Source organism: Vespa velutina, chromosome 11 (assembly GCF_912470025.1).
Source record: "Vespa velutina chromosome 11, iVesVel2.1, whole genome shotgun sequence".
NCBI lineage: Eukaryota > Metazoa > Arthropoda > Insecta > Hymenoptera > Vespidae > Vespa > Vespa velutina.
This window is the reverse complement of record NC_062198.1, coordinates 7,379,477-7,948,912: the sequence shown is the minus strand read 5'-3', so window position 1 is coordinate 7,948,912 and position 569,436 is coordinate 7,379,477. Positions and strand designations below refer to the sequence as shown.

Below are 569,436 nucleotides of genomic sequence, written 5' to 3'. Positions count from 1 at the left end.
AATTAGAAACAATTAAAAACATAATTAGAAACATAATTGAACATATAATTAAAAATATAAATAAAAAGAAACAGCATAAATAAATATTAAGAAAATACAATTAAAAGGAAATGACATATTGATAACATAATTGAACACATAATTGAAAAATAAAAATATGAGATAGAAAAGAGAGCCGGAGAACAAAAAGAGTGCCGAAGAATATAAAGAGAGCCGGAGAACGAAAAAAGAGCCCCAAAAAGAGAAGAAAAGAGAAACAACTCCAGACGATGCTGAGACAGCAACCCGCACAGAGGCCCTCACCCATGGGCCCCCTCCCATGGGTCCCACCCGAGATAAGGATAAAGAATAATTAGAGAGAATATATAAGAATAAATAGAAATGACAAAGGACATAAAATTGTGATAAATAAATTTCCTTATCGTTTGTCTAAGAAATTATTGTACAATAAATTCTGTTATATATCTTCTTTCGATGTATTATTAGCTGTATAAGATGGATATATGTTAATGTTTAGTTGGAATTAGATTGAAAAAATATTGGGAAAGTAATACAGTATGCAGCCATTCGCTCGATAATACTTGCGTTATAAGAATTACAATTAGACTTAGCAAGTATTAACGACCCAGGTCTCACTACGTGGAAGTTGCTGCATCTGGAGACCCACGGGCTAACGTTGACTCTACTCTAAAATCCGCGTTCCGCGATACCGATCCGGGATACCTTTCCGCTTCAATGCACTGGCTTCTTAACTAACAGGGTATGCGTAGCTTAGCTACAGCACACCTCTTACAGATAGCTCCACCTTTTGCACCGTCCGCTTCAGACATAACGGATTATTAAGCACATCCGAATTCGTGCTTTCCGAAATTCGAACAAACAAAGCGCACTCCTTAGAAATACTAATCGCGTCGCGACACTCACGTGTGTGTTATAATTACGTAGATTCTACTGTTAAGCCGAAATTCGCGAAGTACCCCCATCGAAATTTGCAAAAAATCAAACGAAGTCCACGGTAGGACCATTAATCGCGCCCGAACACCCACGCGAGTGTTAGAAAAACGGTGACTCTACTCTACAATCGCGTTTTCGATACGAACAATCAAACGAAATGTAATCGCGCCCGAGAACACCGACGCCTGTGCCCGCCGACACGCGCGCCAGTGTTCTTCCTATCCTTCCCGTATTCGCGCGTAGAAATCGATGATGAATCCAGCCACGCGACGAATCATGCGGCCGCAGGTGAACCTATCCCTCGATGATCTATCCTGAAAAAGAAAAAGCTAACGAGAAAATAAAAGAAAGCAAAAAAATATATAAAATGAAACACAATATATACACATATTATAAATAGAAAATAAATAAAATAGAAAATAAATGTATGTAAATAGATAAGAGAGTTAGAGGAAGAAACGAAAAGAGAAGAAGCTCAACACCAGTCCGCAACATCCCATGGATCCTACCTAAAGCTGTAAAACATAATTAATAAGAATATATTAAAAACATAATTAAAGCATAATTAGATACATAATTAGAAACAATTAAAAACATAATTAGAAACATAATTGAACATATAATTAAAAATATAAATAAAAAGAAACAGCATAAATAAATATTAAGAAAGTACAATTAAAAGGAAATGACATATTGATAACATAATTGAACACATAATTGAAAAATAAAAATATGAGATAGAAAAGAGAGCCGGAGAACAAAAAGAGTGCCGAAGAATATAAAGAGAGCCGGAGAACGAAAAAAGAGCCCCAAAAAGAGAAGAAAAGAGAAACAACTCCAGACGATGCTGAGACAGCAACCCGCACAGAGGCCCTCACCCATGGGCCCCCTCCCATGGGTCCCACCCGAGATAAGGATAAAGAATAATTAGAGAGAATATATAAGAATAAATAGAAATGACAAAGGATATAAAATTGTGATAAATAAATTTCCTTATCGTTTGTCTAAGAAATTATTGTACAATAAATTCTATTATATTTCTTCTTTCGATGTATTATCAGCTGTATAAGATGGATATATGTTAATGTTTAGTTAGTTAGTTAGAATTAGTTTGAAAAGATATTGAAAAAGTAATACAATATGCAGCCATTCGCTCGGTAATACTTGTATTAAAATATTTATAATTAGTCTTTGCAAGTATTATCGACCCAGGTCTCACTACGTGGAAGTTGCTGCATGTGGAGACCCACGGGCTAACGGTGATTCTAATTTACTCTAAAATCCGCGTTCCGCGATACCGATCCCTTATGCCTTCCGCTTCGGACATCTAGGGCGACTTAGCTAACAGGAGGTATATAGCCTTAGCTACAGGGACCCCACTTACAGAGAGCTTTACCGTTCGACACACTCGCCTCAGGCATAACGGATTATTATGCACATCTGTATTCGTGCTTCCGAATTTCGAACAATCAAAGCGCATTAATCGCGTTCACGACACTCACGTGTGTTATGAATACGTAGATTCTACTATTAAATCCAAATTCGCGAAGTAATGTAATAGAAATGTTGAAGAAATAAAACAAAGTCCCCGGTAGGACTTTTAATCGCGCACGCGAACATTTACGTGTGTGTTAGAATAACGGTGACTCTAAGTTGAAATCCGAAGTGACATGAGTTAACCGGTATTATGACTCTCGATGATATTTGATCGAGGGATTTTCCCCCGCTTACAAATAACATGATCGTCATAATGTCAATCAGCTACATGTACTGCACTACTAGGTGACACCGTTCGCGCACCCCGAATTTCAACACTAAACGGAAGTCCATGATAGGACTTTTAATCGCGCCCGGACACCCACGCAATTGTTCGGAAAACGGTGACTCTACTCTAAATAAACTAATCGAATATTCGAGCAAACAAAACGAAGTCCCCGGTAGGACTTTTAATCGCGCACGCGAACACTCACGTGAGTGTTAGAATAACGTTGACTCTAAGTTGAAATCCAAAGTGACATAAGTTAACCGGTATTCTGACTTTCGATGTTATTTGGTCGAGGGATTTTCCCCCGCTTACAAATAAGAGGACCGTCATTACATCGGCTAACTACATGTACAGCACTACAAGGCAAGCCGTTCGCGCACCCCGAATTTCAACACTAAACGGAAGTCCATGGTAGGACTTTTAATCGCGCCCGGACACCCACGCAAGTGCTCGGAAAACGGTGAGTCTACTCTAAAAAAAAACGCGTTCGCGAGGTAATCTAATCGAATATTCGAGCAAATGAAACGAGGTCCCCGGTAGGACTTTTAAGTCGCGCCCGCGTTCATTCACGTGAGTGTTAGAAAAACGGTGACTCTACTCTAAATTCGCGTTTTCGATACGAGCTATCAAACGAAGTTTAATCGCGCCCGAGAACACCCACGCTTGTGCACGCCGACACGCGCGCCAGTGTTCTACCTATCCTTCCCGTATTCGCGCGTAAAAATCGATGATGAATCGGTGATCCAGACCGGAGAAAACGAAGAAACGGAGAAAATATGAGAAAGAAAAGAAAAGATAGACGACACCCTCGCGCACATCACAATATTGCTCGATGATCCCTCGATGATCCCTGAAAAATAAAAACAGAAAGAAACAAAATATGAGATATAAAAGAGATCTAGAGAAAGAAAAGCAACCAATAAAAGCTATAACAGCCAGCATAGAAGCCCATACCCATTGATTTTTAATCGCGAGTGTTAGAGTAACGGTAACTGTACTCCAAAAATCGCATTCGCGCGATAAATCGAATTTACTTACATATAAAACAAAGTCTCCCACAAGATTTTTATCTGCACTGTGAACATCCACGCCTGTGCCCGCCGACGTTCTTCCTATTCTCCTCGTATTCGCGTGTAAAAATCGATGATGAATCGAGGCATGCAACGATGTTTCCGACTGCAGATGAATCCATTCCTCGATGACCTATTCTGGAAAAGAAGAAGCTAAGGAGAAAATAAGATAAAGAAAGAAAATATATAAAATAGAACATAATATATATATATATATATATATATATATATATATATAGATTATAAATAGAATATAATAAAAAATAAATATGTATAAATAAATAAGAAAGCTAGATAAAGAAACGAAGAAAGAAGCAGCTCTGCACGATGCTGAAGAAGTAGCCCGCATCATCCCATGGGCCCTACCTAAGGCATATAAATTATAATTAATAAGAATATATTAATGACATAATTAAAAATATAAATACATAATTAAAAAGAAATAACATAATTAAAATCTGAAAAGACATAATAAAAAGAAATAACAATTAAATTCTGAAAAGACATAATAAAAAGAAATAACATAATTAAATTCTGAAAAGACATAATAAAAAGAAATAACATAATTAAATTCTGAAAAGACATAATAAAAAGAAATAACACAATTAAATTCTGAAAAGACATAATAAAAAGAAATAACATAATTAAATTCTGAAAGGACATAATAAAAAGAAATAACATAATTAATTTCTGAAAAGACATAATAAAAAGAAATAACATAATTAAATTCTGAAAAGACATAATAAAAAGAAATAACATGTTAATAAAATAATTAAAAACATAATTAAAGAAGAAAAGTATTTGATAGATAGGAGAACTGCAGAAAAATAAGAAAATAGGAGCAGCTCTAGACGATGCTGAAACATCAACCCGCACAGAGGCCCACACCCACGGCCCCATCACATGGGTCCCACCCGAGACTATAAATCATAATTAATAAGAGTATATTAAAGACAAAATTAAAAACATAATTAAAAAGGAAAAATATGATAGAAAAAAGAGCCGGAAAAAAAAGAAAAGAGTGCTCCAGAAAGAAAAGAAAGCAAAGTTTTACACGATGCTGAGACAGCAACCCGCACAGAGGCCCTCACCCATGGGCCCCACCCATGGGTCCCACCCGAGATAAGGATAAAGAATAATTAGAGAGAATATATAAGAATAAATAGAAATGACAAAGGACATAAAATTGTGATAAATAAATTTCCTTATCGTTTGTCTAAGAAATTATTGTACAATAAATTCTGTTATATATCTTCTTTCGATGTATTATTAGCTGTATAAGATGGATATATGTTAATGTTTAGTTGGAATTAGATTGAAAAAATATTGGGAAAGTAATACAGTATGCAGCCATTCGCTCGATAATACTTGCGTTATAAGAATTACAATTAGACTTAGCAAGTATTAACGACCCAGGTCTCACTACGTGGAAGTTGCTGCATCTGGAGACCCACGGGCTAACGTTGACTCTACTCTAAAATCCGCGTTCCGCGATACCGATCCGGGATACCTTTCCGCTTCAATGCACTGGCTTCTTAACTAACAGGGTATGCGTAGCTTAGCTACAGCACACCTCTTACAGATAGCTCCACCTTTTGCACCGTCCGCTTCAGACATAACGGATTATTAAGCACATCCGAATTCGTGCTTTCCGAAATTCGAACAAACAAAGCGCACTCCTTAGAAATACTAATCGCGTCGCGACACTCGCGTGTGTGTTATAATTACGTAGATTCTACTGTTAAGCCGAAATTCGCGAAGTACCCCCATCGAAATTTGCAAAAAATCAAACGAAGTCCACGGTAGGACCATTAATCGCGCCCGAACACCCACGCGAGTGTTAGAAAAACGGTGACTCTACTCTACAATCGCGTTTTCGATACGAACAATCAAACGAAATGTAATCGCGCCCGAGAACACCGACGCCTGTGCCCGCCGACACGCGCGCCAGTGTTCTTCCTATCCTTCCCGTATTCGCGCGTAGAAATCGATGATGAATCCAGCCACGCGACGAATCATGCGGCTGCAGGTGAACCTATCCCTCGATGATCTATCCTGAAAAAGAAAAAGCTAACGAGAAAATAAAAGAAAGCAAAAAAATATATAAAATAAAACACAATATATACACATATTATAAATAGAAAATAAATAAAATAGAAAATAAATGTATATAAATAGATAAGAGAGTTAGAGGAAGAAACGAAAAGAGAAGAAGCTCAACACCAGTCCGCAACATCCCATGGATCCTACCTAAAGCTGTAAAACATAATTAATAAGAATATATTAAAAACATAATTAAAGCATAATTAGATACATAATTAGAAACAATTAAAAACATAATTAGAAACATAATTGAACATATAATTAAAAATATAAATAAAAAGAAACAGCATAAATAAATATTAAGAAAATACAATTAAAAGGAAATGACATATTGATAACATAATTGAACACATAATTGAAAAATAAAAATATGAGATAGAAAAGAGAGCTGGAGAACAAAAAGAGTGCCGGAGAATATAAAGAGAGCCGGAGAACGAAAAAAGAGCCCCAAAAAGAGAAGAAAAGAGAAACAACTCCAGACGATGCTGAGACAGCAACCCGCACAGAGGCCCTCACCCATGGGCCCCTCCCATGGGTCCCACCCGAGATAAGGATAAAGAATAATTAGAGAGAATATATAAGAATAAATAGAAATGACAAAGGATATAAAATTGTGATAAATAAATTTCCTTATCGTTTGTCTAAGAAATTATTGTACAATAAATTCTGTTATATTTCTTCTTTCGATGTATTATTAGCTGTATAAGATGGATATATGTTAATGTTTAGTTGGAATTAGATTGAAAAAATATTGAAAAAGTAATACAGTATGCAGCCATTCGCTCGATAATACTTGCGTTATAAGAATTACAATTAGACTTAGCAAGTATTAACGACCCAGGTCTCACTACGTGGAAGTTGCTGCATCTGGAGACCCACGGGCTAACGTTGACTCTACTCTAAAATCCGCGTTCCGCGATACCGATCCGGGATACCTTTCCGCTTCAATGCACTGGCTTCTTAACTAACAGGGTATGCGTAGCTTAGCTACAGCACACCTCTTACAGATAGCTCCACCTTTTGCACCGTCCGCTTCAGACATAACGGATTATTAAGCACATCCGAATTCGTGCTTTCCGAAATTCGAACAAACAAAGCGCACTCCTTAGAAATACTAATCGCGTCGCGACACTCACGTGTGTGTTATAATTACGTAGATTCTACTGTTAAGCCGAAATTCGCGAAGTACCCCCATCGAAATTTGCAAAAAATCAAACGAAGTCCACGGTAGGACCATTAATCGCGCCCGAACACCCACGCGAGTGTTAGAAAAACGGTGACTCTACTCTACAATCGCGTTTTCGATACGAACAATCAAACGAAATGTAATCGCGCCCGAGAACACCGACGCCTGTGCCCGCCGACACGCGCGCCAGTGTTCTTCCTATCCTTCCCGTATTCGCGCGTAGAAATCGATGATGAATCCAGCCACGCGACGAATCATGCGGCCGCAGGTGAACCTATCCCTCGATGATCTATCCTGAAAAAGAAAAAGCTAACAAGAAAATAAAAGAAAGCAAAAAAATATATAAAATAAAACATAATATATACATAGATTATAAATAGAAAATAAATAAAATACAAAATAAATATATATAAATGGATAAGAGAGTTAGAGGAAGAAACGAAAAGAGAAGAAGCTCGACACCATACTGAATCACTAGTTCGCATCATCGCATGGATCCTCCCTAAAGCTGTAAATCATAATTAATAAGAATATATTAAAAACATAATTAAAAACATAATTAAAAACATAATTAAAAACATAAATAAAATATAAATAAAACATGAATGAAACATGAATAAAACATAATTAAAAACAAATAAAACATAATTAAAACATAATTAAAAAAAAGTAATATGAGATAGAAAAGAGAGCCGGAAAAAGAAAAGAGAGCCCCAGAAAGAGAAAAAAAGAAGAAGCAGCTCAACACGATCCTGAGACCCGCACAGAAGCCCACACACATTGGCCCCTCCAATGGGTCCCACCCGAGACTATAAATCATAATTAATAAGAGTATATTAATGACATAATTAAAAAAGAAAAATATAACAGAAAAGAAGGCCGCAGAAAGATAAGAAAAGAGAAGCACCTTGACAAGATGCTGAGACAGGAACCCGCACAGAGGCCCTCACCCATGGGCCCCTCCCATGGGTCCCACCCGAGATAAGGATAAAGAATAATTAGAGAGAATATATAAGAATAAATAGAAATGACAAAGGATATAAAATTGTGATAAATAAATTTCCTTATCGTTTGTCTAAGAAATTATTGTACAATAAATTCTATTATATTTCTTCTTTCGATGTATTATCAGCTGTATAAGATGGATATATGTTAATGTTTAGTTAGTTAGTTAGTTAGAATTAGTTTGAAAAGATATTGAAAAAGTAATACAATATGCAGCCATTCGCTCGGTAATACTTGTATTAAAATATTTATAATTAGTCTTTGCAAGTATTATCGACCCAGGTCTCACTACGTGGAAGTCGCTGCATGTGGAGACCCACGGGCTAACGGTGATTCTAATTTACTCTAAAATCCGCGTTCCGCGATACCGATCCCTTATGCCTTCCGCTTCGGACATCTAGGGCGACTTAGCTAACAGGAGGTATATAGCCTTAGCTACAGGGACCCCACTTACAGAGAGCTTTACCGTTCGACACACTCGCCTCAGGCATAACGGATTATTATGCACATCTGAATTCGTGCTTTCGAATTTCGAACAATCAAAGCGCATTAATCGCGTTCACGACACTCACGTGTGTTATGAATACGTAGATTCTACTATTAAATCCAAATTCGCGAAGTAATGTAATAGAAATGTTGAAGAAATAATACAAAGTCCCCGGTAGGACTTTTAATCGCGCACGCGAACATTTACGTGTGTGTTAGAATAACGTTGACTCTAAGTTGAAATCCGAAGTGACATGAGTTAACCGGTATTATGACTCTCGATGATATTTGATCGAGGGATGTTCCCCCGCTTACAAATAACATGATCGTCATAATGTCAATCAGCTACATGTACTGCACTACTAGGTGACACCGTTCGCGCACCCCGAATTTCAACACTAAACGGTAGTCCATGATAGGACTTTTAATCGCGCCCGGACACCCACGCAATTGTTCGGAAAACGGTGACTCTACTCTAAATAAACTAATCGAATATTCGAGCAAACAAAACGAAGTCCCCGGTAGGACTTTTAATCGCGCACGCGAACACTCACGTGAGTGTTAGAATAACGTTGACTCTAAGTTGAAATCCAAAGTGACATAAGTTAACCGGTATTCTGACTTTCGATGTTATTTGGTCGAGGGATTTTCCCCCGCTTACAAATAAGAGGACCGTCATTACATCGGCTAACTACATGTACAGCACTACAAGGCAAGCCGTTCGCGCACCCCGAATTTCAACACTAAACGGAAGTCCATGGTAGGACTTTTAATCGCGCCCGGACACCCACGCAAGTGCTCGGAAAACGGTGAGTCTACTCTAAAAAAAAACGCGTTCGCGAGGTAATCTAATCGAATATTCGAGCAAATGAAACGAGGTCCCCGGTAGGACTTTTAAGTCGCGCCCGCGTTCATTCACGTGAGTGTTAGAAAAACGGTGACTCTACTCTAAATTCGCGTTTTCGATACGAGCTATCAAACGAAGTTTAATCGCGCCCGAAAACACCCACGCTTGTGCACGCCGACACGCGCGCCAGTGTTCTACCTATCCTTCCCGTATTCGCGCGTAAAAATCGATGATTAATCGAGCCAGGCGATGATGCATTCGATCAGAGGTGAACTTATCCCTTGATGATCTATCCTGAAAAAAAAAGAAGATAAGGAAAAAATAAGAAAAAGAAAAGAAAAGAAAAGATATATTGAATATCGCTGCATGATTACTCGATCATCCCTGAATAAGAAAAAAAGAAGATGAATTAGAGATAGAGAAAAAATATATAAAATAGAAAATAAATACCAATAAATAGATAAGAGTGCTGGAGAATGAAAGATGCTCTGCACGATGCTGAAACAGCTGCCCGCACCATCTCATGGGTCCTACCTAAAACTTATAAATCATAATTAATAAGAATATATTAATAACATAACTGAAAACATAATTAAAAACATAATTTAAACGAAAAAACATAAATAAATATTAAGAAAACATAATTGAAAAGAAACAACCTAAATAAATATTAAGAAAACATAACTGAAAAGAAATAACTTATTAATAATGTAACTGAAAACATAATTAAAAAAGAAAAATATGAGATATAAAAGAGAAAAAAAGAAATGCAGTTCTATACGATGCTGAGACAGCAGCCCGCAGCTTCTTCTCTTCGTGTCCTAACTAAAATTTATAAATCATAATTAATAAGATTATATTATAATAACATAATTAAAAACATGATTATACACATAATTAAACACATAATTAAACACATAAATAAACACAAATAAACACAAATAAACACATAATTAAACACATAATTAAACATATAATTAAAAACATAATTAAAAAGAAATAACATATTAATAACGTACCTGAAAACATAATTAAAGAAGAAAAATATGAAATAGAAGAGAGGAAAAAAGAGATGCAGTTCTATACGATATTGAGACAGCAACCCGCACAGAGGCACACCCCCATGGCCCATCCGATGGGTCCCACCCGAGACTATAAATCATGATTCATAAGAGTATTTTAATAACATAGAAAATAAAAACAAGAAAAATATAAGTTAAAAATGAGAGCCGCAGAAAGATATGAGAATGGGAGCAGCTCTACATGATGCTGAGACAGCAACCCGCACAGAGGCACACTCCCATGGCCCATCCCATGGGTCCCACCCGAGACTATAAATCATGATTCATAAGAGTATATTAATAACATAGAAAATAAAAACAAGAAAAATATAACTTAAAAATGAGAGCCGCAGAAAAATATATGAGAATGGGAGCAGCTCTACATGATGCTGAGACAGCAACCCGCACAGAGGCACACCCCCATGGCCCATCCCATGGGTCCCACCCGAGACTATAAATCATGATTCATAAGAGTATATTAATAACATAGAAAATAAAAACAAGAAAAATATAACTTAAAAATGAGAGCCGCAGAAAAATATATGAGAATGGGAGCAGCTCTACATGATGCTGAGACAGCAACCCGCACAGAGGCACACCCCCATGGGCCCATCCCATGGGTCCCAACCCAGATATATAAAGTATATTTAATGAGAGTAAATTAGAATAAATAGTAATGACAGTAAAGAGAATTTTCTTTGCGTTTCAATTTTAAATCGATAGTATATCTATTAATCAATAGTATATAGTAGTACATGTATATGATCTTTATAACGTTGTTAAGAGTATCCTGTTGTTTAAATATTAATTAATTATAATTTACGTATATCGTACATTATTTAAATGTTAAGATAATCTTCTTTATTAATTATTCCTTCCCGTGTTGGCGATCCCACGACCTGGAAATAGCTGAAAAGAAATAAGGAAAGAAAAAAGTATATGTACGTATGTATATTAATTATACGAATGACAAAATTATGAATTCAATTTAATTAAACATAACAAAAATAAAAGATCAATTAATAAACAAAAAATAGAATATGCAGAACACTGATCTAAAGAAATATTATTCCCTCTGAAAGAAATATTATTATATTTATTACTCGATAATATATGATATTACATGTATATGATTTTTATAACGTTGCTAAGAAAATCCTATTTAAATATTAATTAATTATAATTTACGTGTATCGTATATTGTTTAAATGTTAAAAGAATCTTCTTTATTAATTACTCTTTCCCGTGTTCGCAATCCCACGACCTGGAACTAGCTGAAAAGAAATAAGGAAAAAGAAAAGATTATGCATATATATAAATTAATTATACGTACGATAAAATTATGGATTTAATTTAATTAAACTTAACAAAAATAAAAGATTAATTAACAAAAAAAATGAAATATGCTGAATACAGATCTAAATTTAATTAAATCTATTATTTTCTCTTAAAGAAATATTGTATTACTTGTACATTTCATACAGATATGATTTTAATGTAGAACTCGATTTTAGTAAAATAAAATTATGAATTGAATTGAACTTTAGAAAAGAAAAAATGTGCAAAATTTATCAATCGACTTTAACGTAAAATTTAATTTTATTAAACTAGAATCATAAATTCAATTAAGTTTTAAAAAACAGTTTAATATTAAAAAGGCATAAAATATAAAATAATCCTATTCGCGTACGCGTGGCAATCTGGGAATATTTTTTACGGAAAGTTACTTCGTCTCAGATTTTTAAATTTACACCCCTACACCCATCACCATAAGAGCAATTTGAGTGACAACATGGTAAAATTAAAATACTAACACGATAAAGCTAAGAGCCATTCTCGGAAGTTCTTAGTGAACCTTCGAAAATAACTCAATAGCCTAATAGTTGTCCTTTTGAGCCACATGTTGTCTTCGGCATATAGCCTCTTCTTTGCTTCGTGCCTCAACCTAATCGATTATCACTCTAAAACTGTAACGACAAAATTTGATTCCAAATTCTAAGATATGAAAGAAAACTAATGCAACCCTAACGCATCTGAAAACTTATTATCCTTTCGAAAGATACTTTTTCGCAGCGTGGGAGAAATTAGATATTAATTATAAAAAAATTAGAAATTAGATAATAGTATATTAATTGCTGAAAATCCTGAGCTAAAAATTAATTAATTTATTATCTAGGCTTACGGACTACGTCTCTTTGTTTTTTAGCAATCATTCTATTCGATTTTTCTCTTTCAAAACCAATGACTCTATCGAGACTTTTCTTGTATCAAATTAAATTGATTAAATATTTAATTAATAATTATTTAAAAATATAAAGTAAACCCTTGGATGTTCCTTCTTACAAACGAATATTTTAATTTTAGTAATAAAATCATCCACAGTTTCATTTGTAATCCAGAGACTATCCATCGCGAGTGTCTTCTTGCTCGTTCTTTATTAGAACTTATGAATATCGATTCTTTACTTATTTCCGCGCGAGTAAAATAATTAAAAATGTATTAAAATATTCAAAATGTCAAATAATTATAAACGCGTTTAAGCAAGATGACCCTATCCTAATCTAATAAATAAATGAAAAAGTACGAAACCATTCACGAGTAAATCTCCGAAGAAATTTACTCGTGGTCACTCAATGCTCTTCTACTAATTAATTACAACCAATCACCCGTGCCGATTCGGACCTTTCGTCCTCGACATGATTGAATGATTGGAGGGAATAAAAATTCACTCACTACTTAAGAAGTTCTGCGATGGCTCCAAAACACTCGTTCAAATCCAAATTGAGAGTGGACGGTTCGCATGTGGTTGAAAATTAGGTAAGTCGACATAGAAGTTGATCAAGAATCTCTTCAATGATGCACTGACTCTATATCGCTCTATAATTATTTTTTAACGAACGGTCACTGAATTTACTTCGCGAAAGGTTACTGTCTTTTATAAATACAACCAATGCGACTGTTAAAAAATCAATAAAGTTTGCGAACAAACACTGACTCTAACGACTGCATTGCTCGCAGACGTTGCAACAACTTTTGCTTTTTAAATCGCGAAACGCGAACGAACGAACACTGCTTCTACTTGGCGATATTCATAATTAAGCAATACAAATATTCGATTACACCATTGGTTCCCGAGCGATTGCAATGACCTTCTGAAACAACAAAATAAAAACAAAATTATAAACATCACCGTTATAATAAGAAACTGTATAAATTATTGAAGAACCGTAAGATATAAAAATATATTTACCTCAATAATCGTTAATACTTGCAGCGAAGACATCCTGAGCCACTTTAGATGTTTATTCGTCAAAAGACAAAGGAGAAATGATTCGTTAATCGCGATTCAGACATATTAATGTTTAAATAAAAGTACTATTGTTTAATATTACTGTATTCTATCCCGCGTGCAATAAAAACCGTTTAAATAATTATAAAAATATCGATAATGTTAATTTTTAAGCTTTCGCGTTTAGAAAAGTGAATCGTGATGTGCACAGGTCGGAGAGCAAGAGAGAACTAACTCGCGAAATGTCAAAGTCGAGGAAATGTGCGTTTATGTTTATATTGCACGAGGCAACTACTCCGAAATTAAAGATTTTTAGTAATAGAAGTTTATATTTAAATTATTTTAAGTTCCGCGGGCGGTACAGACTTTTTAGTGTTTAAATAAATGTACTATTGTTTAAATATTACTGTATTCTATCCCGCGTGCAATAAAAATCGTTTAAATAACTATAAAAATGTCGATAATGTTAATTTATTAGCTTTCGCGCTTAGAAAAGTAAATCGGAATGTGCATCGTTCGAAGAGCAAGAGAGAACTAACTCACGAAATGTCAAAGTCGAAGAAATGTGCGTTTATGTTTATATTACACGAGGCAACTACTCCGAAATTAAAGATTTTAAGTAATAGAAGTTTATATTTAAATTATTTTAACTTCCGCGGGCGGTTCAGACTTTTTAATGTTTAAATAAATGTGCTATTGTTTAAATATTACTGTATTCTATCCCGCGTGCAATAAAAATCGAACAAATAATTATAAATTTACCGAAAATATTAATTTATAAGCTTTCGCGTTTAGAAAAGTGAATCGTGATGTGCACCGGTCGGAAAGCAAGAGAGAACTAACTCGCGAAATGTCAAAGTCGAGGAAATGTGCGTTTATGTTTATATTGCACGAGGCAACTACTCCGAAATTAAAGATTTTTAGTAATAGAAGTTTATATTTAAATTATTTTAAGTTCCGCGGGCGGTACAGACTTTTTAGTGTTTAAATAAATGTACTATTGTTTAAATATTACTGTATTCTATCCCGCGTGCAATAAAAATCGTTTAAATAACTATAAAAATGTCGATAATGTTAATTTATTAGCTTTCGCGCTTAGAAAAGTAAATCGGAATGTGCATCGTTCGAAGAGCAAGAGAGAACTAACTCACGAAATGTCAAAGTCGAAGAAATGTGCGTTTATGTTTATATTACACGAGGCAACTACTCCGAAATTAAAGATTTTAAGTAATAGAAGTTTATATTTAAATTATTTTAACTTCCGCGGGCGGTTCAGACTTTTTAATGTTTAAATAAATGTGCTATTGTTTAAATATTACTGTATTCTATCCCGCGTGCAATAAAAATCGAACAAATAATTATAAATTTACCGAAAATATTAATTTATAAGCTTTCGCGTTTAGAAAAGTGAATCGTGATGTGCACCGGTCGGAAAGCAAGAGAGAACTAACTCGCGAAATGTCAAAGTCGAGGAAATGTGCGTTTATGTTTATATTGCACGAGGCAACTACTCCGAAATTAAAGATTTTTAGTAATAGAAGTTTATATTTAAATTATTTTAAGTTCCGCGGGCGGTACAGACTTTTTAGTGTTTAAATAAATGTACTATTGTTTAAATATTACTGTATTCTATCCCGCGTGCAATAAAAATCGTTTAAATAACTATAAAAATGTCGATAATGTTAATTTATTAGCTTTCGCGCTTAGAAAAGTAAATCGGAATGTGCATCGTTCGAAGAGCAAGAGAGAACTAACTCACGAAATGTCAAAGTCGAAGAAATGTGCGTTTATGTTTATATTACACGAGGCAACTACTCCGAAATTAAAGATTTTAAGTAATAGAAGTTTATATTTAAATTATTTTAACTTCCGCGGGCGGTTCAGACTTTTTAATGTTTAAATAAATGTGCTATTGTTTAAATATTACTGTATTCTATCCCGCGTGCAATAAAAATCGAACAAATAATTATAAATTTACCGAAAATATTAATTTATAAGCTTTCGCGTTTAGAAAAGTGAATCGTGATGTGCACCGGTCGGAAAGCAAGAGAGAACTAACTCGCGAAATGTCAAAGTCGAGGAAATGTGCGTTTATGTTTATATTGCACGAGGCAACTACTCCGAAATTAAAGATTTTTAGTAATAGAAGTTTATATTTAAATTATTTTAAGTTCCGCGGGCGGTACAGACTTTTTAGTGTTTAAATAAATGTACTATTGTTTAAATATTACTGTATTCTATCCCGCGTGCAATAAAAATCGTTTAAATAACTATAAAAATGTCGATAATGTTAATTTATTAGCTTTCGCGCTTAGAAAAGTAAATCGGAATGTGCATCGTTCGAAGAGCAAGAGAGAACTAACTCACGAAATGTCAAAGTCGAAGAAATGTGCGTTTATGTTTATATTACACGAGGCAACTACTCCGAAATTAAAGATTTTAAGTAATAGAAGTTTATATTTAAATTATTTTAACTTCCGCGGGCGGTTCAGACTTTTTAATGTTTAAATAAATGTGCTATTGTTTAAATATTACTGTATTCTATCCCGCGTGCAATAAAAATCGAACAAATAATTATAAATTTACCGAAAATATTAATTTATAAGCTTTTGCGCTTAGAAAAGAGAATTACGACGTGCACTGGTCGGAGAGCAAGAGAGAACTAACTCGCGAAATGTCAAAATCGAGGAAATTTGCGTTTATGTTTATATTGCACGAGGCAACTACTCCGAAATTAAAGATTTTAAGTAATAGAAGTTTATATTTAAATTATTTTAAGTTCCGCGGGCGGTTCAGACTTTTTAGTGTTTAAATAAATGTACTATTGTTTAAATATTACTGTATTCTATCCCGCGAGCAATAAAAATCGATTAAATAATTATAAAAATGTCGATAATGTTAATTTATTAGCTTTCGCGTTTAGAAAAGTGAATCGGAATGTGCACCGGTCGGAGAGCAAGAGAGAACTAACTCGCGAAATGTCAAAGTCGAGGAAATTTGCGTTTATGTTTATATTGCACGAGGCAACTACTCCGAAATTAAAGATTTTAAGTAATAGAAGTTTATATTTAAATTATTTTAAGTTCCGCGGGTGGTTCAGACTTTTTAGTGTTTAAATAAATGTACTATTGTTTAAATATTACTGTATTCTATCCCGCGAGCAATAAAAATCGATTAAATAATTATAAAATTACCGAAAATATTAATTTATATGCTTTGGCGTTTAGAAAAGTGAATCGGAATGTGCACCGGTCGGAGAGCAAGAGAGAACTAACTCGCGAAATGTCAAAGTCGAGGAAATGTGCGTTTATGTTTATATTGCACGAGGCAACTACTCCGAAATTAAAGTTTTTAAGTAATAGAAGTTTGTATTTAAATTATTTTAAGTTCCGCGGGCGGTTCAGACTTTTTAATGTTTAAATAAATTTACTATTGTTTAAATATTACTGTATTCTATCCCGCGAGCAATAAAAATCGATTAAATAATTATAAAATTACCGAAAATATTAATTTATATGCTTTGGCGTTTAGAAAAGTGAATCGGAATGTGCACCGGTCGGAGAGCAAGAGAGAACTAACTCGCGAAATGTCAAAGTCGAGGAAATTTGCGTTTATGTTTATATTACACGAGGCAACTACTCCGAAATTAAAGTTTTTTAAGTAATAGAAGTTTATATTTAAATTATTTTAAGTTCCGCGAGCGGTTCAGACTTTTTAGTGTTTAAATAAATGTACTATTGTTTAAATATTACTGTATTCTATCCCGCGAGCAATAAAAATCGATTAAATAATTATAAAAATGTCGATAATGTTAATTTATAAGCTTTCGCGTTTAGAAAAGTGAATCGTGATGTGCACCGGTCGGAAAGCAAGAGAGAACTAACTCGCGAAATGTCAAAGTCGAGGAAATGTGCGTTTATGTTTATATTGCACGAGGCAACTACTCCGAAATTAAAGATTTTTAGTAATAGAAGTTTATATTTAAATTATTTTAAGTTCCGCGGGCGGTACAGACTTTTTAGTGTTTAAATAAATGTACTATTGTTTAAATATTACTGTATTCTATCCCGCGTGCAATAAAAATCGAACAAATAATTATAAATTTACCGAAAATATTAATTTATAAGCTTTCGCGCTTAGAAAAGAGAATTACGACGTGCACTGGTCGGAGAGCAAGAGAGAACTAACTCGCGAAATGTCAAAATCGAGGAAATTTGCGTTTATGTTTATATTGCACGAGGCAACTACTCCGAAATTAAAGATTTTAAGTAATAGAAGTTTATATTTAAATTATTTTAAGTTCCGCGGGCGGTTCAGACTTTTTAGTGTTTAAATAAATGTACTATTGTTTAAATATTACTGTATTCTATCCCGCGAGCAATAAAAATCGATTAAATAATTATAAAAATATCGATAATGTTAATTTTTAAGCTTTCGCGTTTAGAAAAGTGAATCGGAATGTGCACCGGTCGGAGAGCAAGAGAGAACTAACTCGCGAAATGTCAAAGTCGAGGAAATGTGCGTTTATGTTTATATTGCACGAGGCAACTACTCCGAAATTAAAGTTTTTAAGTAATAGAAGTTTGTATTTAAATTATTTTAAGTTCCGCGGGCGGTTCAGACTTTTTAATGTTTAAATAAATTTACTATTGTTTAAATATTACTGTATTCTATCCCGCGAGCAATAAAAATCGATTAAATAATTATAAAATTACCGAAAATATTAATTTATATGCTTTGGCGTTTAGAAAAGTGAATCGGAATGTGCACCGGTCGGAGAGCAAGAGAGAACTAACTCGCGAAATGTCAAAGTCGAGGAAATTTGCGTTTATGTTTATATTACACGAGGCAACTACTCCGAAATTAAAGTTTTTTAAGTAATAGAAGTTTATATTTAAATTATTTTAAGTTCCGCGAGCGGTTCAGACTTTTTAGTGTTTAAATAAATGTACTATTGTTTAAATATTACTGTATTCTATCCCGCGAGCAATAAAAATCGATTAAATAATTATAAAAATGTCGATAATGTTAATTTATAAGCTTTCGCGTTTAGAAAAGTGAATCGTGATGTGCACCGGTCGGAAAGCAAGAGAGAACTAACTCGCGAAATGTCAAAGTCGAGGAAATGTGCGTTTATGTTTATATTGCACGAGGCAACTACTCCGAAATTAAAGATTTTAAGTAATAGAAGTTTATATTTAAATTATTTTAAGTTCCGCGGGTGGTTCAGACTTTTTAGTGTTTAAATAAATGTACTATTGTTTAAATATTACTGTATTCTATCCCGCGAGCAATAAAAATCGATTAAATAATTATAAAATTACCGAAAATATTAATTTATATGCTTTGGCGTTTAGAAAAGTGAATCGGAATGTGCACCGGTCGGAGAGCAAGAGAGAACTAACTCGCGAAATGTCAAAGTCGAGGAAATGTGCGTTTATGTTTATATTGCACGAGGCAACTACTCCGAAATTAAAGTTTTTAAGTAATAGAAGTTTATATTTAAATTATTTTAAGTTCCGCGGGCGGTACAGACTTTTTAGTGTTTAAATAAATGTACTATTGTTTAAATATTACTGTATTCTATCCCGCGAGCAATAAAAATCGATTAAATAATTATAAAATTACCGAAAATATTAATTTATATGCTTTGGCGTTTAGAAAAGTGAATCGGAATGTGCACCGGTCGGAGAGCAAGAGAGAACTAACTCGCGAAATGTCAAAGTCGAGGAAATGTGCGTTTATGTTTATATTGCACGAGGCAACTACTCCGAAATTAAAGTTTTTAAGTAATAGAAGTTTATATTTAAATTATTTTAAGTTCCGCGGGCGGTACAGACTTTTTAATGTTTAAATAAATGTACTATTGTTTAAATATTATTGTATTCTATCCCGCGAGCAATAAAAACCGTTTAAATAATTATAAAAATATCGATAATGTTAATTTTTAAGCTTTCGCGTTTAGAAAAGTGAATCGTGATGTGCACCTGTCGGAGAGCAAGAGAGAACTAACTCGCGAAATGTCAAAGTCGAGGAAATTTGTGTTTATGTTTATATTGCACGAGGCAACTACTCCGATATTAAAATTTTTGATTGGTAGAAGTTTATATTAAAGGTGTTCTAAGTGTCGCGCGCGATTCATGCTTTTTAATGTTTAAATAAATGTACTATTATTTATGTATTACTTCATTCTATCCCGCGTTCATCAAAGACCGTTTAAATAATTATAAAATCATTGGGGATATTAATTTCTATGTTTTCGCATTCGGAAAAGCGGTTCGCGATTTGCACTCGGCGGAGTACAAAGGAAAAACTAATTCGGCAATTATTAATGTTAAGGGAAAGTTCGTTTATGTTTATATTACGCCAACTACGTGATTGAAATTATTATTTATTTAATTATAGGAATTTTATATTAATATTATTACAATTTTCTCGTTCGTTTTCGTCTTTTTAATATCTAAACTAGTGTATCATTTTTTATATATTACTTTATTTTATATCGGATCCATTATGGATTGGTCTTAAAAGCTATAGGATCTTTAACGGAATATATTATCGCTTAAATATTACATTATCACATTTTGCATATATTGTACATTGGTTATATAATTAGATAATGGTCGTATCTGTGAGATAATTAAATAGTGGCCGTACGGAGAGAATACATTTCGACGTTTATTTCTCGGAGTACAAAAGAAGCCTGGTGTGGTAACTGACATTGTCCTTTCAATAGTCCTTCTTGTTGATGTCATCGATCGACGAAATTTGAAATTATTAAATTATTGCTTAGTCTAACGCGTCTTAAGTACCATGCGAAGCTTTACGAAATGTATTATTGCTTAATTATTACCTGAGTGCATTGTACATTGTTTAAACAATAATAAAATTGTCATAACTGTTATATGATTAAATGTAGCGGTACGGAAAGAATGTTTTCTTCTCGGAGTAAGAAAGGAGATTGCTGACGTAGTAACTCGCATCGTCCTTCCAATAGTCCTTCTTGCTGACGATTATGGAAGGACGAACGTTGAAAGAAAATTATTCTATCGAATGCGTCTTAAAACAACATAATAACGAAAGTTAATGCAACGCTTTACGTAATCTAATATTGTTTAATTATTATCTCATCGTACTTCGAGTGCACTATATTTTGTTTAAATAATTATAATATATAGTTGTATCTGTAAGATGATTAAATATAGTGGTGTACGGGGAGAGATTCTATTTCGACGTTTACTCCTCGGCGTACGGAAGGATACTGACGTGGTAACTCGCATTGTTCTTCCAGAGGTCCTTCTTGTTTACATTAAACGATCGATGCACACTGAATGAAAAATATTCAAAGTCCAACGCGTCATAAGAATAGCATATAATATTATATTGAAAATTTAACATTATCTAAATATTCATTTACATTTCCTTTTAATATTTATGTTTCGAGCTACGTAATGTTTAAATTCTATTTCTATTGTTTAAATGCTAATTAGTTATAACCTACGTATGTATCAAATTGTTTAAAAAATTCTAAAATTATCGAAATAATGATTTATTAATGTTTAACTGCATTGAATGAGAGAATTTCGATGGTTACCCTTCAGAAGGCGGAAGAAAACTGTTTCAATATTCGTCAAAGTCAACCTATCTTTTGTTTTTATCTATTATACATTATTTATCTATTATACATTGTTTTTATTTATTATACATTATTTAAAATTATCGAAAATATGAGTTATTTAAATTTCTTTTTTTATGTTATATCTATTTAATTCTGTTAAATTCAAATTTTTATGTTATATCTACATAGCTGTCCAATCTGTAATTAATTAAGTTTCTTAGTTTGTGCTAACATAATATGCATTTAGGTAATTTTTAAATTCCTATATCATACTTTTGATGTTTCCATATTTTTGTATGATAGATCGAAAAATTACATGTTTCGCGGGGTGGGATTTGCAAAGGCGCTTGCGCGTATTTCTTCCTGCTATTGGTAATTCCGCCATTTGGAATTATTTCGTCGTATTAGTAACAACAGACCTTCCTCGTCTGATTAATTACAGGTTATTCGCATATTCTTTTTAAAGGTACATCTTTATCTTATATATCAATCGATTTCCCAAAATGCGATTTCCACCCATGTATGTTCGCAAGTCATTGCATCGTCTTGTTTAAAAGATATTCGCGAAAATAATACAATTGTGTGTGTATGTATACACACGCACAATTATATATAGAAATGCTCTTAACTTTACTCTATATTAATAATATTCTTTAATTTTGCCCTGCACTTATTCATTGCATTGACATCTAATCTGTCAACTGGGACACAGTCGAAAGAAACTACCATCCAAGTACTATCTCCTGCTGCTCTTCGGAAACATACAGCTCTTTGGATAGAGTGCATACAAGTAAGTTTATCTTTAGGGGATTTTAATTAAATTCCTACTATTAAAGAATTAGACTTTAATTCTGACAAAGTATTTCATTGTGCCATTGGATGTGCCTTATTGACATTTTATTACGAGTTAGCTCTATTATATGCAGAACTTATAACATTTTCTATCATATTTTATCTTAATAAATTCAAAAATGGTATCACGTATTGCGCAAGTATAATTTGTGATTCTGTTTAAAATTACAAATAAAAGTTAAATTCTGTATGACCAATTAATCGAGAAAAAGCAACGTTTTAAATTGATAATAAGCACCGATTCGTGATTGAATCATAATAAATAAAAATATCGAGTGTAAAGCATTATAGAGATAACGTTTCTTTTTTTTTAATAAATTACACGATAAGAGTTTTAAGATGTGTCAGTAGAAAAGAAAATAAAAAGCAGGATAATGCTCAAGTGAGCGCGAAGTAGAGTGAAATATACCAAAGGAGAACACGTAACTCGCGATCGGTATGATGTTTTTAAAGCGCGATCAAGCGGCAGGAGAATTTCGATCACGATGGAAGAATGCACCTGGAGAGATCGAGATAGAAGTTCGAAAATGTATGTCCATCGAACTGGAATAAAAAACGATTCCGCATCTTCCCTCGACAGGAATGACCTACATACCCGACATACCAAGTGTCAGAGACGTTTCATTGTCATTTTTATACCAAACTAGATGACTTATAATCGATAAATCATTCAAAATATTTACTTTAATTGTAGGTTTCGACTAGAATGTACTTGAAAAGCCTTCAAATATCGCATTGTTAATTTACAAATTATTAAGTAAGTAAAAATGATGGTGCATAATTGATGACACGTCTCTTTTCGCACACGTACAAGCGCGCAAACTATTTAACTGTTTATTTTACTATTTACTCTTATTTAATTATTGCTATTGGTTAGATAAAAGTGTCCGAGTGAAAAAGGAAAAATTATTAATCATTGTACGAACGATTAAATCATTCATATGTTCTAAAATCGTAGAAAAAGATGAGAGGGAAGATCGATATCGGTCTTACTTACCACAAAATACATTATAACACGAAAATAGTATGCAATATTTCAGAAAAAAAAGAGAATGCAAATTCTATAAAAAAAAGAAAAAAAAATATTTAGCATTGTGTGGATGATAGAAGAAAAGTCTCGAAGGGAAACGATTAAAGGCGGGCATGTCAACGATGAATCGAGCTTGAGCCCATATCGAGCCCATAAACCACTTTTCGTCATCTATCACGGGATGCACCTGTGCCTTTTGGAAAGGCGCAACGCACACGGAGATGCGAATCGTCGGAGATGGACTCTTTTCTGCCTGGTGCGTGCGTGCACGAGTACGAGACGAGCACGGGCAGGAACACGCGCGTACGTACTTTACGTAAGTGCGATCGAGTCTCGATGAGTATTATCTCGAGAGTAGGATCGGTTGGGTAGGATCAGCGAGAAGGATCGACGTCGATCGGAATACTTTTCCGCCTGTCTTTCGAGGACTGCGTAACGGCATAACGATTTTCACAGGTGCAATGATAATTACGACGTTCTCGTCGAGGCCGTGAAAGAGGAACGTGCGCAAACGATCGAGTACATATCGTATCATATATACAGGCTGTGGACACTTTCTCGGTGAACCGAATCGAAGGCCTCCGGAATCCGCAGCTTGCACGTAATAACAGCTTTACGCGTTGAGAAGAGCGCACCGACGAGTAATATTTATCCGCTTGCCGTCCGGTTTTCTGATTCTCGGCTTTGTACGCATACGACGAGTATACACGTTTGACGTGCATACTCGTGTATACCTACATACACCTGCATATTTCTTTCTGTCTCTTCTTCCTCTTCCTCCTTTAGCTCTTCCTTCGTCTTTGCAATTCTTATCTTTGCCTCCGATAGATTTCGCATCTATCTCTCGTCGTAGATAACTAAGTAATGAGGGAGAGAGAGGGGGGGGGAGGGAGAGAGAGAGAGAGAGAGAGAGAGAGAGAGAGAGAGAGAGAGAGAGAGAGGGAGAAACTCGAATCCGAGTAGGTCGCATTCTTGGCAATACGTATTATTTTCATCCGAGGGCAAAGAGAAAATGAGATTACGTCCAGTTTGTGTGCGTGTATATGTAAGGCCCACCGTTATGCAGCCAAATTAACGTACGGTAAATTCAATGACGCCGACCTTGATGCATTTAATCCAGATCGTTAAAGCGCAAGAGTAGGCGTATTGTCGGTACGGTATCGTCTGCCGATTAACTCGTACTCTCTCACACGGGCGTTTACACTTTCCGTTGAGGAGTGTTCATTTACGCGAAAGCACACAGCCTTGCTCGCTTGCGCGAGAGTTCTTATCGTAATTAGATGCATCGAGGAGGTAAGACCGCCAAGAAATAATTTTCCTCGCGATATAATGCGGCTAAAGGCGACCTGGCAAAAGGCTCAATTGCTTGACTGAGCTTGCTAACCAACGAGTAAGGAAGGAGCGTACCAACGAATGTGCGTCGCTTTAATTAATAAGGAAAGACTGCTTGTCTGCGACAGCTGCCGCGATAACCCCGAAAAGTGCGCGCCTACTTACGTCCTTTCCCTTCTCTCTCTCTCTCTCTCTCTCACACACGCACACACACGCACACGCACACGCACACGCACACACACACACACACACACTACCACTCTTTCTCCTTTCCTTTCTCTCCTCTTTGCGAGTGAACGTACACCATCCTTATTTAAGTGTACGACGAGGGCACGCGCCGATTATCGGCAAGTGGAAGAACTCGCGATGGGCACGCGTATGTCCCTCCACGACGAGCACGCGCCGAGTCTGACCGATTTTCTCTGCGATCGACCGATGCACGTCGAAGATTAAGAGAGAAAAATTGATCTCTTCGCCGTTTCCGGGGCAAGCGAGCAAAACCATAAACGAACGCTTCGTGCTCCCCATCGATTTCCGATTGAATAAGACGATTAGTCTTTTTACCTTTTCTCTTTTGAACTACATACCGAAAAACACGCTTGACTTTTTATTTTTATATAATAACGAACGAGAATAGGAGGAAAAGAAGGGATGTGGCTACTTCTGAATGGGATCATTCATATAAAATATCTCTTATTATTTTAATTCTTTTCTAGTTCGAACGCTCGGCGTGCGACGAGCTAATTTTTTTTACACGTACTTTCCACTTTTCCGAAGATATCGGTTCGGAATGATATCCTTTTTTCATCTTTAATTCCTTATTCCGTAACTCTCTCGTACATAATCATCGCGGAAATTATCTTGGTGATCATCGATCGCGCGTGCTCCACGTCTTTCTACACCCACAGAGCAGCCGGCACAGAGCAGAGGCCACCTTCCGGCTATCGCTTTTACCTCGATTTTCACTTTCTAGAGAATTTTCGAGGCCACCAATTACCGAACCGATCGTCACTAACGGGAACACGTCGCGTGCCCACCGAAATAAACCGGGATTTTGCCGGGAGTGCAACGGTGTGTTTTTTTCTCTCTCCTTTCGCCGGACCAAAAGGAAAAGATGAAAAGGGGGTGGTACAAGGAGAAAATAATGAAAGATTTGCCATTACACAATGACACCTATGCGATTTTCTACGAGTTTGTCCCTTCATCATCGTTTCGATTTTAATTTCTTTACCGAGGACCCGATTTAAGTGCGCCGGATCTTCCGATAAAAGCTCGCGCTTTCCATCGTAAGCGTATATGTCTATTCTGTTTAATCTCTTTCGTTCTCTTCTTTCGTTCATCGATCAATGTCTGGCGTCGTTGGCTTCTACAAGCCCGCGTTCACCATAAATTTAAACCGAGATGGACAGCGCTACGTACGAATACGAACGCTCTTCTGGATTGGCTTAAAGAGAGGCAAAGCGATTTCATTTGGCCGTGAATGACGACTAAATGTAAATGGACATACTTATACTCGCCTCGATATGCCAAGCGGTCGTTATATTTCGCTCGAAGGCACATCGGTAAAACGCGCTACCGAACGAAACGCTTGGACTTGATCAAACAAATCCAAGCGATAATAACAGTGCATTAAAATGTTTTCTTCGGTTCTACATACTCCAATCACCCAAAATAAATGAAAAATGTTCGCCAATAATGGTCTGTATTTTTGCTAAAATTGACATACCTCGATCTATCATCCTTTCGACGTCTCGTCGTCGAGACTCTCGAAGAAATTTCGTGGAATTTCATTCTAATTTATTTTTTGACAGTAACCCTCTTCCACGAGAATTCATTTGCATTCGAAAGATCTCCCAACAGGTATGCGCGCATCTTGGAATCATGGCTTTTGCCTTAATCTCTAAGAAATAGGAGCGAGACCCCTGTTCTCGGAGTCTGGGTTGCGTCTAACAATCTATTCTACGTGTCTCGATTTTTGCCTGACAATGAGAAAGAATGCAAACGAAGCGTGAACGAAGCGTGAACGAGGCGTAACAAAAATGACTACATAATACGGATACGGACGATCCGATTTTTCAATATACATACATAGGTACCTATTCTTTGCTTGGCTACGTTACTCTATCGTTTAGCAGAATATAAAATAGACGCAAGCGAAATGCATATGCACGATTCATTGTCGTACTAGAATAACCTTTTAGATTTCCCTCTGTATACTTTGTTATGTAATTTACGTACCTAATAAAGGTATGAATATATGATAACGATTACATAATGAAATTGGCATCTGTTTAGATTTATACCTAGATAATATCTATGACGAAGAAAAATAATATCTATAAGAAATCAATCTTATCCGACTTAAGATAAAAACGCTCACTCACATGATGCACGTTAGTCGTTAGTAATATCGTTGAAGGAGAGTCTTGTTACGGAGCTTAATAAATCAATGACAAGAAACTTTCGAGAAGAACTCTGTGGGCTTTCTTCGCGAATCTATCTTCGTACGATATGAAAGTGAGCGAAGGCTCGTATGCACGTACGAGATTTATCAATCTCTTACCAAAGGAATTATCCGTTTGCTTTACCGTTCATTATGTAAAATGTAAAAGGGTACGAACTCTCGATGCGTCTTTCGGCAAATTGCATTACGACTGTTGACGCTCGATTGCGTTATTATGCGTTTTCATTGGAACAGATAACCCAACTAGTAGGTAGTAAGTGAATAATTAAATATGCATGACGTATATGCAAGGATGTAAGTGTCTCTAAAGTAACTATAGGATCCTGTGATTGATATAATCTCGAGTCGAGTGCCACTTATTTTCGTACGTAACTGAATACATTGGAACTACATGCATGAAGTTTATTTAATTGATCTATCAATAGTGCATTCTAATTTGTAATTTTCGAACATTTAGTCCCATCAATGATAATAAATATTTCTAGGAAATGACGACTAGAATAAAGATTGAACATTTCATTTGCTTTTCAGACAAATCTACCCTGAATAAATACTTATCTACTTACGATCGTTCGCAATAATCATTAAGGTAATCATTTAATCTATGATATTAATCGAGAAAAAATACAGACCTATAAATTATTTAAAGATTTTTCAAAATTACCTGTTAAATGTCTCATGTAAACGGTCGCGATCCTTTACACAATCTTCTATAGAATACTATTTCGTTCTTCTAATTCGTAATAATCCGTAACTCAAAAGTTATTTAGATTAGCTCGTATCGAAGAGTGTCAGTTAGCTTCGTTAAACAGTTTGTTTGCGCATCAGGTCGTCTTTGTGCTAGGCAGGTATACGCGATCGCACTCCGCGACGAATCCTCCAAACCAATGGCAGTATTCTGTCTTTACTAAAATTCCCATTCAAAATGCGATAAAATATTTGAATTGAGAGCGAGCGAGCGAGAGAGAGAGAGAGAGAGAGAGAGAGAGAGAGAGAGAGTTTACGTATTTTATTCTATGGATTCGAGAAATTCTTTCTCGTTTTTTTTTTCTTTCTTTCTTCCTTTTAATTCTTATCCAGTCATTTTCACGTCGTTCTTCGGGTAAGACACATTTCTCAAACACAATGCCATATCAATGGCAGGGAGTTGGCACTAGAATAATAATAGAATAGTAGCCGATTCTAGCTTAGAAATAGTCTAGACGGGAGACAGCACGACAATGGATAAACCTATATCGATCTGGCACCAAACATTTTTCACTTTGAGGGAAACTTTTTCCCTTCTAAATTATATTAACCTTGAGTTTCCATTGATGAGTGTAACTTGGGAGAAAAGTATCTTTGATACTTTTACAATTTTTAAATCATAAAAATCCCATTCTTTTCATAATGACTGTAAGTTTTTATAATGGCTTTCACACAATTATTATAGATCATTATTATATATTACTATTCTTTTTTTACCATGTAAAAGGTAACATTTTTGATGAATTATTTATTTTATTCCGTTCCGTATTTTATTCCTCCTAATTTGACAGTTTCAATTATCTCTTAAGATGACAAATACAAAAAGCTTACTACAGATAACGACGAAAAGTCGTTCTTATGCTAATCTTAAATAATCCTAGTCCATTCTCGTCTAATGCGCTAAACAGGGTGATGTTAATCTGTCGTAGGCGCGAAAAAGTATTATTACCCACTTTTCTTCTCGTTCTTTTTTCTTAGCTGCGATAATGGAAATTACATATACCTATTAATCAGATGCTAATACGCGCGTTGTCTTGGTTAAAAAGTTAATGCGCCTTCCGGTAATGTACGCCTGTTTCCTGCTTCGAGTCTTCTTCTTCGTAGCATGCAAACACGTTTTTGTCGGAACGCGGGAACCTACAATTCCATTCGAATTTTGGTATTAATTTTCGTCGGCCCCGTGTAAATATTCTCTAAAGATGCGATAAAAACTGTTAATTAGTGATCCTTGTGATGTATCCGCATTATTTTTAAATGGTGAAACATCTGTCGTTTTGAGTACCGTTTTCTTATAAATGAAAATTCTCTCTCTCTCTCTCTCTCTCTCTCTCTCTCTCTCTCTCTCTCTCTCTCTCTCTCTCTCTATCTCTATCTATCTATCTATCTATCTATCTATCTATCTATCTATCTATCTATCTATCTATCTATCTATCTATCTGTCTATCTATTTATCTCTCTATCTATCTATCTATCTCTGTATCTATCCATCTGTCTATCTATTTATCTAGATTTTCTTCTGAACACATTTAATTTCCTCTAAAAATCTTATACAATATGTTTTGTTATTTTCATCAAGTCATTATATTAAATAAGACGAATTATTTAAAATGTTACTTATCTTTATTCTTTTTCTATACGATTGATGCAATGAAAAATTGTTTAAATAATTGCGTTATTTTATACAGGATATTACGAAAGATAATTTTTAGGTTTCGAATAATGAAGGAACGATCGCATCAAATTTTGTGACCCCAAATGAAAAGATAATACTTACGGTCACCCGTAAACTTCTCCGGTTCTTTTTCAGCGCGCCTTATTATGCAGATCGCTGTATTAACCTAATTTTGAACGTGGCTCGCGATTGATGTGGTCGTCAACCTTAATCAGCACCGTGCCGTTCTTTAAAGATTCGTTATCGAATTATCGCAAAAAAGTTTGCGAACGAGTTGCGATTTCGACTTTCGATATTTCATCGTTAATGCGTATTTAAAAGTAACGTAATAATCATTTATCCCCGAACGAAAGAAGAAACTTCGCGCAGTGCACCGCGAGCTTTTCTTACATCGACCGTCTCAACTTTCTTCCATTTTGTTCGTTTTGGTAACGCAAATTAATTCGCGTTTCATTTATAAAATGTTATAAATCAGCAACGAGCATCGTATCGTGTATTTACCGCGTCGTTTAACAAATGATTATTATTAATTTTATTAAATGTAATAATCAAGCGAGAAAACTTTCGCTCGTTGATCGTACGTAAAATATCAATTTTATAACTCATTGCCAATTAGCTACAAGATAATTATCGAACACGAGGAAACATCGATTAGCGGAGGATCGAATATTGAAACTCGAACTCGAAGGGATCGAACCAACGAAGTGACTGCGACAACTTCCGTGAGGGTAACGAAACAGCAAATTGCAGTTCGATCGACGAGAGAGTCTTGGTATTGAGTTGCAACTACGCTTATGGAAGAGGTACCTGAGAGGAGGATAAAGTGCAACTTGTGAGCGCGCAACTGTTCGTTCGACGTGCAGTCACACTATGTGTCTATTAACTATGGCAGCCATAGAAATACTTAGGAAAAATGCGGCTGACGTAGGGCGCCTGTCGATTGAGTTACCGACACGCTGTGTGTATTAATTACATGGCGCATGCTTTTTTCTTTTCCTACGCACTACAGCCGTATAACGATGATGAAAGAAAAGTAAAATCGTTTAGAATCGTTTCTATCCCAAGATGGACACTTGGCACACTAGAAACAGAATGAAAGGGTTGTCGATTCGATCAATTTGACTTTTTTATTTTCTATCGAATTTATCGATTAAAAAATTCACCGGTATGCACTTTAAGTATACAGGTAAGTAAATGAGAAAGATACCAGTATGAGCACGAGAAAAGAAATGGCATATCTCAGGATATATCGTGGCCCTTTGTATCTTGCAACACGCACCTGTCCTGTCACAGGGCCAATCACTGCGGCTTAACAAATGCGAACGAAGTAACTCTTTTTACGCTCTTCCGTTTCTCCTTCTTCTTCCTCATTCTTTTTTCTTCGAGCCTTGCCGCTCAAGTAATTTATCAAAAGGACTCGCGCTGCTCCTTCATTAAATCCCAATTGCTCTCCATCAAATTAGTACGAAGCTGTCGTTTGTTGTGAATTTGAGCGTTCTCTCTCTCTCTCTCCCTCTCTCTCTCTCTCTCTCTCTCTCTCTCTCTCTCTCTCTCTCGATTATTAGTTTCAAAAATAGACGGTAAAAGTACGAAAAGATGAGGAAGCAGTTAGATTTTTTTTATAGTTCGCTTTACCTGCAAAGGCGGTAATAAATGCAACTTGATGAAAAATATTTTAAATGCTGTGAAATTTAACACGTTGATCGGTTTTGTTAGATTCCTGACTATGATTGACGATTATAATTTAATTGTAGGCTTTAATTATATGTACCCATGTATGATTTCATAAAGAAAAAAGAACATCGTACTACTGTGTATACGCATTAGAAATCTGGCGTAACAATTTAAACGATTTAAATAATTTGTATATTCCTAAAGAAATCAAACAAGAGTAATAAGGAATTAGCATCAGCATTAATTCTCAATTCGAGTACAATCAATCTAATATAATTAGAATCAACTACTATATAATTAGAAATTATACTTACTATACTTACCGTACACTTACTATATAATTGGAAAAAGAAAGAAAATAAGGAAAAGCGATGAAAAAGAAACAATCAACAAATATTTCCAGCACGATATCGTTAGTCGAAGAAGTAGAAAAGAAACGAGCATGTAATATTTTGCAATATCTTCAGTAGGCACGTGACTCTCATCTCGGGACACTCTTCGCTGCTTGTACGGAAAAATAATTTTGCGAGGACACATTCGCGAATGCGCACGCGTTCACCCTCGGTACATCCGTGGCATGCACCGTGCCACGTACGATATTTGCACGTACATTTACATAACATATGCTCTGTCCGCAAATGTATTGCACTAATTTGTCTCTCGACACAAAGTCTCGAACATTGTGTAGGTATTTGAGAATTACGTCCGCATATCTTTCAATATGATAATCCTAAATTATCACGGAAGCAGATGGGGAGGGGAGGAGAGAGAGAGCGAGAGAGAGAGAGAGAGAGAGAGAGAGAGAGAGAGAGAGAGAGAGGGATTTTAAATTCTCAATCAAGGAAAAAACGAAATTCTTCTTAAAGGAATTAACGGCGTCGGTACTAACGAGTATCGGTATACTTTCCCGTCGAATTAACGGGCTATGCCAAATTCGAGCCACGTGGCACGATATTGGATAAAGGTTTGTACGGGCAATGAAACTTGAATATTTCGAATAAATTTCAACGTCGTCTTATTTATTTAACATACGATGTCGAGTTCTTGATGTTATTTCGGACTGTGTCGTTGAAAAATTTCCTGTCCCCTTTACGTATATACTTTATATACTCGTAGAGGGATAAGGCAGGAAGAAAGTTTCAGTTCGGTTTCTTTAATGGTTGAAAAATTGGGGCGCAATAATTCGTTGCACTTGCATCTGCGGTTAATAATTCCACGGGAATCACCTGGGCATTACGCGATGGGCTCTCTCGGTTATATACGCACGGATAGCGTATGGAAATCGATGCCGTTGCATGGCGTGTACCGATTGAGAGAAGCGTGCTCATTCCCGACGCACTCGAATGAGAGCCACCGCTCGTTTACGTATTCCGCCTGTGACTACTTTGCGGATGATTATCGTACAAGAGCGTACCGTTGTCTCCTCAAGGACATTATTGGTCGTACTCCACCGGGTCGTAAAGCATAAAAGCCGAAAAGAAAATATCTAAAAGTACGTGATATCGTATTTTCTTCAGCTAAATCATTACTTAGGCGATAATCACTGTCAACTATTTTACGTGAACGAATTAATTGAATCGTTTTATTCGATTTGACAATACATAAGAAAAATCATGAAAAACATTAATACTACGATCCTGATCATTAATTCAAATGCTGCATACGCGAAGGAGCGTGGCAATGCATTAAGGTGAGCATTATATTAAGATCTTTCCCGATCATTTATCATCGTCCATCACCGTCCAATTCGTCTTTTATCCTCTCGTATGCGGGAGCAGAGATTTAAGAGGGCTTTCCCGTCTTGTACTCTCTCCTTCGGAAAGGAGCCCGACCAACAGCTGATACTTCCGTCAATAGCAGTCCTTCTGCATTCCTTTATTAAATACCTGTACCTACCTGCTTCGCTCTCATATTACTACCTGACCATCGCTTCGATACGCCGGCCTAGTGATCTTTAACCTCTTCGCTTCGTTTCTCGATCTATTTCTATTATCTTCGATGACTGCGATATTCTCCTGACGTTAATGATTGCTTCACGTTTCTATCTTTTTCCTTCTCTTTTACCTTTCTTTTTTTATTGCACACACACACACACACAAATGTCATGCTGTTTTCCGATCAAAAATCTTTCACGATGTGATTAGAAAAAGAAACGTGCAAGATTATTGAGTTTAATTTTAGGAAATGGATATTATTTGATAGGAAATTAATCTGTCTCAATAGCTCGATACTTGTAAGTAATTCTTGTCTTTCCTTCGTGCTCGTATTTCGATCGATTCAACGTAGGTATACTCAAGTCTTTGGCCATTTAAGAAGTCTTCTCTCTCGATTAGGCTTGAAATATTTTGCGACTTCATTCATGGGTCTAACCTAAAAGGGAGACTTTTATGACTTCATTCACGCACTACTCCAAGTTCTCGAAGGTAAAGTGAAAGACGAAAGTGTTGCTTCCTTTTATATATTTTTCCCCATTCACTCTTCGAACACGCTTCTTTCTTTACTTTGTCAATTACTCCCTTCAGTCCCTTCGAATTGCGAAAGGAAACGAGAATGTAATTTCACTCTTAGTATCACTACTTCAGCATTATCAGACAATAGTTGACTTTTAAATATGAAATCGTAAAGAGATCATTGATTTGTTTTATTGCAAAATCTTTTCAAAGAAGTCAAAGTAAGATATCATAAGTGTTTGATATCGTTTAAAAATGCAAAAGCTTGACTATGCTGCCTTCAGGTAGATCACAATCTATCGGGAACGATTCGAATAAGAAAAATCTCTCATTATGGATCGAATCAAGTAAAGGTAGCGCCTCATTAACGTTCCCGTTCTCGGGACTTGCACGGATACGTCTACTCGACGCTTGGAAAAGAAGCTCAGTGGTGGACAGATCGTCAGGTGCAAGGTCGCACGACGCATACTTCTTCGCAGCCGGCTGCTCTCTCTCTCTCTCTCTCTCAACCTACCTACCTACCTACCTATCTATCTATCTATCTCTTTCTTTCTCTGTCTCTCTCCTTACTCAATGAGGAATTCAACGAGGAAGCTTTTTACTACGACTTGTCGAGTTCTTCGAGGGAAAGCCCTCAACGAGAAGATCTCGAGGACGATCTCGGCAACGACAAAAGAAGTTGACTTCCAATTTCGTGTAATCGAGAAAAGTTTTATAACGTTGCTTCGATTCACTTTCAAGAAGAACTTTGAGTAGATCGATCTGCTAAATAACCTTTCTTCACGTATACCTAATAATAAATAATGCACATTAAAATAAAATCTTAGAATGAATTTAACGACAGAGAGATTGCCAATGCCCTTATTTCATGGGAGCTAAAACGTTAAAAACGTAATTCTATCTACCTGTTCCGTATGCATAACAAATTTAAAAATGTATATCGATCTCATCGAAACCATTCGATTGCCCTCTCTCTCTCTCTCTCTCTCTCTCTCTCTCTCTCTCTCTTTCTCTCTCAAGATAAGGCCGTTCGCGTGAGAGGAAACGGAGTAATGGAGTCCAATGCTATGAGTGAGAGAGAATCAATAAGCCGCCAGTGGAATTGGAAGGACCAGAACAGACTTAATCAGAGGTGAAATCACTTTAAGTAGATGAACGTGATGCATGGTTCCGAATGGCAAATGATAGCTGGATTCCGAATCGATACAATTCTCTCGCTCGAGTTCATCTTTCGAAAAGCCCAATCCCTCCATCTTTCTTGTTGAGCCACACGCATGCATATTATGCCACGCGCTGAAACTATCCAGTAGAATTTTCCACGTGATCCTCAATTTCCATAATTTTATCCGTACTCTGTATTTAAGCGCAAGACTCTGCATTTAAGAAACCGAGTGGCATCGCATGCGAACTCTTAAGAGGACAGGTAGGTAATACTACTTCGTGGAAGGATTTTTGACATATGTAGATCATCGATCGATCGTCATATTTTTCAGGATTATCTACTTACCTACTTATTATTATGCACCGCATCTTTCCAATTCTTTCTAACAATTAAAACTTCCTTTTCCGCGCCAATGTTATTCCCCTAATCCTCTCACAAATATATATATTCGCGGTGTTTTCAGACTGAGACACGTGTTTCGTCGAGGGATAAAGATTAGAATACATCACTGGCGTTCTTAATGGTACTCGAACGTAAATGTCTTAGACGGAAGGAATTAAATCGAGCCTACTAGTATGTATCATTGTCAATTTAAATACAATTTTTCTTTCAATTCTATTCTATTCAAACTATTACATTCGTCCAACTATTCGTTCCTAAAAGTAAAAGAAAATAAATTTAACGAGATTGAAAAAGGAAGATAAAAAAAATTCACGATGGAAAAGGAAAAAGAGAAATAAATCAAAACTCTCGTAAAACGGGACAACAGGTGGGACGAGTATTTGAGAGAGAGAGAGAGAGAGAGAGAGAGAGAGAGAGAGAGAGAGAGGGAGAGAGAGAGAGAGAGAGAGAGAGGGAGAGAGAGAGAGAGAGAGGGAAAGAAAGAAATATAGCAGGATTCTCGATGATACCAAAAACAGAATCACGCAAAAGTAGTTCACGTTCTTACTTGGTGGAATCGATGCGACTACTCGCGGGGATGTACTCGCATTAACTCTTTCGAGGCTTTGCCTCCGGCTGATAGCCGCCTTGGAGAAGTGCTGGCACGCCAAGAGAACCCGCTCTGCTTTACGCATGTGTACAAAAACTTTCTCTCAAATGGAGCAAGAAAAGCACGGAACTGCCCGAATCCGTTCCCGGTTAAGCCGGTTCCATCGGCAAGCTTGAAAAGATTTTCACTCGAATCGATGATCGGGATCTTTATATGGTCCATGTACCTATAGAATTCAACCAAACGTCTATCTACGTAAGTAGATACGTACGAGTATTAAAGAGCAACCTCTTTTAAAGATCACCTTATAATTAAATCATAATTATCGATTTGTAACTATACCTTTAAAAACATTTCAAAAGAAATTATTTAAATGAAAAATTATTATTTGATAACTAAAGGAAGTTACAACAGCAATAGTGTTCTAAATTATCCAAGTAAATCCAAAATTGCTATTGTACGAACATCATAGAAACTTGATAATGCATAAAATACTATGAATTTTGAATGTCATCATTCGACATACGTCCACTAAAAACATTCGACCGTTATACAGGGGGCACACGGTAACGCCCTAAAAAAAAAAAAAAGAAGAGAAAGAGCAAACTATCCTACTAGGAGGAAACCGAAGCATCCATGTGTTTTCGGCTTTGCAGGCCTTTCTGCTTGCCAGATGACACCATCCGACCGTTCTCCGATCGTAGCTATTCTTGTATTTCGAATACCACGAGGCACGAGCGCAAACGCGCAAAGCAGAAAAAGGAGAGAAAAAGATAGATAGCAGCAGATAGATACACACACACTGAGAGAGAGAGAGAGAGAGAGAGAGAGAGAGAGAGAGGTAAAAAAGAGCCCACCTTGGGTGCTCTTCGTAGCACGTGGCGCGTGTCCGTCGCGTGCCTTTCGAATCCTTCCTTGCGGGATTCGCCCTTTCAGGATTTCTCCATCATGGTCTCGTCGTTTGAGATTAACGATCGCTAATTGTCAGAATAACTTATAGACATGTCGAAAGTTGATAATTACGAAGCGACAAATACTAATTCAATCTCATCTATCTATTTCTATTTGATTTTATTGTAATTATCTTTGTAACCACCGATAAGATCTTACTATTTAAAGTTTTATAGAAACTTTCAGTGCTAATTGATTCATTATTATTATCAATCGAAGATCATTTAGGATCGTTTTTGCGATTACTTTCACGATCGATCGTAAATTATTTTCGATAAACAAATGATGGTCGTCTATAATATAATGTATCTATAAGTGTAAGAAAAGTGTGAATTCGATTTACGATTGGTTGAATCTTTAATAAAGACGAAAGAAACAGCAAGACATTTTAACCATCGGCCAACTGCGCCAAGAACTTGTTCGATCGCAGTCTGTCGCATCGTACCTACACGTATAAAAAAAAGAATAGTCCCTCTTGGGACTATCCTTTTGAAGTGAAACTAAACTGCTTTGACTTTGAGAAAGAGAAGAGAGGAAGTTGGAGCTACGAGATTAGAATTTCATATTAGATGGATACTTACTTTGCAAAGTTTCGCTTTCATCTTCGTCGCTTGTCCTCTCATATATACGTATAATACTTTTCATTTTGATCATCTTATACATATAATAAGAATATGTATAAACGAATGTTACAAACGATTTCATTGTAAATCGACCGCTTAACATTAATTATACAATAAAATTGTATAATTAAGGTTAAATCTTAAAATCGATCAAGCTATTAAGTAATAAGTAGGTACCTTAGGTCATTGCAATGAAGAAAGGACGAAGAGAAGAGGGGAGAGGGAAGAAAGATAAAGAAGAAGAGAGAAGATAAAGAAGAAAGGAAGAGAAAAAAGGTGAAGGAAAATGAAAGAAAAGGAGCGTCGAGCGATGAAACTCGAAACGACCGGATGGTGTCAGCTTTCCTCTCTCGCATTAACTCGTCATAATAAAGTTAGGAAATAAAAAAGATCGTAGCAGATACGGAAACGTTTAAGAGAGAACGCGCGGATATCGCGAGTTTCATACTTACGTACAAAACGTAAATAAGAAAATTCGAAAGACGATCTCATTTATTCGTGACGAGAGTGCGCATCGGATGGACTTGCGAGCATGCTTTTTCGTCGTTCGTGCGGCCAAGCGTGCTCGCTAAAATTCATTGCCACCGTATACAAACAGCCGTGTCGTTACGCATGTATGTATGTATTCCTACGTGGTACAAGGACGCGCGTGTATGCGTACGTAAACGTTATACATATGTAATTTACCGTACTGGATACGTACGACGAGCATGCCCATGTCATTTCAATTATTAATGTCATTAAAAAAACGGCGCCGTGCCGAGAGTTTATCTCATTTCTCCTCGATTCGGATGGAATTTGCGTTTTTCATACGGCCCATCGACGTTCCCTTCGATTATATCTCTCCTCGTTTGTCCTGCGAAAAAGTCTGTCAATTAATCCTGACGCTAATTTGCGTCTAACTCGTTAAACGTTGGATCGTTGCGTATGCAATACGCGTGTATTAGCAGACACATATCTCGATATAGTAGCGTTGCCGCGTACAAATTAGTCAAAGATATCAATATAATGTGACATTTGTTACAACGTAATGAAATCTAATGTATCAATTTATCGTTGAATAAATAAATATATTTGCGCGATTGCGTAAGAAAAACATATAGAACTTTTACGATGCTCCTGTTCCTACCTATTGAATTTAATCGACAAAAAGATAATTGAATTTGCGAAGTGAAATGGACGGACGCTCCGTAAGTCGACATATCGATTTCGAAATCGATTTCAGGCAAGACAGGCAGCAGGGGTAAGAACAAAGGTATCTCGAGAGGCGAAGAACAGACGTCTTTCTCTCTTCCGGCCACCTCCACTTTTAACGAGGCATTCATGCGCTTTCTCCCCGAGATGATTCTTTATTTGATCTACGCTTTATTAATGCGCAGCTTGCGCTCGTTACAAACCCATTGGACTTTGATTGTCATGACACTGATACGTTTCGATTCTCGATAATAGATAAGATATAAGTTTAAAAGTTACATTAGCCGTAAGTTAAATTTATATATGCCGTAGGCATTGTCTTCGAGCCGTACTACTTGCTGCGCTTTTAACATTCACACTTGGAATAACTTCCACTTGGTGTGGAAGCGTCGGAAATCCGCGTCTCGTCTCGTTTGCTTTGGGATGGGGAGAGTAAGAAAAAAAAGAAGAGGAAGGAAGAGGAAAGAATCCTTTCGCGCGTGTATCGTAATAGAAGTCGTAATAACTTCTTTTTTTGCGCTTAGACGTCGAACAGCAAATCTTATTTAAACGCGACAATATGGTAAAGAGTAGTTTTTTTGCTTGCTCGGTGGCTACGTTAAATCGACCGTTAAAAGAGCCGTTGACAAACGCGTAGCGAGAACGAGCGATTGTCTAAAGTTTCACAAGTGTTTTGCGGGAGAGCGCAACAGTGTTTTACGGGTCGGTCATGAATCGTCGTAGTGCTTCATTTGATCAGCCTACAAGGGATGAACGGCCACCATACACGCTTACCAGATCCTCCTCCCGCAGGCTTTAAACCAGGTGTTCGGCCAACGACACTGACTCTAACCGGCTGCCGGCGACGTTATAAGTGGTTTAACTCGACAGACTTAAAGTCCGTTTTGAATTGGACAACTGTCTCCCCCGTCCTGGAATTTCACAGGCCGAATCCCTCTGGTTTATACAATACTTAACAGCTCATCGTTAATTTGCCATTTCTTTGTTACAACGAGGCTACGTTAAATCCTTTTTCGTACGAAGAAAAAGGACACGAATAAACTACAAATATAAATTAAAAATAAGGAAAATATATATTTGTTAAGGTAATAATATATGAAATAATGGCGAGTATCGTCGCGCATGCCATCATGAGTACGAAATGACGTATTGAGTAAGGTTATTACATGTCGCTACGATCGACAAAAAGCATTGACCGAAAAGAGAACTATGCCATCTTGTTGACAATTTGAAGAGATACAATATTTTCTACAAGTACCGTATATCGGAGAAGAAAACCGGTCCTCTTCTCTTCCTCTTCCTCCTACTCTTCTTCCTCTTGGAGCTCTTGCCGCGTGTCGGTCGTTTTAATCGTCCTTCCTTGGCGGACCGTGTGCGGGCGTATACGACCGTTGGTGCAGCTGCTTCGCTTTTTCATACACGAGCGCGCACGCACGCATCTTCGCGCTGCTCTATGTCGATGTCGTTCATGCCTATATACCAATACTAATCTAAAGAAACAAAACTCTCTCTCTCTCTCTCACTCGTGCGACGTTGCATCTCTCGTTGCATGTGCATGCACAACGGGGGGGGGGGGGGGAGAGAGAGAGAGAGAGAGAGAGAGAGAGAGAGAGAGAGGTCAAACACAGACGCCAGTCATATTAAACATAATTCTGTATGAGTTATGTACTAAGTCATTTGTGTGCGCGAGTTTACAACGAAAAAACGATCGGATGGATGGGGGTTATTATATACATACGTGAACAATCCTAGGGAGCATTTTACGCGTCGCTCCGGAACACAGATACTGAATAATGCACCGCGAAACGAGTCCGCGTATCGAAGATTTTCGCACGGCAAGGTGACCAATTTTTATAAAAAATCGGACGTCGTTAGTACTCCTCCCTCGTCTTTAAGGGAGGAATTATTTTTTATTCAAAAGCCATTATCTATATGTTGGTCTTCCTAATCTTCCTGAGCCCCTTTATAACGGAGAACACGAGAAATTCCAATTTACACTTATTATCAGTATACGTATGTATATTTAGACGAATTAATAGATATATATTTCGTATAATGTATGTTAACGTTGTGAAAAAAGAGAAAAAGAGAAAAGGAAAAGAAACAAGTTGTATCTGGATTTCGTTTAAGGCCCGGTATCGTTACTCGCTACGACAATGCACAGGTGTTTTCAGCCCCTACGCGTTGCTATACGGAGGAGAGACGAGCAAGAGCGACGCACGGCTTCGCATCTTCGTTTTAACGTGGTACGCTCGGCTGCGCAAGGGGGAAAAGTCGTTGAGCGGACTCTCTCGCTCGCTCTCTCTTTCCCCCCCCCCTCTCTCTCACTCTCTCGCTCTCTCGCTCTCTCTCTCTCTCTCTCTCTCCTAGCGAGATAGAAAGAGTGGGGGTAAGTGGAACTCGGGAAGGGTAGAATGTCCGTGGTTGGTGCTTGTGGTGGTTAATAGTAGAAGGAGCTAAACGCGTCAAGTAAGGAGGAGAGAGAGAGAGAGAGAGGAAGAAGGTGCGCCCGTGCGCTCGTGCAAAGTGGAGAACGTATTCAGGTGGTGGGGGTAAAAGAAGGAGAGACGCGCGTGCTCTCCGTGGGAAAGGTGGCACGTGCCGACACGTGCCCGAAAGTCACGTGCTCCTTGCCGTCATTGGCGTAAGGGGAAACAACGAGAGCTATACGCTAGGTGAAAATCCGTGTTGTCACGTACAACTTAACTCTTAACTCTATATCTTAACCGAGTGGTTTCTTAACCGACTTGTGCTTCTTTTTCTTCTTGGTTAAAACGAACTCGGCTAATATTCCATTGGGTTTGCCCTCAAATTTCTCGTGCTCTTGGGCGAGCATCATTTTTCAAAAAAACAAAAAAAAACTTGCGATATAGAAAAGAAAAGAAAATAGATATAGTAATTAGATATATAAACGGGCACAATTTTTCTAGTGTTTGCGTATTGTGTTTTCTTCTTCCTATCCCTTCGAATCGTACTTTCTAATCGTACCTTAGTAATTTATTAATTAATAATTAGTAAATTACATTAATAAAAATATAAAAGAAAGTAAATACGGATTTCGGCAAGGATTTCGGTAGGTAAGTTGATCTTATGCGATAACATGTGGCGCTCGGCTACATAGAGAAATGAAAAGAAAGGATAAAAGATTGGCGTTTTACGCCAATGGGCGATCCGCCTATTGCCTGCCCGTAAAGGGAAGAAGAGAAGGCGGACGTGGTGGAGCGCGCGCGAGCGCGAGCGCTCACTCGCAAACTCGGCAGCCCGTAGGGAACCGCGTTCCGCTCGATGCATCCGTGGATGCATCTCTCGTACACCTTCGCCTCTGACCGAGCACGACTGTTAGCACTGACTTTGATCCTCGTTTCCGATATCCTAAAGAATTTACACCAAGGAAGAAGAAGGCAACGCCAAGAGGAATTTTGTCACGAAATTGTAGGTACTGTGAAAGGAAGGCGAGTGGTAACGGAAGAATTGGCAGAACTGTGAAAAAGAAAAGAGGAAGGAAGGAAAAATGGAATAAAAAAGATACTTAAATGTTTTTCCTCCCTAAAGGATTTTCGATTTCGTCAAACAGTTAAGATGGGTATTATTCAATAGATATTGGTTTGTTCTTCTTCTTTCTTTCTTCCTTGTTTTATTTTTCTTTTTTTCTTCCTTCTCCATCGGAAATAGCTATGGCTATTAGTGACATTTCACAAAGTAATATAAATAATAAGACAGTAACATAAATATTGTGGCTGGGCCCATTTTCTATTTCGTCCTATTGTGCGGTTTCGAAGGAGTCCAAAGGAACGTTCGTTTAAAGAAGAGAAATATGTAGTTTAAACGTCTTTGGATCAACTTGCGGCTCTGATCGTCATAGAGCTTCGTGTTCCTATTAATTTTCTAATTCGACGTAATTTCGAAAACGATTTGTGTATAGAAGAACGGGCTCTCGTTCCTTAAGACGCCGCACCCGCCCGCTTATGGCCGTGCGGCTCTTAAGGATTAAGATTAACGAAACCACTTAATCTTGACTACGAGCGAGGAGCGCAGGTGGCCAGCCCCCGCCGAGGGTTCGTGCACAAATAAAAAATTACAAATTGAAATGAGGGAGAAAGGATTTCGTACGGCGGATCTCTCGGTTCGTCAAACCCGGTAGAGAAGTGTACGCGAGTTTAACGAACGCACGCTCGAAATCGTTGCCGAGGATAACTTGATGGAGGAGCCAACTCGTTTCCATTATAAATATCATTGATATTTTTAAACACTTGTCACTAATTCATGTTTCCAATCGTTTTAGTTGCACGCAATTGTCGAAGGTGTCACGTATCGTACTATTTAGGTATCTAATTAGTACCTTACTTATCTTTTAACGACGGCATAAAATGTTCGAATAATTTTCGATCTATTTCGACTTATTTCGATGCAACTGAAACGACGAGGCCAGGAAACGGCGAAGGCGACACGGGATTCGTGAGTTCTTGGTGTCAGCATCTTTGGCCCGTTCGACCGCTCGACCGCCCGTCTGCCGGCAATTACTCCGTTCTCATTAATTACTTCCCTCCTTCGTGAAACCTCCCTCTTGGCCCTTTCTTGGTCGAGCCTCCCGTCACCCTCTCAACCTTCTCTCGTTCCTCGAGCCCTCGCTTATTAAACATTCCTACTTGCACCTGCAATTGGAGTTTCGTTCGAGAACGATCACTCTTCTTCTTGATTGCGCTCGCGTATCGATTTTAAAACTTTCGATCGAACGGAAATATTTTTTACACGATATAGCAACGGAGAGAGAGAGAGAGTGAGAGAGAGAGAGAGAGAGAGAGAGAGAGAGAGAGAGAGAGCATCTCCATCAAGTGCACGTGGCTCGTGCCACGATGCTAACAAGAGCAAAGACTAAGCGTTCATACCTCTGCGCTCTCCTCGAGCATGATTAAGCGGCAATTAAGACCGTATCCTTCGTTAATTACCTCTTAAGCACGAGCTTACATCGTAACAAGAATATAAGTGTTCGGTACTTTATGATATATAAGTAAAATAAGCGATTACTTGGGCAGAATAGGACGTTTTTTCTCTCATTGATTACGTTAACTCTCCAAAGCAGAGATGATATTAAATGATTAGAACGAATAAATATTAATAAGATATTAAGGGAACGAAACGAAGCTCTCTACATGACCAAATTTAAATGTATTTTTGGAACATGCGTTATGGAAAAAGAAATCCTTTTCGTATCATTTTCCGAAGAGAAAAGAAGACGCGCGTGCGAGTCGCTTTATCGGAGGCGAGAGACTTCGTAAAGATAAAAAAGGAAAGAAAGCAAGAGGAGGGAACAAAAGGTGATCTCCCTGCCGTAATTTCCGGCTATTATAGGGAGAGTCATCCTTCGGTGTAGGTAGATGAAGAGTCCAAAGAATCAGCACGGTGGGCGTCTACGGCCGTTTTACAGTCGTTTCTTCGGGGGATTGCGAAACTTCCCGTGAATTACGAAAACGGGCCGGAATCGAGTCGGTCGATCTCGAAGACGTCGAAGGAAGGTGGGCAGGCCAACTGGATCACGCATAGCTCGCGAGATACGTTGTTTCCTTCTCATATCCGCAGGAGTCCAATTTCGCACAATTACGTATTCACATTTAGGTGGATATGAATTTATTCGTCCTAAGGATGAACAAAATAAACAAATTCGAATCGAATTAGAAACTTTTCAAGTTCCATATTGGATACGATCGATGTAACGTGATTTTCCTATGTTCTTTCTTTTTTTCTTTTCTCTTTTTCTTCTTTTTTTTTTTTTTTTTTTTTATAGAGAAAAAAGGCAACTTGGATAACTTTGAAATAACCCAGTCGATAAGTATAATCAAAAAACATTTTTACCATTACGAAACGTAATAGACACTATCAAAATCTGACAATGCATTAACGAAACGTTCTAAGCATATATTGATAAAGTTGAACGACTATGCGGACTAAGTGAGTGCATAGAAATGCGTGAAAGTAAACGCTCGTGCGAAACACTACGTGCAACTGTAGACTCCTTCGACAAAGAGTGATAGAGTGGCATGGATAGGAAGAGGAGAGGGAGGAGAGAGAGAGAGAGAGAGAGAGAGAGAGATCGATCTCGTATCCTTTCTCGTTCGATCGAACGGCGAGAAAGTTTTTTTGCGGTGTACCGATAACTTCTCTTTCGTGCCGTTCTCTTTCTTTTCTATACTAACCACCTTTAATCTTTTTAAGTACACATATTGGTACCTATAGGTATGTATAAAAGCAGCGTGCGTGTGATGTCAGAAAAGGCGAGAGTCAATCTCTTTCTCTTTCTTCTCTACTTTCTTTCTTCTTTGCTCTCATTTATAATTCTTTGTCCTTCGCATAAAGAAACGCTTATGATCTTTCGTTTATGGGAAATTTTTTATCGTTCGACGATGCGTTTTTCGATACTTCGTGTTCGAGCGAGTCAACGAAGGAAAAAATCATTAAATCGTTCGAAATCATAGCTTCTCGCACATTTCTTCGGACAATGAAAATATATTTCCCATAAATTCCTTTTTATTTATTTCGTTTTCCTTTCCATCTTCCATCGCTCCTTGCTAGATAGTTTATGGTTCTCCGACGTAGGACAGTGAAAGAAACGATGTTAAACAATTTCAATTGCTAGATACATATAGATAAATATATATATATATATATATATATATATATATGTGCGTGTGTGTGTAGATAATTAGACGATACAAGGACTTTGTGCACGTAATAACAGTCTTTGCAAGATGTTCGAAAGAGGCAAATTCTTTTCTATTAGTAAGGGATCCGCACGGACGAGCATACTTTTATCGTCTACCTCGCGTGAAACGACTCACTTATTGTAGAAGCGACCTGACGCGACGCAACGCAACGCAACGCAACGCAACGCAACGCAACGCAACGCAACGCAACGCAACGAAGATTATCGCAAATCTTTGATTTAGTCCGTTAAAGAGCTCAAAGAGTCATGTGAAAAACACCGATAATCATGATTTACGTTAGATTAGAACGCTTTAAAGGTTAACACCGAACGTTCTTTTTTTCTTTCGTAAGGCGCCTCCATTTAGAGCTAATTTTATGCCATAGATTTTGTTCGATTCCAATAAATCTTTTTCTAAGAAAAACAATAAGGGCCTTTGACAAATCCCGATCGGACGTATAAGCATTTCTTTTCATCGAACGATAACGATGCGGCAGCACCAACCAACCTGGTAAGTTTTGATAAGTGAAACTTGCGTAATCATTTACGAACGTTGTCGTCGCCGTTGTCGTCAACGATGAAGTATAAGCGAGGCCAGCAGGTAGGTAAGTGCACCTGCAGTGCTTCTATAACTACACACATATGGATCGCGTAACCTCGATGTAAAGTAACCTCGAAGAAGGAGGTGAAAAAGGAAGAAGAAGAAGAAGAAGAAGAGAAGGAGGACAGGAAGAAGGAGAGAAGAAGGAGGAGGAGGAGGAGGAGGAGGTGGAGGAGAAGAAGAAGAAGAAGAAGAAGAAGAAGAAGAAGAAGAAAGAAGCCAGATGAAACGAGTTAGACCATGAGCAATACTGGACGGCTGGAAGAGGGCAAGAAAAAGAGCTCAGCTATACGCGAGTATTGTTCGCACAGCTGTTTCACCCAGTTTTCCAACAGCTCGTCCCATTGCGATGGTAATTTCGTCGGTGTATTGTATTGTGTCGGCTACGTCCGAGTGTGTAGCTACTGCTTCTGGCGTGTATATCTTCGTCCAGCGAATAACGATCACGACTTTTCTTACGAGGCCGTACAAATAATACCATTAGCTAATTTTCAATGGCAAATGATCGATGATCGATGATCGGTGTAAGAAAATCTTTTGTAAATATATGCCTGTGTTCAATGTCGAGCAAAGTAACGTACCGAGTAACGTACCGAGACCTTAATTCGAATTATAATATAATTCGAATGAAATTCGATAATAGGACCAACGTAATATGCACCATTCGGATAGGTGGACCGTTGATCGTTCGTACGTAAGCGAACAATTAAATACTTACCTACCTAGTGGTATTATAATAAATAGACTGTTTATATACTTCGTAAGTATCGGTATTAGGTATAGGCGAGAAGATATATACGAGGGGAGCTCGATCGAAGGAAGGTGGGATCTAAATCTAAAACTAGGCGGTCCGGTAACGGGGAGGCGGCCTTGTCTCTGCGGTTCTTTCGCTGTGCGTTGCGGCGCCGACGCACTCCTACTTGGTCTCTCCTACTTCTCGCGCCGCCGCGCCGCACCGAATCAAATCTGCTCGCGGATCTAGAGTGCGCGCGCACTGTCGGAGACTCTCTAAAGCCTCGTGCTCGTGCTCATTGGCCTGGTGGGCCGATCAGCTTCGCGAGATGAAATGTATTCAAGATGGATGCGCGAACTCTCCGATAGATCCGCCACAAGTTCTTTCCAATTTTTGTCTTTTTCTTTTTTTTTTTTTTCTTTTTTTTCTTTCTTTCTTTTTCCTTTCTTTTGTTGTCTCTTTTCTTCAATCAACCATTTTATCGACCTACGCTATGGAGATGCATTCGCGAAATTTACAAAAGTTATTTAGGAATCGAACAGTCGATGGAACAATTCAATCGTTTCGTCCAAAGAAATAACCGTAGAGCGTTATTAAGTAATAAGCAAGAGAAACCGACAACCGTTTGCCCGCGATGATCGGCTTTTACCAGCGGCGTTCACGATCTCCCTAACCGTCCGGAGATATCTCTCTTCGACATAATATCGTCGATTGAGAGCTCAAGATGAATCTCGATGAGTCGACGCTCTCTCAAGTGCTTGCTTCCGTCGCTACGTTATTTTTGAAACGTAATTGAACGGTCATTGCATACCGTCTCGAATCAATCAATACCTACCAAGAAGCGATTAACGCAAACGACAGAGCAGATTAATCATCAAGATTACGTTCATCTTTCAACCGCCTCTTTAGAAACGAAATCAATTTCTCTTGCGAGTCTCGAAGAAAACTAAAAGAGTAAAATGAATAATCTCTAAGGTCAACATCCTAAATGACGTTAAATTCACCTTCGACTAATTTGATATTTCTAATCTCTTATTTCTTTCTCACGATATTCGCTAAAGAGTGAGAGTACATAATTGATAGATAGATAGATAGATGTATGTATTATCGAAAGAATGGCCGACAAACAAAAGTATTAACTTACTTAGGTTCTTCGGCGATGTTGAAACGACTCGATGTTGTAGGAAAAAAAAATATTTTGAATTAAGACAAATACGAATATATCCCCCATATATCGCTTGGAAGTAGAACTCTTAGAAGAAAAAAAAAAAAATTAGAATGATTCGCGGAATCTTTTCGATCCGAAAAGATTCCGCGAATGAGCAGCTTCTTTCCTGGCACGAACGGTGAGAAAATGATCCTGGGGACTTGGGTAGGTGATGATACATTTTCTCTCTCTCTCTCTCTCTCTCTCTCTCTCTCTCTTCACACGAGTTTAGGGAGAATCATTTAATCGCACACGACTGAAACGTTGATGCATCCACACAGAAACATTTTCTGCCCCTCTACTACAAGTCTCGTCCCGTTGAGAAGCTCGTAGTGGAGTGGTAGGCGTGGTCTTTGGATAACTCGTGTAGCATTCGCTTATATGTCTACGTATCTATATGTGTACACACGCATGAAGGCACGCACGGGCGCGCAGGTGAGAAGAGAGAAACCCGACCAGGTAAGGGGAAGCTACCGGCGCGGTGGGCCGACAACACGGCGCGCACGCCACTACGCGAGACCGTTCGTACCCTCCGCGACTACACCGGGGTCAGTCAGGGTCCTGCTCTTAGCCAGGACACTCCAAGACCTTGCGCACGCGGACGACACCGGGTGGCGAGTAAAGGAAAAAGAAAGGGGGAGAGAGAGAGAGAGAGAGAGAGAGAGAGAGAGGAAGAAATTGAAAGAAAATTTGGCATTTTTTTATTTAAAATTTTTACATCTTTCTCTCGCTTTCTTTGCCGCACCTTTAGCGACATAGTAAAGCGACACTCGATGGTATAATTTTGGTGTTTGTTCGCTATACCTTTTCGCCTTGGTTCGTCGAATCAATCCCGATCGACCGGACAAATTTGCCCGACCTGCGTCAACCACGTGGTAACACTCTGTAGAATCTCACTTCTCTCCGGAGGAAAGGATCGCAAAGAATAAAGGATATTCGATAAACTCTGCTCTTACACGCTCATTGGAAGCACAGTTTCTACGAATTTTCTGAGAGAGTGCGAGCCAGAAGTTGGACGAACGTTCAACGTTTATACATGAGTGAAGAGAAATAGCCCTGATCCCGTTGCCGTTGCCGTTCCCATTGAGATTGCGATTAGGAACGTGATGTGTGGTGAGTAATGAACGTCTATGAGCGATAATGCAGTTCAAATGAATAATAATGAAACAGCTAGTGAAGAAATGATAGTGGTTCAAATGTCGTGGTTACATTTAAATCTTTGCACATTTAGTAGAGAACGATATTAAGGTTTTAGTACGAAAATAGATTTCTTTCTGATTAATCGATGCGTACTCTAAATGAGATCTTTTTTTGAACTTCTTCATCATAAATTTGTCACTTGTTTAGACAAAAAAAAAAGGAAAAGAAAAAAAGAAATAATGATATCGAGTTATCTTTCGTAGGGAACAAAGCACGACGGTGTAAGAGAATATTTAAAGAAAAAGAAAAAAAAAAAAAAAAAAAAAAAAAAAAAAAAAAAATCATGTAAAGAAAAACCCGACTATCATTTTTCAAGAGCCACGTGATAGACAGTAATTATTGAGATAATTATCAAATAAAATTATATGTATGTTTGGAAAGCAAGTCATCGCCAATTGGTAATGCTTAGCATAGCTCGCTTTCGTATATATTCTTATAGCTTCGATATGATAAAGAATATTCGGATTATGCGACAAGATGGATTTGTTCGAAAAATTCATTCCTTCGAAGGTATCACGCGTATCGTTTCATCGTGCCGTTGGTTTCTGCTTTCTCGATATCTCGATTCTTCCGTGTACTCGTAACTTCACCGAAGAGTTATCCTAAAATCGAAAAACGATCGAAAACACTTGAGTACACACATTTCGGGCTATTAACGACGTCGCAATGTCAATACGTTCCTATCAATCGCAGTCGATTCATGATTATTTCGAGATTTTCATGAATATTCATTGGACAGATAACGCAATCGTTTCGTTATTACCATTTATCGAGGACGTTTCCGTTTTTTCTTTTTTCTTTTTTTTTTCACTCGGAGCCACACGTCGCTTTTGTCGATTTTTCAACCGCGATACATTCTCTTTCAACCAGATTTTTGTTCCAAGTTTAATTCCCCCTCCCCCCTCCCCCTCCTTTTTTCCAAGCGTATCGAACTCGTGCCAATCGCGATGAATTTAATTAAGAAAGTGCACACGTACTTAAGTATCGAACGAGCTAGCTAGCTAGCTACGTAAGTGCGCGTACATTCTTTGATTCACAGCTTTGTTTTTTCTCTCGCAATCGGTCAAGTATCAAGTACTTGTTAGAACTATCACGGATTCTCTATTAGCCGTTAATCGACGATTTCGAAATATTCAATGTGGAACGAACGCACTTTTCTCTCTTTCTCTCTTCGAGCGAGACTTTATCGCGTTTGTACTGTAAATTATGCAAGAGTAAAAAACGTCGGAAGGTCGTAGCGTGCGACAGAATGAATGATAATAACAATTATAATAAGTTACATTAAAATTTTCAATGGTTCATGAACGATGAAATCCGCTCGTATGATATCTCTGTAGGTACTTACCTGTGTTATATACTTTTCGCGCTAGCAACGTCGCAATGGGCAAAGTGTATGTGTTTTTAATCTCATAAATAATTAGCATATCCGGTAATAACAATGCAAGAGTTGTATTAATTAAACACTTTATCTATGCAAACCAATCGACGACTCGTAATTGCCATTTTATCGGGCTATGTTTTATGCAAGAATGTGACGCGCAAATCTTAACAGATTTGTTCGACGTGATGATATTGAATTGCGATTAGAATTAATTTTCGAATGAAATTGAACGAATAAAAGGGCCGAGAAGGCGATTGTTATCGTGGAAACCTTGAAAGTCTTATTATTTTTCTTCTCGATCATGCTCGATCATTTACAACTATGCAGATCCTGATGTGTTTGATCAGTTGTTACAATTTTTCCGACGTAGTAATTATTTGTAAACCGTAATTGAGTTATATATAAACACTTGTAACATGCTCAGTCGGCGGATTAATAATTGCGATTGCGTAAATATCGCATTGGATGTCGTATGACAGCGACGATGATAATCGTTGCCATAACACTCTCGCAAAACAGATATTATCGCAAGGTAGTAACACTCGTCGCGAGTCTTATGATAATTAGTGAAACAGGGCTTGCAAAAAATAACAAAGGAAATCTTCCAAATGTGAAAAGATCGAATTCAAACAAATTACGCAGATCGCGAATAATCGGGAAGATAAGAAAGAAATTCAAATATATATATATATATATATATATATATATGCATGTGTGAAAAATTTGAATCACGATGGGGTCAATACAAGTATCTTTTCAAGCCAGTTGCTTGGAACGAGGTTAAAGAATCTTTTTAAGGAGATTATACACATATATGTATGTATATTGTATGTATGTATGTATGTCCGTTGAATTGACGATAATTAAATTCATCCTTGTTGATTGGAGAAGTTGTTCGACAATGTCCAGAAAAGGAATATATTCTAATATTTCGAGCGTTATCTTTCTTTCATTGTTCATGCCTCTCTTACATTGGAGAATCTTCAAGAAGAGACAACCAAAAGACGACTCTTTACGACGTTTCGCTATCAGACCGTTCTAAACGACGCGACGCGACGTAATCACAGAGAATTAACTAGTTGAATATTTTAGTCTAATTAGTCCTTGAAATTGACCACGTACATTCTTGCCTTCGCCTTCCTTCTTCGCTTACCTAAATACTTACGAACGTAAATACTTAGAAACAATTGAACAAAAAGAGAAAGCGCATTGATACATAAATCTCTTTTATTCGTATATAGAATGCGACGACATCTTTGAAACTATCTTTGTTATTCGACTCGCGTTATATAATACTTAGGCATACACACGTATGCAAGTACATATATATATATATATATATATATATATTCTTCTTTTTTCAAATTTGAAACTTCATTCGATTAGAAATCGTGAAGCACATAAAAGCGTCGAACGAACGTTATTGTCTCCGTTAAACGAGTAACTCGGTTTAAACGTGAGCACGCTCACGATACCTATCATCTCGAACGTCAGTATTTTAAATATATTCCGGAATCACATGAAACGTCATAGATCTCGTCTTGCACGCGAGACTTTCCCGTCGGTACCCGTTAATCATAAAAATCGTTTATTACGGACGATTCGCCTAGTTTTATTTATAAAAACGACGAACATACGAGCAAGTTCCTGTGCAGAGATAGAGAATAATGAAAATTCTCGAGATCGCTTTTTTTTTACATAGTTACGATCACGACGCAACCCTAGGAAAACTCGAGAGTTGTCGTCCGCCTGTCCGTCCGCCCGCACGCATGCACGCACGCACGCACGCACCCACGCACGCACGCACCCACGCACGCACGCACGCACGCACGCACGCACGCATGCACGTGAAACGTATGTATTCACTTGCTTTTATTACGCTCTCTCACTCGTCGAGCAATCACGCCTGGTCGACCCAAGATTAGAATCTCGTCTCCCGACGAGTCAGCCAGGACGATACAGGATGTGCACGCACACCATGCGACATATATAATTCATTTCGCTCTTTGGCCGATATAGCAAGTACTTACGTGTCGCCTTGTTTTCGACCGACTGTGCCAATGGGGTAGATATGCGAGAACCGTTGACGCATCGAGCAACGTTTAAATACCATACTTCTCGTTTAATCGCCGTCATCCGATTTATGCTAAATACATATTCTACCAGTTCGATATCTTCTAGGAGAAAACAATACATTCGCTCGTTCGTCTTTCTTTCAAATGGAAAATATTTATATGTCCAAGCACTACGTACAATATTAAACACACGAAACGTATTTTTTAAACGTCGTCCGCTATTATCAAATAGGGAAACTTTCCTTAATTGTCGTCGACCATAAATAGTCAAATTCGCATTTTTTTTTTTTTTACGACGAGTGTTTATGGTATAAATAATCCTACCTGTCGCCAAGTTGGTCTTATTATTTCTATTTTTCCTAGCAAAAAAATAATAGTTTTGCTAAAATTCAGAGACAACGTTTTGAGATTGACACAAGACGCATAGATTTAAAAACCGGCATTGTCAGGGCAAAATGATGGAAAAAACTGAAGAACGCATGGATTTTGACTTCAGTAAACTTCGATAGTGTAAAAAGAAGAGAAGAGTAAAGAAGAGAAAAGAAAAAGAAAAGAATTAGCAACGCGCGAGCTCTTACGTGCGTAGATATTTTTTTATATCATTATAAAGTAAACCATTCGTCGTATATCTCTTATGGATCTTTTTCTTAGATTCGAAAAGACGCCCCAAACTCCATCTAACTAACTCCACCTAATAAATCCTTCCGACGTGCAATATCATCCTTTGGAGAAAAAGATATCGATCGATTTATATCGTAGTATCAATGACATGTCTTATATCGCTTCCCAAGAACGAAGGAACTTGCATGGTGGCCGAGGGAAAGCTCCGAGAGGACTCGTTCTCGGACGGCGACGCGACGAATGTTCGTACACATTGAATTACAACTTTAAATTGGTATTGGATTAACAAGGAACGTGGTGCATCGTAAATCTGAGCGCGCAGCCGATTTTTCCACTTGCTCATATAGGTCGGCCGAATTCCAATAGAGCGGCCGGAGGATCGCTCGTGAGAGTGGATTATGTTAAAAGCTCGCCTAAACGTCTCTCGCATGGAGACGATAAAATACTATAATAATATTTTCGCGGCTGCTCCGATATATCGAAATAATATATATATATATATATATATATATATATGTATATATATATGTATATATATGTATATATATATATGTATATATATGTATATATATTACTATTATATCGGTAGGGCGCCGCCGCCGAGTAGTACGTTCAAGCGGAGCCGACACGTACCTTCCCTCGTTCACTTTCCGAGCGCCACTTTCTCTTGGCTCCCTCTCCGTTTCGCTGACACTTCTTCCTCGAGAAGATATTCGAATTATCGATAATTACTACCGTTCCAGATATTACCGAACTTGAATTTTTCGGGTTGCGCGGAATTAACGATCGCACGCGTGTACGTGCGTACGTACATCTACTTGCCGAGGCTCGTGTCATCGTACGTATCCAATACCGGTTTTCGAACGTTCGACTATCATTAACCGGCTCGGGTATCGAGCAACGTTTCGGTGCTTCTTCCGAGAGAAGATAGCCCAGTTTGATTGTCTTCCGTCAATTTATCATGCGTGACGTCACGCATTCGCTTCTACCCGCTTCTTTGGCCAGTACCTTATCTACTGCTCGTCGTAAGTCAGAGGGATAAGTATTGGTTCGATTTCAAGGGAAAAATAATTTTGAAAAAAAATTGCAATCGAGCCAATTGTAATCAAGTAGCCAGTAACAAGTATATATCTTGTTGATATCAAAGTTGATCGCCACGAAGAGGCGATCATCGGTCTAAAGAAAGAGCTCTGCTCGTTTTCCAGTTGCTATTGCACATTTTATATCGTTTTAATTAGTTTTTCCATAGGAAAAAGCGTTAAAATCGCTCCTTTCCCTATCTCTAGGCAGTAAATGTGGCTCAAGCGCGAGCCATTATAAAAGCTGCGTGAATGGCGGACATTACCGCGAGTATAAAAGAGTAGTAAAAGTAGTAAAAATGGTCGAAGGTTGAGAAATCATAGAGATCATCGGCGACGAGGTAGAGGTAAAATAAATGCGAGCACGATCGCGTAATACGAAACAACTCGATAGATCATCCTCGTTCGTCGCATGCAATTATATAATAGGTGAGTACTTGTCGTAGGAATATCGACCGAAATTACAGTCTGCGATAAAAAAAAAACACTACGGACGGTTTAAAGTGGTAATATTAATTGCAGGCCAGCTTTGTCAGGTAATCGTCTCTTAAGGAGAAAAGTGAAAAATTTGGATTTTCATTTTAGCAGAAAATTGATCGCATTCATGTGAAATTTCAGAAGCGGTACCGCGAACTTGGCACATGAAACCGGAACTTCACAGCGATCCTGTAGGAGTTCCGGTGGGAGCTCTATCACCCCCGGCCACCCTATCGCCTCCCAGTAGCCCCAATGTGACGTTACCACCCTCTCCTTGGAGCCCAGGCGCTCCGGGCAGTAGCGCGAGCAGCATTGCCTCTACGAATCTTCCCTCTAGCTTCTGCGTACCTGTTCCGGATCGTTTCAGCGCCTTTACTCTCGTGTCCGGATATGGTTCGGACCTACGACTACAAAATTTACCCCATGCCGCGAACGTAGCTGCGCGAGGTAAGACCCCCTTCTCTCTCTCTCTCTCTCTCTCTCTCTCTCTCTCTCTCTCTCTCTCTCTACCCCCCCTCCCCCTCCCTCCCCCTCCCTCCGTTTTCTTTTTCCACGTGTAGATCGGTTTATAAAGTAATAAGAGATTTTTCGGTGCTATGACATGTTAGTTACTGAACATTTCTCACGATTTAGAGGATATTTTTATTTTAGAGATGCGTTGCGGTCTGATGTACAGCGGTTACGCGACGTCCGGGAGCACTTGGTGGGCCCGAAACGTAGGCTTTCTGTTGCCGCATTCCCTTCTACCGCCGTTAAGAATTCCAGCTCAGCAGACGACACCGGTCGCCAATTGTTCGCCCATCCATCCGGAACCTCTTAGCCCGGTCAAACCCGGTTCGCCAAGATGCGCCGCGGAAAAAGCTGCAATCGGTGAGAGACTACAATTCATTCTATTATTTGCCAATTATTTATTGATTATTCGTTTGCCTTTTCAACAAATATTATATAGTAATAGTGCCAGCTGATGTTTCCATAATAATTCGTAATCATGAATTTCGTAATGTATTTTTTTCTTTTTCTGTTTTTCCTTTTCGTTTGAAATTTTGCTACGACCGTTTCAAATAGGAATAATTAAGAGTTTTGACGTCACGGCGAACTATCGTTCAACCTATCGTCGCGTGATTACGAGGAATCGGATAACGAGACGATATATAGTAGGACAATACCGTAACAAACGTAAGCTAGTAAATGGCGACGAATGGTCGTGCACGATTGGCAAAAGAGGCTAAAACAAAGGCTAATCGCGCAGCTGCTACCGTTAAAAGCGTCATTTTTCATCGAACGCATTTAAGTAGGTACATAGACGAGGTTCTTACAAGTCACCAATTATTTTCGATAATGCTCTTCAAGCTGACGAAGCGTTATTACGCTTTATGTTAGGTCGCTAAACGGTCTCACTCGAGCCAGTTTTATCGCATAAAAAATAGAATACCTCTTTTTGCTATTACAGCCAAGTCAACATTTCGGCAGAATTCAATCTTGTCGAACTGCAAGTACCTTCACGAATCCGGCTAATTATATTCATTTGCGTTCCTTCTCTTTGCTCTCTCTCTCTCTCTCTCTCTCTCTCTCTCTCTCTCTCTCTCTCTCTCTCTCTCTCTCTATCTATCTATCTATCTGTTTATCTATCTATTTCGAGTCATTCATACTAGAATCCGCACAATTTCGATAGTACAATTTCGGTGGCGATCGTTTTGAAAATTCTTGAAGAAAACGCGCCTGACGTAGCAACGTGTTTACGGTGTCTCCGCGAAAAATAGCAAATAATTAAGTATCCAACTCGATAAGAATAAACGACCGATACTCTCTTACTACTTTTTCCTTATATGTACATACGAAGAAGAGAAAATGCGATGCGAAGCACGGCAAATTTCGCGCTTGTTGGTGACTCGTTAAGGACGATACTCTTTGGTAAAAAAATTGCACTATCACGTAAGTGCGTATACGCGTAGTAATCAAATAATAATTCTATTTTTACTAACGTTTGCGCGCTCTTTTTAGTAACGACTTTAAACGTTTAGGTTACGGAGAGAGAAAGGGAGAGAGAGAGAGAGAGAGAGAAAGAGAGGGAGGGAGGGAGGGAGGGAGGATTTGGGTACTCGCGGTATGCTAATCGTAACGTTAAGGTTACGTCTAATCACAATTTCCATCACCTGTTTTAGAGGAAGAAGTACCTCTGAATCTTAGCACAAAACCAAACGACGTCTCATCGAATATCACCAGGAAAAATGAAATCTGGTCACCTGGATCAGTTTGCGAAAGAGAGGCCAGAGAAACGAAAGCACCGTCTTCTAGAAATCCTTTGGCAACTTCTATAATCAACAGGCAAATTCATCATTCACCCCTCACTCCACCATCGTCGTCCGAAAGAAGCTTTCAGGTAATTGACCGTTTTCTCTTTCTATGCCTTTTTTTATGTAACAAAAGAAAAGCTCATTGAGCGCTATTAAACCGATTACTAAACAAGTATAGACTACAAATGTACGTGACTCAAATATGTGGATTACTTTTCAAAGTCACATCTCGATTAGAAAGGGATATACTTTGAGGTATATTTTTGTAGACGATTATGAGGACAAACAGGATTTGATTTTCGAAATGTCCTAACTATTTCCGGATCGAACGACATGAACGTCGTAGTCGCTGAGAAGAGCAAATCGTCGAACGGCAGAGATCGACGATAGGGCCTTCGAGGAAGTCGAGTAGTATCGGTCCTGGAAATCTCGAAGTTACCTTCCACGACACACGCGCGCGCGCGCACGCATATACACGCACGAAGAGACGCGCGCTCTCTCTCTCTCTCTCTCTCTCTCTCTCTCTCTCTCTCTCTCTCTCTTCCCTCTTTCTCTGTAGCGAATATGCACCTTTAGGTGGCTCGTGCGTGGGTTTACCGTACGAAGTCAATTTTACGAGCTCGACCGGGGCACTTTTATCGGCGCGCTCTTCTTTCGCGAGAACGTAAAAAGTAACTTGGATTTCCATCCGACGCGGTACATGATTCTCCGCGAGAGCAACTGCGGAACTCGACGATCAAAGATCCAAGACCTTCGGCATAGCATTACATATGTATGTACGAGTGTAACCGCTCTCTCTCTCTCTCTCTCTCTCTCTCTCTCTCTCTCCCCCTCGATCTTCCACGTCGAGCGTTCTCCGCAAAAAAATTAAGACTTCCCGTCGCAATGCCGATTTGCCGAGGTTAATCGCCGTACCTGATTCTTTTTACGGTCAATTTGCGAAGCCGCGCGAATAAATTTTCTTTCGTACGCGTGAGCTCCCTTCTGTCAAAGGCATCTTTTCAAGTGAGCACAAAACGTGTCCTATACTCGATCACTTTTGCACGAAAATGAAAAATTAATTGCAATGCAAGAACAAAAACGTCTACACTAACGGTGATTATGTACATTTTAACAGTTTTTAAGATAAACACAGGCAAATCTATGATTAACGAGAAAATAGGAAGAAGAAAATTACTAAAGTTCTCCTTCCTTCCGTCCTCTATTTCTCTTTCTCATCTTATTCGAAATCCGCGATTTCGTTTGTGGCGAAAGAAGAAACTACGTGTCTTTGATTACGCCGATTTCAGGAGTCACGCGATCTGAAATTCCTGCGAAAGTATATAAGTACCCCCCCAGGAGTCGGTGCCGAGTAAACGGGTCAAATGTTTTGACGTGTACGTACGTCGTACGTATATATATATATATATATATATATATATATATATATATACATACACATATATATACATATATATATGTATATATATATATATACATACGTAGGAACGTACGTATCGGTGATCGGCAAGAGGCTACGTCGTAATTACGCACGATTCGATGTGAGCTCACGAACTCTCTCGACAGTGGTTTTACGTCCGACGCGTAACTGTAATGCGGACATATTAGGATATGCGGGCCAGACGCGTCACGTTGTTTTTATTTCGGAGGACTGATTTTACTTTTCCAAACTCGACCCGTGCGATGGCCTTTCCCGATCAACCGGGTTCGCGAACGAAACGCGACCTCGCTTATCGCTTGACAAAAGGGTGTTGTTTCCAAATAAACTCTTTTGCCGCCGTTCTTCATCGTATGGAAATTGGATCAAGAAAATTGTTGACTCTGCGGAACAAAAGATCAAAGTCGAAATTAAAAGAGAGATCAAGTTAGTCCACGTATCCTATGAAGAAGGGATAAAAAATGAAAGAAAAAGAAATGAAGTTAAAATCGAAATTCCAGACGAAAGAGGTATCGATGTCAATCGTTGGCGAAAGTTTCGATCAAATAGCAACAACAACAGCAGCACCAGCAACGATAGCGGTGGCGGCAGTAGCAGCAGCAGCAGCAGCAGCAGCAGCAGCAGCAGCATCTCGTAACGCTCGCGGACGTCTCCCTTTTGTCTCGAAGCGCCACCGGAAGTGAACACTTTCGTGTCGTGTGACTACAATGGCGTGCTCCACTCCCTACCCGCTTTCATTCCCACAATCCATCGCTTCCTTTGCGACTCTTGAACGAAGTGCCGCGGTGCTTATTAACGATCTCCCTTACCTCCTTCGTCCTTCCTCCTTTCTCTCTCTCTCTCTCTCTCTCTCTCTCTCTCTCTCTCTCTCTCTCTCTCTCTCTCTCTAATCCTGTTCCCCTCTTCCCGCCAGCTTTGCCGCTGATCTACAAACGGGACGGACCGTTTCTCCTCTCCGCGGTGTCGCAATGGAGTATTTATTTCCTTCCTTTTCTTCCGAAAGAAGAAAAAAACAGTCCAACCGTTATCGATACCGTACGCTTTTCCGTTATCATTCTACGTTGTAATTGCCATTGTTTTGCGATTACGATTGAAAGGAGAAAATCAAAAGAAGGTTAATGCGGACGTTAATAATCTTTAACAAATCGACAAAGGCAACGAAAGTTGACAATGATCTCTGATTATTAGAGAGAAGCAAGTGAATCTTGTAATAAAACGGAAAGCGATTCGGGGATTTGTAGGATAGAAACAATGGCTTTTAAAGAACGTGAATAGCAAAGACGAGACTCGGATGCTTTTCATTCGGAACCGGCTTTATCGGCTTTTTCTTTTACATTTCGTGTTTCTTTTCCTTTTGTTTCTCTTTTTTTTTTTTTCTGTTTCTTTTTGTTTTTTGTTTTCATTTACTCCCTTTCGCCGAGACACACATATGAAAGCAACGATCGAGATCGGGGCACCCCCCTGCCACCGCCCCCTTTCACGAGTCATTTCACGTTCGACAACGCTCCCGTCCCACGGGAACAGGCGAGAGAACGGGTTTTGGTGTTTCACTCGAGCATTATCCGACGATGCAGGAAAGGAATCGCGTCCAAGCGGGAAGAATGTATTTGCGCGGTGGGCGATCAAAAGGGGCTGAGCCAATGACGCGGCTTTACTGGGAAACGTAGACGCGGTTAACGTTCGACAGATATCGGAGCGAAATATCGGATGTTTCGAAGGTGGAATTTTTAAAAGGGCAATCCATAAATTGATCTTTTTCGTCCAGAATTAAATGGAAGAAAATTGAAATAAAGCTTGTAGAAAAAGGAGAATTTGGAAAGGCAAAAGGATACGCGCGCGCATACAAGAGTTATATTTCAAGTTGGTTACGATCACGTACGATTCCATCGAGCCACTCACAAACCTACATATACCTAGTCACTTACATATATTGTCCGGAAAGAGACACGCGTGTTGCGCGTAGCATTGTGACGACTGGCGCCTTCGCTACAATGAGTCGAGGAAGATAAAATGAACACACAGGTGCGTCGGACGTCCCGGCGCGGCGCGGCGCGGCGCGGCGCGGTGCGGTGCGGCGCGGCCGACCCTCTCTAGAAGGTGCCTCCTTCCTTCTCTTTCTCTTCTTCCCTTCTTGGACTCGATCGGTTTATATTTTACAATCTCAAAAGTTTTTACTTACGTTTACTCTATTGCGCTTACTCTATAAAGTCCCTTCTTTTTTTACACCGAAGGAATGAATACACCGGGAGAAGCGGGAAGGAGCAAAAGTGAAAGAGAAGGAAGATTTGACGAAATTAACATAATTAATATAAGGTTTATTCTTCGAGCAAGACGTATAAACATGCATACGCGTATGCAAGACGTATAAACATGCATACGTGTAAATAAAACTGGGTTTCTCCATACATATATATGCAAAAAAAAAATGGATTTGTCGGATATCCGACAAGTGGCAATGAAGGAAATAGAGTACAAAGAGAACGGAAATTCATTCTGTCCGGACACTTAATTTCTTCTTGAATTGAAATAAGAACAATAAGGGGATGAATCGACAAAAGTATAATTGCATGGTTATTTCGGCACGCAAATGTTCCTGTTCTCTCTGGCTTAATAAGTACGCCGGAATCACAAGTGTCAAAGGCACCTGTCCCAGTTATGCGAAGCCATAGATTTTTCTATTAATCCCTTTTAGGAAATAATACCTATTTCCGTTAATAAATAATAATTGATATATGTAGAAGACTTATGGTTATGAGAGTGTGCGAAAAAAACGAAGAAGAGAAAAAGAAAAGTTTTACGTCGCACTTTTAGAATCGACTCACTTATTAACCCGAGAAACCACGAAATCCTTGTTACAGTGCAAACAATGCGGGAAGGCATTCAAACGGTCGAGCACGCTCAGCACTCACCTTCTAATTCACTCCGACACGAGACCCTACCCCTGTCAATATTGCGGCAAGAGGTTTCATCAAAAATCGGACATGAAGAAACACACATATATTCACACCGGTGAGTATTCTATATACCGATGTACGCGCGCGCACACACATGCGTGTACATCCGCATATACAAGCTAGTAAATTGATTAACGTTCCAGAGTGGCTCGAGAAATGAATGAAAATCAACATTCCATTTATATTACGAATAAATAATGAAGGTGCATAATATGGACGATTACGCATTAACGTTATAGAGGAAAACTTATCTACCGATAAGAGTCACGGATAATTTTTCAATTAATATACATCAAAGACGGAAAGCTTTTTCTATCGTAGGATAAAAACATTGCGAAAGCTTGCCACTTTGTTCGATGCATATTTACTTGCTTGTGCACACAGGCGCGCACGGCGAACACAAGCGCGCGCGCGCGCGCACACACACACATTGTATTTAATAATTCCAACAGTTCGTAACAAGAGAAAAGCGACAAGGCAAACTATTCTCCGTTCTTGGTTACCGTTCGAGTTCGATCGCACGAGCTTCTCCATTTTCGCTCTTTTTATCGCTCCATTGTTTTCGGGGTATCCAAAGTACCCAGCGCGTCGTAGACACGAGCCCAACGACAAAGTTCAAGACGATCGAGTCGCTAGAGCGGTTTACGAATTATTTACGAAGCCCGCTTGTTGCCACTACGTTACATTATTCAGAGTTCCTATTGTTGCCGTACGTACGACGAAATGTTTCAACATAAGTTCGTGCGTTTTACGACCGAAGGAAGAAATGAGAAAAAGGATACTCTTTATCGTCTTTTCCGATAATATCGGAGTAGAAATAATTCCGTAGCCTTTATAGGAATAATTTTTAATATAGGTCTCGGTGCCTCTTCATTTTATGCGGTACGTTCGTCTCGATGAATAATTCGATAGAAAAAAATTAACGCTTTTAATCGATCCGCGCGATAACGTATTATATAAAAAGATATGAAAATAAACGAATGTAAGATTGTCCTTTAATTGCTATTATTAATTGCAATTAAACGATGAAAAGTTTGTGGATTTCGTTTCGATAAAAGATCCGGCGAAAGAGTGAAAGGAGGCTCGGTTTGTACCGCGTCGCATCGCACCGCAACGAATGGTGAAATGATCCGTTTCGTGCGCGTTATCGCGCAAATGGAATTGGGTGGACGGTGAGCCGCGTGCGTTTACTCGTTCGATCAACATGCAGCCCGAATAGGAAAAAAGGGGTAAAAGGGAAAAAAGGAAAAAGAGAGAAAGAGGAGGAAGAAGTAACATTGGGCATTTGCGTTCGGCATCATCGCCCCGGCATCGAGACGTTAACATATCGCGCACGTTAACGCGCCGAAACGAAGGAGCGAATACATCGTTCGCCGTCGCGTTCGCCGTCGCGTTCGCCGTCGCGCTCGCCGTCAAGCGCGAGAGTACATTGCCATTGTACTTCTAGTCTATCTAGTTGGCAGACGCTTGCGAATCACGCATACGGCGTATAATAGCAACTACGTAATGTCGAGTGTGTAAAGTCGATAGTTCTTCTCTTTATATGGAATGTGGGATCCAACCACCCTGTGACTGCGACCCTTTTTATACATTTCTTTTCTTTCCCATTAGACTTCCTAATTTCTTTCTAACGAGACTTTTCATATTACCATAGTCTCTCCCTCTCACGAGCATGATCCCAGGCTTAGAACGGTACGTGAGGTAGAACGCGTCGTTGTTTAATCATTTATTAAACCTCGATTACGCATTATATATCTATATATCGCATTAGGGATACGTACGTAGGCTTAAGAAATTTTTTGATGCTGCATTCCATTCCGTTGCAACGAGTTCGCCGAGCCCAACGACATTGTGCGAGGGACGAGTAGCGACGTACATAATTGGACGTTTAGATTCGCGATCGTCGCCGCATCGTAGCCCGCGTGTCTGCAGCATGGCCTCCTTTACGTTTGCCGTAGCACCTGAACGAATCACGCATGGAACGTGCGTTTTTGTCGATGGGTCGACGGGTCGATACTTTTTTAATGAAAGAAAACCCTACGAACCGATGAAAAATATGAAGAAGAAAAGAAAATAGGAGAAAGGGAAGTCTCAGCATCGAACGTATAAAAAGATCTCCCTAGGCCAAAAAAAGTGATACGAGAATCGCGGCTCGTATCTAATCAAAGAATGATCCCTTATGCCACGAGCTGTCCCCTCCGAAGGGTAACTAGGCTTTACTAGCGTAAGCGTAAATGGCTAAGGTTAAACCGCAACCACGCTAACGCCATTAATTCAAACGGTCTGTTACTTTCCTGCCAACAGGAGTACTTCCGACGTACTCCTTCGACGTACTCCTTCGACTAATATTAGATTTGTATCTTTTGAGTAACGTTTAAGGTTCCGTGATATATCGGGCCCTAATTTCTACTTAATCCACTTAATTCGAACGGATGAAGTAACGAAGCATTGCCGACGTCGCACGCAACTATCTATCATTGGATAGGAGAATACACCTAAGGTAACGCCAAAGTATCCCCGATATTTTTAGAAACTTTAAATTCCTTATCTTATACGATAATGCAACGTAACGCGCGCGACGACATATTTTCCTTTACTTAATAATAATAATAATAATAATAATAATAATAGTAATAATAATGGGATATCGATCGTCGTTACGATCGTGTACCGTTACGAAGCGTAGGAGAGTTCACGAAATCTCTTCCTTCCGGGAACGAGCTAGGAAGTTTGATATCGCGCGGCCAGAGGATAACGCGCCTACTAACTTCCTGTGCGCGCGCGCTAAGAGAGGTGGAGAGCTAGGTATATAATATATCGTAGGTATCGTAACGCGCGTACAGGGAGGATCGCGCGTGTGTCATGCATCGCGCGGTATCCTAATAACGGTTATATACGAATCGGACACATGTCTTTATTGATGCGAGTATGACGTCCGATGTCTGACGTCCGCTCAACAGCTGACGCGACCCGAACGAAACTCCCATGAGATTCGTCCGCGTCGTTTCGATTCGGCAAACCTTTTGTTTATTTATCGAACGGTCGCGCGATGGCATCTTCGATAATTTGCTTCTTCATTATCGCCTTCTCTTTCGAAATATGTAAAAAATAAGGTCGATTATCGTTTAACGTGTCGATTTAATCAGCTGCGCGAATAATACATTTTCTCCTGAGAACGAACGGGAAGGAGCGCTTGTACGATGAGAAACGGTCTGTTTGCCGCGCACTAAGTGAGTTTCCGGCACGACACGCGCCACCGTAGCACGAGCCACGAGGGGAAATAAGGTGGTGTTGCGTGCTAATTACTAATAGGTGGGGAGGACCCCTCGTCCTATGCTTTCATCGTTTCCGCGCGGGAACGTTTCTAACCGGTAAAGTAGCTAAATGCGAGAGGACGGACGATTAATGCCGAGCTTAATTCTATTTTCACGCGATCTCTAACCGATCGGTAAGTCCTCTCTCACCAAGCGCAAATAGCGAAGAATAATAGCGATCTAAATGAAACGATGGAGAACCAGTTGAACGGATCGTAGATCTTATATATTCTTATATTATACCATCCGAAGGATTAATGTGACGACCAAGTAGCCATTGTTTATTATTACAGAGACCTATTGGGATATTGTAATATTGCGTAAAAACACGCAATCCCGTCTTGTAAATTTTATTCTAACGTTCCTAACGTTCCTCTAAGGTGTCTCGGCCGATAAATGCTCCTAAAACTAAAATGCGGGTAATTAACGGGCCTACATGCGTATGTATATCTACGTGTATACATATATCCGAGTATGTAAGAAGGTGCTGCGTTATGTACGAGTACAATACGCTACGGTACGTTATGATTTACGTTCCATATGAATTACATAGATATCGTTTTGATAAAACTTTGTAAATGCGCATGATTTCTAAGGATAGAAATCAATGTTTTCTATCCTTAGTTCGTTCTTACTCTTAATACTCTGTCGTTTCTTTTTGAAAAATATTTTTAAACGTTTACGACGATACCGACGTATCGTTCGTACGAGCGGAAAAATACTTTCCTCCGTAATGCATATGCCATACGTACGAACGATGTGCGAACGATAATTACATTGATATCGTCGTCGTACGGCAACGCGTACATTCTAACCGTACAAGGTCTATCCTCGATTCAACTATCGATCAAAATATCTATATTTTCTTTGAAAGGACTAGAAAATTCGAAAGATATCTTGCTTTGAAATTAATTCGTTTATCGTTCCCGCCAAGAGATCGCGATTCGTTCAGTTTCCTTCATTTCTACGAATAATCTATTAGTAGTAATCGTTTCGTCGAGTACGCTGACATTCATATTAATATTCATTTATTAACTTGTAAATACTTGTTCTTTTCTTCGTCCCGCCTAGAAGATTACGTTTTCTTTTGTCCACCATATTCTCCTCTACGTCCCCATTTCCGATCGCTATGCTACGAAATAAATGACGGGTGGGTTGGGTTGGGTTGGGTTGGGGGGGGGGGTGGAAGAAAAAAAAAGATCGAGCAGAGAAGAAGAAGAAGAAGAAGAAGAAGGAAACACGAGGGAATCGATTTCTTTTTTTTTTCTTTTCTTTTTCATACACCCCTTTCCACCGCTATCCGTCATTTTAAAACAACCGACCGACCGAGCGAACGAACGAACGAACGAACGAACGAACGAACGAACGAACGAACGATGGCCCTCTCTTTCTTTCCGACATAAGAAGCGGCACCGACAAATCAAAGCTTTTGTGCAACTTCATAAAATACCAAGTATATTTCGTATCGCGCAAAAGTTAATGCCAGAATAGATCCTCTTTATATTCCCGGACAATCGCTATATTCGCTAACCGATACGGCCACTTTTATATGCACTTCGTTCGATAGACTCGACGTAGCAAGAGAGTAGTCCTAAGGGACGAACCCTCCGTGGAGAAGAATGGCGTGATAATAACCCCTCGAGGTTTTGCGCTGTGTAATTGCAATTCTTTCCGAGGCGGTATATTGTTTTCAGCGCATCCATTCGTAGACACTCCGCGGAGTTTTCCCTCCCTTGCAAGACCGTCCTCTATAAATAATTCTCGTGGAATACGTGACAGGCTGGTACGATCTATGCTGAAAAATAGAAATGATATCTACGAGCTGTCGAGCTAGTACCTTCGCTACTGTGGTATGAAAAATGAATTGCAACGAACGTCCACGAAACCGTTAATCCTTCGCATTTTAATCCTGAATTGTCGCTAAAATCTGATCACGAATCGATCGCACGTGATTCTCATTTTCGACACTACGATTGTAATATTTTAGCGACAATCAAAAGTTCCTATATATAACGTTTCTTTCGCGAAATATAGAATTATGGGTGATATTATCCGTACGGAAGTGTGCAAAACGTACAATTTTCCCCGAGAAACCATATGATTCGAGAATAAAACCTCGTCTTAAGTAAATTCCAGGAATGTCTCGATGATCGTCGTGTACGATGCATTCGTCGTATTATGAAGTTACTTTTGCGTACAACATGACATTTTTGCGGCCATTAAGAACAATCAATAATGGATCGTCATGTATGAGCGATCGCTCACCGATCTTTGCCATCGGAAATTGATATCCCTTCTGCGAGCTATTTTCTCTTTTCTTTTCTCTCTTTCTTTTTTCCTTCTGCTTCTTCTGCTTCTTAAAAATTCCTCCGCGAAGTATAAGCGGGGCTAAGTAACTGTTCGCGATCGTGCCTAAAGAATGTGAACGTAATCATCGATGGAAAATATATATATATATATATATATGTGTGTGTGTGTGTGTGTGTGTGTGTGTGTGTGTGTGTATATATATATCCGCGTTCTTTATCTACTGCCATTTCGAGGAATTACGTTAGCCAACGTATTCGACGATTTGGATTAATAATAAATTTCACAAATGTGCACGATCGAGAATGACATATCTGTATATTTTTCCTCGCAAAGTGGAAGAAATGAAAAAGAAAAAGAGGAGAAAAGAAAAGTAAGTGATGAAAGGGGTGGTGTACATTTCCGGAAAATAGTTTGATCGAATGAGCGCGCGCATTAATGTTTCATTATGTTGTCACGCTAGCCTGTCAAATAATTCTCGTTAAAGAACCGAACGAGAAGAAGAAACGTCTCGATAATGTAGAAACAGTTATCGTGTCACGTTGCCATCCTCATTTTCTCTTATTGAAAATCTAATATTGCACTTGAGATAATGCCAATGCAAAAGTATAAACGAACAATGAGAATGATTGGTAGGATAAATTCTGTTACGGTAACAATAATTATTTTACTATCGAATATGCATAGGAGGCGCGTATAAATACGAGCAAGATAAATGATGAGAAACTTTGGAGGTGCGGTGTAAACGCGATCATTATCGGGAACGATGCATCAAAGGGACTGGACGTATTACGATATTAAAGACTCTCGTCTCATATCTGAAAATAGGTAGAAGAAGGTAATGGGGAAGGCACGCGGCAAGTCACACTAGGCACGATCGATTTTTACTATCGCGAGAGATCCCTATTTCCTGTAAAACAAAAAAGTCGCATCGTCTTTTCTAAGCGATCTCTATCGAGCAATAACCGGACAAGGCGGATCGATTTGCCGACTCTCTTTCACCATCGTCGTTGATACGACACATCGCGTTATTACATCAAGTTCGTTAGGCGAGTTTTGCATAATTAAGCGAGTACCACCCCCGACGGTCATCCCAGTTCGTTTCCTCTCTCGCTCGCTCGCTCGCTCGCTCGCTCGCTCTTGCTTCTCGCATCGCCGCTTCTCGCATGCTCCGAGGAATAGGCGCGAACTCGCTCGCGCGCGCACAGACTCACACACAGACTCACACACTCACACACTCACACACAGACACACACACACACACACAGAGAGAGAGAGAGAGAGGCGTACACGCGCAGATACGATTCTACCTCTCCTATCATTAAAATCGGCCGCCACCAAGTGAACGCTTCGGTCGGTAAATATTTAAGTCGGTCGGTAAGGGGCTGGTAATGAGAGTCGGGACGGATCGATAGATATACTGGTTCGCGCGTACGTATGCGCGCGTCTCCTTCGCTGACACACTCGACAAATACTTTCCTTCTGGACCTAAACGAGGCGAGGTCATTCTTCATGATCATTCAAAAAATTCTGACGAGTCCTCCTTAATAAATTCGATATTTGTCATTTTTTCCGACCGCCTCTACCATCGTCTACGTATCATTCTACGTTTATCTATTACGTTTTCTTTACTTACTTTGATTCTACGAGAGGTTCCCTCGCTAAAAATCGATTGCAAAAACACGTCCCGAGTTGTGGCACGCGTTACGTCCAATTTATCCCGTAAACCTTTCTTCCACTCTTCGAAAATAGAAGCGCACGACGGAAAGCTTCAATTTCTATTGTATCGTATTTCTCTTTTCTTTATTCCTTACTTCGTTCCTTCCCTTTTGCCTTGACTCAACAAAGTTATGGTGATCGAATCCTAGACGGCAATTACTATAATTGTATTTTTCTTCGCGCAAGCGAGTAGATAGGAACGATGACAGGAACGAAGTGGCGGAACAGTGCGACAACAATATTCAATAGTCCTCCCGGACTCTACCATTCTTCGTTCTGTCATGCGAAAGATAATAATTGTAATGGTATATCCGATAATGCGATGATCGCCGATACGCTGAATTAAAAAAGAGACGCGGTAAGAGCGAAAAGGACAGATGAAGATGAGAGAGAATGTGTAATCGGCCTGATATCGATTTGTCATCGATCGACGTATGTAAACGCTCCACACATATGTGAAACGAATAGGGGAGCGCGACGACTACTTACATATTTCGTTTGTCCGAATCTTTTCGCATTTCAACGAATTTGAAAATAAAGGAAAAGACGGCCGAGAATAAAGAGAATAATATTAATTTGTTAAAATTTTTATCGTAAATAAGACGAGATGAACGATAGGAGCGTCGAAATTTACGACGGAAATGAAGAATCGTCTTGATATCAAAAACAAAAGACTTATCGTAGGAGCCCATCGTGAAATACAACGAGCACGTCACGTCGTACGTAAACCCAGAGTTATAAGTTTATCCTCGTGTATTTCCTAACGGGCACCATATCTTTCTACCGTTTTAGTATACTTTTCATTCCCCGAGCAAAAGGGGCCGGTGTTCTCCAGAGAATATTATTCGCCGATATCGCTCGTTATACGGCACGTAACTTCGGGCAATTTACGTGGAAAATTTACTTCGCGCTATGTATGCGTACGTATGTGTGATATCAAAGAAAGTGTCCCTCTCGCGGTCACACGCGCGCGCACGCAAATATACTCTATCTAATAAATAATTCTGTTGTTTCTCTCTCTCTCTCTCTCTCTCTCTCTCTCTCTCGGTTCGTCTTAAACGCCAATGAAATAAACGTTTTACTGAAAGTGCAGGCACTCGAACTATCGGCACGAGTTAACGGGGCGTACAAAGTGATGTTGTTGTTGTCGATGGTGGTGGAGGCGGCGGCGGTGGTGGTGGCAAGTGGAGTCGAGGTAGAATTAATTCCTTTTCGATAGAATCTTAACGGCGACGCCTTCCGACGACGGTGTAACACCACTGCCATCGTCGTTCTCGTCGTCGGGGATACACGTTTTTATCGTCGCTTTATAATCGCAAAACTGTTTGCTCGGAATTTCGATGGCGACGTAACGGAGGAACAGCTGTTTACCTTTATTATCGCAACCCCACGATCGACGTTAGACGTCCGACCGAAGGACTTTTAGAAAAAGGCTTGCGAGTTGTCCGTTCGACCCTCTTCTTTCTCCTCTCTCTCTCTCTCTCTCTCTCTCTCTTTTATTGTCATTAACTCGTGCGACTCGTCTCAAGCCTCCTTTTTCTACATGCCGATACATATATCATATGTAAGCCCAAGTATCCTCCATACATGTGCGTCAAGATTCATCGAAATGATTGCGACAAAGCTAGCAAGCACACTTTTTAATATCACCCTATCGTTTATTGTGTTTCGTCGGTTCGTTCGTGGCTATCGATGTTAGAGGGAAAACCTTGGACACACATTTCGAGAGAGAGAGAGAGAGAGAGGCATTGGCTTGCGCGATCAATCCTCTCTATTTCTTATGTATGAGCGGAGGAAGACGACGTTTCTCTTTCCTCTTTTTTCTTTTTTTTTTTTTGTTCATCGAATTATATCGATCGTCTGGAAATAACCTTGTTATTTCGTAGGGGAATTTCCATCTTCGAGATGGACATTCTTATTCCTTCGACCGAGTGCATCCTAAGCGTTATTATGGCAATTATAAAGGAAAAATCAATCGACTTAATTACATACGTTTCAACGTTGACCGTATCGAAAGATTAAAAAAAACTTACGACGTACATGTTGAACCCTTTCAAGAATATTGATACTCCGGTCTCGTTTACTCTCGGTACTCGTAAACGTCCCGATTAAAAAAGAATAAAGATTAATCGATTCATCGCGACGGTTTTAAAAGTGAATCAACATTAGTAGATATAATCGGCAGGTCGTCGTACCTTCCTCGTACAATGGAATCTTTCGACTCGACTCGATATCGAGAAAAAGATCGCCTCAAACGAATTAGCATCTTTACTCATCGCATTGACGCAAAGCAACATCTTACGAGTTGCGCCATCGACGCGCGCCCAACCGTACGATTTATTAGTTTATACAGCTGCGTTTGATTAACCTTGCTTCATTATTCCAAACCGCGTCCCGTCTTCGTCCGTCGATAATCGAATTTATGATCGCCGAACGATGAGCAAAGTATGAGTTTGCAATTCCGATTGCGATCCCTCTCTCGCGATTATCTGTCGGATTAGTCATTAAAAAGGAGAAAAGGAAAGATCGCCGAAAGTAGATTCGAGAAATCTATTTAAATATCTACATATGTATTGACGATACTCTTGTGCTCGACGGTCACGAAGAAGGGAAGAATTAAGGAAGAAGATAGTAATAACGATATTAAACGCGTGTTCCAGGTGAGAAGCCCCATAAATGCGTGGTATGCGGTAAAGCGTTTTCGCAGAGCAGCAATCTGATCACTCATATGCGCAAGCACACGGGCTACAAGCCATTCCAATGCGGCCTCTGCGACAAGGCCTTTCAAAGAAAGGTCGATCTTCGGAGGCATCGAGAAGGTCAGCATCCAGCGGCGCCGGCGTTAGACTATCGCTCGCTTCAGGTTGCATCGACTGGTGTCGGCGAACAAAGTGCCATTCAACGTAACAACACCCGGCAACCTCGGTGCACGCCATCACCACCACCACCACCGCCACCACCACCACCACCACCGCCGCCGTCACAAGCAACGATACAACCACCAGTACAGCCGCTCTCTGGTACCACCGCCAGCGGCAGCACAGCCCCGTACAGGACGATACCGGTTCCGGGTAGCAGCAGCAGCAGCAGCAGCAGCAGCAACAGCAGCAGCAGCTGAGATTCGTCTCACCGACCGCCCTTTCCTTCTTGCAGGTGTACGCACGATTCCATGCAGGATCACCGAACGCGCGCGCCAAGCGTCGCACTATGATTCGACCACACTTCTTATTTAGTCTCACACCTTTCGAATCTCTGCCTTGTAAATAGTCCACGACGAATTGCTACTGCTAAACGGAGATACGATTGATTACGATTATTTACAAGAAAGAATTTCATTCTTTCGTTCATTATCGTGCAAAACAGTATATATATATATATATATATATATATATATATATATATATATATATGTATATATTTCGAATATGTACTTTAGATGCTTGGAAGACGGAGAAAAGTTTTCGACTATCTCTCGAACGTTGGTGAGTAAAGTTTAAATATGTCCAATTCTTTGATCGCATTAATATACGACAATATTTTGGAAAAGAAAAGAAATGAAGAGAGAAACGAGAAAACGGGGGGGGGGCGAGAGAGAGAGAGAGAGAGAGAGAGAGAGAGCGCGCGCGATGTTTTATCGATCGTCCAACGCTTCAATTTCTTATTCGCGTAGATATGTATGCATGCGTCAACGAGCCTCTAATAAAAAGTATTCGGTGAACATAATATATTAAAAAGCTCGAAAGAAAACAAAGGTCCCTAAAGTAAAAGTGTCATTATCCTAAAAACAATGGCACAAATTTTCTGTCATTCGTTCGTCGTTGCGCTTCTTTCATATCGATCGACGCATTAACGTTGATTATTCTCGTGACGAAGAGACAACATATGCTGTCTCTTAAACGGTATTTTCTCGCAAGACTACTCGTATGTATTACATAATAAATACACGGGTTAATGTGAAACAAAGAAGGAAAAGAACAAACAAACGGACCAAGAACGAAAATGGAAGCGTATTATCGTGAAACTCGAACAACGAAATCGTCGTAAAAGCAGATTCGCGTGTACAACTAGACGGGACGGATGGACGTTAGATCGGCTCGAAATAACACGCGAATACTAATGTATTCTTCTTTGACGTCGCGTTTGATTTTGAATAGGGAGACCATGGATCACGCGTCTATGACTCTTTGTGTCTTTTCGTGCTTGTCTCTTCTCTATCAGCGCAAACTCATCGAGGGAAACGAACACACGCAATAGTAAGTAAAGTAGCTTTCTCTCTCTCTCTCTCTCTCTCTCTCTCTCTCTCTCTCGCTCGCTCGCTCGCTTCGAATTCAACTTTCACACACAAAATTTGCCATTATATTGAATCTTTTAACAATTACTGTACATTAGTGTTTGCGCTCTTTTAAAACGGCAAAGCTATAGCGGAAGAAGACATTTTTCTATTAATCGGAACGTTATAAATGTCTTTACTCATGGCGAACGAATCTATCTAATAACGAATATCTGAAGAAAAATATAAATAAGGAGTTTTAGAAAAGAACGTTGTTACCGAATCGGTGTTCCATTCCCGAATGTTGCTTTGTTTGTTCTATTAATTTATACGTATTTACTGTCTTGACGATAATTCGTGTAAAATTGTAAACGGCATAATGAACTCATGACTTTATTTGTGTCGGGATATCTATCGAGATATTATACATATATAAAGAAAGTTTGAATAAAATACAAATTTATATATACTATTTGTAGAAAATTATATTATAATGTAGCAAAGATTATTCATGAATGAAATAACATGAACCGTCCACTCGTTTCGTTGATTCATTTGTATGTGTGCGTGGATGCGTGCGTGCGTGCGGTTATATATATATATATATATATATATATATATATATACACACACACACACACACATATATATATATATATATATATATATATATAAAATATGTATTTTATGCTTAAGCGAAAATTTATTATACAAATATGACACGCATCTAGAGATGTGTACGCAGATGGCATCAAGAACGTCCAATGCCCTGATTAATGCATTTTGCCTGATTTTGACAAATTTTATGAATTTTAAATAAGAATTAAACAACTTATCCTACATTTAATTAATTTCTCCGCATTATCCGATACACGTAAATACCTAAATGATGATTTTCCTGTTGCCATCGCATATAATAGAAAATTATTTATTTGCTACTATTAATACATATAAATAAATATCTATTTGGACGCATAAATATTCCAAAAATAAAACGTTTAACGGTATCGAGATAAAAATATTATTATGATTTCATCTTATAAAATCTCATTAGTTATTATTTTTCATATATTTTAAATATTCCATTTGAACGATCGTTTTCTTTTTTATTCCCATTATATGTAAGTATGTTCTTGAAAGATCGTGTAAGTGATTAATACAAATGAATATTATTAATAACATAGAGCGCTCTTTATCTATTACTTGTCATAGTCTATCAAAGCCAAAGTCGTACGGTTAGAGAGATTTTTTTGTACCGGTAAATAATTCAATTTTGGAAGCAGCGAGAATGAAACAGACATTAGATCGTTTCATCATTTCTGCCGTAATTTCTAAAAAAGTTTTATCATTTTGATGTAACAATTCTGATATACGACAGAAATTATGCAACGATCTCATAGATTTTCGCTGTAGGTACACACACACACACACACAAATATATGTGTATATATATATATATATATATATATATATATATGTATGTATTTGCGAATTGGTGATAACAAGTGCAAAATTTGACGGCGAAATAAAAATGGAAAGAAGAACTTTCGTATGGTCGATTGTATAGTACCGAGAATGTATAAAAAAAGAATACATATATAAAGTAGGTATATAAGCGTGCAAATGTACTTTTAACGATCGATGCACAATTATTCGTACAAATACGTGAATTTTAACTAACGATACTTAACCTTTTACGCATCTGTACATTTTTTCCTCTTGTGTCCACGTTTCACTATAATCTGCATCTCGTACATTTCTGCTGTATATGTATGGTACATTTGAAAATTTCTATATATGTAAGTACTTTTGAATTTCTTTACGAAAATAGATACCTACACGCACATACACACACACACACACACACACACACACACACACACACACACACACACACACGCACACGCACACTATGCGAATAATTCTCTGAAGTCGATTGTAGAAAATATAAAAAAAAAATCGAAACGCGTAAAGCTTCACATTTCGAAATTCGTTGTATAAGAGAAAAATCATAGCGGCTAGAGGACCAAAGATAGTATAAACTGGACCCGGCTGATTGGTACTCTTCGGGTTTTTTTAAAGAAAATAAAGAAGATGGTTTGGAGATGGTTATTTGTACTTTGAAAGTACTTTTAAAAACCCGAAACAAAAATCAAAGCCTTCGGTCCTTCTTACGCGCTAGTATAATTAGTATATTAAGAGTATATTTACGATCGGATCGACTTAAAGTCGAAACCGAGTAAAGTGCTCGGGCATTGCTTGTTTATGAGCGAATCTATGATAATGGGTACGGTATCGTCGTCATTGCTTCGAAATTTCTTCTTTTCCTTTTTTATCCTTAAGGAGAATTCAAACGTGTGTTGATACGCGTTCTTTATATGCGAATGATCGTTTACAGTTACTCGATAAGAAGATAAACATAAGAGAAATCAAACCAATAGATAAATAAGTATATCATTCTGTCGTGTAGAATATGTATGCATGCACGCGTGTATGTTTGAGAGCGAGAAAATATGAAAAAAAAAAAAAAAAGAAAAAAAAAGAAGAAAAGGAAATAGACGGTAGATGAGCAAATTTCACGAGATGAAAGAATAAGTGCAAGTACGAATGGAAAAATTGCATTAGTTGATAAACCAAAAATATGTTTATTATTGCTAAAAGAAGATATTGATTGAATAAAATGTTTTCTTATATGTTTCTCGTCTTTCCATTATATCCAAATACATGTTTCATATTTTTTATATCCATTTTTCCTAAAGTTTTACCATTGATTATTTAACCAAAGTTACATATCAGATCGATTATTCTGATCGAGTCAGGTATCAATCGAGATGGTTTTCAATATTCATACTAATGATAGTACATAAACGAGTATTGCGTTACGATTTTATAGCGACAGGGATATAAGTTTAGGGATATAAGTATAGAGAAGTAAAAGGAAACACACACACACACATATATATATATATATATATATATATATATATACAAACACGGTTCAAGTGCGGTTGAAATTGCAATATATTTGAAAGCAATTCAAACGTAAGTCAACAATTTGCAACAAGTCATGTGCCTGCGAAAGAGACGAACGATTTAGATTATACACGTGCTAAGAAAAGTAATCTTTAAAGAAGAATGCAAAGAGAGAAAGTAGTACACGTTCGTAATTTTTGGCAAAAAGTGGTTTCGATAGGATATATTACAGAAGTACATTACAGTTTATTTCGACGGTCATTTATTTTATTTAAGAGAGCAGTAATCCCAATGAAGTGGTTCGCATTCGAGATTTTTATTACCATAAATGCCGATTGATGCGGTTTATCCCAAATCGGGCCTGATTTAAAAATAAAAACGTTACTCTTTCTCGGTAAATGGAACGCAAGCCGGATGCATTTAAAAAACGGTAAATACCGAAGAATTTCGAGCGAAATAGGTATATACGTACTTAAGTACGTAATATATGTGCGTCTATATACGATTCTGGGATTAAGACGGTTGGTGAATTAAGAGCGTGGAGCAATCGATGGTTCTCACTGTTTTAAATGCGAATTGAAAGGGGAGAGGAGAAGCAATGTTCGAAACACGAATGAATTAGACGGACGTTTTTACATCAATTCCAGTTACACGAAAAGTTACACTTCTTTTTGTTTCGTTTGGTATGATAATAAAGTAAGTCGAAAGCGGAAGTTGGAGATGCTACGAAGGCGTGGGATTCGCAGGTGCACGAGAGGAAGGAACTATAACGAAAGCCGGACAATTTTGCTCCTCTTTGGAAACACGTGCGTGAGAAACGCTACCCTCACTTGGAAGAGGACTAATACGCGAGTACGATAGGTAACGTCTTTGCTTTCGATCGTGCTAATGCCTTTAACGGTTAAAATCCACCTGTAGTTGTCCGATAAATCGACAATAGAGAGAAGATCGAGTAATTCTAACACGTGCGCTTAAAGATGCCTGAAATAATAGAGAATTTAGGTCCGACGAACGGGTGGAAAAAATTCGTTGATATTTTCTTCGAAAAAAAGCTACGTAGGCAAGTGCATGTACGTATTATGGAGGAATGCCATCGTTATGCAGAAACGAGTAGTTATATTATAATCTTTTAATTTACACTACCGATCGTATTGATTCGTATCAAATACGAAATTACGGCATACTTGTTCTTTACGACGATAGCTCAATCGATATGCAAATTGGGGCAGAAAGGATTCGTCGGTGAAGAAAGCGAACGAGTCGCATCCTCGAGCTTCCGTAAACTTTCCTTCCAAAAAGTGATTTGGCGTTAAGCCAAATATGAGAGAGAGAGAGAGAGAGAGAGAGAGAGAGAGAGAGACGCGCAATAAGAAACGAATAAAACCTGTTTACGCTTGGATAACTTTGAGGGAAAAAGAAAAATCATAAAAATAAGTTTGAAAATAAGTTTCGTAACGGCGAGCACTTCGATTGATACATATTTAAAGTGGCAAGGAAAATTTTGGGAGCGGAAGAAAGCGCAAAAGCTCTTGTAGTTTCTCGTATTTTCGACTTTTGCATAGCTCCGTAGCAAGTACGCATATACAGTATACAAGGGACTCTGTTATTCGAATAGAAATATTTGATGGTATCGGAGGCTTTGCTCTCTCTCTCTCTCTCTCTCTCTCTCTCTCTCTCTCTCTCTAAAACAGAGCATACTCGCCGAAAAACGCGATTCCATCTCGCACAAGTGGTATACGTAATACAAAGAGAGATCCATAGCAGTGGGATCGTTTTAAATGATACGTTTATAATTACATGCAGGCTCTTGCAGGTGCACCCTTAGATCGCTCCAACATCTTCGTACGTATGCGTATACATTTCTAGCCGAGCCTCGTCTAGTAAAATATTCCTCGCTTTCCTGTGACTATTTAAATTGATGATGCGTGAGAATACCTGCATGAATAAGATGCATGAATACGAAGAATAATGCGATAAATTAATAGACGATGGAAAGACCGCAAGTTCAATCCACCTGCGATGTTTTTTCACCAAAAAGAAAAAAAAAAAAAAGGAAGAACGTAATATATAGATACGCGTCTACGTGTACGTTTAAACTTCTATTCTCAATCGTTAGACGGAGGAGAAGCCCGTAAAGGAGTTTCTCCATAAATCTGAAAAGGAATCAATTGGAATCGTCTAGCCGATGACAGGTGCTCGTAGATCCGCGACAACGCGGAAGTCGTTGAACGGAATAATGAAAGGGCGGTGCGACGGCTGATAGGACCGCCGAAGAAAAGGGTGTAATATTCTTGCAAATCTCGCGCACGCACCACCGCAAATTACTACCGGGTGCGCCCGCTGGCCGAGTCATATTTTTTCTCTTTCTTTCTTTTTTTTTTTCCTTCTTTTCTTTCCACCTCCTTTCTCGCTCCTTCTTCTTCTACTTACGCACCGTGAAATACGCGGCACGAGTCGAGGCGGATTAGAGTTGTTGGGCAGGAACAATGAGAGAGAGCGAGAGAGAGAGAGAGAGAGAGAGAGAGAGAGAGAGAGGAAGAGAGATGGCACGAAGAGAAGAGGCGGGGGTGCAATACGAGCCGAGCCGAGCCGAGCCACGCAAACACAACGCGCCGCACCATCTGTTGCATCGCAGACGTTGCATCGCAGACGTTGCTTCGGCTTTCGCGAAGATACCATATGCTCTCTCTCTTTCCCTCTCTGCTTAATGCATCGCTATGCGGCCAAATAAGGTTATACGTTTACTATTTCGAGCTGATTTCTGTCATGTTGCGAACGTTCCTTGGGCATAGAATGTACAAGGTGCATTCATCGTACATAATGTATAATCATTTCCGAATATAACTATATTTATATACGAGTACGTTGTTCCTTTTCGAATACGTATAGTTTTAAGGAGACATATTGTAGATCGAATAAAGGCAACGGACGAAAATTCATGCAGGTCGTGCATGAATATACGATTTTTCTTCGGCCAACAACACTCGGTAAGATCTCTTTATTCGATAGACTCATCGACCCTTCGTTTCGAATGCTCGCTCGACCCTCGGTTTCGAGATCGTTCATCACCTGCTCGATTTCACGAAGTCGATCGTGGCACTCACGTCTTCATTTTCCCAAGTGAAAAGTCCTTACTTTACGGTTGTAAGAAACTCGCAAGGAACGCTCTAACGAGTCGATGATAATTAAGTAATATATAGGAAAATATTTTCGCGACGTACCTCTTTATCAAGAAATTTTTTACATCTTTCAAAATTTGTTTCTTTCGCAAAACATTTTACCGATAACGATCATGTATTGAGGTAAAAAAGAATTAGAAATGGATTATCTCATAGCTTTTTCTCGCTCTCGCGGGTATGGAACAAAGGTGAAAACAAGGGAGCGCGCCAGCTGGTAAATGCAGCTACAAAGGGGTTCACATCGACGAGGAGGCGAGGAGGAGGAGAAGAGGAGGAGGAGGCGTCCTCAAAGCTAAATCGAAGCACTTGGCAAGGAAGTTTTTCCGAAATGAAATGACCGATATCATTGATATCCAACTTGGCCGAGCACCTAGATACCTTGGATAGCCTTTATAGCCCGTTCGATTTGTCCGGTATGTATTAATCCTACAAAATTACGATTCGATGAGGATCCTTTAACGCGTCATCCGCTCTGAAGTCGATATTGAAGCTTTTCTCCTCCTCGAGTGTACCCTCCTTTTATTTTTTTTTTCTTTTTTTTTTTTTTCTTCCATACGTATGGCCACGCGTCGACGCGTGTTGACCAGCCCCCCCCCCCCTCCCCGTTGCCCCGAGGACGGTTTTTAGACGGAGGAGAGGGAGCGCATTTAGAATCTGCCTGATTCTAAATGCGCGCGAGTATATATACATGACCGAGAGACACGCTATGAAAAGGTTATGAAAAATAAGAGATCTTTAATCGGGCAGGGGCAGGGCGGATTTCTGCCGAGAACCGACTGAAGACATCGATTGCATTTTTCTTTCTTTTTCTTTTTAATTTCTCATGCCTTTTAATTATTATTTCGGGTTTTTGTAAAGCGACGAGATGGAAAGGTACGAGAAAAGATTGGAGAAAAATAAAAGAGGTCTCGTGCGAAGAGATAGAAAATATGGCGGTTCTACGATACCACCTGGCCCGTATATCGCTTGATTGGACGTGTATCCAAAGCTTAGAACCGTTCGTACGTTTCTTCCTGCATGCTTTATATTATCCTCCGCATATATTTGACGCATATATTACGCCTGTGTGGGAACTTTCAACGAAGGTTATACTCACGCTCTCTTTCCACGTACGAGTATATCAAACGAAATTTGTTACAAATAATTGGTGGAGCGTCCAAGACAAGTAAGTAGATTATTTAATATATATATATAGTACGCAATGCTTTGCGATAATTAAATCAGAAGGCCAACGTTTGCAATTTTTCTTTCTGAAGTTTGACTTTCTTTATCGAAAAAGCCAGATCGATAAGCCAATTAGATTCTAGAAGAATAAGAAAACGCGAAACAATACGATCGAGCCTAAAAATATACGTCGATCGAGTTGTGAAAAATCGATCGGATCCCTCTTAGGTGTGAAATTGTATCTGCCACATGGCACGCGCTCGCAAAACCTCGGTAAAAGCGTACAAGAATCCGAGGGTGAATTCGTTTTGTCAAATATTCGATAAAAATGAAGATAGAAATTTGAAGAAAGGTTCGCGATTAAGAGCAATGATTTGGAATCGATCGGTCGTTCTCCGTTTAATTACTTACCTCGTCTTATGTAGGCTTACGTGTACTATGTGGGCACATTCTGATTTAAAAAATCGGAGAACCAAATGGCGTCCCGACGGACGAATCCCCACAGTGGGGTAGATTAACGATTAGCAATTAACTCCGGTCATATCCTGTAGTCGAATCCTCCGATCATGGCCTCACGCCCATTCCCCTCGGCCGATTTCCGTCCGTCGGAAGCGGATCATATGGCGCATTAATTGGATCGGCACCGGGCCAAGGGAGATTCATTCTCGGTAGACACATACGGATACGTGCGAAACCATTATCCTCTCTGATCCACGAACGTGGTCGTACATGCTCGTTCGACGCGAGAGATTTCTTTCTCTTAAGTAGATATACGAGTGCATTTGATCGGCATAAAATTAAAATATCATTTATACGACCGCGATCGATTCTTAATGTACAATATGAAATGAAAAATCTTCTCTGTCGGGCTTTTCCGTCGGGAATTTTCGACGGTCGAAAGCAAGAGGTCGGAGGAGGAGAAGGACGCTGGTATCGAGGCACGTAGGTATCACTCTCTCCTTCGAGCCGCGACCAAATAAGTACAGTGGGCTTTCCCGTTTAAGGCACAGGCGGTAAAGCGAAAATTCAAAAAGTGGCAAAGCGAGGGAATCTCCAGGTGCAGATAGTGCGAGCCATATTTATGATTCCGTCAGCGGCAACGAGGTAGACGGACAGAGAAAGCTTCGAATACGTGGAATGCCGAGCATCCTCTTCTCTCGATTACGATTTTGTCCCCGTCGCGCTCAGGGTGCCACGGCGATTCCTCCTATAAATTAAACGTCCACTAAATAAAACGTCACAGAGAGAGAGAGAGATAGAGAGAGAGGGGGGGGGGGGAGAGAGCAAAAGAGAGAGGATGAAAAAATTAAATAAAACGTAGCTCTTAGCGAAGGAAGAAGGGACGGAGAAAGTCGAGCTCGTCCGAGCTTCATCTTTTCCTTCGTCGTCCTCCTCTTCTCCCTTACGCTGTGTACGCGCTCGGAGGAGCGTGCTTGGTGACAAATTAAATTGGGTGAGAAAGGCAGGTGCTACCATTTTGGTCATCGATCTGCGTTATGTATGTCGACTGTTAACTCGTAAAGCGCGTGCACCTTCATCGTGGAAGCGTGCATCTTTTCCTCATGGATTCTTTTCTGAAAATCCTCTCTTTCTCGTTTGAGATGATTTAAGAATGAATCTCGATGCATCTTCTATCACGCTTTCTAGTCGGAAGGTATTTTCATATTTATTTAAACGCGATCGCGCCTTATTTAATCTCTTGAACAGATTCAGCGTTTGTAATAAAATAATCGTACGGAAATGATTAGGACGGAGTTAATCGATATTAAGTAGAAAATTAATTTTGGTACGTCGACGCCTAAATCCATGATCCTAAACGCTTCATTAAAATCTTATAGAGCCTGTTAGCTCGAATCTGTGTATATTTTTGTCATCGACCGCACGGCAGAGAGAGAGGGAGAGAGAGAGAGAGAGAGAGGGAGAGGGAGAGAGAGAGAGAGGGAGAGAGAGAGAGAGAGAGAGAGAGAGAGAGAGAGAGAGTAAAAGAAAGTCGATGTCTCGGAGTAGCGAGTCTATTAATTTCCTTAGTGACGATATACGAGGTCAATCGGAGGGAGTACGATTTTGACTTTCACCAAGACGACCAAAGCGAAGGAAGGCGAAGCAACTTTGATATCGGTTCCGGGGAGCCGTATTCGAAACCGATCGTTTCTCCGATCTCTGTGATCCAGGTGAAGCACGAGCACGGACGATCCGCGTCAGTTTTATCCCGAGGGGAAGGCGCGCGAGCAAAAAGAGAGGCGACGGCGGACGCGGTCCGAGATAATTGGAAACTTTGCTTTCTTTCTTCGCGTACCCCATAATTGGAACTTTGTACGTTGACGCAATTACACACGGAGCGCTTCGCGTCACGGCTACTTTTGATAAAACGTTCATTACGTCGAACTTACGATCCGGCTTCTTTTCCCTTTCTAACGCATTTTCGAACGCGATCACGACATATCCTTATCTACTCGTCTTTATCGTTCCTCGAGTAGTCGAGTACTCTTGTACAAGTACTTGAGAAAGATTTTCATACGGGAAATGTCAAGACAGCGATTAGCCATCGAAGCGCGCATATCGTTGATTTTTAATCGGACTTTGAGGCTCTCCTCCTCAAGGATTGGGACGGCTTCAGAGTCGAACCGTTAAATGTTACCGCTTATACCCGCAGATCTATCGTCGATCTACGAGGGTACAAATGGAAAAGTGTACGCGAAGAAAGACAGACGATACAGGTGGTTATGGAAAAGGGCCACCTGCGCTCGAACGACTTCCAGGAGCAGAGTAGTAGCTCTCTTCTTATGGTGCATACGTACTCGCCGGCGTGCCCGCATTCGCGTTTTGCCCTTTTCTCTCTCTCTCTCTCTCTCTCTCTCTCTCTCTCTCTCTCTCTCGTCTCCTTTTCACGTACTCGCACGCTCTTCCGATTCCAAAGGTATTATCTGGATTTCGCTCGAAAACGGCAGCCGTTTCTTATAAACTCGATTACGTTTCTTGGAAACGCGATTATCCTCTTTCTCGATTTACTTCCTCGGTGGGAGGAAATTCGTCGATGAACGGAGAATTTCGTTTCGTTTCATTTCAATTCGTTCGAGTAATCGTCGCATTTGTCGGATTATCATTGTGCTCGTTAAAAATTAACTTTGCCACCGGGGATCTGCAGTAGTCGTGGATGCATATGTGCGACTTAAAGTTAAAAATTACGTGTCCGTAGTTTATTTCCACGTCATCTCACGGGTAGAACGGTATTAATCTTACCGTAGCACTCGTTACCAACGTAACGAGCCGCCGACTAATATTGCGTCCTTAATTTTGTCAGTGTTCGAAACGTAAGATTAAATTTCGCCGGCGAACGGTGCAGATTGCTTCCATAACGAGCAATCTCTCACTCTGCCGTACGAGCGAAGGAACGCGCGAGACAGGCTATTATGTAGCTTTGAGAAAAGAATCAAAACAGGTGCAACGACTGCACTCTTCATTTAGCCACGCTTTATTTCATTCTGATTTATCGGATCGCGCTAATTGCATACGATATTTTCTTACAGGAATAACTGTATCGCCTCGAGACAATATCAAATTTGTCAATGGCCGATTAAGGGAAAGATCTTTCCTTGTGTTTTATAAGTTATAAGTTAAAGATCGATCGTTCTTAATTATCGAGCATTTTTAAGTTTTTGTTACAAACGGACTGGACGCGTAAGTTGGGTAAGCGTGGCGCTTCGAGGTGTCGATTAAACGTCAAAGATGAAGGAGAGGGATTTGCTAGCGAGGAGCGGTACTTTGGGCGATCGTGAGAAATGAAAAGAGAACGAACGAAGATTAAAGGACTGAACGAGATAGAGAGAGAGAGAGAGAGAGAGAGAGGGGCCTGGCAAAATGTTCTCGCATACAATTACGAGCGCATAAATAACGTCGACATACGAAACTCCCTCGTATCGCGCATAAGTACATTACATCTTATCTGTCGCATTTTGAAAGTATGAGTCAGGGTTACGTCCATGCGTAAATGCCTGCGAGAGAGGAAGACAGAGATATGTCGCGTGCCGTTACGTTTGCCAGCCTAAATTGTAGTCGGCGCGTATTTCGTGCATGCGTCTTTAATTACAACGGGCCGCGACGTTTTTTCAACACGAAATGTGTGGCAAGTAATGTAAAGCCATTTGCAATGCAGGAACGTGCTTTCGTTGGGACGCGCTTAATTGGTAAGTTAGTTTTAGGAAGTCGAGCATTACGAGCGCTCACGTTGTGCACCCACGTCGTCCACTGTACTACCTTAATATATATATATATATATATATATATATATATATATATATATATATATATATACGTTCAAATCAACCCCATGGTTTATCATTATCTCATAGCGCTCTTTCGAAAACTCAATCATTTTGTCACCCGTTGTACCGCGTACAATAGGAAAAATGGTGCGAACTAGGTTGCGCTTTAAGTCATTTCTCTAATTCGAGACCGCTTTTTAACGAGCAAATTTTTTTAGCTACGTTAAAAAGTTCTGCCGCAGATAATTCCCCGCGACCGTCGATTATTTCGATCGTATATTATTCTCCGATAAAGAATACAAGTCGAAATCTGCTTGACAGGTTGTTTGACGAAAATATTTTTGAATTTTTTTAATCTTCTTTCGCCTTCTTTCTTTCCCAGCAAAATCTTCAAGGCAAGAAGGAAAGATAGAGGCCGCGCGTACGTCAACGTCGAATTTATCGCGCGACACTTCCTCAAAGGATAATCGTAACGTCCGACGCGTTCGCGGTAATATTAAAAAAGCTACTTTATGCGTATTGTACCGTGCGTAAAAGGATTCACTGTCGTTGCTGTCGTTGCTGTAGACGAGGAGATCGAAATCGCAGCTATTAGCATATCGAATGAACCATCGAGAAAGAAGGTAGGAACGAGTCAACGCGAACGGAATCAGCCCAAATTTGCCATAATCTCGATAAGCCTGCAACTGGTAGCAAATCCTCATTTCGATCGGTCTTCCTCCGTGCCGATCAGATACATGCAATTAAAAAGAGAATCGCGCTTCGAGCGAACGCTATCTTTTACTTACGTTTATATCCTTTCCCAATATCTTAATGACTAATCCTCGATGCGACATTTTCAAAAGTTTCCTGAAATGCAATTCCATAATTATCAATACTTACTCTCGTCTATAGTACGACGTAAGAAAAAAGAAAAAAGAAAAAAGAAAAAAAAAGAATCTTTTTTATAGGGGGGAGAAAAAAATTAAAGCGAAAACTGATAGTTTTGCTAAAACCGGCGCTATTGCCAAATAGCTAGGTCATTGCTTTTGCACGGCACGCGTCTCGCCGTTGCTTCTCGAACTAGGCCAATTGTATTGAAGATAATAAATAATTCGCGCGACTCGAAAGATCCGGTTTGTCACGGGAGCGCTTGGCGAGTTTCGCGTGTGCGTTAAGCACGTGCGCGAATGCTTCCGTACGCGTTTGTATCGAGGCCTTCATAGAGAGGATCCTGGAAGTGGGGTGTGGGTGTGCGGGTTGGATGGGGAGGGGAGATCGCCCAGGGTAAAAACGTAGGTGTGCGTGTGCAAATACCCGTTCGTGTTAGTGTCCGCAGGTGGATGTCGTCTCGAGTAGTAACACCGTCGCGTCGCGGTCATGTCGATATGCATGTCGGAAGACAGATTCGATTTCTCCAAATATATTGGTCCAGCAGCATGGTAGCGGTATGTCGGCCGCAGCTGATCGATTTCTTGCGATAACGACGACGTTCGTGGATGTAAAAGCGAATAAATCGAAGACAATTCATGATACGTTACGTTTCATGGACGACTATCTCTTGTCCCTCAAACATTTATTGCCCGAACATCTATAGCTTCTTGAAATCGATTTCTTTCCTTGCCCATCGAGTCTTTCTAATTGGAAAATATTAATTTAATATTTTTGAATAGACTTTCGACTCGGTTGCCTTTACTTTTATGACTTTGTCATTTTCTCACGCAGGCATAATTCACACATAGATATACGAGATGTTTCTCGACGTTCGACTAACTTAATGTAGATAAAGAGGTGTCCATTTATTTTAATAGCCGCTCATTTGTGCCCGCTTATGGGAAGACAATGTGCTACCCGGATGGCCGTTACGTTCTCGTGCTGGCACCCATCGCTACTACAAATCGTAAATCGAATAGGTACGAATAAAAGATGTATATATATATATATATATACACATACATACGTATGTCTCAATTTCCTCGTGATTCGCGGATACTTGGGGGACGGTTTAAGGACACTGCGCACACGGAAACCGGAGGACTCGCCGAGGTTCTTACACTGCGCAGCTGCACTTTCGAAATCTCTCTCTTGTCCGATATTTTCTCGACTCTCTTTTCAATGTCTGTCCGCCGTCCCTCTCAAAAGTTCCCTCTTTGTTCTTTGCGTACGTTGTTCTTACATAATGTTTTTTACCCATTCACAATATTATATTGATGGCTCTCGTTACCATTATAACGACACGGAAAGTAATATAAACGTAATAAAATATGATCGAGAGAAATCGTTCAATAATGAATAGGACGAACTTGTGGCTATATTCCGAAAACACGACAGATTTATTTTCTAGACAACTTTTATTACATATCAGAATACGATCTACGAGATGATGTCAGTTTGTAAATTAGATACTTATCGATATACTCTTAAATATATAAGTAACATTCGGCGTGCTTAAATAAGAGACATTGCCATTTGTGTCTGTTAAAAAATAGGAAAACTGACGTAACTGGATAAAAAATAAACTCGAAAGTCGTAATGCACGTCTATCTTTCTCCCTGCTATGTTCTTTATATTATCGAATAGAAAATGTTTTCAATCTGTGTATGTACGTGTATTCTATGTGCGTGTGCGCAAATTTGTGTACGTGTACGTGTACCTGTGTGTGTGTGTGTGTTTCGATGTGTACGTAAATGAACATTGTAATGACGACGTAAACTCGATAATCGCGGCCAATTGGGTACAATGGAGTACCTCTCCCTCCCTCTCCCTCTCTCTCTCTCTCTCTCTCTCTCTCTCTCTCTTTCTCTCTCTCTCTCTCTCTCTTTCTCTCTCTCTCTCTCTCTCTCTCTCTCTCTCTCTCTCTATCTATCTTTTCTATCAATCTAAAATCACGACGTGTATGTCTGTCTTTTCTCAATTATATCGAGGAAGAGCCCGTGGCAGTGAACAGAATGGGTATGTAATATAGCCTACGATTTATAGAATATGCAATTTGATACATTGGTTTTTATTATTTTTTTTTCGCATGCATTGTTAATGATATTCTCGCGTACGTGTGGTTTACTCATTCGTGTATGTATGTATGTATGTATGTATGTATGTGTGTGTGTGTGTGTGTGTGTGTGTGTGTGTGTGTGCGCGTGTGTGTGTGTGTGTGTGTGTGTGTGTGCACGCGCTTGTTTGTGTGTTTGTTTGTTTTTTAATCGTGTTACTTATCATAATTCATTATATTTTCCTCTCGTATAAGTTCAGCTAGCAAGCATATAACGATTGATTTCTCTTCTTCCCATTAGTTCTTCGTTACTATTGAATTCCTTTTTTTTTCCTTTCTCTCTTTTTCTCTCTTTTTCGCTTTCCATGATATGACGTATCAATATGTATGTAGTTAAAGTTTCACACTTTTCAGGAGATCGCCAAAGCCAAAGAACCCATTAGTTAGTAACTTTATTCACAAAATTCAGCTATACAATGGTATATATCAAAACTTATAAAATAGAAAAAACCACTATGGCGAGTCTCCTGGTCCTGCGTTTGCGCGACAAATCGTTTATATTATATACCATATGCTCTTGTCTTTTGTGATATGCATTAGAGCCAAAAATTTGACGATATCGATCATTCGTGCTTATGATTATGTTTTCTTGATATTGTAAAGCCGATGATATATCAGCGCTTGATAACTAATATCTTCCTTTTTCTATTTTCGTGCGTATCGAGATGCCGATGAAAATAGTTAAGCACAAAGGTTTACATCCTCCTTCGCTACTTGAAAGCCGGAGGTGGTGCACCCTGACCATTTGTCTTGGATGAATCTTCACTGGTCATCACTGCTACTAATTCCCCGACTGCCTTTCCAAGGTCACCTTTGATAATGAAAAATTGACAAACGTGAGTAACAATGTCGATCGTGATTCGATATACATATATTATATTATTAAGACAATGTTATTTTCTTTTTTGTCGCATATCATGTTTAAGCGCAATTTATCTTTAATAATCGTTAATAATGTTATTTCTTTTGAAAGAACGAAAGATAATTAAAAAGGATTTACTTTTAATTACCCCCCTTACCTTACATCCAGGCTGTAGCGTGAAAGCAAAAAGGTTTTGTTAATGCGACACTAAATCTCAATGGAGTATAAGCGACGCATAGACGACAGATCGCTACTTATTAATTATTTATCGAGGCTTGACCAACCAGATATGCAAAGTTGCTATTATGCAGGGTGCATCGAATAAACGTATACATATACGTATAATAGAAATAGGTACTGACGGTATAGAGTACTGAAAATCAGACGCATCAATGAATGGGACAGACAACTTTGATAGATGGTCAAAGCCTCCAAAAATTGAAAAGCAAAGCTTCGCGCGATTATCTTTCATACCTATAAAGAGATAGAGAAAGGGGGGGGGGGGCAGAGAGAGAGAGAGAGAGAGAGAGAGAGAGAGAGAGAGAGAGAGAGAGAGAATGTAAATGAAGATGACGAAATTTGAAACGAACCTGCCATGTTCAAGAGATTACTGTGAGAATGCGGCGGGGGTGGTGGTCTCTCTAAGCTGCCCACTCTGCCCTCGTTCGAGCCTCCACCACCTATATACCATATACCCAATGGCGATAAGCAGAAACTTAAGAAATGTCTTGGTCGTTAAATATTTTGGATTGTATTTGTACGTGTCAATGATATCGACTATCTTTCGCTAGGTACCACATATTGGGTGATATCGATGTACTTTACCATAAAAGTTACAATATAGGCATAATAATGTGTTAGTTGTGAATATCGCCCAGTGTTAATAATTATCGATATTGAATATGGCGTTTTGTAGAATCGACGTCCTTTAAGATTAGAACAGTACGAATAGATCGATAAAAGTACCTGGCGAGTCGTGATAATGGCCATTTATTTTCCCTGGCGAATCGGTCGCTAATTGAGACGCGGTAACGCTTCGAATTTGTAGAGTACCCGTCTTCGAAGGCGAGGACGCGTTTGGCTGTTAAATAAAAAATTATCCTTTTCTTTATTAAGACAACCAGTAAGAATAATATTATTAACGCAATTTTATTTTAATTTTAAATACGCAATTTTAAAGGAGCACGTGATAAGTGCAAAGTGTTACCTCGTCCAACAATTGCCTGAGTCTCTGCAATTGTGCTTCCAACTGGCGATTGTGATCTTCGAGTATTTGCATACGAGCCTCCAATCTTCCTTTGTGCTGCCTCAACAATTTAGCCTCGGCAATCATATCGCAATCGGGCTGTCTCGTGCCATGGCCATCTTCGGGAGTCGATCCTGGTGTCTGTTTGGAGCGCAGCCTCTCGTATTCGGCCTGCAGCGTCGCATTTTCTTCCTCGAGCTCGCGTATCATAGCTTCGAGTTCCTCTCTTTGTTCGGCATCGATTGCCGCCATAACTTGTACCGGGCTTCTAGGTACGTTAACGTTGTCACCGCCGTTCAAACTCTGACAGTAATGGGCTATCAACTGATGTTCGTCGTCGCTGTCCGGAGTGGAATTGCTTCTCGTACGGGACAATTCAACCTCGGCTAATCTTGACGCGTACATCTCTAAACGAGAGTGCATGTCCTGGCTGAGCGAGCTGTGCTGCGGCGAGGGCGCTGGACTTTCCAAAGCGTCGCCCTCGAGCACGGTTTGTACCGGCAGATATCCGACTCTGGGATGTTTCTTAAAGTATCGCTTCGACTTGAATTTGTTGCGCAATGCTCTCGTAAAGTCTCGCACGTCCTCGCCCGAGGTTGTCTGTTTCAGAAAGAAAATAATTAGGATAATCAATCATCGTATGAGACCCATATTACATTACTTCTATATGCAATTCTAATGCTATATAATATCAATCAATTCATACAATATACACACATACACACGCGCACACGCGCACACGCGCACACGCGCACACGCATACGTATATGCATATGTACACTACTTACAGCCGTGCAATATTCCTGCATCGGATGGGTCAATTTATGGTTCTTCGCTTTTCGACCGGAGAAGAAGCAATTCTGGCACATGTCAAAGTTGAAGCACTTTAAGCATCGATATCTGCGAAAAGTAAGAAGGTTATCTTTAATCCTCCTACAACCACCGCTCTATAGGAGGATAGAGGTCCGCTTACCTGAAACCTATAATCGGATATTCCTTACAGATGTTGCACTTTGCCTGATGCTTGGCGCTCTCGGCAGCGGAGAGTCGATGAAGTACAGGCAACCATACCATACTCTGCGGTTCTTGTTGGAGCCAACTGAGAAAGTGTACGGCCTCGATCTCATTCTTGTCCTTTCCTGCTTTTTCGAAACAACTGCGTACGCTCGGCTCGATATTGGATCCCCCAAAGGCTGCCACCTCGCCCAATTGTCTCGGTACTTGTATGCAATCGTGCAACAGCAATCCCAATTTTCGTTGATCCACCAGTCGATTAGGATCGGCGATTAGTCGAAATAGATCTGCGAAATGGATAAGTATTTTTCAACGCAAAAATTTCATATTTGGTGAGGCGTCGCTGGCGTGCCGCTCGTCGTTAGAAATATGACGAATAGGATATACTCACATCTGTACTTTTCTTCTAGGTGGCCCTTGCAAAGCAGCACCAGACCAACTTTGAAGGACAGCACACGAATTTGGCCGGTTCGTTGGCTGAAACGGACATATTTGTAATCTTTTTTCTAATCTCAACGACATTTCGACGACGATCACAGACGTATAAGTTTTCGATACTTTTTCTTTCCGATAAAAAAAAAAAAAAAAAAAAAAAAAAAAAAAAAAAAAAGATTTTGTTTATCTTGTTCTAATCAACTATCGTTTTTATTTATAGTTTGCTCACCTGTCGTATACGTTAAGGAGCCAATTTATCGCAAGATCTATGCACAGAGGTACGGATACTTGAGTCGGATTGTCCGCCGCTATGATCTCATAGAGCGACGTCAAAACGGTGACCATGTCGGGAATGTCTATCAGCTTGTCGTTTTGCGCCCGTAGACCGTGCGAATCGAATTGTTCCAAAGCGGTGGAAAGGCTCAAGAGATCCACTGCGAAACGAAAGTGGGAATCGTCGTGATCAGTGTGTGTTTTAATCGACGACGAGCCAAATAAAAAATATTTTTCATCGACGTTTATTAATTAATCAAGAAAAACACCACCGTACTCACGGCACAATCGTTTCTGCACGGTGCGCAATTTCATTGCCGTTCTGTACGCCGAGAAACGAACTTCGTTCAGATCCGCGAGCGAGGACATCAGCTCGATCATTTTCGGATGATCCCAATGCGTTGTCTCCAGTTGGTGGCTGGCAATTATAATGACATTAGAGATTCATCATTACTCCTTCGGAAGAATATTTTACGGCCAAAGTAATAATAAAATTAGAAGAACATTTGGAAATGGCTTTGACAAAAGCCATTATTTTCCATTTTCAAAAGATTCCTCGTTTGAAATCAAACGAGATATTACGATTTAAAGCAGGCGAAAGGTACGTAGCATGCGTTCGATCGAATAAGAAAGGAAAGGTAAGATTACTTGATATAGTAAGGCACTTTGGCGGGCGTGAGGGCTCTCTCCCATGGTAGTTCTACGCTGCTCGCAAGGAAAGCCTGACTACCAGGAGTGCTGCCGTCCTTTCCAAATCCGCTTAGCAACTTGTAACGCTCGTCAACCGCCACTTGCAGCACCTTCCATCTACGAAAACAGGGAAAATGAAGTAACGTTAACGCGCGATGATATCTTACGTGTAGAAATTATGTTACGAGCGGAAATAATCAGCGGAGGTAGGTGTGAATTGTAATTGGAAACGTCATTGTATAATCGATATGACATTACATGTCATATTTATGTAATCCCTCAAGTTTGAAAGGGCAATTTGGAAAGTTTCAAAATGAAACATTGACGGATCACTCGAGACCAGTGCGATAGGATCAGTTGATAAGTTCATTTGCACGTATGTATGTATGTATATATGTACCTGCTATTGAGATCTTCGAGTTTAGCCAAAAGGGCGTGAGAAACGATGACGCTGCTCGACGCAAAGACGCTAGCTTGATCGTTCGTATCCTCGATGTTCCTCTGAATGGGTACCAATCGTTCGCCAAACTTTTGCAACTGTTCGAGCATTTCCGACGCCTCGTTCGCATCACTCGGATTTTGCCAACCGCTTTGGATCGCCTCGGCTGCTGCCATGCGGGACGAGAGATCCTCAAGACACTTTTGGAAGACACATATTTTCTGAAAAGAGAAGAACGATTAGCGACTGACTATTGCAAACTTGTCCTTGCTTTAGGTTCGACGTACGTAGATATTGATAATAATTCTCCTTTTAAGCTCTTTTAAGGAGTATTCTTTTAAGAAGGTGGGAGAGATTAATGATCGTGAATGCAAAGGCAAAAAGTACACGCGCGACCTACATAATTAACTTAAATACCTTCAGCTCCATTCTTTTCTCTTTGCCTTCGCTCTCCCTCTCTCTCTCTCTCTCTCTCTCTGCCATCTCAACGAGTAGGATTAATTTAATAAAGTAATATCTGTCGAAGAACAAATACTTGCTTTATTACTTTGTAACGATATCGAAGAAAGAAGAAGGATCGTTCTCCGTGTACTCAATTAAAAGCATTGTTCGGCCGTTCTTTTTAATACGTATTTCATTATCCTTAAAAGCAACAATTTTCCTACCTCTTTTCTCTAATATAATCGGAATGAAATCAGAAGGCGTACTTTGTTCTACTCCACGTGAAAGTAATTACGCCATCGAAGTCGTTAGGTAAAATCAATAGGGACTCTTTTGCAAGATTCTTAATATCGAACGGCACCGGGATAATAATATCTATTAAACGAAGGAAAAAATTCAATGATTTTAGCCGCGGGAAGTGAGGCGGGTAGAGTCGAGGAGGTCCAATTGAAAATCGTCAGGGGAGAGAGAGAGAGAGAGAGAGAGAGAGAGAGAGAGAGAGAACGGGTGGTCGAGTAATTTTTCTTCCGACTTGGCACGGTGTCTGCGATGTCATTTATTATGTAGCCAAGCAAGCAATTAAAGTTCACTCGTCCGTATTCACCCTCCTCCTCGGCCGAAACGAACTTCTTCGAATTTATTCAAGTTAATTGTCTGGCGCCGTCCAATATCCACTGTTGCACATAGACCGTGGTCCATTAATGGCAATTAACCGTTAACAAAGGACCTCCGAATCGTTTCTTTATTTGTTCGGTATTTTATCGCAGCGAAATCATGCGCAACGAACCATCTATAATAAACGTTTTCGAAGGGGGGGGGGGGAAATAAAAAGGAAAAGGAGGAAAATTTTAAGCGATATCCAACGTTTGCGCGATTATACGGGAGCGTATCTCGTTATATCATCCATCGGGTGGCAAATTGTGAAATGATCGTCTACGCGAAGGTCATTTTCGCGCAATCACGACATTGAGAGGACAAATGAATTCGCGTAAACCGATTGCAATGTACGATAATGTCCCGTGCAAATTTCTATTCGAACGCGTTGATTTAAACGCGATAAAGCAATTACATTAAAATATAACCTACGATCGAGTGGTCTTTGAGTATTTCGTCGATCGAACTTTTGTGTTTTGGTACGTTATTCGAGCGAATTTATCAGAACAATTTGATGGCCGATTCGAATCGAGCGCACAAATGGGACCACTTTAGCAATTGTTTTTGTTACAAGAGGTGACAGGAGGACCGTGTAATACTGGCTCGAGAAATATAACCAGGAACTCTGAGGTACTTTTAAATACGATGGTATAGACGAGTACGTGCGCGTCTCCGTACGACAAAAGTGTCCGTTTATTTTTCAGCTAAACTCATACGGCGAGAATATATTTATATGCGCCCTTTTTCGCATTGGACCATCTTATTTCGAAACGAAACAAACTGTCTTGAAAATGTATTTAACGTTTCGTATCGTTAAAATAGAAAGACGTAGCTTCTTAGAAATATATAAACGTGGATACACATCAAATTTATCCGCTTTTGACAAAATCGTCGATTATACAGTTCTTTCGATGGCCGAGGGAGAGAGAGAGAGAGAGAGAGAGAGAGAGAGAGAGAGAGAGAGAGAGAGAGACAAAGGACGAAAAGGAAGAGCAGCGGGCTGGCGGGGATTTGGTCGTAAATAGTCCGAATCTCGTGGCGATTTTCCGTTATTTATTGGTCAGCGGCGCCTAGTTTTCTGGCAACACGCCATGCGAATCTATTATAAGTCCGGGCTCGTCGCGCTAAAACTCGCCACCAGATTCGTTCCTCCTTCGAATCAACGAATTACCCTAGACCTTAACCTCGCTTAAATCTCGTTCTTACCTTGGAAAAGATTCAAAGTCACGTTAGCCAAAGTATCGTATCGTTTCGTCAGAACGAACGATTTTTACGCTTGAGAACGATCATATTTGATTGGTATTACATTTACAAGATATATCCATGTACGAATAGTAAAAGGTTTATAGATTGAATTCGAGTTTCGAAAATTACGATAAGACGAAAAGTAAAATGAAATAATTAAGATCGAGCCAACAAAGTTTATAAGGCAGAAAGTATATTTTCGAAAAGAAGTCTTTAAGATCAAGTCCGACTCCAGAATTAATTCAGACGTCGAGGTGTGCTCTTAAAATCACCAATAAAAATCTCTCTTCCCCAGTCAGCCAGATTTAAGCGTGGACTATAAATGAATCGATGAGAAACCGAGATTAATATTAAAAAGTTGCTTAGATCGATCCAAAGTTGAAGCGAAGAAAATTTTCGATACTTTACTTTCTTGAGAAAAGTCGGATTGAAGTGCTTGCGAAAGAAAATAGGTAAAATCAATAGAGCAAAGAGAATTATATTTGACTATTATATTTTGCCAAACTTTTAACCTGATTTTCTTCCGTTACTCTCCTCTTCTCGTGCTCTTAATTTTTTCTTTACTAAGATTCTAACTTTGGAATGAATTTTATTCGAGAAGATCTCTTAATTTATAAAATCAACGCGCGCGCACGAGCGCGCGGATCTACGTAAGAGCTTTCCAGTTGCCATAAATAACGAGCGTGTCGTAGAAGGGGAACGCAAGTGAGTTAACCAAGAGCTCATCTTCGATTCATGGAAGCGCCGCGCCGATTTGAAAACGATTCGAAGAAGAGAAATAAGAAGGAGTGCAGTAGTAGAAACACGAGCCGATAAATCATCTCCTTTTCTAGCTCTCTCGCTCCCTGTCCTCCGAGATCACACTCTCCTTCCTACTCCTCTCCCTCTCACTCGGGATCGAAATCTCTTCGGCAGCGATCTGGTTCGCATCGGCCACGGCCGCCTTATTTTCTCGCAACGTGGCTCGTCTTAGCGAGTTGTTAATGGCTTCTCGTGCATTCGATCCATAATTAACGAAGCTTCGTTAAAAAAAAAAAAAAAGCGGTGCCGGATCGCCGCTAGAGGACGAAGCGAGACGAAGAGAAATAAGAAGAGCCGTGAAGGGCCTTCGATAAGAAGGACGATGAAAAAAGAGGAAGGATACAGAAAAAGAGTCCAACCGGTCGGAGGATGCGGGGGGGAGGGGGGGGGGGGGGGGGGGAGAGAAAGAGAGAGAAATTGGAACGCACGCGGTTGTTGCGCGTGTCCTAAAGAAGAAGAGATCGCTAAAAAGCATTAATATTACGATGATTTCGCGCCTTTTTCTTCGCGTATATTATTGCAAAATTAAATAAAGTATAAATATAATAACGCGAACGCTTGTGGAGAGCAAATTCCTCTCTTCTTCTTTTCTTTTTTCTTTTTTTTTCTTTTTTTTTCTTTTTTTTTCAAGTCACATCGACGGACGCAATAAAAGTATATCGATATTTTTAGCGTTAATATCACGGCGACGCGAGGACGGTGTCATTCTCAAACGATAAAAAGGACGATACGCGAGGATTCATAAAGTCATAAACCGCTGAAATATTGGACGAATTTGCGCGCGATCTCACGACAGATCACCGTTTATTATTATTATTATTATTATTATTATTATTATTATTATTATTATTATTATTATTATTATTATTATTATGGCTTTTCGACGAAGTAATATGCAATCTCTCGACGACGTTCTTTTATCGTAATCGTTAGTTTCATTTCTTTGGACTCGATTAATTCTAGCGCATTTGTCGATCGTACGTAAGCCATCCGTGTTTTCTAATATCTTGTATCGATCGAACGTGACGTAACATCTCACTTTTACAAATTTTCCATTTCTAAATTCGATAAATTTCAAACGGAATGTACCGCACGTACTCGTAAGGATATCCCATTTCGCACGTTTGAAGTCTGTTTCTCTCGCACTATCGGTCGCATAAAGCGATGAAACATTCCGTACATTTACGGTATAAAGAGGAGAGGCGCGGAAAAGAAAGATATTTCAACGGATCATCTCGTATCGCGGAACATCCGTCAGAGCGATAGAATTTCACACATGAGAATGGGTGGTGGCATCGAATATGCAGGCTCATCGATAAAAACTTGCCATTGTTGCTGTCGCTACATCCAAGTTCTAGATGCATTTCTCCTCCTCCTGATCCTCCTCGTCGTTCGACGACATCGAGAAAGGACGACGAGAGTAGGAAACGTTATCGAGGCCGGCCGCATGCCGGATACGATTTACATAGATACAAAGGACGAGTCGCGAAATTATTTCCGACAATGGAGCTCGATCGTATTTCTCTAATGTACGAGAGAAAGCGATGAAACTCTCGATATGCGTTGCGCGGAATGATCTTTCTTAGAAATAACTGCATGGAATAACTGCATGCGAGAGGTAAATAACAATGCGTGTAACAAGACGCGATGCATGCCCTCGAGGCAACGGCATTAAGTAATAATCGCGCGTTATCTCGCGCATTTTACTCTTTCGTTTCTCTTAAATCGAGTAAGTAGAAAAAAGTATCGATAACAACGCATATATATATATATATATATATATACATATATGTGCACCGATGTACCGATATAGAAAGGAAACTGTCCATCAGAAATGATAAGAGAAACGACCATAAGCAGGAACGTACCATTCAGTGCGATATATCCACTGAATAATCACGAAGCGTGAAGACGGAGGGGCATGCATATTTCGAGATAATTTTCCGGTTAGAATACTTTCTTCGTCTTTTCGTTGTCCCGTTCCACGTTAGCTAATATCTATGGTAGGATATAGCTCTGCACCAAAATAAAGAGACTACCTCTCTTGCCTCGTGCGGCGTGAAGAATCGAACGCGTCGTACGCGGAGTATCGGATTTGTAGTCGGAGATTAGTCGTAGAGCAATAGTCGGAGAAACGGTAAGAGCAATTTCCTCGATAGGGCCAGTCGAGAGTGCGCACGACTGAGGAGGGCCAACCGAGATGAGAGAGAGAGAGAGAGAGGCTCGAGGAGAGACAAGCCCGACGCGCTTCGGTGGCTTTGCTCTCTGCCGAACAACGAGGCCGACTCCGGTGTTAATTACCCGCAATTGTCTCTCTGCGAGAGGATCGCGTCTCTCGAAAGCGAGCCCTCTCGAAAGAGCTCTCTATCTATATCTATCTTCTATGAGAGAGTAGAAACGCGTTCGGGCAAGTACAAGCGCGTCGTCGGTAAATACGGTAGCAATAATAATCGTCCCCTTTTTGTCGACTTTCCATAGACTCCGCGTTCCCTCTGGAAATTAAACTTTATTAAACTTTAGGCACGCTCGAGGAGACACCACCTATCGAAAATAATAAATAAATTCGAAAGATACAGATCCGTTATTTCCTCTTTTTCTCATTTAACCGATCTAGAAAAAGGTAATATCGTCGACCGCGCGCGATTAAGAAAAACCATGTAGAAATCTCGTAAGTTGAACGCGACGTCTCTAATCGAGATAATTCGAGTACACTCCAGTTAGCTCGATCGAAAACTAGTCTGACCATTTTTCTTTGCCGATCGTTTCTCTCTCCTCCGTTTTTGCTTCTCGTTACGCGAATAAATTGCCTACGAATCTGTAGATAGGCCTTTGCCAGTTACGATCATTTGTCAACTGGAAAGTAGAAAAGGAAACTCACGAGGAAAAAGAAGAAGGTAGGAGGGAAAAAGGTGCAACTCGTCTCCAGAGGCGCAATCTCGAGTAGTAGGTATTTCCGATTGCAAGGAACGTCTTTCTCCTGCATAGTTTGCATCGCGGCTCGTTTGCTGTAAGCGCGTTCTTTCGACGAAGAACAAATTACATTCCGTGCGTGCTTCTCCTCGCGCTCGCCCACGTTACGATCCTCGTTGTTGTTGTTGTTCTTCTTCTTCTTCTTCTTCTCCTTCTTCTTCTTCCTCTTCTTCTTCTTCTTCTTCTTCTTCTTATTGCCGTACTCTCGTCATTTTCCTTCGCATGCGAGGACTTATTTGGGAAATTAGAATCCGGACCTCGAAAGCGGGTCAAGATGCAACGCGATGAGATTCTCTCCTTATTACGAGGGAAGCAGAAAAAAAAAGAAAGAAAGAAAGAAAGGAATGGAATGGAAAGGAACAGAAAAGAACAGAAAAGAACAGAAAAGAAAAGAAAAGAAAAGAAAAGAAAAGAAAAGTTGGAAAGAGAGTTCGAATAAAGAATCCTCCTCGAAGAAGGCGAAATGCGCTATAAATGCGGCGTTCGCCGAGCCAGGCGCCATTTCTTATTGACGTAATTAAAACTCTCACGGCTAAGTAGAAAGAACGTTAACGATCGTCGGTTTTGTTAAATCGTCTTCAGGCTAGTCGTGCTAGGTAATTTGATCGTTAAGCACTTGAAAATATGGAACTTGAATTGAATCGCAATTGGGTATATCGTGAGGAGGAAAAAACACTCTTTTTAAAATTTACGCTCTGTCCATCTATGGCGTGACCCGTTTCGAGAGATTTTTCTCGTACATACGTACGTACTTACGTGAGTCCTGTTTCGCACTTAATGGGCCTTTAACCCCTTGCCGGGAACGAACGAACGAACGAACGAACGAACGAACGAACGAACGAACGAACGAACTCGTTCCACGGCGCACGGAGACTTCCGGTACAATTTTCCCATTGAGCGGAGGCCCGTTGCCCCATTAAAACGCCCCTTCTTCCTTCCTCTTGGCTCGTACACGAGCTCCGAGAGAAAGAGAAAGAGAAGAAGAAGGAGAAAGAGAAAGAGAAGGAGAAAGAGAGAAAGGCTCGTTCTCGTTCGTTTCGACCTCGAGACGACCATGATGAATGGGGCTGAAGGATCGGTACCCCGCTGCCTAAATCGAGCGACGGCGCACGGTTCATTGATCTCCACCTTTTTCCAAGCCGTCCAGTTCGGTTCAGTTAGTTCGACGCCGGTCGACGTAACGGAAATTACGCAGAAAGCGTTTCTGCGCTCTATAACGAAAGAGGGAAAAAGGGAGAAAAGTTTTCGTTACGGAAAGGGAAATAATAAAGTGGATCGAGAAAAAGAGTGCATATATATATATATATATATACACATATATACATACTTTTGGAAGGAGGCTTGCAGAGTCGCATGTAAAATATTTTGAGGAAAAGCACACGCAGAGGGGATTGTCGTTGGCGATGCAGAAACAGGTCGCGAGCAAAAGTAAAAGTAACGCGACGGTGAATGGAGTGGACGCTTAACCCTTCTCCATTCTTATTCCATGTTCATCTTCTGTATTATTTAGAGCAATTTCTCCCATATACATGTACGTATGTACATCGTCCGAAGGGAGCAACGGTGGAAGCTACGCCGGCAAATACAAGATGGAATCTAAACGCAGATGTTACGATATTTGCATGATACGTAATCTTGATGCATCTTGTAAAACCATGTAACTCGCTTTAACGAGCCATTTTGAAATGGATCTCGTGCAAGAGTTTAGTTCGTTGTTCGAACTAAATCTCATAGTAGGCTACCGCTAGATCTCGTGGTAACCGCGTAAGACGAGGTGAAAGGCCATTTGAAATGCGAGACCCTTGGCACAGCTGTCCGTTTCTATAATATCTGCCTAAGCTCTAGCCTTCTCGCATATGGAGTTAGGTATATGTGTGCCAAACGATAGAGGAGTCAACGAGGACTATGTACTCTTCATAAAGGAAGCGTCGATTATTAAAACCCGCTTTGATATCTATCCAATCGCGGTCTCTTCTCGGCTCTGTACTCTTCGACCGCTCGACAATACGTCGACCTTTTGCCTCGATCCACGATTAATTATCAATTTTTGTTATAAATTATACCACATCATACTTATCCTATGGATTATACATTTTCGGAACGACGAAAAGAGATGAATTATGCGAAATGATATATGTGTCATAATTCGAGCGAATAATTGAACGCGTCCAATGAAGTAAGACGTAAAAGGTGAAAGAATAGTTTTGCAACGATTAATCTTTCACGTTCTAATCGACGAAAGGTATAATCGATTACAATTGCCTCGATTTCTTGTCTCGTCGTCATAAGTAACAGTAAGGCTAGAAATTGACTCGGAGCGTTTCGTTTTTTTTTTTTTTTCTTCTTCTTTTTTGGCAAATGCCTCGAAAAGAAAAGTGCTTCCTGCCCGGAGTGGATTAGAGACGATTACGCCGACGGGCAATTTTCGTATCGTTGACGTTCTTCCGATATAGCTATTTACTTTTATATTTTCGTTTCGTTCTACGTAGAGTACGACAAGGATCTAAAGTAGCCAGATAACAGAGTCTCGCGTTTTGTAAGTTAAAAGAAAAATGAAGAGAAAAAACTCATTTTCACTCTCGGTACGTTTTTTCTTTTCGTTGGACATCGCTGCCATCGATGCTACGGGGATAATTGACATTCGAGTAGTTGGGACTCCATTGTATTTCGCAGACTGCACTTACTTCGAACGTCGCCCTCGTAATTGTATTATTCGATATAAACTGGCAGCGCTCGGCTCTTAATGGAACAACCTTTTGCCAACTCGCAGGTTCTCGTAGTCGCGGAGAGAGAGAGAGAGAGAGAGAGAGGGAGAGAGAGAGGGAGAGAGAGCGGGAGGGCGTAGCGCGTTCACAAGAAAGCGAAAAATGGATGCGAAAAAAGCAAATGTCACTCGTGACGCGTTTTAGCGACGTGCGTTGTTGATCGTCCGCCAGGTAAAAAAGGCTCGGCCTGAGATGAGGATTCTAGGACGGTCTTGCGCATACGTACTTCCCACGGATCGAAGGGTGCGTTGTTTTAACGGGCAACTGTGTTTTATTTGCTCGGACGATTTTTCTTTTTCGACGTTGTTGTTTCAAGGTTTTCCTCGATAAGGTAAGAGAAACGTGGTATTTACCATTTTTACGCTCGGAATAACATAGCTACGCTCGAAAAGAAAATGTACTTGCCGCGTTACGCTTCGAGATGGAGGAATTTTTCGAAATAACATCGATCCATGACGTTCTAATAATAATAATAGAGAATCCTTTTGGAATCATCATTATGTTCAATGCGCGGATATATCGTGCCTCGATATACCTCACCAAATGGCCAGACGCAATTATGCTGACGCTGATTATTACTTTTGACTAATTGTAAGTTATTTCTTCTTCTTCTTCTTCTTCTCCTTCTTCCTCCTCCTCCTCGTCCTCTTTCTCTTGCTCCGACGACGAGTCGAGGGAACGAGTCGAGGCGATATTCGTAATTGCAGCTGCGCCCGAAATCCCTCGGTACTCGAGCCGACTATAGCTTAGTTAATTATTTACAGTTATACGAGGACGATTACGGCATTAAATTCTATATACCTTTAACGCAGCGAGACCATTACTTTAGAATATTCGGAGAGGAAATTCATTCGGTATACGTGTTTTTGGCCACGAGAGGAAGGTTGGTTCGATCCGTTGCGAATCGAATCGTCGCGTTGCAACCCGTAGGTGGCATATGCGCCAGTGCACGATAACGCGGACGAAGAAGGTGTAGCCGTTCGTGCACGAGCGTGCACAATCCGCGCGCGTAAAGCGGGATTCGTGTCCCCACTGTCGAACGAATATTATATTTATTATGATCGACGATCAAAATCAGCCTGATCTTCTTTAAATGCAAATAGACTGCATATTTACCTATTACATACCTATCACATATATATGTGTATATGTATATATACATATATATATATATATATATATATGTAAATATATTTTATCATTTCATTCAAATTTATCGACTCGACCGTAGAAAAATATTCTTTTAGCTCGAATGATCATTTTACGGGAGGGAGAGAGAGGGAGAGGACAACGCAGAGAGAATCGATACGAAATGGTTACGTCCATTCGTATTTCTCTAATTAAAAACTATTATGCAAATAACGATAACGGAACTGGGGAATAATTAAATCGCACTTTAACGCTATCCCGAGGATGGACGTTGTTATGCAGCAGGTGCGACGTACCGGCATAAAATCTAGAATTCGCCAAGGAAATTTCACGGGCAAGAGAGATTATTGATACGAAAGAAAAAATGTGTGTCAAACTAACAAGTCCCTTGTAAATATCCCTTATAATCGTTTTCGATAACCATCGATTCTGGTATTCCAATACGCTAAAAGATATTTCCATGAAATTTCCTTGTACCGACCGAATTACGCTTCGAGTTTATTCGATATTTCGACATTTGCGCGTCGCCGCGTTATACTTTCATCGAGTAATCGAGAATTTTATGCATATCGTTGGGCAGAAGTGGGGAGGGGAGGGGAGGGGAGGGGAGGGGGGGGGGAGAGAGAGGAAAAGAGGACGACGAAAATAAGATAGTCGAACGTACGTGAAATGGCTCGAAAAGGTGACTCAATTTCGGATAGGCGTGTACAGGCTTTGTTACAGGCAAGAATTAATACGGTGATCCTATTAAGGGGAGCCTATTAACTAACGATATTTATTGCGTCGTTTTATCGGGCAACTGGTTCGCCTTGAGATCTAGGAGAGGCGGTCATCCCGAGATCGTGGAGGGAAAAGGCCGACGACGGGCGGATCCGTCCCAACGTACGAGATTCCGCTCTCGTATTCGAGATAAAAGGGACGCCAACCTCCGGGTCCAGCCAACCACCAAGATTATTCATAATGCTGGCAATCAATTTCATAGATTACGGGGAAACGACGACAGGTCGAATCCCCTCTCCTCTTTATTCGAATAATAATCGCTCGTCTCGCGGTCTCCGTTACGAGCTACGAGGCGTTATTAGTTATATCCTAATTGAAATTAAATTTTATTACTTTTTCGACAAAGCTTTTTTTATTTTTAAATTCGTCGAAACTTTATCGAGCTCATTTCGAAATATCTTTCGCACGTCATATCATTTTAGTTTCTTCGATCTATTTGAGATCTATGGTTGAGTGGCGTTGTTACGTTTAGCGTAATAACAACACATTTTTCGATAGCCATCTCGAAAGTTGCTCATCGGTGTTATTCGCCGACTCGTAATTCGAGAAAAATCATTCATGAAAAATAATACCTCTTCTTGCTCGAAGGACGAAATAACTTCGTAGTAAAACTGCTCGGCCATCGAGAGATCGATCTTAAGAGAGGTCCGATCTTCTTCGTCTCGACGATCCTTCTTTTCCCCATCGTCCTCGTCCTCTTCACCTTCTTCGATCTTGTAATCCTTTATACCGGTCCCCCGACGAGGCAACACGCTATCGGTCACGCTATTCTTCATCAATTCCATTCTCGAAATTATTGATCACCGTGACACGTCAATCCACATTGACCCGACCTTAAATCTCTTTATCCTTTTCTTTCCAACTTTGCTAGATCCACTCGTTTTCGAAATCATCGAGTAAAGATCGCCGATTCGATCGCGTATTCCTTATATAACAGCCGATTCGCACTATTATGTAAATCGTAGAAGAACTTCCACTCCGCGTATGCGTTCGTCATTTTCTCCCTTGAGACAAAAATTTCTCAAGTTTGACCGTCTTCGACCCGAGACCGCTCGACTCTATGCGATTATCGATCTTACGGATCGCGAGTGACTCGACGACGATTTAAGAATTCCTTCCCTCTACTCTTCTCAAACACGTAGACTCGAAGACGAGCGACGAGCACTCGACGCGTATCCACCAATCGTTTCGAAAGCCATCGAAAAGAGTCGCGCGTGCTCCTTGCGATTGTTCGCGCGTCTTTTCTTTGGTGCACATGGATGAAAATTTTCAACTTGACTCTATTTTCTCCCGTTTTTCGAGTGCCTATAAAACGTAAACGAGTAAGAAAATCCAATGAGATAAATATTCGTTGATGGCCTGGAGCCGAACGCTATCTCGTGTGCACGCACGTTGGCAAGCGCGAGTGAACTGAAGCGAAGTAACGAAAGAGCACGTACAACCAAGCTGTCTTTCTCTCTCTCTCTCTCTCTCTCTCTCTCCCTCTCTCATGCCCTGTGTCGGTTCGTTAACGCGGTGTCAACCTACACGCTAGATAAGCCCTACCACGAGTCAGTCCTCCTCTTTGTAATAGAGGGGACAGACGTAAAAGGGGAGAAGAGAGAAAGAGTTTCTTTCTTGATACAAGGTGACCATGAAAAGAGGAACGTTTTGGTGACTCTTTTTATGCGATCAAGATGATTTTGGTTCATTCGATATAATTTGGTACTACCGGTTTTATTCGTCCAAAGATTAAAAGTCTTGTAAAGATATAAGGATAATGACTCTGCCAATGTGATTGCCTAATTAAAGAGTCGCTTCAAGAAAATGTAATTAAAAGATGTGCCTAATATCGAACGCTAAAGATAAAACGAATGTGCGTGAGAGAGAGAGAGAGAGAGCGAAACGATAGCTGTTTCAAAATAGAGGATTAACGTTAGTAGGATCGTTTAACCGTGAAAGAGAATACGATGACGCGGGGGCGTTGTCGAAAAGCTTTGCTCCGATTTCGTTGCTTTTAATAGACGAACGTAGAGACAAAGGAAGGAAAATATGTTGAAAAAAAAAAGAAAAAAAAAGAAGAAAGAGCTTGCGCTTGGACGTGCCAACAAAGATTAAAAGAAAAAAATCGAGAAACGTATGTACTCGATAGTCGTATCTCGTAAACACTTTTAACAAGGATATATTTATAAGGAAATGGAAGAAAAAGAGATGCGAAAACTAAACGCGTCTGGGCTTGGCTTCGTTCTCGCTCGACTTAAAGTCGCACCGCATGGAATTTCTATCCTGCGAGAGTACAAAGAGGATAACAGCGAGGTCCGATCGTAGCAGGAAATAATAAAGCGTAATCTATACGCTGATATAGCGGTAACCACGCGAAACTGGTTTTCACTGCATGCGAAAAGTGAAAAGAGATTCGATCTCTCTTTAGTCCGACGTCGTTCGTAAACCGCGTTAGCGACTACCAAATATTACGCTCCTGTCGTATTCTTCTTGCAAGAATTTCCGAAAATAATCTATTTTATTCACTTTTAGTAACTAGTAGATAATTCATTTTCTACTTTATGATTTTAATAATATCTCTTTCTCATGAACTATTACACGTAGATTATTATTCGTAGCATGCTTATAAGAGACGGTGGAAAGGGAGTCTAAACGGTTTAGAGGAAGCCTCTCCTAGCATGCAAGTACACGCGATCGGTCTATACCGGTAACTCGATACACGCACTCACGCTGGTTGGTTGTGATCGACGACAAATTTGTCGAGCCATCGAAAAAGAAAAAAATCCAACTCCGAAAGTCTCAACATTTTTACATTTCTTATTTAGATATATTCTCTCGTTCTTCGGATATAGCAAAAGGAAGAATGAGATAGGTGCGAAGAGAAGGAAAGAGAAGGGCTCGACAAGAGGTCGTTGAGAGTCGTCGAGTCGTGTCGTCGAGTCGTAAAATCGCATATCTTCGATTCGATGTGCCGCGTACGTGCGTGGATAGACACGCACGCATACATGCCCACACACGCGCGCACACACACACATATATATATATATATATATATATATATATATAGACGAATGCAGTGGAAGGATGCGTGTATGCGACACGTGTGCACTCACGTGCGACGATAAAACGACCAGTGTTCCTCGAGAGGCGCAGGATACGAGTCGCTGCACCTTGCATCGCGATAAAACCTTTTTAAGGCGAACGAAAGCGTACAAGGATGCTCGCAGCGTGCTCGTTTCTCGTTAAAAAAGTGTGATGATTGGAAAAGAGTAGGAAGAGTATTTTCTCTCACGGCATATGCCAGTTTTACTATCGAACGATGCCATCGAGCTATCGATGAAAAACGGTATCGAACTGATCTTCAATTTCCCTTTTATGCACCATTTTTAGAAACTCATCAAAGCCGAAGGATAATCGTTTGCTTGAAAATATAAAAACAAGTAGGACGTTGCATCGCATCGTTGTTAGCATTTAGATCGTGACAAAATATTCCTATGGAAGAGCGTTCTTTGCGTAATCGCGAAGAAACGGACAAAAGACAACGATCTCGTTAGGATGGATCCAATTGTTTAAAACGACAAAGAGCGCGGCAATCGTGTTAGCGAGCAACTTGCAAGCGAGATTAGCAGAAGAGCCATTTATGATCGCGAACGAACTCGAAACGATGCTCTTTAACCGCGTCGGACTTAATCCAATCAATTTAAACGAAGCTCGGTAGTCCACGGAAGTGGAGAGTGACCAACTGGGGGTCAACGGGCAATTAGATCTAGAAAGAATAAAACGATAGAAGCTATATCGGGAAGGCGATATCATAGCGAACGAGTAACGCGACTTTCGTAAACCTCGTTTCGATCGTGTCGATTGATTATACCAACGTTAGAAATTTTTCCGCTTAACGACGAGCTACGAAAAATCTAAGATACATATAAACGAAAACCTTGTCCAGCTTGGTTAACTCGCAACGCTTTCAAAGTGCCGATTCCACGAAAGCACTGAGATAAAGATAGAGACAGCTAGATAGAGAGGGGTAGAGAGAGAGAGAGAGAGAGAGAGAGATTATTAAAAGTTCGCGTTAGTTCGTAGAAACGCCAACGAAACCGAAGGAGGATTCGATGACCCGATTCTTATGCATCGTTCAATCAAATTAATCCGACAATATCCGCTTTCTCGGAGGTTCGAAGAAAAGAGCTCGCCTCGAGCGTTCTCTCCGAAATTGATTACGTTTCCTCGTGACCGAGGTGAATGGAAATAAATGTTTCAAGTGATGGCGAATGTACCTAGTAGAAGGTTTATCGATCTAGCGATCGATCGATCGATCGATCGATCGCTAGATCGATGGATCGACTGGCTAGGAAAGAAGCGACGTACCGTCGAGTGCCACGGAAGGATCGTAACGTAATTAAGATTCCAATGGTGGGTGGGTGGGTAGATACGCGTGTGCGTGCGTCAGGGTCTTTTGCTCATTCAAGACGAAGATAGAGGAGAGAGAATCGTGACGGTGAGTCGTGGCTTGGCACGGTACAATCTCTTCCTTTGTCTTTTCTTCGTTGGAATTTAGTAAAGAGGATATACTTGTGTGCGCGCGCGTAAGAGAGAGAGAGAGAGAGAGAGAGAGAGAGCAGCGCGTGCATACACGATGCTTCGAAAGTGTCTTTACATATGCGTCGCAAAACGAATGCGGCCGCGATTGCGCGCCTCGCGAGAGAGCAACGCGCTTCGAAATAATCCGAGCTCGAGTCTCGACGAAAAAGGAAGGACGGAATCTCGTCGCGACGCTTCTGTATTTCTCAACGAGAAGAGAGAAATACTCGGTTCGCCGAATATACGGTAGATAGGAACTTTGCCAGAGTGGCTCGAGAAGTGGCAGCGGAGATGTATTCGTAAACGGCACGAGGCAAAACAATTTAAAGGATATACTTGGAACCGTCTGCCTCTTTCACGCCACCCACACCAACTACCCATCTACCCATGATTCATCGTTGAGCGGTGGTCGGTGACGTTCTAGAACGATTCGACCGTGACTCGTTCTCCGACCGATCGATCCTTACTAAGCGATAACGCATGGCGGACGCTTTTATTCTTCTTTTCTCTTTTTTTTTTCCTTTTTCATTTTTCTTTTTTTTTTTTTTTCTTTTTTTTTTTTTTCTTCTTTTTTGAACGAACAACGAATCAATGAAATATGCGCGAATTCGAGAAGATAAGAATTATACTTAGCGAGGCAAAGTACGGTAGACGGACCGTTATGCTTGCGGAGCACATTGCGAAACGACACGAACGAGAATGAATGAGAAATGGGTCAAACGATTCAACTTGTCGAGCTCGCATGCTTCTCTCGCCTCCTCCGTCCTTTTACTCTTCGACGCTCTTTTCTTCTTCGAGCCGGATAAGAGAAGATGCATTCAATGACTCGGACGTTCGTTCTATCGAGGCAACGTGCCTGGCTCTGCATGCTGGGACAATTGATATCTATGTTATTTAGAAACGACGGTCAAAAGTAGAAAGAGATTCGAGCAAGTGTATGAATCGCTCGGGCGATACTAACGGAACGGAAATAAAACTTCTTCCTCGGGAGGTCTATCTATTTTTACGATGATTGTGGCAGTACGTAAGAAAAGCAACTCGAGACGTGCCTTTCGGACGTTCGACCATGTTTACATTCAAGTCCCACGTTCCAACAACTCTCGTAGAAACGTATGTTAGGAGCACTCTTCGTGGATAGAAACGATAGAAAAGCTAGTAGAGAGTCGCGCTAGGAACGCGAACTGGGTCTAGGTCCTATGTAACCCGTGCGAACGCAACTCGCTCTTTTTCTAAAGAACGATACCAAAAGAAAGAGAGACGGAATAATGTTTTCCCTTGGAAATAAATCCTTCCTTTCTTTTCTCATTTTTTCTTTTTTCATCACGATCGTAACGGATCAACGTCGCCCGTGAGAAGTGGCTCGATATTAAGGAGAAATTCAAGTGGTTGCGAACGAACTCGAAGGAAAGACGACCAAGGACCGTTTACGACTTGTAAAGTGATCCATTTCGACGAGTAGATACGAACATCGACAAATATCTTTGAGACGGTGAAACCACGAACCGCGCCCTTAAGCGCGTCCTAGAATGCTCGAAGCCACGAAACTTCTCTTCCTGTCGGTCCTTCAACCATGCCAAAGTCACGAGTGTTCTCGAGGAATTTCTCTCTTTCTCTCTCCCTCTCTATCTCTCCCGTTCTTCCTTTTGTACGCGCATAGTTTTTTGCAAAAGGCTCGAACGAAGGTCTTCTCCCTTTAGCGAGTTTTTTCAAAAATAATATCCTCTAGGTATTATTTGTTGAAATAAGAATAACGATTTGTTGAAATAAGAGATTTCTCAGCGTTTCGTTAACTTCGAGGTCACTTTTGTTTACCAGACTCAACCAGGCTCGTCAAAGTTTTTTACGAGAGAGAGAGAGAGAGAGAGAGAGAGAGAGAGAGCTATTGCGAGATAACGAAGCTATAGCGGATCGAGCGACGCGTTTACAAGGGCAAAAGAAAAAAGAGAAAAGCTAGTGTACTCCGAAGGAGAGTCCATAACGAAGTAGTATCCTTTTCAGCGTTCCTTTTATTCTCATAAAAAAGGGCTCGGTGTGTGGCCATAAGAGATGCCTTTGATTGGTGCAACGGGTATATTCGAGTCGCTAAAAGGAAGAGAGAGAGAGAGAGAGAGAGAGAGAGGGAGAGGGAGAGTACATAAAAATAATATCTTTTCCGGTACTTGATATAATTTCCTCTCTGTTTCGGCCTAGAACGAGCTCGTTATATTAAACGCTTCGTAGTAATATATCGTAGCATGACGGAGGAACAATTGCCTTTCTCACAAATCGCCCTCTACATTTATTAATATCTATACAAGTATAATAGTATCTATTCTGTAGCTTTGCCTTTTGGGTTGCTAACCGTCAAGGACCATAGTTCGGATCGTACTTCTAAACGCTTTTGTTCCCCTCGGTCTACTTACAAAGAACGAAAGGTTCGTGAGAACCTTGTGAAAATACAAAGGTACGATGGGACCAATGGTGCGTCTCATGTGAAAAAATCCTCTCAAGTACACATACGTATAGATATGACACAACCTATTACGATTTTCAGTGTTTCGGAAACGCAGAGAGATTTCTTCGTGAAGGATTAAATTTTGAATACTTTCTACGGCTCTCTCTCTCTCTCTCTCTAGTGTATGCTACTCAGGCATACACGCACGTGTAAACTGCATAAAACGTTTGCGCAAAAGAGTAATAAAAATAGATTTTCTTCACTGGAAGGCGTAACGTCAGCGACGAAAAGAAACGGAAAGGAACGAACGAAGAAGAAAGGACCCACTTTGAAATACACGCACGAACCGTCGGCACAAAGTGGAAGCCGTCGCGCGACTGGTCCCCTCGTGCCGACTTGCCGGCCGCTCGGCATCTTTCGTCTTCCTTCGTGCGTTCTCGACTGCCTCTCTAGGCAACTCGTGCTTTTTATCCGTCTCCTCCTTCTCCATTCCTTCCCGAGCTCTGAGCATGGTATTTCTCTCTCTCTCTCTCTCTCTCTCTCTCTCTCGGATCTACGCCCGCGTAGTCCCCCTTTGACCCGTGCACGCTTTTACGACTTTTCAAGCGTGCGTATTTAACACGAGAGAAGAACAAACTATCAAAATGATCCGTCGAGAGAAGATGTCTTCCTAACGATAATTGTTTATGTGAAAAATTAAATAAATTAGAAATAATGAGTAATCAAAATAGGTACTTTTAGAGAGAATAAAAGTTTGAAAAAAAAGCCCGTAACCGAGGCTTGATTTAATTTTACTGGACGATTGATCGAATATCTATACGATTTATAGTAATGAAATTTTTTTAACGAGTCCAAAATGGTAGAAAGTCGAGTGAATTCGACGGTAACGTTTAAAAAGCGTTACGTTTAACAGCCTACTATTCGTGCAACGAATTTTCCCTTTTATCGACCGAAGCGATGCGCGACGCATGTGTTGCCGATCAATCGGCGATTAATTAAAGCCTCGATTGCACGCGAATTTGCAGTTAAGGCAATAAGGGTTAATTAACTATTAATTGGCGCGCCGTGAACGAGCCAATTAGCGGTATTTTATCGTCTTATGTGCGGCCAGTGCGTTGGTCGACGGACGATATACGACGAGTATTCTACATACTCGAGGGTCGCATCGTTACGATTATTAGATAAGAGCCATAACTCGTGCGACTTTCGTTATTGAAAAATTCGTCCGCGCGATTTGGTACGCGAAGGAGCAAGAGAAAGAAAAAGAAAAAAAGAAAAGAAGAAAATACTCTTTATGACGAGATAGACGTGTTTGGACAGACGTAATACGTGTTACCAATCGTTCGAAACGAGAGGGCAATTTCGATAATAACTCGTCGAATCAACGGCATCGATTATCGAAGGAGCAACGTTTAACGTCCTTCCACGATTCGTTTATCGCGCATCATACGGCACCACTTTATATCCATATATCATACTGTATGCCACGATTTATCGCCCCGTCCAATTGATTGGTTATAGCTATAGTCATATTCGAGATGCTTGTCTACCGTAGATACGTTTACGGTATTTCGCGCACTTGAATTTCCTCCTTATTTATTTACTTACTCAATTAGGACGAATTATCTTTTCAATATATCTTTCTCTCTTCGATGTATCCTTCGCATAATCGACTTGTTCGAGATGGAAATAGTTATGTTTTCGATGTGGTGGTCGGAAATATTTCTCCCGGCAAAACGTAACTAATGACAATCCCATCTGTTACCGATCTCTATTTATTCGAGGCAATAGCGCTGAAAGATCAGACTTTTGAGACGTTTATACGGACAAGCGAATGAAGGTAGATGTATATCCCTATCCTCGAATGAGCTAATTGTTAGGACGAGCATCGTAACCAACGATTACAAATCTTTCTTTTGTTCGAACGGATCAATATCGAATATTTCGGGGCAAACGTAAGAACCCGAATGCGATCCAGCGATTCCTATACTATGCTCGCGACGTATCAACCTTAACGCCGTGTCTCGTTCAATTACCGAGCACATAAACATAATGTAAATTTAGGAGTAACGTGTCAGGAGTAAGAGGTATAGAGAGTACATACAATATCGGCATATAACTCATGTATAATGCAGAAACACATCGGATACGACGTTACAATGCGATATTGCACCGCGCGCCCGTATCGATCTCGGTTTCCAAGTTTCCCTCGGATCTCGTACGAATATCTAACGACGAAATCCTTCGACGCTCGAATATAACTCGAATCAGCTCGTAGTACCCTTTATTATTGTCTATCGTCTTTTAGCTCGCTAATCGATTTGAACGAACGAGTAGAAAAACAAAAGAAAAGAGGAAAAGAGAAAGAATATTGGAGGATCATTTTCAAAATCGAGCCAATACGAATCGTCACTTAAGGAGACTCTAATTTAGGCATTAATTTTCTCCCATTGATTTTCGACTTTATTCCTATCTCGGATGGGAAGAGGGTGGACGGATTATGGCACGCGATCGATCGCAACCATAAGAAATGGCCGCACCTTTCGAGATCGACGATATCGATGGAATGCAGCTTATCTGATTATCGATGGAATCCAAGGCTTTCGTCGCGTTTACGCGTAGTAAACTCGCGGGAAGGTCGTCAATCGCGAGGACCGAGTGCGTTGGACTCGAAACAGCCACGTGCGTTGTTGGACTCGTCGCGCTTGATACGAATTAAAATTTAGTATTGACCTGCCTTCCAATCTTTCTCCTTCGAGTTTTACCTTTACATTATCTATTGTACGATAGCGAACAAAGTTGTTTACGTTTACGTGGAATAGAGTTCAGCTCGTAGCTGATATTAACGGGGATAGTATAATAACGGGGCAATAGAGATGATGATGATGATGATGATGATGATGATGATGATGATGATGATGATGATGACGACGACGACGACGACAACGACAACGACGACGACGACGACAACGACGACGACGACGACGACGAGAATACTGCTGCTGTTAGTGACGGCGATTATAACGTTAACAGCGAACCATCAAGAAGATTATATTACCGGCCCGTATTCAGAATTTCTTGACCACTTCGTTTCAAAACGAAATAAGGCCATTTTACCATATAGATTTACGTATATGCGTGTCTAGTTTGCTCTTAAAGGATACCCATCGATGGGTCACGTCAATGTAAACACCAATATAAACTTTGGCGAACAAACATGAAAGGAAACATTACCTTGGCTTTGATCGTGACCCAAGGAAATTATTAGTTTCTCGACGAAAGGAATAGGATAGACTCGTACGAGTTCAATAGAGTAGTACATTCGTAGATAGGACAAAGGGAATTACGCGAGTCTATTATCCTTATCCCTCTGGTAGTGGTAACCGGTACCACGATATTACTCACTTTCCCAGCTACAAATTTACTTAGTAATTAAGCAATTAGCGGGCTACCGCTAATTGACTGATTAAGTAGCCCACTCGCGTCGGTAGCTAGATTGATACCGATGGGGCCGTCGAAGCGGATCAACGTCGCCGGAAATGCTGTGTCGAGCCAGGGAGATTGAGACTGGGACGCGTCATCGTCTCGTGTGCTTTGTCTGCTGGCTCTGTATCGGTGCTTGTATATGCTCGTATATGCACACCAAAGGTTCGCGGTAGCGTTAATTAGCTATCATCGATCCGAAAATGAGTTACCGTTCGTTAGTACGATCGTCACCAGCGGAAAATAGCGAAAAGTCGCAGACACTCTGAATTTCCATTTTGCGAAATTCATCGAAGGAAATTTGCACGAAGCATCGATCATGCGTCGCAAATCTACCACGATGAGATATAAGAACATTATCCGAATCTGTTGGAACGATTGAATTCTGATAAAACGATATAATTCATCGACTTTACTTTAATGGAAAATGGAGAATTTCATATGATATTACAACTTTGTGATTTTGATCGAATGAACGTAGAGACAAATCGTTTATACGTTGCTCACACTTTTGCGTCGTTTCTAGCTACGATCAGGATTTTACGGGGGGTAAAATGCGCGATTATACACATATAATACCGAGAAAGATAATCCGATAGAGCGCGGATATAATTCGAAAGACGATGTTTGAGTTCCCACCGGGGCCTTGGACTCGCATATGCATTTCCGTTCGTTTGGTCTGGCTCGATGCGAGAGAGAGAGAGAGAGAGAGAGAGCGAGCCCGTGTGTACGGACACACACACACACACACACATTTATACATAGTAGATATATTCTATTTGCGAGTGCACGCATACACACGGAGAAAACAGACAGAGGGATGTGCCAAGCTATACGGGGCGCGTTGCCTGTTGGCAGTATTCTCTGATTGGGCCGAGCCAAGCTCTCTCTCTCTCTCTCTCTCTCTCTCTCTCTCTCTTACCTTGCTTCCTGCTTAGCATACCTAACTACGGAGGAGAATTCCTCGGCGGGACGACTAGAATCGCTCCGATTCGGTTTAATTCCGAGCTTAAACCAGGATATCTCACGATCTCGCCTATCTACGACATCTGGACGTTCTTTCGAGGTGCCAGGAGGTGTACGTGTTCTCCGTACGTTTCCTTTTTCCCCTGCCCGTTCTAGTATCTTTCTCTTGCGAGCTTAATGTTAAATTTTTAAATATTCTCGATGGAGTAGAAACTTTAAATACTCGTGTCACATTGAATATATAAAAATATAACAAAAAAAGAAAAAAAAAAAAAAAATAATGCCTTAAAGGAATATTCAAGTATAAGAAAGAAGGAAGAGAAAGAGAAGCTATGCGTTTGTTCGTGAAAAGTGAAATAAGAATAATAAAAAGAAAGTGTCGCTGGTAATTACTAGATAGCTGATAATTAAAGCGGTGGAAGGAGGAAGGTAAAAGGAGCAGGAATGGAGCATCGCACACCGACGAATTTAAAAGTTAAATTGTGTTTCGCTCATGAATTATGCATTCCGAAGGAAAGACTTTTGATTGCGCGGAAAGTTTGATCTTTCGGATATGGTATATCGTATTGGTCAAATAACCCTACGAGAGACGATATGCACTTTTAATCGGCCAGATCCCTTTTCTCTCTTTCTTTCTCTTTATGGTCCTCCAACTTTGGACTCCCCTCTTTTATTATACCTTTTCGCCGAAATTTCCAGCAACGAGCGGACGAGAGAACGTTCGTTTCGTTTCTAAGCGACCAACGAAAAACTCGTGGCCGTCGTCACCTTTTTTTTCGTCGACAGAGAGAGAGAGAGAGAGAGAGAGAGGGGGGGGGGGGGAGGGGCAGAGAGAGAGAGAGAGTACGGCGACGTCGAAACGGGAAATATTTTTTAGCCGGCTGTCCATGTCGCTTCGACGCGAGCGACGAATTGAAATAGCGAACTGGGATCTAAATTTAGCTGAAAGTTCGCGCGTATGTATGCACGTACATAAATATATCGCGTGTGTTTCGTTTTATTCTCATCGAGATATATCAGAGGATAGGTAGATTTCTTTCTCCCCGCTAATAGTACGATAATTAATTAAATGATGAGTCAACCAGGAAGAAATAATGGAAGTTGAAAAAATCCCGTCACGACAGGGATTGACGTGTGCCGATCTGGGCTGACTCTAGTTTTAATTCTAAGATTAAAGAATCGTACGATTTTTACGGTACGATTCGTTAAATCGTTCAAGTTTTAGGTCAAACGAACGAGCTTTGCCGTCCGTTATAAAAGAAAGGTAATATAAATGAAAAATTGAAGGAATATGCTGGAAAGGAAAAGCTCCTTCTTCTGATCTCGCGCATTTCCTTTTTCCCCGAGTCTCTCTCCCTCTATTTCAAGCGACATCTCCAAGAATCGAGACAATAAATGCGTTACCACAAAGTCGTTACCACAAATGGAATGGCCATGCGATAGAGAAAATTGCGCGGCAATAACAAAGCGATACCAAAGGGGACGGACGAATCGAGTTCTCGAATGGACGAGAAACCCCTACTCTCCTATAATTCTCTCCCCATCTATCTCTAAGTACACATTACTCCTCAACAAATACTTTTCTCATTTTTAATAATTTCTTGATAATATAAAAATATAACTTATTCTATTATGCGCACAGAGAGACGCGCGCTTTCTACCGAGTTCATAACCTTCGTTCGTATTCGGTTTTCCTGTATCGGAAGGTACAGGAGATAGATTAGGAATATAAAAATATCAGGGAGATATAATAAGGATGCTCCGAGCTTTTCTCCTTCAGATAGATCTGTATTAGCTGTCATTTCTCCGTGAAAAGGAAAGAAAAAGAAAACGTTGTACTCACGTTTGCGGTGTCATCGAGTTTCCGTTTCCACGCATCGCTACGCTCGATCAAGGCGTTCCATTGCTCCGAAAGTTTGTTCACTTCTCGACGAATGCTGCGCGTCAATTCTCGAGCTTGTTCCTCGGCGCTTCTGTAACCTCTGGAATCCCCATCCAGCTCTCTTCCGGCTGCGGAATCGAGAAAAATAAATAATTTGAGCGGATAATGCGTGAGTAATGTTCAAATTTGCGGGAAGAATAGCGACGAATTAAGAGAGATCGCGACTTTTCTTTGGATGGTTGCACCGATACCACCCCCGGTATATATATATAGCAGAGCTTCGCTGCTGGTGCGTATCGATAAAGTGCGCATTTAATCGCGCGAAAAAGCGATAAAACATAAATCAAAATTACGGTTGGACGAATGGAGAGGAGGAGGGCTGCCTGCCTGCAGCTAATCGGGTAAAAGCGATGGTTACCTAAGCCGTTATCGGTGTTAAAACACATGCGCGCCGACGATAAAAAGTGTTGTCAGCTGCCGTCGCCGACGATTAATTTCTCGCGATAGTTCTCGCGTCCTGTGATTTTCGGCGTCGCATTGCCATTAACTTTAAATGTCTCATCTGCGTATCTTTCGTAGAGTCTATTTGTAGATTTAAACGGTTTATAAGAATTACAAAGTTGGCACATTAGTTGTTGCAGAATTCGTCTCGTTGTTATTAATCGTCCTAAAGATTGTTGTACGCCATGCGGCAATGCCGTGCACGTTCCACGATCCCCTATGGTGCGACCGTAAGCATGCACCGAGGGCGTTAGCGTTGCCTACGTTCCGGCTCTCTCGATGTTTCCTTTGAACGCGTACGTTGCGAGGAGCGGTGCAACGATCGTGACTAACTAATATCTTACCTCGTCCTATGAATAATAATTGAAAATCGAAAAACAGAGCGCGTTCCTAGAGGGCCGTCAAAATTATATTGCGATTAAACTTTTAACTTTGACTTTTCTTCCGGTAAAGTCGTATTATAACTTTCTAATTGGATATTAGATATCAAGTACATCTACGACTTTGTCATCATTTATTCGCAGAAAGCACGTAACAGTTTCAACGAATCTTTCGTTGATATAGTTTCAAGAAATTCAATCCCTCGAAAGTTTGAAGGATGCTCTTTGGTTGATTAATAATACGAATCTCAAAGTTCCTCGGTGAGCGGTTATTAAAAGAGAAACCTAAATAAGAAGAGTAGTAGTAAAGGGGGCTGGGTAGAGCGACTGTACCGTTCGTTCTCGAAGGACTCGGTAAAGTCCTAGCGTCGAGTTTTCGGAGCCCTCCGGGACGTCTCTCTCTCTCTCTCTCTATATATATATATATCTCGTTTAAAGCCTGCAACTTTCCTCGGTGCCTCGAGCTCCTCGTTGCTGCTCTTCGATACCAGGTAACTCGATTGAAAGCACGCTCGCATGGGATAGAGTTTCTTATCCATCAAAAAGTTATTTTTATTTTTAAAAGAGCCGTCCCAAAAAATTGTCTTCTTCTAATCTTCGTATAAGGGCAAAATACGTCAAGGTATACGCGTAAATATGAGATACGTGAAGCTTTATATCTTACGAATAGCGAACATATTTCATCCGCGAATATCACAGCTGTCTACCGCGAAAGTAGCTAAATTCGAAAGAGACTTTTTCTTTGAAATTCCAGTCGCGTCAAAATGTGTGCGACGAGCTTCCGGCTTGTAATAAGCGTTATAAGTTAAACCGCGGCCATATCGCGCGAGCGTAAAGCGTAAAACGCAATATTGTAGTAGTGAAATACGCGTGGAAGCTCGTTTTCCTTTCGAAAATCGGCTACACTCCTCCCTTCGACCTGCCTATGGAAGGACTTCGCGCGTGTCCGATGAATACGTTAAATGAACATTTGCCTCCGGCTGTAGGCCGCGTAAATACAAAGAACCTCGAATAATGATGGGGTACAAGCTTTGTGCGGCAAGCTTATATCTAAATGGTGCGAAAAATCAAATGGATTCAAGGGTATGGAAAAGGCATTATTTCTCTCTCTCATTCTCTCTCTCTCTCGATCGTCAACAATTTCATTAATGTTTTCAACGGCGTCCTTCACGAAGGATCAACCAACTGATTCGTACCCGCAGAGAGAGAGAGATAGAGGGGGGGGGGGGGGGGGGGGGGATAACCGACGTAAAAGAATACGTTTCTATTCTATGCGAGTCTCGTTAATGCTAATGGATAATGGCACCTCGAAGGGAAATGGCCGAGGAAATAAATTATTCATCTTATCACGGAATTCTCATAAGTCGGCCAAAAGTTTCCTAAGATGTCCAAACTTGGATTTAAAGTAACGTTCGAGGATATCGAAAGCGCAGCGCGCTCGGATCGTTCAAGTTTCTCTTAATTCTTGTGAAAGAAAATTGAAACGTTAATGTCAAGTTTATTCGGCATTCTATTTTATTCGCAAAATCGTATATAAAGATCGCAATTGGTTTACCCTCGGAGTCGGAAGTGTCGGAGAGAGGTGGCTCGTTGGCGATATACTGACGACCACTGACCAAATTGTTCTCAACGACCGGTCGCTTGTCCTCGAGCTGCCTTCTGAAGCCACGATGGTCGTCCTGCGAACGTAGAAAGAAGGATAAATTAAGAGGAGAAATCATAAAAGCCTCTTGTGAGAGCGACGATTTCGAAACGGACGAGTACTTTTCGCGTTATTTCGCAGGAGCTACGCTCAACGAGATTATCTCCGCTGTCCTTTGCGGACGTTTTAAAAAAAGTTTGGCAAGAAACACGACGTTTCATTCTTTTTCCCCGTTCGTTCTCTTTTTCTCGCGCGTTTCCTAAAGCTACCGTTCTTTACGATTTTCTTTTACCCATGCTCTCCCAAGTAGGATCCCCTTTCACGAAAGTTCCTCGACGAGGTACGCGTCGAAAAAGCACCCACTTCTTCCTCGGCTAAAATCAACGCGCGGCCGTCTCCTCTCGTGAACGAGAAGCAAAGCTTCCGCGTCTTCCCTTTTGCCTCGCCCCCGTCCCCGATATTGGCCTCTAAACATCCGCACCGTATCCGAAAGATGTTTAGCGATAAAATCCTTCAAAATTCTCCTTCCATCTCCTTTCATCGCTTTCAAATTTTCCCTGTCATAAGCCAGTTAAAAACTGATACGAATTGAAATATTAACGTTCCATATTTTCCTCTTGCTTATTACGCCTGAATTTGATTTGAAAATAAATTAGCGCGAAAGAAGTCGCCAAACATTGGAGCAGCATTGTAAATATAGTTGCTCGTCTTCTCAGATCGTATCGAGATAATTGCGTTGCAAATCGAAAAGGGAGTTAATGACGAATTCGATAGGAAAAGGTTTTAAATTTTGTTAAACGTTTAATAACGTTTACCATTTTCAAAGGTCAACATTTAATGCGTTTTCTAAGGGATTTGACAATATCTCGGAGTTACGATGCAATTACGATAAGACCTAATATAAATTCTATTATTATCTCGAGAGAGATCTATCATCGACGAAGCCCAATCTTGTTTTAAAGTGAATGCGTGACCAAACCGTTTTTATTCACGCAAATAATCGTTATCGTAGATTCGTTGAGGAAACCATAAGAGAATTAGAGATAGAGACGAGCAAACCGAGTTACGTCAAGGTAAAGGTAAAGATAACGATGAAGATAGGTGTAAACGTAGGAGACAATGGAACAGATTATCTGGATACAGAGGCGAAATGCACCACCTTATCGTTCTCTCGCACTCGCCCCAATCTACGGTACAGGGATATAACTCCGACGGAGGTACGCACATACGTAAACGTGGACGATTTGCGCGCGGCACCAGGAACATGCGCGCGATCTAATCTGGATTAGAACACGAGCGGCGGGCGTTGTGCCGTCACCTATTTGGGCCTCAGTCCCCGTTGGTACCACGATGTATCTTAATATCGTAGATTCGCGCGTTTGACTTAAGAAAACGATCAATAACGAGAACGATCGTTTATATTGCGTCTGGGTTGCAAACTCGACGCGTAATAATAATTCTCTATGTCTTATTTTAATAATTTTGTACTTGCTTACTTGTTGTTTCTGTAACGCAGCAACATCGCCGCAAACAGGTCCCAATCCTGTAAGTTCGGTGTCTTTTCTAATAACCCATTCGATTAATTCGCGTAACGATAACAGTAGCGCGTTCCAATGTTCCGTATTACTTTCCAGTCGATTTCTGCAACAATAGTAAAAGAACATTATGATAAAATATTTTCTCTCAATTTCCTAAAGATCCGTTAAAAGTAATAAGAGATAGAAACCCATGAATCGCCGCTTCTATATACCTTACTTCGTCCCGTCCCGTCCCGTCCCGTCCCATTCATTTTTCTCCCGCGTACGTACATTCGCCGCGTGTCCTTAGAGAACACCAACGAGGAAAACTAACGTCGTCCTCGTATCAGGCAGAAGCAGACGCCGCCCGGCAGAATTTATTTCCGTAATTATTATCGTCGATGGAAAGTTCCCGTAGTTTCGAAATAAGAATAGTTACTCGCTAACGGCTATAAAAAAAAAAAAAAAAAAGATCAGAGAAGAAATAGGAGTAACGTGAAAAGTTTACTTTCCATGGGCGACGACGGCTCGAAAGGTTCGACATATAAAACATTTATGTTTCGCGAACTTAACATCGGCCAGGAGAAACGATATTCCCTTATGAGTTTAGAAGGATAACGTTAAGAAAAGAGCGATAAATCCCTAGTCGGAGAAGTCGAAAGGAACGAGTATTATCGATATCGACGACGTAAGTTGAATCGAAAATCGGGCAATTTGGTCTGCCGGCGAAGAGAGCTCGTCTGGGTCATTCTCCCTGACGCGACGACGTCTATCTCTTTTTAACGGTTTAAACGCAATAAAGGCGGAAAATGAAATTGTCGAGAACGAAAGAGGGAGAGAGAGAGAGAACGGGTTATAATTCAACTCGAGGGGACGATTTAACGGGACAATCCCAGTCTAAACGGGCGCGCGCAAACCCGATTCAAAGTTGTACCATAAACAAGAAGCGTACCGTTGGAGCCACCGAGGAGTCCGAGGCAATCGTAGAACGTTGCTAAGCTGGCGTTCCTACGTGTCGCCCTTTCTCTCTTCCCTTAAAATCTACCCTTGGAAGAGGATACGCGGCTAGGGAATAGACGGATACCAGGCGCAAATTGCGCCACGGCGCACCACAATAGATAACGCCTCTCCTTCGTTTATTCATTCTCCGTTATAAAGAAAAAAAAAAGAAAAAAAAAAAAGAAAAAAAAAAGAAAGGAAAGAAAAGAAAAATTAACACCTCTCTTCGAATATTTCTACTTTGATAATATCGATGAGTCGTTATTTCGATATTCTCTTCTTAGTAGAGGAACGAGTATTATCGTCAAGATATCGTGTGCTACTTGGGTATACTTCGAGGAATCCATCTACCATCTAACTAGATCCCAGAGTCCATGGTTCTCTCGTAATTAATTCTCCGATCGCAGCCTCATTAGCGTGCAACCGTTCGGATTAACATCTCGCCTCGCGGAGTACTTCTTGATACGGAACGCATACATCTCGGTAGCATTGATTATATGCGATGTAGGTACGTGATCAATCCACTTTATGGGTCTGCAGGGAAACCAAGACCCTTGAATCGGCTTGCGGCATTGGTTAATGAGAACGCAAATATCGGTCGAGACTTACCAACCGAGCGAGCCTGCGTTTACCCCTTGACTTTATCGTGATTCGCAATAAATACCCGCACACTTTGTTCCTCTCTCGCAATTATCGTGATATCTCCCGATAGAGGACGAAAACCGCCGAGAGGAAGATCCTTTACTCGACATACATACATGCATATATATATATATATATATATATATATATATATATATATATATATATATATACATACATACATACATATACATAATATGTATATACATGTATATGCCAGAGTCATCTTTAATGCTCCGCGAAAGTCTGATACATTTTCGCTACAGTTTCTAAGAAAACCCCGATGTTTCTTTGTTCTTTTGGTCATGCAAAAGTCTCTCATTTCGCGAATACTCCTCCTCCGAGATTCGAGCCCTCGAGATAGAAGACGTCTTTTGGATTCTCCGACTTTCTTCGCATCCATCATCGTCGAGCTTTTGCCAGTCGCTCGCAGAAAGGAATCCTTTTTGGGAAATCGTACGACAGTCCGGTCGGAAATTAGAAAGCTGACGTAGTCAACCATTGATAGGATCGTCATCGTCCCAGAATCGAGATGGAAATGGTGCTTCGATCAAATTTCAGCCGGCACGATACGGTACGGTGTCGAACGAAACATTATCCGTGAACCAAAGAGCACACGAATATTGGGAAGCCGACGTTGGACGGTTGGGGCCTTCCGATCGTGCACCCCGTGCACCCCGTTCTTCCGATGCGATAAAGCGTTACCGTATTTACCCGCCGATCATCGGAAAAGCTTTCATCGACGGAATTTGCCGCATTAAACTTCAAATTTTTCATCCTTTCCATATTATCTCGGCTTACGTTTTTACGTTCCACTGGAACCTGATTTTTCTTTTCTCTCTTTCCAATTTTTTTGTTCTTCTTTCTTTTTTCCTTCAATCAAAATACATGGAAACTTACTCGCACGTAAACGTGCCAACGATAACGATCGCCGTTCGAATTTACGATACCACCTGGACTGTTATCATTTTGCGTTACCGGGATACGACTCTCGTAACTCTTTACTTTTTTACCCACGAGCTAGTTTCCAACAAAATTCTGTTATCGTTATCGCTTCGCCGTTCCTTCTTATTCCATGAAAAGTCTATTCCGAAGAAAGAACCGTCGAATTGAAAATTTCATATTAGCTACGGTATGTACGTTACTTCGTACCGATTGCGATGAGTCTACCACGATCGCGCGAGTCTATCTCGACCGGCCTTAAAAGATCGCTCGGTGAAGGAAAGAAAAGAAAATAAATAAGGAGAAAGAGAGCCCGTAAAAAATACCTATCTATATATTATCTTAGCGCTGGGTCTGGCCCTTATGGAGCAGTAAGAGTTTTAACATCCAGGATTCTTTTCTTCGTTCGTAAACGATTTTCGTTCGAAGGGAGGAAAACTCGAAGAAGGGGATCGACGATCGGAACGAACTCATGACGCAAACCTACTTCTTGAACCTTCCACATTTCGTTTCGTCGGCCGCGCTCTTTGATGTTCTTTCAGCTATGGCTGCAAAGAGTAATACGTGCTTCTTATTCGTATAAAAGTGACAACGCAATTGGAATTATCGAATACATGAGCGTCGAATCGGGTCCGACGTAATTCATTTTTGTTACGGGCTCGTGACTAGCTTCGGACGACGTGTAAGGATAAAATAAACGACGGGACGCATCTGGCACGAAGGATGCGTAACGAGCGTCGAATATATCGGGCTCGCGAGAGAGGATAAACGCGAGCATTTAGTAGATTCAGAACAGACGTAGGATCATGGAAGAGTAGGGCTCGACCTATCGACGTTCTCTCTCTCTCTCTCTCCCCCTCCGAAGGGCATTCGCCGTGCAAAAGCTTTTCCCAGAGATTAACGCTAAGCTACACCTTATCATACTTTAAGCTTGTATTACTGTTACGTATCGTACGGGGCACGATACGAGCCTTGGAATAGGTGCAACAACGTATAACTGCCGGACAGTCGTAATGAGTTACGATCGGCTTGGGGATTCGTCGAAAGTTTCGAGAGGCTCGCCAGTACTAGCAGGAAGCAGAAACTAAACTCTGCTCTATTCTATCTCGTCCGGTATTCGATTCGCATCCGACTTTGCGCGTTTCGTGGCAATAGAAAATGAATGAATCCGACGCAGAGAAAATGAATCGCAAACTCTTTCTCGAGAACTTTTCGCAGAGGACGGATTAATCGATCGTTCTTCTCGGGGGAAACTTTTGAAACGGAAATAGGAGAGGAAAGAGAAAGAAAGAGGCGATTTCAGTGACGGAAGAGGCGAAAGTGCCGAGGGATTCGGCTGAGCGTGTAGACGGAGGTCCGCACGCGTGAACGCACGGCTGCGCTAATCCTCGAGTCGGGGAGTGTAATGGCGGCCGGTGTGCCGCCGCAGCACTACTCCCAGCCTCGAGACACCTTTAATTATTCCTCCCGATTCCTGCTTCGCAGTTGACAGGCATTGCTTTGCTCTCGCAACCGCGAGATGCGCCTTTGGCTCTGTTCGCGCGCGCATTCGAACCGCAGCTTGCAAGTACACATCTACAATACACGTATACGAGGTATTCTCTGCGTGGGGAACCGCGTCGCATAAACTCCCGCCATCTCGCTCGTTCCTTAGACCTTATTCTCCGCTGGATGGATGCGACTTTCCGCGTCTGAATTGCGGCTGTGGATTGCGTCGACGGTACTCGCACCTCATAAATAAGCCCCAGGTGTTGCTATAATTTCTATCTCCTCGGACGAAATATCGTTCCTTCTCTTTAAATCGATAAATGAACTCGCCCCGTCGACACTGCGGCTTAGACTCTCGAATTAAATTCGTATAAATCCAATGTTACGCGGTGGTAAAAAAAAAAACAAAAAAAAAAACAAAAAAAACAAAAACAACGGGATTTAATTTTTGTCGCGCCACAAGCGAAGCGCGCGAGGGGAGTACGTACGAATGAGGTTAAATGGCGATTTATACTATCGCATAATTTTCCCTTTTATACGTTAGACATGCGTACGCGAATGCGGTGCGCATTCGTGGACTCGCTCGTAATTGCATATACCTTGTCCACAATTTGATAGAGCTTTTATTATATGTATGCGATTGAATAATGGAACGTGAGAGATAGGAAAACTACGAAAGAAATGAGATAAAAGAGAAAAAAAAAAAAAAAGAAAGAAAAAAAAAAAAAAAGAAAAAAAAGGAAATAAATAAAACGAAACGAAGAAATATATCAAATATGTATGAGAGAATCGTGGCGAAAGCAAAAAACGCATTCGAATAAATTTTACGGAAAAATATGCTTGCTTTTAACGCCTGGCGTATTATAGACGCGCGTCACTTCGACGGTTTTATAATAGAAGACAGAAAAAAGAAAAGAAAAGAAAAGAATAAATTGTTCCAAGAGGGAAGAGAATTTCTCGCGTTTAACGATATTACTCGTTCTTAAGAATCTTTCCGTCTCATCCTTTTCATTCTCTCTCGTATAACGGACTACCGATTCATTCGCTTTCTCATTCACGTTGCGTTCACGTTTCATTCATGCCGCAACGTAAAGTAAATCCCCGGGTTCATAATAAGACCATCCCGCGTCAAACCTTATACGATGGAAAAGTGTGATGGAATATAAACCTCGATAGGTCCGAAACTTTCAACGCGACCGCTCTTGTTCTTCTTAACCTTCATTCATTAGCCATCCCGTCCACGTTGATTGATTACGATCTTATGAACAGCTACAAGATGATCCTACCGGTATCGCGACGGATATTAATGACGCGTGTGAGATTGGAATATTCGATCGTATTAACTAAGCTTCCGCAAGAACCTACATCCTGAGACATAGGCCGCCAGTAGCTAAAATACTTTCATTGTGTGACGATGATATGTTAAATAAAACTTATTATAATGCTATTTTCCATGCAAGCTCTCGTTTACTTTTCTCTTGCGTCTCTCTTATTAGAGAGAACTTTGATCTAGCCTCAACATATGTCTCACGGATAACGTTCGAATCTATATCGTCTGTATCGTCTGGGTCAATTGCATCCCAGCCCATATTCTTCTATCTCTATATTCCTCTTCGCTTTTCGTGCCAGGAAGGATCGTCGGCTGAATTATCAGGATCGCTGTTTCGAACCGGTATTTGTGGCCTGATTGCGGGCCGACCTCCCGACATAAAGAGAGGAAACGTTTGAAAAGAGAAAGAAGTCCAAAGGCAAAGGGCCACACGAGGCTTTGGTTACCGATATATGTGTGTGTGTGTGTGTGTGCGTGTGTATACACACATAAGCGCGGTTGCGAATTCTCTCTCTCTCTCTCTCTCTCTCGTTTCCCCTCGATCGCTTCCGCCTATGGATTCCCTCGATCGTAATCAAGCTATACGGATTTTGCCAGCAGTTTGGTCTACGATATAATGCCGGTTGATCGATCCTATCTCGAGAAATCGATTGCTCGATTCGGCTAGATTGAGATATTTAGTCGACAATAAGTACGACAACGTTTCATCTTTTCACTAGGTCGTTCGTTCGTTCGTTCGTTCGTTCGTTCGTTCGTTCCACCAATACATAAGAATACAACTACCATACAAATGGTAATAAGATCCGAGAGAAATAAATATAATATTTTCGAGATATACGTAAAGTTAGTAAAAGATTCGAAAACAGGAAGCCCTTCTTTTTACGCGTGAAAAAGTATCGCCCAATGGCCTCGATTTACTTTCAGATCAATTTAACACCGCGATACTCGTTGAATTTAATGCCGTCCGACGTTTTTCGGCACAAATCACGGGTAAAGAATGCAAAGCACCAGGACGCTCCGAAACGTCGGCCCAGTTTTATATTCGCGCGTATCCCCCTACATATTCCTATTTGGAATATAGCTAGTGCTATGCTTGTATATTTTTTCACGTTATTTTTTGATTACGCCGGAGGAAAATGCAATATTTATGGGAGTTGGAATCAAGGTTGCATAAATATTGATTTATTCGTCGACGGAGGTGCCTAATAAAAAATGAGTAAAAAAGAATGAATAATAAATATAGAATACGAGATATTTATTATGCCGAGCGTCGATTCTCGTAGGAAACGTTGATCTCGTTGTTTTCCTCTCTCTATTCTTAAGAATAAAATGAGATCTAAGCTAATCGATTTCGACAAAATAGCTACTTATATATCGTATGCGTGTGCATTTTTGCCTGCAAGGGAGGAAAAAAGAACAAAGAAAAAAGAAAAAAAGGGAAGAGCTACGAAAAAGCACGCTCACCTTATGGCCATGCTCTTCGCTTTAAGATGATGCCATCTCTGATTCATCTCGTCCAATCGACGTTGAAGCATAACCGCGTCATCCTGACTGGCTAAAGAGCTCAACAGCTTGCGCCCCGTGCCGTTCAACGAAGCGTACACGTCCCGGTGCGTTTCGATTTCCGACTGGAGATCCTGCAACGATAAACGTAGAGTCATCAAATGGCACGTCTCGTATTAAATTTTCCTTATTGATTTTATACTCATTAATCCATATGTAAATATATAACATTACAATAGGTATCTATCTCTCGAAAATAAATCGATAGAGAGATGTTTGATTTTTGTTACGTCGTTTCAATCTTCGATTCGTCGGAAATAATCGAGGGTCGATCAGGTTACGGAATCGACTTCGGTCATGAATCTCGTTCGGTTGACTTTTATGATAGGAAGAAGGGGAGACACACGAGAGGTGACGGAAGATAATAGAACGATGTGACCGAAGGAAAGGAGAGAATAAATTTAACGGGAGTAACGTGTAAAAGGCGAAAGGAAAAAAAGAAAATCGTCGAGGTGGGAATAATAATGAGGAAATATATAAGGTAAAAAGAAAAAGGAAGAAGAAGAAGAAAAAAAAAAAAAAAGAAAAGAAAAGAAAAAAAAAAAAAAAACGCGAAACGCATTCAAGCCCTTTCCGTCATCCCCTAGGACGCGTATCGCGGTTAGAGCGCGTGGATGGAGATGATTTATGCGGCAGCTCGGTCTTGCCTCGGCGTCGCCGCGTCCGTGTGTTAGAATCTCGTTTGTGTTCGAAAAGCAGCCACTCCCTGACACGGACGCCTGGTGCCACGCGCTTCCAGGCCGACCAATGGAAATAAATCGTCGACGATGTCAGTGAATTAAGAAATATTCGTCGCGGCGAGTCGCGCGGCGAAAGTGCGTTTCTTATTTCCCTCGCTTTTGCAAACTCCTCGCGTGGAGCGTAAATTTCAATTCAATTATTGACATTTTGTCTTATGTATTCGCGTAGACGCAGAAAAAATTGGCTGGATCGCAAATAGAATTTTTTTCCCCCCTTAATCTCTTATCCTCTGTCTTTTCCTCTGTCGCTTCTAGTTCTCGTGGCGATAACCGATTTTGCCGACTGTCGGCAAAAAAATTGTTTTTCCGCCTTTGGAAACAATCCCTTCCTAAATAACAAATTGTACGAATATAGATAGAATATCCGTCGTCCGACTGACGACGAGAGCTGGGATATTGAATAACGATACCCTAGACAATGTGGAAACGCGATAAGGTAACGGAATCTCATTTACGTTATCTTACTCGCGTATTAAGCATATAATCAAGGAGTATCTCGTTGAAACGTTCCTCTTTGAATAGACGTTCTCTCGAGATAAGCTCGAGCAACTTTGAGGATAAACACGTCTCGTGAATGTCCTTTAAGATGCTTTGGATTACACTAGACACGTGGATATAGACGACTAAGATCCTTCGAATCGAGATATCACGAATGACGATTGATTGACAAATTGAATAAAGTTTGCTTAATATTTCAATTTTCTCCCCCGACTCGAGCGAAGGTAACGTCGATAGCGTAGCACGGTGACAAAGCGCGGCGTTGTTGGCCGTCGAAGGGACGTCTCTTTTAGGCGTTATTCTAGAGAATGTAAAACGGGCAAAGAAAAAGGGAGGAGGGGAGAGAGAGAAAAACGATAGAGGACCGATCCTCCTGCTTTCCGATTCTGTCAAATTTGTCAAGGCTGTCCGAGCTCTGTCACTAAACGTCGACAATTTCCTTTCCCTTTGATTTTTGCAACTCTACGGATCGACGCTTCCAAGTTGCGCTCTCTAGCCAGCTCTCAGAGCCACCATTAGCCGCACCCTTCGACGCATGACGCCCGCTATTTCCATCTGTTTCGCGGTACGAGAGAGGGAACGAATCGGCTCGCGATATTTTCCAACTGCGGCTTCCGCAAACGTTGACACGGTTGACAGTCGATGCGAATCGTCGAGACGAACGCAATAAAAAATAAAAGAAGAGAAAGAAAAAAGTTAGCGTGCATCGCGCCGTGGCTGGGTCTACTCGATACGACGTAGCAATTTTCGAGCAGCCGTGACAGATCGATCAAACGGCTACCCTAACATAACGCTTCTCTCTCTCTCTCTCTCTCATCGCGTATTGCGCTCGCGTATTACGAAACCGTGTAACACACCGCGTGCACCATGTTCGCTCGAGAGCTCTTCTCTAATCCTTCTCAACATTAATGAGTCTACTTTCTTAAATCTTTAAGTCACCCGTAAGAAATTTTGCCTGAATAATACGCCACGAGTATATAGAGATAATATCGATGCTCTGATTAACGATCGAAAGTTAAAACGCAGGAAATTTCTATCGAAGAAATCCTGGATGGATCGTTTTAAAATGAATCGAAAGTCTTAAGGACTTTTGATAAAGGAAGGAAGCGACAATTGGAAGGAAGAAAGATTAAATGACTAGGATAAAATTATTACTCTGCAATTGTTTGCGTGACAATTATGTATCGCATCGGATATACAAGCCCTTTCAGTCCTTTAATGTCGCAAAAGCGATGGTGGAATAAATAGATCAATCTGATGTAGGTTACGTAGTACCGAAAATTCAATCAGAGACACGAATCCCGAGGCTGGTGTAAACTTTTGGCTCTCTCTCTCTCTCTCTCTCTCTCTCTCTCTCTCTTACGACGTCTCGAATATCCCAGAGTTTTCCAGGTTGTGGAATATACCAATGACACGTATATAGAACTAAGGATCTTAGTAAAACTTTCGAACGGTCCAATTTATCTTTCGAGTACCGAAAATCTAGTTCCGAACGGTATCTTCTTTATTCGATGAAAATTAAAATTGTTTTCTTTGTATTTTCATTGTATTTTGCAGATATTGTACACGTGGACAATTTCTGTTATGACAGAAAATAATTCTACGAGCTCGGTATACGAGATAGGTATTCGCGTTGGCAAGCATACGATTAATCTAGCTAGGATCGAGTAAACTATTTCTCATCGTTCAACCTGCAACTTTAACAAACTTCAACTTTGATGTTCGATCGAGCACAGAAGCGTTAACGGGAAAATTTTCACCGACTTAGACTCGTATTATACACATATTATCCCGTTAAAATACTTTGTTCCTAGTTGCTGCGAATTTAACGATACTCGCTCAAACTTTGATGCTCAATGATAAATTGACTGAATTTCTTTCTGTTTTTCCCGTTCGTGATACTTTATTAATATTTCACAACCGTCCTAACGACTTTCCATCCACGATGATGAAGTTCGCGATGAAGTTTACTACGCTGGATGCATAGAACGAGTCGAACTTTTCTCAACGACGTTAATTATGAAATCTTTGTTGCATCCTAGACAAGGGAGATCTAGGCGGCATTTGCAACGAGAGCTCACCGTATATGTAGTATACATTTAATGAGATACTTTGCGTGTATAATGATTTTCCAACGATAAATATCTTTTCGATGGAATAATCGTTAACTCTATTCTTACAAACTTACTTAATTCTAACGTCTCTTATACATGTGTGTGTGCATGCGTGCGTGCGTGTGTGTGTGTGTGTGTGTGTGTGTGTGTGCGTGTGTGTGTGTGTGTAGAAAGAAGATATAAAGTTTGGTTGAAAATCATTGGGGAGATTCTTTACCTGTTCGAAGAGATGCAGCTCAGCTAGGAGCGTGTAGGATATGTAGATGTAGCGTGCATCGTCGGCTTTCTTTCGGGTACGTACCCCCCGAGGAAAATTCCCCTGTAGGGTGGCACGCCCCCCGGGCCAAGTGCCCCCCCTCGGTCCGCGTTGACGATAATCCACCGTAATTAAAAACTCTAGACGCGAACCAAAGTGCTCTCATCGGCTCACATTCACTTTTCCTTCCCTTCTCTTGGTAGTCTCTTTCTCACTTAATTTTTATCATCGAAGATCGCATTCGTTCACACGGAAAGTTCGGATCGCACATTTTTTCATCGAGTGTCTCGAAGAGTTAGCTTTTTTCTCGAGCATTGTGAAGAAAATTTCCTTCGAAGAGAAATACTTTTATTCGAGATAATGTATTACATTCTCATCTAGTTTATCGCGAGTTTAACTGAAATTATGAATGCATTTGACTAAAGTTCACGAAAGAATATTGAAAATTTTCTCGATAAATATATCGTAATAATGTCGACGACAAAGAAGAAGCGAGTTTACGTAAACCACAGATAACGGAAATCCAACGAGCGAAGAGTAGGAACTTTTCATTCGCCTGGCTAGGCTAATTAAGTCCAAAGATACTCGATACTTGAAATTCGTCGTTTCTTCGTAGAATGAAGTATCGGTAAAGTTTTCTCGCTCGATTTCGATGCATCAAAGAAGCTACCGGTGTATTGGATTGGCCGGAGAAGTTTTCACGAGATACGACAGTCGTCTCGGCCTTAGCTCGAACTTGAATTCCAAAGTCTTCCCTTTCCCTCTTCTCCCTCTCCCCTATATATACATATACGCATAATTATCTAGACGTGTGTGTGTGTGTGTATATATACATATATGCATATATATATATATATATATACACACACACACACACACACACACACATATATATATATATATAGACACGTAGGTACGGGCATATAGATACCTCTTGGTATGTATGTGCAGGATGACGTGCAATGCGATTTCCAATTAAATTCAAAGCTGAAACTCGGGATCCGGCTCTTGCCACCAACGACGTGCCGTATTCAACGTTGTTAACGAACTTTGCTATCGATGTTAAATACTAGAAAGCGGCTCTGTTACTATGCTATAAGCCGGGTTAAGATACGCGTTATGAATATATAATAATTGGTAAAATTATAGAGAGCGCTTGATATTTTACAATTCGGATCTCGACCAAACGACGGAGCAAAGAGTAACAAATTTTGATGGATTGGTCTCGTAGCTGTACGCAAAGAGAGAAAGAGAAAAAGAGGGAGAGAGAGAGAGAGAGAGAGATAGAGAGAATAGATGGACCTAAGAGGCTTGCGAATGCATCCTCTTCCGTGGTTGATACCCTGATTTTCGATCGACTCTGATCTTCTAGCTTATGTCTGCTTTACTCCATCGAAAATCTCCAATCGTGAAATAATATTTAATTTCAACTCGAAGATAAATTCGTAATTTATAATTTTTAAAGCGATAGGCCAAACTTAGTTCGAGTAATTCTATTGCGACTCTTATCTTAAACGTTCTCTCCTTTTTAGCTGACCAAAGCAAATTCAGAATAGAGTACTCTAAAAGCTCTCTGAATACGAAGAAGAAGAAGAGGGAGGAGAAGCGATTCCGGGTAACTTGATCAGCAACACTAATACCATCAACTTAGGAGCAGCGTACCGTTTGGTAAAAGTGTCAACGATATTTATTGTTCTTTCTGAAGACGATTGCTCTTGAAGCAAGAAGGGTAACTCACCAGAAATGTCCCGATGATCTTTTATCGAGCTGAGAAAGCTTTTAAAGCCATTTTATACGATTACTTTGACCCTATTCTACCTCTTTTCTCCTACGAAATAGAGAAATTATAATATTCTTCCTTCGGGTACAATTATCTAGCACTTTTTTAAGATAGTATCAGAACTTGACGAAGAATCTTTTAACTTATTATCGCGATGAAAGAAGAACAAACTACTATGAATGAGGTTGAAAATTGATTCGATAAATCGATCTAGACTTTCTTTTTTACATTTCTTTCCTTTCTCTCCCCCCCCCCCCCCTCTCTCTCTCTCTCTCTCTCTCTCTCTCTCTCGGGTCCTCGCGTTTCTTCGGTCAATCTCAAAGATTCATTAGATCCATCGAAGAAGAAAACGCAAACGCTTGCATCTCCCTTGACAATTCACAGAGTCATCAGTCTTACACAGGGTCTGTATTTTTATGATCGACGAAAAGAAACCTTGCTATTCGATCGACCTATCCAGGAATCCGTTCTAACGGAGATTGAAAATATATTTTCCACATTTATATATCTATTCGTATGTTTTTTTTTTGTTTTGTTTTGTTGCGTGTACGTAAAGCTGTAATATTTGTGACGAATAAAAGTAAAGAGGTATTTATAAACGCAGACCGTTTACGATAAATCATTAATTTGAAATTTAACCTAGTAACTTTGTTGAACGAGGTAGAGGACGAAAGCACGCACGAGTCGAGTGATGTACGTGGTAGGTATCTACGTACGTACGAAGCTCATTTATCTCATTGTAACTCGCTCGCGGCTAGAAATAATGAGGATAATCCGTGATAAATCATCCGCGATGCGTCAACCATTATATTTACGTGATTTCCACCGTCCGAATCAATTTCGAAAGAGATAAATGCTCGGGACCTTTGAAAGGAAATTATGGACTCGCTTACTAAATACGTTCGTGTGCTATTTCGACGTGTACCTATAGATATAGCGCATCGTGTAGCCGGGTCTCTTTTGAAAATTCTCCTGATCGACTGCGTAATCGTCGGTCGTGGTGACTTTCACACTGAGTCGCGATTGTAAATTAGTACGTTTACTGGAAAAATTTATACGAGGGATCACGATCAAAGATGAACTACTATTGCTTTTCGTTTCAAAATGGACACAAAAGTTTATCGCTTTGCTTATATTTCTGTTTATTCGTCTCTGGTGAAATCGAACTATTCGACGGAAGTTGTCTCTCTCTCTCTCTCTCTCTCTCTCTCTCTCATTCGTATTTCCGCACAGTTAGATAGGCCGACATAATCGTACGTGCGTACCTATTCCCGCTAATGTAGTTACACACCTGTGCACCACGTCGTCGAGTTCCGGCGAGTTCCTCGTTACCTAGCTACCTACATACGTTTACGTATGCACATGTACACGTACACATACATATATATGTGTATGGAGGATGAGCGATCCTGTTTGTTCCGAACAGTCCTAGAACATCGCCATCGACATCGCCTACCGATTATCGTATAACTAGCACGTGCGTCCGTCCTTGTCCGACTCCACCCACTTGGATTATCTCGTCCCGCCTTTTCTCGTCCATTCTATATACATATATATATATATATATATATATATATGTATGTATGTATGTATGTATGTATGTATGTATGTAGGTATGTATGTATGTATATGTATCTATATACATTGTATAGACGTCCATGCGTATGCCTTGGTGTAATAAGAGAAGCTCGTATTTTCATTAGACGAAGTCGTAGAAGAATTGAATAATTAATCTTCGAGCGATGCGACGCTGGAGGAAGGCGTCGTTTGAGATTGAACAAAATAAAAGGCGATATTGAAAAATAGGTAGAGAAATGGCGAGACTGGGTAAACCCTTTATCGAAATAACGGGCTTTGAGGAAAACATCGAGGATATGGACAGGGAAGGAGCTGCGTCGATTACTCGATCATCGATCATTGCCGTTTTCTTTTCCGTCGGCTCGTTCCGCGCCAGGTAATAACGTTGGAGCTTTGAACCCGTTGTAACATTTTCGTACACAAGGGTATCGTAAACTTAATTAATTACGCTCGCCTCCCACTCTCTAGATCGATCTTCGGGTACGAACGCAGAGGATAGAGAGTAAAATCCTCATAGATGTATGTGTACCATTGTACGTGTACATCTTGAAAAAGACCGCTTAAAACAGTATTTGATTTACGAGGCTTGTTCGATTCGGCGGCGATCGATGTTTAATCGATCGAAAACTTCCTCGCTATCCTATCCTATGTAGATCTTTTATATAAATGTATTTCAATGTATTTAGCGGCTCTCCAATTGACGCACGTTGTGCGACGATAAAACACAGTTTTAGAACATTACGACGTAATCCTGACGATTTGTTGTTTCCTTCGGATACGATATTATAGCATTATAATTTTATAATTTCATCCCCGTCGTCTCGGCGTATTTAATCGAGTTAGATTATTACGCGACGGCGTTTGCCAGCCGGCATCTTCGTCTAATGCCTTTAATTTGTATCCTTTGCTTTATCACAACCGTACCATCGCTTTTTTACCTTGAAGCCTTAACGCTACTACGATTAACGTTCATTTCACGGTTGCAAAATTCTCGTCAGGATAGAATTTGATATAACGACAAATTCCGCTCTATCGATATTTCTTTCTAAAACGAAATTAGAGTTTGTCTCTAAAAATCCTTTCTAAATGATAGAAAAACAATAGAAATGTGTGGTTTATAAAAATAATAACGCACCGCTGACGACGATCACCTTAGGTTACGTAAGTTAGGATACGCAGGTTGTCTATCGTAGGAAAAGAAATTCAGGTTAATTAACTCTTAACGATTGGAATTAATCAATCGTTCGATAACGAAACAGCCTAAAGGTGTATCGACCCAACGTCGATAAGGGTCGATCTTTACGGTATAAAAGAGAGAAAAACTTGAGCATTTTTCTACGTTTCCGCGTTTTATTCTCGTCTATATTTTCTCTATACCTAATGGCTTATCGGGGGAGAAATTCTTTATTTGAAAAAGATAAAAAAGATTCGACGTAAAAAATTTCTACGCAAGGGGAAATTTAGCGTATTAGGAGAAAGTGGTAAACGCCGAGAGGCGAGAAACCGGAGACGATCCGTCTCGGCGAATCGACGCCCAAGGGCTAACGCTATTCTCCTCGCGCATAATTGCGATCGCAACGGTCGACCCGTATCAGTCCCGAGTGCACAAACGGTCAGGTGCGCTTCGGGCGAGCAAACGGGGGATGCGCATCGAGCGCGAGACCGAGAGCAAGAGATACATGCCGTATGGCGTGTGCGCGTGCAAGCAACAAGGGGGAGAGAGAGAGTTCCTATTAACACGGATAGCTCGCTATCGGAGATGGCTAAGGGAGAGAGGGACGAAGGGGGAGAGATTTGGCAGGGCCAAATCTACCCTTGCCGATAAAGGAGGGTCGAGAAAGGAGGGAGGAGAGGGGGCGGCTGCCGGTGCTCGCCGCATCCATTTCGGTACCGCAAATGATTACATTGCGGCCATCCACTAACTGGCCAGTGACCCTATATCCCTGTCCCTCTTCGCGCCCTCGCTCGCACTGTCGATCAACAACAAGGGGTTGATGCCGAGTTGGGTGTTGATGTCTGCGGTTGAACCTCTTCGGTTCCGTTGCAGCACCGTCCTTCGGTGCAAAAAGGAACAAAAGGAAAACGTGAAAAAGTGGTAAACGACGAATCCACGAGAGAACGTTTCATCGACGAAGGGAAATTTGTCGGAAAGTTTTGCAAAATTTAACTTAACGATATGTCGCTTTAACCGAAAGTTAAGGAGGGAGATCCGATGGATTATCGTTGATTCGTAAAAATGTCATTTAAACGTAGGACGCGAGACCTCGATCTACTTTAACTATCCTAATAAATTCGATGGCATCGAGTTTTTCGAAGAACGAACGCGATCCACTACGTAACGCTCCTCGTAGTCCTATTTGCCTGTTTATCTTTATATCGGGGTAGTAAGAGTAAGGAAAAATAGTTTCCTATGTAATAGGAAATCTAATTTGAAAGCACCAATTCGCCGTTTCTCGCAACGATTCCAAGTTACGAAATACTACGCGAGAGTAAAGTTCCGAGGAATATGATCAAAGTTGTATAGGAGGGAAAACCGACATAAGTACTTGGATAATTCAGTTTGGGTAACGAATGTAGCGCTCTGTAACGCGCGTTCGGGAATTCCGAAACAACTACCTTTTGCAAATATCTGTTGCATTTTCGACTCCGCATGTTTCGCGGCTTCAACACAATGGATTTGATAATTTTCCATTGAAAATGAATCTCGACTTTATAATCGATTTACGACTCATTAAAATAAATTAATCGAATGAAAGGGCATTCTTCTTATTCCAAGGCGAACAAAGGGAACGAAATAATATCATTATTACGACTCTTTTGATCGAGCACGTATCCTGCGATAAGGAAGTTACATAGGATACGTGTTAGTCTTTAATTAAAATCGATACTTAAACGGATTGCTCCGTACGACGCTTTTAGATAATGACACGGTATTCCCGAGAGTTGAATACATTGATATATCGATAAATTCATTTCTTTCACGTCTAACATGTCTACACACCAACGAATATTATGACAAAGGGTAAGGAAGCTAGCCGAGAAACATGGGTAGACAGAAATAAACTAATAAACTTGATACGATACGTCTAACGCGACCGATCCAAAAGGTCTTTTCTCTTAATGTTATTATCGCTAATAAATCTGAATATACTAGTGAGTCACCTTGAATCGGCGGAAGAAGCCAATATCTCGATAACCTTTGACGATAGAAACAAATATCTTTCTTTCGAAGAAGCGTATGTACGTATACACGCACGCACACACACACACACACCTTCGACGTTTCTCCGATTGGACACTTCTCTTCTTCTTTCGCTTATGCCAAAATCGTTAAGCAAAACGCGCGTGGCATATTTCTTACTTTAGCCATATAAGCGTGACTATTATTAATAACGATCTACGTTCAAAGAGTATAAGGGATTATATTGCTTGAAAGAAAATTGGTGTTTGAAAGACAGCCGCAATCCTAGAGGAGACGTTGGGAATAAGATAGAGAGGTAGCGCTAGAGAGAGAGAGAGAGAGAGAGACAAGCTGATGGATCATCAGTGAATCTAGCACTCGGAAACGGCTAAGGAATGATGGATCGCTAGCTGCCTAACTAATTCATAAGTAACTGCTGCTTTGCTGGCAGCTCGTACGTACTCACGATTCTAACTGCAATACGCTTGCCGAGCGATAAAAGATAAAGGAGATTATGGGAGATGCGCGTACCGGATGCTGCGTCTCTCGTAAGATTTCATCTGCTACTTCTAGACGAACAATAGAACGTTATAATGGCGTTTACGATGAAATTAGAAAAACTTTACATTTTTACCAGCTATCTTATCTGTATGATTTATCATTGAAACAAATTCAAGAAAGATTAAAATTAAACGAATTTTTACGAGCTCTCACGACTGCTTACAAGAAATGATTAAAAAATTTAATTGTTATTATTACAAATAAACATTAAATTTAACGATAAAACCATTTCGCTAGTAATACCGTCGAAAAGAAATAACTTTGAATATTTTGTGTCGTAGAAAAGCTCTCGTAAATTAGAAAAATGGTTGGATAAGAATTTTTCCGAGCTATAAAGAGAGGAAGATGGTCTAATAAATCGATGATTTACGGATACACGGATATTTACCGAGGTAGCAGGTTATCTAGCGACCGATGGTGGCTCGATTTTCTCCACGGAAAGACGATTAAATCGGTTCAGTGGGCGCATGGACGACGTTAGCAAATCGTGCAAATCTATGCGACCGCAGGTGTTTTCTATCGATCGGTCGAAATAACGATGAGTTCTCGGACATCCAGTCCGATTGCCACTTTGCCTCCTTCGTAAGAGGATATGATGGTCGTATAAAAAAAAAAAAAAAAAAAAAAAAAAAAAAAGCAATAGAAAAAAAAATCCAAATAAAAATATGAAAGAATACTATCGATATCGAATCGTTGCAAGTTCTTTTTTCCCATCTCTTTTTATTCCTATTTTCTTTTCAAAGTCCTTAGAGAAAGAAGAGAGAGGATGCGAGAGAGAGCGAGCGAGCGAGCGAACGACCGAGAGAGAGAGAGAGAGAGAGAGAGAGGACAGGCGCGGGATAATCGATAATGTTAAGCGGATGCAAACGTGGCAAAAATTTTTCACCGACGAGCTTTGAATCTCGCGTTAAAGAGAACTCTTTGAACAAAAGCCGCACGGTACACCCTTCTCATCCCTCTTTAATGGTCAAGATCTCTGTCTCTCTCCTTTTAAACTCGAGGAAGAGAGATATTGCAGATACCTCAGAGTTAAAAGACCGAGGAGCAACAATGTTAACGGCAAGAGGTAGAGAGAGGATCTCGCCTACCTCTATCGACGATTCCTTCTCCCTTTGTCTTGCGCAACCACAAAGTACACACCAAAGTGCTCGCGTTAATTGCCACCACTGGTAGGTTCGTCTTTGCCGTTAGAATATCTCTCGAATCGCAGCTGGAAAATACCTGAGTGAAATGTCGTCGATTCTCACATAGTAAATTATTACGTCATCTTTAGAAGCTTTGAAATTAAATGGAATAATTATTTACGAAGTGAAATAATTATTCCAGTTAATGTTTTGTTATATTTTATACTTATTTACGTTGAATGAAAATATGTCAAGAATCGAGCGAACGTTCTTTCATAAAAGCGTAGAAAGGTAGGAACGATTTTGAAGGGTTCATCGAAAATCGAAAGCGGCAAAAAGGTTTGCGCGAAAATTCTGGCCATTATCGTGACGCGACGTACGTGCGCAAACATTTTTGTTTAATGCAAATGTAAAACAGGCAGTTAGATATAATGAAGAAGATTACGCGGCATGTGGTCAGCATAGATAACGAAGGTAGGAGAGTCGACGCACAGCTCGTTTCTCTGGACACCGAATGTGTCCATGTACGTGCGCGTTCGAATCTCTCTATGTGCGTGCGTGTGTGTTTCTCTGTGCACGAGCACAATTTCGCTCGTAAGCGCTATGCTAATGCGCCCATAATTTTATATATTATCGTATACGATGTTCCATTTACGCGATGGCACCAGCCGGTACATAAGCGTGTTTCTAACGCGTATCGATCTTATATCTCTCGATGGCCGCGATCAAAAATACGAGCTGACATTTCGTAAAAAAAGATTTCTTGTTTTTTTTTTTTTCATAAACGAGAAGTCGCGATACGTGTAAAATGGTTCATCCCATTGCGCTACAAATGTTAATATCGAAAGAGAAAAAAGCTTAAAGAACGATCGCGATGATCCGTGTTCATCCGAGAGATAAGCAGATATCAGAGTAGAGAGTAATTCGTTGTTCCATCTCTCAGCTCGAAGAGTCCAATAAAACGAGGAAAAAGTATCGACACCAGTCGTCGTTGAAAGGAAATCTTTACGGCACGCGATCCGTAGTCGATGGAAAATGGAAGCGAACGTGAAAACAGGAATTGCCATCGAAAAAGAAAAGCGTCGAAGAAGGAGAGGCGCGTGAAAAGATAGCGAGGGAGATCGAAAATCTATCGAATGTCTAACGGGTAAGAAACGAATCGACGTGAGATGGAGAGAGAGAGAGAGAGAACGTCCCATCAAGAGGCTCTGCTACGAATCTCGTAAGAGTAATTATCGGTGGGAGAAGAAGAGAAAAGGCTTCGTTCAAAATCTGAAATGGCAAGAGAAAACGTTTGCTCTGGAAAGAGATAAAAAGACAAACTCATTTTCTTTCCCTTTCATCCTTTCGCGGATCATTAATTATTTTCTTGAACGATGTAAGATAAGACTAACAATAAGACAGATTCTGAAAAATGCAAGATCTCGTTCTAAAGCCTGATAATACGGTGATACATAATTAAGGAGAAAGAAGGAGGGCTCGCTTTAGTTCGTTCCTGCTTAACGATAAATCGCAAATCGAGAGCGATTTTGATCCGAGCAGCTGCGTTTGCTCGTCATCCTGTAAATTACGCGCACACGTGTATCGCATGATATAACGGAAAAAAGTAGGTAGGATGGAGAAAACGTACGTAAATATCTTGTTCGATCGAGAAGGAGAGAAATATACTTTACGTCGTACTTGTCGACATACGTTCTCTCCCTTTCGCTTCATCTCCTTCGCGTAGTTCCTATGGAATAACATTATTACGTCACCCTGTGAATCTTTAATTCGAGAGCGTAGGATCGACTGGCACTAACTAACTACATAACAAACCTTCGTAAAATTCATTCCGTTCGATATACGTAGCTGCTATATATATGATGTTAGTTTATATTCAATTTACGTTACGATCCTTTATCAATGGATCTTTTAAGCGATATAAATTAAAATACGGGAGTACACGTTTGTACAAGCATAATGGTGCTTTCAAGCACTATTGCAATACGCTCGTATTTTTCTTTTCTTTTTCCTCCAAATTTCATTGGAATTCGACAGAAATGAAAATATTTGAAAGATTTGACTGATTTAAAGTCGAACGAAGCAATAGTTGAAAGCGATTAAGAGATTCCATTCGTTGATGTACCGCCTTTCTAGGAATGATGAACGAGATGAAGGGAGAGAAAAAATAATGCGATTCGAGGAAGCTCCAGGCTAGGAAAGTTTCTCCTTGTAAAAATCCAATTTCCAAAGTTTCCCTCTCGTTCGCTATCATTCTTACCGAATAGAAAATGCATTTTCAATTTGAGCTAATTTTATATCTCATGTATGTTTACAGTCGATCTAGCCAGCAGAGTATAATGAGTGTGTATCGTCAAAGAGAGAACGATTATTAACGTCGGTGGTTGCGAACAAACGGAATAACTAATGCTCACGGTGGCAGGACGTAAATGAAACGCGCATGATAGCTGTGCGTCGAAAATGACGTAGTTTCCGGCTTGAAACGTGACAATTCGATAATCTGTGCGCGAGGGCTCTAAAGGGCTCACCAAATGAAATTCATGGTAAGATCACGGTTCTATGATTTTACACACGTCTACAATGCTTATATTGATTTAGATCATTTTATTAATCTTAGGTTATCTCATCGAATGGTAACGTCCCCGTTAGGGCACATTTCTAAGGACACGACAATATAATAATAATATGTAAATGAAATATGCAAACGACGAAAAAAGCTAATGCTCGCTCACTCTCGTTGATAAAAAGTAAACTTTGTGCGATCGAGAGGGATGGCAAAAGGGGTCTAGAATAACGTAGAGACGATATGTATATAGAAAGATGATAGGGAGGAAGAAGCGGCGAACAGTGACCAAGAAGAAGCTTGGAGAAAACTTTATCAAAGCTATTGTTTTCTAACCTTTTATCGACACAATGGCTCGACGGCGGTGGCGGCGGCGGCGGCGGCGGCGGCGGCGGCGGCGGCGGTGGCGGCGGCGACGGCAGTGGCGATGGCGGCGGCTCTTCCTTACGGAACCAATATTGGTTTTCTTCGAGCAGCCGCCGTACTACGATATCAAAGTTCATCCAAGAATTCAGAGAAGATAGGACGGCGTTGGGAGAAACGTTCGAAGGATATATTTACAATAGAGATGCTCTGGGTCTCTGTCGAAAGTCTCGATATTCGTAGAAGGCAAGGAAGGAAGAGTAACGAAAAAAGAATCAGACGTCCCTTTATTCGAGAAAGAGCGTATCGTCGGACGTGTGGACCTTTTCGATCGTCTATAAATAAAGGATCGTTCGCTCGAAGAAGAAGGTACTCTGTACGTTTACTTCGGTACATGGATAGCGAGCGTTCAACACGGTGGATTCCTCTTATATTACGTACAAGGAGAGAGGAGAGCCGCCTAGAGCGTTTGATTGAGACGGATAACGTTGCTCGATCACCGCCGCCGGGGCTATACCTCGTCCAATTGCCCGAGAAAAACCGATACCATCCGGGATGAAGGTGCATCGCTGCATCTTCCTTTGAAATTTCTCTCTCTCTCTCTCTCTCTCTCTCTCTCTCTCTCTCTCGCTCGCTCGCTCGCTCGCTCTCTCTCTTGCGCTTTTTCTCTGGCTTCGTCCACCTATCAATCTCTATCTTTGTTTCGATCGCAAAAAAGCAACAGCCAACTACGATGACGATATATCGCGGAATCCCTTCTCGAAAAGTCTATCTCTCTTTTTCAGTCTTCGTCGCATCGAACCTTTTTACGTTCGTTTTTAGAAGAGAAAAAAGAAGAAGAAAGAAATCCACGAAAGATTCTTTCGTTCTCGTCAATGACCGGTAACAAGTTGGAGCACGTTCGAAGAATCTCCGATAAAAATCTATCCTTTTCTTAGGACGATGAAAAAATTTATCTAGATATCGGATCGATAAGATGTCGATCTCGTTCAGAACACTTCGAAATATGACGGTCTTCAAACGAAGAACTAACTGAATTTATTGAATCCACGTTATTGGAAAACTAGGGTCATTTTTTCGTATCGATTTATGTCCGCGAAGCACAAAGTACGAAGATAGGTCTATGTGGATACTTTTTTCGACCGTCGACTCGATGAGCAGACGCCGGAAAGATATGAATCAGCGCTCGTCTCTTCGTACATCGATGACAAAAAAGTCTTTAGAAAGAGATCCAAGAAGATAGGAAAGAGTCAATGATCTAGCGTCGCCCAAAGACATTTGAGCGTCGCGAATTTAGTCCGTAACGTAAAATTCGAAAGAGAACGGCCGAGAGGAACTATAACGAGGAAGAGATCCGTCATCCGACAGATTCTCTCTTAATACCGATCGATATAGAAAAAAAAATTTTTAAATCCTTGAAAAATGATCGTTTCATCCTCGTACGAGGGAGAAGGTTTATTAAAGCGGATATGGGATATCGAGGGGGGGAGAGAGAGAGAAAGTTTGATAAGCGTAGGTAGGATGAAAATGGGAGTTTGGTAGCGAGCGCGAGCGATCGGCCCAAAAATGCCAATCACAGCCTCGGAACAATCGCTTCCGTCGATAGAACGATGGACGACGATCCGTCATCGTAGCGTTTCTACAAGAAATTGCTACTTTCCGACCTTCCATCTCCTCTTCCATTCTTACTATTTTTCGTCAATCCTTGTATGTAGCAAGGCAAACCGCTCAAACTTCACCGAGAATAAATATATCGATCGACGATAGTCAAGGGCAAATGCGAATCACGTCGATCGTTTTTGGAAGTATTATCTCTCTCTCTCTCTCTCTCTCTCTCTCTCCATCTCCCTCTCTGTCACTCCACATGGCGAACTGACTTTGTAGATACTTTGTTCTTTCTCTTCCTCGTGACCTCGAAGGACGAAAACTTTGGAATATTTTTCAAAGCATCAACAACGTAAAAGTCGTGGAACACGAGGAATTGTCGTAACGCGCGTAAATCTATATTATCTCCATCAAGGGGATTCAATTTACTGGGGCTGCTACGATCAAAAATGAAAATTAATTCTGGATCCATAGAAAAAAGGGATCGTGAACGGACTTATTCAAATCCATCGCAACGTGGCCTTTTGTTTTATCACCGAGAGAAACTTGGTATTTAGAGGGTTAGCTCCCCCTCTCGTTCGGTTCCGGTTCGACTTAATAAGAAAGTTATCGGTTATCGAGCTTACTAAATCCGGCAGTTAGCGAGCGTCACGGGCCATATTGGCTCGTTTATCTTACATGCTCTCGACCGTCTACCCCGGGAGCTATCGGTCTATTTGATATTCTAGTCGCGAGCCTCGCCGCATCTACGACGCGACGACGAACGAACGTCTGCGAAGCTCGACGAGAACGGGGAGAGGACCATAAGTGTCTCAAGCTATTACACGAGGGAGAATGGGTTCTCTCGTTTACCACTTTATCATTCCGTCGACTACCGTCGGCTTCCTATTTTCTCGCCGGTCTTCCTTCGTGCTCGAATATGTCGCGACCTAGAAGAAATGGTCTTTTCGTAGGATAGATCCGAATTCGATTGGAATTTTTCATAAAAATTTTTCCAATCTGTATCGGGGCCTGATCGAACGGTTAATACTCGTAGGATCGCTTAAAGACCGCGGGGGGGGGGGGGAGGACTTCCTTCGAAAGTCGTAGGAGCAACTATTTTAAAAAGAGGTTTCGAGCAAGAGCTTAGAAGAGGCGCTATCGAAATTCGAAAGGAAAAAGGACGAGCGACGACGACGACGACGACGACGACGACGAGCCAGACGGAAAGAAGGAAGCTTTAAATACGAATAGGTATATGGATTTTTTCCGCAAACTCCACTCGTCGGACTAAAGAGCTCTTTTGCGTTACGTTTGATCCCTCGCGTGCGATTGTGCTCATATCTACTTACCAACGTACGTAGTACGTTCGCCATCGTCGAACAATCGAGAAAAGGATCGTTCGTTTTTCCACAGCGCTCGACGATTCTTTTTACCCCTTATTACATACGATGTCGAAAAAGCCCAATCCTAGTAGGTTATTTTTTATAAGTCCGGAATAGCGAGCTATAACGTTTCGCTTTCTATTCAGAAGAACGATGTGTACTCTCGGAAAAAGTAGCGTTCTCGAAAGAGGAGGAATAAACGATTTTCGATACCGATTAGAAACACATATCTAGAAGGAAATATTTTCGATTGATTCCGCTTTTAAGCGAGATGTCGTTAAATTACGATTACATCCTCGATAAAGGAAAGGTCACGTTGTACGAATTTAGCGCGGAGATCGTGCAGATGGAAGATGTTCTCGGAAGAAGATTAGCAGAATGAGATAACGGAAAGAAAATAGTGCCAAAGTCGTAGAGATAGAGGAGAGAGGGAGAAGAGCTAACCTTATCGCTTTTATGTATCGGTGGAAACGACCAAGCCAAAGTGTACCACTTCCAAGTGGTAAGGTCGAGAATAACAAGACCTTGCGGTTGGATTAATTGAATCGAAACCCGTACGTATCGCACACCGTGTCGTATCGATGTCTCTTGACTTTCCTTCTCCAACTGAAAATAGAAAAGCATTAAAAACGAAGGGCTATCGGTTCTTAAAAGAAAGGAGAATTCTCTTGAAATCGTTCCGGCATGACAGCGATACTCTTTCTCTATGACGGGTAAAGATATCAAAGACGATATACCTTTATGTGGTGTGTATATATATATATATATATATATCTTTACAAACGATCCATTAGTACGACGATAAAAGAAAAGAAAAGAAAGTGGTCGAGCGATGCTTCTTATTTTACCCCTTGATCCGTCCCCGTCTATCTAATTACGTTTTATAGTGCCCTTAAAGGGAACGAAATAAAAAGTGCCGATATTATTCTTTCTTATTCTTAATTTTATCGCATGACTTTGAATTGATTATCAATATCATCTTATCGCGTAGAAACAATGCACCAATGAAGGTACTGGATACCGACCGGAACAATGAATATTTCAGCGCGAATCAACAGGAACGAGCGATCAAGAAGTAGGGGGTTTTACGTAAATAGAAATCTCTATTGAATTCGATCCTAATTCTGCAATATGTGCCAAAACCCATTAAAAGCGATTACACGATGAGCGTGAACGTGCGTCAACTGTGGAAAGGTGTCGACGACGGAGGAACGAGGAGAGTACGGCCCGAAACGTTTTTTTCCCTTTTTTCTTTTTTCTTTTTTTTATTTCTGATCGAGTTTACGAGGCACTTTGCGCCGGCGCTTTAGCTAGGAAAGTACATATAAAGGAGGAACGATGACGATTCGTTCGGCTTAAAAATAGGTAAGTAAAGAGAGGTAGAAACGAGAGAAGGATCTTATAAATAAATCGTTCCGGTGAGTGCTTCTCGCTGTTGGACTTGCTCTATCTCGCGAGCGTCGATTCGCGAACTTTTATTATTTCCCGAAATATCTATATCTATCCGTATATGTATATAAATATATACGTGTGTACGTATCGACTACTTATCTTCGTTCTTTGAAATTCTCTTAAGGATTCTAATGAGGAAACGTCCCTCGACTAGAAATGACTCTCGTTGGAAACGTTATTATACTTGGCGCACGTTCTCTGGTAACGATACTCGAACGATAAACGTCACGAAAACTTTGAGCTTGGCTAAGTCGCCACTATCTGTCGTACGCCACTATCGTTCGATCCAATGAGGATGGCTACTTGAAAAGCACGCGGATGTTAATTACGAATAAGATACTAAAGTAATTGCGTCTCGATATCGGACGGAGATGATGCAATTACGGACGTTTCTTGTCTCGATTTCCAATATAAGTCGACGATATGGACCACCCGTCAAAGCGATACTCTTGTTAACCCGACTGATCATTTTTATCGTCGTCGCCATCGTCGACGTAATTACGCCGACGTCGTCTCGAAAAAGCAAAGTATGGAACACGACGAGACGCTCCTTGAACCTGATAATCGATCAACACGATACACCACTTACGATCTTTTATCGTTTGATATATTCTAATTAATTGAATAACAAATTCGTACCAAAAAGTTGAAATCTAAACAAACTGTCTGCAAAGTTTCATCGATTTCTAATGCACCAATATTTTCATCCATCGATTAAAAAAAAAGCACGTTCCATTCGGATGTGTCTATCCTCTTTCCGACATCTGGTCTTCTAAAAGGAGGTCCGACGTATCCTTTGGGACTCTCGCGAGGGAGGGAGAGAGAGAGATAGAGAGAAGCACGGTCTCACGGTAGGAGCTGCCACTGGCTTCTCGTCGAACTGGTCGAGAACGACGTTGAACGCCTCCGCTTCGTTTTCTCACCGTTGGTCCAGCGAAGCAACGCTGAGCGTCGTTAAACGAGAAAACTAGAGAGAGAGAGAGAGAGAGAATCATTGTTTGCGGCCTAGTTCTGCCCATCCAGCAGCGGCTTTCCATGCCAAAAGCCCTATATACCTGGACTCCTCTGTCTGTTTGCTTACTTGCCAGCCTACTGGCTCGTCTGTCGATAACTGCCATACTTTCAACCATAGGACGTTGTTCAAGTATTACCTCGTTACGTCACGTAGCGACCGTTCCTGGACTCGGCCCTGTGTATTCTCCTTGTTGCTCGTTCTTCTCGGGTTTAATGGACAAACATGAGGGAGAAAAAAAAAAAGAGAAAAAGGGACGAAGAGACGTATTCACGCACCGTCAAACACGTTGCTCAACGAGATAAAAGTAGTTTTGATGTCCGTTAATTAGATGAGAAATAAATAACGTAACACAGCTGTGTCACTTTGTGCCGATAATGGGCGAAACAAATTCGTATTACGTTTGGGTTGCTTCCTTTTAATACTTTCTTCTTTTTATTCTTTTTTTTTTTTTCTTTTTCTTTTTTCTTTTTTTCCAGCAATTACGTAAAACATCACTTTTTCGCTAGAATCGTTGGATGCTTTTTAAATGCTTTAAAATAAAATTTCAAAAATCTACTTCGAACCTAATTTTTCACAAGCCGTATCTTTTCACCGCAGATTTCATCTTCAATCTCGCAGTCGTTTTTATCATGGCACCTGCGATTGTGACCATCCTCTCTTCTTATATCGATTTTGCTCACGTGAGAACATATAAGAAGGAACCCCGGTGCTGTTCTCTGCACCAGCAAGTCAAATGTTACAACATTTAAAAAACATTAATATTATAAGGATAGATACAACGTAAAAGGAAGTTCTATTCTCGAACGAAAGATGGAAAGAGAAAATGGGAAGATCGATCGTCTAAATTCTTTTTTTGATTTCACCGTTCGAACTCATTAGTCTATCGCGGTCGTTTACGGTTTTGTCACGGCCTATTCATCGAGGAATAGCACGCTCAACGACAATGGCTCGACGTGCACCAGCTATTCGTACCAACTATGATTTCTCACGGGAGTCCACTCCGCGAGAAGTGCTCTCTCTCTCTCTCTCTCTCTCTCTCTCTCTCTCGCTCTCTCTCCTAGTCGACTACTCAGGAAGCGGTTGCGAGCATCAGCAGATACAAATCAAGTTCTGACTCTGGCTGTCACGCATGTCGGGGATTTAAGTGCTACGCCTGTCGAATTAATGACGATGGAAATGGCGACAAGGGAAATGCCAAGACCCCGACAGAGAGAAATCTCTACTTTCCTTTTCGTTTCTTATCCTTTCAACCCTCTTCATTTCTTTTTCCTTTTTTACGATTCTTACGAATCTATTTGCACGTATGTATCAACGCCTTCTATTGAAAAATTAACAAATGGCTATGTAATTATTTTTATGATTATACAGATATTAGCTTATTGCCTTGGAAAATAGAAAATAGAATTCTTTATTATAAGCAATAGTCAGGATATTTCTTAGATTCGATATATTGCGCATATCGAGAATGTATACCGATAGGATTCAGAATTTCATCGACTACGAGAGAGACAACTTATATCTTAGAGACTTGTACCAAGGATCGTTGATATCCTTCGGGGATTGGTCTGACTGCAATATTAAAGGAGAATCCACGTTTCATTGTGCGGCTTTGGTCTAAGCTCTGAATCGCGTGCCACGATATCGTACTTTTCTTTCTCGAATCGAATCGAAAAAGAATATGGCAGCAGCAGTACCGTGCGAAACATCCAAAGACTTTATTTATTTTTCCAACCCAACGTGCGATATCGTATTTCCTACTTGGTCTATCTGCAAATTAATTCAAAAGAGGAAGAAAATAATTTTCTTTTAGGTAGGTGCCTCTTTCGCGTTTCGCTCGAAAAGAAAACGGGCAAAAAAACGGGGAGAAAAACGAGAAGAAAAGAAGGAAGGAAGCTGTCGCGAAGGGCTGCGTTCGTAACGGTGCACGAAATATCGATTGACGTTCTTTAAAGACCACAGCTCTTTCGTTCTTTGTTTTCGTCACCAAACACGTCGTCGTCATCTCTCTCTCTCTCTCTCTCTCTCTCTCTCTCTCTCTCTCTCTCTCTCTCTCTGTCGTGTCCTTTATTTTGCTCGAGCAATTCCTTCTTACCCGTAGAACGCAAACCGGTAGACGACTCGCGACACTCGTCCCCTCTCTATTTCCCTTACGTTTGCATGGTTTTCACATCAAAGAAAGCTATTTGTTAATGAGGCATAATTATAACCCGCGTACAACAGACAACGGCGACACCTTGTCGTGATACAATCGATCGAGGGACATGCCGAGGATGCGTAAAAAGGGTAGAACGAGTCCGCGATAAAAAGGAATGAAAAGGATGCTGAAAGAATTGGAAAGAAAGCGGAATTACCAGTCGAGTTGACTATACTTGTATATTAATATTCGATGAAAACAAAATTGACAAACTAATTTTATTTCGTCGTAACGACACGGCATCTATCCACTGCCGGAAGCGTATCAGAGAGATGATACGAGGAATCGATCGATCGAGATGTCTGATAATCACCGAACACTTAAATTAACTAATCGAAGATCGTCGCGACAGCGTATAATAAGCGAAGCGTCAGATTGGGCCGCAGGTGATCATCGAGCGATAATGGTATTAATACATCATCGCCGTGGCATAGCTCGACGCACGCTGATTGCTCGCGGACCCACCTTGCAATCTGCGCTTTCTCACCCGAAACAAGATATAAATAAGCAAGTAATAAATATGTAATCGCGTGTTTAAAATCTATCGAGTCGCGAGACGATTAAAGTACCTAATCTTACGTGAAATTATAAAAAAGATATATAAACAATTTTTGAACAAAAAATTTGCATATGCACGTAAAAGGAAACGCAGGAAAGAGGATTTGGTATATCTTCTCGTCCAAAGTAGGAAAGGAAAGAAAGAAAGAAAGAAAAAACAGAAAAAAGCTTCGATCGGATACGGACGCATGCGCGCACGACTACATCGAGTAATGGATTAGCAACGAGCCGGCAAAAGAACCGCATAGCAAATGACGACCGTGCGCGACTCGTTCCCCTTTTCTCTTTCTTTTCATGCATGCACACATACAAACCTACATACATGTATATATATATATATATATATATATATATATATTCTTTATATATTTACACACACGTATATATATATATATATATATAAAGATATATGCCCTACACATAGCACGGCATGTAGACGCGCTTCAGTACGGCGTTACAGGGTGCAGTGCAGCATCGGCGAACGCGTTAATATCCGATATCTACGGCGATCGGACAGTCGTTTTCTACAAAAGGACACCGCCAGAAGCGCTGTAGGACACCGAGATTTCCGACCTCGACGTGGGTATCCTTGCACGTGCTTTCGACGAGGAAGGGCAATAGAGGGGGGGGGGGGGGAGAAAGAGAGAGAGATATTATCCGAAGGAAGAATCGGGAGAAAAAATAGGTACATAGACTTTCTCTATCTCTCTTTCTGCGAGCCGAGCTTCGGGATATAATCTCGCACAAGATCGGAATTCCACGGCTACGAGCCTCCTCTCTTTCTCTCTTTAATAGAGATTCGCTTGCGCCATCTCGGCCTTTCTCAGCGACGTTTTGATGCCCCTAGCAAACGGCAGTCCTGGCGGCAACGTTTGTAAATCGCTCGGTTCGGATTATCTGAGGTACACACAGATCGACTTGAGTTTACCCGGCCACGCAAACCTTTATTCCTCTTACTTCTTTTTCTCTTATTCTTTCAATTTGCCTCCTTCGTTGTACGCGGTAAAACGCGTTGACGATATAAATTGTATTTTTATGGGCGAATGTAAATCTCTCGACTGATGTATAATATATATATATATATATATCAGAAATCGATTAATTATTGAAAGTCATTGAGACGCTGCCAGAGCAACTACACGTCCATGCGCATTCGATGGATTTTGCCTGACATCGAGCGTAAATTCAACGCTTTTTCTGCATTAACTCCTAATTACATTAACGACCCGCGCCACGAATCGGCAACGTTCGCGTCAAATTCGTCCCGCAGGAACGGTTGTATCATTATCGAATTTATACCCGTTATAAATCTTTAATCGGCTTTCGATATGCGTGATGCCGTGTGGGAGGGGTATGGGACGACGAATGAACGCGTACTTCGCGCATGTACGCTCGATAACATTCGTTCGGCAACGAAGAGCACGGCAAAAAGGATCGTTCGTCGATCGTTCGCTCGTCGGCGTTCGTTCGTTTCTCGGCTTTAACAGAGAGGCATCGTTGTCGGTGATCTGCAAAGCGTTAAATCTCGTTTCGAGGCCAAAAGTTAGAATAAAAAAGATTAATGTTCCGTTTTATAAACATCTCAGAAGAGGAAGTTCTCTAACGTTCTTAATTTTATTCAATCGACTGCTGCTAAGGTTATAACTTTAATCTTCAATTTTTACTTTTCAGTTTTCGAAATATTCTACGTTTTTACACGGGATCACATTTCTTTTTTTCTTTCTTTTTCCTTACGTATCTATACAAATATGTAGCTACGGTTATATATGTAACTACGGTTGCATATATAAAGTCAGCGTTAAAATTTACAAGAAAACGAAATTTACAGGAAGTTAGAAGAGAGGCAATTAATAAAAGATAAGGGAGATGAATAGAGTTAAAGGCACTGAAATGGTGTCAGAGACAAACGGCGGAGTGAACTAATTGCAAGTACTTCTTTCGATTATCGGAGTCGAGTTAACGCGATTAGTGAGTGAGATGGTTCTTGACCGATTCTCTTCTCGTTGTTAAATTACCCTTTCGTTTTTCTTTAATACACACACATATATATATATATATATATATAAATGTATATGCCACCGCTGGAAAATCTAGGAGAAAATAAAATCTCGCGAGTCGAAATCAATAAAAGAAGAAAAAATCGATACACCGTAGCTTCGCTGGTTAGACGTCCTTCGTTCTTCGCGAGGTTGCAGATATACATAGACCGTGCGTGAAACGTCTGGTTAATTTCAGATGGCACGTACCGATGATACTTGAAAAAGTCAGATACGAGACGACGCGGTAAGCCGCCGCCGCCGCCAAGTCTCGAGTATGCCTTCGATCAGAAATAAAAAAAAGTATGGAAGCGACGAGAGCAATTGTATTTGGTCTATCTCCTAGTCACTACGAGTAGCAAGGCAAGCTAAAAAAGAAAAATAATTCTAAATTGATCTTTTCTTTTCTTTTGTCTTTTTTCTTTTTCTTTCTTTTCTTTTTTTTCGAATTCAAGAGACAAATCGAAAAAAAAAAATCAATTCCTATGTTCCCGCGGGAAGCTTTAATCGGAGAGCGAGGAAGGTCGAATTACTTACCGCGTGGGCGCCCCTTATCGTCCTAGAATTCTCCGATAGAACGACTGATTGCGAAACTTTAATTAAGGCCTACATCGTGACCTAATCGTATGGCAGCGACTATCGACGCACCGTAACACGAGACGATAGAACGAGAGATAGAAAAAGATGGAGAAAATCAGCCCCTGTTCTAACCGCAAAACTGACACGCGCCATTAGTCGAATCAAGATTAATTCGATACTTCCGCGCCTACGCGACGAAACTTAAAAAGCACGTTAAGACCGGCGCCATACACAGGTGTGGAATAGAAAGTAGGCTTTTCTCGTCGACGAAGAAACGTAACGCGTACATAATCGTGAGTCGTAACGACGATTCGCCCGTTTCCCCGAGATCGACCTTTTTCATCGGACTACCTTTTTCTTCAAGACGCGACGATGACGACGACGACCCTTTATATTCAGCATCTATTTGCTCGTTGGTTCGTTCGTTCCAACGACCAGAAACGCAAATGTTGATATGCATGTACATATATACTTGGGCTTTGCTGGAGAAAATGAAATTTGTACGATCAAACTCTGTCGGAAAGTTCGTTAACAAAACTTTGTCCATTCGTAGGGTGCAACTACTTTTCTAACTCGTCGGGTACAGAGTTTAGTATGTGGTTGGTAATAACAAAGATTAACCACCTCGTCCCATTACGTAGAATTTTATCTTCCTGACCGAAAACTTTTCTTCGTTAAACCCTGACTAACGAGTTTATGCTCGTAATGCCTCGTAAATGCCTCGAAACGTATAGAAGAAAAACTGTAGCCTGTCGTTTAAATCGATTTCTTCGTTGTCATTGTTGTATGACGTTTCTACGATCTTGTCTCTTTCATTAAAAAATAATCTCTAACGACTTTTCTACGTGAAATTTTTTTACGAATATTTCTCGTCGACGACGAGACGAGAAATAAGCAGACGAAGTGAGGGCGATTCGTTCGATAATTAACGTCCAGATTCCATTGCAATGGAAGCAAAGGGAAAGAGAAGGTGCGCAGGTGTCGACGACGAATCGCATCAATTTCTTACGCAAGTTTGCCGTAGACGTCGGTGCCTTTTATTCTTCGTATCAGCTTCTAGACTAGATTACATCATCGGCTGGCCATTTAACAACTTTATGCACCTGCTGTCCCTAAGATAATTCCGACGGACGTTTACGCGAGTGCATAATAATGAAGAAAATTGTAATGATAGTGATGTCGTTTCGACATGTCTAAAAGAGAAAAAACAAAACGACCGAACGAACGAACAAAGAAAAAATCAACGAAGGGAGATAAAGATTTTGATAAGCAAAAGATAAGCAAAGAGTGGAAGGCAACATGTCGGACGAGCATTGACGAGTAAAAGAACGTGATCGGAATTCGAAGGCAAGACCGCACGACGAATTAGCTTGGTCAAAAGTGGGTGGACTTTGAAATGAGTCGACGAGGAGAGCCGAGTATCGATCGAAACGGATTCCGATAATCGAGATACGATATTAATAACTTGGACGGGATAAGCGTGGGTGTGTGCTCGTATTGGCGCGTGTACATTCGCAGAGAGTCAAGTCCAATATCGACTTCGTTCTCGATAAACGTGATGTACATCCGAAACTTTTTCGCTAACGGCGCGACTAGCGAATAACGGCTAGCGACGATTTCGACTGCCATTTTCTTTCCTCCGTAGTGGAAGAGCGCTAAATTTACAAAATATAGATCGCTATCGAAGAACGTTCATCCGAGCAAGATTTTCCTCGCGAGGGAAGAGGCTCTCTCTGTACTCCGGAAAAGTACTCTCTCTCTCTCTCTCTCCCCCTCCCCCTCTCTGAGAAACTCGGGGCAAGATAAACCGATCTATGTTGGCGAAGAGCACGACTTGGCTCGTCTCGGTCTCTCGAAAGAGGCTAGAAAGACAAACGTATCCGAACGACGATACTTTCTCGGCCGAGTCATCCAAATTTTCTAAACGAATCGATTTCTACGTCCAACATTGCGTAGCGTCAAACACGTATTTGCAGAGAGCAAATATAATTTCTCCTTGAACGAGTGGAAACGAGTTAAGTCGATCTCCTAAAGTACGAATTCACGCGGAACCATCGATCGTTTCGAGACATCGTTAGTCACATGCCGCGAGGTTAATATCGAATGCATTCAAAAGTTAGTCAAAGTGGGTTGGAATTCTGTCAAATTTATCGGTGCTTCTCTATAACCATCGGAATAGAAAGGAAACGTCTCTCAACGGGGGTTCAAACAATGAACTAATATCGATCGCGACCCTTTCTGCGCGTTAATCCTACCAAGCTTTTGCACGTAATCACGTGCAGCAACGCGAGTAAGAACGTGCGCGCTAGCTCTTTCGACGTTGAATGCTCCCGCAGTACAGGCAGTATCAAAAAGTTTCCCGAGAGATCTCGTTGCACCGGCTCCATCCACCGGATCCAAGAAGACGTCGTCGAGGTCTCGTCCCGAATACCGTCAAGTTATCGAAATTGGCGCCTTTTAAACGAGGCGCCACCTTCGAATCGAACATTTCAAACGTTTGTCGCCGCGCGCACTCCCAGACGCCTATTTTCAGACGCGTCATCGTGCACTTTTCCTATTATATATCTTTTCACCTTTGGTGACATTTCAACACGATCGATTTCACGTATCGTTCCTTCCTCCAGCTCGCAGACGAAGCTTCAACGACGAATCCATAGACTTTTCCGCTCGACGACGTCCCGCTACTCGCTTCGTCCTACCTCCGTTGATCTTCCCGTTCATCTCTCACCCCTATAACTTGATTCCCTCTCGAAGCAACCCCTACACAATTTCCTATAGTTTGGTCACCTCACGAACGGCCTCCGACGGGTTTCACGACAAAGTCAACGTTCGTTTCTTCGATCGATCGACCGATGATCGATCGAGCTCTCGTCTCTAAATTCATCCTCTTTTTTTTCTCTGCAGAAGAGAAATACGACCCAACTACTAAATCTTTGATCCTTTTAGGGATCGCGCGCCCCCTCCCCCCCCTCTCTCTCTCTCTCTCTCTCTTCCTTTTTATTTCCGATAAAACTCACGATCTTATCCCAACGGAAGTAAAACCAAGTAGAGCGTTTTTTCTCGAGGAAAGGTTTGAGCGGCGGAGCGAAAAACGCGACGCAACGAGACGAAGACGGCACGACGGACGGATAAGAAAGAATTCTAGAGAGAGAGAGAGAGAGAGAGAATGTTTCGTTAGAGAGAGGAACGCGAGAAGACGCACGAAGCAACACTCAACGCTCGTGTTGAACGGCGTGGTGTGTACGCGGCACTGTCGTCCTCCGTACCCTCGGCTCCGTATGTACTCCGCATCCGCACTCCTCCGAACGAGTACGCCTTTCTGTGTGTTACATGTTGCGGCCCGACACACATCTAACTCGAGACACACGAGCACACATTACATGTGTGCGTCTACGACTACGGTCGTACTTGCACGTCGTGCAAGTTACGTAGGCGGCTACGTGTTTACGAGAGAGAAAGAGAAAGGCTGCTTGAAAGGGGAAGGTAGAGAGATAGGAAAACGAGAGTGAGACGAACAAAGACGATGATCCAACTTGGAGGATGCGAGGGATTGCCAGCCATGGAAGGAGATGCCGCGGGAAAGAGAGGGGAGGCATAGAGAGAGGGAGGGAGGGAGGGAGAGAGAGAGAGAGAGAGAGAGCTAAAAAACGACGTTACTACGTGGTCTCGCCACAGAGACGAGATCCTGAGAGAGGTGGAAAAGAACGCAAAGCGTGCTTCCTCCTTTTGTGTTTTTATACGCCTATGCGAGCGAGCGCGCGCGCGCGCGCGCGCGCGTCTGTGAATAGAGAAGAAAACGTTTAACTGGCTGATACCGAGGAGTTCGAATTGGAATTCTCTGCTCTTCCTCGATCGATATCGAAATAATCTCTATCGAAATCCTTTTCTCGAGATCACGTGAAATACAACTGTTATATTAATTAAAGATATAATTATAATATAAATGTCCCTATCGACAGACACGATGTTAGAGAATGTATATTCAATTCTTCTTCAAAATTCTACGAATCTCACGATCTTGACAGTGATAAGTTAATTGATCGTAATTTTATTCATCTCTCTCCACCTCGTCGTATTCTTTGTCATCTCTGAGAAATACTCTTCTTGCATGCGTTTACATTTGACGCGCAGTTGGAAACACGCTCAAGCTGTTTGTACCATTCAGGAGCGACGGATTCTGAATGAGGGACGTACGAAAAGAAGAGTATGAGAGAATAAAGACGCGTCGCGAAGAGAGTAAAAGAGAGCGCAAGGAAAGGAGTAACGCGTATATTGTGCTCTAGGAGACGAGGAGCGTTGCAATCAGTAGTTGTCTGGACTCAATTTGTAAAGAATAAAGCGCGTCTAGCAAAGTCGATATACGACTGCGGTGCTTAAAGTCGACCTATCCAAAGTCGCGCTCGGATGTGTCTACGGTCGAAAGCTTATTTACGTATTTCGATAAGTATCATCGGGCAATATATTTCTGGGAAGGATACTTTTCTATTTCGATTTTAATGAAAAGAAAAGGACGACTACAATAGCGTATATACGAATGAGATGAAAACTCGAAAGATCGAAAAGTTAGAAGATCAGAACGAGAATAACGAGACGAGCGATTTGTATAATGCGCAATTGTTTTTTTTTTTTTTTTTTAATACTATAAAATGACATGAAAGTGGATATAGCGAGAGGAGGAGAATGTAGTTTCTCTAGTAAAAGATAGAGAGGTCCGATGCATCGGCATGATTCCGCTTAGATCGTTCCGTAATACATGCATGAGTTATGCGCATAATCGTAAAAGTGGGATCATGCGCAAAGCGAAGCGACCGGTCGATCGTGTTGTTACGCTCCGACCAAATTCCGCCATCAACGACGAGTAAATGATGAGTAAAGTGTTGCGTAATTTAGAATCGATCATTTCCCTCTTCTCTTCCCTTTTCTCTTTTTTATTATTTCTCCACACTTCTCGTAAATATACCATAAATATGTGTAGACGAAATATAGTTATATATGCGTCGCATGAAATTAGCGGTTTGCGATAATAAACAAATCGCTTTCTCATATTCAGAGACGTTAATTATTATATTTCTAGCAAGAATCAGGTCCGGCGTACCGACCACCGGTCGTTAAAACGAATATATACGCTCTATCGGCAGAGAGTAGAAGAACTAAAAAGAAGATCGAAAATAAGACAAGTTCGCCGAGGCGACGAGATTTATTTACCTTATGCCCTTCCCGCGCGACCAACGAAGAAGAATCTTTCCTCGTCTCGTCTCCCTACGAACTCGTTTCGCTTCCCTCCTTTTTCTTTGGCTTTTCAAACGCCCGTATATTATACGAGGACGTACAGCATTATGCTACACTTTCGACTGTCTATAGGTTGCACTAGGAGTTGCCAGAGACCAGAGAGGAGAGGGAGGATGATGGCGTACGATGGTGTATTATGCCACACCCACGCGGCGCGTCCTCGCGTTATTTACGCGTCTCTCGTGGTACCATTGAAAAATAAACTACTACGTCGAGAAGGGAACCTGGCGATACGAAAGAAATCCTTTGTTACGATGGGGGACAGGTAGTAGCTAGCTCCTTTAGAAATCTCCTCTATGACGAGAAAAAGTAATATTATAATGATATTATATCAATGGAATAAGAAATGTTTATGAAACTTTTTAAATTCGTGCCCTTTTTAAATTCGTGCCTTCGTACAATAAAAGCATTATATTTATATTCTATGCGTGAACGTAGAACGCGATTTTCTTCCCATTTATATCGTACAATATCGATCAATGTCAAAAAATCCGACCACAAAACCTTTATCGAAGACCAGTAGACCTGCGAAAACTTTGTTATTCGTAACAGGATGTAGGTACGGCGAGGAAATGATGACTCTTGCATTAAACGGTTAAAAATCGCGAGAAGAATGAAGGAAACTTGTAACGAGTATTAATTCATTGATTTACGCTGTTAGTTTGTGAGTAAACTATTAATTTTACGACTGTCTCGTTGTCGTCTCGGATGAAAGCATCGTCGAGTAACTCGTCGAACGGAGGCATGGCTTTTGCCGTGAATGGAACGACAAGATTTACGAGTGAGAATAAAATTGTCGAACAAATTTATTACCGGTCGTGGCGATTTACTTATTTTAGAAAAGGTAACTAGTATATATTCAAAACGTTATACCGTCCTAAGCCGCAAACATCCTCCCTCTCTCTCTCTCTCTCTCTCTCTCTCTCTCTCTCTCTCTCTCTCTCTGGTTACTCGCAAATTGATAAAAAGGTGGCACTCCAGGTCCGAGTTCTCAGGAGCTTTTAGTCGGCAACCAGAGACGCAAACTACCGACGTCATCACGAGCATCGCTGGTAACACGACTACGAGCCACCCCCCTCCCCAACGACCTTTAATTTCCCTCTCACAGACCGTTTCTTCCTTTTTCATTGTCATCCACCGGAGTGAGTGGATAAAAGGACTCTACTCGAGAGATGGCCGAAAAGTCGATCGAGACGAGAGGAGGTCTAGTTAAAAAGATTACTAGAAGGGGAGAAGGTGAGAGCAATCACGAGGAAAAATACGAAACGAGCTAATTCAAGTTGCACGAGAGGAGTTTTCTCCCCATCCTCCCCCCCCCCTCTCTCTCTCTCTCTCTTCTTAAAACTGACTCTTCTCTCTGGCAGTTTAGTAGAAAACGACGAAACAAATCCACCCACCGATTCCGTTTAATCGAGTAAGAAATTCCTTTTCCTCTTCTCATTTCTTTTTATAGAATCTCCTCCTCCTTTCTTTGTAACGATACCAAGATCGCGGATCAACAAAGACGAATCGACAATGTTTTTCAAAGGATTGTAGATTTTGTTTGAATTACATCGGGTGTCATGATTTTAGATCCAACTCTACCTACCTCTCTTCCTTCTTTCTTTTCATTCTTTCCCACCTCGCAGCAAGTTTTCACCGTAGCGCAACAAAAGCATTAGACGGAGAATTACGTCGAGTTAGTGAACGAGGAGATCATAAAAATGACGATAAAGATGACGTCCGATAAGACGGAATAATTTGATGCGAATCGTAATATCGTATCTTATTTCGATTAATTCGCGCATACCCTTCCTTCATACGCGATATCGGTAAACTATCTCGTTTGGATCGCGATAACTAACGCGTAGGCTAATTACTACGACGTTAAATATTTAATGGTTCTCGCGCGTATATGAAATAATTCGCAAAGAGCAACCTTCGTTCTCATATGCATAAAGTTGCAACAGCTGAGAACAATGGAAATAATTAGTATCAGGGTGAAACGATTAAAAGCTATATTAGGGGGATTTTGCGTCCGAGGAAAAGTCCGGACGATAATTTGCTCGATTAGGCCTCCGAAATATGATGCATTCTCGTTGTGTCGTAACGAATAGGTCCCAGCAAGTATTATTCACAAAGCAGATAGTTCGTTGACTTTTACGAAAAGTTAATGCTCTAGGCTTTTCGTCGCGTGGAAAAAAAGAAACAAGATAATTGTCGGAGCAAACACCCTTGCGATGACACCGGAATTGTAAAAGAGTTGGATGAATAAAAGAGGAAGGACGACAAGGGTAGGATGGTTGTGAAGAGGGGAAAAAAGAGCGGATCATTACAGTGTGATTTGAATGCTAAGAGTGAAGCGCTTCGTTAACGGTATCCACTTGACCCGGTAACGAAACGTAACGATCCTCAATGTCTTTCGTTTCTATTCTTCGAATAGAACGGAAGCGGTAGAGTAGCGTTGTTGATGGATTTCGAGAGGTCGGCGTGCTCGCACGTATGTTTCTAATTTTACGCATTCTATAAAACGTATCGACGTCGTCGAGGAAAATAAAAGCTATTGCGTTTCCTCAGAGAAGAAGATCAATGAAATAACGGAAAGTAACATCGGATTGACGAAAGCTTTATCGATCGATTAGAGAAATTCGTTTTTTGCTCCTTATTCTTAGAGATCTTTAAGAGGTCTTTTGTCTTGTTACCTCTTATTTCGGAACATTCTCTATATTCGCTTACACCGTGAGAGTGTATGTAACGCGTAAGCGCGTTATACGCCAGTAGATCGGTCCGCCGAGCCACTTGACTTTCTTATTCGTCTCTGTGCCGTATAATTCATCGTCCCTGAAGTACACCGATGCAGATATCGGCTCGTTATGCGGCCGACTCGAAAGCACCCTTCGCTACCCTCTCCCGACTCTAACCACTCTCGATTCATTCGACTTCTACTTTTGTTTTATGCAGTTTTCCCACCACGGAGAGTTCTCTGGGCTACATCGGAGGAGGGGGAAGCATTAATTAATCGAAAACCATAGAGGATAAGATATCGTCTCCTCGGCTTTATATATTTTCCTGTTTTCTCTGTTTTATTGAATTTCCTGCTCTTTGGAGGATAACTAGTAATTTTTGAATAACGCCGTGATAAATGATTCGTTTGGACGAACGAAAACAAGTTAACGAGGGCCTTGCGTCTGGTTATGCATCAAAGTCCTTAGTCTTTCGGCTCGATGAAAACACGAGAACGAAGAAGACCCTAGGAGTCGATGAGGGGGAAAAAGAAAATCGTGCACGCACGACGTCTAGCTCGTTCTAAAAGAGAGAGAGAGAGAGAGAGAGAGAGAGAGAGAGAGAGAGAGTTGATTATAATATATGAATATTCAGTGGTGCGAGTCCGCCTTTGCTATTTCTTCCCATTCTCTTCTAGGTAAGTCTGCTAACCACGTAACCCCACTCTACCATCGTAGGCTACCCTTCTCGAGGAACTTTTGAAAGCAGGCTTAATTAATTTTCCCAAAAGATAAAATTCCTCGTTAACGCTGTTTCGTATTAATACGAAACAAAATAATACGAGGAAATGGACGGACGCCTTTATATCGATGCGATCGTAATCGTTTAATAATCAAAGACCGACGGGAGACGTTAGTACGGGTAATGATGAAAGAGAAGCATTATCTATGGAGCCATGTATGCGTCGGCGGCTCAGAAGGATGCTGCGCGCCAGATAAACGGAAGTTCGGAATTCAATCAACGTTTGTCGCTGGTTCGTCTGCCTTTGGTTTACCTTTGTGCCTTTGGGTTTATGTAACTTACGCCGGACAAGCAAAGTGTACGTAGCTGGGTAAACATTCCAGGAACGTTAAATTTATGCGATAACCTATCGAGCTACTTGCTTTGATCGCAACTAATAGTAAGAATTTACGCGATATTAAGAATTTTACGATTCTATCCAGGCTATTTTTCTCTTTCCTTTTTCCTTTATCCCTTCTCTTTTCCTTTTCTTTCTATTTATGTTTTCCACTCTTCTTTCGTTTCGCAGGAAACCATAATTGTATGACTTTGGTTCAAACGTATTGTGAACCATTTTACATTTCTCTATCCAAGTTTTGAAACGATAACGTGTTTACATAGTACATAGATAGGCGATTAGATACTCGGATCCATACCGGTAACGCTGTTTGCGAAACAATCGGAATGCTATAAATTTGCAGCGGCTCAATGACAAGCTTTGTATTTTCCGTCGAAAGAGGCTATTGGCTATTAACTGTGTACGCGTGCACGCGACCCGGCGCGCCGGGGAGATAAAATACAGGCAGGCAGGCAGGCAGGTAGGTAGGTAGGTAGGTAGGTAGGTATATATACCTATATACATACATGCATACATACATATATATATATATATATATATATATATATATGCGCATATAGGATATCGAGGCCTTGTTAGTAGAGATACCAGATAGACGATACGAGAGCGAACCGAGGCAGTTTCGTTTGCGAAAAAGACTCTACGAATCTGTACCTACTACGCCTAGTTCCAAACGAAGCGAAACGAAACGAAACGAAACGAATCGAATATATTTGAGAGGCTAGACCTCATTTCCGGGCGATGCGTTTAAAACCGACAAGGAAACAAAGCGGCTATTGTATCGTTGCTACCTTTTGTCAGACAACGACGCGCGTCGAGCGAACTCTAAATTACTCGCGATCTTGTACTCTCGTCGAGTACAATCGATTCGTTTGAAACGCGCGTCCGGGCTACGTCTTTTTATAGGAGCCACGTAAAACGAAACGAAATACAATTGCACTAGTTGGTAGCAATGTTTGGGAGGAAAAGGTGAAAACGGAAAAGAGCCACGGTTTGGAATGACACATTAAAGTTAGCTTGGTCTTAAGGACGAATCCTACAGTTTCCTATCTCAAAGGGGAAACGCGTATAAGCTCGGCCAACAGTGCTTTGTTCCTTTGCCGTCGGGCTTTTTCTCGTTCACGAAGCCGTTGATTCTGTGCGGCATGCGTAAACGCATCGAGAATGCTAAATCTATGCAATAATCTATTCCCAGAGACAGAGGTGCACGTAGGCAAGGGGTTGCGTCGAAGCTAATGCGCATTGACGTAGAGGAGAAGTCTACATCGAAAGCTCGCACAAGCGGCTAATCCATGCAAATGAGCATACACATGCCTGACGGACTTGTGCGGTAGCCGGTCAAAGGACCTTCCCTAGATACTACCTCACCCTTTCGCGATGCTTACGGCAGGCACGCGCGAATGCACATCTATGCTCGCTCGTACACACCTACACGAGCGGGCACCTTACAACCACACGAAAATCATATTACTCCTCGTCGGTAGTATTTTACTTTGAGAAGGTAGATAAGTATCCGTCGAGATCATAAATCTCCTTGGTATCGATAGTCGACGACCTTTTCGACGACCTCAGTGTCCCTTCCCGAGTACAAAAATTTCCCTTACTTTTATTACTGTTTAATTTGTTTATTTTTTCTTCTCTCTCTCTCTCTCTCTCTCGGCGTTAAAGAAAAATATTATGCTTAAAAGATATGCAACTTTGGGAAGCACAGCGGAAAGTTTTTAAGAAGAAATCCACTCGTACCGAGTAGATATTCGGCGTTATTTATTTCCCTCGCTCTCTCATTCAATTCTGCTTTAGAACGATCCTCTGCAGTTATATCTCACCAACTTGAATACACTCTATGTACGGTTATATACAATGTCCACAAAAGGATCATACATATTCAGAGCAACGTTACATTTATTAACAACGATGGTGAAAAGGACGAAACTAAATTTACGGTCGAGATCATGGCGACGTAGACGTCGTTAAAATTCTTCCTCCTTGCAGACTTTTTATTCGCAAGACTTTACGGACGTTCGATCGTTAACTTCTGACCACGTTTTAACATTCTTCCGGGACTCTTATCGCTTTATTATAATCCAATATGACATCGTAAATCGACTAAGGGGGAAAGTTTAATGCAATTGAATTAAAAGGACCGACTTTGCAATTCCACCTGGTGTGCTCGATAATCTCGTTCATTTCGTTACGATAGATAGATCGATCGATCGAACGATCGAAAACTATATTCGTTCATACGAATTATTTGATTTTCTCGACTCTTTTACGATACTATTTCCATGCCGTTGGAATGGGATAGACACCTGGATAGGGTTGGATGGACGCGCGCACGTACGCATAGAGCCATGCTTGCTCCGAGAAAGGGCAACGAGGGAAAGCTTTTTAGCAGCGGCTTTTTTCGCAAGAGAGTAATTATTTCGTGAAATAACCGACGGACCGATACGGGCTCGATAAGGGTGATCTTGCGTGTGCCCGTACACGTACAAATCGCGCGTCCCTTACAAATTCGTGAAATATCCAAGCTCTCTTTCGAGAGTGAAAGGAGAAGGAAAATAGAAAAATAAGGAATAGGAAAAAGAAAAATAATCGGAAGGAGGATAAATAAGGTACAATGGAGAGCCGGAAAAGCTGGTCCGGCGAATGAAAGGAAGAAGGACGTTTGTCCATAGGTAATAATAGTGCCACTCGAGGCAATAATTCTTTTAAAAGTTTCGGGATATTGAAAAAGCGAGGGGAGTCTCCAAATCGATGACAAAAGCGTCGAAGTTGCGGACGACGATCGAAGAATCAAAGTTTTCTTCTAGTAAACCAAACGAAAACGGAAATCCGATTGATACTTATCGGTATTTGTAGATCGAGGTATTTGTAGATCAACGTTTCAACATTTGGTTTCGTCTATCGACGAAAGCGCTCGTAATTGAATCTACCGAAAGGATTTCCTACGTTACGAATCCGTAAACCTTGCTCTCTCGAAAGAGGAATAGATTCGGTGAAAAAGCATTGAAAAAGCGTGCGAAACGACCGGCTTCGCCTGATTTCGAATAAATGCATCGAGTCTCTTGGGTGTGAAGAAGGGAATCTTCTAGTGGAGTCTAGGTAGCGAAATTGGGCGATATCGTGTTAGCGAGTGGGTGGGGAAGTAGGAAATAAAAGGCAGCGCAAAGATCTCCTTTTGATCTCCTTTCGATCTCCCTTCGATCTCCCTTCGATCTCCTTTTTCTTATCTTCGCTCCGTGTCTCCTATCGTCGCCTTGGTTAGCCCCCTAGAGCGAGAAAGTAAAATAGCTTGGTTTAAGAACACAGTAAACCAGTCTCGGGGCCAGTCCATTACCGTTGGACGTCACGTATATATCCGAGAATCGAGCTACAAGTTGTTTCCACCTAAACTACGCGCGTTCGTTTAGTTTTCACCCAACGAACGATCGGTGGTTTGTAGAAGGAACCGATAAGAACGTCTTAGGTGTAATTTCCTCCTTATCCTTAGCGCCTTAGCCCTTTACCTTCGCCTCGATAATCGATAGACGATAGAGAAAAAGTCTCCGTCTTTTCTCGATATCGTTTCCCCCACCTTCGACCGCCGCGGAGCTCCTTATAAATCGATCTTTTTTATCGCTATTGCACATATATATATGTGTGTGTATACATATATATATATACACATCTATATATATATATATATATATATATATATATATATATATATATATATATATATATATATATATTGGTGCGCCCTAGCCGTAAGACGAAAGAGAAAATTTTCTTTCTGCTGGATTCGATCGCACGAGGAGAAAGAAAAAACTTTTGCTTGGTCGGCCTAAAAAGGGAGAGAAAGGTGAAAGAGAAAAGTCGAGATCGCGAAAGCCGGTATATTACGTTTGCATGAAGTTACTCCGCCGTTGGAGTTTACTCACTGTGGTACAGGTTAATGGTACTCTGCAATTTAGCGTAGCGCCGACGTTGAAAACTCGAAAATTGTTTAGAACGTCTGCCTGGGTTAACGGTGGCACAGTTGCATGCGCGCGCTTAATGCCAAACGCGACGACGTTGTCCACTCGCTGCCGCTCTTCTCGCTGATTAACCCCGTCCACAATTCGAGTGGACAATTTTATTCGAGTTTTCGCCTCTCCTAGCCGAAATAGAGTCGCCGCGGTCGAGCCTTTTGCCCGTGACCCGCGATCCTCCTTGTCCGTCTCCTCTTACTCCCTTCGCGGGGGCTACGTTATATAGAAGAGAGCGTGAATTTACAATGCAAATTCTTCTGTTTAAATAAACATTGACCGAGGGGATCGTGACCGAAACACCAGAACGGCGATGCTTAAACGCCGTACTCCTATTGCAATGTATCCCACCACATAACTCTCCGACTTCTATTCCCCGAGTAGAAAGGATATTTTTATATATGCCCCGGGGGAAACGCATCGAGAAATTTTACGCCTCGATGACGACCGACAAATCTCTATAATGCATATTCAACCTCGTAATGTCCCCTCTACGTTCGATTCTCGCACGTAAAGAGTTCTTTTCCACTTTCATCCACTTCGTTCGTTTCTATTTTCTCATTTCGCCGAATCGAATCACTTTCCTCTATTCTTTCGTCCGACGTACACCCAAACAACGTTTCTACCTTTCTTTTGCTCTTTGCATTTTCTATTACCGTTTTCTCAAACAAAGAGAAACAAATATACATTTTTTCTCTTTGCATTCGCGAACCGTGCTGCTAAGCAAAGTGGATGTGCTATTATGTGGATGTATGCTTTTGCGGACTGCGATGCGCGTTAGATAACGCGCGTTCGTTAAACGAGTCATCGTTAAAATGATGACACACCGTACAAAAGGGAGAAGAAGAAAAGAAGTAATTATCGAAAGGACAGGCACATTGATGGCTGATTAGCCTGACGTAATCTTGTTACTTTGTAATTGAGAAGGAAGCAGTGTTTTCGAAGACGCACCAAGCTTTAGAATATCGTTGTTAACGAGCAAGCGGGACGCGTCCGCGTCAATTAAGACGCCTCCCGTTGCGTCGCGTAGTCCTCTGCTAATAGGATTCCTGTCACTTTTCGACCAAGGCAAGATATATTTACCGCGATTATGACAATGGGAGTCTTGAAAAAGATTAGTGGAGCAACTATGACTTTGCGCATAGTGCTAACGGAGATGGATGTTGAAATTAAAATGCCTGTAAAATTTTCCAAACGAGATTTATCGTTGATTTATAATCATTTAATTCGAATTCGTCGTCTTCTTTGTACTTATCCAGAAGTGGACGCGCGAATAGAAAAAATCCTAGACGAGGATCACAGCGCGTAAACCTACTCCTCGACGCGAAGGATAAAGATGAGAGTACGAAGAAGAGTAGAATAAGAGTGCCGGAGATAATAAAAGCAAAGGAAAAGAAGTAGAAAGAAGAGAATTCATTCGTTAGACCTCCGATTTTCGCTATAGAGGTAGTCTAATTACCTTGGAGAAGGTAATTAATGCGCGAGAAAAAAGCTCGGCAATGAAATAACGAGGGAAAAGGCAGGGGCAGAGGGAGATGGAGGGAAAGACGGAGAGAGAGACAGAGAGAGAGAGAGAGAGAGAGAGAGAGAGAGAGAGATTCGTGCGGTTTTCTCCGGGATTTTTGCCACTGTCACCGTACCAGCGTTAACAACGGTGTACTTGGAAACGTGTAACGACCAGGATGTCTCGTTTGCACGATTCCTCCTGCTTTAAGCGCGCTACTACAGGTAGTATAGAATACGGCAGCACAGGCAACCCCTATTCGACGGCTAAAATATCGTCCTCCATAAATCGCTCGACCGGTCAGCCGAATGGCGATGGTATTATAAAACGATGCTAAATTAATTTTGATTCTAGCAGAGAAAGTAGTCTTTTCTATCTGTCCCTCTTTTCCACCCACCTCTCTCTCTCTCTCTCTCTCTCTCTCTCTCTCTCTCTCTCTGTTGCCATAGTATCCATCTATCTTTATCTCTCTCGTTGGTTTCGACACTTGGTACGACGCACGCGCACGGTTATTAATTACCTTCGAGTGGATATTGAAATAGGGATTTACGAGCAACAGGGAGCAATATCGTATCGTTCCTAGTACGTACATATACATATGTCTATGTACGCGAAGAACGACATCCGCGTATACAACATACCTGGTACATATATATGTACCTACCGCGTATTCTTCATCTCGCTTTTCTTTTTTCTCTTTTTGCTTTGTTGCATTCTTCTTCTTCTTCATTTTTCGAAACACCTTCCGTATACACGCGAAACCACTTTAATTCGTCGTTCGATCGTTCCTCCTTTTCCTCCTCGGCAAGCTCGCAACGCGTTGTGAATTATGCAACGAATCGCGAACGGAAAACGACAAGAGAGAGAGAGAGAGAGAGAGAGAGAGAGAGAGAGAGAGAGAGAGGAGAAAAGTCGGTATTAGCATGTACTCGAGAAGGTGTCCTAGTTGCCGAACGTTGAATATCGACGAGAAACGACGACGAATCTGGTTGAGGATACACCGAATCTTCAAATTTTATCTCGCAATTTTGTTTATCGACGAAATCTCTTCTGGTCGAATGGAAAATTCTTTTTCCCCCGCCCCTATTCGATCTTTCTCTCAAATTGAGAGAGACGTCTCAATAAAAGGGTTCGCGCGAGCTCGAAATCGATCCTGCCGCGAGCGAAACGTAAATCGACGAATAGCACTCTCTGATGGAGTCGTCATAGTTATCAAGAATTTCGAACAGCTCGTCCTTTTACCTTGAAACGTTCGCAACCCGATCGATCGAAATCGTCATAAACTCGTGTCGTTTCGAAGCTTTTGTACCTTCGACGTCAGCGAGAGTAGGGGAGGGGAATAAGAAGCCCGAGGGCAAACGATTCTATTCTCCGTCCTATCTCACATCGATTCTATATTGTGTCGAGGGATGGCACAAATATCGCTGATGGCTTCATTTAAGAAGCTAAAATATGATATAATCCTACTTTCTCTAAAAGTTTGATCTTGAGAGGAGACTCTAGATACGATGCCTGACTGAGAATATCTTGCTTTGTGAGAAAAAAATGTGTTACCCGACATTTAATTGAACTTTTCTAGTTAGCAATTATAAGACGACAAATTATGTGTTTTAGATTTTTCTTCAAACTCGTTTAACTGGAAAACTTTCTTAGCGTCGATTCAATTCATTTTAAAAGCATTTTATAGGTATGCCAAAGTGATCTTCGATTTAAGAGAAATTACTTAACGTCGAAATATTAGAAAGAGAAAAATGTCTCGAACGGAGCGATATTACCTCGAGAAATAGGACATATGTGAAATTCGAATTAAAACATCTTTGTTTTAACAAGAAGGTATAATAATAAGATATAAAAAGACAACTTTTCGGTTTTTTTTCGGTCAGCTTCATTCACCACTGTGTATCCGTCTATAATCGTCGAACGAATTACATTGTTTAAGTGCCGCGCCCTCTCTTCGGTTTGATTATTTTTTCTTTTCCCTCCTCCTCCTCCTCCTCCTCCTCCTCCTCCTCCTCCTCCTCCTCGAAGAGAAATCGACTTTGCGCTCCGACCAACCCACGATTCCAGAACGATGGAAATCTCTGTCGCGGCCAATTTCACTCGCCGAGCTCGTAATTCTCTTTTCTCCTAGTTTTATTATCTTCGTAAACCCGTCGACGTCAGGTGCATGTAATTTCTCCGAAATAGGATGTCGAGGAGGCATTACGCGATAGAGAAGCAACGGGCACCTTTCGATTAGTGAAAAATGTCCTAATGACCGCGATATCGCGGCCAATGTCCTTTTTATTACGTACCACGTTGTATAACGAGGTACGTTGTAAAATGGGAGATATCGGCAGATATAGAGGATAATTATAAAGGTGGTATACGTACGCTATTCTATTCGAGTTCTATTCGTCTATTAACGAGGAATCCCCTTCCGACGGGACGAGAAAATCGCAAGTGTTTGTAGAATTTAAACCTGTATATAAAGGAGAATTTATATAACGAGAGAAAAGAGAGGGCAGGGCGATTTCCTGTTGACAACGATCAGCCTGATTCGATTCGCTAAGAGGAAATCGTTACGCACGAGCCGTCTCGTTCCATTCGAGACGCAACGATTTACCATCGGGCATTACGACAGGAAATATAATTCCAGATTGAAATTGACAAAGCAATTTCGGCTGGCCATTTCGCGGAGGACCGCTCTACTCCCGAAAGATGACCGAATGGGGATTTATTATCGGTCATTATAAACCATGATACCCCAAGTAACTATACTATTCGCCGCGTCCACAGAACGAACACAGGGAACGAACGGATATCCGTCTACGTCGTTCAGTTTCGTCGTCTTTGTTATATAGGAGGGATGAAAAAAAGGGATGAAAAAAGTACTCGAGGAGTACAATACGAGGATGTAACGTACCTACGAAAACGAATATAAGTGGTGGTACTTTGAAGGTACGATTTCGAGATATCGGTGTAGACTCGATAAAATCGATCCAAGCTCTTCTTTTCAAACTATTATCAGCCACCACGCTGGTAGAATATTCCCTTTGAAATCGTGCCCTCCTTCACCGTTTTCAAGTTTTTAAATGCGCTCTGTCCCACATATAACTACTACGATACGATTCGGTGTTTTACCGACGACATTTATAATAGATTTTCACTTTGTGAAAGGCGCTCGATGGGATGAGAAATGCATTGTTACCAAGTGCCAGGCGACAGAAGGACTTTGCTAAAGTAGATACCCCAAGAGGGATGCAAGGTGAAGATGAAGGGCCTCGAGTACGATTCTAGATGATGCGAGAGGGAGAATGAGCGAGGGTGGACCTTTCGAAAGAGGTTGCGATATCTCGGCCGGCTTCGAGTGCCATCGAGTGTCTCTCGCGAAAAGATGATACGACACGGCAGCTCGACCGATTTTTTAATAATCTCTCTTTCCTCGTCCCATCGATTATATATAATCGAACGAAAGAGAATTTATTTAACCAAAAACGAGACGAAACGAAGCGAAACGAAGACAAACGTATTATGTTCTATCGGTCGGAATAATAATCAAACGAGAAGGATGCTTTCGATAATAAATTATCTGAAATTTCGATCACGCTCTTTATTTCGGAAAAAAAAAGGCTATTTTCAGCGGTACACGATGCACACATCGACATTAATTCTCTCTAACTCCTTTTTAACCCACTTAAATACATTCGTACGTTCTGAAATCGTTCCAGGAATGAATCGTGCCGTGAATGAACTGATATCTCGTAAAGCTACGCGTTACGCACAGATCGTTAGATTCGTTAACGATAACTCGCCGTTTCATCGGCGAAGTACGGAATCGCTTTGAATACGACAAAGATCCTCTTTCATATTTACAAATCTTGTTGACTTACCGAAAATGGCCAAGACGGTCGGACAATCTCTCGTTTACGTACCTGGAACAAAGAAGAGCGATACCTTTTTTTAATACGACGATGAATGGTCTCAAAATTGGAATGAGAATGAAGATGAAATTTTCATAGTACGTAATTGTAAGCCACGCCTTTGAAATATCAGGCATGGCGTTTTATCGATGTCGCGCGACAATAGATCGCTGATTGACAATGGTACATGGATAATCGAGTTTCCACCGAACTGAGAAAAGTGAAAAAAGAAAAGTGAAAAATTATTATTTTGTGGGCGGCAAGTGTCACGTGGTAATAGGGTACAAGATTAATAACACCAAGTAATATCAGTTTATCGAGTGAATGGAATAAAAGAAGAAGAAAAAAAGGGAAAAAAGTTCGACGAAAGGAAACACGCTCGATGGAGGGGGGAAGGGGTGGGGTGGGGGGGGGGGGGCGATCGCGTTTATATAGAAATTTTATCGATGAGAAGCAGTCAATGGCGAACGGAGAAGGATATTCCCTTTTCGAAATGAAAATTACCGGGACGATTAATTAAACGAATAAAGTGATAGAAACGCGAATTATAACTATAAACTCTGAACGATTCCAGTTAAGCCGTAATCCAACCAAGTAGATACACGTAGGAAAGTCATGCGATCGATCTGGATTGTCACGTTTGCCATTTTATCGATTCGATCTATCCGACGAGAGGACAGGTTTGAGGCCACAAACTCGACTCGGATTACTCGGGGGTTCGAGAGCGCGAACACACCGCGCGAGGAGAGTTTCAACGAGCGCGAACACATCGTTGACCCCTTATCGTTGTTTAATGCTCGTTGGATCTCGTTGCAATAATAATGTGTCTACGGGTTCGCTAACCCAAAGACTCGGCTTGTAATTCTAGTATCCGGCAGGTAGCTTCAAGTACAACAAGAGTTAGAGAGGACCGAGCGAAAGACGCGTTAAAGCTGAACTAACATCTCGGAAACTGTGTCATAGTTCTCGTCGATTAAAACCAACCTTCGTTCCTCGCCGTTATCTCTCTATCATCGTGAACGTCATCCGCGAAGCATAGGCCAGCCAACCATAGCTCGTGTCACGATTCACGCGACCGACTAGAGATCGTTCGGACGCTTAGCTGGTCAGAAATTTCATTGTACCGAGGCCATTTTCCTTAATGAAAGTGACACCGTCGAAACGAGCATGAACTTTCCTACTTGCGAAACGTTAATCGAACGTTTCTCTTCAGAGGCACTTCCAGTCAAATAACGAAGCTTTAGCCTCTCGCTCTTGTACAAGATAGAAGATATCGGGGGGGGGGGGGTGGAGAGAGACAGAGAGAGACAGAGAGAGAGAGAGAGAGAGAGAGAGAGAGAGAGATGCGTCGGAGATCTCGCAAGCACGCTCGGCGAGCGAATCCTGAAATATGCAACGGGCTATCATAGTCGTGTATATACCACCCCGAGCTCAAATCCCGTGACTCCTCCATCTCCATATATCTGTCTCTGCCTCTCCTTGTTTCTCATACCACTCGTCCACTCGAGTGGTGCAATCGCGCTACTCTCGCGTTACTCGGTGCGTCCTACGATGTGCGCGTGCCTTTCTATATAAGCATCTACGAAGAAAACGACGAGATATATAAATATCGCGATTCTCTCGATCGGCCATCCATCAAAATCATCCGGTGAAGAATCGCACGCTGTATTATCAGTCTTTCCTTACAAAATTCAAAGTGTATAATACTTTGATGCTGTCGGCTAAGAAAATAATGTCTTTTCTCGGACGTCAAAACCGAAAGAAGGTGTCTATGGTAGAAACGTTAAAAGCGAGGAAAACTAGGAAAAGCAGTAGCGACCGACTTTTGAGCTCGAAACGGTCTAACTCGACGCTTTGACTCGTTATATTTTTGACACGAAAAACGTCGTCGTCGTCGTCGTCGTCGTCGTCGTCGTCGTCGTCGTCTTGATGGGCTGAATTACAAGCGCGCATTTGCGAGACGCTCCCGCGGTTCAGGTAATTGCAAATTTCTGCGCGAGTCGGTCTTTGTCCTGTGAAAGAAGAACTTAATTAGAGCATTTCGTTCGAGGGACGACGTCTATGTGAGTCTAACGTCTATGTGCACCTTTGTAAGCGTACATACGCGTTCTCACGTTCACTGGCCAAAAAGCGTGATCGACGAAAATTTTCACCGAATAAATATAAATCGTCTTTCGTTTTATCACGTTATTCTAATTATTATCCATTATTATCAATATTAATTGCATCTTTTTTACGAAAACGTCAAGCGGACGGATACGGATTTCAACGAAATTTATTAAGGCGAAGAAAATTCTTTCGAAGAAAAAGTATACTCGCAAAAGTATAAGGCGACGCTGAGAAGAGACAGAAAGTTACTTTTCCTGTTCGCTCGATCGATAGGAAAATATTATATAAAGGCCACGGTGAAAAACGAGGCAAGAAATGTAGGAGGTTTTGTGAAATTGCTCAAGCGTGTGTCCCTCGTGCGAATCTACATTCGATATTGCTAGCAGACACGACGACCCGTAAAATGCGATAAAAATCTTTCTCGTGGTTTCGTTTTGTAAAAGGAGGGAACTTTTTCTCTCTCTCTCTCTCTCTCTCTCTTCCACTAATAAGATTGGACGCATTTGCAAGAACGCGCTAGCTTTGTTCTCGAGGACGATGGCCGACGTCGCGCCGGGGTAACATTATTGTCGACATTCTCGAGTCGAGTGGGAATCGCCTAATGGTTGGAGTTAGAGGAGCAGGAAGGGACAGGAAAGAAAGAAAGAAGGAGAAAATAGGAGGATAGAGCAAGAATGTCCTGTCCTTGCCACGAGATTGCTTCCAGTCGGAGAATGAGATAGGTGGATGGGCACTTAAGATGAGGAAACCGTCATTTCGAAGGTTCGCGCGAGCTTTTCCGGGAGCCCGCGGCTGATAAAAACTCGGATCTGCTTTCTCGATACGAGCGACGTGTCGAGGAAATGGCGAAAGAGAAAGCTTCTTTCCTAAGACATTCGAGAAAAGTACGATAATGAAATCGGACGATACTTTGGCTCTGCGAATTAAAATCGAAGACATTTCGTTATCGATACGTAACGACGATCGTAATGAGACAGAACTCGAGGACGAGTTAAGGTTTAAAAGAAAATAGAAAATGGACGATCGATCGAAACGATTGGACTTGGAAAATATCCATCAGAGTCCATTTCTTTATCATATTTACCATAGCTTCAAAGTTCGATAATTTTCAAAGGCAGAGAAGGAAGAACGTACGTTAAAATTCTTATATACGTATGTTTTCCAACGACTCCGCAATTCCTCCGACGAATCTATTATATTATTTTCTTCTCTTTTTATTATTATTATTATTATTATTATTATTATTGTTTTGCTTTTTTTCCCTCGAAGGAAATAAACAATCTACCAGGATCGATCCATCCATCGTCGATATTCTAATCGCGTCGAATGGCATGTAAATAATGCATTGATGCATCGACTCCGACCATTCGACTTTTTCTATCGCATCTACAAATGTTTGAATGCTTTTACGACGTATGGTCGTAATAAAAATAAAATAATGAAAGAGGGAAAAAAAAGCAAAGTTTAGAATTGCTATTGTCGATGGTCCAGAGGTACAGTCGCGAAACGCGTAAACGCTTCGACGTGTCCCTCCCCGCCATTACCGTGTGACAAAGCCCCGCTAGCACTCGGCTACCACCGACGACGCGACAGGGACATAGCCTCCGGTGGCGAGCGCTCCGGGACAATGTTTGCTCGTTTAAAAGGCCGATTCTGGTTGGCGTTATAATCAAATTTGTGCACGGAGAAGATATCACGGTATTGAATTTCAATACAAAAGACGCGCTCGAACGAAACCTGGTGCATGCTTTTTTCTCCCCTCTATATCTTTCGATCGCAAGTTATAAATCTCTTTTCGATTCGATTAAGAAATTTCTACTCGAGTTATTCTACGTCGGTACAAAGATGAAAGTTGACTTTATCAAGTTGGATGAAATTCTTCACGTGCTCTCGCTCTACGTCTATATGACTCGCTCACGGTCTATTATATATAAAACAAAGCAACGAGACTCCGTTGTAATATTTTGCGTCTAGTTATCAACGTCTTTTATAAGTCGGAGTCTTCCGTTGCATATTAATTATTACAATCGGACTTAATTCCAGTCGATAGCACGTACAGGGTACGATAAAAGAAGGAACGTCAACGCGAAAGTCTTTACGGTACAAGTGCTTACGATCGAAAAGAAAATAAAAGCAAAGAGAAAGAGTAAACAAAGGCAAGAAAGATATGGATGGTCGCGGAAATTTCATTTCACAATGTGAAAGAAGATCGACGCAAACTGTGCTGCCACCAGCAGTACCAGCAGTAGCAACAACAGCGGCGGCGGCGGCGGCGGCGGCAGCAGCAGCAGCAGCAGCAGCAGCAGCAGCTCGATATTTGGAATCGAGCGAACGAGTAATTCGCAGCTCGTCGAATTACGCAGGACGATTCTATTACCAATTTCTACATAATTTTGGCAACGGTCCCCGACACCAACCAAGTTCGCGTTCTTCCTACCTATGCGTGAATCCATAGAAAATCCTTTTTCTTATCGTTTCTTCTCTTCGAGATCACATAGGGCGAAGCTAATTGTAAGCGATATCGTCTCTCGAGAATTTCTCGGGAAAATTTAAGGAAGACCGAGGAAGGAGAAGCGAACTTGGCGCGAAACTTTTGCGAACGCGATAATCTCGCGAGAGATATTTCGATCCCATTTACGTCGAATTAATATTACGATTCTTTAGAAAAGTCTCCTCGAAGTCATTGAAAGTTTAATCGAACGCGCAAAAACGTTCCCTTCGTATTTTATTAAAAATTGTATATTTATCATCTCTTTCGATAACCACTGCTACTACCACTAGTAGTTGTTTTTATATCTCGAGGAATGGCAAGGTTCATAACGAAATAAATAAAGCAATCAGACGTACTTATTATTAGAAGATAAATCGTGCAAGTATCTAAAAAAATAAGTCCTTTCGTTGCACTCGTTTCACTTCGCGTCGTCTTTCTCGTCGCAGATGAGATGAAATCGATGAAAATAATGGTAGGCGACTCTTTCTTTTTCTCCGCGTCTTCCGTCGCAGCCACAAAACCGATACCGAAGAAATGGTACGGACGAACGAGTTTGGGTTTGAGGAAGAGGAAACTAGGGCACACGCAACTTCTCGATTACTTGGATTTTTAAGGCCTCAGCGTGTTCACGCACACACGTCAAACATAGAGAGAGAGAGAGAGAGAGAGGGAGAGGGAGGGAGGGATAAAAGAGGTATGTGGAAAAAGAAAGAAGAGAATTCATTCTAGTTCTCTTTCCCTCCCTCTCTACTTCAAGCCTTTCATCGTCTCCATTTCTCCAGTTCCCAGGGCATCCCTCTCTCCAGGCCACCGGAAAGCTTTCCTGGCGGCAGTACTCGAATGTCGTTGACTTTGATCGATCGTTCGCATTGTATTAATTAGGAGGCAAGCTGCCGACGAGTGGCAAGCCGGCGCGACGTTCTCGTCGTACCTCGTCGTCTAAAGCGGAAAGCTTCGTTTTACTTTCGTCGTCGTCGTCGTCGTCGTCGTCGTCGTCGTCGTCGCCGTCGTCGTCGTCGTCGTCGTCGTCCATCGTCCGGAGCGCGTACACGCTCTCTTTTCCTTTTTTCTTTTTATCTTCCTGGAGCTTTTCTAACGAAAGAAGACGCACTTAACCTGGTTAACCAATTCGCTCAATGGAAGAGTCGCTTTGGACGAGCATGCTCGCGCACGCGTCGGAGAGTCCGTATTTTCTATGGTCCATGGAATTGGACCGTTGCCGAGAGCAGGCAGAAACGTTGAAAGATATTTCTTTCTTTATTACTTGTTACAAAAGCTCAGCTATAATCGAAGCTCTCGGCTTGGCCAAGCTCTCCGTTCGAATCGCTCGAGAATTGTCTATGGTTTCGTTTTACAAATTCACTCGACGTTGCTCGATTTTACTTTACGAATCGAATATACCAAATATATCAAATGCAGGGTATAAATGTGAATCAACATAATAATCTACGCTACGACGTTAGTTAAACGTAGCTAAGAAGGAATTAATATCGAAGTTGATTGAATCGTAGTTAAGAAGAAAGGATAAATCAAGTTATTTTCTCATCCTCTATAATGTTACTCTCGCACTTTCATGTCGATAAAAATTGGAAAACGTGCGCGTCTCGTTTAAAAAGCTTCCTCTTACGATTCCAAGCTCGTTGTCGCGAACCATTCGTCATACTTTTTGGCCGGGAACCAATTCTAGCCGATAAGAAGGCACTTAGTTCGAACACGAGGAATCAATTTGCACCTACCCGGTTGGTAGTTTCCACGAAATGCACCGACAAGGTCCTCGTCATTTCGAGACGAAAAGGACGAAGAGATCTTCTTCGAGATTTCCGTTTCCTCTCTGCTAAGACATCCTCCGAGATCCCTCGAAGAGGGATCCTTCGAGTCCTCTTTTCGAGTTCTCTTTTACCACCACCTTTTTCGTGCTACGAATCTCGTCCCTCGTAAAAAGCTTGCCCCAGCTTGTGTCGGCGATAAACCGGCGAGGAATAACGTTTCGTCGAAATTATAGAGTCGATTTTGAGAGAGAGAATTCAAACTCGCGACTTTGTCGTTTCAATTATTTTCAATTATTATCCCGACGGCACGGAACGAACACGAAACGGCACGGAACGAATTGTGCCACGCATTTTCATCTCGCTCTCGTTCAAAAGCATTTTTCTAGATCCGCCTAAAAGAAGCGGGAGAAGAACGAGAAAAATAGCGGTACGACGAAAGGATGATTATATCGCGATGATTACGCGATTGGACGATGGTACGCAACCAACCACCGTTCCTTCTCGCGCGCGTGCCACGCGCTAAATCATAATGGTGCTTGGTATTAAGCCCCAGGCTCGAACCAATGGTTTAGAAAGCGGACGAGATGATACGCCCGGATAGCTACGCATTATTGTACCGTGGAACACGCATTAATAAAAACGAAGCGTAGTGTGTACGCGCGGATCCTAGCTGGCGCAGTCGTTAATAAATTAAAGTGCTGTTAGCGGATACAGGGAGAGCGTTTATCTATTATGTCGCCGTTCCATCCAGAAAGTGTCTACATATTTATAAAAGCTGCGTCGACTATGTCGCTCGGGTGTTATCGATATTTATGACATTGTTATTAATGTTAACGACAAGCCTATTCGTTGTCTCTGCGATAACGAAGGGAAAAATAAAAGACCGTCGTCGCAACATCTAATTTCACTATGTCGAGCGCAATTGTTTTTCCTCCTAAAAAAATTCGAGTGGGAACGTCAAATATACGTGCTAACTGCTGTTTCCATTTTTTATCGTTAATTAACAGTATCCAAGAAAATGGATCGACCGAGAGAAAAAAAGAGTAACCGGCTGGAATGGAGAACAAACTTTTCCACTCTATTCTTCTTTTCCTTTTCTTTTCTTTTTTTTTTTTTTTTTTTTTTTTTTTTTTTTTTTTAAGATGACAAGCGAGCGGGAGGTAAATATTATCTCGCAAAACGATATACTACTTTGCACGATTCGACGAGCTTTCCCTTTTCGTTTTTTTTTTTTTTTTTTTTTTTCTGTGAGACTGTATTCGTAGGAAAAAGAAAAGAGAAAGAGAGAAGCTCGTGCACGATAAGGACGCCGGCGAAGTAAAAGACGAATCTTACGACTTTACGATCTGCTGCTGCGTGTAACGGAGAAAGAACGAATGAAAGAATGGAAGACGGACTGATAGAAAGATAAAGAGAGAGAGAGAGAGAGAGAGAGAGAGAGAGAGAGAGAGAGAGAGCGCGGGGATGGTATGAATATTGTCAGACGCGCGCGAACACGGACAATAGCGCAAACTATCGGCCTCCTCTGTCCTAGAAAACGCTATTATATTGGGATGGAGCCCGCAGGCTACAATACGCTAGGAGAAAGGGATTTTTGTAAGCTCGAATACCCTTTCTTCCTTGCGACTTTATCTCTTTCTCTCGTTTTCCATCCCCCATCCTTTTCACAGGTCCTTCTTCTCACGAACGACGCCGTCCTTCTCGTTAAGATAAACGTAGCAAATTTGCCAAATTTCCGTAAGCTAGCTCTCGATAATGGTAGAGGAAAAAGCTGGTCGTACCGATAACCGTTTTTCTCTCTTTCTCTCGTAATTTTCTCGAGAAATCCGTTTAAGACGAATATCCTACATTTGATGAAACAAACGAAAGAAAATTCTAGTTCCGTTTGTCTTGTCATGCGTTCACGGCCAACTCGGAGCAGAGTCGGTGTTGAATATCCGCAGCATATGGCCGCCACGAATCTTTGCGAGAAACTTGCAGCGAATTAGTACCGCTTTGTTGGCTGCTCTCTTCGATCCGACCTTCTAGACTTCCGTTTCTACGAACGCACCGAACCATCAACGTGAGCTCGCCCTCTCTCTCTCTCTCTCTCTCTCTCTCTCTCTCTCTCTACTTTCCGAACTCCTTCTTCTCGCGTATCTTTTGTCATTCGACGATCCGAAAAAGACAACATGGTAGACGAGTAAACGATTACGATGATACGATTTATTTTGATTTCACAAATTTCCAACTTTTAAAGGGAGATTGAGAAGCGAACAAAGTACGTAGAGTAATTCCGTCCCTTCGACCAGAATCCCATTTCTCGTAGTTGCATCATCCATCACGCGAGACACCGCGTTATCAAAGATCTTTCCTCGACTTATCTCGCGACTCATCGTGAAAGCGCACGTAGGAGGGACCGAGATAACGAGAGAGAGAGAGAAAGGAAGCTTGCGATATTCACGAAAGCTCGATTGCATCGGTATTATAGGCTTTTCCTATTCACGCTCAGCCAAAATGGTGGTACTGCTTGTTAGAACGGGAGTTGTTGGAGTTTCGAAGGGGTGTAAATGACGAATTAGCACTGCTTTTGAGATTACTTAACTCCGAAAGCAGAGAACAGAGAGAGAGAGAGAGAGAGAGAGAGAGAGAGAGAGAGAGAGAGAGAGAGACGTCAAAATGGGACGCGCACGTAAAAACGACTGAAATTGCTCTCAAATGGATTTACTCTGGAAAGTCGCAGAGACTGACAATGAGAAAAGAGGTTGAGAGAGTAAGAAAGCGAGAGCCGATCTCTCGAGCCGCCGCTACCACTCGACAACGACGACGACGACGACCATTCGAGCGTGAACGAATCTACCCTGTGCCGAGACGACGAATGTACTTAACGAAAATCTAAATAAACACTGACGAATTTATCGCGAAGGAAAGACTACTCCCTTTCCTTCAAGAAAGCCAACAAAATTTATACGTTACTTCTTCGCGCGAGCCGATGAAGAGACAAAGAGAGAGAAAGAGAGAGAAATAAATACAAACGTTTCGGTTAACTTTGGTAAAAGTCACACGGATGCGAGAACAATGTCCATTAACTACATTTTAAAATCGGCCTTCGGCGCTCGCTCGGAATAAAGTTCTCCCGTTGCATAAGCTATGAACTCGGCAGTAGGTAGGGCTTTAAGAAATAAGAAGTGATTATCTTATATTCAATTCCGCGTTCGTGAGAGAACTCGAAAAGAAATCCGAAAATTGTGGCAAAACTCGCTCAGAGTTATACGAGGCTGGATTATCATCTTTCGGACGAAAGTTTTCTTTCTAAGAAAACTTTGAGCAACTAATCGATATATAGATCGCGATTATACGTTCTTTTTTGTACCAACGTCTTCGATACTTTTTACGATTAAGTCGACGTCGATGAGGAAGATTTAAAGACCGACCGCCGATCGTCGTAGCCATAAGAGAGAGAGAGATAGAGAGAGAGAGAGAGAGAGAGAGAGAAAAAGTCCATTTTCTTTCTTTATACTTTCTTTTTGTCGTTTTTCTTTTTTTTTTTTCTTTTTTTTCTCTTTCTAAAGTTTCTTCCTTCCCTCTCAGAAACTCGATTTGCTCGTTTAAAAAGACTTTTTGCCCTTTTCGTCGACACGCGCGCGTACTCATCCTCGACACGATGGCGCTCTAAAGGTATTTAGCCGAGGGTCGAGCTCTACGAAAGCGTTTTGCAGGGAAAATCGCGAAATGTCGCGACACTTTCGCGATTCATCGGAAATAGATGGAGAGACGGGATATGCCGTTTCAAGCAGGAAACGAGCGGCTTCCATTAGACTTATTGGAGGAACTAATTCCGCGGGAGACTTAACAGTCTCCATTCCTGTCCCGGATTGTTCGGTATATGTGTTCTGAGTGACCGAGGGTGCAAGCGCGAATGAATGCAAAACGCTTTAACCGGTATCATCCTGCAGCATCCCTAGAGAGAGATATGGGTCTGCCCATCTGGATAACGAGTGCTTCCTGTTTTGCCCTCATCCATCCAGGCACTAATGATGCTCCGCCTCTTCCAACAGCTTCTATTTCTCTCTCTCTCTCTCTCTCTCCTTTTTCTGTTTCACTCGGAGCGTACGCTCGGTAACCAGGCTTCATTTTGCACCAGAACCGATGAAAAGTTTCTTAATATCCGATGAAAATGGAACCGTTAACGGCCGAGGAAAGTTCAGAGTCGAATCGAAGTCGGTCTTTCTCTCGGTCCCCGAGCTTTTCCTCGATTATTTCCCTTTCCGATCCACGAGTCTTATATATGTTAGGACAATCCGAATATCTCATCAACGTCATATTAGATATTTATATCGTAGCTCCAAAGTATTTCGTATCTACCGTACGAGGTATTACTCCTTTCGAGTAATATATCTTTCGCAAGGAAACGGAGAAAAGTCCTTTCGTTTTTCCTTCGAACGATTCTACGGGCGACGATTACCTCGTAATTTTCTGCACGGTGCTTCGTCAACGTGAAAGAAAGCTGAGACAAGGAGAGGAACGAGTAAAAGTAGAAAACCGAGTAATTCGATTTCGAAAAGATGGTTTGCGAACGTGACGATCGTTCCAGAAGAAGAAATCGTTTCGTGCTCGTACCCAACGATAAGAAAAAGACGAACGTTTCTGCGGGCCCTCGTAGAGAGGACGTAAAACTGGTTACAAGTAGGACAAGTCTCTTTGTCCGTTCTCTTCGGAGACGACAGGGAAGGCTCGTCGACGCGTAAAAGTAACAACGGCATAAAACCTTATCGCCAGCGGGCCAGACGGTCGCGGCCCAGCTTCGGAAACCTCCTGCTCGTTGACCCGAATCATCCGTCAACGCGACGCCTTTTATTACGACGACGAGGAAGGAGTTTTTACCCTAAACACGATATATCCACCTGTGTATATATACCGAAATGAATTTTCGTCGTTCGACCATCTCTCTATAGATTACCTCTGGGCTGCGTAGACGTTTTCGACGTGACGGAGAGACCGGTCCTCCTCTCTTTTCCTTTTCTTATGAAACTTAGACACGGACCGGGGATACCTATCCGAACGACGAATATCCTTCCATCGTTGTTTTCGAAAAAAACAAGTTGGACCGAGAAGAAAGAAAAGTTAATCATTGAACGAGCGTGAATCGGGAGAGGTCCATTTTGGGATATCGGTTCGAATTAATGAAGACGCGTCAAAATTCCTGGCATAGAGCAAACATTGGCGATTCGGTCGGACGAGCGTCAAATAAATTCGGTCATTCATGACCAAACCGATAACCGCATAAATAACAAAATTTTCGCTCCTATTTGAGATTCGAATGCGAATTATCGATACGGAATTATCAGCGCGGAATCCATCATCGTTTGGCATTACGCAGAATCGTTTACATGGAAATTGTAAACCGTCTCGTCGACGAATTCGACCTATTAACAAGGATTATCCGACATCGTAAGATAATATGAAATATATTTTATAGATATGAAGGGACGCGAGGATGGAACGAATGATCCCGATATCGCGCTACGATCGAACGAAACGCGCGGACCCCGTTCAGAATTTAGAAGGATTCGCGTTCGCGCCAACATAGAGGGCATCGTCAAGATCGTCGATAAAACGACGGGTGAGCTCGGATTTTACTCGGAGCGAGCCGAAGTGAAAGCCGCCCCGGTCTTCTTTTATACGCTTTACCCCCGACCCTTCCTAGACGTTTCTCCTTAGATGCTCGATAAACGAGAGAAAAGCTCGTTTCGAGTCGTCCGCCGCTCTTCTGCGAAATCTAGGTCAGTTTTCTGAGACGACGTCGTCGTATAGGTGGTAGGCCACTCGAAATAATTTAGTGGCGATCGATGTTACCTGGCTGAAAATAGAGAGACGCTACCGGTAGAGCGAGGTATAAGGGAGAGAGAGAGAATGGCATTGTTATTTAATCCTACGTCGACAAACGTAGCCCACAGGGATGCGGTCGGACACAGCGCGTCGTGACAGGGCGCGCGTCTTCGAGGCGTTTCCAACCGCTAACCATTTTCCTCCTTTAATCTCGAATTACCGTGCGAGAAAATTGCGAGAAAATTGCAGTAACGGTCGGCGATGATAACAACCAACAACATCGTCGCAATTGCGTTCCCTTTTTTAAAGTAATATTATCAAACGAGTAAGCGTTCAACGAAACAAACATGCCGTTCGAGATCGACGAATTGAGAAGAAAGAAAGAAAGAAAGAAAGAAAGAAAGAAAGGCCCCCCCTCCCTCGAAGGAATGACGACAAGATAAGCGTGGACCTAAGATCGTCTCGTTTCGTTTTCACGAATCGGATTATTTTTGAAATTCTCCAAATTTCATTGGGTGCAATAAGGAAATGGCCGTTACGAGTAACGCGCCACAAGCAACTCGACTAGCCACTAGGCTAATTTGCAATAAAAGACCCCGTTAGGGGAAGTGGCTAGCGAAATAAACGGCGAGCATCGTGGCTGGCCGAAAACGCGATTGAATATTCATCGGTGTACGTGCGCAACGGGACAGAGCCGGCCCGCTTATTACGATGCAGTCGTCGTTTTGATTATAACGAACAACACGCTAACGTCATCATTATCGTCATAACGATGCTCGCGATGCGACCGGTTTATCAATAATTGCGTCCCATCTATGTGTCCCCTCGCGTCTTCGCTTATTCCTCTTTCCTCCTACGTCCCATTCTCGTCGTCTCCGGCAATCGGTTTATCGTCGATGTAACAACGACGACGACACGTGGCTGGGTAAAAGGAGAGCGCAAAGTAGCCATATCGCACTTTGAAGAAAAAGAACAAATAAGAAGAAAATAAAAGGACGAAATTTTCGAAGAAATTCATCGAACTCCTTTAAATCTTCGGCTAGAAAATTTTTGCGCACCCTGTATAAAATTGCACCCTTCTCCCCACGCCCTACTACCCCCGAATACTATCCCCCACCATTTGGAGCGCATCTTCCCCCCCCCCATCCCCTCCCCCGCCCCCCACTACCTCGATCGATACGTTTCGTTCTCTCTTCGCCTCTTTCTCTCTTCATGCCGAGAGGACCTATAACTGTTGCGCCCCGTAATTTTCGCAGCCGAGAGGGCACGTATATACATATGCCAATTAGCGGCAAGGGTCCCTTGCGAACCTTAAACCATCCTAATTATGTAACACCATCGATCCGCCGCTCGAGAAACGGCCAATGTGTCGCGGATTACAACGCGCAACCACGATATATACACGCGTACGCGTGTATTCTTGCCTTTTCACCTTTCCCTCTTTTATCGGGTAAATATCATATTCGCTGCATCGGTTATAATTACTTCAACAGAAAATTTACAACGAGTATTTCATTATATTATATCGAAATGAAATGTTAATGGAGAAACGCAAACAGCTAATTCCTTTGGTCCTCTACAATTTCGACTATTCCGGTTATCATTTAATATCGCCGTAGAAGAAGACAGAAGTGTATCCGAAAAAAGTGCGGCGCCGAATGTATGCATATGTACAAAGTAATTGTCCTTTACGAGGCAGAAAAAAGAGTATAGCCATTGAAGAAAGAAGAGAAACGCGAAAGAGTGAAAAAGGGAGATGAAAGAAAAAGTACGGGGCGATAAAGAGAGAAATTCCATTTAAAAGCCTCCGTGCGAATCGACACGCTCGACGAGAAATTTTTGCGCTCTGCTACGAGATGCGCTGGCGCACGCTGAAAATATATTCCGTTGGAGATCGTCGCCGTGGTCGATATTTGTGTGTGCATTTTACATGAAGCGACGCATTTCTTTCTTTCCTTTTCTTTTGTTTCCTTTCTCTTTTCTCTTCTTTTCTCTTCTTTTCTCTTCTTTTCTCTTCTTTTCTCTTCTTTTTTCTTTTTCTACAAGCCACATAAATCTAGCACGTCGTATCTAAATCCCCGGCATTCATTACTTTTCGATGCTAGTAATGCCTTTAGTTTTCTTTCGATACACTCCCAAACGCATCCTTCTTTCTTCTCATTTATCTTCCTCAACGTTTCGATATTATACGTATCGATCTATAAGCATACAAACGTACGAGCGAAAAGGATTTCTTTGAAATATTAAGAGTAAGAGAAATCCAATTTTCCAAGGGTACATTTATAAACGTTAAGACGATTCTAGAGACTCGTTCGTCGAATGCGAAGGAAAGCGGACACACAACGGACGAAGGTGGATCATTTCCTTCTTCGTTTTTCTCTGTTTCTCTTTGTCAGCGAGCCCGGTAGAACGGGATAGGACGACGCATCAATACCGCGTGGGAAAAAAGTAGTCGAACTAGCGAGAGTCTCGCGTTTCCATTTCCCGGAACCCTTTTCAAGTCCTGCGCGACCGCCGTCCGGTAATAAACGCGGCTCATTATCGCGCTCGTTTATGGAACATCCTTTGTTCGGGATAAATATGCCGGGGTGTGCGCGCGCGCGCGCGCGCGCATATTTCACGGTGACTCTTTGCTTACGTTGCTCTGGCAAGGATCCAGATTGAGCGACCAAGGTTGCGCTGCTTCCGACGGAAGCTGTCCTAAGATTTATACAGATATTATATTTCCATTTAACCGCGACTCGTCGCGTTCGGCTTTTACTTCGTTTAGTTGGCTCTGCTTATAATATCCCTCGAAAGCTCGGACGATAATCGAATAGCAATGAGAAAAAGAAAATTTGCTTTTAGCAGGGATGCGTATACATGATTTTTCGTCCCTCACGACAGCGAAAAGAGAAAGGAACTCTAATAGAAACTTTTTGATTAACTGTCCTGCGAGACCGTGTCTCAAATACGGATTTGCACGAGTAATGGAAGCCGGCAAAGGAAGCTCGTGCAAAACTACGGTGCGTCAGGGTTGCGTAAAGGAAAAGAATCGACAATTCGCATTTTTATCGCGTTTACGTTTTTCAATAGAAAACGACAAAATTTCTCAAACGATGAAAACGTCGGTCCAATCACGACGAATAGTTATTTTATAAAATTCCTAGTAAACGTCTGCAAAAGGAAATCCTTGAAAATAATTTATTTAGACGCTTTTGAATAGCATCGGATAAAAATCTTGTTCAGCGACTCGTATCGTTACGCTTCGTAAAGCTTCCGAAACATTAGCGAGGTACTTAACGGGTTCATTCTTTTAAGCGGCCACCATCATCTCGAGCGACCCGTCGAAATGAAAAAATAATTTCTCGTTGCCGCGCGATACGGGGAAAGAAATTTTGAAGAAAGTTCGTTTGGCGATTGAAACACATCGACGTAACGTAATTATTTAAAAAGGGAAATATTTTCGACCGATTAAAAGTGAGAGTGCGAAATGAAAGGAATAAAAAATGAAGGAGAGGGAGAAAAAAAAATGAAGGTATTAATTCACAGAACTCGCGTATTTCAACCAAACTGCCAGATTTTCCCTTAATAATTTGCGAGCGAGCTGCGAAATCTATTGCAACGCCGTGCAACCCCGTGCGCCGGAAAGTCCGTCGCGTTCAGGCAGCACTTGCTACGAAAGCAAGCTAGCAGGCTTCGTTAGGGCGCGATATTTGTAACGTTTTACGAGTTTGGATTTAGTGCGAGTCGCCGGCCTTGCGACTACAAAAGCAAACCCGTTTATATCCGAGTTCGTGTTCGGTTAATGATCGAGCATTTTATCACCCTCGCGAGTACCACACGTTATAGGAACGTTCTCCAATCCGTGAAACCGAACGTTACTCATAAATCCTGGATAGGATATAATAAAGCGAAATGTTACCTTCTCACCGTATATTCCGTGACGACGGATACGTTTTTCTTTCCCCTCTCTCTCTCTCTCCGACAGAGGACAGGCGTTAGTGCGCGCGCGAGAGTGAAATCAATAAAAGCATATGATAAAGTTGAGGACGATCCTAGAAAATAGATACGACGAATGGAGCCATTGAAAATGATGGGCTCGCGAGGAATATCATTGGCTCGTTTTGCCAAATTTACGACGCTCGCGTCGAATTCGTATTAGAACGGGGATATTCTCGATCGACGAGTCGATTTTACGTCGTTCGAGTCACGCTTTAACGAAAATCGAATTAATATCGCGAGTCTTTCGGAATTTGACGGAATCGTCGAAACGTCGGGTAATTTTATCGTACGCGAGAATATCGAAGGAAGGAAAATCGTCGTTCCTTTGCTACCTTAAAAAAGCGAACAAGACGAAGTTTATCCGACGACGACGACGGGCACGAGCCACTGAAACGTTTACGATCGAAACTACACTTTCAACCGACACGACATAGTAATTGTTGGTGCATTATTTCTCTTATTGCTTCACGCTATAATTCAATGTTATGTCCTGCAATTTTCATGCTGACCGCTTACGACACGGACCTTTCGTCCGTCTACGGGATCTACATCTCGTTGTTAATTATGCGCATCCAGCCATTATTTAGAATTACGTTTATCCATTTTCCGCGAAAGGAAAAGAAAAAAATTTCCTTATAATACCTACAAAAGATACGGAGGGAAGATAGTTTAACCGACGAAACTTTTCCCTTTTGCGTTCGTACGAGGAGAATGGGGAAATTAAATAGAAAACTTTCGACGATTTTAATTAAAAGTATAACAAGCGATCGACAAGGATAAGAGAGGGAGAGAGAGAGAGAGAGAGAACGGGGAAGAGATAATGGTATGGCTCTCGCTTATTCGCATACGCGTGGCAAGAATCCAGAGCGATTTCGCCGAGCAGAAGCGCACCACGGAATTCGTAAGGTTCGGTGTTCGTCTTCCACTTGATTCCACCGTAACGATCGTTCGTGCTTACGTAAACTATTTCTCGGTTGGAACAAAGAGCGAATTCCGATCGACGTTCGACCGCTTTCGCTAGTATTTCGAAACGTAAGAAACGATTGATATCGATATTCTCTTATTTCTCTCTTTTCCTTACTTCTCTCTCGCCTACATAAAATAAGTAAAGCGTATAACCGTATCTTTGAAACAAACATAAATTTCGATCGAACCTACTTAAATTTCGAATTCCAATTCGAAATTTCTGATATTCGGCTCGCTCCCTGCCTTCTGTCGAATCGACGTCGGCAATAAAAAATGCTGGTGGACACGAAACGGCAAAAAGTCAGTACTAAAAAATATTCGAGTCCTGAAAGTTACAACTCTGTGACGTTGAGAAAAGATGACTCAGTCGTCGTCGGTTTGTCAACTCCCCTCGGCGCTCTACCAGTATAAGCGAATTATTCCGCGAATATGGATTTATGGTAAAAATCGGAATAACTTGGCCAGCGGGCGCAGTGTGGAAAAAACAAGATCGTTTGACTTAACGATAGTTCGAAATGAAAAATTAAAAAAGAAAAAAATATATCATAGAAAAAATTTAATATACTCGTACCGGAAAGGTGACTTTTATATATATATATATATATATAGCTCGATTGTAAGGGAAGACGCGAGTACTATGGCCGCGCTGGAAGACCGACACTCTCCCGAGAATTCAGATTACTGATTTACGAGCTTCCGTTACCGGTTAGAACCGATCCCTCGGTTTTCGAGAAGAGGCCAGAGCAGTAGCAGATGCCACGAATGCGCTTCGAGAGAGGTAAATCCTATCAGAAGTACTTAGAGTTTGGCATTGCCACCCTCTTACTCCGTGCTTCGTCGTCCGTAACTGGCAGAGCGGTTCTACCCTAGTTAACTCCTCCTCCTCCTCCCCCGCAGGATCGACTTCTATTTCTCCCTATCGCTCTTGATTGGGATATGACCGAGAATTAACTTGCTCCGATGCGTTCTCCCAACCCTTTTCTACTTCAGCTACTGCGATCGTCGCGAATTCAAACTCCAAACTAGTCCGAGAGATCGACTATTCATTACTGGCCATAGATTATCGCCCGTTATTTGCATCGATTCTGCTCAAACATTAGGGAAGAGTTGAGACGAGTTGCTTAGAGGTAGTAGTTTTACCGTCGTCGTCGTCGTCGTCGTCGTCGTCGGTAGCACGTGGCACGAAGAAAAGATGGAAATGACTATTTATTAAAGCAGGGCGATAGGAGAATGAGTGCATCGGTCCGCGTCGAGATACGAGTAAATGGTGCATCGCGTTACTTAGCTTTTACTATGAGATTTATGCCGAGCGCTCGCGGCGACAAAAGTTCCGCGCGAGCGTTCAAATTTACGCAGATTATTACGAAGAATAATGCACGCTCGTACCATCCCAGAGGGTTGAGCCATCCTCTTTCCTTCTTTCCCCCTTTCCCTCTTTTTCTTTCTTTCTTCTTCTTTTGCTTCTGTGATAAATGTTGTGACGGATGTTTTAAAGAATTAAACGTTCGTGAAAAGCTAATCCTGGCGAGCGAGCGAGTCCGGTCGTCGTCTCTGCTTGACCGCCTACAGTCACGAACGAACAGCACGTATTAATAAACGTCAAGCGCGATGCAGATACGCAATTGAGTAAATACGATGATACGATAAAGAAAGTTGTAGAGAAATTTTTATTAATAACGTGATTCGATTTTATCGACACTGGTTAAAAGTTCGAGCAAACAGACGTATCGTAGGCTTTCATTTAACCGATCGCTTTAAATCCCAAACCGTCCGTCCCTCGTAACACGATAGAAAAATCTAAAATATCAGAGAGAGAGAGAGAGAGAGAGAGAGAGAGAGATTGTGGAGTTGGATTCGGACGATTCGCGATAGAGATTGCAAAAAGTGTCAGGTGGCAGTTCATCACGATATTTCTTCGCGCCTCGACGTAACGTCTGCGACATTCCGTTCGTATTGCTGCTACTAGCTAACACAGGTAATTCCTCTAGCTAGCGACGAGACGTGACACGTTCGACTGCGACGTTTTGAAAGTTCCTCAAAAAGCAAGCTTCGCGAGATAAAGGAATATCTAAATTCGTCCTTAATCCGTAAATGTATCTACAAACGAGTTTACAAACGACTCATTATTTCCATTGATAAGCCAAACTTTATAAATATACATTCTCGATTACGTGTATTCACGTATAACACGGGACTTTATTAATTACCAACCAACTAGACTTATAATAAATAATTCGTTGAAAATATTCTTGCTTTGATCGCTCGTTTGAAACGAGCTCGCCGGCAGTCGATAAGAGCATTTAAAGCACGCAACGGGGCAATGCGATTTCTCTAATTTCCCGTGGGTACTGTTCGTCGTGCAATTTTACCTAGCTATTTCAAAATCTAAATTATTATAGGAAAGAGTGCATTAATTTAGCTTTAATCAATCGGCGATCGAATCGCCCAGGTAGTAATAAACTTTCGATCGGTAAAGCTTTTTTCGACCTATTACTTGTTCCCTCGTCGACTATGTTTCTTGGCCACGCGAATACGTAACGTTAATAATGCGGTATCTTACGTAAATGAGGTAAAGAAATGAGGGACGAATGAGACGTTGAAAGCAGATTAATTTTGCCGTGAATATCGCGGACATATAAATTAGCGGAATAAAACGAAGAATCGCGGCAAATAGAAATGTCAGCGCGTCGGTAATTAATTGGAGTACGGCCGACAATTCCGTCGGCTAAAGGAGCCCCACGTGATGCGGTTTCGAGAGTGTAAAACTTTGAATTTTGACGGTGAACGCGGTTGATCGATCAGTAACATTGATACGTCATTTTTGGCGAGCCCGAGCAAACGAGGAAGCAAGTACAACCACGGCGTCTATACTCGCTGCTGTTTTACTCGATTCCGAGCGAACGGAGAACGAACAAACGAATTTTTTGTTTGTTTGTTTGTTTGTTTGTTTGCTTGCTTGCTTGCTTGCTTGCTTGCTTTTCTCTGCAAATCGCTCGAGCTCGAATGAAAACGCGAAAGCAATTTCTGTTCTTCACAAAACGTACAGTCCAAACAACGAACAGTTGAAAGACTCCTGCTCGTACGAACGTGAAATCCACTACGATTTGAAAGAACGCGAACGAAAATACAATGGTATTTTCATCGAATTTGTTGCGCGATATTAATTAGACCTTCTCGAAAGAAGGTCGTCGTCTCTTATCCTCTCTTATATCATCTTTTCTTTAGAGATCCTACCGACGAATTCCTCTAGTTAGTTCGGTTAGAAGAAAAAACAATGTTATTATCGTACGTGCGGTAGGGGAAAAATCGGAAATGGCTGAAATCCCTAGCTCCTGTGAGTTACAATAACTCGCGCTGACCTCGCTCGCTATATCTAATTATATCCGACTAGAGTCCAACGCTTTAATGTTTTTAATAATAACAACGATAATTAGGAGAAGAATTAGGGGGAAATAGAGACGGTCCAAGGATTGTTCTTCTACGAACCGGACTATCCTGGCTGTTCGACGAAAACGATGAAAAATCGTTGGCAATGTCAGATAGATCGCGTTAAAATTTGTTGCGAAAGAACGCTTTGGGAAGAATCAAAGTTCGGAAAAGTCCCTATGGGACTCGAAGAGTTATATCGCTTCGATTCGATGTATCGATAATTTTTCACTACGTTGCGGTCTTGGACGCAGCACGAAGCCACCTTTTTCCTGCCATTATCTGAAACGCGGAAAAACGATGGAGCAGTGCCATTAACGCTATCGATAACCGTTATTTAAGAGAGAGGGGGAGAAAGGATCTTTTGCACGAAGCAACGAGACGTTCGCGATGCAGAAATGGAAAGAGAGGAGAAAGATAAACGGACGGATTTCGCTATATAACATTTTGCTATGATTTTTTTCTTTTTCCTCGGTTATCTCTCTTATGGAAAGCTGAGTCACGTTCTAAAACCAACGAAAAGAGTAAGGCGCTTTGAGGTATTTTATTCAAACGATTGTTTGAACGTGCAAAATCAATCTACGAAAATCTTTTAGATTTCATCGTTAACTCGTTGATTAATTCGTTGAAAAATTACGCGATTTACATAAGAAATTGTATTCGAATGGATAAAAAGAAAGGGAAAAAAGTAAAAAAATAAAAAAACAATAAACAGTAAAGCGAAACGATCGAGTTAGGTAGAACGCATAGATATGGTAGACCGCAACAGCGGCTAGAATTAATCACCTTGATAAATAATAATAACCAACGGCGTTCTCGCACCTAGTTAGTTCGTTATTAATACGCAATTCATATTAAACGTACCCTTTGACCGCGAGCGTATAACTATGTAAGTGCGGTGAGAACCTACCTCTCTCTCTCTCTCTCTCTCTCTCTCCCTCGAGCAGTTCTAATCTTCAGCAGCATAGCCCTTATTACTGCACTTTGTTTCCACGTTATGCACGTTCTTCTCCCGTGCGTGTACGCGTATATTATACGTATGTCCGTGAAGTCGTTACTCTGCGCTACTTTAGACGTACCTCATAATTAACGCCTAATAATTAATCAACGACGAGTGAGAAAGTTTCCCCGAAAGTTTCTCGTTTGCACGAGTTACACATACGTCGTACGGTCTCGAGTGTCGTAGAGAAAGTCGGATGAACGCACGGTTATCGTATTAATCGAACCTCGATGCCTGAAACGGCGATTCTGCCCATGGAGATCGAAGAGAAAAGAAAAATTAATAAAATAAAGTTCGTAACTTTTCTTTTTTCTTCGTATCAATATCGCATTCGTAAGAGCGAGACCAAATATGATTTACGACGGAGAAGCAAAGAATAAAATGGATCGAATTGGATGGAGCGCCGAGAGAACGGTGAAAAAGTGTAAGCGTCAAGAGAGACATCGCCACGATATTTCGCGGCGAAATATTTTTATAATTTACGATACCGAAGAGAGAATAGATACACGTTCGTCGTAGGTTCGAGCCTCGAATGAATATTACGCCCTCCTGTTGTCATTCGCGATAATGAAGTTATTGACGTTTAATTACGGGTAATACTTGGACATGTATATGTACGTGTACACGTACATATACATGTCCGATCGACGATATAGATATGCTTAAGTCTTATTAACGACTTACGTCTTGTTACATTAAACTTCGTTTTCGTCCTGAATCGAATAGAAATTGAATGAAACAAAGAAACGTAGGAGAGAAAAGAAGTTCGATGACAAGAGAGGAAAGAAGAGACGTGACGAGCAAACAATGGCCCGGAATCAACGTTCAAACAATTACTATTACTGCAAAGTCGGTGGCAGTGTACTCCGACGTTGTTGATAATAATTCCTCTGGTAGACAATGCCTCGAGCTTGGCACGAGCAAGAAAGATAGACAGCTAGAGTGTGCGTGCGTGTGTGTGTGTGTGTGTGTGTGTGTGTGTGTGTGTGTGTGTGAGTGAGTGAGAGAGAGAAACAAGCGGTAGAAAGCGGTAGGAGCAGGGTGAAGGCTTTCTAGGAAAGGACCAGGCGAGATAAGCTTTTAATTTTCGCTCGGGAGCAACTTCCCATACCACCAGCTACCACCCTCTCTCGACAATGCCTCCAAATTAAAGCACCCTTCGCTTACGCTCGTCCTCGATGTGAGCGACGCTACGTTTTGCATAATCATTTTACGAGCGGACAAAATCCGCAGGATAGCGCGAGCTCCCTCGGAAGACTTTTCTTGCGAATAAGGCTACCTAGGATAGCGTGGAAGGCGGAAATCCGTGCGACTTTAAGACGGTATACCTGGCTCAATCGCTAACGATATCGTTCGAGCGTGCAACGTCGGCGCTTCGAGAATATTTTTATAACTGGATGATAGAGTACTGGATCGTCCGTCGACCACTTACCGAATAAACTTTACTTTATATAGCCATTTTAAAATTCCCGCTTTAGGTTTTATGCGACCTTTACCTTTGAAATAACAAGGACCAATGAAACAATAGCGATCGTGCGAATTGATCTAATTGTTAATTTGTACTTGCGAGGCGAGAAAGAGAATACCTTCTCACACATGCTCGATCGTAGAATCCGCTTGGTTACAAAATCAATGAGAAAAGAAAGAGAGACGAGAGTACGCGAGAAGAAAGAACGAGTTAACAAATATAAAAGACGCCGGATAGGGAAGCTTTCATTTTTCACTCGACTCTCGACGACAATGGACTGGAATTAAACTCAGGTATACCGAGCTTGCGTAATTGTTTTACGAGCGGATAAAATTCATGAAGGTACGACATAGAAGGACTAATGCGGGACAGCTATTTTCTTCGGGGACGAAAAGTTTGCGGTAAGGAAAGCATTTTTAACCTATTTACGTTCGATTCTACGCTCTCGTCGAACCATTAAGTTATCCACCGATGAAGCCAGCTAATTCGCCTCATTTCAATTTCGATCTTGACAATCTTGCTAGGCATTTTTATTCATTCATTACTATTACATTAGTATTACGCAGTAACGCAACGATAATTAATAGAACGAAGGGCCTCGATAAGAGTTCATCGAAATGTTTCTCAACAAAAGAATGTTCTTCTCAACGAACGCAATGCCAGAATTGGTAGTGCTTTGCGTTCGTCTCTTCTTTCGTTTATTTGGTCTATCGCGAGGGCATCACAATGTAATTATCAATTTAATTAAAATGCGCCCCAATTATCATAAGACTTAATTGTTTACATACCACGATGGTACGGTCTAATAAACGACGTGGTTTTGTCTAACGCTACGGATATACAATCATAAATCTGCATTCCGTTACAGTCACACAAATCACGAGCGAGATAACTTCTGGAATCTACTGCGTACGTTTTTACGTAAACGGCCAAAATATGTTGGGTTAGTAAAAAGAAAAATAAAAAATAAAAAAAAAAAAAAAAAAAAAAAAAAAAGAAAAAAGAACACGATGAAAATTTATTTTATAATCGATGACTAAAGCCGTCCGCGCGCTGTTATCCTGATTAATCCTTTTTCCATTTACGCACACGGAAAAAACTTATTCCACGGCAAGACAATCGTTTATAACTTATCTTTTAGAATAATTGAAGTCCCAATTATTTACTCGATAAATATATTTGCTGGGAAGAGGACCGATGGTGGACCTCGATTCGAATCGACTAAATTTGAATAAACGAAAGCGTAAGGTTTCCCGGTTGACGGTAACACAGTGAATGATATAGCGTTGTATCGTAAAAGTTGGAGCTAATAGGACAACGAGAAGAGGTATAGGTTCTGAAGGGAAAGGAGAAGTCTCGGGGTAAAATGTGTCTAAAGTTTGGACGTCGGCACGGCGACTTTAAGAAGTTGTTTCGAGAGAGAGAGAGAGAGAGAGAGAGAGAGAGAGAGAGAGAGAGAGAGAGGCGGAGGAAGGGAGAAAAAGAGAGGTTTCATTTTCTTTCGGACGGTTTCGCTTCTTCGCAAGATGAAATCCATCGTCCCATACGGTAGCCTCGCGAATAAATTTCAACTGCAGCGAGCTACGAGATCGGTAAAGACCGAATAGCAAACCAGAGAGAGAAAGAGAGAGAACTCGTGAATAGCTCTCTGACAACGAAGCAACGCATTAGCTTTTATCAAAAACTTGCTCGCACGAGTTTAACTCGGCGTATATTGGCTTAGTTCTCAAACATCTTGTCCGAATAAGAGAGACACACGCATAAACTATAAAGTTAGCAGCGAGCCACCTTTCAAAAGCTTTCTCGTATGCGACGACATCCTTACAGAGAGGAGAAGCTTCTCCTACATTGTGCGAAGAGAGGAAGAGACAAGCACCCAGCCAACTGACGATGGAGGAGGAGGAGGATCGTCTTCTATCGATCGGTCGATACCCACAACGCACCGGCTGTTCGAAACAGCGTTCTCTACTCAAGGCGGTCTTTCAATGAGATTCAACGGCCACGATGTTTACGCGAGGAAACAACCGGGTGTTTCAGAACTACTACACCTCCGAGTCTCGATCGTCCTTCTCCTCCTTCCATTCTGGAAGATCAATTCGAACACCATTTCGTCCTCGTAGTACTCTTGGTCGTATAGTCTCCTCCCTTTCTCTACCAGACTATTAAATTTAACTTTTGAGACGTTTAACTCCGCACGATAATCATCAGCACGACAATTTCTTTTACGGAAAGATTTCTAAAGCAAAACATCAGATAAGAGTTCTCGATGATATTAATGGCGAAAGAATATAAAGATCTTAAGGGAATCGTCTAAGCGACCATATATTTTTCGCGGAACGCTATTTCCGAGATGCGGCGCGCATCAGCTGGTCACGACTGCTAATTTCCTTTCCGTCTGTTTATTCGTAGACGTTCGTTTATTGAATTCAACGGGAGACTTCCTTCGCAGCATCTATACCTAGTCTCACTTTCACGGTAGCTATTTTCTTTCATTTACATTAGAACGTTGCGAATCTTTTAATCGACGAATCGGTCTTCTCTTAACCTTTGTATAAATAAGTCGAATTATTAAGTATCATGTTTCTAAGAGAGTTCATAAATAAATGACCTCGTATCGATCACATAGAGTTAACTGTGTCAATACTATCTCTTTTTTACTGGATATATAAAAAAAAAAGAAAAAGAAAAAAAAAAAGAAAATCGCGAATTTTAATGCATATTTCCAGCACACCGTCGTTAGATTTTCCAATTCCTTTGCTTCATTAGATCATTTTTATTCTTCCAAAAGGAAAAGAAAAAGAAAGATTAAATTCGGCGACAAAGAAAAGTGTATGCAACGTCGTTATTTCGTTATGCATGCACGAAGAAAGATATTGGAAAGTTTTAATGACTAAAATTGGCTGTTTCGCAATAAATTTTTAACATGGAAAAGAAGCAGCTTTTCTCACTTGGTTTCAGTTCGAACCCCGTGACGATAGAAATTTTCACGGAATTTCCATCAGCCTGGCAAATATGATTCTGTACTCGATAGTGTAGCACAATCAGCCAGTGTGTGTTGTTTCGAACTAGCCAGCATCGTTGCTACCCCAAACTTTCTCTCCTCTCGGTCATCTGCCTTGCCAATTATGGGAAATCGAACCTTCCAAATTTTCCCAAAACTTGTACAAAAATTCGAATCGACGTAAACAGTTATCGAGCATCCTCGCGAAGGAAATATTTCCGTTGAAATCTCGCACGAGTTTAACGCTCGCGTAAAACTATCGAGCATATATCGAGCACTTACTCCGATATCGCTTAAGAATTTGAATAGAAAATCTAACGAAAATAGATCTTTTCCTTCGGAGAATGAAAAACAATTTATATCAAAGAATATTAACGTTCTCACTTGCACAACAGCTACGCAACAGGACACGAAAAACGCACTAAACTAAATTCTTTGAAACCTATTACGTGGAAACGAGAGATTATTAAGAGAGAGAATCGCATAGAGATTCACGAGACACGTCATTTCATTATTCATTCATTGTGACCGCGGGTACACCACGCGCATCCTGACAAAAAACATTTGGGTCTCTTTCTTCTCTCTCCCTCCATCTGGTTTCCTCCAACCAAAATCTAAATCTGGTTTACATCTGCATTCGAGGTTTGCAAAGCACCGCAGTATTTTTTTTCTCTTGTGGATCGTAAGCCGAAAGTCCTGTCTCTCGCGCTTTGAAGCACGATATTAAGGCTTCCATTAGGCTTATATACCAGCTTGAGAACTAATATCCTATTCGGTAGCTTCAGGATATTCAAACGCGTCTACTCTGTCTGGTTGACTCGTTCTAGAGTCGTGGTCGCACACTCCGAAAACTAGTGATATCGCCACATTCTACGATAATCAAGAGAGAGGGAGAGAGAGAGAATCTTAGCAAAAGCTTCTAGCACATCTATCATCGTTCTTTGAAACGGCGAATTGACATATACTGCTATTAGAGTACTTCTAAGTGGCTAGCAAACGCGAGCTATGAGCAAATGAGGGAACGTCGGGCGAGCAAAAGACAGAAAGCAGTCTAGCCGGAGCTTAGAATTTAATCTTCCTTTTACCACTAATTTTCGCGGTACTTAATACTTCATGACTCACGCTCGTTGCATTTTCGTTGCGGCTGGAAAAACTGCCTCTCTAGATTGCAGGTGAATTAGAATTTTCCTAAGCATACTTTTCTCTCATTTCGAACCGCGTAAACGCGATTTTAATAAATTTTAATAATACTCGATGACGGTACGTATAATTTCGATTAAATCAAAATAAAATCATTGAGATAGATACGACTTTAAATTAATCGATTCAAAATCGAACAAAAGAGTATTTAGAAAACAATTTATTTATCAAAGATTCGCGAATTAAAGTTTACCATTTTAATAGTTATATATAGTAGTCTAGTAGAGTTGGACAGAAACTCGGAGATAATAAAAAAGGATTGCGTCTTGGTAGCATAAGACGGTCGCGTGAAAGGTTTTACTGAGAGAGCGTAAAGAGTGTCTCACGTTTCGTGTCTCGAAGCGGAAATATATTTTTCAAGGAAAAGAAACGACTTGTTTTTCTTTTCGTCGACATCATCGCAAGAGGAACCGAGCTTCGGACAAACTGCACAATCTCATTATAACTCTTTCTGCATCCCTCTTTCCAAAAGAAAGCAGGATGCAAAGAAGAGTGCGAAAAGAGAAACAAAAAAGAGAAACAAAAAAAGAGAAGCAACGAAGGAGAAGAAGAAGAAATCGGGTAAACTCGTGTAAGTCTTTCCAGGTCCTTTTGCGAGCGGCCTGCTCTCTCTCTCTCTCTCTCTCTCTCTCTCTCTCTCTCTCTCTGCTTCCCTCTTTCTCGGCGAGATATCCTTTTAAAAGCGTTTAAACGACCGAACGGGAGCGACGAAGATGCTACGAAAGTGTAATCTACAAAATTATTTGCAAAGGATGGAAGGGACGCATGAGGCTTTTCCTTGCGTCGTGAAAAAGCACGAGAAAGCATATTCTCGGAGAAAGCGTGGGTACTCTTAGTCGACAAATGGTCGGCAATTTGTTTCGCAAAATATACAATACACGTAGTTTGCGTGAATGCGAAATATGAGTTAAGGTTCGTCTTGAATGTTTTTAAGATTCTACAAAGTTAGATAAAATATTCTCTATACATCGATTCTACCTGTAGAATTACCGATGAATATATAAAATTCTTAATTGGAATATAGATGCACAATGTATGAAAAATAGGAAAGAAAAAGGGAAAAAAAGAAAAGAAAAGAACGATAATCGAGCATGTTCCTCCTTGCTCGCAACCGTGCTAGATTCGAAACTAAGTTTTTGCATCGACTACTTCATTCGTTATGCATTATGTGTGTGTGTGTGTGTGTGTGTGTGTGTGTGTGTGTGTGTGTGTATGACACACAGTCGTACAGTCGTTCCAGGCAAAAGTGTCGGTACATCGGCACGAAACTTTTGTTGCTACGAGAGTTTCCGTCCTTTATTCCGCAGCTGGTAGTATCTCAAAAGATGGCCAACGTCGAAATATATAAGCTATCGCGGGGAGAACAGCAAATTCCCGTTTCCTAACAATTTTTATTATACCTACTAAGCTATTTTTATAGGTTATTTATTATAGGAACTTTCGAAACGAGTTCCATTAACTTAGCTCGGCTTCTCCGCAAGACTTTCGGAGATGCGGTAAGGATCGATTGGCCGATCGATTCCCATCGATTGAGCGTAAAAATAGAGCTACGAGTGCCCTGTCTCATTTATTTTTCAAAATCTCCAGATTTATGTATGACTCGCCATCGAAGTTGAGACCGAGTCATAGGGGTGGTTACCCCTAGATAGGATTATTTCTCGTCTTACTCGTGAACGCTGCGTTACAGAGCTAAAGGATAAAAGTAAGTTAGCCCGTAGTCGAACGAGCCTCGAATTCGATAAGGGCCCGACGCTCGCCCTCGCATAGCCGACGCTTTAATCTCTTTCTCTCCTTTAATAGATAATTTATATTCGGAAGCACGATAAAATTCATGCTCGTGATACTGGCGTGCACGTGTGCGAGTCTCGAGAGCCGTCCAAGTTGCGTATCGATAGTCGATACAAGCCAGCACCGAGGCGCGTCACGATAGTCGCCCTTTGATTTATCCGAGGCAATATTTTTAAACGATCAAAAATAACTCGTCTGCCGAGCTACGAACACGGCGAAGAAGAGAACATCGAGATCTACTGGTACGAGGTATGGTTCCGTACTGCTTAACAAAAATAAAAGAAAAAGATAAAGGGGGAACAAAAAAGAAAAAAAAAAAAAAAAAAAGAAAAAAAGAAAAGGGAAAAAACAGCGTTATATTTCGTTCGGTGGATGTCATCGTATCGAGCTAGCGAATATTTCTATTCTCAACGCTTGAAATGCCTTAATCGTTTTACTTGTTGCCAAAGAAAGAGATGTTTTCTTGGCCTTTGAAATTCGAATATACACGGCCATTGATTAAATATTTATAGCGATATTTTCGTTTAATCGTCTGTGTAAAAACAGTAAAACGAAAAAATAGAAAGAAAGAAAGAAAGCTTCGAGAAGTTTCCTCGTTAATAAGATCAGCAAGAGATATCATCGTCGTATAGAGCGATTTGCGCTCGTTAAAAGCGGCTCGTCAAAGCCGTGGACCTTTACCACTGACCTTAGCGAATCGTTCTTGCGTGTCGAGGATCTCGATGAAGAGCGATACCTTGTCGTCGACGATTTTGAAGCCGTTCCGTGGTTGTGCCAGGAGCTGTTGTATCGCTTGCGACGTGGTGAGAGGCGTGGCTGGACTGGTGGCCGGCGTGGACGCTCTCGTACCAGTGCTGCCGCTGGTGAAGCCGCTGCCGGAGCCGCTGACCGAACCGCTGCCTGACCCACCACCATGTAGATGAGTGCATCCCAAGAAAATTGGATTACCGTTAGGCGAAACTCCGCAGGTAAATGGTCGAAATGGAAGGCCGTGGAAAGTCGGGCTCGGTCTTGGTGCGGTGGTACGAAGAAGAGTTTGGGCAGACGGAAGAGAGAGACGCCTGACGGCACTCTGTTGTTGTTGTTGTTGTTGTTGTTGTTGTTGTTGTTGTTGCTGCTGCTGCTGCTGCTGTTGTTGAGTTGATTTGTTGCGTTGTTGAGATCGCGACGGGGATTTCAATATTTGATAATCACTCGAAGCCGAGGGTAAAGATCTATAGCCGGAATCGGAGGGTGAGGCAGGTGGAATCGGTGCACCCTGTGGAGTGGAAGCTATACTATGGGGTCTGGCGCGAAGTCCAGCACCAGGTGTCCAAGTGTTTGAATTTCCAGGATTGGTGAGAACGCTCAAGCCGGGCCCTTGTGTCGTGGGCGTTGGTGGTTGTGGATGTGGAAGGGTCGAGGGATACGCCCTGCGAGGTATGGGTTGATGCAACACCATCCCTGAGGAACCCCATTGTATGAGCTCGCCTGGTATACGAGTGGCTGAGGACAAGCCGGCTGGTGTAATTGCTGAAGATGAAACAGGCGTGCCTGTTGAACCTGTAACGGGTGTGGAAGCGATGCTGTGTGGCCGCCTTGGTATAGGCTGTTGAAGTTGACCGTTCCACAAAGATTGGGGTGGTATAGCGCTGCGACTCGAGGATACCACGGCGATGCCGTTCTTATTAACGAGCGTTGTTGACCCGTTGCTTCTTGAGTCCTGCTGAGCTGCGAGGCTGCCACCGTCATTGTCGTCGTTGCAACCGGTGGATAAAGATACTGGAGTACCGGCGACCGAATGGGCACGCCGTTGTACCATCCCGGATAGACCGTTTGTTGATGATGGGTTTGTTGAACCGATCGTTGCCCAAGATGTATCTGTTGCTGTTGCGGTTGCTGTTGTTCCTGCTGTTGCTGCTGTTGATGATGACGTTGATGATGATGATGATGATGATGATGATGATGATGATGATAATGTCGACGATGTTGTTCTAGAAGGGAGCTGACCGTATGACTGGTGGAGAGAGGCGACTCCGTGATGGTATGGTGGAGCGGCAATACTATGAGGACGTCTCGGTGCTGTTGCCTGTGGTAATCCGTTGGGAGTAGAGCGAATTTTATTTGCCCCGGATGCTGGTATTGGAGCTGGTGGAGTGTAGAGGGGGAATCCGTGACCATTGTGACTCGGGCTACGGGACAGCTGACTGATTGCGGATGATTGTAGATTGTTGTGTTGCTGTTGTTGTTGTTGTTGTTGTTGTTGTTGTTGTTGTTGTTGTTGCTGTTGCTGTTGCTGCTGCTGCTGCTGCTGCTGCTGTTGTTGTTGATGATGCTGTTGTTGTTGCGACTGTTGCTCACCGAGTGAGTTCGTTCTGATCGGTACCGCAGGGTGTGATGGAGCAGGTGGGGGCGGGGGCTCCAAGAAATTTTCAAGTTCCGCAGAGAGAGTCCAAGCTGGGAGCAATACTCCTGTCGAGTGTAGACTCGTTGATAATTGCTGATTGGTACTCGATGACGTATCCCCAGCACCGTGTTCGTTATTAACGAGAATGGGACTTGGTGAGACGGGTTTCCCAATGCGTGCCGTGTGTCCACCGCCGATGATAGCGGTAACGTGCTGTAGATGACGATCATTCAGGCTTGCTCGTCCATTAACGTTCCGATAGAAAGTTGGACCGGGCGCTAGATTGAGGCTCGTCGGCTTTTGCTTTACTCCGCCGTTGGGCTGCGGAGACGAAGCGGGTTTCGGTTCGCCCATTTGGATTAGGTACCCGACTTCGTGATCCTCCGAAGCCGGCACGTCCGATCCATTCGATCGACGTCCAAACTCCCACCCCCTCCCTTCCCCTCCCGCACCCTCTCTCTCGCCTCTCGATCGGTCGATCGAGTTTTATCAGTTGTCTCTTTCGCAGGCACGCATCATTGAAAACAAGGACGAAACGAATCTCCGATTAGAGAGGAAACGTAGTTGGCTATGTTTAATCGCGTATTTCACGATGCCACTCGACGCGCGCAGATCCTTACATTCTCGTCGTACTTGTCGCTGTACTTATCGCGATATTTCGGGATATGTTGCACTTGTTTAGGATCGATACGTTCGCGGCCACTTTACCGTTTTTATCTACGTCGTTTCTTCTATACTTTACTTCGACGAACGTTCTATCTCTTTTATTTACTACTCATCACGAGTTCTTTTTATCAGGCACTCGATAAAACTCTTCTTTTTCGCATATACCAAGATGAATACGATAACAATGGAATACGATCCTTGACTAGTAACGTGCGTCGAATATCCAACATTAAACTGTAAATAACACTTTTATATGTGTATATATATATATATACATATATATATATATACATATATATATATATATATAATCTATACTTTACTAGTCGAAAAAGCTACTCGTCCGTTTCTTCTTTCTTCGTAAATTTGCAAGATTACTAGAGATAAATTTGATTTCACTAACCTCAACAATGTTTATTAACTAAATTTGTTAAATATTTTCTTCGTTAGAATAAGAGAACAACAACGTGTCTCGTCGATGTACGCGCAACAACGGAAGGCCCTTGTTTTCGATTGTTACATTAATCGCATCGAAAGGAGATAGAGAAGAAATGATTGAGAGTAAGAGAAAGAGAGAGAGAAGTTCCGGACGCGAGGCGAAGTCTACAACTTTTCTATCTTGGCACGTGGTCGATAGACGATTCACGCCGTACTGCCATTCGAACGTCAGCTTTAATCTACCGCTTAATACGCTTCTCTAACGCGTAACACTAGCCGTTCTATCTGCGATTAATACGATAGATAAAAGAAACAAAAATATAAATAACCTTGATACCTCGACAAAAGTCGATCACCCAACACGGCAAACCATATAAATTCTTTGAAACACGCACTGTTTACGATTCTCCTCCACTGCTCGGTCGATCGGTTGTTTCTCTCTCTCTCTCTCTCTCTCTCTCTCTCTCTCTCTCTCTCTCTCTCTCTCTCTGTCTGTCCCTCTCCTCCCTCTCTCTCTCGTCCTCTGGTCGAGATGACAAAAAAAAAAAAAAAACAAAGAAAACAAAGTAAGAGAGAACGAAGACGGATGGCCCGTCAAGCGCGAACGAAGAGTCTATTGAGTCACACAATTCCTTTCTATCTCATTATCGCGTTGCTTCTAGGACTCTCGGTTGAAACTCTTGTAGAGGATTTTGCTCATAGCGAGTCCAAATTGGTGAGTCGGAGCTCATTGATCTTCTTTTTCCAACGTTCCACCGTTCTATTCTCCATCCTCATGTCTCCTCTCTTCAAGACGACCTTCCAAATCATAGAAAGCAATGGCAGATCGGTAGGGCGTCCCTAACCGAGTTCGAAACAATTCAATCGTTGATCTTTCCTCGCGAACGACGACCCAAGTAGATGCGAAGCTGTCCCTTCAGATCGTGCGACTCGAGTTTTCCCGTTTTCTTCTTCTTCTTCGATTTGATCGTAGCCGGCATCTCGAGTCGAGTCTCGAGAGATGGAACACTCACGAGGAGGACTCGTCGAGCGCGCGCGCGTCCGCGCGCGCGCTTGAAAGAGGAAGAGGGTGAGAGGGAGGGAGGGAGGGAGGTAGGTAGAGAGAGAGAGAAAGAGAGAGAGAGAGAGATTCCTGTCCTAGCTCGAGGTCGACGTGCACGTCGGCTAGCTCGCCGACTGACTCACGGCACAGGGCACACGTCGCGAGGAATCGAAGGAGCAAGTTAGGGACAGGAGGTCAGTCGGGTGAGAGTGACGCGTGGCTGCCGTGCCGGGGGCGGAGTGGCGTGTACCTCTTTGGAATACGGCGGGATTCGAGCCGCGAGGAGGCGCACGCCTGCGCTCCGCGCACCGACTACTCCGTTCTCGCGAACGATGCCTCCTCCTCTTTCCTTCTCCCACTCCCACTCGCGCGTTCACCTCCCTCCACTACCATCCCCCAAGAACACCGGTACCTCTCTGCACCCTCTCCTCCTCGTCTCCCACCCCGCGCCCCTACCTTCTATGCAACCCCTGGCGTTCACTACCAAGACGACATTCCGCGCGGTCGTTCTCTCCTCGTAACAATACTCCCACCACCTCTCTCCCTCTAACGGCGTTTCTATGATACATTTTGTGATACAAGAATCCATGGTAAACGAACTTGGCAAACTTTCCAAACGAACTGCTTTCTAGATAAAAAAAAAAAGAAAAAAGAAAAAAAAAAAGAAAAGAAAGAAAAAAAAGAAAAAAGAAGAGAGAGAGAAAAGAAAAAAGGGGGAAAGAAAAAAGGGGGAAAGTAAAAGGAAGAAAGAAAGGGAAAAGAAAAACTGTGTCGAAAGAAAGAAAGTGTTAACTCCGTAGCCAATGGAAATCACGCGAGAGCGTTTAATCGATTTTTCTTGAGATTCCTTCCCAACTATGTTTTGAGTTCGATTCAATGGAGAGTTTGGAAGAGAAAGTTTCGAGCTCGATAAACGCGGAAACAAAAAAAAAAAGAAAAAAAAAAAAAAAAAAAAAAAAAAAAAAAAAAAAAGACAAGATTATTCGCGAAACGCTTTACGAGGGCATCAACCGGCAGCAGCAACACGTCGTTGCGTAGCTGCTTCCCATTCGTCCACATTTGATATGGATGTCTCTCTCTCTCTCTCTCTCTCTCTCTCTCTCTCTCTCTCTCCATCTACACATTCTATTCGCCTTCTCTCTCGCCTCGCTAATCCCATCCTCTCGCGCATCCGTTCCTGCTGGTTTGGCAGTAGGTAACGCGTACGGCAACAACAGCGTCGACCGTCAGCCTCATATTCCCGATTTGGGTATATAGAGCTCCCGAGGTGATGACTGTGACTACAGGTCGATGACGAGCCCAGTCTCCAGACTGGCTGGACGTTTATGTATTTATGTTAAGGCCGTACTCTCGGGTCTGCTACCGCAACGAATATCGCTCTCTAGACCGCTCTCGATATGGAAAATACAAATTTTCCTTGGAGAATAATTTACATTTTATAAATTACAGAAATACGAAGAAAACTAATTTATTTTAGTTTCTTTCAAGAACGATTTACTTTGAGATATTGATTCGCCATAGTCGATTCTACGGTTCTACATCTCACCTCGCATTGCAAATTCGCCCGCGTTGCGTTTGAATAATCGATACCTACGTCCCGTAGAATTTTCGGACGGTGGGTGACATTTTCTATTTAACGATTACCGCCACCGACGGATTTATATCCGGCAGAAAAATACAAACCGTCGGTGGCGCTGCGTTGAATAATATAAAGTCGACCGTGTGCACTGTTCCCTCTCACCTTGAAAGGGTGAGGCTGTGGGAGCTTGAAATGTTTAAATAAAATTCTGACCCTTCGCCGCTGTAATCAACGACGCCTCTTAGACGGCGTAAAAGCAACCGCGAAGAGTTTCCACGCGAAACGATGAAAAAGAACCTTCTAAATACGCGCCTGAGAAAAATAAAATTCAACCTCGTATCTTAGTTTGCCTTTCTTCATTCCTTTTTCTTTCCCACGATACGGCCGCGTATGAAAATATTAATGCACCCCGACGTAACTCGCCCTCGATTTACTCACGGTTACTCGCGACGTTCCCCTATATAATATTCGACGTGAAATAAATATTCGGGGAAGGAACGAAGGAATGAAGAAAAACTAGAAGAAAGGCGAATTATTCAGCCGTTAACGAAATTTTTCTTACCTCAATCGAGAAGGATTGAGAAGGAACAAGTAAAAGGAGAAACGGTACTATATGGTAAATTTATTAATTCAATAAAATCATTGGATACGTAGATTTGCAATTAGGTTCGACGAGAATCGAATGCACAGATGAGACGTATCGGGTATAATCAACGTAGAGACAGGAATTATTACAGGATGCGCACAAGTCCCTGCGCGTTGCTCGTTAATGACCGTGCACGTACGAGAGTTCGATAATATATATATCGTTGGTATAATCTATACAAATGGAATCAACGTATCATCTTCGTTGATACACCTACGTTGAGATTTATTCGATTAATTTATCAACCGTAGTTGGATCGAACGAGATCACGGCGAGTTAGAACGCTGAGACGCTGAAGACTTCGTTGATGCAAGTAAGATAAATAATAGTGCTTATGTGTAGGTACGGTTAAAGGGAAACAACGGATAGGCTCGATTCTATAAAAGCGAGAAAATTCTGAAAAATAAAGGAAAGACGTGTAAAATTTATCGGAAAGGGGATAGATGGATAAAAGGTCGTCTTCGTCGTCGTCGTCGTCGTCGTATACGTCGAAGTATTCGACGCGAGATATTCGACGATGGTTAAGGGACAGGAAGGATTAAAACGGTATGCCGAGCTTGTACGAGACAGGGTAACGTTGTAATCCATCTAGACGAGCTCGCATGACTGCCGACTACCTTGCTCTAACGGTTTGCGGTTTTCGATCGTCGGCTATCCGAGCTCGGTCGGTGCGACGACGGTGTTCCTCCAAAGATCCTACGGACTAAATATATAATAAATATAAATCATAAAGTACGATTTATTTCGTCCCAATCGTTAATATTTCGAAAGTCTAGTTTGATATAACGTTTGATGGAACGCTCGTCGTATCGATCGTTGACGGACGATTAGAATCTCCTTCGTTAGAATCCACAGAGATAAAATAATGCGTAATTTAAATTTAATAGAAATCAGTCGAGAGCGAAACGGTGACGAGAAATTGAACGAATGTCAATGCGAGGAAGGAATATCGATGGAAATTAGGGAAGTAAACATTGATCCTTCCACCGCAATGGGTTCATTAGCGGATTCCTCGGAACCGCAAAGATAGACGAAATGAGGAAGGAAGAACGTTACGGGTATTGGGCTCTCTTTACGAGGTTGCGATTCGACGGGCAGTTTCTAAGCTTCGATATTCCGTCGAGTCGGACGGTCGGAATAGCCACGAAACGGAAGAAACGAGAGCGTCCATTTCGTTGAAAGTTCGGTTCTAGGATTAAGGCCGGTAAGCCGTGGATAGTAGTACGGTGCATTTGCTAGCCGGCAACATGCAAGTTGTTCGCCACGAGTTCACCTACGCCCCCCAGCGCGTTCTACATCTCTGTGCCGCGTTTGTGATCGTAGCTACTTCTTGATCGCTTTCTCTCTCTCTCTCGCGCGCGCGCGCGCACGCGCTCTCCTGCGCTCATATCTCCGCACAAGATCGTCATTTTAAGTAAAATATTACTAATTATTCAAACGGCGGAACAGTTTTCTCTCGAGTTTCGAGGATAAGGAAACGAAAAAGGGAAGGCATTCGTCGTTGATCGCGCGTTTGAATTCCGCCGGTACCTCCTTCCGGAAGTACCTTCTTTTCCTAGAATAACAAAGAATCATGTATTATTGTCGCGTTGGATAAAGGAGAAGCCGGAGCATACCGGAGAAGGCCGAAACTTTTGTTCCCGAGATTTCGCGTCTTTTGACCCTTCCTTTGTGGGACTAGAAGAATAAAAAAGTCCGTGAACGCGAAAGAATAGAAATTTTATTTCTACGGTCTAAATATGTAAGTACACATGCATTTCTTACGCACTCGAACGACAAATTTATGAGTAGCCGAGGATGAAAAAAAAAAAAACAAAGAAAGATAATTAAATAAATGAAAAAAGAAGAAGAAAATAGATCGTATAGGAAGAGCGTTACGCCGCCGCGATTCTTCGTAAAGTTAAGAGTGCCCTGGGCTCTGTCGACCTCGTCCGAGTATTTTTGTGCGGAACGAGTGGCTTTGTGAAGGAAGAATGGCCGAAGTAAGTGCTCCCGTGAAATATGGGTTACCGAGTTAAGGGGTAGAGATGACAAGGAAGGAAGGAAGGAAGGAAGGAAGGAAGGAAAGAGAAGGGAAAGCAAAGAATGAGAAAGAAAGAGAGACGCTCGCTTTAATGATACATCCGGGCTCGCTTCTTTTCGCCCCGAAATCCCCCTCAATTAAATTTGAAGCCGTGCTTGGTACTCCAGAGAGAAAAAAGACGAGAGAGGGAGGACGATAAAGTGGCGGGAACGAAAATGCTTCGTTTCTCGATACGACTCAATGAAATGCGAATCGTGTCTTATAGGATGACCCTTACATTAATATAAATATATTTGTATAGTCGCTCTCCGATGTCTACTCGAGATTCATTGGGCCTTTCGGCCGTCCCTCGACAAGAATCATCCGCGTGTGCACGTGCACACGCGCATCCGTCGAAAGAAAACAAGCGATTCTTTGTAACCACCAACGGCATGCGCGCGGCCCCTCAAAAATGCATGACCGGGGATATTAAGTCTTACAAGTTCTCGTCTCATCTCGTTAGCTTCAAAGACAAACGATAGAAGATATTCCGCTCTTCTCTTTTCTTTTGCACGTTCGTAGTACGTGATATTAGACGGGCAAAATTAAAGTACGCACGGTCAAGCTGTTCGCTCGTAACGAACAACGCACAGCTGCAGCAAATTTTTCGCGTTTTGCAAGGAATTAACGGGCTGGCTATGCGTTGGCGCGTTACGAAATATATGAGGGTGGCTCGAGTAAACGAGGGATCGCTTGTTTGGAAACAAAATAGCCGGAGATATCGATTTGTCGAGAGGCGCCGAATACGAAAGCGCGGACAGCAAACGAGTTCGTTTCAAGCATACGAATTTATATTTTCTAAAGGAATAACGATATATAATTAGATTTGTAATAACAAAAAAAAAAAAAAAAAAAAAAAAGAACCAGACGAAACAAGAAAGAGACTTGCGCTCTCATTCGACCTTAATTCCAGAGAGTGATGGGTGCGGTGAAGGTGGGGGGGGGGGGGGGGAAGAAATATCTCTCATATCGTCCATTAGCGCCTAATTGAAATTCTCTTTCATTGGACCAAATCGTAAAGCGCTTTACTATCGAAAGGACGAGGGCGTTTCGACGAGGGACGACCGCGTATTTTCGAAACTGAATCTCAGGTACCTTTCAATTATCACCGAATGCAATTAAAATTCACGAGGCTATCGTAAAAGTTAACGATTCGCGGGGAGCCTACGAACGTTTCAACTTATTCGCACGGGCGAACGAACGAACGAGACGGAGAAAAGAAACAGCAGTATCGAATCCAGACGCGAGAACGCGGAAGGAAATTTCGCCTATACGATCTATACCGATGAATTATTTCGATCGTAAAGCGCCGGCGCTTATCGCGTATCGCATATTCATAAATCAAACGTAAAACGATCTAGGTATTCTAGTCTCGGTGATAAATCAGTGTGCCTCGATGAGGAGAGAATTCCAGGGGAGTCGTCGATAAAAATTCCAGGATTAAAACTCTTCTTTTCTCTTTCCCCCTTAAATATATAATTAAGAACGTTTTTCTTCCTAGATCACAGTTAATTATTAAATCGTTGCACTTTCGTTATTTCTTATATCTTAGGATTAGTGACATTCAATTTCTTAAACGACAAGTCGAACGTTATAGCAGGATCCCGTAAATGATACGCTTTCCTACGTTATTCGTTCGTTTCGAATTAGTAGGATATTGGAATAATGCCGCGATGGGAGAAAAGTAAGTGGAACGACGAGACTAAATTCGGAATGAGCTTCGTTATATGCGTTAGGAACAATTAACGGAATTGGATATCAGAGGGGCTGTCGGCATGAACAAGATGAGAAAAGAAATACGTCGTTACAAATTTCTAGAAAAAGATGAAGATGGATCGACTTACCGCAACGTCCTGTCAATTTGAGTGAATGGTACTTACCTGTAACAAAAAATCGAATCAAATGAAATAAAAGTTTATTAGAATTTTTTAAGTAATTAATACGCGTTAAGTCTAAATCTTTGGCGTAGAGGTGCCTCGCCAAAGACCAGCGAAATCGTGAGAAACGAAAATTCCTGCTCGATTTACGGCTCATAAAATGGAATATTAAAGTCGTGAAAACGAAAAAAAAAAAAAAAATGAAAAGGTAGACCATTCCGAACTCTACGATTAAATCACCGCAATTATAAGTTTTACGTGACCGTCGATAGTCGCTCGATGGATTTCGACATTCTCCGAGGATTATAAACCAAAATCAATAGGAGGAAAAAGCGATTCTTGTTAATCGTTGCGAGTTGAAAGAAGATTGTAGATAGATAGTCGAATTTTGCACTGAAAAGATATACATACATATACATATATATGTATATATGTATATATGTATGTATGTGGAAAGAAAAAGAGAGATAAGGACAGCTCGTTCGAAAGGGTCGAAAGTCCGATGGTAGAAGAGGACTTCCGACTAGCCGCAAAAAGCAAGTTCTATCCATTAGGCCTCGATCGGAAAGTACTTGGAGGTCAGCGCTAACTTTTTCCATCGTTCGAATCGACATTTTCTTCCTTCGTCAAGTCATTTCCTAGAAATTGTAAAAAACGTTCGAACGTGCATATATGCGCGTGTATAAATTTCGTTAAAAAAAGATGAAAGAAGGATAAGAAAAGAAAAAAAGCGAAAGAGAAACAATCGTTCCAGAAGGACAACTTCATTCGACGAATACCGCCGCATCGGTACATTCCATTCGATTCTAGAAGCTTGCATAAATTCCTAGCGGAGATATGCAACTAGATAAGGAGAAGAGTTCTTGCCTGCGACACGAGTCTCCTTTGGAATTTTTCATTTCCTTCGTGGCGATCGCTTTCGAGCGAGCACGTTTCAACCTATCTCGCTGCCTCTTTCTCTATTTCCGTACAAAGCCACCCAAAGTTCAAGAACGTATACTATATATATATATATATATACATATACATATATATATATATATATATATATATATGTATGTATGTATGTATGTGTCTTATGAATATGTACGCTATACGTACCTATTTATATAGCTATACATATACATGCGCAGACACGCGTTCTCTTTATACCCTCGTCTGCAGAAATAAAGAGAAATTCGTAAGACAAGTTTTCCTTTCTCGTAGCGACATCCCTTTGCAATATCACTCTGGTCGAAATAATCGAACGCTTTGTAAAAGGTATGATTAAAAGCTAAGTTCGACCGATCGATTTTGTCCCTTCCAACGCAACGCCTCTTTTCCCTTTCTCGACATTTACACATTTTGTTCCTTTACTCGTAAAACTTTATATACGACTTCATTTACCACATTAAATGTAGGCTATGCGCGACGAAAAAATTAGAAGCTTTGTTAGCAAAGGGGAAAGGCATGCGAAAGCCGTGCGCAACGCGGGGAGTTTTTACGGAGCAAAGTTATCGGGCTTTCCCAACATGTCCGACGTGATAAGAGCGACAAAACGATGTTCAGGTATGTTGCAAACATGTCACGTTGTCCGTGGAAAAAAAAAGTAGAAAGAGAGAGAAGAAAATATAAAAACAAGTGCAGGACGAAATAGCAGGAAAACGAGCTTTAAAAAGCGAACCTCGCGTTATCGCGTGCGAGTGCTAGCTGATAACACGAATGTTCTTTTTTTTTTTTTCTTTTCTTTTTTCATCGATATTCGAGCGAACGATCGTTCGACAGTGTGGTTCGTAGCCAACGAACGCTGATTTGACAACATTTCTGGGTCTAGTGAAATTGTAGCTCTTTGCTATCCTCTCTCTCTCTCTCTCTCTCTCTCTCTCTCTCTCTCTCTCGCTCTCTTTCTCATCTATTTTCCTAGCTCACGCGTGCTCGTTCTCGTCGAGCAACAGGCCATTGTGAGGATTCCCATTGTGTTAGGTTCGACGTGTTCGCCATTATCAGCATATATTTTCAACTGCACCGTCGACGAAGAGGAAGTCCTTTTGGACGTGAATTTATTATTTTCCACGAGAACATTCGATGCTTCTAGTTGCTAAATTTTATCACTGCTATATGCGTTCTGTTCGAAGAAAATCTCGATGAAGCTACGAACTCATTATTCTTCGATTAAAATCGAATAAAGGTGCGAGAAAGAAAGTTCAAAATCCGAGAGGAAGGCGACAAGATTGGCGAGGCATCGTTAACATCGAATACATCGAGAAGCGAGTACCATCTCGGTTCCCTACTCCGGTCCGGGAGTTATTCGAGTTGACGACGTGCGTTTCATTAAAACGAAGCGAGAAAAACGCGCCTTTGTTTCGATATTAATTACGGCTAATGCCGTCGTCGCGGAGGACGCTAGACGAGCAACGGTATTAAACTAATCCTTTGATAAGTTTCCGTCGATTTAGAAACGATTTTCCTCCAGTTTGAAATACCTAATTAGAAATTTCAAATCGTTTGAAGTTTGATTTCTCTTTTATAAGCAAAACCTCGATGGAACAGATAGTACATGGGAAAAAGGTCAAAAATAAAGGGAGAGAAAAAGAAATTTAATAAAGTTGGTTTTTAAAGAAAATTAGCATCGCGGCCATGTAAGCATGTCGCGAGTTTGTTCATTGGAATAACATTTTCTAGATGAATTTCATACCGGTTGAGGCTTTTCAAAGCGCCTTAAAAACGCAGCTTAATTACGACTCTTCTCGAAAGAAAACATTCATAGAAATATTTCTATATCTTTTCCTCTCTCTCTCTCTCTCTCTCTCTCTCTCTCTCTCTCTGTCTCTCTCTCTCTCATTCTCGCGCGCGCGTCGAGTACCATAGGACGGTGTCAGAGGGATCCTTAAAACGACGAGCATCGAGCAAGCATTCGCAAGATTCTAATTAAAGAGCTCCTTTAAACGTTGCAAGACGATATCTCAACTGCAAAGTCTCGTCGGAAATATTTCTAAAAATATTTATTCCTTAAACGTAGCAAATGCTTGAGTGCCTCTCGCGGGAATTCGTCGTTTATCAAAGTCCGCCTTCGTGCAGCTGAAGAGAATCGCTTCGAAGGAATTGAACGAATTTATCCTGAAAATTTTCCTATCCCGCATTATTAATTCATGATCCGTTTCTATCGCTCGAATAAACGAAGCTTCGCCAAATCTCTATCGAAGCTGTCAAAGGACTTGGTCACTTCGTTTCAAGTCATAATTGACTAGTCATCATTATATTGCGACTAGTAATATATAATACATACGTATATGTATATTGGAAAAAATCGAAGAAATTAATCGACGTTCTACGTTCTACGTTCTATAATTTCTCGTAGGACGACATCGGTTCGGAGAACAATTTGTCGCGGCGAAGAAAAGCCACGGGACGAGAAAAAGGAAGGGATGGAAAATGGGAGATGTTTTTCAATTTAGCGTACAGGAAGGTACACTAAAAGAAGAGAAAACGAGAAAGAGGAAAAGAGAAAAGAACGAGAATCGTTGAACCCACCACTCGTCGTCGGGAAGATAAACGACGGAAGGGCTTTAAACCTCGCTCGAGAGATAAATTAGTCTATCCGGCAGGTGGATCCGTTTTTTAGAAGCTGCTGCCCACGAGAAGGAGGAACTACGGAAGCGACTCGGCATTTCCATGAAACTTGATTCGCACGACGATAGATTAAGTGTACACGACGGGGACTGGTTTGACATATATCGGTGTGAATAAATTTATGAACGAACGACCATTTCGATTAAGTAGGTAAATAATGTCAACGATGAGGAGGATCTTTTTCCTATAACGGGGGAAAAAAGAGAAGAAAAAAGGAAAGAACGAGAAGTAGAGACAGAAAGATCGTTGAAAATATAACTAACTAATACGAAGAAGGAAAGAATTGGAGAAAAGACGACGACTTTGATATCGAAATAATCGAGTTTACATTTCCTTTCGCGGTGCAAGGACTCGCGATTCTTTCTTGCTCCGTAATGAAGTCCTTAATGGCGCGACAGCAGGATCGTCTTTTCTTTCGTTTTACCGTTTCTTGTAATTACACGATAATGAGGAAGAAGGCCGGTGTGTGTGTGTGTGTGTGCGCGCGCGCGCGCGCGCTTGTAATATAAATGGTGAAAGAATGAGAAAGGAGAAGAGAAGAAAAGCGCGGCGCGGTAGAAAACGAGCATAAAGTATGAATGGGTTTCTGGAGTGAGAATACGCGTAAAGGAAAGAAATAAAAGACGATGATACGTGAAGACTAAAGAATAAAGATTTTAAGATTGAACAAAAAATTCGACGTAACGTTCGATCCAATAAAATAGTTCTGTTAAATCGAGATTAATTCTAAAATGAGAACCATTGATATTCCTACAAATAATACCTTTTTATTTCGTAATTGAAAATAAATACTTTTCAAAGAGAATATTATTCCTAGAAAAAGACCAAACTGCAGTGAAACTTTGAGCATCTGCTTGAAATTACTTGAGAATTTAATTTCCTCTGTTATACCCACGATATTGGGCATCTTGGATTTGAAAGAAAAAGATTAAAAGTTTTCAGGCACGCGTTTCTCGTCTCTCTTAACGTCTTGCAAAGCGATCATTAATTCTTGGCGCCGCTGAAGCGCGCGCTCTTATTTCTCCGCGTTCTGGTAAGCATCGGCTCGATGAAAAACCCTGAGGAAGAATCCTGGGAGAGAAAAAAGAGAGAGAGAGAGGGGGGGGGGGGGGAGGGAGGGAGGGAGAAAGAACGGGGAAGCGGAGACAGAGGAAGATATCTCGAGAAACGAACAAAAGCTCGAAATGCCGAGCGCGATGAAACGAAGTATTCAAGGGGCGTACCGGCTCGAATAACTGAATCCGATCCTCTTGAATATCGTGATTTCGTTATGCTCGAATCTGGCGCGAGAATGTACACGGTTAAAGCAGCGGCGCGAGATACATCGATATGCCGGATATTCCTCCTCGGAAATAATTCGCATTCCGAGCCGCAAGAGAGAAACGGGAAAAATATTAATTCGCCGTCTGCTCGAAGCTGCGTACCCACCCCTCGTACGCTTCTCCCTTACCTTCCTTCTTTCTCTCTTTCTCGGCGTATCTTTACAATACCAAAGATTCGTATTCGCGGAGAAAATGAACTACATTCAAAAATATTGTCCGATTTAGCGAAAAGAAACGTTTCGTTGAACGGACCTTAGATAAATATAAAATATGAAAATTGCACTCTGCGTGAATATAAATAATATCGATTGTAATGTAATTACAATCTTATTATCGTTAAGAAAAATTTTATGACGATACGGAATGTCCAATGTTGAGGAAAATCGATAATATCTATCAAATATGTACTCCAGTACCGTGGCTATGAAATATTTACGATAACGATTGCACGATAACACGATAGCTAGATAAAATGAGAACATTTTTCCCTCTAAAAGGATTTTTGTTTCGTGTTTATACGACTTCCCGTTCCGAAGATGAAACGTATTGAATTTTGTCATTCATAAACTCAATTAACAGCTGTCGGGAGTACGCAGCGTAGTAAATAATGAGAATTGTTTACGTCGGTCAACTGGCATGCGTAAATTCCAAGAATTTATGTAGATCAGTGTGTATCGATGATCTCATTCAAAAAAGATTATGTAGGTCAATGTGTCAATTAACTTTGCATCGAAATATTTCCGGAATCCAGGGATCGTAGAGACTTGAAGAAAAAATTCCTTCAAAATTATTTCCTTATCTTCTCGTTGTATATATAACAATTGTTCAACGATCATTTATAAACAATTTTTTGTACGTGCACTTGGAACAATTTGTTGTAAACAATTTTTAAAACAAATCTTTTTTGACTATAACTGTGCAATCCTTATATAAATGTATAATAATTTGCTATATACATATCAACAATGTGATTCAAAGCGATCTTTTTTATTGCGCGTTTCTTCTGCCTCCAAAATAATATGCAAGGAGAGGACGCGCGTGTGAATCTCACGACGGTAGCAGACTCGCATCGATTTTTCTCGTACATTTAAGAAAAGCTTTGCCAAGGTTGAACCACTCGAGAGGGAGAGAGAGAGAGAGGTGGACGCGACAATGGACTCGTGAAAAAATGGCAAAGTCATTGAGTACGCCTAGTTGTAAATACGCAGTCTCCGAGTAAAGAAAAGAGAGTACCAATCTCCGGCAAAAATACACAAGCTTCAATCTCACACTGACCTCTTCCGATAGGAAGTAGGTTGCAAACAGTATTCCACGTCAGTCCTTCGCTTTATAGCAAGGGGTAATGATGAAATAGCCGTGAAAGCTAAAAATGAGCCTTCGAACATGCGCCTCTCTTCATTTTCACCGCAATTTTTGTCTTTCGAATTCCTCCTCTTTTCCGAAAAACATTACACTCTAAGGATAGCTCTATGAGTTATTAAAAATTCGACAAATTGTTGACAAAGAGAAGGAATAAAAGTAATGATCAATAAGTGAAAATAGGGGTATTATTATGCTACTATAATTTGTTGAGGAAAAAGAGACGAAGCGAATTACGTTCTTTTCTAGGTGCTTTAAGACGAGTCTACGTATTTTCTCCTACGAGTCTTCGCGATATCGTATGAAACGATGATGCTCGCGAGGTACGCTCGTTATACCAACGAGAGGAAAGGGGTTAAAGGGGAGAATGGAGACTAAAGGACCACCGAGAACGCACCCGACCATTCGTACGCGCTTCTCCGCAAGCGCGAACATCGTTCCGATCTTCCGCCTCGATTTTTCTGCGGAAAAAATTCATCTTCTACGAGATTTTTCTCGCTCGAGAAAAGTATTTCTCGCTAGAGGCACATGCATATTTTGTTATATACCTAGCGATCCGAATGAAAAGAAAAGATGGAAAAAAAGAGGAAAAAATACGAATACATCCCCATAGATCTTTCAGCAATAAAGGCAGAAATAAAGAAAGTTATCAAAGATAGGATGACGTAAAAGTATGCCCTCCCAAGAGATACATTCTCTTTTGATTTTTCTAGCGCGAACGAGACGTTTAAATCCTCGGCTCAGCCACGTTTTAATTTATTTTCGTCGTCTTCGTCGACGTTAAGAAGAAGGGAAATGATAGTAGTAACGCAACGATACGCAAACAGGAATAATAAGAGAATTCTCGAAGCGATAGACGCGAAGGGATATATTATATTATCAATACTGACATATATTCTTTTCCATCCCTCATCTTCGTATCTATCATCTAATGTCCTATAATACGAGACATTCCAACCTGGAATTTAAATAAAGCACCAAGTTTACCCGAGAGCGAAACTCAAGGAAAGAGGCCCCGCAGAGCTTGCCTTCGGCGAATAACTCAACGAATAGTTCGAGCCGCATCCCCTCCCACCGCATTCCCTTCCTGCTATCTTATAATACCTCAATTTCCTTCCCTCCTCGGCCTTCCTTGTCGTTATGTTTATAGTAAAACATATTGTTTTTGACTCAAAGACAAATATATTAGGTCTTTTATCGTTACACATAATGCTTACCCTTTGTATACCCTTTGAAGGAAGCTTTTATCAATTCTCTACCCAAAAATGACATGAATTCAACACGTCGAAGGAAAAAAATTTAAGAAGGATTTTAGAAGGTGGCTCTTTAGAAAATACTTCCCTCTGCTTTTTACGTTTACTCTGATAGCAATCAAAGTTTTGTTACTGTTATTTTGTGAACACGGTTACAGTTTGTGCTGTAAAAGAGATCCGAAAGAAAGCACGATATCGTTAACAAAGCCCGATTCAAAGGTTCTTTTAATGCCGTTTCACAGGCATGAACGAGATCGCAAGCGTCGCATTGTTTCAACATTCGATACTTCCCACAGATAGATTTAGATCTCTCGCTTTTAAATTCAATGAACGACAGCGCGCTTTGCTCTGTCCAACGAGATTTCAACGGACATCGTACAATTTTCAATTCGTTAAAGTTCGTTCGCGTTTAAAACACGTCTTTTGTTCGAAACTAATACGAGAGATTGAAGTAAGGACTGGTATTCGGGCTCGTCGAGTCTCTCTGATTTTTCCAAAGAAATTCTTATCTGGCATGTTTGAAACGCGAGAAAATCGTCATGGGGCTCGGAAGATCGGCTTTTCAAAAAGGCGAACGACGAAACGATCACGATGTGCGTCTGCCCTGTCGTTGGTTGAAAAATCGTTTACTTACGAGTGGAAATGATAAAGGAAAAACAAAAAAAGAAGAAGAAAGGAAAAGACGGATTCTCCTTTGATCAATATCACTTTGTTTTTGTTTGCAAATATCAAATTCTATTTCGTATCATTTAATTTCGTTCCTCTTTCCGAGTATCAAGAAAAATCTCGTCGAATGTTCGTTCATTATATCAAAATTAATCTGTCCCTAACGTAAAATAGGAACTTTCTGATCATTTTTCGTTTCTCATTCGTAAACAAATATCGAAATTGTTCAAAACCCCTGAGCAACGAGAAAATTGATTTTTTTTTTTAATATTCGAGCTTACGATGAAAAAAACTTTCATAAATTCGGTGTACTTTGATATATTTTAATATTTCAAATCCGATATAATTGTAACCTTTGTGATCTCTCGTACTGAAATTTCTCACCGAGTATATAAAAATGAAAAAAACTAATTCGGTATTAACTAAGCTCCTCCAACTAGTACACGCTATACACCTCTCTCTCTCTCTCTCTCTCTCTCTCTCTCTCTCTCTCTCTCTCTCTCTCTCTCTCTCTCTCTCTCTCTCTCATATTCGCCAGAAATATATGTGCGTAAAGTTTGAATGCCTTTAGAGAGCTTTTCAAAAAGGACTATTGTTTCTAGGACTAGAACTTATAAAAACATTTTCTCTTGTGCGCTTTTATATTTTGTGCGAACAAAAAAAGCGAATAAAATTGTTAATATAAAAATCATAGATACATTTTATCGGCAACTTTTACATATTCGTTCAATGTGCATATATCATAAAACCAATGTCTCGGCGAAGGACAGAGAGAGAGAGAGAGAGAGAGAGAGAGAGAGAGAGAGAGAGAGAGAAAATAACGAGACCGAAACAAAGAGAAAATAAAGAGGGAGCATAAAATGGGTCGAACTTTTGTCCAGGATTTTTTCGAGCCGAAAGCACGCCATTCTCGCAGAGAACGCAGTTGGCAACGAGAGCCGGACATCTTCCAGTCTTCGCAAGCACAAATTAATCCTTCCTCGGAGCATACGAGACAGTCTCTACCACGCGAATACTAAAACTGTTATCCGTCGAGTTAGTTCGAGGTTCGCGTCCCCATTTTCGAATGTTCCCGTACAAAGAGACCTTCTGTCCCGGACATATGGCCTGATATCGTCCAGAATACACCAGGAGTCACGTTACCTATCCTTTACTTCGTAGTTATACACGGCACAATCTCGATGCTACGTGTACATCCATGATATACATAGAATTTGGCTTGCGGTATTGTAAAGTTAGCGGTAGAACCGCCAGGCGGCGACATCTGCTCGCAACGTTATCTCGAAGGTACTCCACCCTTTCGTGCAAACCCCATTCTATCTCACCCTTCTCCGATCCTTCTCCTACCCTTTTGTCGAAGTCTGATTCGAAACTACAAACTATCGGATTTGTTAAGCCATCGACTGGAGATGCAGACAGTGAGAAAGTGGCAGAGAGAGAGAGAGAGAGAGAGAGAGAGAGAGAGAAAGAGGAAGATTGAGGGAAAGGTACTACATCGATAAAGTGAGAAAAAGAGGTGACGAAAAGACGGGGCTCGAGAGAAATTCAATCTTTCTTTTTTATCCTAAGCATGTTTGAATTCATCTAACGTCTTTTTGTTATTTCTTGAAAAAACGAAATTACGAAGAAAATAGCGAACAAATTTGAAAGATGTTAAAACATCGAAAGAAAAGTTGGTCGAATAAAATCGAATTTCTTTTACGATCGAAGGAGATAAAATAGAAATGTATAGTACCCAATGATCAATTAAAATTCCCGGCGCTCGCTTGTCCGTCGCGTTATTTAATCAGCTAATCGAGACGCAGCGGACAGCCGTTAATCGATCGGTGTACGATCGTCCGACGACGTGTGCGACCAAAAATTCGACGAAAATTTAATCAGAACGGAATTTACAGGTTATTATGGATTTATCCAACCGTCATTCTCGACGCGTTTTTACGAAAGAAATAAGAGAGGAAAGGGGTTAGTAATAGTTGACGCGATCCCATTAAAAATCTCTTTTCGTTCGAACAATGCTCGACTATTAACCATGTCATCATCGAATTAAAGAGAGAGAGAGAGAGAGAGAGGGAATCGCAGCGTCCGTTAAATCGGGTAGGCGTTATTTACGATTGTCGAGGGGATGCTATTGTTAACAAGAACCATCTCGTTCGATAAGGGTAATGCGATAAAAAATGCGACTAGCAGAAAATTAATAGCTCGCAAGAATGCGAACGATTTTGAGTATTTTTTCATTGGAAACTTTACCGTTCCATCGGGCCGATCGCATACTTTCGCAGGAGATACTTCGATAATTGATTTTCAACGCGATGTGAAATACGAAACGACGGAAAAAAGAAAAATTGCAATATCTCGACGACGCGTACCTGAGGAAAAAAGTCAGTGGCCTTGCGATCAGAAAAGTACATGTCGCTATGTGTCATCGATAACATTGTAAACTGTGACATTTCGATTCGCAAAAATGATTAAAAAGAAACGAGTTCTATTTAACACTATATCATAAGACTATTATAGGCCGTATTTTTTTGAAAACATTATTTTATATATATATATATATATATATACATTTTAATAATATCTTAATCTTGATAATCAACGGACAGATCGACGTACGATAATAACTTGAAATGCGGTAGGATATCAAACGAGTTTGTCGAGATGGATAATACCACCCTTCTCAGAATAAGTAAGACGGATGATAAAGTAGACATCGAAATATAGCAAGCAGCGAAATAAGTTATCGCTCATCCTCTTTTATCGACGAGAGCTAACGTTTTATAACAGAGCAGATACCAAAAGCAAGGGGAAAGAGACGATTAAGCCAGTCGTCGATAAGCAAGGAACCGCTTAATTCTTAGATAGAAATATCGAAAGGGACGAAATCATCCCCTCTGCAATACCGACATTACCGGGGGTTGAAAATAGCCTGCAGCACGCTGGTGCCACCTGGACGAACTGAGAGCGCATGCGCGTACCGTTTCGATCGAGAACACCCCCTCCTTCTATCGAATCGCGGCTACCACCTGAACCACCCACTGGCGGCTCACCGAACACAAATAACTGACATGGATTGGACGGCGGCTTATTTGTATGAAGAAGGGGAAAGAAGTGGACCCTGGAAATTCGAATTATACTCTTTAACGCTGAAGAACAAAAGCCGAGGATGGCTTCGTTTCGTTATTTTTCTTTGACGAAGAGAGAAAAATAGTAGTTGGCGCGAAGATATGGGAATGAGAGATGAATCTGCATGACGAAAACGAAAGCTGCATTCGACCGTAAAAAAGGGATGAAAGGAGATCGGGCCGAAGTCTACGGTATTCGTAGACTATTCGTCAATTACGAGCTTATCTGCGTCCTTTCTCTCCTTTTTTCTTTCCTCTATTTTCAACGAGAAACACCTGCGACGTGAGATAATTCCGAGTACACATGAAGAAGTTCACGTGACGATTCAAATTTCTAACTGTTCTACATAGAGATAGGGGCGGTAAATTGAGGTCACACGATCGGACGAACAGACTTTTGTCCGAACGATCGATTAGGCATCGTTCCGAACGATCGCGAGGCGGCATCTTTCGATTTCCCATAGGTTAAAATTCACGTCGCATAATTCATGACGCATCTCGTTCGATTCGTTAAAATTCATGAAACTCGAAGGTCCTCCGCGGATTTCGAAGAGCATCGCACAGATGGGTGGAACAATGTCTATCGAAGCGAGAGAGAGAGAGAGAGAGAGAGAGAGAGAGAATGGAATATTATCGGAGTTGCTCGATTCCTCCGCGCGAAGGGTGTAACGAGGGGTGAAGGGTGAACGGCGGTGAGTTGGCTATTGATCGTTTGGCTGCGTTTACCGCGATGAAACCGGAAAGGGAAAGTGGTCGACGACTGCGTTTGCCCATTCTTCCGCATTTCTCCTTGACCTTCGAGTAGGGCCACCTCGCGAGGCGTTATCGTTTTTCCAACGGCTCGCCTTCGATCCGGTTTACCCTCCCTCCTATATTCTCCGCTCCTTTCTACTAACGAACTAACGACAAAGATATATAGATACCTCCTATTTTATCACAATATGTAATTTTAACGTAAACAAAAATATATAATATAATATAAATGGTCTATCTATCGTAAAAATCGCAAAAATTTGGCTTATTCGAACATAAAAGCGTATTAGTGGTTTAACGAGGAGGGAAACGTTTCTATCTTAAATGAAGAACGCGTCGGAAAGTGAGCGAGCGGGCCGTGACTGCTCTCTCTCTCTCTCTCTCTCAGCGGTCGTTGTGCCGTTTGCGCACAATGATTTAATCGTGATCGGAAACAATGCGGAAGGGTGCGATGCCCCGTCTCAACGAGGGTTAACTCGCTGTGATTCGATGAGAAAAAACAAGTGAAATTGCGTTAAAAAGGATTAGCCACGACAGGCTTTATTTAACGAAGCGGAGCGTGCTCCGCTACGTTTACCACGAGTATGAGAAAGGGCTGCTCGTCCCTTTGGCTGTTCCCCTCCGGTACCCTCTCACTTCGTCTAACCACATATAGTAGACGAAACGAAAGTTCAGGTCACGCTAAGCGCAACCCCCGAGTTCTCGCGCCAACGCTCGATGAAAGTCCACTTTCCGTGTAAATGCTTCCTAAAGGCATTGCCGTGCCGATAATACGAAAGGGAACGAGTAGAAGCCTAAATAAAGGCATTTTCGCATCGAAACCAGTTACGGGACCGTCGTCTCTGACCTAATTTCAATTATCTCCTTTAGTTCCACCCTCCTTTTCCCTTACTCGAACGACATCCTCAACACAGGTACCCCGATTTACTTTCGTTTATCTCTGGTGATAAGCGATCGCTGGAGAGTCAGTCAGTGACTTCTTCGATCCCCTCGACTGTTCTCCACACATCATTCCTCTCGTCGTATTAACGAACTTGATATAATAAAATCCACAATGGATTTCTCTTATTTCGTATATAGAAGAAAATAAGGAAAGATCCGACCATAGAATTGCGTCTAACCATTCGAAAGGACATTCATCGTTCTTGCCTTTAGCCGTCCAATGGAGAAAAGTTAAAGGATAAAATGTGTGACCGTGGGGAGACCAACTTAGATATACTTTCTACCTAGCGAGTATCGGAGCGAACTTCGTTCGACACGTTTCGCTTCTACTTAACCCCTTCGAGGGTAATTCGAGCTCGTCGTGGAAGACCACCACCCCTAGCTTTCGATCGTGTTCGCGCCTCTACACTCGTCTTCTGAGAAACTCTTTGCCACTAAGCCCCCTTTTCTAACGCGACACGAATAAAGATTTTAACGCGACGCCTTTAAATATTCCGAGATCACTTTATAGGAGGGTGCGGGAAGGAAGGGGGCTGTGGTGTTGGGGGGTAGGCAAGTAACTGTACGTTCTAATTAACTCGCTCATCGATCGACCTCTTGCAGAAATTTTATAAATTCGATTTTACGAATTTGACGTTGCAAAGCGACCTATAGACTCAAAAAAATCGAAGAAAAAATACAAGGTAAAAAAAAAAAAAAAAGATAGAAGCTCGAAGAAAGACAGGCGATGACCGATCGAGTGGGGTTCAATATCCGTTGGATGTTAATCGTTGAAAAGTGGGTCACTGAATGAAAAAGGAAAAAAAAATGAAAAAAAAAAAAAAAAGGAAGAAAAGGAAAGGAAAAAAAAAAGAAAAATTGTTCGCACAAAAGGAGCCCAGGCGCATCGTTAAAACGTTATTATACGGGAATTGCTCTCGTTAATTTTCCATTCAGCGTCCATACCCAAGCATTATACTCGCAATCAGTCTCGTAAAGCATCGAGAAGCTTTATTCGATCCTCGTCGTTTCTTCGAGGATCACTCGATACACCGAATGCCGTTTGAAGTTCAACGGCGAGTTATGAGAAGCTAACGAAGAAATTTCTACGAGGAATAGAAAAAGCATCGAGGAGGATGGAAAGGTGGAAAAAGGTAATCTTCGTCCCTCCTCTCGACGTTTGCTCCATTTCCATTTCTATTGTCGCATGTAAATAAGCGCATAAATAAAAGTTCTGCGGCAACGAGAAGGAGAACGAGAGAAAACGAGAAATAGAAAGAAAGAGATTGTTCTACCGTTCGCCTATTATTTCCCGGCTTTAATATCTTCGTCCTCGAATCTCATTTTCCCTCAAAGTCAAATGCGTTTCAATGGATTCGGCAAATAGGCACATGACTAAAGAAAAGAAAGAAAGGAAGGGAATAAAGACGGCCAGAGAGAGAGAGAGAGAGAGAGAGAGAGAGAGAGAAATTGGAGGAAAATAGTAGTCAACTCATCGTCGGTTTCGGTCGCGTCGATAGATAGGGTTTCACGCCTGGGGCGAGATCGTGATCTATGATTTTCCACGGGGTCACGAGATTCGAGCGTGGGCTAAAGAGAAGCGGATTACGGTGAGCTCGACGCGACGTCCGGAATGTCCACGATGTGCATGATTTATCGTACGATTGATTTCAATCGCTCATTCAATCGCTAAACGAATACTCGACGCATCCAATCTTTTATTTTCTTCCTATGATTTTTAAACGAACAACATTGTATATTAACATTGTCAGAAACTTATGGTCTCTAAACAAAAAAAGTATCGTTTCTAAATGAGTTTCTTTTTATCTTCACTTAAAAGCTGACGTAATAACGATCAAATATCATTTGTGTAAATGAATTCCATCGTTTGGTGGGTGGGTCCATTCTCCTACAAAATTCACGGGAATGAAAATTCCAAATTAATTCGATGTCGAGATTCGAATAATTTATACGGGTTCGGATTAAATCAACGATTATTATAGAAACGTAGACGAGTATTCATTTTTTTGCCAACAACTTGCACGCCACGGATCGATAGATCGATAAATTGTAATGTAACTTTAAAGAACCCAGGTAGACGCGAGAAAAAAAAAAAAAAAAAAAGAGAAAAAAAAAAGATGAAAATAAAAAAAGATAACGTTTAACCGTGAGAGAGCAATGATGCAAATTAACGCGAATGTATTCTCTCGATTATGCTAACGCACCAAGATAAATACAATATTATAATCTAATAAAAACGAATATGCGCGAACGTTTGATACGATTATTCGTTATTCCATCACTGCACGATCGCAAAAATAAGTTAATGAAGCGAGGAGGAACGATTCTGCAATGGCAATTTCATAAACAAAGCTCTTTGCCGCTAACACCGTACCCAAGCAAGACCCAAGTAGTAGATTTAATATGGTCCCTGTTGACCACTCCTGTATAGTCAATGGTGCACTTCAATCAATTTGCTCTCTCTCTCTCGCTCGCTCTCTCTCGCTCTCTCTCTCGCTCTCTCTCGTGGTAAACCACGGCGGTCCTCGATTCGTATTTTGAACGCGGTTGTCGGGTGCATAAACGACGACGATGATTTAACGACGAGCGCAAAGAAAAAAGAAAATACATAGACAGAGTTTATCCATCTTACCTTGAGCTGATGTTGCGGTCGTCTGAGAGCGCCCTGATCCCGTCGTCCACCGAGTCGATCCGCTTCCGCCTCCAATCCTTCCATCGAAGACTCGGCTTCGCTCAGCCAGGCCAAGAACTTGTCTAGAGACCGGTCGAAGTTGTGGAGGGAGTTCATCGCCGAGTGCAGCAGTTTTCCTCGATTGATGATGCTAGGAAAAAGAAGTGTGGATCGTTGAACGTCTACGAACCTGGCTCGTACCAAATACGGATGATATCCGTAGACGCGATCGTCCGACGTGACGAGAAATAAAAGTAACTAGGTCAGACGATGAACATTTTGCAACGTTCGACTCGATTTCTTTTTATCAAACATTGCAATTAATTAAAGATTATTATAGAGTTACAATTTCGAATAGAACGCGTACGGTACCTCGATTAGAGCGTTATAGTTTACTTACCTGGTATTTAAATTGTTGTATCGCTGATTAATCGTTTCCGTCATTTTCTTCACGCGAGTCGTGTCATCCTGTTGATAGACTGCTATTAACTTTTGGGTAAGTTGATTGAAGAGCTCGATCTGATGCTTGTACTGATGTAATTCCGCGTGGAAAGACTGAAACGAATGACAAAGGCGTAGAGAAGGAGGCAAGAGAACGAGATGAACGGCTAGTCGTCTGGCTCGCACTCGTCCTCGTCTTTTACGAGAAAGGGGGAAACTTCTTCCATCTAATTCCAGCCGCGGAGATATAGAGAGAGTTAGACGAAAGTCCTTTGCTACTCGAGAGCTCCGATAACTTAAGGAAGTTAAATCTTTCTGGGTAGAAGGCAAGTTTTATAAGCGTATATCCCGTCGAAACTCTCTAACCGAAGTTTCGTCCTTTTCGTTCGATACGCTCGATCGACTGCCATATCGCCGCGGCTCCCATATGCCATCGAACGCGAATTACGCGATCGGATTTTTTACTCTATCTTTGTACTTACCTAAGCTATAACTTATGGAAACGTTCGCGTTTAATAAAATTAAACGAGACATTATGAACGATCTAGATGTTTGAGAAGTATTTCCATTTAAATACATTTTCACGATGCGCTACGTAATTTTCACGATGTGCGTGGCGTACGTATAAACGCCTAAAAATATAATGAAGGATAGAACGCGACACGGTATTCGCGATATCTAGGATATAAGGGGATAAAAATGGTGCCTCGCAGGAAGAAGAAATTACGCGATATAGAGAAAGATAGAGAACGATCAGGGAAATAAATTATTTCTCCTCGGCCCGCCGTTTGATCTATTGCCTGCAAAAATCTCTAGGAAATTCGACGCTACCTTTTTATGAACGATCATTTGTTTCTAGTGGTTTCTCATATTACGTATTTTTTCGATAAATTGAGAAAACGTGCCCCTCCTCGTTGTATATAGGCGGCTCCTACCGGCGTAAAATTAAGCGTGCGAGCGTGTGGAAAAAAAAAGAAAAAAAAGAAAAAAAGAAAAAAAAAGAAAAAAAGAAAAGAAAAAAGAAAGAAGAAAGACGATGGTCCGTATACATACCTTTTGTTCTCTAAGTTGCGCCTCGAGAACGTCGGCCGTATGGCCGACGGCCCGCATTATTTCCAGTCGAGTTTCCATTCGCGCGAGCCAGACCTCCACCTCGTTTCTCTTCGCCTCGTATCGCTGACTATCGCCCAGCATAGCATCCAACTGCGTCTTCCTTTGCATCACCTTCGAGTTCGTTTCGTCCCAGTGCTCCCGCAACTTCGTAACTGCAACGAGAAAAAAAGATTTACGCTAAAAGAGTGTCCCCCTCTTCGTTCTGTTTCTTCTGCTTGCACTTTCATAATTTACCCCATAGATTTTCTTTTAAATTTTCCCTTCAAGGGAGACTCTCGTTTCGAACGTACGTTGCCAACAATTTTTTTTCATTACTCTTTAAACCCGACGAATTTTTCTTCTTCGCGTCGGGTATACATACGTACATACACACACACACACACACACGCACACACGCACACACACGCACACATATATAGTCTAATATGAAGGAAGAAACGAGTCGAAGGAGCGCTTAGATAATTCTCTGCTCGAAGAGAGAAAAAACTCTTTAATCGTGTTTTACGCGATCAAGAAGGAAAGGAGAAAAGAGAGAAAAGCATTGCACGTGCTCGTTGTTTCAAGGAGCACTCTTCTCGAAATGGACGAGACCAGAAAGCTCGCGTTGAAATTCGCGCCGAACAGAATCAGACGGGGAAACTCTGGAAGCTGTCCAAGCTCTTACTGCGGGTGAGCGTGCAGCTGGAAAAGCAGAACGTAAAACACTGCCAACGATTCAACCTTTTCAGACAAGAAAATCCGCAAGCGCGTGCAAATATCTTCGTCTATCTTTAAGATGGATATGCTTATGCGTTAAATCCAACGATACGGCCCGTCCTCCGACAGAAAATTGTTCGCAAAAAGGAAAAAAAAAAAAAATATATATGTATATATGTATATATGTATATATACACATACAGCAATCGTACGTCACCGTTATGATTTCCCCATAGAAAGATCTCACGATAAGATTTTCTTTCCTTGCGGCAAATAGGAAATGATATCGATACAGAGGAGCTTACGGTGGACCGAACTTTAATCTCAGGATATCTATCAAAGGTGTATTCATACAAGAATGTATTCCTGGAGAGTAATTCCAAAGAGGACACGTCGATAGGCAATCGGATCGAAATCGATATATGGGAATATATTTGGACGTTTTACCGCAAGCATCCCCACATGGCCGCCGTTAATATCGATTCGCTTAATATGTTCAGGAAAGCTGCGTCTGTTGTGCAAAGGGGCAATAGATCACAAGAGCCTGATGAGATATGATTAATGTAACGGCACAATTAATCCCATCCCATACTAGAGAACAACCTCTAAATTTGGAGGTAGAGAGAAAGAGCCGCTCGTTTCCTCGTAAATCATCGACGATAATATGACTCTGGCGGAAGAAAACGGTCGACTATTAAAAAGTGAAACGGAGCAAACGAGGAAGGCGAGTCAAAGTTTCCAGGAAGAAAAATATGGGACCTCTCGGAGGCGAAGGTTCTTTCAAGAATTCAGATAATCTGCATAGGAATTATCCAAGTATTTTAATCTCGATGTAAATCTCGACTCGAGACGAACTTTGCCTTGGTTTTGAGAGAGAGAGAGAGAGAGAGAGAGAGCTCGAAAAATACGAAATGACGCATTTTCAAGGTCCAACCGTTATCGCGATCGATAACAAAGCGATATAGTCGTTAAGCATAAAATCGTTGGAGACATAATTTACAAATTTTCGCCTCTTAAAATATAGCCTGAGAATTGACGAGTATCAGGATTCGCGTGCTACGCGCATACGCGTGAGTTCGACGGATGAATCTTAACGGTAGACGTCATATCGTGCAAACTCGCATAATTTTCTCTCCCTCTTCCTATTTCCTTCCACGTTCTGGCATAATTATTCAACGCATGGCCGTTGATAAATGCACGAGTCCCGCGATATATATTTTTCATTCGGTCCCAGCGGAGGAGTGACGTCGTTAAAACTCTGAACGGGAACTTTGAAAATTTCCAAGAGTTTCCGTTCCGTTATTCTCGCGATGATATAACGTTTCAGATATTTCTCGCGGTAAGACTCTACTATCGAAGGGTACATCGTTCGGACTCGTTTTATTACTTGGACTAATCACGAGATACCGTAGCTGACGAAGAGTAGAGTATAAATGGTGTCGTACGAAGGACATTAAAAATACAATAACGTTAAAAATATTCGGTCTAACTTTGTTCGAGGATTAACGTCGACACGATCGAATTTAACAAATCTACATCCGAAAGAGCAAACGTGAATAATGGATACTTCGATGAAGAAAAGTGCGATAAAAATATATCTACATACCGAGAAACAATAAGGAAAATAAAGATCATACAGTATGTTACAGTAATATAAACATCAATGGCGTTTAAAGTATCCCTCCGCCCCCCCCCCCTTCCCCAAATCGAGTATAAAATCCTCTTTCGCATTCATGCTCGACCTTTTCGATGGAATTAATCTATATTTATACGTTAATCTTAGTAAACGTACCTGTACTCGGCAAACTGATGCGATTACGTCGACTAATCTATCTGTGAAATGAAACTTGCATGACGTAAAAACGATCGATAATCTCTCACGATAAAGCTCTCAGTTGCATGCACTTTCTATGCTCTGTAAACTCGCACGTAACATCGTTTCGCGCGATAAAAACGAGAGCTTATAAAGAGCGAAATATTCTTTCCAACGTTTACCGTCCTTCCTCATAGAATCAATCCTCGAAGATGTTATTCATCGGCGATTCCTTCTTTACGCGTTAGATTCTTCGAACATAAGATACGCGTGAAAATGAAAAATTCTATGACAAGGGATTTCAACGTCAGAGAGGACGATCGATTAATACATGATGATCGATTTTGTTTTACCAAAAGACTCCCGCGGTCGTCCTCAAGGGATTCTGCCTCTCGTATAATTTCACGTAACACGTGACTCAATAAATTTCTCCAATCTAGGAAAGATTTAACGCAATGCCGCCGGCGAGCGAGTTATCCAGGTCGTTTGATATTCGACGGCGGAAGGCAACGGCAACAGCCTGAATTACGAATAACGACGAGCGAAGCATCGAGGGAGAGAAGAACCCCATATACGTATATATATATATACACCTATATATACCTATAGTCGCGGTCTAACGATAAGAAGAATGCCAGATCGATATTCGGTCCGCGTTCCTTCGGGTACGTTCGCCACCGCCACCGACACCGCCAACCACCACCATCTTCCATGGCGACTTTGTCCTCGTCGCTATCGTTTTACTCGTCGACGTCCAGCAACAAGAGACACTGGCGTGCACCGCGACGCGACACGGATAAGATCCATTCGCGTGTCCTTCCGTGTCTCTAGAATCCCCTATTAAATCGAGATGGATCGTTTGCTAGATCGAAATTGATGCCTTTCGTTTTGTGCCCTCGTTTCGACGAACGAAGAGTTATTACGAAAGGATACTACGACTCGAAGTCGAAATAAAAGCCTTATCAGAGTTTTCATCGTATCATATTACGGTATCGGCCCGAATTCCGGCCGGAAAGGGGAATTCTTTTTTTTTCGGCACGGACTGTACAAAATAGAAAAGAAAGAAGAAATAAAATTCGTGGATATGTACGATTAAATGATGATTCGAATTTGCAAATTTAGAAATCGCGCGTACTACGACGAGAAGCGCACGGCTCGTTTAATTTGCATGTGAAACTGACCGTATGTCACCGTGACCACGAAAGCTCTCGTATTCGGAGCGCTGAAGTTTCTCTCCCTCTGGGCGCCATCCTAGTCGGAGGATAGTCCGACCGTACATTCCCTTATGTCTTATACGTTCGTAGATGCTAACATCCAGATCTTTCGTGTCTTTTAAGCACATTTTTGTCCTCTAATATCGTGTCACCGATCAAAACGGCAGAAGGAACGCATACCTAAGAGAACCGCCATCCGCGAGTATTATATCTCTCGATATTTGCGAAGAAATAGAAGCCGACAGAAAACGTAAAGCTGGGACGGATCGACGATGAGAAAAGATTGACAGTGATAGAGAGGAACGCGAATGAATGGAAGCAATAAGCTAACGAGAGTGTGCCGTGATTAGCGAACGAACGTGAGCGCGACGAGAGACCGTGAAAAAGAGGGGCATGTTTGTGAAACGTTGAAATAGAGAATCAAAGAGGGAGAACGATTATCTATCACAGATAACTATGTGGGAAGATAAGCTACATAGACAGCTCTGTGTGCCAAAGGCTTGGAACGATGACTTTGAGCTTTCTTTGTGTTATATTTGCACTACTCTTTTGCGCGCGCGCGCGTGTTTGTGTGTGTGTGTGTGTGTGTGTGTGTAAATGTAATACCATAATATAGAGAGTGCGGAAATGCGAGTGCGAATACTTAAACGTCCGATCGGACGAACGAAATAATTCCTAGGTTCTGCTCCTTTTATCTCTTGTCGGGGGGAGGGGGAGAAAAAAAAGGAAAAGAAAGGAAAAAAACAAAAAGAAAAAACGATAACGACGTGGATAATGGAGACGGCAAACTATCTCTCCATTTCGCTTTATTCTTTTCTTCACCTCGAGTAAAGCTAAACTCTCTCCAAACTTCGTTAGCCTCGACTTCCTTCGAAGATTTCCACGAGACCATACAAGTGGATTACCTTCGAATGCGACCGGACAAAAGTTGTCCGAAAGTTAGGCGCTTTGTTGTCCTTTATGGTCGTTGAAAGGCGTGAGTATTCCGATATTACGTCGGCTAAAGGAAAAAGCCGACGAGTCGAGTCGATCGAACGAAATCGCTCTTTATGTGCATCCGTTCGGATAACCATATAGACGATCTGTCTTCTATCTATCTATCTATCTATCTATCTATCTATGTACGTATGTACGTGCGCGTGCATTCGTACTCGTATATATCGTATTAAAATAGTATATCAATTGGCGAGATATTAATTATTAAAGACTACTTATGAAAGGTATCCAAAACGATTCGGAGAATGAATCGATTTATACGCCAAGATTTAATAGTAATCAAAACTTTATTCAAGAATCCTCCGATTCAATTTTATTTCGATATCGTTCGAGAATGACGGGAACATGAGCGATTTGTTTTACGCGATGACGCACCGTCTCTACATGAGAAGACGTTTGATTTTACGAGAACTTTTGAACGAATCCACTCTTTCTCAATCACCTCGCCTTCGCGCGTACGTCGATAATTACGAGAAGATATAGTAATTTAAAATAAACATAAGAAATTATTTCAACCATAAAAGATAACGAATACATCGACGTCCAATTATCGAAATATCAGCACTAAGTAATTTGACAGAACATTACGAAAGGACACAAAGTTCGAAACTTTTAATATAATACATTTAGAGAGTTTATTGTTTCCCTGGAGTGTAATGCTTCGGAAGGGAAGTTGTACGAATATGCAAAGCACGCGTTCTCTTTTTATAACCTCCCATCGTGAACCGTATTCGCAACACGCTGTTGCCCCTAACGACGCTCCCTTGTCCTTAGCTCTCAACGGTATCAACAACAAGCCTGACGTTTCCATCCTTTCTCCCTTCCGTTCTTTCTCTTTCTTACCACGGATGACCTCCTGAACAGGGGGAGATCTACCTCTCTTGTTAGCTACTCGTATTTCTAACAACGTTTGCATATATCGTAACTACTTACTCGCAGTGATCTCCTTCAAAGGTAAATAAAATATGAAATTTCTCGACGACGAGAATCCTTCCGTTGAATGTACGTAGTAGCTACTTTGAGAGAGGATCGAAATAGGGAAGGAGAAAGAGCGGAGCATAGGATACTTTGCTACGATCGAAATGGAATTTCCGATAAACTTGAAACGACGACTCGAAGTCATCGTTCGCTTCGTAAGATAGCCTGGTTCCATTAGCGCGACTCCTCCACGATTCTCTTTCTCTTCTTCCTCCCCCTCTTCCCTTTCCCCTTTTACCTTCCTCTGCTCGGTCGATTGCTTTTTCCGCCATCGCGTTGGAAGAGGAAAGAAAGGCAAACGTGGTAAGAAAGGGAAAATAAGGTAAGAAAAGACGATGGCGTATCCTGAAAGTCGAGACAAGAAAATCGTGAACTGAAAACCGGGGAACTTGCCCTCGTAGGCAAGAAACGGAAAAAGACCGAAAGAAAGACGTGCGGCGAGTATATATAGGTGAAACATTATATTCCCATGACGAACACGCTTAAATGCATTCGCCGGTGAGGTGAAGCTACGCTGCGAATTACGGCGATATAACTTTAATTTTTCGCGCCATCCAGCGTCGTATAAATTTTCTCTTGAAATTTTCTCTTGAAATTTTCTCTTGAAATTTTCTCTTGAAATTTTCTCTCGCGTAGCACGAGAAGACACACTCGAGCCAGGAGAATGAGGAAAAATGCTAAGAATTTTGAAATCGCTTCAACGCGAAGAACGAAGAAAGACGACGATCAAATTTTGATCCCTGTTTGTCCCCCTCAGTGCGATCTATCATACATATTAATTTCACGTTGAACATAAGGGACGAATTTTTTCGAATATCTACGAGCCGACGGATCTTACGAGCTACGAATATATATGGCCAAAGAAGAGCTACGAAATCATTTCTGTTTTTTCCCATCTCTTTGAATTAAAATATCATCCCTTTTCGTCTAAGCGCCTCTCTCTCTCTCTCTCTCTCTCTCTCTCTCTCAGCGTTACTTTGAAATGCTTTCTTAAAAAATCAGATTTTAATCCTTCATCCATTTTTTTCCATTACTCAAACCCCGGAAACGCGAGGGTTTTCTTGAGTCTCATATCTCAAAGATTTCGAGTTTCTCTTTTCCGGCCTTGAGATTTCACGTAGACCGATAGTTTATCTCTCGTCGGGAGATAATCTAGAATTTGCTTTTTAGAACTCGTCCGTATCTTATATAACAAGGAGAGGACAGTGTTTCGAGTTGAAAAGGGGAATATAATATTAGAGAGAGAAATAGAGAGAGAGGGAGAGAGAGAGAGAGAGGGTGAGGGTGAGGGTGAGCGAGCAGCAGGAAGAAACTTTGGCAATATTATTTCACGAGAAGATTTCATTAAGTGTGCGTACGCGAGCTCGGAATCTCGTTACGCGAACGCTCGTGTTATCAGTGACGAATTGCAAGGGCACGCCCATTTATTTCGTGGCACACCACAACCGTTATTAACTCCGAATCCAGGAAACTCTTTTCCACGCGCGGAATCAACGCTCCGAATACTTGAACAAACAACGCGACGTACGCTTTGCGTTTTTTACGCAGCCCCGTATTTTCTCTTTCCCCTTTCTCCAACGACTAGTCTTAAAGGGCGTGCTATTCGTCGACTTTTTCCAATTAATTCCATTAATTAAGTAAAAAAGTTATTTTTGCGGATGAAAAAATGAAAAAGAGTATGGAAACGACGAAAGAGCCTGATTTTTATTTTCATGATTTTCATTTTCTCGCATTAAACGTTTCGTTATCGTGTAATTACATGATTTTCGATATACATACCCTGCGCGTACCAATCGATTAAACTATCGTGCCTAGTATCGCATTTCGTATTACATAATTCGATCGAGCGATTTAACAAAAACAATTTGTTCGACCGAATGAATGAATAAGTAAAAGAGACAGAAAGGATGGATTATTCTTGACCGCGCGGAATTACTTTTTACAACCCTAATAGCATTCATTCTCGCAAGGAGCCGAGTAATCCTCTTGGATAACGTTTCTCATTTTTTCCATGACATGATTCATCGAACCCGCTCGTCGTTCTGGCGCACACTACTCTCCTAAATTACCTCTGCAATCCGTGCAAATTGTTTGCAAATTGCGCTCCGTCACGTTACACGATACGAAGAGAGAGAGAGGGAGAGAGAGAGAGAGAAAAAAGTAAAAGAAAAAAAGCCTAACTTATTTCCGTTTTCCTTCTAGGACGGGGAAATAATTGATACCAGTAAAACACGAATCGGCACGAAACATTCGAATGCGATTATCGACAACGAGTGAAATTATCGACAGGAAACTTGTTAACTTTCTTGAAGATAGGAAACCTTGTCGTTTCTGTTTTTCCAACCAGGATTCACCATTCTAATGGCCTCCGGCGGCTAATCACGAAACGTCGATACTTTCCTCGCTTATACTCCTTTATTCTTGTCTCTTCTAATTTATCAATGTAAAAATTTTATCAACAACCGTATCAAGAAGAAAATTACAAAGAAAGAAAATTCTGTGCAGCGAAAGAAATTGACTCCTTGGTTTATAGTTTCAACTTTAAATTAACCTTCAGAACTCGTTTTGCCACGTTTAACTTTTTCCGAAGAAAATCGGATAAAAGAGCTTATAAAGTTTTAAACGTCGGGAGCATTAGAGAGACAAGAAAAAATTGGTCATGCCTTTTACGTTACGTTTAACTTTCTTTCCTATTTTCTGAAGAAAATTTGCGACGACGCAAATACATGCGTGTAAATAGAATATATATATATATATACATATGTATATATGTATATATGTTTGTAAAGCTACGTAACTTTCCGCATTCTTTGACAAACTTTTCAAGATCTTATCGGTTATGGCATTTCTCGATGTTGCAAAATAATCGCACTTTGTGGCGAAAACTTTATCGAATCATTGGACCAGTACAGTATCGGCATACGGTGTCTCGAAGAGCCAAGTTTTTCATTTCTACTGAATAAAATAAAAGGAAGCGACTACTGTTTCAAGTCGGTACCGACGTTCGACGTAAAAAAATTACCATTCCTAAAAGTTTGAATCCTACTGCGAGACGTAAGAGAAAACGGGATCGATTGCATCCTTCTCCTCTTTCGAATGAATTTCGTCAAATTAAATAAATCAGGCTATCGCTCGCCGAGATCACTTGATTTTTAATACTTGATTTATATTTTTATATAAATTCTTCTTTGTTATACTCGAAATTATTCTTAAAGTTCCAGTTCTTAAGAATAAATTCAAAGACAATTCGTTCAACGTTTATTTGCTTAACAATCTCCTACATCTTCGAAACTTGCAGAATTTCGAATTCGCAGGATAGAGGAGGCTTCTCTGTCCTTGGCAAACACAAGAATTCGAATGCCTCCTACTTCGAGCGATCTTTGACCGAGAATTGCTACTTTCGAAAACACCGCACGTCTTTTCCCTCCACTTTTTCAGTCTCCTCGAGAAACGGAGATCCTTCTTTGGAACCTCATAAAGTCAACTCTTTTTTTTCTCCTTCCCCCTGCCCCTCCCCCAAAGAAAAAACACTTCTTCTATATATTTCGGATTAGAAAGAAATTCGTCAGTCCAGCTAAGAAAATTCATGTCGGTCGGGAGAACTTTGATCGATAGTGGTACAAAAATAGAGAGAGAGAGAGAGAGAGAGAGAGAAAGAGAAAGGATAAACAAGATATAGGAAGTAGAGACTTGGTATTAAAGAGCACACACGAACGCGATAAACGTATTTAAAGCATGCATTCGACTAAACGCATGCGTGTGACAAGTTCCTTTGATAGTAACTTTTAGCCGCATATAAGTAATACATAGCTCGAGCATGTTACAAAGCCACAGACTGTCAGATCAAAGGGCAACGCGAGGTACTATGAGGTTTTGAAAGGACCTCACGAATGAGAGATAAATACGGCAAAAGAGAGAGAGAGAGAGAGAGAGGGAGAGAGAGAGAGAGAGAGAAGACCGTCCGTTTCAGATGCTATTGCGATCAGCTCGATCGAGAACTTGTTCGTTAGATTTATAATCGCGAAGCAAAAAGAAAAGAAAGGAAAAGAGGGAATACGCCTCAAGGCGAAGATATAATTAATTGAAATAAGAGGATAAAGTAAGGAAATATAAGGGAAAAGAGGAAACGTACCCTGATGAGGGCTGTAGTCGGATCGTCGTCGTGCACGAGCACCAGGTGATCCGGAGGGATGATGGTGACCTTCCTGGATCGAAGAAGGCCCAATAATGACGTCGGTAGAGCCACGTCTCGACGATATACCACCGATCGGTGACGACGAAGACGAATGTTCCGAGTCTCTACGGTGTCTCGTCACATGCGGCGAATCCTGTGGCGTCCCATGACCAGAACTCATCGGTGTTCTCATCGGAGAACCGTGCGAGGAATATGGCGAGCCCGAGGACGACGAAGTCGGTCCCCCTTGTTGCACGACTTTATCGCTACCTTCAAGCGAACATCCGTTGGATGATGATCATGGACCGTTCGTCATCCGGAAACGAGACGAAAGACCGCTGGACTATGATCGTCATCGAATTCGAAAGATCCGAATTCCAAGGATTCCACTGGTATATATAAGTACGGGATGGAAAGAGGATAGTTAATCGATACCCACGTTGAAGATCAATAAATGTCATTCCGAAAGACTTCCGCGTACTCGACTCGCGACATCCCATCGACCACGTTCTCGGGCGACAGCTCGAAATCTCTTTTCTTGGCAAACGGCCTTATTTTTTTTTCTCTGTTGCGCCAGATGCAATAAAGTTTGGTAGCTGCGTCTAAGAGACGAGAGCTAAGAGAAAATTCAATCGCCCTACGCGATGGAATTCTCTTAGTACGCTTCCGTCTCGTTAAACGGTCGAATGCTCGATTAATTTCTCAAACGAGTTATGGCGTCAAAGCTACTTCGACCAGACGTTCCTAGGAATTTCATGTCGACCGTGCCGTAATCGTCTCTTCTCTCTCGCTCTCTTCCCGCATATATATATATGTATATATATATATACATATAATGTACACATACACGCACACACAAATTGAGTTATCGAGTTATCGCGGTAAACGATTAAAGTACCTTAAGGATAATTTCAATTGGAGAGAAATCCGAGTCGCGTTTTGTAACGTTCGCAACACGCGTAGAAAAATGATTTCAGTCGCAGTAAGATTAATATCGAGTAGTTCGAACGAAGAATCGATCGCGACTCGATATTCGAATCGATTATCAGGACACAAGTTGTTGCTCTCCGAAGAAGAATCGAATAAAAGCGTCCGTACGATTTGCTTCGAGATAACTATTCGACAGAAAGAAATGTTCGACGTTATAAAGAATATTTTATTCGTTTAGCTTATTCCTAATGTCCGATTCGATCGTCGTCCCCTGAAAATAATGGGCGTATTTCCGAACGTCAGGTATTTATCGATCGAAAATGCAAAGTTGCAAGTCCATTTGTAACATTCCCTTTTCCAATAAATTTCAAGAGAAAGGAGTATCGATAAAGGACTAAAGAGAATCGACAAGAGAGGATAAAAGAGGTAGAGTCCAGTGGTCTTTCGCGTATCCTGGAATGAACCGGCGATCAGAGCCGGCGTTCCGATACCTTGATGCGCGGTCTCTCCCGGACGATGAGAAATTCCGGATACGAGCGCTGTTGGATGCGTGGGAGGTTGATGAACGATACCGGCTGGTCCGAGTGGATTGACAAACCCATGAATTGGATTGCCATGCATCGGGCTGCCGTGGATCGAGCGCGATGGTACCATTCCGGGCAAAGGTATCCCTCTCGTTTGAATCTCATGAGCGGAGATGGGAAGATTGTTAGCAGGAGGATGACCTGGAACGGGACTAGCTCCGTGTACGGAGCCTCTTCGATGTTGCGACATAATTGGAATTCGATAGCTACGAGATGCTCTCTACGGCTGAGGGAGGAAACGAGGCTAACGGAGAGATGCCGGGATGGATCTTAATACTCCCACGAGATCGACCACATCGATGAGAGCTATATATATATATATATATATATGTATATATATATAAAGAGAGAGAAAGAGAGAGAGAGAGAGAGAGAGAGAAAGATAATACTATCTCGAAGGACTCCTCTCGAAAGCTTTTCAATTAAGGGCCGATCGAGGTCACCAATGATTCCCGTCAAATATACCCCCTTAAGCTTCCTTATTTTATACTCTCTCTATCTTCCTCCTTTCGTATAATTCGTCTTTCATTTGAATTCGCCGTTAATAAAATTTCTTTCTTTAATTTTTCTCGAGCTCACGTAATTCGTTAACAACGAAAGGCAATAACGGAGGAAAATGTAGAGTGCCGTCTGGCTGGCTCCAGTCCGATCGTTGCTATAGAATAATCGACCTCGTTGGATCCAATGGACAGTCCTTCGAGAGATGGATCGCTAGGAAACGTTCATGCGTATTTTTTCCTATCGTATATCCGGACGAATGTATATCATTATTTTTATTATTAATAACAAACGTTCAATACGCTAGATAGATATTCTTCATGAAAAGAGAAATCTTTCCGATGAATGGTGTGACTCGATCGTCGAGAGAAATACGATAAATACGTGAAAAAGTGGAAAAACGTGTTCTTTTTTAAACGTGATATACTTCCCCTCTTCTTCTCAAAACAATCGACTTTCGTGACTCGTTTGAACGCGATACGAAGAGCACGTTTCTCTCATCGATTATCGGGACCGATCGCGGGAGAAGGATCGCCAGTATCTTTCCCCTCGTAGAAAGGAGAACGTTCTCTATTAGCACCACAGCAGACTCGCTCTCGTCTAGATTTCCGCTCGCTACGACGACCTTGGCAGCTCGGACTTGTTGATTTAAGACACTTGTTGGTTTTAGTCGCTCCTCATCGGTAAGGCTTCTTACAAGTTGCGATATGCGCGTCGATAAAAAATGATATCTCTCTCTTTTTTACTCGATCCCATTTCGTTTGATATGTCTAGGACGTTGTTTGATATCAGGACGAGTATTCTGCCCCTTGAAATTATAAAGCTCGAGCAGAATATTGTGCGAAATTTTCTTCAAACTATTCTCTGTTAACGATCGAAAACTTTGTCACTCCGTTTTTTCTTTCGTCCAAGAAACTTCCTGCGGGAGATAGAACGTCGATAATCCGTAATACGAGAGCCCTCGGCCGAGGTAACTGTCAAGTAAGATTAGAATCAAGCCTCAATTTCTCTTAAAGAAAGGAAACGCGTCACGTCGCGCCGCGTCGCGTCGCGTCGCGTCACGCACCACGTCAGGTTAGCACGGAAAACGTACGGCCAAATTTTATATATATATATATATATATATATATATATATATCGCACGATCTCGCACTATGTCGCTACGAAAGAAGAAGGGAAAAAAGGGTAATAAGGAGGAAGATAAAAAGTGAGACGAGCGAAGCCGGCGGTTGGTTGATCGGTGACGGCGCGCACCGAGCACGTTTTCGGCGACGACAGTTGGAGCGTCGCGACGCCGGCAGCGTCGGGGTGAATAGTCCGTGTGCGACAGGGAGCGGCCGCGCGAACACTGGAAGCAATCCATGCCACCACCACCACCACCACCACCACCACCACCACTAGCACCACCCACTACTACCAGCGGCAAGAGCAATACTACGAAACGAGAGTCAACGTCAACCACGTCGGACTCTCCTCGGCAGCGCCCTATACCATCCCCTCTCTGGGTCTCCCTTTCTCTTCGCGCCGGCACGTCGATGTGCGTCTGCGGCGGCGGCGGCGGCGGCGACGACGACGACGACAACGGCGGCGGCGCAACCCCCGTCGACTATCTCCCCGCCGACTATCCTCTCGCAACTAGCGGCAGGTAGATACCAACTATGCTGCTACTCGCTCTTCGAATCCTTCTCTCTCACTCTTTCCACCCTCCCCTTCTTCCACTATCCTCTATCTTTTTCTCTTTCCGTCTATCTCTTTCACCTTTCTTCCCGCCTTGCCAACTTCCTTCGTACATACCCTTCGACCACGAGTCTACTACACGCTACTACGCGCTGTAACGTAGGCGCACCGCACGCGTTTACACTCGCGCGCATGCACACAACTTTGTTAGTCGGCTACACAGGCGCGTTAGGCGTGCGTAATTACTCGTCGGCGTCGTTGCACCCACGACTATACCAACGACGCTTGTATGTTAATGAACGCCCGGCTGCATTAGTTTCTCGCTCTACTACAGGTCGATAGACTTTACAAACTATCTCTCTTTTCGTTTCCTTCTCTTATACGACCGATCTCGATGGCGCACTCATTTGGCCAACCGAAATCAAGAAACGACGACGTGATAACTTTTGTCCTTTCAAGAGTACGTCGAAAATGAAAAAGAGTAAGAGTTTGAAATGTCTGCGTGAATGAAACTCTCGTCGTCGTATTCTACACAATTTTTCTCGATGATCTACTACAATTCGATCCCATCCTTTTTTTCTCTTTCATCGCTCGACTCGGATCGATATAATGTACGTTTCGATAATACCTCCTTGTGGAACGAGAAAAAGGGCAGAGAGGGAGGAGAGCACTTCACTCCGGTGCGAAAGAGAAGCTTCTAAGACGCACGAAATCCCTGAGGTCGTTTATTAGTCGGGGGTGGAACCACGTGGAATGACTGCGAACTTGAAACGTGAGAACGCGGATAAGAGAAAATGTGGCTTCCCTTGGAATGATTGCGTGTGTATGTAACTGTGTGAACTAAGGTTAAGGGAGAAGAAAAGGAAAAGGCGCAAGCGCATGACGATAAGAACCAAGAGGGACCGATAAACGAACAAGTGCTTGGTCCACGGTAAAGAGAAGAAGGATGAGATAAATGGGCGAATTATCTAGATCGTACCATACCGTGAATCGTATGCTCGCTCGTTCTCACCTTTTTTCTTATCTTTCTCATACGCATTCTCCTTTAATCTTTTTCAGCTTCCTCCAATCGAGTGAAATCTTACGCGAAGAGATACACGCGTAAATCATGGTAAGTTAGTAAAGTATGTTATTCGATCGTTCGATCGAGCGGCGCCTTTTTAACGTTAATAAACATTAATAAAATTTCCACGTATTCGTGAAATAGTAGCAAATCATTTTTGCCGATCATTTCATGCGCTAAATAGATCCGGTGATAGTCATTAACTTCGTTGGGTAAACCTACGTAGCGGAAATGCGGTGTAACAAATTGCTTTCGCTCGGTGTGTATGTACATCATTGTAATTTCGCATCGAACGTGGTACGAGAACCTTCAAAATTGAGGACGAACCGCGGGCCAACTCGTTGCTCGTTGTCGAGCATCAACGCCGCGACCTTTTCGCCTCTCTTCTCCTCTCCCTTTTCTCCGATCTATCCCCATCGTAACGTCGCGATAACGTCGATCAGCAAGGATTCTACTACGCTGTCCAATGGCGATTGTTACATTTTCACGCGCGTCTCTTTCCGCTCGATCGATGGATGGATAGTTTCCAAAATCCGATTCCATTGCTCAATTTCACATTCGATGGGTTTTATGTTGGACGAGACATTATATGAACGTAATGCTTCGACGTTGCAATTTTTCTTTGCAAATATCTACCGCCAATATTCTTAATACTTTAATTCGCATTTAATTGCCCTACGTAAAATTACGTAGGGGAAAAGATTTTCTTAAAATTAAGTCAATTTTTTTTTTTTTTTTTTTTTTTTTTGTTCACTACTCTAACTTTACGCTCGCGTCCTCTTAAGTAATAAACTTTTCGCTATTTATGAAATGGAATTGGAGGAAGATGGAGAGAGGAAGAGGGAGCGCGAGTCCAAAGTTCCAGGAACACAAAACGCTCGTCACCGGTGGTAAAATTTCTAAAGAATTCTATTAATTCACATTCAACGAGAGAGCTTGCTCTCCAATCAAGTATGACTCTAACTTAACTCATGGCTTTGCGATTAATTACTTATTCGACGTTTTTCAAATATCGCTCTTATTTGAAATAGGTAAGCAATTTTATTATGAAGCTTTTTCTAGTATAACAAAAGAAAGGGAGGCAAAAGGAAAATAGACGACATTTTTGAAAAATACTTTCTCAACAAAAGTGTTCTTTTCTCTGGACGGAATCGCTTTTGGCACTGCCAAGGATATTCGGATGGCGATACAAATACAATGTGAATAAAACATTGCGCGTGCCTGTGATACGTGCACGCGTGGATCGAATTCAAAAGCAGCAGCTAGCTAGCATGGCTGCCTTGTCTACGATGAATCTCCTTGCGAAAGCCTTTTTTCCTTACCTAAAAATCGTCGCAATAAAGTTTATCTCAAAGATCCTAATATACAAGAAGATCCCCCATGATTGCGGCGTCCCTTTGAACGTGAGCAAACTTCCAACTTGATCCTAGCTTTCATTTTATTTGACTACGAATTTGATCGTAATTATTTCAAAAGGTACGTTAAAAATATGGAAGAACGTTCGAAATTAAATCTGATTTCGCTATCCAAAGGTGCTACCTTGGCGCTACTATCTTGTATTTTCATTCCCATGATGCATTAATTCTCTAGCGCCTGCGAGCAATAATGTCTGTCTCGATCTCGTTAATAACGTAGTGCAACATCCCGATTAATTTATCTAATGCCCTTGCGTACGATCTCGTTTCGTTATCACATAGAGCCTATTACGAGCGAGCGCCATTAGACAGTATTAGTAAGTATTGTCTGTCTTCTCGTAACGGAAATCCTTTCGATAGCCGATCCGATGTTTGCTGCGCGCTAAACAAAACCGCTTATACCCACTATCGTAATATTTTTTGTTATCGTCAAATATCATTTGCCGATATATATATATATATATATATATACACACACACGCACACACAGTTAAGGAAAATCTTGGTGCAAAGCTAATGGACTAAAGAACCGTAGGAAAGATAAAAAGCTCATGGTAGACAGGATGAGAGAGAGAGAGAGAGAGAGATAGGGGAAGGAAAAATCATGTTCCCACCTTCCCGCAAAGCATTACACCGGAAGCGACGAGATAAGCCTTTTACGTGGGATGTGAAAAAGAATGATCGTTGCTGGATCAAAGTAGGAATATTAGCTCGGGTCTTGTACGCTGCTTCTCGACAAATGGAAAAGAGAGATCGTCGAGTGTCGCTTAGTTAGGAAATAAGACGAAATCTAATGGTGTCGTAGAAATGTAATTGACGACAAGCAGGATGTACATGGATAGATTAAAATGAAAGTCATAAATCTCGAGGAACATTGAGCGCTCTTGAACGTTCGAAGAAAAAAGGAATAGAACGTAGAAAGCACATTGATACGCTCTGGGACGGATTCCCTTAAGAGCGCCGCAAAGTCCCGTTAGTTCGCCTGTACGACGATGGAGGGATTGCCGAGAAGAAATGGGAAGACACGATATTACGGCATCATATATAAATCATTCGCAAATCAATATCCAAGCACGCACGCTGGTCCACGCTGTCCGTATGGAATTGAAAAATCTTCGTGTTCGACGGCGATCACACCCCCGTCCAGCCCCGATCGTTACGCTAGAATAAATTACGCTCGGATAATCGAAAGAAAACCTAAACGATGATGTATCGCCTCTATCTACACGTACATTGTTAGTTATAACAAATTGTTTTTAACGTATATTCGCGTATTTACCTATACAAAGATTATGCGCCATTAATAATATTAACGAAATAATAATTAATAATTCTAATAAAATTTATTTATACCCATATCGTAGTGTTCATTTAAGAGAAAAAACTTTCCGACGAATTATTTCTAACAAATTGCTTGAACAATCGTGCAAAAATACAACGAAAAGATACAACGAAACGATTATCCTTTACGAAAGTTCTTCTTTTTTTCTTCGAATCTCTACGATTTCCGATTCCGAGAGAAGATATTTCAATGTAAAGTTACCTGACCTACATAATTTTTTTCAAGAGGTCTCATCGAAGCGCTTGGAATTCATAAATTCTTGAAATTACAGCTGACTGATGTAAACAATTTTCTCTATTTACTACGAGGCGTACGCACGTAATTTTCGTACTCCGTGTTTACTCTAATTATGAATTGCGAATAACAAAGCTGCATATTTTTGGATCGAAAAGTCGTAGAAAGTTAAAAGAAACATCGTTTTTTCCCCCTCCCCGGAGAAGAATATTCGCATTTTGTCTAGCGAATCTGACAACATATTTATAGTGCAATCGTTGTTGTAAATCTTTCAAAGCCACGTTTATTCCATGTCGATTTTTCTAAATATTAGACACTCTATCTCGTTATACTATTTCTTATATTAACGATCCAACTATAAAAATGTAATTTTTTACGTGATAATAAAGAAAAATTCTAAATAGAATATAAAATAGAAGGATGAAATAGTCTATATTAAATTTCTTACGTTCTGGCGTCTTTCTTACCTCATAGCTGGAAAGATTCTGAAATAAATCATTATCAACTTGCTGCATTCCTTTGATACTAGATCGGACACGGAAAGCATGTGCATCGTTTGCTAACAACAAAAGGGGATTAACTTCCGACGTGATAAGTCCTAGTCTCCTTGCAGAAAAAGCGAGGAGACACGCCCTTTATTGCCCATGGAACAGCTTTTCTCTCATCGCGTGTAATAGAGGAGGCATAATGTCTCCATCAACGATTTCCCATTATACTTTCGGACTCTGCTCCACTTATCCTCCTCCCTTTCCTACCTTCTTCTTATTCTTCCGCCTTGATCCAAACGTTCTAGGCCTTCCTGCGATACGAAATAAAGACTTCTCTTTCTTCCTCTTCTCCTTCTTTTCTCAAATCAAAAATTGCTTCTGCTCTCGACGTACAACTTTTTAGAGCCTTCGTTTCAACTCAGATAAAGTAACTCGAAAAAAAAAGAGAGAGAGAGAGAAATAGCTCGCAGTAAAGATAGTTAAAAGAGACGAGCCATTAACCGTCCAGCTTTTATCTTTTCGCGAGACTAATTAATTATACTCCGTTTACTCTCGGTAACTCTACTGCTAATGTACTACGAACGTGGATGTGCGAAAACGCGTTAATTATAAACTGAAGATAAAAAAATATCTCTGTCGTACCGTAAGACCAGCTTATTTAAGATGACTTTTTCGCAATTAAAACGAGAATCTGAACTTGTAAGATTTGTTTAGCACACGGTCGATCCAACTTGACCTAATTGAACGGCTCACGGTCTAATTACGAAACAAAATTGCGAGAAAATAATTAGTACTGCGAGTAATCGCCAAGCTATAACTTTAGAAAATAATTCTGTCAACGCGATGAAACGTGTTATCGAGGGGAACTCGTCGATACAGCGAATCGTTTTCGTATTTAATTCGAAAAACTTTCATCATCGTTCACTCGTCCTATCTCGTAATTTTATTTACGGACGGGAGGAGAGAGAGAGAGAGAGAGAGAGAGAGAGAGAGAGAGAGAGAGAAGAAAAGCCGGCCGATCTTAATGCGATGCAAAGTACACAGACGAGAAAAAAAAAGAAAAGTATCCCTGTGGCTGTCTTCTCAATTCTTCTGAAAGCTTCGAGTCTTTATCATATTATTTATCCCTCGACACGCACACCATCCGAAAGCCAACAATAAAACGGTGCAATTTTATTCGGGATGAGCGATGCCGTTTCGCTCTGCTTCCAAGATTTCGAAGTAAGACGAAGAAGAATGGGAATAGATAAATGAAGAGAGAGAGAGAGAGAGAGAGAGAGAGAGAAAAGAGAGAAAGGACAAGTGGGAGATAAAAAATTGGTCGAGGAAAGCCAAGTTCTAGTCGGTCGATTTTATATTTGCACAAAAGTAACGAGAGTAATGGAAAGTTTCTCGCGATGAATGAGAGAGATCACTTATCTCTCTAGTCCGCTCATTAATTGACATAATTAAGCAATTACGGGAGGAGTTAGGGATCCTCGAGTCAGGCGCAGTAAGTCAGGCCTAAGTGCGTGCAATTTGGAACGATATGCAAAGTCCTAAATTGCAACAGATTCGAGGTAATTGCAAAATGCCAAGGAGCGAGGATGCATCGTCGTTAACAAGAACGTCCCGCACAAACTTTTATCTCGGTTGAATCGTTCTTGTATGAATCTATCCAAAACGAAACAACGTTCGTCGTAACGAAGAAAAATAATTATTGCGCTGTTATTATGAACGAAACTTATTTATCTTGGTTCAATGATACGACGAATCTCTAATTTAAAAACTATTAGCAACGAATCGATGCGAGGAACGACGAGAAGGAATAAGCATATTTGGACATCGTCCAAAAGGAAAACACTCGGTTGGGCGATTGTCAAAAGGGTCAAGCGTCGAGCGAGAGTGATACGAACGCGATGCACCTTGGTAACGTGACAAGAATGGGCTGCATTATTGACATAGTTTAACCCCTGGGGTAACATATCCCTAACCATCGAGCCATAATACATACGAAAGTACTTGCATAAGAGCTCGTGTCCGGCCCTTTAAAATGTCCTTTTCATTGATTCCTGCCCATTGTGAGGGCCGAACGTTATCGCCTCGCATCGTCATCGCGTTCCTGTCGCACAAGGGCTACGTATACAAGATGGAAAAGCTCCGATTTTAATGACTCTCCGGACAATGCCCTCAGGATCGTGACTAGTTTGGCACCCTCGTAGCATCGAAAGATTCGTCTTTAAAAATCGAACGACTAACTCTTGAAGCTCGACAATTTCATTGAAAATTCGGTAAATTAACCAAGCTCAATTTGCTACCCCGCTCGAAATCCATGGATCCTTTAGCCCTTTCAAGAAGAAGGTCGCTTTTTGAAAGCGAATCCGTAATGACTACAAAGAAAGATCTAAAAAGACGTATAACAATGTATATAGTACCAGTTTGGTCTCGAAGACGAGAGACGTCGGTCTCCATTATCAAGAGGAATGTGCTCCATAAAAGGAAAAAAACGTTAATTCGACATTCCTCGAAAACTTTCGATCGAAGAGACTTCGCGAATCGCTGAAACGATGATCGTGAAAAATGTCGAAAAAAGGAAACTGGTCTTGTAGAAAATTACAAGGTGGATCAACCAGCGTGGAAAATCAATTTCCTTGTCCAATTTCGTTTCTGACCGCATATAGACCTTTCTACTTTCTACCCGATCACCTTGCAACAGATCCTACTATTGTTCGCTTTAACGTGTTAAGCCGACGACGGATTGCGAAACGAAGTTGTCGCGTTACCAGACACAAATGAGTGAGAGACTGGCAGAGAGAGAGAGAGAGAAAGAGAGAGAGGATACGTTAGCTTCGACGACACAACATATGTCTATAACATGTGTACGCGTATGTGATCTAACGCGATAACGTCGTTGAAAAAAAAAAGCAATTTAACTCTCGATTCGATGGATATACATATTTCCATATTTCCAGTCTCGAATATTTTTCAAATCACGCGCATCGAGTAAAGTGTTTCGATAATCGCGTGACGGACGGTCTACGTGTGAAAATCTACATACGAATGATAGATATCTTAAAACGGTGTTGTCTGAAATTTGTTTCTGAGCAAAAAATACAATCGGGTAAAAAAGCGTGAAAGGGTTGAAGAATAGTAAGAATAAAGGAGGGATGAAGAGAGGGAGGGAGAATAAGGGTTTCAAGCCTGACCCCAAACTCGCCCCTCGAAGCGAGCTAGCCAAGAAATTTGCAGAGCCGAGCTCAAGACCGTGGGCACGAGTTAACGCCACATAAAACAAGCACTCGAGTCTTGGCAAGCATATAACTTGCCGTAGAATCCGTGACAGACTGAAAGGGTTACATTGAACGCGCGCGCATTTTAGCATGTCCCATATGTTTCGTGCACGTAATTAAAGTGGCCAGCCATAGGTAAGACTCCGCGCCATCGAACGATCTTTTTTCATTGCATTCGTGTTCCCGTCGTATTTCGATGGTGCGATTAGTTGCTCTACGAGTAAATATTTCTATCGCGTCAATGTAACCAAGACACTTACGTATTCCAAAGAATACGTCGTCTCAATTTTCTAACCAGCCTTTCGGCTCCCTAAAGCTAGACACCGAACAGACGCTCGGTGGGAACAATGAACGAAAGAATCGTCCAACTATAATATAACAGGCACGAAACAAAACGAGAGTGCCATGTCGCTAATACAGAACGAACAATGCCAGGCATAGAGGATGAGAATTTTCCAGGGCCCTTGAAACAATTAACGTCACCACCGGTAGGTAATATCCTGCTCAGCTTTGAATTTCGTACCGGTACGCGTACGAAAATTCAAACTCGCTCGAATCGATATCGCGATCTGCCTGACGCATCGTCAAGAAATTTCCTTGATTGCCTCTGATACGCGCAGATCAAATTGAAATAAAAGTATTTGTAACGCGTTACGACGAGGGAAATGTAAATTTTCGTAGAACGGCGTTCCTTGAAGGCCGTAATCGATATCGATGATTGAACTTGCGAAATTCGTTCGTATAATGGAAGTGCTCGGCAAACGAGGAACACGCCTGCACCGGTAGTATCAATTATGACGACAGAAACTCGTTAAGATCGCGTCGATTAAAGTTTGGATGAGCTAAGTAATGGAATTTGTTGCTTCTTGTTCCCGATCCGCCAGCAATATCGCCAGCGTCTTAGAAAAATAATCATACCTGAATGTATTATTTTGCGAAAGAAAAGGAAAAGAACACTTTACCTTTGCCATGTAATTGTTGTCTGTTCGTATCGGCACGAAGATTTTCCGCAGTGTGAACGAGTTCGTCCAATTGTGGCTTTTTCTGCTCCAACTCTCGCAAGACGTTCTGAAAAGGTTGAAAGGTAGTAACGTTAAAACCCATTAAAAATGTAAAATTTCTCGCATAAAAAGTTCTTGAATAAAGATTCCTTAAAGCGGCAATGTCCTTCCAAAATATCTCCCCGGTCCGATCGTAAGGATTATTTTATTCTCATGTCGGTGTAATATTCAAAAGCACCGAGGTGAGAAAATGTGCGCCGCGCTGGAAGATTTAAGAGGATCGGGGAAACAATAATAGTGCGATGTCTTGTTGAACCTCGGTAATACGAGATAAAAGAATAGAGAATGGAATATATTCTCTTTGCCATTCGAAATCTCTTGTCGGTCCTAATGCCATTGCTGCATTCGAAGTAGGCTTTAAATTAATCGTCGTGGGATTTGGCATAGTTTAATCTCGATTCTCTCAATGCTTTTTCCCCCCCTCGCCATTTTCTCTCTCCCGGCGTCGCGTGATTTCATTCGCATAAGCAGCACATAACGTAACGATAAGGGTAATCAAAAGGAGTAAGTATAAACACGTAGATACGTGTGTTACCTACGTCGTACATGCATATAATAGAAAGGTCGATTCGCAAGTAGGTTTTTTAAAATGAAGAGCACAACCTTTCAATCTCGCTAATGCACTTGAAAAAATGGTAGGCGAATAATATCGGAAGTTGATTAGATCGAAAATAAACGCGTTCGAACGTTCGCGTTAATTTTTTTTCTCTAAAGAAGAAAATTCGAGCGAAAATTCTCGGTCTAATGACTCTGATAAATCGAACTCGAAACAAAATGGGTCGGTAATCGATCTATCGATGTCTAGCGGAATGACGGTGCGGGACGCTTGGTTTTTACTCGCGGCGGTGTAAGCCGCACGCGTATGCACACACATTGTGATCTCGACTACTCTTCTCTGCGGTACTCCACGCTATACTACTTGCATAGGAGGGTATATGCATACTCTCGTAGCACGATACTCCAGGATCTATGCAAACTGCCGGCGGAATATCACCGAGGCCACGTTAAGCCGTCCTTTGAACGTACGCATTTTCAAAATCAGATTCTCTTTTCGTTTATAACGAGAAACGTAGACCTCTCTCTCTCCCTCTCTCTCCCTCTCTCTCCCTCTCTCTCCCTCTCTCTCTCTCCCTCTCCTTTTCGTCCGTACATTTGTTCTTGCATCTTTTACAAACTCGTTCTCGCGTCTCACGCTCTTGTTCACTTATTACAGCTAAATTGACTCGATGGTAAGCGCGTTAAGAATCAAACGCGAACATGTTTCCAGGGCGATGTAATACGCTCGAATAGACGTGAGTTATTTACGTACTACTCCTATCATCGATCGTAGAGTACTTCCGTGTCACAACCACTCGGTGAGATGCACGCGCGTCGCTCTATAATAGTCGTCGTCGTCGTCGTCGTCGTCGTCGTCGTCGTCGTCGTCGTCGTCGTCATCGACCGGGCCACCCGCTATATAAACGTCTCGTAAACTTACTTTCAACTTCAAGTTAAACGATAAGGATTATTAATAGTCCCTATAATTATTATCCTTATTGTTATATTTTATATAAGATTATATTCTGAAAAGAAAACGATGCAATTTTAATAACGTACTTCGTTATCTCGAACGATCAAAAGAAAGATTATATTTTATTACTTGGAAGGCGAACTTTGAATGTACCCTTTGAGTGATCAAAACGCGATGACAGTCTTGTTAACCTTTGGCAGCAATAAAGTTGCCTCTGTAATCTAAACTTTTTCTTCGGCCAAAGATATCATAACGAGAAGAAAGAAAAGGCAAAGACCGGTTTTTAATGTCCGAATCCAATTAAAAGGGTAATTGAAAGGAGACCAATGGTGTCTTATATCTTAACGCGAACTTCCTTCAAAGACCATGGGATATACTTTTCGACTATGCGGTTACCCAGATAAATGATTGCAGATCACCGGAACAGGCCAACTCCCACTTCCGCTTTAGCCCTAGAACGACCATTAACTACTTCTCCGACTATGAAAAATATTCTCCCATAAGCGAAGACTTTTCGTAAAACCACAAGACTTTTCGTTACAGACACGAGGTAGAATATATCAGGTAAGAGAAATGAAGGAGGACCGTAAGTAGTTGGTTTCTAAGTCGGGGTGAGTTGGCGAAAATTATACGATCGCCTAATGTATTATTCAATACGTTCTTGCATCTCGGTAGAACTTTCGTCATATCCATGGGAACGTTCGTGCGATAGCACGCTAGCAAAAATCGTTGCGTAGCTCCAAAATGGGATATAGCGAACGTATCGATAGGCAAGTAACGAAACGCGCATACGCGAAGATACGTGTAGCTATCTATCTGGCTGGATGGATGGATAGAGAGAAGAACTTGTATCGGCCAGGATTTCGAGGTAGCACGCGTTATCCCCTTCAAGATGAGAAAGATATAGGTACGAGATCCAAAAGAAATCCAATATCTTTTTGATCGAATTCGACGCACGAATCGATATTTGAAAGCGTCTAAGAAAAGAAAGAAAGAAAGAAAGAAAGAAAAAAAAGACCCATTCTTATGCGTCTTTCGAATCCATTAAAATTTCAAGGAATCAAAGTTTAAAAGTTTCTTCCGTAAGGATTATCCGTACACGTCATCGTATTTTCGTTGACGCGCGTGCATTTAAACGATAACGAAGGCCGAGATTAAGCGTTTAAAGTGGTGAAAGTAAAAAAAAGGAAAAAACATATATATATATATATAAAAATTGCAGTTTGCGAGACACGAATGTACAACTTCGATCGCAGAATGGACTACTATTTGAAGCAATTCCTTGGCGTCTATTTTCTATTATTGTAACAAAGTCCAATAAAAAGAGATAGAAAATGAAAGTTTGTTATTCCATTTCTTTCTCTCTCATGTTTCCTCGTACAACGTGTCAAAGCGAACCTCGACCGCGAAAGAATTGCCATGTTGCGGCGAACAGAGCAAGGAGAAACGAAATTATTGAACGACAAAACTGTCTGAATTCTTTTAGAGAGGATACACCGTCTGAAGGACATGCGCCTGGAAGAGATGAAAGAGGAATCGCGAGAAGGATAGGATAAAAAGAATGGTAACAGTTTTTTTCCATGCTCGTATAGCATAGAACGTGGTACGAACGGCATTGACGACAATTTTCCCACAATTTTTCTATGCTTTAGCAAAACGCTTTGGTTCAAAGAGTCGTCTGCTTTACACGACTTAAGTTAAAATCACTTGAGAATCCTTGAGTTTTCTTTCCCTGCCGGTACACTTTTTGCGATATCAGAAAAAAAGTTAGGGGAAAAAAAAGAAACGGCTAAGAAAGTGTCTATCGATACGAATTATATGTCCTTCGAGTGGTTCGTTTCTATTTTTTTTTTTTTTTCTTTTTTTTTTTCTTTTTTTTTTTTTTTTTCTTCTTTGCAATATACTCACGTTAAAGCGAAGATGAAGTGTCCCGGTATAAGGAGATCCGGCGGCCATACTAGGCTCCGAATTTTTCCTATCCATGCTCGAATAAATTAACGCAATTTATGCGCACTACGCGATAAAAATTATCGAACTTTCGTTAAGTCCCGCTCGAAAACGTGTGCTTCCTCGATTAACGAAAACTTCGTCGAAGGAAGCAACACGATTTGGTATACCGATACGCACGTGTCTCTTCCATCATCCTACATCTCTTTATATCATTTGTCCTTGTCTTGTGAAATGCATAAATAAAATTAAACAACGAACGTTCGATTGCGAATTGCATCAACGAACATAAAAATCAACGATGTAAAAACTAAAGTAGTAGTAAAGTGCCTTTCTCTCGTGAATCGTTTCGATCTTATTTTCTTCCTCTTCTTCTTTCTCTGAAAATAAGAGAGAGAATTTTTAACTCGCGGTGAAACGGTAAAGTATATCGATGCACCCTCTCGCGATTCTTTATTTACGAATAGAAAAAGGAATCCTTCTAACGTAGAGAAAAGTCTAAGAGAAATCTTTTATTAACATTCGTTTCGACTTGTCCTTCGTGTTTACTCTTCTTTTCTGCCTCTTTATTTTTCGACCGTAAAGCATACGACCAAGTTTTTTCGAATTTGATAAAAAAGAGAAAGCTAGACATAGGAAGCTCGAATGGAAGCCTAAGCGCAGAATACTTTGATATTTCATCAGTACTCTATTTATTTATATTTATTTGGAAAAAGCCTCTCAGACGCAAGTTTCTTTTTTTTTTTTCTTTTCATCGTTTTCTGTCCTCGAATGGCTGCCATGCGGAACATCGGATTAACCTCGATGGAAAAAGAAAATCGAGAATGAAAAGGAAAAAGAAGAAAGAATAAAAGATAAAAGGAGCAGGGAAAAAAAATAAAATTAATATAAACAATGAAAAGGCATGAGAAAAAGAGTGGAAAGAAAGGGCGAAAGAAAATATCGATTTTCATTCGGTTCCCACATTTTCCAAGCTTCCATTACTGATTTTCATCGCGGTATCCTCCCATGAAAATCACATTATCAGAGGGTCGCGCCCGGTAATTTGCTAACCTTTGACACGTTCGTTCACCGAGATTAACGACGCATAGCACTCGACGACGCGTCTAAAAGCATCGAATAGTACGGGCTAAGCTGCTCGATGAAATCGATGAGAACACGTTTGCTCGAAAAATTTAACACGATCCTGTCGCATGAAAGATCTTTACAACTTTATTTTTTCTTTTTTTTACTATTTTGGGCGTTATAAAAATTATGCGAAGGGAGAAGAACAAGATTGTAAATAAAACGAAAAATACGGAAAAGAGAAGAGCCACTCGAGATAAAGATGGATACAAATTTTCCTGATAAATACGCGGGAAAAATATTTCCAGAAGAAAATTCGAAGAATATTCAAGAACAACGTCGCGTCAATGTCCGTGCTTTATCGCCTTCATGTTTCTTCTGTCTCTCTCTCTCTCTCTCTCTCTCCCTCTCTCTCTCGAAAAAGAAGGGAGTAGAATAGATAGAGAAGAAAGAAATCTTAGTTCGTTTCTCCTCCCAGGAATCAGGAGGAGAGGACGGAGCAAGGTGCACAGTCAGCAACGTAAAGAACGCACGGCATTCAACAGAAGCACCATCTACTTGAGTTTCGAAAGGGATGCTATACCAAAAAAATATTCTCTCCCTTCCTTCCCTCCGCTTAGCTCTTTATCAATTATTTATTACGATTTCGCGAGAAAATTTAAAAATGCGCCGTTCGCGTCGATTTCGATCAAGCTACGTCGAGAAACTGAATTGGACGAAATCGACTACCTCATGGCTATCCCAGGCTTGGCCGGGTTAGCCATAGTATATATATATATATATATACCATCCTATGGGGTAGCACGGAGGCCTACGGGGGTGCAAAATTCTCCCTACCGCGTGGGTGCCGTCTAGTGTTTGCTCTCGACGAGCCGCGAGTCCGAAATAATAATTACCCGTTACGCGTGTACTCTTGACGTTGCTCTTACTATTTTCTCTGTCTCCTTTTTTCTCTTTTCTCTTTTTCATTTAAGTCTTCTCTTCTGGAAATTTTTGGCAGAACGATACGGCGTTATATCTCTTGCCGGCGTATTTCGATGCGTTCGTTCAAAGTTTTAAATGGAAAATACTTGTCGCTCGAAATGTTTCGCAGCGAAACATTCGAAGGATCTGTCGTATTTAAAAAAAATTTCGACGGAAAAAGCGGCTCGGCGGTAGAACGAAATTTTACGCACGTTCGAAGCTTTTCCTAGCGTTGTATCTAATCCGATGGAACAAGGGTCGAAAGAGAGAAGATGCGCACTGCGCATACGCAATACACCCCACCATTATAATTGCCAAACTCAAGAAAAGTCTTCGTGGAGTAATTCTGCTGGGCTTTGCCCTGAATGCAAAGGAAAAAACCTGTTAAACAAGCGTTAAACGGAAAGCTTCCTTCAAATTCTTCGATAATATCAATGAATTGAATTAAGACAATTTTCGGAATGATTTCATTTATGCATCTGTCTTATACTTTAACGAAACGATAAAGTACACGAGTACGAGTCGGTTTCTTATCCAAAATAGAAAATAATTAAGACGAGAGTTATATTTAACGGAACATATCACGGATTCTGTTCTAGTTTCCGTGTCAACGTCGGGAATGTACTCGTATTTCCACGATGACCGATCGATGTTCAATTTCCAACGTTATTCCCGAACAGGAAATCGAAGACGAGGAGTGATCGATTTACACGCAGTGCCCGCTTAAAGACAAGAGCCATACGAATAGTACAAAATAGAAAAATTCTATCTTTCGAAAAGTTACTTTTACACTCGATCGATTTTATCCCATTCGTTGCACGCGCAATTCACTTCGGGGAAGATCCTTGAAAGAGAAAAAAAAGGGACGAGATTTTCGAACGATTACGAATGAAATAACGAGGAAAAGGTAGACGGGTGGAGGGGAGGCGGGAGGAAAAAGAGAAGAGAAAAGAAGTCGATTGGCCGGATGAAAGCGTAACCGTGAAATTGCGAGGTCGACTTGCGACGAAGATGAGGCAGGTTAATTCTTCCTAACAATCCGTAGGCGGAGCCTGCTTTGCTTGTTATTATTACTCGGTGAATCCTCGATGGAACGATGTTATAGTAGACGGACAAAAGGGAGAGAACGATTTTGGCTATCTGATCCCAGTCCAGCGCACTCACCCCCCTTTGTAAATTCCACGAGCGAAATATAAGGAGAAAGCGAATCTACGATGCGAGACTGAGACTCGAAATGCAGCGTTATCGGAGGGACAGGGAACAAAGGGAATGCCTCGAGTGCACCCTGAAAATCATCTCTCAGCCGAGATTACGAGTTTCTCCGTGTTTAATGGTTGACACGAGAATTAAAAAGATTACCCGAGAGAAGGATGGACCGTGCACGAATTGTGGCAACGGAAGACGATCGGTATGTGCAAGGTAAACTTTGTGCCTTCGAAATTTCTTCTGAAAGCGCAGGTTAAACGAAAAAATTCGAAAAAGAAAGTCAGCCTCCTACGAGCGCGCATACACGCGCTAAAGGGAAAGTCGAAGCAATTAACGCTTACGTATAATCGCGTCTAGTGTATTTCCTTTGCCGTGCCCTCTTTTTTCGTGAACTTCCATTTTCCATGTAAATTTCACGGAAGCCGAATACGTCGTCCTAGCTCACGCTTCTTGCTAGGAAAAAGGAATAATTTCATGTTAAAGCCAAAAGGAAGAAAAGGGGAAAGAAAGAAAGAAAGAGAATTATCAACTACGACGAGATTAAAAATAAAGTAACTTTCCTTTCATTTCTCTTTTTATTACGTTTCTTTATTGTTTTTTTTTTTTTTTTTTTTTTTTCCTTGTCTTCTTCTTTCCTCCTTTCTTTTCCTCTAGGTCGTCCTATAAATCCTCGTTACTTATTTCACGTCACATCGATTTCCATTTTCCAAAAGAAAAATACACGATAAAAATACTCACATTTGATAAACGACATCATTTCGTGAAAATAATTCGATCGATTTTTATCACGGTCGAATTTAACGATCTCATTATTATTGGCCGCTAATTGGCCAATTGGTTCGCCTGCCGCTATTTTTCAAGGCGTTCGCAAGCAAGAACGACACGAGTCCACATTCGTCGTCGTTGAATCAATTAAAAACGATCTTTCTTCCTTGATGCTTCCCTTCGGCCGTCAACTACAATGGTCAGGCAATCGGCCCAAGACGCTATCGATATTATTATATTTTGAAAAAATGTTTTCTCGAAAAATCTCTTGATCGCGTTTTCACTCGCGCATTCTCTCTCGACTCCTCACATTTCTTACTCGGTCTTCCCAATCGGAAATCAATAGCGACACTGCCGTAACAAGCCCATTGTTTCCGGTCACTCGCGAGTCGCCTCAAAGGCGAACGATTTTATTTTATTAGTCCAATTATTGTCATTCCAATGATTTTAATGGAAATGCGACACGAACGACGAACGAAACGAACAAAGTACGACGAGAGAGTTTCGTCAAAGTTATAGGAGAAAACGGTTCTATGCTCGAACGCGAACATTGCGAGTTTTCACGGGATAACAAAAAGAAAGGCAAACGATAGTGCGCTCCTCCGGTTAGGTTAGCCTCGAGGAAATTTACGATAGACGCTTCTATGTTATTCCTACGACAATGTTTTTCTTTCTTTTTTCAAAACTTATCTTACGGGGAAAAGTGGAAGAAAAGAAAATATAAGTAAGGTAGAATTCTGCTAGAAGATACGTAATCCATTGGTACGAATTCTATTAGGAATTATAAGTAAGAAAGAAAATACTAAATTTATCTAGATAGATAAATGTCTGGAGGGAAGAAGGAATATATATATTCATATTGTGTTTAGAAGAAGCGGCGTTCGAAAAACTCAACGGAGAAAGGCGTGGCATCGTTCGTCGTACCTTAACACCAATGCCAATGTGCCAATGTCAGGGTCTTCCGCGGTCATTAACCCCTACCCCATCCCCCAACAGTTGCAACCCCTTTAGACGACTAAAAAACGACAGAACGCGCTCTACTTTCTTCAAGGACAAACTTATCTTATCGAGATGAAATCAATGTCCCTAGGATGATAGAGCGTTTACCATCTGTTAACTCGACCTGCTTACACGCGGGATAAGTGACGTGAAATTATTGCACGTTGGTACCCTTTGTACCGTGAAAAGTGGGTAAGGTAGAGATCGATTCCTTCAAAAGGGGCTGACTATCTGCCTTACCTACCTAGGGATTTTCAACCCCTTATTATTTTCAGCATTAACTTCCGTCCAACTTCTTTACCGACTTTCAACGAATTGGATCGATAGGGAAAAGGGAGGGAAAAAAGAAGGAAAACTTCACGAGAAAGATGGAGAGCGAAAGAAATAAAACGAGGTAAAGATTTTTGTTTGCCGTGTTCTCTAACAGTTTCTCGTCGTACTCTATGACGGTTTAATTTTGCTTTCGTACTTGTACCGGCTGCTTTCTCGTTTCCTCTTCCCTTCTTTCTCTTTTATATATACGTGTATATAAATATATATATATATATATATATATATATACATATACATATAAAAGTAACGAGAACGTGGTTCCAATAATGTCGCGCGAGGTAGTCTCGTCGTACTAGACGGAAACCGAGGCACGAACTTTAAAGGTCGCCTTTCGCTCGAAAAATTCAAAGGCATAACGTCGACAATTAAAAATGTTTATTAGAAAATTATTATTCGCGCAAAGAAAAGAGAAAAGAAGAAAATCGATTGAATCGATTTCCAAAAGCTTACTTTCTGTTTGTCAATGAGCTGTATGATTTCGTCGACATCGCCGACGACCACTGCCTGCTGTCGTAGCATCTCTTCCTCGACGATAAGCCAGTCGCGTATCTGAAAATCAACGATTCTCATTATTAATTATTTATTCATGGGAGTAGGAAGAAATTTGAAAGGAAGCAAGGTGTGCCCCGGTTAAAAGAGCCCTTCGATTACCTATACGAACCTGATAGAGTCGTCGTTGTTAAAGGGTCTAAAGCGAAGCGTGACTTTGGTCGCGAAAGAAAATATAAAAATGACAGAAAGAACATCGATAGCCCAGAGAGACGGAAAGGGGAGAAAAAGAAAGGGATGGGGGAGGGGGGAAAAGGGAAAAAAGAAGAAAAGAGCAGCCCGGATGAGTAGTCTTCGATCCGTCACACACTTTAATAACAGTTATCGATCAAAGAGCGACGTTGTATCGTCGACGTTGAAAGGCCGCTGATTGCAAAACGAGAAGAGAGATATACGTGTCCGTTCGGCAAAACGTGCCCTCAAATGAGATGGAAAGGAGAATCGAGGAGAAACAGAGGAAACAGGGATGGGAACATCGCGAGGAACCGGAATTGGGGGTGTTTACTGGCGGAAATTAGCTGGGAGTGTCCGTTCGTAAAAGGTCCACTTCGATTTGCTGCTTCGTAAACGCGGAATGTCGAGCTCGGATGAAGGATCAAAGACATACATATATATATACGATTGTCGGCTAAATAATCGATCCGCGTTGACGTATGCCTCGGGCAACGTTTTAGTTACCCGCTGGATCAGCCACCCTTTCGAGAAGTCTCGTTACAATGGAACGTTTTTTTCTTTTCTTTTTTTTTTTCTTTTTTTTTTTTTTTTCTTTTTTTTTGTCGACGCTTGTAAGTAACGTTCGTTCAATCGAACGAGAAAAAAAATAAACGTAGAAGAAGGAAAATTAGTACGTTTAGACTTCGATATTTGTCAGTAGAAACTTTGCGTGCCAGAAAGAGGGCTCCGAGGCTAGGAGAGGAGTCGATAAATCGCGGAAGAGATAACCCGTGGGATGTTGCAGGAAATGAAGGTCTCGTCGTTCCTCTCGATGTTCTCCGAGTTTGCGCCAAGTTTCATGCTCGAGATGTTAGAAACGTCGTTACACGCGTACCGGATGTCTTTTCTACATAGATCTCGAACGGAAAGAACGGAAGCAAATGTCCGCGTCCGATCACGAAGATTATTGTCGAGGGATAAACGAAGATGAATGAAATGTGCCGCGTATCATCGTGAAATATCGCGAAATAAACGATCAAATATCGACGGTATATAACGTACGTTCGATAAAACATTTATATTTCGCAGACACCGCGCTATTTTCCGACGTCCTCCATATTTCACGTATGGTCGAGATGGATAGAAAGTAAAAAAAAAAAAAAAACGCCCCCTTCCCCTCTCTATACGCTAGTATTTTGCCGAGATTCAACTCGCGTATCGACAAAAAACGAGCAAACAAAAAAGGAAAACTAGAAAGAGGTAAAAATTAAAAGAGGGAAATAAAAAAAAAAAAAAAAAGAAATAAAGGGATGACGATATCCTCGGAGAGCCGTAAGATCATTTTCAAAGGTAGATATTCTCAAGTGAGTTTCAATAAGTTTGCACGAACGTAGACGCGGAACGACTACGTTGAATATTCGTAAGTTGGGTAAATGACGAAATTACTTAACCTCCGCCGGTATTCTCGACCGGATGGCAAAATATTCGATAGATGCGCGGACATTTTTTCCCCCGAGGACGATAAACACTAGAAAGTTGGTGCATCGAAGACGCACTTTGAGTAAACTTTTCAACTCGCTCGAACTCAGAGCGTTCCAAGCGATCCGTCGGAGCTTCCATTTTCATCCTGTCCATTTTATACTTATACTTTCTCTCCCCTCCCCCCCCTCGCTCTCTCTCTCTCTCTCTCTCTCTCTCTCTGCTACTACGTACGCGCACCTGACCATCACGTATAAACAGTTTCGCTCGCTGTATCGTTTAACTTTCCTTTAAATCTACGGGAATTTCTAGTCGATCTCTCTCGTTTCTTACTACGCGCGACTATTAATTAGCCAATAATTGTCATCGAGGAGAATTCTCTGAAAAGACTTTGGAAAAAAGCGTCGCGTATCGTTCGATTACGAATTTTTAATTCAGGACTCGCTCGTGATGGAATGTAAAAGGCCGAAGATCGGTGAGTTATTAAAACGAAAAAAAAATACTTAAATAATTGGAATTCTACGGACGAGACAACGCGTTGTTCGGCAGGAAAGAGAGGGAAAAAAATAGAGGATCAGGAGGGAATATTCTCGTCGCTCGATAAGTAATAATAAAAATTTTAACAAGTAAACAGTTGGGAGACCGAAACAAAGCGATTTCTTCGAACGAATGAAGCTCTGCTTATACTATATCGGACAAAAAAATCTATAAAGTAAGCAAAATCAGCGAAACTATTCGACGTTACCAAAGAGGTATTACTCGAAATACTATGCTGCAGGCGCGCGAGCGCTACGTTTTAATAAAATTTACTTCTCTTCTCCTCGTCTAATCGTCGTTTCGACTTTTAATCAACGAAGTAATTTAATGAAGCTCGAAAGGACGAAACTTTCCGTGGCGTAGCTTTTAAAAAAACTTTCCTCTTTGCGTCACCTTCGCGAAGATTAGGATGGCTGTTAGTCGAGAAAACTACTAACCAGTAATTGTTCACCTTTTCACGGACGAACGCAGAAAGGATTTGTTCGAATCAGAGAGAGATGGATGGAATCGTGATCGTTTCGTCATCTTTTTCTCTCAAGGTTTTCAATTTAATAGGTCGAGATCTTATAACGAGCGACTGGTTATCGCCATAAAACGCGGTTTACCACCGAGGAGAAAATAGAATTTCATCGGGAACTCGATTCCTGCTCCAGTCTCGTTACCTCGAGGCCTCTCATCGCTTTATGCAAACAGCACAATACTTGTCAGCGAGACAGCATAGCCGGAAATGGAAGCAGGGAGAGATAGCTGTTATGACGTCGGTACTGGCTGCTGCAGTCCTAACTGTTGACTCGGCAAATAGTGAAAGCTCACCCGTCGAAGCTGCGACGCGAGGATACCAAGAGAGAAACAAAGATGAAGAAAGAATCGGGAGAAAAAGAAAGGATGGAAATCATTCTTGGTAGTCCGAGAAGTGCGAAAATTCAGTAAAAAGCGTAATCGTAAAGGGCAAAGCCACCGTTGTATCTATCCTTAGAAAAAGAAAAGAAAAAAAAAAAAAAAAAGAAAAAAAAAGAAAAAAAAGAAAAAAGAATTAAGCTTTCCGTGCGTGCGCGCGCGCGTAAGCAGGAATACTCCTTGGTGAAAATCGACGATAACCTAATAGATGAGAAAAAGATTCGACGAACCGAATGAAATTCACAAACGCAAAGACGATCGCCGGGGGGAAGATACGACCAACGATCAAAGAAGCATCATCGAGAGAGGAAAGAGAGAGTAACTCGATAAAATTGACCAAGTTATACGCCCGCGTGAGCTTTCCTTCTTTTTCATTGTTCCCTAGTGTCAACGCAAATCTAATTGCTGTCTTTGATAACCGAGCTCATGCTCGCTACAAGAATAAAATATTCGTTCGAATTCGCTCCCCGTCTCTCTAAGATATTCGATTTTCTTCCATTTTAAGCAGGTAAAAATGTGAGAGAACTTTTTTTGGCGAGTAGAAAGACGATGGATCGGAGTGAAACGCGTCGCGCTCGCATTCCATAGCACCGTCCCCTCGCGACATCCCCTCGGGCACGTCATCCCGCACCCGTTGCCACATTCTCGTCACAGTCTCTTTCCACGTTCCCGTAATTTATGCGCTTTAATTAGCCAACACGGCCGCGAGCGAAGGTGCTCTAGCAGTAGCTTTAACTCTCTCCTCTCATTTCTTCTTTTCTACTCTTTCCTTCCTGGTCTCTCCTCTTTCGCGAATATTCCGATGCCGAGACGATAAATTCCATAACTTTTAATCATATCTTAATTTTATTCCCCGTTCAGAACAAAATTGGATTCTCCTGCGGAGAGAGCGGGAGAGAGAGAGAGAGAGAGAGAGAGAGAGAGAGAGAGAGAGAGAAACCCTTTGCCCATGAACACAGCTTTGGGAGATTAGCGAACGCGTTTATACGTTCCCATCCCGTATTATTTATTTCATCCCTCATTTCTTCGAGGATGCAAATAACGATTCGATTTGGAGAAAATGCAAATGAAATATTGCAGAGCAGGTCGTTGTTTCGTTCGACGCGAAAAAAGAAGGGTAGAATATAACAAAGGCTGATCTTACCTGAAGCACCGATTTATCGAGTCCCGCAAGAAGGGCGGAGGTCGGCGAGGAGGAGGGCGAAGGTGAAGACGAAACCGAAGAGGCCGGAGACGAGGCCGAGGGGCTAGTCGCAGCAGGGGTCGTGGGTGTCGATGGGGCAGGAGAGGGGCCAGGGGAGGGGGCAGGGGAGGCCGCCAAACCCTGAGGGCCCCCTACAGCTGCACCCGCCGACCCCGGTGCTCCACCTACGCTCCTTTCCGTTTCTGCAAAGAAAAAACAAAATGTCATATAAATGTCGGCCTTGCTCTTATCGTCTCTCGTTATTTCTTTGCGGACTAGGAACGTATCTCTCGGCGACATTAGAATTATATTTCCATATTTTGATACGCGTATGTGCGTACGAAATTGTGCACACAATTTCTATGAAAAGTTCGAAGCATCATACGTACAATAAAAGGAAGCCCCTACCTATCAGCTTTATATTCCTTTAAAACGCGTCGCGTGCATCTCCCTCGATCTCGCGAAAAAACTTGTAATTTTCCGGTTGGTTTGCGCCCTCGTATTCTTTCTCACATAGACCGAACAGGATAGATAATAGAAGGGAGACGGACTAAAGTCGATCCGAAAAAAGAGACTCGATAGCCCGAAAGCATTCTCTGAGCACGTTCCTGCCAAAAAAGGCGCGGTCAATTCATTGAATAAGAAACTTAGTTTCATAGTTTATAACTTTGCTCCTTTCATTTTTTCTCTCTCTTACTCTTCTTCTTCTTCTTCTTCTTCTTCTTTTTGCTCGATCGTGGTAAATCGTTCGCGGTAAAACGATCGAGGCAAATGGGGAAAAAGATCCAAAAGGTAAAAGGTATCGCAAAAGGGAGAGGGAAGAGGAAGAAAGTCCCCGATACTCGACTCTAATGTAATTGAAAAGTTCCACAAATACTTTTTTTTTTTTTTTTTTTTTTTTTTTTCAACGTTTTCTAATGCTTTTCTCGATCGCAAATAAATTCTACGTCATATCATCTGCATGCTCTTCTCTTTAATTTTCCTTTTCAGATCGTTCAGCGATAATACGAATCGTACTTCGATTTTATTTTCCGACGTTTGACGCAGACAGACAGAAAGAGAAATAGAGAAACAGGAAAACGGAGAAATAAAAAGGAAGAAGGAGGGAGAAAGGTGAGGGGGAGGGAGGCGGGGGGAGGGAAGGGAAGAGAGTAATATCGTTGCTCCATTTGTTCTGTATTGCCGTGAAAAGTGAAAAACAAGACAGTTCCCTCGGCGTTACATTGTTACTCGGAGAATTTCAGCGAGAATTTCCGAAGTCGGTCTTCCGTGATTACGGTCTTCGTGTCTGCTTTCGCGTTGGCGCGCATTAATCTCATTAGCGATTATACGACGTGAGTTAGCGGTCTCGACGTTGTCCAGCACGTGTTATACTTTCTCGTTTAGTTTGAAAGCACGACGCTTAAACTTTGATCTATACTAATCCGACCTTTATCATTTCTATCTTTACCTTTTTCGACGAGCAAGCAAGATAAAAAAAAATGCCTCCTCGAGGAGATGCCGAAGCGTCCGTAGCTCGTGCATAAAATACCGAGGTCAACTTTATACGAGACATTAGAGTTCTCGGGAGGACAGGAACGTGGCTGACATTACCTTAACAGCTGGCACTGCTTCCCGTTTTATCTCTCCTCGCTTCTATCCTACACGTTTTCCCTCGCAACAATAACGCGAAGCAGGAAAGATATAAAGAGAACGAGAAAAGAAGAAAGTGCCGCTGGAAGAGGTTTACTCACGAGTAATTACTCACGGACTCGGAGGAACTTCCTTGTGAAAGTAAAAATATTTCTTCGGCTCGACGATATTTCTTAATGCATTCGGCAAAAGTCTAGTCTCTTTTTATAAAGATCCTTTTCTCTTGATTGACCTCGAGCGAATTCAAAGGTTTAAGAACGCCACGTATCACTAATAATAATAATAATAATAATAATAATAATAATAATATAACAACAATAGTAATAATAATAAATGTCCGTTTGAACAATTCACTCTTTACTTCGTTAAATCGAATTAACAATATTTATACGCGCATTTACAAATACGTTCACACGTTCGAAATATTAGAACGACAATAGTCAGGAGTTTGTCGTGACCTGTAAATAATTTCAGAGTTATTCCCTTACGAGTAACGAGATATAACTCGGGTGAAAGACATAGAGTCGCCATCTTTGTGTGCCTACCTACGAAGGAGGAGCCAACGAATCTGCCCCGACGAATTTCGGAACGGTCCTGTATTAAAGCGTATAGTCCTTAGAAAGTTCTGCCATAAGTTGTACGGACTTCCTGGCAAAGTCCCTTTCGCGAAGGGATGACAACTCGGTTGGACAGCCGTTACGCGTTAACACACATACTAATATCTACTTATTAGGTATGCTAATAGATTGCGAAACTTCAATATTATTCGACAATGCGCAGTGTGTATTGTTATGTATTCACGAGGGTAGATTATTTGCGAATGACAAACAAGCGATTAACTTTTCACCAAAATGGGATGTGGGACTTTGTCCCTGTCGTCCGATTTATTGCGTAAACCAAATTTAATGGTTACTAATAACGTTTACATCACGTCCGTACGTACAATGGGCGTACGGACGAATTTTACAAAAGCAGGCGAAAAACAAGCGAAGGGATGAACTTTCATTGTATAAGGCATAAAAAGGCGGCTATCAGGGCCAAGTTCGTATCTCGGCGTGGCACAATCTCGATGCACATTGCTAACGGACCAGTTGCAATATCTTTTTTAATTTGAAAGATATAAGGCAAATGACGATGCGCAGAATCAGGTCTTGACAAAGGGAAAGAAAGGCGAAGGATCCTGGAGAGGACATTCGTAACACTTGTCGCTGCAGCAGATGTCGAGAGGGAGTTATTGCTCTAGCAATACCGACAACGGCAAGTGGAATCTTTCCAAAGGAACACAATGGGAAAGGAGTTGGGTCGGGAGTTGAATGAAAATTCTTCTTTAACAAAAATTATTACCATCTTTCGAGATGCAACAAAGCAAAATATTTCAAATTTCAAGTCGTTATTGTAAAGAGTCAAAGGAGAAACGTTAGTTCGATATGAAAATACAAGCGGGAGTGTGATTTCTCCGAGAGCTCGAACGGATATGCTAATCACGTTGGAGTGACGAAAATTATGCCGTACATCGAGTATAGATATACCATAGAGGGAATACGAAATGACGAATTCTCAGAGAGTCCGGGGAGTGTTTTAAGCGCGAATCGACACGAGTCGACAAGTCGATTTTATGCGTCGTCTGGTAATACCAAAGATAATTGTTAATAGACGAACGATTCGCATAATGCACGATGGTTAATTATCAATTATCAATTTTAGTCAAAGCAATTGTTTCGTTCAAAGAAAAAGGATATATTTCCGACAAAGAATTCATTATTCTTCCAAGACGAGATTTATTCTACGTCCAGTAGCGTCTAGTAGGTCGGCAATATCGAGGGGAAAATCCCTTGTTAGCAAGGGCATTTTCGAGCGAGTTCCTCGAGCGAGCGCGAAAAATAAAAGGAAAACCATCGGTGGAGAGAAATAGAGAGAATATAAGAAGGTGAAGCCACGAACGTCGGGCCGTCTACCGAGGATAAGCGATGTGACAGTGCGAACGGAATTGGAGAAAATGAGACATCTTAGCGATGGAGGAAGACTAGAATCGGGGAGAAAGAGGGAAAAAAACGGCCACCGCCGCGGGCTCGGTTGGCTTCGAAGACGAGGCCATTCGTTCGGAGTTATGCGGAGGAAGACTGATAGATTGCGCGCCATCGCCCACTGACACACACTCTTCCACGGCAAAGGGCAAACGAGGCTATTGTACTGCGCGAGACAAAATGAAAGATGAAAGACCCACATATATTCTTGGCCTTTTCATCTTCCCATGCAAATAAAAATCTTCGTAATATCTTTAGAACCCCTCCCCACCTTACCCGATAAAATTCGCGAAATATGTCGGATTAGACAGGTAAAGATGTCACCCTTCCCCAACGGAGCTATCACGCCGTAGAACGAATTAATCTGGCTTCGCCCAAAGCGAAGGGCCCCTCCCTTCTGTCCTACATTTTCGATGTAATTGAATCTCTCGTCTTTGCCAAGGCAATTATTCCACCTTCCATTTCCTCGTACTTCCCTTTCCCCCCCCCCCCCGGCCCTCGGATACTACCAATAATCCCAGGGGCCTTTCTAATACCGCGCAAAATTAATCTTTTCTCCTCTTCGGTAGCATTTTCATCAATGAGAAAAGGAGAAGAATACGATTCTAAATCATGAATGAAAGATTTTTCGTTAATGCTATCTTTCCTAATCGTGTTATGTCGCCTTCAACAGGAAGAAGAAGTAAGTATCTGGCTAATCGAACGCTCGTATTATGATTCAAAGAAAATCGAAAGGACGGCCTGCAAACTTTCCAGGTGGTTTAAGTGAGAGCTTTGATCTAACTAATACACATGGAATTAATCGCTTTCGAGGATTAGATTCCTGAGTATCTTAAACCGATCGATCGCAAACGGGTCCTCTCGCGCACTATCTTACTCCTAATAAATAAAACAATCTTAGAAGAGGAGATATACCTTTAACTCGTTCGCACAGTCTTCGCTTTGCATTGGCTTTGCATGGGATAAATCGCACAAAGGACACGTAATAGGATGATAAAGCGTAGAGTTAGCCGCGGTACCTCGCTTATTTTCGAAGATGAACGTCGAAGAAGCAAAAGAAGGTGGAGCGCAGCCGCCAACGAAACTCCATTAAACCTGACGATATTAGGATAATAGGATTGCTTTTATTATGGTGTCCTCGAACAAGGATTTCTTTTTATCAGCACGAGACACTCCCTTCTTCTTCTTCTTCTTCTTCTTCTAGTTATTTTAGCGAGCTCGAAGGGCGAACTCAACGACAGACGCGATGAAGATAAAGAAAGGAACGAGACGAAGACAACAACATTTCTTCGTCGTGCAGAACGAATTTAACTTCGCTAAATGTAACCAACTCCGATCACGAACCTTTACCTCGTTATTTTTCCAAGAGACACCACGCCGTCTACATTAACGTATTATATCCATAAAATATTCGCATTTCTTATTTTCTTTTTTTTTTTTTTTGCGATCCAAAGAAAACGATGATATAAATGAAAGGTTCCTATTAAAAATCGTCCAATCTTAATTATGTTAATTCGAGAGCAGGTAGAGAGCCGAGAAAGCGTTAAATAACAAATTAACATGAAAGATACTAACACTCGGAACATTAGCATATTCATAAAATATTTATCAAGACGGTGTTTCCGAGCATCCTTCCGAAAACACAGGGGCCAAGCCGAGATGCTAATGAAAGTTACTAGACGTAGTTGCTAGAAGCAGGTAGAGAGGAACATCGTTTACAACGTCGAACCACGTTAGCGGAAACTGTTTGAAAGCTGTCGAATGGGAAATACCAAAGTAGAGCCAGTTTTAAGCAAATTTAACACATGAAAATTCTTCCAATTCTTTCTCGCTAATAACGAGCTATTTCGTATACGTAGTAGGTATATAAGTAAATATTCGTACGTAGTAGTTTTCTCCGGATTTCATATGTGATCCAAAGCGGAAACGTTCCGACGTTCATTCCCATCGCTATACATCATCCCTCTTCGTTTCCTCTCCGCGCGAATACGTCGACGTTCTATGCATAATTCAGAAATGCGTATGTCACCGTCGATACAACGGAGAACGGCACAACGGATAGTTATGCATATGTTTCGCGAGGAGAGAAAGAGATGGATGCTGCTAGTATCAACTCTTCCTCTATTTTCTCTTTCGTATGCTCTCGAGCGATTTTCTGGCCCGTGGCCAACTGACACGAGAAAAGAATGTGACGTTCTTTTTACTATCTCTCTCTCTCTCTCTCTCTCTCTCTCCCGTCCTCTATGCTTCTATCAAAGAAAGCCATCTTTTGGACGTCACGTGATTTCGAATAGGAGGGAGACTCTATAGTGGTCTGAAAAGAAGAGGGAAAGAATCGCGAGTAATTAGGATTGTACGTGCATCGTCACGATTCATCGTGTTTCACCCTTGACTCTTTTCGAAAGTCTCTCCTCTTTGAAAAATCTTTACTAATTGCAGTTATTTGAGTAATCAGGAAATAATCGGGTTCCTCGTCTAATCCTAATCCTCGAGGAACGAGGGATTAAGTATCAGACACTCGTATCGTGGTCGATGCGCGCTCGTCTACGTACATATATCTATAGGACACCGTCCACGTTGAGTCCGTACTACAAAGGAAACGCTCACCCACGCCACTCTGGTAAATAATTAACAGTATAGCCAGAGCTCGAGTGTTAGCTCCTCGAGTGAAAAGGATTCTCCCTCGTCGGCAGACGCGAAGATACTTATGCGTATTCCAGGCTCTAATTAAAATTATCGCCTATGTATTTATTTATATGTCTACTTGCATCTATAAGCAAGTGTCAGCGTATCGTGCAAGTCTAATAACTCGGAGTAACGAAATTCTATTCTGGACAGATCGGAAGGAAGACCTCTTGGGAAGACCAACGTGTAGAATTTTTATGGTTGCAGCCAGTGGCCGGCTGACACACGACTTATATTTTTACGAGACAGCTCGACGACGCGATTTACAAGCTCTCGATTCAACGCGATTTATAATCTTGTATGACCTTGTCAGTTTCTTAGAAAAACGAAAAAAAAAATAAAATTATAATATTTTCTAAGATCTATATATAAAACGTAAAATTTGTAATTTAAAATCGCCCCGATAAGATATTCGCGTTCGAACGTAATATATCCGACGATACCCTTCTTTGATCGCAATTAATTATCAATTGAAATCGTAATTAGATTATCGTGAATGACAGAAACGATGTGAATGCTCAAAGACGTCTCGAGAGCGAAAAGTTAATATTACTCCGTTAATAAAGTTAAGAAGCCATAGTCCTTAGAGGATGTTATATGGTCTCGAACGTCAGCTGAGATGAAATAAATTCGGTACGACGATCCTCTCTCTCTCTCTCTCTCTCTCTCTCTCTCTCTCTCTCTGTCGACGAGAAACAAAGAATTGCGGAAATTTCGTATCATAAGCTCCCGACAGAGCAGATGGTGCTTTTTAGTTTACGAGCCTCGCGTTACTATTTTATCGGGTGTGTCGAGATCGATAACGTCCTCGCTATAACGATATATTTCGCGACGTTGATCCGACCGGTAGCTTCGATAAATCCCACACCAAGGAGAACCTTCTTCTTTTTCTTTTTACTTTCTTCCTACCAATCCTCCTTGCCGCCCCTTTTTAAAGCCCCAATACACCATATAGCCGAGCGCGTGCTCGGAATTTAAATATTTCCTTTCGTTTCCTTTCGAAGATAACGTAAATTCTGAAAACGCGTGTAAATTAATAGTGACTACTAATATGTCAAGGATCCGTTAATCATTCCTACCGAAATAAGGACAGGCATATATGCAGGCATACGTGCGATACGCGACACGTATAGGTGTGTCCTCTTGGTACGTTTAACGTCAACGTAAAAAGATCGGAGAGGAGAAAAATCGATCGTAAAGTATGTAACGCATGACGTCGTAAAACCGTCCGGATAACTTTACCGCAATTGATTCGAAACATCGATAGCACCAGCAACACGTTTCGTATAAAAATTTCATCGTAAAACGGTCCGACTAAATTTGAACTTTTTAAATATATAACAGCGAGGCAACAATTCGCTCTAGCAAATTCTTTTCTAGAATCGAAGAAAAAGATATTCGAAGGTACGAGACCGTATACTACTACGATAGGACGAAAAGTTAGGAGAAATTCCGTAATACCGGCGATGGCAGGGCAACTTGATCTAATAACGTTCATAAACACGAGCCACTAGGTGCGCGCACGTGCGCCTCTCGACCATTAGCATTAACGCACTTTCATGGTTGGTGTTATTACCGTAGTCGGGCAAGTAAAGCGCGACGACGGCCAACGTACGGCATCCCTACCTATCGCAATCGTTGAAGTGATTATCGACGTTTACTCGTTCCACCATCACCCTCTGCTATTTCCTATATTATGACGCCTATACATAAGCAAATCCGTTCTAACGTATGAGACTTAGACATCTATTCTCCTCTTACGTATCCATCGAAACGCGTTGCGCAAATTACTTCGCATAAACGTACACACTCGCGTCTATCGTTCCATAGCGGCCAAAAGTGACGAGCGGACGATTCGATGACGATCGATCGTTATTCAAAGTCTTCTCTTTGTGTGTATTCGAAATGGTAATAGTCGTTAAGAAACGACGATTTACATGAGAGCAAGTCATCGAAGAAAACAATATGGTAAAGAAAAAATGAGGAAAGAGAAAAGAAAAAAGAAAAAAAAAAAAAAAGAAACGCAGTAGGTCGTCGAACGTACAACCATTCGTCGCGATCGAATTGACTCTCGGGATTTCTAACAAAGTAACGTACGTAGGTGTATGTGCGTGCGTGCATGCGTGCGCGCATCTACGAGACGGTGGATGCATTCAAAGCGTGGAGTCATCGTGCAAATACTGATTCCAAAGGTATACCTTTCTGTTTGCACGACTTCGAACACGCCCATTGCATTTCGTTTCCCTCTCTACTCTGCGATTTCAAATTTCTACTTTAAATTACGTGAAACGCGCCAAGGATCGCAACGCGTCTCTCCTCGTATATGAATAACTTCTTTTGATCCTACGGAACATAGGCGTTTACCGTACCGTAAAGTCGGAGAGAAATTAACGTCGATTGCGACTGCTGGGAGTCGTCATGAAAAAAAATTTACGTACTTGTGTGACGCGTACGAATCGATGAAAGGGGAGAAGACTTTTTTGGCAAAACACGGCAATTCGTCTAAAACGAACGAACGAACGAACGAACGAACGAACGAACGAACGAACGAACCCGTTGAGGTAAGGTAATAGGCAAGATATATAATGTAATAGGGAGAGAATGTAACGAAGAGGATCGAGGATAAATGATGGTCCCAAATGTTCCGCGAAAAAGTTACAAATACGGGGATTTATAATATTGTCATTCGTCTGTTACACGCAGACGTTAACTATCGAGCGAATAGACGCAAAGTGGTGGAAGGATACACGTCGGCTAGATTACCATTCTAGCTGCGTTATGCCACAACGTTTTGTTCGTAACAACCCTTCCTTCCATCTGTCACGGGCTAATCAGCGTAACGGATGTCGAGAGGCTGCCGAGAGGATGCCGAGAAGATGCCGAGAAGATGCCGAGACACGTTATCCCTCCGTTGAATGACGGATGGAGACGTATCTCCCGTTAAGCTCGTTCGTTCGATGGAAACGGAATCTTCGCTTCTTCCAGTGGATCCGACTTTACCGTTCGCTCGACAAGACGAATCGTTGCTCGCTAGATCAAAACTAGTTTTACAGAGATGAAAAGAACTACGCTAAACCTAACCTCCAACATTTTCTATCAGGACTATTGCGTTTTCGCTAAGAGAGAGAGAAAAAAAAAAAAAGAGAAAAAAAGACAATAGAAAAGAAAGAGCTCGAAAAAAAAGCAAATATCCAAGGTGCTTTTCTCGCGAGATCGCACAGCATCCGTTTCGTTCTTGTTCTTTCTAGCGAGGAGCCGCCATTAGAGAAGGTAGGTACAGGTCTACCGCATGAAAAGGTAGGTATTCTCTTTCTTACCGACGTAAAAGCAGTTCGCGTTGGCCCGTACAAAAGCGCGAAATGCATATTTCAGGAAATCCAGCGAGCAATGGCACGGACGCGAGAGAAAGAAGCGAAAGGGGAAGGGAATGTGGAGAAGAGGCAAAGAAGGACAAGAAAAGGCTCGCAAACCTTTTCTTCTTCCCTTCGGAGATGCCGGCCGTAGTAGACACACGAGCACTTTCGTGTCCTCGTGAATTCTCGTCTTTCGCCTTCCACACTCTTCCTTCCACCGGTCGTCGCGACGAGACGAAAGAAAGGGTTGCGTCTCGCTACGAAACATATCAAAAAGAAGGGGAGACGATGCTTAAGCTCCTACGACCCTTCCTTCTGTGTGTGGTTTTTCGGTAAGATAATCTCCCGTGGCTTCTCTTTTCCCGAGAACGAGAACAAGCGAGCGGGGCTTGGTGCATCGAGTAGAATCCAATCGTATCGAATCGAAACGTCGTTGACGAGACTCGTTTGGCTTCACGTCGAGAGAGAGAGAGAGAGAGACAGAGAAAGAATATCTTTTATCGCTAATCTACTATCTGTTCGTGTCTAACTCTCTTTCTCCCGTCGCTGCTAGAACATTGAGAAACGTTCATATACGACGTGTTTATGCAAATTTACACTGAAAAAAAGACGAACGTGAATATAATGTATACAAAGCGAAGAAATGCGTTAGAACGAGAGAAGAGAGAGAGCGATAGAAAGAGGGAGAGCATGTTCATCCGATAGATGTATGAATAATGTATATAGTACATTTAATATACAAACGTATGATAGATGAGACTTCCGCTCTACGCAAAAGATACAAATGCATAACTCGATAGATACGCCGTTACTTTTGCTCGTGTATTTGTACATCTACCCTTCCAAAGAGGATAACGCTCGTTTAAAATCGAGTCGACGTCGGGAAGTTTGCCTATTTCTCTCTCTCTCTCTCTCTCTCTCTCTCTCTCTCTCTCTCTCTCGCCCTTTCCACTCTTTCACATCATCTCTCGATCAATGCGCGTCCTAAATAAATTTGCGAGACGCGAAAAGGAGGGGATATATAGGCCGTCGATAAATTAAGGGCGAAAAGTTCAATTTCGTAGGAGGCAATGTATATGTGTCACTTTGTATAATACTATCCTTGAATCTATTCAAAGGAACAAGACCATTTCGATGCACGTACGTAAGCAGTGGTTCCAATTTCTCCCAATAGATACATTGTCGCATTTAATACGACGCAAAAGATAAAGTGTAAATAACAAAAAATAATAATAAATGTACATATTATTTGAGAAAGAATTTGAGAAAGATTTCGGCTGGGGTTTTGAGAACACGAGAAAGACGTTTTCTATTCTTGAACGATAAACACTGGCGTTGTCTTCGACGATTCTTGAAAACGACGCTTTAATGCACCCTTCGGGAAGGAGAAGGTGGTACCCCGTCGCTCTATGGTTCTATGGAAAGTAAAAGCGAGGTAGGGGAGACCGGAAGGCGGTGCATCTGGCGCTATTAGTCTCTGACATCGTTCTTACGGAAGAAAAGTCTTGTTCCTGGCACTCCCGGTCTAAGCTCCTTCCCTCGGCTGCCAAGCAAAACGACCGGGCGTCGTTTTATCGTGCGTAAAGAAAGCCATCCACACAACGAGCTATCGTTTTTTACCCAACAACGCTAAGATATCCGCCAGAAAGTCCACGTCGCGCGGATTTTAGATGACACCTTGACCGATACTACCTCCATTTTATAAATCTTCTTTTCTTTCCGAGGCAGCAGGTATCTTTTCGCGAAGAAAACATTTTCATGTTTGCGCTACCAAAGGAACGATTCTTTTTGGTCAGATTGATTATCGACGAGTTTTATATCCTTCCAGTATCGAACCAAAGAACGCGCTTGAAACTAACGCTTACTTTTTTCCTACAATACTTATCTCCACCACCACCACCACTACTCTACTACCAACCACCACCTACAACGAATTAAAAAAGAAGATAGAAAATTCGTGTCTGGCTTACCGAAGGTAAACAATGGAAAGGGGTTCGTTGGGTGCTTTTTGCGAGCTACAAGCGTCCGGATTACGGGTCGAATGAAACATCGGCTCTGAATATGTAGCTACCTACGTACGCAGTATGTAGTGCGCATGTAACAAGAAAGGCAGATGAAACCAGTGGATCATGAGAAAGGCAGTTTTTATCGGTCTAGCGAATATGGACTAAGTTTTAATTATGCCCTATTTACTTGTTAAATAGATTCCATATCAAATTCGCCTCACCTCACCGAACTAGATAAGAGTCTTTTAAATTATTTAGCTGAAAACGTACTAGAGAGGTAGCATCGATTAAGCATATAGATGAAAGAAATAATAAATGACGAGCAAGTTTTTTCTCGGCGCAACTTTCGCAACGACTTCTTCTGCCCAACTATTTGCAAATTGATTTGTACGAGCGCGTTTTATTTTGCTCGCATCTATGCATAAAGGAGATCCAATTTACTCGCATTATTCGTGAATACTTTCAATAACTTTTTCTCGGATTAATTAAAGCCCTACTTCGATTTCGTTCTGAAGGCAGGGATTTTAGATTCGAAAAGGGAGACGCATCAAATTATCAAGTCCAACGTTGCGGAAATATTTCGACGTAAAAACGTATAATTCGAATTACATCGAGCATGAATTTAATACGAGCAAAAGCAGTTTCGAGTGAAAAATAATTAAAAAGCGACGGTTAAAATATTTCTGTGAAAAAAATTTCAAGTTGTTCCCTCTTTAATGGCTTACTTTTACTAGCTGGGTAACGTAAGCAAAGTTAAGCGCACGAGATTAGAAGCAACCAACAGCGGATAACAGACCTCCAAAATTCTCGATCGATATCGGTTGAGTACGGTCAGCTCGTATTTCGTCTCGTCTTACTTAACGGTTAAAGTTAGTCTCTCGTGTATTCGTATCGATCTCAATTAGATACGTCGCCGGAGGAGGGGGAGGGAAGGGAACCAAAAGAAAGACACGACGACCCGTGTTTAATAACGCATCTACTGGCTACGAGAATGCTCATCGATTATTGATTAATGATAACAATTAAGCTCGAGGACAAAAAGATACACGATGTTTGTCATATTCTTCGCTATAAAAAGAATTAAAAATCAAGTAGAGATACGTTTGCATCTTAAGTTAAAAGCTTCAATTATAGGACGAATCGTGTCAAAAGAGCGAGAGCGAGAGCGAGAGAGAGAGAGAGAGAGAGAGAGAGAGAGAGAGAGAGGGGTGTGCTTTCATATTTTATTCTCAAATCAAAAAAAAGAAAAAAAAATGAAAAAAACGTGGAAGGTTTTGTAATTACAATGCCTTTCGTTGAAATACAAGAGAAGAGGAGGACAAACAAAGTAGTACAAGCGACTCGTACTACTGGCAAAGACCGAAAACAAGGGCGGTTCATCAACTAAAAGCAACAGGGTGCCAGCTGTTGGCCCACATACGAAGCGAGTCGAGAAAACTATCGTTTCTACCGTTCTCATTGTAATCTCTTCGTTCTTTCTACGGGTAAAGAGTGTGTATGTGCGCGTGTGTGTGTCTAGATGAGAAAGAGAGAGAAAGAAAAGTAACCGTCGAGGAAATAAGAACAATATGAAAAATCTATGCTAGAATGCTTCCTCTTTCTATCATCGTTCAAAGTTTTCACCATCTCTACACGCTTGTTCGCTTTTTCGTGTCACTCTTTGGAGGAAAACGTTTGAAGCGAAAAAAAAAGGAATGAACGGTTCTAAGAAAAATAATGAGGAGGTTGGAACGAACGCTTATGTATGTGTATAGGTAAATTTTTCGATATAAAGAAATTCTTATGTATTAAATTGAAGTGCGCGCTTAAGTATTTACGGACTTCTTTTTGTTTCGCAATTAAAATTTCTTTTTTTCTCGCTCGCTTTCTCTCTCTCTCTCCCTCTCTGCAGTTTCGTGAAAAAGCAAATAAAAGTTCGTCTTCTCTACGTACATAACCGTCATCAACGTATTACGATCGAGATTACTGAAATCGTTCTTTTCGAGATTTAACCCATTCTCCCTCATCCTCGAATCTTTTTTTCTTTCCTTCTTTCTTTCTTTCTTTCTTTCTTTCTTCCTTCCGACCGAAAGAATTTTCTGAATCGCTAATGGACCGTCTCGCTGTACATCGATCATTAGAAGAAAAAGACTTCTCGTCGTATTCAAGATAGATCGAGACGAAAACGAATAAGTCCGAAAGGGCGAATATTTTCTTAAAAGACTAAGTTTAAGCATTATATAAACAATTTGACAAGTGTCCATACGATATCGCTTCGATTGCCGTTCGTAAAAAATAATTTCGTTATTAATAATAAAATAAAATAAAAAAAAATAAAATAAAATAATGTTAAAACATGTACGTACGGGTGAAATAGCCTTCGAGCGAGAGCAATCTTTCAGATGCGTTGTTACTCGGACGAAGGTTAAGAGATTACTAAACTATCTATATATGCATGTGTGTATATATATATATATATATATATATATATATACACGTGAAACTAGAAGCGTAGAGGAAAAATCGATGTAAACAGAACTCAAGGACGCCTCAAAGCATAAACGGAGAGTAATAACAGACCCTCGACGGACGAACAAATACTACATAGTCATAACAGATCAAGACTCTCGAGTAATCGTAAAGAGGAAAATAATGTTTTACAAGCACATTAGTGACGTATCAAATGCTTATTACGCTCGTACTTTCTACAACCATCAGCATTACGTACGACTTATTTTTGAAGAAATTACAGGACATCTTTATGGAATATCCTAATGGAGATCGTGCATGGGGTTTCTCATAAGAACGAACTCCATCGAGTCACAGGACGTACGTTCGTTGAACGACTCTCGAGAGAAATCATTACAACGTATAATACTAAGTTACAGTAAGCGCAAAGTACCCTTCGATATTCGCGTGGGATCACATACAGACGTATCGACGAAATTACATTTGGCGATTTTCCTTCGCCGTATAAAAGGCATATCTCTATCGTTTATACGAAAACGATGTCGTGTATAAAATACGCTCATTGAGGCGCATAAAGTAAGATGATATATCTTGTACGATAGAGAGAAAAAAAAATGACTTCTTTATCTCTGGCGAATAATTCGAAAAATTAAAATATTCGATCATTGTACCTTCAGAGAAAGTAAGTACTTTCGTTCGCTTTGGTTTCGCCGAAAGATGTTAATCGATGTTATTCGATGATGCAAAAAAATATGAACGAGTGCGAAATGAAAGGGAAAAGAATTTATGTTGTATCTGGAATTAATCGACACGGGACATAATCGATGAAAGGAAAGAAATTCGTCGATGGATGGAGATGAAAACAATTGGAAAAATACGTAAGGGAGAGAAAGAAGGGTATAGAAGCGTACAAGAGATAGACTGTACGCGACAATGCGTGTACGGTCGTATCAGATTAGAAAGCACGCGCGTCGGGGTGGTTTACGAGAAGCAAATACGGCCGAACGTTTCGCACAGTGGGGTCGTCGTCGGTTAGATAGACACTAGGAATCTCCTTCCATTTGACGTGCATTCTCCGTGGTTGCATCCCAACATGCATTATCTGCCGAACGTAGAGATAACGCCTGGCCGAGCTCACCCTCCGAAAAATCTACCCTCCGAGCGTACGAACACTCCGCGCAAACGAACACTCCGGCAAACCGATTAATCCGTGTTCCCCCGGAACAAATCCAACCCTAAAAACGTACACCGCGGATGCGGCTGGTATAGGCGAGTAACGCGGATCGGTGATTAAGAGATATTTCAACGGAGATCATTGAACGAAGCTCGTTATCCGTGATATACCCTTACGTCTTGAACGTATTTAATCATTGAAATTATTAAAATTTGAGAGAAATAGTATTTTCTCCTCGGTGTCCCAGCAGTCGTTTTCGTTTCGTTTCGTTTCGTTTCGTTTCGTTTTACATATATATCTCGTATACCACATGTATTTCAGGGAAGAACGAGTTTTCCCCGTTAAGGGAGTAATCGTGCATTGTTCGAATCGCGTTTCGGATGGCCGATTTTAGGGAAGAATCGAGCATTGTTTCGGCCGATGGTGGAGAAGACGCGAAGGGATTTGTCGGCGCATTGTCTCCGAATTAGCGGTGTGGAGGACACGGTCGAACACCGTTTCTGTTTTCAACCTAAATTACTTAGTTCCATTAGACGCGACGAGTCGGCCTTACGTGAGAGCGATTCGCGCTAGAAACTTTTCCAATGTTAAAATCCAATTACAAATCGAATTACGGATACGAATACTTAATTAACGAGCTTGCAACTCGTTTCGCTAATTTCACAGGACTAAAGTTTCACTCGATCTATCGTATCGACGATCTATTTGATATATTATTTATCTCCCTTTATCGAAACGCGAACTCGTGGTTTCGAACTCGAATCGCTTAAGCAACTCCGCCTTTTGATAGACACCGTGCTAGTGGACGTTGATGGAAATAAAAAGAAATAAACTAATGGGCACGACTAATCGAGTAATTTGCGAATTAAGGGGAACAAGGCGCGAGTATACTCGTAACGATATCGTCGAAATTTATTATCGAGAAAGATCCCGTTCGTTAGGCGAGTAGAGCGGCAATACCAGGAACGATACGATACCAGTATCGTACGAGGGAGAATTTCTGGGATAAATCGAAGCTAAATACCGGGGCGCAGGTGACCGAACCACGGTCAGATGGCTCTGCGCACGATCGAAGTAAAATACGGAAAGGTCGAATTAACGAGGCTGGTGTAAGTTTAACAAACGCGTAATTCAATGGCCCGGATCGATGCCTTTTGTTTCTCGCTCTTCGTTTAACGATGTTCCTGTGGTTTCCATCAGCGAATGAATTTTCACAATGTATTCAGTAATAAAATGCTATCCTACAAAAAATCTGAAAGCTTCCGCTTATGAACGCGATCGCAATTAAATGAAAAACAATGAATTTTACTCTACTCCAATCTACGAATATTTCTAACATCTTACTCGAACCGATATAAGATAGATAATAGACAAGATAAATGAGATAATATTTCAATGAGATTTTCTAGACATTTTTCATCCCCGAATTCTCTTTCCTGAGAAAGATCACGAGAAAAGATAAAAGGTGCTAAAAGATAACGTGATATTAGCTTTCTGTATCGCATTCGCGTTTTATTCCATTAACAAGTATTATTTAACCGCGAAATTTATGAATCCATTTTCCCTCGAAAGAAAAAAAGAAAAAAGGAAAAGGAAAGAAAGAAAATCGTCAGCTTTCATCGAAAAATGTTGCGATAAAATTGCACGTGAATGTACCTTGCGAGTAAGAGGCTAGTCTCGAAAGCAAGGGAGCAACTACAATGTCACGTAAATAACGTTCCGAAGGAGAGTCAAGAGTAGAAGAAGAAAGTCAGTCGGAATATTCGTAGGCGCCGTGAACGCCACGTGCGAGCAATTTTACCCTCTCTTTCCTTTTTTTACCTTCGATCCACACAACAAGCGAACTTGTACTTCGAGACACGTGCCATCTTCTCGCGCTGCATTCCACTCATCCTCAACAAAATCCGTTCGTGATTGCGTCCTCCTCGTATTCCGTCCTACTCGATACGCCCACGTATCGATGAACAATCAATATTTACCGGAGAAATCCAAAGTTTCAAACCGGTAGGCAAGATTGCTCTCGACTGTCGATATAGTATACTAGAAATCCATGAAATTCCATTTCTACTTCGATCAACGGCCACTGGATTCACTCCACACTCTCGTTACCGCCGAAAAAACAATCTAAATTTCGTCCGGAAAACAAATTTACGTTGCATTGCGAAAGATAAAAATTTGTTCGCATTTCCTGTCTATTACAAAATTGGAAAATGAAAAGGCAACTGATAGAATTTTTATCTAAAAAGTACAATTAATTGTTAAACCTTAAAGTATCGTCAAATCTGGTACGATCGATTACGGTCAAAATGACAATGCCAAATAAAACGTTCTAAATTCGTTTTATTACACTTGTCCAAATGCTATATGACCGGCGAATTCCTATTTTTCGAGGGCGTTCCCCCTTTTTTTGCCAAGTAAAAAGAGAGAGAGAGAGAAATGATGAAGAGCAGGAATTCAATGGAAAGGATGTATCGCGTAGAGTGCGCGTGTATGCGTGTAGCTCCTACACGAATACGAGAATATACGTATATAGAAATGCAAGATCGTAAATGTGTTGCGTATGGATAACGGCGACCGTGATCCGCTCGGTTTTTAGACGCTTTTGCTGGTATATCTAGGACAACATCGGCAAAGCCTACCGTTTTAACGGCTAGACTCTGGCCAAAAGCTTTTCATCAAAAACTCTCATCTTTTCTACCGTTTAATAAAGCTTACCGCTTTTTCACGACCTCGTTGTTGCTCTCGTCTTAAATTTTTCTCTCCCTTTCGAACGGCATATATCCCGAAACAAATGCATTTGCGTTTCGCTAACTTGCAAAGGTACATGTATCTCGGATAAGTAAGAAGAAAGAAAATATCTTATAAAGTTCTATTTTTTTCTATCTTTCCTTTTTTTTTGTTTTTTCTTCGAGCCGATAGATAAAAAAAAAATGAACAAGCGAGTTTTATAAAAGTTCCTTCGCCAAAGAAACGAAGAAAAATGTTATGAGATGGAATAGAATTCGACGTGGTTGGAAATTATTCTACCGGAAGAAAGTCCACGAGAGGGGAAATCAAAACTTGAATCATTCCTATACCATTTCCTTTTGTTCGATTAATTTCGTATAGCGGAGGTAAGACAAAAGGATCAGATTGTAGGACGAACGAATGGCCTATTTGCAAATTAATAATGCCGTTCGAATTAATCTCTCGACTCGTACAACAACTCGTTTTTTCTTTTTTGTTTGAACTATGACTGGTAAATTCTGGCCTTATTCTGGTCGATACAAAGCTTAGCTGACTTTGACTAAATCCACGCAGTGATCGGCTATGAAACTTGGTCGAATCCTAATTAATACCACGGTTAATTCGATTAGAACGTTAAGTGTTAAATTAATTAGGTACGCGTAGTGGGTAGACATGTCGAGCGGCTCTCTCTCTCTCTCTCTCTCTCTCTCTCTCCCCCCTCTATTCCTAGAAAAGAAAACAGGAAAACGCAAATTCGCAGTATCTATATTGACTCGGTAATTAACGATTTAATCAATATGTGCTGTTCATTCGATCTGAATCGTCAAATAAATGAATTCAACGTTGTTGAATTACGAGAGCGTGTGTTTGTGACGACATTAATAAAAAGGGACATAGCAATAGAACGATGCTCGATAGATATTCGGATCCATCGCGAAAGCTATTCCATTCCACGTGAATTTTCAGAACAGTGTACTCGAAAATGCGAACGACATCACATTGTTGTTGCTTTTTGGACGAACTTTCGGTGGCCATACCACGTTTCACTTAGGGAAATTCATTGGGAAAACGGAGGGCAATGGTGAAAATGCTGACGTCGACTATTAAGAGAAAACGAGGCCATTCGCAATCGTTCTTGAAATCGATCAGGAAGATGGGCATTTTCGGAATATTCGCTGAAGGCGGATGTATCGCTACTCGACCTAATCCTCGATTGACTTTTCGATCGAGTAGTAGTAATAAACTATTATATTATATTCACGTATGTATATTACGTATATGTACGATATAGGTATATATGGCTTTCTAAGGATAGCCGAGAAAATTGATTAAAAAATAAATAGGCAATAAAATATTTGTTATAATCAAGAATAGATTCGCGGGATCATCTGCTTATCGCTCTCGATAAACGAGAAAGATCATAGTTATCAACCGGGAGTAGACTAATCGAACGATCGATAGAACGAATTCGTCGCGTAAGAATTTACGATTATGGCCGCTTACTTGTCGTAAGATTAAATAAGGAAACAATAAATAAGTAAAAGTTTAGTTTTATCGATAGAGAGTTTAATTAGAAAAAAGGACATGGAAAATATACGAACTGATCTGCTTTTAACAACGAAACAAGAGGAAAACGAGTAAGCTTTAGAACCCTGACGAAGTAAAGCACCTTTGCTCGTGACACTTAATATTAACGAGGAATCCTGTAAATCTTTAATGAAACACGAGCTTTCGCTTAGGCCGCTAACAGCTTAATGCACTCCGGGCCAAACCCTCGTGACCAAGAGCCTTTACGTATCTTCCGCGACTTAAAAAACGGGTGTTGCATGCACGCACACCCAAACGGGCCCGCAGAGATATTTATTTTCTTAATACTTACACGAGATATTTCATATCATCGAATCCATGTAAAACTCCACGCGAGATATATCGGAATTTCTGACACGTAGCTGTTACACTGTCACCCACTAAAAAGATAAATACGACGAGGAAACCTCGTTACACGGTTGACACGCGCGTTTCAAAAGTAATAAGACATAATATAACGATCGGTTTGTATCTTGTCGCGCGCTTCTCTCACGAAGAAATTCTTTTTCTATCCTCTCGTCGTTTTGTTTTTTCTTTTTTCTTTTTCTTTTTTTTTTCTCTCTTTTTTGTTTCTTTTTTCCAAAAAGTACGAAAAAATCACAACTCGATAGAGAGAAATAAAAAAAGACGTAGGATATAGACGTATGTAGGAGTTAATGGAAAGCGTCAGTACCGGTCGTCGACGGAAGAAACATCGGTGAACCGTCGTTACCCCTTGATCGTCCGGGGTCGTACTGTGTTTTACCCCGTCGCCCCTTCCTCGAGCCACCCGGCTATACGAGAGTGGTCTTCCAAGCGCAAGCGCCGTTTCCACGCGCCGTTTCCACGCGCCAGCGAAAACCTTCGCGAGTCGAGCCAGCACCAACACCACCGTATCACGGCCACCTCGTAGCCGGCATCATCACGGGGGTGCTCTCCCGCGGTCAATGTCACCCAACATCCCTGACTCGGGTTCCTGACACGGAGATACAGCCACTTTCGGTCCGTTCCGGCCGTTGGGACGTTTCTTTCTACGGCGACGTCCAACGGGAAAAAAAAGAGAAAAAGATGAAGGAGAACAAACTGCTGCTCTTTTCGATTTCGACGAAATCGATAAGAAAACTAAAAGGGAGATCGATCTATCGTTTTTATTCCATTAAAACATTTTCCTCGTTACTCGAATGCTTTATCTCTTTTCGAGAAGGATTCCTTTCGCTTTCAACGTCCTACGAATGAATTAAATAAGGCCTGTTTGAACATAATTGAAAGTGTCATTTTTACGATCGTCAAAAGTAAAATGTGTGAATTGTCCTCGTGTGGACGAAGCCATGTTCCTTCCCTCCCTCCCTCCCTCCCTCCTCTACTACGACTTTTGTTTCATGGTTTAGCGATAACGCGATTTTTCTAGGATTTCCTTGGATTTCGCGTATGCCCGCATGAGGAAGAAGAAAACGCTAGGTCTCGAATGGAATTGGAGGATTTACGACGCGTCCCCGAGGAACACACTGATTTCAAATGTTTCTCGCCGTCTTTTCTTTCACATCTTTCTCTTCCACACCGTTCTCCTCTTATATTCTCCTTCCACCGTTAGACACCTTCGACGATATCTGGTCGAGAAAACTACTCGTTCGAAGGATTCGTCACCCTCCGGTTATGAGCTTCCTCCTACCTACCTACCTACCTATCTAGTCGCAATACCTATATATCTATTTCCCTTCGCATCGTTCTGTCTTATACTATAGTCCTATCCGGGCCTTTGATATCTTCTTCTTCTATTCCGTCCTAAGTATTCCCTCGTCGATCGATAATTATATCTTCCTTGGGAATAACGTGATCGATCACTGATCGTACCAGGGATGAGTCTCTTTTTTCCTTTATTTTTCCTTCTCTTCTTTTGTTGTTTTTTTTTTTCTTTGCTTTTTTTTTTTTTACCCAATTCAAATCAGAAGCGACGCTGACAAGTCAAGCACTTCGTCGCGATAAATTTACGTGGCGCACCTGCTACCATCCGTGGAACCCTCGCATATTCATCCTGAGGTAACACCGACGAGGGGACGAACCGTGAAAGAGTAAAGAAAGAAGACGCGGCGGAAGGGAAAAAGAAAAGAGAGAAGAAGAGAGGATGTCAACCAAAGTCAGGGATTTTTCAATATCCTATTATTCGTCCCGCCATGAGAGAGTGTAAGGGAGCCATACATTTATGGAACAAATGTGTGCACGTCCAAACTATGCACGTCTGGAAAGCCATTAGAAATTGTCTTTAAAAAAGATCAAGATAGGATTATCGATATATTTAACTAATTGATTATCGAAATTTTATCCCTGAATATTCCTTTCCTATTTCTAACGAGTAAATAATAGTAAAAGTTTACAAAGTATTCCACGGCGATGCTTTATCTTTGCCTTCTCCTATCGTACCTGTATATCTACTCGCTTTGAAAAGATAAATAGATAGATAGAGAGAGAGAGAGAGAGAGAGAGAGAGAGGGAAAAGGACGGTCGCGCCATTAGACTATCATAAAGCACGCAAGTATAATAACGGTGAAAATGAATTAAATCTCGGCACGCAAACGAAACGACCATTCGACTTTTGTCTCGTAGCAAACGTGTATAGACATAACGGGAACAATCGGCTGACAACTCTATCAATGAGAAAACGAAAGATCAGAGAGAGCTGGTCGTGGGGTTTGTAAATATCACATATTTTCGATCGTTTGTCAAGAATTCGTACCAAGACCTTCTCTTCCTCTTTGTCTCTTGATCAGCGCATGCGTCATTTACCATTAATCTTGTTCATTGTTCCCCTCTTTAGGTGGAAAGCCCGGATTCTGAAACTGCTTCGTACCGTTCTCTCCCTTCTCGCGCACCCTTCTTCTTGGCTTCGACTATTACGAGGGTGCCTTGTTCCAAAGTTTCTAGCGACGGAGAGAGAGAGAGAGAGAGAGATATTCTTGGGATCTCGTCTATTAAGGATCGTATTTTCATTCACATTCAGAAGCATATCGTACGAAATTTCGCGTTGACCTGACGTCCGTGTTTAAATTTTCGAAGGGAACTTCTAAAATTTAATAACCGATTGATTTCTTTGAGAACCACTCTATTTTTCCCTCGTAAAAGATAATAAATAGAATGCTGATGTAAAAGGGAACGATTCGAATCTCGTTTATCATATAAACTGTTAAGACCGACATAGAGTAAAATCAATGAAAAACTTGGCTTGACAAGAAAGGTAAATCGCCAAAGTACGACAAAGTACGTCCAAGTTTAAATGGTACAAAAGAGAGAAGAGGAGAGAGAGAGAGAGAGGGGGCGAATTTAAAGGAACAAAGTCCTCAGAGAAGCGGACAATGCACGAGTTTAAACGGAGCCTGGTTAAACTAAACCCCTCTACCAATGAGATATTTCTCGAAGAATGTTCCACTCGGCAAGAGACGAAAGGCGTAGTCGCCTGCAAAAGTATCCGCGTAAGCGCAGAATCAAAGTTTCCCGAGCAACTAAGATATATCGGTGAGAGGAGAAAAATGTATATGTATGTGCGAGAACCAAGGGAAGAGGAGGTGATTGTACCTCTTCAGGAAATATCCTTTTTCACCCCGGCCCAAGAAGTTTTCCCCTGGGGACACGAGCGTCTCGAGTTAATTACGCCGCTTGGAACGTAGGAAGAAGAGAAGAAAAAACGGGAGAGGAAAAGACTCGGCGGCGTAGAGAACGAATACATTTGTAAAAAAAAGAAAAAAAAAAAAAAGAAAAGAAAAAAAAAGACAAATCTAAAAAGAGAAATAATAACGGATAAACGATGAAGACGAGCAAATAAGCAAAATCGAAGTAGACGCGATCCAAGGTTAGTTGTTTGGCAAACGCAAAGTCATCCCTGATGCTGACTTCCCTAACGGCTCTTGCGGGGGTTCCTCGGACCGCATTAGCAAGCTGGTTGCTTCCTATAGCGTGGCCACTAACTGCTTGCCCGTCTTAATGGACCGTTTTACTCTGACCGACCAGACGACCGACCACCGTCAGATTACAAGCTCGACCGACCGCCCGGTAGCTTGTGCCTGCGTTGAACCAACTTCTACCTCTGCTACCAAATCCCCCTCCGTCTCGTTCTCTTTCTCCCTTCTTCTACGCAAAGTCCAGTTTGATTGTCGGTATAGTAATGAACGTGGCTTAAACGCCAGCTACCAAATCAAGAAGCAACATACACTCTCTCTCTCTCTCTCTCTCTCTCTCTCTCTCTCTTTCTCTCTTCCTATCTATCTATCTCTTCTGGTCCCTCGCTCGCCTTTTCTTGTCATTAGAGTCTCTAACGTAACAATCCCCTTCTATCCTTTTTCTCTTGCCATGCTCGTAATTGGTAGGAATAATGTTGCCGAGTCTACGAGCCCGCAATTGCTCGTAACCGTATTGATCTACGATGTTTACGGTCCACTGTATTCGCACGGTGATCTCTTTGTGTTACGTTCAAATAATTTCCTCCCACAATGGTAACGCAAGTTAGTACACCTAGTAATTGCATCGATTTATCTCAAAGGTCTATGAGGATTCGTGCGTATAATGTTTACAATTAAACGTACTATATGCGCCAGCATGAATGGAAGGGATATACATTCGAAGTGATTTAAAAAGCTCATAGATTTCGCCGTCGACGGAAAAAAGATCCGCTGTATAATCGAGCGTGAGATAAGTCCTCGAGGAAATGATATAAAATGAAATTCTCTTTCTTTCGGCGAATTGGAGATCGGTTTTCTCGGAAATCCGATAAAAAGAAGAACCGCAAATGCAAATCCTTCGGAATAATAACACTAACGCGCGTAGATTCTCGAATCTCTTTGCTCGCCCTTTTAAATATCGACACCAGATTCGATATCCGATCGAGAAAGAGTTCCACGCGGGGGGATTGGGACATCGAAGTCAAATAACGTATCCCACTTTCGATCGGTCAATAAAACTCGTTCGTTCGCAAACCGAGTTACAAACCAAAGGAAATAATCTATGTATAAGAGAAAGGAAGAAAAAAAGTTAATCCATCATGCAGTACGTTGAAAGTAACTTTAATCTTTTGGCTTTTCATTAAATTAACGCACGAAAGGAACTTTTGCGTATTTATTTCTCTCTCTCTCTCTCTCTCTCTCTCTCCCTCGTTCGTAGAGTTTCCAAAGTGATCGAACAAAATCATTGATACAATGGTTCCAATCGATATTCAAATTTTTTATATCGACGATCAATTTTTTCGTCTTATCGGCCCTGAATAGAAAAGATCTATTATTCTATTTTTCGCGCTTGCCTTTCCTCCTTGCAAAGCTACCTATCATCGTTCCTATTAGACGAAGCGAACGAGACTATAAAAACGTGATTATCATTGAAAACGTCATTATCATTGAAATCGCATTAATGAGAAGGGTTCATTGTTTATCGAGCTCTCGGCGATTCTATGATGAATCGGTAGAATGAGAGGAGGGAAAATAAAGAAAGTTGTGTCTGTCGCCAAGTGGATTTAGGTGAATAAATTTCTTCCCGTCGCATCCTCGGTCTCGAATGTCTCATTATCAGCCGCAATAACACCATACAAAAGGGAGAGAGAGAGAGAGAGAGAGAGAGAGGGAGAAGAGGAAGAGACTGTAAAATACGATAAAGAGACTTCAAATTTAAGGTCGATAAATACGATTAATAAATGCAATCTATTAGTAAAATACTTATTAAACGTTGCATGGTTGGCCGTAGAAATTTCATTCGATTGAATTTTAATAATACGTGCAACTTCTTGGATGAGTTCGAAAAGGTTAAGCTAATTGCAATGGGGTAATGAATTCTCTCAGCGAGAGAAATAACCGGGAAATTAAATCGACTCAGTGAGTTGGAAACATCGAGTTTTGCTGTACTTTCTACCTCGTCTTTCAACTTCGTCTATTCTTCCTTCTTCTCCAATATCGTGCACTTTATCATAATACTTTTTAAGCACGAACACGAAGGATACATAGTACTTCCAACGACGTAGTAATACGTTTCACATTGAAATATATTCGAGTCTACGATTACTATTATAATTATCCTGACGATATGCAACATTTTCTACTGAGTCGTTAACGTTGCCCCTAGTTGATAGACAATCCCTTCGCGCGTATGTATTAAAAAGAATCTCGAAGAAAGTTTCTTACCGACAGGTGGCGCTCGCTATCAACATTATCGACAAAGTATGGGGTAAGATCCACTTACAGGGGCAAAATCTTATATTTGTATAAACGATTAGAGAAAAATTATAAACGAATAGTATGACACCGGAGAAGAAATATATATATATATATATTTTTTTTTTTTCTTTTTTTTTTACTTTGAATATAGTCGAAGAAAGAAGGTTAAATGTAGTAGGATGGATAGAAAAAAGGGATAAGCGAGATTATTAAGAAACATTAAGCATTCACACGTACGATCCTCTTAGATCTCGTTCTTCATCGTTCTTCATCATTTCCCATCGTATTCCGAGCCACGCGCGCATGCAAAAAAAGACGTCGTTAGGGCATTAAAGAATCGTCGTTACTCGTGACGACGTAAAAAATTACTATTAATACACAATTGTTCGAAGGGCGCGTGTATGATCGAATTATGAATCAGTTTGCAAAAAAAGTATCGTTATTGCGAAGAATGAAGAGAAAGGAGAATGAAGGAAAATCAAAAAGTTCGCGAAGCAAAAAGAAAAGTATAATCTCGTAAGCTCGGCACGGGCTAAGTGTGGCCAGCGTTTGAGAAAAGCTTCATTGAGAAAGGGGCCACACACGTACACAAAAACATTATTTCGGCCATCCTTCCAGCCCCTGTCTTTTGGCCCCCTTTTCTTCCATCAACGCTCGAAACCACCGTAACAAATTAGGTAGAGGCATACACGTGCGACATGCGACGTGCGACGTGCGACGTGCGACGTGCGACGTGCAAAAGGAAACGGCGCGTACGACGCGTCACTAATGTATGGCACGACAACGAAACATGCTACCCACGACTCGATGGAGGCTTTCTTGCGGTACCAATGAAATTTCACGGCTGTGAGCCTGTGAAATGGAGCGAGAGATGAGAAGCGATAAGGAGGACAATAAAAACCACAAGAAAAACAACGACGACATCGTCGTCGTCGTCGTCGTCATCGATTAGAATGAGACACGTTTCGACATATTCAAAAAAAAAAAAAAAAAAAAAAAGAAAAAATATCGTCTTTCTCCAAAATATAAAATAACCATCGGCTCCAATGTAATACATTCGTAGAAATAAAAAAATCTTGTAATCACTTACGTTTAGGTTCTACCATAGTTGGATCCGGTAATGTAGTAGTTACAACTTCTCGATTTTGACCGTCGCTAAAGTTCTTCACAAACTGCCAATCTTCTCTCAATTTCTTTAACTTTTCCTACAATGCAAAAATTGTATTAATAACAATGCTTAAGCTCATCGTTATTAGTACTAGCCGTTATTAAACTCACTTGAAGTTCAATGGATATTGGTTGTTTGGCCGCTTCACACTCCTTTTCCAAATTGGTATAATTCTCCAAAACGTCTTTTACTTCCATCTCGCGATCCACGACATTAAGCTATAGACATCATTAAAACGAATAATACTTTTGTAATATTTCTTTTGTTTTCTCTCCAACGTTCTCAAACACGCGCAATTAATAAACTTACCCTAATATTATCAACTACTTCGGTTCGCTCGTTCTGCGGCAGCTCCTGCGCGATATTTAATCTCGTACGGACCTCCATAATCCATGTCATTACGGTGTCCAAACAGCTGATATATTTCTTTAAAGAGGTAAGCTTACTTTCGACATATTCACGATGGCTCGAAAGATTCGATTTTGCCTAATAAGGAAGAATATGATAAATCGATGGATAAATCGTTGGATAAACCATAAACTGACTATTAGAATCGACTATACCTTATCCATATCGGCTAAAAGTTTACCATACACATCTTCCCCTCGATGATTACTTTGCTGATTCATAAGTACCTGCGTATCCCTTTTCCGCGAAGAAAGTTCTTCTTCTCTCGCCTTAAAAATAATTTTCACGCGTAAAACGATCGATATTTAATATACACGTTATAATTAATAAAACGAGACAAATATGAAGAAACTACGCGCATCGGAACGTGCATACGTAAGATAAACAGGAGTGAGAGTTTAATGCTATTTATATCTTGGCACACTTTCGCCTGCGCAGTCAAGTCATGAAATTTGGCGATATTATTAGGACGCATCGTAGTTCTTTTAATTGTAATATAACATGAAATTGCATCGTTGTTGGAGAATACGTCAAACGGAATTCATTACGGAATTGCAACGAACTTATTCATTTTCCCGTATTTGTATTTAACGATTTAACGATTACGAGATAAAAGAGACAAGTCATCGGTGAAAGATAATAATCGTCGTTACGTACCTTAATCAAGGACAATCTTATTGAAAGGGACGTCTCGTCCGATGGATTAGCCATAGATAGTAGCAACGAATTCACTTGCTCTATTATGTGATAAGTAGCCTTTGTAATCCTACTCTCGCTTGAGACCTTTCTTTCCATTGCCAAGTTTCTTCAAAATAGATCAATTTTGTCAGTACGATTGATAAGAATGTTTAATGAAATAATTGGAATCGGCGCGAACACGTTTAAACGAACCCAACATTGCCCATTATCAAATCGAATCGCTAAAGAGGCAGAGATAAATAAGAACGATAAAATGATTCAAGCTATTTTGTCTGTCTACCGAGGGCCATTGGAAAAAAAATCCTACGTGTCAATGTGAATTTTTATCGAAATTACGTCGATATATATGCAAAATTAATGCACATATCGATATAAATGAAAAATTAATTATTTCTTATTCCTCGCGGATTTATTGGGATTTATATGAAAAAGCGGTTTGAAAGGAAAAACCTGTTACGTACCTTTCTTTGTATGCATTGATCTCAGCCAATAAACGATGCCATTTATGTTTGATATTCTCGATCGTATTATGCAACTCTGCAACATCTTCGGAAGAGGCTCGACTCGATATATCCGCATACGAAGCATTGATGTTGTTCTTGGTTCTTTGCATGCGCGAAACTTCTTGCTCTAGCTCAAACATTTTCGTTTTCGATACCTTGGAATAGGGGAGCGAAAGTAATTTTTTTAATGCGTCCTCGCTTTTTTCCAACCACTCGGAAAAGGCGCGACACATATTTTGAAGTTCGTTCCATGTTTCGAAGCATTTACTCCAACGATTATATCTCTCGATATAACGTTCGTTGATGCTGCTCCAATCGCCGTACAATTTTTCGATCAAACACTTAACGTGCTCCACCTGCTCCTTTTTCGATTGGCGAGCAATGCTTTCCGACGCAGAACTCAATTCGTCCAAGTTCGTTTTGAGTATATTTATCGCGTTACTTATCTTCTTTAAACACTCTTCTTGATTGCCAAATAATTCGTAGTCCTTGCCATTCAATGGAGCAGAGTTTAAAGATCTCGACACGGTCGACGTTGCATCTTTTATTTTGTTGGCTCTCGCTATAATATTTTGAGGATTGGGTCCTCCTACGTCCTGAGAGGAAAAAAGGAAGAAACATCATAGTTAGTATTACGTCGTGACGATGCGCGTCTGTGTGTATATATATATATATATATGTGTGTGTGTGTGTGTGTGAAGCACTTCATCATCGTATACCTACCAATTCCATCTTCTTATCGGTCACGTGCTTATCCTTATCCTTGCTACCACTGTATCTTTTAAATTGCGAACTGATCTCTTGCCACTTGCTGTTGATGTTATAACGAGTGGTTTCGGAAAATGCAACGTTGAATCGTTTCAATTCTACGCTGAGCTCGTTAAACTTATGAATCAATTCCTGCTTCGCATCAAACTCGACGGTGAACGATTCGAGCTGTCCCTCATAATTGTTAGCCTCTTCTAATTTTTGTGGTACGTCTCTGAACCACTCCTCGAACTCAACGAGTATTCTATTGTACTGTCTCAATATTTCCTCGGCTCTTTGAGCTTGGTTACGCCGTGACTCGGTTTCCGTCATCACCTGATGCCACTTGCTTCTTAATTTATCTTGAAGTTCGTTATTTATTTTCTCTGCGCGTACAGGATCTAGCGTATGGACCGTCATAATTAAACCGTCACCCTTGCTAATCAATGCCGCGGCGTCGGGAGCAAGCATACTAATTTCGCCCTTAAGTGTCTGCAATTCGTTTGATGAGTAACTTAAATACGATCAAATTTTACTTTGATCATCAAAGTTTTAATATAGAAACGAACCTCAAGACGTTTCGTAGGATCCTTTTCATTGCTGATACTAGTAATAGTCATCAAAATGACGTCCATTCTGTTCAACATCAATTGCGCCGATCGTTCGAATTCCAATATTCTTTTTTCTAAATTAGCTCTAGACGAATTTGAAAAATTACTGTACGACCTTTTCTCACCGTAAGCTCTCTGCTGTTCCGTTTTCTGTTGCAATACATGTTGCGAGTTTTCGAGCTTTATCTAACAAAAAAGAAAATGTTTATTAACTTAAAATGAGGATGTATCATTGAATGAAAATGATATGAAAAAGAATATCATCTTTGAGAGTTAAATCGTATTAGTCAACCTGGAAAATGTCATTGATTAAGGGAGAAGAGGAAGAGCTAACGTAAATCGTTATGCGATAGTATTATTTCTGGCCTAACGATACACGCGTCACATTTCTTTCTTTTTTTTTTTTTTTTTTTTTTTTTCCAAAACTTAAAAATTTCTTTTGCCGACCATTAAAATTACCTTGTCCAAGAGGTGCTCAACATGCTCTCCCAAATTAGGATCTTCTCCTTCGGAACTAGAACTAGCTACGTCGATTTCTGTATCGTCGGAAAATATCAATGCATCGTCCGTCTCCTTGTCGCTCCCGTAGAAGCTTTCGCAATCCTCTAGCGTATCGTCTTTCGAAAAACTCTTAACGCGCTTTAACAAAGGAGACTTTTTGTATAGCCTCTCTAGATCGTAAGTCGGCGCTCTCGTTGCCATCTCCTCTCGTTCATCCTTCTTTTTAATCGTATTCTCGTGAAAATCGGCCATTTTATTATTTTCATTTTTCCTCAAAATCGAACAATTGGTCTTCTTGTCGTCTAGAATCAAATATTCCGCGACACTTTCCTTATCCCTCAAGGAACGACTAGCCGCCGTTGTTTCCACCATGTGCGATTTATTATCCGATACGTGCCTCGGACTTTGCACGTGATCCTTGATTCTAGATTCTAAAGCATTGTGAACGTTCGACGTAGTCGAATTACTCTCGTCATTGGTATCCAATTTAAGGGTAAGCTTTTTAACGTTCCACACGTTGCATGGCTCGGCGACCGATATCTTCTTCTTCAAAATCGGTATCAGTTCTTTCTTCCTACCAACGATCCCGGTACTCATGCCTATCGCCGTGGATACTTTATCTCTGCTCTCTCTATCCTCCGTATCCGTGTCTATAGATTCGGGCTCCGTCTCGGTATCTTCGACTATTTCTACCCTTTCCACGGCTAATGGTATAAGACCTACGCTGACATTAGCGCTCGGTAAAATGACATGATCCTCGGGAGACGCTACCGATTTGACTATTTCCATTTCTTTCACTTCTACGATACGAAAAGGATTCGATTGTACGTTCGACGCATGAAATGGTTTCGATTCCGTAGCAGTCAACGTATTGGTGGACACTTTAAAGAACAAGGTACTATTTTTCGACAAGAAAAATTCTTCCTCGTCTGGCGTACATGTTTGCGCCATGTCGCAAGATAAGAAACGAGTATCGCGCATATCGTCGATGCGTACGCTTTGAGGCTGAGAAGTTTGCACGACGTCGGGTATCGAGCTCATGTCCAGTTTACGTCTAACAGCTTTGTTAACGTCTACGATTCTAGTTTTCACCTTGTCCGACTTTGCTGAAGATTTTCTACTTCGATGCGGGATCTCGATGGGCGAACTTTCGGGCGTCCTAATGATCGCACATTGATTGTCATCGAATGCTGGATTAAGATAACCGATTCCGTATACTTCATTGTTCTCATCCAATAAACTTTTTTCCTTTTTAACTAAATATACCGAAGTCTGTTCCGATTTCTTAGATAACTTTTCATTCCCGTAATTGTCTCTCCCCTTATTATTGTTCTTCTTACTTCTCATTAATAAATTCTCTTTCATTTTGTAGATCCGTTCCTGTGAAAATATGATACGTAAAATGGTTTCATCGAGAGATGACGGTTAGATGTGGTAGCATGTTAATGAAGTGATAATATCAAGCATGATCAAGTGTAGGAAGCGACAATGCGTTTCATTGTGCAAGTGTAAAGCCGAAATCCTTGCGTTTATCCATCACCGATGCAAGAATCTATATGTTCACTTTCATAATCTCTTTTATCGTAGTCTTTCTTGAAGCTTCTTCGTGAAATATAGAAGTCCTGATAGAAGGGGAGAGACAATATATGTGTATATATATATATATATATACACATACGCGCGCGCACACACACACGCACGCACACGCACACACACGCACACAGCACATACACATATACAGAGAAAGAGAGAGAGAGAGGGAGAGAGAGAGAGAGAGAGAGAGAGAAAATAATGATGGCAAATACGTGTAATATTGTCCATTCACCAAAGAATTGTACAAAGGATTGTACAAATCGCGTTATACATTATTTACATAGGCGGAGCCACCTCTTGGACGGTACGACATTAAGCGACTTGATACATATGTATTTGCATACGATCAAACAAAAATTATTATAATGTCGATTAAAGATCTTATATACAATATACGAAAAAAAGGTCGAAATATAAATCGTGATCGAAATGAAACGTAAAATACGCATAAACGTTCTAACCTATAGCATAATATACGTTTGTCTGGTACGAAAAAGTCTTTGAACGATAGTACGCAAGCCAAGTTATCCTTTCATCCTAGATACGTATGGGGGTTCTACTACTAGTGATAATATAGAGGTTTATGAATATTAATCGGAAGAATTCTTTAAAAAAGATATACGTAATGGTACTATGAAGCACAAGCATTACATATACCAAACGTTAAAAAGTGTATAAAGCAAAGGTACAAGCCATGAATGAATAAGCAGTGCATGATAAACGTTCAAATTCAAAATTCTATATAAAAGATTATATCATTGTACCGTATCATAATTTTAATATAATATATCACATACTTGGATTTTATTAGATATTTCTTCCCACTTATCACATACTTCAGCTATTTTCGGGTAAAAGGCGTAACGTTGAAGTTGACTAACTTTAGGCTTGGCTTCTATTATTTCACTTTGTATAGCCTAATGGAATACAAGAGAATTGTATAATTCCAATCAATATTAAACAAGTGTACACGTGATTTACCTTGCATTGTTCGAAGTGGTATTCCGTCAATTGTTCCATTGGGATCGCGTCTAATCTATTTAATTTCTCTTCAGCTTGTAACAACCACGCCTTTATCTCGTCGACATTTGGTTCCTCCTTACGCGAAACAAATAATTAGACTAAGATTAGGATACAAGATTAATGTCATAAAAAAAAAAACCATATACCTCTGAACTATTGCAAAGACGTAATCTTCTCTCTGTATTCGCTAATTTAACCAAAACGTCCGATAATTTTTCCTTCAGTTGCTCGAGATACGAAGAGTCGCAGAGCTTTAAGAACTCGTCCTGCGATCTTAACAATTTATCTTTCACGACGTTCAATTTTGGTATAACTTCTGTCAGAGTTTCCTAAAGAAGCGTAGACAATAATTCATCAAATCATCCCGATAAGCAATTACTCGAATACCAGCTTTTATAGTTATTCCGTATATTTTCAATCCCATACCCGCACGTATATCGCATTAACAGGTAGATCAGGCATATTCTTTTGTGCATCCAATTCCTTGTTGATACTATCCAGTGATATATTCATGTAGGATAAACTTTTATATATATCACGAGACAAATCTAACGCTGTTTCTAATATTGACTTTGACTCGGTTATCTGTAGTCCAAGCTATAACAATGACAAAAGTAAGTATTCGGTTTCAATTATGGAATAAACCTACAAGTAATTGTTTATACGCGTGTGTGTGTATGTATGTATGTATGTATATATATATTTATATGTATATACACACACACCCACGCACGCTCGCGCGCACACACCTTGTTATACAATTCTTTTAAAGTGTCAATTTTTTTCGAAAACTTCTCCGGTTCACTGACACTTCTCTCTTCGACTAATTTTCTACCAGCAACTATAATATTCTCGATCTCGCTTTTAATTTCGCTTAAAGTTTGATAGAATCTCTGGAAAACGAAATATGACTTTACAATTTCTAAATCGACTACTACTCTAGAAGAAAGATTTAAACCGATGAACGAGTAATGATCATGTTACCAGGCAATGTTTGAGTTGTCCTTCGATAACTTCCGGATCTTCTGATGATAATTCCAAGAGACACGTTGCCTCTTCTATACCTCGAAGTTCTCTCAAAGCTCGAGAAAGTCTAGGTTCCAAATTGGTGGAACAACGAAAACGTTGAAACTTTTTCTGAATTTCGGAGAATTTTTGCTCAATCAGAGTCATTTGTTCTTCGAGTCTGTGCGCAGCCTCCTCTTTACCGGACGATTTATACGTTTCAATTTGCACCGTCATTTCCTTAACCGTAGCACTTTGATGTTCCATTTCTTGCATCAATTTCTGCGAGAATGTTACGAGTAGACGTATAAAATTGATGCTCGATACTTAGCAATTCTCTTTGTAACGCGTTAACGGGTCTTATTGGTATTGTATAAAACTAACGAACCTATCTTAACTATAACGAGGCACAACAACAACTTTGGCTGAAAATAATCGTAACGTCATGCTATCTATGAGTAAAATCGTCCGTAAAATTTGACACACGTACGTTATACAAATATTGCGTAACATGTATGTGTATTAAATTTGAAGCATTAAAGGAGATCGTGATATCTTGTTAAAACACACCTTTTCGATTAGCGGGGAGGGGAGAAAATGTAACATAGTAAAATTTGATTTGAACGTGATACGAAACATATCGAGTAATATCACATAAAACATATAAAAAAGAAACAAGATAGAACTAACAGACCTGATAATCATGTGGCAAATCATCGGCAGTGAGATCGCAGTCAAGGCGTGCAGTTAGTACAGAGTCTACTTGCGTTAGGGAGTGCTGAAGAGCAAGAATTCGCCCTTCCGATTGTTGCGCTTGCTTCACCGATCCTTCCAACAGCTTGGCTCGCTGACCTGCCTACTCAAAAGAAAACTCTATCTTTCTGTTTAACTTCGAAGAAGCTGATCTAATTATTTTCAAGTTTTTCGTTATTACGAGGATCAATCAATTATTTTCTTAAGATAAAACAACGATATCTCTCATTCGTACATACAATATTATTCCATGCGATTGTACGTATTAATATTCGATATGAATTCATACACGAGCTAAATTTTGTTTACAACACAATTTCCTTGCACATATTTTCTTTAACATTCCAAGCTTTTTTCAACGTATACAATTCATTGAATTACTATGAGCCTCCGATGACATCGATCGGTCAGGCGCATATGTATCGCAAAAGATAGAAAAAGAAAAGGAAAAAGAAAAAGAAAAAGATAAAGATAAAGATAAAGAAAAAGAAAAAGAAAGAGACATACCTGTCCGTTTAGATTTTCCCAACGATTTGTTAAAGCCTCTACATCCGTTTGTATAGACTGTGTCATGATGTTACTATCGATCAGTTGCTTACCAATTTCTTGAATTTTTTCTTGTCTAGACTCTGGATGATTTCTTATATAATTTTCCAAATCCTTTTAACAAACGTTTATAATTATTATAACGCTCCAATTTGAGGATAAATGAATATTAGATAATTGAAACTCACGTCAAGCTCCTCCGAGATTTCCTCCGCGTCGGCGGCACACTTGGTCGATTTTTTTAATCTTTTCTCCAACTTATCCAACCAATCACTCTCCTGAGCAACCAAGGCACGAAATTCTCCGTACTCGTGTGTAGCATTCTGCAGGTGTCTATAGCGCTCATAAATACGATCCGTGACGTCCGTCCAACGAGCATTTAAGAAAGTGAACCGCCTTCCTAGTTCTTTCACGGAGGAACCTTCCGAGCTTAGAAGTTTATCGTTTCCCATTTCATTTAAATTTCTAAATTCTTCTACCCGTTTATCGATCTTGTCTTTTAACGTCTGATATCGGCCACGAACTTGAAAAAGTTCAACCGACGAAGTTATTTTAATGTCACCTGGTATATCTTTCTCCAAGTCCGATAACCACTTGGTAAAGTCATCGATACCGTTTACAATCTGATCATTTAAAATGATTTCAAAGATTAATGTAACAGAAAAGTAAATGTCATCAAGGAGCAAAGGAAAGCTAAGGGATCAGATCAACTCACCTCGTCGTTCTTCTTCAAAGCGGCTTCGTATTTATCAATCAAACTTTTAACATCGTCCGTAACCGCGTTCCACTTGCACGAAATATCTTCAACTTTGTTATTCAATACACTGGCAAAGTTAGGCTCCGAGTTTTCAAGCAACTTGTTCGTAGATATCTGAAGAGCCTCTACTTTCGGTTTCGTTTCGTCTATTTCTCGAGAGAAAGCCCGTAACTGTTCTAATTTATATTCCGTCATTTTGATGTCGTTCAAATCAATGTTCTTCGATATTTCTTCGAGATGCGCCATCGACTTGTCGAGCCAGCTTTCGAGTGTACTAAGCTCCTTGTCAAACGTCTCTAACAATTTTATATCTACGAAACATGTTACAACATATGTTACAATATAGGTCGAGATATCTACAATTTTATTAATGGACATCGGTACTTATAGTTTTGACTACCTCTTAAAAGATTTTGTTGTCTTTCTTCCAATATTATAGGAATATCGCTCCATTTTGTATTAAGATCTTGCAACTCGTTTCTCAATATTTGCGCTTGAGAATCGTCGTTCGTTTTCGTTATTAGCTCATGACCGGTTGAATTTACGTAATCAAACGTATCTTGATAATTTTTCAATGTATTATCAAGATCTTGAAATTTTTTAACTTGTTCTTCCATAGTCTTTTTGTCAGATATAATCGTATGTTCGGATAATAATACACCTTCGATATTGTTGACGAACGTTATAAGATTCGTGATAGATTCGGTATATTTCTTTGGTGGTATTTTTTCAATCTTATCAGTTATTTCGTTAAGCCGATCGGACAATCTAACATTTAACATACTTGCGTGAATAAATAAAAAGATATCCCAATAATAAAATAACATTTACTCACAATTTCTGCACTTTTTCCCAATCAGAGAACAACGTTTTCGTGTCGGCCTCTAATTTATTACTTTCATCTACTACCGATTGATTCTTCTCTAAGAGTTCTTTGGCTTTGTCAACTAATTTTTTAACACGCTCGTCGTGAGATTTCATCGATTTCATCTTTACCTAAATAAATTGACACGATGAAAAATATATAAACCGATTTTAAACGAATAGATGAAATCTTAGAGAACGTAAACTACGCTCCCTCCTTACCCTGAAAATATCTATTTGATTATTCGCTTTATTCGTCTCGAACCATTTGGTATAACTATCTAACATCATATTTAAGCTATCCAACTCGTTACGAAATTTCTTTATCTCCTCCAAGTAAGCTATGCGATTTCTTATTTCTTGTAGCCGATTACTCGTTGCCGACCAGCAATGTTGTATATCTTCTAATTTCTTTTTCGCGTCCTCGCTCGATTCATTCGTATTTTCCAGTTCTTCCACGAACCTTTTTCCCAACTCGAGAACCTTATCGTATTCGCTTTTGTGAACCTCTATGTCTGCCAATGTATCCTCGTAAACGACTTTCTTCTCGTCGACGCTCAATTCGTCGAAAACGCCCTCGGATCGGCCAATCTCCAAATCGATGTAATCGAGCCATTTGTAAAGCCCAAGAAGCGCAGATTCAAATTCGTGTTTCGTTGTATTATCTAAACGTCGCTTTTTCATATCGCTCTGAGGTGTCGACTAAAGTAACAAAGCTAATGAGAACGATCTTATATTAACGAGATAGAACGAACTTTGATTATTTTTCTCTAAGACGTACCGTTGCGGCGATCTCTTCTTTATAAGCGATACTCGTTACCGTCTCCGACATCCATTCGTTACTACTGATAATAGTCGTGTCTCTCTCAGACTTTAGATCGAATTCAAAGCCGGAGCTAGTGATCTAAACGCGTTGCAAAAGAAAAAAAAAAAAAACAAGTATTTACGTTATATTACATCGAAATCGGAGAGCAACGTAGAACGATTTTTGCGCTAAACGTAGCTACACCTGTTAATTAAAATTAAATAATATCTGCTCGGAGATTCTCAAAGCAAAAATTAAGCATCGATGAGTATACGATTGCTACAAGACACACAAAAATTTAAAGAAAAAAAAAAAGAAAGAAAAAAAAAAAAAAAAAAAAAACCTCTAAACCACAATAATTTTATTATAAATGCAATACAAAAATCCGATTTATATTTTTTAGATCAACGGTTTCGTGAAATTCTCGCTTTGCTCAAGTGCAAAACTAACGATTATACAAGATATTGATTACATCGTTCACAAATATTTTCTTCTACACAAAGTAACAAACAAGCAAGTTCCATTTTAACGTTCGACCATCACGAAGAATCAAAATATATCATTTCGATCACAGTGTGCATCATGTAGATCGTCCTAAATGGCTCCACGACATAAGAATATAATAAAAAAAAATATTAATATCAATAAGTTAAAATAAGGCAGAAAAAAGCGTTTGCGTATACTTTCTAAGATAAAATAAATATCGCAAAGGTTGGACCATATAATAATAATAATAATAATAATAATAATAACAACAACAACAATAGTAATAATAATGATGATGATGATGATGATGAAAAAAGAATGAATCAAAGTGACTGTTTAATTGTAATATTCTGCAGATGTATTCTTTACCCTTTGGCTCTGAACTTCCATAATTTGTCCAACAGCGTCCCATCGATCCTGCAAATTCTCGATTTTTTCTAACATATTGACGCTATCGGGAGAAGATCCTTGATTATCCAACTCTAGCATGGACTCTTGCAAGGATATTACTTTCTTTTGATTTAGATCCATCTCCATTTTTAATATTTGCAATTTTCTTATTCTCTCTAGTACCTCGCCGATCTCACTAGCTGGATTAGCTTCCATTTGCTTGAGCGTAATCTCCGTTTCATTTAACCAAGCAACTAACTTTTTATGATCATCGATAATAGTTTGCCAGAGCAAAGAGAGAGACTGAAGTCGTTGACGTCTCTCCTCTTTCCATTGACAAATGTGAGCCCATCGTTCTCCTAGAGCCGATAATTGATCCTCCATTTCCGTATAGACTGCCTCCGAGTTTTCTTCGTCCACGACAACCACGATATTTCTCATACTATCTACGACATCCTGTTGCGCCTTTATATCCTGTTCTAATTCATTTAATCGCTTTATCTGTTCATCTAGACTAGATTGATTCAATTCGATCGCAGCCATTAAAGAAATTCTATCTTCGGTTTTCGTCAACCATTGTCTCAGCGCATCGATCTGCGCCTGCTGCATTTGCATCAAGACCTATATCGGAAGATCGTGTCATATAAAGAGAAAAGAAAAAAAAAAAAAAAGAAAAAAAAAAGAAAAAAAAGATAGAACATCTAGAAAGTAATCAACGTTAATGGGAAATGCAAACCTCGTGGATTCTGGTCTGCGTGTCCATCGCTCTCATTCGAAGTCCCTCCCATCGCGAATTGAGAAGCGACATTTGAACGCGTACCTCGTGCTCTTCGTCCTTGTGCAAACCACCCTCCGCTAACAATCTCGCACCTTCCTCCAAAACGGCACCGACGCCATCCTGATGCCCCGTCAATTCTATCAAAAAGGCTTCGTGATCGTGAAACTGTTGCTTCAACGTTTCCAAACTCGTTCCGAGCTCTGGCGCGTGATTCAACTTATCCTCGGCCTCTAACAGCCACGTTAAAACTTCTTCGAGAGCGACCTGATAACCGCCGAGTTCAACTGAAACGTTCGTCGCTAGACTCATCGGACGTGACGTTGGCATTCCAAAAGTTGACAAAGACAACGTGTTCTACAATGGAGATAAATTCAAACTAATCGTTTCTCCTGACAGGACCCCGCAAATCGCGTTTTCTTAGGCATACCTCCGCGCCCGGTGTCGTCGCAGGGCTATTATCACTCGCGATCGATAGATCCAAATCACCGGCATCGTCTCCGGATTGAGTTAAACATTGGAATAGGCACATAACGTACATCATTATTGATTTCTTGTCCGGTACCGACGTATTGACATCTATAATTTACGATTAAAAGAAGAGAAAGATTCACATATATACATATACATATATACATATATATATACATATATATATATATATATATATGTATACACACATACACATATACACATATACATATACACATTGGTGAGGAAAATTCGTAGGAACGTAGATACCTTCGGGGTCCAAAAGTCGTTCTATCCTAAGGTGTTCTTCGGCGAAACGGAAAGCGTGGTCTAACCTGGCATTGGGATGCTTTCGGGATATAGAGTTGAAATCGAACAAGTGCGGTTTGCACCGATGTAAGAGTGCATTGAACGCTAGTCCATCGGACCAAGAAGTTGTAAAATTCTTTATGTCGACGCCAGGATAACTCTAAAAGCGAGACAACATGTCTATGATATATCGATCGAAGTACCACGATCCGTACGTTCGAATGATGTTTTACCTGAGAGTTTTGTCGGCACCAAGCGAGAAGAGTTTTTTCTAAATTCGTTTGTTGCAATTCCGTCATCAAGTCTTTTAGATGATAATGTACCTAGGTAAATATTTTAGTTAAGGAAGAAAAAGTTCGCCTAGAATTGCGAAATTTGATAACATTAACGACATACCTGCCAATGTAAAATAATACTCCATACTAAACCAAGTGACAACTTTGGATTACCGTCTACGATATCATTGCTACTAATATTTACAAGCTTCACCTAAAACACAATTGCAACGACGGCAATTATTTGTCAAATTCTTCCAACGCTCGTGTTAATTAACTTACATTGTTCTGTTCGAGGATTTGCAATGCTTTATTAACATTATTAAGATGGTGAACCCGCATACGACCGCGTTCTCTTTTCTGAAAACAATGGTGCGCATATATTAATGATATAAATTTATATATTCTGTCATATCGTCCCAAAGTCGAAAGATCTTTTAATCTTATCTTCTTTTTTTTTTAAGGATAACGCATAAAGATAAGGCTCAAATGCATTCCTTGATCCTTTTCTAAAAGACGATGCGCTAACCGTTAGAGCGCATCTACCACGAGACAATAAGATCAGCTATGCCACGCTTCTTATGTTTACTCAGGCAATTGAATGGAGAGAAACGACTAGCGTGTACAGTCGGTTAGGAAAATTTTCCTATTCTAATTAATAAGACGATTTGTTGGCGTCTATCGGTACATATGGAGAATCGCCAGTTATTACGGCTGTGCTAACAAGTAAAGAATATTCTAAATAATCTATACGAAGACGTAGATTATTCTCCGCGAGCGAACGATTTCAGGTTTAACTTGAAATTACTACTGGCCTCTGGTCTGAATCCACGTGCGTATTATACACCTGCGAGGTAGTAGTAAACACCTGCATGAACTAGAAAAAGATACAGGACGGCACGTATCTTTCTTTTTTCTCTTTTTTGTTCTCTTGTTTGTTTCTCCTCTTTGTTTCTCCTCGTACGAGTACGCATAAGCATTAATAAACAAGTGTCTTTGATGGACGGAACTCATCTCCCTTGTAACCCTACATGAACGTAATTAAACGTGCCAGCGAACCGTCGGGATAATAATCGTCGAGGCACGAATAGTCATTTACGATAAGAGAAACGAGGCGAAAGCAAATAAATCCAAAAGGCATGGAGAAAAAGAGGATGATTTATCATGAGAAAAAGGCTACGTATGTAGGTATTTCAGTCGGTGGTACGTGCATCGGAACCGAACGTCGTGTTGGCACGAACGGTGAGGTGAAACGATTCTTTCACGGACAGGTAATACAATCGATGTACTTACGTAAACTTTCGACGTGAGTACCTCCAGGAGGGACAGAAGCCGGTTTCCATCTCTTAAATCGACGAACAGGTCGGATATCGGTTCGTGGTGATTCTGAAAAATAAAAAGAAATATGTAATTCAAGGTCTCTTATTTTCACCGAGTCAAGTACGTATTGACAAGTTGCGCTTGTTCATGATCGATCAAAGAAAATTGTACACGTAGAAAAATATTTGGGGAAGAAGTAAAATCCGCGTCTTTCTTTCGGCGTTATAATTACAAAATAGAGAAAGAACGTGTCTCTCACTCTCTCTCTCTCTCTCTCTCTCTCTCTCTCTCTTCTGCACATCGATCGCGGTCTAGCCAGTAATTCACGAATTATGATTCTTAATACGCGATAGTAAGATTATCACGTGACTTTCAGAAGCAACATTTGATTTTCAATCTTTTTAGATTACGACAGTGGCGTTGGCGGCCTTGATAAACGAGGCCAACGAAGCAACCAGTCGCTAGTTACTGCGTGCACGATGTTAATTAAGAAAAGAAAAATCATTCTGAAAGAAGATGCTCTTCCGACGAAATGATCTAAATCTTGGATTTTTTCAACGATCATCCAGTCAAATCGTTCCTTATGTTTCGATCTAATCGAAAATTAAAGTTTTGAGAAAATACCCACCTTCAACAGCTGCGAGTTGATCCATTTCGTAAAGGTTTTCTTCTGCACGTCTTCTCGTTCATCTGAAAGAAATATTCGACGTGTCATCGTGAATATTCACTTTAGATAATATCAAATAATAAAAAAGATATCGACTTAACGAGATCGACGAAAAACCAACGTTTTTCCCCGGCGGATAAAACACGCAGTTGTCAATAATGGAAAAAGTTTTAATCATCCGGAACGAAAGTTAGACCCTAACACGCGTCGAGTTGATTGTAAACTTCGTATCTCGGCAACCATTTGTCAAGAATTCTAGCTGCAACGAGAGCAAGCCGTGCTTCGTTGTAGATAGATACCGACGTATATAGGTATACGTCGTATATATACGCATGTATATACGTCGCCGCGACGACTTATCGAGATAATTACGATCGTATTTCGAGAGTACTCGTCTTATTAAAGTAACGTTCATCGAACTCGGATAAAACGATATCAAACTAACTATTATCGTCGATGCGAGAAACGTCGAAATTCATTAAAATGTTCATTTTATCGCGGAATTATTATTACCAACACCAATAGGCCCGATTCGTCATCTTCGAATTGACACTCGTTGACCCTGCTGCGGTTCGCAGCAATAAACTCACCGATCGGTTTAAATCGTACTTTTATTCGAATAGAGAGAGACGAAAAATACGGCCACCTGCACGTACGAGAATCGGATATCATTCGTTAGTCAATAGATTATCGTTTTTATTTAATAGGACCGAAGGAGGTTCGATGTAACGAAGATCTCGCGGAGAATTGCCATGCAAGGGATACAAACGGCTCGTTAAATATGTAAATGTAAACGCATTCGCAAATAGAATAGAACGTGCCTTCAACGATCTACGACGTCGACGACATAAAACGACCACCGTCGTATTCTTTTCTTAAAGCAGGAAAAGAATTTTCCATGTACCATTTACCCGCGGCCGATCTTAACGATATCTTGTACGATAGAACGATAAGATTATTCGTTGAAGGAAAATCGCACAGGTGCCAATGCAGTTCCACATCGGGGAGCTGATAACTTCCGCATTCAGATTAAGATTGAATCGCGTGAACGACGTCGAACGCCACTCTCTGACTTTCTGCTAAATCTAAGCGATCATCGCGAACGAGATGCTTCTCTCGTTGAGGGGACGATAATCCGTCAAAAAGAAAAGAAAAGAAAAGAAAAGAAAAGAAAAGAAAAAGGAAACTATCCATTTCGATTTCATATTGTTCTCCATTAAAAGACAAATTACGACGTAAGAGTTTATACGGTAATTAAATTATATGAAGATAAATAGATTTTGCTTAACCTAATCCCTCCTAATTATGCGAAAACAATTATGTTAACTTTCAAAAGCAATTCGATTATTTCGAAATATGTACGCATTGCCGACGAACTGCTGCTCTTTCCTAGGACGTATTCTTCTTTTCCTTCTCTTTATACTCGATTCTATTCGTTTAATCGGTTCGCGTTACATCAGCGACTGTATCGTTTACTATATGCTACCGCATTAGTATTATATCGCATTCATTCACGTTATTACCACGGGAGAAGTGGTAACTAGAATGCTGCAGGTACCACATACATAAGCAAAGACTTTGAACTTAGGCGGTATAGTATAAGTTCCTTTGGCTGGCGATCCTACGTTGGAACATACAAAGTATCGCGTTTCATTAGACGATCCTGATAAAACTCTATATAAACATTTTCTACCTTATGTATGATCTCGGAATAATTGAAATTAACTCTCTGGTAACGATACCGAGAACATCTTTATCAGGCACGATATTAACGATCGTGTAAAAGCTATCGGTAGGTGTTCAAACGAGTTTCAAGGAATTATTCGTTATACGTTATCCTTTAAATCTTTGCGATTTAAAGTCTAAAACGGCAGAATCGGACGGAACGGGTATGTTGCTCGGGTATGTATACCTAATGGAATTGGATCGATCTGACAAAGAATCACATGCCACACCTATCGATCCTCCAGCCATCTAAATGCGAGCTATTTCGTCGATCCGACGACCTACGTGTTGCTTTATCCTTTCCATGACTTTGGCTAAAAGGAGATGGGCATGATGTCAGTATATTGTGTTACATCATCGATCGTAAATCCGGCATGTGACATGCATGCTCCTTACAAACGATGCTTATTTTTACGCTTCGTGATTAAAATCCGATCGATGTCGCCTTTTATCGAAATTACATATATCGATCCAATTATTAAAAGTAATTGACCTCCCGAAAAATATATTTTATATCGCTTTTATTATAAAAAAATCTGTTTTATCACTTTCCACAAAGAGATATCCAACGTATATAAAAGTGATCTAAAATAAATAAACAATTTGCTCGATAAAGCCTTCACGCTAGAAGATTACGGGAATTCTTTTCTCGAGTTACGGAAAGCATTACGGAAAAGCACGAGGAATTCAAAGACAAGTAATATATCATTTCTTAGCTTCCCTTACGTAATATTTCGTCGTTTGAGTATTACCTTTAGCGATGTGTTATTAATTATACTCGTTACAGTCGTTATGAAGTACAAATATTACAAGTAACGCAGGAATAGTATCGGAATCAAACTTTTTCCAAACACCTACGACAATTATTTATTTCAATGATAATTCGTTAAACGATAAATCATATTCATAAATCTGTCCGAATAAACGATAGGTAATACGATAGGTAAATTAAAGTAATGTATAAAAATAATGTTACACCAATGATAAATCTTACGTTTCCAGTACATCTTTCCATGTCCCTTATTACGTATGAATTATCGTTTGGGTAACGCTCGTACATTGACCGTTCTCCTTGACATATGCATTTCACGTGTCACGAGAACAAAAGGTTTACAGATAAGATAAACCGGACTGTCGTTTAAAGTAAAACTTCCTCTCATCGCGAACGTAGACAAATTTTAACGTAAACGGTAAAACGCCATTTTGAAAAATTCACTCAGCGAATCGGCGCGAAGAAAATAGCGTTCGAATTTTCTGAAAAAGAAATGGCGCTAGAATATGAAAACTTAGCGCGAGAACTTAGGTTATGCCGTTATCGGCAGAACCGAGAAGGCGAGAATGAGCGAGTTCTTGATAATATATTGGTAAACACACCTAACAGACGTAACTTACTTATCCGACGTTCGATATATTCGAGTAGAGGACAAATCGAGTAACAAATACATAAGACGCTTTCTGTATTCCGTTGAATACAGATGAAAGTCGTGTTTCATCATCTGTCGATGATGAATCGACGTCGAGGAAGGCGTCTTTTATAAGAACTGGTGTGATCACGGCACGAGGTCAGTTATGGTCGTGTTATAGATTAATTCTAAGAAGAAATTAAAGAGTGTGGAATGAAAGCAACGTACCTATATAGACGACTTCCATCTTGAGATGCAGACGAAAGTGGCCATCCACGGCCACTTGGTACGATCGACGACGTGTAACGGGCCTATCCGGTGTCAGCGTCGATCGAAACGTTACCGCGACGAAAATCGATTTCTTCGTAGTAGCGAGTACAAGTGTGAGAAAAGAGTTGCTCGAAGATCGTCCTGAAAAGTCGAGCAAAAATCGAAAGTCGGTTGACGCGCGACAAGTACTCAGACGACACTTGTTGATTCCGCACTGTCAAGTACACGCGGGGATAGGACGATCGTCTACGGTGCACACGTCCGTCTAGATATAATACGCGCGCGGTAACACTGCATCCGCACACGCCGCTCTTGTGTTCGGACTTGCGCACGCGTGCACAACACACGCGCGATACACCGCACACGTGCGCACACGCACGATACACACGACTTTCTTTCCTCTCTCTCTCTCTCTCTCTCTCTCTCTCTCTCTCTCTCTCTCTCTCTCTTCTCCTCTTTCTTGCTTTGTCACTATCGTCGTCCTTTCTTCTCCGACCGCTATTCCTTCTCCCTCTTTGCGTTCCGCTTCTTCTTCTTCTTCTTCTGCTCCCACTCCTCCTCCTCCTCCTTCTCTCCTCCTCCTCCTCCTCCCCTTTGCTTTCTCCTTTTGCTCAGGACCAACGTCGTGGCCGAAATTCGTCAAACGCGACGCCTCTCGACATCGCGATACTTCCTTTCGATGGAAAGAACAATAATCTTCAAGAAACAAAGCACAAGAGTTTCAAAGAGGCAGAAATAAGCTGTTTAAAAATCGTCGTAGAAGAAAACGTACGTCCTTGCCGTTTAGAAAAAGCAAAAAACGCGAATGAACGTCGTCAGGCTCGTACTAACAATAACACACGCCACGAGAGCCACCAGCGAACTGGCAACTACAGCAATAAGTAAGGCCCAACTTCCCCCTCCACTTTTGTCTCCTTCTCGCTTCTCCACGTACGCAATCATTTCTTTGCTTCATCACGTAGTACCACTAGTTTACTAGAATGTGATTCGTTGCGAGCATTAATCTTCTTCTTTTCAACCAATAGCATTGGGCCTTTTCTCTCGATGCGATTGGTGGGACCAGTCGCGTCTTCGTAGCGGGAATGTGTAAACCTATCACAAAGCATTATCCAATTGTTAAAATAATACGAATTTTTATAAAACGATTAAGTAAATAATACAACATTTACGAAAGAAATAATGCGCATGTAAAACAATCGATTTACGGGTCAGTCGATTTACAAATGTAACTTCTATCGCTACGACCTATGAATATAGGTACATATTAATATATTTATCCTTACGATAATGTAATTGATATATTGTTAAAAAATTGAATCTCTAAATGTTCGATATGTTGAATTAGTAATTGCCAAGAGGCTTCGTGAGGTTCTATTGTATAGATTTTAAGGCCCCATATGTCGCAAGTAACCAGGGATACAGAAATGCGACGGAGCGAAAGCTAACCATATACAGGTAGGCACAGGCCCAAATGGTGTTTACAATGGCATACATCTATATGAAAAAGGAATACGTAAGACATGTGACATTTTATTACGTCATAGCACAATACGAATATTCTATTTTATCATGGAACAATATTTAAATATTCCTAATACATTTTAGATATTGATAAAAGTGTAAGTTAACACACAAGTTGTCTATCATTAAAAAGTTATTTAATTAATTATGTAATATATTATATTATATTATATTATATTATATTACATTATATTACTTTTAGATTTATTCGTTGAAAAAAGAAAATATTTCGTAGAAACTTTGACATTCACGTAGTTTAATATCATACTTAATCACGATCATCTAGCACTATCAAACAATTATAAAAAACAATTATCTATCGATATTTACAAATATCGATAAAATATATGGAGAATATTTTTTGTATTAATTTTCTAACGTTAATATTTTATTAATTATGTTTGACACTAATGAAACGCACACATCCACGAAAAATTAAAAATTTATTATTTTATAATTTATAACTTTTATCAAGTTGAAAGGAATGTAATTGTGCGCATGCGTCAATTTCTCTAGATATCGAATGATCGACTGTACTATACCATACAGTATCAAAGCACGTTTCGAGAATATAAGTTGAGGTTAACTTTCGTATTTGTTAGAGAACTTAATTTGTCAGAAAAATGTATCTAATGTATTATTTAAATGAAAATGGGGATCGTATATATACGTTAAAAGTAAGAACATATATTTTATAACAATATTCTATATTAATTAAATTATATTGTAGTAATAATTAGATCATTTAAACTTTCTGTATACATTTATTTTACAGAAACTTGATCCAAATGGAAAACCGACTATGTCTGCGCATCCTGGTAACATTTAGAGTAATATTTTTTTATAAATTTTTATTGTATCTACATAATCTCTTAAATTTCCAGCTAGGTTCTCTCCAGAAGACAAATACTCGAGAGAACGAATTACGTTAAAGAGAAGATATGGTTTACTTCTAACTCAGGCTGCGATGCCAATTTACTAATCCATTATTTCAAATTAAATAAGATAGATATATATTAATTATTATATTATTAGAAATATGTTGCTTATGTGTTTCATCCAGCCTTTGACACATATGAAATGAAAATTTCTTTTAAAGTTTATACCAATAGAAGTAAATATTGCACTGTGTCATTTACAATGTAACATACATCATTGTTTCATACAAATGTCTTTTATTAACGTTTGATATATAGTTTGATATTATATATGAAAAATAAACTTACTTTATCGTACAGCAATTTCAATCAAAAATATAGTAAAACTTTGCTAGAGGACTGTGCCGGTGAAAAAGTGTACATTAAATCAAAACAACTTCATGAGAAAATATAAATAACCGAAACAATATGTGTAATTAGATAATTTAAATAAATCAGAAATACTCGTTTTAGTATCTAATCATATTTGTTATAATATTATATATAAAACCTTCACATTTACAATATAATTCTATGCAATTGCTTCAAGAATAATGTAAGGAGAGCTTTATATATTTTATTTGGTACTTTGACTATATATACAATAGTATATATATATATATATATGTGTGTATCAGAAAAGTATACTAAGAAAACAATAAAAAAAATAATGTGGAGAGTATAAATAAATTGAATAACAAGAAATTTCAGACTTATTAACATTTTTTGCCAATATCTTCAACTCAAGGATTATTCAATGATCATAAGAAAAATAAATAATTTTTTGTATAATATTTTGTGAAAAATCTATAAAAGAGAAGACACACTGCTTCTTGTTAATTTACATTTTATGCACCTGTGTACCATGTACATATAATATTTTTTCCTTTTTTAAAACAGTCACATTGGTATAACAATTCTATGATACAATACTAAAATAATATAATTACAATATTTCTTTTTCTATTTTATAACTCATTGTACAAATATTAAATAAAACATATAAGTGCAATTATTTCTTTTGATATGACAACAGTATCCTTTTGGTATTTCAAAATATTATCAATTTGTTTATATATGCAGATATTTTTACTTCAGCACATAAAAAACAAAATTATTAAACATTCTTAAGTAATAAACGATGATTATAGATAATGTTTATATATTATGCAATAGAAAAAATGAGTTAATTATTTTGATATAATACCAAATAAAAATATCTTCCCACATTTTACAAATGTATATTTTATACTACTATAAATACTAAATAATTTTTAGAGCTCTGATAACGTATAAAATATATAATTATCACTTATATAGAATATTATAACATTTATCATATTTACATCTTGAATAAAAAAAAAATTATATTCAATCAAAACTAATCTATATGCAGAATAACATGGCAACATAAATACATATTAATAGAACACGATTCTGTATACCAAGACATAAATTTTCGATGCAAGTACTTGTAAATGTAAATCTGTCCTGCTTTTTACATATTTATAGTAACTATGAGTGCAGTGAAAGATACCAAGTTACTGACTTTTGATTAAATGTCTGAGCTTACAGACATATAATCTTATTCTGTCATTACAAAAATTGCTCATTTAATTTAAATTAATACAAAATTTATATCTCAATTTATTAATATTAACTATTTCTATAACTCATGTATATATATACACACACGCACACACACACACACACACACACACACACAATTTGAGTTGCATTTGCAGAAATATACATATAATTCATGCTTTTTAATACAGTTATTACAGTAATGTTTTTAATAGATAATCTGATTTTAATTACTATGTAAATTAATATCGGTCAAACAAATGTAAGGTATTCTAAAAATGATTCTATGTATTCGTGTGAGAACTTAAAATATTAAGGCCATATCCAAATTGAGTAAACAGTTTGTTGTGTAAAATTAAAATGTTATAGTTATATAGATGTGATTCTATTTTTTGTATCACTGGCCAATAACTAGATAATTTAGAAAAATTAGTATTTTAGCATTATTAATAATACATCATTTTTATAACATTTTCTAATAGGCACTACTGCTCTATTACTTTTCTTTATAATTTAGATTTCTCGATATAAAGTAAAAATACAATTAATTGTTTGTAAAGATAAAGATAATAATATAATTCATTATATTTCAATACTCTATTCATCTAAAAGTTGAATTGCTAGTAAATAAAAAAGATAATCACAAATATCACAAAGTTTTGAACGTTTGTAAAAATAAACAAAAAAAGATATATAATTAAATAATGTGATAGAAAATCTATGTGTAATTAAAGTGAAAAAAATTCCTATATTGGCACGAAAGTAAGAATATACAGATACTTCTACCTTCTTCAATGTTAATTTTTATCATATTTTTGTCACACATATATGCGGCGCGTATGCACGCCTCTTTTATCGATCCTCGAAAATATTCGATGTCATGTGTACAGATTAGATTTAATGAGAGTTTTTAGATCAATATTTAGGGCAAATTGCGAAGAAGCACTTATTGGATTAAGAATGTAACTATCATGATTGATGCAGATAATATACATTATTTGATAAAAAACTATAAAACAGTTTTATATTTTAGTTTAGAGCACAGGTACCATATATCTAAATGGTAAACATTTCATTCAGAATTATACTCTAATCTTTTTCCATATTAACATCAAAGTGGACAATCGATATTAAATTTACTTCTTTATAATAATAGTATGATAAAATTTAAAAATATGAAAATACTACAAAATTTTTTATTTTATGCAGCAATTATTTTTTTTTTCTCAAATACAAATTAAAACCAGATCATAGATTTTCATTTTCTGATATCATCTCACAATTACCTAATAAAGATAAATTTCATACCGATTGTTCTCTTCTTAATGCGTCATATAAATTCTTTACTTTCTTATGCTATGTAATAAGTATGGCATCATATTATAATACATAGCTCAACAGAGTAATTCTCTCAGAAAACAAATATTATAAATGTAGTTGGATGAAATAATATTATCATCGTTTGAAATTGATCAAAAGAAAAAAGAAAAATTAGTATTGAATATCTATAAATTAAAAATAAAAAGATTTTTTTATAAAACATTAAATATATCTTATTATAATGTAAGGATATTCAATTTTGTTTACAATGCTTGTTGTACGAATCTATTAATCTAATATTAATTCTATTTCATTATCACGGTACAAATAAAGAACTTTTTCTCCTTACGTTTGTGGTTGTCTATTGTCGTATTATTACTTTGTTTTTTGATAGGACTTTATAAGTAAAGCAAAGAAGAAAATCCTGAATGAAGATCAATCATTATGGTACAGTTTAGAGAGAGAGAGAGAGAGAGAGAGAGAGAGAGAGAGAGAGAGAGAGAGAGAGAAAGAGAGGAAGTTGTATCTATCATTAATTTAGTTATAATCAAATCTCATTCAAGTGAAAGTATTAATCCTTTATACCAAGAAAAGTTTGCATGAGAAGACAATAAAGACTAGTAAATTGCCTTTCAAATTAACTTTTAAATTTGCTATACTGATCACGCTAGCGAGAATTTATTCTTTGAAACCAAGTTGTATAATATGGCTTTAAGAATAGCTTCTAAACTTAATTAGATTCTGAAGGTGCTGCAGGTAAAACATGTACTTGTTGAGCTTTACTAGCATTATAGACTTGTCCTGGACTGAATGGCTCCAGTCTCGGACCTGATGTTACTTCACCTTTACGTGTGACATCTTAAAAAACCAAAAACAGAAATGAAATTAGTATTATAGATACTATAATGAAATATGATATAAATATAGTTCACACAAAAAAGCAATATTAGAATACATAGAGTTGACACGTGTACACATTTTGTTAGAGTACTTACCTGACTTACTTTCTACTGCAGGAATATATCGAGACAATCTAACAACGGGTAAAGGTAAATAACCGCTGGTTAGAGGCATAACATCTAACGTAACGCTTTGTTTTTCTACTATTTCTAATGAAATGATTCCTGCAGTTCGGCCACAAACGGCCCACATAGTTTGATCAGCTAATACCTCATACATTAGTTGAGGTGGAGGATTAGGATTAGGAGTATACAACATACGTGTCACTGTAAGATAAAGATGACACATACTACCGGCACGGCAAAATTCTCCTCCACCTCCACCTGCTTCAACCCTTGAGGAGACTGTAAATAATGTCTGAAAAACGTTATATGGTTAAATCATCATATTGATATATATATATATTTATATATATATACGTATAATTGGTTGATAGCAGAGTTATAACATTTTCTGCACTTACCACGTAATCTGTGACATCGAAGTTACATCTATATACACTAGAAGCTTTTTCCATTTTTTGCAAATGATGTATATGTAAAGGATCATCATTCAGATAAGTATTACTTGTTTCCTCGGTGTCGTTAATTGGTACATATTTTACACGAAAATCAGTCTTAATGGGTACTGTAGTTTTTTCGTCTTTGCCAACTTCAACTTCCCACATAAATGATACATTCATTCCACTACCTACCACTAATCGTTGGCCAGCGGTTGGATTTAAACTTTTAAAATTTAAATCCATTGATGTATTTGATGCCAAATGAGGGTCAGATAATTGCAAAAGTCGACTTGTTAAGCCTGTAACAATTATTTGAACGAATTTTCTCTGCTTAGCAGTATGCAGTTTCATATTTGTCATTAAAGGTGGACCAAAGTGCAAAAGGATATTCTCTTCTGTACCCCATGGACATTGCACGCTAAGCTGAAAAAATAATAGCACTTGTAATGCGTATATTTCACATTAGGAAAATCTAAATCTATTAATCCTAGTAATTAATAGAAGAAGTTACTTTATGCTCCATAGAAGACGGATCTTTTTTGGGTGGGAGCTCTGCTAAAACTTTTAATCCCAATTTTATTGTTTGAAATGGTTCACACGATGGCAGTGGCGTTTCCAATTCTTTAATCATTAATGCTTCTGCGTCATTTAATTGTATCATTAATCCTCTAGATGCACGTAATTTTAATTTCATTTCTTGTGTTATCCTAATACTTCCAGTTGATATAACTAATTCTATATCTTGTATAAGCCCAGCCAATAAATCTCTTCCACATTTTAAAGAAATTACCGGTTGGGTTTTTGCAACTTCATAGCATAATCGTGGATTTAGAATTGGAGATAGAAATTCTAACTTCTCTTCAATAAGAAGCGACAATTGACCAACTTTGTAAAGTCCAGGACAATCGACCCGCCTGGTCAATGTAAATATATTTATACCTGGTTTCATAACAAATTCAGGAGACGATAACGATTTGCTAAAGTCACCTTTCATATTTATCGAAGCTTTTCTATGTTTAGCACTATCTGAACGTCGTACCATAGGTTTAATATTTTTATGCATAACACTAGCAGAACCTATACTCTTGTCTTCTTTGCAGTTCAAGTAAGAATATACTTGTAATAAAGCTAGACTTGGATCAAGTGGCTTCATATCTTCTATAGTACAACTTGACAACCTAATTATAACATTCGAAAAAATTCAAAAATCCTTAATATCTTGTACCACCCATAATGTTTTCAAACGCTAATAATAGTAATAGTAATAATAATAATAATAATAATAATAATAATAGCAAAAGTAAATACTCACAATTGTATCGGTGGCTCCGCTGCCACTTTTGAACCTTTTTTTTTATTTGAAGCCAAAGGTTTTTGAACTTCTTCAACAGAAATATGTGCACCTGTACATTTTATTTCTCTAGGAAACAAACTTTGTACACTAATCACAATATTAACTACACAATCTTGCACTACTTTGTCCATTACGTTAACTTCCATACTGAGTATTATAAAAGAGTGTCCAAGTTCCGTGAGTAATGGCTGTGGCAAAGTTAACATCTTCATATATCCTAACATCTCTTCAAAATATGTATTACGTACAGTAATATGAAGTATATTGGTACAAGAAATTGCTGCACAAATTTCTATATATTTCTCTACATCGTCCATTCTTTTGTAACATTGCGCTAATTCTAATTGTGTTTGTGCCGCTAAGTGACACCATCCTTCATCCATATATGTTTTCAAAGCATCAGATAAAAATGCTACAGCTTTCTGATTTTCTCCTAATTCACCATAGAATCTCGCTAATTCTTTGCCTATTAATCTAGCTGATCTTATACGTCCAACATGTTTATAAGTACCCATAGCTAATTCTGCATGCTCCAAGTATTGTTTCTTAAAAACTTCTTTAGATGATAAAGCTTCCTTCAATTTATCTATCGGAGTTGCTTTTCCTTCTTTTTGTGGTTCTGAATCTCCCATACCTGCTATAAGGTAAACAACTGTGTGGAGTTGTTCGCTAGTTGGTTCGCTACCAGGCATGAGACCACATAATTTTCCTAATGCCCCTAACTAAACAAACAAACAAAACATAATTATTACACTTAACAATTAAAAAGAAAAGTAAAGTATTTTAAGTTAACAAAGTTTACCTTATCCCGTGCAAGGGCCCATAAACTTGCAGTATGTAAGGAGCAAAGATCCAACTGTTGATTGTTATCTATGCTAAAAGCCGATAATTGACATGCTTGTAACACTTCCAACGCACACAAGAAAGCCCAACACTCAACAGATCCTTCTGGTCGTTGAATTTCTAGAATTTGTAATTCACTCAGTGTATTGTGAATAAAAGATAAGCATCGTTGTGCAACCTGATTGAGGGAAAGTCAATGATCACATTTAAATATTTCGTTGGACTTGAATGAAGAAGATAATTTTAAAGAAATTCGATCGCACGAACCTCCCATGGCTTTTTAAGGAACAAAAGCATAGAGCATTGCCTGCTAAATAAATAACTTCTAAAATCCAACAATGATGCTTTGCATTCGGCTAAGAGAAATCTTAAATGATGATTAACGCCATTACTTAAGTTTACACCAGCCCAATTGTTAAGAGGTGTCTGGAATAAATTCAGCCAAGCTGGTGTGTCTGCAATGAATAAAAATAATATTGCATACAAATGGGATACTGGTGAAAATATTGATAAAATTCAATTCAAAAACTTTAGTATGGAATGAAAAAGGTAGTAACAAAGAAAGAGATAAATGAAGCTTTTAAGTATGAAGATAAATTAAATTACATTCTAAAACTTAGAGGGACATTTCAACTGTACCTCCTACATTAGAATTTAATACGAATTGTGTAAAGAGAGCATCCAATTCATCATATTGTACCAATGCTTCGTCATATAAACCCAACATTTGCAATACAAATGCAAGTTCTTCCTGAAACATTAATATGAAATAAATTAACTTTATATAACCGTGTTATTTTTAATACAAACATTTACTTGTCATCGATACGACAATTAATACAATTAATCCCGCATATAAAAAATAAAAAAAGAGAAAAAAAAAAAAAAAAAAGAAAAAAAAGAAAGAGTAGAATCCGTTAGAATGTTTTTACCTGTAAAAGGAAATAATGGCAAAAGTTCCAACCAGGAAGATTCCGGCTTTCTCTCCGTTCTCGTATAATATCTTCGAATCGAGAAAGAGTTTTGTCATATGCAGTAAGCATCAAATGGCGAATACGTCCAATTAATCCTCTCCAAGTGTCCGTTGAACGAGATTTATACTTAATAGGATTTATTACAGCAAAGCATCTATATGGCATGGCAAATAACAAATATAATTATCTAAATAAATATGACCATCTAATAGTAGGATGTAAATTTTAATTTTCAATTTTAATTTAATACGATCTATATTACCTGTCGCCAGCTTTCGAAGCAAAGTCACTCCTAATCTTATCTAAAACAGTAGTTCTAGGTAATAATTTGGTACTTTTTTTTGGATCATACGTTTCCACTATTACAATCATCCAGTCTTGAATGTGATAAGAAGATAATATCTTCAACCAAGCATCTATGTCATCTCTCACGCTTGTTTTATAAACGTCAATATCCTAAAATAATATTTTCCATGGATTTATTACGAGATAAGGAATGTTAAAAACCAAGAGAAAAATAATATAGACGTATGAAAGGCGTGTACGCAGACGCACATTTCAATTTCATTTTCAATATCACTTACAGTACATTCACTCCAATAAATGTGCAATACAGGCTGATTTATGAGATGCCAATCTTTTTCATTCGGCAAGATATCTCTGGAAAATGATACAAAAGATGCTCCAAGTTTAACCTGTTTAATAGGTCTGCCAAATGATCTACGCCACTCGACCGTGCTCTCGGGAATAGCTTGAAGCAAACTATTTTTCAAAGTAGAAAATAATTCTTCATCTCCGGCATCTATAATATGATTAAAACTACTTTATAGTAATAATTCATGTGGAACAATCGTAAGGAATGAAAATTATGATTAGAAACAAAAGATTGACTATATCGGCTATATTTGTAAGGATGTTTCATTTCTGACAATTCATGTCAAATGCCTTTATTAAAAAGTTGCTAGACATTAATCAACATATGTTTCTTAACTTTATGATTACTGCAAGGGGAGAAAAATGAATCTTAAGAGAAATCATTATTTCAGTATGATAAATGATTAAATTCATTGTGAGAAGTATATTAAAGTATTAAAAAGAAAAGAAAGGAAAAAAGACAAAAAAAAAAAAAAAAAAAAAAAAAAGAAAGTGCTAAGAGATCGAGCTCGTATCGAAAAGGGGGCGTTGATAACAATAATCATTGATGATCGTCATCGTAAAGAGGTTAAGTGTAAACATTCATAGAAACGAACTTACAGGTGACGATAGGTTTGCTATCCATGTAAGAATTGACCCTACGTTTACCATCCAAAGACGACTCTCCATTGCAATTCATTTCTACGAAGACTTGATTGTTTCAATTCAAGCTTGCTTTCAATCATTACAATTTTTCGGTCAATATCGTTGCTTTCCACAAAGAGCCAACAGCTTTGTCAACTAGAACGGCGATTTTTAAGTACCTTAAAAGTCGCAGTAAGCTAAACCATGAATTTAGTTTCTCGTACGATGATCCTTTTAACTGACAAAAGTTAAACTTGGAACGATACGCCACTTCGCGCCACATTTTCAAAGTTGTCGTCCACAATTTCCGTCGATAAAATCGCGCATGTCGATATCGATAACATAGTAATAAATTAACATGTCTCATTCACAGTATTAAATATTATACTTCCAAACGGAACATATTACATATAAAATATATATTAATAATAATCTGTCTCTTTATTTGTATAATCTGTATAATCTTTCTACTCGCATCACTCCAAATATTCGATCATGATGATATTTATTTTCCGCTTGTTTGCATTACAATTGTGTAGTATCCAAATGTATCGACGATATCAAAAATCCCTATAGAATAAGAAGAGTTCTATAATACTAAGAAGCACGAAGTGTATCCCAAATGATTCTAACCTTTGTTTCGTGCATGCTTACAGTATTACGAACTGTTGAGTTTCCTTATTGACAATTGTACGCAAAGTGTTTCAAAAGTAATTTCTATCACAAAAAGAAAAAGAAAAAAAGAAAAAATAAAAGAAACATTCGATACGGGCAAATGAATATGCCCGTATTTATATGAATTTATTATAAACATAACAAACAATTATCCTATAAAATATGGTATTTTTTGAAGTGACAGACAGGAAATATTAATCACCGCGAAACATTTCAACATTAATACTGGCACCTATATATTGTATTACATTGAAGAGTATGTCAGGAAAAGGTAAACAAAGTTCTAAGAAAGCTGTTGGCAAGGTACGCGAGTGTGTAAAAACTGCAGAAACATCTGTGCTTAATGCCGACATGAGTCCAAGCGGAACAGAATCTATAATGTCAATACCTATTTTAAAGATATCTGACAATAGTCGACTTCTTCCAAGATACGCCAGTGTCTTACAGCGTACAACAGAAGATAGCGTGGGTATGGAAGATTTGGATGCTTTACAATTAGAACTGGAAACCCTACTTTCCTCTGTCGTAGTAAGACACAGAATGCTTCAGGATGAAATAGCGAGTTTATCTTCGGCCGAAGAACGTAGGGATAAAAGATCTAAAAGTGGGAAGGGTTTATCGCTTCTTGATAGAAAAGTTAGAGAAGAAAAATTTAAGCCTAAGGAAATAAGCACTAAAACTCAAACTTCAATATCTACTAAACTTGTAAAACAAAAAACATCTGGAAATTTAGGAAACCAAGCAATTCCAAATATACATGATATAGGAAAGATCGAAGGATCTAAATCTGATGCTCCAAAATTATTATTGCCAAAGAATGATACGCCTAATAAATTTTGGGCTTCTGTAGATCCGTATTGCACCGACATTATGCCGGATGATATTAAATTATTGGAAGAATTGATAGTGATGCACAGCGACCTAAGCGAATATAAAAAGATCCCACCGTTAGGTCGTCACTATAGTTTACTTTGGGCGCATAATGATTTGTTGCAAGAGGAGGATGCAGCTAATCCAAACAGAGAGAAAAAAAAAGGTCGTACGGACGTGTCTCTTTTGGTCCCTAAAGGAGATAAGAAAATGAATGGAATTGCTGGTCCTTTGACCCAAAGGCTTGTTTCTGCCTTACTAGAGGAAAATGTATATGTCGCAAATAATAATACAGATAACAAATTATTTAGAAATAATGATCCTCCAGTGCTTAGAGATTTAACAATACAAAATTCAATGAATTTGGAAATAAGAATGCACAAAGAATTAATAGAACAAGGCATATTGGATTCGGATGGGCAGAAAAAAAATCAAGACGACGACGAGATACTTACCGAAATCAAAAGATGTCAACAAGAACTCTCCGCTTTGTCTAATCACAATGTCACGCAGCTAAAGAGGCTGTTAAACCTTGCACAGGAGGAGAGTAAACGACAGGCACTTAAAAGAAGAATTACTGCGGCAGATAATGAAGTGATAGAAAATTATAAAAAATTGATCCTTTCTAAACAAAGAAAAATACCATTAACCAAGAAGGAACAAGAAAAGGCTTGGATGTGTTTACGCGAAAGAGAAAACTTATTGAATCAACTTAACATGCTACCACAAAACAATCTTGATACTTTGAGTTTTTCTAATAGTTCAGTTTAATTGTCCATGAACTTGATATAATATATCGAAAAAAGACCAGTTGTAAATTTATTGCTCATGATGTACACAATACACTCTTTATTCAATCATAATACATTTTATAAATAATTCATAATCTATATATCTTCATTCTTAAGCATACAGATTGTATACTTAAAACAATTATCCAGCATATTTTATTCTTACCGTGAAGAACATTAATTGTGATTAGATGATTATTCGTGTATATAACGTGACACAATAATAAGATGAGCAAAAAATAGTGTATTTGTATATAGTATGATGTAATTGTATTAGATAGTATGAGAAATGTAATAGTATGAGAAAAATCCTAATTTGTAACTATTTTCAAAAAAAAAAAAAAAAAAAAAAAAAAAAAAAAAAAAAAAAAGACAAACAAAAAAAAACAAAAGAAAAAGATTATAGCATTATTTATTTAAGAAATATCTTATTTATATATCTTTTTTTTTTTTTCTTTTTTTTTTTTTTGCATCACATATCCATTAAACAGTACTGACAAAACCGGGTTTCGTCGAAATAAAAGAAATGAAAGTTAAACAAGTTATTGTATATACGTAAAACATATGTACATAGGATGATCGCTTTCACAATATTAAATTGGTATTTTCTTTTGATTAATATAAATTGGATCTTCATAACGACGAATATCGAAATGTAATAAACATAGCAAAATATAAACAAACGTGTTAATGGATGATTTCATTATACATTAATACTTCTTGATAGATCAATCTATTAGAAAGAGTACACATGTAGGATACTATAAGCACGTTTTTGTAATATAATGGTGCGTAATATTTCAATACAGCACAGTGAGTGTAGAATCATATAAAGGCAACTATGTCGAGAAATTTAGCTAACGCTTTTTTCCCTTTAGAATTAATTTTGAAATTGTTTGCACTCGGAAATTTCGAACATTTTCCCGGACAACTAAGCATATATTTCACTAACTTGTATACAATAATTGTCTGGCTTATTTATTTCAGCTTTGCCATTTATTTGGAGTATCACAAGTTCATTTGTAAAGATATCGTAGGTTTTATAATGTTCAATTCTAAATTATTCATGACTATGACAATGGTGATGAGTTTCCAGTATTATAAGCAAGTATGTTATTTATTATTTCAAACTATCCAACTATTCCAAGTATTCATATTAGAGATGCATACATTCGTATACTATCAACTAGACATTTTATTATAATTACACATTTTTTTCCATTACGATTAATAAATATTTTATCGAATAGTTATAACTAAGAATTGATCTATTCTTTTGTTATATGTCAGACACGGAAGCGATGCTTGGACAAAATTACATTGATAAACGATACATTGGAAAGACTTCAGATTCCAAACAAATATCAAAGTTTACATAATAGAATAAGGCGTAATATTCTCGTATGGATATTAATTACTGTCAGTATAAATATAACACAATTGTCATGGTACAAGGATAACTTAAAAGAGATCAAATCATATTTGTTTATATACACAATAAATCATCCTTCAATTGCTAATAGCCTGATGCACATGAAATATGAATCTGTTATTTGGTATGCATCTTTGTAAGATCAATGATTTCGTAAAAAAGTGATATTTTAAAGATACAATATTCCTTTCTCAATAGGTCACAATTGATATTTTGTATAAAATAAAATTTTAATTCTCGATCATCATAGAAAATCATTAAGAAACAAAAATTTTATCTTAAATGAATTTAATGAATGGAAATAAAAATTAATAATTTAGTGCATACACACACACAGAGAGAGAGAGAGAGAGAGAGAGAGACACATATATATATTTTTTTGTATATATAGGTATACGGCGTCGATTTTCGAAAAAATTAATAAATATATTTTACATCTATCCTTGAACAAAAATAACGATTCGAAAACATCGAAGAGGACAAGCGAAGCTTTTAAAAGATCGAATTACCAACGTCTCATTGATACTCCTCAGTATAAACGAAGTTTATTAACAATAATGTAAATATACAATAATTATTGTTTATTTATAATCTTACAAAATATCCCTACTTAATCTATTGAAAATATATTACCAAAGGCACGTACACCTGGAACTTTCAAAAACATGTTATGAATTTCACAAAACATTTGAAATACAACTAACTATTGAAATGGTGACTCAATTAATATATATATTGGGATATGTACAGGCACAACATATATATTTTAAATTTACATTATCCTATATGTTTGATTTTACGCCTGTAGTATTGTCGATGGTTATATCATTGTTTAACGTGACATTTATAAATAACACAATCGAAAAATGTTGCACAAAGGTAATAACAATGATAAATAAATGTATTTTACTTGTTTACAAAGTAATAAATACTTTTTAAAATATATAAGTGACTACAATGTAATTTAGGTGAAATATACGGAACACGCCCTTCATATTTTAAGAGATTTCACGTACGATCCAGAAAGACAAGAAGAGGTAAGATAGCTTTATCGAATCAAATTATATAAACGAAGATGAGAAATGTCGATGACATTATAATCGTCTATAAAACTTTCTGTTCTATAGATTTTCCAATTTATTCTACAAATTACACAAAAATGACTAAGGCTTTCCGGGGTGGGTCTATTTGACTTTGGCCATCACTTCGTTTACAAGGTCAGTAACCTTAACACATTTTAAGTTACAATCTTGTTTTGGTTTATATCAATTATTAATAAATAATTTATTTAAAATGAAATTTTTCAGTATTTTCTATTCATGATGGATTCCATTATTATTATTCAACAATTGAACGATAACTCAAATTATCCACCGTAAACGTTCTGTAATATTTATGAAACTACCATTGTATATTATCCGTTTCCGGCAGTAGGTATAATGAAATTGTTATCTCCCAAATAGTGCTTTCTTTCAAATAAATTTGAATGTTAAAAGATAAAAGTTAATATATAACATACTTTTATTAAAATAAATAGTAATAGCAATTACTGAACACACTTATAACTGAGAGAAGTTACCGAATATAAATACAACACTCGATAGAATTAATATAATGTCTAGTTACTGTTAGTTCCTGTATAATTCATATTTCTTAACTCGTAGAAAAAACTTTTTATAAGAAAATTATTTTGTCAGATCTAAGTATGTAATAATCATTATTTCAATCTCTATCGATAAATCGAAAACGAAGAGGTTTATCAGGTACATTCATCATATAAAAACTTGTTCCAATATCGGCGTAATTATATTCGATTTTGAACTCCCGGACCAACTAAAAATATATATCCAAATTGACAATAGATAATGGATTTAGCAGCATTTTCATATTTACCTTTGCCGTAAGCAATGCCATTTTTATTTCCGCCATATGTCTTCCCAGACAAGATCGTGCGCCATGTCCAAATGGTAAAAAACTATACTCTTGAAAATCATCATCCATTTGATTCGTTAACCATCTTTCCGGACGAAATTTCTCCGGATCTTCGAAATTTTCTTCGCGTTGCGACGTTATTTGACTGGCCATTATTACAAAAGTCTAAATATTTTAAATATTTTGAAAAGTGAAAAATATATATAAAAGGAAAGAAATGCGATATATGCGTTTACCCCTTTTGGTACTGTATATCCATGGAGACATATCGAATTTGGTAATAGTCTGGTAATGTAGGGAAAAGCAGGTCGCAATCTTGAATGAAAATGTAGTCGCATCGTATAATTATCCAAAAAATTAAATATTTTTGGATTGATATTAGAATATTACGATACCTTAGACTTTCTTTCAAGCAAGCTTTTAAATACGGCATGTCTTGCAAATTAGTTTCGGTTATCGAAGATTCCGCGTTAGGAATAACAGAAACGATCTCTTCGTATAATTTTTTTTGAACTCTGGGACTCTTCGCCAAGAAATATAAAAGAAACGCTTCGCAGTTTGTCATCTGAAAGCGTAAGGCTAATAGGGACTAATTTGATTATTTTTAACGAATTATCTTTACTGCTTGAACTCCCAAAATTGCCATGTCCATCAATAAGGTGGAAACATCATCGGGATGAAGACGTTGGGCTAATAACAACTTTTCTAGAATGGGCGAAGTTTCATCGGAACAAGACAACGGCGATCGGGTTCGAAACATATTTTGTGCTTGACGAATGTATTTACTTATAATACTGAAATAAAATCAATTAATTTGATATCACAGATTGATATAAAACGATGAGTAGCTTACCCATCGATAACATCGCACGCCGAAAAAAGCCGTTTGGAAAAGGGAGTATCAAAGAATCTCCATACTTGAAAACCAGTTTCGCAACGACTTAAATATCTGTGGGCGGTCGCAAGCGCATCAATGAATATTGCTGGCTCCGAAGTAGGATTCTGCCCTGTTGAATCAAGAAATCCAAGCTTCTTATCGAATATAAGGGCGAAGAAACATTCCGAGCCCCAGCGAGCAATCTCTTCATTAAAATTATTAGGAACCTAATCGTTCGTAAAAACGTTCGTTCTAGCAATTGGATTTGGAACTTGTTTGAAAACTACATACGTACTTCATCCTGTCTATTACGTATTTTTCGTATTTGACCAATAAAATCTTCGGAAATTATTTCAAGCTTTCTGAGAAACTTTGAGTCTATCTTGTTGAACGATTTGTGTACTTTTTCTTTCAATTCTAACCATTCCGAGCATTGCCTATGACAGAGAACGACTTTGACCTTTTCCCTTTTGCCAGAAATACCCTCCCACACACACACACACACACACACACACACACACACGTTACGATATAGAAATATATGTACGATACTAACATTGAAAAAGCACCTGCGAGACGATATTTCCGATAGTGAAGACGATAGTGCTCAAGAACATCGATACCACTGCGAATAGGTGCATCGCCTTCTTGTTTAAAAACTTCTCCTATATGTTCTGGTCTGACGGATCAATCCGAAAGTAAAATCAATATTTTTCAATATTTTTCATTTATCCAAGTAATAGCGTTAATACCTATGAATCATGACGATATCACCGGATAATGGACCACTGAGTCTTACGATACAACCGTATCTATTAAAAAGATATTTAACCGGCGTAATGTTGCGATTCCAACTTAAACGTCCTAAAAGTAATAATAAATATGCAATAACTATACGACGTGCTTATTGCGATCGAACTTGTAAAAGTATCAAATGTACTGACGGAGAAATAACTAATAGTATTATATATATATATATATATATATATTATGGAAAAATGAATCTTTCAATCGAGTCTCCAAGCGGATCTCGAACTTTTGACGGATCATACCCTGGCTGAATCTGTTGATTAGCAGACTGGAAAACAGTTGCGTACCAAAAATCGGCACGTATTTCCAATATTTTTCCCAGAGCTTCATTATTATGGGACCTGGTATCTGATCGAAGGATAATGGAGCCCTATCTTCGATGGTAGGTCGCAAGAATTTACTCGCTAATTCAAAGGTTTCCGACATCACTTCCGCGCTCGTTGACTCCATCAAAGGTAGCGTGTCATCACGATTTAAAGTTTCGCTAACGGCTGACGCTGCGTGAGATTGAGCCATACGTGCCGCTAAAGTATATCATTAATTGTGTTTACGAGTATTAAACAGCAAATATTAAATTATTGCAAAAGCAATTGTCGTATTATAAAAAATGATGTTAATAAAAATGGCGTAACTTACATATAACTTCATTGCTATTTATATCTATGCATCTTTGATTTTCCACATTCGACAATACCGGAAATTTAGTAATTCCACGGCATATATTGCCATTCATACAAAATGAATAGAATCTAAGGTATAGCGGCGAAGGTGACAATACTCGGCACATCATGATTTAATCAAAATGAATCTTTCGTTTTTTTCTTCTCAAGATTAGAATTACGACGTTAGGCAAACAAAATTTATCGAGTATTCCTATGTCTTACATGAAACACAGAGATTTAACGAGTTGATATTGAACAAAAGTAAATAATTAAATTTACATACCTGATATATATCTTGCTCTTTTAAGGTATAACATGTATTATATAAGCGTCAATAAAAAATTGATAATAAGTGCGAACAAAATCGGTTGCCTTGGTAACTATCAAACAAAGTTCGAACTTTCTATTTCACTATTGTGAATACGTGTATATACGAATATTATATTTCTTCGGTTCTATAAGCCATGTACATCGAATAAAGCAGATGGTCAGATGACGTGTGTGTTTAAGAATTGTACGCAGTAAAACGAGTTTCTTTGTATACATTTCGAACAGGTATTCAATATTATTTTGAACAGGGTATCGAGAATTGTATTGAATTCGCATATATTACGTGCGGTATAAATACTATCTATGTGCTCCTAAGGAACACCAACAACAATTATCTGTACATTATTTCATTACTTGATAACATTACTTGGCCGATAATCTTACAGATCTAAGCCACGATTAATAAACGAAGAAGAATCATTAATCGAGGTAATACGAAAGAAAATAATTTCGCTATTGTCTCTTCCATTTTTTTTTTTTTTTTTTTTTTTTTTTTTTATTTTTTTTTCCCCCTCTTCGCATTCCTTCTTAGCAATCCACGTAATAGAGAAATAAATAAATATATCAGTTTTTGTATTCATAGATATCCATGAGAGAATTAGTAAAAAACATTTTTTATTAGCGATCAAAGTCTCCAACTTGTTAATAACTTATACATATATACATATGTATTACGATTCGCCTTATTGACGCAAAATGAAAAAACGATATATGTTATTGAAAATTCATGGAAAAAGCGTTGAAAGCCTGAAAAGCAAATAACCGAACTCGTTCAATTGTTTAAGAAGAAGGAAAAAAAGTGAACGTACGTTGTGGAATTCCAAAGAGCAAGGCCATAACCCGTCGAATTGGAATAGAAGATTCTTGAAGGTAATGTTTAGCCGATCAATACATAGATCGAAATGTTTTATGTTCCCTAGGTACTACTTACGTAGATTATTTCCTATGAAAAATTGGAAAAGCGACAAAAGTATTAATAATTAATTGATCGTGCATGTTACGTGCTCGAAAATAAAATTTGGCGAGTATATTTGCATTATGCGCTTTACTATAAAGGAAAGAGTACGCGCGTGCTGTAAGTTAATTGCGTTTTCGAAATAATTCTTGACGACATCGACAAAAAGACTGATTTTACGTCATAGATCTGGCGAGAGATGACGCTCGTAACGTCACGTGACCTTTTTATGCATATAACGAAGCTTATGTTATCGTACGAGAATGGCGCTGCTAATCAACATCAACGATTTTCCACTCTATCTCGTCCTCCCCATAACTGTGACTCTTACCCAATAATCTGATCGAACGATTGTTTTTTTTTTTTTTTTTTTTTTTTACTAAGGCACTAAGAGGGGCAGAGATATTAGGAAGTCCAATCACGCACGTTTTTCTTCACCTCGCGTGAAGCAACGCTTTGTGACAGTGTAGTGTAAGAGCCCGAAAAAGTCAGCTGTCTCGTCGCTTCTTCGTAGACGCATCATTAAATCCACAAGATCGAGCATAATCCTGAACAATGAATTATTCCGACATCACGTCGAACGTCGACAGCACCAGGTACGAATAATTGTTACATTTTCTCGCTTTCTCTTGCTCTTTCTCTCATTTCTCTTATTTTTATCCTTTAAGTTCCTTCGAATAAGATCGTCGTCGTAGTAATTTTGAAAATGCGTCACACTCGTTCTTCTAATACGGCTCATAAAGAAACCCCAGAGCTCTTGATAAATAGTAAATTAGGCCAATTCATGGTCAAACGTGTAATTCTTTTTCGTAGCAGTGCCTATTTCGAAGAAAAATCATTCGTTCATCTATGTCGAATGCACTGAATTAGTCTAGTCATAGCTTATGACGAGGATAAAACGACGTCATTGAGGATATTGTGTCGCATTTCTTAATTCGGTTAAATTCAATTTCAAGTTTGACGAGTTACGGGGGATGAAAAAAATATGTCGAGTTACATCGTCTGTATCACGCATGAGAGAATCAAGAGATGTCCAATGATGTGGCTTCTTTGAAACGAGGCTATGCCACGTGAATCCTTCACTTTCAGATATATGTATATGTATATGTATATATATATATGTATATATACACACACATTTGCACGAGATGATTTTGAATTTATAATGCTTTCTTTGAAATATCAATGATATATCATTTTATGAAAACATTAAAACAGTTTTATATCATTCAACAATGAATATATCCAGTTTGGATTGCTTTTCAAATTTCAGAGGAATCAAAAATTCAATTTATTGAATTGATTCAGGATAAATATTACAAAGTATTGCCGGAGACAAAGATATTGCCTAAATTAAATTCGAAATTCAAAGCACGTCGGAAAGATATAATTCATTATCTTTTTAAGTAAACTCATCTTCTATTTGCATTGTGTAATGCGTCAAAAATAAAATTTCGGATATCTTCAAAATCTAAAATATCGTCTAACGATTAAAAAGATAAATCTTAGTTTCGTTTAGGCGCTTAACGAAATTTTTTGTCAAATTAATATGATAATATATTCTTTCGTAATAACTTCTTTCTGATTCAATCTATGTTCCAAGATCTACGATGTAAAAATATTTTATTGAGATTTTATTTTTATTCGAAAAATATAAATGATAAAGTCGATAACAGTTCCGAGATTAAATTGTAGAAAGAAAAAAAAAAAAGGAGATTAATGAGAGATATAACGGAAGAATAATGTTTCATTATACAAACGTAAAGCATAAAAAAGATAAAAAGAGGAAAGAGAGAGAGTCAATAGAAGTATAAATATTTTTTTACTTCGTTGAAATTCACGGTAACAAAAATGGATACTATCGATGATTTTTTTTTTTCCCCAATGATCAGAACGACGGATGTATGTAATATTCGCTCTACTGAATGAGTTATACCGAAGCCCTTATTATGAAAACTAATAACGCCTTATTAAATCTATATTACGTAGACGCGTTGGGTCGATACTATCTGTGTGCGACGTTCTCGAATAATTGAACGAGTTCAAATTTTTTAAAGCTTTATCTATGACGCGCAATATCGTAACTACGAATTAAAAACTTTAGATTAAAAAATATAGTTATAGATAATAGAACGATTTTATATATCTAAGATACGTTGAATACGAAGCAATCTTTGTAAATATCGACACTTCGCGGAAATGAGACTGAGACGGTGATACTCATTGATATATGTATATTAAAAGGTAATCGTATTCTAATGGCGTTGATTGAAAATCAACTCTTTTCGTTAAACCAATCAATTACATTAGTTTTACTATTGTTGAACGTTTGTCATCTCACTTCGATAAAGGCCGTATGTTTATTCAAGAATTCCGAACAAAATATTTATAAGATGTTCTTTCGTAATAATCATAATTTCGTACGAGCCTGATGGGGAAAGAGAGAGGGAGAGAGGAAAAAAAAAGAGAAAAAAAAAAAGAAGGGCGAGAGAGAGCGAATTGCAAGTAATAAGTGAATTAAAAAGTTGATAAGTTAAAGACAATTTAACGACATTAATTAAACATAGTGCGATTGTATAGCTATAGGTACAATTATTCGTATAGCATAGAACGATAACGAGTGCTCGTGTACTCGTACGAGAGTCGTACGAGAGTCGTACGAGAGTCGTACGAGAGTCGTACGATTGCAACTACCACTTCCGTCTTTTATGTACATACGTACTTCCTTCAATAGATTCGAAAATTCAAAGCGCTATTCAAACGAGCCAAATAATTACTTGGCATATATGATTAAGAAAATTCTCGATGACAAATGCAAAGACCATAAAAGACGAATAAAGATATGCAAAATAATAAGTCATTGGATATAATGATGAGGAAAAAGTTTTAATAGATAACAAATGAAAATTACATTTAATATTTAAACGGAAAAAAGACCAAGGTCAAAGTCGAACAAGTGCAAAGAAGAACACATCGTAGGAAAGGGTAATTCGATCAACTATTTGCATATGTATTGTATATATTGTATATATGGAAGAGAGTTAGACTCATCGATATCGATTCATTATGTAAGATAAACAAGTATATAAGTACGGAGGCTACGACCGATGACGTTCGCGCCTATTCGAGGGACGCGCGTCGGTCAAAGGTGTCTCCGGAACATGCAACCCATGCTATATCATGCACATATCTGTTCCCCCTTTCTAACGAAAACCCAATCCGTATGGAAATATGAAAAAATTATTATACGATATTAATCAATTTCATTATCATACGATATCCGTTACTTCCCTCTGCTCAATCCTAAGTCCACCGGAAAAGGTAATGTAACGATGTATATGTAATGATGAATATGAATACTTAAAAATGAATATGGAAAGTATAAGAGAGATAGGAAAAAATAGATTTGAATTTATGTATCAACGTAATATAAATTATATACATATGTATGTACATATGTTTATATGTAGAAGATAATGCTCTTTACAACAAAGTTGCACGTCATTGTAACGTTCAATAAAACTCGACTCTTAGCATTGGTCGAAACTCGAGTCGATGTTCGCGGTCCTCTTATAGTGTTGTAACAGAGAAATCGTCAGTGTGCGTGCGTCTAAGAGCAAGTTAAAATGTTGCGTATAGAGGAGTATGTGTAATGTTTTTCTTCGATCTCTCTCTCTCTCTCTCTCTCTCTCTCTCTCTCTCTCTCTCTCTCTCTCTCTCTCTCTCTTCCCCCAATCAAAAGAATTATCCTTATTAGTGGTGATAGATCATTCACTTTTCAGCACGTTGAGTTGCGCTAAACGTTGCTCCCTTTGAAGCAAAGATGAAAGTAATGGGATAATAATATTATGTGTTGTAGGACGAGTCTGCGTAGAATCGCGCGACATGACGAGCCAGAATTCAGTTGCGCGAGCATTTTGAACAGCATGGAAAGATTCGTCAAGACCGTCAGCGAAATGGAAGAAACGATCTTGATACCGAGAAGACTGTTGGATCTGGCCGTTGGTGATGCTGGTGATACGATTCGTTTGAAAGCCGGCAATAACGTGAAAGAAACGTTAGCCAACACGGATTTGTATCGTTTGTATCACATCGTCAATCAAATGAAAGTCGAATTGCTCTGGTCGAAGGAGGATCGTATCCAATCTCGGGAGGAGGAAGATGCCGATAAATCGGTCCTTGTTTATCAAATGAATACGGAAACCGCCAATAGATTAGGACATGCTCGTTGTCCAAGCACTACCTCGATGCAAAGCATACAGAGCGCATCCTCGATCGCGTCTTCTCTTTCATCCGATTCCGAGTCGGATATCGGAGTCGAAAATGATTCCAGTCTAGAGAACGAGGAGTGCATCGATCTAGCTAATTCTATTGCCAACAATTTCAAACATCATTTACGGGGACTTCATCGTAGTATCAACAGGATGACGGATGTTGCCCAATATCTTACGCTTCGATATCAAGTCGACGTAGACGGCCAAATCTGATTTGGTAGTTGTTCTATGTTTCGATAAGTTTAACGACCATTGATCGCATATAAACTTGAAACAAGTTTATTCTACTTTTGTCGACGCGCGAACATTCAGATTATTCAAATGCATCTTCGAGTTCAACGAAGCGAGATCATCTCAGCTTGAATCTAACTTAGGACGTCTCACTTAGTATCACTTAATAAAAAATCATATAAGATTTTATTGTTAAAACTACCTAAGTAATTATGTTGTTATCTATCGACGAATTTTATATAACTTGAAGTGCACAGAAAATATAATCAACAAATAGGTTTGGGCTTCTTTTTTCTGTCGTGTGTTAACTCGTTACAAAAGTTTATATGGCCAAGTGGCTTACAAAAAATATATAATTAACGTCGATTGGCTCTTTAGAAAAGAGTATCGTAATGTAGATTTTTTTCTTTTACAAATGGTCGTTGCTGTCGAAGCATTATTATTTTTTAAGTTGATGAATTATATTGGAAGGTATTGATAAACCATGGGAGTTCATTGATATAAATATTTTGCGTTAAAAATTTCCTGTTAGAAAAAAAAAAGAAAAAAGAAAAAAAAAAGAACAAAAGAACAAAAAAAAAAAAGGACGTAAAAAGAAGAAGGAATTCGTCTTTTGGCACGATTCGTAATAAGAGTTCGTGTGTCGATTAGAACATGCATAAACTGCTGAAAAGAATGTAAGATTACTGCATTGAAATTATCACACGCGCTATAATATTTCTACTAAGATTACTGGCGAGCTTAATGAACATTCCATACATAACATCGTTTCAAAATCGACTGATTTCACTTTATAGCAAGCAAAATCGAGTAATATGTATTTGAAAATTCAATTAAAGTCCGAATAAATGAAGCAAAAAATACACTATAGGCTTTTCTATAATTTAGCGAATATGCGCATATGACAAAATGTCAAAATATGCGAAGTATGCAATTTTATGTACAAAAAATTATATTTTTCCTTGTATAAATCTCGTACAAAGTAGAATGCTGCATTGTGAAAAGATCGCATCTTCGACAACGGAATCAAACGGGTTACTTTTAAATGAAAGTACAATCATATAAATTTCAATTTTATTACTAATTAATATAATTAACACTCATGCGATTTCAAAGTGACATGTAAAATCGCATGATCTGTTTTGACTATAAAGAAAAATATCAATCAAAATTGCAAATGCGGTCATGTAAAGTTATTTATATAAGAAAAACTATTGAAATTTGACGCTTTCTTATTTTTTCAGTTTCAAGACAACCTTTTTATTTGTGCTTATTCATATATTCTATGTACATAGATATGGCCTTACTATTATTTATTTTCATAGTAATATTAGTTGTAATAAAGGCTAATATATCTCTAATTTATCTGCTAAACAATTGAAAAAAGTTTCAATTGTATGCTTACATACGTACGTGCTTATATTTATTTTTATTGTCTAATTTATTGTATTTTACTACATATTCTTTTTGTCAATTTTGCAATATTAATTGCGTAATATTGTTGTTAGGTGCGATTATAATTGCAAAATTAAATACATGTTTATTTAAAACTTATAAAGTAAAGAATCGATTAGATTGGAACAAAATAGTTGTTCCGATTTTTATTATGGTATCTTATTTCATCCAATAAACGCTTGCCGCAAATGTTTTTATTATATTATTAACACCACAAAATGTTATTTCGATACAAAAGTGTTAAGTGTTATGTTATACATACGTACGTACGTACGTACGTACGTGTGTGTTTAGCGCTATATCATCATTGAATAACATCGCTCTTTTCATATAGATACACAGGAAAATAGTAACAGATTAAACGAAAGCAAGCAAGGAACATGTGCAGATTATATTTCTCTGAAGGTAGGTTACTCGAAAGAATTAGTTATATGTACTTGTACAAATTTTATTCTTAAATTGAAGGAAAAATGGATATGTCGACTTTATTAGAATTCGTTGTAAAATAAATAAAGACAATCTGGAGAAATATTATTAAAAAGATGGTAATATAAACCAAAATAATCATCTGTCGTCTATAAGTACGCTCAAAGTATTGAAATAGTGTCAAGAGGACAATATAACAAATGTGAATGATCTGTACAATTATGCATTATTTTAAATTATATTATTTTGTTTTTCTCTTACAAAAATAAATGTGTAAAATTCGCGCGTAACAATTTCAAATCTTTTTACAATCGCTCTCGTTTAAAAGTTTTATAAAATTTTTCTTGCGTTCTTCAAAATAATGTTCTTATGTTCTAATTCTCCCATATAACTTCATTTATGAGACACCGCACAAATATCGAATACAAAGATAACAGGTCAATTTTTAAACTCCATTATACTTCATTATAAACACTATTATGAATTAAAATTGTATAAAAATGATAATTGAAATTTAAAAGAAGAAGAATTGTGCGCTTAAATTCTATCATCATAAATAATGCATTACGTCATTCTATATTTTTCTATTTGTCACCGTAATCTCACATATGATCTTTTAAAAGTACGTTCGTAGATTTTTTTTTCAACAACGGTATAAAGAAATAACGATATCGTGTATTTCAGATATGTGCTTTGTTATGTTTGTTTTAAAGAAAATTTAATTAATATTCTATCCCGAAGATAAAATAATTTTTTCATGAAGATCATATTGTATATCATTTCTAAATTTTATAAATATTTATCAGGACCTACCATTTTTGTTGTAGTTAAAAGTAATTTACGTTACGTGATATCTATTGTTAAATATAAATGTGATTAAATAAATAGTGAACTCAGTAAAAATGTCAATGCTTATAAAAAATTCTTCATTTTTATTAAATTTCTATGATTTCCTAGGACATAAAAAATATTACATTCGTTTAAATATGGGATAGCTATCGAGGCGTGTTAAATATAAAATAATTTTTAACGTATTTATCATGTATTTGCTTATACCAACGCTAATACAGAAAATTATTATAGTTTATAAATGTTGATAATAATTTGTGATAAATGTACAAAGCCATCAGAAAAAATATCGTACATTTTTTGCATATCAATGTTATTATTTCTTTTTGAAAAGAAGATATATTATTTACAAATCCGTGTTGAAATAAATATACTCAGACTTTTCGAAAAATTGTTGTATTTATATGTAGATGTATATGTGAGAAAATTATGTGTGGATATTCGCATAAGTATAAAATTTTTTTTTAAATGCTTGTGTGTGTCACTCAGAACGGCATTAGTTGCATGTCTCTCTCTCTCTCTCTCTCTCTCTCTCTCTCTCTCTGCAGAATCTGTGTGAGAAAATAGTTATTTTCCAAGAAATCATATAGATCAGTGAGCCAAATTTTTTCTCGAAATTCATATGGATCAGTAGTGCTCAAATATATGGATCAAAACTTTGTTCTTCTCATATATTTCTCGTATATTTCTAATTATTACTTTTTCACGTCATTTCTTTATCCAAAGATAGTGTTCAAGTATTTCTGATAATTCTCGACTGCTATCGAATCGTGATATATTATTATTATTAACACATTAATTATTTATTATTATTAATATATTATAAACAAAAATTTTACGTAATATTTTATTGAAATATTTACACGAGTGATTATTTGGTTTATTAATTGAATAATTTCTTCGGGCGCGATTGGAGAAAATTGGAGGGAAGATTTATGTATGTGTAATATTTACGTATGGCTATTGACGATTACGATTAATAAAATTTCTCGTGGATTTCGAAAAATATTATTCCGTCTTTTAATGATAAGTTAATTAATAAAATTATTCAATAAAAATTTGGCTAATTTCTTTTGTCCTTCTTCTTTGATATATAAGAGATACGTATGTACCTATAATAGATTGAAATTGAATAATATAATATAAAAGTTGTCATCGTTGATCCGTGGGTCTCCAGAAGCGGCAACCTCCAAGTGGTGAGACCTGGGCAATTGATATTTTTGTCGATGCAATGTATATTATATCTTACATAATATACATTCCACCGAAAATGATATCGAGCTAATGGCTGCTTAATGTAAAACATATATAATGTTATAATGTAAGCATATATAATATAATAATGAAGCTTTTTATATAATTTTTTATTCTAAAATGACTCATCTTCTGAACGTTAATTTAAAAATGTATCGTTCGTTCATTTAATTTATCCTCGTCATTTGTTCTATTTATGTAATATTACTAGCTGCACTCTCTCATATTGCGTAATAATCAGAATTTATTTAAAAGAGACGATATTAAAAATAAATATTTACTTTCAGGTTAATAATATAGGTCAGATATGGTCTCGGAGAATAAATAAGATATAAATATTAAACAATTCGATGTAATTTTTATTAGTCGCGGTGGGAGTCCAAGAAAATGATACCGTATGCAACAATATATGATTTTACAATAGAATATTTTATATTATACAAAAACAAACTATTACTGTTGCATTATTTATGAAATCCTATCACCCAACGCAAAAAAGCATATACATTGAATTATAATAATTCTGAACGTTAAGATACGAAGCATATTAATTGATATAATCAAAGGAATAACAAAAGATATAGTTATGTGAAATAACATATTTGATGGCAAAGATTTAGTAATTCACTGAGCCTATACGATATTTTTCTTAAGTTAAGACTTTATTAAAAAAATATTCATTATCCTAATTACGAATATTTATAATATTATGTATTTGATAATCTTATACTAATATCACAATTGCTCGAGACAGTCAAGATTTCCAGTATTTGTGCACGTGATCTTAATCTATGCTTAATCTACGCAACTGCCTTAGTAATCTATTACATAATTATTTAATATTTCTGAATTTTGTATTGTTTAAATTCAAAGCATATTTAGTTGCATGAATAAAAAATGCACAATCAGTGACTTATAATGCAGTGAGAAATACATAAACTGCATGTAAAGGTAACACTTTCATAACAGATTATATAATTATATCTTAAGGTAATTTTTAAAAAATTAGTTCTAGTTCAAAATTTTTGTACAATTTTACATAGTATTTGTATTTTAAATATTATCACTGCCAGTAATGAAATAATCCTAACTAAATGATTGCTTACACATTTATTCTAATTGATATCCATCTTAGAATAAGTAGCACAGGTATCTCTTCAAAGTAAGTGTTAGGGTTTGTAAAGGCACTGCCTCATTTAATAATATAATTTACAGAATTCTAAGAATAAGAATCTTTTTATCGTAATTAGAATTAGTGTGAATGATTGAATAATTCAGTGAACTAAATTAGATTTATTTAGTGCCTTCAAGAATTTGAGTACAGAAGACATAGTTCTCAACTGATTAACATTTTCTTATTCTATTTATTCCTTTTTACACAACTTATTTGGTAAATAAATGTCAATATAGTCAATTTATGTCTTCTGCTCTCAGACTTCTTTAAGAAGATTATTAATTAAATATTTCTGTCTATAAAGGAAATCTTAGTAAATACATTTTACTCGGATCAATATTTTTGTAATCGTAGTGTACATTTTTTAAAAAATTTTTTAGGATTTCTCAATATACATATAATGTATCTTAGAAATCTATGTATTAAGACTACCATAAAAATCCTGTATCTCTTCTAATTTTAACGATGTTTCTACAAAATATTCAAAAAAGCCTGTAACATTGTCATTTACAAAATGTTACATTCAAGTTTACATTTAATTCGGTTCGAGTAACAACAATGTTACTGTTTGCGTAAAACATCATAGGCGTGTATATATGTATACATATATATACATATATATATATATACACACATGCACACACACACGCACACGCACATACATACACGCATATATATATATATATGTATATGTATATATATATATATATGTATATGTATATATATATATATATATCTATATATGTATATGTATATATATATATATATATATATATATATATATATATATATATATATATATATATATATAATCACAAGTACACAATCTAAGTATTAAATTAAGTAATATAATATGCATATATTCGGAAATTAAATTCATATTGACACAAGTACAATCATTAATGATTTCAAAAAGGTACTTCTGTGCATCTTAAAAGATAAATTGTAAATTTTCTTAATAATTCGTATAAATGAAAATAATTTTTGTCAAGGCTCTATTATTTCTACAACAGAATGATATTTTTATTAGCCAAGATAAATAAAATGTTTATAAAAAATATTTTTGAATTGTTTCTCTTTGCTGTTTTTTTACTGTGCAATCAAATTTTTAAACGAGCAATCAATATAGTTGATATTATCAGATCTGAGTAAAAAAATGCAAAAACACAGATGCTTGAAATTAATCCGCATAATTAACATCAGTATGAAATCAATTACAAACAGAGGTTACAGTGCAGTGCAGTAAATAGCAAATGTAAAACAGGTCTCTTTAAACTCTAAATAAAGTGAAATAATTTTTTTCACTTCATTCGTTTCGAAGATCAGCAATTAACATATATGAAAATATGATCATCCACACTTCTAAAATCTTTAACTGTCTTTTTTCAATTGATTCAAATGTCATTAAATAATATAGACGTGATAAGAGTATTATAGGGCGGATTACAGTGCTTTCATTTTGCTTTCATTTCTTTCTCGTAGTCTTTTTACACTTGCACTTAAACTTTAAAAAATACCTTTATTTCTCTGTCTCATAATAGTGGAAGTACATTGTTGCAGGAGTATTAAACTCATATTGCTGTTAATAGTTGTTTCAAGTATACACTTTTTTGCATATGAATTTCCTGTAATTCTCAGGCTATACATCTGGCATTCATCTAAATATTTTTCATATAGTGTTATCCATCTATATATAGATACACTATCTTCAAAATGTGAATTTTTAAATTGCATATTAAATTATCATGTTTTTCTTTATGTACAATTGCAAATTGATTAGAACTCCAATGTACATCTTATATTACTAACATAGAAGATGCTGTTAAGGTCATTCTAAAAGAAAAGCACGTGCACGAGCTGTCATTTTCCTCACTCGACCCCTACTACTTATGCTAATTCCAGGTTCTGGTATACTTTCATCACTTTCTTCAGCATAATAACGTCGTTTTATTTTACGTCTATTTCTCACTGGTACTGTACTACTCTCATCACTTTCTTCATTATAACGTGCACGCTTTCCACTTCTCCTAGAATTTGATAATACATCTCGATGGTCAGATTCCCTACATGTACGCGATTTTCTCTGTGATGTTGAAGGTTCTACAAGTTCATCTGTATCATCACTATCTGAATCTTCATTGTTAGTACCATGATGCAACTGTTCCTCCTCCTCCTCCTCCTCCTCCTCCTCCTCTTCTTCTTCATCATCATCGGAATGACTTTCAGAGGCATTATTTCTTTTATTGTTGGCTGTATGTTTTGATCCTGCCGCATGTGGCAACTTTCGTGATCTTGTATTACTTCTATGAATTACTTCCTCTTCGCTTTCTTCATCGGAAGACTCCGAGATAAACTGATCTTGGTCCTCTGCATCGTCTTCTGCATCATCGTCGGGAATAACAAATTGTTTAGAATTTGATTTCACTTGTCTATTATTTTTACTATTTTTACTTCGGTTTTTACGAGTCTGTTTTCCACGACCACTAGGAGTATAAACTTCTCCAGAATCATTATCTGTACTCTCACTGCTTACTGCTTTCCTTGCTCTAGTTCGTCGTACAGGAGGACCATGACTGCTATCACTTTCCAATGATGCTTCGGATTCACTTAATTCACTGTCACTTTTTTTAACTTTCCTTTGCACCAAAGATCTAGGAATCCTCAATTTTATCATCGAACGCGTTGAGCTACCCGATTGTTTTTGAACACCATTAGTCATTCGGGATGGACCTTTAAGAAAATTAAGATTAATTTGTATTGGCTGGTTGAGCATAATCTACCATTTCTTAAGCTAGATTATATATATATATATATATATATATATATATATATATATATATATATATATAGACACACACACACACGCCCGCGCGCGCGCGCGTATAATAAAGCCAGCCATGTATACCTGGTTCATGCAGATTAGTAGGCTTTCTTTTTTGTTGCACAACTGTTCCTTCATCTTCTGTATTTATATCTTCATCTTCGGTACATATAAACTTTCCTTTGGATGGTCCTATTAGTTAATAGTAAGTACTTTAGTACAATTGTTGATAGACAAAAATACATAATATAAAAAAATATATTTGTGCATAGTCTAAACTCTTGAAAGAACAGAAATTACCAGTGCCATTTGTTAAACGTTGCTTTCGTTTCTGTACTTTCGTTTTCACATTTACTTTCGCATTATTATTACGTCTCCTTGCCGACTTCCAATTAGAAACAATTTTACGCATGTGTTCTTCAAACATTGCTGATAATCTTATTGTCATAGAATATATCTATAAATAACAAAAACATGAAAGAAAATCTTTCTACAAATAGTAAGAATTTTTTCGATAATCTCTTTTTACTTACTCTTGAACGTTTGTTTGTATTATAATTTCTACTATTTGTAAATATTAATTTCATATCTTTTGCAAATTCCAAAGGTGTTTCATAGTTGCCACCTAACAAATCTTCCTTTACAGTGCGTAAATCCATTGGTGTATCTATTATTTGATGATAATCTGGATGTTCCAACCTATCGACTGGTTCTCTATAAGATATATAAAGAATATTAAAACGAACAAATGTTTTAAAACAATCGAGACTATTATCGCCATTATCAATATAACACCGTACCTGAAAGGGATTGAATCTTCGCACTGCCACAAAGTATCCAATAACTGTCGACATGCCAATTTCCAATCTTGCGATATTTCTTGCGATCGAAGATTTCTACTAGAGGTTGATCTTTGTGTACTCGTTGAAGGTTTATCTTTCGCAGCCATATCTGTATCAGATTCCGATGAACAATATGTATCGACTAATTGATGATATACTGCAGGTACGTCTAACTCCGTGGTTTCTCTGGGGAGAAAAAAAAAAAAAAAAAAAAAAAAAAGTAACAATCAATATATTCCATAAATAATCGATGCTGCATTGTTACACACTTGACAATAGTAAATTCATTACTTACTTTATTATACGCAAACATAAATCTGTGATTATCCTTGCACATTTCACTATCCCACTATGAGGTTTATTAAATATCTCAGCATTTGTTGCTAAATATCTAATATCAAATTGAGCAGATGTTATTCTTCGATAAAAATGATTTTCGAAACGAGCTTTTATAGTTGATAAATCGATGGGATATTGTACAACAAATGCATAACCAGGATAAGCATTGAGATCTACTGGTGCCACAAAAGGTTCTGCTATCGCGAGGCTCATTACTTGGTCAAGGCCTCGTATAATTCTACGACATGTTGCAACTCTGTCACCCATTGGCCATTCCTCTGGAGTAGGTTGATACAATATAGCTTGTATCTCCTCTGGAAGCACAGGAACTGCTCCTCCAATTTCAGCAGGCAATCCTTAAAAATATAATTTTATTTAAATTTCATAGCAGCACTTTGTGGAAATCCTAAGCATCTTATCATTTTTTATTAATTGTATTAAACTTAACATAGAAATAATAATCAAACGGACATATAGGTTAAATAATAAACTTACTATCTCCATCAATCGGTTCAAGATCCCATGGACTCATTCGTTCATATTCTCCATTATCCCAACGTACACGGAAACACATAAAAAATGATTCGGGAAAATCTTCATCTAATGGTTCCATAGATTGAATTTGTCCCATCCACCATCCATCATCGATCATACAACGAAACCTATCACCTTCCGACCAACTGCGAGCCAATGCTATGTCAAACGTTTGACGTAGAACTAAAAAGTCCAACACATCTGGCATATCATGATATTTTATTGTAAAATTTTCTCCAGTAAATCGGCCTTCTTCATCCATTAATGCAAGCTTTAAACAACAAAGTCGGGGTGGACGAATTATATACTTTATACCTACTACTTTCACGAACTCTTGCGCCTAAAACAATGTGTATTAATGCGTTATGTGAAAATAACACTTCATAAGATAACATTAAAACTAATTAAATTTAATCCTCACCCTTATGCGCATTTTAGCCCATGGCTCACTATTTGGACCAAGTTCGTAAACTTTCTTATTTCTAACAGCGTCTAAATAAAATTGGTGACCTTGACGAAAATATACGATTTCATCACCCATTTGTGGATAATATGGAGCTTTACGTGGTACTACTTCGGTGAGCCATTCGGGAGGTCGAAGAACTTCAGGAACTTCAGTAATATCTTCACTATAAATATATGCTTTCTGATAAAAGAAATTGATATATGGATTAACAAAAATGTGATCTATACGTAAATGAACTAAAAGACTAAAGTAGAAAACTTTACCTTTGCTGTACGACCTTTATTGCGTCTTCTATCGGTATCGCTTGGTGGAGTAAGAGACCTTTTTTTAACAGGCTTACGTTTACTGCGTTTGGGAGGTTCAAGATTTAAACCATGATCTGCAATCCAATCTGAATATTGGGTACTACATTCAGAAGTAGAACTATCTGAACATAAATCTTCTTCATTTGCAGTTGAATCATTACTATTACTACTAGCCGAACTTCCTGTGGTTCCCCCGTTTTCAGGATTCTGTGGATAAATAATAACAATGAAGAGATAAGAATAAAATAAGAAAATATGTGATAAAATGAATACCACACTTGAAATACCTCAAATTCTTCATCGTCCCGTTCTTCGTCTCGTGCCGCTCTAGTTCTATATCCGTGTCTAGCACCTCTATTACGCTTTCGATTTGCTACTTTATTCCCTATACTATCCTGAACGGCTGCAGTGTTCAAAGCAGGTTGGGGTCTACTTCGCATTTCTCGCCTCCAATTTTCTAATTCCACATCTGCCATAGCACGACTGAAAATATAAAAGATCTATGTAAATATTTTCATGTAGAAAATATCCTTTGTCCGTATTTATATAAAGGAGCGATTAACACGTAAACATACAGCGAATTAAATTGTGTTTCCCTAGTAGCTTGATTCATAGGTCGAGCAAGAATTGGTTTATTCCAAGGTGTGGTATTGTCTCTTTGCCAATTACCACTACTTTGCCTAACACCTTCAACATCGCCTGCTCTCCTTAAGCCTGGCCTACTGCCGCGAGGACTAGCAATTTGACGAATTGGTTGTTCTCCTGCATTATCTTCTCTATCATTTGCACCTAAATCACCATCTGCGTCAATATTTTGTCTCTGTGCAAGAGCTTCAATCAATCTATCAATATTGGATCTTGGTTCTTGCACAGGAAGACCTTCTATAACTTCTTGCATTCCTATTGCACATCAAAATATGTGAAATTCATTTTTTTCTTTTTCACACACAATCGAATAGAGAGAAAGAATTACAATTGAAATTGCAATTATTTTACCTCCAGCGCCTACTGCTATATTAGGTACCAATTGTTCCCCACGACAATTTTCTCTACCAGGGACTAATCTTTGTAATGCAGGAGGGTATGGATTTCCATCCACATCAACGAGGAATGGAGGTGGCATTAAATGGGGAGCTGTTTGCGTTTGTTCATCCAAAACATAATTATTTATATCTCTAAGTAATGGCCTATAGTCTGTATGAAAGAAGAGTTCTTTTGGTACCTGCAATTATATTTTTTCTTGCATTTATAATGGATATTATTAAAGAATATATTTCTTTTAGCATTGCAAAAATGCAAATGTTATCGCCTTATAAATAAAAAAACTTACTATTTTCAATTTTTCTACGCCAGATCCAAATCCATACATTAAAAGGTGACCATGAGAATCGGTTGCTGCGATCATTGTTCCATCAGGAGACCATTTTGCATCAAAAACCGCACCATTTCCTTGTCCCTCGATAAAATTTTGAAAACAAGCCACTGGTTCTGTATTTAGAACATCCCATATAATGAGCTGTCCATCGTGACCGGCACTTAATATAACACGAGGATCTATCGGATGAGATTCCAGTACAAACACCTCATCTTTATGACGGCGAAGGACTTTTATTAATTCTCCCGATTTTGAGTTCCACACTTTCAATGAACTATCATTTACAGCGGTAATTACCCATTCGTCACTTACGTCCCAACAAACCATAGTAACTTTAGCCTTCTTATTTGTGTCTTCGTCCGTTTCTGGCTCTCTACAAAATTAAATATTCCTAATAAATATATACAACTGTGTATACAAACGTATATATATATATATATGTATGTATGTATGTATGTATGTATGTATGTATGTATGTATGTATGTACGTATGCATGTATGCATGTATGCATGTATGCATGTATGCATGTATGTAATGTAAGAGCTTTATCGAATAAATCTTTCTTATGGTTTATTTACCCGGGGAGTCTTGTGGTCATAAGAAGACGTTTATGCACCCACTGCTGTTGTTCAAAATTCCATACATTTGCAGTACCATCTTTAGATCCAGAAATAAATCTTAAACCACTGTGAGCCCATTGAATACTATCAACGGTATCAGAATGTGCCTCTACTTCTAAAACTCTACGTGGTCCTTCGTCCCCTAACATTGCATAAACTCTCACATGGTGATCGGCTGAGCCTGCTGCCATGAAAGCTCCACCAGGACTAAACGATGCACATATCATTTGAGCTTGGCCAGGTCTCATTTTTTCATGATATTGAATCGGCTTAGGTCTAAAAATGATATTAACCACATTTAATCATATTCGTCAATTAATATATAATTGATCTATCGTATACAATTGCTGACTTACTGAAATATTGCTCTTTCCTTTGGCTTTTTTGTATGAGACCAGAATGCAACTGAACCATCTGTACTGGTGGATACCATATAATAAACACCATTACAAGAAATAGGACAGAAGTTAATAGATGTTATCATACCAGAGTGTCCAGACAAAACAGCCACCTTAAAAGATTAATATAAATTTAAATCAAAGACATAAATCAGTTATAAGATAAATAAGATGAAATTAATATTATAAATAAAATTTTTCTGATAAGTAACTCTATTATATATTACATACAGGAGACATAGTTTGAAAACACCAGACTCTAAGTATCCGATCTAAACTGCCAGCTGCGAGTAACGTGTTATCGAAGTTTATTGCTATATCCATAATCTCGGCTGAAGCACCTCGAAATGTAGCTAATAGCCGACCATCTATAGAACTCCATACTTTAACAAGCAAATCATCTGCACCAGTTACTATGTATTTTCCCGTTCGATCATACAAAACGCAATAAACTGCTGATAAATGTCCTAATGTATGTCGATAAAGTTGCATTTTACTATAAAATTTGGTTGGTATTGCTTCTTGACGACTCATAGGACCTGAGTTTTCTCTTCCTTGAAGAACACGCACTGATAGAAAAATAATATACACGTTATAAGATATTATCAAGATAAAAGAATAAATCTAAATTTTTAATTGTAATGAATATATAAAATATGATAAAGCTCATAGCTTACCTATGTTAGTCACTGATAAACTATAAGGAAGATCCATAAAAGGCTTTCCTCCTAATCTTCCAGAACAAGCAACGATACCACGCGTTCGACGGGATAGATCTGTCATATAAAAATATTTATTTAATAAAATGTTTTATATTTTTTTAATATATACAGGGTGTTACCTTCAACAGTGGTACTGAAAAAATAAGTCGAAAATTGTAGAGTACAGTTCTTGCGTAGAAGGTGAGATTTCAAAAAAAAAAAAAAAAAAAAAAAAAAAAAAAAAAATAATGTACTCTAGAATTTTCAACTCTCTGCTCGGTTGTATCACTATCGCCAGAACGCTCTGCATAATATATCATATGTAAAATTAATGTATACCTTCGTGCGTACGTAATAAAGATTGTCTGCCAGCTCCAAGTAATGATATAACTCCTGGAATACATGGCGGTACCTCTTTTTCTAAAACCGGACCTATTCTTGCACATATTTGCAGCAAGTATTGCGATCCTATGTGAGGATATTTCTTTTCCTGTTGATAATAATTGTGATTTAAATATTGTATTTGAAACAAATTGTTCTTTAAACTGAAAATTCATATCTTAAAAGTTTATAGAATGACTAGACTAAACTTCTTAATTATATAAAAAATTAAATTTTTATAATGTTTAATAGTCGTTAATGAATAAAATTATAATTCTCTTTTAAATAGAAAAGCTTTTTATAATAATTTTGAAATAAATTGACATTAACGAATAAAAAGATCGATTAAATCACGTAATTTTGGAAAAGGATAAATGACTTGAAAAAAATACGATTATCGATAGTTCCCGCCAATATTTAAAATGAATTGTAAAGTAGTGCCTGGTATTAACCAATGAGCGCTCGAAAGAAGGAAGACATCCAATCTTGGCGTAGCACTCGTGCACGAGATCAAGTTCTATAAATAAGCCGTAGGCACGTATATTCATTGATCAGCTCACGCAAGATGGCTCAAAGCAAGCGACCATTGGCACAGGGAACAAAGTAGTGGGGAGAATCTTCCGCAATGGCGACGCTAACTCTAAAAGAATGGACGAGGAGTGGGATGGAAAAGGGGGGTAGCGCCCCTCAGAAAGGGATGCACGTACTTCGATATTATTTCGGCCAACGATTTAACGACGACAGAGCTAAGGCACATATACGATGCGACGCGGTAACCTTAAATCTAGGCCCTTTGACCGGGCGATTACAGAGACTGATCTAATGAAAATCAAAGTCGCGTAATAGCGATGATGCTCGCTGTAATGTCGATGCACTCTTACCAATTCTTGGAAACTTTGGCTATGCACATTTCCCTCCCAATCGAGCCTTTCTGGTAAAACCTGAAAGGAGAAAAAGAAAATATGACGAGGATCGATCGATCGTCGGATCGATAAGGTCGTACGAAGTGATTAATTTATGAAGAAAAATCAAGATCATCGACCCTGCAATTCTAATGTTTTGACAAGCAGAAACCACGTGCAAACCATGTGGGAGACGATTGCTATGTATAGTGTCAGTCCGGCAAAACGTCAACTCCGGACCAATCTCGTCTTACCTTCGCTCGCTCCAAATCGCGCTTCAGCGTCTGAAACAAACATACACGTTCTTTCGTTACGTTCGTCGCGTCGACGATAGCTCGACGTTAAATTCGATCGAATACTCACCGTAGCAGCCTCGTGACATGGCCCTGCCGCGAGAAATTTTGCTATCAAGAAGTAGAGCTCTGAAAAGAACGAGTGAACGGCGATTAGAGGGGAACGAAGCGCACACACACGGCCACGGTTAGGCGGCTTTGCCGACGGTTATGCTCGCTTATCGCATCTCAATCGTTACCTGGTGCTATAGCAGACTCGTTTCTCGATACACTGGCATCCATTTCGTATGGCGAATCCATCGTTATTCACTCACGGACGTAAAGAAAGATTTATTTTTTTCGGGTCATAGCGTGGCGATAACCATTTCGGATTTCATTTTCTCTCGCGAGATCTCGACCGCGAGACGCACACGCACGCTCACCTCCTCGACGGAAAGTAGTACCCCCGCCTCCTCGACTTCCCCTCTATGCCTCTCGTCCCTTCCACTCCAACTGACGAATAGCAAAGCAGCTATCCAGGGATGTATTTCTTATCCTTCGAGACCCTCACCTTCCTTATCGCCTTTTTTTTTATTCTTTTCTATTTTTTTTTTTTTCTTTTTCTTTTTTTCTTTTCTTCTTTATCTTTTTTTGTTTCCTTTCTTTACTCATTTACGATCAGATCTTTCTTTCACCTTCATGATCCTGTGTTTTTCGCTAAGTTCCTCGCAGCTCGTGCGACTCCTTTTAACCATATTTTCAACATTTCTCTTCCCTTTGTGATAAACAATAATTACGGACGAAGGATATATACTCGTATACACATACACGGTGATTTTTGTGTGGATGTGCTCATGCTATTTACACGTAGTAGTGTAAACGCTTGCAAGATAGATTATTCGGCTAAACATCTCGCGATATGGGTAATGTTTTGATACATTAGCGTGCACTCATTTCTAAATGATTTACAAATAACATAATCCATATGCGCTTTCTATGGATTTATACGACGTTTCATGTCCTTTTATTAAACTTGACGATTAAGAGAGAAAGTAAATGAAGAAGAAGAAAAAAAACTTTTTTTCGTTCATTAAATTACCCTATTTCGTCTTACGTCCAATTTATTGTGCAATGCCAACTTCTATGACCGAGGTTCTTCGATTGACGCCATTATTTTAAAAACGAAAACTTTCGAAATATGAAATCATAGTACAATACCGCACGGATCGAAAGATCGAAAAGATAAAAATATTAATTTTAATACTAAAGTAGGTGAATATATGTTCAATAATACATGTACATCTATGACAATTAAGTGACACATTTCACAATATCATTGACTGTGCTTCGTCATTGATAAAGCGAAAACTCGAAAATAAATATTGAGATGGAAATAATTATTTTGTTATACAAAAAAAATTAATAATTTTAGAAAGATGACATTAATATAATCCCGTCTGTGCTTGATACTAGAATGATAGATACTTGATATTAAAAGATTTGTTACGTGAGGTTACTTTAGGTTAGTTTTATAACTATGTACGTCTACATGTATTTAAAACGTGCACTTTTTTGTTGGTAAGAAAGAAAAATGAAAATGTCGATAATAAAAGAAGGAAAATCTTTATAATCAATTATATGTTTCTTAATGTAAATCAGAAGTGCATACGTATTATTCTTGTTACATATATATATAAATACATAATATATATATATATATGTGTGTGTGTGTGTGTGTGTGTATGTATATATTTTACCACTTGATTGTACAAAAGAAATAAACAAATTATACTAATGTAAATTATAACAATTTGGATAAAGTATACGATCATTATACTCGTTATACGTTATTAGAAACATTTTTGCTGAAAAGTGTTATATCATTAATGACGTAATCCTTTCCCTGTGAAAATGTGAAAAAATGATTAGGCGATTAATGTTATACCAGACTATTGTCACTCATGGCAAACAATTATTTAACCTTTCTTGTTATCGCGTAATAGTTCGCCTCGATCACAATTATGATTTGATTGTAATTTGATGTTAATCCGCTTAGACGTGTCGATCATCTTTGCACGATTAAAAGTTTTAGAAGGTAAAAGAAAAAAAAAAAAAAAGAAAAAAAGAAAAAAAGAAAAAAAAATCATTATGAGGTAGATATTCAAGATGGTTGCTGCGAAACTTGAAACAAACTCGAAATCGTACATGTTGCGCGTGATCATTTGCGGAGCTCTTCTCGTTTCCCAAGATGTTTCAATGAAATTAATAATGAATCAATGCGATTTAATGCGAAATATAAAAGGCGATTTATAGTCGAACGTTTTGTATATTCAAAATGTCTTTATATTCTATGATGATGCAAGTATTTAATGAACTTACGAAAAGGCTGATCGAAGATGTGTCGATAGGATAAAATTTTGTGTAAAAATTTCTGCTAATTAATGTGTATTATATCATTTGGTAAAATTTCATAATTCACAAATTAAATTTTGCATAAGTGATCACATGAATGCCATTAATTTTTTTCTATTCGACATTGAAAGAAATAGTGTAAAATTGCTTATGGTAACGTAATTTTAAGTAAAAATTGGACTAACTTATCTATAATAAACGTAATCAACTGTCTCTAAATGAGGCTTTAGTTGATAGTGTAACCTTTAAAAGTTTTCTCCAACAGTGTCGACAATTTTAGTGTCTTACAAAAACTATTCAGGTACTTGCATGCAACAAATAATTTTGTTAAACAAATTAAATGTTCAGCTTTTATTACGTGTTCCAAATTATTAATTTATTTATTTAGCAAAATAATAATGTTTGTGATTTAAGATTCAAAAACATACCATGTCTTGGATAAGAGAAAGTACGTTAAATTGTCTTCAGTACTTAGCTGTAAAGATTTTAAAAAGTGGTCAAATTCCTAAACATGTAGCATTTATTATGGATGGAAATAGAAGATATGCTAATAAAAATCATCTTGAAAAGATAAGTGGACACACGCAAGGGTATGCATATGTTATAAGAAAAAACATTAAATTATATATTGTATTAATGAAATAATTCATCTAATTTTTATGAATAATTAGGTTTCACAAATTAGCAGAAACTCTACAGTGGTGTTTAGACCTTGGTATTCCAGAAGTAACTGTTTATGCATTTAGTATAGAAAATTTTAAAAGGTCCAAGGAAGAGGTCAGTGGACTTATGGAACTTGCTAGACAAAAATTTCAAAGTTTGTTAGATGAGAAGTAATTATCTTTTTTTTTTATATACATATATATATATATATATATATATATATATATATATATATATATATATATATATACACACACACACATATATATAATATCTCTAATACCGTTAGGATTGATGATTATTCCATTGAAATTATTATGAAGCGCAATTTAGAAATGTTTTGTTATCTTTAGAGAAAAGTTGATGGAACACGGTATATGCGTGCGTATTATAGGAAATTTAGAATTACTTCCGGAGGATCTACGTAAATTAGTGGCAGAAGCCATAGTCATTACCAAAAATAATAATAAAGCATTCCTTAATATTGCCTTTGCTTATACATGTAAGTATATGTTATTACTTATCAAGAAGAGTAATTCGTTTCAACGGTGTGTTACTTATAATTTGTTTAGCAAGAGACGAAATGACACATGCAATTAAAGATATATTAAGAGGTATTAATGACGCGGATCTTCTACCAGAAGATATAAACGAAGATCTTATTTCTAAGTGTTTGTACACTTATAATTCCCCAAATCCTGATTTACTTATTCGTACTTCTGGAGAAATTCGTCTTAGTGATTTTCTTATATGGCAGGTAAACTCTACAGACGTCGTATTATTTTCATCTTATTTTATTTATTAAATATTCCATGATCATCCAAATGTTTGCAGGTTAGTAACAGTTGCATCTATTTCGTTGATGTATTATGGCCTGAATTCAGTGCTTGGGATTTACTTGGTGCAATCTTTTATTATCAGAGATGTTATACAAATTTACAAACTATTGCAAAAGCACAAAATATAACTAATTATAATAGCAGAGTTACTAATTATCTTAATAAATTATATCACGAACGGCAGACTATGCTGCAAAATATATGTGCTTCAGAAATTCTAGCATACAATGGAAATAAATGATCCAAAAATAGAGTATATACAATTATCCACCAAAAATATAATTATACAGAGGAACAAAAAACAATATGTTTTTCATCTTATTTATTTTCCTTATAACTATTTTGTTGATATTTGTATTTATTTTTATTCAATTTTTTTTCTCCAAAATCTTTAATCACGCAATATATACGTTTTATTTATTTGTGATTTTATGATCAAATATCTGTATAATGGGAAATAATATTAATAGAGAATTACAAAAAATTATAGCCAGGTAATAAATTGACAATTACAATTGGTTAGTAGTCTACATGTGTATAAATAAATGTTAATACGATCTTAAATAACTTTTAGCATATATGTACACAACTGCGTAAAACTAAAAACTCAGGGATGTATTAATGTAAAATATTACACATTACACAAAGAGATATTTTTATTATATTAGATATTAAAAACAAATTTCACTTTTCAATATGTGGTATCTTATTTCTTCAGTATTATATATGATAATAGTTGATGAAAGTGATATTTTTATATAACTTTTAATACACTGCATTTGTTCACTTTTGATAAAATTACATTCCTCGATAGTTTCGATTAATTTCTTATATTCCATAAATTTTTTAATATCTTACTTTCTTTGGATAGTATGCAGAATAATGATAATAATAATAATAATATTAATAATAATAATAATAATAATAATAATAATAATAATAATAATAATGTTTTAAATGAAACTTAATTATTATTTATTTATTATAATTATGGAAATCTTTTAATAATGATATACTTTGACAAAAATTCAATATTGAAAGCTCTAATACATTTGTAGTAAATATTGAAATTGTGATACTTGTACTATATAGATGGTATATTTAATTTTTAGCACAAAATGATATCTTATTATTAAATTTTACAATATTTACAATAAATAATTTTACATATTATGTTATATCTGTACATGTATATACATATGAATGTAATATTTATAATAAAATAAATTACATCTGTGTGTAATCTGTAAATAAATATATAAATACATTCGTATAATGTATAAATCACATAAAATAAAATTATATATTAAATCTAGTATTACGGTAAAAACTTTTCAATAAGGTATATTTTGTCTAATTTTCACTTAGAATTAAATTGCGGATAACGTCGTGCCGATGGCTGTCTTTGCCTGGCAAGAAAGGATTGCCCTTGTCCCGAGCTAAGTGCTACAAGATGTTGATCTAATGCTTCCCTATGAGAAGACAATCCTAAACGATAAAATGCTGATATCATTAACTTTTCTTCCATTTCTCTGACCATTTTGGATTCTTTCAATGATCTTTCCATATCTTCAATTATTTTACGTTGTTCTAAAATTTGATTACGTAAGACGACAATTTCAGAAGGGGAAGAATTATTTTGCTTAGGATCTAAACTTTTTATAACACTTTTTGCTTTCTCAATATATTTCTTATAACGTTCTTCGAGTGCTGCATTATCATATTCACGTCGTGTCAATTTTTCTTGCAATGTAAAGGCTTTCTGTTTCTGACTCTGTAATGCATTATCTCGATCTTCAATTTGTAATACCAAACGATCCCGTTCTACTTGTGCTCTTCTCAATTCATCCTGTAATTGTGTTATTTTTTGTTGTAGCGTAATATTGTAATTTTTAACATCGGTACTAGATTGATTCCCAATTGCTTCTTCCAATTTATTTTCTAATTCAATTATCCTCTGATTAGCTTCATGATTTTGTCCTCTGAGAGTATTTAATTGTTCTTCAGAATGTTCAAGTAGCGCTTGCACGGTAGGTAATTTATCTTCATTACCTTTTTCTGTTAATTTTAATATTTTATTCTCATATTGTAAAAATAATCTCTCTTTAATATCAAACGGAATCATTTCTGTACTATCTACCGCATCATCTGATACAGGCTTAGAAACATTTTCTGCTGCTTGTAATTGCGTACACTTTAATTCCTCATTTGTTTCTTTCAAAGCATCTCGTTCTATGATTAATCTATCTCTTTCTCTTTGGACGGAACTCAATTTTGCCTCCATCTTTTTCCCTTGAAATTCGAGTCGATCACACTTATTACTTTGTTCATCTAACTTGTGACTAACTTCTGCAAGTTGCTGTTTACACAGTTCCAAATGATTGCGCAACATCCCAGCTCGTTTTATCTCCTCCTCATAATCAATCTTGGCTTGTAAGTATTCCATATTTTTTTCTTCCAAAATTTTTACCTGTCGCCTCAGATCGCTCAGATCTTCCATCTTCTTTTTGTAAGAATCTATAGTAAGTTCGTACTTTGCTACTTTGTCTGCCGTTTCGCGTAATGCATCTACTTCATCTTTCAGGATATTAGCTTCGTCCGCTGATTTTTGTAAATCTTCTTGCTTAGTCTGCAATTCTAATACTTCTTTCTCTAGCAGTTCTATTTTTAATCTATAATCATCCCTAGAGGTCTCCAATTTAAATACTTCATCTTTGAGAGCTTCTACCTGTTTTCGAAGACTAGAATATTTTAAAATAGAACCTGAATCTTCAGGATTTTCAAATTCGTCCAATCTTTCTTGAAGTTTCTTATTTTCAGCGATTAATCCTACTTTTTCTTCCTGAAGAAGAGAAAGCTGTTGATCAAGTTCATGGCATCTTTGTTCTAATTGTTCTTTCATATCAACTGCTATTTGCAATTCTGACAATAATCTTTGCTGAGCACCATCCGTTGCGTCTAATGATTCAAAGTTAAGACTGGTGCCCAAGCTTAATCTAGGGCCGTGCATACTACTTTCCAATGTTTGAATACTTTGCATTATAGCTTGTTGCACGGACTCCTCCATACTCATAATTCTGGTTATATATTGTTGCTTCTGATTGCAGTTTACAGCACACCCAAGAATAAGTTGCAATAAACGACATAATTCGTCTCTGTCGCAGTGCTCTCCTATTTTACCAGCATCCGGCTTTACATAGCCTGACAATTGTTGATTCAAACACTCTATATAATATTCCATGACAGCTTCAATAATTTTTTTAAGATTACTGACTTTGAGACGCCAATTAGAATTAACATCTGTCTTAATTTTTGCCCGCCAAACTGCTGTAAACCATTCTGGTGCTATTTGAGCTAGAACTTCGGCCAACGCAACACCATCACTTATATCTTCTAGCGATGAATGAGCAGCTTGAAGATCAAAGGTATCTAACCATTTGATCAAGCAAATTATTTGCTGATCACCCATCTTTCAGGATAACTATTCAATAAAACGTAATCCTTGGAAATCCTTATTGTATGTTTAATCTAAATGAATTATTCCATATGTATTGAAAAAACAACATACATATAATAAATAATAACACGAAGGAAAAGCAATTTATTCGCTGAATATATAGTAAGAAGTCTTGACATAGATCTATGTTATAGATAATGAATGTTTGATATCAAACAGATACAAAAAAAAAAAAAAAGAAAACAATAGAAATAAAAGACAAACTTTACTATTTGTTTAACTTATTAAAAAATGTACTGCACGTCATCTTTAGAACAGCAAACGTTCAGACAGGCAACGTGTATCGAAGCACAGTGCAAAACCAAAAACACTGTTACCATATTTTTCCCATCAAAATTTCTTATATCTGAAAAGTTCTTCAATAAAATGGCCATAAATTTTTTAACCAAAAATTAATATGATTTAGTTACAAAATAGATAAATGCAAATTGAAATTTTAAAACAATTTCATTTGTCACAACATTATGGATCGAAGTAGCGTACCTTCTTATAGCTAGGTATATTAATCAATCTTAACGTGGCAGCAATGGCATGTTCAACCGTCGTAATAATTGTTCTTTGTTTAAAAAGTTTACTAACATCCATTATCATTGTACGATAAAAATAACGTATCTTAACGTATATCGAGTAACTGATTTAAAAAAAGAAGAAAAAAAGAAAAGGAATCATGTTACAACTCTTTAATCATTATTTAGTTCTATGACATGGAAGAAATAGAATCTATAAAAGTGTTGTTACAGAAAAGAAGAAATATTTATCATGAAAAGTACGAAAATGATACGAAAAAACAGATAGAGGAACATAATAATTTAATGAAGCAATTGACAACTTTACGAGGTAATTGAAGTTTGTTTTTTCCTTTTTTATTGAATAAGGTAACAAATGTTTTTTTAACATTTTCCCTGTAGTATGATATAGGATAATGACTCATATTTATGCGTTTTCAGAAGAAAGTGTGGAATGTCAAGAAACCATCGGTAAGAACTGCATTAATTTAATAACAAATGAAAATGCAGTAAAGAAATTATTATATGATTCAAAACATGTACCGGGTTTACCAATATCTCATGACTGTCATCAGTAAGTTTAATACTATTACGTATAATTTTTATTACAAAAGTATCTTTCTTCGATATTTATATTTATCATAACATTGTGTGTTTAGACAATCCATAGAATTTTTCTCAAGTGCTTTAGACTTTCTAAATAACTTTCAAGCTTCTGACGGACCTTTAGAAATCTTACAAAAGGATAATGTTGATACTGATAAATTAAATAATGATATTGTAAGTAAAAATATATTAGTCATATAAACATAACTCTATCATTATATTTATTTTGATTTTGCAGGTATCATGTACCAACCATATAAGCAATGAATTTTATAAAGCAAAATCTGCATTTCTGCATGTAGAAAAAGTCAGAAATAATATTGAAGTTCTATGCGATTTTGGCTCTATTTCTGATGGTAAGTTTTTTTTTTTTTTTTTTTTTTTTTTTTTTTTTTTTTTTTTTTTTTTTGGACAAATGTAATCACGTATAAAAATATTTATATATAATTGTGTATATATAATAATTTTACATCATATATCTACGTATACTTATGTAATATACTTTTTATATTTTTGGGGATTTTTATTAGATGAAAATGCAGAGTTAAGTGCATCTGATTCATAATCTATTGACCTCATATGCAAGGTATGTAATTTTTCTAATAAATGAATGGACATTGAATATTTGTACACAATTATATTTGATGTTTTATTAAATACCCATTGTTTCAAGGCATTTATTGGTGATATCTAGCTGATCATCCAAATTTAATTTTAGCATTATTAATTGAGGATCAATAGTATTCTGAAACATTCCAACGATAAAAAATTATTAATTTTTTTAGTATTTTCTAAAAGGGCTTTTTAATATTTTAATAACACAGTAACCATTACCATGTAAGATGGTATAACTTGTGAAGTAGGAAGTTCTGATAAAACTGCTGCATCCTCTTCGTACATAGAATGAATATTTATTTTTACGTCTTTTACTGGTTTTTCTGTTTGAGAAGTTCTTAATGCTAATCTTTCTCTATCATAAAAGAGGTATAATTTTTAATTTTATTAATTGCATGACTTTTGTAACTTTATTTTAACTGAGACATGTATTTCAATATTTACCTTGCTAAATGTAGTTTCTCCGAAGCAACTTTAGTTTCTCTTTGTGCTAATGCTTCAAGTTGCAATTGTAACTGGCCAAGTCTTTCCTTATGCTGATCATCAATTTGATGTGCTTGTTTTAATGCCTTTATTCCTTCATCTCTTTTTGTTAATGCGGACTATTCAGCAATATATACAGTATATTAATATAAAAAAATATTTTCATTTTATATTTATTTTTTTCTAATTAATAAGTACAATATCTTTCACCTGTGTTAAGTTTTCAAGCTCTTTAGCACGTAGTATAAGTTCATTTTCTTTTCCTTGAATCTGATACTGTTGTATTTCGAGTTCTCTCATTTTTTCTTGCCATTTCAGTCTCTCTTGATTAGCGCGATTATTTGCACTTTGAGCAGCTTTTATAGCAGCTTCTAACTACAAATAAAAATTTAATAATATTCGTAAAATGTAAATACATTCTAATACATCTTCCAATACCTCTGCCTTTGCCATATCATCACATTTTAATCTATCAAAAACTTCTAATTTTGCACGTTCAGTTACAACTGCTTCTCTTTCTCGTGCAATTGCTTCTATTTGTCTCTCTTGTTCTTTTATCCATGCATCCTTTATACTCTACGAGCATTACATATTTATAATCGTACGTACATAAAAAGGAATTGAATTATGTTTGAAAGTATATTATTATACCTCTAAATGTTTATGTTCCCAAATTACTTTTTGTTCAAATATTTCTCTTTCTCTTGTTAATGTTTGCTCTTTTGTTTTAAGTCTTTCTTCTCCCTCATCATATTGTAGGCTTCGTTTTTGAATATCCGACGTAAGCTGTACAAATTGTAATTCAAGCTTTTTCATTGACTCAACAATTTCTTTACGTTCTTGTTCCAAGATTCCCTTTTCCCTTTCCGTACTTTGTCTTTCTGCTATAGTTATTTGTAAAAAGTTATAAAATAAATGTAAAGAGGTATTATTATAAAATTATTATTAATATAAATTTGTTTATTTGACTTTATTTTAATGCATACCTTCCAAATATTCTTTTTCTAATTTCAAATATTCTTCTTTTGTTTTATCAATTTTTTCGTCCTTCTTTTGTAATTTTTCGTGTACAGTTATTATATCGGTGATTAAAATACTAGTTTTATGCAACATCTGTTCCATATCTGATTTCAGAGTTGTTACAGCTGTTATTGCTAAATTTTCACATTCTTTAGCTCTAGATATATTTTCAAGAGTTTGCGAATGTTCCTTTTGCAAAATATTTATATTGATAGTATGCCTTTCACAAATTTCTTGAATGGACTTTACATGTTCTTTCTAGAAATATATAAATTAATTACTGTTTGTGTTAGAATCCATGGAATTAATAAGATTTAACTTTACTTTTAAATTTTCTATTTCTTCTTTATACGCCATTTCTATTTGTATTTTTTCTGCCTTAATTTTCTCAATTTGTAATTCATACTCATTTTGTAAAGTTACAATTTCATGACGAAATCTCTTTTCAAGTTTGTCCATTGTTTCTTGAAGGAATGTAATCTGCCTTTTACAAAAAGAAAATAACACACATATATATATATATGTACACATAAACTATATGTATTTCTAACATTTCATTAAACTTTATCTAAGATACTTATTTGTATGAATCTTCATGAATTATTAATTCGTATTCATGTCTTTCATTTAAGCCTTTCAGTGTATTTTCCAGATATAACTTTTCGGATTCTAGTTTGTCTAGAGACTTCTCTAAAATAACTTTGTCATCTTTCTCTTCTTTAGTATTCTCTGTAGTTTGATTCATTGAAAAATTAATGGGTATTGGCAAAGATGTGGGTTGAGCCATCAATGTCTTAAATATGAAAACAATGGAAAGAAATCAAATATGGAGATAGATTAAAACTTATGTATCATTTTTAATAATTATTTGTCATTTCTTTAAATATGCAGTACACATATATCACCTACCTGAATATAACGATTAATACGTTCTTGTTGCTGTTTCATTTGCGCTTCAAGCAAGATTTGCCTGTCCATTTGTTTTTTAATAAGCATGTTAAATTGTTTTTCTTGCTCAGTTAATTTGTATTTTTGTGTCTCTATCAATTTACTTAATTGATCGTTCTGATGAGATAAAGTTGTAGCTGTTCTTAGTTCATGTTCTTGCTGTTGCATAGTCATAATTGCTGCATGTTGATCAAACTGTGTACTAATTAGTATCGGTAACTCCTCATGCTGTACGATTGTATTATTCATGTCATCGTTATTTGTCTCTATTGGATTGCTTGTGGTGTAATTATGACGTTGTATCTGAGAATTTTCAAAAGACTGCTTTTGTTGCATAATATCTTGTTCTATATTATGCAATGATGATTGTTCAACTTCCTGTAACTTTTTATTATCCGACATCTTCGTTCCACCTAGCCATTCCGGTAGATCTTGATTTGCTGATTTCTTTTTATTTGTATCTTCAGCAGTTTCAGCTTTTTTGGATATCTTTATAATTAAAAACAATTTATTAGCCTAATAATATAGATGTATATTAATAATATTTAAAGGAACTTAAAATAAGATTACCAATTCTGCTGTATATTCAGTTTGAGGTGAGGTAAGTAAGCCTAAAGGATCATGAATTATACTGGCGCTTTTTCTTCCCCTACGAGATTCCCTAGAAGCAGAAACAGTAGGGGCGTATCCAAGCATTGTAGATTTAACTGGATTATCTTCTTTGATAACATCTGTTGCGTATTCTGTAATAGTTTTTGTACCGAAACTATCAAGAGTCTGTTGAGAGTTGATATTCTGGATAGACGTCGAATGTTGTCTGTTTCCAAATAAGTCTTCTATTAATAATGATTTCTGTGATTTACCAGTTGCTGATTTCAATTTATTAAGAGAACTCGCTGTAGTACCATCATTAATATAAGAAGTACTCTGCGTTTTATGTATATTTATTTGCTTCAATGGCTTGTTTTCAGAAATTATGGATTCATCTTTCAAATCTAATTGACTATCTTGATTTAATGGACTTTTTACCAAGTTAATGTTATCGGTACTTACATCCGACAGTGGATGTATAGGTTTATCGCTTGATCTGATACTGGACGCAGAACTGGTTATAGTTTTTATACCAAATAAACTTTCCATTAAAGTACTTTTAGTATTTTGTGTAATTACATTCTTTTGCTTTAATGGTATTTCTTCTTCATCTGATATTAAATCTGCTAAAGGATCTTCTTTATTGAAATCTGTGAAAAACCAAAGTTTTTATTTTCAATATATGTTTAGAACAAAGTATTTAATATGATTCAAACCTTTGAATAGAACCTTTTTCTTGATATCTGTATCATTTAATAATGTAGAATCTTCGGTATTTATTTTAGTACGACTTGATTTTTTAAATGAACTATTAAGTAAACTGTTATCTAGATTGTCGATATCTTCTACTATACGTGCAATTTCTTCTGGATTTATATCTGAATCATCAGAAAGATCAGCCATCTGTAGAAAATATAAAGATTTCTTGTTACTGAATAAATTTTAATAATGAATTATTAGATTACATTTATAAAATAAAATTTATCTTTATATTGTAATTACCAAGAGCAAAGTTTACCTCGTAGAGAGTAAGTATAAAATTACTAAAACAAATTATTAAAGAAAATCAGAGAAAAATGTAATAACTGTTTAATACATAACATTACTCGATATCGAGTATACATGTGGTATTCATGTTTGACGGTCAGGTAAAGCTATCGCATTCGGATAGTAGCGTCTGTTTACATAGATGATCAGCTGTGTCATCACCATGGTAACGAAATTGCGACGCCCCTAACATACGATGATTGGTTAGCTGAGAGTCACGTGACGCGAAAAGGAAAGCGAATCATTTGAGAAAGCATGACGTGGGTAATCATATGTTCATCTTCTGCAATATAGTTCGTTGTCAGTGAAAATGGCAGACGTTATCTTTTCTCCTCGTGCATATTGTAAAATAATCTTGCACGCTGCGAAGTATCCACATTGTGCTATCAATGGTTTGTTACTTGCTAGATTAAAAAATAAAAACGATGGAAAATCCCCGGAATTACGTATCGAAGATGCAATCCCGCTGTTTCATATTTGTCTACATGTTTCGCCAATGGCGGAAATTGCACTTACCCTTGTAAGTATTTTATGAGTACTTTTTATGTAATCATTTCCTTTAAGATCATATAGGAAACATTGTATTTATTACCATCAATTAGTATCAATAGTAACGTATCATATATCATAATAGTAGCATATAATATTCATCCTAATCTAAGTGTCATATTTTGAGGTTATAATTCTCGAGCGACTTATGTTTTGATTTAAACGATATAATTAATCGTTATAGGTGGATCAGCTAGCTACGAGTAAAGGTCTAATATTGGCAGGTTATTATCTTGCAAATGAAAATATTAATGATTTAAGGTAAATATCCCTTTTGTATAGCCGCTCGTGTATGTTTATCTTTTTTGTTACTTTCTATAATAAATATATCGTTATTTCCCAATACAGTACAGACAGACCAGCTCATAGAATAGCAGATAAAATAGCAGAAAACTGTAGTGGTGCTGTACTTGTTGTGGTAGGCATGATCATGCTTATATTACAATTATATCATTACACCAATTTTATCCGTTGCTTTTTTACTAGGTAGATAATAAAGAGATGACACTTAATATGACCTCAAGCCCGTTACGTATCTCACAGTATGTGGATGGAAAATGGAAACTCAAAGACAAGTCCAAGTAGTATATTCCATAAGATATTCGTTTATAAATTATCTTTGATGTTATATAAAAGGTTGCTTAATTCCTTACAGCATATTTTATGAAGGAGGAGTTGCTCCTACGGATGCGCTATATTCTTTATTAGAGGGGGAACAATATCGTAATCTTGTTGACTTTGATAATCATCTGGACAACATTACTTTGGATTGGCAAAATCATAAACTTAATAAAGTTATAGATGAAACTGTGGAGGAGCATGAATAGAAGAAACCAAAAAAGTGTTCTATTGGAAAACTATCATTTTATTTGTACCTTACACCGTATCACATCTGTATCTTATCAAATTTCGATAAAATAACAAATGTACATATGCCATAGAGTTTATAAACAGCTATTTCTTGTTTTTAGATGACGAGCTTTCTTTACTAATTCCTTTCATATACTAATTATACTTGGATCCATTAAAATAAAACTGAAAAATGTTATAATTAAAAAAATGTTGACCAAAAAGGTGGAATAATGAAGAATGCAAGGTATAAAGCCTTGGTGCCAGGAACAAATTTTTATTAATTGTCTCGTAGCTTCGATATAGTTTTTGTAGTGTATCGACCGATAACGAAGTACAAGGACAATATTTTATGATAAATGAATATCATAGTCCATTTTATGGGACGCGGATGCCCTTTTGTGAAGTTAGAAAAATTTTCTTTTTTTTTTTTTTCTCTCTCGAACTTATCACACACCCTTTTTCTATAAGCGTATAACGGATCGCGATTCGGCTTTGGATAGATTCAGGTACAGACATTTTTTCAAAGTTTCGTGCGAATTGTCGATTAGACGAAGCGAAAATCTTCACTCCGTTGATTTTTATAGATTTATTATAAATGCACATGGAAAAATATTGCATGTTTTTGCTTTAACGTTTTAACTTTGCTCTGTGACTAAAAGCTAGCCAAAAGTATCTTCCAATAATATACGATATGAATTGAACTATGCAGTATTAGCAAAATTTGGCGATTTCTTTAACGATTGCACTTGCATAGTTATCTTTCTTCGAACGTTTTTTCGTCAGATGTTAAAAAACATATTTCTTCAGTTTAGTCCTTAGAATCCTTTTAATCCCTCCGTACACGTATTTTCTTACTTTTGTGCATGTATGATTTTGCATATCTCAGTTTAAACGCGTGACATTCCAACTAAAGTACTTCACTCGTTCTCTCTCTATCTCTCTCTCTCTCTCTCTCTCTCTCTCTCTCTCTCCCTCTGCCTCTGCCTCTGCCTCTGTTACACTCCTGGATTTATAAAAATGTATGAAAGACGTGTACGTTATCGGATGAAAAGATTAACTTAAGATGAAATTCGAAATGGTTTAATACATGTATAGGTAAACGAACGAACGTAGGTTTTTTTTCATAGTGATGGTTATGAAATCATATGTGCTAAGCTTTCTCAAACTTTATTTCTATTTCAATGATGCGAGTATAATACTTTTCAATTAACATTAGACAATTCATCGAGATGTAACACCGACGAACGATGATATGAAATGTAGTGCGTTTAAATAAGACGCATCACAGATTTATTCGGATGTATCAAAAATACTTGAACGAATGCAACGGTGCATTTATGTCCATCTATGAATATCTAAAACGATTGACTTTGTAAGCTGATCGCATGATCGACGTATGTGTATATGTCGATATATGTATGTAAAATTTTTTATATGCCCATCTCATACATATTTATAGTTATCAACAACGTATAAATTTAACGTTAAGTTGTTGTTCACACAACAAAAATGTTGTTCACATTTGAGCGATTTGTTTCATATATCGCTCCCTTTCACTATAAACGATACATATAATAATCGAACAGTTTAGATTACTTCGCAGGTTGGGACGATCGTGAAATAAAATTGTAGACTTCACACTTGTACATTATAATGAATGGTATAGAGTCGTTCGAATATACTTCATATTTGTGTCATGGTCGTTTAGAAACAAAATTCGAAAAAGAGATTAGATTACATTTCAGTGAAATAATGTCAAGTAGTATATTCCTGATGAGACGAGTACGATTCGAATGGAATTATTGAAAATGAACTGCATGCGTAACGTTTACATTTCTTAATAATCATGATCAGCATTTCTAAGTTAAATCATAGAATATCTTAATTAGTAATTAGCCATTTTTATGTGAGTAACAAATTTATGTGTTAGGGCGTAGCATTTAATCGTTCATATCGTAATTAACATTATTCCATATATTCTATGCATTTATTTTCCGTGAATAGATGACAACGAGAGGAGGAGGAGAGAATAGAAAAATAAATGCAGTAGATTGAAAATTTCATGTAACATCATTAACGACGTTCTTTGTTATTTCATTAATCAGAATCGCCAAGAATTTTGAATCGCTCGATCACCGACGTTATAACCAACCGTAAAAAAATAATTGATACCGTCTCACGAACGCGTACATATGTTGATTTCAAAATTTTTATCGACCAGCGATCTATTGATATGAAACAATGATATAATTTTATATGGTTTCGTTATAGAAAACTTTCCTTTCCAAGTGCTGCTTCTAAACTTTGATATTTTTTAATAATAAAATCGCACGTACTTGCGTTAAATAGATATTTTCTTCTTCCGATCGATATTTCTATAAATCCTCGACACAACAATTCTTCGTTCTTTATTACAATTTCGAAATTTCATTATACACGTTCAGAAATTGCCAAAGAACACGAATAAAGTTTTCACGGAGCATCTACGTACGTAATAAATATAGCGCGCGATTAACGCACACGAACGCATTGTAAAAAAGTAGAATATTGCAACAGTAAAATATGTTATTTTTTAGGATGTTTTGTCTGTGCTTTCGAACAAGCGGATTATTCGAAGAGCTTTTCTTAGATAAATACGAATTTACAAGTAGGAATTTTTAACACGTTTTCTTCGTTTGATTTTCTTAATATAATGGCCAATTAATTTTTCACTTGTATATTTTCGTTCCGACAACGAAATATTTCGATCAATAATATTTTTACGCGATTCATCGCACCGATCTACTCGCATTAATATTATATATTTACTTCAGTTAAGCCGCTTGTCCGTGAAAATATAAGAGGTATACTACAGATTCTCGTATGCTTAATGTTTGATAGATGATGGAAAACCTTCTTCGAGAATGTTACTCTTCGATTTCGAAGCGATCTGACGCATCGATATCCTACTACTTTCTAAATATCTATATACGGGAAAAGTCGTATATGATTTTTACGCGACAGTAATTAATTACAGAGAGATATAGTAGATGCTTTTACTTTTTTTCTTTCTTTTTTCGAATCGAAAGCGTATCATGAAGATTTCGCAGAAAGAACGATCAAACGTTCTTTCTAATTTTCGAAAGGCGCACAAAAATACGATTACAATTTATTGCATTTATCGTCTAGTCTACGCGATCTTTTTTTTTGGTTCCTTCAGTGTCATCGCAGCACAGTGGAATTAATTGCCCTAAGTACACAGTGATTGCTTGGATAAAAACATCGCTTTACGCCGTCTTTACTTTCGCGTTCATCTTATTCACTTAGCGAATACGCAAGTTTCTATGAAAACAATAATATATTCGGTGTTATTACAAAATATTACAACTAATATAACAGCCAGTATCCGGTATTTAAATCGGCGGATACATATTTATGTATGTATTTGTTAATACGTGATTGTTAAGAACGAGAAAGTAGTCTGTACGTTTCCTCTTTAATCATTGTTTTTCTTCTAAATTTATAGGAAAAAGAAATTTCGATAATTGCAAACGCAACGATGAGAGACTATTTGTAAGATAAAGAGAAAAGAATCATTTAATAAATAAATTTGAGCGAGTCTTTAAAACACGCATGCCAAATTTTGTCCTACTTTTTTTTCCTCTTTTCATTATATATCAATCATTACTTGTAAATCGTGCGTGTGCTTGTGAAATATATATATATATATATTTTACAATATATATATATATATATATATATGTATGTGTGTATGTATGTATGTATGTATGTATGTATGTATGTATGTATGTATGTATGTATGTATGTATGTATGTATGTATGTATGTATGTATATATATATTTTTTTCGTTAATCTACATATAACTACGTATTATTCTCTTTGAAAACCCCTCGTAACAACATGACACTCAGCCATGTGTATATGTATATATATATATATATACACATGTTTATATGTATACTTTTCTGAGTGTCAACAGCGATTCGCGATAAATAGCGCGATCCTGCTACAAAGCCAACAATTATTTGGACGGTTGCGAACAAAATTGGTGATGGGATAACGTGATAAAACAACATATCACACTTTGCTTCCAGAATTTCCTTCGAATTCTCATCGTATGTTTACTTATCAGAAAAATTTTCTTTCGAGTAAAATCTTCTTACTTTTTTACTCGACTCATTGAGTTTTTTTCTCTTTCGTACCGATACCACGACGATTAATGATTTTACAAACGTACAAAATCGGTCAAAGTTTTTTTTTTTCCCATCAATGTATTATCAATCTCGCGAATTACCAACATAAATACTCTCGACCCGTTAAACCCGTATGATATACAAATTAGCCAGCGTTTTTCTGCCTCTTGGCCGCGGGATGTCATATTACTCATTGACATCGTATAAGGCGACTGATTAACCCAATAAGTAGTAAGTATACACCGAATTCGAGGTGAAGCGGAGATGCAGAAACGATCGCAGATTGGCGGATTATTATTAGACCTATTTTAAAAAAAGCAGTATCAGTCCTAATATTTCCCATGGTCTTACTTGACGATCGTGAAGCAGCCACCTTAAAATTAAGAAAGAAAGAAAGAAAGAAAGAAAGAGAGAGAGAGAGAGAGAGAGAGAGAGAAAGAGAGAGAGAGACAGAAGGAAAAACTTGTCAAGGAAGAGAAGAAATTCAAGACAAAGCGTCTTGAATACAAGTTGAAGAGATCTGCACCGTTTCTCTCATGGATGATGTTTCTCGGCTTCATTCCAGAAGACTGAAAAGAGTGATCTTGTTGTGCTGCTACGTCATCGAGGAATGAGCTTCCGATGGTACAGGTAATTGTGGTGTTTGCCGGGAGAGTCGCCTCGGCCATCGTTGAGGCGATACCGGAGGTGTCGGCCTTGGTGTGGTCGGTGCTGATCCCGCTGTTAATCTCCAGTTACTACCGGAAAGTGTGATGGACCTGCCAACGGCAGCTAAATTCGTATTACTGCTACTGCAAGCTACGGCAGCTGATAAATCCACCCTCGAAACGGCCCTATGAATATAGATTTTCTCACATTAATGTCTTACGATGAATTTCATTGCCATTGTACTCTTGACATGTTTATAGATAACGAGATAATTTATGAATTAATAAATCTTATATAATCGTGGGTTGCGCGTTCCATCATTGATATGAAATTTTTGTCGATTCTTTTTAATAGGCAACGCACTAATACACGCACGGTGTATCCTGTTGCCTATCATGAAGAATCAAATAAGTTTTTATCGATAGATAGCGCTCGGAAGCAACGTTATCGACGAAGTACGAAGTGCGTTCTGCTTTCAGGCGCGGGACATTAAAAAATACAAGATTGTGAATTACCTGGAGGGAGGCGCAGATCCGGTGTAAGAATGTAAACCTGCTGGACCGCTTCTTGGCCGAGTAGTAGACATAACGCTAGCTGATCTAGGTAGAGCTGGCGAGGGTGGTGCGGATGGAAGCATTCTTGGCGTTTGTGGTGGTGTTCTACCAGGTGTCAAATTTCCGGAACTACTGGAGGACGATCGTCTTCTGGGAGTCCTTTGAAAGAGAGATGAAATTTGGTTTGTAAGTACTCTATTGCTCGACGATCAAATGATTCAATCAATTTTTATTTCAAATGATCATACGAAGCACTTATTACTTTGACTTTATAAGCAGCCACAGTAGATAAATATAGGAATACAGGGTATTTACCTCTTGGACGGTTGACGGCAGAGACCAGTGGGACAAGGTCGGCCCATAGCACATTTGCCTTCGCAAACTTCTCGTGCTTGCACCAACGCCTCGTAATTTTTAAGAGTGGCTCTACATGCTTCCGCGTCGGACTCTGCGAGTGCGAGACTAGGAAATCGTTCTTTCAATCTTCGTCGTTCCTGTGGATCAAATTAAACGATTACGTCGTATGCAAGTTTGCAAATTTTATAAGAATTAATATTAAGAGATTTATTTTTGTAAATCATATGATACGTTTCTTAGGAAAATTAAAATAGAAACTTGAATCGTTCAATTTGTAAGCGAGGAAAAACTTCTTATTATGAAACTTGACTTGAAGAAAGGCGATATTATTGTATTTCCACTTCGTATTCCTTTGTACTTCCATTTTTTAAGGGGCAATTTGTAATGCAAATTCTCAATGTCTCCGTTATTCTCCGAAATATCAACAAGATTTCCTTGTATGTGAACGTACCTCCTGAAGACGGCTCGATTCAAAGTCCTCGAGCTGTTGTTGAAAGCCAGCGTTTGGGTTGGCGATAGAACGACCTACTCTCACGACCTTAAGTGCCTCCTTCCAGGATAGATTTGTGGTGCTCATGATATAGGCGACTGCGACCGTCACACTTCTCGACATGCCCGCCAGGCTAAAAGGGATAGTATCTTATCGTGCTTGTTTGCAAGTAGCTCTTTTCTCCAAATATAATTAAAAACGCACCAATGTATTAGAACATTGCCACCGCGCAAACGAGCAGCGTGGATGAAATCGTTACAGAGAGAAAAATATTGCGATAAATTCTGATCCGGCCTATCGGCGGCTAAGATGCATAAGTAATGCTTATTCTGAAAGAAAATACATCTCTCTCTTTGTTTTATTTTATTTCATAAATAATTAATACCGAAACGCTTATCATTTATCTTTAGACGATAACTTACAGAATGTAATCGACGAGCCGTGTCGTGAATCGCCAGGATATGAGTTATCTCGAACCTTTCCAGTTGATCTGCGTCCTTACTGTCCTGATAATTACCAACGTAAAGGCCAGGAAGCACCTACACACACATTACAAAGGTAGAAATTAATAATGAATATATTAGTAAAAGTTAGCTCGTACTCGTGTCATGACATTTTTAACGACCGAACAAATGTAAATGATTTTTAAATCGCAATACATCTCTACTCTTTATCGTCATAGTATGCGTGACACATCGCTTCAGAATTCCCATAGATGCTATCAACAAATATTATAAAATATTATATAATTTTAAGAAGATTAATAAGAAAAGATTAATAAGTATATACGATATACCTATCGTATATACTAGAAAAAGTTTGATGCCCTACTTCGAACTTTTTTCTTACCACAAGGCGATTTTACAAGGGTACTTGTCAAAATTTTGCCAAGAAACTTTATTAATTGACGTCTGCACGCGACGAATAATGACACATTGAAAAAAAAGAAAAAGAAAATAAAAAAGATCTTAGATCTTTAGCGTGTTGTATATTTTTATTGATTATACCATTCGAATAAAATAATTGCGTATTGCTACGTTATCGTATAGATATATATCAGAAATCAAAATATATCAATTGTGACACGCGATCGTAAAAAAGAAAAATAGTACAGCATTTATTGTAATGCTTTAATAATATATAAACTACGTAAAGATTTTTCACATTAGATAAATTACTAAATGTATAGGAAGGCAAAGTATGTAAATTTTCTTCTTCATAATGCACTTTTACAAAGAGCTATAGATGTGACAACTAATTGAAAGGATTTAATGATACCTCCTTATTGTAGAAATAAAACATATTTATATTAAATCTTTATTTTTTTCCTAATAGAAACGATAAAATGTCTTGTTTTGTATCTCATTGCATTAGCAACGAAAGAAAATCCTTTTTTAAAGTTCGAACGATTCTTTGGAATTAAATGATATAAAAATAAGGGAGGATGTATTTGATATTTAATAAGGATGATTAAATGTCTGTCAATCGTTATAACAAAAAGATAATTGGACCAATTTTTGTGTGTGTGTGTAAAATTTAAAGATCGAACGAGCATTGCGTTCGATTGGAAGTTTGCCAACGATATTCGTCAGTTAACACAATACTATACATAGTATGTAATAGAAGTGTTTTGAGAACTCGTGGCTTTCGTTTTGCGCACGATACGTCAACATATTTTCGCGAACTATGTCAAAGAAATTTCAGGGTTAAAGCAAAAGGACGTCAGTGAAATTCATCGGCACGAAGGAGCTCGAACGATGCATTTATTAAAGTATCGTCGAGAGAGTGGGAATAATTAATTGGCCATAGGTTGTTCGGTTGCTTCTAATTTTTATTTTGACAAGCACTGTTTTTCTTTATATAAAAATCATGCTTCGACCACTCGACCGTAACCGCTTTTTTCATTGATTAGATCGTCGACCCGTTTTCTCTAGCGTCCTCGTTTATTTTACAATGTATCGCACTGAACATTTTCCACCCAAGGATATTGTATGCCTGCGACACGTAATTCCGCACCATTTTCCATCATATTTCGCGGCTGATTGCATTACTTGTTGAACCGCGTTGTCAGATTATTACGATTACTATAATCCAAGTCGCTTTGAGAAGCGACATATACCTAGCTTCGAAAAGTATTATCTCGTGTTACATATTTAACAATGTAATAAACAAGTTTCTCCTTCTCTCTCTCTCTCTCTCTCTCTCTCTCTCTCTCTCTCTCTCTCTCTCTCTCTCTCTCTCTCTCTCTCGTTGACTACTGACTCATTCACTTTCTGCTTCCTTTCCCAGAACGTTTCTGAATAAAACAGCATATTCGTAATGTATGTCCAGTTTGAAAAGCACGAGCTCGAATGTCACTTTATATTGATTTGCATTTCTTTTCAGGAGACCGACCGCGGCAGGTAGCTAATACTAATTACCTCACTTAAATGAAGCAAATGAAAAGCGACATTTTATGTAAAAGTACCTATACTTCAAAGTACAAATACTCTTGATCTTTCAACCTCCTGTATGTATATACGTAGATACCTCGCTTGTATGATTTTTGTCTTTTAAAAATTAAAATTTTATTATTATCTCACCTTATTCATGCCATTCCCCATGTTGTCTACGTTGGATAAAACACCGTCGTCCTCAATGTTATATCGTATTATAACAAGAGAGTTTATCGCCTTTAATCGCAAGAATCCGCTTCCCCAGGACTTACTTTTTCAGCCTCCCAGGGAGTCCTCAGCCCCTTTAACTCTCTCTTTCTCTCCGACGAACCGATTTGATCCTCGTTATCGCGAAGATCGCATTGTTCCTGAAGCACTATCCTCGACCAACACATCACCAACACATAAGCTCGTATTTTGCTGGCGAATCGCACGAATCGACGATATTTAATCTCTTCCCGTTTTTCTTCTTAGCCTCTTCTGAGTATTTTATGAGACGGTCGAACGTTAAAATCGAATTTTAAATTTTCGAGTTGTTCTTAATGATATCGAAAGTCTGCCGGATCGGCAGAAGCCATCTCCCCGAACTATTTTCTCTGATGGTCCTCGCGCTATCATGATTCGTCATGGGTTATTTTTCTAGCTGAGTATTGTTTCTATTTCTATCTTTTCTCTCTCTCTCTCTCTCTCTCTCTCTCTCTCTATGTATATGTATATATATATATATCTATCTTTCGTTCTTCGAAGCGACGCTCGGAAGGCTTGGTCGCGATCTCGGTAGCGCTTATAAATCGACTTTATGTAAGAAGAAAATTGACCAACGAGCGAAAGAGATACATTCCGTTCACAGAGAAATTCATTCGCTGACTGGAAGCTGGAAAGCACAGGTTCAGAATTTCCTTTTGTATATCTGTCCCAACCCACCTCCCTTGCTGTAGCTATCTCCTCTCGAAGCGCTTTTTTTCAACGAGCGAGCATGATTAAAGACCAACCGTTCCTCTTCGTCCCTCTGCTTGCCTCTGTCAGATGAATGAGAAGTAAGCCAAAGTTGGAGAGAGACGAAGATAGAAAGCAAAGAAAAAATAAAAGAGAAAGAAACGCTTAGATGATCCAAAAATAAACTTTTTAATGAGAATAAAAACTTTCAGCGAAAGCATAAAAACGTTTGAGAAATTCTCCAAATTATTCGGATACCAGAGAAAAAGATTCATTGAATCCTAGGAATATCTTTTATTTTTCTTCTTTTTTGTCGTACACATATCGTGTGCAATCGAAATATCGATCCGTCTTTTCGCGTTTACCCTCCTTTCTTTTTTTTTTTTTTTTTTTCACGAATCCACAAGAGTATTTAGCCTTTGAATAAATGTAAACGTTCGAAAGTGGCTCTTCCCAAGGGAATACACACTTATTTACAATCAACGAGGGATTTATATTTTAAGACGAAAATGTGAATAAAACTGATTGTAAACGTTTGACATAGAGACATAGTCACGAAAGACAAGAGATATAGGATCAAAGAGGCAAGAGATGAAAGCTAATGTCTGATCTAAATCCTATGAGAAAGAAGAAAAATGGGATGAAAGAGAAGAAGCGTGGACGCAAGGAATAAGAAAAAAACAAAAAGGAAAAAAAAGAACGAGTTTCATTTGAACGACGTACTGCAATAATATCGATTACAGTCAAATCGATAAAATAAATTACGCGGCATTGACGACAGACGATTTACTTGGAAACGTGCCAACCTACTTTAATTTAGCGAGATATCTTTTTCTTTACATTATGTTATATGTATATACGTATTATATGACGAGTGTTTTCACGAACGTATTGATCGTAGATATTTCCAAATTTTTCGAACTTGGAATCCGTGCTGTCGATATCTTTAGAAACTGTGCTAAAGCGTAAAGCATTGCGGGCATCGACGATGCTTGCCATAAACTTTCCTAAATTTCGAGTACCGGAAGCCCGACTTTTCGCCAATTTATTTCTATTTGCGATCTCATTTCCATGTACATATATACAAATATAATTTTTAAATACAACAGGAATGTTGGCATGTGCGTTGGATATTGGTACGATTCGAGAAAAATTTAACATCGATTTATGCGCAATGTATCGTGAAGAAGTAAACGTGTTTTCCTATCGTACGCCACGACACGAAATATGTTTACAAGTTAGTAGGAAGACGATCATTTGTACAAAACCACAATAACAGCGAGTCCCTGTCTTTTTAGACATTAAAGTAATTTTTAATAATTTTTCTTTTCATTGAATTAGTCATATCTATTATTAAGATAAACAAATCCATAGGTATTTAATTAAAACCATTTGCGGTGCAACGAAATGCGATAAACGGTGAAGACTTTTTAATGACGTTTAAATTGATTTTCAATCTACCGTGTACAATGAGAAAGAATCCGAGTGAAAATAGAAATAAAAAAGAGACATGACGGTACGACGAGGCGGAGTTTTACCATGCGTATCACGAGTCTTCGCATCCCTGAAACCGAATGAAATTAATTATGCGACGTTAATGAGAAAATTGTAAACGGGTAATGCCATCCTTTTATAAGAAAGCATACATAAGCGATTGCATATATTCAATCGTGATCCCGCGATACAATTTTCAGATTTAACCGAGAATTCAAATATCACGATTTTTCGTGAATGTGATTTTATTGGACAATTTGAACGTAACGAATATAGTCCAATAAAGAGATTATTTTTAAATTTAAAAAAAAAACTTTTTCTTTCCACAAAACGTCACGATCGAATGAATAGTCAGGGCAAAAGCAAGGGTGCCGATAACGTGTGTACAACCAGTGTTCCTTGAAAGTGATAGCTCGCGTATAAACGAGACTATTTGCTAAAGATCGAAAGGATAAAGCGTCGCCGTTAAAAAATCCCTGAACGTTCGGATGTTCTGTGAAATGTGCCTGACAATTGCATTCGCGCTCTTGCGATCGAGGCATCCATTTAAGTTTTTTTATTAATAATTTTGCAAATAACAAACGATACCAATTAACTTGACCGGTAAAAAGTATCACTATATTCGTAAACGTGATGATCAATGATGGTCATCATTGTCTCAATTCGAATATATCAGACATTCTTATATTCCAGTAATGAAGCGTTACTATGCTATCAACATGCTAATAATTACTGACAATGATGCGCGCATTAGTCGAATTTCATCGTCACGATTTAATAGACGTAATAACAATCTATTAAATATTCGATAGTTTCCTTGATAAATTCATAAACGAAGGTGTCAAACGTTATTTCGAATTTGTTTCAAACAAAGTGATAAAATTAGAAGCGAGAATCTCAATCCGGCCGACTTCTTTACGGTTTCACACGCCATTGCTTATTTTATCTCTCAAATGCAATCCTTCCGCGTCACGATAACGAGAAACATCACGAAATCGTTCCCCTTATCGATAAAGCGGAAGTATCTTAGAAAAATTGTAAGAAATCACCCCACTGATTGATCCAGACTGGTACATGTAAGAAATCACCCTAATTGATCCAGACTGGTACATGTCAAAAAGAAGAAATAGGAAAAATAGAACGGAGTTGTCCTATCACATATTTTGGCACGAAATAGGCGCACAATCATGCTCTCCTTCTTACTGGCAAAGGAAATAGAAGAAAAAGAAGAGTAAAAAGCAATGCTCCTCATTCGTCTGGTATTCACCGTTCCAAAAGAAGTATTTTTCCCGTCATAGATCCTGCAAATCACATCTCGTCGGCACGACACGGATCCGATGATTGATAACACACGATCCGTGCACTAATGACGGACGACGATAGAAATGGCTTAGCCGTACTTTCCTCGTTCGGTAGCTTTGATGGAAGGGCGCGTCGTGCGAAAACTATCCCGCTCACCGTATAGGAAGGAGTGTTGCGAGGATACAGGGACACTGTCAGGTTGGGAGCAGCGTAAAGGCGTCCGCGAGAGAAAGAGAGAGAGTGTTTGTGTATGTGTGTGTGTGTGTGTGTGAGTGTGTGTGAGTGTGTGGGTGGGAGGGTGTATTTGTGTGCGTCGGTAGAAGGGGAAACATCAAACCGTGAAAGGGGCAACGGCAAGGGCCACGTGGTGGGGAGGAGGTAACGAAGAACAAATTCGCATTTTATACACGTCCTTTCTAATTTACCTTGAACGACCAAACGAATAGCAAAATCCGAAACGATTCTCGGTGAATACCAATGAAAATCATTAAATATCCGTATAGGAATTACATCTTTCAAAGATAAATCTTCACGATAAAAAGAAGGGAATTTTACAAATTTTCTGACAGCTGAAAAAAACTTTACTAAGTAGGAAATTTATGTAAAACATGAGAAGCGTTGGTCAAATCAATTAACGAGATCACGATTAACGAACCCCAATCGAATGAAATGATTATGGTCTATTGTCTAATAGAAGAGTGAGAGTGAGAGTGAGAGAGAGAGAGAGAGAGAGAGGGAGGGAGAGAGAGAGAGAGAGAGAGAGAGAGAGAGAGAGAGAGAGAGAGAGAGAGAGAGAGAGGAAAACTGATTAGGTCCTCGTCGCGAAGAATTTCATGTTGCCGGCATTGGTCTGTGTCTCCGGTGGTTATGTGGTAAGTCGCAAAGTCGTGGATCGGCATACTGAACAGGTGGAGGGGTGTATAATGTGCGAAGAAACGTAGGGGTGGAGCGCTCGAGGACGGGACAAACTGTCCAACGTACATCGCTGTAGCTCGGGTTGTCCTCGCGCAGGCGCCGCTCGATAAAGAACTATCCAACCCCACTACCCTCCTCGTCCTCTATACTACCCCCGACCCTGCTCCACAAACCGTAAATCTGGTCTACTAGGGCCAGTCAACGAATACAGCTAACTGGGCTACGTTCGCAGAGTAATGGAATGCTGATAGAAAATGGGACGACCGCTATACTCGCGCAACCTCTGAATGAACGCTCGCTACATCCTGCTCTCTTTTTCTCTCTTTTTCTCTTACACTAATATCTCTTTTTTCTTTTCTTTACAATCAATACGCGATCAGTTGTTCTTTTTCTCTTTCCATCATATATTTACTACTTGCTAACGTAACGACGGCTTTTGGTTCTCTTCTAGATATATATCCGTCTTTGTAAATTTTCACATGAATTCTTATCGATGAAAAGCCTTTAGGAGAGCGTACATTTCTCCTTTTGTTCTAAAGCCACGCGTCGATTCGATATCCGTTTAATCTCTTGACGGATTCTTAGTCGTAGATGAATACCTAGACGAACAAAAAGATTGTTTGATTCAAAGCGGCATAAATATTTCTCTTTCACTTCTGTACGGTGAAAGCGATGCAATACGTATATGAAATTCGTAAGAGGTAGAGAATACTCATAAGAGAGAATTTCTTTTCTTCTCTCTTTTTCTTTTTTATTTTTGTTTTTTCTTTTTTTTCTTTTTTCCTTTCATCCTCCTCCTCTTTCTCTTCTTCCACTATTTCTATCCGGTAGCACTAGAAGCACGGAGACCCACTTTACTGTGCTAAAACAAGCGCCTCTCCATATACTTCTAGACTCGTTCTCTCTTTCTTTAACTCTTTCTCACTCCGTCACTCCTTTGCTCACTCCTCGTGCTTCTTTCTGCGCATTTCATCGACGAAAAGACCGCGTATTCTATTAGATTTTAAGAGAATTACGTGACCGTATCCGTATGTAACGAAAACCTTCGTTTATTAATGTTACCTTATTATCCGTATTAATGTTACCTTATTAATCGTATGCGAAATAACATATTTTACGTGACAAATAGGTAAGCAAAAATGATCATTCTCGTATATACGAGCGCTGTCATTTATTTAAAAAAAGACCGACCAATCGGTCGCTGATAATTTTTTAAAGCAAAGCATCGAGTCATTATAATCAACGATATAGTTCAATATCGTTCCAATTTGGAACTTAACGCTAAAGTTACAGAATAAGAATTACGAAGGAGAGATTAACGTGGAGAGGTTTCTGTCTGCCCGTTCGAGTGCGTCACGATAAACAAGTTTCGAGGCGTGACAGCGTTCGTAAAAATATCTACGAATGCAGCTACTATCACCAACCGGCATTCTTATGCAAATAAAGTTAGCGAGAAGGTAGGATAATAATGATTGGCATGATCGGGCTCTTTATCGGTTAAAAAGACGAAGCGTAAATACGGTAAAGTTTCGATCACTTTCCTTCCCTCCATCTTTTATCTTCGTTCTCTCGTAATGCCTCTCGTTATTGCCTCTTGACACGTGAGACAAAATCATCGTGGATGGACGGATGCGCCGTTGATAGGCGAGCAGTCTCTTGTGCATTTGTGCATGAATGCGTAACGAGTTACGCAAATCCTACGACGATGGCGTTTTGCCGCAAGGGAATTCACGATCCCTTTCTCTCTCTCTCTCTCTCTCTCTCTCTCTCTCTCTCTCTCTCTCTCTCTCTCTATCGTATAGGGCCGACGTGTTCACGAGCAACCCAGGCGCGATAATTATGTGAATTAAAAGTGAAAGAATATGGGTTCTCCTATTGTATCCTCGATAAAATTATCTTTTATATTATCTCTGTATAACTTGATACAATTTACATTATTAAATCAAACAGAACACCCTTGCTCATACGTTTGCTCATCTATAATTAAGTAAAGAATAAAAAAAGACATTAAACGTGAAACGACTTTGGTTTACCTGAGTAACGATCTGAGTCACTCGTTCCTCTTACAAAGTCGACTGCAAAAATGCTTTCTGTAAATTATTGCTGTTTGAGCTTCCGCTGCTGGCTCGTAGAGTCTTCTTTGTTTGGTGCATAACAGATGAGAATCAAGCCGAGGATTACCAAGGATGCACCACACCACCAAGTTAAGGAGGTCGACTCGCCGAATATTACAAAACCGAGGAACGCCTTGAAATTAGAAGAAAAGTATTTAACGAATTAAAATTATCTATAACTGGAAAACATAAGGATAATGATAGCAAAATATGATATCCAAAAGGAATACCCTAAAAATTAATCAACGTGAGTTTAATCTTTTATTTATCTTTATCTCTATCTTTATATTATACTTGACAATTATTGAAAGTAGAAAAAATCAATTATCGAATATCGTCGGGTATGCAGTGTATCCATGACGTGTAGATTTGTAATCGCGTAACGCATATTCCGCATGCCGTTATTATGCAACAGGCAACTTGTCGACGCTCTTCACGTGAGCATCGTTTTTAAAGAGAGTACGAGTTATGTCCGACATGTCTCTCGATCGCGAATTACGAGGTGTACGAGTACTCACGTAGGAGTATCGTTGTATTATCAGATCTACGGTAATTGCCACGATCGCATTATACCGGCTCTCTCGTAGATCTCGGTGATACGTCTAGCTTGCGGAACACCTTTCACTCTTGCCAAGCTACTTCTGGGAAAACGTATCGGCACAACGCTAATGTAAGCCCGATGAATTTATTCCAACTAACTAATACATGGAACAGTGATGGTGTTTAAGAGAAGCGTGAAGAGTGGATACAGTGATTATTCTTTTATACTTTTACATCGATTTTATATAACGGTGAAGAAAAATTTCGTCCAGTTCAGAAGATTGAAGAAAATAAGGGACTACGAAGAAAGATATAACATATATATATATATATAGGAACAATTAGAAGACAAATATCGTATCGACGATAATTATAACTTTCCATGCGATAGTTCCTTTCCCAACGCACACTCTTATAATGAAAAATAATTTTATTCGAATACGCGAAGAAAAAATATACAGATATCGCAGACGATTTTTAAACGAGCTTTTTAAATTGTGAACCATTGGGAAAACTAACTTTTGGATAAAAGTAAAATTTGTGATTCAGTGCGACGAGGATAGGAAAGTGAGGCTTTTATATTCGAAGAGTACCCACCAATCGTTAACGTACGAATCGAAAGCACTAGTCGAGGGTAGAGCGTGAAAAAAATCAAAGGCCTTTAAGAGACTCGTGAGCTTACTCGATGTGGAGATAAGTGCGCGATGGTATTGATAGTACGTTTATCGTTATCGACAGAAATGAGAAAACTAGAGATGGAAACTATGCCATTGTAAACAAATTAGTGCATTGATACTTTTCAAATTTACTTTGGTCTTACCACTTAGAATACTTTCGCGAAGAAAAGGCGCGATTAACACGTCGTCTGATAATATTCGTGCTAACAGTTCTCGACCGTGAACGGCAAATACATCGATTACTCACCGAACAAACATAATTCATTGCTGTACTGGCAACCGTAGCAGGTAAAGAAGATTCACTTCCGTTCAGAGCTTTTACGAAGAATGTGCAGCCTATTGTGTTAGTCACGACCATGAGCACGAGGAGGCTTACTTTTAGCACCATCGGTATCTTTTATCAGAAATTTTTCATTCATTTAATTTATTACCTTCATCGATCGAAAATTTAATAAAGAGAAAATATTAGCCTATAAGGTATGTAGAAAATTATATAAAAGGTAGCTTTACTATATTCAAATGTCGCGCCACTCACCAAGAAGACGAACTCAGCGCCACCGGCTAGCTTGCCAAACAAGCTACCGCAGGTAGCGAGAATGCCGCTGCACACAGCCAGGTGAATCTTTGTTTCTCCTTGCTCCATGAATTTCGTCGATAGTTTAGCGTCTTTTTCTTTCACGAAATCCATCGGGCTGGGGACAATGAACAATATTTTTAAATTAATAGAAATGTAGCATAAAGTATGACCACTTGGTGGATGATGTGGCTTTATCGATCGAATAAACTTCAGTTTGTTGCATAATAATGAAAAAGAGATAGTGAGAGAAATAAAAAGGAAGTAGATATATAATGTATATAAATGATGGGAAGGAACAAACAGTATTCAAAGTAGTAGCTTCAGAGTAAGAAAATAAGTATGTATGGTATATATATGAATGGAATTAAATTGTTGGACGAATTATACATTATGAGAAAAAGTATAACAGGGGAGGACGAATAAGTAGTTAAATGTACAGTAGAGAATATGAAAGGATATAAAGGCAAAATACTTTTCTATCGAGTTTTTTCTAATCGTACAATAATGTGGAACATAAATGGCGTATAGATGTTAACCTTTTCGCTTGTGACATAATGTGTTCGCTGTAGACGTTGAAAATTTTCGATGCCGACGTACGGAACGCTAACGATGTTCGATACGCAGTTCGTATTTGATCGTCAGTTTATCGATGGCGTATATAATACGCCTTCTTATTTGAGCGTTCACTCTTAAAAAGGCGTATATGTACGGCATTCGGAGCGAAAGGATTAATTGTACATGTTTAACTCGTTAGTATTTTTAATTTTTCTCTATTAATCCCTCTAAAGGAGAGTCTTATAGTAGGAAACCTCGAAAACTCTATCTCGAAGTAATTGGCCCGTAATATTTTACCTTGAACATGAGAGAATTCACAACGAAGTACCGCTTTGACGATTTATCCCTTTCATGAATATTTTTATCTATACTTTACTATAAAAATAAATACGTCGGGATATTCTGCGTAAGGATGTATATAAGTCACATAGAAAGTAACGAACATCTTTCTCACCTTCCCCTCCAACGGTTGATACGTTTTGCACATAGAATTTTTTTCATTCGTCGATGCTTCGCAATTACGTTTGATTGCGCGGCAAATTCAAAATAAAGAAACAAATCGCGGGTGAAGGATGGCGCGCGAACGCGAAATGTCTACAGGTAGTTTAAAAATGGCGACAGACAGGTAAACGTTATTGGAGGGAGCGCGCGCTGCCACGAACGATACTAATAATAAGGAAAGGCCAAGTCGTTGTTAGGACGAGAGAATTGTTCCTTATAGAAAACGCGTTCCACGAATAAATTTTATCTCTTCTTTTCCATCATTCTTCTGTTTTTCTATATCCTATATATATATATATATTCTCTCTTACTTTGCCAGCGTGGATGAAAATCTCTTCCTCTGTTCGTTCTCTCTCTCTCTCTCTCTCTCTCTCTCTCTCTCTCTCTATCTCTATCTTGCTAGAAAAGGAAGGAAGAGGAAAGTGTTGAACAAGATAAAAAAAATGCTGTCTTTTCGCCGGTCGAAAAGCCGCCGCGCTTTTCTCGTCGCGTGATATCGAACGTCGTAACTTCGAAGCCGCGCGAGAGAGTAACAAAAAGGGAACGAAGAGGTGGCAGTGGAGGCGGAGGAGAAGGTAGAAGAGGTGGCGGAGGAGGAGGAGAATCCCCTTTGAGTCGCCGTGTGCATGCAGGTGCGTAAGGTAAACCGGCCCGTCGTCGTCGTTGGGTACGTCGAGCCAATGTCTCTTCCTTATCGTGCTCTACGTTCATTTCTTTATCGTACCGAGGACGGAAAGTCGAACCGTCTCGACGTCGACCGACACTCCGATTTTTCATCATTGGAAAATTCAACGACGACAGCGACGATGTCATTTTCGGTGCCGACTGACCTACCACAATTTTTCTTTCGTTCAAACACCTTTTAAATACGGGACACCAAGTGCCTTCTCTGCAATGAAACGAGCGTTCTAATTTTTGTTCTACCTATTCTGTTATGTGAGATTAGGTCTTTATCGTTCACACACGATCTCGAGTTTTACTTTTCTTACAGATAAGAACCCTAATTCAACTCTTCGTAATTTCACTTGAGATTCGATTCGGTAAATTAATTTCTTTTCTCTTTTCTCTCTCTTTTTTTTTTTTTTTTTTTTTTTTTTTTTTTTTTTTTTTTCCTCCATATTTTGCATCAGTGTATATGTCAATTTTACTTTAGCTTTTATATAAATTATTATTTCTTCAAAGGAAACTTAAATGAAATAAATTATTCAAAATGCTGTTCTCTCTTACATTCAATGTCAATTTAAATGTATTTCACAAGAGACAAAATATATTACACAGACATCTGTTTTATTTGCTATACTTCAAACCATATTAAAAATATATTAACAACTTGGAATTATACCTAATTATTATATGATATCTTCTTTGATCTGATCTTAAGACTTTAATCTTCACACTTGAGCCAATATACCTTTATCATTATAACAGAGCTATCAAATAGAATGTATATATTGGCATGTTATTTTTCAAGAATAATTTACATATATTATGATTATTTTTTTCCATATGTAGCATTACTTTCTTATATATAATATTTTCTAATAATATAATAAATACACCTTTCGACTCGTTAGAAGAATATCTTTATCCAAGCTTTTCTCTAAACTGTTCCAGCAAGAATAATATTGACATATAATCTAACTGACATTATTCTTTAGAAAAATATCTTATTTATAATTTCTAAGAAAGCTAAACAGATATAAAATTATCATCACTTGTCCAAAGAGATATTTTCGTATGTGCTGAAACATTTGTGCAAATATACGTTTATCTACCTGAGTAATTAATAAGTTTATTTTGGCACCAGGCTAAAATATACTATAAATTCTCTAGCAGTCAACCAAAAATATATTGCTCAAGTTATATATACATTATTGAAACAACTAAATCTCTGTATTATTTTAAGATGATGATGAGTATTTATCAACAAATTTTCAAGTATTTAAAAATGAAATCATGGTGGTATAAACATAGCGGTAAATTTATCTTGTTTTGTAATCCAAACATATTTTCTTCTTATTCTATTCTTTTGATTATAACCATAATCAAAATGTACTTACGATATATTCCTAATAGTTATTATACGAGCTGCAGAATTGAGGCAAAATATAAAATTACAATAATTGAATTTAAAATATTAAATTGTTGTATATAATTCTATGAACAATTAAATATTTTTTCTTTTAACAGGAAAATACAGCTGTAAGAACTATAAGCACATAACAATGGAACACGCGGATTTAGTAGCAGATATGGTCCGTGTAGAAAGGCTCACTACGCAAGAACGACTACATCTTGCACGACATCGTAGACTTCAGCAGTTAAAAGTGTGGCGTCAGCGTGAGAAAGAATGGCTACGGAATCAAACCAGACATACAAGCAACAAGCGTCATATATACTTCAATGATAGTGTCATGTTATTAGAAGCTGCTGCAAGAAATGATATAGATGAAGGTAACGATAACAGTGTGTATAACGGAATAAAGTTCCACTATAAAAAGAGTAAAATACTTTCTATTACCTTCAGATTTTATTAATGTATGATAAATGCATTTTTAGTTAGAAGACTGTTGAAAAAAGGAGTAAATCCTGATTCAACAAATGAAGATGGATTAACTGCATTGCATCAATGCTGTATAGATGACAATGAAGAGATGATGAAGTTACTTGTTGAATTTGGTGCTAATGTAAATGCTGAAGATAGTGAAAAATGGACTCCGTTACATGCTGCTGCTACCTGCGGTCACTTACATCTTGTAAGATATCTGATAGCTAGAGGTGCAAACTTATTGGCTGTTAACGCTGATGGAAATATGCCTTATGACATTTGTGAGGATGAAAAGACATTAGATTGTATCGAAGGTTGATGTCTTATTTATATAATTAATATAAATAATATATATTTTAAGTCAATCTCTCGAAAATCTATATTATTTTCATTCTAGGTGAAATGGCAAGACGAGGCGTTACACAGGAATTAATAGATGAAACTAGAGCGTCAACTGAAGTTCAAATGTTGAGAGATTTGCAAAAAATTGTTACCATGGGTGGAGATCTCGAGTATAAGGATCATCAAGGTGCTACACCTGTATGTTCAAATTCGTCTATTTTATTCTGATATATAATTTTATTTATTAAATTTATTAAATAGTATATTATATATCTTTTGCAATATAATTCTTATAGCTTCACATAGCATCGGCAAATGGTTATTTAAGGGTAGTCGAATATCTTCTCGATCAACACATTTCTACCGATATAGAAGATAATGATAAATGGCAACCTGTCCATGCAGCAGCATGTTGGGGTCATGTAAGTGAATTATTAACTATTCAATATTTGAACCTTAAAAAATCAATTTTAAAACATTTCAGTTAGAAGTCCTAGAACTATTGGTACAAAATGGGGCTGATTTAAATGCAAGAAATAAGCATGACGAAACTCCTGCTGGTAAAGATTCATTTAAATATAAGTAGAAGAAATTTTATTTTTATCTTTTTGAATAACTAAGATATACAGATTTTTTATGATAACATATATATATATATAACAATGAACTATAGATATTTGTGAAGATCCTGAAATTAGAGAACGCATAGTTGAACTTAAAACGGAACAAGAGAGTAAACGATTGCGAGAAGCACAAGGTCGCCGGGTACGAAGATCGCAAAGTATAAATACTCGTACTCAAAGTGTACGACGGACATCGATCAGAGACAAAGTTCTCACAACAAAGAAAGATGCTCAAGAGGAAGCAAGACTGAGGTTACAAGCACAACAGGTGAAATAATCTAATTAAACAATCAATATATATTATAATACAACATTTTTAATTGTAAATAAACTACAAATTGTGCTTATTTCTACTAGCTCATCAAAATTACATTAGAATATTTGATTTATTTTAGACATACGTTAGTATTCCAACTCCTAATCTTCCACAAACAGAGAACAGCACAAATACGCAAGATGTGGTAAATAATGAAACTGAATCAAGTACGCTGACTCCTGCTGTACGCAAAGGGCCAGAAGGAAAAGATAATGATTCTTTTATGCATGAAGATGTTGATAAAGATTCAGGTACATTCCAATTCTTTTTATGCTTGTATTGGTTGTGGTTTAGTAGAACATTGTGGTAAATGGTAGCTTTTTCCCAAGAATCATTAAAAATGAACATTTTCTTTTTTCTTTTCTTTTTTTTTTTTTTTTTTTTTTTCTTTTTTTTTTCATGATCTTCTTAATATTCACACATAACTATATTTTATTATCTTTTATAATGTACAAAGTAAGATTATGTTATGTATGTATATTAAGGTATATTGCATCTTTCTCTGATTTTTTTCAGTCAATAATTTCTTAAATTTAAGTTGTGTTATGACTCAATGATTATCTCATTGGATGTAATTTGGATATATAAATGACAATAATAATATGCTGTGATACAATAATGTATCTTTAAGTATCTTCAAAAGTTTTAAAATCTCTGAAAATGAAATTATTTCAAAATATCTGTGTTAGTCAGCATAGGTTAACATTTATAAATATATATAAATGATAGGAAAACTCTGCGTGTAGTTTATGAACTCTGCGTGTAATCCAAATACGTGGTCCAAATATGTTAGTTACCTATCATTTACCTGCTTTTCTCTTTTTCATTACTGCGTGCTCCTGACTAATTCTGAGGTTAGTTTTTTATGTCACTTTCCTATTTCTTTAATCACATTTTTGAGCAAATTGTATTGATTGATTTTTTCAAATCTTGTATATACATTGCAATCATGCATATATAATTTATATTTGTACAACATATATAGTACATTTATCTACCAATATGGTCTTTTGTTTTGTAGAAGTTCTATACTTATACTAAATCATTTCACTGGGATAATACGTTTGCTTGATTTAACAAAATTTAAAAAATGATGAATATCAATTTAAAATGATCTAGTAATTAAATAATTATAATTTTTTGTTAAATATGAAGTACTTCCCATGTGTTTGGACATACTTTGAAACTCGGGAATAATAGAAATTTTTTAAGGAAATTTTATAATAATGATTAAAAGTGCAATGAGAAAAGATAATTCATTACTTAGCAGAAATCTATATAAAATATACTCTCTATGAATTCATAGGTCTAGTATACATTTAGAAAATTATTATTGTTTGATACATTAATAATTTTATTAAAAATACCAAATGTTTAATGGCCTATAGTGTAGTACAGCATGATTATATTACAATTTTGTGAGCTTTCATATAATTTACATTTATCACGAAGTTTCTATATATTTTATGTATATAATTGGTACTTAATAAGTACCAATCTTATCATCTTCTAAGGTTATTAAGGTTAATAGACGAATAGTATTGAATAAAAACATATTAGTCAATTTAATAAACATATCAGTTGTAGTTTGGAGATATAAAAAAATATTTGCAACAAACTTGCTACAAACTGATATATAAGATTTTGTTATACATGAATAAAATAGCCTTATAAAAGATTATTATTCTAATCACTATTTTATCTCAATACTACTCAGTCTACCATGAGCAAGCATAGCTAAACTGTTCAATTATGGTAGCTTGTTAAAATGCAGTACAGTTGCTTTAGTAATATTGAACTTTTATAATAATGACATCGTGTTAAAAAAGTATGTTATTATTGTAATTGCATCATTATTATATGTAGAAGCATAGAACTGGAACAAAGAATACCAAAATCTAGTTCCTTTTTTGAATCTAATATATAATTATATTCTATATACTCATATACATATTGACTTAAAAAGACTTTGATCTGCAATATGCTATATACTGTATATGCACACTGGTGACATGGTACTTCTTTATGCAGTGTTTAACGCTTATGCTCAAGCATGTCATGCTTAGTGCATGAGTCTAGTTGAAACATCATTTCCAACCATAATCAGTGCATAGCATATAAGGGGTTAGGTGAAGGGATCGCAAAATGGATTTACAACGAAAAGAAGTTGAGCTTGAAGGAAAATAGCACTGGATTTACCTATTTGCCTCAGCAGTGACAGAACCTGATGTACCAGTTGGCAGCCAGCAACCTATTTACTCGACAGATGATACCAATGGAAAGATCAACATACATGTGTCTGTAGTTTTTGTCAAATCTCTATCAGATTTGAAAAAGAAGAGGGCACAAAATCGACATATATCAAGTGGTTCCGTGGATACTAATGGAAATGGTTTTCCAGTTGTACCAGTTTCATCTATATCCAACTCTGATTTGGGCACAAGTGACTTTCAACGATTTACTGGAAACACAAGTGAAATTATTGGTGATAACCACTCAGAAAAGAGTTGTTGTACTGTCATGTAAAATGTACATATACGAAGATAAAATTACACGTCGCTAAACTAAATGTTCCTTGAACATAACATGGTAAATATATCTATTCAATTTTTAGATAAAATTTAATTGCATTGATCATTGTACTTAATTCTTCTTAGACTTTTCATAGATCAAAATTCATATGATATTAGAAATATACTTTTATATATACTTAATTATCCTTATTGGGATTCCTGAATAAGCATTACATTCTCTGTAATGTATGTTATTAATAATAATATTTTAAAATGTTATAGAATCAATTTTAGAAGTGTTATCCTATTTTGGAATGATTAAATATGTACTTAACGGTTATAGTAACAATGTATTATAGTTGAATTTTTGACATATATTATTCTGTAATTTGTACATAAACTATCATTTGTATTTACACCGTTAATTAGTTAATAATATTGGATATCTTTAACTATTTAGTTAATAATTAGCTATCATTATAAAATTTTAATAATTAATTTATAAGCACGATGGTCTTGTACAAAACTGATTGCGAGATATTTCTTTTTTGCTTCTATTATTATATCTCTTATGTATGTGATAGTATCGCACTTGTCTTTCGAAATATATATTCATGCAAATTAGAAGTAAATTTATAAGCAAACCTCTTTTTGATTTAAATGTTTCATAGTGCTTTAGAATTTCTCTATTATATCAGTTTTTCACATGACCTTTGTGGTGCAGAATTTTATTTATTTAAAAAAAATATTCTAAATAGAGAGTAAACTTATATACATATATATATATACATATATATACACACATATATATATATATATATATATATATATATATATATATATGTATATATTTATTCTATAAAAAATTATCTTCTCATAAGCAACAGCCAAACATAAGACTACACTCAATATCTTCCAGTCTTTTTTATGAATATAAAATATAATAACTATATAAGTGCTAATTTTATATTAATTTAAGCAGCCAAATTTTTATATCTACTTCTGCTTATATAAAATATAATATATATCTATATTAGCATGTTAAGTATTTAAAACGATGTCTTCAATTATAAGGGGGAAAAAAAAAAAGATAGAAAAGAAACACCACTGTAATTTAAATATTTCACATTGTCATTCAAAAATGTATTAAAAAAATAATTAGATTTTCCAAATTACATGTTACAGTGGGTATAACGTATATGTTAAATGTCTATCTATGAACTAAAGACATCTATTTTTTTAAAAAATATGTGTTATGATATAATCATCAGATAATTATATTATATCTAAATTAACAATATATAAGAATGTGATTAATAAAACGAAGAAGAAATTTTCTATGACATTTGAATAGAAGAATATATTGGTATTCTTTAAAAATGAAAGATATCTGCTGTAAAAAATATATATGTATACAAAATATAATAATTTTTATTTTATCATATTATCAGAGCACAATTGGTACTTTTTCTTTGAGTTGTTAGTTCAAATCTCATATGCTAAATACAATTGATGAGAAAAGAAAGCCTATTATACTATAAATAATAAATTATATCTTCCTATATAATCAGTATCAATGTGTTCAGAAAGAATAATAGTTCTAAATATTCTTGCAATAACAATAATTTTCTTAGACTTTTATGTGTAATATTAAAGTTGTGATGTCATAATGACAACTCTCATGTATATTTTAACTGCCCTAACCAATTATTTTAATTAAAATTCAATATAGATATTATTTAGAATTATAAAAACGATTAATATTCATATTCATTGGAACAAATTTAGTGCTACAATTTTCAGAAACAACAATGTTCTTTAGATAATCACTTTTATAAACAAATGCAGATATCTTCCTAGCTTTTATGAATAATTTCAATTAAACTAATAAAATATATATTATCTTTAGGCAAGCATTCAAATGTAAGACCATTATTATGTCTTACATAACATAACTTGTCTATATATCACGACAATATATATCAAAAATTATTAAGTAGAAAGAAAAAATGAATACTGAACAATATATGTAAATGTATCACTATATGCACTTTTTCGATATTAAACAATTAGATGATATAAAATGTGTTCTTTTATCATATATTAATGCAATGCATAATGCTCGGAAAACATTTTATTTATTTATTAGTATTTTCTTCATTAAGATTATGGGAGGAAATAAGATAATTATTAAACATTTTCGTATAATTAAATAACATTGTTTTAACAGAAAACAGTTACGCTTTTTTTGTCTGTAAAAAGCACAGTATAATGTAAAATATGTAATGTAAAATATATAAGATTATATTGTAATGTAAGTTATTATGAAATATTTACTAAACATTCTGAAATGGTGCTCATCATATAAAATAAAAGGATTGTATACAATAATTATTAGATATTAAAATTGTATATAAATATAACGATCAGAATTAGTTAAGTAAAATTGAAAGATATTTTTCTTTTTTATAATAATATTCATCTCATATTATTTCACTTTTTATATATACATATATTTTTTTATTATTACGCTATTTCATTCAAAAATAATGTGATTTAAGGGTTTTATCATTATACTCAAATATTAGAAACAATATAATATAGATTTAATTTGATTATCATTACAACTTAGATTTTTATATGATAAAAATTCTATGAAATATAAATGTTCACAATATAATAAACACTTTAAAATATAATTTCATTTTCTCTGTAAAGATACTTTTACAAATGTACTACCTATACTCTATTGTACAGCTACTTCTCTCAATTGGTTTAATCCCTATTATATTTGTATTAAAATATATTCGTGATATTTAAAAATTGCTTCTGTGTAAGTAATATCTTTTTAAACTATAGCATACAAGTACACTATTATATAGCACTGTACACTTAATGATGGTTTAAAAAAATTCAATGAGAACACGTATGTTTCTGTTTACGTTAACACGTCATATATATATATATATAACGTTATATTATATATAATATCCATGATGGTACTCTCTTTTATTCTTATACTCTCAATAGAAGTATGGATAATACTGTGGATGTAAAATAACTAAAAATATGAAATATCATCATACATGAAAAGAAGGTGTTTGTAGTATGCATAAAACTATTGCGTGTAACTTTAACTATCTATATCTTACAATATGATATAAAAAGAGAAAAAAATATGATTTGCTATAATACTATTATTTAGATTTTATAATAAATACTTCATATTTAATTTGAGCAGAAGTAACATTTTGTATCTATGAATGAATTTATAACAAAGTTTTATAAATTAAACTAAATTAAACAACAGATTTCCTTGCAGTAAGGAACTAATTTCGTCAGTCTACGTTTTTCCAGTAGAATTAATTTCATTTATTTAATAAACTAACAATATAGACCAGTTCCTTGATTTTTAATAAGATATTTTTTTATATACTGTGCAGCTTTATCACTAAGTCCAAAATTTGGTAAATCTTTTTCAAGTTGCTCTAATGATCCAACTCCTGCTATATACCCATTCAATTTAGCTGCTAAAGGTGAAGTACGTAATATCTCACCTGTTGTAAGACCGGTAGTTTCGATTAACCATGGATGGTTTTGAAGACGATACTTTTGATGATAACTAAAAATCAAAACAAATTGTAATTCAATTAATTACATCTATCAGTAAAAGCATCTATTACTAAAATAAAATTACTACGAATGAGTTTTATTATCAAGTTCACATGTAACTTACTCTTCTGCTGGATAAAATTTTTCAAATGGTTTAATCTCGGTGACAAATGTCTCTCCACGTTCACGTTGTTCGTGGTCTTTTGATTTTTCAGCTATCATCTTTTGTTCTTCATCGTGATATAAAATTAATGACATATACTGCAAATTTCAAGATATTAAAAAAAAAAGGAAAAAGAAAAGAAGAAGAAAAAGAAACATTTAGAAAAAAAATTTAATATGAAATAAAAATTTAATCAGGGAAAGCCAATTACCTGTCGTTTAATTTTTGTAATTAAACTATATTCATGGTTATTCCAAAATATACTAAGTAATTGCGCGTATGATACAACATCTGGATCAAATTCAATATCAATAACTTCTGTATGGTCACCTCTGTAATAGAAACGAAAACAGTATTGATAATCGTATAAGCGATCAATTATAAAAATTGAGTGAAACTATAAAAAAAAAAAAAGGATATTACATGTTTTTATATGTTGGCGTCTCCTTAGTACCACCGGAATAACCTACACAAGTCCTTATAACACCGGGTAATGCTCCAAAGAGGGAATCACCAGCCCAGAAACATCCCATACCAAAAGTGGCATGCTTTCCTTCAACTTCCTCCAGCTGACCAGGCATTTTCTTTGGCAGACAAAAGTTACATTCGTACACATCGCTACTGCACATGTAGTAGGATATAGAACAGTTACCCAAATAAGAGATCACCGTTCGTGGTAAAGAAAATATGAGTAACATCGTCAATGTTACGTCAATAACATTTAATTTATTCATTTCGTTAAATTTTTTTCTTTATTATATACACTTTAAAAACTAAAAAAGAAAGAATATTCGTAAGGATAATTCAAGTTCAAGGAACGCGATACACGTGCGAACAAACGCGTCCACGTATCAAAATAAGTACTTTAACTACTGGCACCCAAAAAATGCGCGTGATCTAGTCAAGGCTAATCAGTGATATCTATCGCGAGAAAGTATTTCATTTATTACGGATTTTCAAAAGTCTACTTAAAGATTCGTCATTAAAAAAAAAAAAAATTTCATTAGCAAATGAAAAAAGATCTCGTGTCATTAATATACGTCTAATAATCTTTAGCGAATAATTTATATCGTTCCAATATGTCTTTGATCGACTCGTGTGGAAGCACCTTAACGTTTCAAATCACAGACCATCAAAATAGAATTTGAGAACCATCGAATTTCAATTTGCTTGATCATCTTAATATCGTTCGTCCATTTATAATTTTTTACAACATGTTTCACATTGAACCGTCTAATTTAATAAGCCTGAAAAAGAGTCGACATGGTTTACAATAACGTTTGGTATTAAATTTTATTTTATTTAGTGTGAAAACAATTGATAGTACTATCACTATATATACTTATATTAATAAGTAAAAAATATCTTAGAGAAAGAACTTGTCAATGTTAAAAAATATACCAATGAAGATTATACCTATGTTACGTAAAATTGTATGTGAGATCGAATATTGTAAATTTACCTTTGTTGTTTATGGAACAAATTAGATCCGCACAATCTAAAAGAAGAGCGTTCGTCCGGGAGTCAAAAGACGAATTCTCGATAAAGCGAAGGCACAAGAATTACTACCAAACGATTTATCGAGCTACACTTTTTATCTGTGCTTAAGCCTTTAGTATCCCCACCACAAAGTTCGTCTTCCCCCATTCTTCGCAGGTCGTCTTTCAATAACTGTTCCTCACGTGCACGCATTGTTTTTTCGCAAGATGCTTTTCTTTTGTGAACATATTTTTTCTCATATTAAAATATATAATCACAGATTTTACAACAACTGATAAAAATTCAAATTTCGTAGCAAACTTCACAGAGGATCGCTCGTTTTCGTACATCTTTATGCATATATAATTAAACCGACAATTTTTGGTATAACTATAGAGAATATAATATAACAACTATAGAAAATATAATATTAAGTTAAAAAACTGTGCATATAATTTGGCTAATTTTTAAAAGGTAAAGTTTTCTTTGTACACTTTCTAATATTTTTTTTGTTGTTTTTTTTTTGTTTTTTTTTTGTTTTTTTGTTTTTTTTTTTTTTTTTAGCCACAATACATTGTTCTCAAATGTGCAACAGCCAATTAGATGAGCTAAATATAAATCGATCGTAGAAATTGATATTTATTCAGATCAAATCGAACAATCGAATTTATAGCAGAATAAAGAAAAGCGAGGGATAAGTGCAGCTTACCTTAACGTTTACGTTGAAAAAGCGAATTTGCGAAGGACCACCACCAATTTTCGTTGTCTTTTTACAAGTCTTTAAAATAACCCGTGACGCCATTGTCGAATAGTTTTAATTTTTATAAATAATTACGTTTCGTAAAAAAAAAAGGTTAAGGTGTTAAGCTGTTACCTTTCTATGATCGTTTTCTTGAAAAATTTCTTATTTCTATATAAGTCACGTAATCTTTCTTTATATAATTAAAAAATATTGTACATAATAATTTATAGTTAAAAATCTTTTACAGATGACCGTAAAAATGTTGAGAGGTTACGCGTAATACGATCAACCCTAAAAGCTTTCACTGTTTCACACTACTCAAGGTAAGAACTATCGGCGCATGTACCGAAAATATAAACTCACATGCGTAAAAAGCATCGAGTGTGGTTAAGTATATCAACCTTCGATACGTGTGTGTATACTCTTTCCAAATTAGCATGCGGATTGTAATACATTTGTATATTATATTGTAAACTCTGCCATATCATTTTATTCTTAAATTAATCATATTGCCAATCTAAAATAAAGTAAGATAAACGGATTAATTAATTGGATATTAAAATTTTTAAGATAATTTGTTAACAACGTCACAGACGAATTGTATAAGGTTGCATTAAAAGTAAAAATACGCGGGAATTTATACGAATTTCAAGTCTAATTTTATCGAAGCATATTCAAAATCGAATTTTCGATATTTTCGATTATAAATAAAAAACGATAATGGATAAATTTACACTTCATTGTTTTAAATTATTTTAAATAGCGAAGATTTTAAAGGTAAATACTCAAATTCGATTCACGCGGAGATCTTTTGATTGATAGATAGATCGATAGATAATTGATTGTCACCTTACGGTCACTTTGTATTTCTTTCAATAACGCAGTAATAACAATTGACGATTTATGAAGTTTAATAATCTATGATTACTCATGAGTTGCATCAGAAAAAGCAAGTGGTAAGTTTGATTTAAATAAAATTGCGGAACACTGACTGATGTAATCTTCCTTCTGATAGTACCAAGCTTCTGCTTACACAGCATCCTATTACACATTTAAAGCAATTCTATCATTGATACTGTTATCACTCATTTCCCCGCAGTACCGCATTCATTTTCCATTTATTTGAAATGCTGAGTAATCAAAACTTTTTTCGCATCTTTATCAAACCATTAAGATATCAAAATATTTATATATATATATATATATATATATATATATATATATATATTTTTTTTTTTTTTTTTTAATGTTATTTTATCATATCATTTAACATATAAGTTAAAATCTTGCCATTGTCTTGCAACAATATTTTGTATCTATTACGTATACATAAAATTGTTGCATCAGATCTATTTCTTTGTCAGAATTCTTCGATCCAGTTTTATTATACGCGACTCATTGTCTTTCTTACTTTTTCAATAAGTTTCTTAAAAAATTTATTAATATTTACAAGATCTTTTTCTTTTTAAATAATACTTTTAAGCTAAACTTATACAATACTTAATTGTTTTCGTCATGTACTTCCTGTCATGCTTTTGAGGTTAGAAATATTAGAGATACTTATGTTTGTGTGACTAATGCACGTGCACGATCTGTAATTAGTACGTATTATAATATGTTATTCAATATTTCTTTAATGATGGTACAATATAAATGTTTCTTTTTTGTTTTTTTTTTTATAGACTATAATACAAAACAGTTTTACATAAAAGTACAAGAATAAGATATCATTGGAAGTGATAGAAATATTAATTGTGAAGCTCTATTTTTATATAAATAATTTTTGTATAATCTATTATAATATGGTAACCTTAATGGATTCTATATGCAATACTATTGGTATCGATAGAGTGGATATGCATGGAAGAATGGTTTTAATCGAAGAGCAACATGGCTCTGATGCAAATTTTTTAGTGAATGCACTTATTTCAAATGCATTGAAAAAGGACTATGGAATTTGTTTTGTACTTTTTCATAATACATTCAGTCATTATCATAATGTAAGTATGAGAAGTGGTCATAACCTAATGACATTAAAAGAAAAGGGTAAAGTAACACTTGTGGAGCCCATGAAAGAATTAATGAATAATATAAATGGAATATATATGGATACCGATACTATAGACGTTAGTAACAGAATTTTCTTTGATTTAAATATGAAAGTGTCGGATAATAGCAAAGATAATAGATTAAATGGTATGACTGTGGTTGATAACATGTTTAAACTTTTAAGAGATAGCTATAATGAAGTGGCAAATCAAAACAAAACAGTTTTAATAATTATAGAGGATATTTCTCATCTGTCCGATTTAGGATTAACTCTTAAAGATTCTATGTACTATGTAAGATATATAAGATCGCTTATGGAATCTTATCCTATGACACAGTTGTGTGTTACAGTGCATACATACCAAAATGATGTACAAAGTTGTACTCCTAATTTTATTTGTAATAATCTTAAATATATGGCAGATCTTGTTCTTATAGCAGAACCATTAATGACTGGTCATTCTAATGATGCTTCTGGAAAAATAACAGTCTGCTGGAATGTAGATTCTGTAAGAAGCGAATATCATTGGACAGAAAAAATGACATATTTATATAAATTGCTAGGTTGGCATGTAAAAATATTTGCACTCGGTGCAACAACGTTTGTGACATAAAAGACTTGCTTATGAAAACATCGATGTATTATATTATTTGTATTATTCTTGAATTAATCCTTTTATTGTCTTAGAGTTTGGAGACTCATGACAGATAATTTGCATACTTCACTTAGCGATATTCAATTTTAATTAATGACATTTATTCAATATAAAATTTGTCTATTGGTTTCTGAAAGTGTTGAAATAATTAGAATAAGATGGGTATAAAGCAGAGCAGATATGAAAGTAGTTTTATTCAAAATTATTATAAATTATCATCCGAGGAATATTGGTTAATTAAACAATTATGGAAAGAGATTGAAAATAAGCCTCAGCATTATGGAAATTTATTTTTTACAAGGTTTGTCTAATAACTAATATCTTCAAAACTATTACCAATTGAAATGATATATGTTTAAAAATAAAAAAGATCTTTAGCTTTCTTAGAACCCATCCACAGTATATAAAGTATTATACCTTGAATCCACATGTTCCTCTTGGCGTGAACATTCGGCTTTGCGCGAAATTCACACTGATTATGGAGGCTATAGGATACCTTATATTAGATGTTTACAAAAATCGAAAGCAATTGGATCGTTTGGTTGGTTATGTCGCAATGGTTCACAAAGATATGCGCTTAAATAAAGAAGATATGACAGTATGTCATTATGGTGACTAATAATAATTATTGCTACATAAGAATGCAATTCAATAGTTTATTACTATATAAATATATAATACGACTCACGAAGACATTTTTACAAAATTATTGAGCGCGTTATTAATTTTGTTAATGAATATTCGACTATTATCTAAATAACCATTAGTTGTCTAATAGTATCATCAGTAAATGCGTATACTCTGTTCGTAAAATTATAAATATTTATTTTATCTTTAGAATTTCGAGACAAGTTTTTTGCAATACTTGGAACAAACATTTCCAATGTATATGACTGGAAAATGCCAAAAAGCAATGAAAATGTATTTCAATAGTATTGTAAATGGAATCGTAAATAAGATGGAGAAGTTTCGTTATTATGATATGGTCGACGCGGAAATAAGGCCGAAATCGGTAAGATCTGCAAATATTTCTTGGAAATAAGCTTTTGGCTTAACGTCTCTATATGCAAATCATATAACCACCTATCATTTTATTTCTATATTATCGCCCAATTTAATTGGCAATCGATTTACTTCGATAGTGTAGTCCTTCGGTCGTTGTACGTTATGTGTCGGCAATTTGATATTCGGTCAGACCATAACATATTGGAAAGACAGAAAAAAAGATTGGGATATGCTATTGAATATGTGGAATATTGAAAATTCGACCTTAGAGCAATGGTTGATTCCATCGAATAACAGGGACAACGCGACGGCATACACATCGATGACCAAAGACAAGACGATCGAATTACCTCAATTGAAAGTAGTACGTGATGACAAACACGAGAAAGATTCTATTAAATTAGTTACATCTTCCTCCGTTGAAAAAGTGAGAGTATCTCCTTTTAATAGTCGCTTTATATATTAGAATCGTTCAACCCGTTTCTAAATTACTATTCATGAAAAATATCATCTTTTATAATTGTTAAGTTAAACGGTCGATCAACAATCATTTCTTAGACAACGAACGATGATAAAAAAGACGAGTTCAAGAACAAATTATCAAGAAATCATAAGCGTTACACGGAGAGCAAGTATCGTAGAAAATCATCGGAGATATTTAATGATTGGACATTGTCAATATGGGAACAAGCGTATTCGCCGAATATGAATCCTCGGGAAAGATTTCGTGCTTTTAGTATCTTCCGTGAGATCATCGATCCTCAAAACGATCCTAGAATACTTCGTAGAAGATTGAGAAGCAGTCGTATAGCGACCAGTAATCAAATCATCAATCAAAACGACAAAGAGGCGATTGTTGAGCACGTGGAACACCGTAAATTTGAAAATACGGCGCGTGAAAGACGTCGAAAGTCTCAAAAATTCAGCTTCGATCTGAAATGAATAATAGATCAGTGTAACAATGTTACGAAGCAACGATTTAAGCAATATTTAAATGTTCGCAAAAGAAATGATGTGTCCTTCAATATTTTCTGTACAATTGATCCAAAAAGTATATATCATCTCGTCGACGATATTCTAAATTCACTTTGACATTTATCGTTATCTAATCGTGTCATACAACTATGGTCAGCTTTACTTCCTTGGAGTATGAATCGATTAATATTGGAATAAAACAAATCGACGAGTTGTCTCATAAAAATAATTCATGCTTACTTCAGCTCGGGGTTTCTCGTTCGTCCGTTCTTCTTAATGTATTATATCGCATATTGTTTCCTTGTGAAAATCTTACAGAATCCATGCTATCGTCGCTGGCTATACGCCGGAGTTTTCTAATCCTTTACAACATAAAAATCGAAAGTAATAAATGCCTTTTTCGTTTCTCTTTAAATCGATATTGTCAATGTTAAAAAAGAAGAAAAAAAATAATTGTTAATTTATAATAATACTTTCAAAGTAAATAAAACATACGGAAAACATACGACCCACTATATTCTTACTGATTTCTCGAGTTTGAGGATGGAATCGGTGGGAAGAGAACTGCTGGAGAGATTAAAGGCTGTACTACGGGACCCATTACTCTTTCCACATCGGGTGGTTCTTGAATCGGTGGTAAGGGCGATTGATCCCAATCAGAATCTGTAGAACTAATTACATACACACACACACACACATACATACATACATATATATATATACGTATAGACACACGCACACACACATATATATATATATATATAACGTTATTATTAATGTACATCAAAGTGATGTCATTCGTTGTTAGAAATCCTTAAAAGAACATTTGATTGCGTCGTAATACTATTGTCGATGCGCGAACTATTTCAATTTCTTTTCGATATATCGTGAGTGAATGTGTAATATGCTAGGTAAACATAAAAACGCGGTGAAAAATCGATGATGCGTTTGTATGTACGAAGGGAAGAAAAGTTTACACAGTTGGAAAGTATTACTTTGTACTTACTATGCAATACGATCGATAACGCACAGAAAAAAAGGGGTCACCGGCGAATTTTCTTTATTGTACACTTGTTTTTTTCAGAATCCATAAAGATACTTTTGCGACTAGTGTAACTTTGGAGTCTCGGTAAAAATACTTTTTATCGGAGTAAACTTTGCTAACATATTTTATGAATAATCATGACTACTTTGCCGCAATAAAATATCAAGGCGTTCAATAACTACGAACACGCTATATAAAAAGAACAACCTAATCGATAATATTCATATTATCGGTTCCTGTTATTGCTCATACCTGCTTGGTATTCTGCTGTCGTTGTTAAAAGTGTCATAACTCAATCTACTAGATATAGGTGGAAGTTTAGCTCCAAATGCCAGGGATGAGAATGTCAGATCTGCCAGATTACTGTCTACATACGTAGCAGCTTGTATCTCTTGTTGATAGAGCGCATAAAGATTTTGTAAATCCGGTGGCAGAGTCAGACGTCCATCTGTTCAATTGAAAGATCGATATATTGAGATTTATATTAAACGATTCGTTATAACGTACCCTCCATTATTCGTCTCTGTCTTGTGATTATCTCATCAGAGATTTGCCTTTGCCGATCATAACGAAGAAGAAGAAGCTCTCGTCTTCGAAGTTCGTGTTGCTTCACGAGCCTCTCGCTCTGAAGCATCATTTTGTCTGCTTCCAGTTCGTGGACTCTTAACATCAATGCTAAAAGCTCACGTTCTTCGTCCGAATTTATACGGGATGGGAGTTCCTTCAAGAAAAATAATCTTTCTCGTTGTTTTTCCAAATTTATATTCTTTATTCTTAATCACGATAACATAAACTTAATACGATACTTACGTCTTCTAGCGCGGCACTTCGTTTCCTACAAGCCTCTAGCTCCTTTTCCGTAGCGGCGCGCATTTCAACGTACCTTTCCTGTTCCTTCGAAATCTCTGCCAATTCCGCCCAAGCCTGCTGTACCAATGAATCATCTTCGAAATCAATATCCTCTAGAAGATCTAAGAACGACATATTTTGAATCTTCGTTTTAAAAGGTACTGATTTCTTTTTTTCTTGTTTTCTTTTTTTATTTCCATAATGAGACATCCTACACTTGCCTATGTCATCGACTTCTTCCACTTGATAATCCGTTCCAGGACGACGATTTACCGAATCTCTACTCGACCCGTATACCCTATTGTTCCTTGATTCCCACTGAGAGATTATCGAATGCTGTTGCTCCGCAGCGATGTTTAATCCCAGGAGATGACTATCCAGTTCCATAAGTTTCTTCCTGTTTATCGATCATTTTTAAATGAAACTGCAAGTAATTATTTTTTCTAATGTCGATTCACTGAAAATATTACCTCAAGCGCATTTGTTCTTTAAAAGCGGATACAATTTTCTCTCTCAAAGATCTGAAATCTGAACCATGACCGTCATGCTCCTTCTCCTCGTATCTATCCGTAGGCCTATCTTCCTTCATTTTATTACGCAGACGCGATATCTCGCTCTTCAGATCACTGATTATGTCCTGATATTGGGCAACGTGAAGATAACTAACGTCAAGAACATTTCTTTCTACCTTGTTCGAAATCTTGTTCGCCCGATCCGCATAATTCAAAGTGTTTTTACTCTCATCGCGGTGCACGTTCGCTGGCGAAACATGAGCTATCATAACGGTACGACAGTTACCACCGAGAGCTTCTTTAAGCAATCTGGTCAATTTGGAGTCACGATAATTCACGAATCTCGCTCCACCGGATAACGCCTTGATGCAGTTGCTCAGTGCCAATAATGATCTGTTAATATGCGCACCCTCTTGAAGACGTTTACCTTTGTTCTAAACACATGAACGCGATGTTAACTGGATTCGTAAGAATCTCTTAGATAAAAGGATAGTCCGTAGACGGGAAGAAAATTAATTTATGATTTGAGAAGGAATTTGAAGCGTCTCCTGCACCTGAGTTTGTTTGGCTCTCTCCGAACCAGCGAGATCTATCATGAAGAGTCTACCCTGCTTCAATTTCGTGCGAAGACGTTGCCCGGACTCTTTAACGGGAGAAGAGGATTGTCTGACTGTGACACTAAGGAGAGCGTGACTCCTCGAAGAGGTTTCGTTTGCAGCCGTCGGCTCTACCATTCTTGCTTTATTGCCTTTGTGAAGGAGTTGCATGACCTGTCGATGCACGAAACATGCTTACGAATAAATAATTATCTCTCAACGATGATATCGATCGTCGTATCAAGTTACACATTCAAAGAGTTACGCGTGCTTAGGTTCGTTCGAGGGAACGAGATTCGATCTACGAAATAATCCATTAAGGATTGATTCCATTCGTAGGTATAACTTTGGGGAAAATTCCACGACTTACTTCCTCGGTCGAATTAGTAGACACTTCCGTAAGACCCGAAACTTGAACGTTGCGACCTCGAGAATCCTCACGCAACTCCAAATATCCTGTGGTAGGATTCAACAGATCGCGGATGTTCTCATTGTATATCTCTACGTATGACATAGTAACCTGTAAATTTAAAAAACGAACTTAAATTTTAATCTTCAAATGAAAAAAAAAAAAAAAAAAAAAAAGATCTTTAATTATGTGGTATCGATGATCCTACAGTAAATTCTACGTTGTTCATTAGTTTCTGGGTCGTTAGAAAAATGTCGTTCAAAGCTCGAACCATGATCCCTGGATCGGACGAGGTTCCAACCATAGTGTGCGTTTTTCCAGCTCCCGTAGCTCCATACGCAAAGACCGTAGCATTGTAACCATTGAGAACATCTTGGACTAAATTTTTCGTTGTACCTTCGTACACAACTTCCTGTTCGGTAAACATTTTATTTTAATATTTCTCAGTTCAATTTTTCTTACTGTAATAAACCTTTTTACCTGTGTTGCATCTTCGCCAAAAACAATATCATAAAGATATTGTCGTGGAAAAGAACGTTTTGACTTCTCACCGACCATTTCTTCTAGCATAACCATCTGCATATTTTTATATCTCGTTAGCTCTCGTTTTTATATTTCCGTTTTATATCATTAAATTTAATTAATGTCAATTCCTTACCTTATCGTTAATAGCATAAAGAGTTCTACCACAGGTTTCGCCTGGTGTAAGGGGCCTTATACGTACAGCGACCTAATCAATAACATAAGTTATAACTGATTATTGTCTTATGCATATATATAAGTTCGAAGTATGTACACGAGGCAATAAAAGAAATGATGAAATCTCTGGGAACGTAATCGAGCAAAAAAATAAAATAAAAAAAAAAAAAAAGATATAAAATCGTCGATTTCTAAATTATTAACAAATCATTGGACTTATCGGTAATTTGTCAGCAATTTTTCAAAGCGATTCTTTTACTATCACATATGCACAGGATTAAGCGCAACGACCCATGCTTAATTTTTTATTACATCTTTCTCATTTGATACATGCGACATATCGTCTGTCACGCTATTATCAAGCATTTGCCGATAAATTATTTGCTTTCATCATTTCGTATTAACTTTTCTTAAATAATTAAAATCATACGAATTCTAATCGATCGCGAGATTTAATGCAATGCCAAAAGATAACTACGAATATGATCGATTTATGTTCTTCGATCAAATATTTAAAAGTCGTTGATGTTATATTACAAATAAGGGAAAAAGAAGACTGTTTTTATTCATCGATTCTAGAGATCAGAAAGAGGTATATATTAATATTTACCCACCCTTAATTTTTCTTCGATCGCTTTCGATGATCGATCTTTAAAATCACGATGGCCATTGCTACTTGTGCTACTGCTACTTCCACTGCTACTGTACTGCGTCATCTTACTAATTTATTAATTCGTAATACGTTAAACAAATTAATAAAGTAAAGTTGTACGATAGTAAGATCAAAGAAATCTTTCAGCTCGAGTATCATAGAAAACGTACTTTTTCTTTCCTTTTTACTCTCTTTCTCCTATGGCACAAATTTTTTCACATTAATAATTATTTTTTTTTCGTTATTATCCTAAAAGTTCTTTATTGATTTGATCGTAGAACAAAATTATTAAAATGTTGTATTAATATGTTACAAAGAGTTTAAAAAGAGTTTGAAAAGCGAATCGTATTTTCCTTTTGTATATTTTACAAACGATGGTTCGAAACAGAAAGATAATCATACGCACCACTTTTCTAAGGTTTTTCCTTTAATTAACTAAAGTTCATAAATTTGGAAAATTGTTTGTGACAGAAGAACGTGTGAAAAATAACGAGTGAGTCATGCGAAAAAAATAGAATCTCTTGAATTCGTATCTTCTCATAGTAGGCTCGAAAATGTTATTTAATTCTATAAGGTTTTTTTTCTTCGAGCGGTAAAAGAACGTTTCACTTGAGCATATTTTAACGCACGTTATCGGTTAGAGGTCAGACGGCCGACTGAAGCGCGCACCTGTCCACCCTCTGGAGAAACGTGTGAGCTTACGAGTTACTGCTTACCCTTAAGAATTACGAACTTTCTACTACGTTGAAACTTTTCGAGAAAGAAAAGGATACGATTTAAACATTCTTCCATCGATCACTTGCTAACTTCGAATTATCAAAAGTCACGTGTTCCTTATTTCTTCGATAGTTGAAATCATTTTTAAAACATGATTGCGTTAAAGATGAGACATAGGAACAAAAATATTTTTTCCAGCAATAATTATATTTCGATTGGCTTGGAGATAATGAGAAAAACGGAGGAGTTCTGTCGAAGGAGCATTATTTGTCTCAAAGTTCGATAATCATAAATCAATCGCCGATCATAAATGATTTGTTTGACATCCTTTCACGTGTCGAGTTACAAATAAACATTACGTTTTAGCATTATGCCCGGAAGTTATATGATTTTACGGTCGTTAACCAGTACTTATGGTTGCACTACGCATAATTATGCGGTTTTACTATTCTTCCGAAGAGACAAAAATAATCAATGCTGAATAAAGTTAAGCATCGAGGTCAGAGCTAGACGGTCAGATACGATCGATCGATATTACGTATGTGGAACATTAGTTGGCATTATGCGACGCGCTTCGAACGAAATGTTTTTAGAGTGACATCAAATTTTTGGTCATATCATGTGTGACATCCTAATAAAAAATAAATGAAAAGATAGATAGATAGATAGATAAATAAAGAGAGAGAGAGAGAGAGAGAGAGAGAGAAAGAGAAAGAGAGAGAGCGCTTCATTCACAAAAGCGTCGTCTCACACCGGCGATATTTTGTTTCCATAAAATTTCAATATTGCAATTTACGATGTTCTCGCGGAATCTTTCGAATCGTATATTTGATTTATAATACATACATAAGTGTATGCGGTTAACACTGTTAAATTCTTAAAAATAAATTTATTGAAAAGCTAGACGAAAAATTTATATGCTTGTCTATGCGTATATGCATAAAGGAATAAAGAAAATATGGAAGGATAAATAAGTAATTGCTTGCACCATGAGAAAAATGGTGATTTTCACTTATAAAAAGATGTTGCGTGAGACACGCACGTTTCCTCGCTTAAAACTCTTGATAAATATAAAAAAAGTACCGACCTTCAACATTCTCTTTTAACTTTTTTGAATATTTATGAAATAAACTCGTGCAAATTGTCGTTTACAAAAAGGATTCGTATGGAATCATGCCAGAGTAAAATCCATTCAAAATTGCATTAAAGTTCTTTCTTACTTTGTTATCGGGAGCTAACATTTTGGCGATTAAATCTCACAACTATTTACTATTATACTATCACTATTATACAAAATATTTGAATGTTAATATGTCCGAATAAATAAGATGTTGTTATATAAGTTTAATAACAGCTGTTATATAGCAAATTAAACAATATACGTATTGATAAGATCTAACAATTTAAATTCTACCGGATAGCTTAGATTTGATAACAAAATATGTGTATGTAAATTATTTTTGTAATGCATATTATACTTCATATTTTCACATCCCTATTATCGGCGACTCATCATTTTTTATAAGACGAGACAACTTTTGAAGAACAATCTTTCGCGTTTCTTTGTATTTCTTAAAACAATTACAGGCAATGAGAAAATATTAGATATTTAAATCCAAATAAAAGACCAATATAGAATATTAAATATGATGAACGCCACAGGAAAGACTATTCTACTTCGTCGGTCGATCCATTGAGCTATTTCTTGGGGCGTCATAGTTGTGAAATTGTGTAATTGTGCTAGGGTCGGCCGTCTTGTAAAAGGTTTCGGCGGTGGAGTACTGTCGATCGTCATGATGCTCCCCACGGAACATTCTTGATCCTTATCTTCCTCGATCTTTACCGAAGGTATATTGATTGTACTCGGAAAGCTCTACACAATACGTTAATGGTCAAAGTTTGATTAAATTTTTGCTTATTACTTTAAATAGAAACTAATTTTAATTACTTTTCATATATAATATAAAAGAAATATTATAAATACATAGACTTACGTGTACAGTGAGGTAATTTTGGCTTGAATAATCTTGTTCGTTGATAGTACCATTGTCGAGCGAAGACCAAGAACGCGATCGTTCTAAACCTACCGTATTCTTTTGAAATTGTTTCCTTGCTAATTTTGGAGTTAAAGTGGATTTAAGTATATACTTGCTGTTCACCTTTTTTAATGGCACATTTTTTCTGTTCGAAAATATTTATCAATTTTACTTTTATTTACTATCCTTCTATTTTTTATTTCAAGTGACAAAAAAGGTCTTATTAATTTTATGAATGAAAATATTATAATACATACTTTCTTCTGTAAATCGTATTTACGAATGCAAATTCAACCATAGCTGAGAATAAGAATATTGTACAACCAAGAAACCAAATCTCACTGGCTTTTATATAAGATACCTTTGGTAAAGAATTTTCTACTTTAGATGCAAGAGTCATAAATGTCAATATCGTATTTGTTCCTATTAAAAATTATATTAATTTTTATTAATCTTTCCTTTTAATATCATATGAGAACCCAGTATTATTGCTTTATAAAATACCTAAAACAATTCGAGGAGGACCTGCATCCATGTGTAACCAAAAGGATACCCAAGATATAACAACAATTAATATGGATGGTATATAATAATCCATCATGAAGAATCCCATTTCACGAGCTAACTTAAATGTTATGGTAATTGAGCTGAAATTACCAGCTAAAATGATGAGAATGATAATATATTATATCAAATTAAAATTATTTTTTATGCAGACTGCAAAGTAATGACACCATTACTTTTTTTTATCATCTATTATCCATATCTATTATTTGTAAATACCTGGATAGCTGATACCTGATTTGTTTTTTCTGCTTAACTAAATACTTACCAAAATGACCGTAATGCTGTTGTGCAGTGGTATATGAAACTTGAGACTGGTTTACCCATTTTTCTACAAGTTTATACTCGGTTAAATGTAACTCATCAGCAAGCACAATTGGTTCATCATCCCAAACCAGTTCCATATCTTGTACATTGTATGTCCCTGTAGGTAAAAATACCATTCATTCCAAGCAGCAGACTGGAACAATATATTTCATGCGGCATTAAAACAACAAAAATAACATCCTACAGCTTTCAAAAGCTAGTGGGCACTCCTGTACATCAAATGGGAATTTTTCTAAACGAAGTCCACAATTAAGAATTGCCTCCATTCTGAAGAAAAAAGAAAAAAGAAAAAAGAAAAAAAAAAGAAAAGAAAGAAAAAACATTAATAAATTATTACAATTATTATATTTACGTATAGAACAGGTATAGAATTTGAAAATATTCATATACCTGGTATTCAAAACGACCATTCCGGCTGGATTAATGGAGATTAGCAAATCTTTAACACTATTTCCCACAACAGCAGAACTTCGTTCGTTAGCTACATACACGGAAGGTGTCCAAATTAGATCATGTGCCACTTTTCCGCCATATATTTGAGTTAAATTTGGTGCAATATCTGAGAATTCCAATCGTTTATCCACATATCGAAATTGTAACATCATATTTACACCAAATTGCTATAATATAATATAATGGTTTAAGAGAGTTCTACATACTTCGTAATAAATATAATGCTCTTAGAAAATGTTTGATGAATAAAATAAAATATATAATATCTATATTACCAAGGTCTTAGCCATATTTGATCTAAGTATATATATGTATACTCTTGTATAAACTTTTATAGGATCAGAAGAATTAATTTGACCCGGTGGTCTAGCCATTTTATCGTAACGACAATCATGGGTTAATTCTTGTAAAAGTTCAGTTTGTGTAACACTGCCAGCAATTTTCATAGTTGGGCAAATTCCTGCTCTGTGAGAAAAAGGATAAAAATATTAAAACAAAATAATATCGGGTTTCAAAATATTACGATTTTTTATAAAGTTTATATTTTAGAAGGAACATATAGCTATAGATAATAGAAAATATTCGTAAAATAATAATTGGTACATATATATATATATATATATATATATATATATATATATATACATATATATATATACACACACACACGTATATATATATATATACACTATATATATTTTGTATATATATATATATAATTGAATTATAGGAATAGATATAATAATACTTGTATTGGTTCTGAAAGAATTAACATAACGAGAATAATACATAGAAAAGGTCTTCAAATTAATATTCTAGACCTTATCTGTTTGAAAGAATGGTTCATTGCTGCTTTGTAACAATGCAGATGACATAAGCATGGTGCATGTGACTCTTTTACAATATACAAAGAATTTCCGTACTATTGAATCTACGCGGAGAATTAAACGGAGAAGATAAATGTTAGATCTAGACTTTTCTAAGAGTAAAACTTAAATAATAGATAAGTAATAATTTATTTTACTTCTTAAAATATCATATAATTTTGGCATTAAATAAAAAAAAAATGTAGATTATAAATTTAATGTCAAACAAATATGTATAGGATAATTTGTTCATTATAAAACGTTATCGTCTTTGCATATAGACCCACAAGTATGTCATCGCGTACTCGGGAGAAAAATAAAGATCGTTAAATAATGACGTAGTTTATTCTTAAATCTTTAACAGGAAGAAAATATAGAGTAGCTTCTTATCTAGTGTAATGTCAAGAGTTTACAGTATCACATTTTATGCTGTTTGAACAAGTTATCAATATTTAGATATCTTTGTTCTTAAAATGATAAAGATTAAAAGGAAAATATTATTAATATATTTTTAATATTATATAATCTCCTTTAAATTCATTGTTTCATGAAAACATAGTTAAATTACAAATGTTACAAAAAAATATATTATTTCAAATCTAATGCATATTTTATTAATGTATTTTTCATTCAATATATTCAATGATAACGATATTAAAAAATTTGATCAATGCTACTTGATTGAAAGAAGATAAAATGAACATTAAATTTGAATCCCTCTGTTTAAACAAGTGGTTTCAAGTCAATTCTTATTTTCTATTGAAATGCCAGACTCCAAGTGAGAATAAATCAACAACATCTTATTTTCATATACATTACAATATGTTCTTTTTTCATAAAATTATACATATTACTAATTAAATATATACTAACAATAAATGTTTGTTATAATGTTATAATGAATTACCCATTAAATAATAATAATTCAAATAATAGATTTTAGTAATGAATAATATACCTCGAAATGATTACAACATAATCGAAATATTTTCAGATTCATCAAGTAGCATTATACTTTAATAACAATTTATAAATTTATTAAAATTTATTGATAAAAATAATTATTGTTCAATAATGTATTAACACAAATTATTTAAATGACATTATACATACGTATATGTATAATATGAAATTTATGCAATATTAGCTGTCCTAAGAAATTCAGATAAATATAATGGTTGAAAATAATAGAATGCTTTAGTAACTACAACGTAAAACTATTACGTATCAGCTATTTACAAAGTTCAACTGAGATACTTATAGTTCAAGACCTTATTAACTCTCATTCTCATATCATTCTATACGCGCATTAATACGAGAGTAAGCCTAGAAATCCCACTAAAGCATAATTCGTTAGATTTTATATTAATAAATGTTTATATTATAATGAATTTTATATAAAATTTTTAAAAACATTTATAATTCAGCATCATATTATAAAAATATTATATAATATTAAAAATATATTTGAAATGTCCGAATATAAATAAATATAGAAAATAAAGCAATTAAGGGAAATATGAAATTATGATTAGCACAATTAATTTATTAAAAAAAATATAATAGGTTTATAATTACTATTCTACTTACATATCAGCTACATTTGCAAATAATACTTTTGGTAGGAAATTTAAAAGAAACACAAATAAAAAAACTCTTCCTCCAAGAGTCATTTTCAACTTCTTTACCACTTAACTGTACTACCGGTAGTCATCAACTGATCTTTGCTTGAAACCAAATGTAAGTACTTGGGTGAGCAAATTTACTGGAAAACAGACACCAGCCAAACATTGGCTCCTACTTACATGCTCTCCTGCTTGGAGAATACACATGCACTGACACATACAAGCAGATGAAATTAGTCTACATACACATACTTATTTCGTGTATTTAAAGATTAACATTGTAAACTCTTACGATACATGATTCTTTTAAGTATTATTAAATCTTCAAAATATTAAGTAAGAGAATATAATCCACTTATACAAAGTAATAATTATTTCATATTATAAAATTTTATTACATCATCTTAATATACTAATGTAATTACATTTACATATTTTCTATTTTTTATTTTTTTTTTTATTTTTTTTTTTTTTTTTTTTTTTTTTTTTTTGAGCACATATTTTACTATTTATATCAGCATTATTTATTGCAAATTTAATATTCAAAATAAATTGAAATCAATAAATTTCTATTGTGATAATTTTTTTATCTGCTTTGGTTTACTACATATATTTATAATATTTACATTTATGATATTTAAATTAATATAAAATGTAATAAATATGTACATTGAATCCAAATACTATGTTTATTTTGGATTTATTTAAGTAACATTTCTTATATTATCTGTACCATTTAATGTAATATGTGGTTTCATTCTATTAACAGTGTAAGTTAATAGATGTAGATCTTGCATAAGACGAGTCAATCTTTTGAAGTGACGTTCTGTATAAGGTATCATGCCTTCAAGAGAAGACAATAGACCTGTAGTTTGAAGATCTTCTATATCCATTTCACTTGTCAATACATGTATAACTGTCTGTAAATTACATAATTATAAAATTTTATGTTTCAGACAAATAAAATAATTTTGTTGTATTTTAATTATTGTTGCTTGATATACCTGAGCAGCTTGCGCATTTTTACTGTTAGTATTCCATGTAATCGCACAACGCAATAGAGCTTCCTTACAAGAAGGTGTCAATTCATGTATTGTTTTTTTTAATTCATTATTTTCTCCTTTTAAGATCCCTATATAATTGTAAAGTTAGATTATAAGACCTCTATATAAATTTTTTTTATAATTTAACTGTAGTGACCTATCCTTGTGTTTAATCCTCTTTTTTTTTTTATTAATACAATTATATATTTTTTATACCTTCTACAATCTTTAAAACTTGTAATGGACGCTCCAATTCCAAAGCTATTTGTAATGCAGTAGATAATTCATTCGCTTGAAGTAAATTTGCTAATTTTTGTTCTTCCAATATAATTCGTTCTTTTTCTGCAGCAATTTGAGTCTTTTTCTCTTCAGTTACATCTTTCCAAATTACCAATAAAGAATCACTTCCACCACTAATAACATGTTTTTCGTCTTTACTAACTAGATAAAAAAATAAATAAATGAATATAATTAAAGAAAGCTTATACAAATAAATATTTAGCAAATATCAAATATGTAAAATAATATAAAATAATCTAACCAACAAGTGCCCATACACGATTCTCATGCTTATCCAAGGTACAAACACATTCGGATGTTTTAATACTCCAAAGTTTTAAAAGGCCATCTGCACCTGCGGTAATCAATTGCATACCACGAGACATAAATTCTGCCCTTAAAACAGAGGATTCATGTCCCTGCAAGGTCTAGATAATATATAGAAAAAAAAAATTATATAAACAAGAAATGTTACATGAACATAAATAACATAATGTTTAAACTTTAGGTACCTTCAAACAAGAAAGATCAGACAATGACCATATCTTAATTGTACAATCCGCAGATGTTGTCAGCAATACTTGATCGATTGGCGAAAATCGTACACACCACACACCTCTGCGATGACCGTTAAATACACCAAGTAATTGAAGATCATCAGCAGACCATAACTAAAATATATTCAAAATAGTTAATTATATGGAAGTCATGGTATATTTTAATATGTTACTACCTTGGCAACTTTGTCTTGAGATCCAGTTGCAATGAACTTATCATTTGGTGAAATTGTTACACTGTTAATATCTTTCTGATGTGCTAACACTGTATGTGTTGCATTCACAACAATATGTTCAGCTGTAAATATCAATCTTTGAATAATTTGGTATGTGTGTGTGTGTGTGTGTGTGTAGTAGTAATAGTAGTAGTAGTAGTAGTAGTAGTAGTAGTAGTAGTAGTAGTATTTTGTTTAAGTAGTATTACATTAAAATTTTAAATGTTGTTGATCAACTTACATGTAGTTGCCAAATTTTCAGGTAAAGACCAAAGTTTAAGGCATGAATCCTGACTGACCGATGCAAAGAATTTCGCTGATAATTGTGAAATAATAACAGAGCCAACAGAAGCTGTATGTCTAATAGCAGAAGCAATGCATGTCATTTTAGTTGTTTCCTTATCCATAAGCCATATTCGAATACTATTATCCTAACAATAATAATATAAATATAACATATTAGCAATATATACATTCGCATATTAGTAGATTTAATAGATATAGAAAAATGAAAAAAGGAATTAAACTTTCATTACCTTAGCTGAAGATATAAGTAATTGTCTATTGACTGGAGTTGTAGCAAGAGATAAAACGATGTCAGTATGACCAGAAAGTAATTGACAATTCATGGAATTTAATTCATATAATTTTATATCTGAACTATTACTTGCGAGTGCAATATGTGAATCTTCATTTCCAACATAAGCAATATCTAATATTTCATCCGTATATCCTACTATCTATAATATATTAAATTTTCTTCATATTAACAAAACATGATAAACAATATGAAAATATTTTGTAAATACATAAAAACATACTTGTTTTGTACATTCAAATGTATTTATAGAATGTATAATTATATTATGATCTGCAGAAACCACAGCAAAGCTATTAATAACTTGATTATAAAGTAGATGCATAATGGAAAGACCCCCTTCCTCTTTGGCTGCAGATACCAAGGAATTTTGTTGTGCATAACATTTTCTACCAGTGTTCATTTCCCAAATATTTACAACACCTAAACAATTAGAAATAGAAATGTTATTCATTTATTAAATAATGTATAGAGGAAAATATTCAAATGAAAAATATCGAACCTTTTTCTCCGGCACTAGCTACATAAATAGAATCTGCTTCAATTCCATCTGGACAATTTGGAAAAGAAATATTATTTGGTACAATGAAAGCCCCTTCTATTCCTTCATATACTGGTAGAACACGGACTGAAGTTGCAGAAGAAATGTCCCATAAAATTAATACTCTGTCTCTTCCAGAACTATACATTTTGAAAAGTACATAATTTTAATTTTATAGAAATATGAAAATATATTGTTATACGTTACCTAATTAAGTTGATGCCATTTTGATGAAAACATAGTGATGTTACTTTACTAAAATGTCCAGAAAGGAGAATCTTTTCCTGGCCAGTATTAATATCCCAACCATGTATCTTGGTATCGTCGCCTGCTCCAAATAATAATTCTTTTTTAGTATCAGGATGAAATGCTAACACACTGAAATCAATATTCAAAAAATAAACATGTTTAATAAAATAAAATAATAGAAAATAATAGAAATATAATAATTATATACCTAATAACACCTTGTATTCCTTTGATATTTTGTGTGCAAGCATGATGTTGTAAATCCCACAACCTAATACTACCATCGCTTCCTCCCGAAGCCATCAAATTTTTTTTATTTAAAAAAGAAATCTTTACAACTGGTCCTTTATGAATAGATTTCCATATTTTTATTAATTTATTTTCTAAAATAATATAAGATTCATAAGAAGATAATAACAAGATGAATTTATTTATAAGAATACACAAATAAAATAATAAAAATATTATTTTTGAAATACCTTTCCAATTCCATAACTTAAATAGACTACTTTTACAGTGAGCTAGTATATGCAAATTGTCATCGCTGACAGCAAAACAATGGATTGTATCCTCATCTTGCTCATGTTCTTCCTCTGTTGCTCCCAAAGATTGAATCACAGTACCTGTATCTACTGATAACACAGATATAACTCCGCATTTTTGGCAAAATATATGTTTTCCGTCAATATTCCACTGTAAACACAATAATGATATATATTTTTTGTAATTTTCACAATTATTAAAACTAATTACTATGTAAGTTTTTATAACATACATAAATATCACCTCCTGTGTAAAAAGCACCATACATAGATTCTACTTCAAAACTGGAAATAAACAATAATATTTTTTAGGTTTTATAAAAAAGGAAGAATTATAGAAAGCATCAGTAATCACAAATAATGTAACTTACTCTTCCTTTAAAATATTTTTGCTCATTGTTATATTAAAAAAAAAGAAAAGAATAAACAATATAAAATCTTAGGAGATTATAGTTTTTGCTTATGGGTTATTTTAATATGTTAAATTTAAATGTGATGCCTTAGATTGTACAGTTAAATTAACCACGTGCACGTATGTTAGACTCATCCGGTAAGATTTTTAGTACAGAATATTATCGCTGGAGAGCGCATTAGTAACTATGCATTGACTTATATATAAATATATTTCATATATAATTTTAGCTAAGTTTACAATTTTATTTAACGTGATTATTTTTATTACACAAAGTAAATTGCCGATCATAATGTATGAATAAGTAAAATTCATAGGAAGCAAAATGTTCGGTCTTTTAATTAAGCAATGCATGCGGAGATCGGCTTATAGAATAAATAATGTTAAGATTGATATAAAATTCTTATGTCAGGTTCCAATAAAAGAAAAACAAACTCTACAACAGACTTCTACAATCAATGATAAAAATTTAACAGAATCGAAGTATCCTGAATATGAAATAATCTATAGATTTTCTTATATAAAATATATAAGTTTATATCATATATCTAAACGAAATATGTTAATAAACAGTGGTGTAATAATGCCACTAATGTTTTTATTATCTCAAGGAAGCATAATATCTGAGGAAATTGCTACTTTTGTATCAATTATTGGTAAGCTTTAATTATAATAAAAAGTAATTCCAACATTTGCATGTTTATTTCAAATAAAAAATGGTCTTTTCTTATGTAGTAGGTGGATTTACATTGTCACTGTACTTGACTGGAACACTTTTTACCAATCAAATTGGTATTATATATTTTAAAGATAATGAATCTATAAAAATTGCATATGTGAATAAATGGGGCAAAAGGATAGATATAGATACTTCGATTAGTGAAATTAAACCACTTCAAAGCATTTCTTCTTCAACAGGAAATAAACATTTTAAATATATATATATTAAATCACTTAAATATCCCCTCAAACTATATGTAAACCTCACTATAATTAATAATAAAGAACAACTGGTAAACATATTAGGTGATTATGAATAATATCTATATATTTAGACTTTAAATTTAATGATTTAATGTACATATTATAATATCCAAATATATTTAATTAAACAAAATATTTTATTTTTATTATTGTTTCAACCATCTAAAGTGAGCATAAGCACGATTCGCATCACATTCCTTGTGCAAATCATGCTTTCTTACAATAACACGACCCTGTAATAAAAAAATAGAAATAAAAAAGAGATAATAAATAATACTTAAATAAATTCTTGTAAGAATTATTTGTAACATATGATAGTAAAAGAAATACACATAATATAAAAATTATATTAAAAAAAATTGATACTAACCCGTTTATGAAAAGCATCTATAAACTCTTTTGCTAATTGTTGAGGAAAATGTACAGATTTATCTTTATTTTTTGCTGCTTGTATTAACCAATTCATTGCCATAAATTTAGCTCTATTTTCACTTATTGCTACAGGAATCTAAAATATAATTAATTATTATTGCCTCGTAGTTTCTTATAACAATATATAAAAACAAAAGAATAACAAATTTATATAAATTACCTTATAATTTATGCCACCTTTTCTATGATTCTTTAATTCTAAAATTGGTGTAACATTCTCAATAGCCTTACTAAAAATTACTTTTGGATCTAATTCAATATTATTTTTTTGACTAGGATCAGCCTTATGATAATGCTGTAACTGCATTAATTTAATAGCTTCAAAAGTTTTTTCCAGTAACGATCTTGCTAATTTTTTATCTCCTTTTCTCATAACATAATTCGTAAATTGACTATAACAGAGAATAAAAAGAGGGATTAAAAAATTATATAGAATTATTATAAACATAAAAGAAAAATAACTCTTGTATAATGTAAAATATTGTGATGAAAGCACTTACTTTACAATATTATCATAAAATACTGAAGATGTGTCCGTGGTTGTTGCTGGTTTAATAGATTTATTAATAATTTCTTTTATTTCGTTTGATACACGTAAATTTTGTTGTTCTTCCTTATTATATATTGGTTTAATATAACGAAGTGGAAATACACTATAATATCTAATAAAATAAAATTTTAAGCTATTCTATGGAAGAAAAATAAATAAAGCATATTTTTTCTTTGAATATATTTACATATATCCTATATAATTTTAACTATAGCATATATATTTGGATATATCATACAAACAAAATATAAATAATATTAAAAGTATGCCATACATTATACCTTTGATTTTTGCATAAATTTAATAAATTAATTGTTTTTGTAGTAAATAAATGTAAATTTGACATAATTATATGTATATATTGGCTTCAAACAATTTTATTAGATATATAATTAACAGTTCGATATTATTCTATATTATTTTTAAATGAGCATCAAATATTAAGATTTCTCGTTTAATTATAAATATTATAAAATATTCCGATACTATATATCCTTCAATTTTACATAGATAAGAAAGTGTAGCATTAAATTCTTCACATGTAGAGGACGCAACGAATCTATCGATTGTTGCGTCAAAAAATCTCGATTAGAATCTTCATTTGAGAGATCAAGGCAAAAAAGAAGCACGAGGTATATTTTTTTGTTTACAATAAAATTTATTGCAACAAAAAAAATTGCACTTTGCTATATTACCAGAAATGCTTATTCTCTAAATTCTACCTAAGTACTAACAAATATTTAAAAGATACAAAGTTTTTTTTGTTTCGTTATCTAGGAACTTTTATTCGCAATCGAACTGTTGTATGTAGGCTTAAAGCGACCTCACGTGAACGTATGAAGTACATTCGTTTGCAAAACTGTTTAAAGTATATATGTCTGACAAGTTTATAAAATAAAGACCTTTTTATAAATTTATGAATGTTAATTTATTTTAAAATCATAATAATAAAAAGTAATTTATAAAAATGGATGAAGGCAAAGCTCTTAATATTTGTGTACCTGGTAAATGAACATTTTTTTATTTTATATACAAAGGAAAATTTTCAATACCGTTTAGTTTTTAATTATTTCCATAAATTTACATAGATTTGTTGTCATAATAATGATCGTTTTAGGACAAAGATTGTGTGCTTCTGATAAAGTTATTATATCAGGAGCTGGGACATATGAAGAACGAGGTTATATTTACTCTAAAATAGTTGGTGTTGTTAAATTTATTATAGAAGAAAATGTATGTATAAAAATGATTTGACCTTTTTAATTTTATTCTTTCTAACATTACAATTTATGCTGCTTTTTTTTATTTTTTTAGACACGTACTATCGAGGTGCATGGTATTACAGAACAAAGTATAGTACCAGCACCAGGCGATATTGTTACTGCAATGGTTACCATTGTTAATCAAAGATTTTGTAAGTGTAGTATTAAATGTATAGGCGACGTAGTATTGACAAGACCATACAGAGGAATTTTAAGGAAAGAGGATGTACGTGCCATTGACAAGGATAGGGTGGAAATGTATAAGTCTTATCGACCTGGAGATATTATTCTTGCAAGAGTTGTATCCTTCTATAAAAATCTAACATTTCTAATTACATAGCTATATCATTATATATTATTTCTTATATATTAATTAGTTACCAATGACAGAAGCACATACTTATCAACTTAGTACAGCAGAGAATGAATTAGGAGTAGTGATAGCCCATAGCGAAGAAGGTAGTCTTATTATTTTTTATTCACAAAAATATACTTATTTTAGTATTCTATATAGATTTTTTTATAAACTTTCAGGTGTAGCAATGATACCTATAAGTTGGACCCAAATGCAATGTCCAAAGACATTATACAAAGAATATAGAAAAGTTGCCAAAGTTGTTCCTGAACATATTATAGCAGAATATTAAAATAAAATTTATTATACACAAATAAGATTTTTTCATTCTACCTATATAAATTAATGTTAAATGAAATCAAAGATAAATAAATAAATATATTGAAAAAAATTTCTTATTTAAAAACTTTATTTCAAAATGATATATAAAGAATATAGGGAATTTCGAACAATTATTCCAAGTAAAAATTCTATAGATTAATAAAATTCTATTTGAAAAATTTCAATAAAATTTAAATCTTTTCTTAAAGCTTTAAAACTTCCATTGAGAAATATTAGAACATAACATATTTGGAAAATGAACTTTGGTTGAATATGATTGAATAGTGAAGACGTCCATCTTAGATGTTTTTATTGACTTTCATTTTATAATGAATAAAGTCCTAAAATATAATTTACAAAAATACTAAATTTGATATAACTTATTTAACAATATTTCATTACTGTTTGTCCAATAAATAATAATATTGCTAATATTATACGATAAATTAAAAATTTACATATGCAATAATTTAATAATTTTTGTTTATATATATATATATATGAATTATACTCTAATGTATACGATTATATTATTTTATATTATTTTATGTAATATTTCAAATTTATATCAATAATGTTATAACAAATATTAAAACAAGTTTTCTATCTTTGTACAACTTTTTAGTTAATGGCTGCCATTTCTGACACATACTTCGTCCATCTGAGCCTTTCGAAAAATCTCAAGTCATTCGATTTCCTGTATACCTGATTGAATTATTTTCGTGTAAAGTTTGTTGAGGATAATGGAAGAAATTGGAATTGTTTTGCCGGACAAAGTAAATACGTCTTATTATTATTATTTTATTTTATATTCTTCAAAAAAGGAGAATTAAAAGCCAAATAAATTATTAATAGTTTTTTCATGTGGTTGCTCATAACCTCAATTAAGAACAATATTCACTTTTGATTTATATTCTTTTTTCTAATCTTCTTTTTCCTATTTCTATTACTTTAGGATGTTACTGAAATCGATTCCAAACCAGCAATTGGTCATTATACGGGAGCTGGCGATGAATTAGATGTCGAAGATTTATATACCAAGTACAAGGCAAGAAACAGATAAATATTCTTATTAGATTTAATTATTTCTATATACACAATTGTTATTATATATTTTTAACAGAAATTGCAAAGAATGTTAGAATTTTTGGAGGTACAAGAAGAATATATTAAGGATGAACAAAGAAATTTAAAGAAAGAATATCTACATGCGCAAGAGGAAGTCAAACGTATACAGAGTGTACCTTTGGTCATAGGACAATTTTTAGAAGCTGTAGATCAGAACACTGGAATAGTGGGATCGACGACAGGTTCAAATTATTATGTCAGAATTTTATCTACGATAGATAGAGAACTGTTGAAGCCTTCTGCGAGTGTAGCACTTCATAAGCATAGTAATGCTTTGGTTGATGTTCTTCCACCAGAAGCTGATTCTAGTATCTCGATGCTTCAAGCAGGTGATATTCGCTTATATATAGATATTTGCAAAGATACAAAAGTAAATTTTATTAATTTTTTTTTGCACATTTATGCTTTATATAGATGAGAAACCAGACATTCAATATAGTGATATAGGTGGAATGGATATGCAGAAACAAGAAATTAGAGAAGCAGTGGAATTACCACTGACACATTTTGAATTGTATAAACAAATTGGCATTGACCCACCTAGAGGTGTGTTGATGTATGGTCCACCAGGATGTGGAAAAACTATGCTTGCAAAAGCAGTTGCAAGACATACTACAGGTATTAATCTTACTGTATATTAGCAAAAATTTAACTATATAATTTAAATTAATACAAATTGTTTCATGTAGCCGCATTTATACGCGTGGTTGGCTCTGAATTCGTACAGAAATATTTAGGAGAAGGACCAAGAATGGTCAGAGATGTCTTCCGTTTAGCTAAGGAGAATTCTCCTGCTATAATTTTTGTTGATGAGATTGATGCTATAGCTACAAAAAGATTTGATGCACAAACTGGAGCAGATCGTGAAGTACAACGTATCCTTTTAGAACTACTCAATCAAATGGATGGTTTTGATCAAACTACTAATGTGAAAGTTATAATGGCTACTAATAGGTAAAGTAAATGCAATGCAATCTACAATTCGTAGTTTTAATTATAGATTATTTTATCTATATTTAATTCAATTTTATTTTCTTTCAGAGCTGACACTTTAGATCCAGCATTATTGCGTCCTGGTAGATTAGATCGTAAGATTGAATTTCCTCTACCGGATCGTCGACAGAAACGTCTGATATTTTCTACAATTACAGCAAAAATGAATTTGAGCGAAGAAGTAGATCTTGAAGATTACGTGGCTCGACCGGATAGAATTTCAGGTGCTGATATAAATGCGATTTGCCAAGAAGCTGGTATGCATGCGGTTCGAGAAAATCGCTATATAGTATTGGCAAAGGACTTTGAGAAAGGTTACAAGAATAATATTAAAAAAGATGAGTCTGAGCATGAATTTTACAAGTAGAATGGAAAGATTAATTACGTTTTATGCTCATACTTTATGTTATAATATGTATTTGCAAATTCATGTATCGCTATAAATGTAGTACTCAATATATCTATACAAAATTATCATTTTCTATTGCATATTGTGTGTATATATATATATATACACACGCACACACCTTAACACATAACCTTTTAACTACTTTTATATACATTTGTATCATAATTATTCATCCTTTTTACCATTTAATCTCATTCTTATAACCAGATAAATACAAACGAATCATGAAAATTATAATGTTGATTCTACAAGTCAAAAAACAAAGCTTTTTCATAGCACGTTATATATTGGGTATATTTATAGAATATGGCGTTTAGTAGTTTCTGAAGAGAGCGGTTTATTTATATTTATCGTTACGATTAGTTTATGGCGTAAATATGAATTTATTTTAATTCATGTATCTTTAAACTGTGTTCGAATATTTTTCGAAAATAATGATTATAAATTAAGTTATAAAGTGATTAGGATTATAGTATTTGATCCGGCGTTTCTAACTTAACCTTCAAGGGTAGATTTTGGTAGATTATTATGCAGTTATACTTGCAAAAATGCCTTTATTTTCAAATAAATTTTCTCCAAAGAAAACACCCACGAGAAAAGCGCCAACATTTTTAATGAATAAAGATTTAAGTCCTAAGAGAATAGAAAAAGAATTAGGTCCTGATATAGGATCTATTCGTATAAGACTTGGAGACCAAGAAACAGTTTTCGAAAATGGCTCATGGATACCAGGTACAGAAACTATATTATTCTATTATTATTTCTATATATTTATTGTTATTTTCATAGAATCCGGAAAAGTAAGTGGTACATTTAAAGAAAATGAAAGACTGAAAAAAGAAATTAAAAGACTCGAAGAAGAAAACAATTTATTAAAATTAAAGTTTGAAGTAATGTTAGACATGGTAAATATTAGACAGACAATAATTGTTTTAATTCTTGTTTTTTTTTTTTGTTTCTTTTTGTTTTTTTAATGTAAATATAAAATATACTTATATTGTCGTATTGCAGTTAACACAAACTACAACAGAAGCTCAATTTCAAAAAGAAGAACTGGAAAAATTAAGAAACGGTATATCATCTGATAGATAATTAAAATGACATATTACACAAGATACGATATTTTCAATAGTTTTATTTTGAACAATTTTATTTTGTGCTGTTTTTGTGCACTCTAGTAATATTATGAAAATAAAGCTTATATCTAAACAAAGAGATTAACTAATCTCTAATCTCCGTAATAAATTTTACATTCTTTAAAATAAGCCACAAATGATTGTATTATGTTTATCACTATAACATCCTTTACTTTTAATAAACTTTGATTATAGTTGTACGAAATGTATATAATTTACAATATTGTAATGTTATGATTAATCCATGACATTTTCTGGACATGTTTTGCGTGTATGACCTATTAAAAATAAAATAAAACATACTAATGTAAACTTCAACTTCTATAGTATTGTAATTATATAAAAAATAATTTGTTTTATAAAGTACAAACCTTCAGTTCCACAAATGCCACATTTTCTTTTGGCACGAGTTCCTTGAGATCTACTTGAAGTAGAGCTATTTCCTTTGTGTTTAAAATTATTATTTCTGTTCCCAAAATTTCTTGAATCAGTTCTTTCATTCATATTAACATTTACATCTACATCGGCCCATTTAAAAAAGTTACATGTACTGTCCCGACCTTTAGGACAAGTATAAAAGGGTCTACCTTTATTTGGCCCTTCTTTTTGAACTGTAAGCCTATAAAATGTATTAAAATAAAAGTAAAACTTTATAATAAAATATCTTTTATTAACAGTTTTTTACTTACTGTTTAGCTGGTTCATTACAAATACACATAATAACATTATTTGTTCCTGAAACACTAGTATTTATCCAATCAGTAGAGTTACTACTAGTACTAGGCTGTTGTGTTCGATTTTGTGTCATCCAAGATTGATTTGAAATTTGATTACGATTTGTTGTATTTTCTTCTTGTGGTCTATCAGAAGCCCACAGAAAGAAATTACAGCCACTACCCTGAGGTTGTGCACATTTATAAAATTGTCTTCCTATAAATATTAAAAATGTTTAATTTTGCTGTATTACTTCATAGTATTTTAATTCATTATCTAGATATAATTTACCTTGGTTTGGACCATCCTTTCTTACTGTTAACTGAATTGCATGCTGGTGACATTGACACATTATCTCAGCATCATTATCTATGTTCCCCCAGGATACAATATCATTAGTGTTTGTATGATTACTACCAAATCCTATTGTCTGATTGAAATTATCAGCATTGTTTTTCATTTTAGTAGATGCAATATTGTCTTTTCTTCGATTATTAGGATTTCTTGAACGGTTTTCACTTCTTTGATTTATCGTTCTCGAATTTGATATAGATTCTCCCATATTATGAAGCATTTGAGTCCTGATCAATACTTCTGAACTGCTGTTCGTGGTTTCATAACCACTATCAGTAATACGTGACATTTTTTTAATAGTATCATCTTTGATATTTATTGTTTCATTAAAATTAGGGTCACAACCACCTATACAAGTTGTATATGTACTTCCAAAAAGATGAAACATATTTCGTGATAATTTAAATTTCAGTTTACGCATGTTTCCAGTACACTGAAGGAACAAAAAGTTTATAGTTACAAATCATAATTCTCTGGAATTATTAAACAATAACAAATGAACAAGTAGACAGACCTGAGTACATGTATTTTCCGATACTGTAACATTTTCGATCGATTGAGGAAACCATATAGCATTATTGCATGATGGAAATCCCATGCAAGTTATATATTTTCCTGTACCTTGTTTCCTATCTTTTAATATCATATCAGAACCACATTTAGGACATTTGAAAACAACTGTGTTTGTAGAAGTATTAATTATATCAGTTTCTTGTACTTGTGCTGGTTGTTCTTCAAGATATTCTGCTATAGCATTATCAATCAAATTAGCATGTTGCATTGCTAATTTGAATACATCACGATATTTTGCTATCTGGTTTTGTAGGACTAGTTTCGGATCTTTTTGACCATCACAAATTCTACATATAAAAAGAGTGTTTGTGACATATACATATATGTTAAAATAGAATTTATAAATAAAAAAAATGAAATTTTAATAACATACAATTTAAGATCTTTTTCTAAGTCTGCTCTTAAATTTGGCTTAGACATTGCAAATCCCATATTATCATAACCCATTACAAGTCCAATTCCTAATTTTGAAGGCATAAAATGTTTACCATCTTGCAAGCCCACATATTGTCTTGACTTTATGGTATCTATGTGTTCTGCATGAGTTGCATCAGTTCCAATCCCATGTTTATCCATTAAAGCGATTAAATCTGCTTCAGTTAATAATTTAGGAGGTGAAGTTTCTTCTTTTATCATTTCAATGCTAGTCGGTTGAAATGTTTGCCCCTCTTGATACCTATGTATTTCTTTATCATTCCATTTTTCATATATGTACACATCTAAATAATTTTTTGCTATGATCTGAAGACCATTTGCAAGAAATTTTTCTCCAGCTATATTAATTTCTACTATAGTCTCTTGACCTTCTGCATTTTTTGATACACAAGCCAGAAAGTGTCTTACAATAAATTCATAGACTTTTGCTTCATTTCCTATTATAAAGTGTAAGTATGAAGTAAAAAATTCTTATCTTTATATAATTCTAGATATGATTTATACCTCTTAAAGTAGAACTATATTTCGTTGGATGAATAGGAGGATGAGCTTGATCGCTCTTTTTGCCTTGTCTAGGAGATACTCCATCTTCCAATAACCGTTGTGCAAACTGACCCCATACCGGACTATCTCTATGTTGAGTAACTAAAGATTGTAAATTAAGTTCTTTCGGAAAAATGTTTGTTTCTGTACGCGGATAGCTAATTAAACCTTGCGTGTATAATTTTTCTGCTATTTTCATAATTTCTTTTGCATTTAAATTCAATTTCCGAGAACCCTGTTTTTCTAATTCCTAATAATATAAAAAAATATAAAGATAAATATAAAGGTAATATAATAAGTTTGATATCAAATATAAAACTATTGTAACATTATTGATTTTGTTACTTACAACTGTATCTAATGGTAAAGGTCTCCATTTACTTTTGGGTTTACTGGTAACTTTAATTACAGTAGCAATAGGATTTTCTTGACATATATCAAGAAATATTTGACAAGGTAATTCTTCAAAAAGTCTTATTCTGTCCCAACGAAATTCAACAGAAATGTCATTAAGAATATTCATTACTTTTATTTTCCAATATGGTTCTGGTTGAAATCTTTCTATAGCCAGAAATCTTTCCACCACGAATCCTAATGTTGGAAACTGGCAACTACCATAACTTATGAGCATGTCTGCAAGTGTTCTAGGAAATACTTTTTGTAGTCTTAATGTTTGAAATCTTGTAAACGCAGCACCTAAGCCACAATTATTTAAAAATATTATTTTACCCAATAAATAATATTATTGTAATAATGTATATATGCAATAACAAACGAGCATCGAGAAAGTGATGCTAAGGCGTACGAGCGAAAAGAAAATTAATCATGTATCGAATAGGCCACGAGCAGAATGTATACAAATTAAAAAACGTACTTTTATATATATTTAATAAAGTAAACTAATTATGTCCGCATAATCTTACTTTTCCCGTAAGTATATTATATTAAGGGCCACGGTGAAATACTACAATTATGCTTGTTTTGCAAGTGCAATTAATATTGCAACATACCTATTCTTAAATCTAATTCACTTCTTATGTCTACAGCATCACTGACAGCTTTATTTGGTATATCTAAAGTTTGAAGAGCTCTGTTTATGGATGTTTGTGTGATTTCTGAGAATTTTGCTCTACAATAAAATATATATTTTATGTTATAATTTAAAAATAACATAAATAATTGATTATTATCTAACATATACTACCTATATATGCGTATATCTGGTTTAACTGCCTGGCATACTTCTATGATTTCAAATCCTATATTTTCTCCTTCTCGATCACAATCAGTCCAAATGATCAAAGCTCTGCAGTTCTTTACTTCTTTCTCTATAGTTCTTTTTATTTGTGAATATTTGTCATCTATACAATCTTTCATAACAGGAGCATCAAATAAACTTAAAGGATGACATCCTTGCCATTTTTTATAAGCACCTACAAATTCATAGCCCAACAAATGTCCAGAAACAGATGTCATAATCATTTGACAATCTTCATTCCACAAGTGTACATTGAATTCATAAATTTTATTATAGACTGATAAACCGTCCCTCTGAGAAACAAATAAAATTTTTAATTTAACTAGACATTAAATCCATGACTCTGTAAAGCTTTCTTTCATTTTAAAATACAAATAATAATATTTACTTTCCTACAATTGCCGCGTGACAAATAAGCAGCAATGTTTTTCGCAGCATCATTTTTTTCAGCGACATTAAGAACTCTCATAATATAATTAGTACTTTTATTTCTGCCAATAGAAATTGTAGTCTTTGTTAATTTAATCGCACTTATCTTTATATTCTTAAAGGAGTAAATAAAACTAACATAATGAATGGTATATCTCATGATTATTTTCAATCTTAAAATAATATATTGATAGGTTTATAAACTATTGTTATTATCATTTTTAACAACACAAACCACTTTAGCATTTTAATAAAAATAAACAAAATTTATTTTTTATACAGCACAAGAAATATATTCAGCAATATTTTTCACTTTTAAATCATCCTGCATTTTGTATTGACTGATGTAGAACCCGCCATTAGAATGCTATTTTAGTTTATAGATATAATGTGTGTACATTTGGGTGTATTTACATGCATCTATGTATGAGATGCTAAATTATTACATGGTTTTACATAGTGTTATGTTTAAATCGCAAATAACTTGCTACGTGTTACGTTTAAATTCTACCATTTACATAAAAAATAAAATTCTCAGACTTATTCGAAAGTAATTATTAGAACAATCAATCAGATATTTTTAGAAACTTGCCTTTAAAACATGTCAATTCGAATAAAATAGAAACTAATACAAAATCTTATTTTATTTTTCAATATGACAGTTTTTAGTGTCTCGTAAATTTTTTCATAGGAAATATATAATTCTATATATAATACAAAATTATTAACTATATTGTAATTAACTTATACCAATTCTGATCAGTTTCAATGGTTCTTAGGGTAGAAAAATTAGTTTTACTACTTTAAAATAATGTTAAGGGTTATTGATTGTGATATATTAATCATGAAAAATACTGTATGCAATTAATTAACCTAATTGGTTAAGCGAAAGGCAAAAATAATGATTTTAAGATATTTCTGGTTAAGTCTTTTACTTGCAACTATTTATTTACTTTATTCACAGAGCTATTTTACAATAATATGGTACTTTCTACCCAAAGAATTGAACAATGTAACTGATATATTATTCAGTACATCAGAATTGGAATTATTAGAAATAAATGAAAAACAGAAAATATTTACTAGAGACGAATTAAAAAAACATAATAATATTGAAAATGGATTATATCTTTCAATATTGGGTCAAGTTTTTGATGTTACGAAAGGAGCAAAGCATTATGAACCTGGAGCATCTTATCACATATTTGTTGGTACAGAAACTTTATTATAGGTTACAAGTATGTAAGATTAAAAAATTTTTAACGAAGTAATTTTATATTCATTATTAGGGCGTGATGCATCTCTAGCATTTGTCACTGGAAAGTTTGATGAGAAAGAAGTAACCGATGATACTTCTGTACTGTCTGCTCAACAAATTAAATCATTAGATGACTGGGTACAATTTTATAATGAAAATTACATTTATAAAGGTATACAATATTATAAAAATTATATATTAAACATTAATATAAAAGTAAAAGATACATTTTTTAAAGGAAAATTAAGTGGAAGGTATTTCAATGAAGATGGTACTCCAACGCTTGAGTCTTTAAAAGTACAGCAAAAATTAATAGATGCAAAAAAAGAAATAGCAGATGAAGAACAAAAGAAAAAATTATTTCCGACTTGCAATATGGAATGGAAAGTCGATATAGGCACTACTGTATGGTGTTCTAAAAGAAGGTAATAATATGACAAAAATAATATATATATATATACACGTTAACAAATAATTTATTTGTTTAATTTATAGTGGTGGTATAGAAAGGGATTGGATCGGTGTTCCAAGAATGTATTTTGAAATGCCTAATTCAAAACAACACAGATGTGCTTGTATTAATCTTGATAGTAAAGAATATAAAGAAAATAAAGGTAATTTTAAAGAATACAATGGTTGTGCAAGGAGTTCGGTAAAGTGTAATATAAAGTAATTTCTATCTCAGAAATATTTTTGAAATCTGCTTATTACACAACAGTATTTTATACTAAATCTATTTTTACTGGTATAAATGAAATGAATAAACAGAAAGCAAAAAAAAGACCTTAAAAAATAATGTACTTTTATATTTTGTAAGAAATTCATTTTTGTAAATAAAGCTGATTATATGAAGTTCTTCTTATTTTTCATCTATTAAAAAAATTCTAAAAAAAACTTTGAACATTCTTATATATACTATGAAATGACTCGTACGAAAAAAATATAGAAACTACAATATTTCGCAAAGTATTATTGTAGTAGCAAAAATTTTGTTTATCATGTTTGATATTATCCAATATACTAATAGCTTATAAGTGTACAAACAATTAATTAATGTGAATTGTCGTCATTATATCGACTTAATATATGTTCATATGATACCAATATAAAGTCTTATATAGAATTATAGAACAACATGTCAGTCATTACTATTGAGTGTTTAGTAATTTTGCAATTACAAACACTATAATATATATGAAACATATGTTTCAAGTGTTTTGACTAATATTAGAATACAGATACTAAATATTAGATATGTATAATTTTTTAAATTATATTGATTCCACATAAAATACTTCTTAATATTATATTTTTTAAGATATATAAATTCACATGTCATTAATGTTTATAAAAATAGTATAAACAAATATAGCACTACTAAACACTTACAGAATAACAATCACTTTGTTTCACTTTCAGAATTCACTGGTGAATTAGATTTGATGTAATTTAACTTATTAAGTAATTCTTGCATTGATCTATGTCTAAAATTAATCTTTGATCCAAACACTTTTTTAATTTTAGTTCTTCTCTTTTGCAATTTAGAATTATTGGGTTGCTGTTGAAACTGGATCATCCTTTTGTACCTTTTTACACTCATATATAAAGAATTTTCATTTCCATTTGTTGTTTCTTCAAAAATTGTTTCCAAATTATTTACTTTCTTCTTAAAACTTTTATCTAAATAATAATCTTTAACATCTTCATCGCTTTCCATTTCTTTACAATTTCTTTTTTTTGGTCTAAGACTGCATCTAATCGTTGTATAAATAAAAAGAAAACTTTAAAACAAAATACATATAAGTGTATATATATATACATATACAAGTAAATACCTCCTATTTAAAAGTTCTGCGGAAACTGTTTTTGGCACTCTTTTTCTAAGATTCCTTTTATTTTCTGACATTGAATGTAAATTAGTATTTACTGTTAACATTTCTAAGCTAGCAGTCACTGCTGGCATATTAACATCATCTATAGTATGGTTAAGTTTACTAAAAAATAATATAGTTATCACAATATTACAAAATTCTGATATATGAATATTGAATGTAAGTTTCACTTGTATGTTTAAAATTATTGAAGAATTCGAGCCATTTTCTTTCTTAATAATTCACATATAACATATATATTTCTTAAAGTACATAATATTTATATTATTTTCTTATTATTTATTTTATTTTATAAAATAAATTTATATAAAAATCATATATATACATGTAAACGACATGACATGCTAAATGATACATTTATGGTACTCACGCTGTTTCAACAAATTCTTCATCCATTTGTCTAGTTATCAATTCAACTGTGAAACCATTGAATAATTAAAGATGAATTCATTCCTTCATTATATATTCGATATTTATTTATATTTATATTACTACAGCCAGTATAAATGAACCAACTTGTCCATCACGATTTCATTGAGTACATTCTTGTATATAGTTGGTACAGTTTCAAAATGAAAGTTTAACTTATAAGAGTTGATTGGTATTTATTATTTTATTTAATATTTACGCCTTTAATATAAATTATTTCAATTTCATCTATTCTAATTCATTATAAATTGATTCAATTTAAATTGATCTTTCTAATATTTGCATAAATCTTTAATATAATTAACCGATTATTTGAATTTAAAATCCATTCACATGATTGGTTGATAGGAAGTCCATAGACTATGTAGTATATATCATACAACTATATATACAATATTATAGATACTTACTATAAATAAAGTTACTAGAAATTAGAAAAGCCTCTCAGGCTATTCACCAGCTTTCGTTCGTAGAATATGAGACTTCAGCGACAAGTGGACAAAATATGAACTGCAAGCTTAATGGGGGATATTGTCATCATTAAGGACCTATTGTATCGACGTATAAATTATGTAGGTTATACACCTTTCGAGAATAAACCAACGATCACATTAATGTGCGAGATAAATGTTATATATAGTAAAACAGTAGTACATCCTTCAAATGCAACGAAAAACTATATGCTGGATTATACTCTATTCTGAAAATAGATTAATTGAAAAGTATTTATTAATTGTACAAATTTTATATTTTTTTTTCTAGTTAAATTTATACAAATGCAAAAGCGTATTTAATCATCCATTAATAAATATTATTTTGTTAAATATTATATTGTATATTGTTTAAATGTTAGTAAAATAATTTTATTTATTAATTATTCCTTCCTGATTTCGCAATCCCATGACGTGGAACTAGCTGAAAAGAAATAAAAAAAGAAAAAATATTTATATATGTATACTACTTATGTGAAAGATAAAGTTCTACATACAAAACAAAACTATATTAAGGATGCGTCTTAAGAGCTCTTTAATGGAATGTACCATTGTTTAAATATTGCATTGTCGCATTTCATGTATATTGTACATTATTTAAATAATTTGAAAATGATCGTATCTATAAAATGATTGAATGTAGCGATACGGAAAGAGTGCATTTCGACATTTAATTTTCGGAGTACGAGAATGCTCACTCGCATTGTCTTTCCAACGATACTTCTCGTTAATATTAAACGATCGACGTACTCTGAAAGAAAATTATTCTAAGTCCAACGCTTCTTAAGAGCCATGCAGATCTTTAGCAGAATGTGATGTTGTTTAAATATTGCATTATTACATTTCGTGTACATTATACAATGTTTAAATAATTATAAAATCATCGAAACTGTCAAATGTAGCCGCTCGAAGAATATCTCGATATTTATTTCTCGAAGTACGAAAGAAAACTAATGTGGTAACTGGTACGCTCAATATGATCTTCGTTATTATTGATTTATTAAACAATCGATAAATGTCGAAAGAAAATTATTCTATATCTAATGCGTTTTAAGAGCTAGGCGACATTTTACGGAATTTAATATCATTTAATTATTATCTCGTCGTACTTCGAGTACATTGTACATTGTACATTATTTAAATAATTAGAAAATCATCGTATCTATAAGTTTAAATTAAACGTAGCCGTATAGAGAGAGAGAGAGAGAGAGAGAGAGAGAGCGTATTTCGATGTTTATTCCTCGGAGTACGAAAGGAAACTAACGTGATAAATCGCAAAGTCTATCTCATGTTCCTTCTTGTTGACATTGTTCCTTTTTGTTGACATAAATGGTCGACGAAGTCTAAAAGAAAATTATTCTATGTTTAACATATTTTTAGTATTAGGTGTCGTTTAAGCGAATATATGTAAGCATATGTTTAAGCGATTGCTATTGAAATATTAATTTATTGTATTCTTTTTAAAAATTCTTTTGTTTTTTGATTTTTAAAAATTCAAAAGAGGTATGTTCTCATTTAAATTTTCATTTTTAAAACATTTTCATTTGTTCATCGAACTCTAATGAAACCATTGGTGATAAACTGCTTTAATATATATTCGCTCTTGTTTTTTTTATTTATAACACTTTAATACTCTCTAGTTCCTTCCTCTCTGTATGTTCAGATTTTGTTCTCTCGAGTCGGCAACAAAGCTACAGAGTATAAACTATGTTTATCTATCTTTTCTTTAGTCGAGCTTGGTCGGTAATGGCGTCGGACGTTTGTCATTAAAGAAAAGTGATTTTCTATGAAAGAACAATGAAGAAAGAAAGAACGGCTGATAATAGTAGACCATATAAATTATAAGTATTTTTACTTTTATATAATATAAAAAGTATATTTTATATAATATAATAATATATTTTAATTATATTACTTTTAATTCAAAATTGTTTAGGTTATGTTTCTGATAGTTTTGTTTTACAACTTATACAATTTATATAATTTTCTAAAAAGTTATTACAAATGCATTATTACAAATTTCTAGATTCTTATGATAAGGATATATAATATAATACCTTATTTTAATATTTTTAATTTGAATTGAATTAAACATGAATGCAAAATTTTGTATTTACACATGTGTTGTTTTTATTCATAATGATTTTATAACCAAATAATTATTATTTTACAGCCCATCAAATAGTGAGCTTAACAGGCATAAGTTTTCCAAGGAAAAGTATAATTGTAAGTATTCACATTTATTAAATAATTATATTAAAACATATAATATTTTATCTTATTAACAGGGTTTTGTGGAATTGACGGTAGTTCCTTTGAGAGATACCTTGAGACTTGTAAAACTTAATGCAAAACAATGTAGAATATATAGAGTATGTTTAAATGATACATATGAAGCACCATTTCAATATTTTGATCCATTTTTAGATATATGTCAAGGAGATGGTAAACAGTGAGTAATTTCAATGCCATTCATTTTTTCTCTTTTATATATTATTTATGCAATTATTAATATTTATGTAGGCGTTCATTGGAGTTCTTTTCGAATCTTCATTTAGCAGCAGCACAAAAAGTTGACCCTGATAACAATGTAGGTGAATTAGTTGTACAAATTCCACCAGATGCAGCACATTTGGTTGGAGAGGGTCGTCCTTTAAGGATCAGTATTGAGTTTTCATTAGAACAACCGCAAGGTGGAGTACATTTTGTAGTACCAAATTGTGAAGGCACTCTAGCAGAGGTACGCGTATATAAGTAAATGAAATATTTTATTAATATGATAATACATCATTATCTGTACTTTTTACAGAGAGGTGCTCATATGTATACATATAGCTATGAAAATTCATCAAGATTATGGTTTCCCTGTGTCGATAGTTTTGCAGAACCTTGTACTTGGAAATTAGAGTTTACTGTCGACGATTCTATGACTGCAATATCTTGTGGAGATCTAGTAGAAGTTGTTTATACTCCTGACATGCGCAGGAAAACCTTTCATTACATTCTTAATACTCCAGCTTGTGCTCCAAATATTGCTCTTGCTGTTGGGTAAGTAATCTTATTGTTTTAACGAAACTATATAAAAAATGTTTTCAATTGATAGTCATATCATAATATGAACATTTTTTTGCTTTTTTTCAGACCTTTTGAAATATTTGTGGATCCTTATATGCATGAAGTAACACACTTCTGTTTACCACATCTGTTACCATCCTTAAAAGTATCTGCAAAATATATGCATGAAGCATTTGAATTTTATGAAGAAACATTATCCAATAGATATCCATATACCTGTTATAAACAAGTGTTTGTTGATGAGATAGATGAAGATATCAATGCATATGCAACTATGAGCATTTTAAAGTACAATGAAATCTTTTAAATTTGTTAAATTACAATTATGAAAACATTGATTTCCCTTTCTTGTAAATTATATTATAACATAATATCATTTTTATAGTACAAATTTATTGCATTCTACTGCAATTATTGATCAAGTTTACATCACAAAGAAAGCAATGGCACAAGCAATTGCAGAACAATTTTTTGGCTGTTTCATATCTATGCAAAATTGGTCAGATACTTGGTTGCCAAAAGGTATATCGACATATTTAACAGGATTATATGCAAAAAAATGTTTTGGTAATAACGAATACAGAGAATGGATCCAATCAGTGAGTCATCAATTGTTCACTTCCAATTTATATCATAATGATTAAAATAAGTTTAAATGTATGTTATAATCTTAAAGACATTATAATATTTGTTTTCAGGAACTTCAAGAGGTTGTAAAATATGAAGAACAATTTGGAGGTATAATATTGGATCCATCTCAACCGCCTGCTCCATTGCCCATTGCAGCAAATACTCCAGCACCAGCTCCTAGAGCACCTGACCCTGGTTTTTATTTTCCTATAAGGAATTTGCACACTATGTCACCGAAGTATATTGAAGTACTTCGAAAAAAAGCTCATTTAGTTATAAGAATGTTAGAGCATAGGATAGGCCAGGAATTACTTCTTCAAGTATTTATCATTGATCATTATTTCTATATATATATATATTAAACTATTATACTTATGTACGCACACATACTAGTATTTCGCGCGCGTGTGTGTGTGTTACATAAAAAATAGAAAAAATATATTATTTAAAAATACTAATTGTAAATTTTTTATTTCATAGGTTTTCAATAAACAGCTATCACTTGCTGCAAATGCTGCACAACAAAAAATTGATTCTGGTCTGTGGTCTCACATGTTAATTAGTACAAATGTATTTACAAAAGCCATTTTTACAGTGACTGGAAAAGATATGGCTGTTTTTATAGATCTATGGGTCAGAACAGGTGGTCATGCAAAGTTTAGTTTAAGTTTTGTGTTTAATAGAAAAAGGTATCTATGAAAAAAAAATTCTAAGAGTCTCTATGCTTTTGTTTTGCTAAATAAAATATATATGTGTTGATAAATATATAATAATACAAATACGATCACACAATATATAGAAATACAGTTGAATTAGAAATTCGACAAGATACGATCCATCAAAGAGGGATTAGAAAATACGTAGGACCATTACTAGTGAATATTCAAGAATTAGATGGTACATTTAAACATACTTTGCAAATTGAAGGTACTGCGGCTAAAGCAGATATAACTTGTCACAGTAAAAGCCGTAGAAATAAGAAAAAAAAGATTCCACTTTGTACTGGAGAAGAAGTTGATATGGACCTTTCTGCTATGGAGTAAGTAATAATTAAAGTAAATAATTAAAGTAAATGGTCTCATAAAAATGACCAAAAAAGTCTAATAATTTTATTCTTTTTTTATAGTGATTCTCCAGTTTTATGGATAAGATTAGATCCAGACATGACTCTTATGCGTGCAGTTCATATTGAACAACCTGATTATCAATGGCAATATCAGTTAAGACATGAAAGAGATGTAACAGCTCAGTTGGAAGCTATAGAAGCATTACAAAATCATTCAACACCTGCAACGCGACTTGCATTAACAGATACCATTGAGAATGAACATTGTTACTACAAAGTACGACTTAGAGCAGCACATTGTTTAACAAAAGTAATATTCAGATTCTATGTTTATAAAGTAATTGTTATTTAAAATAAATTTTAAAGATTTTAGTCATATCTTTGATATTATATAGGTTGCCAATGCAATGGTAGCAACGTGGGCAGGTCCACCAGCGATGTTGGCAATTTTTCGAAAGTTATTTGGTTCTGCATCTTGCAGAAGAATTATTAAACAAAATAATTTTTCGAACTTTCAACATTATTTTTTACAAAAGGTAAATTTTCATTTTCTTTATATATCTTCCAAAGGATTAATGTATTGTGCTTTTATATATATATATATATACATAGATTTTAAGATTACATCTTATTTATTACATATACAGACTATCCCCGTTGCTATGGCAGGATTACGTAATGCTCATGGTATTTGTCCTCCTGAGGTTTTAGCTTTTCTAATGGATTTATTCAAATATAATGATAACAGTAAAAATAGATACTCAGATAATTATTATAGAGCAGCATTAATTGAGGCACTTGGAGCAACTGTAACACCAGTTATTAGTGTACAACAAGGGTAAAATATATTTTCTTTGTTTTTTTTGTAATTTAAAATATACTATCAATCATAAACCTAATTTTATTATTCATTAAATTTGTTAGGACAGCTATTACCGCAGAATCTTTATCAATTGATACAAAAGCTATATTAGAAGAAGTTACAAGGAATCTGAATTTAGAAAAATTATTACCTTGCTATAAATATACTGTTAGTGTAGCATGTTTAAAAGTTATAAGAATTTTACAAAAATTTGGCCATCTTCCAAGTAATCCGCATTTATTTAGAGCATATGCAGCATATGGACAATTCATTGGTATGTGCATGAAATATACAATGCTTATATGATATAATATTATACATGTTTATATTGTGTGTGTTGTCTATGTAAAATTTATGTATAATCCAAATATAATTATTTATTTTTGTCTTTTCAATGTAGATATACGAATTGCAGCTCTAGAAGCTTTAGTAGATTTTACAAGAGTCGATGGTAAGTGGGAAGATCTGGAATTTTTATTGGATATGGCAGAGACAGATCCACATCCTGGAGTACGTCATAGATTAGTAAGATTAATGGTTGAAAATCCACCATTCGAAAAAGTTCAGAAACATCATTTAGACAAATCTGAATTAGTAGATCGTATTTGGAACTTAATAAAGTATGTATAATTAAATGTCATTAAACATAAATTTGATTTTTTATTCCGATTAAATATAAATTTATATAATACTTTTATTATTTAGTGGGATGCTTTCACATGACGCCAAATTGAGATGCGATTTAGTTGATTTGTACTATACTCTATATGGTACAAAACGTCCTGTTTGTCTTCCAATTCCAGAACTCGCACTTATTACTAAGCCTAGAAAAATTGGTCTTCAAAATAGCCCAGAACGAGAAGTAAGTTTCTCCTCCTATGTAATTTCGTTATAAAAAATATATATAGTCATAGAGATAATTCATTCAAATAACTTCATCCAATTATATAGATAAAACCAAATATTCAACACATAAAAAATGAATCAGTAATTGAATTAGATAATATAAGTGGAGCTAACAAACGCAAAGCATCGCCAAATAAGGATACACCAGGTCCATCTAATTCTACAGATTATAACCCAGAAGTAAAACGCCTAAAGCAAATAAACAATGTATGATCATTTTTTATTTATTGTATGTATAAAATATTATAAAAAATCACATAATATCCAGGAAATGTGTAATTCTATTCTAATAGGAAGGACGTGTTACACCAGTATCTAATGATGGTAAAGTAAAATCAGAATATTATAGCGATAATTCTGCATCTTTACCAGGTATTATGGGGACACAAGGTCCTGTAGGTTTTGAACCCGGAATGTTTAAAAAAGAATCAGAAGAACATAAACAAAAGGCTGATTCAATTAATAAGGTAAATTTTATTATATTTGTTTATTTTGTTTATTGTCTATCTGTTTGTATATTTGTGTATGTGTGTGTTTGTTATTTTATTATTATTATGTAATTATTTTGTCAGAATAAAAAGAAGAAGAAAGATAAGAAGAAGCACAAGCATAAACATAAGCACAAGCATGATCATAAACATGGAAAAGATAAAGATAAAAAAGAAAAGGATAAAATTAAAGATAAGGAGAAAGACAAGGAAAAAGAAAAAGAGAAAGACAAAGATAAAAATAAAGATAAAGATTCATCCATGCTTAAGGTTAAAGAAGAAACTCTGAGTTCTGCAAGTTCCAGTCTTAGTCCTGATGCAACTACTGCAACTAATGAATTTATTTTTCCCTAATAAAAATTTGTAAATACTTTTGTTACTGTAAATATTTTATACAGATTAAATATTATTATCTATTTATTACGGTATAAATAGAACATTTAATTGTACATAACATTAATTTAATCATATTGATCATACGAAATAATTTATTTCACGCTGTATTATAAATTTAGATATGTTTTACAATTTATAATTTTTTTTGTTAGATTTTTAAAAATATTTTAATACATATAATACACATATTTTTATGTATCACAAAAATCTCGTATATCACTTTCATTGGAATAAAAAGCTATAAGCATTCTCTCTTTTATTTAAAGAGAATTTTTGTTTAAATTATATGAAATTAAATTAATTATTAATTTTAAAATGAAATAATCCATAACACATTGGTATAATTGAAAATTAATTCTAACGAGAAAAATGTATCGATACTAGAGACGCGCTTTTATTTAAATGCTATTTATTCATTGCTTGGGATGGCGTCCGAGGTGTTGCGGCAATTTCGAAGAGGGTAGTCTGTTTTGAAAATTTTGACAACGGTCTTAAAAATGGCAGATAATCAGCAAAGTAGATTTGAAAAATCTCTCGGTTTACTGACTACTCGATTTGTTACTCTTTTGCAAAAAGCGAAAGACGGCGTTCTCGATTTAAAAGTCGTAAGTACTTTCACTAAGTTGCGAGACAAAAAGTTAACTTGTATACGAGGTTAAGTCGTTACGGATGTACACGCCATTTCTAGCTTGCGGGAATTTTGAAAGAAGTATACCAATAATATGATAATTTTTATCAAGTCTTGTAAATCTCTTTCTAAAGAAAAATTTATAAATGATAAAACTTCATTTCTTATCTTTTACATTAATAATTTCTCATTATTCAATATGTGGGTAAACATAACCTAAACATAAAGAATTACTAACATGATACCATCATTTTATATCAATATTATATTTATTATTATTATATTAAAATAAAAAAAATATCTACTTGTAATATTGCAGGCCGCAGATATTTTAGAAGTTAGACAAAAAAGACGGATTTACGACATTACAAATGTCCTTGAGGGCATTGGTCTTATAGAGAAGAAAAGCAAAAATAGTATTCAATGGAAGTATGTATGCAAATTTATAATTATATTTCATTTAATTTCTAATATTTTAAAGTAAAATTTATTAATAAACACTAATTTTTTATATCTTATGTAGAGGTGCAGGTCCTGGTTGTAATACGCAAGAAGTTGGTGAAAAATTGACAGATTTGAAAGATGAAATTAAAAAATTAGAGGATCATGAACACTTATTAGATACACATACACAGTGGATTCAACAAAGTATAAAAAATATAGAGAACGATATAGTTAATAAAAAGTATGCATACATCTCTTATGAAGATGTTAAAGAAAATTTCCCTGATGATTTTGTATTAGGAATTCAAGCTCCACCAGATACAGAATTAAGTGTCCCAAATATGGCTCAGGTGAATGTACGTGAAAATATATTATATCATAAGGCACCATCTATTCATTATTGAGTAGTAACAAAAGTGTTTTATTTGTTAGATAGCAGAGGATGAAGAAAGAGAAATAAATTATGAAATGCTTTTAAAAAGTAATTCAGGTGAAATTAAGGTATATATGGTTCAACCAGATTTAGCAAAAACTTATGATAATAAAGTATTAGAAATGAGGTTACAAGAAGAATCAAAAGGTATGAAGAGAGTAAAAGAAGATGATGAGAAAAAAGAGGAGGTCAACGTTAAACCAAAGAGAAAAGTAGGAAGGTAAGAATTTTAACAAATAAATTATATTTTAAGGATAATTTAATAAATAATTGATATTAAATTGTATCTGTGTTGTTTTCGTAAGAAAAATATTTGCTCTTTATGTATCAGTAATAAAAAAGTAATATTATTGATCTGGTCAGAGCAAACAGTAACAATATTGGTTTTATAAGGGGATGAATAACTATTGAGAATATGTTGTTCATTTGGTATAAAACATACAAAAATATTATTTTATTAATTATTCTTTGCATAGAACAAAACATTTAGTAATTAAACGTTAGAAAGTATAGATATATGTAATAGCCTGTAAATATATGTTTATAGACCACCAAAAGGTATCAACAAACATGGCTCTACCTTATCCGACGAAGAAGATGAAGATGATCCGGAATTAATAGAAGCAAAAATAGTTCTTCGTGATGTAAATACATCTGGTAAATAGAAATTACCCATAATTCTTTAATATTGATATTATAAATAACTTTTATTTGTCTTTAGTTAAAATTAATTTATTTTATTATAGATATTATACAAGGAGAACTTGAAATACTTGATCAATTTTATTCAGACAGTAAGTAAATTTTTCAGTTAATTCTTTTAACATTTTTCTATATTATAATGTCTTATCAAATTCATATATTGCTTATTTATAGTTTGTGGTCCACTTGTCAGATTAAGTCCACCGCCAGGAGAAAAAGATTACCAATTTAATCTTAGTGAAAATGAAGGAATTTTTGATTTATTTGACATCGCAGCAAAGTGAAAATTACATTTAGTAGTTTTCAAAAATCAATGGACAACTTAGGCAATTGAATATTCACAGCATCAGTGGAATTATTCTAATATTATTAATTGATGCTAATATGCAGTGTATATAATTTTAAATAATGGATGTAAATCACGAATATTAGAATGTGCAGTATTTTTTTATCATTAAAGGCTAATGCAAGGTGATCAAAAAATCTGTATAAAAATCAATTCATACATGGTGTATTTAAAAATAATTCTGAACATTTGACACAGTATATGATAAAATTAATGATGCAAAATTTATATCTGTATTTACACAGAACCCAATTTACTAATATTATTTTATATCGTTTAATCATTAAATATTGTAAAGCAGCATTTTTGAGTTGAAGTATAATTATGCAAATTAGCAATTTTTTATTTAATTATTTTATGTTGACAAAAATATATGTACATGTTTTGCTTTGTTTTTGATAATTATTTTGATCCATATATTATATATGAGACAATATCACATGAAATGTACATTACGTATAATTATGGAATTTTTAGCTCTTTGAACTTTTTATAAAATTGATATCTATAAATATCTATAGATGATTATTGAGTTATATACTTTGTACGATATTGTTTACGTAATAAAGGAAAAATTATATATTTGGAAAATGTTAGAAAGTTTAAATTAAAAGTTAACATTTTTCTTCCAAACAGGGATTTAATTGTATTTAAATCGTTAAAAAAATCGTTGAAATAAACGTTTCCTTTTATTACGTACTACGTTTAGAATAGCACGTTTATGTTAATAATAGTACACGTATGACGCGTTTAAACGTCAGCATCAGTATTTCGAAAGAAGCTTTACCGAAACGTCAGACATTATCAAATCTAAGATTTTCTTTTTTGGATTATCATGCACGACGCATTACCATGGTAACAGAAAATGAAAAACTCGTTGCTTACGCAACAGTGAAGATAGAACCAAACTCAACCAAGACCGTGGTTAAGGACCACCACTGAGTAATCAAGGACAGACAAGAATGGATCGACTAATTTCGTCACCGGCGGGAGTTTTGCGCGTGTCGCGCATAAGTCTTGTCTGTGTCATTGGGAATATGCGCGAGTTTCCCGTAGTAGCGAATCGTTTCCCAATGCAGCGATATTGTCAAATAGCTATTTCTTCGAAATCTTCACAAAGGAATATCGTAGATTGCTCTCGCAATAATTTTTTCGATTAGATACGAACGCCTATTTTACGTATATGTTACTCCAACTGTTATCAGTACGTGAACATAAAAACATGTGAAAGAGAGAACAGTAGATTTGCATTCTTCGTTATCTGAAAACGTAATCTTTTCTTTTTTTTAAGCTACCCTTTTTCTACATTATCTGTATCATTTCTCATTACTAGTACATTTAATATTAAATTGCATAAGATTTAACAAGAAATAAAAACATACGATTATTGAAGTGTGCAAGATGAACGTCAGAAAATAAATAATAATGAATAATTTGTCGTTTTAGTGATTATATATAAAAAAAAAAAAAATGCGAATCATTTTAGTAAAATTTCGTGAAGTATCCCAAAAATATCCTATTGTACGAGGTATGGCATCTTATGCTATTATTTGGCCAACCGCAAGCTTATTTCAGCAAAAAATAACAGGTAGACCAGAATTGAATTATACAGAAGCATTAAGATTTAGTTTGTATGGTGGCTTTTTTGTAGCACCAACTTTATATTGTTGGTTAAGATGCGCTTCACATTTTTGGCCAAAATCTGATTTTAAATCTGCAATCACAAAAGTAAGTTTTACAAAATATTATATCGCGATGTAATTGAGTAAAAATGTGTCAGTATACAGACACACAAATATATATATATATATGTATATATATATATACATATACATATACATATACATATACATGAATTTTTTACAGGCATTGGTAGAACAAGTTACGTATAGTCCGACTGCTATGTGTTGCTTTTTCTTTGGAATGAATTTACTAGAACAAAAGTCTATTTCAGAATGTACTGAAGAAGTAAAACAGAAATTCTGGCCAACTTACAAGGTACACTTAATCGTATAATAAAAACTAAAATGATAAAATTATAAATAAAAATCATATTTTGTTTTATTTCTAGGTCGGAGTATGCATATGGCCTATTTTACAAACTATTAACTTTGTATTAATTCCAGAACATAATCGTGTAGTTTATGTAAGTGTTTGCAGTTTCATCTGGACGTCTTTTCTTGCATATATGAAAGCGCTTCAAGCCAAGCGAGAACAACAAAAAATGCCAAATGATAGTACGAATAAAAAGGAATTTTTAGAAAGCACGCATAATGCAAAATCTATGATTCAATCGGTTGAAAAAAGTAAATCAAGTTCTTTATGATGTAAATTTGGTAGTAAATTTTACGATATTAGCTCAATTTATTTGTATAAATTTTAATTTCCATATGCTTATATAAAAAATTCCTGTTTATATTTTATCAATGTGAACACGTGATAATTATGTAAAAGCAAATGGAAAAATTATTATCAAAGTAGAGTTTCGAACTCAAGATTCCATTAAATATTTATACAAATGTATAGGATATCATATTATCACGCTAACATAAAGCTAGTCATTTTAATAAATGTTAGCGTTTATATGAGACAAAACATTTCCGTATTTTTGGAAGAAAATATAATAACCGTATTTAATAATTAAAATAGAAAATTATATAGAAAGTTATTAATATAAGTTAAAAGATATAAAAGAGATACATTGAATGATCTCATAAATTGAAAGTATACGAAGGTGTTCATAATGTTTAAAAAATCAATTAATATTTAAATGTGATTGACAATAAATTGTATAAAACCCTGTATAAATGGATAAAATATATTAAACTTATTGAATCTAATATAAAAGTTTCTCCTAACACAATTTCAAAGTCGAAGACTTTTGTATATAATAAGAAATACTTGTTTTTTGATGATACATTTTTTCACCCTTAGATATACACACACACACACATATATATATATACATATATATATATATATATATATATATATATATATATTCTTCTGAAGGAAAAGCGTACTAATGAATTTATATTTGTTTAAGAACGAGTAACATTCTCTTGTATGTTCTTCTTGTATAAATCTGCTGCCCTTGCATTGTTATATCATTACGGAAAGTCTTGAAAGTATTGAATGTGATTGGTTATTCTTTACGAAAAGTTTCTTTATAAGAAAAACCCGTACGATAATTGGTCCAAATTCTGAAAGCCTATTCGATGATCTTGCATTAGTTTATCCAATCATAATAAAATGATAATAACAAATTGTTTTATACAATTTCATATACCAACAGTATATATAAAAGGCAGATTAAGATGAATCGATAAATCTAAGGTTCGATCGAAGAATCCGAAAGAGCAGCAACTTCGCATAAAGCTGCAACGATAGCGAACGAGTGGTCCTGCGCAAGTAGCGTAATTATAGAAAATGGAATAAGCGAGTAGTACATTGGATATGGATTGTGTATCTAATATTTAAGTTTCTGTGATACTCGTCAGTATTAACTTAATTGGGAACGTTAATTGGAACAAAATTATTCAAAAAAATATTTATATTATATCGAGCGATGTTAACAATTTAGAAGAATTTAGTGGAAATTTTTCGAAGAGGAACGTCTAGAACGTATATAACGTATATAACGTTATATATATATATATATATATATATATATATATATATATATATGTAATATATATATAAAAGAGAGTTTACCTATCGTATATCACCGTTTCCAAATCCGTTCCGCGTTTGCGCCGCGTCAGGCGAACGTCAATAATGTCAATAGAGTCATAAAAGAAGGAGAGTTGATAAAAATATGTGATGTTGTAAATACTATTGAAAAAGATAGAAACTCGCGTGAGAGTCCGTAATCGCGTCTAGTGGTTTAGATTATGAAAAAGTCGACTAAATATTGGACGGGTGTGGGTAATATTTCGACAGTGTGTTTGTCGGAGGTGAAGAGGGACCGAGGAGACCTCCAGGATAATCTTCCAACATTTTACATGAAGGAGCAGGATATACCCGAATATCTGGAGGGCTGTGGTCTGACAACTTGCACGGCCGGCGACATGCCCGAGGCCGTGGAGGTTTTACGAGATAACAGGGAGCACTTGAAGGAGAAAAAATTATCTAGTGCTTCCATAGCGGGACCTGATACGAAAAAGACCGTAACTGTCAAACATCCTGAGTCAAATAAGCCTAAACCGACCACTAAGAAAGGAAAACCGATTCAAGCTGACTTGGATGTCTCGAAAGAATTCGTAAGATGCAAGGACGAATGCGTTAAGCGCCTCGATTTAAGTAAATCAAGCATCACTAATCTACCGAGCACGGTTAGAGATTTGACGCATCTAGTTGAGTTCTATCTTTACGGTAACAAATTAGCAACTCTTCCGGCAGAAATAGGTTGTCTTGCCAATTTAGAGACTTTGGCATTGAGCGAAAATTCTCTTACGAGTCTACCGAGTACATTGGAAAATTTGAAATCTTTAAAAGTCCTTGATCTGAGGCATAATAAATTGAACGAGATACCTGATGTTGTCTACAAGTTAACATCTCTCACTACATTGTTTTTACGCTTTAATCGCGTCAGGTATGTTAATGAAAATATACGAAATTTAACGAATTTAACTATGCTTAGTCTGAGAGAAAATAAAATCAAGGAACTTCCAGCCGGTATTGGCAAACTTACTAACTTAATAACATTCGACGTATCTCATAATCATCTGGAACATTTACCAGAAGAAATAGGAAACTGTACCCAACTATCTACGCTCGATCTTCAGCATAATGAACTACTGGATATACCGGATACAATTGGAAATTTGGTATTGATCACGAGATTAGGTCTTCGATATAATCGATTGTCTAGTATCCCAAAATCATTAGCAAACTGTAAATTAATGGATGAATTCAGTGTAGAAGGAAATCAGGTCTCCCAACTGCCAGATGGATTGCTCTCGAGTCTTTCTGATTTGAAGACAATTACATTGTCCAGAAATGCATTTACTGCATATCCGTCGGGAGGACCATCTCAGTTTACAAATGTCTACTCTATCAATCTTGAACATAATCAGATTGATAAAATACCTTATGGTATTTTCTCGAGGGCTAAAAACCTAACAAAGCTGAACATGAAAGAAAATCAATTGACTGCTTTACCTCTGGATACTGGAACATGGATCAACATGGTTGAATTAAATCTTGGCACAAATCAGCTAACAAAAATTCCAGATGATATTCAATGTCTTCAAAGTTTGGAGATCTTAATTCTATCTAATAATTTATTGAAACGTATTCCTGCCAGCATAGCAAATTTACGTAAACTCAGGGTCCTAGATCTTGAAGAAAATAAAATAGAGTCTCTTCCTAATGAAATTGGATTTTTACGAGACTTACAAAAATTAATCTTGCAGTCAAACCAAGTAACTTCATTACCACGAGCGATTGGGCATCTAACAAATCTAACGCATTTGAGCGTAGGAGAAAATAATCTTAATTATCTACCTGAAGAAATTGGCACGTTAGAAAATTTAGATTCTCTCTATGTTAATGATAATGCTAATTTACATAATTTACCTTTTGAACTAGCTTTATGCACAAATCTTAGTATTATGTCAATCGAGAATTGTCCTCTGTCACAAATTCCTCCAGAGATAGTTGCAGGAGGCCCATCATTGGTTATTCAGTTTCTTAAAATGCAAGGTCCTTATCGATCAATGTAACAAATCTAGCCTTCTGTATATCACATAGATGTCGATTCTTAATGCACGTGATACAAAGTATGATATTATAATGATCTCACTTAAATAACAACGTATTAATGTTACTGATATGCATTGTATAAAGTGAGCAATATTTTTATTGTTGCAAAATGGATAATACATATTTGTAATGTTTTCAATATAAAGAGGAACATATACATTTAATATGTAACTGGTGCTGAATTGGAAGTTTATTTTGCAAATAAATGATGAGCTATTTTAGATACTACGATAGCATGAATCACACTTATATAACATTGTTAGTACAAAAAATATGTAAAAATGTCTAATCATGATAGAATCCTGCATATAAGCTTTTAAGAATATATGAAATTCAATTGCGTTTATCCTTGAAGTATTTCCTATGTTATGTGATGTTTTAAAACATAATTGAATGATTTAAAGTCTAATGATAAGTAAATTAACAGCTTCTTTTTATTTTTATTTATTTATCTTTGATTATGTTTAAGAGAGTTGGAAACATAATATGGTAATGCATAAGAACAAAGTCTATGCCTGTAATTGTGCGAAAGCAAAAGGTTTATAATATTAATATGTTAAAAAAGTAAAAAAGTTGGATGCATAAATTTTATCTTCCCAAAATATTAGAGATAATTTACTTCTGTTCTAAATTTTTTTTGTTATATATGCAATATTTGTGAGGCTGAATATTAATATGTTTGATTAAAATTTACAAATTTGTAATATCAAATGAATGTTGATTCTACTTTATACTACATGATTAAAGAAATATTAAGAATCGACATCAATGATATCACACTATGTTTCTTATATTGTATTGTTATTTCATTGAACACAATTTTGCCAATTGTATACATGTATTACAAATTTCTAGAGGTGTTTAAATTTTTATCACCATATACATTATATTTACTTCTAACCATTTTGTTCTTTTTGCGAATACAAACATATTGTCATTTTATCAGGTATAAAATTAAACATAAGAGATTCAAGACAGAGGTATTCTTCTGATGACTAAAAGAGATCTATTTATCTAATTTAAGTAAAATATGCTAAACAGCACATTATTTTTTTATTTTTGACAGTATAAATATATATGCAGCTATAGACATAAGTATACTGATTCTAAAAATAAGGAAAATAAAAGTTGTAATTACAATTATTATTTCATATTTTATGAAAGTTTTTATTTGGTAACAATTTTATTGTAAGCTTTTAAATCTTAAATCTGTTTCTTTAAATTTTATGAATATTTGACATACACAGTATCTATCTTTTATTATATACAAAGCATAAAATTATAAATTGTAACATTATTTTAATAAATATAATAAATAGTTGCTGAAAGCATTTAGACTAGAAGTAACATATTTTATGTATTATCATGTAGTGTCAGTCAAGAGACATTTATAATGATAGTTTCATTAATTTTTAATATTGAAAGTATTACAAATTATAAATTGCTGATTTTATATCGTTAAAGGGACTAGAGTATTTATTTTAATACATGCATTTACACGCATATGTTATGACAAGGTATTAAAGAGAGTATCATTGAGGAACATATATAGCATTTTCAAAGTATAATAAAAATCATTTCAATTCTTTTTAGTTATTATAATAATCATTACATGATGTTCAGTCTAGATTGTAAAATTAATAATTACAATACATTATCATGACAAGGGTTAATGCTGCCAAACATAAACATTTAATATAATAATAAATATTAAGTACACACGAGCATAAAATTGTATTTTTCTTATTGTTTACAATATTCTCTTGACTGTACACAGAGACATAGTGCCAATATAAGTGTTAAGTAATTGTATACAAATGTTCTTATGAATATCCATATGTGCATTATATTGTTATTTACAGACAAATATATTGTTAGCTCTTTGGCTGATGTTATATAAATAAGATTATATTAATAACACTATAATATTCTTATTTGTGTAGATTTTATCTTAATTCTGATATTTGCAGATTTCGTGTTGTACAAGAGTCAAATTTATGGTGTTTTGCTATTTACACATCAAAAAGCTTTTATGATTAACATATTGAACATATTACATTTTATGATTTATTATCAACATTATTCTTCTTACAATAGATAATATATGAGCAATACAATAATATTGCATAGAAGTTCTCATAACGATACTGCTCATCTTTATATGTGTATCTTAAATATTATTTTCTTTTTTTTTTTCTTTTTCTTCTAATCTAAGATTATTCATAACTTAAGTGTAAGACTTCAATCGACCAATATAATTTTATTAATAAATTAAAAATATTATTTAATCATTAACATGCTTTATAAATATGATTCCGTGTACTCATAAATATTATTTTAGGCAACATATTACGTCCGTACACATTAAATTATACATTTGATTGTATTTCAACTTCAAATTCTGTTGAATATAGCTATTTACATTTATGTAAGTGCATAGATGTGTGGAAAGTAAATATAATTCTATTTGTTATCTATTGTCTGTGGAAGTATATGCAAAGCATCGGACTCTTTCTGTATTGTTTAATATTTAATTTAGAAAATAAATATGTGTGAAATTAACTTTCATTTAGTTTTCATTTTACAATAGAAAAATATTGAAGAACTTTGATTAAAGGTTAAATGTTTTAATAAATGATAATTTTATTTTAACTTGTACTTTTCTGTAGACATATATGTTGTAATATCATTGTTACAGCAAATGGTTGTGATAATGACATGCCATTGAATTATTTTGGTAAATGTTTTCCAAAGTTTGTATTATATATTACAATAATAAAGAAATGTAGCATATAGAACAAAGGAATACAGAAAATTCAAATATAATTAAATGAAAGAATTTCTATGCTATTAGTAATTAAATATGTATTATCATATTAATATTTAGAATCATATTTTGTTATAAAATTCATATAATTCTGTATATGTATGCATTAGTGTTTTGGTAAGGATATACTTTATAAATTTATCTTCATAATACTTAACAAAATAAAAAAGTTTTCTCAAAGAATATTATTACAGTTAGATACTATTTTATACATATATATGATATTTTTTCTTTAACTGTAATTTTTATAAAGCAATTTAATTGCATTATTTACTCTAATTATTCAGTTAAAATTCCTTAAAGAAAGGTAATTTATATTACTAATATCAAATAAATTAATATTAAAGCACAAATATTTATGTAGATATTATGTAATATTGTTTTAACAAGCATTTAATTAACATAAACTCAAATTTAATGAAAATTGTAAGGACCTGCATGTATTACAGATACACGTGTATATTGCCAATATTAATACTACAATACAATTTGTTGTGATAAACTGTTTAACAGTTTTAAAATAAATAAGTAACAAAAACCTATGGATTAGAAGTCGCTAGTTTAAATGCTGTTTGGTAATAGAGAATATGGCTATTCTCAAATTGTGTTGGATGGTACGTTGGGCGTAATATTATGTGTATAATTTAAAAAATGTAATTCAGTGTATATTATATAATCATATAGAATCCTGTATAAATATTTCTAAATATATAAACATACTATGTAGTAAATGCCTTATTTTTTGCATACTTTTTATTATACAGGATGAATATTAAATGCACTGTCACATTTCAATTACTGTTTTGATTGTTTAAGAAAAATTTGATAGGACTGGATAAATGTCATTATCTTATGAATTATTGTAATTAAACTTTTAATTATTTTTTGTGTGGAATAACAATTATACAATAATTAAGAAATATAAAGATATATAATTATCAGAAATATTTCAAAAGTTTAATGTAAGAAAGATATATTAATATTTTTTCTCTTTTTCTTTAAGACGTCGATTTTGCTCAAACTTTATAGATATATTACTTTGTATTTTTAATGAAAATTTGGTTTTTAATTCTTTTTTATCATACTGCAAAATAAATAAATGGGATATCATTTAAAATTTATTTCAATCGATTTTCATTGATATAACATTTATGAATAATGTGTTTGTATAAAAAAGTTATATTTACTTCAATGAAATGTTCTATTGTGTTATTATTTACAGTCATTGTTTTTGATGTTGTATTACTGTTTTTAGTTAAAACAGGTGAACGTGACTTGAATTGCTCAAGAAGTTTTTTTGCCGTAGTAAATGTCAGCATATTATCTTTATTTGCACGAACTATCAAGTTGTTATTTTTGCATTCTAAATCTGTATATTAATTTATAGTTAATAATATATTTTAATGTATATATATATGTGTATATATATTATATATATATATATTACAAATTTTATTGATAAATACCACTTATTCGATGTAATATATTTGAAAAAATTGAATGAAAATGTGCAGAGTAAAAATGTACATATATTTACCATTATTTTTACATTTTTTATTATTACTTAAATTCTCAGTAGTAGATATTAACCTGAAAGTAATTGAAAGTCAACTTTCTCCATTATAGATAAGTACATAAATAAATTAGATGATGCATCTAATAACTATTAATATATTCAAATAACTATTAAAATATACCTAAGAAGTTCTATCATTTCTTCTGAAAATAATTTTAGTTGTTCTAATTTTATGGACAAATTTTTTATTGTTATCTCTTGTGTATTTCTATTAATATTAATAGTAAGTATTTTTTTTGTTAAAATAGCAATTTCTTCTGAAAGCTTCTGAATATTTTCATAATTTTGCATATCTATATAAGACACGAAAAAACATTTACTGTGTTACTGACATAGCAATGAAAAAATAATATTGACTGTTTGAAAAATATTATTTAATTTATCAATTTTATTCATAACTAGCGACCTGCTCTATTATCGTTTTCATTTCTAATACTTTTAACTTCATTAATATAAGAACAATTATGAGGTTTAATTGAATTTATAATATACGGATAATGTTGAAAAACTTTTGAAAAGTCATGATCATGTGAAAATTTCCACACTTGACAACAAAACTGATCTCTTATAGTCCATTTTTCTTGGTCAGTATTATTCTAAAAAAAATATCTTACGCTCTCAATAAATTTCAAGATATAAAAACATATTAATATTATTTATATTTTCTATAAATCGCTTACCAATTCAATGTTCGTATTATTTAATTGCATTTTTTTCTGTCGAAAAATTTCTTCAAACATATCCATCACGTCTTTTATAATATTTATTTCAATATTCAGAGAAACTTCATTTTTAATTCTATTTACAATTTCGTTTGAATTAAAGCATTTACTATAACAATTATAAGAATCTATTTTTTCATATCATTATATATAAATATGTATTTATTCATATTTATATTACAAAATAAATTTAGGAAATGGCGCCAATTTATCAAATACCGCCACCTACCAACTTAAAGATAAACATTTCATTTCCTTTCATATTTATCCCCACTTTTGTTTTCACACAAAATATCTGCGGAATAACCTCTCGAAGTAATCTTTCTTTATTTGTAAATAAACTTATCGAAATTTATCGATGCTATATGAAAATTTTAATTAATTCTGATAAATATCAAATAATAATCATAAACAGAAAATGAGTTCGAATAAAATAGAAGTAATAAAGAAAACGTTAGTAGATTTTGTATATATATTATTTATTAATATGTTGGATTATTCTGTTGTTATATTTGTTTTAGTGATCATATTATATTATTTTTTATTAACATTTTATTTAATTGTAGCAATCTATCTCCTCAAGGAATGCGATGTCAAAAATGTTTGGAATTTGGACACTGGAGTTATGAATGTAAAGGAAAACGAAAATATCTACACAGATCTTCTCGTACTGTACAGCTTAAAAGAGCTTTAAAAATGCAAGAAGAAATGTATATATTTTTAAAAAATTATATATATGTATATACACACAGACACTAAGATTTATAAAGATAACGTAGAACTTATTATTTATTTTCAGAAAGGAACAAAAAGTGGAAGTTAAGAAGTCTCACGGACAGAAGAGAAAAAAAATGAGAAAAGAATCAAGTAGTTGCAGTGATACAAGCTCTTCTAGTGTTGACAGTAGCAGTTCTAGTAGCAGTAGTGAAAGTAGTAGTAGCAGTTCTTCTTCGGACAGTGAGTCAGACTCGAATGATAGTGTTTCTAGTAGCAGTAGCAGCAGTAGCAGTAACTCTTCACACTAAAATATGTGATATATTTAATAATCATTATTCCTGATATACTATATGCTTATTTTTGTAAAATAGCAGTTTTTATTTTCTCTGAGAAGTACTATATATGTTTTTCTATTTTAGTCAGTAACACAAGACGACATTACGGAATATCCTTAATATCTTTTATATATTACATATTTTATTACAAATTTATCAATTATTTGCTAATGAAATGTTCTCTTTTTCTCTCTTTTTATTATTTTTTTCTTTTTTAATGTGTTAAATGTGAAATTAACACATAAGAAACAATTAAGTGTAATATAAATTTGAAATAATAATTCTTATTACTTGACTTTTAAATGTATTTTTGTAGGATCCTTATGGTACCAGAGCTTTGGGTTCGAAAAATTAAAAAAAATATATTATCTTTATTAGCACGCTCTCGATGTTACTTCTCTAAAGTCCAATGACACTCCGATTTTTTACACTGCTCGCTCTATTTCTTGTACACTCTGATCTCAATTACTGATCGCTCATCTCTTCTTTTGTTTCACGCTTCGTCTTGGGCTACTATTTCAATTCCAACTACAATTTCATATGCATTTTCGGAATTTTACATCGATCGCTTTTCACAGTAATCGATTGCGGCTCATTTAAATCATGCATCAAATATTTACGCTACTTTCGATCAATTTCTTTTCAAAACAAAGCACATTCGCAGCCAATACAACGCGCTTATCTCGTCGCAAGATGTAATTTAACAATATTTTTGTTAGCACTCCGCCAACCCATATCATATTTTAATTATTAAAATATTGTAATCTAATAATTTCATTACATCTAGATTAAGAGAGTGTAAGAAGGATCAATTTGAAAAATGATCAACATTTTCTTCAAACTGCTTCTTTTTAATATGAAAATAAATCTGTAGTTAATTTTATACTAAGTAAATTTAATTTAATTAAGAAAAAAATATAACCCTACTAGAAAAGAAAATATATTTTTAATATTAGTACAAATATATAAATAATATTTTTGGCAATATATGGCTATGTAATTTTATTTTCTTTTTTTAGAATGAAATCGTTATTATAATACCGACAAAAGTAAATTTTTAAGACAAATGTATAATGTAAAATAAACTTTATGTAATTCGGTAAATATTTCACTTACAATTATTTAATATTAAAATAATTATATAAACAGTTACATGAATACATATAAAATGTCTACAAAGTAAAATTTTATTAATTCGTAAAAATGCATTCATGATAAAACAATTATGAAGTATTATTTAAAATAATTAAATGTTTCATGAATTCCTCAGTCATCGATAGTTTCAGGAAGAGTTTGAATAATTACCTTTCTTCGAGAATCATATACGAAATTATTAGTTTTAAAAATATCACTTTCATAAAATGGATGTAAATTATGTATGTCAATCTGTTTAGCCTGAAAATTTTTAATAAAATTAATATAATCTCTGATTTACTATAAATATTATAAATAGCTACAAGTATACGCAGTATTTTATTATCACATTTATTATATATTTTTCCAATCAATATAGTTTGTATTACCCTGTCCAATAAATCTTTTTCCGATATTTCAAGAGTTGTAATTCGATTCCCATGCAAGGCTTTTTGGAATGCTAATGTATCCAATGTAATTTGTCGAAGTATGTAATACAAAAGTTCACTATGATCTTTCTTGTATGATAAGTATTTCTGAAATGTCTGTAATAATAACATGTTAATGCAAATTTAAAAAGAAGCAGTAAGTAATTATAAGATAAGAGTAAAATAATTTGCATGAATATTGGTTAAAATTGCAACTACATTTACAATTACATACCTGCCGCATGCTTTTCATAACAGAGTATTTTTGTGTATCAACAAAGCTATCTAAAATCATTCTAATGGCAAGATTAATATCACCTTCTTGTACATGATCTCGTAAATACATTTTTGCACTAGCTTCGGCCATACGAATTATGCTTTCAATGTGTCGTACTGTTATAGGTAAACTTCCTGTAGCCTAAAAGATAATGCAGTTTGGTGATTTTTAATTTAGTTTAAAAAATTAGTTTAGTAAATTATTTACAGCATTTAGATATAAAAGATACATTTTATATTTCTTTACTTACTACTGCTACACTATTTCAACTTACCAAACTTTCTTGTCTTAAACGACTATATAATTTAGCTATTTTATCTTGATCAATATTAGTTAATTTAGGATGAACGTTTTGTTTTGCATAAACAATATACTTTCTAAGAAGATCTTGAGGAATAGGAAGATTTTGTGCTGTCTCCACTGATTCTGTTGGTACTGTTTTTTCTGAATTAGTTGGGTGATGTTTAATATGTGAATTTACTACAAATTTAGCCAAATGTCTATCTTGCATAGGATCCACTTCATCCTTAACTATACACAGTACATCAAATCGGGAAATAATTGGTTCTGATAAATCTACCTGCAATATAATGGTCCAAAATATAAACTCATATATGACATACTTTATAAAGGGTAATTTTTAAATATAAGTAATTTTTTACATTTTCTGAAAAGGTCATACTAGCATCATATCTGCCTCCAATTGGATTGGATGCAGCTATTACTGAACATCTAGCATGCAATGATGTAACGATCCCTGCTTTTGAAATAGAGATACTTTGTTGTTCCATAGCTTCATGTATAGATGTTCTATCTTGATCATTCATCTACAAATATAATATTAAAAATTTGAAATAATACAATATATAGCTAATATATTGCCTTACATAGTATATGCCTTATATATTACCTTATCAAATTCATCAATTAGACAAACACCATGGTCTGCTAAAACTAAAGCACCAGCTTCTAATGTCCACTCTCGTGTAGTAGGTGATCTACGTACATATGCGGTTAAACCTACAGCAGAAGCCCCTTGACCTGTTGTGAAAATTGCTCTCGGTGCTATTTTTTCAATGTATTTTAAAAATTGTGATTTAGCTGTTCCTGGATCACCACAGATTAGGACATTTATATCTCCTCTTACTTTGTGTTTATTACCTTTTTAAAATAAAAGGATATCTCAAGTAATGCAAATACAAGCTTTTTCTTTCTTTTTTCTTTTTTTTTTTTTTTTATATGCTGCAATTAATTTATCTAAGATTTGTAATTTATTCACCAGGATTTTTTGCTTCTCCTCCAAAAATGGTTAATGCGAGTGCTCGTTTAATATATTCATGTCCATATATGGAAGGAGCAATACTTGCAACAATTCGATCAGCAACACGATGATCTTTGCTCAAAGCAAGAATACTAGCAATATCTTCTTCAGTTAGAGATTCTACAATTTCTTTAGAATCCTTCACAAATAAGTAATTAGCCAATAATACTGTAGAAAACACTGGAAATCCCTGGTCAAGATCAACAATTATAATTCTTTATATAATTCACAACAACAATTTAAGAAATATAATAAAGCATTATTATTTAGTAATAAATTGTATTGAATATATAATTTACCTGTTCTGTATTTAAAGAACCATCATAATTATTAGTATATATTGCAGTAAGATCTATCTCATCTCCTGGTTTACATCGATCACAAATATCAGATAATAAAATACAATCTTTACTTCTTGGTATTCTGCCTGCAGGTACTCTACCTGGAGATTCTTGAATTGTTATTCTTTGATAATTTCTGTATATTGTTTGTTCCATATTAATCTAAAAATAATTTACCAAAGTATGTTAAAAATGATCTACATTTTTAAAACAAAACATATGCTTACCATGAAAGGACCAAAGCTTTGACATTCTGGACATGAACTTGGTTTAACTTCTGAGTTTTGAGATTGTACAAAAGGACCAAGAACATATCCACACTTAGAACAATCATATTTAACGACAGATAATTGCGGAAGCACTCCTGTTGTAGCTGTTACAACACCAAGAGTTCGAACTAATTGATTAAGGTGTAGCTTCCTGTATTTTCAACATATGTCAAATAATATTGAAAGGAATACAAATATAAATCATATAAAATTTATAAAAAGAATTTATAAAAATTTATGAAATAAAAGCAACTATTGCAGTTTTTACCTAAATGTACGTAATTCTTCTATTAATGGAAGTTCTGATATTCTAACATGAATTTCGCTTGTAACTCTTTCATAACTAGGGAAAATAGTTAATACCAATTCTTTGGCTACTTCATCAAATATTTGTAACATTTGAAATGGAGCTTCTGGCAAAAAATAAGCCAAAACATGTTCTTTACTTGCAAGAATGGGGAATTCCACAATAAAGCTGGACTATTAATAAAATTTGTAAAAATTAAAAGACTATTATCAAAATTAATTATAAAAAAAAACCAATATATAAAAAATTATACAAAAAAAAAGATGTTTTTATTCCATTACCTGATTGCTTTCACACATGTGACGAATACGTTCTTTGTACATATATTGTCCTTTCGAATTTGTGTGAGTACGTAAAAAACTCTTAAAACGATTGGAGATCTCTGTTCTTGGTCCTAACATTGTGACCCACTCCTTGATAGAATGGCCTTTTGTATCTTCTAAGTTTTCTATGGATTCTATCATCTAAGATCAAAAATAGATTTTCTAAACAATAATATAAACAATAATATTTGTAGAATAAATAATAAATAGAGATTTTTACCTCTATGTCATCAATTTCACCAGTAGCAGCCTTTTCAGCCATGCGTCGCTTGTGAGTTTGTGTTTCATCTTCATCAGTATCATCTAAATTTATTCATTAAATTTGTATTATAATATATGAATATAAGAATATGTAATAATTATACAATCTTTATAACTAAAGGTAAAAATAAATATTTCTATAAATAATGTAATAATATAGAGATAAATTTACCATAAAGTAAATCTCTATCATCTCTTATAATTCCAGCTGCGCGATCTCTCTTTCGCATTTCTATTTCAGCTGCTATACGTTCTCCTTGAGATAATTCAGAATAGTCATCATCATCGAGCATGGCAGGATCATATCTATCAAGTGCTGGCATGGGACGGTAATCACTGTGCAATACAATATATGGAATATAATTAAAAAATGAATATTTTAATCTATAAATCTATTATTGCATTACATATATGATATCTTACGCCTCCATGTTATCTCCAAATAATTCTTCTCCTTCTTCTTCATTATTAACGTCATTATCTTCATTAAGTAATTCACTTTCATCTTCAAAAGGTTCATCTATATCAGGTGCAGGGGATGTCATTGCATCCATATTTCTATCAGATCTGGGAGGAGAGCTATTTTGATTCTATAATAATAATAAAAGAAAATACAAACAATTACAAAAAGAATAAAAAGGTTTTCGAATAAAAATTAATTACTTTCTTATAAGTATTTGAGCATATCTAATAAAATATTATATTTTAAATACTTACATTTTCATTTATTAGTTAATTATGTTTAGTAATTAATTACTTACCATAATGTTTAATTCACAAAATATAAGAAATGAAAATTGGGAGTAAATAGAGTTTAGAGTTTTGTTTATTATTGTTTAATAAATAATGGTAAAAATATCGTCATTTATTTAAAATATGAATTTATACGAGATATACGAATACACATGTACTTATGACATATATAACCACATAAAACAGGGACACCAGGCGGCGTTGAATTAATAAATTTCCCGCCAAATTTCTCATTTTTTGTTAGTTCCCGCCTTAAATTCTGTACAAATCATTGAAGTTGATTAAAGTTCATTCAATGCTATTTTAATCATTTGAATTTTAATTAATAGCTATTTCTTGTAAAGATAAAGTTAATAGTTCTTTATATATCGCAATAAAATGTTTTTTTATTTATAAGAAAAATTATTAAATATTTATTTGAAAATGTATTTGAAATGTGTTAGAAATTTGTATTTATACATATATATATATATATATATATACACACATATATATGTATATATGTATGAACATATTTTATATTAGTTTTTTTTATTGGTAGAGTTTAATAAATTCAAATAAAAGTTTATTGTAACGAACTTCCACCAGCGGCGCTGTAAACAGTGAACCAAGCTAAATAGAAGGGAGATATCGGATTTGATCAGACCCTTTAACCTACTAACAGTTTGTACTCATTTGTAGTGTCGACTTGTCGTTTAAATAAAATGTCTGACGCTTTTCATTTGCAAAGTTTGTTGAACATTGGAAAATAGTAAAAACAAATTTACTTATATTATATTAGAAATACTTTATCTATTAAAAAAGTTATACTTCATAAAATATTTTAACAAATTTTGCAAAAAAATGTATTGTTCTGTTACTTAAGTATATTGTTATAAGGTAAGAAACAATCATTTGCACGATTCGTTATTAAATATTTGGTCTTTATGATCTAAAAATATTTTTGCTATGTTACAATATTATTTTAATAATGAAATTATATTTTTACAATTTTTTATTATGGAAAAAGCAAATTGTAATCATACGAATTTATCTTAACCTGTTTAATGTTTTTTATTTGAATATGAATTTCTTTGTTTGTGTAATTTAGTGATAAAATAAAGTTAGTAAAGTTTCTTTAATTTTCTGCCATTAAGATGTAATTAAAAAAATCATTTCTATATTGAAGTTTAATAATTAATTAAATTTTTAAAGTAATGTGCAGCTATGAATCTTTTGGCAATAAAAGAAATATGTAAGTGTAACAAATAAGATACATAGTGAGTGTGCTTACTATTTTAGTTTACTAGATTTTATAAATGTTTATTCAATGAATTTGTTATGGCAGGAGCTTTGATATTCTTAAGCTGAATTTGAAATTTTTCTTAATTAAATAAATATAAGGCTATAATAAAAATGAAGTTTTAATTATTAATAAAATTAATAAGTAATTACAACAATGCTCAGAAGGGAAGATAATTTTCAAAAGTCTTGAATTATATTTTATATATATATATACATATATATATATATATATGTAGTCTTTTACTTTTAATCTTATTATGTTTCGCATTTATATCCTCCAATTTTGTTAAACTAGCTTCAGGAAAAAGGCATAATGTCTGGAACTGAGGATGCTTATGCCCCAGAGGAGCCTACACCGGATATTTCAATGTCTTTAATAGATATACAGATGCCTGAAACGCCAGAAAGTACTAAAGGCCAAGCAAGTGATGGAGATACATGTAGGTTAGAAAGTCCAAGAATGCTTAAACCCGTTCTTGGTAAAGTTCAAGCTAAAAAGCGATTAATGGCATTTGCAAATAAGTTTAATGTATTACCAAAAGCCTCAAATAAATCTTCTGTACCTCAAGCGCAAGTTATTGGTACTATGAAAGATAATGCAGACAATGAAGATAATACCAGCGATACAAAATTAAAGACAAAGATAGAACATAGCCAGCATTCATACAATCGTTACTCAAATAGTAGTAAATTAAAAAAGAAAACAGGTATAAAAATGAAATAGATCTTTTATTTAGTTAGTTTTCTTTTTTTTTTTTTTTTTTCTTTTTTTCTTTTTTCTTTTCAATATTAAATAGAATTACATGATTAATATTTTTTTATTTAGAAGAAAAGGTTTTGGCAATAGAAGAAATTAGAAGAGAAGAGTCTAAAAGTAAATTATTACTGGCTGAAGCCATGGCTGCAGGTAATTGTACTTTATATAACATGTAATTATAAATTTTTATGCATTATGTAATTTCGACATGTTTTTGTATAGCAAGTTTGGAAGAAGAAAGTTTTAACAGACATAATTCAACAATGTGGGAAACCTCTAGAAATTCGAAAGGAAGGTCTAGACAAAAGGACACAGTTTCTTCTCACAGGGTTTCTAATAAATCTATGATGGAACGCAAGTATGTGAAATAAATATTAAATTATTTTTCTATTTTAATTTTTATTGTATATCATGCAATAAAATGAAGGCAAAGGATCAAGGTATAATATATAAAATATCAAATGTTTTTAAGGAGAAAACAACATAACAAAGAAGGAAAAGAAGGAAGTGTAAATAAACAAACAAAAGAACGGCATGAGAGTAAAGAAAAATATTACTATAAGCCGTCTCTTCAAAATAGGGAACAACAAAGAAAAGATAAGGAAAAGAAAGATGATAAATGTAAACGAGATGAAACCAAAGTAGAGTTAAATCGCGATAAAAAGGATGATGGAAAAGATAAAAAGGAAGGCCATAAAGACAAGAAAGAAGAAATAAGAGAAAAGAAGGAAGAATCAAGGGACAAAAAGGAAAAACAAAATGATTTGCGAGAAAGTATTGCAGATGTAAAAAGTAAAAAAGATAAAAATAAATTGAAAGATAAAGAAAAAGAAAGAGAAATAAAAAAATATGGGTCATGGGCAGAAATGAAAAAGTCAGGCGTAACTTTGGATGAAGTCATTCAATTAAGAAAACAAGAAATTTCAGAACGATCCATAAAAAGCAGGTTTGTATTTTTTGTTTAATTTATAGTTCTATTAGAATTAAATAAAGAAATAAATAGAATGGAATAGCAACGTTTATATTATTGCAGGACAGTGCAAGATTATGCACGTTACTTAGATCAGATGTTGATGTTGAATAACTATCGTTTGAAACGTACTGCCTTAATTGCTGAAGGACTAGATGGACCTAAAGAGTTTCCCCCTGAATCTATCAAATTAACAAAACGTGGACGGCAATTACTTTATTGTGAAAATCCTCGTGTTTCTCTTTTATTAAATCAACAGCAGTTACTTCAGGCTGTTACATTGGATCGTCGGGAAAAGCTGCGAGATATATGTGATGCAACATCTATACAGTATAAAAAATTTTTTCTTCTCTATTTTTTTTCCTTTGTTTTTAATTATCTAAGTAGCTGTTGATTGTTATAGAGTCAACATAGAGGATAATGAAGAACTATTGTGTTCTCGTAATTGGTATAAGAAAATAAATATAATTAAACCTAATAGTGACACAAAATGGAAATTATCCATTAATGTACTACCACCAAAATCAAAATGGGATAGTGAAGATGAAGAAATTTCACAAGTAAATGATGAAATAGAAAATGAGGAAAAACAAATGGAAATAGAGAATATTATTGAACAAGGTTAGATTATTAATATATTATTTGTAATATATAAAAAAAGTATAGAAATTTTGTTATAGATAGAAAATTTAATTTTTAGGAGACAAGGTATCAACATCGATTTCTGATTCACCTGAAAATAGCACAAATGTAGAAAATACAGATAATCAGAATAATTCTGATGTTATAAAACCTGAAATTCTAGATAAAGCATCTGCATCTCCAATCTTATTATCTGCAGGAAATGAAAAATTAGCCTCAGAATATGAACAGTTCATGAAAATGGTGTGTACGGATATTCCTTTACCAGATGCAGTAAAAACAGTACAAAAATTTTCTTCAGAAAAATGTTTGCTTAAATCTGTATCTCCATCAAATTATCATGAATTTAATATAGAATTAACATCATTGGAAGATAAATATAACACTTTTTCTACAACTAAAAGTATAGCATGTGAAAATCAAAATAAAATTACTAATGAAGTATTAACTGAGAAACAATTGCAAGAAAATGAATGTCTAGAAAATTCGTGTCTAACGTTTCAGCATTCTGAACATTCCAATTTATCAGTAAACTCGCAAGCTCCTATGCAGGAAAATGAAAGAATATTTGAAGATACAACTATTTGTGAGGAAAAAGAAATAGAAGAGTCAGAATCTATACCTAACGATTGGGAAAATGTTCGGATCAAAGTAGAACACTTGAGCGATGAAAATTCTGAGTCAAGAAAAAGAAGAAGAAAGAAAAAACGCTTACAAAATAAGACATCTAGTAGCGAATCATCTAGTAGTAGTAGTTCCACAGATTCTGAAGATAAAAAGACAAAACGACGCCGTAACAGAAAATTATCACAGGATTCAAGTTCATCTGATTCTGATAGTAGCGAAAGTAGTAGTACTAGCAGTAGTAGCGAGTCTTTCAGCTCAGATAGCAAACGGAGAAAGAAGAGGAGGAAGAAAAGAAAAATTGGAAAAAGAAAAAGGAAAGCAAAAAGAATAGCTAGAATTAAAAAAAGACGTAGAAGAAAAATAAGTTCGCCATCGAGTAGTAGTGAATCTGATGAAAGGAGAAAAAGGAAAAAGATAAACAAAAGGAATTTAAAAAGCAGAAAAGTATTGAATGAAAAAGATATTGATAGTAGAGAATTAATAAATGAGGTTTCAGATTCAACTATTAAACATACATTACAAATACAATCTGCATCCAAAAAGATTAAAGAAGAAATGAATGTGGAAATGGTTCAAGGGGAAAAACAAAATTTATGGGAAAGTAAAAACAAATCTTTAGTTAACAAAGAAAGTCAAGACAAAACTGCAGATAAATTCTTAGAAGAATGGGAAGTAAATTCAGTAATTATAGGTAAACGATTTGAAAGTCAAATTTCGGAAATGAATCGCGATGTGAGTAAGTTAAAGGATGACGAGCAAAATAAGCTTAAAAAAATGGACAGAGTAGACAAAAATATTATCGCAATTGAAAAACTGAATGAGAAGCGATCTGATGACAATTTCTCGGAAGGAAAGCAAAAAATAGATAATGATTTGGATGAAAAAAAGAAAAGAAAAAAAGACAAGGATAAGAAAAGTAATACTGAATTTCTTACTGATTGGGAAAGAGAAAGTGAACGTATAGCACGGCAAATAATACAGGATGATATGAAGTTATCGAAAAAGCTGGAGAAACACAAGAAGGAAAAATGGAGAGAAACAGAATTTGATACTTTGAATGTACCATCATTAACGCAACTCGAGAAAGAAGTTAGTAAAGGGCAACTATTAGCAGATGATTGGGAAGTAGACAGTTTAGAAGCCATTGCAGATTTAACTGTTAATAAGAGAAGAGCTTCTCATAGTTCTACAAAAAAATTGGAAAAAGAAGTGAAATATGATAAAAAAACGGATACATATATTGCAGTGGATAAAGAAAGTGCAAGGGAAAGTCGAAAGAGAATAGAGAGATTATGTACTATAAGAATATGGGAAGATGAAGAGGAGGAAGGTGAGAGAGAAGCAATGTTGCTCGTACAAGAGAAAAATAAAAGAAAGAAAGATGATTGGGATATTGAAGAAGAATCATTTATGCGTATTAATGAAAAAGGCAAAGATAATATTGATACAAGTAGTATAACCAGTGCTACTAGCGCTGCTACAACTATAGTTAGCGATATTATTGATATTGCTTGCAATGCTCAATCCGATTTACCTATTAATTACGTTAAAAATAGTAAAGATAGAAATAGCATGGAAATGCTTGATAAATTGAAGGAAAATGAATTTAATATTAACAAAAAAATTAAGAAAAGTCGTTGGGATATAGGATCACAATCTGATGAGAAGATGGAACTCAAAGCTTCTGTTATGTGGGAAGAGGAATGTGTTGAATGGTCAAATCGAACTAAATCTGAACATACAAGTAATAGAACATCCTTGGATGTATCCGAAAAGATTTCATTAAAAGATAAGGTCAAAGATGATATTTGCCATGTTGTAAATCAACCATTAAGTGTTGAGACCTTCAGTTCTAAATACTCAGAAAATTCTACAAATTTTCTTAAAAGAAAACAATCTTGTAATTTGAAGTTGGAAGATAAAAAATTATTAGAACAATCATGGAGTGAAAATGCAAATATTGACACAATTATAGAAAAGACATCGATTATGAATAAAAAAAATCCATGTACAGAACGGTTGAAAACTATTCTGGATATTGATAATAAATTAGGTCAAAGGAGCATAGAGTTATACAGTCCAAGTTCTCCAGCACCGTCTCAGAAGTCTGAGGATATTGAAGCTTCTTCTAGTGGCATTAATTCAACTTCTTTGACCAAGACTAGATCACACGAAGACAAAAATAAAGAATTATGTCAGATGGAAGAAAAGTCATTATCTTCTTCCACTATACCATTACAATTAAAGAAGTTTCATGAAAACATATGCATAGCTCCTAAAATATCAACATCAAAACATAGTCTTCAAAATATGACTGTTCACTCAAAAACAGAAAAATGTAATACAGTTGTTGCTGAAAATTCTGAAAAGTTGCTTAATAATTTACTTCTCAATGATTCATGTTCAGATGCACATTCATCTAAATCTTTACAAATGGATATGTTTGCTGAATATGAAACGGATATATCTTATAATAATGAAAATGTTCCGAATGTTGATACAAAAACAGAAATTAATATAAAAAATGATGAGACAAATGAAGAAAAAGCAACTTTTAAACTTATTCCAAAACAATTTTTAATTCGGCGCTCTAATGAGCATGATAAATCAAAAAAGACTGAAGTGCCCTTACTTGATTCTGCACAACAAGTTGCAGCTCTTTTAACAATCCAGAAAAAGCTCTTACAATCGCATATACTAGACAGCGATAAAGAAGATACAGAATTTGTATCTATACATGTAGCAGATGCGAATAAAACTCTTGATGCCAATATTATAAGTACTGATGAATGTTCTTCTACTGATCATCCTATAACTGCCACTAATGTTCAATTGGGATCAAAAGAAGAAATATTACAAAACTCCCAGCTACAAAGTACTCATACGAAATTTCAAACATCCAACATGTATTCTGATCAAAGTGATGAATACAAAAATCAAGATAAGAAAAAAGGTGAAAATACTAAAACAACTAAACTTACTATTATTGAAGATAATAGTGATACAGACATACCACAAAGTACAAAATCTTTAGATAGAGAGGAGAGAAGAAAGAGACCTCTTAAGCAGGAAGATGATAAACGATACAATGATCGTAATAAGGATAAAAGGGATAGAAAAAGTAATGAATTGATGAGAGACAGAATTGATAAAAGAGATTATAAAGAGATCAAAAGGTTGGAATACAATGAAAACAGAAGAAAAATAAGCCCAATGAGAAACAAGAGAAAGCACATCGATAGTCCGTGTACTTCTTGGGAATGCGAAGGAAGTGGAAGTGGTAGCCATAGCCGTAGCTGGAGCCGAAGTCGAAGTAAAAGTCCAAGAAGACGGGATGAAACTAATGTATATATTCGAGATAGAAAATTAAGTAGATCTACTAGAACAAGGAATACAGACGATCGAAAAGATAGATTTACACGAAGTCCAGAAAGATCTATTACTACTAGTTACAACAAATGTAAGTGTTCAATCCTTATATTATATTGTATATTGTTCATTGTATTATGCAAATGCATAATTTAAAAAAAAAAAATATATATATATATATATATTTATAGCAAATAAAAACAACCGTGATGAATGGAATAAAAGAAAATATGATAGTATGGATAAAAATCGAGAGGAAAAAATGAAACCATATGATCCAATCGAAATTTTAAGAGAAAGAAATATGGAACTTAATAAACATTCTGAAAATAGGTATTTTTTTAATATCTATGCATATAACTTGATTATTTGTAATCAAATTAAATTAATTAAAATATATTAATTCGATTGTACACATTGAAATATTTCAGAGTACAAATTGAAGAAGAGACAGATCAAACATTTTGGCAATTTGAAATGGATAATGCTTTACGCGATGGAGAATCTTTGGATTCATTTAGTAATCAACAGGATATAAACTTAGATTATAATAATAGAACTTACTATAGAGATGAAAGCTTAGAAAGAGAAATTATGGAAGGTCCTATTTCCTCTAGGCGAAGGTACTTTCTCCTTGAAGGAATGTTATAATAATAATAATAATAATAAAATTGACAATTCAAATTATAAATGGAAAAATATTTTTATACTTCCATTGTTTAATTTAGTATTATTAATTTAATTTCAGCAAAAAACAAAGATTAAACATACGAAGAGATATGCAGTGGGCAAAAGTAGGCGATTCTATGCGAAGAACAGAAAAACTCCAGAAAAGGTCACGACTATCTCCATGTTTAAGACACTCACCATCCGGATTATCCGTGGACAGATTTAGATGCGTATCAAGATCGCGATCAAGATCGTGGTCTCGATCAAGATCGCGATCAAGGACAAGATCAAGGTCAGGATCAAGATCAAAATCACGGTCGCGATCGAGGTCATGCTCACGATCAAGATCAAAATTGCAGTCAAGATCTAGATCAAGGTCTAGATCGACATCGAGAACCAGATCGAGGAAACGAAGTCCCGAATATGAATTAAGATTATCTGAAACACTTCGTCTCTCTCGGTATATGATCACTTCATGAGCTTTTTTTTTTTCTTTTTTTTTTTCTCTCTTTTTTCTTTCTTTTTTTTCCCCAATAAGATTTTCATCAATTCATTATATATATATACATAAATGTATATTAAATCATATATTCTTATATAATCAGGTCACCATCTTTATTAAGGGATAAGATCAATGGAAGCATGAGAGAAAGAAAAGAAGGAAGAGATAGTAGACAAAATTGTGAAGAAACTGGTAGACGTATAGAGACAATTGTACAGTCAACATCCAGTGTGACGAGGGTAACAGCAGATTCTACTGTTATGGATACAGAGATGCAGATTAGTAGCGGTGTTGATAACGTACCTTCAAATTTTCAATATTCTGGTGTGAACGAGTCTAGTAATGATTACTATTATACGGAGAATAACTTAACTTATCCTCCTTGCATAGATGATACTGTTGCAAGTTCTCCAAAACGTTTATCGCTCGACGACAGGTAGTGATTATAGTAACACAAATCTTTAACTTTTCTATCAATTTTATCTTTTCATAAGTTAGACGTTTTACTAGGTCTAAATGATTTATATTTTACGTTCTTACATCAGTAGTTATTTCTTTAATTGCAGATTGGAATTAGAATTAGGAATTAAAAAGCAACATGAACAAGAAACAAATATACTCTCTGATTATTCCAATAATTTTAATCCAAATACTGTTGTATATCCATCCCCTCCACCACAACAGCCACAACAATTGTATCGCCGTCAACCTACAGTATTGCAGGTAAATAAATATTGAAGCGCGTGTGTAATTAATAAATATTACAAAAAATAATTATAATTGTATAGGTGGGCAATGTTTTACAAGTGGTACCTGCAGATTATAACGGAATATCTCCAGCACGTACAGAAATACCTGTTATTACAACACCTCCAATCGTACATGGATCCAGTCAAGTTGTACGAGTTGGTAATGTCCTTCAAGTAGTACCAACGTCTTTAGATTGGAGCGGTGGTACACAGTCAACTGTAGATCAACCAGGAACAACTTCATATTCTACTGATCCATCACCTTCTCCTGTTTCAGTTCCAATTTCTGTTCCTGTACCCGTTCCTGTCCCTATGCCCGTACCCACTATTCCTTCTGTAGTATCAACGCCAACACAAAGTTCGACCTTGTCCCCAGTGCCTTTATCTCTATCAATTCCTGTACCTGCACCTGTACCAATACCTATTTCTGCAGCAACATATCCAAGATCAGAAATTACAGTACAGAGTAAGTTAAATTTTTATATGTCAAATTTTATTTAAACGAATAGGAAATAAAATTATACTATATATATATATATATGTATATATATATTAATTGTAGAAGTATCAGCACAACCAGTATATAATTATGAAGCAATACTTGAAGCTCGCCGAAAAGAAAGAGAAGAACGTAAGAGATTGCGCGAAATGCGTAGAAAAGAAAAAGAACGCAGACGAATAGAAAAAGTTAATCGAAGAGCACTTCGACTTCTTGAGAAGAAAACAATAGGTACACCGCAATCAGAGAATACAACTTCATTAGATAATCGAAAAATACCACCATCTATAGATCGATCGGTTATAAAGGCTCTTCATGAAGGAGACGAAGAAGCTACTTTAGATGACCAGTCAGTAAAGGAACCAGATAATCCAGTTTCTTTAATAACTTCTGTAGAAGAAGAAGAAGATGTTGCAGGAGATGATGACGAGGATGATGAGGAAGAAGAGGAAGCGGAAGGAGAAGATGAAGATGAAGATTACGAAGATCCTGAAGATGATGAAGAAGAAGAGGAATTAAATGATCAAAAGTCAATATCTAAAACAGACAATCGAAAGGAAGAGATTAAAGAGATAGAAGTGCCACTAAACGATATGAACACAAATCAAGCAGAATCCAAACCGAAAGATTGGCCGTTATTACCTGTAGCACCTTTAAAAGGAATACTTATATCACCTGGTTTTAGGTATGTAAAGTTTTCGATATAAAAATATTCATCTATATTTATTTATACGTATATTGATGACATATATTTTCATTACAGGAAAGATACATTTTCTAATGGAAATATAGATAATCTTTCTACAGTAGATGGGGAGAATGAAGATTGTATAGATAAAGATGAGGCTGATACAGAAAAAACAAGTGATATAAACAAAGGAGATAATACCTCTGAGAATAAAGTTAATATGACAAAACATAAAATGAAGTTGAAGATAAAAGTATCGCAAAAGAAAAAAAGAACAAAAAAATCTGTGCAATTTGCTGATGGTGTGAAACCTGGTGAAGGAACTAGTCCTAGTGGTGGAGAAGGAGATATGCCATCTCCACCTCCTCCTTCAAGTACAATTTCTCAAGACAGTCCTTGTGACTTAAAGAGGTCACTTTCTAAAAGAATAAAAAAAGAGAAGAGAGCAAGACATCCCAAAACAAAGAAAAAAGTCAAAGTATGTTAAAATAAAATTAAGAGTTTTTAATTAAATTTTTATATGTATATATGCAATAGTTATTCTTAATTTCTAATTAAGAATAAAAATTTATATTGGACAATTTGTTGTCAAGATACTGTTATATACGTCTTATATATATTAAAGTTAATATATATTAATATTTTAGGTAAAAATAATTAAATTGAAGAAACCACGCGTCACTCCTTTGTCTGCTATGATGATAGAGGATTCTGATGAATTGGATGATCTTCCACCGCCGCCGCCACCACCAGGTTCTCCTCCTCCTCCAAATTTATGGCCCAGTTATCTTTCGGCATATAGTGGAACAGTTAGAGCTACTGAAACACAATCAATTGTTTCAACACCAACTCCAGTACAAGCTCCACCACCACCAACTCCATTACCACTTTTAGTTCCTCCACCGCCATTAAATTATACGATACAACCTTGTACTAAGGCGTAAGTGTTTAATCGCAATATGTCTACTTTTTTATTGGAACTTCGATTTTGTCTTACTGTACAATTCTTTTATATAGTAATTATGAAATAGCCAATTTATACCAGTTTTTCTCCATGAAAAAATAAAAAGCAACATAGGATATTTGGTATGAAGGAAAGTAATGAAGCATTCTCTTGAATACTGTGTGATGAATGACAAAAGAGAGAATGATTATTTGAGACAATGCAATTTATTGCTTTTGTAAATAGCAGGTCGATTGCAATAACTAGGGTGATATAATATTCTAAAAAAAGTTATGTTAATCCTTGTTCCAATATAAACTACATCCTGTTTTTCATGTTCATTGCATTCGTATATTTTTGATAGCACACGAAGAAAATACAGCGATAAATGTTTACAATATGAATTAAAAAAAATCTCGTTAAAAATATTGCTAATATATTAATGATAAACATATGTATATTTTATTTTTGTAGTTTATTAACATTGTTCATTTTTTAAATTGTGAATAATTTAAAATTAGCCACGACGAACTTTTCTCTCTTGCTTTGTAATTTTTATGCAAAAATAACGAAATTTGTATATATATATATGCGTACATATATGTGTACGATTAATATTAGGAATAATTCCGATTAAAAGTAATCATTTAAATAAAGGAACAAGGTAAATTTGGATTTTGTTATTTAACCATTTCATTGTAAATACCCAATAATCTTTGAAAATGGATTTATTAAATCAATTTTGAAAATGAATATGTAAGATCACATGATACTACTTGATCCAAGCATGTATTAATTTATACAAATAAGAATAGTGCATTAATACAAAGCTAAATCATTTTAGTTTCTTATTAAATAAATGATTATTTTAAGTGTCATTTTATATTTTTATTTATTTATTTATTTTCTTTTTATTAATAATTGTGTATCATTTTATATATGCTGCTTATGTAGATTTAATATTTAGACCAATAGAATGTTGAGCTGTAATATTTTTTCGCAGATAACAATTTTTATTATCTCTTTATTAAAGTGATAATTGAACAGTAAAATTCTTCTTTGAAAGAGAAAATGAAAATTGCAATTATTGGAGGTGGTGCAGTAGGTTTAACTACTGCACTACAAGTACAACGTACATTGCGTAATGCTCAAATAACTATTTTTGCTTCCGATTTTGATAATATTGTTAGTAATGTCGCAGCTGGAATATTTCGTGTCAGTTCATCATATAGCGGACCTACCGAAGAGATAACAAGGTAAATGATATAATGTGACTTTTTTTCCTTTCTTTCCTTATTTCATTTTTCAAAATTATGTCTTTCTGATGATCACGATCAAAAATTAAAAAGATGTGTCCTGTTATTAATTCCGTTATACTTTTAATTGCATGTGTTTAAGTATTAAACATTTGATTATTTCAACATTAAAATTATTTTATTTATTTATTTATTTTAATAAATAAATATGTCTAAAATCCAGTTATATTCGGAATATAGTGAAATTCACAGGAAAATGCAATTACGAATGATCTTTTTGTAGGAAATGGATAGAAGATTCGTATTCATATTATGACAGTATATGTAAACTATCAGATGCATCTCAAGCAGGAATAACAACTATCTCGGGTTATATGTTTGCTAATTCTCCAGGCATTATAAAGGTTTTAATGAAATTTTGTTATTTACAAATACATACAACACATATATGTATATATACACATACATATGTATATATATATATATATAATGTTTTTGAGTATAACAAAATGTAATAACAACTACTATTGTGTAAATTATACCTTTTTTTATAAAAGATTATAATCGTTTTTTATTAAAATCATTGGTAAAAAGAACCCTTGGATGGAAAAATTGGTACCAATATACAGAAATGTAACAGAAGAAGAATTCCAATTAGTGAGAGGTAACTGGAAATATGGTTGTTTCTTTACAACACTACTTACGGAATGTAAATTATATCTTCCTTGGATATTACAACAGTAAGCTATTTTTATGTTGCAAATTATATAATGAATGAAAAATTGAAAATATTGTTTTATAGATTAAAACACAATGGAGCTGTTGTAAAGAAACAGAAAATAGATTCATTTAAAGAATTAACTACAGAATATAATATAATAATGAATTGTACTGGACTCGGAGCTAAAAATTTATGCAGTGACAGACATATGGTTCCAATACGTGGACAAGTCATTAAAGTATATTTTATGTATAAACATAAATTATTATTTCACTTATTAATAAAGATTAATTTTGCATACATTTTCTATGGATAGGTTGCTGCTCCTTGGTTAAAAACTTTTTTCTATGGTGAGCTAGATACATATATAATTCCTGGATTTAATGGAGTAGTTACTTTAGGTGGAACTAGAAATTTTGATTCTGAAAATATGAAGTTATGTCCATATGAATCTGCTCAAATTCGTACACGATGTGAGACACTTGTGCCATCTTTACGAACGGTTGAAAATATACGAGAAGAAGTAGGTTTAAGGCCACACAGAGATGGTGGTGTTAGAGTAGAAGCAGAATTCACTGCTAATGGATATACTAAAACTACGGTTAGTATCTTTATCATATTTGTTCACTAAAGATATGAATTGTAAAACAATTTTTATAGATAATACATAATTATGGGCATGGCGGTTATGGTGTTTGCACAGCTCCTGGTACTGCTCAATATGCTGTACAATTAGCTATAAATGCTCACAGATCATCTATCGCAAAACTGTAACTGATGTATAATACATGTTAATACTCAGAATTAATAATTAATATTTGTAAAGATATCATTTTTATGCCTGATAAAATATGGCTTGATAAATATATATTTTATTACCGAATCTATAAAAAAAAAAAAATTAAATACTAATACTGTATGATATCACACCTGCTCTTTGTTTTGTACAAGCTATTTCAAATTATATAAAAAATTCTAATATTTAATTTTTATGAACTTGAAAAATTATGTTGTATATTTGTAGGTAACTTTTTGAAAATTATATAATTATTAATAAATAAATATATTTTATTTTGTTTTTTAATTTAAAATGTTGTGATGAAGTTATAAAATTCTAAATATTTTACAAATTTCGAAAATTTCAATTACTATAAAAGTGTAAGCTACAATAAATGAACAAAGCATTCCGTATCAATTTTTGAACATAAATCAAATTTATACGATTTTTTCACATCTATATATAGCTTTCATAAAGAATTCTATAAGATTAATATTATGATGAGTATCACTCTATCTTTAATTTTACTTTATTCATAACACGTAACTAGTCAAAAAAATTAATAGATCACTTTTATAGTAGCAAAAATTGTTGAGTTAAATCGTTTCACGTTTTACTTTTTACCAGGTTTCACATTTTTCCGAGGTGGTGCACCCCATCTTAATGCACTACTATCTACAGTAAGTCTGGGCCTTTTGTATTGACTACTTTTTATGTGTTCTTCAACCAATTTAGGAGTTACACAAATTACATGTTGACCTTTCCAATATTTTACCATATTCATACTTTGTAACGTTGATATGATGTCTGTTTGTGAAATACTAGTCATTTGGCTGAAAAATGAATCCTTAATCTATATATATATACATACATATATATATATATATGTATATCTTTATTTTTGATGTAATATACTATTATTATCAGTTTACCTTAAATCTTTAATGCTAAGTGTTCCACGGAAATCTCTAAGAATTTCTAAAAGTATCCAACTCCAATAACTACGATAAGATAATTTTCCTAAATCACTTAAGGGCTTTTCTGGACTTCCAACGGTTTGTTCGATTCGACTAAGTTCATAACTAAAAGCAATAAGCAATTTTCCATATCCTTGTCTTTGAAATGGAGGTAATGTTAATATACAAGCTACATTATTGCCATCAGGAGATTCTTTTTCCTAGAAACAAAAACGACTTGTATACTTGAGAAGATATCACCTATTTGATTAATTTTAAAAATAAAATATCTATTACTTTAGAAAAGTATCCAACTAAATGTGCTCCGTGTTTATCCACTTCACACAGAATATAGAAAAGAAACGGTTCAACATCAAAATAAAGTGTTTTATGATCCAAGAATAATTTTGCTAATAAGCAAAGATTCTGGCAATAAATTTTATGTTCTCTACCATCCACCTCCCAAATGCTCAGTGTTCCTTTACGATATATTTCTTTCCCAACAGGCTGTCTATGAGTACATTCACTCTGAGAAAAAATAATTAATGTTCATGAAGTGATAAATAATATATGAAAAATTTAATAAAATAGGTCTTACCATGTGATATCTATATGTTTTTTCAAGACGCATATATTTCAAGCAATATTCGCAAATCCAAAGTTTTGGTTGTTTACCATATTCTTCTGGATATGGACTGAAGTACCAAGTATCAATTTCATATTTTCCTATAATGAAACTTCTAAAAGTCATGAGACTTATTTTACGATAAATATGCATTGTACATAAATATGGAAAATACATAAATCAACACTTACCAATTTGAATTTTATCAATATATTTAACCTTTGTTATAGCTTCGTGTTCTTTTTCCAAAGCAGCAGTCGTTGGGTCCATTTCTGCATAAGTCTGTGAAAGTATAACAATAGAAGTTAAAATTTTCATACAAATTTTATTTGTAGTAAAAAAGTAAACATACCTTTTGTATGTGATTAATTTCATCGTGTCTTCTTTTTTGATTTCTTGTAATTTTACGATCAGAAGAATCTGCTAATAAATCATTGCTAGAATTTCTATCTCCACTTTTCCAACTTCGATCGCTCATATCAAATCTACTGGACATAATTCTATCACGAGGTACCCATTCATCCAGTCTTCTATTATGTCCTTCGTAGTGAACATAATATTCATAATGACTTTCATTTTCATTATAACGTGTTTGTATAATTTCGGCCGGATCTAAATTCAATAATTCATGAATAACAAGAATGAATAATTTAAATTTCATTTTAATTCTATGATATTAAAATGATAAATAATATATATTTATGTATTTATAAATTCAAATTGTCAATTGTTTTATATATACAACTTGAATCTACGTATTATAATATAATACATGTAAATATCTTAACATTATTATTATTATCAGTGGAAATGAATTCTACAAAATTATTATTCTATACCTTATCAGTATAAAATATATCAATTATATGTATTTCTTGAAATTTTATAAAATCTTGAGAGTTACAACGTTATAACCATTATTCTTTGGATTTATTAGAATATTCTTGTTTTTTGTATGTTACGTTAATTGAATACTATTATATTGTTATTTAATTTCTAATGAAAATATTTACATTATTATGTAAAAGCCGGCAAAGTAAGAAACAAAAACTAAAGAAAAATAAAGTAAGAAAATCAAATGAAATTAAATAAATAAGCATGCTATGATATTATTTATTTACGCCACGAATCGTCGGATCTTCGAACAAGATAATGTTCGCCAATATCCAACGGTAATTCTTCAAGACTGTCTGCGTCATCGCCGGATCCCTTCCCGCCATTTGTTAGCGTACCCTCGCGTTTCTCGTGCTTCACCATTACATCTTTTAATCCAGCACTTGTGTTTTCTTTACTCTTTTGCTCTTGTGGTTCAGCCATTTTTTAGTAGTATATTACTACACGATAAGACGATATTCGTCATCTAGAATCGTCTGTAAATAGATGATCATTGCATTCACTGACGCCATCACCTTCACCTTCACGTTTAGACCGTGCTATTATTCACGTGGTGCCCTCTGAAATTATTTATCTTAATATATACTACATCTGTGACCGATTTCAGACATCGTTCTAGACTATGAAGTTGTATATGTATGTATTTCACTATATTAACTTGTACCGCGAATACTCACGTGTACGTAGTTTACCGCGTTTTCTTCTAATGTTTGGCTCGTTTCTAAAATATTTATGAAATGGCTAAACTCAGTTCGTATTACACATTGTGTCCATTGATCGACCAACAAAATCTATTAGGAGTCCAAAAAGATTCAGATTCAGGTTGTGCTATCGTTACTCTTGGTAGAAATATTGTGATAAGATACAAGGTTAGATTTTCTTTAAATATTAATGAATTAAGAACAATAATACAATTTCTTATATTATTTTATGCAATCAATTGATTTTGATATTAATTATATCCTTCTAAAACATGATGTCTTTACAAAAGGAAATGAGTAAATAACTTTAAGATCTTTATGAGTAAAAGAGAGTAACAAGTTTTCTTTCTTATTGTTTATATTAATGGCTTTGTCCAATTTTTATATATTTTTATGTAAGAAACTTAATATTTCTTAGAAATAAATAATGCTACGTGTATGTGTGTATAGAAATAATATATATATATATATACGTATATATGTATAAATATATATTTTCAGTTGCAAGACTTGAAACAAATAAGTAGTTGGTCAAGCAAAGAAAGACTTACAACTTCAGTAATTTATGATAAAACAGCTCATCGATATGCAGCTGTATTTAATGAAAGGAAAGTTAAAGTATGGTCTGTTGAGGAGTCTGACTTAAATAATGTTAAGGGATATAAATTTCAATTTCCCTTCCATACAATTTTAGTTCACGATGATTTACCACCGGTACTGGTACAACAAAATGGAGCTACAGCATCTTTAGAATGGGCATTACAGAATAGAAAATCTTGGTGCAACAAAGGAATTTTAAATTTTGAAGAGAAATTATTAGATTGTCAATTAATATACTTGAATGGTAAAGCAAGTTTATGCGGATTAACAAGAATAGATCAAACATATAATTATATTATTGTTGAACTTGATAATGATAACTGTGCACAGTTAGATCATATTAAAAGAACAGAATTAAAACGTACTTCGGAAGAACTTGTTGCTCATGTAGTCATGCAGAACAAATGTAATGCATACCTTTTAACTTTGTGTAAGTGAATAATTTGATAAATTAATCAATATTAATCATAATTATATCATTGTCCATAAAAAATCACTATTTATCCAATTTCAGGGTCTCATGGTAGATTGTACAGTCATTCATTAATGGATGCCTCTGATTCAGAGCCAAGTAAATTACTCAGTGTTATTACAAATATTGATACGAAGTATCCTGTTATAATGACAGCGTTGAATGAAACAATGATAGCTGCTTATGGAGCAGATGTATCAGAAGAAGGTGCTATTCTAATGATATATAATGTACAATTTAAATTAGTGCAAGCAACCCAAAAATTAAAACTTTATACGAAAGAAGCTAAATTGTGGAGAGTAGAGGACAAACTACTACTTGCAGCAAATAGACATTTAGCTGTTGCTCCGTATCGTCTTGCACCACAGAGGATAGCAGCTATGCTGGGTTCGTCTGTACGCTTTAAAAACAATAATGAAAATGAAGAAGATGAAGTAGTTATTGTGCAAGATTCAATAATAGCTCAATGGGAAAATACACAACCAAAACTATCAAAATTTTTGGAAAATGACATACCACAAAATATATCAAAACAAATATTATCTTACATAAGCGAAGGATTGAGTGATGCAAGAATACAAGAAGTCTTAATACCACAGTTAATTGAATCTAAAGACATTATTGCAATAAATTGGTGTTTAAATACTTTCGAGGATTTACCTGAAAAATTATTAACAGATTTATTAGCATTTTCATTAAGAACTTCAGATGACATATTTATTCCTTTGCAAAATGGTATGAGTAATGGTATGTCTGATCAAAAAACTCTTTGTACAAGAAGTAATTTTCTGGACAAAATCTTTAGTATTAGTTATTCTGATGTTTTTTTATTATCATACCTAAAGACAGGCTTAAATTTTAATGAAGTACTTAGATTGTTAAATTATTTAATTGAAAAATTAGATATTCAAGAAACTGTAAATAATGCGCTTGATACATTTGAGCCAAATAACAAACAGTTATATGATTGGTCTAATCTTCTTCTTGACTCTCACTATCAGCATTATATTTTATCACAAGACTCTCAAGTTTTAAGTCTTCTTAATAAATTGAGTTTAATATTGGAGGAACACGTAAGTATTTTTAGAGATTAATAATCAATTCAACTTTTTATATTGGATCAATTTTTTTTAGCAATAAATTAAATTATTAACATATTTTTTTAGTTTCAATTATTGAAGGATTTGGAAAATTTGAGGCCTATGTTACAAAGAATAATAAATGGAAAATCGCTGAAGCCTTCTGTGAAAAATTATAATAAATTTTATTCTATAGAAGAAATAAAATTTTATTGAAAAGTATATAAGGACTAAATTACATAATAATTTATATTATCAAAGTTATATTGGTTCTGTAAATAAACAGTAATGTAATTTTTACTTGCATTGATAAAATAAATTATTATTTTCCTTAGGTTTTTCATTTTTAAAGGATTTATATTTTCTACAAAATTGTTACTCATTTGTCTTGAGATCAGTTTGTATATGATAACTTGTACATACCTAATTATTATACTGTTGAAGTTTTATTGTAACACATATACCCTTTAATATATTTTTAAAATAAAAAAACAGGATAGTAATATTTATTTTTATTTGGTATGTACAGAAGTATTACAATACAACCGTAATGGATCATGTATATACTGTTTTTAAGAACTGGTAAAAGCGTTCATTCGCTTTATGAATCTGATGTTTATTAATAATTGGACTAATTTCGTAGGAATATTAGGCTTAATATCTAACTCAATTCATCTAAATTTGGAACACTGCAAATATCACCAATTGCAGCTAGAGATGGTTTACCAGAGCCTAACTTTCCAGCTACCTAAATAAATAAATATTAGAGATTCAAAAAATTAGTGAACTATTGTATTTATTAGAAACATTATGTAAGATCCATTTAAAAAATGTTAATCTTTGTGATCTACATACATTTTTAACATCATTTGCAGTGATTTTATCTACACTTGCAATAATTTCCTGTGGCGTACAAACTTGGCCCTTAAATAAAGCTTGTTGCCGAAAGATTTCTAAAAGTCCACTATCACTTTCAGTAGCACATGAAATGTCAGCCTTCAATGCATTTTTACCACGACTAATATCAGCATCTGACAAATTAAGAGACTTCAACATCTTATAGGTACATGCTGTTATCTGAAATATATAAATTTGTTTTAATTGCGTATATTAACGTATTTAATAGTGATAACTGTAAGGATGGTACTCACTGATCCAGCTATACTAGGTTCACTGCAGATTACAATACCAAATAAACCGGAATCAGAGTAAACAGCATTAAAGGCGGAAACAGCAAATGATTGTTTACCAGCAATACCAGACACAGTTTTGTAAAGTGGACTTATGCTTGATCCCCATTTCACTTGTGGTCCAGTACCCAAAGCTCTTTGTAATACAGCCAATGCTAAAGCATCATTTTCTTTATTCAAACCTGCAGATTCTACAGCTATTGCTACACTGGCTGTTGACGAATTACGTTCCTTACGAAGTTCTCCACCATAATATTTTGTAGGTTGATCACAAGCATCACTTGATTTTACATTTAAGGCTGAAGCAAATGAACATACTTCAGAAAATGGAACACCTGTTGCAACAACAGCACACCTTGATCCCGTAAACCATGAACTGACAAAATGCTGTAACTATAAAGTAATAAAGATTAATTACTACCATGTATATGTATTATTTCGTTATATATATATATATATATATATATATATATATATATATATATATATATATATATATATATATTATTAATATGCAATGGGTGCGTTTATATAAAAAATGATAAATTTAAATACTACTTACAGTTTCAGAATTAATTTTTCCTACTTGTCGCTTAGGTGAATACAAGGAATTGCCAAGACCCGAACGATAAGCAGTTCTATGGAGAAGTTCAAGTAAACGTGTTATATCAGGTATTCTTGATAACTCATAACGTAATCTAGGTAACTGATCTGATATTTCCCATGGCTTAAACGCTTGTTGTGTAGCAATATCTTCTAAAAATTGTAAAGCTTGATTCCTAGTAAAATATAAAAGTATATGGATTTCTTTTTCTCCATAGACTTAATGAAATATATAAAGAAAATAACAATGTAAATTTTGCTTACAAATTATTTCGTGTAACTTGTAATGTATATGCAATACTTTCACGATCACTTGTAGCGATTATATTTCCTCCAAGTTGCTGTATATTCCTGGTTATACCAAAATAACTGGAACGACATGTAGTCAAACCAGCTGCAATACGTAAATGATGACTAACACCTTGAGTGTGATAAGTTTCATTTCGTGGACCAGCCCTTAATATAACATTTATTTGTTATTAGTTTGTTATATGATATATATTCTCTAACAATATCTTAAAAAATACATGATATTTAATTGATTATGATTTTTAGAAATTGCTAATTAAAATGTTATAATATTTTTTGTGTAATCACATTTATAAAAATATTATAAAAACATGAATGATGCTTTGTATTCATGTTTTCAGTTTACCTGAAGATAACAGAAATTTGTGATATAGGACTATTATTATCAAGAGATGCAGCTACAATCTTATTATTTAGTACTTTAGTTTCAAGACAAGTTGCGGCACAAGTCTGGGTAGCAGTAGCAGTTGCATAATGTCTCACCTAAAATATAATGGATTTATTAAATTATATTTATTTATAATATTTTTAAAATATGAAAATTTTGTCATATCAGTTACTTGATTGTAAATGAGAAAGAAAATATAATGTATATAATGTTATTGCATTTTATATGAAATTATTAAAATAAATAATAGAAATAATTTATAAATTTCAATAATAATATCAGATATTTGAAGGCTGTATTACTACATTAAAATATAAAGCGATATTATATCAATTGCTTATTACAGACATTATTATAGAATATTTAATTATTTTTACACCACATTTTAATACTGTATATGATTTTATTATTTATTTTACACGAATTCTCTTATTTTTATATTTATATATCTAATAATACAAAATTAAATATTTTCCACGAATAATACATAAATATTATTTTCATTATAATTTTACTAATTCTATTTACATTAAACATAATATTTCTACAGTCACAAATATGTAATTAAAAAATTACAAATGATATGTAAAAATTAGAGTATTGAGTACAAGGCAAAAATTTAAAAGATATGAAATATATGACATATAAAATCCATGAAACATTTACATAACACTCATACTAATCAGAAATACAATATTTCAACAGATATGATTGTATTTTACATTTGACAAAAAAATTGACATTGCCTGTATATTTATTTTATAAATAATCATAAATAAAAGTATACAAATTAATAATTACCGCAGAGTTACGGAGAATAGGCGACCGTACGGCGGAACAAGCCATTTTCGTGTTCCTTAAAGACCACTTCGCCAAAATGTAAAAAGACGACTGTGTGTGTTGCGTGGCGCTGGAGTGAAAGAACATAATCAAATATCGATGATCTCGATTTGAGGCGCGAATTTTTAAATGTCTGTCATGTTATTAAAGTTTTTAACATGTAGAAAATATCACTTCAATATAATAAATAATGGGATAAAGGTAATAAATGAATAAAGACTCAAAATATATTATTTTGGGTTGTTTTATGACTGCTGCATTCTATTATTATTACAATATTAATAAACCCGATACAAATATATTCTGTGCCACATTTGTACTCGTGAATTTTATTCTTTTGAATTTTGCATAATTTTTACGATATTTTTCATCTTAAGCTTCTTTTTAACATTACGTATAATATATAAAATACACTTTTAATTGAACTGAGTACAATTAATGTAACTTAAATTAATTGAAATCATTGATTTGAAATATTTACTACAATGATTGAAATATTTACTGTATTTTATATTTTTATAATCCCATTATTTTTAAAAAGAATATGAATAGAATATGAACATATGACCAATTTAAATGTAGATTATATTATAATTATAAAAATCCCATAGCAATAGCTTCGTTAATTATAATTTAACTTTTCTAATGCAATAGTTATAATAATTATAACACATCATTATGACAATCGGATATGTCTATCTTCAATTCACATACTTTTTAAAAAATTGAATGCAAAGATTTTAAAAAAAGTTTACTTATTAATATTTTGTGCCGAATGAAACAAAATTGTTTGCACTTTTTATAGAAATAATTATAAAAATAAAAATATAAATTTACAAATTATATACTGTACCTTTCATATATAACATATATAAATGTGAAACATTTTTACATATCTTCATACAGTGTATATATATATAAAATAAAATAATCACAAAATTTGACAAAATATCATAAAATTTTAACATTATTAAGATAGTATTTCTTTGTACACCTATAAAGTGAAGAAATGATATTTATATTAATTAAAGTTGTATACATAAAAATGAGCGCCTTGAAATTTGGCACAAATGTTACAATAGATCTAGATCTTTGGTTTCAATAAATGGCTAGTGAGCGCAATCATAAAAAGTTGGAAGCTACACGCAAATAAATATGGATTTTGCAAATGAGTACATAATGAATACATGCGTGTTATTAAATAAAATATACAAATAAATGTTTATTATATACAAAATTATATGTATACTTAATACATATATTCTATCAAAATGTAATAATTGTTCCATAGTACGATTAATAACATCAATTAAAAAAAATATAAACTTGTACTATTTTCTAGTACTTCTGTACTTTAAGTTTTTTTGTTTGAACATTTCTTAGAATAAACCTGATGTGATACTGAAAAGATAATATTAAGAATAAACAAATATGTTTAAGATAGATATTTTCAAAAATTCTATGTATACATTATGCTTTGCACTCATCTGCAATAGCCAAACCATTCATTACATAGCTAATGTGTTATTACACATATATAATGACTAGAATAAAAAAGAACATTGTAATTTGTTATCACCATACAGATGTATACTTAGTGCTACCATTAGGCATCCTGATTGAATTATTTCATAAATTTTAAAATCCTGGGTAATACTATTCACTACAATCTTCTTTTGTACATTTAAAGTAATTAAATCATTTGTCTGCAACTTTATGTATTATTAACGTTATATAGTAATGTTTTAAATAATTAATTAAATGTGTTATTTTCTAAAAATTGCACACTAATGAGATAATAACTTTAAATACATATTTATAAGCTACAATTTTCTTCTTGAATCATAAGTATAATATTATATGTTAAAACTGTTTCTCTTATACACCGCATATCTTTAATTTGAAAAATATACATGACAGCAATGTCAAACTACCCAGGATGTTATTAGTATGAAATAGTGACTAATCTCATCTTATATGGAGTATTTTTTGTTGGGAGTATATATCTGAAATAGAAGAATATAAGCTAGAAGCTAAGTAACAACTTTTTATAACATTAATTATCACGGACGTGGTACTGGATCATGATATCTGAAATTTATCTATCCCAATGATCCATATTAACAGGGGATAACCATTACATATGGCATGTTTCGTATAAAAATGGAAAAAAGAATGTAATAAATAATAAATCTAATAGCTACATAACCAAAGAGAACTTAATAATTTTTAACGGTTCATACAGCTTAAATATCTAGAACAGAGCTATTCATAAAGTTTCATTATCCAATACCTTAAAAAAATAATATTGTTCAATTTAAAGGATGCATACATACATGTATCACTCTTATATCACACACATACTGTTGCATCTGCTGAGCTATATATCTCTCTTTCACACAGATACTTTGGAAATGATATAATGTTTTATCTTAATGCAAATATATTTTTTTTGTGCATAATTCAGATCCTAATGTTATACTGATAATATAACATATATATATATATATATATATGTATATATATATTATGTCATATTATCCTTTTGATAAAAGCCTCCTGTCCTTAGTTTGAACATAAAATTTTTCTAATTATAAATAGAAATAAAAATATATAAATTAATTGATAAAACAATACTTTTTTCCCATTGCTAATGAACAAGCTATTGTAGTATGTAATAATCTATTTCTATCTTAGAAATACATGTATCAAAGTGGCAGTTTTCTTAATCAATCTGATAATACAACGAGTATTATCTGTTAAAGTGAATTCTCAAGAAAACAATAAAATTTTTTGAATCCTAAAATGCTGGTTAAAGTAATGATATGACAAAATGACATAGCGTCAATAACAAAGACTATAAACAAAACAATATTTTTCTAAAATCTTCCATTTATATACATCATGTATGGTTGTTAAGATAAAAATAAAATGGAATAACGATGTATAGTTCCATTATATCGTATACAAACTGCAGACTTGAGCTCTGTATATGAATTTACTTTGTAATTAAAATGTAATTTTAAAAGTTAAGGTTTGTGATTTACGTTACGATTTATTAATAATAACCAGAATAATGATGGTATGCTGGCCTAGGAGGATGATATGGAGCTGGGCTTACAGGATAACTTGGATTGTATCCCGGTAAGGGAGGCGGGGGTGGAGATAAAATTCGTCCTTCAATTGTGTCAGGTACTATATGCGGGGTAGAAGAACTAGCTTGTTGCTGGCTAGTAATAACACGAGTTCCAGAACTGTGCAAATGATGTGATCTTGAAAGACTTAGATCAACACTGTGCCTTCCACCAGGTGTAAGATCTAAACTAACAACCCGCAAAACATCACTATGAGAATAGGGTGGAGGAGGTGGTGGTGGTGGTGGTGGAGACATGGAATAGCCACCAGTCCTACTGAGATCGACACTTTGCCGTTCGGTTATTTCATATAAATGATGATGATGATGATACCTTGTATTTTGTACTTGAGCACCAAAACTATGATGAAATCCTCTAGCTGACATATCTAGACCTTGAAGTTCCCCACTATTCAGTACAAGAGGCTCAAAGTTTGATCTTTCTCTACCAAAATCTGATTCAAGAGGATCATACTTATATGATGTTGACAAATCTAGCTGTAAAGCTTTCTCTTTGACAGAAAGACTAAGATTTTGAGCTACTGAGTCACCTTCGTCGCTTGATAAATTATCAGTGGGCATTTGATGGTGATGGTGTATATCTTGATATCGTGAATTTGGTGTAGCTGAAGGAGATACCAAGTCTTCTTGTGGTATGTGAATATAACTATTTGGAGAAGAAACACGTGGTAAATCTTCGTGATGTAGATACTGTTCGATATTATGTGTTCTGGATGCATTCATATAATCCACAGGTCGGTGAAGATGATAATCCACATGCAAGTGACTAGGCGGAGTATGCCGATTATCCGGTGTAGGTGCTGGTGACATTAATTCATCTTGTTGCTGAATGTATGAGTCTAAATGATTTGGAGATCTTTGTGGTAATGGTGACTGTAATTGTGTAGAAATAGAATATAAATTTGCATCACGATCATTGTCTTCCAACATTGGACTAGAAACTGCTCCTATGTCTCTCTCAGCAGCATCTAAAGCTGCTTCAACAAGTAAGCTAGCATTTGCACTTTCTGTTCTTCTGTATACACTAAGGCCCAGCTTACTACTATCTATTAGAGATTGTGTTGTAGCACTTGTAGAGACTGTTTTTTCTTCTTCTTCCTTTCTGCTATCTTCAAATTCATATACGTCTGGTGGGACAGGTGGTAAATGCGAAGTTGGTATGTCCGATGTTGTAGTAGGATTATATTCACCCAGCCATTTTTTGCTTCCTTTACTTTGTATCCTTGATGCGGCATACAAATCTACATCTGTACGTACATTCTCTACGTTCGTATCAATACCACTTGGTACGGGCATTGTAACACGTGCAGAAGCACTCGATACTTTAGTATCATGCTCTACTGTATATTTGGGTGTAGTATTTGTTCCACTTGGAAACTCCATTATAGCAGGATGTGTAGTATTTGTATTTGTTTCAACTTTTAAGCTACTTTCTGAACTACAATCATCCAAAGATGGTAAACTGTTGCTATTATCCTGCTATAAGAATAAATATTGCTTACATTTTCGAATATTTCATATATATTATTACAAATATATCACACATACTTGTGAATTTCTTCTACTCAAACGAGGAGTTTTACCACGTCCAGCATCTTCCACAAGACCACCACTATAAGCATCGAAAGTGTATGCAACCGATCTTTCGATTTTAGGCATCATTTCCTCTGTGAGCCCATGTACCTTTTTATAATGAAATTGCAAACATTGCTTCGTAGTAAAAGCAGCTTTACAACAATTTTCTTTACACCTGTGAAAAATATTTTCCATTAATAGATAGAAGTCATTTTCTCAGAAAATATCATATAAATATATATAGAAAGAATATAATGTAAAGATATTACTATTTAATAATAATAATATTTATATTAACACAATATTCTTACTTGAAAGGTTTAACACCACTATGAGTCAACATGTGTATTTTTAAATTACTTTTATTTTGGAACATTTTTCCGCATCGATCACATGTCGCTGCTCCTACTACATCTTTATGATGAACCTCTTTCATATGTCGTTGAAGAGCTGCACGAGAGCCCAAAAGCTTTAAGCAAAGTTTACATTGGAATTCCCTGAGTACTTCGGACATATCTATTGAAAATAAATAAATAATAATTAAATAAGGAAATTTTATGTATAAAATATGTCTACTTGTTTATATATTTATATATATTATATTCTTACCACTATGCATTCTTTTAATGTGTACTTTGAGTTTTTGAGGTTGACAAAATTTACGTCCACAAAAATCGCACAATGGCCTAGAACGTTGCGGATTGTGTGCACATCCATATGTTCTATGCATTTCAAGATAGTTCAGTCTTAAAAAAAATTTTTTGCAATACTGACATTGGTATGCACCACGTCCTGCATGTAATTCCGCCGCATGTTTCATGATATTGTCTTTTCCTAGAACAGCAGCTCCACATACCTAATATAAAATCTTTTGTTATATGTGCAAAATATAATGTTATGAAAGCAATATGCAAAATTATATTATTATGAAAAGCAATATACATCTTACCTTACAATGATATTTTCTAATAGTCAAACTATAATTGGTATCATGAAAAACGCAACAATGCAAACGATAATACATAGGATGGGCGAAATTTAAATTACATCCACCACAATCTAAAAATAATCAAAGTTAAATTAATTAATTAAAAAGTTTATTACATTATTGTACTAAAATTAATAAAATAATATTTATATACTTGTTTTATCAATTTTATTCTTCCTAGTCCATGCTGAAGACAATGAATCTGCCCAATAAGTCAGTTCCATTCCTGACATAATGTTTTGTGTAGTGATAAGATGTAATTCGCCTTGTTTTGTAATTACTGTTACACTTCTTCCTTCTTTTGTTTCAGCTGGTCTCATGTAACGAATCCAATTGCTTTTCAATGGATTAGTGGTACTGATATACGAAGCTTTACCATTATTATCTATCTAAAAAGAAAATAAGTAGTCGCTCAATACAAGAGCTTTGTTACTTATATTTTTTTTTTTAATATGATAAAAAACTCATGCATTCAATTTACCTCCCAAATATGTCTCATAGGAAAATCATCTGGTATGTCCATTTCTTTTACAGGTTTACCAACCAATGGACCTAATTTGGCATACATGGGAACTGGGTTCTTGGCATAAATTCCAAGACCATGTTCTGCTGTTGTAATTTTTAATTCAAAACATTCAGGTAAAGAATCTCTAGCGTACAAAGGTTTGTCTGAATCTATGAGTAATTGCTTTTCCTCCCTCTGTATCTTTGCTTTCAATTTACAATGATCTACAGGTATTGAATCTTCATCCGACTCAAAACCATCATCTGGTAATCTTCCATAACCTTCTGACATAGGATCATCAGATTTTAAAGCCTTAATTACTTCAAGGTTTTCTTTGTATTTATTTAACCAATCTTCATACGTTATAGAGTCTGTTATAGTATATTGAGGTGTATTGAGTGGACATGCATCTTGCAAGTGCCGACTGTTACATTCTTGGCAAAGTTTTATTGTAATTGCCAATCTATGAGGCTCTGATATATTACCATCGAAGTTTACGTCAATTTGAGTTTTATCTATTACTGAGATAACAGATTCATTTTCTGGTGTATTCGAATTTGAAGTCTCTTTTTGAGTAACGATTCCATCTTGTGGTGCTTTTCGCACATCATGATGCTTCTTATTTTTGTGCTCACTAGTATGCTTGTGCTTTTTTCGTCGATGTTTGTGCATAGCATCATCCAAAAAATCATCAGGTGTATCTCTGGCGATATTCTCCTCTCCATCAGTTTCATGTTTTGGTCTTTTTCTTTTCTTTTTTAATTTACGCTCTTCTAAAGCTTTTGCATTAGCCGCTTCACCTAACACATTAGAAATTGAACTACTATTTTCCTGAGATTCTGTGTTTTGTTCCTTATGTAATCTGGTTTCTGTTTCATGAATTTTTTTATTCTCTGCATTTTCCATATTTTGAGAGCTTAATATATCTTTTACAACTTTGACAACAGATTCATTCACAATATTCTTTTCAGGAGAAGAGACAGCTGGAGTAGTTTGTGGTTGTATATTTTTTTTAGATGTATCTTCTCCAATCTGTGCTACTCCATTAGGTATATCGATACCTTTGCTATTGCAATTTAACTCGTTCTTTTCACTATTTACATCCTTTATAAATCCTATACTATCTATATGCTCAGTCTTTGTCATAACAGATTCGATATTTTTTGGAGCGTCATGAAAACATTCTACATCTAATTTAGATTTAGTATCTGCTTCTGTATTTATCTCGGTATTACAAATAACTGAATTTGTATTTTTATTGAGACTTTTCTCTTCCTGTAACCTATAATCCTTACTTGTTTCTACGTTCTGTGCATTTTTTAAGTGTCTTCTTTTCTTGCGTTTGTCTTTATGATGTTTAGCCTTATTTTTATGATGTTTGGATCTTGAACTATGACGTACATGGAGCTTAATAATCTCATCATGTACTTCTGTTTGTAAAGATTGTATCGTGTCGGTAGATGAAACATCAGGTTCTGGACATATAGAAGTACTCTGCTTTCTTAGGCTTCGACGAAGAGGTTCTTCCGTATCATCTATTGAATTTTCAGTCTTGACAATTTCTGAGTCCCTTCCTTCTTTGCCATTTGTTTTCCATTCTTCAAGACCATTGCATTTATTATCTTGTCTAAAAATAACAAAATTATTATGCACAAGTATCTTTATAATTTATTCGTATAAATTTCATAAAATTAATAAAAATTTATATTATTTGTTATACAATTAAATATAATATAGTAAAAATATTATTTCGATATATATTTTCAATTTCATTCGTACTACACGTTATTATTAAAAGTAACACTGATTCGCGTCCGTGTGATTCTCTCTTCTTTATTTTCTTTAATACTTAAATAAAAATCTATAGCTATGATGATAATTAAAATCCTTGAAATATATAATCTTTCTTATCAGTTCCTTTTAATAGAAAGTATCAAAAAGAAGGATTGACATAAATATGGCTAGATAAATGCGATTGACATAATTTCGAAAAGTATTGGAAACAAGACCATTATCCCGCGCTTTTGATCAGATATCGATCATCCTCCCTTGCCCCTCCGGCGCGTTGCGGCAAGATGGCGATTCAGTATAACAGACGGTTGACAGTAGAGGGGAAACCCCGACAGAGTGACAGCTACCCCATGCGCATAGAGAAAGAGAAATCTTTGATGCAAGTCGAGATGTTTAATGCACACCAACAACGACGTCATAACGATTGTACAACCATTGAACCTACCTGACGATTGATTCAGCAAGATCGAGAAGATAAACTGCGAGGTCTTCGTCCGTCGACAATCCCAGCCTTTTTTTAAGAGATAACCAACGCTTTCCATTTGTAACGCCAATGTGAACACTTCGAAAATGCTTCACTTTGATATCCTTACTCGTGCCGGAATCACAACCGTGATGGGAACTTTTCGTTATCCCAGATTCCTTCACATGCTTCGTGCTTTTCTTCGGCATAACTACATCCTCGTCTCCGCCGACATTAAAGTGGCGAAATCGAAGTTAGCGAAGAGGACGCGCGCACACCGATATTATCCTATCCTCTTTATGCTCAACCGCCTGATCGCCGCCCACCCTCGCCGACACCCCAGTCTACCCCCTTCACGGCCATATTCCTGTTTTATCGATCCAGTTCTACTCGTACAAATTCGTCTCGATTCGCCCGAGTTTCAACGAACTCGATTCTGATTTTGAATCAAGCAACGCACGGTAACGCCACCACTCGTATACCATTGGAAACTTCATTAGCCTCTCCTTCTTTTCCTTTTCTCAATTTCCTTTCTCTCCTTCGCTCTGCATTTCCTTAAGCCTATTTCGCATGATAGTTATGAATATTATATTTGAACGATCTGATTAACTGATATTATACGAGTCACTATTGTACTAATACTTTTTTTCTCTTATCTACTTGTAATTTAATTTTCAATTGCTCAATTTAAGCAGAAAACACGTTTTTCGATAAAAATAGATTATATCAATTCTAGTTAATTTTTATTCCAAGTTTATATATATATATATATATATATATATATATATATATGTAAACTGTATAAAACCAAAACAGATATTACGTGGTCTTTTTAGGCTGCCTGCCTGCCTGCCTACTTTAGTGTGGCTCTTGGTGCCTCTGGTTCAAAGTGCTGTAGTCATTAAACCTTGTATTTCATATTAAACGTAAAAAATGTCGCGAAGGGCGATTAAAGCAATAAATTGGGCAGCAATAGCAGAAAGAGTTCCAGAAGAACAGAAACAAGTTTTCATGGCATTTAAAACAAAATCTGATCAATATTTACGTCGGTTAGTCCAAGAAATAATCTATTATTACATAATATAATATTTTGTAATATTTTAATGTATATAAAAGAAGTAACAATAAGCAAATATGTTTAATTTGATTTAAATGAAAAATCATTATATATATATGTTAAATATCCTTTATAGTATGGTGATATAACTGTCAAATGATTTATTTATAAGTCCTACGTTTTCTTACATTTCATTTTTTATTACAGAATGATGGCAAATCCTGAATCTTCACCACAACTTAACTGGGATTACTACAAAAAGAATGTGACAATACCTGGTCTTGTTGAAAAATTCAAGAAAGAGTACGAAGCATTAACAGTACCATATCCAGCTGACAAATATACTTCTCTTATTGATAGTGAAGAAAAACAGATGGTAAAGTATTTTATTTTTTTCTTTATTCAGTTATATATAAGAAAGGTAGTTTAAAATATAATATAAATATATATATATATATATGTATATATATCGTATGTCTTTTTGACGTATAATTCAAAATGTTTAGCTTATTGATATTGAAGAATACCGCAAAAAATCTGAAAAAGAAATTGAGAATATTAACAAATCTGTTAATACGATAAAAACCATGATGCCATATGCTGAAATGACAATGGAAGAATTCGTGGAATATCATCCAGAAGCTCATTGTGGTGTAGTAAATAATCCCTCGATCTGGCCACATACACCTGAAATGAAAGAAGCCGAAGAAGCATCTCTAAAGCCTCCTGGACAAGATCATGATCATTAATTTATTTCTACAAGTTTATAGCAATATCGTAGTCTATAAATATGTAAAGAATATTATTGGTATGCAGCAATTGATGTTTAAATTAACCTGTATCCACAAAAAATTAAATCCTAATACATTTTAAGAAATGTTTTTGATTTATACATTATTGTAAATAAATACATACAGCATACAGCATGATACAATGTTCTACGTGTAACATAAAATATTTATTAATAAGATACTTTGTAGTTTTTTCTATATATTACAAATGTTTTGCAGAAATATATAACTTTCCGTGATCCTTCGATATATATTAATTGCAATGAATGAATGAATGATTATTTTAAACAAATGATTAAAATATATCTCGAATAATTAATAAAAGTTTAACATTTATATTTAAAAGGTAGAGAACTATATTCATTGGTTATAATGGAATAAATAAAATATGATTTAAATACAATTCTATTCATATATATATATATATATATATATATATATATATATATATATATATATATATAATTTTATTCACATGTATATATAAATTTATTATTTAAATGCTTGGAAGATTTTTTCGTAACTGAATAAAAACATGGAATATATCTGTTTTGCTTTGACAATATGATATAATTCATTTGTAAGTTCTGATTGGCTATCTCCATATTGGCAATTAAAATAATTTTTCGTATATAAATTTATAATTTTAAATTAAATTATTTAATTTAAAAAAATATATTTAACAGATATTTCCTCATATTATTTCATATAATCAGTAATTTGTTTATTTTCAATAAATATTGTGAATGGAACCTTAAAAGAATATCGATCATAAGAATGGACTTAAACTTTGTAACGTACAGTAATAGAGTATCCATACTGTGTACTATTTTGTTTATGCATATGTTCAGTATGCGTTTGCTACATGGTTTGCGAAAATCACGCATGTTGTGCGCTGATTAGCTTATACTTCTTTTTTGATTAATCGATTGCACAATATTTAGTACATTTTACGAAAAGTTATTGTCGAAAAAAGGTAATATTAATGTTAATAATAAATTATTTCTTAATGTTATGCTTTATAGACATAGAAGGTCTCTACATTTTGATACACATAGTTCTTTATAATTCGATCTGTCCGTTTCCTTTATAGTTTAATATTAAAAATATTTCTATACAAAAGTATATATATATATACACATATATATATGTGTTCATATATATTCATATATATTCGTATACATATGTATATATATATTTTTATATATATATATATGAAACTTTAATTTATCTTATAAATAATTTTATATTTCCGTAGATGTACTTTTGTCTATTTTTTTTTTTAAATAATCCGTTCAATTATATTTTACTTTACATATTTGGTTATGATACGTTGCTTTTTTCGTAATATTTCTCCTAATCAAGATTATTTGTGTAAAGAATTGTTTTTTATTGAGAAACTATGACATATATTAAATTGATATAAAAATATAAGCTGTGTGACTTTAATTTTCATTTAGCGATAGAAGTACGTTTTTTTTATAGTACATAATGAATTTATGATAATAATTAAAGAGTGAAAATAATTATGCTTCTTTGAGAAAATGTTTGAACATTAAAATAGTTTTGTGAAATAATATTATGATAGGAGGATGGTCGTGTAAACAAATTGAAATATCTGTGTATATTTGTGTTTCAATGCGTTTGTAAGATTAATTTATTTGATTGGATCTATTTATGTGTGAATTAATGAATATAATATAGTATATATAATATATTTTTTTTTTTTATTTATATTTTGATATGCCTAGATATTTTATACTTTAATTAATCATAGGTTATATGCATGAAATATATAGGTCATGCAGACCATCCGCAGAGTAATGTAATGAATAGCTGTGGGAGCTTTAATACTAACACGAAGTTACGTGGACTGAGGAACTCAGAGACACTTGAAGAGTCTCCTTGTAATAGTCAAGGAAGTGATATTGAAAAAGGAGACGGAGGTACTCTGACTAGCTACGGTATTAACGATTTTAATGTCCCTCGTGGCACTTTGGTCATTTGCCAACGAAATTCCAACAATTATTTGTCAGATCATTCATTCTCCAAGTTTAAACCAAGGTATATACATATATTTTATTTTGATAAAATATATTTCTTCATTGTCTTATCATTTTCATATAATATTATACTACATTTGATAACTTTGAAAAATTATATTATAATATTTAAATATTATCATAGAATTAGTGGGATACCACGCAATGAACCTCGAATGGCTCGTGGTAGCAGTTCAGGAGATCGTGGCAGAGGAGGCTTACGTGGTCGAGGTTTTAAGAAAACATCTGAACGTGATGCGAATACAGAGTCCAGTTATCACTCTACACCTAAACCGAAGTTTCAAGAATCGCTGAAAAATCAGGAAAATTCACAGAACAAATACTATGATGACAAAAGAATAAACGGTTTAAATATATTATTTTCTATAGATATATATTTGTCTTTTAAATTCATGTTAATAATAATTTTGTTGCATCATAGAGGACTCCAGAATTTCCAAGCTTCTGAGGCGGCTGTGCCGTGAGGATGATTATGATCATTTCATGATGCTTTGCAAACAAGTACAAGAAGGTATACTAGCACCTGAAAATCAAAGATATATAAGACGGAACTTGGAACATATCTGTGAAAGCTTATTGGATATTTTACATTCTGGTCCTGGACCAGATGCAAAGCAGCATGTGACAAAATGTTTAGGTCGTATCGGATATGTCGTAGATCAAGATTTCAAAAGGTATTCATAATAATTTATAAGTTTATAAGTAGAAAAAATATTTTTCTTCATGATGAAGATTAACTTCATTTTTGTTATGTTAGATTTATAGAATGGACTTTTAGTAAGTATTCCTTGGAAAGAAAAGATGACATAAAATGTCTATTAATAAAATCTTTTGTTGAAATGCTCAAACTGGATGCAGAAACACCAAGATTAAAGGAATTCTCAGTGGTATACATAAAATAAATTTCTTCTGATATAGAAAATATATTTAAAAAAATATATGTTTTATGTGTCCTTTGCATGATGAAAACGGTATACATATACATATACATATACATATATAATTTATTTATTTCAGTCTATGATGTCACAGTTGCAATCAACATTGGAAAATGTTGATAGATCGGATTTATTAGTGGCAACAGTGGATGCCATATTATTGTTAATCGAATCATATCCTGAAACTTTTTCCAATCATTTTCGTGATACAGTTGATATTTTAGTGGGTTGGCATATAGATTCAACACAGCAAAGATCCATTGTAGCTTATGCTAGTAAAAGCTTGCAGAAGTTACGAACATTTTGGATTGCAGATTTGCAATTTACGTTGACTTTATTAGGACAATTTTTGGAAGACATGGAAAGTTATGATGAAGAATTAACTTTACCTGAATTTGGCAGAAATTCACCTGGCGATGAAACATCTCCAACACCTAAAGAATGTATACTTCGTATTACATCTTTGATATCTGTGTTCAATACTGTAACTAAAAGTATATCTGATCATTTGAATCCTAATCTTACACCTAATGTACAATGGTCCTTTTTAATGGATTGCCTATCAAAAATGTTGAAAACTGTAGTAAAGGCAATTGAATTAAATGAAGGTTATGAGGAGTGGTCGCAAAATCTTATTGCACCATTTGAAAATAGTGAAAATGTAATTAAATGTGCAAGACATATGCATTCATCGCAAAAGTATATTGAAACACTTTTAAAAAGTTTTAATAAGGAAGAAATTAGTGAAGAGAATTTAATAAAGATGCTCAAATGTTTATATATTAACAAGAGAAATGATAATAAAAATTCTAAAATTATGATTGATAAAGATATCTTAACAAAAGAAAAGGAACAATCTTTGATGAACATACTTGCTTCAATGGAATTAAAAAGAAAAAAAAATGTCGATCTGTCAGAAGAAAAAGAAGAATTGATCATGGTTGCAAATGAATGTGCATTTTTGCTCCTAGGATACATTCAAAGTCGTGTAACTAAAAATCACGATCTTCTTTATAAATTTATCGATCTTCAATTGCAAAGAGTCAACATTTTTTGGGATGATACAATTATTTCTATGTTAAATACTATTTCAAAAGTGATAAAAGAGGTATCAGCCAATTTGCCTTTGGAACTGGTGCATAAGTTACTTGGAAAAAATTCAACCTTATTAAAATTAAGGTTCAGAAATTCAATATCCATACAAAGTGCTAGCCTTGGTGTATATCATAGTCTCTTGAGTTTGAAGAACATTCCGTTATTACAAGAGGCATATAGATATATATTAGCTGATTTAGAAATGGCTTACAAACTTATTCTAAGAGATATTGATTGTTTAGTCATAGACAATCCTTTCACTAATGTGCAATATAAAAAGTCAGATGCAGAAATTGTTATTATTTTTATTCTACGTGCACTTTCAGATATAGGTAAGGTATAATAAAAATAGAGACATGTATAATTCTCATTAATGTTAAAATATTTGATATCTTTATTATTTTCCAGCAAATGCAAGTAATTCAATAATTGGAATGTGGGCATTAAAACCAACTATTTTAGAACTCCTTGCTGTTAAATTAAAACCATATGACCCAGCATTATCTATTGCCAGTCCATTGTTACAGTATAGCATTTTGTATCTACTTTATGCACATTGCTCTAGGTAATATCTTTTTCATATTTTTTTTGTTTCTTCTTCTTTCTTTTCTTTTTTTCTTTTTTATAAATATATGTGAAAAATATATTTATTTTCTATCAATTTAAAAATGCCTAAGAATTGTTAAATATACAAATTTAATAGATTTTTTATTAGAAGTTTTATTTATATAAAATTGATTATTTAAGTATTAAATTTTTGTTAAATTTTTGTAGAATATTTTATGTAATTTGAAATTCTTGCAGGTATAATCATTTTGTACCAAGCTCTAGTTTAATAACAGGAACAACTGCATGCCGCCCAATAGATATGTTTCCTGGAACGTTAGATGTACCAACGACGTCACCTACAAGCGGCCATTTATCTATAATACTTAATCTTATAGCAAAGACATATAACAAAAGAAGTCCCAATAGAACATTATTACTTTTATCTAATTGGATGCAAGAGATTTGTATACAATCTGAAAATTACATTGGTATTTTGAGTAAAACTAAGGAATGTGAAAATGTTATTACCAGTTTAATCGCTTGTGGTGCTACAACTGATCATGATATTTTAATTGCTATTTGTTCTATTTTTGAAATTTTATTGAGTTCGAAGAATGTTGTGTGGAGACAAGAAATTTATTCAAGTATTGTTGACTTTGCAATGTTACATCTGACTTCATATGATAAGCATGTACGTGAAAAGTATAGTCAACTACTTATAAACGTGCCTCTTAATATTGTTATTCCAAAATTGAATAAAGAATGCTTACCGTCAGAAACAAAGGTAAGTTGTTTTTATAAAACGACATATGAAACATTTCAACATTTTTTTTTAACTATAGAAAGTTTCTTTTTCATTTAAGTTGCAACTTTATGAAGAATAAAGATAAAAAAATTTTATATTTAATTATTTTCCTGTATATATTTTCTATCATATAGTATGTTTTGTGTGTATTTCGTACGTGTATATTTTTTAGAAATTTCAAGAGATTGAGAGTTATTCATTAGAATCTTTAATTCTTGCACAAAGATTACACATGAGAGGTAATAACAATGGCGAAATGCAAGCACAATATTTTAAAACCTACATGGCATTTTTATTACAAGAACATTACATTGATGCATCCGGTTTAGCTGAAATATTTACTTTGTGCTGGCCAACAGTGTAAGTTTAAATTCTTCATTTTTATTTTTTAATTGTATTATTTATTTTTCACTAACTTCTCAATTATTTATTAATTTGTACTTAAAGGTCTGAAAATGAAATAATGACAAAAATGTATGCGCTGGCACTTGCAAATTGTTCTTTCTTATTTTTTTGGTGTGGCCTTGAGGCTGCACAACATTGTGTGATTAATAAATTGCGTACTTCTCTTGGGAAACCGCAAGAAACATTTACAAGCATTGAAGGAGCCTTGAAAATTTTGGCTCGCGAGATATCATACAATCCAGAAATAATGAAAAAAGATAATCGTGGCTTAGATTATCTGTTGCATGAGCATACACGTGTAAGGCTTTTTATAGAATTCCTGGAACATTTAGAAAGAGTTATTCACAATGCTGCAGAAGGATGTGCCGTAGCATTATCACCCTTATCAAAACCAGTACGAACTTTTTTCCACACTAATAAATCTACATGTAAGGAATGGTTAAATCGCATTCGTTTGGCTTTATGCGTTGTTTCATTGCATTCGGGATTGGCAACAGCAGCTCTAAGAAATGGTCAAAGACTTTTAGAAGATCTAAGCATTTGTGAAAATACTCAAGGTATTGAATTTGAGAGAGCAACTCTTTGCACAGCTCAAGCTATGGTTATGTTAGGAGAAGCAGAAGCGTTACAAGGTCTTTATATTTATACAAAAGAAAAGGATAGGAAATTTCCTTGGCTGAAAGCAGCTATGGAAGAAGCTGCTGGTCATTATGAATCAGCTGCTGAAAATTATAAACAAATTATTGAAGAGCAGTGGTATACCATGGATGAAGATATAAGAGGTGCAAAAATAGATGGTGACAATCAAGTAGCAACATTTTGTATGCAACATCTTACTAAGTGTTATAGAGCTGTTAACGATTGGTCGCAGTTGGAAACATGGAAAGTGATAGAAAGTGATATCTTATCTCAAGAAAAGAATATGCTTTTAAAAAAACAAATGATGGAAAACATAGTTCCTCAGCAGGCAAAATGTTTAAAAAAGTTTGAAGCTGGTGAAATTATTTCTCTGGAAGAATTATCTAATTGGAACTTATTGGATGAAGAAACAAGAACAAATTGGAGTTGTGCTAAGACTCTTATAGAATGCAACAACACTTTAACTAATATTGCAATGAGTGCTCATATCAATGAATATAAAACTTCATTTGACAAAGACATACAGAGATGTCAGAAAGTAGCAGCAAAAACGATGGAGGAAGGCTTAAGAAATGTACCTTCAGAGTACCTAAGCGATTCTGTATTAATACAATATTCTGCTACTAGCTTGAAAAATTTATTAGCTGGAAAACAAAACAATGTATTCGAATTATATAAAGAAGATAAAATTAATAACTTGAGTACTAGTATTTTGACCCAAATTTTATGGTGGTCAGATTATTTCTGTAAAACGAATAATGCTATTTCTAATGAAGTGGCTAGCTTAAGATTACATGTGGTTCGAAGTGCAAGGAAAGAAGGGAATTTTAATTTAGCAAAACGAGAAATGATAAAGTATTTCAAAATTGAACAAGACTTATTCCAGATCAAAGATATACAGGGTTGCACTTTTACAGAGATTATAGAAAAAATGCTTACAGAGTCTATGCATGTGAAATGGTCTAAAAATAATATGCGTGCGTTTAGAGAATTTGCAAAATTGTTATATGATATGGAAAATATAGAGGAAGCATTGAAAGTATGTAGTGCCACGTCGTTAGGAATTTCTCAATCTATTGTAGGCGGAGAACAATTGGCAGATTTAAGAGAAACAGGAACTAAACTTTTACTTACTCTTAGTAAATGGATACAACAAGATGCGAATATAACTGATAATCATCAATTAGAAGATTTATTAAGATTTGAAGCTGTCCACAATGATGGTTTAATGAATAAATTGTTCGGAGACACAACAGATTTGATACCTACATCAGATATGATAATTGGAAAGTTAATGCAATTAGGTGTAAATCAATGTCCTGATCTACCTTTAGCATGGTCTAGCTTTGCAGCATGGTGCTACAAGTGGGGTAGAAAAATTGTTGACAATTCCAATTCTGGCCAACTTACAGACACAGATCGAATAAATATACAATCTCTGTTACCTATAGATATTACGGAAAACGATCTTAATGCGATTTTTTCAATATTAAGTCAAAACAAAACCATTCCAGAAGATGAGGGTGATATAGATACCAACGATATAAATACGTCAGAGATGATAGAAAATCAATTACGAAATGTTCCAATTTTATGTCATGCCAGTAATGAACATCTTGGCATGTTAGTTGATATATGGAGGCAAGCTCAGAAACGAATTTATTCTTATTACGAATTATCTGCGAATGCTTATTTTAAATATTTGCAATTAACAAATAATGAGAACAACAATTGCGATACTATCACAGCTACATTAAGGCTTTTACGTCTTGTTGTAAAACACGCTTTAGAACTTCAGAATGTACTTGAATCTGGACTTTCAACAACACCCACTGGTCCATGGAAGGAAATTATACCGCAACTATTTTCAAGACTTAGTCATCCAGAAGCATATGTGCGAACCCAAGTTTCCGAACTTTTATGCAGAGTGGCAGAAAATTCCCCCCATTTGATAACTTTTCCTGCTGTGGTGGGAGCTGTTTCTGGTCAAAGAAAAAATTATGACAAAGTGGTTTATGAAAGGGCAGAAAATGATACATCCCAGCATAATGATTTAGATTATATAGAAGAGGATAATGAATCTACTTATAATGATGAAAATCAAGGCTTTATGGATGCTTGTTTTGCACAATTGGTTGATTGTTTATCTAATAGAATCCCAGATTCCGTTAGCCAAGTGAAAATACTTGTTAAAGAACTTCGTAGAATTACTTTGTTATGGGATGAATTATGGTTAGCAACATTATGTCAACATCACACAGAAATTAGCAAGAGATTTGAACAGCTTGAATTCGAAGTTCAAAAAGTACAAGACAATGCTTGGCTTATCTCAGAAGAGAAAGATAAGTTAATTGCTGAAAAGCACAGGATCATTTTAAAACCAATTGTATTTATCCTTGAAAATCTTTTAGCAATGACATCTGTGTCAGCAGAAACTCCACATGAAAAAAGTTTTCAAGACAAGTTTGGCCCTACAATACAAGAAGTAATTAGTAGATTAAATAATCCGAAAAATCCTGCAAAACCTCAAATGGCTGGATTGTCTTTAAAACATTTAGAAACAAAATTAGCACAACGTGTACAAAAACGGACTACTTATTCATTGTCAATGACAGATATTAGCCCAGTCCTAGCTAATTTAAAGGATACATGTATTGCTATGCCAGGTGTTGCTGCTTTTGGCAATAAAGTTGTTACTATTAAATCTGTTGACAATAATGTACAAATATTACCAACTAAAACAAAACCTAAAAAGCTTATGTTTCATGGTTCAGATGGTTATACTTATACATATTTATTTAAAGGATTGGAAGACTTACATCTTGATGAAAGAATCATGCAATTTTTAAATATATGCAATACTATGATGTCTAAAAACAATGATACTAAGAAAGTTTACAGAGCACGTCATTATTCTGTCATCCCTTTGGGCCCACGATCTGGTCTTATACAATGGGTTGATGGTGTTACGCCATTATTTGTTCTTTACAAACGTTGGCAACAGAGAGAAAGTGCCATGGCAAATAAAAGTGGTAACACAGCAATTTTGCGACCTTCTGAATTATTCTATAATAAATTAACTCCATTACTGAACGAAAGAGGTATTGCATTGGATAATAGAAAAGAATGGCCTCTTCAAGTGCTTAAACAAGTATTATCAGAATTAATGGTGGAGACTCCGAAGGATTTATTAGCCAAGTTAGTACATTTTCTAAACTATAATTCAAAAGTAATATTGAATATTATTAAAAATTTATAAATGATTAATATTGCTTATATATAAACTTTGTTGAATTTTAGAGAAATCTGGTGTAACAGCATTAATGCAGGATGTTGGTGGCAGGCAACTAAAAATTATTCATATTCTGTTGCTGTTATGTCAATTATTGGTTATATTATAGGATTGGGTGATAGGCACTTAGATAACGTATTGGTTGATCTTAATACCGGAGAAGTGGTACATATAGATTATAATGTATGCTTTGAAAAAGGAAAGACCTTACGTGTACCAGAAAAGGTACCTTTCAGGATGACACCCAATATCAAAGCTGCTTTAGGTGTAACTGGTGTTGAGGTCAGTTAATGTAAATTGGTATCTTTATTTATATAATAATTATGTTTAGTATTTTATCTTAGTGCTACTAGTATAATTATGTTACAGGGTATATTTCGGTTGGCCTGTGAACATACTCTTAGAGTTATGCGTAGAGGACGAGAAACATTACTTACTTTATTGGAAGCATTTGTATATGATCCTTTAGTAGATTGGAGAGCTGGAGCTGATAATAGTATTGCAAGTTATGGAGCATGCCAAGCTAGGGCGAGATGTACTGGTATAGGACGAAAACAATTAGAACAGGAACTTACACGAGCTATGTTTGCCGTTAGAATAGCAGAAATGCGAGCGGAATGGCTTGCAAACAAGTATATTCATATTATTGAGATATTTTTATTTACCAATTTATATGTTAATTTATAACATATAAATTATATACTTTATTTATTTCATAATTATATGTACGAATAACTTATATATTTATATAGGGATGAATTAGTTAAAACTTTTCCTTTGCTATGTCATCATTTAACATGTTGGATTGAGGCAACTGAAGCATCACAGCAGTGTCAAGATTTATTGCAAGATAGACATCAACAACTTGCACTAGTAAAAGAGGCTCAGGCAATGGGACGTAATCATGCATTATATTCAGTGGTAAAAAGATATAATACGTTTAAGCGAGCAAGAGATGCGCATGAAAAAGCCAGAATAGGATTGAAGGAGAAAATAGATGAATGTGAGAAGCAAATTAACATGCACAATGTAAGTTTTTTTTTTTTTTTTTTTTTTTTTTTTTTTTTTTTTTTTTTTTTTTTTTTGGAATATAAAACATTGTAAACTACAATTCATTAAATTTTACAATTGATATTCTTAGATTGCATTGGCTTCTGTGAGAGGACCACAACTAGGCCAATGGTTAACGGAATTAGGAACGTCAGCTACACGAGAAGATCATGTTGTTTTTGATCTCGTTAAAGAATTTCTACAGAATGCTGGTCAAAATCAAATGATTCTTCAGTGCGAGCAATCTGAGAATGAATTAACACAATTAGCTACTCAACAGTCTATTCTTATTCGAAGTTGTTTGGATCTTATGAGTCAATATTCAGCGATATGTAATCTTTATCCAATAAGTATTGTTTCACAACATCGTACAGTTGTTTACCATGCTTGGGCAAATAAGTTGCTGGCATCGGGAACGGTGGAAGCTTGTCATGAAGTTATAACTCAATTTGAAGCAAATTTTGGCCAAATAAATGGAAATAATTCTCAGGAACAACAAATAGTGACATTTTCTTATCATATGCAAGCCATCTTGAATGAAGCAAATGAGAAGTTTAAAAAAGCTTATGAAAGGATGGTATCCGAGGGTCTACCAGAAGCTATTAGTAGAATTGAAAAGGCGTATACGGAATCAAGAGTTCAGATTACAGGATTTTTGAGACGTGAAAAAGGTGCGGAAAGAGCACTTGAGTGCGTTAATATAACAGCGCTTTGTGCTTTGAACAAAAGATATTTAATGATGGAAGGAGCTGCTAAATGTGCAGGAGATTGTTTAGTTGATCTTACATCAAGGGAAGGAGATTGGTTTTTAGATGAAATGAGATTGATGTCATCGTTAATATCTGAACTTGTTACGTTGATACCCGAGAATCATAAAACGAATAACGATCCAAAAATATCCCTTGTATTGAAATGTCTCAAAAGCGCCGACTCTATCTATAAAGGATTACAAGAACTTAATTATAATTTTCATACAATTATTTTACCAGAAGCCATGAAGACGATTATTACAGAGGAACCAACTGTAATTAGGATGATAAACGAATTAAATGAAATAATCATATCGACAGGAATACCCCTAGGCGATATTCTTAGACAACTGGAAATACATCTTAGATTTACTGTAATGGAAATGGAGAGTCCACATGCAATGGTACAAAATTTAGTATCCAACATGAGATCACGATTCGAAACGTTACTATCTAGGCCTGCAGATATTCAAGAACTTAATCACGATGAGACATTAACACCTGGTCAAATGCTTTTAATGGGTTTCAATGGATTATTTGAAAAGTTGCAAATGGAAGGTAATGCTCTGGTGATTACATTGAGTTCCCTTGATATTCCAATAAATTGGAAAAAGATCGACCAAATTAGAGAAGCTAAAGAAATGGCTGCGCCTATATTTAATAAAGCAGCGCGACAAGTTTTAGAAGATATTTTCCTGATAAAGAGATTATATACAATACAGGAATTTTTTATAATGTGCAGAGATATTGCTACAGCATTTAGAGGGGAGATGGCAAATGTTTATGACGACGAAAGATTAAACAAACCAGTAAGAGTATTTACTGCAGATTATGTCTCGAGACAACTCCTTGGAGTAATGACCCAAACACTTGCCATTGCATTATGCTTTTTACTACAAAGAATGGGATTAAATGTTACTACTGAAATTGAACAAAGAGATATTGGAGCAGAGAGCAAAGTTTCAATCGAGGAATTATGTAGAAAAATGGTTGATTTATGTTTAAAACAAGGTTTGTTTACGGGATCTGTTTTAGCTCAAGCTAGTGCATTGAGTAGTACATTAGAGAGTGCTTGGAGAAGAAAACAAAGTGCAAGACTGGCGCAACAAGGTGTTGAATTAGCACGAGCTAGCGTACAAAGATTGCAACTCCAGCTAACAGCACATAATTGGTTATACGAAGATAATTTTCTACTGAGATCTAATATGAGTCCCATGAATCCATTAAGTAAGTTACGTTGATATAGTATTTTCAAATTGATAAAATCCCGATATATATATATATATATATATATATATATATACACACACACACACATACACATATTTTTTTTTTAGATCGTTCTGCCTTTATGTTGGAATTAAGAAAAACAGCTGCAGCTCTATCTAATTTACAATCAAGAGTATGCGAGGCACGAGAGCAGCAACAAAATCTGGTGTCTAGCGCTATTCAGCGTCTAAAATGGGCTGCTGGTGCAAATCCAGCATTAGGCGAAGTCATGTCGGCATTCGACAATGCGGTATTATCTTCGTGTGAAAAATTAACGCAACAACATAATCTCGCGGCCGCTGTTATCAATACTTGTAATTCTATATTACATTACGAAGCATTACGGACTAGAACATCGGAAAGTGTTACCCACGATGCAAATTTTATCAAGCTTGTTAAGCATTGGGAAGAGAGTTGTTTATTAACAATTAATTTAACAATTACTGTTAGTCCAATAGAAGAAAGTCTTATTGAATTATTACAGTTAGAAAATAATGTCGATGCTAACTGGTTGAAACAAGCAGAGAAACTTATTTCTGAGGCGATCATCGATACGCAAAAGAAATTACAAGAAAAGCAAGATATTTTGCACAATGCACATGATTGCTTAAGAGGACGAGTGACGAGCCTTCAGAATATACTTGCAGAACATCATAAATTAATGTCCGATGTTCGAGTTCTATTAAAGACTATGGTCAAACAAGAAAATATTATCGGACTGCAAGAATTTTTAAATACTTACCGATCATTCACCGAAACCTTATCTACGGTCGTAAAAGAATTAGAATCAGACAATTTAGATCCCACAAGAGGCATTGGTATAAAGTCTGAATTAGAGAGTATGGCGATTATAGTACCGAACTTATATAACGAGCTGTTGGAATTTGCTAGTGAACACAGATTAAATCCAAATAAGGGATCAGAGAAAGAATGTTCTCTTAAAAAGAAAGCTAAATTAATGAGACAAGATAGCGTATGTCTTAGTCCTAAAAAGGGAATTCCTTTAGCTAGAGATCCAACTACAGGCAAAGGTATTTATCTCTTTTACGCGTAAATATATAATATTATTTCATGAAAAAATATTCTTATAAAATAAATAATCCATTCTATTTATTCATAATAGCTGTTCAAGAACGAAATGCGTATGCGCTAAATGTATGGCGACGCGTGAGAATGAAATTAGAGGGACGAGATCCATATCCAACGCGCAAGTATACGACGGCCGAACAAGTGGAATACGTAATACGTGAAGCACAAAGCACTGATAATTTAGCTCTCTTATATGAGGGTTGGACACCATGGGTTTGAAGGAACGAAAGCAAACGCAAACGCGTTGATGGTTAAACTCTCGTCTCATATGGTACTCTAATTTGTACCATTCGGTGGTCTACAACGTAGAGGCAAAGAAGTCTGTACGATCAGGTGTTATATCACCTGGGAGAAAAGTCAGCACAAGTCCGGTTAATGGTCGGCTGTGCCAACGCAACGAAAAATCTTGCGAGCTGACTAAATCTACTCTGGGCTCTGATTCTATGATTATCTCAAAACGATCGTCTATGTTGTTCATACAATCCTCTCCTATCTTACTGGTCATGGTCTTCTATATCAGATTGCTTAATGCTCTACTTCAATAAGCTCTATTGTATCTTTCGTCTTTGTTAAATGATGCAGAAGAAAACATATGTTTTTGAAAAGTTTTAACAGAGTAGAGTTCAGAACATAATAATGTTGCAAGTAGGGTGATTATTATTGAAAGAAAGGGAGAACTTGCAGAATGTATCGAAAGAAATCTTATTGAATGTTAAGCCTGCAAAAGTTTCGACAAATAAAGACAAAAGTATAGTCATAAGTAAGATGGGAAACTCCAAAAGTTGAAAATTGAGATAATACAAGTGGAACGCGGTGGTCTGTGTGAAAAGAAGGTATATAATAAATGATTAACAAAAAGAGAAAATAATATATTAATACCCAATTGGTACAGGTAAATATTATGTTTAAAGTCTAATACATTAACGTTGATACGTCACTTACAGCTGAACAACGATATGGGAAGAATATTTTGATCGACATTGGGTATTAAGTTTCTTTTTCCTAAAGTTTAAGGTATTATTTAATCAAAGGTTTATAATGTTTGGGAAAAACATAGAATCTGCCGGGTGTTTACAATAATGAAGTATCAATGAGAAATATTAATGAGAAAAATGTTCAGCTGAGAATCGTATTGAGAAGATCTATAACGATGTAAGTGTCAACGACTATGATGATCGTGATAACAGCATCTATGACTATAATGTACAGCATGAGAAGCACTTTCTTGTCAGAATACTATAAATCTGATGTCGTTATTTATGAGTTTCATTACTGATATACGTTTAGTAGAAGATCACTTTATAATTTATAACAGAACAATTTATAATTTTATACGCATGTATGCAGGAGCGACGTGCAGACAGGGTAGTAAAATAAGATCATGGATAGAATTAAAAAGTATAATACTTCACTTTTCATATGCAAAAAAGTACATCTGGGTATTCAAAGAGGGACCAAGGAAACGTTGCTATAAAATTAATAGATTCTCCAATTTTTAAATTCATGTATGAACGCTCAAACGAAATTCCGTCTATACTGATTTCATATTAATACTAATAATATTAAAAAAGAAATAAAAAAAAAAAAAAAAAAAAAAAAAAAAAAAAAATAAAAAAATAAAAAAAATAAAAATAAAAAAAAAGGGAAGAAAGAAACAAAGACAAAAAAATATATCTATAAAAAACAGATCTAATATCTTGAAAACCTATTAATCTTCTTAATCTAAATTAAAGGAATCAAAGTTTTTTCGTTCATTATTTCCCATTGGCAATAGTATGTGTGAATATATTTTTTTTCCTATTGATCACTGTTGTAAAAATCCAATAAGTTATTGTTAATTCTATTATATTTGATATACAGAAGAACAGAATAAACTACCCAGAGTGCAGAAATTATTGATTATTAAATAAACCATTAAATATTAAAAGAATTTATATTTCCGTACAATGATTATGAATTTTTGTCAAGATTCTTATTTTAGATAAAACTTGGAGATTTTATTCTTTGACATTTATCCTGTCACACGTTCTGTGGTATACATGGCATTGCAATTTTATTTAAATGCAATATTAATGTTACGATCTATTCAGTTATGAACTCTCAATCATTTTCACATAACATAAATATCTTTTATTTAATAAAATTTTAATCCTCCTACACACATGATGTTGTACATTGATTAGTGATTTTATTTTTACAATTATTAATTAATAATAGAAATATGAAGTTTTATTTATTTTTATAGCACAGGAGGATTATCAATATTTTGTTCCATGATGAAATTCAATTTAAAAGAATTATTTAAAAGATCTTCATATATTTTTACAAATAGTTATAATTATTTAAGAAAGAAGAAGGAAAAGTTTGATTCTATTTTTTCCCTTCATAAATGAATACCCAATATAGAATAAATAATGGAAATTGCAATATTAGAAAATAATATTATATTTCTCTTAAGAAATTATGGAGTGTTAGGAAATATAAATATAATTTTTAAAAATAACATCAAGCTATTCGAAAACATTACTCTTCTATTTTGCTATCTTTCATTAATATTTTGTGCATTTTTAAATATATATTTTACTTTGAAAATATCCTAAATATTACTTTGGATAGAGACAATTTGTAATAACTTTACTTTTATAGACCATCAGTTTCAATTAATCCTATTATATGGGTATTCAATCAAGGGATAAAATAGTTTTTATTATGTATTTTCATATATTAAAATGTCATCAATATCAAATAGAAAAAATCTTCAAAATTGTTTTTACATCCAAATTTCTATATTATCAGTGTGTTTTAAAGGATCTATTCTATAAAAGCTTAACTAATTTTCTTGAGAATTTATGTTATGTTCTATACATTAAAATTATTTTCTTTTATTTCATACGTTGTTTAAACTATCTAATATTTGTAACAATAAAATTGAAAGCAAAATTAAATCTTGCTTATAATAAAAGTGTTTGTTAAAACAATAGTGCGTTTATTTTATAGAATTGAATATTGCTGTATCAATCATGATTATACTATAATTATGTTAGTTTTCTACAAGAGTTTTTGATTGCTTATCATTATAAATTTCTGGGGAGGGGGGACGGGGGTGTCACAGATTAATTAAAAAAAAAAAAAAAAAAAATATTAGTAAAATATAATAGTTTCAGGTATATGAGAAATAATGTCATTATATAATGAAGTATATTTAGTTTTATGTTTGTACACTAATGCAATTCCAAATTTGATTATGCAATAAAATTTCATTGTAATCAGTATGGTAACAGAAGGTAGGACAGACGAATATGAGTTTGAATAAATTTCATTGTAATTCAAATTGTACATTATAATATTCAAACATAATATATTCCCATGTCCTCATTCCTCTATTCCTTTTTTCATTAGGGACAATATCATGTACATACATATAAATATACATTTAATTCTCTTATGCAAATTAAAATTAATAATAATAAATGAAAATTTCTATCATATAATAAGTGCGTCAAATAACAACTATAGGAGGATTATAGACAATATATGACAAAAAATTCTGTTATTAGATTTCGTTATCCATGACTGACTCTCTAAGAAGAGACTTTCATTGATTCTTATAAAATGATTTTCCTATATTTTTTATTTATATTATTAATAACTATTATTATTAAGTTTCTTAATTGTATATTTATATATTTTGTTGCTGTCCAATATTATTTGCATATTTTTATCTTAAAATATCTTCTGATATGCAAACGTGTAGAAACAATTGAGAAATTATTTAAATTGCATAGATTTCAATACATTTCTAGCTCAATGTAAATATATAAGGCATATTAAATATAATTTCTCTTTTTTGTTTAAATCTACCTGGCCAGCACTTCACATATATGTATGTATGTATATATATATATATATATTCAAAAACATTTTTGATTAAGTATCCCTTTTAAGAAGGTGATCAATTTGACTTTTATACATATCCTTGACGTCTTCGAGATCTAATCGTAGCTCTTGATTTTCTTCCACTTTTTCTCCATACATTTGCAATAGGGCATCATATCTAGTTTGTATTTCATTTAGGTTTTCATTTAGAGCTTGTATTTCTACAATTTTATTGCTCAAATCTTCCACTTTTAAAGTTAATACAGATAATTCTGCATTAAGTGCATCCCTTTCAATGTTACGTCGTGATAATTCCCATTGCAATTGTTGTATTTCGCCTAGAGATTAAGAGTATATATATACATATATAAATGGATTACTCATAAAAATATAAAAAACGAATGCTTCCCGTACCATCCCGTTGTTTTAATTGTGCTTGTAAGTTTTCGAACACAGACGTACTATTGGATCCTGCTCTAAGATTGCCATAAACTGCAGGGAACCTTCCTGACCCATTATCAAATACTGAATCGCTGAACTGGAAACATTATAATATGAAAAAATTTGTTTATTATGATATGAAAGTATTAAATCTTCTAACTACAATTAAATACGAATCTCAATATACATACAGCTGGCCATACACTACTTGCACTACTCACGGAGTCTCTCTCAATACTAAGAGTAGGACTAAGTCTAAGTTCCTCATCGATATTTTGTTGTTGTTCTAATATAGCATGATTTTTTCTTTTTTCTGCATCTGTAGCTGCACGTTCAATAGCTACTTTATTTTCTAATGCATTTATCTCTCTTTTAAGATCTTTTATCTGATTTGAATGAGACTGTTGAACCATTTCCACAATTTGCTGATGACTGCATAAAAAAACATATTAAAACTATTGAAGAATTTTTCTCTTACCATTTCTTATTTTCGTAATAATCTCCTACCGTAAACTTTCTTCCGCAAAAGTTTTATTTTCTTCTACTAGCTTTTTATTTTGCTCTTCCAATTGTTCTTTCTCTGCTTCTTTAGCATTCATTTTTGATTCTAAATGAGATATTTTAGCTTTGAGATTTATATTTTCTTCCTTTAAACCACGATCCATTTCTAGTAAATTTTCTAATTTTGTTTGTAACTCTGCATTATTTTCGTTAAGTACTTTTTCCTGTTTCATGAAAGTATTTGATTTGTGTACTAAATTTGCTTGAAGTTGTTCCAATTGTCTTAATAATGGTTTTGTAGCTGTTGAGACAGATTCAGATAATTCTTCACTTCTTGCTTCTGCATCTGCTAATCTTTTTAGTAATGTATTATTCACCTGTTTAAGGAACTCTTCTTTCCTATATTATCGAAAAAAAAAATATATATATATATATACATATATATATATATACATATTTACATAGATAGAAATGTAGACATGTATGTATATTTAAATGATAATTTAATATTGAGTAATAACAAGATACAACTAACTTAACATTTGCTTCTTCTGTTTGGCGCAGCTTAATTTTGAGCTCTTCTACTTGTGCAAAAAGTTGACACGATTCACTGGCATTGTCTACAGCTTGTTTGAGTTCCTGTTCTGTATCTATTAAATTCTTTTTTGTTTCTGTCAAATCCCTATAGAATAGAAACTGACATATAGACATTAAATATGAAATACTTATTATTAAAAATTACGCGAATAAAAATCGTTACTGTATACTAACAATTTTGCAACTTCTAAACTTTTTTTGTAAGCATCCATTTTATGCAATGCATTATCTAATTTTTCTTGTAAAGTTAAAATTTCCTTTTCTTGTTTCTTTGTTTTTGCTGTCAATGTATGTACAGCTTCTATTTGTGTTCGTTCAACTTCTTCCTTTGCATGTAATGATCGTTTCAATCTTTCCAACTCTGAATTTTGTTCTTCAATAAGTTCTCTGTAATTGTGTTGAGAAGATTTAAATAAAAACTACAAACTGAATTATAGTATATATCATGATCTAACTTATAATCTATAATAGTGTAAAATAGTATAAAATAATATTACTTTACACATACATACTTTTGATGTTTGATAAGAGCATCATTTTCTTTTTCTTTAACTCTCAATTTTTTTATTATATTGCTATGCAATAATTGTTGTTTACTAAGTTTCTCTCCTTCTTCTCTAAGCTCTTTAATAATTTCATCCTTTTCTGCATTAATACTGGACATTTCTTGGGACGATAATCGTGTTGCTGCTTCTTGTTTTAATTGTTCTAGATTTTTTCGTAACGTATCTCTTTCTCTTATAGCTTGCTGAAATTTTCTTTCCAAAGCTGACAAGCGTTGCGTATACTCGTCTGTGATTTGATTTAAGCTTTGACTTTGTTCTGCACGTTTTTCAAAACTATCCAATTGTCTGAAATTGGAAGCACGAATGATGTTCTTTTTAGCAATGAAACAATCCTTTGTTTAGCTATTATTAACTATATATCTTTTTAACATACTTGAAACTAATACTTACTTCCTTAAACTATTGTTTTGCTCGTGCAATTCCATATTTATTCTGCTAACATCAATCAATTTCGATTCTCGCGCTTCTAATACTTCAGTCATTTCTTGAATACGTTTTAATAATTTTTCTATTTCTGAATTGGTTTCATCTGAGCCTATACTAATTTCACTAAGTTCTCTGGAATGACCTCTTGTCTTCAATGTTTTTGTCAACAGATCGTTTCCTTTGGATATCTGTAATTTTGCTGGACTTTGCCTTGACTGAGTGGAGCTTGAATCTCCATTAGGGCTAAATAAAAAATATTTTTAATACATTGCCATTGACGTTAAATAACTTTACGATTATTATGACATGATGTACCTTGATATTACTTCAATATCACTCGATGTTGTAGTTTCTAGTTCATCCCCGCTTGTATGTCCACTAGTCTGATCAGATCCAATTTTTACCAAATCAGAACGACTAAAACTAGAAAATACAATGTTGAAACATATACGAAAGATATGAATATTATAAAAGGCACGCACACACACACCTTTCTGAAGAGATTGGTGAATTTTCACGTGCCACATCCGTTGAATGAGTCTGTACATCTATAATTTCATGCTTTTCTACCATCGCATCTGCTAACATTGTTTTAACATAGGAGCTAGTTGTTAAATGGGTTTCAACAACTTTAGTAGCGGCAGAAGAAACTAATGTTGCATTATCTTCAGAGCTACTCTCGATCAGTGTTCCTTCGCAACTAGAGTCTGTTAAAATTAAAACTTGATCGGTACATTCAACTGGTTCTGTTCTCTGTAACTGTTCATTTTCATTGTCACCTTCAACTTCTGGTGGTTCTATCGTCAATTGACTAAATGGATCTACTTCCATTATTTTGCTTACAGACTCTAGATGTTCTGATTTATGAATTGGTTGAGTTGTAATAGGTTCTAATGGTAAATGTAAATTGTGTTTTTCCTTTAAAGAATCAATACTTGTATTTAATTGTGATTCCATAGAAGATTTTAATAAACCTTGCTTGCCTTCCTGATAAGATTCATGCATTTTAACATTTATACCAGTAAACTCCAGTTTTTGTTTTGCTTGATCATATTGTTGAAATGTTTCCATAATAGTCATCACAGTACTTTCAGATGCAGAGGTATAAGAATCTTCAGCTAGACTTAATTCATCCACGTCATCAACATCTGGTATTATTTCAACACTTTCTGGCGAAGCTTTATTACTGTCTATGACAGATAAACTATTACTTGTTTGAGAAGTGACAGAGTTATCGTGTAATGATGCATTACTAGCATTATTAGGATCTGTTTTATTTTTCTCTATGGGTGATAAATATGGAGATATATTCAAAGATGAAACATCTTTTTGGATAATATTACCTTTATCTCCCCACATATTAATATTGTCTTCACAAGGAGTAGTAGAATCATCTCTATCTAATATAGAAGACGATTCAGAATGTCTTTGTTCTATAGGTGATAAATAAGGACTACTATCACTTTTCCATTCTCCTAGAATTTCTACAGAACTTGGAGACGTTACCAGACTATCTGGCAATATTTCCACTGATTCTGAATTCACTTTAAGACCTACAGCACATGGCCCTATCGAATCACTAACCGAATTAGCATCAGATTCTGGAGTTGTAGTGCAATCGGTGTTTGATTGAGAGCCAAGAATTTCTACACTTTCTAAACTCTTTTTATCACTATCAGAAGAAATGATAGATATTCTATTTAATGTACTGCATATATTTGATTCCTCTTGATTATCTTCTTTCTTCTGTTCTTCCACTTCATTTTCACTGATATTTCTTTTATTATCTTTTTTATTAACAACATCGTCTAAATTTTGATTAATGTCGTCTTCATTCACATTACATTTTACCACATTAATATCCTTTTGTGTTTCATGTACTTCAACTTTAATAGTATTTGTATTTTCTGATGAATACTTTTCGTCTTGTTTACTAGATTCTGATGGAATTTCATTTGTAGATTTTTTTGATGCATTAACATCAGATTTTTCACATGATACTTTTGAAACATGTATAGGTGATTCTTCACTATCTTTCAGAAGAACAGAAAATTCTTCGCTAGTTAAATTCCCAGGAAGAGACGACGATGGTGTAAGCTGACGTTTCTCTATATTTTCTATTGACGTACTTTGTAATGACTTGGAATGTTTAATATTACTTGTTGTACTTTTATCTCCAAATTTAGGGATTTCAAAAAATGATCCTGTGAAACTTCCCCATATACTGCTAGTATTCTGTTGTTTTTGACTTGATACTTTAGTTTGTGAATTGCCTTCTTCGTCGCTTTTTAATTCCCAAGTTGCAAAAAAGTCTGATGCTTCATCTAAATGAGTTTGAATTACCTTTTCCTCTTCATCTTTAATATCTAAAGCTTTATCTATAGTTTTCTGAGCTTCTTTGAGAGCAGATTTTGCCAAATTGGCAAATCCTGTAGCATCAAACCAACTCATTCTTCTTCATATCTAAAATAGATTAATATATTTCATTGAGGAACATGGCTAGATAAAGGATCTTATATCAAAAATTATATTTGTCATCAATAGATATCAATAATATAAAAACCTTGACTACCATTAGCAAATAGAATTCTGTTGTTGAGAAAGAATAATTTTAAAAGATCAATATGAAATATAATGTAAATAAATAAACCGAAGGGTTTGCTTGTATCTATTGGAAAAAAAAAAAATGATAAAATTATCAATGCCACATTGTTCTCAAATATGAAAAAAATAAATATTTAAAATTATTAACAACGTTACTTGACGTAGTCGAATGAAGAATCATTAGATGAACCTTGTATTAACATCTTTTTTGGGACAACGCTCTTCGAATATCCTTTTTTTTCACAATATCAAAATTTTTCCGTGAATTCCTCTTCGCATGAAAAAAAGATAAATGTGACTTTTGATAATACTTAGGTAACAGCTACGTGTACTTGTCAAAACATAATTAGCAGTCGACAAACTTGAGCAGATCAGTCTTGTCAACCTATTCTTTTATTGCCAACATTATTTGTGAAAATATTGGATTCTTCGATTTTCAATGTATTGTCATATGTTTTTCTTTATCGTCGCTATAATTCCGATTATTTATTCAATTTATTCACCTCATTAATAATAGTTTCAAAACATGACTGGATATATGTACATATTTATATGACATAAGAATAAATAAGTTAATATAAAACAATTCGCGTATCATCATTATACGCCATGGAATTGTGATTAAGAGTACACTTTTTACAGGTTATTTTGTAAGTTTAAAATATTATCAATTTGTTTTATGTATATACACGTTGTCTATCGACGAAGCACATAAATATATATATATATATATATGTATATGATATGTATATGTATATGTATATGTATACGTATATGATATGTGCATATATATATATATATGTATGTATATATGTATATATGCAGTGTAGATACAAATCAATGTCTTGTAATCACTAATTCAAACATTCTAATGTTTCTAATTTATAATGTTATTGATTTGAAGTTAGAATTCATTACATAGATAGGATCACGACTTATTCATTTAATATTATTTCGAGAAAATTATTTTTCTTAGATTAACTTCCCGATCTTGTTTTTTTTTTTTTTGCCGCGGAATGCATTTTACTCAACAAAAAAGATAGATTCGTTTAATATACGCGTATCACGAAAAGAGAAAAATATATTTCAAGAAAGTGATCTTTGAAGGCTGTTCATCATCTTTGGCCCATAATCTATATGATTTCAGCGACAATTATGGACAAAATATGAACTATAAGCGCAGTAAAGAAATATTATGCATCTATTGTACATAAAAACCTAATTACATTCTGCCGAATATAGGTAATATTTATTATAATTAATTACAAATAAGAATTTAATTTAAATAATTCTTTATTGATCGATACTAATTGAAACTATTTAAAAATTGATTAGAAAAATTCTTTGACGCGATATTTTTTTAAAACAAATAAAGCTTTTTCAAGAATTCGAAAAAGTCGTGTCCTCGTTTAAACCTTCATCTTTAAAATGAGATTTTGTTCATCGAAATTGGTTAAGGATTACGCCTGTACTCATTGTTAGCGTAAACCATTACAAAACCAAAGGTGATGAATATACTCAGGATCAATTATAACATTGTTTAGATAAGAAAAATTTGAGAATTATAATCAATGAATTAATAATAAAATTTCGTATTTTAATTCGTCACAAAATATCACAAAATAATTTTTATTGTTACAAAGTAATATGTATGTAAAGAATGTTGAATCGATTTGTTTGACAAACCTTGAAAAATGTCAAGTCATTTTTATTTGTTTCACATTTGAAAAATATTATTATGCCACTTTATTTAAGATCTACAATACATGTATGTTTAATTGTTGAACATTGATCTACAAATTATTAATGTATACTTAAACGAAATGATCGTGAATATATATCTACGATAAGAGTTTTCCTATGATTTTGATCTTTTCAATAAAAATCTTTTATGATTTTGATGAAAGAAACAATAATAAATTTTCTATTACGGTAACGATTTCCATATATGTGAATATTTTTTTTTTTTTTGTACTTTTTCGAGGAATTTTTGTTTAAAATCATTAATTGCGATGATTAATCATACATATATAAAAAGAATATATGATCTAATAATTTTATTTTTAGATTTAACAAATTTGTAACTGAAAAATTATTTTAGCGATCCTCTTACCAAGCGCTCCAGTGGCGCAATTGGTTAGCGCACGGTACTTATAAGACAGTGTTCGTGAGCAATGCCGGGGTTGTGAGTTCGAGCCTCACCTGGAGCATTTTTTTTTATTCGTTTTTTTTTTCTCATTTTATCACATCAATAATAACATTTTTTGTCATGCGTGTAATTCGAATAAAATTCTATCATTTTGTTATTCTAATTATTTCCCTATAATTGTAATTTAGTTGTAAGGTTTTTCTTTTTTTTTCTTTTGACAATGAGTTTAGGATAAATATAAAGGACAAAAGAAACGCAATTAGAAACCATTCGTAATTCGTACATATGCGTCTCGTGTAATCTTTCTCTTGAAAGAAATTCTTTGACCCGAATTGTTTGGAATATAATACCGCTGGTTTATACGACGAACGAATACACAGACGAACGCATACAGAGTAATCCGATATCGACGTTAATGGGGAGACGCGACGTTAAAATCGAGGATACAGATAATGTTTTATGCTAAGTACTCCTTCATCAGTCGAATCACGAAAGATCGTATGTACCTAATAATGGACATCGTTGGTGTCCCCATAAATTCACACACCACGAACAATGTGACAAAGGTATCGCTTGAATAAAAGGAGAACCTTTAAAAGCGTTCATCAAACTCTATAAGTTTGCCAGTCTTTTGTAGTTGATCTTACGAAAATGACACGGTCCTACCACGATTCGATATTATTACATGTTATCGCAGAGAAATTCTTATCGACGCGAATAGGACAGGTGGAAAATTTATAGTTGATTATTATTTCGAACGGAGACGTTTATTTGTCCTTCAATATTCTATCGATCTTAAGAATTTTAATTATTTTCTTTTCTGTTCGATATCGTAGACGCGTAACTACCTGTTGCTGATCGTATTAACAATATTGTCGTTCGACTGTGCGGCTTCCTTAGAGCCGCAGGATACAGTGTTGATCAATTTCTCTCGAAAATACAATGACTCCGGAGTGGTGAATCATTATGTACCGTTCGAAGAGACGACGAATATTCCTCGAATAATGGAAATGGACGAAACATCGAAGAACACGTCGTTTTCTCTAACGATCGATTCAACTGCTATGGAGAACAACGAAAAGATTCCATTTGGAGTCAATGGACGAGAAGGTCGATATTATTATCGGCGACCATCTTCTCATTTGCAAGTCAGATCCTCTCAACGGGTTCACTCGAGTACGACCGAAAGCATAAGTAATGCCGATATATCGTTATCGCAAGAGAATGACATCCAAATAGAAGAAATATCTTGTCGCGATACGGATGACGATGTATTTTTTAAGTATGATATTGGAATAACGGTTTGAACGATATCCCTCTCGTAATGGTTATCTGACAACATAATTTTTTTTTTTTTTTTTTTTTCAGAGCATCCGTAAAAACGACTACGTCGATGGAATCGCCCGTGATAGATAATGTAGAGGATGAGGTATGTAAATTTACAAGAGTGAAAAACGAGTACACGATCAATTTAGAAAAGGAACGATTTCGACATTGCGGCGTTGTTGCATGTTCGACGGAAACCGAAAGATTCTACTGTCTCGATCTAAGATTTCCACTGATACCGGGTCTTAGATTGAAAGACGACACGAAGATCACTTTGCGTTGCAAAGTACAAGAAAAGATTGTTTCTCGTACGAAAAAAATCAATGTGAAGACTATCGATACGTGAGAACAATTAACGTAAAGTCGATAATCATGATTTTTCGTCTTTACCATCGCGTTATATACGTTTGCTCTTATATTTTAGATCGGCGAGAATGGTACCTCGCGTTTTTACTGGTGGCTCTCAAAATAATTTGGAGATCGACGTCGGACTGTTTCGAAAGACATTTCATTCCGAGAAAGTTTTTGACACTAGAATACAGTCCGGAGATACCGTTATTTTGGGAGAAGAAGTATTATTGCGCGTTCTCGTGCGAGATGGAAATGGTAAAAATATTCTTTAATGAAAAAATTAATGAGATATGCGTAATAGAGATCGATATATAATTTTATTTCCAGGCTGGCAATACTCGAGGATCGGTGAATTGACGGTTCATTATATAGAAAAGAGACAACGAAAGAAAATAATGAACAGTTTATGGATTTTGGATACCAATGGATGTTTGAATCCGGATGTTCGAAAGATTTGTTCGAGAGAACAGTATCGAATATCGCCTTTGGAAACTTATCTTATCTTTCAAGCTTTCATGTTTGAAAATATGAAAGAGAACGACGAGATATTTTTAACTGTTAAGGTAACGGGTTGTTTAGAAGGACCGGATTGTATTTTGAATTGTCCAGCAGGTCATAACAGAAGATCTAGAAGCGTTAAAACTCATAATAATACCATCGATTGGGAAAATGACATTTCCTTTAGAGTTAATCTTCCCAAAGAAAAGATCGTTCGAGAAGATCTTTTTCATTTTCACTTGGTCATCCCTTATGTCTTTGTTGCTTTTGCGTTATCGATTATAATGGCTTTGCTTTGTACAATTAGAATACTTTTGAAACAAAAAATTGCGAGATATTAAACAAATGTTCAATCATATTTATTTTCATTAAAGTGATCTTTTTTTTCTTTCTTTTCTTTTTCTTTTCTTTTCTTTTCTTTTTTTTTTTTTTTTTTTTTTTTTTTCTGTTCTCTCATTCCCTCGTAAAAGTTAGCCTTGATTTTGTCAAGTGCGATTGGGTAAGTACCAGCCATATAATTCCGAACATAGTTTTATACCAAAGGAGAATAAAATTGCGGACGTTAATATACTACGTACGAAACGATCTTTTTTCAAATTATATATCATACAACTAAGGGAACAGGTACAAACGTCGTCGAAATAACTTAATCCTGTCGTCAAATAATGATCCTTCTTCTTCTTTTCTTGCAACAACTTTTCGGCATGTTCTAAAAGTCGAAAAAAAAAAAAAAGAAAAGAAAAGAAAAGAAAAGATTTATAAAATAGATATCTATAAGTCGTATCTAAAGGATTCCTTAATTCTTGCCTTTTAATACTCTTGCGAGACAAGCCTCGTCACAACCATCGTGCGGCCAGTCGCTAGGAAGTTCCTTAGGTGTATATTTGTAATAACTATCTGGGGAATCGTCTCTACGTTTAATTTTTATCTTATCGTCCACTTCTTCGCCGATTTTTTCCTGTTCCTTTATCGTTATTTTTCTATCAGGAGGTATCCTAGAAATTTCTTTGTGATCGATTTCTTTAGAATCGATCCTAGAATAGATTATTGCAGTATCGTCCACCTGTTCTTCCTCGTAAATCTGATCTTCGATCGGACTTTCGATTTGTTTTTCTTTCGGTATTCGTGGCTTCGATACTTCAGGACTAATTCTTTCAACTATCAACGGTGAAGCTCTACGAGTGATTTCCCTTTCTTCCGTATAATAAATAGTTTCTTGTTTCAATGAAGCTAAAGGAATTTCATCCTTATCGATAACTTCTTTGTAATCAGTGATACGTATAGAATTTTGAACTATTTTATTGGGATAATCTGCCCGTTTATCTTTCTCCTTATATCGATCGTCATGTTCTATCGTTGGCTCTTCGGTAACCCTTCTAAGAGAATTTATTGGTATTCTACGTATTCCTTTACGTGGATCCGGTTTCACCTTTCGATCCCAATCCTCTGCGATGTCCACTCTCTGGACATCGACGATGTTTCGCATATATTCATCTGTCCAACCTGATTTTTTAACTATGAAACATTTTTATTTTTATTTATATTTATTTATTTATTTATTTATCTTTTTTCCTTGTTTTCCAATCTTATTCGCAAACATTGAATATTGCGTTAGAGATAAAAGAAAAAATACCTTCTTCCCTAATTTGACGTCTCAATGTGGGACATTTTGGAGAACAACTAAGCATTTATGTGCCTCGATTACTTTAATATATCTACGGATAAATTTAACAACAATTTTCTACATAGGCTATGTCACCACAGTTTATCTGAAAACTTAAACTTTTCTGGACAATTATAATCGAAGATGAAGCATCCTTCATTTAGATACATATTTTAATAAAGTTTTTTTGAAAGCGCAACGTTCGATTTTTTTTTTATTATTATTATAGCCTTTCTTTCATATTACAATTTTGCACGAGCTTAAATGCTGACGGGACATAACGAAATGTGCTTCCGTTATTGACACATTAATTACGTTTCGATTGATCGATCGCGTACTTTGATTTATTTTTCCTTTTTTGTTTTTCTTCGAACGAATAAAAAAAAAAAAAAAAAAAAAAAAAAAAAAAAAAAAAAAAAAAATAATAAAAAAAGAAAAAAAACGAAGAGATGATTTTACTTGAATAAGACTAATCATTTATTTAAGAAGGAATGATGTTTTCTAGATTAGCCAAAGAATATATCGCCGGGAATGAAATTTGTTCTGGTTGCTATCAGGATGTAGAAACTAATAATAATAACGTTCAATGTCAAAGAAGAGAAAGTTTTTCTCTACAAGAGTTAAATATCAATGATAAACAAGAGGAAAATTTGTGGCAATCTATTATCGACGAGTACGAGAAAAAACAATCACAGTACACCGAATGGAAAAAAGAAAAGGAACGTTCGTCGATCGTAATACCTTATCAAGATGGACTATCTAACTATTTGAATAGAAAAATATTTCCTTTATTATTACCAGCGATGGAAAATATGCTAGTCGAAGCTCGTCGATGGGACGCTCTTCGAGTAAATTATACATATGTATATCTTGTCACATTGAATATAATATGTTCTATAAAAAGTAATTGTTTTTACAAATCGTATTTAGATACAAAAGTGTCGATTTAATGGTCTTGATTATTTGGCTGAAATTTTGTGGAATCTTAATCCAAAATATCCAAAACGTGCACTTAAATGGCACACGGTATTCGAGATACCGCAATTTAAGTTATTATTACGTTTACAGTACGGTCAGATGAGGTAGGATAATTAAAGTATTATATAAAATATTTAAAAGAATACATTCTATAGTCCGAGACCCATCTTTCCATTGTCCTGGCTCTTAACCAAGGATGAAGCAGCTTTGTATATACAAAAATATGTCCGTGGCTGGTTAGTTAGAAAGTGCGATAATGTACAAGAAATGAGACAATTTTGGAAGGTATTTGGAATTGTACTTACTGAATGTCAATATTATATTAATGGCTTATTGTTGTGAATATATTGTAGGCTCTTGCAGAGGAGAAAGCAGATATTACTAAGAATTTCATGGACGAAGATTTAGGTACTTTTATATTTATAATGTTTCTTCTTATCGATCTAGTAAAAAAAGTAAGAAATATGAAGGACGTAATATAACTTTAGGATCAAAGGAGAAACCGAAAATGGAAGGACAAATTGACGATATGTGTGAATTTTATAAATTACTAGGAAAGTATAAGAAAACAATATAACATTACTTTGTTAATATAATAGAAATAGAACTATAAAGGTACATTAATATTATTTATTAAATCTAAATCTATTTTAAAATAAAGTACCTTCATATATATATATATATATATATATATATATATATATATATATATATATTCTGTAATAAGTCTTTAAGTCGATGATTCTTTTTTGATGTTCGCATAAAGACTAGGACTGTCAGGTGTTCCAAGACCTATTACAAAGTTTACAGTTGGCGTTTCTCCTTCTTCTGCTAATCTGTATCGTTTAACTCCGCACCAACGATAGACAATTTCCATCTTTAGATCTTCTTCGTCCAATAATTTTTCTGATTTTTTTTGTCGTTTTATTATTTCTTTAAGAAGAGGTGGATAATCCATTGTTCTTGGTACTATTTTCATGTCAAATGTTTCACTGTAACGCAAATATTTATCCTCCTCATCCTTAGGTACCAAAATAAAATCTGCTTTATAAGTTGATCCATCTATTTGCTCTGGTTCACATGTTTTTCCACGGAAGGTATTTTGAATAAGAGCTACCATCTTACGCTCTTCCTGTATAATAAAGTTAATATATTACAATATATATATATATATATAAATATATTGATTTATACAGACAGATATAATGAATAGTCTTATAATGTACATTGGGTATTTTCATCGTTGGTGCAGGTAGAGTAGCAATTTTTAATATCCTCATGTAACAAGGTTCAGGATATCTTTGAAATTTATTGCGTATTACCATTCTTCCCACACCAAAATTTTTTAAATTTCCTAAAATTTCCCACAACGTCTTCCCTTTAAAATCTGTTGTGCGACCAATATATTTTATAGGCATTTTTTTTCCAAGTACCTGACTTCGATATGATAAAACGTTTACTGTAATATTATTTGAGTGAGTATTAGTATGAGCAATACATTATTAACATTCATAATCACTCATTCTGCCTTACCTATTTAGATTGATTTCTTTTTTTTCATTAACAATTAACAAGTATTATAACTGTTAGTATTACATATATTACACATAACCTAAATTCTTGACACGAAGAAAATTGCGAGAGATATTAATAGAGTCATCTAAAGTAGATAAAGTAGGTGTTAATATTACCGACATATGTAATGCCATCTAACGGCGCAATTTATAAATAAACTACACAGCTGTTCAAATAACTCCTCGGCTATCATACTTTCCTGTTAACACCTTGACTGTCGCGTCATCCGTATTCGGGTGACAGCAAAAGTTCTGAACAGGCTGTGTCATCCGTATATGAGCGTTATTTATATTGACTTCTTACGCTAAGATCATAGTAAGTATTTGGAAGGATATTGTATAAGATATAATAATTGTCGCCGTAATATTTGACAAGTGGCGGATAGTCGTATATATAGAGACATATCGAATGAATATGAACCCATTGAAAATGCTTTTCTTCAATTGTTATAGTTTTTTTAATTGGTTCCAAACCAATTGTATGTTCGTGTGATAGATACATGACAAACATATACATATATATATATATATATATATTATAAGATGATTATTTATTGATAGAAATATAAATAAATTGCAAAGAAAATGCATTACTTCTCGATCCGAACTCGCTCAAGTCCGAATCACATTTTTCATCAAATATTCGACGTCACACGATAACAGCATGAATCGAACAAAGTCATTAAATAAACATATCTAAATATAAGCCCGAGTTATTTCCAGCAAAATATATACAATAAATTATTTCTTAAGTATAACATTGTTTCGGAGGAATGTATTATAAAAAGATCAAATTAATATCGAGAGAGGGATATTTGTAGGTATCGAAAGAAATAATGAAATTAGTTTCGACTGCTAATTCGAGAAAAATAATAAAAGCAATAGGTGAAATGAAATTTAACTTCGAGGGAGACAATTTCGTTCACGTAGGTCTATCAAAATAAATAATAGTAATAATGACGTGTTTCACAATATTTTTTCGATAGGGAATTCGACTCCGAGAACTTATTTCGAGAAGAATAATTAAATTCAATGAGTGGTTAATATTGATCGATCACTTGTCGTATCCAATCGAGATAGAAAGAAACGCGAGAATAGACACCAGGGACACCCGCTTGACCGCATCCAATGCCCCAGGAAACGACGCCAGCAAGTTGCCATTGTCCATTGCGTTCGCATACCATGGGACCACCGCCGTCGCCTTTGCAAGCGTCTTTGCCTTCCTCACCTCCGGCGCAGATGAAGCCAGGATGAAGATTGAAGCTTGTTCCGAGTCTCGTTCTTCTCATTTGACTTTCACAGACTTGATTATTTATTATAGGCACGTCGACTTCCTTCAAAATATTTTGATATTTGCCAAACTCGCCGAAAGCGTCTTTACCCCAACCGGTCGTCCAGCATCTAAAGAGATAAGAAAAAATATATACAATATATACATATATACATATAAGTAAACGATGTTCCTAGTTGAAATTATTATCAAATAGTGTTCCACATACCTTGCTCCGTTAAAGTCGTCACGTTTGTTTGGAAGACAGGCAGGAGTGATATGTGGATTCTTATCGAAATCGATTGGATGATCGAGTTTTAGGATGGCGATATCATTGTAGAGAGTGCCAGCATAGAACTCGGGATGTACGTAAACGCTAACGATATCTCGTTCGATATATGGATAAAATTCTACGTCGTGATTGACGTCCCATTCACCTAGACGAGCTCGCAAATCACGTCCAGCATAGGTTTTCACGCAATGCGCAGCAGTAATGATATGTCGGGGAGAGATCAATGTTCCACCGCATACGTAAACGCTCTCGGTAGAATCCTTTTTCAATATAGCCACTTGCCAAGGATATTCACCTAAATATATGTATGGATCAATATATGTATGACACATATCTATTATTTTTGTTTACAATGTTTTTATCTTACTTTCAAAACCAAAGACTCACCGAATTCAGAATCTCCGTCGATGTAAGCTGGCGTTTTGATCCTAGCGTTAACGCCTTTCGTGTATCTGGTACCGCATTGGCCAGGTCGTGGTCGCGAACCAATTATGTGGCTACTTCGGCAACATACATGACGTGGACCGCATACTGGTGGACGACCAAATTGTCTCTATTGGAAAGAAAAAACAAAACAAAAAAAAATAATATGTATGAAGGTAATATTATTAATTTATTTATTTGACCTTTAATAAATAATTATGATTATGTCCGTAATTGTGTCTCGAAGGATATTTTAAAATGGTTGCATGAATGAAGCCTTTATACTTAAATGGTTTGTACACTAGTGCGAGACAATAATGACGATGTATTCTTGCGTTACTCGATATCACGTCATTTGGTTCTCGTCAGGTATCGGTAATCGTGCTGTTTCTCTAATGATCCTGCAACACTTTGGTGAATCTGATACGGAGGATGGTTCAACGTTCAAGCTCTTACCTCCTCCGTTTCAACGATCGTTTTCACGTCGCGCTTCTTTCTATCTCGAAAAACAATCTTTCTGCTTTGCTTTCCGTTCGATGAATTCTTCGCGGAGATAGGATAATTTTGAGGATCATCGTCGTAGGACGCATTGGTACGAGCATTTCTATAATAATCGTTATAATCTTCCAAACTGTCTGGCTCGTAATCGTAATCGTCGTCATCACGATAATTATTGGGATAACCACTTTGATAGTGAGGACTGTTATGATAAGAGGAATGATAGTAATTCTGATGATAGGGTTTTTCGTGGATCGTTGGGTAATAGGGTTTGGAGGGATAATGATGAATCGGTTTTTCGTAAACCACTGGCCCTGCTGGATAATACTCTGGCGCATAATTGCCCAGTAAACTTTCTTTCTTATGAGCAAGCAAATGTCCCAACTTATAAACGAGTCCTGGGTTTGGTGTTACGTGGAGATTCACTAGTGGTTTAACCACTTTCTCGCCATACTCATCCTTGGTAACTTGAACGGCCACCAAAGGATTTACGGATACCAAACCGAGATTTATACCCTGTCCAACGTATCCATCACCGAATGGATTTGTTGGATTAATGTAGCTTTGAGGCAGACCAAAACTAACGCCCCAAGTAGGCTTCACGTTTAGTTTCGAGGTGTCCAGATCGCCAACGACCAATCTCTGCAACGAGAGAGTCGAAGAGTCACTTAGAGATCCGAGTTTTTATTTTTTTCTTTTTTCTTTTTTTTTTTTTGTTTCTTTAGAAGAGACGCCCTAAATGTTAGCAGCTCTACGATCCGTTTCTTTCCCTTTCTCTTATCGGTATTTTATCAGTGATTTTTACATTTATCGAAACTCGGATCGAAACTCGGATCTCTTATAACTCACCTCAATAACGTCGAACGGAAGCCTGTTAAAGCGTTAATCATCGGATATATCGAAATAATAATGAATTTCCGAGCATTCGGTTCGAGGCGAGCATTCGTTTTCTTCGTACTATTAAATTTCATCAAACATATTAAAATGCATGTGTACGAATAAAGATAAAGAAAGATATAAAGAGTATGAGAAAGGGAAAGTGTAGAATTTCGCCGATTCTCGCTACGAACAGATAGCTCGTCTTCAAATATAATACGATAATAATTTGTCTGAACTTACGCTTTGAGCTTCTACTTTATTTTCCTCCTTTTGTTCAGCCCTCTTTGTGGTATCTCTCTTCGTTCTCTTGTCGCTTGCGACGAAATCATTATTTTCCTCGGAATCTGATATTTCACCGTTGTTATCTTGTTCTTTGCGATGGTCAACACTATTAGTTGCGTTTACTCCTTTCGGGACTCTTACGATACTCATTGTACCATTTCCATCGGTGACAACAACTTCAACGGTTTCAGCTTCGATATTTTTCCCAAGATTACGGGGATCGATCGCCAGGTAAAGATCGTCCTTGCGACCAACATGGTCGATGGTTGAACATTGTTCGTAAGGTACGCACACGCAGTCTTCGTAACTCGACGACGACAATCCATTGTTGAAAGCATTTTCAAGTGATCCAAGATTACCGGCAAAGTTATTACCATTCGAAGCAAAATTATTATTGACTATGTACGGATTGCTTGCACCGAAACCAGGATATTGTTTTCCTGTATGCAATGAATTAGATCCACCGACTGTGGAATCACCCTTCACTTTTTCGTAAGTTGAGAAAGCATTAGCGTAACTATTAGACGATGCGGCTTCGTTCAAATTGTTACCCGAGCTAGATGTCTTGATTTTAAAGTTCTTTCTATAGTCCTCGAAGTCGTTGATGGTGCCAGCATAAGAACCACCGTTGCCATAGCCATAAGCGTTAAAACCATTGTTACCAATAGGTCCAGGTCCGATTATCGGAGTTGATCCAACGTTATCGATCGAATCTCCATGGTGATAATGATGATGAACGTGTTGTTGTACGGGACCACCTGGTTGCTGTAGGATCACTTGTTTCTTATTTAGATATTTATTCTCAAAATCGACCTCAGCGTCCAAGCCAGGCTCATAAATTGGTTTTGTAGGGTAGATCGGTCCACCACCGGGTTTCTTCAGACCAATCTGTGACCCGAGAAAACTTGATGGTGGTCTTGAGTAGATTGGTCCATGTCCAGCTCCGATGAAAGACGGCGGTGGCCCTGACAAAATTGGTCCAGGAGCGAAACCAGGCGATAGTGATTCTGGTTTTCCAAATCTATATGGTCGTTTCACAGGCACAGCTGGTAACGGACGACCAACGGGTTTTATCGTCACGGGTTGAGCATAGATTACATCATGAGGATGAATATCACGGTGAGGCGAGTAATATGGACGACGACCTTCTAGATTTTCACACTATATCGATCAAAAAAAAAAAAAAATGTTTTTAAATGTTTATAAAGCATCGAAATATTAATCAAATAAAAAAATGATCAAACTCACGTTCATAAGACCGAGGGAGCATAGTTTCTCTTTGATGTAACTACGCGCTACGGTATCGTTCCCTAATTGAAGAGCATTTTTCACGTCTGGATCGGCATAGAGCTCATCGTAACCTTCAAGATTGCGTCCCTGTCGATTATAGATGAGAATATTATCGATCACAGAATCTACCTGAAAATCAAACATTTTCGTTTATTTATGTATTTTTCTTTCCTTACATTTACTTATCTTCTATTATATTTGAACTATTAATATTTTCTTTACCGTTCGTTGATCGAGTGCTTCGGCGACTCCGCTCGATTGCGATTGAACATTAGGGTTGTATGGTTGCTGTTGTTGCGACTGTTCTTGTTTGATAGCATCGGGTGCAGTGAACGAAACGGGATGATAAGATTCTTCTTGCGTGTTAGGAGCACCAAGTAAATCTTGACCTTGCCAAGACCATTGTTGCTGTTGTTGGTTCGTACTGCTGGAACTCTGTGATGAAGATGACGTTTGATATGTCACTTGAGTCGCCAGCGTGCATGTCGTTAGACATGCTAACAGAATGGGCCAGCTTTTCATTCTAAAAAACGAAACAAAAGAAAATAATTTAATTTTCACTCGATCATTTCCATTCTTTAATTATTTTACATACACATAGCTTTCATTTTTCGATGGATATCTATTTATTTAAATCATTAGAAAGTTCTTTATACTCGAGGATTCATAACGTTCTTCACAATTATGTTTATGCGTGGGTATGATCTGATAGTTCGATCGTGTTTAAAAAGAAAGTACAAAAGTTTTGTTGCATTTTTAAGGCAATAATAATCTGATATCTCATATTACATCTCAATGATTATTTATTCTATATTTCTTTTTTTTTTTTTTTTAGTCACTTTTGACGCAAATTCTTTCCTTCTTTCTTCCATCATTTCTATGAACTTTTTAAATATGTTCGTACATAGTTGTTCGTAATACCTAAGTGCTAATTTCAAATTGCTAAATGTACGATTTACATAATGTTTATATGGTTAAGATTACCAAATTCGTGGACGCCCACTAAAGATCTGGGTTTTACCGTTCGTCTACTACGTCGTTTCTTTAATCCAAACAAGTCTTGTGAAAGTGCATCTTACCTTTCTCCGATCAGGTTTTATTAACCGGTGAATGTATTACTGACGCGAGAAAGATGCACTTGTAGATAAAAAGAAAAAAGGAGAAAAAAAAAATAAGAAAGAAAATGAGATCGAAGATCAAGAGATACGAATTTAAATATTAACGAATATTCTTTGTTTCTTGCTTTTAATTAGAATTTATCTCGATAAATTCGCGAAAGAGTTTGATTTACTTTCTGACATTAACAAATTCCATAATCGTTAATTTATTATAACGAGTAATTAACGTAGAACAGACGACCAGTCTTTTTATTTTATTAGGAATCAATTGGATGTGAAAAGTACGATCAGTTTAAAAAAGAACGATGATGCGATCCTGTAACCGATAGGGTCAACGAAAGTAAGAGGAAGTTGAGAGAAAGTCGTTTAACCGGTCGTTGAGCTATATCATATATATATATATATATATATATATATATACATATATGTATATGTCTTTTTTTATATGGTATATATCAAGAAGAAGAATGTTTCATTTATTCTTTAAGACATTATTTTGACTGGAGAAAGTTCTTACGTAATAACGGAATTAAACGTTCTCGATGGTCTTTGTCTTTTTTACCGGAATATAAGCAATGATAAAATAAAAGAGTTGAGAGAGCGAGAAAGGTAAGATAGTTGAAGGTATATGTATTTATCTATATATATATAGGTCACGAAAAGAAATCATTGTGTTAAACGTTGATCGTTAACACACAATGGCTATTTTCTCAGACAATATCGACAACTCTTACATGTGACATACAGTGAGAAGGAGAAAGTTAAGAAATCATTGAACCCCGGCGTATAGGTAATTCTTTATATCTTCTTTCTTACTTTCTTTTATCGTTAAAAAATAAAATAACGATATCTCTCTATCATCGATTTGTAAATTAAATCGATATTAATTTAATTTTAAGATACACAAAGTCTCATATCATTTATTCGCGATAATGAAATTTATAATGAATTATTTTGTAGGAATAATTAAACTTTAATGTTTTATTATAATATTTTTAATGATAAAAATCTTCGATTATATTGAATTTATATTATATACCTGTTTTTAATGAACACGCTGAGAATAATACGGAATTTCTGAGACACCTTGTGAACGTCTTACGATGTCTGTTCACCACGAACACTTTCTCCGTATACAACACTGGTCTGTGCTTTTACCGAGACCGCTCGAATCTTATATACTTTCGTACCTCTTTCGGGGATGCTGAGGCAGCTACGCGATTGGAACGTTATGGTGGGGTAAATCTACGTGACTCATTCTTTACACGAACATCCGTCTTTGGGATTCGTTTTTAAGTGGAATTATTTGTCGCAACCCCTTTTGATTTATCGAAAAATTTACAACGAATTTTTACACGATTACATTGTATGTTTAATTATTATTTAAATTATTATTTATGAAATTAATTTTAAAGATCGTAAAGAGTTAAAATTTGGGTCCACAGTTTATATTACGAAATATGATAATATAATATGATTAGGCTGTTATTTATTCGAATAATATTTAACAAAATGTTTTAGTTAATATTTTAAATAAATTTTTTTAATGAAACATTGATATGTAATATTAGTGATACCGATCAATACAAGAATTGTTAATATTTTAATTGAAATATTTGTGAACGTAATAATTTAAATAGATGATCAGTATCAATCAATATCAATCCTGAGATTTCATTATATATTTATATTATCCATTGATATTTTGTTATAAATACTAATGTTTACACACAAACATATATATGATCATTTACTTTACAAAATATTGTCAAAATAAATAGAAATGATATAATTATAAGATAATTTCGCAATTTTTAAATATTAACGATTAACAATGTAATAAAATCGCATTTTGCACGAGATCGATTTCAAAGATTCAAGGTCTTATGAATGGAAGTCTAGTGAAATTTCGTATCGTTCGTTTCGTTTATACGTTTCATTTTTGATCGCAGGTAGAAGAGCGGAACCGAGAAATCATTAAAGTTCGTCGGTGTATATCCGTGCAGTTCAGGTCTTCTCAGGAAACATTATACACGTGCGTATCTACTACTTAGAAAGAAAAACAATCCATGGATGTTACAGACGAACGGCGTACGCTTTCTTTTCGGTGATCCTCTTCGTTAACCTTGACATCATCCTGCCTGAAATTCGATCGGACAGTAGATAGTCGCCTTGCCAATTTCAAATGATTTCTAAGAAAAAGTTAGAAAATATCGAAATAAATTTTTCAATAAGATCGAAAAAATGTTTAAACATTTTTCACGCATAATAGCAAGTTGACTTAAACCGAAGCAGAATCGGAGTTCCTGCGGTTAGTGTTTGTATTTCAGGTTCCGGGAGAAAGTATTCCTGAGGATGTCTCAGAGCTAACCGAGTGTAATAATAATATTCGAATAGCGATCGCTTTTACGAATACATTATGGATATATTTGACATTATGAACGATTCATAAACATTAGTCTTTTGTCGTTTGATAAATAAAATATAAATCCAGATTATTATCGAGTATTTTCACGTAACGCTTATCGGAACAAAAAATTTGACTTCGTTCATTCATTTTTCTCTCGAAAGAAAGAAAAAGAGAAATAAATAAAGAATGAAGAAAAAAGGATCGCGGAGCCGGTTTTGTTATCGGTTGGCCGGTAGATTTAGTTCGATGCACTCGTTCGTTTTCTCTTGCACAACAGGGATTTTCCCGTCGTGTGCTTTACTCCGATACATGTTGTAACTATCTCTGAGAATTTTTGTATGACGTATTTCTCTTTAGCATGTTAAAAAAAAAAAATGAAGGTAAGATCGTCTTGACCTATTTACGACAAACGACGAAGGCATGTTTGTTCGTGTTCGTCGAACTTGAGTAATAACGGAGTAGAAAAAAAAAAAGAAAAAAAAAAGAAAAAATAATAATAATAAATAAATTCCTTTTTCTCATTTCTAATTTTCTACGATTCTTATTTATGGGATTTATGATCGACGGACAATTTCTGTCGAAAACATTGTTAGACTGGCGTTTATGTTAAATATTATGTAACGATGAGTCCGTTCAAGGTACAATGACGTCGACGAACGTGTTAAGAGTTCCGATGTTCTCGAGAAAGTTTCCGATCTTTTCACTTTCCTTTTCATCGCATCCTGTGATCAGCGACACCGTTATCATTGAACTTTTGTGATTCAAACTCCTATTTATGCTTTCATGTATAAAATGGGGAACAAGGACGAGACTTTTTCTAGAGATATATTTTATAGACTCTAGTTAGCCTCTTCTCTCGTCAAACGGACTCGTCATCCTTATTCTCGGTTCAATGCCTTTTCTTTTATTTATTTTTCCTGTGAATTATTCATAGGAACATAAGACCGCTTTTTAATATTTTCAAGTTTAAAAAAAGATGAATATTTTCTACTGTAAGGACAATGAAGGATATTTTCTATTGTAAGGACAACGTAGCGATGGAACTTCGATCGGATAATAATGGCCATTAAATAATGTTAAATAAAAGAAATGTCACAAATTAATTTTCTTTTTGTCTTTTTTTTCTTTTTTTTTTTTTTTCTTTTTTGTGCTTTTTTTCTTCTAATATTTGTTTCGCGTGAATGACTTTATCAATATGCGATACATGAATGAATTATTGGTGAAAGGTAAGGTAGTTCTCTGTAATGTTCATGCTTTAACTTAGGTCAATATTCAAGTTGGTGATAAAAGAATCAGTAGGTAATGTGGTATCCGTGCTGTTCGATCGAATAAGTGGAAGGTGCTGCGGCTATTTCTACAGGCGCAAGTGCTGCTGGATAAGCGTAGGCGTACGGTGTCAACTGCGAAGAAGCAAGATTCATTGATATTTTAACAAAGATAATATATGCAATTAATTGAATCGAACGATTCATTTGGACGACAGATTGGTTATCAATACATTTTTCAATTAATGAGTAAACAATTCTGACATATTGTTATTACGTAAAAGTAACAGATTATTAATTATTCAATGCGGATTGTATTCGTTCAACGTCATTGAATAGACCGTATATACACTTATCGGATTAATTATTTAATAGATGATCCGAGAAATCGATAGAAAGTCTCTGGTGGAATAAACATATGTAGAAAATTTCAAGGAAGAAGAAGTGATAAGATTACAAATTCAATCTAGTACGTACTTGGGGTAAAAGTGCTACGCGAGAAATCGATGAAATTAGAGGCGTAGCGATCGGTGCGACAAGAGGTGTCAATTTAGCGGTGGACGCTGGTGTTTTGATGTCCGTTATCAGCGAAAGAGGTTTCGGTGCTGGTGCTGGTGCTGGTTTGGGTGCAGGTGCTGGGGCGGACCAGGCCAAGCCAATTAGCGCAATCAGAATTAACTGTGAACATATCAATCCCTTTTTTCAATATTTTTCATTTACGCAAATAGGAATTAACGCTCGAACAATTTGGAATTTCGTTAATAATACATTTACAATAAATAATATGTCAGTCAATGTATTATGTAAAATCGATCGATTTCTACTCACGTGTTTGAACATGTTGGCGGATTTTGAAGAGGATGAACCCGTAGGAGTGCGTTCGATGATTCTTCTGTATTTCTGTGCGAGAACGCTCAAGCCCTCTCGTACTTATAGGGGTTCCGCGAGGGCCAATGAAAAAAGTAGACTCGTCCAGTACCTATGAGAAGCGTCCCTACGCACACGGCGCATTCCTTTCTGGTACCAGATACCACTGTTGCGTGTGAATAGTTTTCTAAACAGGGATATGCACGATTACTTTTTCATCCTTTTACTTCCTTTTTGCCGTCGGTGATTATCGTTCCTTTAGATCCTACGTAGAATCGAATAAAAGTATGCTTTTGAGTATTAGAGTAAAGAGTAATCGAGTAAAAAGATCATTGGGCCGTGATCTTGAGCGATCGCCAAGATCAATCTAGTGGTTGGTACAACGTATCGCTGTACGACTCGATTAATTGACGATTAAGTTACCAAAGAACCGGTATTTCGACTCACTTTCAATTTCTTAAGATACTTATACGCGAGCAACGTTACAACGTTCTTTAAATGTGACTTCTTTTTTTTTCTTTTTTGTTTTTTTTTTTTTTTTACATTAATCAACTGCAAAACAACATCAAGGTAAGTATTAAATTAATGACAGATTGGTATCGAATGACAGTAAAATTAAGATTACCTGAGAACGATGTAAATTTGAAGGGTGTAGGCTCAATCGAGCAAAATGATCTTTATCGGGATCATAACTCGTATATACGCATATACTCGAATATCGATTAATTAATATTAACGGGAGGACATTTGTCCAATTACTCGATGTATCTCCTGGTTGGTGTTACATAAAGCTATTTAATTATTAAAATATTCGTCGAGTTAACATTATTCGTAGTTACAGGCAGATAATACCATTTTTAAATTAATACCGTCGAAGGATTTTATATATATATATATATATATATATATAAATTGTCGATTAATCATGTCTCGTATTTCCTTTTTATGGCGAGTGGCCTATATTTTCCTCCCGTAATTCCATCGGTAAGTACGTTCTCTCGTAAATGCGGCTATCAGGATTCCTGAAAACGAACGAGGCAGAAGAAGCTGATAGGTCGAGTAGGAGCTTCTACAAAAACTCCGAGAGGAGACGAAGTACATCGCAATTCTCCACGTTCGTTCACCCGAGACCTTGGATACTCGTAGATATCCTTATGCGGCTTTACAACTGGCGATCCAGTCAATGCATAAGTCAGACAGGAACGGGTACTCGGGAAGGAACAGCATACCTGGCCGATAAAGTTTCTGGAGTTTAACAACTGGAATGGTAGGGAGGGAAGAAAGATCAGAAATGAAAAATTTTGCACGAAAAAAATCAAAAAAAAAAAAAAAAAGAAAGAGAAAATATGTTCCCTCTAGACAATAGTACAATACAAATTTATTATTAACTATAAATATATTATTATTTTCTCAACGAGAGAATATGACGGAAATTTTATTATTCGTCGAGGATGAAAACTAAAGAAAAAAGAAAAAAAAAGAAAACCAAAAGTAAAGAAGAAAAAGTAAATAAAAAAAAAAAAAAAAAAAAAAAAAAAAAGAAGGAAAAGAATGACGTCGCTGTGGATTTACTACCTGCCGATATTTCCTTCCGAACGGGTGGATGGTTCGGTTGGCTTGAAAGAAGGGATAAGGGCGTGCCTAGTCAGACCAGAAAAATACGGACTATCTTCGTGACCAGTTTGCGGATCGTAACTCGTAACGATCGTGGATCGGCGAGTACCAACATCCTTCGATTTTACCATACCCGACGAACTATTGTCTGTATCTTCGAGCGGTCGAAGCCGATTCTCAAAGAATAATTCTCGAGACGAATAATAATCGAGAGAAATATAAACGAACATATTCTAAAGAATCATCGAGGATGACGTTGCGATTATCAAAATCGTTCGAACATTTTTATCGGGTTTCACGGTTGATAGACAATTACGAGAGTGATTCGACGAATCGATTCATTCGAAACGTCGATTTATTTGCGACGTTTTCAGAGCGAATCTTTGCTCGGTAGTCGCATAACTCGGAACGTTACGTTTCTTTTCTTTTTCTTTTTTTTGTTTCAATTCGATCGATAGAGACGTGCTCTGAACCGTGAAACGGCTTTTTCGTTGATCGGCCGAACTAAATTCGTCGCTTTCCACTTCGAGGTCGAAATTCTTGTAAATGAAGTTACAACACGGCCAACGACATATATCAAAGAAATAAATCGTTTAGCGGAAGCATCGATGATGGCCTTGACGATGGTCTCCCTAACTACTTTTTCCCCCCACTTAATCGATATACTTTATACGTTTGTTCTGACGTATTATAGGCTGTAGATTTAACTTTTATTGTAAATCCTTGATAGTTTATAAAAAGGGATCAGAAAAGGTTTAAGAACGTAAAATCGTTCTAATGATAAATGTATTGAAGTATAATAATCATAAAAGCATGAAGTAGTACGTATACAATGCTTGATTTTTGTCCTTTTTCTTTTCGTACACAAAAGTATCGATGTTTCGTACCTAAGGCTAATACTTAAAAAATAATATAAAGCATATCGAGTCGCAGTCGGGCAGCCGGTTTTTAAGCTCCACCTTTGTCCTGGGAATGACGATGATAGTGAATGATTTTCAACATGCGAGCCTCGAAGACGAGGAGGACGATTCTCGTTGCGCCTGAAAATTCGAAAATATGCAAGGACTCAGGAACTTCGTTCGAGCTCCTCTATGCATCTAACGAATGATGCGCATAGAAGAATGCATCGTTTGAGAGGTGAAAATAATAAAATTAATAAGAGTATTTAAAGAGAAAGACTCGAGAGAAAAAAAAAGAAAAACAAAGGAAAGGAATCACCGATTGAGTAGAATACGACAGTTCGTTAGCTAGGTGGTCCATACGCAAAGAAGAAGTTTTGACGAGGGCATTGTTGTACGTTGGTTCGTCAATTTATCGTTTTGAACGTGATCGTTAAAAAATGTAAATGGGCCAACGATAAACGAAAAAGATATTTAGCTTATAACGGAAGAATCCTTGATAATGATGATTTTTTTAAGCGGCATGAACGATGCTATGGCCATAACTGGAGATGGATTTTTCAGCGAGTACAGCGGCTGAATAAGGATAATAATAAAGATGTGCAGCGGGGGCAGAGGCTGCGTAAGCGAATGGTGCAGCGTGCAACGTAGCGTGTAACAAAGGTACAGCCTCCTGGATCGCACTATTCTCGAGAGCTTCCAATTTCTCCGTCAATTGCTTCGTCTGAAGGGATTCCGATTTCTCGAGGACGTTGTCGGCCTTCGAGGTATGAGTGATCACGCTCGGTGCTACGGGTGTTAAAGCAGAAACGAGGGGAGTAGCTGCCAAGTAGGAGAGAGTCGCAGGTGCAGTCTGTTGATGAAGGATGAGTTGTCCGTAAGATTCGCTTTTCTCCGAGAGTTGCCTGCTCTTATCGGACTCGTTTCTTTCTTGAGACTCGGATAATTGCTCCGTTCTTTCCGAAGCCTTAACGGCTACTGCCGGTGTCGTTGAAACGTTGGAAACATTGGTATTAATCGCTTGTCGACCGACGTTCTCGAGTAACTGTTTGTTCTGTTTAGAGGATTCCAATTTCTCCAAGGTCTCTTGCGTTTTTTTCTCAGATTTCTCTGACAAATGTTTGATTTCAGTTATGGCGATTGGTGCTGCTGAAACAACAGGAGTAGCCTGTGTTAAGTAGGAAACGGCCGTTGCCGGTGCTGAATGATGAACGATCGAATGTCCGTGAGATTCTATTGTTTTCTCAGCGACAATGGCCGCAGCCTTGGCCACCGGTAACACCGGTTCGATGGTTTTTACCAATGGAACGGCCGCCGGTCCAACCACCGGCGCGACCGAATGAACCACACTGTTCCCGTGGGATTCGATGCTCTTTTCGGATATGAGATTTCCTACGATAGCTGGCACGATTTCGCTTGGTTTCGCCAGCGCAACGGCCAACAGACAGGATAGGACCACCTGCGAATAAAACAAATTGTTCTGATTTCTCTAAATTTAAGACTTTTTTTTTTATATTTTGGAAGAATCCATTTATAAATAATTCGATCTAAATCGTCCGACGGACGTGGAGAAATTTTTGGAATCGTATAAACGGAAATTGAAAATATCGGACATCGTTAGGTATTTTCATCAGGGTTCGCATTTTTCATTTAAACAATTGTTTTGTAAATCGGCTCACCAGCTTGAACATGTCGGAGCTTCTTCGTTTCCCAGCTGCGCTTTGAGAATCTGCGACTGATCTGCACGGATGAGGTTCTCCAAGGTTTATATAGTAGAAGACTTCCGTGCTCTTCGAAAGACCTTCGGATACAGGTCTGTTCAGTAGTAACACCCTGTCTGGTTATATACTACAGCTTCGTCAGGATCGAGTAGATCGAGTAAATGACGAATCGTAATCGCGCTTGGTTATTGAAATTTACATAAAAGCAAAAAGTCTGAAACTTCTTTAAATTCTCACGCAAATCCTTAACGATTTAACTAGCTAGTCTATATGAGTTTAAATAAATTAATTATTGCATATTGCAGTAATTAACGTGATTTTTTAATATCTTAAAGAACGTTTATTCGAATGAAAGGATATATTTTTTTTTTAAATATTATATTTTAGCGGCGAATAAACGTTCAATTGTATATTATTTAATGATATTATAAAAAGATACATTGAGAATATATAAAACATAGGAGTCGTTGACCGAAAACGACTGAAGATAGTTGCTTACGTCCGAGATTCCATCAAGGACGTATCGAGATCTCGATTAGATAGAGGTTGACGACCCTTCTTAAAGATCATTTGTAAAATTTAAAATTTAAATTATTTCAAGCCGATGATTTTCTTCTCTTCGTTATCGGTCCACCAGGATATCCTGGTAGCCCATGAGCTCGTGTTGATTTTTCTGCGAATCGATTCAGTCGAGTAAAACCGGACCTCTCTCTCTCTCTCTCTCTCTCTCTCTCTCTCTCGCCCTCCCTACCTCCCTTCCTCTCTCCCTCCCTCTCCTCTCTCTCTCTCTCTCTCTCTCTCTCTCTCTCTCTCTCTCTCTCGCATACCTCGCGTGATTTTTCCAAGAGGACCAACCTTCTTGCTTGCAAGGTCTGCATTTCGTACTTATTTCCCTCATGTTCGTAACTTCCATTGTTTTTATACTCTCGCTTCGTGTATTCCGGTTTCTTTATCTTTGACGGCTCTCTTCGCTTGTCTATCTTATCCTCTTTCACGTTTATCCCCAAGGATAATCGTGTCTCGAAGAAAAATTTTTCTTTCGACATATCAAAGATGGAAAATCTAAAATATTTTATCTCGACTGAGGATCCTCGAAATTTGTGATAAAATAAAAAGGATTCGTTTATAATTTGCATTAATATTTTCCCCGTGAATATCGATTACTCATATGAAGCCGTAAAAACAAAAAAAAAATGTAGTTGTTTTATTTCACGAAGATGTGCTTAAATACAAAAATCTAACAAAGCTACGAATATGACACATGGCCGACGTGTCGATGGGACTTGCGCTCAAGTGCACATTTTCATAAAGATGAATACATTTCGGATCGATCCAATTACGTAACTTTAATTATATAATCTATCGGAAATGAGTATGTATCTGGATTGTGAAAGAGTTAAAATGTATTTACTCCGTCGTCCTGGTATTAGTACTGAACGTTATTGATATTATTATGTAATAATACTTTGAGCATTCAGAAAAGCGAGTTAATAGCCCGTTATCCTATATGCCGCGAATGTATATACGTGCTGTCTATGTATTTTTTATATAATACGCATAGAACGATAAACGAAGTTTTAAAGTAACGGATGAAAATGTCGAAGAAGTGTCGGTCGTTACGCGACCGGAATAAGAAATTCGACATCGACGAGTCACGAAATCGATCGTGTTTCGATTCGCGTTGGTCAATCTCAATTACATAAGGCCAAAGTGTATTTCTGTGACTCGAAGAATTCCTCTTAGACAATAGATACGTTATCTTTTCGGATGAAGAACTTTGAAAAATGTTCCTATAGAAATTGTCAAACTACGATGGGAAGGGATAAGATGGGACTCGGATTTTGGAGAACAAAAAAAGAAAAAAAGAATGAAAGAAAAACAAAAGGGAAGGGAAAAGAAAAGAGTGAGAAAAAAAAAGTGAAATAAACGAAATAACAAAAACAAGATAATTTTGTGAGGAGATAGAAAAGGAATTTATTGATCGATCATGATAATATCAACGAGGTAAGATCCAATGTCTCGTCCAAATGTCTAAGGTGATCTGTAACAGCCGGTTTGAATGTCGTTATGACTAGAGAATCAGAGCCGAAGTCGTTCTCCCTCTCTGCGTTTCTCTTTCAGTGGATGTATCCAGCGACGAGGGGTGCGTGGGCGGCATAGGCAAGGGGGGCATGAGCGACGACAGCAGGCGGAGCCGCGACGACGGGAGCAGTTTTGACGATCGGGGTCGCATAGGCAAGAGGAGCTGCGTGAGCCGCGACGACGGGGGTGGCAGCTACGAGCGGGCTCTTCACCGAGACCTTGTAGGTATTGGAGTAGCTGGTGGCGACCGGTACGGCGGTATGGGCAACGGCCACTGCAGGGAGAGCTGGAGCGAGATAGCCAGGTGCTGGTGCGCTAGCAACGCAGCCAATGAGGGCGACGAGTACAGCGAACTTGTACATGGTTTCTTCTTGATTCTTCGATATGCGAGACTATTCGAAGTTTAAACGTTGCTCGAGAGCGAGTGATGCCAGACTACGAGAGTAGTCGCCCTTTTATTCGAAGAGACTGACCTCTCCCACCAAAACTCCCGAATGGCTTTCCTGCGAGTCCTGTTGCTACTCGCTCTACAGTTTACCACTCCTGTCTGATTTCCTCCTACCCTACCTTACTTATCTCTCTCTCTCTCTCTCTCGCGCTTTCTCTCTCTCTCTCTCTCTCTCTCTCTCTCTCTCTCCTTCTCTTTCTCTTCCTTTCCTTTCGGTCTCCTTCAGGGTCTTTCAATAGTCTTTCGATTTTTTTCTTTCCACTTACCACGTTCGAGAAACATTGCCAAGGATCAACAACAAGGGCCCTTACGATCCTCGAGAGAATCCGGGATCGTTATCGTTTGCCTCATGCGTATCTTAGCCTAGGCAAGTTTAACGAACGTTAAAGACACGTTCTTACTTCCTAGTCTCATGGAACGTAAAACCGATGGTTCGGAAATACCTCGAGCGAATTACGATAAGCTGTCGCTTGACGGGTCTTCGCATATTAAATGCTTAAATTATTATTAGAGAGATTATCTAGTAGTAATATAATTAATCATTTCTATTCCAATATTAATTGACGCAAACTAAAGACTAAAATAATTTACTTTACTATTTAGGTGATATTTGACAATCGTATATTATTCACGTAGAACGATCATCTGGAATGGTCAGGGTTGTGTAATTATTGTAATTCAAGAATTTTCATAATAGAAGAAGGTATAAAGAGATATATAATATATAATCGTTGACCATATGCAAATGGACACAAGACAATGGTGATTGGGATATTAATTAATTGGCACGATTTCTATCGTAATCGTACGTTTATTTTGGTAACAAGCACAGACGGCGAAACATTGTAGCTATTATGCGCTATCCCGATGAATCGTGTACAATACGATATTGAGCAACTTGGCGCGAAACTACTTGAACGCCTACTTACGAGGACATTGTCGTTTCTAGGAGAGCAAGGGGGGGGTTATTACAAGAGACGTTGTCGTGACACAATCCACGAAAGTAGATGCTCGACTTACTTAATTTCACGTACGTAACGTATGTACGTGAGATGGAGCAAACTTGTTCGTTATTTTTTCGCATACGAAAGATTTCTCCCTCTCTCCCTAATCTCCCTTTTTCTGACCACCTCCCATTTTTCTCGGCATAATTTCTCCTCATAATTATCTTGTTAAATGGCATGACCATGAAAATAAATAAAAACATTAATTCGTTCGCAATTACATAATTTCCCACGAACTTGAAGTATTCACGCGGCTTTTAAGATGTTGAATAGATATCTCGAGAAAAAGGAGAACGCGTGCGGTTACTACTTTCGAGTAGTCGAGTATCGCAAGAGAAAAAGATAAATATTAAAGTCGGAGAGGAGAGAGTAGGAGAAGACGAATCATGAAACGTGAAGAAGAAGAAGAAGAAAAAGAAGAAGGAGCGGTCACGGTCGAAGAGACGGTCTCGCGTACGCCAAGCCCCTTCTCCCTGATTTTGACAATACATATTTTCGCAACGAACGGCGTATACGATTCGGTTTCTCCGGGCCTTTCTTCTTGCGATCTTAATCTCCTAATCGACGAAATTGTAATCCGGAAGTCCTTGGCCCGGTAGTCGGTGCCAAGAGCGTTCATCGAGGAACCAGTTCTTTTTCTTTCTTTACGTCGATTCTAGGGGCGTGGAGGAGCTATAAAAAAGGCTATGTCTTTTGGGAATGGCATCAGTCAGTCGATTGACAGTATCGTCATAAGTCGTTGCAAACAGAAACGAGTGAGGACACCGAAGAAATTCAACCATGTACAAGCTCGTTGTATTGGCCGTACTCGTAGCCTGCGCTACAGCTGCACCTGCCCCTGCACCAGGACACTTTGGTGCACCTGTTGTAGCCGCTGCACCTCTCGTCGCTGCTGCACCAGCCGTGGCTTACTCGACTCACCCAGCGAGCCTCGCCTACACCGCACATGCACCGGCTCTTGCCTACACCGCTCATGCAGCCCCAGTTGCTTATGCCGCACATGCATCCCCGGTTGCATATACCGCACACACTTCTCAAATCGCTTACGCCGCACCAGCTGTCAGTTTCGTTCATTAAATCACGAGGATACCGTGGTTATCGATGAACGATCGATCGAATTGGAACGACAATTCAAAGAGAACCACGACTACGACCGACCGATCTGTCTTTTTCTTTTTGATTTCATCATGAATCTTAATGTTATATACGTTGTTAGGAAAACCTTACAATTATGATAAATATCTAATAAATGTTATTAATGCATTTCAATTGAAATCTATGTTTTTTCTTTTTCTTCTTTTTCTTATCTTTCGATACCTTTCTCTTCTGTTTCTTTTCCAATCTCCGTTATTGGTTCATATTCTTGGGAACGAATATAATATCAGTTTTCTTCCAAATTTATCTTTTCTATACTTTGATTATTGAAAAGATCATATCTTTTGATCATGTCTACGATGAGTTACGTGTACTGATTAACAAAGTAATCAATATATGTACATATTATTTAACGTTATTCTCACGAGTCGGATACGTATGTATAAAATAAATCCTGTAGAAAATCTTTTTCGAAAAATAACGAAATATAAGATATCGAACCTACTTAATATTCTTTACTTCTCTCTGTTTTCTCAAAAGTAGAACATATATATATATATATATATATATATATATATATATATATATGTATATATCATATATGGAAAATAAATGTATAAGATAAATTTGAAACTTCGTTCTGTGCCATGATCGTAACAATTGAAAGATCATAAAAAAATCTTCAGTATGAAATTCTAGTAAAGTTTGTTAAAACAATTGGAAAATAAGATATCTAGCAAGATAATTTGGTGATGATAATTTCAAATGGGACAAGGTACGATTCGTTGAAATAATTTGAAAATAAGATATCTAGCAAGATAATTTGGTGATGATAATTTCAAATGGGACAAGGTACGATTCGTTGAAATAATTTGAAAATAAGATATCAAGATAAAACTGTTGCTTTATTTATCAAAAAGAATAATCTGGTCATGGCGAAATAAATATTAATCTAGAGCATGGTCTTTTTAATGGATGACAGCAAGGGGTGCAGCCTTGATGAGAGCAGGGGCAGCGACAACTGGAGCAGCGTGTACGAGGGGTGCAGCAGCATGGACGACCGGAGTTGCAGCATGGACGACCGGAGTTGCAGCATGGACGACCGGAGCCGCAGCTACGAAGGGTGCGGTTTTGACGATGGCAGGAGCAGCCGCTACGACCGGTGCGGTTTTGACGAGGGCTGGTGCAGCTACGAGGGCCGGTGCGGCTGCTACGAGCGGTGCAGCTTTGATGACCGGTGCTCTGTAAGTGTTAGCGTAGCTGGTAGCCACCGGGATGGTGTGAGCCACTGCAACTGCTGGTGCAGCTGCCACGACCGGCGCAGCGACCGGTGTTATCAATCCTCCTGGTGCCGCGGAAACGCAACCCAAGAGTGCGACGAATGATACCAGCTTGAACATCTTCGTAAGTTTTTCTTGACTTCTCGTTGTCTTCGAAACTTCGAAACGTTGCTGCTTATCGAATGATGCTCGTTGGTAGAACTGGCCCACCTTTTATATGCCTCGTACCAATGAAATCTGACATTGGCGGCGTCGCGCAAGGTGTTACAACGGCGTCCTTCTCATCGGCGTACGTTCACTCGATTCCGGTCGCGACGAGAACGATCTTTATTTACAGGAACCTTGATCACCGTCTGTACCTATGCAGGATATTATCTTGCCCTTCGATTCTTCCAATAAGGCGATCTGGGTGGAGCCCGGACAAACGATGACCCTGCTCCAATAAAGTATACGTATTGTGGAGAATAAATAAATAATGCGAATTCTCGAATTCACTCGAGATTTTTAGCCTCCTTCTGGATTCTCCAAATTTTCTCTTACATCGATGTCACGACACGATGAGAAAAGGGATGACGATTGATTCCAATAACTTTTTAACAACGAAAACAATTAAAGTTAAAGAGTATTAATTAGACCAATGTATGTGTGTCGTGCAAGTTATATAATTGATTTCACTCGCGGATACGCAAGTACATGCATAATCTAACATTATACTACTAGGCCATCTATCGTATTAAGAATTTTCATGTATTTTCGTATATTTTTCTTGCGCAACGATCCTTCAAGTACGATAACGAAGTATCAAAGTCCTGTTCGTAAACAAGTTGCATTTCATAATGCTTGAATATCTGTCGATAATCGAAAAGGTTAACGAACATCGACGGTCGCGATAGAATATCTTCACGTCGGTGGAACATTCGAGTGGATTGAGGGTAAATTGATTTATCTCGATCGGATGTCAACTATCAATCTTTTCGAGTTCTTGCTTTCGGTCGAATACACGCTATTATTTGCTTCGTCCCATTTAACCGCACGTACGAGACTCGCTTTGTTGTGCAATCGACGAGAGAATAATAATTCTGTTATGTCGAAAGGATCGACTTTTTGATTTTAAAGCTAACCAATATTCAATGCTCGATCGAATTATTAAAGAACGTTTAGTCGAATAATAATTAATGCGATATATTAGAATGACTGTTTAACGAAGAACTCATCCGTGAACGAAATGAAATCGATATACGAGTAAATATGTCTGTTGATAAGAATAAAAATTTGATCATAATGGATCATTGGATGATTTGGAGACGTTAATGGCGTTTCACCGTAAATGAAAGAAAAAGATCGATCATGGCGCGTATAATGCCACCGAAGGAACCTCCCTCATCCTTGACCCACTTTCGAATTTCACTTCTCGTCGTCTATTTCATTTTTCTCCTCTTATTCCTTTTTTTTAAACTCGTATCGCAGCTTTTAACTTTTTGACAGGTAGACCGTACACCGGTTCTAAGATAAGCCTATAAAACACCACCGCGAATCTCAGTGATGTTCGAAACATCGACGGAGGCTCGTTCGATTTTTTTTTTCTTCTCTCGCCGATATACGCCGCTCGTATACGTTTCAGGTAAAAAATCAAATAGAGAAAATAACACGTTGTCAATAATTCAAGGGAAATTAATTACATGCATGATATATTTTTCTTTTTCTTTTCTTTTTTTTTTGGGGGGGGGGGGGGGGGAGAGAGATTGGTGGTAATCGTAGCAGTACGTGACGGTGGATGGATTGATTCAGTCGTCGCGTGTAGATATTATGTACAATCGTTATATATGTATATCTTTCTATTAACGGAAACTATCGATTAGGATGGATCGTCGATGCGTTTGAGTTCCGGTATCAATGATAGTAACTACCATGGCCGTATCCGTATCCGTGTCCGAGCCCGTATCCGTATCCCAGACCATAACCGAGAGAATGGCCATAAGTGGTGACCGAAGGTGGGATACTATATCCGTGGCTATAGCTGATGGCTGGAGCCACGGCTGGAGCTGCATAAGTTATAGCGGGTGCGGCATAAGCTACTTTCGCGATCGCCGGTGCCGCATAAGCGACTTTGGTCACCGCAGGTGCCGCAACCGCGACTTTGGTCACCGTAGGAGCCAACGCTACCTGAGAAAAATAAAATGAACAGAATATATATATATATATATATATATATATCTTCTTACTCTTCGAGATTCTATCGTTTCTTGCCTCAAATCGAACTGCTTTGTTTTTTCTTTTGTTTCTTTTTTTAACATAGATTCTCTCTTTTTTACCTTGTACGTGTTTGCATAGCTTGTCGCGACGGGGGCATGGTAAGCGAGGCCAGACGAGTAAGCTGGTGCAACTGCAATTCCATGACCCAAACCGTATCCTCCATAACCATATCCACCATAACCGTATCCACCATATCCCGAATACAATCCGGCGGAGGCGTAAGCCACGAGTGCGAAGATAATGAGCTGAAAATAGATGTGCGCGGGTGCGTTTGTGTTTTCCTTTTAACGACAAAAAAATCTAAAAGATTGGATTTGAGAATTTTTCACTTTATTCTACGTCACGTCGCGATTAAAGATTTTTTACTTACTCAAGGATTATACGTTGTGCCGCGAGCTACAATGTTTAAAGTTCAATTTAAATGTTACGAATTACTCACGTTATTCTCCGAGCCATTTTAAATACACATTGCATACGAGCAATGGGATGGCTTTATCATTGTATGCGATAACGGTCACGTTTTTATATGCGTTACTTACTTTCTCGAAAGTCAAGAAAAATATACACATATATACACATATAAAATGCATCGGTGGGAAAGTACATATTTATTTTATATGAAAAATATTATCGAGATAGATTTGAAAAAGAAATTATCGAGATAAATATTTAATCCCTATTTCCACGATCGTAGTAAACCAACTCACCAACTTGAACATGTTGTCTGATTGTTGAATGTTGTCAGTAGGTACCGTAGACCGACTAAAGAGCGTACCTAGTGTATCACTTATATACCCCCAGCAAAGCGTTCTCTCTCTCTCTTTCTCTTTCTTTCTGCATCCTTTTCTATCGTTTCTCGTCTAGGCGTCAAACACGTAGAACGGTGGAAATATGGGAAAAAAAAAAGCTTTTCCCTGTACGGCGAGCGGCGAGGCAAGTTACGAATTCGTAGATATAGTATATATTGCGAGGGATCTAAAGTGTGTTGGGCGGGGTAGCTCACCGGATAGACGAAGTATACGTTTTGTCGTTACTAGTACACGTTCACCTAGATTCGACGAGGTCTTTACGATCCGTGGATTTCTCGATGACCCACGGTATGTGGAGGTGGTTGGGACGAAGGACGAAATCATTATAACGATGCGGACTACCGGTGTAACACTCGAATAACCTGACTCCCCTCGTGAGAAGAACTTCTTATATGGTTACCTTGACAGCTCGATGTTACGGCTCGAAAACGTAGAAAGAGGTAGAAAATGTGTCTGTGTATGTTTCACCGTAAGTACATATATATTTGTCCTGTGTGTATGCACGCGTTCTCAAAGAAAATACATCGTCCCTCTATGACGTCTCCCCACTTCTTTGCCATGCTTTCAGTAATTATCTACGCGTCTATGATCTTGTCTATGCTCCCTCGAGCGTGAAGAGGACTCTATCGAGCGAACGAGTGAGAGAGAGAGAGAGAGAGAGAGAGAGAGAAAGAAAGACCTCGACCGATCGGATGTAGAATAATCGTGCGTCTGGATTGCCTCGAGTCGAGATCGATCCTCGATCGAACGCGAATACGTTCTTGATCTTTGCTAAATGTAGCAGGATCTTCGATCAGTGAGAAATTTTCGTGCCCTCATGCCGAAGGCTGTGTTGGATATTTTTTTCTCTTTTTTTCTACCTTCGTTTTTTTCTCTTTTTTCCCCCTACTCAGTGACGAAAGGGAATATTATTTGTGATTTTATTTTCTTTTTATTTTATTATTTTCACCGTTTTCTTTTTTCTTTGCCTTTTCTATAAGACCAATGTAGATAATTTTGTAATTCTTAGGTAATTATGTATGATGATCTTATCGTACGCGATTGTCAACCGCATTCTGAACGAAATCAGGGTCTAATATGGTGATTTTTTCCACAGTAAGGACAGGGTATTGAAGTACCTTTTTCTCGCTAACTAACGGCGTAAAGCGACCACACCCACTTATTAAAATTTACGATTTGTACGATCTTGAATAATAACAATGAACGTACGTATCGGCGATCAAGTCTTCTTAGAAATTCCATCCGTGCATATTATTATTACTTTATCTCGTCCTGAGCGAAGCGAAGCCTATCGAGGACGCGTTGAACAGGATAAAAGTCTTTTTTCCTTTCTTTTTTTTTTTTCTCTCCTTCATCCTTCGGCGAAAAGAGAGTCAATTGTCGAGTACGCACGAATAAAAAAAAAAAAAATATATATATTATTGCGAAGTTATTTATTCTATACAGTTTGTTTTCATTGCATTCTTTAATAGAACTTTTCATAAACGACAGACACACTGTACTCGTTTCAAGTATTATACATGTGGCTAAAAACGACCGATAATTGAGATACGATCGAGATCGAGGGAAGGAGGAGGAGAAGCATGAGGATCTAACGGCGGGCGTGGGATGGAGAGGAAAAAGAAAAACAAGAATCAATTGTCAGCGCCTTCGCCCTCTTCCTCTTCGTCGAATTCGCCTTCTTCTTCGGCCGTTGCCTCTTGGTATTGTTGATACTCCGACACCAAGTCGTTCATGTTACTTTCGGCTTCTGTAAACTCCATCTCGTCCATTCCTTCGCCTGTGTACCAATGGAGAAAAGCTTTGCGCCTGAACATAGCCGTGAATTGTTCAGAAACTCTTTTGAAAAGTTCCTAAGATAGGTAAAAAAAAATCGGACAGGTGAAATCTCATTGATCGATCGATAAAAATATATTTGAACGAAAAGGATCTATCGGGTAACGCGATAACCTGTATGGCCGTAGAATTTCCGATAAAAGTCGCTGACATTTTAAGACCTCGTGGTGGTATATCACAGACAGCTGTTTTAACGTTGCTCGGTATCCACTCGACGAAATAGCTACTGTTTTTATTTTGAATGTTCAACATCTGTTCGTCCACCTCCTTCATCGACATTCTTCCACGGAATACAGCGGCAACGGTGAGATAACGTCCGTGTCGAGGGTCACAAGCAGCCATCATGTTTTTCGCATCGAACATCTGTTGTGTTAACTCCGGGACAGTTAATGCTCTGTACTGTTGAGATCCTCTGCAATGTAATCGTTAGGCTTATTATCGGGAGTCACGATTTATATATTATATTTTTGTTGAACGAATATTCAGCATATTGCGATTTACCGAGAAGTTAAAGGCGCGAAACCGGGAATGAAGAAATGTAATCGTGGGAAAGGTACCATATTGACGGCTAGTTTTCTTAAATCTGCATTTAATTGGCCAGGAAACCTTAGGCAGGTCGTTACACCGCTCAAAGTTGCGCTGACCAAATGATTCAAATCTCCGTAAGTAGGTGTACTTAATTTAAGGGTCCTGAAGCAAATATCGTAGAGCGCTTCGTTATCTATACAATAGGACTCGTCCGTGTTCTCAACAAGTTGATGTACCGAAAGGGTGCAATTGTATGGTTCGACGACTGTGTCGGACACCTGAAAAGAAATAGAAAGAGAGCATTGGGCACGATAGGATCGACTACGTTCGATCATACGTTCGATCATACGTTCGATCATACGTTCGTTCACGTTTATACGTGTACGCTATTACATATTTCTAAGGTGTCGAAAACGACTACATTCGTTACTATCCCTTTACAGGATTATATAAAATACATTATAGAAAATAATCTTATACCTTTGGAGATGGTACAACGCTAAAAGTCATCATGATCCTATCCGGATATTCTTCTCGAATTTTAGAAATGAGTAAGGTGCCCATTCCAGCACCGGTACCACCACCGAGCGAGTGGGTCAATTGGAAACCCTGAAGACAATCGCAACTTTCAGCTTCCTTGCGGACGACATCAAGGACGGAATCAACCAGTTCTGCGCCTTCCGTGTAATGTCCTTTTGCCCAATTGTTACCAGCACCACTTTGTCCAAAGACAAAATTGTCCGGTCGAAATATTTGACCGAATGGTCCCGATCGTACCGCATCCATTGTACCAGGTTCCAGATCGACCAGTATGGCCCTTGGAACATATTTTCCACCGGTCGCTTCGTTGTAATAAACGTTTATACGTTCCAATTGGAGATCCGAGTCACCGTGATAAGTTCCCGTAGGATCGATTCCATGTTCGTCGGATATTACCTCCCAAAACTGTCACGCAATTGGATATAATTAACATATAAATTTAAGCTAAGATTTGTAATTTACCTTAGCACCGATTTGATTGCCACACTGGCCAGCCTGAAGGTGAGCTATTTCACGCATTTTTGTACAATTACGATAATCTAGTCCCTGTTAATCAATCGACGTACGAAATCACGAAACGAAAAGATGCCCTACGTCTAAACCGGAGAAGAAATCTTATCGCTAAAGAGAAATGCTAAAAAAATATCGCCGAAGTTGATGATGGGCGTCAACGAGTATTCATTTGTTTTCGTCGCCTTGGATTCGTTGCTTGAGTCGATGGGACGAGGCGTTGCAAAGAAGGCCATGGGATGAGAAAGTAGATCGTTGGGCTACGCACCGATCGTAATTAAAATACGTCACTCGTATGTGTTCGTTACTTTGCGACGAGGAGAGAGAGAGAGAGAGAGAGAGATTGAAAAAAAGTGGGAAAAAAAGAAAGGCGAAAAAAAGATCTCACTTCTTTCTTTTTTCTTGTTTTTTGTAACTACCTTTCGCTTTTCATATAAATCTTATTTAATGGCCGCGTCAAAGGAGCTTCGATCGTAAGCAATTTGGTAGACGATAAACGCTCGTATGAACGTACTAAATAAATAAATACATACTATGCGAACGAGAGAACAGAACGGAGACAGAAGGACGCAGTCTTGCTTCTTGCAACTCTTTGAAATCTTTCCTTCGTTTTTTTCTTTTCTGTTCTTTTTTTTTTTCTTTTTTTTTATCTCGTTCGTCTTTGAAAGAAGGTAACTCCTCTCTGAAAGGGAGGACTTTGAAGCGAGAGTGAAATGTTAATACATATGTTGTACGAGCTGTTAACATAGAGCAACGATGACGTGTAACGATTAGTTTATAGTTTTTCATCTCGTTCACCAATAAGATACGTCTCTACGATAAGATCTGTTCGTTTCTTTCGAGAATAAATTTTTGAGACCTTGACGTCAATCAGATCGATTGCTCTTTCATTATGTTCGTCTAATAGACGTGTCGATGATTCGATTCTTGGATAAATTATTACGTCGTTATATAAATGAGCTAATTTTTTTTTCTATCCCTTCAAATAAATAATGAAATCAAAAGTTAATTTATCTCAGATGTCGTTTTATTAAGTTTATCAATATGATTCTGATATCGATTATGATGACAATACGTTTCTTAGATAAATCGCTATGTCTTTACGTAAATGAGCTAACTTTTTGGATCCCTCTAATGTGAATTAATCATTTCTTCAAATAAATAATCGCTGGAATTAATATACATATATATATATGTATATTATAATTTATAATTATTTTCTATGTTTCATACTCTATGTTGATCGCTGTTACAACTTCCGCTTCGTGGGAGGGCTTTGATATCGTGTGAAAGACCCTTTCACTTTTACTGAAGCACATGCATTTTCGTCGGTATAAATCAGAGACCGATTCGATTCAGAGTACCGTAATCGTTATCTGCATTAAATCAATGATACATTCCGTATTGCAGCGTTTGTGACTCATACATTCTTGATTGCTGTTCAAATTACATAATTGCGGCTAGGCACACCTTGTCGATATCGATGATACCTTATAAATATATATATACATATATCAATATATCAATAATATATATATATATATATATATATATATTATTATGGATTATTACTGGTTACGACATCTCCTGCCAATAGAGAGTCTAATTTGCTTTGAATAAGGACTTTTAAACCAGATTTTCTATTTATATTTCATTTCTCGTGAAATATTATCAATGATAGTTAGTGTAACTCCTACGAGCGGAAATATCCTATTAACTACCAGTAGACTTTTGTTGATCTTTAATCATCGCCAATTGGATAATCACGTAGTGAAAACAGTAAGATATTATTATTATTATTATTGTTATTATTATTATTCAAAAATTTGGTTGCAAAAATAATATCGAAACTCTTTTGCGAATAGAGCGACGAGTCTTTTGTTATACCGTCGACTTTTTCTATATGAAAGGAGGTTAACGACGTTGAGTTGTTCACTGTCGTGATACTCGATGCGAAAACTGTCTCGCATGACTTGCATACGTGAGAAGTGGTTCCCTGAACAGTGTCTTATAGGCGTGTCGTTTGGTACCTGTTATCTTTTCTCGTACTCGCGTTAATAGTTAGAAAACGTATGTACGCACAACGAGTTCTTTTGCGAATAGAGGTAATAATAAAAGAGTCGTATCTACATAAGTAAAAATTGAGCAAGACTTTTTGAACGTCGCTATTATGACATTTTATGTAAAAGCCGATCTGTAGCTACGTTTATATATATATATATATATATATATATATATATATATATATATATATATATATATATATAGTTTGCCGGATTTGGAAATTGGATTTTGAAAGAAAATGTTAAACGTCAAGTACGTTAGAAAGGTCTTTTATGTATATCTAATGTTTCAAAGATTCTCATGCTTACACCATACGGATGATTAGATTGTAAAATTGTTGGTCAATTTTCTTAAACGCGTTCTAAGAAAAATTCCCTTTTTAATTACCGTTTTGGTCGAACAACGGAAGGATTCCCATTTAATCGATGTTTCCTTGAAAAATATCATTTTCTTTCGTTCTTATAATAAGGGACAAGTGGATGTGTTTTAGGACAGTATCAAAGGATTAAAAAATATTTATAGAGATTTGGATTATCGAAAGAATGATTTATTGATCGATCGAGTAGGAGCGATATGAGAAAGCGAGATGTGGTGTAGAGCGTTGAGACCAAGGCATCGTTCGCATCGTGATGTAGTCGAGATCAGAACCGGTTTTATCCGATCGCATCGTCGCAGTTAGGATCTCTACTTATCTACGGACGATGCACGGTGATGATCCGATTGTAAAAAAATTTCGATGAAAAAATTCGTTAGAACCTGGTTTTCTTTTATACCCAAAACTTTTGATTCTCTCAATTTGGTTCTATGGGTGAATTAATTTCGTTGGATATCATCTTAAACGTTCAATTTGCCTAATGAGAGATTTTAACGTCTTCCAGCTATTAGGGGTGCGGAATAAGCGTAGGTAGCTGGTAGAGCTGAATAGGCAAAGGGTGCAGCTGCTACTGCAGGAGCAGCGGCTACAGCCGCGGGTGCAGCGATGTAAGGTGCAGCAAGAGCATGATTGATGGCGTGAGCGTTGTAACTCGATGCGTAAGTACCAACCGTGAGCGCCGCTGGAACTGCTGCTGGTACGGCTGGTACAATACCGGCGGAGCAAACAGCCACGAGGGCGCCGATGAGAATCTGAAAGGAAAGATTGAATGAGTCAGACCGTGATCGAATAAATACAAATTTTTTTTGAAATAACAATTTCGGGAGAATAAAAAAAATAACATTTCAATGAATGACTTTTCCTAACGATGAATGAATTTTGTAAACCATCGAAGAAATCGATTGAAAATCCTAATCGATTATTATATCGATAAAAAGACTTACAAAGATCTTGGTCATCATTTTGCTTGAAGATTTCGCTTGGACGTTAAGCTGCCAAAACTGCGATGGTAGCCGATGAGCTCCGTTGTCTTTTATAGCTGGTTTCGCTTTCCAACAAAGAAACTCCCACCCCATGGTCTCCTATCTCACAATACCGAGGATCACGGTCTTGCATACTAGATGACCTCTGCGTACGTTTGGCCACGCCCGTTCGATGCTACCCACTTCCATCGTTTACCCGCGCCTTCGTCTCAAGGAACTTCTTTTTTTGGTAAGTCTATCGAACGATTTAACGAAATTCGATCGTGAAACGAGACGTGAGGCGAAAAACAAAGATTACGTTTCGCTTAGTTTCGTATCATAGGTGTGTCCGAGTAGGTGATTTGCGAGCGTACCTCCTCGGCCAACTTCCGACAGATTGACATTGAAAAGAGAAAGATTTCTTTTTCGGATCTTATCGGTCGTATTTTCTTTCACAAAATGTTCGATCCTTCCACGATCGTCTATGTGCTTGCAATCTTTTTAATTGTCAAAGAATATTACGAAATTACATTTGTTTCGAACAATTAACAGTATCTTAATATATTACTTCAAAAAGAAAAAAAACTTAATAAAAAAAAGAAAAAAGAAAAAAACAAAAAACAAAAAAGAAAATGTATATCCTACGAATCATCGATACTATGATTACGTATATTAGATGATTACACGTCTATGTTTTAACGAGGTAATTTTAATCATCTGTTGCAACGAACACTCGCTTAGAGATCGTCCTAAATACTTTAACAAGCCTTTCGTACAATTTCTTCTCTCTATTGAGACATCGGTGGGTGAAGCGGCTATCGTCCACCTCGGAACGTGTCTTGAATTTTCTTATCAACGAAACGAATCATTGACGATGTATAAGACCTTTATATATTTTATGAATTTTCTTTCTCAATTTTTTTTTGTAACCTTTTTTCAACGACAAGTGGCGCCTTAGCCCTTCGTTTTTTCTTCTTTTTTTTTTCTTTCTTTCCTTACTTTTTTTTGTTTTTTTCGTCACGTCGGGGTACCGCCGAATGCGATATTACTGACTAATGTCTTTAATACAACATAAATCAAAATCTCTTATTAGTCGGTTCCTTTTTCATTCGACTTCCTTCATATCTTTCTTTTAACTTAATTACCATCCTAATTGACTCGATTTTGTAAAGAGTGCGTAAAGACGAGATATTTGTTAATGAGATTATTTATTACAGAATACAAAAGATCCTTATACTACGGACTATATATTTCTCTCTCTCTCTCTCTCTCTCTCTCTCTCTCTCTCTCTCTCTCCGATTAGATTGTATTATTTACTATTGAATTCTTAAATCTTATAATTTAACGATTATTCTGTAATATAGAATTCATAAATTTTACAATCTAACAATCATTCTGTTATAATTGATTTCTTAATTTGTTCTTCGTTCTGTAATAATTTCACGCAAATAGCAAGACTTTCTCAGCGACTTCCCGTCTTTCTTACTCGTCGTCGTCGTATTTCAAAAGCAGGATATAATCTTCAAGGTTTCTGCTGCAAGGTTGAACCAGATCGAGTTGTCGATCGTTGCCCGGATTTCTTTTACAGGACTCACGTTCTTCCTTTTCTTCGTCGGGCCCCTTTCAGGATGTACCGAGATAGAAAGAGAAGTACTTACAAACGCGTGCACAAATAAAAAATACGTTATTTACGTAGAAGCCTGTTTCCCGCAAAAGGGAAAATCAAGAATATCACGAGTAATTCCTTCATGCGGCAGGATGTATGTACGTACATATTTCTTCGTACCTGTATAATTTCATAAGGGAACTCTCGTTGGAAAGAGCTTAAGGTTGGAAAAACGTAAGTTGCCTTGGGGATTAATTATATCGGGTAATAATTTGCTTTCTCACTTTGCTAACGAAGACGTTGGGAATGACTGGGAGATTTATTCGTAGCATGTTTTCTATTCGTGAGGAAAGAGAGACATCAAAATTGCGATATAATGAACCAACGAGCCCCAACTAGAATGGTATGAAATATTTTTCTTCGTAAATGTATAGAGAAGGAAGAATGATTTTAAGAGTGGTAAGAAATGTTTATTGGTGAACGAGCGTTAACAAAAAAGAAAAAAAAAATAAAGATGGACAGCCAAAGATGCAATCGTCATAGATCAATCCAATTTCATTTATGGTTTAGCCGAAAACCGTTGGTCCATAAGCCGCAGCTGCGAATTGAGCGAAAGGAGCAGCCAAATTTCCGGCATAAGTAGCTTGGAGGAGACCAGGTGCGGCAATGATTGGAGCTGGTGCCGCGGCTACGATCGGTGCTGCTGGTGCCGCGGCTACGACCGGTGCTGCTGGTGCCGCGGCTACGACCGGTGCTGCTGGTCCCGCGGCTACGAGCGGTGCAGATGCAATTAATGGTGCAGCGATATTTCTTGACGTGATGTCGACTCTAGACGCGTACGGTGGAATATTGTATGGTACGGCCTTGGCATAGCCAATAGCCGCAGGTGCTGGTGCGGCCACTACCGGTGCCGCAGGTGCGGCCACAAGTGGAGCCGCAGGCGCGGCCACAAGTGGAGCCGCAGGTACCACTCCTGCCAGGGCAACCTGCGCCACTGCGAGCACAGCCGCGATTATTACCTGAAAATAACATCCAAATACGTTAGTATGATAGAATTTTATTAGACGAGATTATTTTTTTTTTTGTTCGTTTCGATGTTGCATTGATCGAACTCACCGTAACGAAAGAGTTCATGTTGTTGTTCGATTCGAAGAAGCACCGTACAATGCCAATGTCCGAACTGGTATCGTTTTTATACCAGTCCCAACGGCCATTCAATACACTTTCTTTCTCCTACGTGATCGAGCTCGCAATGAGCTCTCGATAGATTACGTAAAGGATGAACCGAGCTTCACGACCTAGAACGTTAAAGCTTTACCGATAAGCCGTGACTTTACTGCCACCACGATTTCTATAAATTCATCCGTATCGATGAAGAATTATTATTTTTAGACGGAACGAAATGTCACGGTTCATGAAGACCAGACAAAACAATTGTATAAATTATCATGAAAATGTCAAGTATCGCATTTTTATAATTATTTTTGATAGACATCATTTATTCATTACATTTGTCTACATTATTATTTACTTTTTCTTTTTCGATGTTTCGATTGCCTCATATAATGAATAAAATAATAATAAACAACATGAGAAGAAAGTTAACAGAACAATTGCATAAGATCTATTTAAATTCAAACAACAATTTTATTCTACTTATCGATATTAGTTATGTACTCTGCGTCGAGTTGCTATCGTCATACGTTTCTACGCAATACTTATTATATCACAAAAGTTTGAATTAATCGAAACGTTATAAATTTGATCAAGAAAGGAATATGAATTTAATGCATGATATAAAATATCTTTGAAGCATCTTAATCATTTTTAAAATGTTGTCAAAGGAGATAGTTTTATGATGGAACAATACAGGATTCTGACTAACTAGACGACTATAATTGTACAGAAAGAGGAGCAAGTATTCTAGCACCATTCAATGTCTCTTCGAAACCTCATTTCCTCCCAATGTCATTTCCACATCTCATTTGAACGACGCGTTTTGTTCACCACCTGCATTAATTAAAAACTTGTCACATCTGGATCCAGAGATATTTGTTTCACGCATTTCGTAGGATCTTTGCGAACACGTTTCAATTGGATTGACGATGACTTGCAACAACGAGAGAGAGAGAGAGAGAGAGAGAGAGAGACAGAGAAGAGAGAGACAGAGAAGAGAGAGAGAGAGAGAGAGAGAGAGAGAGAGAGAAATACCTTCAGGTATCGGTATTTTATGAACGAGATCAGAGAGACGCAATGTTAGAATTATATCCAATAATTACTCTGACAACGTACATGACAGATATTTCATCGATGTCAATTGAGATATTTATAAAAAGCAGTCTTTATAATACATCGAAGATAATAAAGCGAAAGGGATGTGACATTAAAAACAAAGTATGGTCTATGTAGGATGAAAAACTTTTTTATATTTCTAACATAAGATCAGTAGACACAATCGAGCCAGGGAAGAAAGTAGACGTTCTTATTTAAGTACGAGGGGTGCGGCGTGGAGAGTGGGTGCGGCATATGCGAAGGGTGCTGCCGCTGGGAATGGTGCGGTGTATGCCACTGGTGCAGCTGCGAATGGTGCTGCTACTGCCGCTGGTGCGGTGTAAGCAACCGGTGCGGCTACTGGGGCTGCGACGGCAGCTGCGGTATAGGCCAATGGTGCTGCAGCGAACGTATTGTAATTTCTCGCGATAACCTGGCTGCTTCTAGCAGTGACAATCGGTGCAGGAACTGCCGCAACCGCCGCTGGGGCTGCGATTAATCCGCCTGGCGCGGCATTTACGCACGCGACTGCTACGACGGCGAAGAAGCTCTGAAACAAATTCATTCGTGTAAATACTATCAAAGAAATTAATGAATTATCAAAGAATCGTAAGAGACAATTGCGATGCTTTCACTTACAATGAGCTTGAACATTTTTAATTTGCTTGTTGATTCGACGAGTGGACAACGAGTGACGACGAATCGTCCTGCCATGAATTTATAGGGGACATCCAACCGCGCCCCGTCTCGTTCGAGCCTTGCGAAATAATTCGTTCGAAATCGCTCTCACTCGTCGTTGAAAGGATGAATGCAAAGTGGTATTGTTTCGAGCTCTGGTTCTTCCGACCGATTTTCGATCGATAAGCTTCGAAGGGAAACGTTCCTTTCGCCATACTACAAATTTCTACTTTTTCTTTTTATTCGTTTTTTCATATTATTCTATATTTCCAAATTTATATAAATCTAATATAAATAATGATACTATTTCTACGTGGAATACCATTTGAATATTTCCTTTCTACTTTTATTTCTTTCTAATTTCGATAAACAATATTGATAGGCAAGTCCTGCAAATGAGCATTATCCTTGCAATCACATTCGATGGCCTTGTTTCGATCGATCCTATATTGACTGATCGACTCTAAACAACGATATACGTAGAGATTCTTCGACTTTGAAGTTCGTGCAATAGGATCGAAAGCGGCCAATAGAAATTACGTAAAGCTATGTCATAGTAAATGGTTGTATAATCTCTCCGACCGCGAATCGTACTTGGGAACAATGTATGGCAAGGTCATGCACGACTACAAAACGCCCCCAACTCTCTATCTCTCTTTCTTTTCTCTCTTTCTCTCTTTTCCTCTATCTCTTTCTTTTACGCGTCTCGCGTATAGAGAAGTATGTAGCAAGTTCTATGCACGATTAGCCCAGGTCTCAACGCCATGAGCTGAATTTTAAAAGACGCAACTCAATGACGTTGCATAAAATTTTCTCGTTAGCGTTCATAGATGCGAGATAAAATAAATAGATAAATAAATAGAAACAGAATGACAGATAAGAATAAAGAGAGAGAGAGAGAGAGAGAGAGAGAGAGAGAGAGAGAGAAACCATGAAAGAATCTTCTTGATCGGTCGGTCGAGTAAATATTTGCAGGTGGAGACGAGATGCGTATCCAGCTGCATTCAAGATCCTGTATCTCAAGGTTCATGTAAAAAGAGGAAGAGTCAGAGATTCATTCTGGAGGGGTGTGCTTTGCGATGGGTATAAAAGCGCTTTCCGGTTCGATCAAAGATACAGAATTCAAACTCTCTACTTCGAATTCAATCGTGATAGAAAACTTCCTTCAAGATGTACAAACTGGTTAGTAAATGTTACATTTACCAAGGAACATTTTTGTTGAAGAAGAATTTTTCTAATCTCAATTTTTCCTTCTATAACGCGTTATTTTATTTTTTCTATATCAGTGTATTCTTTTCGCCCTCTTGGTTGGCGTTTTCGGTGCACCTGCACCTGCACCTGCACCAGCACCAGGACTTTTGTCAACGCCGGTCTTGGCAGCCCTGCCATCTCCATTGTTGACCGCCACTAGCAGCCAATTCATCGCGAGAAATTACAACAATTTGGCATTGGGACCTATCACTTATGCTTCCGCGCCTGTGGTTTATCCTACTCATGCAGTCGTATCTATTTAGTGTCTAATGTCGCTCTTGCTTTAATGCGATTCTTCATTGTGCTTATGAAGTCACACATATAATACATAGGAAACTGCGTGATATCGCACACGGAAAAATGCCCTTTCATTTGTCATCCGTTTTATCTTTCATTCAATAAATCATTTTCCAAGAAAATTCTCTTTGAAATGTCTAATTTCTTACTCCTTGCCTAAATTAAATAACTATCTATTTTCCAAAAGGAAATAGTATATCAGAGAAAAGTAGAAGAGACGCCCTTAGAAGATAAAGAGGTCAATGGCTCGATTCGAGATATTTCAAAATTCACGCTAGAATCGTGCTGGAGTAGTTAAAAAAAAAAAAAATATTATAAAAATTTGCTACAAATTTACATAACGATAAGGCTCGAACGATTTTTTTTTTTTTTGTTTTTTTTTAGATTCAAGTTTGAAAGGAAAAGTGTTGTCGCGCCGATGCAAATATGGCAATGACATTGCGTCCGGAATTTGATTTTCATTTAATTAATTGAACAACGCCGAGATAATCTCGATGCCGTGTCATCGCCGAGAGCTCTATAATGCGGTACCATTTTCCGCATACGGTCGATCCTGTTTCGAGCGAACGTTCGCTTCAACCGGATCTCGGTGTGATGTCAGAGAACTTCAAGGCAAAACCCGCATATTTTTTCTCAAGTTCAAGTTCGCCGAGTCTGCTCGGTTCTCATGAGACGAGAAGGAAAGAGAGAAAGAGAGAGAGAGAGAGAGAGAGAGAGAGAGCACTAGTCACATTATAATCGCCTTCTCTCACTCTCACTCCTCATTTATATATTAATTTACGAGTTCCACGCACTTGTATTTTTTATTAGTTCATATAAATATATATGAATATTTTTATAATGATTAGCATAACGAGGAGAATATTTAGACGACAATAGGATTTTAGAGAGCTAGCAGATTTTTTATTTGCTTATCGAGATATATAACATTGTTCATTTTCGATTAGGTTTTCATCATAATGCGATTGATTTTTCGCACTAGGAAAAGTGAATTGCAATTCAAACGATGATGATTCAAGGCCGTGGCGAGAGGAATCAAAGGTCATCGATAGTTCAAAGGGTCGAGATTATTATTAGACGAGCGTGTAAGCTGCTTTGTAGGCGAGAGGTGCGTACGATGCGGCGTAGGTTAAAGGGGCTGCAAACGTTTTGTATGTTAACGGAGCCGAATAGGAGTACGACGAGCTGACGGCTGCAGGTGCGGCAACGATTGGGGCAGAGTAAGCGATCGGCCCGGCAAAAATTGGCGATGGTCCTGGTGCTGGTGCTGGAGCGGATGCTACGACGGCCGCAAGGGCAATGAAAATGATCTATAATTACAAATTTAAATCGATTAGATACATGAATTAATGAATGTTTACAATTCCTCATAGAAAGCCAATATCACCAATTTTTCACGAAAATTTCATTTCTTTTCCTTTGTTACAATTTCAAATGACAAAGTTATAATAAATGCTTACCAGCTTGAACATTCTTGGAGTATTGATATTTCGACTGGTCACGATGAACTAGTAATAACGTTTCCAATATCGGGGACTCTCTTTTATAGTCGCGAGATCAAGTTGGAACAGTAGGAGAGAAGCTCAGAGCCCGGCTTGGAAGCGGGAATAACCTTGAGGATTGCTACGACCTCCCTACTCGCTACTCTGATGCATGGTCAGGCCTTTCTTGCAAAGCGTCGAGAAACGTCCATCGCGTCTATTGGTTGGTTCCATCGCGTGGAAAAAAAAAAAAGGGAGATGAGGAAGAAACAAACTGTTGCTTTCGTTTTCTCTTGTATCTCAAAGACGAAGACGACGACGACGACGACGACGATGACGACGACGACGACGACGACGATGACGACGACGACGACGACGACGACGACGACGACGACGACGACGACGACGACGACGATGAAGACGAAGGGGCGACGTCCTCCACCGTACGATGTCTGAACGACGTCGAGTAGAGAAATTCAATGCGTACGGCAAGGGGGAGCGGGTGTAAAGAGGATCTCCACGAGAATCCTCCTATATAAGAGAGCCGCGTCTCGTATTTTCAGGTATTACTCTGCTACCGCCAATCAGCTCGTACGCTAGCATCAACATGTTCAAGTTGGTGAGTTCAAATATATTATCGAGTTATATTCTATTAGATTTATTCTATGAATTATTTCTTACGAATTATTTCTGTGATATTTATTTCATATATAAGACCAATACGAATATTTTAATTTTCTAAATGAAAAATAAACGTTGAAGTGACATTGAATTTTTTATTAGATTAACAAAGTTTTACGCGAATCAAAGTGATATTTATAAAATTTGATAGAAGTATACGATAGAAATTGATAATGATATTTAATTTGGTATAATCTGAAAATCAATGTGTTTCGATTTAGTTCCTTGTTGCCGCCTTGTTGGCTTTCGCCGCAGCTGCACCTGCACCGGCACCCGGTGCTATTTTGAGTGCTCCTTTGGTAACCTCCTATGCTGGTGCACCGATCGTTTCTAATCTCGGCACGCCAGTGGCTTATTCGGCATATTCAGCGCCGCTTGCTTACAATACCTACGCTTCACCGTACAGCTACGTACCTTACGCCTACAAAGCTGGATATTACATCTAAGAAAAGGAAGATACTCGTCACAGGACCCTGGCTACGATTCATCGATTCCCATTTCTTTTTCTTCCTTATCAATTAGTCTTCTTATTACTTTTTTCCTCCCTTTCTCTCTCTCTCTCTCCCTCTCTCTCTTTCCTTGCCACCTTCTTAACCTTTCGTTACCTCCACGTATTATCGCCCAAACGTTCAATAAACCTTCAACAATATGTCCCGATAAAATCCTTCCCACAATTCTTTCCATTCCCTTTATTATATCGATCTCATCGATTCCAATCATCAGTGAGCATGCAACTAAAAATCAATAAATTCGCTTGAAAAAGGCACACACCGAGTTGTTCTTCATTTCATTTCTTTTCTTTCGATTTTTTCGTTAAACTAAGAACAGATTTTCACCTTTTGATATTTGAAAAAAATAATTCAGGCAATGCACGCAATTGCCTTGACTACTTTCTTCGTTCGTGACTAAAGAGAATGCGTATGTAAATAAGTAAGTAGATTTACGATAAATCTACAATTCCTCGATGCGAGTCGATCAAAATTTACGACAGATTCCTGTCACGTAAGCCGACCGAGAGAGAGAGAGAGAGAGAGAGAGAGAGAGAGGGAAAGAGGGACCAATTCGAAAATTCGTAATCGTACGTGATCGGGCGCCGTCCGATTTCTTGGCTTTCATCGTGGAACTATATTTTTGTTTTGTAGCTTAGACCACAGACGCTTTGTGCAGTGAACGCAAGTGCAGTCATTGCTGGAAGGTAACGCTGGTACACTGGCAATGTATATAACTGAAGTTGTATCGCTCGTTGCCAAGGCCATGAAACACAAAGGAGCAAGATCTGCAATCGTAATTTCATCCACTCGTCAATCACAAATTTTCTTCTCTTTCGACGGGGATTCATTAAAAATTTGTATAGAAACGTTCTATCATTATTTTGTTGTACGAACGATCGGTATTTCGTCGTTCTTTATTAAAAAATTAATAAAAGAATAATGTAATAATGTATATGCATATATAGATACATACGTGTGCACTGTAAGTACTAGACATTCTTCATTTCGTTCTCAGGGTTCGTTGGCCGTCCCTGAGAACTGCAGGTTCGCACCTGTGACCGCGAGTTATTTATAATTTCTTCAAGTAAATTGCTGCTCTCTCGCATGAATTGTTCCTTTTTTTTTCCCTTTCTTTCTTTCTTTCTTTCTTTCTTTTACTACGCCGACGAAGTGCCCCTTAATATTATATTTTTAGTAAAAATAATGATTTATCTCCGATAAAGTAATAAATATTTAAGGCAAGCTCTGCCAATCGAATATATCTATAGAGGTATTACTGCTAAAAAAGTACGTGCACGTATTACCAAAGGAAGGCACATTCTGAAAGGTTTAGAAAGTCGGCTCCTTGATAGTTGCAGACCGTTGTTGACCAATAACTTGAAGAAGACGGTCACGTCAAGGAAGACACGACGAAGGAATGATTTCTTTAGGAAGGTCATTTCAAACTTTAAACGATATCGGATGAATTTCAAATCATCACTCTAGGTAAACGTTAAAAAAATGAACCTATCGAATGTCTTAGCCACTTTAGTTATCTGATAATTTTATTAAAATTACTTTAATTAAATAATTATATTTAATTATTTATTCATTTTTTTTTTGCCGGTGTACCAGCGTCACCTTCCTTCCAAATGACCTTGTTAAATATTTATCTAATAAGTCAAAAGTTGAAACAACAAACAAATAAATGACGAAAGTATTTAGATAATTAGATACACGATTATATACATATTCTTTGTAATAATAATAATAATCATACGATATATATTTCTATTATTATCCGCTTTATTTTCTAATTGGTATTATTGTGTAATCGTCGTTAATCCACAAAGTTGCTAATTAAATATTGATATAAATTCACGTAAGACATTTTCTAACAATCAGATATTATTTCTAAGAACATTATGTCGAGCAGACGTGCGCCGAATAAACGATAATTGTTTAAAATTAAATCGATAATATATCGATAAACGTTTAAATATATGTTAATAACGAAGAAACGATTGAATCATCATTGAAATTATATATGTGCGAAGAAACGATTGCATCAAATTATATATATTATATGATATAACGATTCGATAAACATTAAAATTATATATATATAAATATATATATTTGTGTTGTTTTCTATTATTATCATGAGACATAACGCATATAATTGTGAAATATTCTATTAACGAACGCATAACGGTTTTATAAATCTGATTGAATACCCAGACAGATACGAGATGTGCCAATGGGTAATAATCTACGCAACAATCGCTATTTCAGGAAAGCTTATATTGTATTTGCATCTATTGCATAACCCTTTATCAGAAATAATTATTTACGTTTGTCACAATTCGATATAACATAACTCGGAGCTTAAGGAAAACAATATTCGAAATATTACGTGTAAACGGAACGAGTTGACTTCGAGGAAAGAGGAATAAACTTTTCTCGGTTGTAATATATTATATTAACAGTTTAAATTTATTTTTGATTGAATTTTTTCACTCTAAAATTTTTTCAACGAAGTCTTCCCTGTTTATTCAAAGATCAAATTAAACAAAAAAAATATCGACGATTTGAATTTGTTTTTTTTTTCTTTTTTTTTTTTTTTTTTTTTTTTTTTTTTTTTTTTTTTTTTTTTTGATCTTAGACAAATGCGCTCGATCTCGAGGGAAACAATTAAACTCGATTCCAACATTGACTATCGTCACTGGATACATTCGAAAGTACTGTGTATGGTTGCATAACGCAGAAGCTTTTGTTTTTACGTTTCCTGAATTAATTATATAACCGATGATAACAATACTTGAGGATTATGTGAATGTAAACACGATGCAATGATTACGTATGGTTTTGGTTCTCGTCCTTATAATTTCTATCCCTACGTTCGTTTAATGACGATTTCATTTTTATCATCTACGATAACCATAAGATTCATAATAAATGTCATCTTTATCTCTCGTCAAGATTTTCTTGAATGGAAGAAAACAATTCTTTTCTTTGGTTTCAAGGAAAGGGGCGATTTTTTCGACGAAAAGAGTCAGAGATTGCAAAAGAATGAATCGTCTTCGACGATAAAGAGAGAGAAAGGAAAGAAAGAAAGAAAAGAAGCCAAAAATAAAGTATACGAAAAAAATTACGAAGTTGAATGCTTCGTTTTCTTTTCGTTCCTTCCTTAAATCTGCCATATCCTGTACTAACTCACTTCTCGCATTTAAGAGAAAATGGATTGATCGAAGGGCAAGGTCTCTATGTGACGTATACTTAAATTTCTTTTTTTTATACCGTCGTTTTTTCTTGTTATTCCTCTTTATCGAGGTCACTTGTAATATTCCGCGATCGTTTGAAAATTACGTGATACGAGAAGAGAGAGAGAGAGAGAGAGAGAGAAAGAGAGAGACGCTGCGATGTTTTCCCGTCGTATCCGCAATTGAGGGCACGGATAAATTATTCCTTGATAAGGGGGCATTCATGACCCTCGAACAACCCTAGATTGACTACGACAATCGTGAAAATAATCTACGCCCACCCCGCATCCTTGCCCACCGCTTCTCGTGAAATTACAAAGATACAAGAGAATTACGAAAAATAGATCACGGAGTTGTAGTTACAATTCCTAAATATTTTCGCAAGTAAAAACAAGAATTCGATGTCTGTACAACAATAGTTCATTCGTTTTAAACATTTTACATAATAATTCTTTTCCATACGTCATAATCTTTTCGGTATCAATAATATTTATATTATATTATAGTTTTATATAGTATAATATAGAATTATTCGTTTTTAATCGTATGATTCGGATAAAATGATATTTTTTGTTTTAAAAATTTGTCGAACGATCGATTAATCGCCATTTAGTTGAGCCAGAATAGAGATATTGATTATTCGCGAGTGCATACACTCTATCACATTGTTATCAACGGGGCAGCAGCGACAGCAGCAGCAGCAGCAGCAGCAGCAGCAGCAGCAGCAGCAGCAATAGCACTGAAAGCGTCAGTACCACCAGTTCATCCACCCTTTAAGATCGATCGCCAAGTTCAATAGCCGCGACAACCCCAAACCAAAGGACCGATATATAATTCGTTTTCAAATTATTCTAATCTCCGCATAATTCCTGGATAATTTGACAATTAAAATTAAGCGTCTCTACTGTACTCCTCGAACGATTCATTTCTTAATTTATCCTTGGAGACAATAAAAAAAGAAAGAAGGAAAGAAAGAGAGTGAGTGCAAAGTCATCAACGATCGAAATAAAAAAAACTAGCGAAAGGAGAGAGAAAAGAAAAGTTGTGATATTAAGTTTCTTTTCCCGTCTTTTTCCTTCTTTTTTCTTTTCTTCGACTCGAAGCAAGAGTACCAACTGACTAGTAACAAGATATGTACTTTTCATGGGTTTTTCTAACTTAAGAAGGACCCAAGATACCGCCCACATAGAATATAGCACGGAGGGAAAAAAAAGAGGGACAGGGGAGGGTCGTAAGAAGAACCGAGAAGTCCTCAATTTTCGGTGAAACGTAAGCCAGTGGGTCTTTCACCTTTGAGGAAAAAGTGTAATGTCCTCTTGCGATAAACTTCGTTGGGAACGGATATGCTTTCCTTAATCAAAATTATTGATACAATGTTCTATCGTAATTGCTTACGTTAGAGACAATATGACAGAGAAAGAGAAATATAGAAATAGGAATTATAGGCATAACTCTCAGTCGGATGTATACGTAGTCCGCGTGTTTCTGCACGTGCTACGATCCTACAATACATCTGCCCACATTCTGTTCGGAATACCTTCTAATAATCTTGTAATTATTAATACGTATTTACTTATTTAATCGAAAAGAGCAATCGTTTCTTATTAACGTTAGATAAAGTTAAGAAGAATCGAATAGATCCGACTTCAATGGACGACGACAAATATTATAAGATGTTTCTTTTTTTTTTTTTTTGTGACGGAGACGTAGATGGAAAGGATAATGATGTTATATTCGAGACGAGAAACCTCGACCTACGCTATATCTTCTCTTCTTTTTCTTATGTACGTCTGAATCTGCTCAGCTGGAGAGAGGGAGAGAGAGAGAGAGAGAGAGAGAGAGAAAGAGGTTGAACTATAGATTAATAAATTTTAATCCTTTAATCCTTCGAGAGAGACATCAGCACTCGAAATCGACGCTGATCGACGCCAAATATTTGTCCTCCCTTCGTATCTTAACGGTCTAATCCATTCTAAATCCACTTTGCGTCTGAAACAATGTGAACGTATAAATGAATGCCCTAAGTCATTTTATAAATCCTTATATCTTTCGTGCACGTAGAATGAGAAGAACATATCGACGACGTATTTTTATCCTCGTAAAAATTTTTCTTCT

At 36.6% G+C, this 569,436-nt stretch overlaps 58 protein-coding genes, 2 long non-coding RNA genes and 1 other non-coding gene across 145 annotated transcripts; 31 read left to right on the top strand and 30 right to left on the bottom strand.

Moving 5' to 3' along the window:
• Nucleotides 1–48,222: 48,222 nt before the first annotated feature.
• On the top strand, nt 48,223–75,586 carry LOC124952896 (zinc finger protein Gfi-1b-like). Of its 5 annotated transcripts, none has more exons than XM_047503484.1 (6): nt 48,223–48,877; nt 54,739–55,044; nt 55,249–55,467; nt 56,760–56,977; nt 61,188–61,338; nt 71,284–75,586. In XM_047503484.1, the coding sequence occupies exons 1-6, from the start codon at nt 48,871–48,873 to the stop codon at nt 71,739–71,741; spliced, it is 1,359 nt and encodes a 452-aa protein (XP_047359440.1). In that variant the 5' UTR covers nt 48,223–48,870; the 3' UTR covers nt 71,742–75,586. The 5 variants fall into 5 exon arrangements, with proteins under 5 accessions (XP_047359440.1, XP_047359441.1, XP_047359442.1 ...); XM_047503485.1 differs by lacking the exon at nt 48,223–48,877 and adding an exon at nt 52,785–52,998; XM_047503486.1 differs by lacking the exon at nt 48,223–48,877 and adding an exon at nt 53,023–53,283.
• An 11,174-nt stretch (nt 75,587–86,760) lies between these two features.
• On the bottom strand, nt 86,761–311,424 carry LOC124952955 (dystrophin, isoforms A/C/F/G/H-like). Of its 12 annotated transcripts, XM_047503644.1 has the most exons (56): nt 310,507–311,424; nt 307,112–307,173; nt 306,457–306,549; nt 305,446–305,523; nt 305,285–305,377; nt 305,122–305,211; nt 304,850–305,048; nt 304,539–304,687; nt 304,070–304,465; nt 303,313–303,954; nt 302,434–302,556; nt 301,875–302,354; nt 301,624–301,784; nt 301,189–301,556; nt 300,747–301,099; nt 300,220–300,654; nt 299,993–300,145; nt 299,427–299,588; nt 298,712–299,014; nt 298,477–298,620; nt 298,154–298,324; nt 297,874–298,056; nt 297,686–297,802; nt 297,502–297,621; nt 295,070–296,491; nt 294,569–294,796; nt 293,976–294,491; nt 293,211–293,848; nt 292,708–292,855; nt 292,206–292,319; nt 291,952–292,128; nt 291,753–291,860; nt 291,565–291,679; nt 264,636–264,877; nt 260,327–260,425; nt 250,990–251,095; nt 228,597–228,808; nt 227,503–227,657; nt 227,064–227,253; nt 145,767–145,928; nt 127,497–127,669; nt 120,611–120,755; nt 119,028–119,151; nt 116,553–116,719; nt 92,420–92,679; nt 91,978–92,136; nt 91,611–91,747; nt 91,286–91,490; nt 91,013–91,098; nt 90,581–90,908; nt 90,396–90,507; nt 89,569–90,207; nt 89,328–89,442; nt 88,952–89,041; nt 88,519–88,530; nt 86,761–88,310 (listed from the first exon to the last, which is right to left on the bottom strand). In XM_047503644.1, exons 1-55 carry the CDS (start codon nt 310,523–310,525, stop codon nt 88,520–88,522), a joined length of 12,477 nt encoding a protein of 4,158 aa, XP_047359600.1. In that variant the 5' UTR covers nt 310,526–311,424; the 3' UTR covers nt 86,761–88,310; nt 88,519. The 12 variants fall into 12 exon arrangements, with proteins under 12 accessions (XP_047359600.1, XP_047359605.1, XP_047359603.1 ...); XM_047503649.1 differs by lacking the exon at nt 88,952–89,041; XM_047503647.1 differs by lacking the exons at nt 88,519–88,530; nt 145,767–145,928 and adding an exon at nt 171,670–171,711 and having other exon boundaries at nt 310,507–311,423.
• Nucleotides 311,425–312,332: 908 nt separating this feature from the next.
• On the bottom strand, nt 312,333–322,041 carry LOC124952958 (trafficking protein particle complex subunit 10). 2 transcript variants are annotated; one of them, XM_047503657.1, is made up of 12 exons: nt 321,781–322,041; nt 321,111–321,328; nt 320,789–320,982; nt 320,485–320,680; nt 320,192–320,303; nt 319,820–320,007; nt 319,512–319,730; nt 318,668–319,431; nt 317,867–318,533; nt 317,317–317,778; nt 317,144–317,210; nt 312,333–316,751 (listed from the first exon to the last, which is right to left on the bottom strand). In XM_047503657.1, the coding sequence occupies exons 1-12, from the start codon at nt 321,857–321,859 to the stop codon at nt 316,624–316,626; spliced, it is 3,294 nt and encodes a 1,097-aa protein (XP_047359613.1). In that variant the 5' UTR covers nt 321,860–322,041; the 3' UTR covers nt 312,333–316,623. The 2 variants fall into 2 exon arrangements, with proteins under 2 accessions (XP_047359613.1, XP_047359612.1); XM_047503656.1 differs by having other exon boundaries at nt 312,335–316,751; nt 316,889–317,210; nt 321,781–322,039.
• LOC124952979 (H/ACA ribonucleoprotein complex subunit 3) lies at nt 312,587–313,467 on the top strand. The gene is made up of 3 exons (XM_047503719.1): nt 312,587–312,746; nt 312,845–312,887; nt 312,954–313,467. The coding sequence occupies exons 1-3, from the start codon at nt 312,693–312,695 to the stop codon at nt 313,049–313,051; spliced, it is 195 nt and encodes a 64-aa protein (XP_047359675.1). The 5' UTR covers nt 312,587–312,692; the 3' UTR covers nt 313,052–313,467.
• A 134-nt stretch (nt 322,042–322,175) lies between the features above and the next one.
• LOC124952965 (transcriptional adapter 3-A) lies at nt 322,176–324,538 on the top strand. Its single transcript, XM_047503686.1, has one exon. The coding sequence runs from the start codon at nt 322,738–322,740 to the stop codon at nt 324,118–324,120; it is 1,383 nt and encodes a 460-aa protein (XP_047359642.1). The 5' UTR covers nt 322,176–322,737; the 3' UTR covers nt 324,121–324,538.
• A 138-nt stretch (nt 324,539–324,676) lies between these two features.
• Nucleotides 324,677–329,433, top strand: LOC124952968. Of its 2 annotated transcripts, XR_007102073.1 has the most exons (7): nt 324,677–325,248; nt 325,431–325,696; nt 325,964–326,131; nt 326,211–326,451; nt 326,541–326,609; nt 326,700–326,789; nt 326,880–329,433. XR_007102073.1 is itself a non-coding variant. In XM_047503690.1 (6 exons), the coding sequence occupies exons 1-6, from the start codon at nt 324,982–324,984 to the stop codon at nt 326,733–326,735; spliced, it is 1,047 nt and encodes a 348-aa protein (XP_047359646.1). In that variant the 5' UTR covers nt 324,677–324,981; the 3' UTR covers nt 326,736–329,433. The 2 variants fall into 2 exon arrangements, 1 of the variants encoding a protein (XP_047359646.1); XM_047503690.1 differs by having other exon boundaries at nt 326,700–329,433.
• Nucleotides 326,096–332,658, bottom strand: LOC124952962 (probable cytochrome P450 301a1, mitochondrial). Of its 6 annotated transcripts, none has more exons than XM_047503670.1 (12): nt 330,137–332,224; nt 329,828–330,064; nt 329,434–329,715; nt 329,134–329,245; nt 328,938–329,060; nt 328,677–328,818; nt 328,358–328,608; nt 328,127–328,298; nt 327,900–328,069; nt 327,741–327,819; nt 327,466–327,669; nt 326,096–327,405 (listed from the first exon to the last, which is right to left on the bottom strand). In XM_047503670.1, the coding sequence occupies exons 2-12, from the start codon at nt 329,979–329,981 to the stop codon at nt 327,295–327,297; spliced, it is 1,800 nt and encodes a 599-aa protein (XP_047359626.1). In that variant the 5' UTR covers nt 329,982–330,064; nt 330,137–332,224; the 3' UTR covers nt 326,096–327,294. The 6 variants fall into 6 exon arrangements, 5 of the variants coding, with proteins under 5 accessions (XP_047359626.1, XP_047359625.1, XP_047359623.1 ...); XM_047503669.1 differs by having other exon boundaries at nt 329,828–330,930; nt 330,993–332,224; XM_047503667.1 differs by having other exon boundaries at nt 329,828–330,070; nt 330,137–332,223.
• LOC124952974 lies at nt 331,525–337,291 on the top strand. Of its 2 annotated transcripts, none has more exons than XM_047503705.1 (2): nt 331,525–331,734; nt 334,998–336,319. In XM_047503705.1, exons 1-2 carry the CDS (start codon nt 331,694–331,696, stop codon nt 335,623–335,625), a joined length of 669 nt encoding a protein of 222 aa, XP_047359661.1. In that variant the 5' UTR covers nt 331,525–331,693; the 3' UTR covers nt 335,626–336,319. The 2 variants fall into 2 exon arrangements, with proteins under 2 accessions (XP_047359661.1, XP_047359662.1); XM_047503706.1 differs by lacking the exon at nt 331,525–331,734 and adding an exon at nt 334,623–334,781 and having other exon boundaries at nt 334,998–337,291.
• A 4,307-nt stretch (nt 337,292–341,598) lies between these two features.
• Nucleotides 341,599–352,342, bottom strand: LOC124952956 (PH-interacting protein). The gene is made up of 22 exons (XM_047503655.1): nt 351,019–352,342; nt 350,850–350,908; nt 350,741–350,770; nt 350,466–350,525; nt 349,543–349,693; nt 349,180–349,278; nt 348,734–349,071; nt 348,461–348,615; nt 348,063–348,380; nt 347,439–347,856; nt 347,105–347,330; nt 346,684–347,008; nt 346,396–346,591; nt 346,067–346,315; nt 345,759–345,983; nt 345,299–345,677; nt 344,760–345,159; nt 344,423–344,650; nt 344,156–344,336; nt 343,923–344,079; nt 343,707–343,814; nt 341,599–343,531 (listed from the first exon to the last, which is right to left on the bottom strand). The coding sequence occupies exons 1-22, from the start codon at nt 351,077–351,079 to the stop codon at nt 342,630–342,632; spliced, it is 5,265 nt and encodes a 1,754-aa protein (XP_047359611.1). The 5' UTR covers nt 351,080–352,342; the 3' UTR covers nt 341,599–342,629.
• On the top strand, nt 350,211–355,187 carry LOC124952969 (dehydrodolichyl diphosphate synthase complex subunit DHDDS). Its single transcript, XM_047503691.1, has 6 exons — nt 350,211–353,471; nt 353,585–353,760; nt 353,842–354,003; nt 354,187–354,335; nt 354,406–354,590; nt 354,668–355,187. Exons 2-6 carry the CDS (start codon nt 353,600–353,602, stop codon nt 354,911–354,913), a joined length of 903 nt encoding a protein of 300 aa, XP_047359647.1. The 5' UTR covers nt 350,211–353,471; nt 353,585–353,599; the 3' UTR covers nt 354,914–355,187.
• On the bottom strand, nt 354,632–358,488 carry LOC124952961 (protein Hook homolog 3). Its single transcript, XM_047503665.1, has one exon. The coding sequence runs from the start codon at nt 358,139–358,141 to the stop codon at nt 356,033–356,035; it is 2,109 nt and encodes a 702-aa protein (XP_047359621.1). The 5' UTR covers nt 358,142–358,488; the 3' UTR covers nt 354,632–356,032.
• Nucleotides 358,489–358,687: 199 nt separating this feature from the next.
• LOC124952977 lies at nt 358,688–363,657 on the top strand. Of its 3 annotated transcripts, none has more exons than XM_047503712.1 (6): nt 358,688–359,026; nt 359,137–359,269; nt 359,355–359,475; nt 359,540–359,657; nt 359,832–359,887; nt 363,339–363,657. In XM_047503712.1, exons 1-5 carry the CDS (start codon nt 358,894–358,896, stop codon nt 359,864–359,866), a joined length of 540 nt encoding a protein of 179 aa, XP_047359668.1. In that variant the 5' UTR covers nt 358,688–358,893; the 3' UTR covers nt 359,867–359,887; nt 363,339–363,657. The 3 variants fall into 3 exon arrangements, with proteins under 3 accessions (XP_047359668.1, XP_047359667.1, XP_047359665.1); XM_047503711.1 differs by lacking the exon at nt 363,339–363,657 and adding an exon at nt 360,020–361,354; XM_047503709.1 differs by lacking the exon at nt 363,339–363,657 and having other exon boundaries at nt 358,689–359,026; nt 359,832–359,923.
• LOC124952959 (repetitive organellar protein-like) lies at nt 359,700–364,137 on the bottom strand. Of its 2 annotated transcripts, none has more exons than XM_047503658.1 (13): nt 363,961–364,137; nt 363,675–363,861; nt 362,938–363,608; nt 362,329–362,856; nt 362,001–362,212; nt 361,744–361,906; nt 361,386–361,677; nt 361,051–361,283; nt 360,838–360,975; nt 360,610–360,774; nt 360,361–360,518; nt 360,136–360,271; nt 359,700–360,046 (listed from the first exon to the last, which is right to left on the bottom strand). In XM_047503658.1, exons 2-13 carry the CDS (start codon nt 363,859–363,861, stop codon nt 359,954–359,956), a joined length of 2,976 nt encoding a protein of 991 aa, XP_047359614.1. In that variant the 5' UTR covers nt 363,961–364,137; the 3' UTR covers nt 359,700–359,953. The 2 variants fall into 2 exon arrangements, with proteins under 2 accessions (XP_047359614.1, XP_047359615.1); XM_047503659.1 differs by having other exon boundaries at nt 363,977–364,137.
• A 13-nt stretch (nt 364,138–364,150) lies between these two features.
• Nucleotides 364,151–365,524, top strand: LOC124952975 (ER membrane protein complex subunit 8). Its single transcript, XM_047503707.1, has 5 exons — nt 364,151–364,525; nt 364,739–364,815; nt 364,903–364,972; nt 365,041–365,135; nt 365,210–365,524. Exons 1-5 carry the CDS (start codon nt 364,316–364,318, stop codon nt 365,379–365,381), a joined length of 624 nt encoding a protein of 207 aa, XP_047359663.1. The 5' UTR covers nt 364,151–364,315; the 3' UTR covers nt 365,382–365,524.
• LOC124952966 (dual specificity protein phosphatase 15) lies at nt 365,402–379,329 on the bottom strand. 3 transcript variants are annotated; one of them, XM_047503689.1, is made up of 8 exons: nt 379,095–379,329; nt 374,232–374,695; nt 372,072–372,188; nt 371,854–371,978; nt 371,611–371,782; nt 371,118–371,296; nt 370,764–370,961; nt 365,402–370,433 (listed from the first exon to the last, which is right to left on the bottom strand). In XM_047503689.1, the coding sequence occupies exons 2-8, from the start codon at nt 374,250–374,252 to the stop codon at nt 370,196–370,198; spliced, it is 1,050 nt and encodes a 349-aa protein (XP_047359645.1). In that variant the 5' UTR covers nt 374,253–374,695; nt 379,095–379,329; the 3' UTR covers nt 365,402–370,195. The 3 variants fall into 3 exon arrangements, with proteins under 3 accessions (XP_047359645.1, XP_047359643.1, XP_047359644.1); XM_047503687.1 differs by lacking the exon at nt 379,095–379,329 and adding an exon at nt 377,782–378,543 and having other exon boundaries at nt 374,232–375,103; XM_047503688.1 differs by lacking the exon at nt 379,095–379,329 and adding an exon at nt 377,782–378,543.
• A 1,282-nt stretch (nt 379,330–380,611) lies between these two features.
• On the bottom strand, nt 380,612–385,996 carry LOC124952978 (transmembrane protein 42-like). 6 transcript variants are annotated; one of them, XM_047503717.1, is made up of 4 exons: nt 385,756–385,996; nt 382,598–382,754; nt 382,310–382,456; nt 380,612–380,978 (listed from the first exon to the last, which is right to left on the bottom strand). In XM_047503717.1, exons 2-4 carry the CDS (start codon nt 382,748–382,750, stop codon nt 380,829–380,831), a joined length of 450 nt encoding a protein of 149 aa, XP_047359673.1. In that variant the 5' UTR covers nt 382,751–382,754; nt 385,756–385,996; the 3' UTR covers nt 380,612–380,828. The 6 variants fall into 6 exon arrangements, with proteins under 6 accessions (XP_047359673.1, XP_047359674.1, XP_047359670.1 ...); XM_047503718.1 differs by lacking the exon at nt 385,756–385,996 and adding an exon at nt 384,007–384,220; XM_047503714.1 differs by lacking the exon at nt 385,756–385,996 and adding an exon at nt 383,638–383,957.
• Nucleotides 380,842–392,139, top strand: LOC124952963 (protein phosphatase 1 regulatory subunit 16A-like). 11 transcript variants are annotated; one of them, XM_047503675.1, is made up of 9 exons: nt 380,842–381,092; nt 385,886–386,149; nt 386,255–386,557; nt 386,641–386,783; nt 386,882–387,007; nt 387,070–387,145; nt 387,259–387,476; nt 387,604–387,775; nt 389,737–392,139. In XM_047503675.1, exons 1-9 carry the CDS (start codon nt 381,056–381,058, stop codon nt 390,048–390,050), a joined length of 1,653 nt encoding a protein of 550 aa, XP_047359631.1. In that variant the 5' UTR covers nt 380,842–381,055; the 3' UTR covers nt 390,051–392,139. The 11 variants fall into 11 exon arrangements, with proteins under 11 accessions (XP_047359631.1, XP_047359630.1, XP_047359635.1 ...); XM_047503674.1 differs by lacking the exon at nt 380,842–381,092 and adding an exon at nt 381,614–383,388; XM_047503679.1 differs by lacking the exon at nt 380,842–381,092 and adding an exon at nt 383,432–384,362.
• On the bottom strand, nt 387,418–392,138 carry LOC124952982. Its single transcript, XR_007102076.1, has 2 exons — nt 388,333–392,138; nt 387,418–388,178 (listed from the first exon to the last, which is right to left on the bottom strand). It is a non-coding gene; the product is annotated as an uncharacterized LOC124952982 (long non-coding RNA).
• Nucleotides 392,140–392,891: 752 nt separating the features above from the next.
• LOC124952972 (peptide methionine sulfoxide reductase) lies at nt 392,892–396,528 on the bottom strand. Of its 5 annotated transcripts, none has more exons than XM_047503698.1 (6): nt 396,001–396,511; nt 395,275–395,681; nt 394,236–394,396; nt 394,024–394,144; nt 393,774–393,910; nt 392,892–393,659 (listed from the first exon to the last, which is right to left on the bottom strand). In XM_047503698.1, exons 3-6 carry the CDS (start codon nt 394,391–394,393, stop codon nt 393,422–393,424), a joined length of 654 nt encoding a protein of 217 aa, XP_047359654.1. In that variant the 5' UTR covers nt 394,394–394,396; nt 395,275–395,681; nt 396,001–396,511; the 3' UTR covers nt 392,892–393,421. The 5 variants fall into 5 exon arrangements, with proteins under 5 accessions (XP_047359654.1, XP_047359655.1, XP_047359653.1 ...); XM_047503699.1 differs by having other exon boundaries at nt 395,275–395,526; XM_047503697.1 differs by lacking the exon at nt 395,275–395,681 and having other exon boundaries at nt 396,001–396,528.
• LOC124952981 lies at nt 396,419–417,621 on the top strand. 2 transcript variants are annotated; one of them, XR_007102075.1, is made up of 4 exons: nt 396,419–396,445; nt 413,956–414,247; nt 414,425–417,160; nt 417,240–417,621. It is a non-coding gene; the product is annotated as an uncharacterized LOC124952981 (long non-coding RNA). The 2 variants fall into 2 exon arrangements; XR_007102074.1 differs by lacking the exon at nt 396,419–396,445 and having other exon boundaries at nt 412,677–414,247.
• LOC124952970 (elongator complex protein 6-like) lies at nt 396,504–398,735 on the top strand. Of its 2 annotated transcripts, none has more exons than XM_047503694.1 (2): nt 396,504–396,989; nt 397,716–398,735. In XM_047503694.1, exon 2 carries the CDS (start codon nt 397,836–397,838, stop codon nt 398,694–398,696), a length of 861 nt encoding a protein of 286 aa, XP_047359650.1. In that variant the 5' UTR covers nt 396,504–396,989; nt 397,716–397,835; the 3' UTR covers nt 398,697–398,735. The 2 variants fall into 2 exon arrangements, with proteins under 2 accessions (XP_047359650.1, XP_047359649.1); XM_047503693.1 differs by lacking the exon at nt 396,504–396,989 and adding an exon at nt 397,386–397,634.
• Nucleotides 398,890–404,422, top strand: LOC124952971. Of its 2 annotated transcripts, none has more exons than XM_047503695.1 (4): nt 398,890–399,039; nt 399,117–399,336; nt 399,577–399,750; nt 399,886–404,422. In XM_047503695.1, exons 1-4 carry the CDS (start codon nt 398,897–398,899, stop codon nt 400,207–400,209), a joined length of 861 nt encoding a protein of 286 aa, XP_047359651.1. In that variant the 5' UTR covers nt 398,890–398,896; the 3' UTR covers nt 400,210–404,422. The 2 variants fall into 2 exon arrangements, with proteins under 2 accessions (XP_047359651.1, XP_047359652.1); XM_047503696.1 differs by having other exon boundaries at nt 399,881–400,069.
• On the bottom strand, nt 399,010–406,802 carry LOC124952960 (kinesin-like protein KIF19). 7 transcript variants are annotated; one of them, XM_047503662.1, is made up of 15 exons: nt 405,887–406,792; nt 405,651–405,678; nt 405,443–405,548; nt 404,788–404,859; nt 404,610–404,705; nt 404,338–404,541; nt 404,091–404,240; nt 403,679–403,894; nt 403,083–403,558; nt 402,574–403,009; nt 402,271–402,484; nt 402,016–402,211; nt 401,243–401,389; nt 400,959–401,080; nt 399,010–400,676 (listed from the first exon to the last, which is right to left on the bottom strand). In XM_047503662.1, the coding sequence occupies exons 3-14, from the start codon at nt 405,542–405,544 to the stop codon at nt 400,960–400,962; spliced, it is 2,430 nt and encodes an 809-aa protein (XP_047359618.1). In that variant the 5' UTR covers nt 405,545–405,548; nt 405,651–405,678; nt 405,887–406,792; the 3' UTR covers nt 399,010–400,676; nt 400,959. The 7 variants fall into 7 exon arrangements, 4 of the variants coding, with proteins under 4 accessions (XP_047359618.1, XP_047359619.1, XP_047359617.1 ...); XM_047503663.1 differs by having other exon boundaries at nt 402,574–402,734; nt 402,834–403,009; nt 405,443–405,678; nt 405,887–406,680; XR_007102069.1 differs by having other exon boundaries at nt 401,214–401,389; nt 405,443–405,678; nt 405,887–406,801.
• On the bottom strand, nt 407,537–412,191 carry LOC124952964 (pH-sensitive chloride channel 2). Its single transcript, XM_047503685.1, has 9 exons — nt 412,034–412,191; nt 409,853–410,042; nt 409,515–409,744; nt 409,309–409,391; nt 409,066–409,221; nt 408,738–408,893; nt 408,491–408,656; nt 408,192–408,378; nt 407,537–408,070 (listed from the first exon to the last, which is right to left on the bottom strand). Exons 1-9 carry the CDS (start codon nt 412,114–412,116, stop codon nt 407,807–407,809), a joined length of 1,515 nt encoding a protein of 504 aa, XP_047359641.1. The 5' UTR covers nt 412,117–412,191; the 3' UTR covers nt 407,537–407,806.
• Nucleotides 417,527–418,997, bottom strand: LOC124952973 (28S ribosomal protein S7, mitochondrial). 2 transcript variants are annotated; one of them, XM_047503703.1, is made up of 5 exons: nt 418,752–418,997; nt 418,421–418,582; nt 418,081–418,312; nt 417,859–417,996; nt 417,527–417,721 (listed from the first exon to the last, which is right to left on the bottom strand). In XM_047503703.1, the coding sequence occupies exons 1-5, from the start codon at nt 418,814–418,816 to the stop codon at nt 417,635–417,637; spliced, it is 684 nt and encodes a 227-aa protein (XP_047359659.1). In that variant the 5' UTR covers nt 418,817–418,997; the 3' UTR covers nt 417,527–417,634. The 2 variants fall into 2 exon arrangements, with proteins under 2 accessions (XP_047359659.1, XP_047359660.1); XM_047503704.1 differs by having other exon boundaries at nt 418,421–418,608; nt 418,752–418,804.
• Nucleotides 418,998–419,276: 279 nt separating this feature from the next.
• LOC124952976 (exosome complex component CSL4) lies at nt 419,277–420,443 on the top strand. The gene is made up of 5 exons (XM_047503708.1): nt 419,277–419,474; nt 419,588–419,703; nt 419,785–420,033; nt 420,110–420,191; nt 420,267–420,443. Exons 1-5 carry the CDS (start codon nt 419,438–419,440, stop codon nt 420,377–420,379), a joined length of 597 nt encoding a protein of 198 aa, XP_047359664.1. The 5' UTR covers nt 419,277–419,437; the 3' UTR covers nt 420,380–420,443.
• Nucleotides 420,444–421,033: 590 nt separating this feature from the next.
• LOC124953193 (26S proteasome regulatory subunit 6B) lies at nt 421,034–423,003 on the top strand. The gene is made up of 6 exons (XM_047504220.1): nt 421,034–421,184; nt 421,364–421,456; nt 421,532–421,865; nt 421,951–422,154; nt 422,226–422,490; nt 422,578–423,003. Exons 1-6 carry the CDS (start codon nt 421,152–421,154, stop codon nt 422,894–422,896), a joined length of 1,248 nt encoding a protein of 415 aa, XP_047360176.1. The 5' UTR covers nt 421,034–421,151; the 3' UTR covers nt 422,897–423,003.
• Nucleotides 423,004–423,154: 151 nt separating this feature from the next.
• On the top strand, nt 423,155–424,396 carry LOC124953198 (protein chibby homolog 1). Its single transcript, XM_047504227.1, has 3 exons — nt 423,155–423,670; nt 423,728–423,843; nt 423,950–424,396. Exons 1-3 carry the CDS (start codon nt 423,487–423,489, stop codon nt 424,028–424,030), a joined length of 381 nt encoding a protein of 126 aa, XP_047360183.1. The 5' UTR covers nt 423,155–423,486; the 3' UTR covers nt 424,031–424,396.
• On the bottom strand, nt 424,054–429,673 carry LOC124953191 (DNA topoisomerase 3-alpha). Of its 3 annotated transcripts, none has more exons than XM_047504217.1 (12): nt 428,520–429,107; nt 428,340–428,442; nt 427,898–428,244; nt 427,704–427,822; nt 427,043–427,389; nt 426,655–426,943; nt 426,089–426,587; nt 425,657–426,002; nt 425,080–425,575; nt 424,764–425,004; nt 424,446–424,693; nt 424,054–424,352 (listed from the first exon to the last, which is right to left on the bottom strand). In XM_047504217.1, exons 2-12 carry the CDS (start codon nt 428,418–428,420, stop codon nt 424,312–424,314), a joined length of 3,054 nt encoding a protein of 1,017 aa, XP_047360173.1. In that variant the 5' UTR covers nt 428,421–428,442; nt 428,520–429,107; the 3' UTR covers nt 424,054–424,311. The 3 variants fall into 3 exon arrangements, with proteins under 3 accessions (XP_047360173.1, XP_047360174.1, XP_047360172.1); XM_047504218.1 differs by having other exon boundaries at nt 428,616–429,107; XM_047504216.1 differs by having other exon boundaries at nt 428,340–429,673.
• LOC124953195 (neuferricin) lies at nt 428,979–430,490 on the top strand. The gene is made up of 4 exons (XM_047504223.1): nt 428,979–429,591; nt 429,670–429,810; nt 429,877–430,063; nt 430,134–430,490. The coding sequence occupies exons 1-4, from the start codon at nt 429,282–429,284 to the stop codon at nt 430,309–430,311; spliced, it is 816 nt and encodes a 271-aa protein (XP_047360179.1). The 5' UTR covers nt 428,979–429,281; the 3' UTR covers nt 430,312–430,490.
• Nucleotides 429,814–432,224, bottom strand: LOC124953197. Its single transcript, XM_047504226.1, has 3 exons — nt 431,901–432,224; nt 431,474–431,632; nt 429,814–431,392 (listed from the first exon to the last, which is right to left on the bottom strand). The coding sequence occupies exons 1-3, from the start codon at nt 431,924–431,926 to the stop codon at nt 431,038–431,040; spliced, it is 540 nt and encodes a 179-aa protein (XP_047360182.1). The 5' UTR covers nt 431,927–432,224; the 3' UTR covers nt 429,814–431,037.
• Nucleotides 432,225–434,151: 1,927 nt separating this feature from the next.
• On the top strand, nt 434,152–439,897 carry LOC124953190 (transcription initiation factor TFIID subunit 2). Its single transcript, XM_047504215.1, has 19 exons — nt 434,152–434,291; nt 434,622–434,676; nt 434,739–434,902; nt 434,974–435,190; nt 435,260–435,498; nt 435,592–435,813; nt 435,911–436,124; nt 436,224–436,475; nt 436,636–436,844; nt 436,955–437,194; nt 437,282–437,531; nt 437,617–437,757; nt 437,869–438,059; nt 438,146–438,357; nt 438,484–438,703; nt 438,789–438,945; nt 439,035–439,196; nt 439,283–439,456; nt 439,562–439,897. The coding sequence occupies exons 1-19, from the start codon at nt 434,248–434,250 to the stop codon at nt 439,829–439,831; spliced, it is 3,633 nt and encodes a 1,210-aa protein (XP_047360171.1). The 5' UTR covers nt 434,152–434,247; the 3' UTR covers nt 439,832–439,897.
• A 383-nt stretch (nt 439,898–440,280) lies between these two features.
• LOC124953194 (transcription factor E2F4-like) lies at nt 440,281–443,932 on the top strand. The gene is made up of 7 exons (XM_047504221.1): nt 440,281–440,478; nt 440,821–440,930; nt 441,025–441,301; nt 441,378–441,598; nt 441,926–442,035; nt 442,125–442,172; nt 442,255–443,932. Exons 1-7 carry the CDS (start codon nt 440,371–440,373, stop codon nt 442,362–442,364), a joined length of 984 nt encoding a protein of 327 aa, XP_047360177.1. The 5' UTR covers nt 440,281–440,370; the 3' UTR covers nt 442,365–443,932.
• Nucleotides 443,553–445,261, top strand: LOC124953196 (mpv17-like protein). 2 transcript variants are annotated; one of them, XM_047504225.1, is made up of 5 exons: nt 443,553–443,695; nt 443,873–444,014; nt 444,078–444,154; nt 444,293–444,424; nt 444,498–445,261. In XM_047504225.1, exons 2-5 carry the CDS (start codon nt 443,897–443,899, stop codon nt 444,750–444,752), a joined length of 582 nt encoding a protein of 193 aa, XP_047360181.1. In that variant the 5' UTR covers nt 443,553–443,695; nt 443,873–443,896; the 3' UTR covers nt 444,753–445,261. The 2 variants fall into 2 exon arrangements, with proteins under 2 accessions (XP_047360181.1, XP_047360180.1); XM_047504224.1 differs by having other exon boundaries at nt 443,873–444,154.
• Nucleotides 445,262–445,718: 457 nt separating this feature from the next.
• LOC124953192 (leucine-rich repeat protein soc-2 homolog) lies at nt 445,719–450,754 on the top strand. The gene has a single exon (XM_047504219.1). The coding sequence runs from the start codon at nt 446,320–446,322 to the stop codon at nt 448,150–448,152; it is 1,833 nt and encodes a 610-aa protein (XP_047360175.1). The 5' UTR covers nt 445,719–446,319; the 3' UTR covers nt 448,153–450,754.
• Nucleotides 448,641–453,524, bottom strand: LOC124953104. The gene is made up of 6 exons (XM_047504013.1): nt 453,276–453,524; nt 452,717–453,191; nt 452,557–452,609; nt 452,207–452,388; nt 452,042–452,103; nt 448,641–448,707 (listed from the first exon to the last, which is right to left on the bottom strand). Exons 2-6 carry the CDS (start codon nt 452,884–452,886, stop codon nt 448,641–448,643), a joined length of 534 nt encoding a protein of 177 aa, XP_047359969.1. The 5' UTR covers nt 452,887–453,191; nt 453,276–453,524.
• A 55-nt stretch (nt 453,525–453,579) lies between these two features.
• On the top strand, nt 453,580–454,665 carry LOC124953132 (zinc finger CCHC domain-containing protein 10-like). Its single transcript, XM_047504079.1, has 3 exons — nt 453,580–453,770; nt 453,884–454,027; nt 454,117–454,665. The coding sequence occupies exons 1-3, from the start codon at nt 453,736–453,738 to the stop codon at nt 454,340–454,342; spliced, it is 405 nt and encodes a 134-aa protein (XP_047360035.1). The 5' UTR covers nt 453,580–453,735; the 3' UTR covers nt 454,343–454,665.
• A 773-nt stretch (nt 454,666–455,438) lies between these two features.
• LOC124953126 (DNA replication licensing factor Mcm2) lies at nt 455,439–459,981 on the bottom strand. Its single transcript, XM_047504069.1, has 15 exons — nt 459,792–459,981; nt 459,454–459,620; nt 459,203–459,366; nt 458,990–459,072; nt 458,728–458,910; nt 458,408–458,619; nt 458,098–458,290; nt 457,829–458,032; nt 457,488–457,719; nt 457,119–457,369; nt 456,871–457,035; nt 456,483–456,788; nt 456,167–456,349; nt 455,893–456,048; nt 455,439–455,764 (listed from the first exon to the last, which is right to left on the bottom strand). The coding sequence occupies exons 1-15, from the start codon at nt 459,792–459,794 to the stop codon at nt 455,636–455,638; spliced, it is 2,631 nt and encodes an 876-aa protein (XP_047360025.1). The 5' UTR covers nt 459,795–459,981; the 3' UTR covers nt 455,439–455,635.
• A 416-nt stretch (nt 459,982–460,397) lies between these two features.
• LOC124953123 (repetitive organellar protein-like) lies at nt 460,398–471,823 on the top strand. Of its 8 annotated transcripts, XM_047504063.1 has the most exons (19): nt 460,399–460,662; nt 461,363–461,507; nt 461,637–461,774; nt 461,894–461,974; nt 462,047–462,182; nt 462,297–462,770; nt 462,858–463,124; nt 463,198–463,415; nt 463,495–467,523; nt 467,624–467,765; nt 467,864–468,055; nt 468,181–468,561; nt 468,707–469,039; nt 469,170–469,326; nt 469,392–469,818; nt 469,915–470,536; nt 470,615–471,017; nt 471,187–471,479; nt 471,557–471,823. In XM_047504063.1, exons 2-19 carry the CDS (start codon nt 461,381–461,383, stop codon nt 471,603–471,605), a joined length of 8,469 nt encoding a protein of 2,822 aa, XP_047360019.1. In that variant the 5' UTR covers nt 460,399–460,662; nt 461,363–461,380; the 3' UTR covers nt 471,606–471,823. The 8 variants fall into 8 exon arrangements, with proteins under 8 accessions (XP_047360024.1, XP_047360019.1, XP_047360021.1 ...); XM_047504065.1 differs by having other exon boundaries at nt 460,400–460,662; nt 461,363–461,774; nt 468,181–468,267; XM_047504064.1 differs by having other exon boundaries at nt 460,400–460,662; nt 461,363–461,774; nt 468,181–468,393.
• A 604-nt stretch (nt 471,824–472,427) lies between these two features.
• LOC124953131 (D-aspartate oxidase) lies at nt 472,428–474,654 on the top strand. Its single transcript, XM_047504078.1, has 6 exons — nt 472,428–472,738; nt 473,022–473,142; nt 473,333–473,478; nt 473,541–473,697; nt 473,776–474,060; nt 474,120–474,654. The coding sequence occupies exons 1-6, from the start codon at nt 472,554–472,556 to the stop codon at nt 474,231–474,233; spliced, it is 1,008 nt and encodes a 335-aa protein (XP_047360034.1). The 5' UTR covers nt 472,428–472,553; the 3' UTR covers nt 474,234–474,654.
• LOC124953129 (histone acetyltransferase KAT8-like) lies at nt 473,261–477,274 on the bottom strand. Of its 5 annotated transcripts, none has more exons than XM_047504073.1 (8): nt 476,940–477,274; nt 476,171–476,430; nt 476,010–476,100; nt 475,792–475,919; nt 475,491–475,721; nt 475,170–475,414; nt 474,855–475,070; nt 473,261–474,233 (listed from the first exon to the last, which is right to left on the bottom strand). In XM_047504073.1, exons 1-8 carry the CDS (start codon nt 477,133–477,135, stop codon nt 474,206–474,208), a joined length of 1,395 nt encoding a protein of 464 aa, XP_047360029.1. In that variant the 5' UTR covers nt 477,136–477,274; the 3' UTR covers nt 473,261–474,205. The 5 variants fall into 5 exon arrangements, with proteins under 5 accessions (XP_047360029.1, XP_047360030.1, XP_047360032.1 ...); XM_047504074.1 differs by having other exon boundaries at nt 474,862–475,070; XM_047504076.1 differs by lacking the exon at nt 474,855–475,070.
• On the top strand, nt 477,029–479,864 carry LOC124953127 (nucleolar protein 11). 2 transcript variants are annotated; one of them, XM_047504071.1, is made up of 5 exons: nt 477,029–477,348; nt 477,915–478,021; nt 478,108–478,443; nt 478,528–479,558; nt 479,652–479,864. In XM_047504071.1, the coding sequence occupies exons 2-5, from the start codon at nt 477,979–477,981 to the stop codon at nt 479,778–479,780; spliced, it is 1,539 nt and encodes a 512-aa protein (XP_047360027.1). In that variant the 5' UTR covers nt 477,029–477,348; nt 477,915–477,978; the 3' UTR covers nt 479,781–479,864. The 2 variants fall into 2 exon arrangements, with proteins under 2 accessions (XP_047360027.1, XP_047360026.1); XM_047504070.1 differs by lacking the exon at nt 477,029–477,348 and adding an exon at nt 477,355–477,581 and having other exon boundaries at nt 477,915–478,443.
• A 197-nt stretch (nt 479,865–480,061) lies between these two features.
• Nucleotides 480,062–482,986, bottom strand: LOC124953128 (cytochrome b-c1 complex subunit 2, mitochondrial). The gene is made up of 7 exons (XM_047504072.1): nt 482,856–482,986; nt 482,013–482,149; nt 481,622–481,813; nt 481,317–481,533; nt 480,716–481,147; nt 480,420–480,641; nt 480,062–480,312 (listed from the first exon to the last, which is right to left on the bottom strand). The coding sequence occupies exons 1-7, from the start codon at nt 482,979–482,981 to the stop codon at nt 480,226–480,228; spliced, it is 1,413 nt and encodes a 470-aa protein (XP_047360028.1). The 5' UTR covers nt 482,982–482,986; the 3' UTR covers nt 480,062–480,225.
• Nucleotides 482,987–483,745: 759 nt separating this feature from the next.
• LOC124953121 lies at nt 483,746–491,806 on the bottom strand. 2 transcript variants are annotated; one of them, XM_047504059.1, is made up of 8 exons: nt 491,353–491,806; nt 489,093–490,743; nt 488,766–489,000; nt 488,573–488,682; nt 488,233–488,479; nt 487,935–488,139; nt 487,597–487,798; nt 483,746–487,524 (listed from the first exon to the last, which is right to left on the bottom strand). In XM_047504059.1, exons 1-8 carry the CDS (start codon nt 491,577–491,579, stop codon nt 485,953–485,955), a joined length of 4,449 nt encoding a protein of 1,482 aa, XP_047360015.1. In that variant the 5' UTR covers nt 491,580–491,806; the 3' UTR covers nt 483,746–485,952. The 2 variants fall into 2 exon arrangements, with proteins under 2 accessions (XP_047360015.1, XP_047360013.1); XM_047504057.1 differs by having other exon boundaries at nt 483,746–487,527; nt 491,353–491,804.
• Nucleotides 491,807–492,195: 389 nt separating this feature from the next.
• Nucleotides 492,196–493,465, top strand: LOC124953122 (ATP synthase subunit d, mitochondrial-like). The gene is made up of 3 exons (XM_047504060.1): nt 492,196–492,419; nt 492,635–492,803; nt 492,934–493,465. The coding sequence occupies exons 1-3, from the start codon at nt 492,304–492,306 to the stop codon at nt 493,174–493,176; spliced, it is 528 nt and encodes a 175-aa protein (XP_047360016.1). The 5' UTR covers nt 492,196–492,303; the 3' UTR covers nt 493,177–493,465.
• Nucleotides 493,466–494,052: 587 nt separating this feature from the next.
• On the top strand, nt 494,053–509,026 carry LOC124952819 (serine/threonine-protein kinase SMG1). 3 transcript variants are annotated; one of them, XR_007102012.1, is made up of 17 exons: nt 494,053–494,194; nt 494,996–495,282; nt 495,406–495,626; nt 495,703–495,955; nt 496,039–496,168; nt 496,299–497,646; nt 497,723–497,879; nt 498,119–498,647; nt 498,841–499,028; nt 499,116–502,910; nt 503,013–503,286; nt 503,374–503,636; nt 503,757–504,033; nt 504,146–506,030; nt 506,141–507,103; nt 507,196–507,994; nt 508,106–509,026. XR_007102012.1 is itself a non-coding variant. In XM_047503283.1 (16 exons), the coding sequence occupies exons 2-16, from the start codon at nt 495,047–495,049 to the stop codon at nt 507,378–507,380; spliced, it is 10,704 nt and encodes a 3,567-aa protein (XP_047359239.1). In that variant the 5' UTR covers nt 494,053–494,194; nt 495,018–495,046; the 3' UTR covers nt 507,381–509,026. The 3 variants fall into 3 exon arrangements, 2 of the variants coding, with proteins under 2 accessions (XP_047359239.1, XP_047359238.1); XM_047503283.1 differs by having other exon boundaries at nt 495,018–495,282; nt 507,196–509,026; XM_047503282.1 differs by having other exon boundaries at nt 507,196–509,026.
• A 533-nt stretch (nt 509,027–509,559) lies between these two features.
• Nucleotides 509,560–516,862, bottom strand: LOC124952784 (TATA element modulatory factor). 5 transcript variants are annotated; one of them, XM_047503168.1, is made up of 12 exons: nt 516,329–516,860; nt 514,552–516,031; nt 514,059–514,458; nt 513,884–513,991; nt 513,533–513,811; nt 513,089–513,427; nt 512,751–512,963; nt 512,515–512,661; nt 511,986–512,378; nt 511,670–511,910; nt 511,452–511,575; nt 509,562–511,375 (listed from the first exon to the last, which is right to left on the bottom strand). In XM_047503168.1, exons 2-12 carry the CDS (start codon nt 516,017–516,019, stop codon nt 511,089–511,091), a joined length of 3,999 nt encoding a protein of 1,332 aa, XP_047359124.1. In that variant the 5' UTR covers nt 516,020–516,031; nt 516,329–516,860; the 3' UTR covers nt 509,562–511,088. The 5 variants fall into 5 exon arrangements, with proteins under 5 accessions (XP_047359123.1, XP_047359124.1, XP_047359125.1 ...); XM_047503169.1 differs by having other exon boundaries at nt 514,059–514,758; nt 514,912–516,031; nt 516,329–516,859; XM_047503167.1 differs by having other exon boundaries at nt 509,560–511,375; nt 511,700–511,910; nt 514,059–516,031; nt 516,329–516,862.
• Nucleotides 516,588–520,864, top strand: LOC124952786. Of its 2 annotated transcripts, none has more exons than XM_047503176.1 (5): nt 516,588–516,822; nt 519,158–519,603; nt 519,690–519,989; nt 520,072–520,253; nt 520,326–520,864. In XM_047503176.1, the coding sequence occupies exons 2-5, from the start codon at nt 519,326–519,328 to the stop codon at nt 520,835–520,837; spliced, it is 1,272 nt and encodes a 423-aa protein (XP_047359132.1). In that variant the 5' UTR covers nt 516,588–516,822; nt 519,158–519,325; the 3' UTR covers nt 520,838–520,864. The 2 variants fall into 2 exon arrangements, with proteins under 2 accessions (XP_047359132.1, XP_047359130.1); XM_047503174.1 differs by lacking the exon at nt 516,588–516,822 and adding an exon at nt 518,893–519,047.
• On the bottom strand, nt 518,149–523,572 carry LOC124952787. Of its 2 annotated transcripts, none has more exons than XM_047503178.1 (3): nt 523,443–523,572; nt 521,304–522,011; nt 518,149–521,205 (listed from the first exon to the last, which is right to left on the bottom strand). In XM_047503178.1, exons 2-3 carry the CDS (start codon nt 521,980–521,982, stop codon nt 520,982–520,984), a joined length of 903 nt encoding a protein of 300 aa, XP_047359134.1. In that variant the 5' UTR covers nt 521,983–522,011; nt 523,443–523,572; the 3' UTR covers nt 518,149–520,981. The 2 variants fall into 2 exon arrangements, with proteins under 2 accessions (XP_047359134.1, XP_047359133.1); XM_047503177.1 differs by lacking the exon at nt 523,443–523,572 and adding an exon at nt 522,130–522,436.
• On the top strand, nt 518,291–518,382 carry Trnai-uau. Its single transcript is given in 2 exon segments — nt 518,291–518,328; nt 518,347–518,382. It is a non-coding gene; the product is annotated as a tRNA-Ile (tRNA).
• On the bottom strand, nt 522,542–525,124 carry LOC124952788. Its single transcript, XM_047503179.1, has 4 exons — nt 524,671–525,124; nt 524,364–524,596; nt 523,802–524,269; nt 522,542–523,580 (listed from the first exon to the last, which is right to left on the bottom strand). Exons 2-3 carry the CDS (start codon nt 524,553–524,555, stop codon nt 523,868–523,870), a joined length of 594 nt encoding a protein of 197 aa, XP_047359135.1. The 5' UTR covers nt 524,556–524,596; nt 524,671–525,124; the 3' UTR covers nt 522,542–523,580; nt 523,802–523,867.
• LOC124953103 (IQ domain-containing protein K-like) lies at nt 522,594–523,750 on the top strand. The gene is made up of 5 exons (XM_047504012.1): nt 522,594–523,007; nt 523,090–523,226; nt 523,293–523,422; nt 523,491–523,545; nt 523,737–523,750. The coding sequence occupies exons 1-5, from the start codon at nt 522,651–522,653 to the stop codon at nt 523,748–523,750; spliced, it is 693 nt and encodes a 230-aa protein (XP_047359968.1). The 5' UTR covers nt 522,594–522,650.
• A 119-nt stretch (nt 525,125–525,243) lies between the features above and the next one.
• LOC124952785 lies at nt 525,244–531,949 on the bottom strand. 3 transcript variants are annotated; one of them, XM_047503171.1, is made up of 8 exons: nt 531,803–531,949; nt 529,868–530,168; nt 529,604–529,774; nt 528,314–529,516; nt 527,153–527,836; nt 526,661–526,826; nt 526,211–526,568; nt 525,244–526,112 (listed from the first exon to the last, which is right to left on the bottom strand). In XM_047503171.1, the coding sequence occupies exons 2-8, from the start codon at nt 530,165–530,167 to the stop codon at nt 525,752–525,754; spliced, it is 3,243 nt and encodes a 1,080-aa protein (XP_047359127.1). In that variant the 5' UTR covers nt 530,168; nt 531,803–531,949; the 3' UTR covers nt 525,244–525,751. The 3 variants fall into 3 exon arrangements, with proteins under 3 accessions (XP_047359127.1, XP_047359128.1, XP_047359129.1); XM_047503172.1 differs by having other exon boundaries at nt 529,604–529,732; XM_047503173.1 differs by lacking the exon at nt 527,153–527,836.
• A 645-nt stretch (nt 531,950–532,594) lies between these two features.
• LOC124952789 (neuropeptide-like 3) lies at nt 532,595–535,652 on the bottom strand. 2 transcript variants are annotated; one of them, XM_047503181.1, is made up of 3 exons: nt 535,267–535,652; nt 534,916–535,116; nt 532,595–532,955 (listed from the first exon to the last, which is right to left on the bottom strand). In XM_047503181.1, exons 1-3 carry the CDS (start codon nt 535,276–535,278, stop codon nt 532,896–532,898), a joined length of 273 nt encoding a protein of 90 aa, XP_047359137.1. In that variant the 5' UTR covers nt 535,279–535,652; the 3' UTR covers nt 532,595–532,895. The 2 variants fall into 2 exon arrangements, with proteins under 2 accessions (XP_047359137.1, XP_047359136.1); XM_047503180.1 differs by lacking the exon at nt 532,595–532,955 and adding an exon at nt 534,378–534,573 and having other exon boundaries at nt 535,267–535,645.
• A 5,845-nt stretch (nt 535,653–541,497) lies between these two features.
• LOC124952946 (cuticle protein 70, isoforms A and B-like) lies at nt 541,498–542,047 on the bottom strand. Its single transcript, XM_047503613.1, has one exon. It carries the CDS (start codon nt 541,981–541,983, stop codon nt 541,657–541,659), a length of 327 nt encoding a protein of 108 aa, XP_047359569.1. The 5' UTR covers nt 541,984–542,047; the 3' UTR covers nt 541,498–541,656.
• A 1,746-nt stretch (nt 542,048–543,793) lies between these two features.
• On the top strand, nt 543,794–544,253 carry LOC124952947 (cuticle protein 16.5-like). Its single transcript, XM_047503614.1, has one exon. It carries the CDS (start codon nt 543,854–543,856, stop codon nt 544,148–544,150), a length of 297 nt encoding a protein of 98 aa, XP_047359570.1. The 5' UTR covers nt 543,794–543,853; the 3' UTR covers nt 544,151–544,253.
• Nucleotides 544,254–545,054: 801 nt separating this feature from the next.
• Nucleotides 545,055–548,724, bottom strand: LOC124953101. Its single transcript, XM_047504011.1, has 5 exons — nt 548,409–548,724; nt 547,761–547,946; nt 547,356–547,611; nt 545,829–545,881; nt 545,055–545,658 (listed from the first exon to the last, which is right to left on the bottom strand). Exons 1-5 carry the CDS (start codon nt 548,418–548,420, stop codon nt 545,137–545,139), a joined length of 1,029 nt encoding a protein of 342 aa, XP_047359967.1. The 5' UTR covers nt 548,421–548,724; the 3' UTR covers nt 545,055–545,136.
• A 1,420-nt stretch (nt 548,725–550,144) lies between these two features.
• On the bottom strand, nt 550,145–551,933 carry LOC124952897 (tubulin beta-4B chain-like). Its single transcript, XM_047503489.1, has 5 exons — nt 551,877–551,933; nt 551,355–551,819; nt 550,848–551,152; nt 550,461–550,758; nt 550,145–550,363 (listed from the first exon to the last, which is right to left on the bottom strand). Exons 1-5 carry the CDS (start codon nt 551,931–551,933, stop codon nt 550,145–550,147), a joined length of 1,344 nt encoding a protein of 447 aa, XP_047359445.1.
• A 2,629-nt stretch (nt 551,934–554,562) lies between these two features.
• On the bottom strand, nt 554,563–558,248 carry LOC124953100 (cuticle protein 16.5-like). The gene is made up of 4 exons (XM_047504010.1): nt 558,046–558,248; nt 557,508–557,948; nt 555,306–555,443; nt 554,563–555,113 (listed from the first exon to the last, which is right to left on the bottom strand). Exons 1-4 carry the CDS (start codon nt 558,061–558,063, stop codon nt 554,853–554,855), a joined length of 858 nt encoding a protein of 285 aa, XP_047359966.1. The 5' UTR covers nt 558,064–558,248; the 3' UTR covers nt 554,563–554,852.
• On the top strand, nt 557,259–561,536 carry LOC124953117 (neuropeptide-like 3). Its single transcript, XM_047504045.1, has 3 exons — nt 557,259–557,969; nt 560,854–561,060; nt 561,165–561,536. The coding sequence occupies exons 2-3, from the start codon at nt 561,049–561,051 to the stop codon at nt 561,390–561,392; spliced, it is 240 nt and encodes a 79-aa protein (XP_047360001.1). The 5' UTR covers nt 557,259–557,969; nt 560,854–561,048; the 3' UTR covers nt 561,393–561,536.
• Nucleotides 559,336–560,687, bottom strand: LOC124953116 (cuticle protein 38-like). Its single transcript, XM_047504044.1, has 2 exons — nt 559,840–560,687; nt 559,336–559,750 (listed from the first exon to the last, which is right to left on the bottom strand). The coding sequence occupies exons 1-2, from the start codon at nt 559,912–559,914 to the stop codon at nt 559,412–559,414; spliced, it is 414 nt and encodes a 137-aa protein (XP_047360000.1). The 5' UTR covers nt 559,915–560,687; the 3' UTR covers nt 559,336–559,411.
• Nucleotides 561,537–569,436: the final 7,900 nt, after the last annotated feature.

Bases quoted from the DNA above. Each gene is read 5' to 3' on its own strand.
- LOC124952784 (XM_047503166.1), bottom strand. From the start codon at position 516,019: ATGAGTTGGTTTGATGCTACAGGATTTGCCAATTTGGCAAAATCTGCT. The intron at 513,992-514,058 runs GTGTGTGTGTGC...TGTATTTTCTAG, and splicing joins TCACCAATCTCTTCAGAAAG to TTTTAGTCGTTCTGATTTGG. The intron at 512,662-512,750 runs GTTAGTATACAG...TCTATTCTATAG, and splicing joins AGTTTAGAAGTTGCAAAATT to GGATTTGACAGAAACAAAAA.
- LOC124952975 (XM_047503707.1), top strand. From the start codon at position 364,316: ATGGCAGACGTTATCTTTTCTCCTCGTGCATATTGTAAAATAATCTTG. The intron at 364,816-364,902 runs GTAAATATCCCT...TTCCCAATACAG, and splicing joins GAAAATATTAATGATTTAAG to TACAGACAGACCAGCTCATA. The intron at 365,136-365,209 runs GTAGTATATTCC...AATTCCTTACAG, and splicing joins AAACTCAAAGACAAGTCCAA to CATATTTTATGAAGGAGGAG.
- LOC124953129 (XM_047504073.1), bottom strand. From the start codon at position 477,135: ATGGCTGAACCACAAGAGCAAAAGAGTAAAGAAAACACAAGTGCTGGA. The intron at 476,101-476,170 runs GTATGTTTACTT...ATACTTTCACAG, and splicing joins AAATTAATCACATACAAAAG to ACTTATGCAGAAATGGACCC. The intron at 475,415-475,490 runs GTAATAGATATT...TTTTGTTTCTAG, and splicing joins TAGTTGGATACTTTTCTAAA to GAAAAAGAATCTCCTGATGG.
- LOC124952958 (XM_047503656.1), bottom strand. From the start codon at position 321,859: ATGAATTGCAATGGAGAGTCGTCTTTGGATGGTAAACGTAGGGTCAAT. The intron at 319,731-319,819 runs GTTCGTGCGATC...TCCCTCAATCAG, and splicing joins TCCTTAAAAAGCCATGGGAG to GTTGCACAACGATGCTTATC. The intron at 319,432-319,511 runs GTAAACTTTGTT...TTGTTTGTTTAG, and splicing joins GGGCCCTTGCACGGGATAAG to TTAGGGGCATTAGGAAAATT.
- LOC124952966 (XM_047503689.1), bottom strand. From the start codon at position 374,252: ATGGGGAATGGCATGAATAAG. The intron at 372,189-374,231 runs GTGAGATAATAA...ATGTGTGTGTAG, and splicing joins TGGGGAATGGCATGAATAAG to GTGCTTCCTGGCCTTTACGT. The intron at 371,297-371,610 runs GTACGTTCACAT...TTTGATCCACAG, and splicing joins AATCGAGCCGTCTTCAGGAG to GAACGACGAAGATTGAAAGA.
- LOC124952947 (XM_047503614.1), top strand. From the start codon at position 543,854: ATGTACAAGCTCGTTGTATTGGCCGTACTCGTAGCCTGCGCTACAGCT.
- LOC124953198 (XM_047504227.1), top strand. From the start codon at position 423,487: ATGCCTTTATTTTCAAATAAATTTTCTCCAAAGAAAACACCCACGAGA. The intron at 423,671-423,727 runs GTACAGAAACTA...TTATTTTCATAG, and splicing joins AAATGGCTCATGGATACCAG to AATCCGGAAAAGTAAGTGGT. The intron at 423,844-423,949 runs GTAAATATTAGA...GTCGTATTGCAG, and splicing joins TTGAAGTAATGTTAGACATG to TTAACACAAACTACAACAGA.
- LOC124952971 (XM_047503695.1), top strand. From the start codon at position 398,897: ATGGGTATAAAGCAGAGCAGATATGAAAGTAGTTTTATTCAAAATTAT. The intron at 399,040-399,116 runs GTTTGTCTAATA...AAAGATCTTTAG, and splicing joins GGAAATTTATTTTTTACAAG to CTTTCTTAGAACCCATCCAC. The intron at 399,751-399,885 runs GTAAGATCTGCA...TCGATAGTGTAG, and splicing joins CGGAAATAAGGCCGAAATCG to TCCTTCGGTCGTTGTACGTT.
- LOC124952962 (XM_047503666.1), bottom strand. From the start codon at position 329,981: ATGATGTGCCGAGTATTGTCACCTTCGCCGCTATACCTTAGATTCTAT. The intron at 329,246-329,433 runs GTATGATCCGTC...TATTACTTTTAG, and splicing joins AATCAACAGATTCAGCCAGG to GACGTTTAAGTTGGAATCGC. The intron at 328,070-328,126 runs GTAAAGATAATT...TTACGCTTTCAG, and splicing joins CAATTTTGGGAGTTCAAGCA to ATGACAAACTGCGAAGCGTT.
- LOC124953196 (XM_047504224.1), top strand. From the start codon at position 443,897: ATGCGAATCATTTTAGTAAAATTTCGTGAAGTATCCCAAAAATATCCT. The intron at 444,155-444,292 runs GTAAGTTTTACA...AATTTTTTACAG, and splicing joins TTAAATCTGCAATCACAAAA to GCATTGGTAGAACAAGTTAC. The intron at 444,425-444,497 runs GTACACTTAATC...TTTTATTTCTAG, and splicing joins AATTCTGGCCAACTTACAAG to GTCGGAGTATGCATATGGCC.
- LOC124952819 (XM_047503282.1), top strand. From the start codon at position 495,005: ATGAAATATATAGGTCATGCAGACCATCCGCAGAGTAATGTAATGAAT. The intron at 497,647-497,722 runs GTAAGGTATAAT...ATTATTTTCCAG, and splicing joins ACGTGCACTTTCAGATATAG to CAAATGCAAGTAATTCAATA. The intron at 506,031-506,140 runs GTAAGTTACGTT...TTTTTTTTTTAG, and splicing joins GAGTCCCATGAATCCATTAA to ATCGTTCTGCCTTTATGTTG.
- LOC124953195 (XM_047504223.1), top strand. From the start codon at position 429,282: ATGATTTTAAGATATTTCTGGTTAAGTCTTTTACTTGCAACTATTTAT. The intron at 429,592-429,669 runs GTACAGAAACTT...ATTCATTATTAG, and splicing joins ATCTTATCACATATTTGTTG to GGCGTGATGCATCTCTAGCA. The intron at 429,811-429,876 runs GTATACAATATT...CATTTTTTAAAG, and splicing joins TGAAAATTACATTTATAAAG to GAAAATTAAGTGGAAGGTAT.
- LOC124952973 (XM_047503703.1), bottom strand. From the start codon at position 418,816: ATGTCAAATTTACATTTATTTACTACAAAAACAATTAATTTATTAAAT. The intron at 418,313-418,420 runs GTAAGTGCTTTC...TCTCTGTTATAG, and splicing joins TTTTATGATAATATTGTAAA to TCAATTTACGAATTATGTTA. The intron at 417,997-418,080 runs GTAATTTATATA...ATTATATTTTAG, and splicing joins AAGGTGGCATAAATTATAAG to ATTCCTGTAGCAATAAGTGA.
- LOC124952955 (XM_047503642.1), bottom strand. The intron at 294,492-294,568 runs GTTCGTTTCTAT...AACGAATTGCAG, and splicing joins ATCCTACGAAACGTCTTGAG to ACACTTAAGGGCGAAATTAG. The intron at 145,929-227,063 runs GTAAGATGGATA...TTCTATTTTCAG, and splicing joins GACCGCAACATCAGCTCAAG to TTGGAGAAGGAAAGTCAAGA.
- LOC124952968 (XM_047503690.1), top strand. From the start codon at position 324,982: ATGTCGAGAAATTTAGCTAACGCTTTTTTCCCTTTAGAATTAATTTTG. The intron at 325,697-325,963 runs GTATGCATCTTT...TTGTATATATAG, and splicing joins AAATATGAATCTGTTATTTG to GTATACGGCGTCGATTTTCG. The intron at 326,452-326,540 runs GTAATAACAATG...AATGTAATTTAG, and splicing joins TCGAAAAATGTTGCACAAAG to GTGAAATATACGGAACACGC.
- LOC124952786 (XM_047503174.1), top strand. From the start codon at position 518,973: ATGACACGGTCCTACCACGATTCGATATTATTACATGTTATCGCAGAG. The intron at 519,990-520,071 runs GTGAGAACAATT...CTTATATTTTAG, and splicing joins AATGTGAAGACTATCGATAC to ATCGGCGAGAATGGTACCTC. The intron at 520,254-520,325 runs GTAAAAATATTC...TTTTATTTCCAG, and splicing joins TCTCGTGCGAGATGGAAATG to GCTGGCAATACTCGAGGATC.
- LOC124953128 (XM_047504072.1), bottom strand. From the start codon at position 482,981: ATGTTCTTTCACTCCAGCGCCACGCAACACACACAGTCGTCTTTTTAC. The intron at 481,814-482,012 runs GTAAACTGAAAA...TGTTATATTAAG, and splicing joins CAAATTTCTGTTATCTTCAG to GGCTGGTCCACGAAATGAAA. The intron at 481,148-481,316 runs GTAAGTAGTATT...ATTACTTTATAG, and splicing joins GAAAAATTAATTCTGAAACT to TTACAGCATTTTGTCAGTTC.
- LOC124952897 (XM_047503489.1), bottom strand. From the start codon at position 551,933: ATGCGTGAAATAGCTCACCTTCAGGCTGGCCAGTGTGGCAATCAAATC. The intron at 551,153-551,354 runs GTATAAGATTAT...ATTTCTTTTCAG, and splicing joins GCGTTGTACCATCTCCAAAG to GTGTCCGACACAGTCGTCGA. The intron at 550,364-550,460 runs GTTATCGCGTTA...TACCTATCTTAG, and splicing joins GAAATTCTACGGCCATACAG to GAACTTTTCAAAAGAGTTTC.
- LOC124952969 (XM_047503691.1), top strand. From the start codon at position 353,600: ATGTCTTGGATAAGAGAAAGTACGTTAAATTGTCTTCAGTACTTAGCT. The intron at 354,004-354,186 runs GTAATTATCTTT...TGTTATCTTTAG, and splicing joins CAAAGTTTGTTAGATGAGAA to AGAAAAGTTGATGGAACACG. The intron at 354,336-354,405 runs GTAAGTATATGT...TAATTTGTTTAG, and splicing joins TATTGCCTTTGCTTATACAT to CAAGAGACGAAATGACACAT.
- LOC124953100 (XM_047504010.1), bottom strand. The intron at 555,444-557,507 runs GTTTTCGGCTAA...ATTGTGAGATAG, and splicing joins CTGCGGCTTATGGACCAACG to GAGACCATGGGGTGGGAGTT. The intron at 555,114-555,305 runs GTAAGTCTTTTT...CTTTCCTTTCAG, and splicing joins AAATGATGACCAAGATCTTT to ATTCTCATCGGCGCCCTCGT.
- LOC124953123 (XM_047504061.1), top strand. From the start codon at position 461,381: ATGTCTGGAACTGAGGATGCTTATGCCCCAGAGGAGCCTACACCGGAT. The intron at 463,416-463,494 runs GTTAGATTATTA...TTTAATTTTTAG, and splicing joins AGAGAATATTATTGAACAAG to GAGACAAGGTATCAACATCG. The intron at 469,819-469,914 runs GTAAGTTAAATT...TATTAATTGTAG, and splicing joins ATCAGAAATTACAGTACAGA to AAGTATCAGCACAACCAGTA.
- LOC124952979 (XM_047503719.1), top strand. From the start codon at position 312,693: ATGTATCTAATGTATTATTTAAATGAAAATGGGGATCGTATATATACG. The intron at 312,747-312,844 runs GTAAGAACATAT...TTTATTTTACAG, and splicing joins ATCGTATATATACGTTAAAA to AAACTTGATCCAAATGGAAA. The intron at 312,888-312,953 runs GTAACATTTAGA...TTAAATTTCCAG, and splicing joins GACTATGTCTGCGCATCCTG to CTAGGTTCTCTCCAGAAGAC.
- LOC124952976 (XM_047503708.1), top strand. From the start codon at position 419,438: ATGGATGAAGGCAAAGCTCTTAATATTTGTGTACCTG. The intron at 419,475-419,587 runs GTAAATGAACAT...TGATCGTTTTAG, and splicing joins TCTTAATATTTGTGTACCTG to GACAAAGATTGTGTGCTTCT. The intron at 419,704-419,784 runs GTATGTATAAAA...TTATTTTTTTAG, and splicing joins AATTTATTATAGAAGAAAAT to ACACGTACTATCGAGGTGCA.
- LOC124952970 (XM_047503694.1), top strand. From the start codon at position 397,836: ATGGTAACCTTAATGGATTCTATATGCAATACTATTGGTATCGATAGA.
- LOC124953192 (XM_047504219.1), top strand. From the start codon at position 446,320: ATGAAAAAGTCGACTAAATATTGGACGGGTGTGGGTAATATTTCGACA.
- LOC124952964 (XM_047503685.1), bottom strand. From the start codon at position 412,116: ATGACTCTTGGAGGAAGAGTTTTTTTATTTGTGTTTCTTTTAAATTTC. The intron at 409,745-409,852 runs GTAATATAGATA...ATTATATTATAG, and splicing joins CAAATATGGCTAAGACCTTG to CAATTTGGTGTAAATATGAT. The intron at 408,379-408,490 runs GTATGTATTATA...ATTTTCGAACAG, and splicing joins AATACGATTTACAGAAGAAA to AAAAAATGTGCCATTAAAAA.
- LOC124952960 (XM_047503662.1), bottom strand. From the start codon at position 405,544: ATGACGCAGTACAGTAGCAGTGGAAGTAGCAGTAGCACAAGTAGCAAT. The intron at 403,895-404,090 runs GTAAGTCGTGGA...GTGCATCGACAG, and splicing joins CTACTAATTCGACCGAGGAA to GTCATGCAACTCCTTCACAA. The intron at 401,390-402,015 runs GTATGAGCAATA...GTATGTAATTAG, and splicing joins GACAGCAGAATACCAAGCAG to TTCTACAGATTCTGATTGGG.
- LOC124952972 (XM_047503697.1), bottom strand. From the start codon at position 396,093: ATGGCGTCACGGGTTATTTTAAAGACTTGTAAAAAGACAACGAAAATT. The intron at 394,397-396,000 runs GTAAGCTGCACT...TGTCTGCCAAAG, and splicing joins TTTTCAACGTAAACGTTAAG to AAAATGCCTGGTCAGCTGGA. The intron at 393,660-393,773 runs GTAAGTTACATG...TTTGATTTTTAG, and splicing joins AAATTTTATCCAGCAGAAGA to TTATCATCAAAAGTATCGTC.
- LOC124952788 (XM_047503179.1), bottom strand. From the start codon at position 524,555: ATGCCTATAAAATATATTGGTCGCACAACAGATTTTAAAGGGAAGACG. The intron at 524,270-524,363 runs GTACATTATAAG...TTTATTATACAG, and splicing joins CAACGATGAAAATACCCAAT to GAAGAGCGTAAGATGGTAGC.
- LOC124953101 (XM_047504011.1), bottom strand. The intron at 545,882-547,355 runs GTAGTTACTATC...TTATTGGAGCAG, and splicing joins CGGATACGGATACGGCCATG to GGTCATCGTTTGTCCGGGCT. The intron at 545,659-545,828 runs GCAAGATAATAT...GGCATATAAAAG, and splicing joins CTTATTGGAAGAATCGAAGG to GTGGGCCAGTTCTACCAACG.
- LOC124953191 (XM_047504216.1), bottom strand. From the start codon at position 428,540: ATGAGATATACCATTCATTATGTTAGTTTTATTTACTCCTTTAAGAAT. The intron at 426,588-426,654 runs GTATAAATCATA...ACTTTATAATAG, and splicing joins ATATAGTTCTACTTTAAGAG to GAAATGAAGCAAAAGTCTAT. The intron at 425,005-425,079 runs GTAAATTATATC...TAATATTTATAG, and splicing joins AAAGGATGGTCCAAACCAAG to GAAGACAATTTTATAAATGT.
- LOC124953121 (XM_047504057.1), bottom strand. From the start codon at position 491,579: ATGCCGAAGAAAAGCACGAAGCATGTGAAGGAATCTGGGATAACGAAA. The intron at 489,001-489,092 runs GTAAATTGAATG...TTTTCTTTTTAG, and splicing joins CTATGAGACATATTTGGGAG to ATAGATAATAATGGTAAAGC. The intron at 487,799-487,934 runs GTAAGAATATTG...TATTTTTCACAG, and splicing joins AGTGGTGTTAAACCTTTCAA to GTGTAAAGAAAATTGTTGTA.
- LOC124953122 (XM_047504060.1), top strand. From the start codon at position 492,304: ATGTCGCGAAGGGCGATTAAAGCAATAAATTGGGCAGCAATAGCAGAA. The intron at 492,420-492,634 runs GTTAGTCCAAGA...TTTTTATTACAG, and splicing joins TCTGATCAATATTTACGTCG to AATGATGGCAAATCCTGAAT. The intron at 492,804-492,933 runs GTAAAGTATTTT...CAAAATGTTTAG, and splicing joins ATAGTGAAGAAAAACAGATG to CTTATTGATATTGAAGAATA.
- LOC124952974 (XM_047503705.1), top strand. From the start codon at position 331,694: ATGAATTATTCCGACATCACGTCGAACGTCGACAGCACCAG. The intron at 331,735-334,997 runs GTACGAATAATT...TATGTGTTGTAG, and splicing joins TCGAACGTCGACAGCACCAG to GACGAGTCTGCGTAGAATCG.
- LOC124952896 (XM_047503483.1), top strand. From the start codon at position 54,477: ATGCGAGCACGATCGCGTAATACGAAACAACTCGATAGATCATCCTCG. The intron at 55,045-55,248 runs GTAAGACCCCCT...TTTTTATTTTAG, and splicing joins CGCGAACGTAGCTGCGCGAG to AGATGCGTTGCGGTCTGATG. The intron at 55,468-56,759 runs GTGAGAGACTAC...CACCTGTTTTAG, and splicing joins CGCGGAAAAAGCTGCAATCG to AGGAAGAAGTACCTCTGAAT.
- LOC124952789 (XM_047503180.1), bottom strand. The intron at 534,574-534,915 runs GTACGTACTAGA...GCTTCTTCGCAG, and splicing joins GCGTAGCACTTTTACCCCAA to TTGACACCGTACGCCTACGC.
- LOC124952961 (XM_047503665.1), bottom strand. From the start codon at position 358,141: ATGGGTGATCAGCAAATAATTTGCTTGATCAAATGGTTAGATACCTTT.
- LOC124953131 (XM_047504078.1), top strand. From the start codon at position 472,554: ATGAAAATTGCAATTATTGGAGGTGGTGCAGTAGGTTTAACTACTGCA. The intron at 472,739-473,021 runs GTAAATGATATA...ATCTTTTTGTAG, and splicing joins CCTACCGAAGAGATAACAAG to GAAATGGATAGAAGATTCGT. The intron at 473,479-473,540 runs GTAAGCTATTTT...ATTGTTTTATAG, and splicing joins CTTCCTTGGATATTACAACA to ATTAAAACACAATGGAGCTG.
- LOC124953103 (XM_047504012.1), top strand. From the start codon at position 522,651: ATGATGTTTTCTAGATTAGCCAAAGAATATATCGCCGGGAATGAAATT. The intron at 523,227-523,292 runs GTACGGTCAGAT...TACATTCTATAG, and splicing joins AAGTTATTATTACGTTTACA to TCCGAGACCCATCTTTCCAT. The intron at 523,423-523,490 runs GTATTTGGAATT...AATATATTGTAG, and splicing joins AAATGAGACAATTTTGGAAG to GCTCTTGCAGAGGAGAAAGC.
- LOC124953194 (XM_047504221.1), top strand. From the start codon at position 440,371: ATGGCAGATAATCAGCAAAGTAGATTTGAAAAATCTCTCGGTTTACTG. The intron at 440,931-441,024 runs GTATGTATGCAA...TATCTTATGTAG, and splicing joins AAAAATAGTATTCAATGGAA to AGGTGCAGGTCCTGGTTGTA. The intron at 442,173-442,254 runs GTAAGTAAATTT...GCTTATTTATAG, and splicing joins TGATCAATTTTATTCAGACA to TTTGTGGTCCACTTGTCAGA.
- LOC124952946 (XM_047503613.1), bottom strand. From the start codon at position 541,983: ATGTACAAGTTCGCTGTACTCGTCGCCCTCATTGGCTGCGTTGCTAGC.
- LOC124953197 (XM_047504226.1), bottom strand. From the start codon at position 431,926: ATGGATGAAGAATTTGTTGAAACAGC. The intron at 431,633-431,900 runs GTGAGTACCATA...ATTATTTTTTAG, and splicing joins GAAGAATTTGTTGAAACAGC to TAAACTTAACCATACTATAG. The intron at 431,393-431,473 runs GTATTTACTTGT...TACAACGATTAG, and splicing joins GCAGAACTTTTAAATAGGAG to ATGCAGTCTTAGACCAAAAA.
- LOC124953104 (XM_047504013.1), bottom strand. From the start codon at position 452,886: ATGCAAAATTATGAAAATATTCAGAAGCTTTCAGAAGAAATTGCTATT. The intron at 452,610-452,716 runs GTATATTTTAAT...AATTACTTTCAG, and splicing joins GAAATGATAGAACTTCTTAG to GTTAATATCTACTACTGAGA. The intron at 448,708-452,041 runs GTTTGAGCAAAA...GCACAATTACAG, and splicing joins CAAAGTAATATATCTATAAA to GCATAGACTTTGTTCTTATG.
- LOC124953132 (XM_047504079.1), top strand. From the start codon at position 453,736: ATGAGTTCGAATAAAATAGAAGTAATAAAGAAAAC. The intron at 453,771-453,883 runs GTTAGTAGATTT...ATTTAATTGTAG, and splicing joins ATAGAAGTAATAAAGAAAAC to CAATCTATCTCCTCAAGGAA. The intron at 454,028-454,116 runs GTATATATTTTT...ATTTATTTTCAG, and splicing joins TTAAAAATGCAAGAAGAAAT to AAAGGAACAAAAAGTGGAAG.
- LOC124953126 (XM_047504069.1), bottom strand. The intron at 458,620-458,727 runs GTAATGGAATAA...TTTTATTAATAG, and splicing joins ACATGTGTGAAAGCAATCAG to TCCAGCTTTATTGTGGAATT. The intron at 456,049-456,166 runs GTATGTAATTGT...TTATTATTACAG, and splicing joins TTATGAAAAGCATGCGGCAG to ACATTTCAGAAATACTTATC.
- LOC124953127 (XM_047504070.1), top strand. From the start codon at position 477,450: ATGGCTAAACTCAGTTCGTATTACACATTGTGTCCATTGATCGACCAA. The intron at 477,582-477,914 runs GTTAGATTTTCT...ATATATTTTCAG, and splicing joins ATATTGTGATAAGATACAAG to TTGCAAGACTTGAAACAAAT. The intron at 479,559-479,651 runs GTAAGTATTTTT...ATATTTTTTTAG, and splicing joins GTTTAATATTGGAGGAACAC to TTTCAATTATTGAAGGATTT.
- LOC124952785 (XM_047503171.1), bottom strand. From the start codon at position 530,167: ATGAAAAGCTGGCCCATTCTGTTAGCATGTCTAACGACATGCACGCTG. The intron at 527,837-528,313 runs GTAAGTTCAGAC...CTCTCGTTGCAG, and splicing joins ATAAAGTAGAAGCTCAAAGC to AGATTGGTCGTTGGCGATCT. The intron at 526,113-526,210 runs GTATGTGGAACA...TTATCTCTTTAG, and splicing joins GACGACTTTAACGGAGCAAG to ATGCTGGACGACCGGTTGGG.
- LOC124952963 (XM_047503672.1), top strand. From the start codon at position 385,602: ATGATGATGAGTATTTATCAACAAATTTTCAAGTATTTAAAAATGAAA. The intron at 386,150-386,254 runs GTAACGATAACA...ATGCATTTTTAG, and splicing joins AAGAAATGATATAGATGAAG to TTAGAAGACTGTTGAAAAAA. The intron at 386,558-386,640 runs GTTGATGTCTTA...TTTTCATTCTAG, and splicing joins GACATTAGATTGTATCGAAG to GTGAAATGGCAAGACGAGGC.
- LOC124952978 (XM_047503713.1), bottom strand. From the start codon at position 383,695: ATGAAAAAAATTCTATGTGCAAAACGTATCAACCGTTGGAGGGGAAG. The intron at 382,755-383,648 runs GTGAGAAAGATG...CATTGTCCCCAG, and splicing joins ATCAACCGTTGGAGGGGAAG to CCCGATGGATTTCGTGAAAG. The intron at 380,979-382,309 runs GTGAGTAATCGA...TCTAATTTCAAG, and splicing joins CAATGAATTATGTTTGTTCG to GCGTTCCTCGGTTTTGTAAT.
- LOC124952956 (XM_047503655.1), bottom strand. From the start codon at position 351,079: ATGGATTCGCCATACGAAATGGATGCCAGTGTATCGAGAAACGAGTCT. The intron at 345,984-346,066 runs GTAAAGTTTTCT...TTCTTTTATCAG, and splicing joins ATAAAGGTCGTACAGCAAAG to AAAGCATATATTTATAGTGA. The intron at 345,678-345,758 runs GTGAGGATTAAA...ACATTGTTTTAG, and splicing joins GGGCTAAAATGCGCATAAGG to GCGCAAGAGTTCGTGAAAGT.
- LOC124953190 (XM_047504215.1), top strand. From the start codon at position 434,248: ATGAAGAAAGAAAGAACGGCTGATAATAGTAGACCATATAAATT. The intron at 438,358-438,483 runs GTATGTGCATGA...TTTTCAATGTAG, and splicing joins AGCATATGGACAATTCATTG to ATATACGAATTGCAGCTCTA. The intron at 438,946-439,034 runs GTAAGTTTCTCC...CCAATTATATAG, and splicing joins AAAATAGCCCAGAACGAGAA to ATAAAACCAAATATTCAACA.
- LOC124953116 (XM_047504044.1), bottom strand. From the start codon at position 559,914: ATGGCAGGACGATTCGTCGTCACTCGTTGTCCACTCGTCGAATCAACA. The intron at 559,751-559,839 runs GTAAGTGAAAGC...AATTTGTTTCAG, and splicing joins TAAAAATGTTCAAGCTCATT to AGCTTCTTCGCCGTCGTAGC.
- LOC124953193 (XM_047504220.1), top strand. From the start codon at position 421,152: ATGGAAGAAATTGGAATTGTTTTGCCGGACAAA. The intron at 421,866-421,950 runs GTGATATTCGCT...TGCTTTATATAG, and splicing joins TATCTCGATGCTTCAAGCAG to ATGAGAAACCAGACATTCAA. The intron at 422,491-422,577 runs GTAAAGTAAATG...ATTTTCTTTCAG, and splicing joins GTTATAATGGCTACTAATAG to AGCTGACACTTTAGATCCAG.
- LOC124952977 (XM_047503712.1), top strand. From the start codon at position 358,894: ATGGAAGAAATAGAATCTATAAAAGTGTTGTTACAGAAAAGAAGAAAT. The intron at 359,270-359,354 runs GTAAGTTTAATA...TTGTGTGTTTAG, and splicing joins ATATCTCATGACTGTCATCA to ACAATCCATAGAATTTTTCT. The intron at 359,658-359,831 runs GTAAGTTTTTTT...GATTTTTATTAG, and splicing joins TTTTGGCTCTATTTCTGATG to ATGAAAATGCAGAGTTAAGT.
- LOC124952959 (XM_047503658.1), bottom strand. From the start codon at position 363,861: ATGGCTGATCTTTCTGATGATTCAGATATAAATCCAGAAGAAATTGCA. The intron at 361,907-362,000 runs ATAAGTATCTTA...TTCTTTTTGTAA, and splicing joins ATTCATGAAGATTCATACAA to AAGGCAGATTACATTCCTTC. The intron at 360,272-360,360 runs GTAAATATTGAA...CTTTTATGATAG, and splicing joins GAGAAACTACATTTAGCAAG to AGAAAGATTAGCATTAAGAA.
- LOC124952787 (XM_047503177.1), bottom strand. From the start codon at position 522,184: ATGCTTAGTTGTTCTCCAAAATGTCCCACATTGAGACGTCAAATTAGG. The intron at 522,012-522,129 runs GTATTTTTTCTT...AATGTTTCATAG, and splicing joins ACGTCAAATTAGGGAAGAAG to TTAAAAAATCAGGTTGGACA. The intron at 521,206-521,303 runs GCAAGAATTAAG...TTCGACTTTTAG, and splicing joins TCTCGCAAGAGTATTAAAAG to AACATGCCGAAAAGTTGTTG.
- LOC124952965 (XM_047503686.1), top strand. From the start codon at position 322,738: ATGTCAGGAAAAGGTAAACAAAGTTCTAAGAAAGCTGTTGGCAAGGTA.